The 561755-nt window shown below is 37.7% G+C and overlaps 3 protein-coding genes across 7 annotated transcripts; 2 read left to right on the top strand and 1 right to left on the bottom strand.

Moving 5' to 3' along the window:
* The first annotated feature begins 83193 nt into the window (after nt 1-83193).
* MNS1 (meiosis specific nuclear structural 1) lies at nt 83194-182137 on the top strand. Of its 2 annotated transcripts, XM_082617093.1 has the most exons (11): nt 83194-83277; nt 84998-85148; nt 115789-116019; nt 122642-122769; nt 140865-140967; nt 143448-143677; nt 144654-144870; nt 144972-145079; nt 165181-165438; nt 177041-177166; nt 181570-182137. In XM_082617093.1, the coding sequence occupies exons 3-11, from the start codon at nt 115918-115920 to the stop codon at nt 181660-181662; spliced, it is 1365 nt and encodes a 454-aa protein (XP_082473219.1). In that variant the 5' UTR covers nt 83194-83277; nt 84998-85148; nt 115789-115917; the 3' UTR covers nt 181663-182137. The 2 variants fall into 2 exon arrangements, with proteins under 2 accessions (XP_082473219.1, XP_082473218.1); XM_082617092.1 differs by lacking the exons at nt 83194-83277; nt 84998-85148 and adding an exon at nt 112267-112355.
* A 133-nt stretch (nt 182138-182270) lies between these two features.
* TEX9 (testis expressed 9) lies at nt 182271-395044 on the bottom strand. 3 transcript variants are annotated; one of them, XM_082617097.1, is made up of 13 exons: nt 394859-395044; nt 384311-384419; nt 379437-379466; nt 241795-241858; nt 239961-240040; nt 230645-230693; nt 229197-229279; nt 227143-227321; nt 224102-224184; nt 223505-223678; nt 201406-201540; nt 183373-183507; nt 182271-182558 (listed from the first exon to the last, which is right to left on the bottom strand). In XM_082617097.1, the coding sequence occupies exons 2-13, from the start codon at nt 384400-384402 to the stop codon at nt 182484-182486; spliced, it is 1179 nt and encodes a 392-aa protein (XP_082473223.1). In that variant the 5' UTR covers nt 384403-384419; nt 394859-395044; the 3' UTR covers nt 182271-182483. The 3 variants fall into 3 exon arrangements, with proteins under 3 accessions (XP_082473223.1, XP_082473222.1, XP_082473224.1); XM_082617096.1 differs by lacking the exon at nt 394859-395044 and adding an exon at nt 394042-394281; XM_082617098.1 differs by lacking the exons at nt 379437-379466; nt 384311-384419; nt 394859-395044 and adding exons at nt 257332-257423; nt 257525-257558.
* RFX7 (regulatory factor X7) lies at nt 394498-552601 on the top strand. Of its 2 annotated transcripts, none has more exons than XM_082617083.1 (10): nt 394498-394870; nt 395043-395205; nt 447810-447843; nt 478247-478329; nt 479722-479844; nt 538913-539029; nt 540326-540410; nt 541057-541264; nt 544554-544849; nt 546472-552601. In XM_082617083.1, exons 2-10 carry the CDS (start codon nt 395045-395047, stop codon nt 549748-549750), a joined length of 4386 nt encoding a protein of 1461 aa, XP_082473209.1. In that variant the 5' UTR covers nt 394498-394870; nt 395043-395044; the 3' UTR covers nt 549751-552601. The 2 variants fall into 2 exon arrangements, with proteins under 2 accessions (XP_082473209.1, XP_082473210.1); XM_082617084.1 differs by having other exon boundaries at nt 395040-395205.
* Nucleotides 552602-561755: the final 9154 nt, after the last annotated feature.

Here is a 561755-nt window from a genome sequence, read left to right as displayed (position 1 = left end):
TTTAGTTGAGGTGTACCTTTCCAGGAATTGGTTGTCTGTAGAGTCAGTCCTTCCAACTAAAAGCTGGGTATCAGCTGCCAGCGTAGGTCCCTTGCTGCTGGGGCACGAAGCTAGTGGGTGACAGTACCGGTGTCGGTAAGCAAGCTGGGCTGTTCCAAATGTTATGACTCCAGGGACCATTACATGACTTACACCATTGCCTACCAGGAGTAGCCTTGCCAAGGCAGGAACAGATGTCCCTTCACTTCCTGAGACTGCTGCACAGTTTAACACTGCTGAGGACCAAGAGTGGCCTGGCCATGGCAGGAGCAAGTGTCTCAAGATCTTCACAGAGCTATGTAAGTCAGCAAAAGAGTAGCCTTGCCCAGACTAAACACTCTCGGTAAGTCCTCACAAATTCTTGGTATTTAAAGTTTAAATGTCCATCACTTGATAGCTGCTCTTCCACATGTTCATATTGATTATCCTCCCCAGCGGCACCCCTTAATGGCTGAGCTGCTGAATACTTATCAACAACAGCAGATGTTGATGACATCATCCTGGCACAGCTTCCTTAGTGTAAACAAATTTACCTGTAGATCAAAACAACTTCACTTAAGTCATAAACAAGTGTATTTGAAATCATAACAAACCAATACACAACAAGCACTTAGACTTTCTTGATTGACTATGAAAGCCAGTGATGCACTCAAGTGACTCTTTGCCTAAGAATTAACTACCAAGGTGCCTTACTATATTATAGTCTCCTGTTATCTAACAACAGAATTAAGATTGATTACATGTGCAGTTCAGTGATGTTAAGAAACATTCATTTTGTGGATGCACTTTTAATTTACGTTGAAAATCTGAATGCCATATTTATTTATGTTATTTCTTCCCCTTTGTATCTCCAATGTTTTAGGGAGGAAACTAATTTTTTTCACCCTATAAATTTTTAAAGAACTATTCTAAACATTTTTTAAAAGGAACTGACAAGATATGAGTCACCTTGTTTCAGCTATAAGTAAAAAGATATCTGGGAAATTACTTGTCTAAGGTTACAAAGCCAAGATTTGATCTGATTCTGAAGTTAGTGTTTTCTACCACATCTGTAGTTCCTAGCATTTATACTGAATGTCCCTTTTAAAAATATATCAGTTTTTGCAAATAACCCTTCCATTGATGGTACTAATTACAGTTTTATTTATTATTCCTACAGTGATTATATGCATATGGAATGGAGGACCTCTTAACCTAAAGCAGAGGACCTACTGATCTCTTTTACTAATAGGAATTGAGGAATTTTACCTCAAGAGGAGGAGTTAGTGAATATTCTATTAACAGGAAAGACAGCATGTGATTTAAAGATACACTTTATATAATAATTATAAATGTTTTGACATCATTACATTTCTTTAGGCTTCTGTAATGTCATTTTTAAATTATGGTTGACATGATCATTTTTGTTCCATCAAACTTGTTACTCTAGGATCACTCACTTGTACTGACTTCAGTGAATTAGGACTTTTGTATGTATATAGGCACTGAAAAGAATTGCAAGTGTTTCATTTTTACTAGATTACTATAACACTAAGTCTTGTTTTTTCAGCTAAAAAGCACAATTTACCTATGTCTAAGCATTAAAAGGGAAATGATTATTTTAAAAATATTGTTTACTAATGAGGCATATCTGCCAATCCATGTACACAAAATGAATAGTCAAATAGATTTTTCTAAAGTCATGGTAATGTTTAATTTTCATCTCAAAATCTGTAAACTCAAAGATACTTCACTTGGATCATCTTGTAAGGAATTAAACACATCTGTAGCAGCATCTGTAACATCATCGAGGGATGAGGTGTCCTGGGTGAAATTACTTTTACAGTTAGCTAAAGGTAACTTTTAATTGCTTTTTAAAAGTATGATAAAATCACTTCTGTTATTTAAAAGAATATACTATGCATAATTTAGTCTTCTTTGATGACACAGAGGGTCATCATTATGAAGGTTTTTGGACCAAGCTATAAATGAAGCTGTAGCTGCAGATGTTAATGGCCTGAATAACTGCTAATCACAGAAGTGACCTTGGATTTTGGTTTACAGAAATATTTCAGGTACATCTAGGGTCATTTGACTTTTCCAAAAACAGAACAGAAAAACTGACTACATTACTTACCCAATTCAACCTCTTTTTTAAGATGAATTTTCCCTCCTAAATACTAAGTAAAACCTGCCATTTGTGGAGAATTTGGTAACTATAAACTATAGTTTCAAGCTTTCAAAATACTTTAAGCATTTACACTCTGCCTTAAAAACTTGGTTTTAATTGCTCTATATCAGGGGCTAGCAAACTATGACCCACAGTTGGCTACCTATTTTTGTAAACAAAATTTTATTAGAAAACAGCCATGTCATTTGTTTTTATATTGTCTGTTGTAGCTTTGCACTACAACAGCACAGTTGTACATGACAGAGGCCATATGGTCTGTAAGTCTCAAGGATTTACAATCTGGCACTTGAAGAAAAAGTATGCCAACCCCTGCCCTATAATTTTTTTTTTTTGCTGTACGCAGGCCTCTCACTGCTGTGGCCTCTCCCGTCGAGCAGCACAGGCTCGGGACGCGCAGGCCCAGCGGCCATGGCTCACGGGCCCAGCTGCTCCGCGGCATGTGGGATCCTCCCGGACCGGGGCACGAACCCGTGTCCCCTGCATCGGCAGGCGGACTCTCAACCACTGCGCCACCAGGGAAGCCCTGCCCTATATTTTTGTATGGGTATAGTCACAACTTTATAACTGTTCTTTTACTTTCACTATTATAGACACTGCAGTGAAGCTCTTATTTCATAAATTTTGGTTCATATTTTATTTACCTGTACTAAAATTCTAAGTGTATAATTTATTAGATTGAAGAGTATTCAGTTTTTAAATTGAAAAATAGAAACCCATACTTATTTTAATTATCATACCATAGTACTTATAGAAAGCTTCTTGGTCCAGCATTAACTTGTAGAAGTTAAGAGTTTATTCATCTAGATTTTTTTCTTTGATTCTTCAAAGTCAGCTTGTTTTTAGCCTAATGTAGATTTTCATTCCTGCTATTCACCAAATATTTCTAGTGTGTGGCCATATGACTAGTTTCTGGCCAGTGAGTTGTGAGTGAAAGTGACTTCTGGTTTCGAGGATTTAGTTGTTAATATGAGACTCTTTAGAACCCTCTTTTCCCTCAAGCATGGTAACATTTTTACTGTTCAGATGGTGATTGCTATATCAGGCTTGGTTCCTGAGGGACTACGAAAAGAGCCTTCCTGTTTATTTAGATACACATATAGCATGAAGGAGAAATAGCATTTTTATTTTAAGCTACTGCAGTTAGAGAATTTTTGTTCTACAGCATAACTAAGTCTCTCCCTACTGGTGTAGGAATTAATCCTGAAAGTGGATTGCTGCCGTTAGAAGAAACACAGCTGAGCTACATTACACCAGTGTATTGCATTGGCTTAGGTGGCAGATGGCAAGGCTACATGAGGTGATCCACATTCTGCTATGGTGAGAGATTTGGTAAACTTGACTGTAATACTTGAAAGACAAATGGTGTACATAATGAAGTTGTATCTCTATTGGAAGAGTTTGACTAACAAAATGTTAATGGCATGTTTTGGTTACTATATTGGCTGCATTTGACAACTTACTCTGAGAAAGGAGTGAACTCAGATGAGAAATGGTAGGATTGAAAGTAGGAACAAAAGAGAATAGAAAAAGTCCACAAATCCAGATACTTGCGGGGTTATAAAAGGCTAAACTTCTCACCCCCAACCAGTAAAAGGAGAAGGCCTAAGCAAGAAAACTTAATTAAATTAAGAATATGATCATCATACCAATTAAATAGGTTAAGGAGAGGCCCCGAAGTGTTTCTTCTGTGTGGAAATTCCTTCACGGCATTTCTTGGGAAACACATATTTTTCTGAATTTCAAGACAAATCAGTCAAGAAATCGATGAAACAGGAAAAAGTATTGTAACTTTCCTATGAGAATTAAAGCTAAGTAATGAAGTTAGAGCCATTACTGGTTTGCAGGAATTCTCTGAAGTCAAGCTCAAAAGTAAGACTAGGGAATGCTGACAGGTGGAGTCCAAGAGGAAAGTCAACATTTCCAGGAACCACAATAAGAGTCCCAAAAGAGATGTGGTCATAGTCTGATCACTCAGTCATACTTGTAGCTATTGCCATGGTATAAATGTGTATTCATACCCCTGTCTGCTGCTAATGGTGAGTCATTCTTGCAAGTAAAATAAAAATTAGTAAGTTTATATTCATAGGATACTTTATACAAATCCCATCAATGGACTTCCAAAAATAACATGTGTGGAAGCAAAATAATTCCATAAATTATCAATTTTGACTTATGATTCTGTGTGGTGTTTTTACTCTTGAGAGGAGATCCAAATATGGCATTAGTCAAGTAACTACCAAATAAATTTATTGGCACTTCCCAGTGTATGATTATTTGCCAAAGGGTGCTATTCTTTACAAATACTTAAACAATAAATGCAAAGAAAAGAAGTAAATGTTGTGGAACATTCTGAAATGAGATCAGAAACTGATCTAAAGTCTAAATTAGCAAAAGCACTATCAATTGCAACAGTAAGACCAAAATCTGGGCTAGCAGACAAAATATTTTTATCATTAAAAGAGGAAAAGAGCTTCTATGAAGTAACATGTAACCTAACACCAACTTGAAGATGTTTTTGGACAGTCCCTAGCAACATCACTAATATCGACGCAAAAAATGAAAGAAGAATTTCTATGTCTGGAATAGTTGTTATAAAATAAAGATAAAGACTATCAGGGCAATTAATGTGTTGTGTCTTTTTAGATTTCTTTTTTAAAAATGTTATTGAAGTATAGTTGATTTACAATGTGGTGTTTCAGGTGTACAGCAAAGTGATTCAGTTATACATATACATATATTCATTCTTTTTTTCAGATTCTTCACCTATATAGGTTATTATAGAATATTGAGTAGAGTTCCCTGTGCTATACAGTAGGTCCTTGTTGGTTATCTATTTTATATATAGTAGTGTGTGTATGTTAATCCCAAGCTCCTAATTTATCCCTCCCCCCGACATTTCCCCTTTGGTAGCCATAGATTTGTTTTCAAAATCGGTGAGTCTGTTTCTGTTTTGTAAATAAGTTCATTTGTATCATTTTTTAAAATTAGATTCCACATATGATTGATATCATATGATATTTGCCTTTCTCTGCCTGACTTACTTCACTTAGTATGATAGATTTCATTTTAAGAAAAAACTTTTAAATATTTGTAGTGCTTTCAATTTAAAAAATGATTTTTATTGGCATTTTTGTTAATGTTTCCTTTATTTAATGTTTTCTGTTATCAAATATCTATGTCAGGTAGATATAATGGTATTGAAGTATATAATCTTGTCCCAATACATTGGTTCATGTTAATAAACATTTATTATTATGTCTTTTTTTTTTTTTTTTTTTTTTTTTTTTTTTTTGCGGTATGCGGGCCTCTCACTGTTGTGGCCTCTCCCGTTGCGGAGCACAGGCTCCGGATGCGCAGGCCCAGCGGCCATGGCTCACGGGCCCAGCCGCTCCGCGGCATATGGGATCCTCCCAGACCGGGGCACGAACCCGTATCCCCTGCATCGGCAGGCGGACTCTCAACGACTGCGCCACCAGGGAGGCCCTATTATGTCTTTTTTAACAGAAAATATCTGGAACATTTAGTATAACTATCACAGGAAAATGATTCAGTATTTATTTTGGTCACTCATAACTATTTTAAATAATATTAAGTATGGTGCTATGAAAAATATAGAATGACAATTCTGTGTAATTTGGGGATACCTGAGAATTCCCAGAAGTTTTCATTTCTCATTCCCACATCCTAAATATTAATATCTGTCAGGAATTGGAAATACCAATGCCCAGTAATTTGTTCAGATATATAAAATGGCTTAGGAAACAGTTGCTAAAACATCAGTCTTCTGCCAGTGCCTGATGGGTTCAGGGTACTCCAGTCAAGTGTAAAGAGGAGCTGGGGGGAGCACGTCTTTAAATTTGTGGGTGTGAGTATTGGCTCACTGCTGACTGCAGTCAGATAAATAAAAAGCAAAAATTTTGAGAGAGTTGAACTGTCAAACCATGAGCCTGGACTAAAAGTTTATGACTGATCAACTCAAAATGACCCTTGGGCCCCCAGCTTTCTACATGGGGTAGCAGACAGAGAAAGTTGCTTGGTCCCCAAATAAAACATATTCCCCAATGTCTACCTCTGTGGTCAAGAAGGATAAAGAAAAAAGGAAGGACCTCCTGGATGGTGGGATCAATAGCTTTGGACAGAAATTGATTAGAGACCCCCTTCCAGCAAGCAGAGTCAGGTTCTCATCAAGGAATTTTTGCACCATCAGAGTAGTGTCCTTGTAGCAGAGAATTGTTTTGGACCAGTGACTGCTTATGTGTTTCCCATCTTTCTCCTTCAGGATAGGAGTGTTTATTTACAGTTTTTCTGTCTGTGTTTCAACCTTGTGTGTGTAAAGGACAGCTTTTTAATTCATAGGATGACCAATCTAGAGGGGACTAGTGCATACTATCCCCTTATTTAGAGACTAGCAAGAGATACTGAACTTTGAGCTTGATGCCATTGATTTAATGGTACTGTTGAGTTATCTCTCCTTCGAAGAGAAGGAGTGTGTTTTGGCTATAAGAAGGAGGATACACTGAATAACTACTGACCAGAAGCGTGGTCTGTGATAGTCATTAGGGCTCTTCACCATGTAGTTACAGTAGTTCTCTCTAGAGAACCAGACACATAAAAGGATTACACTTCCCTTATGGTTGGGTGATGCCATCTTTCTGGGTCTGGCCTGTGAATTGTGGGCTCCACTTCTGAGCTGGAGAATTGAATTGACTCTCTAGACTCCTGTCTTTCCTCTAATTTGTTTATTGGCAACGTTTGGGTTGGTGGTTGCTCTGTCATTTGAGTAACTGTGATGAAGAGAAGAATCACCTTCCCAATTTGCAATGGACTTTTAAAATGAGTAAGAAATAAACCTTTTTGCTTTTAGTAATTGAGATTTCAGGCTGGTTACCGTAACATAATTCTAACCTATCCTAACTGATAAACTTAGTAACATTATGAAAATCTTTTCATGCTTGTGCCTGAGGACCTATTAGAATTGTCTAACCTTTTTAGATCTATCTCAGTATTTCCTATCTTTTACTATTATCCTATTGCCCAGTAATTTTATATTAGTCCCCCTAAGGATTTTTAAAAATTGTTTTATTGCATAATTTAAAAAATAGTTTTAGAACTTTCACTTCTGACCAACTTGTAGCAATAAGGACTGGATTTAACCCTCCCCTCTGAAACAAAGCGACATGAAACTGGTTTTCAAGACAGTGATATCAGGAATGAAAGACAGTGATCCGTGAGAGAAAACAAATTAGGTGAGCCTTATGATTACCTCAGCTTACTGCTTTGAGAGTTTCCAAGCTTTAACACGGGGAAAGGAAACTGAGACAAAAACTGGGAGATTCCCTAGGTTGAGGAGACAGAGCTGAGAGTCTGGAGAAACTCAGGGAGTTCGAGTTCATAGGGCCAAGTCCCAAAGAGGAGAGAGCTGCACAGAGAGATTTGTAGTATTCAGCAACTACCCAAGGCTTGAGAAAGGACAATCTGAAAGGATTAGGGGGGTACAGAAACAGTGCATATTCCTACCAGACAGAATGAAAAAAAATTATAATTCATGGAGCACTGGGTAGAGAACTCAGGGAGTTCTTACTATGGGAATAATTAGGCCTAAACTGAGCACTGCTCTTTACCCAACTAACAAATCATAAAAGCAAGACCTGAAAGAGTCAAATAATTTACATACAAGTGTACTGTATCCCAGAACAAAATTCAAGAAGATATATAGGAATACAAAAATATCTAGCACCCACAAAGGTAAAACTCACAGTGTCTGACATCCAGTTAAAGATTACCAGGCATATAAAGAGGCAGGAAAACATGACCATAATGAGAAAAACAGCCAGTCAAAACTGACCCAGAACTGAAACAGATGTCAGAATTGGGACAGGAGGGCTTCCCTGGTGGCGCAGTGGTTGAGAGTCCACCTGTCGATGCAGGGGACACAGGTTCATGCCCCAGTCCGGGAAGATCCCACATGCCGTGGAGTGGCTGGGCCTGTGAGCCATGGTCGTTGAGCCTGCGTGTCCAGAGCCTGTGCTCCACAACGGGAGAGGCCACAACAGTGAGAGGCCCGCGTACCAAAAAAAAAAAAAAAAAAAAAAAAAGAATTGGGACAGGATATTAAAACATATCATATAACTATCTTCAAAAAGTTAAGAGGATGTTAAAAAGACCCAAATTGAGCTTTAGAGATGGAAACTGGGATAAAAATTATGCAATGGAATTAATGGCAGAGCAGACATAGCAGAAGAAAAGATCACAGAATTTGAAGACATAGCAATAGAAACTATTTAGTGAGCTGTGGGATGTCAAGAGGCCTATACTTTCTAAAGTTGAAAACTCTAAGCCCCCAGATCCAAGAAGCTCAACAAGCCACAAGGGGTTTGATGATACATGATACATGAAGAGTCACAAAGACAACATAATCAAATTGCTTAAAACCAGTAATAAAGAGAAAAAATGTAAGAATTTTAAGCAACCAGATAAAAAAGACAATGACATACAGAGGAACAAAAATAAGGATGACATCAGAATTCCTTAAAAGTACTGGAAAAAAACAACAACAATCCTGTAAACCTAGAAGTGTATTCCCAGCAAAAATGCTCTTCAAACAAAGTCAAAGCCTTTGAAAATTTACCACCAGGAGACCCACGTTACAAGAAATGCTAAAAGAAGTCTTTTGGGCAGAAGGTAGACACCTGAGATCAAATTACTTAACTATGTTGTTCAAATCATCTATAGCTTTACTGATTTTTTTTCCCTTGATATATCAGTTACTGAGAGAAATATTTTAAAATCTGACTCTGATAATGGATTTGTATATAAGCTGTAATTTTATCAACTTTTGCTTTGAGATTATATGCCTACAAGCTTAGTTTATTTTTCTGGTGACTTGAGCCTTATTATGTAGTGACCCCCTGTATCTCTAGTAATACTTACAATTTACAGGCATAGCAGGTTTTATTGCGCTTTGCTTTATTGCGCTTCACAGATACTGCATTTTTAACAAACTGAAGGTTTGTGGCAACCCTGCATCAAGGAAATCGTCACCATTTTCCCAGCAGCATTTGCTCATTTCATGTCTCTGTGTCACATTTTGGTAATTCTCACAGTATTTCAAACTTTTTCATTACTGTTACATTGTTATGGTGATGTGTGACCATGATCTTTGATGTTACTACACAGCTCTCTGAAGGCTCAGTTGATGGTTAGCATTTTTTAGCAATAAAGTATTTTTTAATTAAGGTATGTACATTTTTTAGGCATAATGCTATTGCACACTTAATAGACTACAGAATAATGTAAACATAACTTTTATATTCACTAGGAAATCAAAAAATTCATGTGACTCACTTTATTGCAGTGATCTTGAACTTAACTTGCACTAACTCTGAGGTGTGCCTGTATTTTGTTTGATACAGCTATACAAACCTTCTTTTGGTTCGTATATTTTTAATATTTATTTTCCCACTCTTATACTTTCTGTAGCATAAAATTATGTTATTAAAATTCAGGGACTTCCCTGGTGGCACAGTGGTTAAGAATCTGCCTGCCAATGCAGGGGACTCAGGTTTGAGCCCTGGTCCAGGAAGATCCCACATGCCGCAGAGCAACTAAGCCTGTGCGCCACACCTACTGAGCCTGTGCTCTAGAGCCCACAAGCCACAACTACTGAGCCTGCGTGCCACAAATACTGAAGCCCACGTGCCTAGAGCCCATGCTCCACAACAAAGAGAAGCCACTGCAATGAGAAGCCCGTGCACCACAACCAAGAGTAGCCCCCTCTTGCTGTAACTAGACGAAGCCCACGCACAACAATGAAGACCCAACGCAGCCTAAATAAATGAATTAAATAAATAAATTTATTTTAAAAATTAATCAGATAATCTTTGTCTTTTATTTGTAGCCTTAAGTCTGCTGCATTTATGGTACTGATCAATTTTTCTATTTCTAGAAAACATTTCTGTTGCCATTTCTTAATTTTTTAATCTTATTTCTTCTTTTGAACTATCCTTTTTCACATCTTTTTTTTTTATTCTACTGGTTTTGGAAGTTATATGTTCTATATTCTTTTTTAAAAAAATCTTTTTATTGGGTAACCCAAGAATGATACCATGTATCCTTAATTTTTTAAAGTTTAAAGTTAATTATATTTACCCTTTCCCCAAACAGGAACTAAAAACACTTTTAAATTCCACTTGAGACCACATACCCTTTTCTAACGGTAAACAGTGCTCGTCAGTCAGTTCTAGTCCACTACTACAATCAGAAATGCAGACTTAGAATGGGATATGAGCTCTCTTGATTTTTAAGTGTCGGCCAAAAATGTGTAAACAAAACAAAAACATGTTGACAGTTCATCAGTTATAAGCCTCTGCTAGGGTCTACAAAAGAGGAAATTTCATCATGGCTCTAATCAATAGTGGTTACAACTATTTTCATGCAGAAAGCCTAACTGTAGTCCCTTGCCACGTGTGCCATGCTTTTTTTCCCTGTGAGGTAAGAAATAAAAACTTCTAGTAGTCTCTGCTTGCCAATTATACCATATATCCTTAGCTTATTAATGAAGTTAATTATTTTTAACCTATTCCTAAATAAGGATGTAAAAACACTTTAATTCCAATTGCCTGTGGAAGACTACATACCCCTTCTAAGGTGGTAGCTGTGAGTTAGTTGCAGTCCACAACTGACCACCAAGAACATAAGCTCAGTTCTTGATGTTTAATCTCCTGGGTTTTTTGGTTTCTGTTTTTTGGTTTTTGGGGGGTTCTTTCTTGGCCAATGTGTTGTCAGCCAATAGTTTACAAACTGTTTGCAAACCAGAAATGGTTGACAAGCTGCCAGTTTTTAGCCTCTGCTAGAAACTAATAAAGAGCTAATTATAATGTTCGTTCATTCATTCATTCATTCAATACATGTTTATTGGGCCCTATGATGGTTAATTCTGTGTGTCGACTGAGCTAAGGGATGCCCAGATAGCTGGTAAAACACTATTTCTGGGTATGTCTGTGAGGGTGTTTCCAGAAGAGATTAGCATTTGAATTGGTGAGCTGAGTAAAGCAGATGGCCCTCCCCAGTATGGGTGGGCATCGTCCGTCCAATCCCTCCAGAGCTCAAATAGAGCAGAATGGCAGAGAAGGGTGAATTTACTCTCTCTGCTTAAGATGAGACATCCATTCTCCTGACTTCTGACATAGGCACTCCTGGTTCTCAGGATTTCCAACTCAAATTGGAACTATACCATCATCCCCCCAGTTCTCAGTCCTTGGAACTCAGACTGAATTATATCATGGACTTCCTTGGCCCTCCAGCTTGCATATGGCAGATCCTGGGGCTTCTTGGTCTCCATACCATGTGAACCAATTCTTATAATAAATCTCCTCTTACATATATCTCTTTCTATATATCCTGTTGGTTCTGTTTCTCTGGATAACACTGACTAATACAAGCCCCTAGAATTGTCAGTACATTAATCCTTTGTTTTGTTTTAACCACTTGAGTAGTGCCTCCAAATGTCTGACAGAGGTAATTCTCTTTAGAGGACCCCATCTTCATTTTAGGCCTCTAAGAATTTTTCATGACAGAAATTAACCTATCAGTCAGGTTCATTCAGATTTACCATCATATTTACTAGTTTATTCTTCATTCCTTCTTGTATTTCAGAATTCTATCTGGGTTCACTCTCCTTTGCCTGAAATACATCCTTTATGCTCTTCAGTGGGGAGTTTTCAGATTGTAGATTCTCAGCTTTTGCCTGATCAAAAATGTCTTTATTTTAATCCTCATTATGGAAAGTAATTTTCTGAGAATAGAATTATATATAGAAGAGTAATTTTCTTTCAGCATATTAAAATACCATTTATTTTTTCTGACTTTGTTGCTAAAAAGTCAGCTGTCCATCCTATTGTTGCTCCTTTTTCTCTGTCAAACTTTAAGGTATTTTAGTCTTTTTTGCTCTGTAGATTCATAATGATATGTTTAGGTATGGGTTTTTGTTTATTATCCTTCTTAATTTATTAGAGTTTTTGAATCTGTGCATGGGTGACTTTCTGGAACCTTTTCAGCCACTATGTTCATTTCCAGCATCTGTTCCATTCTCTCTTTTTAAAACTCTGAGTAAGGCTTTTCTTACTCAGACTTTTCTTTTTTTTTACTCTTTACTTCATTACTCTTAACCTTTTCTTTTCATGTTCATTCTGGGCTACATTCTGCATAACACATTCAGTTCTTCCAATAATATCTTTCCCTGTATCTAACCTGCCATTAACTATATCCGCTGAATTTTTTAAGTTTCAGTTATTATATTTTTCATTGTAGACATTCTCTTTGAGTATTTCTTCAACTCTGCTTGTGATTTACTTATTATTTTCAAACTCCTTGAAGCATATTAAGCAAAATTATTTTCATGTCTGATATTCTCATCTGTGAAGTTTTTTCAGCTCTGATTCGGCTCACTGCTGTTTCAGCTATTCTCACTACGGGGTCTTATGTCCTTGATGTTTAGTGCTTTTATTTTTATTGTGATCTAAGTGTTAATTTTCCTCACATGGTAATTTTTAGAGGCCTGGAATGAATGAAGTTTCCTCCAAAGAGGGTTAGATTGTGTCAAGCATCTGATGGTAGTACTAGTCCATCACAACTTTTAATTCATGATTTGAGGTTTTATGGACTACCAAAATAACAAATTTAGGCTGCAAACCTGCTTGAAGTCCAGCTTGTGAATACAAATTCTCAGGGGAAATCTTCCCTACTCCCAACATGCCACAGTTCTCAAACTGATCATTTTTCTTGCACTCCCAGTGGTTGAGGGAGTGTGGGGGGGTATTTTTAATTCACCTTTACACTACAGAGTAGACTTCTGTGGTCTTATTTTTGTAGGACAGTCTCCTATTTGACATAAACTTTCTTTTCCTTCTTCAGAGTGAAGGCTGTAAAAACTGATCTTCAGGTTCATCTTGTTCAGCAAGTGACTCAAAGCAGAAATCAACTTCAGTACTCAGATTCTCAAATGTTCTGCATTCCTGCCTTCAATAAGTTTTCTCCTGTGTTCCTTCTTTCTTTCTAGATTATGGACCCATTTAGGATGATCTTTAAAATATTTGTCCGGACTTTTGGGTTATTTTCAGTGAATTCTATTCTTGGCTTTCTTTGATAATGTTAATTTTCATCAGATGGTTTGGAATTTTCACCTGCAGATTCATTTTCAGTGGGAGTTTTTTTCCTCCTCTCCTTTTTTCTGTGCTAACCCTTCCCTATTTGGCAATTTTGTGGTTTTCTCCCTCTACTCATCCAGGACCCTAGTCCAAAACTAGGCCTCCGTGGCTAAAAACTCCTGCCCCAGAGTGGATTGGGGCTATAGCTGGCCTTGTATCCAAGGCAGTATGCAGCTTTGCTAAGGTCTGTGCAGTTTTCTCTGCTTTTAGCCATAATAAAGTTATACAGGTTTACATAAGCAGTTATGTCAGGCAGAAATCACCAACTATTTTCACACAGAGAGCCCAACCATACCATGGTTCCATGCCACATATGGAGTGATTTTGCCACCTCAGAGTAGTAAACACTCCCAGTGGCTTCTGGCTGCTTCCTGGACCTAGAAATCTGCAGGGCTGTAGCTTTAGCTACATCTTTCTGTTGATACTTTGTTGCCTTCTACTTATGACCCAGAGAAATTCTTATTTTGTATTTGAGCATGAGTCAGGCTTTTTCTTATTGTTAATTGAATCTATAATTCACATATGTAGAGCAGTAAGAGAGTTTAAAGTGTGAATTTACCACACTCTTGACCTAAAATGTCCCTTTCATATTTCTCTAAGTTTATTTTGTTGTCCTCTTTCTAGCTTCTTTATTTGGATGCTTAGATCCTTTTGAATCATTCATGTTTTCTAAAAATTAGTTTAAGGTGCTTATATTTTACAGCTAACATTTACTGACCATTTGCTATATGCCAGGCATTAGGCCAAAAGCACTTTATATCAATTATGTGCTATAATTGTCCCTCAAATCTTATGAAATAGAAATTATTAGTGCCATTTGTAAATGAGGAAACTGAGGCACAGAAAGAATAAGAAATTTGCCAAAGATAATCAAATAGGTTGTCTGTTTCTCAAAAGCCTGAGCTTTTGACTAGAATTAGACCAACCAGTTAAATGATACAATATGTATAAATAAAATGTAATAGATTTTCTTTGTTTCACATTTACCACCCCCCTTACCCAACACACACGAAGTAACCAATGATAATAATCTGGTGTGTATCATTCCATTCTTTGCACTCATGTAAACATATAAATGCACACGTATATGCATGCACATACAGGCACATACAGATTTGCTTTTATGTGGACAAAACAGCTCTGTAAAAGCTCTTTAAACAAGGAGTACAATAGGGAGGGGAAGCAGATGCCTGGGGGTCTGGGGTGTGATGAAGACTTTTCACTTTATACTTTTACATACCTTTGGTATTTTGAACTATGTTAGTGAATTGCCTATTCAAAAATCAATTAAATAAAATACCTATTTTAAACCACTAAATTTATAGTAATTTGTTACACAGCACAGAAAACGAGTAAAGGTTGTTTTCAGTTTTCAGCCATCATAAGCTGCTATGAGCATTGTATACAAGTCTTTGTTTGGACATATGTTTTCATTTACCTTTGATAAATACCTAGGAGTGGGATGACAAAATCACATGGTAAGTGTATGTTTAATTCTTTAGGAAATTGCTATACTCTTTCCAAAGGGGCTACATTGTTTTATATTTTCATCAGCATTATATGAGAGTTCCATTTGTTCCAAATTGCCACCAGCACTTGTTATAGTCAGTCTCTTTAATTTTATCCATTTTAGTAGGTGTGTAGTGGTATGTTTATTGTAGTGGTATATCAGAGAATATACTCTACATGATCTTAACCTTTGAAATGTGTTGCGAGTGTCTTCATGGTTGAGTAAATGTCAATTTTGGTTAATGTTTCATATGTACTTGAAAGGTATATATATTCTGCAGTTGTTGGGTACAATGTTTTATATATGTCCACTAGGTCAATTTTATTAATTTTTATGATTCAAATCTCTTACATCCTAACTGACTTTGTCTACTTGTTGTATTGCTTACTGGGTAGTGTTAGTTAAAATCTCACTCTGATTCATATGTTACTCCTTTCAGTTCTTCAGTTTTTTGCTATATAGCAACCACTGACATAGTCTCTGTTACTACAGTTTTGTCTTTTTGAGAATGTCATATAAATAGAATAATAATACCTTATGTAACCTTTTGAGACTGGCTTCTTTCAGTCAGTGTAATGCGTATGAAATTCATACAAGCTGTTCCATATATTAACAGTTTGTTCTTTTTTATTGCTGAATATCCATTATATGGATAAACCAAGTTTATGCATTCATCTATTAAAGCACATATGAGTTATTTCTTGTTTGGTGATTATAAGTAGAATTGGTATAGACGTTCATGTACATATTTTTATGTGACCATAAGTTTTCATTTCTCTTAGGTAAATACCTAGGAGAAAGATTGCTGGGTCACATTGTAAATGTATGTTCAACTTTATAAGAATCTAAAAAACTGTTTTCCAGAGTAGCTACACAGTTTGCATACCTAACTTTTCACATTTTACTTAGGATAAGTATTTTACCTCTTAAAGTGGAATATAGAAAACTTACCACCCTATTTCCCTTTATCCTCCTTATGTTGTGTTGTAATTGTCCTATATATTACATCTACATTCATTAAAAACTCCATTAGATAGTGTTATAATTTTTGCTTTTAAACATCAGATATATTTTAGACTTCAAGAGAGAATAGTTTATTATATTAGAAATTACCATTTCTTTTGCTCCTCCTTTATTAATGTTGTACCAAGTCTCCTTTAGGTGTCATTTCTCTTTCATCTGAAGAACTTCCTTTAATAATTTTTTTAGCATAGATCTAAATGGCAACAGATTCTCTTAGTTTTCCTTCTGAGAATGCCTTTATTTCACCTTTGCTGCTAAATAATATTTTAACTGGATATTGCATTTTAGGTAGACAGATTTTTTTTTCTTCACTTTCAAAAACATTGTACCATTTTGTTTGTGTCTCCATGGTTTCTAGTAAGAAATCAGTAGTCATTTGATTCATTGTTCCTCTATAATAAGGTGTTGTTTTTCTTTGACTCCTTTCAACTTATTTTCTTTGTCTTTGGTTTTCAGCAATTTGATTATGGTATGTTTGGGTGTGAATTTCTTCGGGATTATCCTATTTGGGATTTGCTGACTTCATGAATCTGTAGGTTTCTGTCCTTTGCCAAATTTGGGAAGTCTTCAGCCAGGGGGAACCCTTTAAAAATTTTTTGGTAAAATATACATAACATAAAATTTACTATTTTAATGTTTTAAGTGTACAGTTCAGTGGCATTCAGTATATTCACCATGTTGTACAACCATCACTGCTATCTATTCCTAGAATTTTTTATTATCTCAAACAGAAACTCTGTGCCCATTCAGTATAACTCCCCATTTCTCCTCCCCCTAGGCTCTGGTAACTTCTATTCTACTTTCTGTCTCTGTGCCTTATATAAGTGAAATCATATAATGTTTGTTGTGTCTGTATTATTTTATTTCTGTATTATTTCACTTAGCATAATGTTTTCAAGGTTCATCCATGTTGCAGCATATTTCAGAACGTAATTCTTGTTTATGACTGAATAATATTCCCTTGCATGTATATATCACAGTTTGTCCATTTATCTGTTTATGGACATTTGGGTTGTGTCCACTTTCTTTTTCTTTCCTTTTTAGTCTTTTGGGTTTTTTTGTTTTTTTGGTTTTTTTTGGCCAAGCCAGGTGGCTTGTGGGATCTTAGTTCCCCGACCAGGGATTGAACCCAGGGCCACAGCAGTGAAAGTGCTGAGTCCTAACCACTGGACCAGGGAATTCCCCAGGGTTGTTTCCACTTTGTAGCTACTGTGAATAATGCTTCCCTGAACATTTGAGTACAAGTATCTGAGTCCTTGTTTTCTGTTCTTCTGGACGTACACCTAGGAGTGGAATTGCTGAGTTGAATTGTAATTCTACATATAACATTTTGAGAAATTGACAAACTTTTCTACAGTGGCTGCACCATTTTACAACACCATTAGCAATGCACAAGGGTTCCAATTTCTCCACATCCTCACCAAAACATACTAATTTCAGGGGTTTTGATACTAGTCATTTTAGTAAATGGTATTAGCTGTTATTTCTTTCTCTTTGTCTGGAACTCTGCTAACACAAACATTAGACCTCTTGGTAGTGCCTCATAGGTTCCTTTTAATGTAATATTTATTTATTATTTATTTATTTATTTATTTATTTATTTATTTTTGGTTGTGCTGGGTCTTTGTTGATGTGCACTGGCTTTCTCTAGTTGCGGCGAGCAGGGGCTACAGTTGGTGGTGGTCCACCCACTTCTCATTGCAGTGGCTTCTCGTTGCAGAGCACGGGCTCTAGGCGCGTGAGCTTCAGTAGTTGTGGCACGTGGGCTCAGTAGTTGTGGTGCATGGGGTTAGTTGCTCCATGGCATGTGGGATCTTCCCAGACAAGAGCTCGAACCCGTGTCCCCTGCATTGGCAGGTGGATTCTTAACCACTGCATCACCAGGGAAGTCCCAAGCTCTGTACTTTTTTTTTTTTTTTTTTTTTTTTGCGGTATGCGGGCCTCTCACTGTTGTGGCCTCCCCCGTTGCGGAGCACAGGCTCCGGATGCGCAGGCCCAGCGGCCATGGCTCACAGGCCCAGCCGCTCCGCGGCATATGGGATCCTCCCAGACCGGGGCACGAACCCGTATCCCCTGCATCGGCAGGCGGACTCTCAACCACTGCGCCACCAGGGAGGCCCCCAAGCTCTGTACTTTTTAAGAAATATTTCTCTCTCTGTTTTCGGACAAGATAATTTCTATTGACCTATATGCTAATTAACTGACTTTTTTTTGCCATCTCAATTCCATCGAGTGAGAATTTTAAAAATATAGTCATATTTTTTAATTGTAAAATTCTCATTTGGTTTATCTTTTTATCTTTCATTTCTTTGCTGGGACTTTATATCTTTCCACTCATACTGAGTGTTGCCCTTACTTCCTGGAACACTTATAATAGCTTCTTTAGTGCTTTTCAGATAATTGAAACATCTGTGTCAAATCAGCTTTGATAATAAAGTAGATAAGGAACACAGATATATTGTACAGCACTAGGAAATATAACCATTGTTTTATAATAACGTTAAATGGAGTATAATCTATAAAAATATTTAGTCACTACGTTTTACACCTGAAACTAATAAAATCAACTATACTTCAGTTTAAAAAATCAGCATTTGTATGTGTTGATTGTCTTTCTCTCATGTGAGTTCAAATCTGTCTGGTTCTTCATTTGCTGAGTAATTCTGGATGGTATCCTGTATGTTTTGAATATTATGTTATGAGACTCTGAGTTTTGTTTAAGTCCTATGGAGAATGTTGATATTTTTGTTTTAGCAGGCAATGAACCTGGTTGGGTTCAGGCTGCAAGTTCCAACCAGCCATCTGTAAGTTTTAGTTTCAAAGTTAGTTCCATTTTCAAAGCCTTCAGTTTATATTCAAATCTGTCTCACATGTATGCTGCTCACTGGCCAATCTGAGTCACTGGCTGGGAAAATACTTATATACAAATAATTGTGGAAAACAGTTCTGTGGTTCCTCAAAAAGTTGACAATAGAATTACCATATGACTCCACAATTCCACTCCTAGGTGTGTACCCAAAAGAAATGAAAACACAGTCTTCAACAAGCACACGTATATGCACATTCGTAGCAGCACTATTCACAATAGGAAAAAGGTGAAAACATCCCAAATGTCCATCAACAAATGAATGGATAAACAAATTTTCTTTCTTTCTTTCTCTCTCTTTCTTTCTTTCTTTCTTTCTTTCTTTCTTTCTTTCTTTCTTCTTATTTCTGTGGCTAGGACTTCCAATGCAATGTTGAATAAAAGTGGCAAGAGTGGGCATCCTTGTTTTATTCCTTATCTTAGAGAAAATGCTTCCACATTTATTATTATTATCGCCATCCTGGTGAATGTGAAGTGGTACTTCATTGTAGTTTTGTTTTGCATTTCCTTAATAATTAAGGATATTGAGCATTTTTCATGTACTTCTTAGCCATTTGTATATCTTTTTTGGAGAAATGTCTATACAAGTACTTTGCCATTTTAAAAATTGGGGTGTTTGTCTTTTTGTTGTTGAGTTGTAAGAATTTTTATGTATCCTGACCCTTGTCAGATATATCATTTGTAAATATCCTTTCCTATTCTGTATGTTTTCTTTTCTCTTTTTGATTATGTCCTTTGATGCACAAATTTTAAATTTTGATGAAATCCACTTTATTTTTTTGTTTTGTTGCTGTGCTTTTGATGTGATAGCTAAGAATCCATTGCCAAATCCAAGGTTATGAAGATTTACTATATTTTCTTCTAAGAGTTTTTAGTTTTAGCTCCTATACTGATACATTTTGAGTTAATTTTTGTATGTAGTGAGAGATTGGGGTACAACTTCATTCTTTTGCGTGTGATATCAAGTTGTCCCAGCATCATTTGTTGAAGAAACTTTTCTTTTCCCACTGAATAGTATTGGTTCTCTTGTTTAAAATTAATCAATCAATTACCTCAAAGACACAGGCAACAAAAGAAAAAATAGGCAAATAGGACTATATCACAATTTTGATATTTGGTTTCTCGAAAGACACTGTCAACACAGTAAAAAGACAACCCACCAAATGGAAGAAAATATTTGCAAATCATATAGCTGGTAAAAGATAAATATCAAGAGTTTATAAAGAACTCCTACAACTCAACAACAACAAAAAACCCACTTCAAAATGGGCAAAGGAATTGAATAGACATTTCTTCAAAGAAGATAAAAAATTATCAGGAAGCACATGAAAAGATGCTCAACATCACTAATAATCAGGGAAATGCAACTCAAAACCACAATGAGATACCACCTGACATCCATTGGGAAATCTACTGTCCAAAAAAAAAAAAAAAAAATAGCAAGGGTTGACAAGGTTGTGGAGGAATTGAAGCACTTGTGGACTGTTGGTGGGAATGTAAAATGGTACAGCCACTGTGGGAAACAGTTTGGTGCTTCCTTAAAAAATTAAAAATAGAATTACCATATGGCCCAGCAATTCCACATCCAGACCTATACCCAAAATAATTGAAGGCAGGGTCTGGAAGAGACATCTGTACACCCAAGTTCATAACAGCATTATTCACAATACCCAAAGGGTAGAAGCAACCCAAGTGTCCATTGATGAGTGAATGGATAAACAAAATATGGTATACATATCCAATGGAATATTACTCACTGAAACTCTGGCACATGCTACAACATAGATGAACCTTGAGGACATTATGCTAAGAGAAATAAGGTGATTACAAAAAGACAAATACTGTATGATTCCACTTGTATGAGCTACTTAGAGTAGCCAAAATTAAGAGACAGAAAGTATAATGGTTGTTGCCAGAGACTGGAGGGAGAAGATAATTAGGAGTTATTATTTACTGGGTATAGAGTTTCAATTTTGCAAGATGATATGTGTTCTGGAGATTGGTTACTCAACAGGGTGAACATACATAACACTACTGAACTGTACACTTAAAAATGGTAAAGATGGCAAATTTTGTAATATATACTTTACTGTAATTTTTTAAGTCTGTACAGTAAGTACATTTTGAGAGGTAGGATGGGGTTTTGATGAGGAAGGGGCATACCTATTTATTGCCATTTTACCCCTTTACTATAATTTTAATGGAATTTTGGGAGTTGAGCAAAATTGTAAATTTAAACTGTTGCATAGATTTTTGTTTGTTTTTTGATTTTTTTTAGGAGATAATATTCAAATACCAATGTGTGAAGGATAGGCTGAAATCAGGAAAACCTGATGGCAATAGAAAGCTACAGGGAGCAGTTATAATAGTCAAATTTAAACACACTCATGGGGTTGGGCTCCAGCCTCTAAGAGTATATGCAAATTAGCTTCAATTATTTATCAAGGAAATCTCTCTCTCTCTTGTAGTATCTCTAGGACTGATAAATACAGCAACAATCCAACTCAAACAACAGACATCTTGGTATGCTCACATTACTGTGATTCTCAAGAGCTTCTAATTTATCTGGAATCACTGTACCCCTCAGTTTCATTTCTATCAAATATTGGAATTCAACATGGATTATTTTCTTCCTCCCATTTTAGGTCAACCTCGGCCTCATACTGTTACATGGCATTATCCAACTTATAGATTTAGACAAGTGAAGTCCAAGGTACATTCTACCTGGGGAAGAGGAAAAGTGGTAGAAAACTGGAAGAGAGATAGTGGGAACCAGCACCTATTTAGTACATCTCTAAAGCTGTATTATTGATTTTAAATAGGTTATGTCATTTAATATTTATGACAACCCTATGAGGTATATATTGTCATTTTCTGTTGTATAAATTAATAAAAAGAGACTTGGAGAGCTTTGATAACATTCCCAAAGTTAACTAAGTCATACAGAATAAGAAAATTGAGTTTAGAACTCAGGTGGTCTAAAGCTGTTCTGAGGTTGTTTTCTGACCTGCCAGGGGTGGTTAGCCCTGAGCTTGGCTTGATTTTAACCAGAAATTTCAGAAATTGGCCTTTGATTAAGATAAGAATGCATCACTGCGTTTTCTCATTTCTTCATGCACATTTTCCCGGTTGCTGTAACAAAGATGCTTCATCAAATGGAGAACAGATCCACACTTTGCCAATAGGAAACAGGATTCACACTCAACAGTTGCCTTTGGTGCCCAAATACACTACGAGAGGATAAACAGATTCAAATTCTGTATTTTGAAATTGAGAGCTATAGAATAAATCATCACATGTTCAGTGCTGATTATGTTTAGATGTTAAGTCTGTTCTTGCTACCAAATAACAAAACAAAATAGTGATGAGCATTGAATTTGCACCAATGCACTCTTTGTGCTTACTTATTCATGAATGCTACACTGATTTTTTCCCAACTCATGAAAGGTTTATAAGAATACAAGAGGGAACATACTGAAAAGTTTTAAAATATTTACTAATTGAATGGCAAGTTTTCAAATTATGCTAGAAAATTAAAGTCATCTTTCTTGTTCAGTGGAACAAACTTGCATTAGAATTTTGAAGTAGTTCGTTGCTTAAATAGATCAAAATCCTGTGTTTAGAATCTGCTTCTCTTATGTGGGGATATGGAAAATAGTGAATATGTTTCTAGATCTTCATAAAGCAAACCTTTGTTAGAATATCACTTCCTCTAATTTCTCCATCCCAAGCTGACCTATATAGCTGACCGCTCTCTAAACTTGTGTTCCTACTTATTGTGAGAAGCACCTGACCATTGAGATGACTGTTAACTCCTTGAAGAAAGCTTCAGACTTCAAATTTCATTCTTTGCAGTACCCGGAGCAGTGCTTCTCAACCTTGCCTACAGGTAAGAACAAATTGTGTTGGTTAATTTTATGTGTCACCTTGACTCGACCGTGATGCCCAGATATTTGGATAAACTTTATTTCTGGGTGTGTCTGTGAGGATGTTTCTAGACGACATTAACATTTGATGGATAGATTGAGTAAAGCAGGTTGCCCTCCCCAGTTTGGGTGGCCCTCATCCAATCCACTGGAGGCCTGAATAAAGTAAGATAAAGTGAGAAAGAAATATTTCTCAGCTACCTTTTCTTTTTTTTTTTTTTTTTTTTTTTGCCGTACACGGGCCTCTCACTGTTGTGGCCTCTCCCATTGCGGAGCACAGGCTCCGGACGCACAGGCCCAGCGGCCATGGCCCACAGGCCCAGCCGCTCCACGGCATGTGGGACCCCCCCAGACCGGGGCACGAGCCCGTGTCCCCTGCATCGGCAGGCGGACTCCCAACCACTGCACCACCAGGGAAGCCCTCAGCTACCTTTTCTGAATCAGTCAATGTTCCCTGGGCAAAAGCAAATCTCTGAATTGTTATCCTCTACTTTGAATCTAGCTCCAATATTTCTTCAATATCTTGTACATTTTTCACATGCTTTTAAGAATATGATTGTTTTATTCTAACACTTTTAAAGTTGTCTTCAACAGGAGGATTGATTCAGATTATCTAGTCCATCATCACAAGAAGGGAAGTCCTAATCATGCCTAAATTAGGGATTGGGGTTTTAATGTTTTTACAGTGACTTGGCTAACTTTGGGCTATAGCCTTGAGTCCAAATAAAGAACTGGAACAAAGCCCCCAGAATAAAACTAGGATCCCCCCCAAAAGGGGATCACACTTTTTATTTCTATGAAAAGGAAACTAGAAAAACTTCACCCATGAAGTTTTGGAAAGATGCAAAATAGCTGGTCATTTGCCTGATTTTGTGATGTGGGGGCGCTTCAAAGTCTAAGAAATTGAAGGCTTGAGGCCACTCCACCAGTGGTCTCACTGTGGGTGTGATGTAGAGGATCTGAATTTATTCTACCCCATAGTGTAAGACCTTAATTTAAAAATTATCCCTAACTGTTACAATAATTTGGGGCATTCAGCAGGGAAATAAAGAAACCACAAAATTGCTCCATGGAGATCTTTCCACACCCCAGAATTCATTAACTCACACATATAAAGCAAACCCCCATTAAAGTTAAGCTAGCAATAAAAATTTATAGACAGCATGAGCATGAGATGATCTGACATGAGGAAGAGTCACCAAACACAGCAAACTAGAGAATTAATAGGCTAAGAACTTGAGGTAACAGAATATTCTCATAAAGTCTACAAAGCAAATTTGTTTAAATGATCAAAGAGATGAAAGAAGTAGTAGAAATCACACTGATGAACAAGACACTGTGATAAAAAAAAAAAAAAAAAAGAGGCAAGGGCTTCCCTGATGGCGCAGTGGTTGAGAGTCCGCCTGCCGATGCAGGGGACATGGGTTCGTGACCCGGTCTGGGAAGATCCCACATGCCACAGAGCAGCTGGGCCCGTGAGCCATGGCCATTGAGCCTGTGCATCCGGAGCCTGTGCTCCACAATGGGAGAGGCCACGGCAGTGAGAGGCCCGCCTACTGCAAAAAAAAAAAAAAAAAAAAAAAGAGATAAATAGTTTAAAAGAACCAAGTATATTTTTATTAATGAATATAGTCATTATAGTCATTGGAATTTAAAACTCAGTAAATGTTTAAATTGTGAAAAACAGAACTAGTGACATAGAAAATAAATCTCTGGATATTACACAAACACAGATTAAAAATATAGAACACAAAAGAAGTTATAAGACATGAAGGGTGTAATTAGCAGGTCAAACATGTCTCAAAACAGTTCCACAATGAAAGAACAGACTTGCACCAAGGTTTGAGGAGAAAATGTCTGCAAATTTTCTAGAATTGAAGAAAAGACACACACACCAAAAGAAAAGACATGAGTATTCAGACTGAAGGTACATTAAGTCCCCTGTTTGATAAATCAAATGAAATGCAGAAGTAGACACACAGTCACCAAAGTAGAGAATACCAAAGATAGAAGGAAAAATTTAGAATACACCAAAGAGGAAAAGACATATTTATAATGCAAATAAAACCTCAACTGACAGACTGAAGATCTGTTATATTGATAGTCATAAGATGATAGGATAATAATTTCAAATGTTGAGGAAAAATAACTCTCAGTCTATAAATCTATACCCAGATGAATTATCTTCAAGAATAAAAAAAAAGGGCCTCCCTGGTGGCGCAGTGGTTGAGAGTCCGCCTGCCGATGCAGGGGATACGGGTTCGTGCCCCGGTCTGGGAGGATCCCATATGCCGCGGAGCGGCTGGGCCCGTGAGCCATGGCCGCTGGGCCTGCGCATCCGGAGCCTGTGCTCCGCAACGGGAGAGGCCACAACAGTGAGAGGCCCGCATACCGCAAAAAGAAAAAAAAAAAAAAAAGAATAAAAAAAAATAAAACCCCTTCCAAACAAGCAAAGAATAAGTTTATTGTACTCAGATCCTTGAAGAAAGATTTATAAAAGTAAATACTTTAGGAAACTTAAACCAGAGTAAAGTGTGGGCTGTAAGAATAATATGAGCAAAACAATGTATATAAATCAAATTAATAGTTGAGTATATAAAAAAGAAAAACTAAATGAAGAATCACTATTATGGGACTGGAAAAAAAAAGGTGAAACTGAGAAATCCAAATTAACATGGGTAGTAGGTGCTTGTTGTAATCAGAGTCCTTACATTTTAAGGAGGAAGAACAATTGACTAATTTTAGATTTTCAGTCAAGTACAATCAGTAACCCTTACATCCATAGAGGGGGGATACGTGAGTAAAGAAAACTCAATCAATCAAAAAAAATACATAAAAGTAAGTAAGCAAAGTAGGAGAAGGAACAAATAAAAAACCCAGAAAGTAGAAAACACAATACAATATGGTAGGAATTAAACCAAATAATATGAGTGATCATGATAAATGAAAATAGAATAAACTGGTCTTTTGAAACACAAAGATTGTCAAATAGGATTTCAAAATGTAATCTAAAAAAAAATACAATCTAGCTATATGTTTTACACAAAGAACTCATTTAAAATATTATGACACAAAAAGAATGAGGACTTGCGGTCATTGCTGTGACAATGACCCCATTTGTACCCAGGCCGGGGAGGCCATGGAAAACTCATAATCTGCTGGATCTGTAGACAAATGGTGATTCATGTTTACTGACCCTGTTACTAAAAAAGATTAGTTCTCCAGTCTTCCAATTTTAACATACTCATTTAGAACAGAAGCATTATTAATTCTTCAGTATTTGACGAAATGACTGTGGACAAAATGTGTCTTTTGGGTTTTTACATGCCAATCTAGAAATGGTGCCAAGATTCATTCACTACTTGTACCCTTCTGCAGTCTAATTCAAATGTGCCAACTCATTCTAGCTCAGTTCTAATGAACTAGATCCACAGTGCAATCAGAAAATCACTGTTTGCTGAACTAAACAGAATACCTTGGAGGATACCATAAAACTACAAAATGATTTTGTTATGTTAGAGGTCTAAATAGGGTTACTAAATATAATACTGTTAAGTTCATTTCACTAATGCTAAAAGATTAAAATTTTCCTAGTATCCTTTGTTATTACATTTTTCTTTTTAGAGTTATTATTTTAATCTAATATAAATATAACACTCAATAATATGTATTAAATAGTATATCTGAAAGACTGATACTTTGCATTCAGTTTATTAAAATTCTAAGCTGAACATTTACTTATCTTTCTCATGATAAGTTGCGGATAGAAGATAGATGCACACTCATTTCTCAGGGCAAGATTGTGAATATTATCAACACTTAAAAATAATATTATGTATGACTAGAAAGATTAATGGAATAATAGAATCCATAAATGAAGTCTAATAGTCATATGACGAAGGTGGCATTAGTGGAGGAAAGCCGGATTCTTCAAATAAGTCATGTTCAGACAACTTATACCAAGATATATTCCACGTGAAGCTAAATTTGATGATAAAAATGACTCCATAAGGTACTAGAAGAAGACATAGATTGCTATATATAATCTTGGCATATGGATGGCCTTTCTTAGTATGATATAAAACCAGGATCATATAAAGGAAAAGAATAAGTAAATCTATTTAAAAATTAGTAACATTTCCATGAAAACTTTATATAGTAAAGTTAAAAACAATATATTGGCAAAAACATTTGAAGATAAATTACAAAGTGCCATTTAAAAATCCACATTGAGTTTTTATAACTCAGTAAGTAAAGATGAACACCACCAATAGATATATGGGAAATGATATGAAGTCATTTCATATGTAAAAAATACTGAGTGAAAATAAATGCTCATCCAGCAAATACTTTAAAAGATGCAAGTTAAAAAAGCAATGGGATACTATTTTCTAATATATAAGCTTAACAAAGATTTAAACCTTTTTTTAATATTACCCCATTAGCAGGATATTGAGGTACAGGTGCTCTCATAATGTGGGGATGCAAATTAAATTAGTTGTAACTGCTATAGCAAAAATTGACTACATAAATAATTTTTTGTCAGATTTACTGAGATATAATTACATACAATAAAATTCATTCTTTAGAGTGTATGATGAGTTTTGACAAGCACATATATTACTATAAAAATTTCTGTTTCCATCATTCCCAAAAGTTCCCTCCTTCCTCCTTGAAGTAAAGCCCTTTTCTTCATCCCTAGACCTTTGCAACAATTAATATACTTTCTGGCCCTATATAGTTTTGCCTTTTGTAAAATATCATCACCTTTTTTATCTGGCTTCTTTCATTTATCATAATGCGTTTGACTCTTGTTGTATGTATCAGTTTATTCCTTTTCATTGCTGAATACTATTCCATTGAATGGATGTGCCACAGTTTGTCCATTTATAACTTGGGCATTTGAATCCAGTTTAGAGGCATTATGAATAAAATTTCTTTTTTTTTTTTTTTTTTCTTTTTGCGGTATGCGGGCCTCTCACTGCTGTGGCCTCTCCCGTTGCGGAGCACAGGCTCCGGATGCGCAGGCCCAGCGGCCATGGCTCACGGGCCCAGCCGCTCCGCGGCACATGGGATCCTCCCAGACTGGGGCACGAACCCGTATCCCCTGCATCGGCAGGCGGACTCTCAACCACTGCGCCACCAGGGAGGCCCTGAATAAAATTTCTATGAATATACATGAGCAATTATTACATGGATATATGCTTTCATGTTTCATTGGTAAATATCCAGGAAAGGGATTACAGGGTTATATGGTAGATGTATGTTTAGCCTTATAAGATACAGCCATACTGTTTTCCAGAGTGGTTTTTCGTTTTGAGCATTTTAATTACTCCATATCCACACTAACACTTGGTATTGTCAGTCTTTTAAATTTAACCATTCTAGTGGGTCTATAGTAGTATTTTATTGTGGTTTTAATTTGCATTTGCCTAGTGACATACTGCGAATCTTTTCATGTGTTAAAAGAAAATGTAATGATAACACCAAGTGCTGGCAACATGAAGAAACTGGATCACTCATACATGGTGCAGCCACTCTGGAAAACAGTTTGGTAGTGCCTTAATAAACTGAACAGGCAAGTACCATATAACCATGCAATTGTACTCCTGGACATTTATCCCAGAAAAATTAAGAAGTATGTTCATAGCAACATCTATACATGAGTGTATATAGCAGCTTTTTTCTAATAGCCAAAAACTGGAAACAACATAGATGTACTTCAGTGAGTGCATGGTTAAACAAATTGTGATAAGTCCATATCAAGGAATATGACTCAGCACTAAAAAGGAACGAACTATTGATAAATGCAACAGCCTGGATAAATCTCCAGAGAATTATACTGAGTAAAAAAAGCTAACCACAAAAGGTTACATCATGTATTATTTTGTTTATATAATATTCTTGAAATGATTTCTAGAAATGGAGAATTAATTAATGTTTGGATAAAGAGGGAAATGAATGTAGCTATAAAAGGACAAAATGAAGAATCCTTGTGGTAACAGAAACATTCTGTATTTTAACTTTATTAATGTCAATATCCTGGTTTTGATATTATAGTATAGTTCTGCAAGATTTACTACTGGGGAAAAACTAGGTAGAGTGTATTCAGGACCTTTGCAATATTTTTTTGCAACTGCATTTGAATGTTCAATTATCTTAAAATAAAAAGTTTAACTTAAAAAAGTTAAATATACACCTAGCATAGAATCTAGCCTTCCCATTCCTAGGTATTCACCAAAGAGAAATGAAAGCTTATGTCCATGCAAACAGTTGTATAAGACTGTTCATAGAAGCTTTATTTGTAATAGCCTAAAACTGAAGAGAACTCGTATCCTTCAACAGGTGAATGGATAAACATATTGTGGTATATCCAAACAATGAAATACTCAGCAGTAAAAAGAACTGAACTTTTGGTACATGCAACACTATGAATGAATCTTAATATAATTAGGCTGAGTCAAAGAAGTCAAACAAATATAAAATTCTAAAAATGCACTTTAATCTTTGATGTCGGAAAAGAGATCAGATGAATTTACAAGTGCATTTCAAAGCTTGTCAAATTGTATACTTTTAAGTGCATAAAACGTATTGTATTTTAAAATATAACAATGAAGCTGTAAAAATAGTCATTCTCTTTGTGTTTTTACAGAATTTTATTTAAAATCTCTATTGCCGTGTGAGCTGTGGAGTTAGAGGCCTGGGATGGAGTCCCATTTTCATCATTTATTAACCATGTAACTTTATGGAAGTTAAAATCATTTCATCATCTATAAAATGGATATAACAAAAGTACCTATCTCAAAATGTTCAGAGGATTGAATGTAAAAATGCAGCTCTTGACATACTGCCCATCAACTAGTAAGTGCTCAAAAATGCCCAGTGCTATTATTAATAACACTACATAGTGACCATTTAAAGGTTAGGAGGGACCATGTCTTACCCATTCTTGTATTCCCACTATCTCTTTTGTGTTTTTTTAACATCTTTATTGGAGTATAATTGCTTTACAATGGTGTGTTAGTTTCTGCTTTATAACAAAGTGAATCAGCTATACATACACATATACCCCCATATCTCCTCCCTCATGCATCTCACTCCCACCTTCCCTATCCCACCCCTCTAAGTGGTCACAAAGCACCCAGCTGATCTCCCTGTGTTATGCGGCTGCTTCCCACTAGCTATCTATTTTACATTTGGTAGTATATATAAGTCCATGCCACTCTCTCACTTTGTCCCAGCTTACCCTTGCCCCTCTCCGTGTCCTCAAGTCCATTCTCTACATCTGCATCTTTATTCCTGCCCTGCCCCTAGGTTCTTGAGAACTTTTTTTTTTAGATTCCATATATATGTGTTAACATATGATATTTGTTTTTTTCTTTCTGACTTACTTCACTCTGTATGACAGACTCTGTGTCCATCCACCTCACTACAAATAACTCAACTTTGTTTCTTTTAATGGCAGAGTAATATTCCATTGGATACATATGCTACATCTTCTTTATTCATTCATCTGTTGACGGACACTTAGGTTGCTTCCATGTCCTGGTTATTGTAAATAGTGCTGCAATGAACATTGTGGTACATGACTCTTTTTGAATTATGGTTTTCTCAGGGTATATGCCCAGTAGTGGGATTGCTGGGTCATACGGTAGTTCTATTTTTAGTTTTTAAGGAACCTCTATACTGTTCTCCACAGTGACTGTATCAATTTACATTTCCACCAACAGTGCAAGAGGGTTCCCTTTTCTCCACACCCTCTCCAGCATTTATTGTTTGTAGACTTTTTGATGATGGCCATTCTGACTAGTGTGAGGTGATACCTCATTGGGGTTTTGATTTGCATTTCTCTAATGATTAGTGATGTTCAGCATCCTTTCATGTGTTTGTTAGCAATCTGTATATCTTCTTTGGGGAAATGTCTATTTAGGTCTTCTGCCCATTTTCGGATTGAATTATTTGTTTTATTAATATTGAGCTGTTTATATATTTTAGAGATTAATCCTTTGTCCATTGATTCATTTGCAAACATTTTCTCCCATTCTGAGGGTTTTTTTGTCTTGTTTATAGTTTTCTTTGCTGTGCAAAAGCTTTTAAGCTTCATTAAGTCCCATTTGTTTATTTTTGTTTTTATTTCCATTACTCTAGGAGGTGAGTCAAAAAAGATCTTGCTGTGATTTATGTCAAAAAGTGTTCTTGCTCTTTTCCTCTAAGAGTTTTATAGTGTCCGGTCTTACATTTAGGTCTTTAATCCATTTTGAGTTTATTTTTGTGTATGGTGTTAGGGAGTGTTCTAATTTCATCCTTTTACGTGGAGCTGTCCAGTTTTCCCAGCACCACTTATTGAAGACTGTCTTTTCTCCATTGTATATCCTTGCCTCCTTTGTCATAGATTAGTTGACCATAGGTGCGTGGGTTTATCTCCGGGCTTTCTATCGTGTTCCATTGATCTATATTTCTGTTTTTCTGCCAGTATCATATTGTCTTGATTACTGTATTTTTGTGGTATAGTCTGAAGTCAGGGAGTCTGATTCCTTCAGCTCCGCTTTTCTTTCTCAAGATTGCTTTGGCTATTTGGGGTCCTTTGTGTCTCCAAACAAATTTTAAGATTTTTTGTTCTAGTTCTGTAAAAAATGCCATTGGTAATTTGATAGGAATTGCACTGAATCTGTAGATTGCTTTGGATAGTATAGTCATTTTCACAATATTGATTCTTCCAATCCAAGAACATGGTATATCTCTCCATCTGTTTGTATCATCTTTAAATTCTTTCATCAGTGTCTTATAGTTTTCTGCATACAGGTCTTTTGTCTCCTTAGGGAGGTTTATTCCTAGGTATTTTGTTCTTTTTGTTGCAGTGGTAAATGGGAGTGTTTCCTTAATTTCTCTTTCAGATTTTTTATCATTAGTGTATAGGAATGCAAGAGATTTCTGTGTATTAATTTTGTATCCTGCAACTTTACCAAATTCATTGATTAGCTTTAGTAGTTTTCTGGTAGCATCTTTAGGATTTTCTATGTATGTTATCATGTCATCTTCAAACAGTGACAGCTTTACTTCTTCTTTTCCAATTTAGATTCCTTTTATTTCTTTTTATTATCTGAGTACTGTGGCTAAAACTTCCAAAACTATGTTGAATAATAGTGGTGAGAATGGACAACCAAGTCTTGTTCCTGATCTTAGAGGAAATGGTTTCAGTTTTTCTCTATTGAGAATGACATTGGCTGTGGGTTTGTCATATATGGCCTTTACTATGTTGAGGTAAGTTCCCTCTATGCCTACTTTCTGGAGGGTTTTTATCATAAATTGGTGTTGAATTTTGTTGAAAGCTTTTTCTGCATCTATTGAGATGATCATATGGTTTTTCTCCTTCAGTTTGTTAATATGGTTTATCACATTGATTGATTTGTGTATATTGAAGAATCCTTGTATTCTTGGGATAAACCCCACTTGATCATGGTGTATGATACTTTTTATATGCTGTTGGATTCTGTTTGCTAGTATTTTGTTGAGGATTTTTGCACCTATGTTTATCTGTGATATTTGCCTGTAGTTTTCTTTTTTGTGACATATTTGTCTGGTATTGGTATCTGGGTGATGGTAGCCTCATAGAATGAGTTTGGCCGTGTTCCTCCCTCTGCTATGTTTTGGAAGAGTTTGAGAAAGATAAGTGTTAGCTCTTCTCTTAATGTTTGATAGAATTCGCCTGTGAAGTCATCTGGTCCTGGGCTTTTGTTTGTTGGAAGATTTTAAATCACAGTCTCAATTTCAGTGCTTGTGATTGGTCTGTTCATATTTTCAATTTCTTCCTGGTTCAGTCTTGGAAGGTTGTGCTTTTCTAAGAATTTGTCCATTTCTTCCAGGTTGTCCATTTTATTGGCATAGAGTTGCCTGTAGTAATCTCCCATGATCATTTGTATTTCTCAGAGTCATTTGTTACTTCTTCTTTTCCATTTCTAATTCTATTGATTTTAGTCTTCTCCCTTTTTTTCTTGATGACTCTGGCTAATGGTTTATCAATTCTGTTTATCTTCTCAAAGAACCAGCTTTTAGTTTTATTGGTCTTTGCTATTGTTTCCTTCATTTCTTTTTCATTTATTTCTGCTCTGATCTTTATTTCTTTCCTTCTGCTAACTTTGTGGTTTTTTTGTTCTTCTTTCTCTAATTGCTTTAGGTGTAAGGTTAGGTTGTTTATTTGAGATTTTTCTTGTTTCTTGAGGTAGGATTGTATTGCTATCAATTTCTGTCTTATAACTGCTTTTGCTGCATCGCATAGGTTTTGGGTCGTCTTGTTTTCATTGTCATTTGTTTCTAGGTATTTTTTATTTCTTCAGTGATCTCTTGGTTATAAAGTAGTGTATTGTTTAGCCTCCATGTGTTTGTATTTTTTACAGATTTTTTCCTGTAATTGATATCTAGTCTCATAGTGTTGTGGTCGGAAAAGATACTTGATACGATTTCAATTTTCATAAATTTTCAGAGGCTTGATTTGTGACCGAAGGTATGATCTATCCTGGAGAATGTTCCATGAGCACTTGAGAAGAAAGTGTATTCTGTTGTTTTTGGATGGAGTGTCCTATAAATATATCAATTAAGTCCATCTTGTTTAATGTATCATTTAAAGCTTGTGTTTCCTTATTTATTTTCATTTTGGATGATCTGTCCATTGGTGAAAGTGGGCTGTTAAAGTCTCCTACTCTGATTGTGTTACTGTTGATTTCCCCTCTTATAACTATAGGCATTTGCCTTATGTATTGAGGTGCTCCTATGTTAGGTCCATAAATAATTACAATTGTTGTATCTTCTTCTTGGATTGATCCCTTGATCATTATGTAGTGTCCTTCTTTGTCTCTTGTAATAGTCTTTATTTTAAAGTCTATTTTGTCTGATATGAGAATTGCTACTCCCGTTTTCTTTTGATTTCCATTTGTATGGAATATCTTTTTGCATCCCGTCACTTTTAGTCTGTATGTGTCCCTAGGTCCACTATCTAACTGTTGAACAATGTACACTCTCAATCTTTAATAAATTAAATTGAATAAGTTGGCTTATTACTACAATGCTCCAAAGTACTTTTACCCTTCCTCAGCAGTTGAACATTTGGGCCATTTGCAGGGTTTTTTTTTTCTGTTGAAACATACACAGCTACCATATGTTGTCACAGTAATCACACAGACCTTCCCTAACCCATTTCAACTTCTTGGGATACAGTCTCAGGAATAATATTATCACAGCAGTGGGCATGATTAGAATATTGGATTGTGGTGACTTTTATTTTGTGTAGGATACCTTCCCATCCCCTGTCATCTGGTGCCATCATCTTTACTTTGAAGGATGCATGAGGATGAGAGTAGTCTGGAGAACGTTGTCATTCATGGTGTCCACCTTCACTGGTGAGTCTCTCATTATCCTGTATACCTCTGGGCAAGTGACTGGTTTGTTGATCAGAGGGCATGTGACCTAAGTCTATCCAGTAAGTGTCCAAGTTGTAGAGGGAAAAATAGCCCTCTCTTTCTCCTGGATCTTGAGGTGTAGGATATAGTCCTCAGATGATCAACTGTTCAATCTTCAATAATGTTAGCAACTCTAGTCCTTCAAAGTTATAGAAGAATGCTTTTTTTACTTAAATATAAAAAAAGTCTTGGGCTTCCCTGGTGGCTCAGTGGTTGAGAGTCCGCCTGCTGATGCAGGGGACACGGGTTCGTGCCCCGATCTGGGAGGATCCCACATGCCGCAGAGCGGCTGGGCCTCTGAGCCACTGCCACTGAGCCTGCACGTCCGGAGCCTGTGCTCCGCAACAGGAGAGGCCACAGCAGTGAGAGACCTGCGTACCGCAAAAAAAAAAAAAAAAAAAAAAAAAAAGAAGTCTTGACCAATATGATTAGTTTTATGGCTTTTTACCCCTCTCATTTAACTTACTGTACTAAAAGCTTACTCATTTGTAGTGTTACCAGAAACATATGAGTGTACTTAATCCCCTTTGCCCACCCACACACGATTTCAGAATTTTAAAAAATTATCTTTTACTAATTTAATAGGTGCAAGAATTGTGTAAGTTGAGGGTTCTGAACCTGCGACCCATCTTGTCACATTGTTTTTCTCAGACTCTTTAAGAAATGCAATACAGAAGACTCTGCAGCCCAATGCATAGTCTACACTCCTAACTAAAGCTTCTGACTCCATCTTTGTCTGCTTTACAACCCTGGTGAGCTGGCCTGGACAGTAAACAAAATGATCTGATTCACCCACTTCTCTGAAATCCTGAGATAGGCCTAAAGTCTGGCTGTGGCTCTCCGCAACCTGTGGCTCTCCAGAGCCTCCTCTACCCCCTTGCTACTACTTACTACAGCAGAGAAATACAAAGAAGACAGAGGGCAAGCAAGAAATAGAGCAGAAGAAATTTTCACTATTTCTTCACTCTTCCCACCAAAGGTTTTATCTCCTAGTCCTGAGACAGTGATGAGCAAAAACACTGTTAATACATAGCTACCATGTATTTAGTGCTTATTAGGAGCCAGGTCTTATTTATATATATAGCCAGTTTAATCCTCATAACAATCCCATGAGCTTGGTGTAGTTATCCCAGTGAAGCTAATGAAACTGACCTAAGGGAGATTAAGTAAATATCCCAGGCTCACATGTTCATAAGGGACAGAGCCAAGATTTGACCCCCCCAATCCAGACCACTGACCTCCCTGACATAGAGCATGCTGCCTCTCAAAAGTCACACCATTTAGAACGTATAATGCTTGGCAGTGGCCCTCTCTCCCTTGGCAGGTACAGAAAGACAGTAGATACTTTAAAAAGCCTTATTAATAAGAAAACACCTCTGTCATAATATAAATTTTGAACATAGCTTTAGGGTCAAGGGAACCATCTTGTATATGTTTTCTTGCTGTAGGGAAATTGATCAAAAGAAAAGGAAAGCATTGGTGCACATAATCTTAATAGATTTTAAATGATCCTTGGACCACCAAATGCTACCAAAGTGCTTCTAAACTCTAAAATGCTGTCAAATTACTTTTAATTTTTCAATCAATTTAAAATACATCATTTACATTTATGTTCCTAATGTGCTATGCTTGTAATTTACAATATGTTGTGATTCTCTGTATGAGCATATGAGTAAATATGTTTACAAAAATATCTTTGGAACTTGGAGCATAAGTTTTCTGTTTTAAGATACAATGAAGAGTTATAATTATATATATTGTCAGGCCAATAAATCCGTAATCACAAAGCTGTTTCTAAGTGAAAATACTTATGCTGTGTTAAAATTTCTAATATCTCATTGTATAGTAATGGCCCAGTTTCTCCTTTTCAGCTGCTCCCTGGTACCCTCCTAAAAAAGTTGTAGATTTAAAAACAGCAACCTTCACCTTATACTTTATAATAAGTGGCACTCCTGTTCTTATCCTACTGAAGACACAATGCCTACAGTATGTAAGTATAGTTAAGTAAATGACAAAAATTCAATGGTTTCTAATTACTGTGTAACAACTTTAATTAGTTTTTCTCTTGAAGTTAAGTAGCAGACTTCTCCAAATATATATATATATTATTCTTTTTTCTTGTTTCCCTCATTTTACTTGGGATTTTCAGAGCATTTTTGCTCTTAGAATCGCATGCCATTTTAAAATAAGACCCTTCTCTACATGTATCTTGTGTCAAAAAGTCTCTGTGTATAAATTCTACTTCTATTAATAATTGAGAGTCATGGTGGCTTTGTTTCTCTGCTTGTTAGTATTCAGCTCTCACTAACTTTTCTCTGCTAAAAAGTATTAATAACAAGTTGGCTATTCTATACTTTAAGTGAGCTATGTACATGAAAAGGATTATTAAAATGTTACATGAGATATAAATTCAAAAGTATACAATTATCCATGAAAAGCAAGAATATGGCTAAAATACCACTATTCCTACTGAATAAACAGAAAAGACATGTCAGAACTTCACTGGCTTTGCTAACACTAACAGCAGTGAAGTCAGGAGAGGGGTTGGTACTTCAGTAATAATACCCTTGGGGGCCTCCCATATATGGGTTGCAAATAATTAACCTTGAGCTACAAAGCCACTTAGTCTAGCCTACACAGTATCAGGCCATGTGACATTTAATAACAGTGTAATTATGCACCCTTTTAACATTTTCAAATGCAGCTTCAATTCGAGATAAGGAAAATGACAAATGTGCATATTTTTCTTCTATGAAATTTGCATAGAGCTGAGGAGTTGTATCTGTCATGAATTAATATATTTTTTAACATCTTTATTGGAGTATAATTGCTTTACGATGGTGTGTTAGTTTCTGCTTTATAACAAAGTGAATCAGTTATACATATACATATGTTCCCATATCTCTTCCCTCTTGCATCTCCCTCCCTCCCACCCTCCCTATCCCACCCCTCTAGGTGGTCACAAAGCACCGAGCTGATCTCCCTGTGCTATGCGGCTGCTTCCCACTAGCTATCTATTTTACTTTTGGTAGTGTATATATGTCCATGCCACTCTCTCACTTTGTCCCAGCTTACCCTCCCCCCTCCCCATATCCTCAAGTCCATTCCCTAGTAGGTCTGTGTCTTTATTCCCGTCTTGCCCCTAGGTTCTTCATGAACTTTTTTTTTTCTTAGATTCCATATATATGTGTTAGCATATGGTATTTGTTTTTCTCTTTCTGTCTTACTTCACTCTGTATGACAGACTCTAGGTCCACCTCACTACAAATAACTCAATTCCGTTTCTTTTTTTTTTTTTTTTTTTGCGGTACGCAGGCCTCTCACTGTTGTGGCCTCTCGCGTTGTGGAGCACAGGCTCCGGACGCGCAGGCTCAGCGGCCATGGCTCACGGGCCCAGCCGCTCCGCGGCATGTGGGATCCTCCCGGACCAGGGCAAGAACCCGTGTCCCCTGCATCGGCAGGCGGACTCCCAACCACTGCGCCACCAGGGAAGCCCCAATTTCGTTTCTTTTTATGGCTAAGTAATATTCCATTGTATATATGTGCCACATCTTCTTTATCCATTCATATGTTGATGGACACTTAGGTTGCTTCCATGTCCTGGCTATTGTAAATAGAGCTGCAATGAACATTTTGGTACATGACCCTTTTTGAATTCTGGTTTTCTCAGTGTATATGCCCAGTAGTGGAATTGCTGGGTTGTATGGTAGTTCTATTTTTAGTCTTTTAAGGAACCTCCATACTGCTCTCCATAGTGGATGTATCAATTTACATTCCCACCAACAGTGCAAGAGTGTTCCCTTTTCTCCACACCCTCTCCAGCATTTATTGTTTCTAGATTTTTTGATGATGACCATTCTGACCAGTGTGAGATGATATCTCATTGTAGTTTTTTGCATTTCTCTAATGATTAATGATGTTGAGGATTCTTTCATGTGTTTGTTGGCAATCTGTGTATCTTCTTTGGAGAAATGTCTATTTAGGTCTTCTGCCCGTTTTTGGATTGGGTTGTTTTTTGCTATTGAGCTGCATGAGTTGCTTGTAAATTTTGGAGATTTATAATCCTTTGTCAGTTGCTTCATTTGCAAATACTTTCTCCCATTCTGAGGGTTGTTTTTTTGGTCTTGTTTATGGTTTCCTTTGCTGTGCAAAAGCTTTGAAGTTTCATTAGGTCCCACTTGTTTATTTTTGTATTTATTTCCATTTCTCTAGGACGTGGGTCAAAAAGGATCCTGCTGTGATTTATGTCATAGAGTGTTCTGCCTATGTTTTCCTCTAATAGTTTGATAGTGTCTGGCCTTACATTTAGGTCTTTAATCCATTTTGAGTTTATTTTTGTGTATGGTGTTAGGCAGTGTTCTAATTTCATACTTTTACATGTACCTGTCCAGTTTTCCCAGCACCACTTATTGAAGAGGCTGTCTTTTCTCCATTGTATATTCTTGCCTCCCTTATCAAAGATAAGGTGACAATATGTGCGTGAGTTTATCTCTCTGCTTTCTATCCTGTTCGATTGATCTATCTTTCTGTTTTTGTGCTAGTACCATACTGTCTTGATTACTGTAGCTTTGTAGTATAGTCTAAAATCAGGGAGACTGATTCCTCCAGCTCCATTTTTCGTTCTCAAAATTGCTTTAGCTATTCAGGGTCTTTTGTGTTTGCATACAAATTGTGAAATTTTTTGTTCTAGTTCTTTGAAAAATGCCACTGGTAGTTTGATAGGGATAGCATTAACTCTGTAGATTGCTTTGGGTAGAAGAGTCATTTTCACAATGTTGATTTTTCCAATCCAAGAACATGGTATATCTCTGCATCTATTTGTATCATCTTTAATTTCTTTCATCAGTGTCTTATAATTTTCTGCATACAGGTCTTTTGTCTCCTTAGGGAGGTTTATTCCTAGGTATTTTATTCTTTTTGTTGCAATGGTAAATGGGAGTGTTTTCTTAATTTCACTTTCAGATTATTCATCATTAGTGTATAGGAATGCCAGAGATTTCTGTGCATTAATTTTGTATCCTGCAACTTTACCAAATTCATTGATTAGCTCTAGTAGTTTTCTGGTAGCATCTTTAGGATCCTCTATGTATAGTATCATGTCACCTGCAAACAGTGACAGCTTTACTTCTTCTTTTCCAATTTGGATTCCTTTTATTTCTTTTTCTTCTCTGATTGCTGTGGCTAAGACTTCCAAAACTATGTTGAATAATAGTGGTGAGAGTGGGCAACATTGTCTTCTTCCTGATCTTAGTGGAAATGGTTTCAGTTTTTCACCATTGAGGACAATGTTGGCTGTGGGCTTGTCATATATGGCCTTTATTATGTTGAGGAAAGTTCCCTCTATGCCTACTTTCTGCAGGGTTTTTTATCATAAATTGCTGTTGAATTTTGTCAAAAGCTTTCTCTGCATCGATTGAGATGATCATACGGTTTTTCTACTTCAATTTGTTAATATTGTGTATCACATTGATTGATTTGCATATATTGAAGAATCCTTGCATTCCTGGAATAAACCCCACTTGATCATGGTGTATGATCCTTTTAATGTGCTGTTGGATTCTGTTTGCTAGTATTTTGTTGAGGATTTTTGCATCTATGTTCATCAGTGATATTGGCCTGTAGTTTTCTTTCTTTGTGACATCTTTGTCTGGTTTTGGTATCAGGGTGATGGTGGCCTCGTAGAATGAGTTTGGGAGTGTTCCTCCTTCTGCTATATTTTGGAAGAGTTTGAGAAAGATAGGTGTTAGCTCTTCTCTTAATGTTTGATAGAATTTGCCAGTGAAGTCATCTGGTCCTGGGCTTTTGTTTGTTGGAAGATTTTAAATCACAGTCTCAATTTCAGTGCTTGTGATTGGTCTGTTCATATTTTCTGTTTTTTCCTGGTACAGTTTCGCAGGTTGTGCATTTCTAAGAATTTGTCCGTTTCTTCCAGGTTGTCCATTTTATTGGCATAGAGTTGCTTGTAGTAATCTCTCATTATCCATTGTATTTCTGCAGTGTCAGTTGTTACTTCTCCTTTTTTATTTCTAATTCTATTAATTTGAGTCTTCTCCCTTTTTCTCTTGATGAGTCTGGCTAATGGTTTATCAATTTTGTTTATCTTCTCAAAGAACCAGCTTATAGTTTTACTGATCTTTGCTATCATTTCCTTCATTTCTTTTTCATTTATTTCTGATCTGATCTTTATGATTTCTTTCCTTCTGCTTATTTTGGGGTTTTTTTGTTCTTCTTTCTCTAATTGCTTTAGGTGCAAGGTTAGGTTGTTTATTTGAGATGTTTCCTGTTTCTTAAGGTAGGATTGTATTCCTATAAACTTCCCTCTTAGGACGGCTTTAGCTGCCTCGCATAGGTTTTGGGTCGTCGTGTCTCCATTGTCATTTGTTTCTAGGTATTTTTTGATTTCCTCTTTGATTTCTTCAGTGATCACTTGGTTATTAAGTAGTGTATTGTTTAGCCTCCATGTGTTTGTATGTTTTACAGATCTTTTCCTGTAATTGATATCTAGTCTCATAGCATTGTGGTTGGAAAAGACACTTGATACAATTTCAATTTTCTTAAATTTACCAAGGCTTGATTTGTGACCCAAGATATGATCTATCCTGGAGAATGTTCCATGAGCACTTGAGAAGAATGTATATTCTGTTGTTTTTGGATGGAATGTCCTATAAATATATCAATTAAGTCCATCTTGTTTAATATATCATTTAAAGCTTGTGTTTCCTTATTTATTTTCATTTTGGATGATCTGTCCATTGGTGAAAGTGGGGTGTTAAAGTCCCCTACTATGATTGTGTTACTGACAAGTTCCCCTTTTATGGCTGTTAGTATTTGCCTTATGTATTGAGATGTTCCTATTTTGGGTGCATAAATGTTTACAAGTGTTATATCTTCTTGGATCGATCCCTTGATCATTATGTAGTGTCTTTCTTTGTCTCTTGTAATAGTTTTTATTTTAAAGTCTATTTTGTCTCATATGAGAATTGCTACTCCAGCTTTCTTTTGATTTCCATTTGCATGGAATATCTTTTTCCATCCCCTCACTTTCAGTCTGTATGTGTCTCTAGGTCTGAAGTGGGTCTCTTGTAGACAGCATATATATGGGTCTTGTTTTTTTTATCCATTCAGCCAGTCTGTGTCTTTTGGTGGGAGCATTTAATCCATTTACATTTAAGGTAATTATCGATATGTATGTTCCCATTCCCATTTTCTTAATTTTTTGGCGTTTGTTATTGTAGGTCTTTTCCTTCTCTTGTGTTTCTTGCCTAGAGAAGTTCCTTTAGCATTTGTTGTAAAGCTGGTTTGGTGGTGCTGAACTCTCTCAGCTTTTGCTTGTCTGTAAACGTTTTAATTTCTCCATCAAATCTGAATGAGATCCTTGCTGGGTAGAGTAATCTTTGTTGTAGGTTTTTCTCCTTCATCACTTTAAATATCTCCTGTCACTCCCTTCTGGTTTGCAGAGTTTCTGCTGGACGATTAGCTGTTAACCTTATGGGGATTCCCTTGTGTGTTATTTGTTGTTTCTCCCTTGTTGCTTTTAATATGTTTTCTTTGTATTTAATTTTTGATAGTTTGATTAATATGTGTCTTGGCGTGTTTTTCCTTGGATTTATCCTGTATGGGACTCTCTGTGCTTACTGGACTTGATTAACTATTTCCTTTCCCATATTAGGGAAGTTTTCAACTATAATCTCTTCAAATATTTTCTCAGTTCCTTTCTTTCTCCCTTCTTCTTCTGGGACCCCTATAGTTCGAATATTCGTGCGTTTTATGTTCTCCCAGAGGTCTCTGAGACTGTACTCAGTTCTTTTCATTCTTTTTTCTTTATTCTGCTCTGCAGTAGTTATTTCTACTATTTTATCTTCCAGGTCACTTTTCCGTTCTTCTGCCTCAGTTATTCTGCTATTCATCCCTTCTAGAGAATTTTTAACTTCATTTATTGTGTTGTTCATCATTGTTTGTTTGCTCTGTAGTTCTTCTAGGTCCTTGTTAAACATTTCTTGTATTTTGTCTATTCTATTTCCAAGATTTTGGATCATCTTTACTATCATTATTCTGAGTTCTTTTTCAGGTAGTCTACCTATTTCCTCTTCATTTATTAGGTCTGGTGGGTTTTTACCTTGCTCCTTCATCTGCTGTGTGTTTTTCTGTCTTCTCATTTTGCTTATCTGTGTTTGGGGTCTCCTTTTTGCAGGCTGCAGGTTCGTAGTTCCCGTTATTTTTGGTGTCTGTCCCCAGTGGCTAAGTTTTGTTCAGTAGGTTGTGTAGGCTTTCTGGGAGGGGACTAGTGCCTGTGTTCTGGTGGATGAGGCTGTATCTTGTCTTTCTGGTGGGCAGGTCCACGTCTGGTGGTGTGTTTTGGGGTGTCTGTGGACTTATGATTTTAGGCAGCCTCTCTGCTAATGGATGGGGCTGTGTTCCTGTCTTGCTAGTTGTTTGGCATAGGGTGTCCAGCACTGTAGCTTGCTGGTCATTGAGTGAAGCTAGGTATTGGCATTGAGATGGAGATCTCTGGGAGATTTTCGCCATTTGATATTACGTGGGGCTGGGAGGTCTCTTGTGGACCAGTGGCCTGAAGTTGGGTGTCCCAGCTCAGAGGCACAGCACTGACTCCTGGCTAGAGCACCAAGAGCCTTTCATCCACATGACTCAGAATAAATGGGAGAAAAAATAGAAAGAAAGAGTTTAAAATAAAATAAAGTAAAATACAGCCATTAAAATAAAAAATAATTATTAAGAAAAAAATTTTAAGTAAAAAAACAACAACAAAAAAGGATGGACAGACCCCTAGGATAAATGGTGAAAGCAAAGCTATATAGAGAAAATCACATACAGAAGCATACACATACACACTCACATAAAGAGAAAAAGGGGAAAAAATAATATATCTTTGCTCCCAAAATCCACCTCCTCAATTTGGGATGATTCGTTGTCTATTCATGTATTCCACAGATGCAGGGTACATCAAGTTGATTGTGGAGATTTAATCCACTGCTCCTGAGGCTGCTGGGAGAGATTTCCCTTTCTCTTCTTTGTTCTCACAGCTCCCGGGGCTCAGCTTTGGATTTGGCCCCACCTCTGTGTGTAGGTCGCTGGAGGGCGTCTGTTCTTCGCTCAGACAGGACGAGGTTAAAGGAGCAGCTGATTCGGGGTCTCTGCCTCACTCAGGCCGGGGGCAGGGAGGGGTAGGGATGGGGGGTGAGCCTGCGTCGGCAGTGGCCGGCGTGACGTTGCACCATCCTGAGGTGCACCGTGCGTTCTCCTGGGGAAGTTGTCCCTGGATCACGGGACCCTGGCAGTGGCGGGCTGCACAGGCTCCCGGGAGGGGAGGTGTGGAGAGTGACCTGTGCTCGCACACAGGCTTCTTGGTGGCGGCAGCAGCAGCCTTAGTGTCTCATGCCCGTCTCTGGGGTCCGCGCTGATAGCCACGGCTCGCACCCGTCCCTGGAGCTCCTTTAAGTGGTGCTGTTAATCTCCTCTCCTCGCGCACCAGGATACAAAGAGGGAAGAAAAAGTCTCTTGCCTCTTCGGCAGGTCCAGACTTTTCCCAGACTCCCTCCCGGCTAGCTGTGGCGCACTAACCCCCTTCCGGCTGTGATCATGCCGCCAACCCCAGTCCTCTTCCTGGGATCCAACCGAAGCCCGAACCTCAGCTCCAGCCCCCGCCCGTCCTGGCGAGTGAGCAGACCAGCCTCTCGGGCTGGTGAGTGCTGGTCGGCACCGATCCTGTGTGCGGGAATCTCTCCGCTTTGCCCTCCGCACCTGTGTTGCTGCGCTCTCCTCAGTGGCTCCAAAGCTTTCCCCCTTTGCCACCCGCAGTCTCCGCCTTCAAAGGGGCTTCTAGTGTGTGGAAACCATTTCTCCTTCACGGCTCCCTCGCACTGGCGCAGGTCCTGTCCCTATTCTTTGTCTCTGTTTTCTCTTTTTTCTTTTGCCCTACCCAGGTACGTGGGGACTTTCTTGCCTTTTGGGAGGTCTGAGGTCTTCTGCCAGTGATCAGTAGGTGTTCTATAAGAGCAGTTCCACCTGTAAATGTATTTCTGATGTATCTGTGGGGAGGAAGGTAATCTCTGCATCCTACTCTCCCGCCATCTTGAAGCTCCCTCCATGAATTAATATTTACAGTGAGAGAATAAAATGTTTCATTAGGAACAAGACTGGCTGCAGTTTTACTGATTCACTTCTTTTGTATATCTATGTCACACCTTTTTTTACCTTTGTAATTTTTCACTTCATTTTAAACTACACATCAAATTTTCTTAGTGAATCTGAGATCAGTTTCCTCATCTGCAAAATGAAAGGATAGTAAAATAGATTATTTTTTTTTATTGGAGTATAGTTGACTTACAATGTTGTGTTACTTTCAGGTATACAGCAAAGTGAATCTGTTAAACATGTATATATCCATTCTTTTCCCATATATGTTATTATGGAATATTGAGTAGAGTTCCCTGTACTGTACAGTAGGTCCTTGTTAGTTATCTATTTTATATATAGTAGTGTGTATATGTCAATCCCAATCTCCAAATTTATCACTTCCCCCATGCTTCTGCTTTGGTAACCATAAGTTTGATTTCAAGATCTGTATGTTTATGTTCTGTAAATAAGTTAATTTGTATCACTTTTATTAGATTCCACATGTAAGTGATATCATATGATATTTGTCTTTGTCTGACTTACTTCACATAGTATGATAATCTCTAGGTCCATCCATTTGCTGCAAATGGCATTATTTCATTCTTTTCTAGGGCTGGTGTGTGTATATATATATATATATATATATATATATATATATATATATACACACATTTCCTTGTATGTATGCACCACATCTTCTTTATCCATTCCTCTGTCAATGGACACTTAGGTTGCTTCCATGTCTTGGCTATTGTATATAGTGCTGCAGTGAATATTGAGGTGCATGCATCTTTTCAAATTATGGTTTTCTCCAGATATATGCCCAGGAGTGGGATTGCTGGATCATATTTTAGTTCTATATTTAGTTTTTTAAGGAGCCTCCATACTGTTCTCCATAATGGTTGTACCAATTTACAGTGTAGGAGGGTTCCCTATTCTCCACACCCTCTCCAGCATTTATTGTTTGTAGACTTTTTGATGATGGTCATTCTGACTGGTGTGAGTTGATATCTCATTGTAATTTTGATTTGCATTTCTCTAATAACTAGTCATGTTGAACATCTTTTCATGTGCTTTTTGGCCATCTGTATGTCTTCTTTGGAGAAATGTCTGTTTAGATCTTCTGCCCATTTTTTTGATTGGGCTGTTTCTTTTTTTGATATTGAGCTGCTTGAGCTGTTTGTATATTTTGGAGATTAATCCCTTGGTGGTCGCTTCATTTGCAAATATTTTCTCCCATTCTGTGGGTTGTCTTTTTGATTTGTTTATGGTTTCCTTTGTTGTGCAAAAGCTTTTGAGTTTAATTAAGTCACATTTGTTTATTTTTATTTTTATTACTCTAGGAGGTGGATCAAAAAAGATATTGCTGTGATTTATGTCAGAGAGTGTTCTGCCTATGTTTTCCTCTAAGAGTTTTATAGTATCTGTCCTTACACTTAGGTCTTTAATCCATTTTGAATTTATTTTTGTGTATGATGTTAGGGGGTGTTCTAATTTCATTCTTTTGCATGTAGCTGTCCAGTTTTCCCAGCACCACTTACTGAAGAGACTGTCTTTTCTCCACTGAATATTCTTGCCTCCTTTGTCATAAATTATTTGTAATCAAACTTTTTTAATGCTGAAAGTAAACATATCAAAAAGATAGAACTAGAGCTATTATGGCTGACACTGGGATAGGGAGAGGCTTTTCTCCCAAGGAGAACACTGAATCATCTCCTTCCCCTCCACCCTGTAAGAACTCTAGAGAATCTAGTAAAAACAAAACAAAACACTTATTAGAAATAAGAAGTGAGGCCATATGATACAATATCAATATAGCAATCTAGTTAGTAATGAAATTAAAAAAAATTCACTGAAGCATACAAAAGAATAAAATACTTACAAATAAAGTTAATAAAAGGGCAAGACCTATACACTCAAACTATAAGTCATTATTGAAAGACATTAAAGGCCTAAATAAATGGAGATATGTACTATGTTCATGAATTGGAAGAGTTAATATTGTTAAGATGGCAATATTCCCCAAATTAACCAATAGAGTAAATAAAATTCCTATCAAAATCTCAGTAGGTTGACAAATTGATCCTAGAATTTATATGAAAATGAAAAGCACCTAGAACAGCCCCCCCCAAAAAAAGACCAAAACCCAAACCAAAACCAATCATGTTGAAAAGAACAAAACTGGAGGACTTATCCTACTCGATCTCAAAACTTACTACAAAATTTAAGAAATTAATATATTATGGTGTTGGCATAAAGCTAAACATACAAATCAATGTAAAAGAACAGCAAGTCCAGAAATAAATGCACATATTATGGTCAGTCAATTTCTGACAAAATTTCCAAAACAATTCAGTGGAGGAAGAGTAGTCTTTTTTTTTTTAATGGAGTTGGAGTAACTGAATATCCATTACAAAAAAACACAAAACTATAGAACTTTACCTCACACCATACACAACAATTAGCTCAAAATGTGTCATAGACATCAGTGCAAAAGCTAAAACCATAAAATTTCTAGAAGAAAACACAGGCAAAAATTTTTGTAACTTTGGGTTAGGCAAGGATTTATTATATATGATACCAAAAGCACAATTCATATGAAAAAGTGATATATTGGCCTTTGCCAAAATTAAAAACTTTTCCCCTTCAAAGGACACCACTTAAAAACGAAAAGACAAACCACTGGCTGGGAAAAATATTTGCAAATCATATATCTAAAAATGGACATATGTACACAATACACAAAAATCAACTCAAGGGCTTCCCTGGTGGCTCAATGGTTGAGAGTCCGCCTGCCGATGCAGGGGACACAGGTTCGTGCCCCGGTCTGGGAAGATCCCGCATGCCGCGGAGCGGCTGGGCCTGTGAGCCATGGCTGCTGAGCCTGCGCGTCCGGAGCCTGTGCTCCGCAATGGGAGAGGCCACAACAGTGAGAGGCCCGCATACCGCAAAAAAAAAAAAAAATCAACTCAAAATGGATTAAAGATTTGAATGTAAGACCTGAGGCCGTAAAATGTCTAGAAAAAAATATAGGAGATAAGCTCCTTAACCTTGGTCTTGGCAGTGATTTTTAGATTTGACACCAAAAGCAGAGGCAACAAAAGCAAAATTAAACAAGTAGGATTACATCAAATTAAAAGCTTCTGTAAAGCAAAGGAAACCATCAACAAAATGAAAAGGCAATCTACAAATCAAGAGAAAATATTAGAAACTTATATATCCAATAAGGGGTTAATAACCAAAATATATAAAGAACTCATACAACTCAATAGAAAAAGAACAAACAATCTGCTTTAAAATAGCCAAACCTCTGTCCTAACAAATACAGGAGCCCCGTGTAGGTAGAGTAGTGTGAGAGGAATCCAGAATGTCCAGGGTTAAGGGGGATTCGGGAGTAAGGGAGTGAAGGCAGCTCATGTGGACAATCCTTATCAGTATTTGTCAGTAAAAGGACTATGAGCAGGGCATGAGCAGTTGAAGAGATAATAAAGACATGGGACAGAAACTTCCTTAGGGAAGCTGTTTGTTTTTAAAAAGGGTAAGTATATTCCTAAGCTAAGGCTTGAAATAGTTAAACTAATACAGTTTGCTGCTACATTAGTCACTGATGAATATAAGCCAGTTTAGGAATAAATGCTATGAAAATAAACACTATGAACAGCAAGAGTGGAAACTTCTGTTAAGTGCTTCTTAATCGCAGAATTTACATTTCTATAAATCTACTGCATTGATGTTGCACTTTTAACAAAATTAAAACCATTTTATTAAGTCAAATAGCCTTAATCTGGTTTGATTATGAATGAGATTATATTAGTCAAGCAACTACTATACGTACATTATCACATTATTTAAAGAATCCTCTTGCAATCATTATGACAAGAGGTGAACATGCAGTAAACTTAACTGAACGTAAGGCAGGACATTTTCAGCATCTTAAAGATATTTAAAAACAATTTGTATGGAGATTTTATAGCAGAGATATAGATATGTCAATATATACAAAAGATATACAAAACAAAATATTTAGCAGTGGTTAGGTCTGGTTTATATACTTTCTTTTTGTTTATTTGTAATTTTTGCATTTTTGACAATAAAAATTTTTTAAAGAGGAGAAAAACGAACATTTTAAGTTTAAAAATCTTCTTTCTCCCAAACTGACATTAGTTGAAAGGAAACTAGTTAGTTGAAGGTGGAAGTAATAGATGTAACAAAACATAAGCATGCACTCTGAACTGGTTTTACTTTTGTAAAGGAAGATGAGGAACAATTTCCAGAGTCAAGAGTGCTCTTTAGCTGTAAACATGCCTTTGACTGTGGTCAACTCTATTACCCCTGTGCAGGAGAGGGCTTTTCCACAAGAGTCTAAGATTAAAATGGTGAAAGGAAGTGACTGTGATGAGCTAAGGTGTGTTTTAAGGATAACTGACAGTACAGAGAAGAACTGAACAAAATGACCCAGTGGAGAAGTTGGAGAAATACCCTGTCAAGCAAGTAGTACAGGCTTAAAATCCGAGGACAGGAGTGTTTGCTTGGGCAGAGCTGATGGGAAAGGCACTTGGAATAGGCTCCTGGGGGAGGCCCCAGATCAGAGAAGTGGAGTCTGGACTAGGAAACTGTAGCATTTTCCTTTGAGGAAAACCCAGGGAAGAGTCTGGCTGAGGTGGAAACAAAGGCAACTTCCAGCGTGGCTGGTGGAGAAGCAAAGACCCTGCTCTGAGATTTGGAGGGTTACGAGAAAAGGAATGTGGGTGAAGTAGGATGATTAGTAACCCCAAAGACTGAGCCTAGAAGAGAAATCTCTGGACTGAAAAAAAAGGCACTATCACTAGGGAGGCGCCAAAAGTTCCCAGAATTTTATATCAAAGCGTTGTGAAATTGCCTCATTGTAAGTTTAAAATTGTTTGCCTCAGCTGTATAACTATATGAAGCACACACCTCCAGATATCCGCCTGCTACAGGAAGTTATATCTGTATATTGACACTACAGTGCACCCTGATGGGAAAAGAAGCACTGGTGGAGACTAGAGGGTCAGAAAAGGAAGGGTACTAACATCAATAGAGAAAATGCTCCTTCACAAAATTTGGCTACAAGTGTTAAGTATGCAAGGTTTTCTTCCAATTTTCACAAGGACCTTGTGCAGTCAATATTATTATCATTGTTTTATAGACATGGAGAGAAAGGAGTTTGATAAGTTGTGGCCTAGTTGACCAGTCAGCTTCAGTCTGCTCTGAGCCCAGGCCCTTATTTCTCATTTCACCACACCCATAAGTACTTTCGGACTTGAAAGTGGATATTAAATTTAGGTGAGTCAAGATACATAATTCAAGTGGGAAGAATCATCTGTTTGGCATCGTTTTTACTAGAAGGTGTAATAGTTTCAGCATATTGCCTAATTTCCCAAAGATTCCCAAGAAACACCTCCATACAAACTATTATGTATAAAATAAGCTACAAGGATATATTGTACAACACAGGGAATATAGCCAATACTTTATAATAAGTATAAATGGATTATAACCTCTAAAAATTGTGAATCACTATATTGTACACCTGTAACATATAATGTTGTACATCAAGTACACTTCAATAAAAAGTTTTTTAAAACAGAGATACAGGATGGCGGAAGAGTAAGACGCGGAGATCACCTTCCTCCCCACGGATACACCAGAAATACAGCTACACGTGGAACAACTCCTACAGAACACCTACTGAACGCTGGCAGAAGACCCCAGACCTCCCAAAAGGCAAGAAACTCCCCACATACCTGGGTAGGGCAAAGCGGAGAGATCCGCACACAGAGGATCGGTGCCGAGTGGCACTCACCAGCCCGAGAGGCTTGTCTGCTCGCCCGCCGGGGCACGCAGCGCTGGAAGCTGAGGCTCGGGCTTCGGTCAGAGCGCAGGGAGAGGACTGGGGCTGGTGGCGAGAACTCAGCCTGAAGGGGGCTAATGTGCCACAGCTAGCCGGGAGGGAGTCCGGGAAAACTCTGGAGCTGCCGAAGAGGCAAGAGACTTTTTCTTCCCTCTTGGTTTCCTGGTGCGCGAGGAGAGGGGATTAAGAGCGCTGCTTAAAGGGGCTCCACGGACGGGCGCGAGTCGCGACTGAAAGCGCGGAGCCCAGTGACAGGCGTGGGACGCTGGGGCTGCTGCTGCCGCCGCCAAGAAGCCTGTGTGCGAGCGCAGGTCACTGCCCACACCGCCCTTCCGGGAGCCTGTGCAGCCCGCCACTGCCGGGGTCCCGGGATCCAGGGGCGGCTTCCCTGGGAGAACGCACGGCGCGCCTCGGGCTGGTGCAACGTCACGCCGACCTCTGCCGCTGCAGGCTCGCCCCGCACTCCGTGCCCCTCCCTCCCTCCCGGCCTGAGTGAGCCAGAGTCCCCGAAGAGGCTGCTCCTTTAACCCTGTCCTATCTGAGCGAAGAACAGACGCCCTCCGGCGACCTACACGCAGAGGCGGGGCCAAATCCAAAGCTGAGACCTAGGAGCTGTGAGAACAAAGAAGAGAAAGGGAAACCTCTCCCAGCAGCCTCAGAAGCAGCGGATTAAAGCTCCACAATCAACTTGATGTACCCTGCATCTGTGGAATACATGAATAGACAACACATCATCCCAAATTGAGGAGCCCGGAGTCAGTGCTGTGCCTCTGAGGTGGGAGAGCCAACTTCAGGACACTGGTCCACAAGAGACCTCCCAGCTCCACATAATATCAAACAGCGAAAATCTTCCAGAGATCTCCATCTCAACACCAGCACCCAGCTTCAGTCAACGACCAGCAGGCTACAGTGCTGGACACCCTAAGCCAAACAACTATCAAGACAGGAACACAACGCCACCCATTAGCAGAGAGGTGGCCTAAAATCATAAAAAGTCCACAGACACCCCAAAATACACCACCAGACGTGGACCTGCCCACCAGAAAGACAAGATCCAGCCTCATCCACCAGAACACAGGCACTAGTCCCCTCCACCAGGAAGCCTACACAACCCACTAAACCAACCTTAGCCACTGGGGACAGACACCAAAAACAACGGGAACTACGAACCTGCAGCCTGCAAAAAGGAGACCCCAAACACAGTAACATAAGCAAAATGAGAAGACAGAAAAACACACAGCAGGAGAAGGAACAAGATAAAAACCCACCAGACCTAACAAATGAAGAGGTAATAGGCACTCTACCTGAAAAAGAATTCAGAATAATGATGGTAAAGATGATCCAAGATTCTATTTCCCAGATCCAAAATCTTGGAAATAGAATAGACAAAATGCAAGAAACAGTTAACAAGGACCTAGAAGAACTAAAGATGAATCAAGCATCGATTAAAAACACAATACATGAAATAAAAAATACTCTAGATGGGATCAATAGCAGAATAACTGAGGCAGAAGAACGGATAAGTGAGGTGGAAGATAAAATAGTGGAAATAACTGCTGCAGAGCAAAATAAAGAAAAAAGAATGAAAAGAACAGAGGACAGTCTCAGAGACCTCTGGGACAACATTAAACGCACCAACATTCGAATTATAGGGGTTCCAGAAGAAGAAGAGAAAAAGAAAGGGACTGAGAAAATATTTGAAGAGATTATAGTTGAAAACTTCCCTAATATGGGAAAGGAAATAGTTAATCAAGTCCAGCAGGCACAGAGAGTCCCATACAGAATAAATCCAAGGAGAAATACGCCAAGACACATATTAATCAAACTGTCAAAAATTAAACACAAAGAAATCATATTAAAAGCAGCAAGGCAAAAACAACAAATAACACACAAGGGAATCCCCATCAGGATAACAGCTGATCTCTCAGCAGAAACACTACAAGCCAGAAAGGAGTGGCAGGACATACTTAAAGTGATGAAGGAGAAAAACCTGCAACCAAGATTACTCTACCCAGCAAGGATCTCATTCAGATTTGATGGAGAAATTAAAACGTTTACAGACAAGCAAAAGCTGAGAGAGTTCAGCACCACCAAACCAGCTTTACAACAAATGCTAAAGGAACTTCTCTAGGCAAGAAACACAACAGAAGTAAAAGACCTACAATAATGAACCCAAAACAATTAAGAAAATGGGAATAGGAACATACATATCGATAATTACCTTAAATGTAAATGGACTAAATGCTCCCACCAAAAGACACAGAGTGGCTGAATGGATACAAAAACAAGACCCATCTATATGCTGTCTACAAGAGACCCACTTCAGACCTAGAGACACATACAGACTGAAAGTAAGGGGATGGAAAAAGATATTCCATGCAAATGGAAACCAAAAGAAAGCTGGAGTAGCAATTCTCATATCAGACAAAATAGACTTTAAAATAAGGACTACTAGAAGAGACAAAGAAGGACACTACATAATGATCAAGGGATCGATCCAAGAAGAAGATATAACAATTGTAAATATTTATGCACCCAACATAGGAGCACCTCAATACATAAGGCAAATACTAACAGCCATAAAAGGAGAAATCGACAGTAACACACTCATAGTAGGGGACTTTAACACCCCACTTTCACCAATGGACAGATCATCCAAAACGAAAATAAATAAGGAAACACAAGCTTTAAATGATACATTAAACAAGATGGACTTAATTGATATTTATAGGACATTCCATCCAAAAACAACAGAATACACATTTTTCTCAAGTGCTCATGGAACATTCTCCAGGATAGATCATATCTTGGGTCACAAATCAAGCCTTGGTAAATTTAAGAAAATTGAAATTGTATCAAGTATCTTTTCCGACCACAATGCTATGAGACTAGATATCAATTACAGGAAAAGAGCTGTAAAAAATACAAACACATGGAGGCTAAACAATACACTACTTAATAACGAAGTGATCACTGAAGAAATCAAAGAGGAAATTAAAAAATACCTAGAAACAAATGACAATGGAGACACGACGACCCAAAACCTATGGGATGCAGCAAAAGCAGTTCTAAGAGGGAAGTTTATAGCAATACAATCCCACCTTAAGAAACAGGAAACATCTCGAATAAACAACCTAACCTTGCACCTAAAGCAATTAGAGAAAGAAGAACAAAAACATCCCAAAGTTAGCAGAAGGAAAGAAATCATAAAAATCAGATCAGAAATAAATGAAAAAGAAATGAAGGAAACGATAGCAAAGATCAATAAAACTAAAAGCTGGTTCTTTGAGAAGATAAACAAAATTGATAAACCATTAGCCAGACTCATCAAGAAAAAAAGGGAGAAGACTCAAATCAATAGAATTAGAAATGAAAAAGGAGAAGTAACAACTGACACTGCAGAAATACAAAAGATCATGAGAGATTACTATAAGCAACTCTATGCCAATAAAATGGACAACCTGGAAGAAATGGACAAATTCTTAGAAATGCACAACCTGCCAAGACTGAATCAGGAAGAAATAGAAAATATGAACAGACCAATCACAAGCACTGAAATTGAAACTGTGATAAAAAATCTTCCAACAAACAAAAGCCCAGGACCAGATGGCTTCACAGGCGAATTCTATCAAGCATTTAGAGAAGAGCTAACACCTATCCTTCTGAAACTCTTCCAAAATATAGCAGAGGGAGGAACACTCCCAAACTCATTCTACGAGGCCACCATCACCTTGATACCAAAACCAGGCAAGGATGTCACAAAGAAAGAAAACTACAGGCCAATATCACTGATGAACATAGATGCAAAAATCCTCAACAAAATACTAGCAAACAGAATCCAACAGCACATTAAAAGGATCATACACCATGATCAAGTGGGGTTTATTCCAGGAATGCAAGGATTCTTCAACATACGCAAATCAATCAACGTGATACACCATATTAACAAACTGAAGGAGAAAAACCATATGATCATCTCAATAGATGCAGAGAAAGCTTTCGACAAAATTCAACACCCATTTATGATAAAAACCCTGCAAAAAGTAGGCATAGAGGGAACTTTCCTCAACATCATAAAGGCCATATATGACAAACCCACAGCCAGCATCGTCCTCAATGGTGAAAAACTGAAACCATTCCCACTAAGATCAGGAACTAGACAAGGTTGCCCACTCTCACCACTCTTATTCAACCTAGTTTTGGAAGTTTTAGCCACTGCAATCAGAGAAGAAAAGGAAATAAAAGGAATCCAAATTGGAAAAGAAGAAGTAAAGCTGTCACTGTTTGCAGATGACATGATACTATACATAGAGAATCCTAAAGATGCTACCAGAAAACTACTAGAGTTAATCAATGAATTTGGTAAAGTTGCAGGATACAAAATTAATGCACAGAAATCTCTGGCATTCCTATATACTGATGATGAAAAATCTGAAAGTGAAATCAAGGAAACACTCCCATTTACCATTGCAACAAAAAGAATAAAATATCTAGGAATAAACCTACCTAAGGAGACAAAAGACCTGTATGCAGAAAATTATAAGACACTGATGAAAGAAATTAAAGATGATACAAATAGATGGAGAGATGTACCATGTTCTTGGATTGGAAGAATCAACATTGTGAAAATGACTCTACTACCCAAAGCAATCTACAGGTTCAATGCAATCCCTATCAAACTACCACTGGCATTTTTCACAGAACTAGAACAAAAAATTTCACAATTTGTATGGAAACACAAAAGACCCCGAATAGCCAAAGCAATCTTGAGAACGAAAAATGGAGCTGGAGGAATCAGGCTCCCTGACTTCAGACTATACTACAAAGCTACAGTAATCAAGACGGTATGGTACTGGCACAAAAACAGAAAGATAGATCAATGGAACAGGATAGAAAGCCCAGAGTTAAACCCACGGACATATGGTCACCTTATCTTTGATAAAGGAGGCAGGAATGTACAGTGGAGAAAGGACAGTCTCTTCAATAAGTGGTGCTGGGAAAACTGGATAGGGACATGTAAAAGTATGAGATTAGATCATTCCCTAACACCATACACAAAAATAAGCTCAAAATGGATTAAAGACCTAAATGTAAGGCCAGACACTATCAAACTCTTAGAGGAAAACATAGGCAGAACACTCTATGACATAAATCACAGCAAGATCCTTTTTGACCCACCTCCTAGAGAAATGGAAATAAAGACAAAAATAAACAAATGGGACCTAATGAAACTTAAAAGCTTTTGCACAGCAAAGGAAACCATAAACAAGACCAAAAGACAACCCTCAGAATGGGAGAAAATATTTGCAAATGAAGCAACTGACAAAGGATTAATCTCCAAAATTTATAGGCAGCTCATGCAGCTCAATAACAAAAAAACAAACAACCCAATCCAAAAATGGGCAGAAGACCTAAATAGACATTTCTCCACAGAAGATATACAGACTGCCAACAAACACATGAAAGGATGCTCAACATCTTTACTCATTAGAGAAATGCAAATCAAAACTACAATGAGATATCATCTCACACCAGTCAGAATGGCCATCATCAAAAAATCTAGAAACAATAAATGCTGGAGAGGGTGTGGAAAAAAGGGAACACTCTTGCACTGCTGGTGGGAATGTGAATTGGTACAGCCGCTATGGAGAACGGTATGGAGGTTCCTTAAAAAACTACAAATAGACCTACCATATGACCCAGCAATCCCACTACTGGGCATATACCCTGAGAAAACCATAATTCAAAAAGAGACATGTACCAAAATGTTCATAGCAGCCCTATTTACAATAGCCCGGAGATGGAAACAACCTAAGTGTCCATCATCGGATGAATGGATAAAGAAGATGTGGCACATATATACAATGGAATATTACTCAGCCATAAAAAGAAATGAAATTGAGCTATTTGTAATGAGGTGGATAGACCTAGAGTCTGTCATACAGAGTGAAGTAAGTCAGAAAGAGAAAGACAAATACTGTATGCTAACACATATATATGGAATTTAAGAAAAAAAAATGTCATGAAGAACATAGGGGTAAGACAGGAATAAAGACACAGACCTACTAGAGAATGGACTTGAGGATATGGGGAGGGGGAAGGGTAAGCTGTGACAAAGTGAAAGAGCGGCATGGACATATATACACTACCAAACGTGAGGTAGATAGCTAGTGGGAAGCAGCCGCATAGCACAGGGAGATCAGCTCGGTACTTTGTGACCGCCTGGAGGGGTGGGATAGGGAGGGTGGGAGGGAGACGCAAAAGGGAGGGGATATGGAAACATATGTATATGTATAACTGATTAAATTTGTTATAAAGCAAAAAAATAAAAAAATAAAGTGAATGCAAAAAAAAAAAAAAAAAAAAAAAAAAACAGAGATACACATTTCAAGACCTAAAAAGCAGAAACATTCCATTCTTCAAATGAAAACATTATAAGTAGTATTTTTAAAATGCAGCATCGTTATAACTGGTGCTAATGGAATTAGATACACTCAGCTATATAAGCAGGGCACACCATGTCCAGCTGGCCTGAGAGGGTGAGGAAATCAAACATTATTAAATGTGATTTAGAGATGTACAAAGATAGCTCTCATAGAGGAAGCTGTTAGCAGGTTTATACCATGTCTAAATTTTTCTTTTCTATTTTTGTATTACAGCATAGCTGTTGATAATCAAGAAAGATTACTCGTTTTCAGGGTGAAGGAAAAGAAGCAGCCAATTACACTGAATCAGAAGTATCATTTGGTAGGGAATAATAACTGATAGGAGTGATGAGTGACAAAGTTTCAACAAAGAATTTTAATGAGAACATTTTCACACACTCATTCATTCATTCACTCATCATTCATTCATTATTCATTTTTTCCTTCCAACGCCAGGCCCTGATAAGTATCAGAGAAAAGATAATGAGTAGGGCACAATCCTTCCCTCACAGAATTTGCAGTCCAGTGAGGGCAATAGATACGCATAACTACTACCTTGAAGTGATGGGCTTTACAAGGACAGGATGAGCAAAGGGCTGTGAATGCCAGAAGGAAAGAGGCCTCTAATGCACCTAGAACTGTGTGACTGTTAAAGTAACCCAGGGGCCAGAGGCCAGCCCCGGTCCCCGCAATGCTGCCATTGTGGCAGCTGCAGAGCCGCCGTTACACCGTCGTAGCAAGAGCTAGAGAGCAAGGTAAAGCCAGGGCCAGCAACCTCATTGTTGTGGTTAACAGGTGTTGAAGCAAGTATGAAGAAAATGTTAAGATCAAGCCACAGACGGGTTTTGAGAGGTAAGAGCTCTATTAAACACATAAAGAAATAACATGAGCAGGCAATGTTGGTATTTCACTGAAGTTTAAATCCATCTTCAAATTATCAGGATCCCAATATTTTTCTTCAGTTTTTCTCAGGCTTGACACTTATCTTGGTTATAGCCCTGATTTGGAAAGGATGGAAGTGTTGAGAGTTAAATGTTTGGAAGTGAAAGATGAACTTCTGTAAGAATGTGGCTGGAGTTTTGATTAGACCCTCATCTGGAACTTTCTCACCTGCTAATTCCTCACACTCTTTTCATTATTCTTTAAAAATTGTAGTGCCCCATTCATCCATTAAACACATATCAAGTGCCTAATGTGAGCTAAACAATGAGGATACAGAGGTGAGCAAGTGCCATCATTCCTCTCTGGGAGTTCCACCTTGATGAGAGGGCAACACTGAATCCCAATATAAGACAATAAATGTGTAAGACATACACTGGAAACACAGTGGAGAGACTGACTGATCTGCTCGAGAACGATGTCACAGCAGACAGCACCTTTGAGCTTGGTTCCAAAAGATGGGCAGGAGTTTTCAAATGGAGGATGACAAAGAGCTTTCCAAAGAGCCTGAGCCAAGATATGAAGGCATGGAATTGCATGAAATGTTCAACAAAGGTGACCAGTTTTAGGTAAGAATTGGAGTGGCAGGAGATGAGCTGGAAAGGTAGGTTGAGACTACTGTACAGAAAAGAGGAAACAAGTAATTGCATTAAAAGCTTTAGCCCCTCCAAACGTGTGGGTTCAGAGATAAGGGGGTTGCTTCTAGTTGACCTTAGATTGGCTTTTTCCTGTTGTCTACCAACCCAGTCATTTCTCAAAAGTTTTGAAGCAAGCAGAGTGCGTATAGAATGTCCCTCTCCCCCACTTCCTCTTCCCCTCCATCCTTCCCAAGAGTACCCTCTGTCTCCAGACTCCTTTCTAGCTTCTTTTACTCTGGTGATCTAACAGAGTCAACCAGCTAGAGACTCCCTTCCTCCTGGCTTTGCTCCAGGCTCAAACAAATTTGATAAACGTATTAAAAAAAACACAGTAGCTTCACTGTGTCACTTCTCAATACAATATAGCTGACTCTTAGCAGAAGTGTTCAATGTTTTACGTAAATTTTTGGATCTGGCAAGTGCATGCATGTGTGTTTGTGTATGTGTGTGTGAAGATTTGGGGAGGGAGGGAGCAGGTGCCTTTTGGGCTACTGAAGTCATCACCTGGATTCCCATTTCAGTGAGAGTAAGGAGCTGGTCACATCTAACCACTTATTGGCTGGTGTGGTTGTGGTCCTGTCACCAATAGTCTGGTGGTGTACAGTGGTGGTTGATTGCAGCTTCAATGTACAACGTTCACATGTTTAAAATATTTATGATTATAAATTACCTGCAAAAGATGTAATATATTATTTACACTAGCAAAACAACCATCACCACTACAACAGATTTCACTCATAAAGTTCCACTGTATCTTATGAATCTGTAGGCTTCCTGCTTTAAGACTACTTGGTGTTTAATGAGATGCTTTGGACAAATTAAAGAGAGAAAACATAAATAGACAAAACTGTAAATTATATGATGGTTTTGTTGCCAGAACCAATCAGTGACCTAGGAGCAGAAGCATCACTGTCGTAGTCTATGAAACCAAAGATGTTTCCAGGATCCTACTATTCTTTCTTTGACACACAGCCCATTATAGTAGATATAGATTTCTACTATATTCTCCATTTCCTAAGTGAGGGTTCTAGAAGATATTGGGATGATGAGAGTGTTTAATATTATCAATATGGATAGGGGAATGTAAGTCTATCAGTGCAAACAAACAACTGCACTGTGGTAGTAAAGGAAGAGCCATTTGCCTTGCAGTGTGTATAGTCTAAGACTTTCACAGTCCCTGGTGGCAACGTTAGGGGGCAGAAGTAAGAGATGATACTAATAAGCTCTGATCTTGCAGATACAGAATGCTGGGCCAGGAACTGACTATAAAAGGCTTTGCCAGCTGGGGATCCAAGACTGGCACTTAAATTAAAATGTGAGAACTTCACTTTTTTACACGACCTCTTTCCTCCCTACAAAGGAACAGAGGACCTACAGTACTCTTTTCCTAATTCTACTGAGGGGTTTTAGCTTCATGAGCAAAGGGAGATGGAAGTTTTCTTTTAAACCAACATCCTAAGCAGGTCAGCTGGGAACTCTTCTACACTCCCCGGGAAAGGTAAAAATAGTAACATGCTCCCTCAAGGGGACGATGTCAGAAAGTGGGGGTGGCTCTATTATATAGGGCTTCACAACAGCAACATGATCTAGGCTTTGGCTGTGAGGGAATATTTAAAATGCTCATTGTCAAAGGGGATGAGCTACCTCCATGCAGTCATGGGAAACAATTGTTGGAGGCTGGTGAAGTGGAGTCTGGAGAATTTTGAGCATTATCTCTTCTGAGTTGAACTCCTTCCCTCGTTTGATATTTGCTGTGTACAAAGCAGGTTAGCCCATCGCCTTGGGGAAAGGAAAATCCAAACTGAGGGGCCACAGAAGCATTATCCATCTGCAACTTGGGCAGGGCTTTTGCATGTTAGTACAGAGCTCAACGAGCAGCAAGAGGGTTGTTTGTGTTTGGCTTATGTTTGCTGTGTTTCAAAACTAAGGTGAAATCTGGCCTCCGATCCCCGAGGTCTAACTAATCCAGTAATGAACTGAGACAGCTTGATAGGCAATGTTTCCACCCAATTCCCAGACTGTTCTGTTCCAGGAAGGTATTTTCTAAGTTGAAAATGGGATAAATGTAATGCGCCCCACTCAAAAATGACAAATCTCATTGTAAAATCATCTATAAATGAATTGAGCTGGTAATGCCTTAAAATATTCCTCTGTTCCTAAAGTTATAGTCAAGAGTCTTATTGTCAAGAAGACATGATAGGTTTATTAAATACCCTATAGAATAATATACTTGAAGTGTCTGCCTTATGCAATTTTTCTGTTTAATCTGAGTTGTATGTATGCTACTGTAGCTTCAAAACATCTGGGCACAGCAATTTTTTTTTTCCTGCACCTGCAAGGGTAAGTACACACATAAACAAAAAAGAAATTAAATCTTCCACAGAGGCAGGGAAAAAAAGAACCCAACCAGCCATGAAGCTCAAGGGAGCAGTATGACAAGTGCTGAGCTGTAAACAAGCTTGAGAGGGATTTAATTCTTATGACAAGTGCCAGTGGTGGCATCTCACATGGACGCAGCATATGCACACATTTCAGAGAGAAGCCACACAGGATTTAATGCAAATAGAAAAGAAGAAAAAAAGGAAAAAGCTCTCAGTGCATCAGCTTCTCCTCATCTATAAATAGCCAAGCAAATCAGGATGAGCTAGTGTTGTAATTATCTTGATCTTCAGAATTTTTGCCACTCAGAAGAGATTTTTAGAGTCTCCTCCCTGCTCTTTATAATTATAGCTGCTGTTCCAACCTCTGCCAAGTGTTGGTGGTTGCAAAGTGATATTAACCAGGTGGCTGCTCTGCAGCAGAGAAAATTACCAAGTTTCCTTGGTTGGTCCGGTTTTGTCACTTAGGATCCAAATCAAAACTTCAGAGGGCAGCCATTCATCATCTTGTGACAGCCACTTCTTCACTTTGCTTGTGCCTTCTAGACTCTGGCGCTGTGGGGCCCCCTTGCACTTGAGTAAATGACATGACTAAGATACCAAATAGCTGTGTTCCACTTCGCTTAGAATCACAGACACCTGTGTCAGGAGAGGGTTAGAAACCAAGTCTTGTAACAGCCCAGAAGCTGGACCCCTTCCAAATGTGAAATGCCATGTTTTCTGATCCCTATTCTCTTGGTGTGTTTAAGAACTAGAATGCAGGAAGGGAAAGGGGAATGGAGAGTGATTCTTAAAAACAGACGGGTAGGATGGGAGACCTTGCTCATTGCCTACCTAATATCTGTCTCCTACATCAAGAGTGGGCAAACTATGGTCCACAGGCTAACTCCAGCCCGCTGCCTATGTTTATAAATAAAGTTTTATTGGAACACATCCTCACCATGTATTACCTACGGCTGCTTTCATGCTACAAGGGCAGAACTGAGCAGTTGCAACAGAAACCATCTGGCCCACAAAACCTAAAATATTTACTGTATAGCCGTTTACTGAAAAAGTTTGCTAATCCCTGTCTTATACTAACAGAGCCCCATTTTGATTGTGGCAGCTATATGCCAGTATTGTTTTTTTTTTAATCACCTTCTTGAAGCTAGGGGTAGACACGTGATCCAGTTCTGCCTAATGAGATGTAAGAAAAAGTGAACTTGGTGAGGGTGGGCTCTAGGAAAAACTATTGTTTGTCTAGATTGTAATGGGAAAGCTCCCTGAATCTCTTTCCCAAAAGTCATCTGCCTTTGTGGAATACATTAGCTATTCCCTGTGGTCAATAGTAGCATTATGTGACAGTATAATTCTCTGACTTGGCAGGTAAACATGGTTGAATTTAGGATGTGAGAAGAGGTGGAACCAGGTAGAATTATCTCCAGTTCTGTATTTGAAGATTTTCTTTTTGTTCCATCTATGAGGAGGTAAAAACCATTTCTAAATGATTTCCCCAGCTCTTCCCGCAAGACTTCTCCTCTCCCTTTTCCCTGCTCTCCTCTTGCTTCTCTCTGCTGTGGTTCCCATGTTTGATATGCAGGGGATGGGGGTGGTGAGAGAGAGGAAAGTGGGAGGGGCAGGGATTTCATGAAATACGCAGTGAAATGTCTTCCCCTTACCTCCTCATAACTTGATCAAACTGCATCCATTAATGGACTTTACTCAAAAAATGATCATCACAGTTACAAAATCAGTCCATGCCAAAACGATAGCTTCAGTGCGGACGCTGCCAAAACCATCCCACAGCTTCCCCTGCTTCCTTCTCTGAGCCTCAGTAGGACAGAAAGATTCTGAAAGAAACCCTTGAAATTCCTAATCTTTTCTCATAAAATCCGAGCAAAATCCAAAGAGACAAAATGCAGTCAAAGTTTCAATGGAAGATAATATGCCTGATACTTTCCTCCTTTGAATCTTAAAAGTCTACAATCAAATAATTCATCTTATATAAGACCCATGTTGATTTTTAAGATACAGAGAGGGTAAAGTTCTGGAGTTGAATTACTATAAATACCAGTAGGAATTTTAAATGAAAAAAATCTTTAAAAGGATTCTAATGTGGTCATTTGCATGAATGTTTCTATCTGAGAGACATCATTCAGGAAAACAATAAAAATACTTTTTTTTTGGTATTAAGTTTAAACATTATTTGGTCTATTAATGCTATCTTGATTTGGTTGTAAATGGTCTGTACCTGGTTTAACTTTTCATGGTTTTGTCTAAAGATTATTGTAGACTCTGGCTACCATGCTTGTGAAGTTATAAAGAAATATGATTGAATCCATAAGGCACTTGGTGCTTCAAAAATCACATTTCCAGGGCTTCCCTGGTGGCGCAGTGGTTGAGAGTCTGCCTGCCAATGCAGGGGACACGGGTTCATGCCCCGGTCCGGGAAGATCCCACACACCGCGGAGCGGCTAGGCCTGTGAGCCATGGCCGCTGAGCCTGCGCGTCCGGAACCTGTGCTCTGCAACGGGAGAGGCCGCAACAGTGAGAGGCCCGCATACAGCAAAAAAAAAAAAAAAAAAAAAAAAAAAAAAAAAAAAAAAATCACATTTCCACAATTTTAAGCAGCCACTCTTTCCTCTTTGTTCTTTTGGGAATGACATCAGATCCACCGAACCCCTTCATTAGAAATGGTTCTAAAACACAGGCATAGCTACTGATACCCCAGCCTCCTCAACATGCATCTCTGAAAATATAAATGGCCTGGCAATATTCCCAAGTTAAAACAAAACAAAACAAAACAAAACACTCTAGACTTTAAAGATTTGAGGTCAGTATGACAAATGTAAACAGACTTTTTACTTGAAAAAATATCTAGGAACTTTGAAGAGCACTAGAACTTGCAACACTGTGAAAGGCAGAATTCTGCAGCAGCCCCCAAGATTCCATCCCCCTGGAGTGAACGCCCTGTATATATATCCCCTCCCCTTGAGTGCAGGCAGAACCTGTGAATATGATGAGATATTAGATATCAGGTTACTAATAAATAAGTTGATTTTGTTTAATCAAGAGGGAGATTGTGTAGGTGGGCCTGACAGATTGGAAGTGTGAGAGGACTTATGGAGAAAACCACATAGCTAAATTTGAGGGCAGCCTCTAGGAGCTAAGAGCAACTCCTGGCCGACAGCCAGCAAGAAACAGAGGTCTCAGTCCCACAGCTGAAAGGAAATGAATCCTGCCAACAACTTGAATGCGCTTAGAAGAGGGCCCCAACCTCCAGATGAGACCCCAGCCCTAGCCAACACCTTGATTTCAGCCCAGTGGGATCCTGAGCAAAGAATCCAGTTTACCTATGCTTAGACTCCTAACCCAGAGAAATAATAAATTTGTGTTGTTTTAAACAGCTAAGTAAGTTTGTGGTAATTTGTTATGCAGCAATATAAAACTAATACAATCACAAAAAGAACCCTATCTCTGATAACGCTTATAGCTATGGGACTCCATATTCTGTTGTGGGGAGGAGATGTCTCTCTTTATAACTTTCCTGCTGAGACGGATGGTCTGTTGACTGGATGTTGTACTTGGCAAGAATCACACAGGAGTAATATTCCATTGTATATATGTGCCGCATCTTCTTTCTCCGTTCATCTGTCGATGGACACTTAGGTTGCTTCCGTGTCCTGCCTATTGTAAATAGAGCTGCAATGAACATTGTGGTACATGACTATTTTTGAATTATGGTTTTCTCGGGGTATATGCCCAGGAGTGGGATTGCTGGGTCATATGGTAGTTCTATTTTTAGTTTTTAGGGGTTTTTTTGCGGTACACGGGCCTCTCACTGTTGTGGCCTCTCCTGTTGTGGAGCACAGGCTCCGGACGTGCAGGCTCAGCAGCCATGGCTCACGGGCCCAGCCGCTCCATGGTATGTGGGATCTTCCTGGACCAGGGCACGCCCGTGTCCCCTGCATCGGCAGGTGGACTCTCAACTACTGTGCCACCAGGGAAGCCCTATTTTTAGTTTTTAAAGGAACCTCCATACTGTTCTCCATAGTGGCTGTATTAATTTACATTCCCACCAACAGTGCACAAGTGTTCCCTTTTCTCCATACTCTCTCCAGCATTTATTGTTTGTAGAGTTTTTGATGATGGCCATTCTGACTGGTGTGAGGTGATACCTCATTGTAGTTTTGATTTGCATTTCTCTAATGATTAGTGATGTTGAGCGTCCTTTCATGTGTTTGTTGGCAATCTGTGTATCTTCTTTGGAGAAATATCTATTTAGGTGTTCTGCCCATTTTTGCATTGGGTTGTTTGTTTTTTGATATTAAGCTGCATGAGCTGCTTGTAAATTTTGGAGATTAATCCTTTGTCAGTTGCTTCATTTGCAAATATTTTCTCCCATTCTGAGAGTTGTCTTTTCATCTTGTTTATGGTTTCCTTTGCTGTGCAAAAGCTTTTAAGTTTCATTAGGTCCCACTTGTTTATTTTTGTTTTTATTTCCCTTTCTCTAGAAGGTGGGTCAAAAAAGGATCTTGCTGTGATTTATGTCATAGAGTGTTCTGCCTGTTTTCCTCTAAGAGTTTTATAGTGTCTGATCGTACATTTAGGTCCTTAATCCATTTTGAGTTTATTTTTATATATGGTGTTAGGGAGTATTCTAATTTAATTCTTTTACATATAGCTGTCCAGTTTTCCCAGCACCACTTATTGAAGAGGCTGTCTTTTCTCCATTGTATATTCTTGCCTCCTTTATCAAAGATAAGGTGACCATAGGTGCATGGGTTTATCTCTGGGCTTTCTATCCTGTTCCATTGATCTATATTTCTGTTTTTGTGCCAGTACCATACTGTCTTGATTACTGTAGCTTTGTAGTATAGTCTGAAGTCTGGGAGCCTGATTCGTCCAGCTCCATTTTTCTTTCTCAAGATTGCTTTGGCTATTCAGGGTCTTTTGTGCTTCCATACAAATTGTGAAACTTTTTGTTCTAGTTCTGTGAAAAATGCCATTGGTAGTTTGATAGGGAGTGCATTGAATCTGTAGATTGCTTTGGGTAGAATAGTCATTTTCACAATGTTGATTCTTCCAATCAAAGAACATGGTATATCTCTCCATCTGTTTGTATCCTCTTTAATTTCTTTCATCAGTGTCCTATAGTTTTCTGCATACAGGTTTGTTGTCTCCCTAGTTAGGTTTATTCCTAGACATAAAAAGAAACGAAATTGAGTTATTTGTAGTGAGGTGGATGTACCTAGAGCTGTCATACAGAGTGAAGTCAGAAAGAGAAAAACAAATACCATATGCTAACACATATATATGGAATCTAAAAAAAAAAAAAAAGGTTCTGAAGAACCTAGGTGCAGGACAGGAGTAAAGATGCAGACGTAGAGAATGGACTTGAGGACACAGGGAGAGGGAAGGGTAAGCTGGAACAAATTGAGAGCGTAGTATGGACATATATACACTACCAGATGTAAAATAGATAGCTAGTGGGAAGCAGCCGCATAGCACAGGGAGATCAGCTTGGTGCTTTGTGACCACCTAGAGGGGTGGGATGGGGAGGGTGGGAGAGAGACCCAAGAGGGAGGAGATATGGGGATATATGTATATGTATATGTATAGCTGCTTCACTTTGTGATAAAGCAGAAGCTAACACACCATTGTGGAGCAGTTATACTCCAATAAAGATGTTAAAGAAAAAAGGAAATGAATATAATCTAGAAATTATTAGTCATAAACAAAATGCTTTCATTTTCTGGTCTTGTCTATTCCCAATAATAATAGCATTTATTGAAAAAAAAAGAATCACACAGGAGTTTATAAGGATGGCTTGATCAACAGTAAAATTAGTTGATTAATCAATTTATTTATTTGAAAAATATTTAAGCACCTACCACATGCCAGGCATGCTTCCAGGCTCCATTTTATATGATTGTCGTATATGATGGTGCTCAATTTTTTCTGTTTTCTCCTCTAGATACTATCTCCACTTGTTTCTGTATCTTAGGAGGCTGAGTTTTAGGGCCTTCCATGTGCTCTGGATTCAGCTAATAGAACAAACCAGCAGGAAGATGAAAGTGTAGAAAGAGAATGAAGTCAGGAAATTTATTGCCCTGGATTTTTCCTTAATGGGCTACTTAGAGTTAGTTGCAGCCCCCAGCTCTTGTTGGTGTTCCTCTACTGGGCTTCTCTCTTTCGGAGCATCCCCTCCCCTCCTCCCAGCCCCAGGCTGGTAAGAGCTCCCCACTATTGCTAGCCTTGGCATACTGCACCCTCCCTATTGGTATACCTAACACTGGCCACACTTTTGTAAACAATTCCCTTATCAAACTCTCTTCATTTCTTTGATGTTTGACTGTACTTTTTCCTACCAAGACCCTGAGGATACAGCACTAATAATCCCCCCACTAAAACTTGATATTTAGAACCAGTGGATCAGGGGACATGGAGGCCAATCTCAGTTCATCGTCTAGTTAACGGCAGGAACATGGTCTTTCAGGGACATGTTTCTTTATCTGTATAATGAGAGAAGAGGGTTAAAGTATTTCTAAGGGTTCTATCAGGTTTATGATATTGGTAAGTGGGTTGTAAAACACATTATGTGATGTTCAGAGAAAACATAATATATTTATCTGTGACTGACCTGTTTCTCATGTTTCTCAACCCATGCATGGATCATGTAACCAAATATAGTTAGAGAAACTATATTCAGGCCAATCTAATGAAATAATAGAACTAACCCTGCAGATAACACTCACTCTTTCTAGGTAAGAATGCTCAGCCTCTTAAATTTCTTCATTTAATCTTTAGTCCCTATTCCACCTTCTCTCCAGGACAGTTTCTGGGTGTATAGAGGGAGGGGAGTGGCTTTTGTTATATGACCTTATGATGAAGGAAAGGAGTCAGCTTCTTAGATTTTCTTGGTATCCTCTGGCTCCTCTGATCTCCAAGGTACCATCTCTTGTTTGCCTCATCGCAGCCTGTCCTGCAACCTTTCATAAGGTCTAGGGCAGGGGTTGGCAAACTTTTCCCATAAAGGGCCACATAGTAAATATTTTAGGCTTTGTGGACCTTACAGTCTCTGTTATAATTACCTAGCTCTGCAGCTCAAAAGCAGCCATAGACAACATATAAACAATTGGGCATTTACCTTATTTACAAAATCGGCCAGCAGGTTGGATTTGACCCACGGACCATAGTTTGCTGACCCCTTGGCTGACTCGGCTTCCCCAAACTATCACTCTCGTAGACCCTGCCTTCTGCATGCTTACCACTCAGGACTCAGCTGGCTCCATCTGGAACCCTGGCCTGAGGGGTCCACTCCAAGTCTCTGCTGTGAGGTCATCTCACCACCTCCAGGGTTAGCCCTCAAGGCCCCCGACTCAGAACCAGGGCACACGGGAACAAAGGCTCTAGTTTCTTTCTGTTGTGCCCCTCCCTGCATTGCATATGCCCCTCAGTTTAGATGGTATTTCCATAACCACTCTGTCTTAAAGCTTTGTCCCAAGAAGAGAGAAAAAATTCAGAACTCTGGAGTCCACTGTCTCTGGTTCCCTTCTTCTCACTATCCCTTAGGGTCAGAAGGGTCATTTTTTTTTTTCTCCTGACCTATATTTTTACTCTTATCACAGAACAATAAGCTTCCTGGTCTAGCTGCCTTAGTGGAAGGAGTCTCTTCTCTCTAATATGAGAGAACTCTTTGAGTTGGTGCTTCCATACTTAGTTCTCAACATGTTTAAGGGGAAATAAAGGAATTTTGAAAATCTTGTCTTGAGAAAATAATCTGTTTGCGGACTAACATCTTTCTGCAAAATTCTCTTTTAAATATTAAAAGCTGGGTATTAACTCTTTCATTCTCTTTATATGCTTTTTGGAGCCACCACTACCAGTAAACATGCAAATGTCTTTAGTGGAAGTACAAGACTGGGGGGAAAGTCTTGTATTCAGGAAAACAAACGAGAAAAGCACATTCATGCTTTTTTTCTAAATACTACCCCTGTTACAAGTGAAAGGAGAAGCAAAATGCGGCAGCTGTGGAAGAGTCACCAGAAAAGCAGCCTCATTCCTAAATAGTTGTTTTATCTTTTATTCAAATCAGTATTGATCATTCACCCTATTTAGCACATGGGGCTCCAAATGACTCTGGGCTGGTTATTCTCCAATATATTCTTAAAAGACTGACATTCCTGCCCAAGGATGTCAGAAGCATGTGCTGGTGGCTCTGAGGCACTTCCTGAAAGAGAGGTGTGGAACGGATGTGAGAACTTATGCTTTAGGGTCTTACAGGACCACCTTTCCATCTCTGCTTTGCCCTTCAGTTGCTATGAAATCATGGACTAGTTTTTTACTGTTTCTGAGTCTCATGTTTCTTATTTCTAAAATTAGCTTTGTGAAATGTAATGTTATATAACTGACTAGAATAGGGCCTGATTTTATGGTACATGTTCACTACATGGGCTTTGATAGCTAAAGCTATTATCAGGAGCAGTCTAAGATGTCTTTAATTCAGTCATAGTAGTGGATAGTCACAACTCTGTTTTGTAATCTCTGTTTTGTAAAGGATTTTTAGCAAGTTGAATTGAACTTGGATTGAATTGGACAGTGTCTACATAAATCTCTGCTATCTTTGACTGTTTCTTCACTCATTACAGGTGACCTCCAGTGGAGGAAAGCAGTGATAGGTTGGTTGGTACTGGATTTCAAGTACAATTTATGATAAGAATTACACATAATTGTCTTTTCTTTAAAATTTTTTTGCCTTTATATTTTAAAAATCATAATTCTTGGTTAGCAAAGAATAAACACACCAGCAGAACATACCACTTTAATTGACCAAACTGACATTTAGACCCTGTAGTTCATGCAAGGTGTGGGTTTCAGATATGTATAAGCAATTCAATAGTTGTAAATGTTTAGTTCCATTTGTCCCTTTTGCAACAAACAGACAAGAAAAACTTGTCTCCCCTGACCCCTGTCTTTTGGCTTTACTCATAATACTTACTGGGAAATGAAATGTTAAATGAGGTCAAATAATAAATAGGTACAGAACTGTTTAAAAGTCAATACCAATTGTTACATTTCCCACAACAACTTCACACCAGAAAATAATTAGATTTGGTACCAAGCTCACTGATGCTGAGTCTTACTCCACTGATTCCTATTCTCTGTGGAGAGGCAGACTCAGTGTTACTGCCTGAAGACTGTTTTATGGATTTTAGTTTTTTAATTCCCATGAGAGAGTTCAAATGGCCACAGCTGCTGGGCTTATCAAAGTGTAGCTGCAGACATCTGTGCTGTGTTTCCTGCTGTTTTTGATATTCCCTATGCTTATTTAAATGTATTGTGACTGACCTTTAGCCCAATCAGTTTAACTTTACATTGAGAGTTTATTGGGGATAGTGGAGGTGGGGAGAAGAGTGAGTTTCATGATGAAAACTCAAGTGAGGAGGTAAAAAGGCGTCTTTGGAGAGACACTTTGTCTATGAAAATGAGGAAGTAGATAAAAGAGAAGAAAAAATTAAATGCACAAAGGCTGCCCAGGTAAAAACTCCATAATGAGAATGGAAGAACTGTGGAAAACAGGAAATAAATTTGAGAAATTAATAACATGTGCTTGGTCCATCCTATGCCCATTCTCTTTCCTTTGACCTTTGGCATTTCCTCTACTGCTCTCCTGGCTGCCTATGCCTGGCCCAGGGACACTTTCTCTAACTTCCCCTTTCTTCCTGCCCTGTCCTTAATCCTCATTAGGATGTACTTCCTCTGCATCCCTGGCCCAGGTAATGGGATTGCTAATGTGATGGTCTGATAATAGGTGTGAGTATGTTGGTATCTGCAAGGCACTGTCTTTAAAGTCTAGAATGAAGGTTTGGGTAGCCTGGGACTTGTCTGAATCTAGTGGAGAGAAAATCAATCATGAAAGCAGGACAGCTGGGGAGATCATTGTGGGCAGGAAGATGCACTGAAAGATCAGAGCCCCTCAAGTCATACCTGCTTACTCTAAGTGATGAACCAGCCCAGGACATGCATATCAGAATATAAAACTTAAGTTTGATGAGGATAAAGTTGCAAGACCAAGGGAAGAGTGTAGGGTGGGAGGACACAAAGGTGACGACAATCACAGCAGCATCCTACTAAGGGCAATTCAATAGGTCAGAGATGCTAGGAAATTGTAGCTCTTAATTTGGCGCCTGCTGCTATTTACAGAGTAGTAAAGATGGAATTCCACAAAAAGAAGGGGGAGGTGGCAGAGTCATTGACAAAATGGAACTTCCCTACAATTTAGCTTCAGTCTCCATAACACTACACATTGGTGTTTCACAACACTTCTTTAAGAGGGTCTCTTAAAGATAGACACTCATTTGAAATCTATGCAAATTCCCACGATGGAGCATGCATTCGTTCATTCAATTATAGTTATAGGAAGGCTGTGTTTTTTAGGCATGTTCCAAGGATGCAAAAATAAGACAGACTTCATGTCCTTAAGGAGCTTGTGATCTAATCCAGGAGAGACACGTGAGCAAGTAATTGCAATGCCATGTGACGAGTGCCCCAGTAGTTACATGGGTGGGAGAAGAGCAGGTGAAGGAGGAGAAAAGGCAAAAAGGTGTTCACAGAGGAGGTCATGTTGAATGAATAGGAGTTTGCTGGCTGGACAAGTAGGGAAAAAGCATCCCAAGCAGTGGAAGTAGCCAGTGCAAAGACATAGAGGAATGAAATAATCTAGTGCCTTTTTAGGGAGCAGATAGATAGAAGTTCAACGAGGCTGAAGGGAGCAGGGGTCAGATGATGAAAAGTTTTGAATGTATTACTAAGGATCTTGGGTATTATTTTATAGGTGATGGGCAAGTTGAGGAATTCCTGACAACTTTGGACCTTGAAGCAATGGAGATTCGTCTCAGGCCAGGTTAGTGCTCTGCACTGTCCCTTTCTTCCTTTCAATGGGTTTGATTCCCCTCAGGTGCCAAGAGCTGAGTTAGTCACACTCTGGTTCATGGCACTCTGTTGACATGGGTCTATGCACAGCCCCTCATTTATTTCATTATGTTATATTTTAATTTTTATTTCACTTTCCCCCTTCAACCATGATCCCTACACCCATTCCTTCCTCCCCACAGAGGCCTCCAGTCTGGTGGATTTGGCAGATGTCCTCAGATATTTATGTATCCTTGTAACTTATGCTGTGCTCTTTTGTATGTCTTTTTTTTTCTGTTGTATTTATTTATTTATGTTAGCACGATTTAAAATTTTTATTTTATATTGGAGTATAGCTGATTAACAATGTTGTGTTAGTTTCAGGTGTACAGCAAAGTGATTCAGTTATATGTATACATGTTATCTATTCTTTTTCAAATTCATTTCCCATTTAGGTTATTACAGAGTATTGAGCAGAGTTCCCTGTGTTTTTCATATGTGTTTTTAATTCACACAAACAGCATTGTGACGTAACTTTTTTTCATTCAGCACTATGTTTTATAACCTATCTTATGGCTATATGTATACTTGAATTATTACTTCCTACTCCTGCATAATATCCCACAGAATCTATTCACATTTCCTGATCCCTTCCACTAAAGTTTAACAAGAAGTTCACTGCCCTCTAGAACAAACAGTGCAGCAATAAACATCCTCCTATATGTCCCTTATGGATCTGGGTAGGAATTTTTTTAGGTTATGTAATCAAGACTGGGATTGTAGGTATGTATCTTTGGTTTACCAATTTGGCAGATTGCTCTCCAGAACAGCTATACTAGTTTACACTCCAACTAATTATACATGAGAGTACCATGTCCCTTCATCCTCACCAACATATAGTATTTTCTGACTTTGTAATTTTTACCAAACTCAAATATGTCAAGTGGTACCTCATTTTAATATAGGTGTTCCTCTGACTGCTAATGTGGTTGAGCATCTCTTCAGTGATTTGGTAATTGTTCAGATTTCACTTTATGTGAATTATTCACTTATATACTTTCCCTATTTTACTCCCAGGTTTCCTTTCCTTTTCTTATTTATTTTCAGGTATTCCTCATGTATTGAGATATTAATCCCTTGGCTTCTTCAATCATTGCAAACGTCTTTTCCCATGGTGTCACCTGTTAATTTTGTCCATAGTGTTCTTCATCCAATAGAAATACTCAACTTTGATAAAGTCAAAACCATCAGGTTTTTTTCTTTAACTTACAACATATACTTTTAGGCCTGTTTAAAGAAGTTCTCTTCAACCCCCAAGTGGACAAAGATACTCTTTCACATTTTCTTCTTTTGGCTATATAGCTTTAATCTTTTATGCTTAGGACTCCTTGATCTGAAGTTCACTTTTGTGTATGGTGTAAAGGAGGGATCTAGATTTGTTTTTCTCCAAAGAGCAAAAAATTACCCCAACTCTGAGTACTAAGTAATCCATTTTTTCCCACCTATATGTCACCTTTTTCATTTATCGAGTACTCATACGTCTGTGGGTTGATTTCTGAGGACTCTATTTTGTTTCATTGTTCTTTTTATCTACTTCTATAGCATTGCCACAATGATTTTTAAAAAATATCTCTTGTTTCTGATAGGGTAAATGTCTCTCAACCCCATCCTTCTTTTTCACAACTGGTGATGTTATCTATGGACTTGTATTCTTCCATATAAATTTTGGAATGTTTGCAAATCTCCTCAAAAATTGCTGCTGAAATTTAAATTGGGATTCCTTTGCATTTATGGGTTAATTTGGGGAGAACTTATTTTTAAAACAAATAAGTCAGGACTTCCCTGGTGGCACAGTGGTTAGGAATTCACCTGCCAATGCAGGGGACATGGATTCGAGCTCTGGTCTGGGAAGATCCCACATGCTGCGGAGCAGCTAAGTCTGTGAGCCACAACTGCTGGGCCTGCACTCTAGAGTCCATTTGCCGCAACTGCTGAGCCTGCGTGCCACAACTACTGAGCCCGTGCACCTAGAGCCCATGCTCCGCAACAAGAGAAGCCACTGCTGTGAGAGGCCCATGCGCCACAATGAAGAGTGGGCCCCGTTCGCTACAACTAGAGGGAGCCCACGAGCAGCAATGAGGACTCAATGCAGCAATAAATAAATAAATAAATAAATAAATAAATAAATAAATAGCAAGTCATTTCATCCATTAACATGAAAAATCTCTACATTTATTCAGGGTCTTTTTAATACCCTTTTAAAGTTCTAGATTTTTCTCCATTGAGGTCTTATGCATGCTTTATTATTTCATTCCTAGATATTATATAGCTGTTGTTATTGTGAGCAGTGCCATTTTAAAAAAATACATTTTTTTTTTTTAAATTTTGGCTGTATTGGGTCTTTGTTGCTGCACGCGGGCTTTCTCTAGTTGCAGTGAGCAGGGGCTACTCTTTGTTGCGGTGCGCAGGCTTCTCATTGCGGTGGCTTCTCTTGTTGAGGAGCACGGGCTCTAGGCACACGGGCTTCAGTAGTTCTGGCACGTGGGCTCAGTAATTGTGGCTTGTGGGCTCTAGAGCGCAGGCTCAGTAGTTGTGGCACATGGGCTTAGTTGCTCTGCGGCAGGTGGGATCTTCCAGGACAAGGGCTCGAACCCAGGTCCCCTGCGTTGGCAGGCAGATTCTTAACCACTGTGCCACCAGGGAAGTCCCAGTAGTGCCATTTTTAAAATTACATTTTCTCTTTAATTGCTATTAGTGTAATGAAACCACTAGCTCTCTTATTCTGACAGGTTGTTGGTTTTGAAGGTTTTCCAAGTAGGGAATCATGATATCAGCAAAAAATGATAAAATAAAGTCTCTTCCCTCTTAAAACTTTTAGTTCTTGCTTCTTTTTCTGTGTTATTGCACTGTCCACGACTTCCAAAATCATACTGAACAAGAGTAGTGATAGCTGTTTTCTTGCCTCGTTCCTGCTTTTAAGATGGCTACATTTAGAGTTACTCTAGTAAGTATGAAGTTTGCTGCAGGTAGCAATACAGAGCCTTTAACAAGTTCCAGACATTGCCTTCTATTCCTAGTTATCTGAGAGTTTATATTTTTATATTACAAATAGAGGTCAACTTTTTTCAAATGCTTTTTAGGCTTCTATGAGTTAGTTGTGTATTTTTTTCCTTTTTTGTTCATTAATGTGGTGATTTACATAGACAGATTTTCTGTTATAAAACCATCCTTCATCCCTAGGATAAGTCCTATTTCATTATAATATATTATTTTTTTAAAAACTCTGCCAGGTTCTGTTAGCTTTTTTCTTTTTTTTTAGGATTTTACATCTATTTTCATATATGAAATGGTTATAATTTTCTTTTACTACCATCATTTTGTATTGGAATCCAGGTTATACTGACTTTATAAAGTGAGTTGACTAACTTTCTCTCTTTTTCTACTTTCTGTAACAACCTACATATGGTTGAAATTACATATCTCTAGAATATTTGGTAGAATTTACTTGTAAAACAGTCTGGGGCTAGGGGATTTTTATTCTTTTCATGAAAAGGTGAATTCTTATTTTTCCAATTTCACTAGTGGTTTTAGCCTATTCACATTTTAGATTTCATCTTGTATTAATTTTTGGCATTTGTATACTTTCAAAGACATTTATTTATTTTGTCTAGGTTTTCAAATATATTGGTTATGTATATATGTGTGTACAATTTTAAATTTCTAATTTCTTTCTGTATTTTGTTTATTTGCAATTTCTCTCACTTTTTTCCCCTTTAACGTTCTTGCCAGAAGCTGTTCTGTTTTATTGATCTTATAAAAAAATTCAGGTCTTAATTTAGCTAAATTTCTCTGTTTTTTTTTTGGTGTTGCTTGCTGCTGTTTGGTATTTTATTGATTTTAATCTTATGTTTATTATTTCCTTCCTTTGTATATCTTTGGCTATCTCTGTTGTTCATTTTCCAATTTCCTGATTTAAGCACTTAGCTCATTAGTTTTAAATCTTTCTTGTTTTCTGATAGATATAAGTTTATTAAATCTATAAATTTCCTTCTAAGTAGTGATTTAGCATGTCCTACAGATTTTGACTGGTATATTTTTAATACCATCTAATTTTAAGTTTCCTCTTTAAACAAAGGGTTTTTTTACATATTTTTTAGTTTCCAGACAAGTACATTTTAATATTTTTTTCTTGTTACTGATTTCTTATTTTATTACATACAGTCAGGTAACACTGTATCATTTGATTCTTTGGAATTTATTGTGGCTTCCTCTGTGTACCATTACACAGTTGCTTTGTGTAAATGTTTTGTATGTGCTTGAAAAGAAGTGTATTCTCTCTTAAGGATAATAAATAGATACACGATAGATAGGTAGAAAGACACAAGTTCTTAATTTTGTTCTTTAAATCTATCTTCTTTATATTTGATTTTTAAAAATCTGAACAAAGTTGGCCATATGGACTTCAAATTTCCTAATCCAGGGTTGAGTGAGTGTCAGTGAAACAAGATTGGGCATGAGCTGGGTGATGGAGGAGGGAATTTTTTTCACCCTCTGTGTCCAATTTGACTGTACTATGCTAATAACTTATTTTTATAGAGACATGTGTTTTATTGGCAGTGGTTGTAAGAAGAGTGGAGAATGAGGATAGGAAATGAATGAGGTTTGGATGAATGCCTCCCCACAGTGGAAGGAGAATTAAAGAAAGTTACTCCAATTTGCTCTAATTTGGGCCCTGTGGATGGCTTAAAACCTGGAGAAAGGTAATGTGTGTATGTATGTGTGAGTGTGAATGCGTGTGTGTGTATAGGTGCAGGTACCTTTAATGAACTGGAACATTTGGGCACCAAACTGCTTTGCTTTGGGACATCTTGGATGGAAGGGAAACACAAAGAAGAGAGAACACTTTGGTATCACCTCCAAACTGCTCCTTCCTGAACAAAACAAGAAGGCTCTATGCTGTGGTTGGCAGGAATAGGTAATTATTTTGGAATCACTTTCTTTTCATAATTCTTGCTTTGTGTGAACAAATCTCAAAATTACCATAAATGTAGATGGAAGTTACACATTAATGCAGCCATCGGGTCTGAGACTAATATTTGTTTATGCATGTCAGCTCCCCTGGGGCTTTCAGAAATATTTTGGGAAGTGGACTTTGTAAAAGACTGGATAATCAAGCAGCAGAAGAGCTCAGGGCCATTGGATTTTGGCCATTAAGTGTTAAAATGACAATTTGTACTCACAGATAGTGACATACTAATTTTTATATGTGTATGTCTTTGTGTGTGTGTATTACCAGATTATATGTATTTGGAAATATATATATAAACACATATATAACATTTTCCACAATTAGCATACAGCTTTGTAAACCTGCTTCATCCATTCAACCATATGTCATTGATGTGATATAACAGTCAATAAAAATATTACTAGTAATCCGCAGTTGGGAAGAATTAATACATTTGAAAATTTGAGGAATTCACCCACTACTGGCTTGTCTGATCAGGCCAAATTTATTTAGCAAGGTAGTATCCAAACATTTAAGTATGCAAATACATAAAGCCAAGTGAGACATCATTTAATTCCTTTATTGTCTTACAGTGAAAGAGAGCAAATGAGCAAGTTGATGGCTTTATGCCAATTATTTTTACTGTGATTTCTTTTATGCTAAGGTATAGCTGAAGGCAAGCCCTCAAATTCTAGCATGAACATGCAGCAGCAATAACATGAATATTTCAGGGGCTATAAGATTCTTTTCATGGGTTATGGTTGGAAATAAAAGATTTAAGTTACAACTGCTTTGGCAAATGTCAAAAACGACTGGGACTAAATGTAAGAGTGTGTGTAGCCTCAATCCCAGACTTGCTTTAAAAGACCCAAGTTCAGGACTTCCCCGGTGGTCCAGTGGTTAAGACTCCATGCTCCCAATGCAGGGGGCATGGGTTCAATCCCTGGTTGGGGAACTAAAATCCCACATGCCGCATGGCGCAGCCCAAAATAAATAAATAAATAAGACAAAGACCCAAGTTCTGGGTGTTCAAGGCCCTCCACAATGGTACCCTCTTTCTTCCTTTCTTTCTAGATTCATCTTTTACCACTCACCCCACTTAATGCAGTTCCACACCTCCTTCCAGTCACACAGACTTACTTAACAGGACATGCATTTTCACATTCAAGGAATATGGCCTAAGGACTATCTTCAAATATCAAAGCCAGCAACCCTGAAGTACAATGGTGGCAACACCAAGAAACTCAGACGACTGAGGCTGACTGGCTGAGTCCCACAGAATAGTGGGTTTACATGGCTTAGGTCATGACCCCCAGCATGACAGCTACATTTCCTCCAGTCCTCTACCAGACTGCAGGCTTACCTTCATGCAGTCCTCTTGAAGACTGTGTCTATTGGTCGCAATGGTGACCACAGCAGGGACCACATAAAGACACTCTCCCTGGGCTTCCCTGGTGGCGCCGTGGTTGAGAGTCCGCCTGCCGATGCAGGGGACACGGGTTCGTGCCCCGGTCCGGGAAGATCCCACATGCCGCAGAGCGGCTGGGCCTGTGAGCCAGGGCCGCTGAGCCTGTGTGTCCAGAGCCTGTGCTCCGCAACGGGAGAGGCCACAACAGTGAGAGGCCCGCGTACTGCAAAAAAAAAAAAAAAAAAAGACACTCTCCCTGTCCGAATGACAGCTTGTTGGGAACATCCATTCACACTGAAAGGGAGACATTATTAATCTTGAGGAGAATTAACCAATCAGAGTATTTAACCTATTTGTGTAAGGGTGGTTTTTCCCTTTCCCGGAAAAAAAAAAAAGTACAGTATTTCTGTGTTTAAAGCACATCAAGAATTAATGAACCTCATTCTCTTTTTCTTACCCAAGTCACATCACTGCTTAAAACCACAAAGTGCTGACCAAGCCAGTGGTTCCAGAACCCGGGGCCTCCACACAGCATTTTAAAGACTCCTCCTCATAATAACTTACTATTTTAATGATAGTCCTGGTAACATATGGTGAATGGAAAACACTTTCTGTAGATTAAGCAACATAGCTCCCATTAATGGTTTACTATACTTGAGACCTTAAAGAGATTTAAGTAACTGGTCATTTGGTGCAGTTTCTGCTGAATTATTTAAAACGCCTCCTTACTGCTTTAACTTTGAATCTGCATTAGAAAGTATAATGCCAATTAGGATTCCTCCATTGCTTCAAATGCTCTAAAAATAAATACAAGCTAAATCCCACCCCCAAATACATTTCTCTCTTTACACTGTGAGCTATCATCTTGAGCTTAGGCATAATAAATAAACAACACACAAAAGTTTGTGAAAGGGGAGAGCCAGAAAATTAGGAAATAATTAAGGTAACAAAAATGAAAGTCTAATGGATGGCTTTTTGGCAGTACCAAAGATACATGGTTCAGAGTTGTACACTTAGGTAAAAAACTCAGCGTTTACATTTGACTAGTACAAGTCCCAGAATTACATAATCTAAAATATAAATGTAAGTACTTACACTTATATAAAACCAGAAATGAAAGATATTGGCTCAGTTGACTGATTTGAATTTTATTTACTGTGATAATCAAAAGGGAAAATCAGATGCAAGGCAAAACTTTGGCTGACCATATTTCATTTTTGTTTATTTTTGCAAAGCTGAGTATTTCTCTTGTTTCTCCTCACCCACCTGCACCACTTTCTTCTCATGATATGAAGCTTAGGTGTTAACTTTAAGCCTCCATCAGATAAGTTTCCCAAAGTAGACCCAAACTGTTTCATATTCCTCATATACACTTCTTTGGCTCCCAAGAAACCTTTCTACAGGCCACTTCTCCTACCTGGAATGTCTGTCCCTTGCTGCCTCACATCCCTTCCTCTCCATTCAAAGCACTCTACTTAAGGAAGCTCTTCCACAAAAGAGTTCTCAACTAATCCCATCTGGTGCCAGGCATTCTGATCTCTCTATAAGGATTGTGCCCTATATCCTTGTACACGCCGACTCCCCTAAAATAGTTTGCAGATATGGTTTGCATTACTTCTGTTACCACACGTTTTCACCCGGATACATCTCAGCTGATTAGTACACTGTCTTCCTCACAGTTACTGCTCAGGACCTGTTCCTGCTGGACCACTGGAGGCTTAGAATATCAATTTGAACCAGAGTGCCATCTACTGGTAGGAAAGCTATAATACATCAACATGACTACCTTCTGCCCAAGGTACACACACACACACACACACACACACACACACACACACACACACACACCAGTTCTCACAGTTTGATTAAAGAATAAGGAGTATGCTATATCAAATCAAAACTTTACTCCCAGCTTTAGTAAGATCTATGTATTCAAAAAGAAATGACAATGAAGTAAGAAAAGATCCCCATTTGGATCCTCTAAATGAACCTGTCATCTTCAAAAGATGGGTGTGAATGCTAGACTATGTCCCCCGGCTGTTTTGTAACTTTTTCCTTCTATTTATTAAAAAGATTATATATGAAATGAGGAACTGGAGCAATATACAATAAAACATCTGAATGCCATTAAGTTTCTATGGAAATGGCACTGTTTTATGAGGAAGACTAATTTTTGTTTTTGTTTTACTCCAAGAATTGAGGCCTTCCCTCCAGGACTGACCATATCTTTGAGTCATGAGTCTCTGAGTACATGATTTCTCAGCACATTATGGAAGGAGTACATAAAAGCACAAAATGAGAAATATTTAGTCCCTGTTTATCAGGCTAACATTTTAGCCTAGTAAATAATTCCTCAAACCCTTTAATAATGCCAATCTTTCTACTCACTATAAAGCACATCACATTGTGGGTAAATTTAAATGGCACAGAAATGGGTCTGTAAATTAAGAGAAAACTTTTCTTTCCCCACACAGAGGCTGATTTAGATAGCATGGGATCATTAGTGACAAAACAGATGCCCCCATCTATAACCCAGAGACAGCTCTCAGCTGTACAGAGAACCTTCCATTTCCTACAGAGAGGTGAACTCAAAACTTGTCACTGATTTTTGCACTCTCTTAATCTTCCTGTTTATTCTGTGCTTCATTAAAGTCAATCTCCACGGGCCAGGCTGTCATCCGAGCTCGGCCTGTCCTGCTGTCTGCTCTCTCCAGAGAGCATCCTTCATCCTGATAAACGGGCTATGAGCTGAGCACGTGACTTCTTAAAGTAAATAGATTACAGAGAGCTGCTCCTTCCACAGTCGCTCAACAGAATTTGATAAGCAGGAGCTCTGACGTGGGCATCACGGTGGAGACAATGCTTTCCCAAAAGATGGGGTTTCAGATTTACTGTTGTAAAATGAGATAGAGGATATTTATCTTTATCACTGTGTCATACCATCCGTTTAAGACTGCATTAGCTAATGTTGTTTATCTGCCAAGTGCCTCCCTCAGGATTTGGCATCATTATAGGATGTCTGCTGCGTGCCAGGCTCTGCGCTAGGCACTGGAGACATAAAGATACTTAGAAGGAGGGACAGTGATGGCCGTGGTGGAAAACACAGTGAAGCTCCATGGGAAGCCCTAAATTATGCTACTACTACAACTCCAGCCCATGTTCTGAGCTTAGGGTATGCCTGTTTGTTGGACTCACAGACCATGTTATCCCAGAGCAACTGTTATATCTGCATGAAAAAGCAACACTGGGGCCCATGACTGGTTTCTAGGCAGCTCTGCTTCTACCCTGACTCATGCTGACAGATGAAGCAGCAAACCTACCCCGAGGGTGCACGGCTCCTTCCTACCTAGGAAACCAGACGCAGACCAGACTCTGGAGAAGGAAAGTCTCATCTCTCAGAGAGGAGGTTTAGAGGCATCTTGGATGCCTGAGCTGAGGACAGTTGTGTTGCCGTGACCACCAGTGGAGGACTGGAATCACTTCCCAATACCTGGACGATGGGAACTGTGAAAAAGACACCCCATGTGTCATGGCAAGGGTAAAGGTATGGGCAGACCCATAAGACTTTGGAAGCATCCATTCCTGGATGGCCAGGGCAAGAAGCTCACTTGTACTGAGCTAAGAAGCAGGATGAGTTCAAGGGGGACTCTCAGCCACCCCACCCCAGTTTTCCCAAGGTCTGAGTAGTAGAAATCAAATCCAAGAAGGGTCCTGATGATTGGCACTTCTTTATAATGATTGCAACTTCTGCCTGGGAGGCTTGAAGATCAACAAGAAGACAGGACTCCAAGGAGATGGTGTCCTGCTCCACCAGGGGCTGCTCTGGGCTCCTGACTTGCCTCTAGTTTACTTGGTGACATGAGCAGCAGTGAAGAGCCTGCACGGGCAAGGCATCAAGGGCAAGGACTGCAACATCTGTGGGGCTGTTGAACTGTGCAAATCCACCCACCATCAAAGCTTAGTCAGCTAACTTCTCTTCCTTTTGGTTCACCAGGCCCTCGCTGGATCACGTGCGTCTCTCTCTCCACTGAGCTGCTCTTACAATGTGCAATTTATCATTTTATTATAATCAGTCTTGTAATCTAATTGTTCCTGGTACATTGAGCTACCACAACAAAACCACATTTGTGTCTTTCACTTCTTTGAAATGAGACACAGTATCAGGTGTGCAGCAGGTGTCTAATACTTAATCTAATTGGGAATCAGAAAATAAGAGCTTGTAGAAAATGTAAGTATAGCTTCCTCCTTTCAAAGAATAGTACACAGATCCAGAGAATTGCTGCTTTATTCATTCCACAGGTGTCTAATGGAACTTTCAAGTCACTGTGCTGGGCACTGTGCAGGAGACAGAGGTGCCCAAGAGATGGGCCCAGCTCTCACGGACCTTTCAGTGAAGCATGGAAAATAAGTCATGCCCCAATCACCAAAGGGCGAAACCCAGGAGGAAGGTAAAATAAGTCTGAGGGGGGAATCTCAGGTGAGGGAGATGATGGGTCATTTAAAGACTCAGGGTGGTTTTATGGAGAAGGTGGCAGCTGAATTCCATGTTGAAGGATGTGCTCTGTGGGAATGGGAGAAGAGTATTCAAGTATGCATGCGCTGTGGCCTTCACCAGGCTTTACATCCAACTCAACACCAGCCACAGGAGTCCGCTGGGACAAGTGTGATTGTGGCTGCCAGCCACGCTGAGCCTCCTGAGGGTTTGCTGAAGGAGGACACGACCGTCCACCAGAATCAGAGCTCCTCTTGACGTGGCTACCCCAGCTCTCCACACCCAAAGAGGGCTGCCTCTCTCCTCTCGTTTCTCAGTTCTAATTGTCCCCTCTTCCCCCCTCCAAGGGCAGGGAAGCTTGTAGTCCGACTTGCCTTTGGCAGCTGAGATGCGCTCTGACCTTCTCCGGTGGCCCCAGCCCCAGGGCCCTAGACCAAGGCCCAGCTGTGCCCAGAGCCCCTCTGCCCAAACGTGCTGTGAGTTTCTGCTCTGCCCGAGCCTTGCCTGGTTATCGCGCCCCCGGAGGGTACACAGGTGTGGCCCACTTCTGTCTGGGCTCCGCCTCCGCTCCGCCCCCGGGTTTACTCTTCCCAGGACGGAAGCCAGGCTGGGCCTGTTTCTGAGAGAAGAGAGGAGTGGTTGAGTGAGCTCGGAACGCTCAGGCCAGGAGCTTCCGAGCCCCCCCCACTGAGGCCCCAGCTCGCCCTTAACTCTGCCTTCACATGGCTCCGCCCCGCCCTCCCGCCTGCACAGAAGGCTCACTCTCCGCGACGCTGCCTGCGACCCAGTTCCGCCCTCCCCCGTCCACCGGAGTAGCGTCTTCAGCCCTGCTGGCGCTTCTGCTCACCCGGCTTCCCCTCGCTGGGCATGTGCAGTGGCCAAAGCCATCTCCTCTCCAGGTCTGCTTGCTTTCTTTTGTCTCCTGTCGCTTATTCCCTTTGGATTTAGGGAGAGCGGGAAAGCATCAGGATGCCAGCACAGCAGCACAGGGAACAGAACAGAGAGGTGCTGGATAACGTGCTTTTCTTCTTAGCTTAAAAGCCTGTCCCACAATTTCCTCTCCATTCTCCCCTCTAGACCTGAATCTTAGCTTCCTGTCTCCAACTTAACCGCCACATCAAGGGGGTTTCTGAAAGTGGCATCTGGATGAAAAGGCAGCCTCTTGGGCACTCCAGCAGCTGGTGAGGCCTTCCTGCCTTCTGATTGTTTAGGTTTCTGTCCGGTGGCAACGGGGGTAGGTAGGGTGGGAAGATGCTCCAAGCCAGGGTACCCTAATGTCCTCCCTCTTGGCTCTAAGGCTTCTTGTCCCTTTGGCCTGGGCAGGCTTTAAGTCACTAATTCTTTAGAGGTATGATATCCTTTTTACCTTTTATTTAAGTTCCTCTATCCCAAAGTTTAGTTTAAGTAAACATTTATATATGGCAAAAATATATGATTCACTTCTAATCCTTTGGTAGATGTGCATTTCACACTGTTTAATGTCACCCTGTTTGAGGTAGGACGATACATCAGGGCTGTGCCCAGTTTCCCTTTTCTACCTTCCAACTACACCACATTCTTATCACCTGCCCTTGGGTGGGGGCCTCCATCTTCTTGTCTGTCTGTCAGGCAGGCACTGGCAGTGCTGATGCTGGCCAGACTGAGCTCCCATCGCTGCCTCAGAACCTCCAGGTACTTTAAAAAACACCTTGCTTAGGGCTATCTGTGGATTTGGACTGAGGGAAAAGGCTAGAGGAGTGACTTCTTTGCTGTAATCTGCCTCAAACACCTCATATTTGAATGTGTAGGCAGCAAACTCTGGTCTCCTGGCCTGATGATATGACAGCCTTGGGAACCAGTGGTCACAGACCACCCCAGCTTCAGTCTGAGCAAGCAGGGAGGTCATTGGACAGGGTTTCACCTGATCCTTCTCTACTTCCAGCCCCCAAAACCCCCATTAGCTCACGGTTAAGATTCAGGAGATATCCACAGACAAAAATGACATAAAATGTGCAGACGTTAGGTACTTAATATTGATCTCCTCAAAAGAGGTTTAACACCAGTAAAAACTGAAAATAGACTCAAAATCATTTTCATTTTAGAAATTGTCCTATGGAAGCATTTGAATGCATGATAAAGAGTATCCTTCTCAATCTACTAAGCAAATGTAGGATCCGTGAACCCAAGGCTGACTGAGCCTGGAAGCTTTCTCTCCAGCCTGCAGGCCATGGCTCCCTCTAGTGTCCCTGACTCAGCCTTTGTTTCAGGCTTCAAATGCCCAGGGCCTGAGGAGTCTATTTATATGGAGATTCAAAGCCAGGTTCAAGGAACTTCTCTTCCTCTTAACCTTCCACGGTGACTCTTGACCACAGGCATCTCCTCCCTCCATGAGCTCCTTTGTTATTTTCTGTTGCTTACAACTAACATTTTATCATAGTCTGTTTATAAGTTAATTCTTTCATGTCTTTACCAACCCCCCACCAAAAAAAATCCCACAATATCAGTCATGCAATAAGTATCTAATACTTACTTTAAATTTGGGAATCAGAATATTAGAGTCAATAGGAAAGCTAATATAGCTTCCTTCTTGCACAAAATGGGAAACAGATCCAGAGAATTGCTGCTTTATTTATCCCACAGGTGTCTAATGGAACTTTCAAGTCACTGTGCTGGGAGCTGTGCAGGAGACAGAGGTGCCCAAGAGATGGGCCCAGCTCTCACGGACCTTTCAGTGAAGCATGGAAAATAGGAGTCGTGCCCCAATCATCAAAGGGAGGAACCCACTAGGAAGGTAAAAATAAGCCTGAGGGATCTCAGGTGAGGGAGATGATTGGTCTGCTGTGGGACTCAGGGTGGTTTTATGGAGAAGGTGGTACTTGAGCCCCACCTTGAAGGATCTGGCTATGAGGGAATAGGGGAAAGTGTGGTGGTGTGAAAGCACATTCAGGGAAGAAAACATGAAGGAGAATATTAGAAGCTAGGACCAGAATGCCTCAGGGTCAAATTATAGCAGACTTTGAATGCTGGCCAAAAAGCTTGCACTCTAACCAGTAAGCAGGAAGCACTACAAAGGAAGATTTATAAAAATTTCCAAATTCTTGGGCTTCCCTGGTGGCGCAGTGGTTGAGAGTCTGCCTGCCAGTGCAGGAGACACGGGTTCGTGCCCCGGTCCGGGAAGATCCCACATGCCGCGGAGCAGCTGGGCCCGTGAGCCATGGCCGCCAAGCCTGCGCGTCCGGAGCCTGTGCTCCACAGTGGGAGAGGCCACAGCAGTGAGAGGCCCGCGTAACGCAAAAAAAAAAAAAAAAAAAAAAAAAAAAAAAAAATTCCAAATTCTTGAACATGTATTGAACTCTTTTTCAAAAGTGAATTCTCCATCCTTGGAGGTTTAAGGACCAACTGGATGTGCTTTTATCCACCTATCCACTTATGATTTATAGAGATTCACAAAGAGGATTCATGCATGGACTAGGTAACTGCTATGGTTACTTCTTTTTTTTTTTTTTTTTTTGCGGTACACGGGCCTCTCACTGCTGTGGCCTCTCCCGTTGCGGAGCACAGGCTCCGGACGTGCAGACTCAGCGGCCGTGGCTCACGGGCCCAGCCGCTCCGCGGCATGTGGGATCCTCCCGGACCAGGGCACGAACCCATGTCCCCTGCACTGGCAGGCGGACTCTCAACCACTGCGCCACCAGGGAAGCCCCGCTATGGTTACTTCTGATTGAGATTACAAAATCAGGATTTTGGAACTAGAAATTGACCCTAACATCACAGGAGGGAAGACTGAATTTGTATTTAGTAGGTGCTAAATGTATGCTTCCACAATTAATGAATGACATGAACAGAGTTATGCTTTAGGGAAAGGAATTTGGCTGCAATGTTTAAACTAGATTAGCAAGAAGGGAGAGACTGGATATAGGGAGACTGCTTAGGACACTGTTATTCATTTTCAAGGCCTAAACTAGGTTAGTGGAGATGGGAATGGAAAGTAGATAGACACGGTGGATGTAGAATCAGGATGACTACTTTGTTGTAGTTATCTGTGACTCTCTTCCTCAATGGATTGAAAATTCCATGGGAGCAAGAAGTGTATCTTATTTGACTTTCTATCCCCATTGCCTAGCAATGACTAGCACATCTAAGTGCTCAGCAGGTATTGAATGAGGTTGTGGAGTCAGTGGTGCCTGGCTGAATGAGTAAGTAGTTGAGATGGTATCACTTGAGGGGCACTGGATATCCAAGCTGCTGGACAAGGGGCAGCCAGAGTCCCTGGATCTGAGCCCAGGACTTGGGTGGTCCTGGGGCAGAGGGAACACAGGACACAGCATCTGTCTCTACTTCCTCACTCTCCATGCCAGGCAGGACTTCATCCCCACAGCCCCACCAGAAATTTTCACATTTAGGTCACCCCACCCTTGCCCTGCCTTCCCTCTTTGACTTAACTTCTCATCAGCATTTGACACAGCTGACCATTTCATTCTTGGAACATTCCCTTCACTTAACTTCCAAGACATTACTCTGCTGGTTTTCTTCCTACCTTAGTGATGGCCCCTTTCATTCTAGGCATTTTGGCTTAACCTCCTATTCCCAATCTTTAAATCAATGGTTCTAAGTCTTAGCTGCACATAAGAATCACCAGGAGCTTTTTTTTTTTTTTAACATCTTTATTGGAGTATAATTGCTTTACAATGGTGTGTTAGTTTCTGCTTTATAACAAAGTGAATCAGCTATACATATATCCCCATATCAACTCCGTCTTGAGTCTCCCTCCCACCCTCCCTATCCCACCCCTCTAGGTGGTCACAAAGCACCGAGCTGATCTCCCTGTGCTATGTGGCTGCTTCCCACTAGCTATCTATTTTACATTTGGTAGTATATATGTGTCCATGCCACTCTCTCACTTTGTCCCAGCTTACCCTTCCCCCTCCCTGAGTGCTTAAGTCCATTCTCTACATCTGTGTCTTTATTCCTGTCCTGCCCCTAGGTTATTCAGAATCTTTTTTTTTTTTTAGATTCCATATATAAGTGTTAGCATACAGTATTTGTTTTTCTCTTTCTGTCTTACTTCATTCTGTATGATAGTCTCTAGGTCCATCCACCTCACTACAAATAACTCAATTTCGTTTCTTTTTATGGCTGAGTAATATTCCATTGTATATATGTGCCACATCTTCTTTATCCATTCATCTGTCGATGGACACTTAGGTTGCTTCCATGTCCTGGCTACTCTAAATAGTGCTGCAATGAACATTGTGGTACATGCACTCTTTTTTAAAATAAATAAATTTATTTATTTATTTTTATTTTTGGCTGCCTTGGCTGTTGCTGCGCGTGGGCTTTTCTCTAGTTGTGGCGAGCGGGGGCTACTCTTTGTTGTGGTGCACAGGCTTCTCATCGGGTGGCTTCTCTTGTTGCAGAGCACAGGCTCTAGGTGCATGGGCTTCAGTAGTTGTGGCACTTGGGCTCAGTAGTTGTGGCTCGCGGGCTCTAGAGCGCAGGCTCAGTAGTTGTGGCGCACGGGCTTAGTTGCTCCACAGCATGTGGGATCTTCCTGGATTGAACCCGTGTCCCCTGCACTGGCAGGCAGATTCTTAACCACTGTGCCACCAGGGAAGTCCCTGAGTAAATGTTTTTGTCATTTCTCCACATCTAATCCATCATCAAATTCTGATAGTTTTATTTCTAAATTACATTCTAGACCCAACCACTTCCCATCACCTCTGCCACCACCATTCTCAGCCCTCACTGTTCCACAGCCATGGCTTCCCGACTGTTCTTCCTGACTTCACTCTTGCTGCTTTACAGCTCACACAGCCCTTAAAGGGTTCTTCAAAAACTTACATCATATTTCTTCCTCTTTAAAAATCTGTCCAGTGGCTTCCTATTATATATAGAACAAAATTCAAACTCTCTAGTCTGGCCTTCAAGGTTCTTTGTGATCTGACCTTTCCTACTATCCAACCTTTCCCTCACTCTCCCCTTTATTCACTCTCTTCTTGCTGTGCCTCCTTTTTGCTGTTTGTGATAGCCTTTGCCTCGCAGGCCCTTTGCCTAAATCTTCATGTGGCTTGATGCTTACAGTGTTCAGATCTCTGCCCACATGCTATCTCTTTAAGAGTCTTTGCTGACCTAGCCTCTCACAGCTAAAACGGTCATTATCCCTCCCCGCAGTGGTCCTCTATTTTAACCTTGCTTTATTCTCTTCTTAGCTCTTATTATTATCTGAAATCATGGTATTTGTTTATTTCTGTCTCCCCCTCCCCCCAGGAGGAGACAGGGGACTTGTCTGTTTTGTTTATTACCAGTAGCTTCTCAGTAATTATCTGTTGAATGAATTGTTAAATCCAGACTTGGAATTCAAACTGATAGTGAAGCAGACTGTACTACCAAGTTGTCACTGTGAGGTAGATGAATAATCTCAGCACGAGGCATAATTAATTAAAGACTCTATCAAAGGTGTTTTAGGAGAGTCTCTGCCTTAGCTGGTAGGCAGGCTGTCTGCCCTAAACTTCCTTTCTTCCTCTAGTCATGGTGTCTGAAACTCTCCCATTGGCAATTCAGATTCATGCCTCTGTGTTGGAAGGTTTTCACCTCCTCTTGAATTCTCTACCAAAATTCAAATGCCTTCAGCATGTGTCTATTGGCTAATAAAAGATTTGGGAAAAAGGATTTTCTGAGAGATCAGACCAAGAACAGAAGGGAATAAAAGCAGAGGGAAGGCAGCTGATGGCCATACTAAATTTTCTTCACCGTGCTATAATGCCTTTGACAGAGTCACTGGAGGGAATCAGTCCTATAGAAAGCTGGATTGCTATAGGCCTTAACAAAAGACTTTCTGTGTGGATTCCAGGGGGACTAGCAACCTCCGAATCTCTCCCTCTCCCGTGTACTTCCTGTTCCACTCCGCAATCCCCAGTATAATTTCCTGCATGTGGGGGCTTGACAGTTTGGTAGTCTACCCTCCTGATTGTTTTTCTATCACAGTAAATCAACCAGCCCAACCTATATCCTTAAGAAAATAGTGATTTTTAAATGCCTAAACAATATGTTATAGTATTCTTAAATGCTAGTTGAAAACATTTCCTTATTATAAGGTAATACTTATATTTTAATAACATGTTAGAAACAAAGAATTTAATTTCCCTAGTATTCAAATTTGGGTTCCCTGAGAAGTAGACTCAGAGATGGAGATTAGCATGCAGAGCATGTAGCAGGGAGCACTCTTGGGATCAACATTTGTGGAAGGGAAGGAGGCAGGACTGGGCAGAGGGAAAAGCTGAGATCAGTGCAGCTTCCACAAAGGCCTCAGCTCAGCCCCTGGAGAGCTCTTCAGAAGAGCTGGGATGGCCCTTTAGAGTTGACTCCCCTTGCAGTGAGGAAGCTAGGGTTTCAAACTCCCACATCAGACAGACATTGGATTCAAGCTGATACCCTGTGAGAGAGGGGGCTGTGTGGCCAAGGGCAATTTCTGGAGAGGACTGACAGCTGAGGGTTATCTAGTGACAGCACTCCTAACATCTAGGAAAATAAGTCCTTAGACCAGAATACAGATCTGGGCAACACAACACAGCATCCATTACACCTAGTGTTTTCATGTTAATGTCGCTTTTTGGTTGCTAACATTATTCTGGGTATCTATATTGCGAGGCAGTTTGATTTATTATGTACTAAGAATCTCCCTCCACTGAGTTGGCTTTACTACTGAGGAATCTTTTCTTGTTCATGCTGTGCTTCTGAAATACTTTCACTTTTCTGTCCATAACATGTGCTATATTCATATGCAGACGAGAACTTTGTTTTTTGATGTTGTTGTCATTCTTATTTAACATTTTGTGAAGCACTCACAGGATGTACGAGGGTTCTCAGATTGTTTCTTGGCCATCTGCAGTGGCCAGTCCGGATGATTAGAAAAGTAAGATTCGACTCTCATTAATCCTGCAGACTCATTTGAATCCATGTCCCAGAATTTTCTTTAAAATAAATAAATAAAACCCTCAGCCTAGATGATGTTGGAGGAACTAATTACCCAGGCTTCCCATTATAGTTTTGTCTGTGTAAGGACTGCCAACTGGGGCCCTGAGTAAGCGTAATTGAGAATTAATGTGTTCTGCAGCTCAGAGATGGGAAATAAAACTGAGAAGACCCATATAAAGGAAAAAAAGATGATTCTTATCATGTAATTGAGGAAATAAGGACCCATGATTGTTGGCTTTATTGCTCAGGCCTAGCACACGGACAAAGACAAAAGGACCTTCTTTCTGCTATGGTTTTTCAATCTGGCAAATTTGGTCTCTGAAATAAGACTAAATTATACCTTGTTCATCTCTGCAAAAACATGGACATGAAAGAGCAAGGAAGTTATACTTAGTAAGTTCAACACATGTCCCAGCGAGCATTAAGCAAATAATAGATTCTTATTTGAGATGGTCTACTTGTCTGGAATTCTAATATTGTGGTTGGGACTAGGAGTTGGTATCAGGTGCATCATGGGCCTATATCCCTCTCCCTGCACTACTCCCAGCAACTGAGGATGATGAGGGAAGTTCCATTTTTCCTTGCAGCTTTGGTTCATTGCTAGGGAGGCTCTACTCAGTGTTTTTGTTTGGATGGCAATATAGTCCCATGGCTTGGCATGTGACTCTGAAATCCTGGCTTCATAACTTAGTAGTTGTATTATGTTAGCCATCCTAAACTATCTGCTCTGATCCTCAGTTTCTTCCTCTCTAAATTTACAATGACCAGAGTTCCTACTCCTAGAGTTGTTAAAATAATTAGACAATGCATGTGAAGTGCTGATGGTGCATAGTAAAACCAGTAAATATTAGGTATTATTGTTTGCTCAGAATGAGTTCACAGGTATAAGATTAGGTTGAGAGTCACTTGGACAATTTCTGGGACAAAGAAAGGGGCAGATAGATTTGGTTGAACTACTAATTCTTTTAATATATACAATTAAGTAAATAAAATAGCAACAAAGAAGTTTCCATGCAGAGTTGAAACCAATGAGATAAATTCCCTCTTTAAAGTTAGATCTAACTGTGGGAGCTGGATTAGATAATTTATTGGTAGCAAAGGTAATATTAAATGTTAAGTTAGGAGTGGCCATTGCTGTCATTGCAAGTCCAGGAATAGCCATTTCTGTCCATCACAAAAGATATAAGTCAGTCAAGGAATTGTATTTTCCTATACCAAAAAACCCTCCCTAGCTGAGCAGAACAAGATGTAGACTCACCAAACTCAACAACCTGCTTTTCTCACAAGAAAGCATAAGACTTAAGAACAGAATTTTAAATTTTGGTCTGGTAGCCAACTTAGGCTCTGCTCCACTAAGGTATTATTATTATTATTATTATTATTTTTTGCGGTACGCGGGTCTCTCACTGTTGTGGCCTCTCCCGTTGCGGAGCACAGGCTCCGGACGCACAGGCTCAGCGGCCACGGCTCACGGGCCCAGCCGCTCCGCGGCATGTGGGATCTTCCCGGACTGGGGCACGAACCCGTGCCCCCTGCATTGGCAGGCGGACTCTCAACCACTGTGCCACCAGGGAAGCCCTACTAAGGTATTATTAACTGAGTAGGAAAAACGGGTCTCTGTAAAACGTAAAATGTTTCTAGCACACGTATTCCTTAATCTAGGTGTTTTATTTGGAAATTTTAAACTTCTGTGTTAGATTGCCTGTTGATTTTTATGTTTAAGAGAAGTGTTTCTTCCATATCATGTTGTCTTTTCTAGTTGAATTTGCCCTGTCTTTATTCACTCAACAAATATTTATTGAAGGGCCACTATGAACCAGTTAGGTAGTAGGTGGGTGTTCTGAGTGGAGGTAAAAGGAGGAGGATAAAAATGGTTAACAGGCAAATGTCTTTGAAAATTCTATTGAAAATGTGTATTATTTTTATACTTTACATTCATGTGTCTGAATGAACTCATCTCTATGCTTCCTTAGAGTTGGGACCACATCTCCATAGTATTTTGGTAAAATTTCTGTTATCTCTGACAAGCATCCACTTGACACATTTGCTAAGGGATGCTAAAAGATTGTTGTAGTCAGTAGCGGGAGACAGTGACCCTAAGGGCAACGTGATTACCAGTAATATAGTTTCTCTGATTGGAAGAAAGTTAGCTACAGGTATAAATGCAACCTGAATAAATGATACAATTTGTGGATCTGTTTCTAGACATCAAGCTTTAAGAAAGTTTGAGGAGTTAAGTTTTAATTATTTAAAACAAAACACAAGAAAATCAAGCTGCAATAATCAGAAAAAGGAAAAATGGAATAGAGAGAAAAGGGAAGTTAAAATGAAAACCATAGCTTCTCTCTGAAATTATAACAGTGTTGGTAAAGGCTTTGGTAACTTGCCCACTACAGGTGAGAATAATTTCTAAAATATAAAGTCAAGGTTTCACTGAAGGCATCCGGAAAGATTAGCATCCAGTAGAATTGAAAGGAATCAAGTTTAGTTTTTTATTTATTTATACTGCATTCTTCTATTGCTTCTTCCATCCTACTTCCTTTCATTTAAGGGAATCTTAAATAATTTGTTTTGGCTTTTCTGTGAAGACTGTGAGAGGGGAATGCAGGGCTCTACCCATAACCTCCTGAATCAGACCATCTGGAGAGTGTGATTCATTCACCTGCACATTTTTTTTGGTAGTAAGATAAACATAACATGAAATTTACCATCTTAACCATTTTGTAGTGTACAGTTCATTGGCATAAGTATATTCACATTGTTATGCAACCATCACCACCATCCATCTCCCAAACTCTTTTCTTCTTGCAAAACTGAAAAGTCTTGGCCCATTAAACAATAACTCTCTGCTCTTGTCTCTTCCCCCAGGCCCTGGCAACCACCATTCTACTTTCTGGCTTTATGACTTTGACTATTCTAGGTATCTCATGCAAGTGGAATCAGACAGTATTTGTCCTTTTGTGAGTGGCTTATTTCACTTAGCACAATGTCTTCAATGTTCATCCAGGTTGTAGCATGTGTCAGAGTTTCATTTCTTTTTAAAGGTGAATAATATTCCCTCGAATGTAAATGTCACATTTTGTTTATCCATTCATCCATCTGTGGACACTTGGGCTGCTTTCACCTTTTGCCTATTGTGAATAATGCTGCTATGAATTTGGGTGTACAAATATCTCTTCAAGACCTGCTTTCAGTTATTTTGGGTATATGCCTAAAATTAGGATTGCTGGATTGTATGGTAATTCTATTTTAATTTTTTAAAGGAAGAACCAAACTGTTTTCCATGGCAGCTACACCAATTTATATTCCCACCAACACAAGAGTTTTGATTTCTCCACATCCTTGCCAACAATTGTTGTTTACTTGTTTTGTTTTATTAATAGTAGTTATCCTACTATGTGTGAGATGATATCACACTGTGGTTTTGATTTGCATTTCCCTAATGATTAGTAATGCTGAGCATCTTTTCATGTGCTTGTTGGCCATTTGTATCTCCTTGAAGTGTCTATTCAACTCCTTTGCCCATTTTCAAAATTGGTTGGGTTTTTGTTGTTGTTGAATTGTATGAGTTCTTTATATATTCTGGATATTGACCCCTTATCAGATATATGATTTGTAAATATTTTATCCCATTCGCTGGATTGCCTTTTCACTCTGTTGATTGTGTCTTTTGATGCACAGATGAGTTTTATTTTTATGTAGTCCAATTTATCTATTTTTTCTTTTGTCACCTGGGCTTTTGGTGTCATGTCCAAGAAAACACTGTCAAATCTAATGTCATGAACTTTTTACCCTATGTTTTCTTCTATGAATTTTACAGTTTTAGCTCTCAGGTTTAGGTCTTTGATTCATTTTGGATTAATTTTTGTGTATGGTATAAGGGAAGGGTCCAATTGATAAAACTGAATTCCCATTCAGGATTAAAACTCTTCACAAACAAGGGAATAAAACACCTACAGTGTGAAAAATAGTTTCCAATGTGTAACTTTTATATTACAGCATATACAGTATAATTTCTGTTAAAGATTTGTAAGTATATATGTGCACGGTTCACTAAAGTGTTAATAGTCATAATCTCTGGGTAAAGAAATATAGTGTTCTGTTCTTATATTTAGTTATCTATATTCTTACTTTCTAACAATGTACATATAATGCTTTTGCAATACTAAAGCAAAAAACAAACAAAATCTGCAGCAAACATCATACTTAGAGGTGAGATGTCAAACATATAAGTTAAGGTGTCCCCTATTAGTTCTTCTATTTGTCATTTTATTGTAGATTCTAGCCAGTTCAATAAGGAAGGGAAAATTTTTAATGGTATAAGGAGAGGAAAGAAAAGCAAAAAAATGTTTATAAACATGGAAACTCAAGAGATAACAGAAATGATTATAATTTTAAATGGAATTCAGAAAGACTAGTGGATGTAAAGTCAATATGCAGAAACAATTTGCATTCTTATATAACAGCAATAAGCAGAAAATTAATTTTGTAAAAGATACAGTGCTGGATGTCTATTTGTCCCTCCAGATTTACTCTCTACTCTTGTCCATACTTGGTAATGCCTTATTGACTAGTGATAAGAGGCTCCCTTATTCTTTGGCTTCTCATTAGTTTAAGCAGCAGGAGATCAAGGAAGGGTGAAAGAGGGTGGGGATTATATTGCCTCACCTCTCTTCCTGTGAGGTTGTTCCTGGCTGGCTGTATCCCTTGACCAAAGGTCCCAGCTCCCATCAAAGTAGCAGTTTTTTACTTTGGGTTCTGGAAAATTGCCTCTTCCCCTTGCCTTTAGGGTTAGGAGTGGTAACGGTTCCCCTCAGTACTGTACAATTTCTGGTTTCTTTAAACCCTGCTTACATCTTTGTAAATGACCCAAATGAGCTGCTCTTTCCTACTTGGACCTTAAATGATATAGATATTATTTGTGACAGCAGCAAAGAAGTTAAAGTAACTAGGAATAAACCTAACAAAAAGAGGCACAAGATCTTTATAGAGAAAATTACAAAACTTAATTAAAAGATTTAAAAAAAGACATTCTAGGGATGTACAATGTACATGGATGGGAGGACATACTATCATAAAGACACAGGGTTTTCTCCAAATTGATCCACAGATTCAGTGAAGTTCCAATCAGTTTTTTTTTTTTTCATGGAACTTGGCAAGGGAAATCTAAGTTTATATATATGAACTGAGGGCAGAGAATAGCCAAGGAAGTTTGAAGAACAGCAAATCTGGTCAAATATTATTATAATTTTACATAATAATGGTATTATATAAAAGTATTATAGGAAACATATAATAATTAAATAACCATGAAATTGGTACACTGTAAATTATTAGGGAAAGACAATGATGCTGGGACAATGGTTATCCATATGGATAAAAGAATAATAAAATTGTATTCTTATATCACATTATATAAAAGATATGTAAATTCTAGGTGAATTATAGATGGATCATGAAAAGCTTTATGAACTCACATTATTAAAGGATTGTTTAAATAAGGCAACCCCCCCCATAAGACATAAAGGAAACAATTGATAGCTTTGACTACATTGGACTTAAAATTTCTGTGCATTAGAAGGGATCTTAGAGAAAGTAAAAATATAAGCCAGAGCTTGGAGAAAACAAATTAGATATATGTGTACTACCATGTAATTTCACAAGCACAGTGTGGAATTAAAAGCTATTTGCAGAAGTATGGCTCAGTTTTATCATTAAAGCATGCAAAATAATATCACATTTTTTTCAGAGATTGAATTGATTCATGGTATTAAAAGTATAAAGACATGCATGAGAATGATAAATGCTATTAAATACAGAATAGTGTTATCTCTTGAAGGACAAAATGAGACAGGGTGATGTTTACAAGTGCACAAGACAGCTTCCATAGTTTTTCTTATGTTGTATGAAAACATGGGTGTCATATTATTCTCCATACCTTTCTGTATGTCAGAAATATTACCAATGCAAGTGGACATGATATAAAAGTAGAAACTAGATACCAGCAATCAAAGTTCAAGAAACTAAAAGTTGTGGGATTTAAGTTTTAAAATCTAAACTAGATATGACTGTAATATTTAAGGGAAAAGTAGGAAAATAAAGCATTGTTTAAATGAATAGATGTTAAAAGGAGGATAACATAAAATATTTCCTTATTAACGGGAAATCGAAACTGTGGGGGGTTTTTTTTGTTTGTTTTTATTTTTTTGCTAGAAAATTTACCAACATCTTTTCTACTAGTAATTCAGTGTTGACCCAAGGTAAAGGCTATTTATGGAAACTCAGAAGCCAAAGAAGAATAAGAAAAACATAATGGAATTAGATGAATTAGGTGTGGACAGAACTAAAATCCCTGATCAGATGTCCTTGCGCGCTTCAGAAATTGGTAAAGAATTTCACAAAACCACTGTCTATCATTTTATAAAACTCTGGTAAGAGTTTCTGCTGAGGTTCTGAATGCAAAAAAAAAAAAAAATGTCAGCACAAAGACTTTTTTTTAATGGAAAAGAATGGCCTTAGTATTATAATATGTCTGTCAAGTCAAATTCCTTGCCCAGGAAGCTATTGAACCTCTTTTGAAAGGATTAATTTGCAAATCTTAAAAATAGTGTTGGACTTAAAATCAACATGAATTGGTGAAGATTAGAATCTGTCAGTTGAATCTAATTTTCTTCTGTGATAGGTCTGTTAAAGGGCAGCGACAGTGTAATTAATTGCTTGAGGCTGAGAAACCCAATTAATCTTTAAGCTGACTTTTATTTCATATAATGTTAGTGCTAGAAGAGGCCTCAAGGAACATCTAGACTACTCTGTTCATTTTATAGATGAGGAAACACACATCAGGGAGGTTAAATGATTTGTTCAAGGTCAAAGATACTGTCTGTCCTTGCCACTGAGTCCTGTAAAGAGGTTCATATTGCATCCTTAAAGCTTTTATGAGTTTCTTTCCATCTGATCATGAAATATTATTTGAACATGGGTTTTTCTGGGAATTCATCTCATGAATATCTCCTTGGAAGGATTTCCAAGCCTCCATTTTTAAAATTTGAAGCCTGCTCCATAATGTTTATGCAGCAAAGGGGGAGTGGGGAGGGGCCATGTCCTCGTCTACACACTCCTGGAGACAGAGGAGCAGCCCTGTGTGGACTTGTGGAAAAACAGGGGTCCCAAATTGACGGTGTGAGTGACACCTAATCCTGATGGTAACTTGCAAGCCATGCCATCCCTTAAGGATTCTATGGGCCTGACTGTAAGACGTAAGTAGAAAAAGCTAGTATGCAGAGTATTTTTCGAGAAGTTATCAGTCTGGTAGCTATGATAACAAAGATGACATATGAGAAGATCAGCAGAAATGAGACAGCTACTGTAATTGTGGAAAGCATGGAGGCATGCCTTGTGTCAGTGTGGCAGCCACGAGGTGTTCTGCTCAAATCTCCCTTTAAGAGAACCTGCTGCAAGGGTAATGGGTGTCCAAGAACCTCCAGTTGCTGTGCATTTGGATCTCAGCAGCATTCATACTGAGCCCTCGCTCTCCTGAAGCTGCTCCCAGCCAATGCCTGAGCATGGCTGGGTGTTTTGGGCCCAACATGGGACACCTCTAATGCAGAGTCTTTGCTTGGGGACTCCACATTGGCCTGGCAGAGACTTTCTCAATTGTGCTGCAGTTTGAGGCTCCTCCATTTTTGTTTCCTCTCTCCTTTTACAGGTGTCAGATCTGTAGCAGTTCTGAAGGCTCTCCCTGCTTACCTCTACTTCCCCTCCTCTTTCATCCTTTATAGACCCTTCCCAAAATAAATGCCTTGACAGACCAATTCTGTCTTGGCCTCTGCATCTCAGAAGACCCTAGCTGATGCAGAGTATAACAATTGCCCTGGTTGATGCCAAGGAGGGATAAAAAAAATAACTTGAAAGAGAATTAGGATCCTACTCTGCTGGTGAGGGCGGCATAGTAATTGTTTCTGTTTGGTTGTTGTCGTTCCCATTATTATAATTCCTTAACTGTGCTCCTTCATGAAAAAATTCCACGTTTCATAGATTCTAAGCTATCCTTTTTTTTTTCATTTTAACCTTTCTGAAATTGGGATAGGTCTTAAAATTTATGATGTGCCAATTTAATTGGCAGAGTTTTTTTCTTCTTTACTGATGAATAAAATAACGGTGCATCCTACCACTGATGTATTGTAGATTCAGTAAAATACATTAGCTTAATTCAGGTCACCAGATGCTAGGTACTATAATGGATTTTAAAGAACTACGGGGCTGGATTAGACTTAGTGGGCTGTAATTTTGCTATTTCTTAGGTATATCTATGAGGAAAGGAAAACCCTAAGGAACAGGATTGTATTATACAGAGATGTACAGCAGATAACTGTTGCCATGGGTATATTAATATAGAGAAGACTAGAGATCCAGTGAAACATTAAGTAATCATAGAAAGCAAGGGAATATATTCTTTCACTTCTGGCTCTATTCATTCCTTTATTCTTCCTTTTTTGGCTACTTTTATGACTGATAATTCCTTGCAGGCCATAGTCACCTTGTTTTCCTGGTTATTCTGTCATTCTCCCTGGAGTATCTTGTATACTGAAACCTGTGATAATAAAGGTTTTCCCCTCTATGTGTTGAACCCCATGTTGGTATGTGGGCAAGAAGCACTGCATGGAAGACCAAGCAAATTTAGTAAGCTTACTAACAGTCTCCAGGAAGATGGGTTAGATGGAAGGATCTGTTGCCTGGGATCCCATAAATGTATCTGCTTATCTAAAATTGGAATCCTTGGCACTGACTGCTTCTAAAATTAGGATTGAAACCATTGTTTCCCTTCTCTCCAGGCACAGCCTTTATGCCTGGATAAGTTTCCCCTAGCACTCCCCATTTCCAAAATGGGGAAGTCTCTACCTCTGAAAAAACATAATTGTTATTCCTTATCTGGACACAAATCAGAGTACTGGATACTCAGTAAATAGTTGCTATTCTTGTTCTATAAATCCTATGCAGAACATAAACTGTGTAATGTATATACCATTAGTATATTACATATTTTATTATGTATAAATTAAAAGTGTGTTATGTAATCTATGATCTATTGTTAACATATGCATTTTATTATAGCCATTAATTATAATGCATATTTTAACAAAACTGAAGGTTAGGTTTGCATAGGAAAGAATAAATGAGGATCATCTTTTTTTTTTTTTTTTTTTTTTTTTTTTGCGGTACGCGGGCCTCTCACTGTTGTGGCCTCTCCCGTTGCGGAGCACAGGCTCCGGATGCGCAGGCCCAGCGGCCATGGCTCACGGGCCCAGCCGCTCCGCGGCATATGGGATCCTCCCAGACCGGGGCACGAACCCGTATCCCCTGCATCGGCAGGCGGATTCTCAACCACTGCGCCACCAGGGAGGCCCGAGGATCATCTTGATATACTAATCCATAATCGTTAAAAGGACTGGTATAGTTTGTGGAAAACATTCCATAAAATGAGAAATTTGCTATAATTCAGAAGTGAAGAGCATCTCCCTAAGATTGGGAAAGAGAGGCAATGTGATCTAATTCAGTAGTTTTTAAACTTTTTTGAGCTTGACCCATAGTGAGAAACACATTTTACATCATGATCCAATATATACATGCATTCTTTCTTTCAATAACTGAAGTTTCACAAAACAATACCCATCTTACTAGATTTGATGCCCTCTAATATTTTTCAGGCTATTCTATTTCTATTTAAATACTGTTCGTGATCCACAGTTTGAAAAATTCTGAACTCATGAAAAGAGCATGAGCTGGGGAGACAGACTTGGTACAAAACTCTGTCCCACTATTGGCCCTGTCTGTGAACTTGGCAAGTTGTTTCTTCTGAATCTTGTTTTCTGCATTTGTAAAACGAACTGGGTTGTTCTGATGATTATAGACAATTATATACGAAGTGACTGGCATGTAGTAGGTGCTCAATAGATGATAAGGTACCAGGATAATACTTTCTAATATTAACTGTTTTCCACTACATTTCCGTATACACGTTGCCATCTATTACCTCAAGGTAAGCTTGTTACAGAATTTCTGGACCATTCTTTTCTGTTAGCTCTATCACTTGATGGATACAGCTTCTCTCTTTCTCTCTTTCCCCCTCACACTCCCTACTCCTCCCTCCCCTCCAGCAATGGACCTACCTAGCAGGGCTGGGTCTGAGGACAGGACAATGGAAACAGCCCTGTACCAGTACTTCTCTGCCTGGCTTCAAGTTCCGGAAGCCAGCTTGGGTCCTTTGACTCCCTCCGCAGGGGGCTGCCTTCTTCATCCGCCATTCCTCCTGGAGGGTTATTGTGTCCCTCTTCCTCCCCTAGGACCTTAGAGTTACTCCTCAGGTTCTGAGTGCCCAGTCATTCTCCTTTCCTGTGAGGGTGCTTAGGCTCCCCCCAAATCACCTCTCCCTGGCCTGCCCTCCAGCCCTCCAGACACACCCACATTTCTCTAGGTACATAGCTGACGTGCTATCATTTACTTTAATCATTCCTTTATCATTGCATATTTCAATCACCCCTCATTTTTTGCTAAATTAGAAAATTTTACAATGAATATAATAATGCACTTAGTGGTTTGTAAGTTGGAGTCATGTTAATTTTTAATTAGAAAAAATTGCCATAAATGTACCAAATTTGATCAAATTAGGCACTTTTTCTAAAGCTAAGAAATGAAAAAAATACCTTTATAAAGGTAATTTACATATATATTAATATGTATACATATACTTTTAAAAATCATTAAGAGTTTTATAATTCAGAAGCGGATGCCTCTGCTCTTCACAATGAATTAAGTGTGGTCATCTTTGCTTCAACACTAACCAAATTACAGTCTCTGTGCACTGTAACACTGGACAAATCCCTAAGCAACTGTTATTTCATATCACAAGTTCCATACCCTGTTTATGTATACATGATTTTTTGTATATTCCAATCCCCTATTTTACTACTAATTTATATCACTTTCATTCAATTCTGTGCCTATACCTGTTTGTCTCTACTCTTTCTCCTATGCTTAGAATTTGACATTCAAGGCACAAAAAAGGACAATTGAGGCAATTATCTGGATGAAGGTAATTTTTTCCCAATTATATGGTATTTTAACAAAAGTGGCTTTTTACAAAATTACCTAGATAAAATTGTGTTCGTATCTACAACGAATAAGCCTTCTTTCTGTGTAGTGTTCCCCAGCCCTGGAAATGAGTATACAGCAATTCTGCAGTTATTTTCCAGTTTTACTTCAGAATTTACAAAGTCAGCAACTTCCTGGTCCCTGTAGACTTGGTGGGTGAGGGTGCCAGAGCAAGAGTGAAAGTGGGAGAGCAGGAGAGGAAGAGACCCACTACTCTAGGTGTAAATGGGGCAACAAATAAGCCATTTAATAGTGCCCTTCCCCCCACCCCAAACAATTATGTGACACTTGATCCCATCCTCACATAGTCAATGTGATTCCCAGCTTACGGTGGCTAAAATATCTAGAAACAGATTTCATTGTCTTAACAGAACAATCAGATTCAACACATGGAAGCTGGCCTATTCTGAATCAACCAGAACGTAGTCATTTCCTAACTGCATATAACAGAGAAAAAGTACCAAAGGAAGTTATATACGATGAAACCATTAAATGCAGATTTGCCACAAGGCAAGTTGGTAATGCTTGAACGTTATGAAGTGCAAAAACTGCACAAGCACATTATATTTTAAACACTCCATCTATTTAACAAACTATGTATGCTCTTCAGCTAAATAAGATGAATTGAGATTCAAGAGGCAGCACCGTACTGGCAAATCTCATCCTAAAGGCATCCATTAATATAAATCAACAGTAGCAATTTGGTTTGATCATTTATTTGCAAGAATCATTAAGGTTTATTAGCATAATTATTCCCTGTGGGATTTCATGTCAAGGAAATGAAAAATGGCATTATCAATATTTAAAAGATAAGTGTGTAATGTTCAGAGTACTTAAACAGTCATCTGCAGGTGGTGTGTCCAGCTGCAGCAAATTAGATTAGATTTGGGCATTTTTCTGAACAAAAGAAAAATTGTTTTGTTCTAATTGCTTCATTTTATAAAGCAATACGATTTTGTAAATAATTTCTCCTGTATAGTTAGAACTTACAGTGTGTACCTATTAACATGCCTTATTTCATATCAGCACCTCCGATATGTTCAACCCTTTTATGTTGTAACTATTGGGGAACACTAATCAGTATAATCCATCATTTATTATCAGGGAAAGCTTTTTCTCTCTAGTAATCTAGACCTTTAGTCTAGACCTGTAAGTGAAAAGCTATATCCCAAAGGGAAATGAACCAGGAGATTTCCCCTTAATTCTGGGAAGGCATAAATCCGTCCTTAACAATGAAATATCGTTTATAATAGTAATAATTTATCATGAGACATCTTTAAATGTGATAAAATTTTTTAAATATATATTTTTAATTTATTTATTTTATTTATTTTATTTTTTATTTTTGGCTGTGTTGGGTCTTCGTTGCTTCACGCGGGCTTTCTCTAGTTGCAGCGAGCGGGGGCTGCTCTTCGTTGTGGTGCACGGGCTTCTTATTGAAGTGGCTTCTCGTTGCGGAGCACGAGCTCTAGGCATGTGGGCTTATAATTGTTTTTTCAAAAAGCCATACAATGGAATATTATTCAGTGATAAAAACAAATGCTCTATCAAGCCATGAAAAGACACGGAGGAACCTTAAATGCATATTACTAAGTGAAAGAAGTCAGTCTGAAAAGACTATATACTGTATGATTCCAACTATATGACATTCCGGAAAAGGCAAACTATAGAGACAGTAGAAAGATTAGTAGTTTCCAGAGGTTTGGGTGGAAGGAGGGAAGGATGAATAGGTGGACCACAGGGCATTTTAGAGCAGTGAAACTATTCTGCAGGATATTGTAATGGTGGATACATGACATAATGCACTTGTCAAAATCCATATAGAGGGCTTCCCTGGTGGCGTAGTGGTTGAGAGTCCGCCTGCCGATGCGGGGGACGCGGGTTCGTGCCCCGGTCCGGGAGGATCCCGCATGCCGCGGAGCGGCTAGGCCCATGAGCCGTGGCTGCTGGGTCCGCGCATCCGGAGCCTGTGCTCCGCGACGGGAGAGCACACAGCGGTGAGCGGCCCGCATACCGCAAAAAAAAAAAAAAAAAAAAAAAAAAAAAGTCCTTATAGACCTGTACAAAACAAAGAGTGAACCCTGATGTAAACTATGGACTATAATGAATAATGTATCAGTATTGCCTCATCAACTGTAACAAATGTATGGTGCTAATCATAGTAGAAATTGTGTGGGTGTGAAGGGAAGAGGGCACATGTGGGAACTCTCTGTATTCTATCAATTTTTCCATAAACCTAAAACTGATCTAAAAAGCAAAGACTATTAATTAAAAAAAAATTTTAGGCTAATTTTCTTCAGATAAAATCAGTTAATCATTGCAATTGATTAAATTTGTCTTTGTTTTAGATGAACAGTCAGGCCAAAAATCTTTTTCTCTGGCAGACCTCCTATTAAATAGCATAAATTATTGTAGAATCTTTCTACAATATCCATGTGTGGACTAGACACAAGAAGCTATAACTAAAATTTCCTTTAGAGTCAGAGATCCTCAGTTAGAGAAGCAAAATAAATGAAAAGCATACATGTTTGCTAAAATACTTTGCAATGCTGCATGACATTTCACTATTAGGAATTAACAAATTCTACACTATTGAACCTGTTATATCCTGAACTGATCCTCATCTCTTACCCTCACTTCAAGGAGCCTAACACTTTGAGGAGATGGTTATGTCAGGAAATCTGCAGCAGACTTCATCTCAACTCAATTTATACACAACACCAAGAGGGTAACCTTCTCTCTGTTCCTCTTAGACAGTGTTGCCAATGAGTAGAGCAGTAGAGGTAACGCTGATATGCAATCATGTGACCAATGACTCAAGGAGAGAGGGGGGCAAAAGGTTTGCAGCTCCCAGAAACTCTTTCAAGGCTCAACGGAAGCTTTTTATTCGTGCTTTGTATTCTTTTTCTCATGGTCTGAGTCTTTGCCACATACAGTGGTCCTTGGGTATCTGCAGGCAACTGGTTCCAGGACCTGCCCTGGATACCAGAATCCACAGATGCTCAAGTCCCATATACAGCCCACGGTGCCTGTCGTTCTGCATCTGCGGATTCAACCAACCAGTGATCCTGTAGTACTGTATGTATCTATTGAAAAAAATCCCTGTATATGTAGACCTTAGCAGTTCAAACCCATGTCGTTCAAGGGTCAACTGTATATACCTTTTAACCACAATTTCCTTCAAGGTGACTGTTGCATGTTTTAACTTGATGATGTATGGCTCAATCTTTAATCACTGTTTCTTAATTAGTACACTTTGTTCTTATTATAATGCCATTACCTTAAGGTAGAGGTCCCTTTGCTAGGGCAACCGGGAGTACAGTGTGAATACTCTATAACTGAGAACTTGAATTGTACTTGGTCAGAATCCTATTGGTTTTATTCAGCTCCCCCTCACTATTGTGATTAAAAGTGTGGCAACCATTCCACAAATCCTTCTTTTTGTCTCTCATAACTTCTGATTACCTACATGGCTTCCCCTTAGTTTATTTGTACTAATTGAATGTGGTGCTTCCCCCCCCCACCACATAATAGCTTCCCTACCTGAATTACCCTTCTAATCATCCTAACACTCAAATTAGTACATTCTAAATATAATGTTAATCCTTCAATGGATATTTATTAAGCTATGCTATGTTCAGGGCTCTGTGCTAACCACATTTTGGTAAATTTAGACAATTAGTACTGCATTTAAACTACTGCTGTGTGTGATGTTATGAAATATTAATTGCATGTTTTAAGAAGCAAATAGTATTGATATATTTAACTGCCTGATGAAACAGATAATCTATATATCAATGAGTGACATACTTTGTGTATTTGATTAATGAGTAGTCTCAAAGTTACAAATATTTCCTTGCGAAAACTAATATCCTACTGTGATTTAGAAGTCCATTGTACATGATAGAGCTTACCTTCATCAAGTAACTAAACACTTAAAGATCAGATTTGTACCCTGTTAATGTTTCAAAGACATTTCTATTTATTGATGTGTGAGCATTTCAGATAAATAATGTTGACTTGAGTCTGTGTATGCAACCAAAGAATTTGTCATATGGATGCCAAGCAATTAATTAGATTGTGTTAGGTAGATAAGGAAATGAAGAAATCATAATGTATCTAGACTTTAGAGGAGTCTTTTTGGAGAATTCCCTCATTATATTCTTATAGAAGGGTATAGAAATATTGGTAGTATATTAGTAAAATTAGTGCATTGGTAAATTGTTGAATGATCATACTCAGTTTGCTGATCTAGTTCCACCTGGAGAGATACTCTAGTAGTGCATATCAGGGCTCTGTGTTCTCCCAGTCTTACTCAGCATTTTTATCTATGAAGTATTTGAAAATATGAAAGGCATTTTTATCCAATTTGTAAACGATGTCAACTGAAAAAAACGCACAATGTAAGAGCTGTGAGTTAAGTTTTATTTGGGGCAAAATGAGGGCTATAGCCTGGGAGACAGCATCCCAAATAGCTGTGAGGAACTTCTCTGAAGAGGTAGGGGGGAAGGTCAGTATTATAGGTGATTTTAGTGGAGGTGGATACGTGCAGTCAAGTTTACTTTTTTTTTTGTAAAAAGTAAACTTGACTGCTAGTCTCATGAAGGTTGCTGCTAGTCATGAGGAGCAGATGTCTCTGTTAATGATTTTAGTGTCTTACTGCATATGAGAAGATGCAAGTATTTGGGTTCAGAAAATCTTGTCCTGAAAGTTTCTAACTATCTGAAGGCCTGTTCTGCTAGTTGTTCCCAGAGCACAGAGTGCCTCATTCCTGATCTCCACCCTGAACTCCTTTCAGGGTGTACTGAAGGTCAGTTACTGCAGTGGCTAGTGACTTAATCCTTGTAAAGGCAGATGGCAAGTGCCAATTTTTAGATAGCAATGACATGACTCTGGGTTATTGAATTACTAGACAAACATGTTGCATGGGTATTTTGGAGAGCAAAGCCAAGTATTAAAAATTGCAGTCAAGACTCTGAGATCACAGGGATTAAAGGAAGGAAACTGGCTAGTAGCTTCTAGAAAATAAAGAAGGGAGAGAGGAAAATGTGAGAAAGGAAATTAGAGGTTTTCCACTCTAACTACTAATAATCTTTAAAATCAAACATTGATTTTGATTTAAAAAGGCAATTAATGCTGCAAAAAGTTTTGTTCTTCTTAATCATTTTCACCCCTGAAATTAAACAGAGATAGTGGTTGTATCAGTTAGGAATTTCATTTGGATAACTGTAATAGAATCACGGGTGGAGAAGAGGACACAGAGGCTTAGACAAATTAGTTTACTTTTCTGTCAGATAGCATGAAGTCAGGAGTTAGGCAGCCCAGGGCTGGTGTGGTAGCTCTGTGGTCATAAAGAAGCAAGGCTCCTTCTCTTTTTCTGCTCTGCCATCCAGAGCATGTGTTATCTCATTGGCAAGACAGCTGGTGGACTCTGTCATCACATACTCTTATTAAGGACAGAAACCCACACATACAAAGGCCCTCTGACAAGAAAGAGCTCAGAGAAGTCCATTTTGGCCAAAGTTTGAAGAAGAAACCTAAAGGGCTAGATATATAAGCCTTTACAGGTCAGGTTGATGGTTTTAGACTTTCCTTAAAGGCCAGAAGAAAACAGTGAATTCTTATCATTAAGGAAAGTTTTTCCAATATGAGACAACAGAGACCTAGTGTGCCAAGACCTGTCTAAAATGCTGAGACTGGACGAGGATAACAGAGAACCCCCTTCCTCCCACCTCCTGGCTAGTAAGCAGGAGCAACAAAGAAGAGCAATCTGCTGGGGGAGGAGACAAGTATGGAGAGAACCTCTGACATGCAGGAACACAGGGAAGGCCTAAAGGTAAGGGTGAGTCAGGAATGTTGAGAGAAGCAATCTGGAAAACCAACCCCCAACATAAGCACAAGATAACACGAGAGAAATTTGAAGACAGTGGTGCACTGAAGATAACCGAAGCAACACGAAGTTCAAATCCAGCTCAACTTCTGACTATACAGAGTCAACCTCCTACATTCACTGTAGGAGAATAGGTGTGCTATTGCCAGGCATAAATATGACATATCTCAGTCTCTGCTGTCTTACACATGATGTCTGGCATTCAATCAAAAAGTATGAGACACACACACACACAAAACCAAGAAAAAACAAAAAAAAGTGTACAAAGGTGAAGCAGTCAACAGAACAAAACTCATATGACCCAGATGGTGAAACTATCAGAAAAATTTAAATACTATAATTAATATACTAAAGTTTCTAATGGAAAAGATAGACAATATATGTGAAAAGATGAGTATTTTTAGCTGAGAAGGTGGAAAGTATAAGAAAGAGATAATGGAAATATTAGATAAAAACAAAATAGTAATGAACATGAAGAATGCCTTTGACAGGCTCATCAGAAGACTTGACATAGCTGAGGAAAGAGTCAGAAAATTTGAAGATGTAGCAATAAAAACTACCTAAACTGAAACACAAAGATAGAAAGATTGGAGGAGGAAAAATCAGAGCATTTGAGAGCTTCATGACACTATCAAATCACCTAACATATGTGGAAACCTATGTATTGTGGATTTATATATGTAAATAAAATGTATGATAACAATAGCACAAAAGATGGGATGGAGGAATTGAAATTAAACTGTTGTAATCTGTATATACACACACACACATACATATATACATATATATAGTAAATCTTAGGGCAATCACTAAAAAATAAAGAGGTATAAATAATAAGCTGATAATGAAAATAAAATGGAACCACAAAAAATAATCAAAAAGAAGCAAGAAAAAGAAGAGAAAATGAATCAATAACAGATGCAACAAATATTTTAAAATTTGCAAAATTGTAGATATCAATCCATGCATAATATCCATAATGATATGTAAATATAAATGGCATAAACACACCAATTAAAGGATAGTGATTGTCAGATTGAATAAAAAAGCAACACCCAACTATACACTATCTACAGGAAAGCCATTTTAAATATAAAGACACATTAAAAGTAAAAGCAAGGAGAAAGATATATTATGTAAACACTAGTTAAATAGAATCTGGAGTGCCTACATTAATATCAAAAAGACTTCATAACAAAGATTATCACCAGGGAAAAAGAGGGTCATTTCAGAATGTTAATGTCAAAATATTTTTAGGACATAATAATAATCCTAAAGGCGTATACATCTAACAATAGAACTTTAAAACACATGCAGCAAAGAAAGAACTGAAAAGAGAAATAAGCAAATCCACAGTTATTCTTGATGACCTCAACACTCCTCTCAGTAATTAATAAAGCAAATCGACAGAAATACAGTAACGATATAGAATACCTGAACAGCATTCTCAATCAACTTGACCTTATTGAACATCTCACCCAAAACATCAGAATACATATTCTTTTCAAGGACACATGAAACATTCACCAGAACAGACAGTATTCTGAACAATAAAACAAACCTCAATTAAAAAGATTTGAAATCATACAGAGTGTGTTCTCTGACCATAATGGAATTAAACTAGAAATCAATAACAAAAAGACACCTGGACAATCTGAAATGTTTGGAAAGTTAGCAAAATGCCTCTAAATAATTCATGGGTCAAAGACAAAGTCTCTGAATATTCTGAATTGAACAAATGAGAATGCACAGCATAATCTGTGGGAGGCAGCTAAAGCAGGGCTTAGAGGGAAATATAAGTTATACATTTATATTTGAAAAGAAGAATGGTGTTAAAGATTTAAGCTTTCACCTTATGAAACTATAAAAAGAAGAGCAAATTAAACCCAAAGCAAACACAGAATATAATGATGGTAAGAGCAGAAAACAATGGACTTGTAAATAAAAAAACAATAGAAAAAAAATTAATAAAACCAAAAGTTTGCTCTTTGAAAACATAAATAAAATTAATAAAACTCTAACTGATGAAGAACAATATTTCTTCAAAGTTATTTCTGGTAGAGCTTTCTCTTGTGTGCATAAAAGTAATATAATTTCAATCATTTGTTCATTTAACAAATATTTATTTATCACTTACTATATGCCAAGCACTATTTTAAATGCTTGGGATACATTAGTGTGCAAAATAACAACAACAGGGCTTCCCTGGTGGCGCAGTGGTTGAGAGTCCACCTGCCGATGCAGGGGACACTGGTTCATGCCCCGGTCCGGGAAGATCCCACATGCCACGGAGCAGCTGGGCCCTTGAGCCATGGCTGCTGAGCCTGCGCGTCCGGAGCCTGTGCTCCGCAATGGGAGAGGCCACAACAGTGAGAGGCCTGCGTACCGCAAACAAACAAACAAACACAACAACAACAAAATTTCTGCTGACTGCCCAGTCAACAAGGTTTAATTAGAGGCTACTTTAAGGGAAGCTATACATAAGCCATGATTTTCGTACCGTTCTTTTGGAAGTTGCTAGACTAACAGGGGATTAAATGCAAATAATAGTTACATCCTGGTTTCAAAGTGTTTTGTACTGTACACACCCTGTTGTCAATTTTACTTTTGTAGTAACTGGGTTTGTAAGACTCCCAAAAGACAGAAACATTGACAATATTCTCCCTGTACACAGACACACATACACTTGCACAAGTCCCTTCTGATGTTAGAAAACAATATGAGTCTAAGGTGAGGTCTAAAAGCCCATTAGGGTTATCTATTTGCTATTAATCTCTTTGCATTTCAGTTTGGGAGGTTTCTATTGACATATCTTCAAGCTCACTGATTCTCTCTTCAGTGGTGTCCAGTCTACTGATATCCTATTAAAGGCATTCCTCATTTGTTACAGTGTTTTTGATTTCTAGAATTTCCTTTGGATTCTTCCATTTCCATGTCTCTGCTTAAATTACTCTTCTGTTCTTGTATGTGGTCCACATTGTCTGTCAGATGCCTTAGCATATTAATCATAGTTATTTTAAATTCCTGTTTAATTCCAAATGTGTGTGAGAGCTGAGTCTAGTTCTGATGCTTACTTTGCTTTTCAGACTGTGCTTTCCCTTGCCTCTTAAAAATCTGCCTTTAGCCTTGAAATTTGTTGTTGAAAGGTGGACACGGTATATTGGGTAACGGGAACTGAGGTAAACAGGGCTTTAGCGTGAGGTTTTTTATTATATGGCTAGGAGTTAAGCTGTGTTTAATGTTTGCTGTAGCTGTAGGTTCCAGAGACTTCAGATTCCTCTGTTTTTGTTTTTGTCTCCTGTTGTCTTTGGATTCCCTAAGAATTCCTTGTTAGAGTGTGTTTTGAAGGACTTCCAGCTGTAATCAACTGTTATTACACTGGAGCATTGTTGGTGTGGTGATAAAGTGTGGGAAAGAGGAAGCATTTTATGGTTTTATGGTTAAGCTGTGTCCCTGGGCTGTGACCTTTACGAATATTTCTTAGATCCCCTTTGTCCACTTAGGTGAGACAGGAAGGCTGGAGGCAGAGAAATGTCCTTGCCCCAGGTAGAATAAGGCTCTGGTAAAATCTTTTCCTCTGTAAAGTAGGCCTTTATTGTGGAGAAGGCTCTGGACATATTTCACAATGATTCTTCTTCTCAGCCTCCTGCCAGGACCATGGGAGATCTTTTTCGGTTCTTCATTGTGAGAACCTGGTGAGATTCCTGGAGACAAAACCCAGAGAAGTGTGGAGGCCTCCCTAACACGGCAGCCCCCACTAGTTTCACTGATTCTAGTCCATACTAGTCCAGCAATCCATCAAAATTACCATTTAATTATTCCTAATTCATGGCTTCAGGGGCTTCTGCTCCATGTAAGGAGGTCTTGACCGTGACTCTCTGGATTTACCTCTCCCCACATTTCAGGGTGATGGGTTGCCCTGTGACCTCAGTTTTATGATGAATGCAAGAAAAGTCATTAGTTTCGAGTTTTTCCAGCTTTATCTGGTAGTAAGGAGGGAAGTGACAGCTTCCAAGTTTTTTATATTTTGGAGCTGAAACCATAAGTCTTATTTTTAATTAATCTTTAAGCAGACATATTGCTACACAAGATGGACTTCAAATTAGCATAAACTAAGCCAAGTTCACATGCTAACTACCTTAGAAAAAATTTTTTTTTCAGTTTGGACAAGATTTCTCTAAACATGTCATCTCTAAAATCAATATATTTGACTAATTTCTCTGACCCATTCCTGTTCTTAAGTTCTTCCATTTAAAATGGACTTCAGTGTGTAACTTGCCAATAAAATAAACCTAACCAAAATACTGCCATCATCTGTCTGCTCTCTCATTGGTACCTGGACCTTGTATTACATAGAATAAGATCCATGTGGCCCATATATTTTATTCCCCCAATTTACCAACAGCTTCTGTGGGTCCCCCACAGTGCACAGTTTCTCAGCTAGGGAGACCGTGACCGTGCCTGCCACTGCCGAGGACGAATGCCGTCATCAACCCTGGAGAACCTGCATTGAGGCTGCAGTAAGTTCTGTGCACGGAAAGTGACTTTGGCCTCATGTCTTAGACAGGAGTTTGCCGTATTTCTCTGTAAAGTTTCCACACCTCAACTTGGCTCCCAACTCCACCAAACCGACAGATAATGGCTTGAGGGGAATCTTGGCTCCTAACAGACTGCAAAGGGCTTGCCTCAGGACACATTTGGACTCCCCCCCCGCGCCCCCCACCCCCGTCTCCTTAAAATTTATGGAAATACAAAAACAAAAAACTTACGGAAGTAGCCGCCCTGCCAAGCCTCCCAAGAAGCTCAGCGCTCATTGGATAGGGCTGCGCCCAATGGGAGGCGGCGGCCTTCGCGGGTGGCTGGCGCGCTGCGGCGGCAGTTGCCGGGAGACCGTATCAAAACCGGAGAGCTCTACCGGCGTCTTGGTATACCGCCTAAGTTCGTGGCCGCCAGAGCGGGAGAGGGGGAGTTTCGTCGGCCGAGATGGTGAGCCTGTCGGGGGTCTTAAAACTAGTTGGTGGTCTATTGATTTAATTCTAGTTCAGAGCCAAACTGCTTCTAAAAAAGGATTAGAAGTGCCCAATCTGAGAACAAAGTGGGAGACTCGTATTTGCTTTCAGAGAACTCAGGTGCTATTATTTAAGGGACTACTTGGTTGTCTATTGATTTAATTCTAGTTTAGAGCCAAACTGCTTCTAAAAAAGGATTTGAAGTGCCCAATCTGAGAACAAAGTGGGAAACTCGTATTTGCTTTCAGAGACCTCAGGTGCTATTATTTAAGGGACTACTTGGTTGTCTATTGATTTAATTCTAGTTTAGAGCCAAACTGCTTCTAAAAAAGGATTTGAAGTGCCCAATCTGAGAATAAAGTGGGAAACTCGTATTTGCTTTCAGAGACCTCAGGTGCTATTATTTAAGGGACGCTCCTGGTGGCTTCAAGCCTTTTTTTCGCATTTCCCCACAGTATATTAAATCCGCCCGGTAAAAATCTTGCTTCCCACACATCTGGAAATTTGGGAAATGTTTAAGAACCGCTGAACATATGAGTGGAAATGAACGTCCAGGAGAGAGCGAATGAATAAATAGCAGCGGGTTGACCTATTAAATCTACATTAGAAAAACGTGACCTTTTTTTTTAACATCTTTATTGGAGTATAATTGCTTTACATTGTTGTGTTAGTTTCTGCTGTATAACAAAGTGAATCAGCTATATGTATACATATATCCCCATATCCCCTCCCTCTTGCATCTCTCTCCCACCCTCCCTATCCCACCCCTCCAGGTGGTCACAAAGCACCGAGTTGATCTCCCTGTGCTATGCAGCTGCTTCCCACTAGATATCTATTTTACATTTGGTATTGTATATAAGTCCATGCCACTCTCTCACTTCGTCCCAGCTTACCCTTCCCCCTCCCCGTGTCCTCAAGTCCATTCTCTACGTCTGCACCTTTATTCCTGTCCTGCCCCTAGGTTCTTCAGAACCATTTTTTTTAAAGATTCCATATATATGTGTTAGCATACGGTATATGTTTTTCTCTTTCTGACTTACTTCACTCTGTATGACAGACTCTAGGTTCAACCACCTCACTACAAATAACTTAATTTCATTTCTTTTAATGGCAGAGTAATATTCAATTGTATATATGTGCCACATCTTCTTTATCAATTCATCTGTCGATGGACACTTAGGTTGCTTCCATGTCCTGGCTATTGTAAATAGTGCTGCTATGAACATTGTGGTACATGAACTCTTTTTGAATTATGGTTTTCTCAGGGTATATGCCCAGTAGTGGGATTGCTGGGTCGTATGGTAGTTCTATTTTTAGTTTTTTAAGGAACCTCCACACTGTTCTCCATAGTGGCTGTATCAATTTACATTCCCACCAACAGTGCAAGTGGGTTCCCTTTTCTCCACACCCTCTCCAGCATCTATTGTTTGTAGATTTTTTGATGATGGCCATTCTGACTGGTGTGAGGTGATACCTGATTATGGTTTTGATTTGCATTTCTCTAATGATTAGTGATGTTGAGCATCCTTTCATGTGTTTGTTGGCAATCTGTATATCTTCTTTGGAGAAATGTCTATTTAGGTCTTCTGCCTGTTTTTAGTTTGGGTTGTTTGTTTTTTTAATATTGAGCTGCATGAGCTGTTTATATATTTTGGAGATTAATCCTTTGTCCGTTGATTCATTTGCCGACATTTTCTCCCATTCTGAGGGTTGTCTTTTCGTCTTGTTTGTAGTTTCCTTTCCTTTGCAAAAGCTTTTAAGTTTCATTAGGTCCCATTTGTTTATTTTTGTTTTTATTTCCATTACTCTAGGAGGTGAATCAAAAAAGATCTTGCTGTGATTTATGTCAAAGAGTGTTCGTCCTATGTTTTCCTCTAAGAGTTTTATAGTGTCCGGTCTTACATTTAGGTGTTTAATCCATTTTGAGTTTATTTTTGTGTATGGTGTTAGGGAGTGTTCTAATTTCATCCTTTTACATGTAGCTGTCTAGTTTTTGCAGCACCACTTATTGAAGACTGTCTTTTCTCCATTGTATATCCTTGCCTGCTTTGTCATAGATTAATTGACCAAAGGTGCGTGGGTTTGTCTCTGGGCTTTCTATCCTGTTCCATTGATCTATATTTCTGTTTTTCTGCCAGTATCATATTGTCTTGATTACTGTAGCTTCGTGGTATAGTCTGAAGTCAGGGAGTCTGATTCCTCCAGCTCCGTTTTTCTTTCTCAAGATTGCTTTGGCTATTCGGGGTCTTCTGTGTCTCCAAACAAATTTTAAGATTTTTTGTTCTAGTTCTGTAAAAAATGCAATTGGTAGTTTGATAGGGATTGCATTGAATCTGTAGATTGCTTTGGATAATATAGTCATTTTCACATTATTGATTCTTCCAATCCAAGAATATGGTATATCTCTCCATCTGTTTGTATTATCTTTAATTTCTTTCATCGGTGTCTTACAGTTTGCTGCATACAGGTCTTTTGTCTCCTTAGGTAGGTTTATTCCTAGGTATTTTATTCTTTTTGTTGCAGTGGTAAATGGGAGTGTTTCCTTAATTTCTCTTTCAGATTTTTCATCATTAGTGTATAGGAATGCAAGGGATTTCTGTGCATTAATTTTGTATCCTGCTCCTTTACCGAATTCACTGATTAGCTCTAGTAGTTTTCTGGTAGCATCTTTAGGATTCTCTATGTATAGTATCATGTCATCTGCAAACAGTGACAGTTTTACTTCTTTTCTGATTTGTATTCCTTTTATTTCTTCTGCTATATTTTGGAAGAGTTTGAGTAGGACAGGTGTTGGCTCGTCTCTAAATGTTTAATAGAATTCACCTGTGATGCCATCTGGTCCTGGGCTTTTGTTTGTTGGAAGATTTTAAATCACAGTTTCAATGTCAGTGCTTGTGATTGGTCTGTTTATATTTTCTATTTCTTCTTGGTTCAGTCTCGGAAGGTTGTGCTTTTTCTAAGAAGTTGTCCATTTCTTCCAGGTTGACATGACCAGCTTTTGAACCTCACTTTACAGCCAAAGGGGAAGGGGTAGAGGGTGGAATGAGGAGGAATTCCCTCCGTAGAGGTAAAGAGCTGGGTCTATAGAGCTCAGCTGCCCATCTTTGAATTCTAGTATGGCTGTTTATTAGCTGAGGAAACTTGGGTCAAGTTGCCGTAACTTTTCATGCCTTATATATAAGATGGGGAACACTAATAGTACCTGCTTCATTGATATATCATGTATTTACCTACCACATTTGCTTTTTTATTATGATATATTTCTTTGAATTTAGGAAGGAAGCCACAAGCCTTTCGTTTTTTACTGTTAGCTATCTTCATTTCATTTGTTTCTGGGGCTACATCAGTATATTTAAAAAAATTAGATCCTGGATCACCAAAGTATTCTTTCCCCCCCACCCCCATTTTAGGCTTCCAAAAGGAGAACTCTGAGCTCTAGTGAAAGGCATCAGAAATTAGTAGATGTAAACTATTGCAAAAAATTGCATGTCGGGGCACTACAAAGGCTACAAGAATCAAAGAATCAAATCAAGGACCAAATGGTGCAGAATGAGAATGATGACCGGGCTGAGCGCAAAAGGTTCCTCAGATTATTACAGAATGAACAATTTGAGTTGGATATGGAAGAGGCCATTCAAAAGGTAAGTTTTACTATTCATTTTTATATCATTTTTTTCCTTCATTTTCTCTTTGGAAACAATGAAAGCCAACTGGAATTGAGTAGAGAGACTAAGTATCAGGCAAAGGATGTCTCCCAGTGAGTCAGCCCAGTGTAGTGGTAAAAAGCTGGGATTTTGGAGCTGGACTGTGTGTCTTTGAGTCCTAGTACTCCTATATGTTAGCTGTGGAAACTTGGGTAGTTTGCTCTTACTTTCTCTGTCCCATCTAGAAAGTGAGAAGAATAATAGTACCTACTTCATAGGATTGTTTTAGTAATTAATCAGTTAATACAGGCAAAGCCCTTAGAACAGTGCCTCGAAGAGTAAGCACTCAGGTTTTTTCCTTCATAAATATGAAATCCATAATTACTAACTTCCAGTTTTGTTCACATAAGTATAATTCTGTTCCTTTCCCTAAAATTCTAAAGACAAAAATTTAAGAATACCTTTTTTGAATTTATTGAGATTAAACATGTACATTAAGTGGTAGAAAACGAACACTTATTTATTAGCTATGAATTTACTTGTATTTTTGATTTTTGAAACACTGCCTTGAAAAATTCAGGTATAATATGTAGGTATGCAACTACTAAAGTGTGGAGACAGTTTTTCAGTGCATATTTTAAGGGATGAGGGAGGTAGAAAAAGGGAAACCAACAAGAAAAGAAATGAGTTCTCATAAATGTGAAAAAGATGTTCTGATATTTCAGTATTTTTTGAGTGTCTGCTATATGTTCAACATTTTGTAAGGTTTTGTGGGGAATGGCAAAACCAAGTTTTAAAAGTGGTATTCATCCTTCTGAGTTTCAAATTCCAGAAGCTTAGACATGACTTTTTAACCCTGAGCAAGAAGATCCTTGGGGATTAGACTTTTTTGCCTATTCTTTTTATTCTTATTTTTTCTTTAATTTTAAAGAAAATCCCAGATATCATGTCAACTCTCTCTTGTATACTTCAGTATACATCTTACAAAATATGGATTTATTTTTATATAGCAGCAGCATAATGCCATTATCTTACCTGGTAGAATTATCAATAAATAAATTCAAGGTATCATTTAATACCATTCCATAATCAAATTTCTGTGATTGTGTCAGAAGACTGCTTTTACAGTTGGTTTGGTTTAATCAGATCCAAACAAGGTTTATCCAGTGTATTTGGTTATGTCAGGTCCCTTTTAATCTAGAACAACCCTTCCCTGTGCTTTTTTTTTTAACTTCATGTTTTTAACTTGTTAAAGAAGCTAGGACAGTTGTTTAATAGGATATCCCACTTTCTGAATTTATCTATTTGCTTCCTCAGTGGTTCCTTTACTTTGTTCCCCTATCTCTTCTATTTCCTCTAAATGAAAGTTAGCCCTAAGGGCATGATTAGATTTAGGTACAACTCTTTTGGCTGTGACTCCATGGCAATGCTATCCTTGATATTTTATCCCACCAGCAGACATACTGGTGCTGATGTTGATGCTAATGTTGATTAGTGGGTTTAATGAGATAGCCTGGTTCCTCCATTGTAAAGATCCCTATCAAACTTTTTTTTTTTTTTTTGTGGTACGCGGGCTGCTCACTGCTGCGGCCTCTCCCATTGCGGAGCACAGGCTCCGGATGCGCAGGCTCAGCAGCCATGGCTCACGGGCCCAGCCGCTCCGCGGCATGTGGGATCTTGCCGGGCCGGGGCACGAACCCATGTCCCCTGCATCGGCAGGCGGACTCTCAACCACTGCGCCTCCAGGGAAGCCCCCCATCAAACTTTAATATTTGGTTTCACCAATGAATCTTTTTCATTATTAGGGGTTGCAAAACACTGATTTTTCTAATTTTGGTGTTCCTTTCACATTTATTTAGCTGCAATTCCTCTGTAAAGAACTTTCCCTCATCAATTAGCGTAATTTGGTATCCTGAGATATAGTTTTTACTGGAAAGGGAGATAAATAATTTTCAGAGTAAGAATTGGTGCCCTAGTCACTTCCATTGGTGTATGCCTATGTTGCTTTTTAAAATTTTGTTTTCTTGAGCTTTGGACTTTTTCCCTTAAAAAAATTTTTTTTTTTGGAGTCATGGGCCTTTATATACTTGAATTAATTGTATTTATTATTCTTTTTCATGCTCAGATTGTCCTACATTTGGCCAATGGATGCCCTTTTATTGCTTCTGTGTCCTTTTGACATGACTCCCTTTATTTGTGGTAGCTTCCTTGCTTTTTGTCAGAATACAGTGTTGCAGGCTAGGGATGGTTAATTTTACATGCCAGCTTGACTGGGCCATGGGGTGCCCAGATATTTGGTCAGCCATTATTTTGGGTGTTTTTGGATGAGATTAGCATTTGAATTAATAGACTGAGTAAAGAAGATTTTTTTTTTTTTTTTTTTCTCTACGTGGGCCTCTCACTGTTGTGGCCTCTCCCGTTGCGGAGCACTGGCTCCGGACATGCAGGCTCAGCGGCCACGGCTCACGGGCCCAGCCGCTCAGTGGCATGCGGACCCTCTCGGACTGGGGCACGAACCCGTGTCCTCTGCATCGGCAGGTGGACTCTTAACCACTGCACCACCAGGGAAGCCCGAGTAAAGCAGATTTTGAACTGAAACAGCTCTTACTGAGTCTCAAGCCTGCCAGCCTTCAGACAGGAACTACACCAGTGGCTCTCAGGCCTTTGACCTTAGACTGGAACTAAACTATTGGCTGGCTTCTGTCTCCAGCTTTCCAACTCACCCTGCAGATCTTGGGACTTGCCTGCTTCCATAATTGCTTGAGCCGATTCCGTATTATATTGTTTCTGTTTCTCTGGAAAACCCTAATACAAGGTTCGTTTTGTAAATTTCTTGCTTCGTACCTGGAATTGGGCATTGTACCAAGGAGTTCTATTATCATTTAGTGGAAATAATATTTAGAGACAATTTTGGGTTTAGATATGCTTATTATTCTTGGGTGTTAGATATGCTTATTATATTGGTTCTAGGTCTTTTCAGCAGATAGAACTTGGACATATGCATATTTTTAACTTTTTGAGATAAGTTTAGTTTTACAGAATAGTTGCAAAAATAATACCCTTGACCTGACTTCCCTTTATGTTACCATCTAACATAATCATAGAATAATTATCAAAATGAAGAAATTAGCCTTGCCACCATACTATTAACTAAACTGTGAGATTTATTCAGATTTCATCAGTTTTTCCACTAACACCTTTTTGTTGTTGTTGTTCCAGTATCACAAATTGCATTTAGTTGTCAGGTGTCCTTAGTCTCCTCCATTCTGTGAGTTCCTCCCTTTTTTTCTGTCTTTCATGACCTTGACAGTTTTGAAGACTATAGTTCATTTGTTATATTAGTTTTCTGTTGCTGTGTAACAAACTTCCACAAACTTAGTGGCTTAAAACAATATCCATTTATTACCTCACAATTTCTGTAGGTCAGAAGTCCAGGCATGGTATGTAGGTGGATTTTCTGCTTGGTCTCACAAGGCTGAAATCAAGGTGGGATGCATTCCCATGGGATGCATTCTCATCTAGATCTTGGGGCCTCTTCTCAGCCCGTTTAAGTTGTCAGCAGTGTTCATGTTCTTGTAGTTGTAAGCCTGAAGTTTTCATCTCCCAGAGGTTGCTGACATTCCCTGCCACGTGGCCCTCTCTACACATGCAGTTTACTTGCTTTCTGGCACCACAAGATGTTCCAGGCTCAGCTTATTCTTTCCTTGCCTTGGAATCAACCAGTTCTCTAAGAAGACTCGGTCCCTTTTATTGGAAAATGGTATTTAGAAACCAAGGTCTGAATGATGGACGTGTTCATTATTACTGGGGTTTTACTGCTGTACTCCCTCTAGGTGGAAAGAACTAGAAAACAAACTAGAAAATAACCATACACACACATCTGTGTTTACATTTGTGTGTCTGTCTATCTGCATGTATTTATTAATAAAAAAGCCCATGAGCCTGAGTTGGTACTGCTGACTCCAGTCTGCCACCATAGGTGTCATTTTAGTCTTTCCCCTTTCCTTATTTGTAATTGCGTTCTCCCAACAAAAAGAAAGCTGGCTCTCATTATCTACAATATATTTATTTATTCTTTCAACCCTAGAATACAAATAGTTTCAGAATTGCTAACCTGCACCCTTGTGAACAACAAATTCACTTACTACAATACAGACTTGAGTGCAGTTCTTTGTGTCTTTAGCCTTGCAATATCTAGTCAAACTTTTTTCCAAAGTTACTTATGTCCACTCCTACCTACCTCCTCCATTGTGGTTATTTGATTGATTTTTGTTTGGTTGGTTTTTTTGTGATTGATTTTTAATACAGTTAATTTGTTATAGTCTGCATTCCATTGTCCTCCCCAATCTGATTGTCCTCAATCAATCTGATTGATTTCTTTTTTTTTAAATGTTGAAATAATTACATATCCTTGGGAAGGTGCAAAGATAGTACAGAGAGGTCCACTGTGCCCTTGGGCAGTTTCCCCCAATGGTTACATCTTACACAAATGTAATATGATATCAACCCTGTAAAATGATATTGCCATGTTATGCGTATATATTTCTATGTCATTTTATTACATGTGTAGATTTATGCAACCACCACCTCATTCAAGATACAGAACTATTCCATCACCACCAAGACCTCATTCATGCTACCTACCCCATTATTGTCACACACTTCCTTCAAACCCCACAATGACTGGCAATCACTAATTTGTTCTCCATCTCTATAATTTTGCTATTTCAAGAACCTTATTTTTAAAAAAAGATGTTATATAAACAGTCCTGCATGTGATTCCATACATATGTGGAATCATACGTCTATAACCTTTATTTATTTATTTTTTAAACATCTTTATTGGAGTATAATTGCTTTACAATTGCTTTACCATGGTGTTAGTTTCTGCTTTATAACAAAGTGAATCAGCTATACATACAAATATATCCCCATATCTCCTCCCTCTTGTGTCTGCCTCCCACCCTCCCTATCCCACCCCTCTAGATGGTCACAAAGCACTGAGCTGATCTCCCTGTGCTATGCGGCTGCTTCCCACTAGCTATCTATTTTACATTTGGTAGTGTATATGTGTCCATGCCACTCTCTCACTTCGTCCCAGCTTACCCTTCCCCCTCCGTGTGTCCTCAAGTCCATTCTCTACGTCTGTGTCTTTATTCCTGTCCTGCCCCTAAGTTCTTCAGAACCATTTTTTTTTGTCTGTAACCTTTAGAATAGGCTTTTTTCACTCCACATAATGCTCTTGAGATTCATCCATGTTGTTGGATATGTCAACAGTTGATTCCTTTTTATTATTAAGTAGTAGTACATAGTATGGATGTACTAGTTGATTTCATTTTAAATTTGCATATTATAAAATTCATTCTTTGTTATGTACAGTTCTGTGGATTTTGGCAAATGCATAGATTACTGTTTCCACCATCACAATGTCATACAAAGCAATCCATCACACCAAAAGTCCCCTCATGCTTCCCCTTTATCAACCACTCATACCACCCCCCAATCCCTGGAAACCATTTTCATTTCTCTGGGAGAAATGCTTAAGAGTACAACTGTTGAGTTGTATTGTAAAAACTATTTTCCAGAGTAGCTATACCATTTTACATTCCCACCCAGTGAATAATGCTGTTTCTCACCAGCATTTGTTTTTGCTGCTACTTTTTGTTTTAGCCATTCCAGTAGGTATGTACTGATATATCATTGTAGTTTTAACTTGAATTTCCTGATGTCTAATGATATTGAACATCTTTTCATGTTCATATTCTTTCCTAAATACAGAATTTAATCAAGTCTCTAGATCTTTCTACCATTTTATAGGAAATACAAAAGAGAAACAAGATATCCTGGTGAAGCAATCAGTCGAATTCAGAATGTGGGACATTCTGTGGGACATATGTCCTAATTTCCACAACAAATCAGTGTGCTGGCGGGGGGTAGTCTGTGAGGAGACTGTTAAAAAATAAAAGAGACTTAAGAGAAATCATAACTAGATACAATATATGGACCTTGTTTGGATTTTGATTTGAACAAACCAAAAAAAAAAAAAGGATCTTCAAGACAGCTGGGGAAATCTGAATATGGAAAAGTTATTAGACCTTACTAAGGACTTATTGTTAATTTATTTCAGTTTATTACTTGTATGGTTATATAAGAAGAAATTCTTGTCAGGTAGAGATCAATATTGAATTATTTACATGGTAATGATATATCTAGGATTTGTTTTTAAATATTCTAGCAAAAAAATATATATATTTAGGAAAAAGTGGGAGTGAAGTGGAAGAGTAGAGAAAAAAGATTGGCAAAATACTGATAATTTTTGAAGATGAGTGATGGCTACCCGAGGGAGTGTTTCAATATTCTTCTTACTTTTGGTGATATTTGAAATTTTCCATGAAAAAATGTTCAGAAAAAAAAAATTCAGATAAAATGTTCAGAACATTTTCCAGATAAAATGTTCAGAAAAAGTATTTATTGAAATTATATTTTGTATTTTAAAACATAAACAGTTGACTGCTCAAAAGGTACTTATAGTTTTTTGCTATAAAACAAATTCAACCTTAATGAAAAAAAATCTGATTCTGGGGGACAAATGACTAAAGTTATTTATTTTTTTATTTAGGCAGAAGAAAACAAAAGATTGAGGGAGCTCCAGCTTGAACAAGAAGAAAAATTGGCTATGGAATTGGCAAAACTTAAACATGAAAGTCTAAAGGATGAGAAGATGAGGCAACAAGTAAGAGAAAACAGGTATCTTGGCTTCCAAAAATTTCATTTATTTAGTCTTTTTGGCCACTTAAAAATTTTTTTTTTTGCATTAGGTCCTTGGTTATCTATTTTAAATATAGCAGTGTGTACATGTCAATTCCAAACTCCCAATCTACACCTCCCCTTTACCATTCCCCCCTGGTAATCATAAACTAATTCTCTTGAGTCTGTGAGTCTGTTTCTATTTTGTAAATAAGTTCATTTGTATCATTTTTTTAAAGATTCTGCATATAAGTGATATCATATGATATTTGTCCTTCTCTGTCTGACTTACTTCACTTATCTTTAAACTTTTATGTAATGCTTAGCATCTGAGAGTGAGATTTCTTTCTTTATGTCATTGTACTTAGTTAATATTTTGACTAGAAATACTGCTTTAAATCCTATATATATGTTCATCTGAGAAAAGAGGTAATATTCCTAGAAATACAGTATTAATATTTAAGGTGAAAATCAGTATCAATTCCGTCTTCTCTAAAGATAATTTTTAAAATGACCTCTTATAAAAAAGACTCATGAATTCTACTCATAAGAAAAATCTTAGGTGATAACCTAATTTAATTTTATGCCCTTACATAAATTTCCTACAGTATTTCTGGAAGGTGGCTGGTCAGCTGTGGTTTAGCACGTCTAGTGACCGCAATAGGAACTTTTTCATTCAGCCCTATCTTTGAATAATCCTTTTTTCCCTATTGTTTCAAAATTAATTTCCCTGTAATAACCAGGCATTTATCTTAGTTCTGCTATCTGATTGAAAAAGAAATAAATTGAGTTTTTCTTTAGGACATCCCTTCATATTTATGAATCCACTAAACATTTCCTTCTGTAAGTTAAATGTCCCTTATTCCTTCGTTTGTTCCTTAGATAACATGATTTCAACTTCTTTACCATCCTGGTTCTCTTCTGTAGATGTAATGTAGATTTTTAGTATTCCTTAACAAAATATTGCCCCCACAATTATGTGTAATACTCTAGGGTACTGTTTATTTTATTTAATTAAAAAATATTTATTTGGTTTGTTTATTTATTTGGTTTATTTATTTATTTATTTGGTTTACTTATTATTTATTTATTTATTTGGTTGCACCGGGTCTTAGTCGTGGCAGGAAGGCTCCTTAGTTGCAGAGCACTGGCTCCTTAGTTGCAGCATGTTGTCTTCTTAATTGTGGCATGTGGGCTTCTTAGTTGTGGCATATGAACTCTTAGTTGTGGCATGCATGTGGGATCTAGTTCCCTGACCAAGGATTGAACCCAGGCCCCCTGCATTGGGAGCACAGAGTCTTATCCACTGCACCACCAGGGAAGTACCTAGGGTACTGTTTAGTACTCCTAATAGTGAGACTATTAACCACATTGTTCTAGAATATGTTTCTTAATGTTGCCTAAGATCGAATTACTTTTCAGTGGCAGCCTATCACACTGTTGATTAAAACTCAGACTAAACTAAATGCCCATTCTGTACTTATGTAGTTGAATATATTAGGAATTTACTTTGATAGTTGTTACATTTTATCTTAACTGAGCAAGGCTTCTATAGAATATTATATGACCCATGGATGAGCTCCAGAGGTTTTGAGCCCATTAAATTATATATATACGTTTGGCAAATGTACCCATGTGTATTTTTCTGTGTCCACAACTTTTATCACATTCTCTAAGGGATTACTAATTCTTAGAAGAAAAAAAAAAAGATTTAAAATTGCTGCTAATGTCTTCGTATTGCTCTAGTCTCAAACTATCTTTTTTGATCTTAATTCTCCAATTATTGTTAGCTATCAATCACACTTTTATGTTATCTGAAGATGAAATAAATGTTTCATATGTCTTTGTCTAATTCACTGATAAAAGAATTAAATACAGGACCTTTCTAGCAATTGAAGACTAGGTGATTCAGATAAAAGCTCCCTCTCAGAGCAGACTGTCTGGAGAAAGTATAATAATAAGATATGGGAGAGGAAGGAAACCAGAATGGTGAGCCTGGCATTTGTAGCTGCATTTCTCCTGGAAGTTTCTGCAGATGGCAAAAGTATGGCTGAGAGTTAACAAGTGAAGCAGAGCTTGGCCAGTAAGCATATAGTAAGGTGTTCAACATCATTCTACACGCTGTATGCTTAAGAGTTGTGTATTTTGGTGTATGTTTTACTTTAATAATCCAGAATTTAATTAGATTTTATTAGATAGAAACAGATGAAGAGATAACATGCAGTTTAGTGGAAAATATCCAGAATAAGCATAGAGAGACAAAAGGGTAGAAAAATACAAAAGAGAACTTAAAAGAGATAAGGGCTGTGCTGGAAAGTTCTACCACAGGGGTCCCCAACCCCCGGGCTGTGGACCAGTACCGGCCCACTCCCTGTTAGGAACCAGGCCACACAGCGGGAGGTGAGCGGCGGGCAAGTGAGTGAAGCTTCACCTGCCGCTCCCCATCGCTCGCATTACCGCCTCAACCATTCCCCCCATCCCTCACCCTCCGTGGAAAAATTGTCTCCCACAAAACCAACTGGTCCCTGGTGCCAAAAAGCTTGGGGACCGCTGTTCTACCAGATGTATAATTTGAATTCTGGTAGTAGAAATGAAAGTGGATGATGCAGAAGCGGTATTCAAAGAGATACAGGCTGAGAATTTCCAAAAATAATAAAAGGCATAAAGCCACAAAGACACAGTAAATAATTAAAAATACATCTATGCTCATCCTAGTCAAACTTTAGAAATCTAACAATAAAGAAAATCATAAAAATCACAAAAGTAGCCACACAAAAACGACTACTGCCTTCAAAGGAGCAACAGTGAGAAGTATGACTGAATTTTGAGCAACAACATTAGAAACTAGAAGACTGGATTTAAAGGACTGAAAGAAAATTTAGTATTCTATACATTGTGGAAAGTTTCTTCAAACATAAGGCAAAAGTCATTCTTGAGTATTCTTTCAAATAGAGTATGTTTCCTCAGCAGTGTCAAAACTGCTAAGAGTTTTTAATTTTGTGCATAAGCCGTGGTAAAATTTTGACTGACATGCAGAAACGGAGCACTTACTGATCAGTGTATTCATCTGGAAATTGGCGGGTCTAAATTGAAGGAAATGTTTGCTGTGGTGCTTGAAATGTATCCAAAGTAATTAAAAATCACCTATATCATGATTAGCCTCTTTAAACTTAAAAGAAATTAATTTTTAAAACCCAGGGTAAATTTTTAGAAATCAGTGAAATTTATTTTGAAAATAATTGTTCAAGTTCAGAAGTCATGAGACTCTTTTATATTATTGAGAACACATGATTTTTTTTAATCCAAGAAAATATTGAAAAGACAATCTAATTTTATTATCGCTTTTAACTGGAGTTGAGACACTCACTGTCTAGTTTTATCTTATTTATTTTTTATTGGAGTAAAATTGCTTTACAATGTTGTGTTAGTTTCTGCTGTACAATGAAGTGAATCAGCTATATGTATCCCTATATCCCCTCCCTCTTGGGACTCCCTCCCACACCCCACCACCGCCCATCTAGGTCATCACAGAGCACCGAGCTGACCTCCTTGTGCTATACAGCAGCTTCCCACTAGCTCTCTATTTTAAACCTGGTAGTGTATTTATGTCAAACCTAGTCTTCGAATTCGTCCCACCCTCCCCTTCTCCCCCATGTCCACATGTCCGTTCTCTACGTCTACGTCTCTATTCCTGCCTTACAAATAGGTTCATCTGTGTCATTTTTCTAGATTCCACATATATGTGTTAATATATGATATTTTTTTTCTCTTTCTGGCTTACTTCACTCTGTATGACAGACTCTAGGTCCGTCCACATCTCTCCAAGTGACCCAATTTCGTTCATTTTCATAACTGAGTATATTCCATTGTATATATGTACCACATCTTCTTTATCCATTCATCTATCATTGGACATTTAAGTTGTTTCCATGTCCTGGCTATTGTAAATAGTGCTGCAGTGAACATTGGGGTACATGTGTCCTTTTGAATTATGGTTTTCTCAGGGTATATGCCCAGTAGTGGGATTGCTGGATCATATGGTAGTTCTATTTTTAGATTTTTATGGAATCTCCATACTGTTCTCCATAGTGGCTGTGTCAATTTACATTCCCACCAACAGTGCAAAAGGGTTCCCTTTTCTCCACACCCTCTCCAGCATTTATTGTTTGTAGATTTTTTGATGATGGCCATACTGACCAGTGTGAGGTGATACCTCATTGTAGTTTTGATTTGCATTTCTCTAATAATTAGTGATGTTGAGCAGGTTTTCATGTGCCTCTTGGCCATCTGTATGTCTTCTTTGGTGAAATGTCTATTGAGGTCTTCTGCCCATTTTTTAATTGAATTGTTTGTTTTTTTGATATTGAGCTCCATGAGCTGTTTATATATTTTGGAGATTAATCCTTTGTTAGTTGCTTCATTTGCAAATATCTTCACCCATTCTGAGGGTTGTCTTTTCGTCTTGCTTATGGTTTCCTTTGCTGTGTGAAAGCTTTTAAGTTTCATTAGGTCCCATTTGTTTATTTTTGTTTTTATTGCCATTTCTCTAGGAGGTGGGTCAAAAAACATCTTGCAGTGGTTTATGTCAAAGAGTGTATTCCCCTAAGAGTTTTATAGTGTCTGGTCTTACATTTAGGTTTTTAATCCATTTTGAGTTTGTTTTTGTGTATGGTGTTAGGAAGTGTTCTAATTTCATTCTCTTACATGTAGCTGTCCAGTTTTCCCAGCACCACTTATTGAAGAGGCTGTCTTTTCTCCATTGTATGTTCTTGCCTCCTTTGTCATAAATTAGGTGACCATGTGTGCATGGGTTTATCTCCAGGCTTACTATCCTGTATGATAGATCTATATTTCTGTTTTTGTGCCAATACCATACTGTCTTGATTACTGTAGCTTTGTAGTATAGTTTGAAGTCAGGGAGCCTGATTCCTCCAGCTCCGTTTTTCTTTCTCAAGATTGCTTTGGCTATTCGGGGTCTTTTGTGTTTCCATACAAATTGTAAAACTTTTTGTTCTAATTCTGTGAAGAATGCCATTGGTAGTTTGATAGGGATTGCATTGAATCTGTACATTGCTTTGGGTAGTATAGTCATTTTCACAATATTGATTCTTCCAATCTAGTAACATGGTATATTTTTCCATCTGTTTATGTCATCTTTGATTTCTTTCATCAGTGTTTTATAATTTTCTGAGTACAAGTATTTTGCCTCCTTAGGTAGGTTTATTCCTAGGCATTTTATTCTTTTTATTGCAATGGTAAATTGATTGTTTCCTTAATTTCTCTTTCTGATTTTTCATTGTTAGTGTGTAGGAATGCAGAGATTTCTCTGTATTAATTTTGTATCCTGCTACTTTACCAAATTCATTGATTAATTCTAGTAGTTTTCTAGTGGCATCTTTAGGATTTTCTATGTATAGTATCATGTCATCTGAAAACAATGACAGTTTTACTTCTTCTTTTCCAATTTGTATTCCTTTTATTTCTTTTTCTTCTCTGATTAGCGTGGCCAGGACTTCCAAAACTATGTTGAATAAGAGTGGCAAGAGTGGATATCCTGTCTTATTCCTGATCTCAGAGGAAGTGCTTTCAGTTTTTCACCATAGAGTATGATGTTTGCTGTGGGTTTGTCACACATGGCCTTTACTATTTTGAAGTAGGTTCCTTCTATGCCCATTTTCTGGAGAGTTTTTTTTTTTTTTAAACATCTTTATTGGAGTATAATTGCTTTACAGTGGTGTGTTAGTTTCTGCTTTATAACAAAGTGAATCAGTTATACATATACATATGTTCCCATATATCCTCCCTCTTGCGTCTCCCTCCCTCCCACCCTCCCTATCCCACCCATCCAGGTGGTCAAAAAGCACCGAGCTAATCTCCCTGTGCTACGCGGCTGCTTCCCACTAGCGATCTATTTTACGTTTGGTAGTGTATATATGTCCATGCCTCTCTTTTGCTTTGTCACAGCTTACCCTTCCCCCTCCCCTTATCCTCAAGTCCATTCTCTAGTAGGTCTGTGTCTTTATTCCCGTCTTACCCCTAGGTTCTTCATGACTTTTTCTTTTCTTATATTCCATATATATGTGTTAGCATACGGTATTTGTCTTTCTCTTTTTGACTTACTTCACTCTGTATGACAGACTCTAGGTCTATCCACCTCACTACAAATAACTCAATTTTGTTTCTTTTTATGGCTGAGTAATATTCCATTGTATATATGTGCCACATCTTCTTTATCCATTCATCTGATGATGAACACTTAGGTTGTTTCCATCTCCTGGCTCTTGTAAATAGAGCTGCAGTGAACATTTTGGTACATGACTCTTTTTGAATTCTGGTTTTCTCAGGGTATATGCCCAGTGGTGGGATTGCTGTGTCATATGGTAGTTCTATTTTTAGTTTTGTAAGGAACCTCCATACTGTTCTCCATAGTGGCTGTACCAATTCACATTCCCACTAACAGTGCAAGAGTGTTCCCTTTTCTCTACACCCTCTCCCGCATTTATTGTTTGTAGATTTTTTGATGATGGCCATTCTGACTGGTGTGAGATGATATCTCATTGTAGTTTTGATTTGCATTTCTCTAATGATTAATGATGTTGAGCATTCTTTCATGTGTTTGTTGGCAATCTGTATATCTTCTTTGGAGAAATGTCTATTTAGGTCTTCTGCCCATTTTTGGATGAGGTTGTTTGTTTTTTTGCTATTGAGCTGCATGAGCTGCTTATAAATTTTGGAGATTAATCCCTTGTCAGTTGCTTCATTTGCAAATATTTTCTCCCATTCTGAGGGTTGTCTTTTGGTCTTGTTTATGGTTTCCTGGGCTGTGCAAAAGCTTTGAAGTTTCATTAGGTCCCATTTGTTTATTTTTGTTTTTATTTCCGTTTCTCTAGGAGGTGGGTAAAAAAGGATCTTGCTGTGATTTATGTCATAGAGTGTTCTGCCTATGTTTTCATCTAATAGTTTGACAGTTTCTGGCCTTACATTTAGGTCTTTAATCCATTTTGAGCTTATTTTTGTGTATGGTGTTAGGGAGTGTTCTAATCTCATACTTTTACATGTCCCTATCCAGTTTTCCCAGCACCACTTATTGAAGAGGCTGTCCTTTCTCCACTGTACATTCCTGCCTCCTTTATCAAAGATAAGGTGACCATATGTGCGTGGGTTTGTCTCTGGGCTTTCTATCCTGTTCCACTGATCTATATTTCTGTTTTTGTGCCAGTTTTCTGGAGAGTTTTTATCATAAATTGGTGTGAATTTTGTCAATAGCTTTTTCTGCATCTATTGAGATGATCATATGGTTTTTATTTTTTAATTTGTTAATATGGTGTATCACATTGATTTGCATATATTGTAGAATCCTTGCATTCCTGGGATAAATCCCATTTGATCATGGTGTATGCTCCTTTTAATGTGTTGTAGGATTCTGTTTTCCAGTATTTTGTTGAGGATTTTTGCATGTATGTTCATCAGTGATATTGGTCTGTAATTTTCTTTTTTTGTAGTATCTTTGTCTGGTTTTAGTGTCAGGGTGATGGTGGCTTTGTAGAAAGAATTTGGGAATGTTCCTCCTTCTGCAATTTTTTGGAAGAGTTTGAGAAGGATAGGTGTTAGCTCTTCTCTAAATGTTTGATAGAATTTGCCTGTGAAGCCATGTGGTCCTGGACTTTTGTTTGTTGGAAGATTTTTAATTACAGTTTCATTACTTGTAATAGATCTGTTTATATTTTCTAATTCTTCCAGGTTCATCTTGGAAAAGTGTACCTTTCCAGGAATTTGTCCATTTCTTCGTGGTTGTCCATTTTATTGTCATATAGTTGTTTGTAGTAGTCTCTTAGAATCCTTTCTATTTCTGTGGTGTCAGTTGTGATTTCTCCTTTTTCATTTCTAATTTTATTGATTTGCATCCTCTCCCTTTTTTTCTTGATTACTCTTGCTAAAGGTTTATCAATTTTGTTTATCTTCTCAAAGAACCAAATTTTAGTTTTATTGATCTTTGCTATGTTTTCTTTATTTCTATTTCATTTATTTCTGCTCTGGCCTTTATGATTTCTTTACTTCTGCTGACTTTGGGTTTTCTTTGTTCTTCTTTCTGTAGTTGCTTTAGGTGTAAGTTAGATTGTTTATTTGAGATTTTTCTTGTTTCTTGAGGTGAAATTGAATTGCTATAAACTTCCCTCTTAGAACTGCTTTTGCTGTGTCCCATAGGTTTTGGGTTGTGTGTTTTCATTGTCATTTGTTTCTATGTATTTTTTAAATTTCTTCTATGATTTCTTCAGTGATCTCTTGGTTGTTTAGCAGTGTACCGTTTAGCCTCCATGTATATGTGTTTTTTACAGTTTTTTTCCTGTAATTGATTTTCAATCTCATAGCATTGTGGTCAGAAAAGATGCTTGATGCGATTTCAATTTTCTTACATTTTCCAAGGCTTGATTTGTGACCCAGGTTGTGATGTATCCTGGAGAATGTTCTGTGTGCACTTGAGAAGAAAGTGTATTCTGCCACTTTTGGGTGGAATGTCCTATAAGTATCAATTAAATCTATCTGGTCTATTGTGTCATGTAAAGCTTGTATTTCCTTATTTTCTGTTTGGATGATCTGTACGTTGGTTAAGTGGGGTGTAAAGTCCCCTACTATTATTGTGTTACTGTTGATTACCCCTTTTATGGTTGTTAGCATTTACCTTATGTATTGAGGTGCTCCTATGTTGGGTGCATAAATATTTATAATTATTATATCTTTTTCTTGGATTGATTCCTTGATCATTTTGTAGTGTCCTTCCTTGTCTCTTTTAACATTCTTTATTTTAAAGTCTATTTTATCTGATACAAGTATTGCTACTCCAGCTTTCTTTTGATTTCCATTTGCATGGATTATCTTTTTCCCTCCCTTCTCTTTCAATCTGTATGTGTCCCTAGGTCTGAAGTGGGTCTGTTGTAGACAGCATATATGGGTCTTGTTCTTGTACCCATTCAGCCAGCCTGTGTCTTTTATTTGGAGCACTTAATCCATTTACTTTCAAGGTTATTACTGATATGTGTGTTCCTATTACCATTTTCTTAATTGTTTTCATTTTGGTTTTGTGGGTCCTTTTCTTCTCTTGTGCTTCCCACCTAGAGAAGTTCCTGTAGCATTTGTTGTAAAGCTAGTGTGGTGGTGCTGAATTCTCTTAGCTTTTGCTTGTCTGAAAAGCTTTTGATTTCTCTCTCAAATCTGAATGAGATCGTTGCTGGGTAGAGTAATCTTGGTTGTAGGTTTTTCTCTTTCATCACTTTAAGTATATCCTGCCACTCCCTCTGGCCTGCAGAGTTTCTGCTGCAAAATCAGCTGATAACCTTATGGGGATTCCTGTGTATGTTATTTTTTGCTTTTCCCTTGCTGCTTTTAATATTTTTTCTTTGAATTTAATTTTTGTTAGTTTGATTAATATGTGTCTTGGTGTGTTTCTCCTGGGGTTTATCCTCTATGGGACTCTCTGCACTTTCTGGACTTGGGTGACTATTTCCTTTCCCATGTTAGGGAAGTTTTCCACTATAATCTCTTCAAATATCTTCTCAGACCCTTCCTTTTTCTCTTCTTCTTCTGGGACCCCTATAATTCAAATGTTGGTGCATTTAATGTTGTCCCAAAGGTCTCTGTGATTGTCTTCAGTTCTTTTCATTCTTTTTTCTTTGTTCTGTTCCTCGGCAGTTATTTCCACCATTCTGTCTTCCAGCTCACTTATTGTTCTTCTGCCTCAGTTTTCTGTTATTGATTCCTTCTAGTGTATTTTTCATCAGTTATTATATTGTTCATCTATGTTTGTTTGTTCTTTAGTTCTTCTAGATCTTTGTTAAACATTTCTTGTATTTTCTCAGTCTGGGCCTCCATTCTATTTCTGAGACTCTGGATCATCTTTACTATCATTACTCTGAATTCTTTTTCAGGTAGCTTGCCTATTTCCTCTTCACTTATTTGGTCTTATAGGTTGTTACCTTGCTCCCTTATCTGTGGCGTTTTTTTGTTGCCTTATTTATTTATTTATTTATTTTTGATGGGTGGGATTGTGTTCTTGTCTTACTGGTTGTTTGGCCTGAAGCTTCCAGCACTAGAGTTTGTAGGCTGTTGGGTAGAGCTGGGTCTTGGTGCCGAGATGAGGACCTCGGGGTGAGCTCACTCTGATGAATATTCCCTGGGGTCTGAGGTTTTCTGTTAGTCCAGTGGTTTGGACTCGGAGCTCCCACCACAGGAGCTCTGGCGTAACCCTCTGCTCGTGAACCAAGATCCCGCAACCTACGTGGGGCAGCAAAAAAAAAAAAAAAAAAAAAAAAAGGAAGAAGAAAAAAAGGAGTAGAACAATAATAGAGTAAAAAATAAGATTAGAAAACTAACGGATATGTTAGAAAGAATAAAAAAATAAAAATATAGATGAAACAACAACCAGAAGGTAAAACAGAACTAGAATAGTAAAAAAGAGGAGAGGAAAGAAACAAAAAAAAAGCCAGAAAAGGCCTTGGCTGGGGGGGTGGGGCTTAGGTGGGGGCGGGGTTTATGTGGTGGGCGGGGCCTATGCTTAGGACCCACAGGGCCGGCAGAGGCCCTGGGTGGGGTGTGGGGCTTAGGCTCAAGGCAGCAGGAAGGACCCAGGTGTGCCGCTGGCCTTGGAGGTCAGAGCACCAGGTCCAGGACCCCAGCAGGCTCACTGGGCCCGAGTGGGTGGGGGGAATGCAGGGTTCTTTCCCCCCCATCCTTGGATTCTAGAGGTCCCCTCACTTTTGGCCTCTCTTCTTCTCCCCCCCCACCTCCGTCCTACGACCCTAGGAGCCACATGGCCAGAGGGAGCCCCAGAAGGCAGGGGACCAGACCTGGAAGCCCAACAGGCTTCCCGAGGCCTAGTGGGTGGGGGAAATGCCCTCCGCCCCTCCCCTGATCCTCCAATCCCAGAGGGCCCTCCCATCTGCCTCTCCTCCTCTTCCCCCCTTCTCCCTCCATCCTATGCCCCTAAGACCCCCACAGCCTGACAGGGCCCGGGAGAATGGAGGACCAGGCCCAGGAGCCCAGCAGACTTCCTGGGCCATAGTGAGCAGGGGAAACACCCTCCATGCCTTCCCTGATCCTCTGGTCTTGGAGGGCCCCTCCTCGTCCACCACTCCTGTTCTCTGCTCAGCCCCACCCCCCATCTCCCTCCTACACCCCTAGGACCAACGTGGCCCGGAGGGGGCCTTGGAAGGTGGAGGACCCGGCTGGGGAGCCTGGCAGGCTTCCTGGGGCCCGATTAGGCAGGGGAAATGCTAGGCGTGCTCCCACTGATATCCAAGCCCCTGAGGGTCCCTCCAGGCATGGGAACCCCTCCCCCTCCCAGCCACCACTTCTCCTCCCCTCTCACTCCCCCCATGTCCTACCCATCGCTCAGGGGGTTCCTTCCATCTCCTTGGGCCTCTAGGTCCCCCACCAGCGTCTGGCAGGTGCCCTAGTTGTGGGGAGATGTGAACTCTGCGTCTTCCTGTGCTGCCATCTTGACTCTGCCCCCCACCACTGTCTAGTTTTAGAAATCCTATTTTAATTGTAGCATTAATCAATAATTATAATTAGTTGTACAATTAGTTATAATTATTTACAGTTATTACAACTAATTGTATAATTATGACCATACAATTTATAATTATTAAATAATGAGCAATTGTATATTTATTATATAGCTAACCCATAGCTTTATGAAAGAAAAAATAAGTACCTTGTTTATAACTTGTATTTAAGTTCAGCAAAAACTATCTCAAAGAAGAGACAGAGATAGTCTTCCCTTATTAAATGTACAACAAGTTCCTTGCTGATGCCAGTACTATTATATTTCGGACTAATGATCAATATGTTAATTATTAAAATAAATAAGATGGATTAAAAAATAACATTTTCAGTTAAATAAAACAGAATCAATCACGATAACCCTGAATTAAAGGAAATACTAGCAGTTGTTCTTCAGGTAGAAGAATAAAAATGATCCCAACATTAATCTCAAAACTTCAGGGAGGCAAATGCATAGTAAATCTAGGTGAAATATGAATCTGTAAATCACTTATTGTAATGTCTTTGGGATTTAAAATATATAAAGAGTTAAAAATGTAACAAACCATAACAAAAGTGAGGTAGGAAGTACATACATGGAGTTAAAGTGGTCAAGAATCTTTCATTGTTTAGTAAAAAAATAATGGACAAATTTTATCAGACTTGAAACAAACATGTAATCTCTGTAATACAAATTTGGAAAAGAATATACAATTAACAAATTAATAGAGGGGAAAATGTGATAATAAGGAATGATGAGGCTGTGCAGAAAAGAGTTGACATAGCACACTTGAGGCTAATTTCCTCTGATAGGCCTGCTTTGCAAGTTTGGTTCTTGGCTGGCATCTGGAAACTTGGATTTCAAGAAGGTTCCCACCACTCTATGATAAGAGTGCCTAACTGTTTGGAAAAATAGTATGCTTCATGCTGAACTCTATTCCTTCTGGTAGTCGTAATTTTGGTACTTGGTAGGCAGAGGGTATGTGCATGACCAGCCCCTAATGAAAATCTTGGGCCCTAAGTCTCTAGCGAGCTTTCCTGGTTGACAATTCTCACATGTTGTCACAACTCATTGCTGGGGGAATTAAGCATCTCCTGTGTGACTCCACTGGGAGAGGACTTTTGGAAACTTGCAGCTGATTTCCCCTAGGCTTTGCCGACATGCTTTTATTCCTTGTCGATTTTGCTCTGTATTTCACTGTGATAAATCATATCCATGAGTATGACTATATACTAAGTCCTGTGAGTCCTCCGAGTGAGTGATGGAACCCAGTGTGGGGGGTGGTCTTGGGGACTCCAAACATAGAGACAAAAAGAAGAGAAGAGAGAACATAGAACAGATAAGACAAATAGAAAGAATATATTAAGATTGTAAATGTAACCCAACTATATTAGTAGTTATAATAAACATGTTTGAACCATTTATGAAAAAAGACCATTTATTATGCCAGAACAAATACAACAGATTTTTAACACATTTATTTCATACATAGTATGTTCTCTGACCACAGTGGAGTTAAACTAGATATACAGTAACAAAAAGACCCCAAAAAACTAGACAATCTTTGTATGTTTAGATATTTTAAAATGTACTTCTAAATAACCCCAGGCCAAAGAAGCAATCAGAATTGAAATTAGGAAGTAGTTTTAACTGAATGATAATGAAAATGCCACATAGTAATGGTTGCAAGATTGGAGTGACATCTGAGAAATGGTGTAGTAGGCAGCCCCAAGTTCCTGTCCTCCCAGTCAAACTAGCAGAAACTGTCAGAATCAACTTTGTAAGAACTCTGAACAACAAAGTTTTATAGCAACCAACTGCATGCTCAAACAAGAAAAAGGCAACTTAACAATGGAAGCAAAGTCTGTAGTGTTTTTACTTTTCCTTGCTCCATCCCCTCCCAGCTCTGAGGCAGTCTTGAGGAGAGCAGCCCATAGAGTACCAGGCCCTGGTTCTGGAAGAGCAGATCTTATTTGCAAATTATTGTGTCTGTATATTCTAACCTACCTGGGAGCTACCTGAAGGACTGACACAATGTGCTTATCTGTGTTTCTCCTAATTCAGAACTCAGGCCAGAAAAGCAAATCGTATCTCTGGTTAAGATTTAATTTCCATAATATATAAAGGATGCTTACAGTTCAACAACAAAAGACAAACAACCCAATTCAAAAATGGGCCTGGTACTTAAAGATTTCTCCAAAGCAGACAGACAGTGGGCAATAGCACATGAAAAAGTACTCAACATTTGTTATTAGGGAAATGCAAATCAAAACCACGAGGAGATACCATTTCACGCCTGGTAGTATAGCTGTAATAAAAACAATGGAAAGTAAGTGTTGGTGAAGATGTGGACAAGTTGGAAACCTCAGATATTGTTGGTAGGAATGTAAAATGGTGCACTGTGGAAGACAGTTTGGCAGTTCCTCAAAAAGTTAAACATAGAATTACCATATTGTCCAGCAATTCCACCCTTAGGTGTATACTCAAAAGAATTGAAAAATTGAAAACAGGGACTCAATCAGATACTTGTACGCCAATGTTCAATGCAACATTATTCACAATAGCCAAAAGCTAGAAGCCACCTAAGTGTGTATCAACAGATGAGTAGATAAACAAATCGTGGTATATACATACAATGGAATATTATTCAGGTATAAAAGGGAATGAAGCTCTCATACATGCTGCAATATGGTTGAACCTTGAAAAGCATTATCCTAAGGGAAGTAAGCCAGAAACAAAAGGATAAAGACTGGATAATTCCACTTACATGAAATATCTAGGGACAGATTTGCAGAGGCAAAAAGTAAATTAGCAGGGAAGGGAGGAATGGGGAGTTATTGCTTACATGGGTACAGCATTTCTTTTTGGAAAAAAAGTTTGGAAATAGTGTTGATAGTTGCCGAGCATTATGAATGTAATTAACACCACTGAATTGTACACTTAAAAATGGTTAAAATGACAAATTTTTGTTATTTTACCACAAGAAAAAAATTCTAGGGTCAAAAAACCCCCAAAACTTGTCCCCGTAAGTAGCTAAAGCTATTCCTTGAGGATAGCGTATAATCTAAAATGACTATTAGAAAAGAAGACTCCATCTGGAATTATTTGAAAACAAAGAGAAAATTCCCATCTGGAGTGACTAAAAAATAATGTAGGATAAAGATAAGGTCAGAAACGAGCAATTTAGAATGTAGACATAAAGTAGAATCAACAAAGCCAAAAATTGTGCCTTTAAAAAGACCAATAAAATTGATAGTCCCTGGCAGGAATATATAACTGTAAAAGAGAATGCACAAATAACCAATTCTAGGAATAGATAGTGTGATATAACTGTAGATCATACAAATGGGAGATCACTGTAGATCATAGCAGGATATTGTGAACAATTTTATGCAAATTTGAAAATTTAGGTAAATTACTAAATAGCACATTTACCAAACTGACTAGCAGTAGTAGAAAGGGAAACTGGCTCTGCAGTGCCAGTTTTGTCATAAAATAAATGTGCATATGTGCATGCATCTATTTTTGCATTTTTCTATCCCATCCTTCCACAACTGGGGTTCCATAAGATATCCAAGTGTCACAGAAAGTTGAGTGAGTGTATTTTTAATTTTCTCAAAGACAGTATATAGCTGGTATTATTTTAGACCCAGGGGAACCAAGTTAATTCACTGCACATAATAGATGCTTAAGGGCATTAGGGCTTAAAACTTGCAGTTGAGAAGAGCTGCTCTAGTCCATTCCATTGATCCATTTGTTCATCCTGTGCTAAAACTACACTATCTTAAATATTGTGGCTTTATAATAGGTATTCATATCCTGAAGAAGTCTCCAATTTTGGTCTTCTTAAAGATTGTTTTAGCCATTCCTACTTTGCATTTCCATATACATTTTAGAATCACTGCAGGGCATTCAGAAATAGACATTTAAAAAAATGATACTGTTATCAATTAGATATCCATATGGAAGAAAATGAACTTGATTTCTACCTCACACCACACATAAAAATCAATTCCTGGAGGATTATAGTCTAAAAGTTAATGGTGAAATAACAAAGCTTTGAGAGACTAATACAAGAAAATATATTTATATCTGTGGGGTGGGCAACATTTCTTAAAACATGACACAAAAGTTACTGACAATGAAGAAAAAGATTGGTGGATTAGAATACCCTTCATCTGAAGAAACCACTGTGAGAGTAACTGCAGACTGGAAGGAGGTATTTGCAATGCATATAACCAACAAGAGACTTGTATCTGGAATATGTAAAGAACTTTTGGGCTTCCCTGGTGGTACAGTGGTTGGGAATCCACCTGCAAATGCAGGGGACACGGGTTTCATCCCTGGTCCAGGAAGATCCCACATGCCGTGGAGCAGCTAAGCCTGTGTGCCACAACTACTGAGCCTGTGCTCTAGAGCCCGTAAGCCACAGCTACTGAGCCTGCGTGCACAACTGCTGAAACCTGCGTGTACAACTACTGCAGCCTGTGTGCCTAGAGCCTGTGTTCTGCAACAAGAGAAGCCACCGCAATGAGAAGCCTGTGCACTGTAACGAAGAGTAGCCCCCGCTCGACGCAACTAGAGAAAGCCGGCGTGCAGCAACGAAGACCCAACGCAGCCAAAAATAATAAGTAAATAAATAAATTAAAAAAGACTTTTATGCAACAATAAGAAGTAGACAAAAAATGAAATGAAATGAAAAAATGAAATGAAAAAAAATTTTTTAAATATTAAACAAGAACTTCACAGAAGTTATACAAATGAGTCAACATATGAAGAGGTCTCAGTTCCATTAGTAGTTGGGAAACATAAATTAAAACCCCAGTGATAAATTGCATCCCCCAAAAGAATGGTTAAAATCTATGACAAGACCAAAGTGTTGCTGAGGGTGTGGAGTGGTGCGAGTGCTTAGACACTGTTTACGAGAGTGTAAGTCTGACAAAGCTTTGGAAAACTGCCATTATCTACTCAATTTGAACACAGCCTACCCTGTGACTCAGAAATTTCACTTCTAGGTGTATATCCAATGGGTATGGGTGCCCCTGTCCTTCAAATGAAGGTCGTTTATTTGAATGTTTGTTGTTTCCAATTTAATGCACATTTTTTTGTAGAGACAGTATTATAAATTGATTGGGTTTGTATATTGGTGCATGATCATTGGTACCCAACTCTAACAAAAATCTTTGTAAATGTATCTCAAACTCTTAGTGGAATAAAATATGTAGACTAACCTAGAAACTTAATCCTCATTTCTAACACTATTTTTATGTAAGAAGGTAATCCTGTGTCATATACATTTGCACCTACAATGGTAAGGGCAAGAAGGACCCACACCATAATACCAGGAATATCTCTCTTCCCTTACCCCTTATGACTGTTTCTTTGTAGGTAGGGGGGTACTTGTAACTTGAGTTTATAGGTAGGTGAGTGCCTCTTTGTTCCAGTAAGAATTAACATGTACATCTTGGTGACATCTCAGGGCCCTTCCAACTCAGAATTCTCATATTCTGTCATATTCAGAATTATGACTGGCACAGTAAAATAAAAATTTTTGTATGGCATATTGTTTTCATTAAATTTAGGAGAGTGATAGATTAAAAAGTAACTCAGAGAATTATCTGAGGCCAATCCCCATTTTTTTTTAACAGATAAGTAAAAAGCCCAGAGAAGTGACGTAAACTTGCCCATGTTACTCCCTCTTCATCATCATCAAAAAATAGTTACAGGGCTTCCCTGGTGGCACAGTGGTTAAGAATCCGCCTGCCAATGCAGGGGACACGGGTTTGAGCCCTGGTCCGGGAAGATCCCACATGCCACGGAGCAGCTAAGCCCGTGCACCACAACTACTGAGCCTGCACTCTAGAGCCCGTGCTCCGCAACAGAAGAAGCCACCACAATGAGAAGCCTGCGCACCACAACAAAGGGTAGCCCTTGCTCGCCCCAACTAGGGAAAGCCCGCATGCAGCAGCAAAGACCCAACACAGACAATCAATCAATCAATCAATCAATCAATCAATGTAAAGTTGGGGTGGATCATACCACACAAATTTGTTGGGAGGATTAAAAAAAAAGTTACCATATGTAGTAGAGTGTCTTCTGTTATACACATTAACTTATTTAATTGCCAAAACTACCCCTTGTACAGATAGCAAAACCAAGGTACAAAATTTAAGTAACTTGTATAGGTTTAAACCTCTTCACTATAGTTATTCTTTTAGCCTAATAGTACTGGTAACTGGACAGAAATTTTAACTTATATTGATGTAGCACCTTTTCTGAGCCAGGCACTGGCAGAAAGATTTTTAGTGATGATTATTGAAAATAAAAGGGTTGTTTTGTCTAGAAAAATTAATTACAATGTCTCTTTTCACATGCATTCTGATTTTTCTTGAGATGAATGGAGAAAGGGGTATTTTTTCAAAATATTTTTAAAATAATGTAAATATCTTTTATACATTTAGAAAAAAATTCATTTAAATTGCAGATACATGTTATTTTTAAAATAGTAAGAGATATATGGTCCTCGAATTTAAATTTCTGTCTTTTTTTAAAACAGTATTGAGCTCAGAGAATTGGAGAAGAAATTAAAAGCAGCTTACATGAATAAAGAAAGAGCAGCTCAGATTGCTGAAAAGGATGCCGTTAAATATGAGCAAATGGTAATCATGTTTCTGGTCATGTTTTCCATATTTTTAGCTTCATTTAGAAAACCAAAAATAGACCAATTTTTGGAAAATTGTTACATTCTATAAAGAATTTACACTGTTAGATTTCTCAAATACTTTTATACTTTTTAGATCCTTAAGGTGTAAGAAATTATGGATATTGAGCTTTGTGTAATTTAATATTAGAACCTTTCAGAGACATAAGGAATTAGGTTGATGCTTAGAATGAACAGCTATATTCAGTAACTCCCAGCATTCTTAATGGTCTCTGATTATTCTTTGACAAACCAATACAAGTTGTTAGCATAATCAGTGTATTTTAGAATGTTACTAAATTTTTAATTTTTAAAATGTTTTAAAAAATAAACTATAAGTAGGAAACTTTTCTGTTTCATAAAAGCAATCTTTTCTTCTCATGTTTTCCTCTATTTTTATCCTCTTTTCTTACTCCTCACCTACTGTGCATTACTGATAATAGTTACTCTTGGGCAAAGGAGTTTCAGACACATGCAGCAGTAGTGTTACACAGTATACTATAAAATAGGGTTTATTAACACTTAAAAGCAGGGTGTACGTCATCACTTGAACTATTGTTGTCACTCATAAAGGCTAGACATAGATGAAAAGGTCTGATTGCAATGTTACACAGTCTTTTAAGTTCCCTTCTCTCATTTCTCTATTACTTTGTAGAGCATTTTGATAGCAGAGTTCCCTCTCTCATAGATCCCTTTCAAAGATGTTATACGGCTATTAAAGAGAAAGAGGTAAAGGGAAATAGTTTGGCTTTTAAAGTTGGCCAGAATATATTATATGTTAAAAGGAAAAAAAGCAAGTTGCAAAAAAAATTGGAGAATAATACATTTCATAGTACATTTTCATTTTTAAAAACTTGTACATGTATGTATGTGTATGTATGTGTATATCAGCATCTGTGTGTGCATGTATATGCACACACACATATATGTGTTCTGTATATCAACACACATGTTCACACACACATAGAATTAGAGGGGTGATATTAAAATACTTGACCAGTGCAGTGTTATACAGGCCTCAAATAAGAACAAATGCTGGCCGTAGTGAAATGTATGTGTGCATGTGTGTTAGTATAGAAAAAGTCTGGTGGGTTGTACAGCATGCTGTTAACAATGATAACCTTTGGTGTGGCAGGTGGTAGGAGAGGGTAAGGAGACTTCACTTCATGAGCCATATTCTACCCTTTAAAAAATAAAGTAGAACATAAACAATGTACTATTTGACCAGTAGATTGCAGTTTTAATTATTTTGATAATTGAGATTATTCGAGGCAGTTGTAGGTATTTATTCTGGCTGTTGAAAGAATTGCTGTTATTTTCTAAATAAAATTGATCCACAAAAATTAAAGTCAAATACTCCTAGGACTTGACTAGGTGTCAGGATATTTAGGTGCTAGTTTTGACTCTCTCTCTCAGCCTTAGTTTTCTTATCTGGGAAATGAGAACATTGTACTTCTATAAGTGTGTGATAATTTGTACATACATGTTTTTGTCATGTCATATTTTTTCTATAGAGCCTAGTATAACATGCTAAGAAAAGAGAAGGAAAGAAAGAATTTTGGTCAAGTCATATTAACAGTGTATATGTTAAAGGCATCAATTAGATCAGGAATGGCATTAGCATTCATATTTTAATCTGTTTCTTCTTTTATGTTTAATGCTGCTAACCATTCTAGCATTTGGGATGTGATCCTAATGGTAAAGGATGATTTTTTAAAGTGCCCTAATATATTTACTTTAAAACATTTTGTTAAATGATTTCAAAATGCTCAAAACAAGTAAGGAGTTTAACCCATTCAAGAAGGAAGATTGTATCTAACTCAGAAGGAATGGTCTTGAATGAGTGAATTAAAACCTAAGAAAACAGGCACAGTGACATATGTGACCCTTTTACTAAATTAAAGTGATTACCAGGGGCCTTTAATAAATGAGAAAGAGGAGACTTCAAAGGCCAGTGGCAGGAAAGAAAATTTAGGCTGAGAGAAACTTAAGAGCTGCTCAGAGCTATTTAATAGTAGACTTGTATAAAAAAGATAGTACCGTCCTAACTCTAAATAGCAGCCAATACCCAGTGGAGCTAAAATTTGTGAAAATTGCCTACATCAACTTTTAAATAGATGAAAAAGTTGACTACTGCTTTGGCAGTTAACATAGTTGTTAACAAAGCACTTCTAATTTTACTTACTGGTTTTCACATGTGGAGTTTATTCTCCTTATTGCCCTGAGAGAGCTACTTGAAGGAATAGGAAAGCCTCTTTAGGGTTTGACTCATCATTCAAACCGTTCAGGTGACAGTGACTTACCTTTGCTTTTTACCTACACAGTTACATAATATTTTATATAACAGACTTTATAGTATTCAATTCCATCTGCTAAAAGTATTCTATCCTATTGTGCTCAGATTTGAAAGTGGAAAGATGAATTTTGTTTTAATAACAGAAACGTGATGCTGAAATAGCCAAAACTATGATGGAAGAACACGAGAGATTAATCAAGGAAGAGAATGCTGCAGAGGAAAAACGAAACAAAGTAAAAGCACAGTACAATCATGACTTAGAGAAACAACTTGAAGAACAAGGAAAGAAGAAGCAGGAAGCTTATGAGCAACTGCTGAAAGAGAAACTCATGATTGATGAAATTGTTAGGAAAATCTATGAAGAAGATCAATTGTAAGTTTATCCCAACTTTCTTACATGCCTAAACATTTACATTAGATTTATCTCAGGCTTGTCATGAAGAGTAAATCACCTAAACAGTGCCTAATACATGGTAAGTCCCAGTAAATGTTATCACATAAACTGAGATCAACTCTTCTCTTTTTTTTGCATAAATTTCCTTCTCTTTCTTTCTCTCTCTCTCTCTCTCTCTCTCTCTCTCTCTTTCTTTTCTTTTCTTTCTTCATTTGTTGCTGTGTGCTGGCTTCCTCTAGTTGCGGAGAGCTGGAGCTACTCTTTGTTGTGGTGTGTGGGATTCTCATTGCAGTGGCTTTTCTTGTTGCGGAGCACAGGCTCTAGGTGTGCGGGCTTTAGTAGTTGTGGCTCGCGGGCTCTGGAGCGCAGGCTTAGTAGTTGTGGCTCTGGGTCTAGTTGCTCCGCAACATGTGCGATCTTCCTGGACCAGGGCTCAAACACGTGTCCCCCACATTGGCAGGCAGACTCTCAACCACTGTGCCACCAGGGAAGCTCCCAAGTCATACTTACCTTTGTTAGCATGATAATTAATTGTCTGATAGTTAAGAAATACTTATTAAGTGACAATGGCTAAACTTTGTTTTTCTTAAGTAAGCCCATATCAAGAGAACTTGTTTTCTGTTCAGTTTCCCTGGTAGACAGCTAAAGTGTAGAGTGCTGTGAAACATATATAAACAGGTGGTGGCCTTTCTGAAGTGAGATGCATAAAACATCATAATAGGTTAGAGAAGAGGCATAGTAGTAGTTTACTCAGAGAAAATTCATACCTGTTATTATATTTAGTGGCACATAGTAAACACTCAAAATGTTTGTTGCATGAAAGAATGAAAAAATTGTAAATAGGGAAGCCATTTTTCTCCACATCATTATCAACTGAAGGAAATGATACTTATATTTTTTGATATTTTATTATTATTTCTGTTACTATACAACTGCATTCACTATTGCTTTTTAGGGAAAGACAACAAAAGTTAGAAAAAATGAATACAAATCGAAGGTATATAGAAGAGTTTAAGAAAGAGCAGGCTCTCTGGAGAAAAAAGAAACATGAGGAAATGGAAGAAGAAAACAGAAAAATCATAGAGTTTGCCAAGATGCAGCAACAAAGAGAAGAAGATTGGATGGCAGAAGTTCAAGAAAGTGAAGAAAAAAGGCTACAGCTTCAGAATATGGTATTAAAATAATCATCTCTTTAACACTTGAGAAATTCTGAAATATTGGTCATAGAATTTGATTCCTTTACATGTTTGTGTGTTTTTTTAAAATTTAATAGCTGACACAGAGATTGGAAGAAGTGCTGCGGCAACGTGAAGATTTAGAACAATTGCGACAGGAATTATACCAGGAAGAACAAGCAGAAATACATAAGAAGAAACTAAAAGTAAGTTTTGGAAATTGAAGGAATGATTAACATAGAGAAGAGTATCATTTTGAGTTGAAGCAGTAGAAAGATAATAGATTTAAACCTAACCATATTGATACATTATATGTAAATGGTATAAACACTACAGTTAAAAGAGATTTTCAGGCTGGGTAAAAAAGCTAGACCCAGGCAGCAGTTCACAAAGTGCATCAAAAGCATGATGCAACTATATTATCTACAAAGGAACATAATTTAAATATGAAGACACATATGGTTTAAAAGCAAAAGGATGGAGAAAGATATACCATACCAACACCAACCAAGAACATGTTAGAGTAGAAATCATGATGAATAGGCTAAATTCACGTAGAGGATGTAATAGCCCTAAAGGTGTGTGAACCTAAGTAAAACTTCAAAATACATGCAGAAAAACTGGAAAAACTGAAAGGAGGAATAAATCCATAATTATATCTGAATGTTTCAATACTCCTTCTCATTACTATATAAAATAAGTAGTCAGAAAACCATGGAATATAGTGTTGAATAATATCAACAAATCAAGAAGATTTGTCAGTTTTCTAATTGGGTGTTTTTTGTTCATTTATTGTAGAATTTTAAGAGTTCTTTATGTATTCTAGGTACTAGTCCTTTGTCAGGTGTGTGGTTTACAAATATTTTTAGTCAGTCTATAGCTTGTCTTTTCATCCTCTTAACAAAGTTGTTTTCCAAGTAAATGTTTTCAATTTCTGTGAAGTCCAATTTATCAATTTCTGTTTTTATGGATCATACTTTGGTATCAATTCTAGGAAGTCTAGGAAGTCTTTGCCTACATCCTGAAGAACTTCTCCTTTTTTTCCCTAAAAGGTTTCATTTTCAGTTAATTTTTGTTTATAAGGTATGAGACTTAGGTCAGGTTTCATTTTTGCTTCTCTGTGTCCAGTTGTTCCACACTATTTGTTGAAAAGGTTTTCTCTCTTACATTGAGTTGCTTTTGCACCTTTGTTTAAAACACAGTTGAGCATATTTGTGTGTATATTCCTGGGATCTCTATTTTGTCTGTTGATCTATGTGTCTATCCCTTCAGCAGTACCACACAGTTTTGATTTACTGTAGCTGTATAGTTGAAGTCTTCAAAATTGTTTTAGCTATTCTAATTCCTTTGCCTTTCCATATAAAGTTTAGAATAATCTTGTCTGTATCTACAAATAGTCATTGGGGAATTTGATAGGAATTATATTAAGTCTGAATATCAATTTGGGGAAAATTGACATATTCATTATATTGAGTCTTCCAGTCCATGAACACAGAATGACTCTCCATTTACAGTTGCCCCTTGAACAACACAGGTTTGAATTGTGTGAGTCCACTTATATTCAGATATTTTTCAGTAGTAAATACTACTATTTACACAGTCCATGGTTGGTTGATTCCACAGATATAGAGCAACTGTGGATACATAGAGCTGACTAAATTTTGTGGATTAACCCCCGTGTTGTTCAAGAGTCAAGTCTATTTAGATCATCTTTGAATTTTTTCATCAATGTTTTATAGTTTTCAGCTTACAAATCCTGTACATGTTTTGTTAGATTTACATCTAAGTATTTCAGTTTTTTGAGTGATTGTAAATAGAATTTAAGTTTTAATTTCATTGTCCACATACTCATTGCTAGTGAATTGACTTTTTTAATGTTTATCTTGCATCTCATGACCTTGCTGAATTTACTTAGTAGCTGTAGGAGTTGGTTTGTTTGTTTTTTCCATACATAGTGATGTCCTCTGCAAACGGGCAGTTTTATTTCTTGCTTTCTTATCTATATACCTTTTATTTACTTTTTTTGCCTTATTGTACTGGCTAAAACTCAGCACTGGCTAGCACTATGTTGAATAAAAGTGATGAGAGTAGACATCACCTTTCTTTGTTATCTATCAGGGGAAAAGCATTCTGTTAATTGTAGTCTTTTTTTGTAGATACTCTTTATAAAGTTGAGGACTTTTTCTCCTATCACTGTTTTTCTGAAGATTTTTGTCATGAAGGGTGTTGAATTTTGTCAAATGCTTTTTCTATATCTATTGATATGACCATGTACTTTTTCTTCTTTAGCCTGGTTGATTGCATTGATTGATTTTGGGGGTTACTGAACAACCTTGCATCACTGGAATAAATCTCACTTGGTCATGGTGTATACTTATAATATATGACTGGATTTTAGTTTTCTAATAATGTGTTAAGGATTTTTGCATCCATATTCATGAGGAATATTGGGTTTTAGTTTTCATTTTTTATACTGGTGTCAGGGTAATACTGTCTTCATAAAATGAATGGAGAAGTATTTCCTTCTATTTTCTAGAAGAGATTGTTTAGAATTGGTGTTAATTCTTTAAACATTTGGTAGAATTTTCCAGTGAAACTATCTAGGCTAGGAGTTTTATTTTTTGAGAGTTTTAAAATATTAATTCAATATTTTATTGTATATTTATTTTAAAGTTTTTATTTTATATTGGAGTATAGTTGATTTATAATATTGTATAATATTGTGTTACTTTCAGGTGTACAGCAAAGTGATTCAGTTATACATATACATATATCCATTCTTTTTTTTTTTTTTTTTTTTTTTTTTTCTTTTTGCGGTATGCGGGCCTCTCACTGTTGTGGCCTCTCCCGTTGCGGAGCACAGGCTCCGGACGCGCAGGCCCAGCGGCCATGGCTCACGGGCCCAGCCGCTCCGCGGCATATGGGATCCTCCCAGACCGGGGCACGAACCCGTATCCCCTGCATCGGCAGGCGGACTCTCAACCACTGCGCCACCAGGGAGGCCCCTCCATTCTTTTCCTGATTCTTTTACCATATAGGTTATTTTAGAATATTGAGGAGAGTTCCCTGTGCTATACAGTAGGTCCTTGTTGATTATCTATTTTATATATAGTGGTGTGTGTATGTTAATCCCAAATGCCTAATTTATCCCTCCCCCACACCTTTCCCCTTTGGTAACCATAGATTTGTTTTTGAAGGCTGTGAGTCTCTGTTTTGTAAATAAGTTCATTTGTATTGTTTTTTAGATTCCACATATAAGTGATATCATATGATATTTATCTTTCTCTGTCTGACTTACTTCATTTATTATGATAATATCTAGGTCCATCCATGTTGCTGGAAATGGCATTATTTCATTCTTTTTTATGGCTGAGTAATATTCCATTGTATATATGTGCCACATCTTCTTTATCCATCCCTCTGTTGATGGACATTTACGTTGCTTCCATGTTTTGGCTACTGTAAGTAGTGCTGCAGTGAACATTGGGCTGCACATATCTTTTTGAATTATGATTTTCTCTGGATATATGCCCAGGAGTGGGATTGCTGAGTCAAATGGTAATTCTATTTTTAGTTTTTTAGAGAACCTCCATACCACTCTCCATAGTGGTTGTACCAACTTACATTCCCACCAACAGTGTAGGAGGGTTCCCTTTTCTCCACACCCACTCTGGCATTTATTGTTGTAGACTTTTTGATGATGGCCCTTCTGACTGATGTGGTGTGATACCTCATTGTAGTTTTAGTGATGTTGAGCATATTTTTGTGTGTTCTTTGGCCATCTGTATGTCTTCTTTGGAGAAAAGTCTCTTTAGATCTTCTTCCCATTTTTTGATTTGGTTGTTTGTTTTTTTGATATTGAACTGTATGAGCTGTTTGTATACTTTAGAGAGTAAGCCCTTGTCAGTTGCATTATTTCCAAATATATTCTCCCATTCTGTGGGTTTTCTTTTCGTTTTGTTTATGGATTCCTTTGCTGTTCAAAAACTTTTAAGTTTCATTAGGTCTCCTTTGTTTATTTTTATTTACATTACTCTTAGAGGTGGATGAAAAAAGATATTGCTACGATTTATGTCAAAGAGTGTTCTGCCTATGTTTTCCTTTTAAGAGTTTTATAGTATCTGGTCTTACATTTAGGTCTTCAGTCCATTTTGAGTTTATTTTTGTGTATGGTATTAGAGAATGTTCTAATTTCATTCTTTTACTTGTAGCTGTCCAGTTTTCCCACCACCACTTATTGAAGAGACTGTCTTTTCTCCATTGTATATTCTTGCCTCCTTTGCCATAGATTAATTGACCATAGGTGCATGGGTTTATTTCTGGGCTTTCTGTCCTATGCCATTGATCTATATTTCTGTTTTTGTGCAAGTACCATACTAGTTTTTTGTTGTATTTTTTTTATTTTTGGCTGCATTAGGTCTTCATTGCTGCACGTGAGCTTTCTCTAGTTGCGGTGAGCAGGGGTTACTCTTCATTGTGGTGTGTGGGCTTCTCACTGCGGTGGCTTCTCTAGTTGCAGAGCATAGGCTCTAGGCACGTGGGCTTCAGTAGTTGTGGCACGTGGGCTCATTAGTTGTGGCGCACGGGTTAGTTGCTCATGGCATGTGGGATCTTCCCAGACCAGGGCTCGAATCTGTGTCTCCTGCATCGGCAGGCAGATTCTTAACCACTGCGCCACCAGGGAAGCCCTACCATACTGTTTTCATGACTGAGGCTTTATAGTATAATCTGAAGTCAGGGAGCATGATTCCTCCAGCTCTGTTTTTCTTTCTCAGGATTGCTTTGGCTATTTGGGGTCTTTTGTGTTTCCATACAAATTGTGAAATTTTTTGTTCTATGAAAAATGCCATTGGTAATTTGACAGGAATTGTATTGAATCTGTAGGTTGCCTTTGGTAGTATAATCATTTTAACAATATCGTTTCTTCCAATCCAAGCGCGTGGTATATCTGTCCATCTGTTTGTGTTATCTTTGATTTCTTTCATCAGTACCTTATACTCTTCAGAGTAAGGGTCTTTTGCCTCCTTAGGTGGGTTTATTCCTAGGTATTTTATTCTTTTTGATGCAATGGTAATTGGAATAGTTTTCTTAATTTCTCTATCTGATCTTTCATTGTTACTGTATAGAAATGCAAGAGATTTCTGTGCATTAATTTTGTATCCTGCAACTTTACCGAATTCATTGTTGAGCTCTAGTTTTCTGGTAGCATCTTTAGGATTTTCTATGTATGGTATCATGTCATCTGCAAACAGTGACAGTTTTACTTCATCTTTTCCAATTTGGATTCCTTCTGTTTCTTTTTCTTCTCTGATTGCATGTTAGGACTTCCAAAAATATGTTGAATTATAGTGACGAGAGTGCACATCCTTGTCTTGTTCCTGATCTTAGAGAAAATGCTTTCAGCTTTTCACCATTGAGAAGGATGTTTGCTGTGGGTTTGTCATATATGGCCTTTATTATGTGGAGGTATGTTCCCTCTATTCCCACTTTCTGAAGAGTTTTTGTCCTGAAAGGGTGTTGAATATTTTCAGAAGCTTTTTCTGCAACTATTGAGATGGTCATATGGTTTTTATTCTTCAGTTTGTTAATGTGGTGTATCACACTGATTGATTTGCAGATATTGAAAAATCCTTGTATCTCTGGGATAAATCCCACTGGATCATGGTGTATGATTCTTTTAATGTATTGCTGGATTTAGCTTGATAGTATTGTGTTGAGGATGTTTGCATCTGTGTTCATCAGAGATATTGGACTGTAATTTTCTTTTTTGTGGTATCTTTGGCTGGTTTTGGTATCAGGGTGATGGTGGCCTCATAGAATGAGTTTGGGAGTGTTTCCTTCCTCTGCAATTTTTGGAAGAGTTTCAGAAGGATACGTGTTATCTCTTCTCTAAATGTTTGCTGGAATTCACCTGTGTTTGCTAGAGTTTTGGTCCTGGACTTTTGTTTGTTGGAAGATTTTTAATCACAGTTTCAATTTCAGTACTTGTGATAGGTCTGTTCGTATTGGGTTGGCCAAAAGGTTCGTTTGGGTTTTTCCGTGAAATGTTACAGGAAAACCTGAATGAACTTTTGGGCCAACCCGATATTTTCTATTTCTTCCTGGTACAGTCTTGGAAAGTTGTACCTTTCTAAGAATTTGTCAGTTTTTTCTAGGTTGTCCGTTTTATTGGTGTATAGTTGCTTGTAGTAGTCTCTTATGATCCTTTGTATTTCTGTGGTGTCCATTGTAACTTTTCCGTTTTCATTTCTAATTTTATTGATTTGAGCCCTCTCCCTTTTTTTCTTGACGAGTCTGGCTAAAGGTTTATCAATTTTGTTTATCTTTTCAAAGAACCAGCTTTTAGTTTCATTGACCTTTTCTATTGTTTTCTTCATCCCTGTTGCATTTATTTCTGTTCTGATGTTTATGATTTCTTTCCTTCTACTAACTTTGGGTGTTGTCTGTTCTTCTTTCTCTAGTTGCTTTAGGTGTAATGGTAGGTGGTTTATTTGAGATTTTTCTTGTTTCCTGAGGTAAGATTGTGTTGCTGTAAACTTCCCTTTTAGAACTGCTTTTGCTGCATACCATAGGTTTTGGATCATCGTGTTTTCATTGTCATTTGTCTCTAGGTATTTTTTGATCTCCTCTTTGATTTCTTCAGTGATCCATCAGTTGTTCAGTAATACATAGTTTAGCCTCCATATGTTTGTGTTTTTTACAGTTTTTTCCTTGTAGTTGATTTCTTTTTTTTTATTTATAAATTTTTAGATTTATTTTTGGCTGCATTGGGTCTTTGTTGCTAAGCACGGGCTTTCTGTAGTTGTGGCAAACGGGTTACTATTTGATGTGGTACACAGGCTTCTCATTGCAGTGGCTTCTCTTTGTTGTGGAGCATGGGCTTTAGGCATGCGGGCTTCAGTATTTGTGGCACATGGGCTTAATTGCTCCACGGCATGTGGGATCTTCCCAGACCAGGTCTCTAACCCGTGTCCCCTGCATTGTCAGGTGGATTCTTAACCACTGCGCCACCAGGGAATTCCTGTAGTTGATTTCTAATCTGATAGCATTGTGGTCAGAAAAGATGCTTGATATGATTTCAATTTACTAAATTGACTGAGGCTTCTTTTGTGGCTTAGCTTGTGATCTATCTTGGAGAATGTTCCATGTACACTTGTCCCTCCTCCCAATGCCAGACCCTCAGGCTGGGGAGCCTGACGTGGGGCTCAGAACTCTCACTCCTGTGGGAGAATCTCTGCGATATAATTATTTTCCAGCTTGCATGTCACCCAACTGGCAGGTATGGGATTTCATTATATAGTGAAAACACTCTTCGTACCAAATAGTTGTGGCTTCTTCTTTGTCTTTGGATGTAGAACATCTTATATGGTAGGTTCCAGTCTTTTTTGTCGATGGTTGTTCAGCAGTTAGTTGTAATTTTGGTATTTTCGTGAGAGGAGGTGAGCTCAGGTCCTACTACCCCACCATCTTTTTTCATCCCCTCAATATTCTTATTAGTTACTGAATAGAGTTATTCAAATTATCTTATTTCATATTCAGTGAGTTTTGGTGACTTGTGTTTTTCAAAGAAGTGATCAATTTTGTCTAAATTGTCAAATTTAGGTGTGTAGAATAGTTTGTACTACTATCCTTTTAATGTCTGCAGAGTCTCTAGTGTTTCATCTCTGGTATTGACAGTTTGTTTCTTCATTTATTTGGTCACTCTTACATTAGGATTTAATTTTATCTGAGGTTTCTTTAAATTTCAGCTCTCTTGAGGTATAATTGCCACATAAAATTGTAAGATATTTAAAGTGTACACTGTGGTGACTTGATAAACATTTACATTGTAAAAATATTCCCCCATCTAGTTAATTACACATCTATCACTTAACAGATTTGGTTGTTTTTTTTTTTTTACATCTTTATTAGAGTATAATTGCTTTGCAATGGTGCATTAGTTTCTCCTTTATAACAAGGTGAATCAGTTATACTCATACATATGTTCCCATATCTCTTCCCTCTTGCATCTCCCTCCCTCCCACCCTCCCTATCCCACCCCTCTAGATGGTCACAAAGCACCAAGCTGATCTACCTGTGCTATGCGGCTGCTTCCCACTAGCTATCTATTTTACGTTTGGTAGTGTATATATGTCCATGCCTCTCTCTCGCTTTGTCACAGCTTACCCTTCCCCCTCCCCTTATCCTCAAGTCCATTCTCTAGTAGGTCTGTGTCTTTACTCCCATCTTGCCCCTAGGTTCTTCATGACATTTTTTTCCCTTAAATTCCATATATATGTGTTAGCATACAGTATTTGTCTTTCTCTTTCTGACTTACTTCACTCTGTATGACAGACTCTAGGTCCATCCACCTCACTACAAATAACTCAATTTTGTTTCTTTTTATGGCTGAGTAATATTCCATTGTATATATGTGCCACATCTTCTTTATCTATTCATCCGATGATGGACACTTAGGTTGTTTCCATCTTCTGGCTATTGTAAATAGAGCTGCAATGAACATTTTGGTACATGACTCTTTTTGAATTCTGGTTTTCTCAGGGTATATGCCCAGTAGTGGGATTGCTCGGTCATATGGTAGTTCTATTTGTAGTTTGTTAAGGAACCTCCATACTGTTCTCCATAGTGGCTGTACCAATTCACATTCCCACCAGCAGTGCAAGAGTGTTTTCTTTTCTCCACACCCTCTCCAGCATTTATTATTTCTAGATTTTTGGATGATGGGCATTCTGACTGGTGTGAGATGATATCTCATTGTAGTTTTGATTTACATTTCTCTAATGATTAATGATGTTGAGCATTCTTTCATGTGTTTGTTGGCAGTCTGTATATCTTCTTTGGAGAAATGTCTATTTAGGTCTTCTGCCCATTTTTGGATGAGGTTGTTTGTTTTTTTGCTATTGAGCTGCATGAGCTGCTTGTAAATTTTGGAGATTAATCCCTTGTCAGTTGCTTCATTTGCAAATATTTTCTCCCATTCTGAGGGTTGTCTTTTGGTCTTGTTTATGGTTTCCTTTGCTGTGCAAAAGCTTTGAAGTTTCATTAGGTCCCATGTGTTTATTTTTGTCTTTATTTCCATTTCTCTAGGAGGTGGGTCCAAAAGGATCCTGCTGTGATTTATGTCATAGAGTGTTCTGCCTATGTTTTCCTCTAAGAGTTTGATAGTTTCTGGCCTTACATTTAGGTCTTTAATCCATTTTGAGCTTATTTTTGTGTATGGTGTTAGGGGGTGATCTAATCTCATACTTTTATATGTCGCTGTCCAGTTTTCCCAGCACCACTTATTGAAGAGGCTGTCCTTTCTCCACTGTACATTACAGCCTACTTTATCAAAGATAAGGTGACCATATGTGCATGGGTTTGTCTCTGGGCTTTCTATCCTGTTCCATTGATCTATCTTTCTGTTTTTTGTGCCAGTACCATACTGTCTTGATTACTGTAGCTTTGTAGTATAGTCTGAAGTCAGGGAGCCTGATTCCTCCAGCTCCGTTTTTCGTTTTCAAGATTGCTTTGGCTATTTGTGGTCTTTTGTATTTCTATACAAATTGTGAAATTTTTTGTTCTAGTTCTGTGAAAAATGCCAGTGGTAGTTTGATAGGGATTGCATTGAGTCTGTAGATTGCTTTGGGTAGTAGAGTCATTTTAACAACACTGATTCTTCCAATCCATCTATTTGTATCATCCTTAATCTCCATCCTAAATAGATGGAGAGATGATTGTCTCCATCTATTTGAATCATCCTTAATTTCTTTCATCAGTGGCTTATAATTTTCTGAATACAGGTCTTTTGTCTCCTTAGGTAGGTTTATTCCTAGATATTTTATTCTTTTTGTTGCAGTGGTAAATGGGAGTGTTTTCTTGATTTCACTTTCAGATTTTTCATCATTAGTGTATAGGAATGCCAGAGGTTTCTGTGCATTAACTTTGTATCCTGCTACTTTACCAAATTCATTGATAAGCTCTAGTGGTTTTCTGGTAGCATCTTTAGGATTTTCTATGTATAGTATGATGTCATCTGCAAACAGTGACAGCTTTACTTCTTCTTTTTTGATTTGGGTTTCATTTATTTCCTTTTCTTCTCTGATTGCTGTGGCTAAAACTTCCAAAACTATGTTGAATAAGAGTGGTGAGAGTGTGCAACCTTGTCTTTTTCCTGATCTTAGTGGAAATGCTTTCAGTTTTTCACCATTGAGGATGAGGCTGGCTATGGGTTTGTCATATATGGCCTTTATTATGTTGAGGAAAGTTCCCACTATCTCTAATTTCTGTAGGGTTTTTATCATAAATTGGTGTCGAATTTTGTCAAAAGCTTTCTCTGTATCTATTGAGATGATCGTATGGTTTTTCTCCTTCAATTTGTTAATATGATTGATTTGCGTATATTGAAGAATCCTTGCATTCCTGGAATAAACCCCACTTGATCATGGTGTATGATCCTTTTAATGTGCTGTTGGATTCTGTTTGCTAGTATTTTGTTGAGGAGTTTTGCATCTATGTTCATCAGTGATAATGGCCTGTAGTTTTCATTCTTTGTGACATCCTTGTCTGGTTTTGGTATCAAGGTGATGGTGGCCTCCTAGAATGAGTTTGGGAGTGTTCCTCCCTCTGCTATATTTTGGAAGAGTTTGAGAAGGATAGGCATTAGCTCTTCTCTAAATGTTTGATAGAATTCGCCTGTGAAGCCACCTGGTCCTGGGCTTTTGTGTGTTGGAAGATTTTTAATCACAGTTTCTAGTTCAGTGCTTGTGATTGGTCTGTTCATATTTTCTATTTCTTCCTGATTCACTCTTGGCAGTTGTGCATTTCTAAGAATTTGTCCATTTCTTCCAGGTTGTCCATTTTATTGGCATAGAGTTGCTTGTAGTAATCCCTCATGATCTTTTGTATTTCTGCAGTGTCAGCTGTTACTTCTCCTTTTTCATTTCTAATTCTATTGATTTGAGTCTTCTCCCTTTTATTCTTGATGAGTCTGGCTAATGGTTTATCAATTTTGTTTATCTTCTCAAAAGAACCAGCTTTTAGTTTTATTGATCTTTGTAATCGTTTCCTTCATTTCTTTCTGGTCTGATTTTTATGATTTCCTTCCTTCTGCTAACTTTGGGGTTTTTTTGTTCTTCTTATTGCTTTAGGTGCAAGGTTAGGTTGTTTATTCGAGATGTTTCCTGTTTCTTAAGGTAGGATTGTACTGCTATAAACTTCCCTCTTAGAACTGCTTTTGCTGCATCCCATAGGTTTTGGGTCGTCGTGTCTCCATTGTCATTTGTTTCTAGGTATTTTTTGATTTCCTCTTTGATTTCTTCACTGATAACTTCGTTTTTAAGTAGTGTATTGTTTAGCCTCCATGTGTTTGTATGTTTTACAGATCTTTTCCTGTAATTGATATCTAGTCTCATAGCGTTGTGGTTGGAAAAGATACTTGATACAATTTCAATTTTCTTCAATTTACCAAGGCTTGATTTGTGACCCAAGATATGATTTATCCTGGAGAATGTTCCATGAGCACTTGAGAAAAATGTGTATTCTGTTGTTTTTGGATGGAATGTCCTATAAATATCAATTAAGTCCATCTTGTTTAATGTATCATTTAAAGCTTGTGTTTCCTTATTTATTTTCATTTTGGATGATCTGTCCATTGGTGAAAATGGAGTGTTAAGGTCCCCTACTATGAATGCGTTTATGTCGATTTCCCTTTTATGGCTGTTAGTATTTGCCTTATGTATTGAGGTGCTCCTACTTTGGGTGCATAAATATTTACAATTGTTATATCTTCTTCTTGGATCGATCCCTTGATCATTATGTAGTGTCCTTCTTTGTCTCTTCTAATAGTCTTTATTTTAAAGTCTATTTTGTCTGATATGAGAATTGCTACTCCAGCTTTCTTTTGGTTTCCATTTGCATGGAATATCTTTTTCCATCCCCTTACTTTCAGTCTGTATGTGTCTCTAGGTCTGAGGTGGGTCTCTTGTAGACAGCATATATATGGGTCTTGTTTTTATATCCATTCAGCCAATCTGTGTCTTTTGGTGGGAGCATTTAGTCCATTTACATTTAAGGTAATTATTGATATGTATGTTCCTATTCCCATTTTCTTAATTGTTTTGGGTTCGTCATTGTAAGTCTTTTCCTTCTGTTGTGTTTCTTGCCTAGAGAAGTTCCTTTAGCATTTGTTGTAAAGCTGGTTTGGTGGTGCTGAACTCTCTCAGCTTTTGCTTGTCTGTAAACGTTTTAATTTCTCCATCAAATCTGAATGAGATCCTTGCTGGGTAGAGTAATCTTGGTTGCAGGTTTTTCTCCTTCATCACTTTAAATATGTCCTTCCAGTTCCTTGTGGCTTGCAGAGTTTCTGCTGAAAGATCAGCTGTTAACCTTATGGGGATTCCCTTGTGTGTTATTTGTTGTTTTTCCTTGCTGCTTTTAATATGTTTTCTTTGTATTTAATTTTTGACAGTTTGATTAATATGTGTCTTGGCGTATTTTTCTTGGATTTATCCTGTATGGGACTCTTTGTGCTTCCTGGACTTGATTAACTATTTCCTTTCCCATATTATGGAAGTTTTCAGCTATAATCTCTTCAAATATTTTCTCAGTCCCTTTCTTTTTCTCTTCTTCTTCTGGAACCCCTATAATTAGAATGTTGATGCGTTTAATGTTGTCCCAGAGGTCTCTGAGACTGTCCTCAGTTCTTTTCATTCTTTTTTCTTTATTCTGCTCTGCAGTAGTTATATCCACTATTTTATCTTCCATGTCACTTATCCGTTCTTTTGCCTCAGTTATTCTGCTATTTATCCCATCTAGAGTATGTTTAATTTCATTTATTGTGTTCATCGTTGCTTGTTTCATCTTTAGTTCTTCTAGGTCCTTGTTAAATGTTGCTTTTATTGTGTCTATTCTATTTCCAGATTTGGGATCATCTTTACTATCATTATTCTGAATTCTTTTTCAGGTAGACTGCCTATTTCCTCTTCATTTGTTAGATCTGGTGGGTTTTTATCTTGCTCCTTCATCTTCTGTGTGTTTTTCTGTCTTCTCATTTTGCTTATCTTACTGTGTTTGGGGTCTCCTTTTTGCAGGCTGCAGGTTCGTAGTTCCCGTTGTTTTTGGTGTCTGTCCCCAGTGGGTAAAGTTGGTTCAGTGGGTTGTGTAGGCTTCCTGGTGGAGGGGTCTAGTGCCTGTGTTCTGGTTGATGAAGCTGGATCTTGTCTTTCTGGTGGGCAGGTCCACATCTGGTGGTGTGTTTCGGGGTGTCTGTGGACTTATTATTTTAGGCAGCCTCTCCACTAATGGGTGGGGTTGTGTTCCTGTCTTGCTAGTTGTTTGGCATAGGGTGTCCAGCACTGTAGCTTGCTGGTCGTTGAGTGAAGCTGGGTGCTGGTGTTGAGATGGAGATCTCTGGGTGATTTTCACTGTTTGATATTATGTGGAGCTGGGAGGTCTCTTGAGGACCAGTGTCCTGAAGTTGGCTCTCCCACCTCAGAGTCACAGCACTGACTCCTGGCTGCAGCACCAAGAGTCTTTAATCCACATGGCTCAGAATAAAAGGGAGAAAAAGTAGAAAGAAAGAGTTAGTAGTAGAAGAAGAAAGAAAGAAAGAAAGAAAGAAAGAGAAAGGAGGGAGGGAGGAAGGAAGGAAGGATGGAAGGAAGGAAGGAAAGAAAGAAAGAAAGAAAGGGAAAGGAGGGAGGGAGGAAGGAAGGAAGGATGGAAGGAAGGAAGGAAAGAAAGAAAGAAAGAAGATAAATAAAGTAAAATAAAGTAAGATAAAATAAAGTTATTAAAATAAAAAGTAATTATTTAGGAAAAAAACAAAACAAAACAAAAAATGGATGGATAGGACCCTAGGACAAATGGTGGAAGCAAAGCTATACAGACGAAATCTCACACAGAAGCATACACATACATACTCACAAAAAGAGGAAAAGGGGAAAAAATCATAAATCTTGCTCTCAAAGTCCACCTCCTCAATTTGGGATGATTCGTTGTCTAAAGGAGGGAAGGAAGGAAAGAAAGAAAGAAAGAAACAAAGTAAAATAATATAAAGATAAAATAAAGTTATTAAAATAAAAAATAATTATTAAGAAAAAAACTTTTTTTAAAAACAGATGGACAGAACCATAGGACAAATGGTGGAAACAAAGCTATACAGACAAAATCTCACACAGAAGCATATACATACACACTCACAAAAAGAGGAAAAAATCATAAATCTTGCTCTCAGAGTCCACCTCCTCAATTTGGGATGTTTCGTTGTCTATTCATGTATTCCACAGATGCAGGGTACATCAAGTTGATTGTGGAGCTTTAATCTGCTGCTTCTGAGGCTGCTGGGAGAGATTTCTCTTTCTCTTGTTTGTTCTCACAGCTCCCAGGGCTCAGCTTTGGATTTGGCCCCGCCTCTGTGTGTAGGTCACTGGAGGGCGTCTGTTCTTTGCTCAGACAGGATGGGGTTAAAGGAGCAGCTGCTTCGGAGACTCTGGTTCACTGAGGCCGGTGGTAGGGAGGGGTACGGAGTGCGGGGCAATCCTGCGGCGGCAGAGGCCAGCGTGACGTTGCACCAGCCTGAGGCATGTTATGCGTTCTCCCGGGGAAGTTGTCCCTGGATCCCGGGACCCTGGCAGTGGCATGCTGCACAGGCTCCCGGAATGGGGGTGTGGATAGTGACCTGTGCTCACACACAGGCTTCTTGGTGGTGGCAGCAGCAGCCTTAGCATCTCATGCCCGTCTCTGGGGTTCGTGCTTTTAGCCGCGGCTCGTGCCCGTCTCTGGAGCTCCTTTAAGCAGCGCTCTTAATCCCCTCTCCTCGAGCACCAGGAAACAAAGAGGGAGAAAAAGTCTCTTGCCTCTTCGGCAGGTCCCGACTTTTCCCTGGACTCCCTCCCAGCTAGCCGTGGTGCACTAACCCCCTGCAGGCTGTGTTCACGCGGCCACCCCCAGTCCTCTCCCTGCACTCTGACTGAAGCCCGAGCCTCAGCTCCCAGCCCCGCCTGCCCCGGCGGGTGAGCAGAGAAGCCTCTGGGGCTGGTGAGTGCTGGTTGGCACCGATCCTCTGCGCGGGAATCTCCCCGCTTTGCCCTCTGCACCCCTGTTGCTGTGGTATCCTCCATGGCTCCGAAGCTTCCCCCTCCGCCACCCGCAGTCTCTGCCCGCGAAGGGGCTTCGTAGTGTGTGGAAACCTTTCCTCCTTCACAGCTCCCTCCCACTGGTGCAGGTCCTGTTCCTATCCTTTTGTCTCTGTTTATTCTTTTTTCTTTTGCCCTACCCAGGTACGTGGGGACTTTCTTGCCTTTTGGGAGGTCTGAGGTCTTCTGCCAGCATTCAGTAGGTGTTCTGTAGGAGTTGTTCCACGTGTAGCTGTATTTCTGGTGTATCTGTGGGGAGGAAGGTGATCTCCGCGTCTTACTCTTCCGCCATCTTCCCCTCCTCCAGATTTTTTTTTTATGTGTGAGAATATTTTAAGTTCTACTCTCTTTGGAAATTTCATTTATACAATAAAGTGTTATCAACTATAGTCACCATGTTTTATATTAGATCCTCAGACCTTATTTGTTTTAGAGCCAGAAACTTGTACCATTTTACCAATGTCTTTCTATTTCCTCCACTTGCCAGCCTCTGGCAACCAGTTTTCAACTTTGTGTTTCAATGAGTTTGACATTTTTTTCTTTTTCGATTCCACACATAAGTGTTACCATGCAATATTTGTCTTTCTTTGTCCAGCTCATTTTACTTAGCATAAAGCCCTCAGGGGCCATCCATGTTGTCAAAAATAGCAGGATTTCATTCTTTTTTATGGCTGAACAATATTCCAGTTTATATAGATGTACCACATTTTTTAATCCATTCATATGTTTATGGACAATTAGGTTGTTTCCATATTTTTGTTATTGTGAGTAATACTGCAATGAACATGGGAGTGCATATACCTTGTTAAGATCCTGTTTTCATTTCCTTTGGATATATACCTGGCAGTGGGATTGCTGGATCACACCTAAGAAGTGTAGCCCCGCTTGCCGCAACTAGAGAAAGCCCACGTGCAGCAACAAAGACCAAAAGCAGCCAAAAAATAGATAAATAAGTTTTTTTTTAATTAATAATTTCTTAATCTTGTTAGGAAAATGAAAATGCAAGCCACAATTTGGTAGAAAATATTCCCTATATGTGTATCTTACAAATAACCTTTATCCAGAATATATAAAGAACATTCATAGCTTGATAAAAGAATATAAAAAACCCAGTTTAAAAAAAAATTAATTTATTTATTTTTGGCTGCATTGGGTCTTTGTTGCTGTGCGCAGGCTTTCTTTTTAGTTGCGGCGAGCAGGGGCCACTCTTTGCTGCAGTGTGCGGGCCTCTCACTACGGTGGCTTCTCTTGTTGCGGAGCACAGGCTCCAGGTGCATGGGCTTCAGTAGTTGTGGCTCACGGGCTCCAGAGCACAGGCTCAGCAGTTGTGGCGCACGGGCTCAGTTGCTCCACGGCATGTGGGATCTTCCTGGACCAGGGCTCGAAGCCATGTCCCCTGCATCGGCAGGCGAATTCCCAACCACTGCGCCACCAGGGAAGCCCCCCAGTTTTTTTGTTTTTTGTTTTTTGTTTTTTTTGCGGTACGTGGGCCTCTCACTGTTGTGGCCTCTCCCGTTGCGGAGCACAGGCTCCAGACGCACAGGCTCAGCGGCCATGGCTCACGGGCCTAGCCGCTCCGCAGCATGTGGGATCTTCCCGGACTGGGGCACGAACCCATGTCCCCTGCATCGGCAGGCGGACTCTCAACCACTGCGCCACCAGGGAAGTGCCCCCCCCCCGTTTTTTTTAAATGAGCCAAAAGTTTGAACACTTTGTTTGTTTGTTTTTTCTGGCCACACTGCACAGCTTGCAGGATCTTAGTTCCTTGACCAGGGATTAAACCCATGCCCTCAGCAGTGACAGTGGGGAGTCCTAACCACTGGACCACCAGGGAATTCCCAAAAGTTTTAAGTTTGTAAGACAAGATATATGAATAGCCAAGTACACAATAAATTATAGCTATTAGTACTATTATTTGTAATACTATTAGCTATATAAAAATGGAACATTATTTTAGATACTGTTTCATTAACGAGGAGGAAATAGATACCATGTAAAATATCAAAACTTATTTCATGTAAATCCTTAATTAACTGCATGTAAGAATATAAAATGTGTCCAGTTTTTTTAAGAAAACATCTTAATGTAATCCACTTATAGATACCTAATGTCAAATAACACCAAAAAGCATTAAGAATAAAATGATGGAGGAAGGCATAACAGGCATATATGACCAAATGGGAAGCAGGTAGGCAGGGTTATCACTAGGTAAGTGGAATATCAAATGAATCCCAGATACCACAGATAAAAGGTATAATCACCAAGGGAGGTAAAACAGAATGAACATTTAATCTTCCACGTAACGTTGTATTGAAGTACATAACTTTAAAAGCTGTTAGATCGCCAAAGAAAATTTACTGGAATAATACAAGGGGAAAGCGTGTTTAAACATCACTAGAAATTAATAACAAATATTTTAAACTACTAACTGAAAATCTAAAAACTTTCTTTTCAATTATTATTGGTTGAAGAGGATATTTGCAGAAAATTCAGAGGATAAATTTATGACCTATCAAAATCTATCAGGCAATTAATTATTAAATGAGAAATATTAGAAAAAACTGTGTAGGCAACCAACTCAATAACTGAGAAAAAAATATAAGTTCAAGTATGAGGCAAGAATATGGAAGGAAATAATAAAGATACAAGTAGAAATAAACCAAAAATCAGGAGAACACATTAGCATTTATTAATCCAGTTGCTTAATATTGGGGGGGAAAAGATTTTACTCTGGAAAAATGTAATAAAAAAGAAAAAAGGTGAAAACAAAATTTGAAGGAATAAAGGGTCTATAAAGAGAGTAGACTAGAAAAATAGTGAAAAGTTATTCAATTATCTACTAATAAAATGAAAATATCAATGGCACAATTTTCTGCATTAAAAATACAGTGATTTCAAAAAATGTAGAAAAACTAGACAAAATAAGATTATTAAGGATATTTCCTCTATCACAAGACTTTTGTGCCCTGCCTCACATCTTCTCAGTCTCACCTCTGATTTCAGTGACAGCTGTGGGGAACAGTTGTGAGGGCTCAGACGGACTCTGTGCTGACGGCTTCCTAAAGTGTAGGGGTGTGGTGGGGGGGGCAGGGAGGTAACATCCTCTGGGGCATCCCTCAACCAACAGTGGACAGAAATTGAGGGATAAATTCTTCTCTGCCTGGCGGCCTTTGGGAAGGTCCTAAAAGGTGCTCCATGCATTCCTCACAAGGTCCTGGCAGGATTAAGCCTCAGTTGTCTGAGGCGGTAACCAGCTCAGTGATGTAACCTTGTGTTGGCTTTTCTTCCTTCCTTGTTTTACTCTGTCCCTCACCACTGAGATTCCCTCCCTGGTAAAATATCTATATATAAGTCCTTGTTTAAGGCTCTGCTTTCAGAGGAGGACCCAGACTAAGATATCTCTAAAAAGTTTCCAGCCTCAGAGTAGTTTTACAGCAAATTACTTCAAACCTTCAGTGAACTATTCCTCAAACCACATAATGGGTTTTAGAACACAGAAAAGGATGGAAAATTATACAGTTCATATTATGTAACTACATAATCCTGATCCAGAAACATCAGAGTACATGAACACTTTTCTGGTTGAAAAACATAATAAACGGTGTGTTGTTTTGCCAAACTCTTCCCTGTTCTTTAGCCAGATGTCTTCACCATTGGATTAAACTAAAATTTGTATGGGAGATGGTTGCCAGGCAATGTCAACAGTTCATTTAGTTCAATATGTACTGAATTCCTCTGTGCAAAGTATTATGATAAGCTGTGGAGGAATTCAAAGCTAACTGACACAGCGTCTTTGCCTTCAGTGAGCCTTTGACTTCTATGAAATATATGGTAAATAAACACAAACTATATATTATAAAATCACTACGTGCCCAGCATCCCAAAGGAATATAAGATATGCCATCTATGAATTTATTTTTAGTGAGAAGATGAGGCATGTATATATGGAATAAAATTAAATGATGGAACATTAAATGGTGTAAGAGCTCACAAAGAGAGAGAAGTTTGAGTTAGAGTGATTAGAGAAGACTATGGAGGAGGTAGGATTTGAAAAGAGGATTAGATAGGGATAAATGAAGAAAAAGAGGCTGAATGATCTATATAATGAACAAAGTTGCTGTAACTGATACTGCAGATTGGCTCACTTAAAACCCACTCCTACTCCTACCACATCCTACCCTGTTTTAAATTCATTTTTCTTTATTATAAAGACTATAAAGTTAAAACTATATTTCTCTTCTTTTAGCTAGAATTCTTCATATGAACTATGTTACCTCCAACAGTCATCACCCCCACTTCAAGGTGTGAAGATGGAAGTGAGCAAAATGAGATAGCAGTCAGAGTTACCATAGGCAGAGTTACCATAATAGGACTTGAGCAGTGTGAGGACAGCTTGGTTCCCTGGCCTTCCAGGAAGTTCTGTATGCCACCTGATGGCCTAGAGTAAATCCCTTGTAGTTTGTGTTATCTGTAGGTAAGAACCTTGGCCATCTGGGTGTTGTTAAGGCAGTATTTTGAATGCTTTGAAGATTCTGGCCTACCTGGAGCTTGTATTAGAATTGAGCAAATTTGGTTAGATTAGCAAATGATTTAAAATTTACATCGGTCCTAATTGAATAGATAGATGATAAAGCAAAAATGGGTGATGACTGTAAAATTCTTTGTATTTTTTGAAATCTTTCATAATAAAATGTTGGGGAAATTAAACCTTGTAGGAAAGGACTTTAACTGCTTCAAGTAAATTTGAATTTCCCTGAAATACTTCCGATTGTCATTGCTAGATTATTCTGAAAAATATTTATCAATGATTTGAACACAGGTTTCTAGAATGATTCATAGTTGGTACAAATTATACAGATGACAGATTTAATAAACTGAGATATACAAAAATTTTTTATATCAGCTCTTTTCAAAGTTAATGCATTAATTCTGACTACAGAAACAAGGTGGTAAATATATATTAATTAAAATTTAAAATAAGTAATAGGAGGCAATCCAAGGATAACATGTACTTTGTGTAACTATTAGTTTTTAAAGGATGGGGCAAAGTGTTACCTTGAAAAGCCTTAATTTTTCAGTTTTATTTCATATTGTGACACTAAGCTTAATCAAACTCTGTTCTACCCTATCTTTATAAATCTGCTGTAAAGAAATAGTTACTGAATTAACTTTTATATGTATTGTGATTTAGGAAGAAGCAGAAGAGAAATCGAGAAAGCAAAAGGAGTTGAAGCAAAATTTTATGGAACAAATGGCCTTGAAGGAACTAGTACTTCAGGCTGCAAAAGAGGAAGAGGAGATCTTTAGAAAAGCTATGCTGGAGAAGTTTGCTGAGGATGATCGAATAGAATTAGTGAATGCTCAGAAGCAAAGAATGAAGCAACTAGAACACAAGAGGGCTGTGGAAAAACTTATTGAAGAGCGTCGCAACCAGTTCCTTGCAGACAAAGTAAGAAAAAGTATTTTGGGTTTTTTTTTTTTGGTAATTATCATTGAATAGCAACCAGCTAATTTATTTATCCACTAAACATTTAATTGAGAACCGTTTATGTGCCAGATGTAAGATATCCACTTACTAATCACATGATATATAAGTTTTCTGACCACTTGTTAATCAGTGAATCTAGAAAATATTTGTTGATGCTTTCTATGTGTTAGACATTGTTTGGTGTTGAGAACACAAAGATAAATATGACTAAGTCCATATCATCTATGAGTTTTTGGTGTTGGTTAAGAAAAATACATTAGGGCTTCCCTGGTGGCACAGTGGTTGGGAGTCCGCCTGCCGATGCAGGGGACATGGGTTCATGCCCCGTCCGGAAGGATCCCACATGCCGTGGAGCAGCTGGGCCCATGAGCCACGGCCGCTGAGCCTGCGCATCCAGAGCCTGTGCTCCACAACGGGAGAGCCCACAACAGTGAGAGGCCTGTGTACCGCAAAAAAAAAAAAAAAAAAAAAAAAAATTAAAAGAAAAATAAAAAAGAAAAATACATTAAAAACAGTGATTATAAAGATATATCAAGTGCGTGTGATGATAATTATAGACATGGACATCTTGGTGTGGCAGAGAGGAGACAGATCATGAATGCCCTGGTTCCTATTTTAATGGTGGACTTTATCTAGGGAGACCCACTGAAGAATTAAGAAAGCTACATGATAAGATCTGCACTTGGAAAGATGACTCAGGTAGCAGTGTTGAGGACAGATGTGAGGGGAGTAAGACCAGACACAGGAAGATCAGTAAGGAAGTTATTATAGTTATCCCAGTGATAGGTGATGAAAACCCATGTGAACAGAGAAGGGATCCATCTGTGAGATGTTAGGAAGGTAGAGTTGATGGGACTTGGTGACCAATTAGTTCTGGAGAGTTGAGAGAAGAATTAGGCTACTACTAATAAATAATGCTATTATGTACTTCCATCTTCAGTGAGTGGTGATGTGCTACAGAAAGAGTATGTACAAAGAAAAGCAGATTTTGAGGGAGTATATAATTCCATTTTGTCCACATTGATTTTGAGGCCCAGGGGAAGATTTCTTAATTGGAAATGTGGATTTAAGAATTGGTGAGGAAACTAGCTTTGTGACTTTGGACACCTTGATTTGTCTATTTGTGTTTCATCCGTAAAACTGAAATAATACTTTAAGAACCAAATAAGAAAATGTGTAAGTGTTTTGAAAAGATAAAGAGCTCTAAATATGAAAAGTACAGATTAGGCATATGGCAAATATTTTTAAGTAGTAATAGAAGTGGTAGTAATAATAACTAACATTTACTGAGCATTTTCATATGTCATTCACTATTCTATACTCATTACAAAGTAATAACTTTTAACTTTCAACCCTGTGAATTAGATACTATTACTACCCCCATTTTAAAGATGTGGAAACTGAGGCATAGAGATTATATGTATTGCCCAAGGTTTCACAGCAAGTAAGTGGCAGAGCTGGGATTATTAAATTAATATCATAATGCTGATCTTTCCTGCATGGGTAGACAAAAAGAAATCTCAAGATATTCTTATAATCAACAGATACTTATCTGCTAGGCATTCTGCTGAGTGTTGGTGAGGGAACCAAAACAAATAAAAGCTCATTCTGGTAGCTTCTAATCTAGCAAAAGAAAATGTCTAGATACCCAAAAGACTCGACTATATATAGCACTATATTAAGAATATATTTCTTAAATGAACAATGTAAACATTTGTAGAATGTGGTAGTGTGGGATTTACTAGTGTTCAATACCTTTATGACAGAACTATGTGGATTTATCTGGAAATACATACAAATGAATAAAAGAAGACAGAGGAAGGCTATTCCAAGTTGGCAGCATATGGAATTATCAAATGGAGAAACCTGAATAATAGGCAGAGGAGTTTTGACATGATACAGTAGAAACTGGTTATCATAATATGGTCTTTAACAAGAGGAGAAAGTAGTAATTTAAGAGTGAAGAGATGAGGACCTGGAATAGGTTAACAGAGCAGTGGAAGGAGAGAGAAAGGGGAGAGTTTAAATATTTTTAAGGGAAGAATAGATGAGACCTGTATGATTTTTTTGGACCATATAAGGTAGAGTGGAGGAAGGAGTCAAAATAACTCTCAAAGTTTCAAACATGAGAAACTCAAGGAATACAAGTGCTGTTATGTTTTGAATTGGAGCAAAAAGATATAATGACTTCATTTTTAGTCATACTGAGTTTGAAATAGAAACGCAAGTTGAAAAATCCTGAAGGCAGTTGAACAGAAGAAAACTTAGGTCAAGTATTCTTAGACAAGCATTTCTGTCATTAAGTAGCACAGAGAGTTTCAAACTAAGATGATTCTTCCAAATAATATATTATAATGAGAAACAATCAGACGGCCAGCGACTGAGACTTGGAGAACATTCTAGTTAGGAGGTGGAAATAGTAGAAAAAATTGCCAAGACCGAGAAATGGTCAGAAAGATAAAAGAATCTGGAGATCTTGAACTGTGTCAAGTACAGCGCTTCTGCATATGGTCCCAAGCTGAGATGTCGGTGCAGCGGTTTCGCACTCAAGTGCCAGGTGCAAGGCCTCTGCACACGGTCCCCTACGAGCAAGTGAAACTAGGTGAAACACAGAGGAAAAAAGCCGGGTAGATGAAAGGCTCTTGGTGCTGCAGCCAGGAGTCAGTGCTGTGACTCTGAAGTGGGAGAGCCAACTTCAGGACACGGGTCCACAAGAGACCTCCCAGCTCCACATAATATCAAGCGGGAAAATCTCCCAGAGATCTCCATCTCAACACCAGCACCCAGCTTCAGTCAACGACCAGCAAACTACAGTGCTGGACACCCTATGCCAAGCAACTAGCAAGACAGGAACACAACCCCACCCATTAGCAGAGAGGCTGCCTAAAAATATAATAAAGCCACAGACACCCCAAAACACACCACCAGACGTGGACCTGTCCACCAGAAAGACAAGCTCAAGCCTCAACCACCAGAACACAGGCACTAGTCCCCCCCACCAGGAAGCCTACACAACCTACTGAAACAACCTTACCCACTGGGGACAGACACAAAAAACAACAGGAACTATGAATCTGCAGCCTGCAAAAAGGAGACCCCAAACACAGGAAGATAAGCAAAATGAGAAGACAGAAAAACACACAGCAGGTGAAGGAGCAAGATAAAAACCTACCAAACCTAACAAATGAAGAGGTAATAGGAAGTCTACCTGAAAAAGAATTCAGAATAATGATAGTAAAGATGATCCAAGATTCTATTTCCATGATCCAAAATCTTGGAAATAGAATAGACAAAATGCAAGAAACAGTTAACAAGGACCTAGAAGAACTAAAGATGAATCAAGCATCGATTAAAAACACAATAAATGAAATGAAAAATACTCTAGATGGGATCAATAGCAGAATAACTGAGGCAGAAGAATGGATAAGTGAGGTGGAAGATAAAATAGTGGAAATAACTGCTGCAGAGCAAAATAAAGAAAAAAGAATGAAAAGAACAGAGGACAGTCTCAGAGACCTCTGGGACAACATTAAACACACCAACAGTCAAATTATAGGGGTTCCAGAAGAAGAAGAGAAAAAGAAAGGGACTGAGAAAATATTTGAAGACATTATAGTTGAAAACTTCCCTAATATGGGAAAGGAAATAGTTAATCAAGTCCAGGAGGCACAGAGAGTCCCATACAGAATAAATCCAAGGAGGAATACGCCAAGACACATATTAATCAAACTGTCAAAAATTAAACACAAAGAAATCATACTAAAAGCAGCAAGGGAAAAACAACAAATAACACACACGGGAATCCCCATCAGGTTAACAGCTGATCTCTCAGCAGAAACTCTACAAGCCACAAGGGAGTGGCAGGACATAATTAAAGTGATGAAGGAGAAAAACCTGCAACCAAGATTACTCTACCCAGCAAGGATCTCATTCAGATTTGATGGAGAAATTAAAACGTTTACAGACAAGCAAAAGCTGAGAGAGTTCAGCACCACCAAACCAGCTTTACAACAAATGCTAAAGGAACTTCTCTAGGCAAGAAACACAACAGAAGGAAAATACCTATAATACCGAACCCAAAACAATTAAGGAAATGGGAATAGGAACATACATATCAATAATTACCTTAAATGTAAATGGACTAAATGCTCCCACCAAAAGACACAGATTGGCTGAATGGATACAAAAACAAGACCCATATATATGCTGTCTACAAGAGACCCACTTCTGACCTAGAGACACATACAGACTGAAAGTAAGGGGATGGAAAAAGATATTCCATGCAAATGGAAACCAAAAGAAAGCTGGAGTAGCAATTCTCATATCACACAAAATAGACTTTAAGATAAAGACTATTAGAAGAGACAAAGAAGGACACTACATAATGATCAAGGGATCGATCCAAGAAGAAGATATAACAATTGTAAATATTTATGCACCCAACATAGGAGCACCTCAATACATAAGGCAAATACTAACAGCCATAAAAGGGGAAATTGACAGTAACACACTCATAGTAGGGGACTTTAACACCCCACTTTCACCAAAGGACAGATCATCCAAAATGAAAATAAATAAGGAAACGCAAGCTTTAAATGATACATTAAACAAGATGGACTTAATTGATATTTATAGGACATTCCATCCAAAAACAACAGAATACACATTTTTCTCAAGTGCTCATGGAACTTTCTCCAGAATAGATCATATCTTGGGTCACAAATCAAGCCTTGGTAAATTTAAGAAAATTGAAATTGTATCAAGTATCTTTTCCGACCACAATGCTATGAGACTAGACATCAATTACAGGAAAACATCTGTAAAAAATACAAACACACGGACGCTAAACAATACACTACTCAATAACGAAGTGATCACTGAAGAAATCAAAGAGGAAATAAAAAAATACCTAGAAACAAATGACAATGGAGACACGACGACCCAAAACCTATGGGATGCAGCAAAAGCAGTTCTAAGGGGGAAGTTTATAGCAATACAATCCCACCTTAAGAAACAGGAAACATCTCGAGTAAACAACCTGACCCTGCACCTAAAGCAATTAGAGAAAGAAGAAAAAAAAAAACCCCAAAGTTAGCAGAAGGAAAGAAATCATAAAGATCAGATCAGAAATAAATGAAAAAGAAATGAAGGAAACGATAGCAAAGATCAATAAAACTAAAAGCTGGTTCTTTGAGAAGATAAATGAAATTGATAAACCATTAGCCAGACTCATCAAGAAAAAAAGGGAGAAGACTCAAATCAATAGAATTAGAAATGAAAAAGGAGAAGTAACAACTGACACTGCAGAAGTACAAAAGATCATGAGAGATTACTACAAGAAACTCTATGCCAATAAAATGGGCAACCTGGAAGAAATGGACAAATTCTTAGAAATGCACAAGCTGCCAAGACTGAATCAGGAAGAAATAGAAAATATGAATAGACCAATCACAAGCACTGAAATTGAAACTGTGATTTAAAATCTTCCAACAAACAAAAGCCCAGGACCAGATGGCTTCACAGGCGAATTCTATCAAACATTTAGAGAAGAGCTAACACCTATCCTTCTCAAACTCTTCCAAAATATAGCAGAGTGAGGAGCACTCCCAAACTCATTCTACGAGGCCACCATCACCTTGATACCAAAACCAGACAAGGATGTCACAAAGAAAGAAAACTACAGGCCAATATCACTGATGAACATAGATGCAAAACTCCTCAACAAAATACTAGCAAACAGAATCCAACAGCACATTAAAAGGATCACACACCATGATCAAGTGGTGTTTATTCCAGAAATGCAAGGATTCTTCAATATACGCAAATCAATCAATGTGATACACCATATTAACAAATTGAAGGAGAAAAACCATATGATCATCTCAATAGATGCAGAGAAAGCTTTCGACAAAATGCAACACCCATTTATGATAAAAACTCTGCAGAAAGTAGGCATAGAGGGAACTTTCCTCAACATAATAAAGGCCATATATGACAAACCCACAGCCAACATCGTCCTCAATGGTGAAAAACTGAAACCATTTCCACTAAGATCAGGAACAAGACAAGGCTGCCCACTCTCACCACTCTTATTCAACTTAGTTTTGGAAGTTTTAGCGACAGCAATCAGAGAAGAAAAATAAATAAAAGGAATCCAAATTGGAAAAGAAGAAGTAAAGCTGTCACTGTTTGCAGATGACATGATACTATACATAGAGAACCCTAAAGATGCTACCAGAAAACTACTAGAGCTAATCAATGAATTTGGTAAAGTAGCAGGATACATAATTAATGCACAGAAATCTATGGCATTCCTGTACACTAATGATGAAAAATCTGAAAGTGAAATCAAGAAAACACTCCCATTTACCATTGCAACGAAAAGAATAAAATATCTAGGAATAAACCTACCTAAGGAGACAAAAGACCTGTATGCAGAAAATTATAAGACACTGATGAAAGAAATTAAAGATGATACAAATAGATGGAGAGATATACCATGCTCCTGGATTGGAAGAATCAATATTGTGAAAATGACTCTACTACCCAAAGCAATCTACAGATTCAATGCAATCCCTATCAAACTACCACTGGCATTTTTCACAGAACTAGAACAAAAAATTTCAAAATTTGTTTGGAAAAACAAAAGACCCCGAATAGCCAAAGCAATCTTGAGAATGAAAAACGGAGCTGGAGTAATCAGGCTCCCTGACTTCAGACTATACTACAAAGCTACAGTAATCAAGACAGTGTGGTACTGGCACAAAAAGAGAAACATAGATCAATGGAACAGGATAGAAAGCCCAGAGGTAAACCCACACACATATGGTCACCTAATGTTTGATAAAGGATGCAGGAATGTACAGTGGAGAAAGGACAGCCTCTTCAATAAGTGGTGCTGGGAAAACTGGACAGGGACATGTAAAAGTATGAGATTAGATCATTCCCTAACACCATACACAAAAATAAGCTCAAAATGGATTAAAGACCTAAATGTAAGGCCAGAAACTATCAAACTCTTAGAGGAAAACATAGGCAGAACACTCTATGACATAAATCACAGCAAGATCCTTTTGGACCTGCCTCCTAGAGAAATGGCAATAAAAACAAAGAGAAACAAATGGGACCTAGTGAAAGTTCAAAGCTTTTGCACAGCAAAGGAAACCATAAACAAGACCAAAAGACAACCCTCAGAATGGGAGAAAATATTTGCAAATGAAGTAACTGACAAAGGATTAATCTCCAAAGTTTATAAGCAGCTCATGCAGCTCAATAGCAAAAAAACAAACAACCCAATCCAAAAATGGGCAGAAGACCTAAATAGACATTTCTCCAAAGAAGATATACAGACTGCCAACAAACACATGAAAGAATGCTTAACATCATTAATCATTAGAGAAATGCAAATCAAAACTACAATGAGATATCATCTCACACCAGTCAGAACGGCCATCATCAAGAAATCTAGAAACAATAAATGCTGGAGAGGGTGTGGAGAAAAGGGAACACTCTTGCACTGCTGGTGGGAATGTGAATTGGTACAGCTGCTATGGAGAACAGTATGGAGGTTCCTTAAAAAACTAAAAATAGAACTACCATATGACCCAGCAATCCCACTACTAGGCATATACCCTGAGAAAACCATAATTCAAAAAGAGACATGTACCAAAATGTTCATTGCAGCTCTATTCACAATAGCCCGGAGATGGAAACAACCTAAGTGTCCATCATCGGATGAATGGATAAAGAAGATGTGGCACATATATGCAATGGAATATTACTCAGCCATGAAAAGAAACGAAACTGAACTATTTGTAATGAGGTGGATAGACCTAGAGTCTGTCATACAGAGTGAAGTAAGTCAGAAGGAGAAAGACAAATACCGTATGCTAACACATATATATGGAATTTAAGAAAAAAAATGTCATGAAGAACCTAGGGGTAAAACAGGAATAGAGACACAGACCTACTGGGGGTGGGCTTGTGGATATGGGGGGGGTTGGGCTGTGACGGGGCGGGGGAGAGGCATGGACGTGTATACACTGCCGGGCGTGGGGTGGATGGATGGTGGGGGGTGGCCGCGTGGCGCTGGGGGATCGGCTCGGTGCTTTGTGGCCGCCTGGAGGGGTGGGATGGGGAGGGTGGGAGGGAGGGAGACTCATGAGGGAGGGGATGTGGGAACAGATGTATATGTATGACTGATTCACTTTGTTGTAAAGCAGAGACTAATAAAAAAAAATCTGGAAGTCACAGAAAACCAAGAGAGATCAGCTCTTTTGCCTGCTGCAATGACGTGTTGAGAGACTTGGGGTTCAGTTTTTGGCTTTCCTCTATACTTAATCAACTCATGGTGTAGTTCTTTTTTAAAAAAATATTTATTTATTTATTTATTTTGGCTGCGTCAGGTCTTAGTTGCGGCACGTGGGATCTTTCATTGTGGCGTGCAGGCTTCTCTCTAGTTGTGGCCCACGGGCTTAGTTGCCCCGCAGCATGTGGGATCTTAGTTCCCTGATCAGGGATCGAACCCACGTCCCCTGCATTGGAAGGTGGATTCTTAGCCACTGGACCACCAGGAAAGTCCCCTTACGCCATAGTTCTTTTGTCATATTTCCAGATGCCTAAAGGACACAGTTGGAAATCTTGTCGGTGCCTTAGAATTTAGGTTTCCAAAAGTGAATGTAACAGACAAACCTTCTCCAATTTCTGTAGCCTGAATCTTGGTTAAAGACAGGCTTGGGTGACTGAGTGAATATGCTATCACCTTGGAATCATTCCTGGATTCTTCCCATTTCTTACCTAATAATTTTTAGTCAGCCACCAAATCCTATTGATTCCACCTCAACAGTCCTATTGATTCTACCTCTTAAATTCAGTTTCTCTTCTTCATAACTTAATTTAGACATTCAGTATCATTCTGTGGACTACTGAAATTGACTTATAATTGGTCTTCTTGTGGCATCTGCTACCAGTTAGCAAGGTATAAAAAAATATCTCATTATGTCCTCATCCTGCTTAACTTAAGTGAATTCCTACTGGATAAAACTTCTGTAGCTTTGATATAAACCAACCATGATCTACTGTAACCTTTAAGGGAGATAATTACCTATAAAGCACCTAGCATTTTGCCTGGTCAGAGCAAAGTGATCAAGGAGACTGAAAATTAAAAGCCTTTTGAAATTGACCAGAAAGCTTTGAATACTCCTTGTCTAGAAAGAGGTAGAACCAGTGACTGTGACTGTCCTATCTCATGGCTTACAGAGCTAATCTGAAAGCTATTGGAAAAGTTATCAAGACAGCTATAAATGGAAGAAATCTGAAAATATTACCTAAAGCATAAATACTTTTACAAAAAATTTATATCTTAATTTTTTTTAATTGTAAATGTTCCCGATATGAAGCTGTGGGCTTAATTTAAATATCAGTGAGATTGGGCCACATTTCTATTCTGGTCCAAGGGCAAGGATGAATTTTCATGATCATAGAATCATGAATCCATTCTATTACACAATCATATAAGCCTCTAACTCTGTTTTTTTTTGTCCTCATGAACAAATTGGTTTCATACCTTTCTAAAATATTTACCCTAATTAACTATAAAAATGTTTTTTAAGAATGAACAGTTAATGTGGTCTACCACATCCTAAGAAGGGAAATCCTGTATTACACCCAAATTAGAGCCCATATACATCACTGGACAAAAATCTAATGAGTGAGTTTTTCTCATAACATTATAGAACTTCTTGCACCTCCGTATTATAAGGAATAGATCAGTTAGGATGATGCCTGGCTACACGTAGTCTCAAATTAACAGTGGCTTAGTAGATAGTTTACTACTCCCTCACATGAAAGTGTAGAAATTGAGGCTTTATTCATAGTCTTCAGGAACCCAGACTCCTTCTAGCTTTTCGCTATGGCTTCTGTAGGATATAGCCGTCACCTTCATGGTTTAAATTAGATCTTCAACCTTCATATCCATGTTTTAAGCAGAAGATGGAAGAAGTGCAGAAGGGACAAAGGATATAAGATTGATTCCTGGAAACTGCCATCTGACACTTCTGCTTATATTCCATTGGCAAAATCCTAGTCCTGTTGTGACCACATTTGACCCTAAAGGAGTGTTAGAAATGTAGTCTAAAAAAAAATTCAGGTATAGTGATTCTATGGTAGATTCTATTACCTTGTTTCATCTTAGAGATAACATAATTAAGAGCAACTCAACCCTTTGATTCAGTAGCAACACGGGTGAAAGTGTAAGTCTTTTCTCAATTAGCTGTCGGTGATACTTCTAATTCTGGTAATACAAATGAATCTGAGATGATAGTAGACAAAATGTTCTCAGGAGAAGCAATTCCAGGTTTTAACTGGCATTGGATATGGCTGTGTCCTAGCATTCTTCTGTATTTTCATTCAATAACTTTAAAGAGGTTATATAGAAGCTTGCCTCTCACTGTAGCAAAAAAGATATCCTGCTTTCTGGTTTACATGACTTAAACTAGTTATTTCAAAGAAAAGTTTAGCGTTAATACTACTTTAAAGTAATTCTTGGCAGAAATTCATCAATGTTTTTTCAGTGGTCTGCCTTTAGTATCCTTCCCTATCGAATAGGACTATTTGGATATATTTCCATAAGAGTTCTTTTAAGCCCTAAAACGTGTTAAAGCTAGTCATCTCTTCCATATTTATATGGCACAGAAGTTTGGTGTGGTTGTGTATCAGACATTTGTTTGTTTGTTCATTTATTTTTGGCTGTGTTGGGTCTTTGTTGTGGCGAGTGGGGGCTATTCTTCATTGTGGTGTGCTGGCTTCTCACTGCGATGGCTCCTCTAGTTGCAGAGCAGGGCTCTAGGCATGCAGGCTTCAGTAGTTGCAGCTCACGGGCTCTAGAGTGCAGGCTCAGTAGTTGTGGCACAGGGGCTTAGTTGCTCCGCGGCATGTGGGATCCTCCCGGACCAGAGCTCAAACCTGTGTCCCCGGCATTGGCAGGTGGATTCTTAACCACTGTGCCACCAGGGAAGTCCCTCTATCAGAACTCTTGCCTGAGAAATACTGGTTCTCCTGTTGGAACTCTTGCTGTTACTCTTGTGCTTCATACAGGCTTTACAAAACTTTATATGGCAGTATTTCTCTTTTAGATATCCCTATTCTATTTTATCTACCTTTTTCTTCATCTTACACTGTAAGCTGCTTTCAGTACCTGGAGTATAGTAAGCACACAATAAATATTTGTTGAATTAATTAGGAAATCATTTCTTTGAATCTTTTTCCTTGGTAATGAAGATACTTGTCCTGAAAATATGTACTTGCCTCCCTAAAATCCCAGTCATAACTGGGATTTTTCTTGTAACTTTAAAGAAATAGTGACTGTAATATATACATATATATGTGTGTATATATATATATATATATATATATATATATATATATATATAAAGTGTAAAAGATATATATTATCTAGTACCTATCAGTTTTATCTAATTTACTGCAAGAATAAATTAGACAAATTTATTGGACACATTCTTAGTTTAATGTGTTTTGTGACAATAAATTTTATTTATATTTCCAGCAACGTGAACTGGAGGAATGGCAGTTGCAGCAAAGAAGGCAAGGATGTATTAATGAAATTATTGAAGAAGAAAGACTAAAACTTCTCAAAGAACATGCTACACAATTACTAGGATATCTCCCTAAAGTAAGTGACATTTAACACATAACCTCTAATAGTGGGGAAAAAAACATGGTATTAAGATTTCAGAGGGAAACTGAAGTAGAGTAGAAGTGGAGTAGAAGGACGTGCGCTCACTCCCTCTTGTGAGAGCACCAGAATCACAACTAACTGCTGGACAATTATGGACAGGAAGACACTGGAGCTCTCCAAAAAAGATACCCCACATCCAAAGACAAAGGAGAAGCCACAATGAGATGGTTGGAGGGGTGCAATCACAATAAAATCAAATCCCATAACTGCTGGGTGGGTGACTCACAAACTGGAGAACACTTATACCACAGAAGTCCACCCACTGAAGTGAAGGTTCTGAGTCCCACATCAGGCTTCCCAACCTGGGGGTCTGGCAACGGGAGGAGGAATTCCTAGAGAATCAGACTTTGAAGGCTAGCAGGATTTGATTGCAGGACTTCAACAGGACTGGGGCAAACAGAGACTCCACACTTGGAGGGCACACACAAAGTAGTGTGTGCATCAGGACCCAGGGGGAAGGAGCAGTGACCCCATAGGAGATTGAACCAGACCTACCTGCTAGTGTTGGAGAGTCTCCTGCAGAGATGGGGGGGCAGCTGTGGCTCACCATGGGGACAAGGACACTGGCAGCAGAAGTTCTAGGAAGTACTCCTTGGCATGAGCCCTCCTGGAGTCCACCATTAGCCCCACCAAAGAGCCTGTACCCTCCAATGCTGGGTTGCCTCAGGCCAAATGACCAACAGGGAGGGAACTCAGCCCCACCCATCAGCAGACAAGCAGATTAAAGTTTTACTGAGCTCTGCCCACCAGAGCAACACCCAGCTCTACCCACCACCAGTCCCTCCCATCAGGAATCTTACACAAGCCTCTTAGATAGCCTCATGAACCAGAGGGCAGACAGCAGAAGAACTACAATCCTGCAGCCTGTGGAATGAAAACCACATTCACAGAAAGACAGACAAAAGGAAAAGGCAGAGGACTATGTACCAGATGAAGGAACAAGATAAAACCACAGAAAAACAACTAAATGAAGTAAATATAGGGAACCTTCCAGAAAAAGGATTCAGAATAATGATAGTGAAGATGATCTAGGACCTCGGAAAAAGAATGGAGGCAAAGACTGAGAAGATGCAAGAAATGTTTAACAAAGACCTAGAAGAATTAAAGAACAAACAAACAGAGATGAACAAAAAAGTAACTGAAATGAAAAATACACTAGAAGGAATCAATAGCAGAATAACTGAGGCAGAAGAATGGATAAGTGACCTGGAAGACAGAATGGTAGAATTCACTGCCGCAGAACAGAATAAAGAAAAAAGAATGGGGGCTTCCCTGGTGGCGCAGTGGTTGAGAGTCTGCCTGCTGATGCAGGGGACACGGGTTCGTGCCCCGGTCCGGGAGGATCCCACATGCCGCGGAGCGGCTGGGTCCGTGAGCCATGGCTGCTGGGCATGCGTGTCTGGAGCCTGTGCTCCGCAACGGGAGAGGCCACAGCAGTGAGAGGCCCGCGTACAGCAAAAAAAAAAACAAAAACAAAAGAAAAAGAAAAAAGAATGAAAAGAAATGAAGACTGCCTACGAGACCTCTGGGACAACATTAAATGCACCGACATTTGCATTGTAGGGGTCCCAGGAGGAGAAGAGGGAGAGAAAGGACCCGAGAAAACATCTGAAGAGATTACAGTGGAAAACTTCCCTAACATGGGAAAGGAAATAGCCGCCCAAGTCCAGGAAGCGCAGAGAGTTCTAGGCAGGATAAACCCAAGGAAAACACGTCAAGACACACAGTAATCAAACTGACAAAAATTGACGACAGAAAAATTATTAAAAGCAACAGGGGAAAAACGACAAATAACATATAAGGGAACTCCCATAAGGTTAACAGCTGATTTCTCAGCAGAAACTCTACAAGCCAGAAGGGAGTGGCATGATATATTTAAAGTGATGAAAGGGAAAAACCTGCAAGAATACTCTACCTGGCGAGGATCTCATTCAGATTTAATGGAGAAATCAAAAGTTGTACAGACAAGCAAAAGCTAAAAAAATTGAGCACCACCAAACCAGCTCTATAACAAATGCTACAGGAACTTCTCTAGGCAGGAAACAGAAGAGAACAAAAAAGGAAGTGAAGAAAAAAGACTTTGAAAACAAACCCAAAACAATTAAGAAAATGGCAATAGGAACATAAATATCAAGAATTACCTTAAACGTGAATGGATTCAATGCTGCAACCAAAAGACACAGCTCGCTGAATGGATAGAAAACAAGACCCATAGATATGCTGTCTACAAGAGACCCACTTCAGACCTAGGGACACATACAGACTGAAAGTGAGGGGATGGAAAAAGATATTCCATGCAAATGGAAATCAAAAGAAAGCTGGAATAGCAATTCTCATAGCAGATAAAATAGACTTTAAATTGAAGAATGTTACAAGAGACAAGGAAGGACACTACATAATGATCAAGGGATCAATCCAAGAAGATATAACAATTATAAATATATATGCACCCAACATAGGAGCACCTCAATACATAAGGCAACTGCTAACAGCTATAAAAGAGGAAATCGACAGTAACACAATAATAATGGGGGACTTTAACCTCACTTACACCAATGGACAGATTATGCAGACAGAAAATTAATAAGGCAACAAAAGCTTTAATGACACAATAGGCCAGATAGATTTAATTGATATTTATAGGACATTCCACCTGAAAACAGCAGATTACACATTCTTCTCAAGTGCACACAGAACATTCTCCAGGATAGATCACATCTTGTGTCACAAATCAAGCCTCGGTAAATTTAAGAAAACTGCAATCATATCAAGCATCTTTTCCGACCACGACGCTATGAGATTAGGAATCAATTCCAGAGGAAAAAACGTAAAAAACACAAACAGATGGAGGCTAAACAATACGTTACTAAATAACCAAGAGATCACTGAAGATATCAAAGAGGAAATCAAAAAATACCTAGAGACAAATGACAATGAAAACATGATCCAAAACCTATGGGATGCAGCAAAAGCAATTCTAAGAGGAAAGTTTATAGCAATAGAATCCTACCTCAAGAAACAAGAAAAATCTCAAACAATCTAACCTTACACCTAAAGGAACTAGACAAAGAGGAACAAACAAAACCCAAAGTTAGTAGAAGGAAAGAAATAATAAAGGTCAGAGCAGAAATAAATGAAATAGAAAAAAAACAATAGGAAAGATCAATAAAACTAAAAGTTGGTTCTTTGAGAAGATAAACAAAATTGACAGACCTTTAGCCAGACTCATCAAGAAAAAGGGAGAGGACTCAAATCAATAAAATTGGAAATGAAAAAGGAGAAGTGACAACAGACACCACAGATATACAAAGCATACTAAGAGACTACTACAAGCAACTCTCTGCCAATAAAATGGACTACCTGGAAGAAATGGACAAATTCTTAGAAAGGTATAACCTTCCAAGACTGAACCAGGAAGAAATAGAAAATATGAACAAACCAGTCACAAGTAATGAAATTGAAAATGTGATGAAAAATCTTCCAACAAACAAAAGTCCAGAAAAAAAGTCCACTTTTTTGCTTAGTCAGTGCAAAGGAAGGAGAAAGAGAAATGTGAACACTTATTACCTGTCCATAGGACCTTATAGTAATAGACAGGATTAATGAATACAAAATGATACATTAATGACAAAAGCCATGTGGAATTGATAAATTTCATAAACTAGACTATAAATTCTGGGAGAGTCTTAGGGTTTATATATTTGTGTAGCAAATAATTGTGGAAATGGGAGAGCCTGATGATAACCTAAAATGATTTTATCCTAGATCCTAGTGGCTCCAAATGACCTAAATTATTCTCTGGATTCTTAGGATAAGTAAATATTCAAGTTTAATTTTGTTTTAAAGGGATTAAGATTAGTTGGCTTAACTCCATACCTGGATTCTTTCCTGTAAGATTGAATGTTTGCTGATTAGACAGAGAACTGAGGCAAGAACCAATCCCATGCATGAATCTGGCAAAGCTCAACCTCTTCACCCTGACCTCTCTCATATCATACTGTAGGGCTGTTTCAAAACAAGGGTTGAGGGTATAGTATGGATTAAATTAATTCCTATTCAGCCCATCAAAGCAGTAGTACTTGTAGTAATAAAGCAGAAGAGCCCAGATTCGTATGACAAGTTCTAACACAGAATCTGGTAAATCAGGAAATCAGGTCAGGCTAAGAATATTTCGTATATATCAAGTCATTATTTCAGAAAAAACTTTTCATAAATATATTAGATTTTATCTTGGAAATAACTTTAGAAATTTCATGTCTGTATATCTGTTAGCCTTAATGAACATTTAGTGAATTATTCTAGCATTCATAGTAACCCACAAAATATTTTTCTTGTAGGGAGTATTCAAAAAAGAGGATGATATTGATATGCTTGGTGAAGAGTTTAGAAAAGCGTATAAGAAAAGGAGTGAAATTTGTGAAGAGAAGTGATATCATCAAAATTTGGTAAACCTGGATTCTTTTGTATGTTACCACTAGATGTCATTGTAACTTCTGTTTTATAGTTCGGTGAGGGTAGGAATCCATTGTCTGGATTTTCTAAAACATCTCTATTTCATCATTTATAAACAATTATTTATAAGAAAACATTTGTTTTTGATAAAAAAATTACTGCATATTTTTTCACTGCAAAAATAATGGCAAAGTTAATTGCTTTTAATCAAATTATTGTTTTATGCTAATAATTTGAAGATCTGAATTCTACACCACACTCCATATAGAGAAATATATATATATATAAAATCCAACAACCCAGGAGACTAACCTCTCCATACCACTTCTATCTATGTTGGTGTGTTGGAACTTTACTTCCCTTATTTGGCCAGGGAAAACTTTACTTTTCTTTTCTCACAGTAGACAGGAAAAGAGTGAGGAATTTCAACGTGCTTTACTAGCGAATGCACTTCTCAGTAAGAACACAGAAACAGTTTCTCTCATATAAACATCATTTACAACCTAGCTCTAGAACATAAAATAGTTTCTATTCAAATGCAGTTGAAAAAGGGCTAGATGGTCATAAGAAAGATAACAATCAAAAGTTAAATTCCTATTGCTTTATTTTATAAAATATTTCCATTTTGTAATAATTAGATATCAATTTTACATCCCCAGATCTACACAGGGAATTTGGAATTATTTTGATTTATCAAGTATCTTCATTTCTTAGAGTAAAAATAATTCAAACCATTACAACTTAAGTTAAATAAAGGGTATATCCACCATGCACTATAGGTTAAGAAGTAGATCACTTATTAATTTCCCCATTCGAGTGCCTTCATAAATTCCTCTTCAGTGAAAGACAACATCTTGGCAGCTTCAATATGCATCTGTGTTTAAAAACAAATATTGTCTAATTTAGTGTTGAGTAGACCACAGAACAACAGGAAATTTATAAAAGTGTGTATAATATGCTATCAAATTAAGTTTTGTTGTAGGAATGTATAATTCTAATTACAATGAATGTGACATTTGAAATGGTCAGCCTCTAAAAACCTTCATTCACTGCTGGTATTGTACCAACCTGTTAAGAGAACAATTCAATAATATTGTAATATCTAACCTTTGCAAAAAGGGACAGTGGCAAAGCCATGAATTCATATTCTCTTACCACTAGGTAACTCGTGTAGTGAACAGGACAAAAGTGGGTTGGAATCAGTTTTCACTCTTCAAGAGGCAAACGGATCCCCTATTTTTTTTTTTTTTTTTTTTTTTTTTTTTTTTTTTCCTGTACGCGGGCCTCTCACTGTTGTGGCCTCTCCCGTTGCGGAGCACAGGCTCCGGACGCGCAGGCTCAGCGGCCATGGCTCACGGGCCCAGCCGCTCCGCGGCATATGGGATCCTCCCAGATCGGGGCACGAACCCGCATCCCCTGCATCGGCAGGCGGACTCTCAACCACTGCGCCACCAGGGAGGCCCTAAGTTATTTTTATATATGGTATTTTCTTTAGTTAGGGAGTATCCATATTGTATTTACTAGTCCTATTTCCACATTTCTAATTTACTTGCATTGATGTATAGATAAAATTTTGTGACTAAGCATGTCAAAATAAACATATCTAAAGTAGAAATACTAAATATCTTAGTAGAAAGAGCCAAATAATATCTATGATTTATTTTAACTGTTATTTAGGATAAACTCACCTTCTGCCTTTTTAAAACATCAATTAGTTTTAATTGTTTCTTGAACCCTATCATTAATTCTCCTTTTTGTCTTTCTAGCTTCTTGTTTTCTGATTTTAACACTTCAATTTTTTTGTGTTCTTCGTTTGCTATATCCTGCAAAAAGAAAAAAAATCCCATTTATTCTTTGCAGTATTTGAATGGAAAAAATGGTATCAGCAATAAAAGCTATTTTTAGTTTTTGCATTACTAAATTACTGTAACTTTGATAACTTGTAATGATGCTCACACCTCCAGCATTTTAAAAAACGTTTTTAAAATAACAACGCAGTTCTAATTCCAATAATGCCAAAGTAGCTTATATTTGAAGGCAGAGATGAGTAATCAGTAGTAAGCAGAAACTGGAGATGGTTATGATCCTTGAAAAAATGGAAGCATACTGGTTGAGATCCACATTCAGCTGGTTTCTGAGAGCACTTTTCAGTTCATCGGTTCACAGGGGACAGACCTGAAGCAAAAAGTATCAGTCTTATTGGGCTAAGGAATTGGACAGAAGGGCTGCCACAATGGTAGAAATTTCCAGGTGGGAAATCCCTCAATCTGCATACACAGTTCCCTCAAATCCTTGGCACCTAAATAACATGGGCAGGGTGAGACTCCTAGGAACCCATGAAAGGTAACAGTTGTGACCTAAAGAGCTGAGCAGAGAATTCAGCCACTTCCCATGATAAGGAAGACCGAGTTTGTAATCTTGGTAAAAATTAATTGGATAAGCTCTGCAGCAATTTGGACAATGGAGAAAAAGGACCAGTGAACTCTAAGACAAGTAGAAACTATTAAGTAGAGGAACATCTGGTACTTGGAAAAAATGTGAAAGGATGTCTTTCATGCAAAAAGGGAAATGATACCAGAAGGAAATCTGAATCTACATACATACACATTTAAAAAAAGTATCAGAAATAGTAACATGTGGTAAATACTAGTAGAGTTTTTCGTTAAAAACTTCTAAAAGATAATTGACAGACAGTGGGTTAGATTTGGTTGCTGAGATGGCAGAGTAAGACCCTGAGCTCAACTCCTCCCATGGGCACACCAAAATTACAACTATTTACAGAACAACTATTGATGAGAAAGACCTGAATCTAACAGAAAAGATCTTCTCCAACCAAGGATATAAAAAAGGAACCACAACAAGATAGGTAGAAGGAGTGGAGGTGCAGTATTGTCAAGACCCATACCCCAGATGGACAACCCACAAACGGGAGGCTAATTACAATTACAGAGGTTCTCCCTAAGGAGCAATGGGTCTAAGCCCCACATTGGGCTCCCCAGCCTGGGGGTCTTGTACTGGGAAGACAAGCCCCAGAATGTTTGGCTTTGAAGGCCAGTGGGGCTTACTTTTAGGAGACCCAGAAGGCTGTGGGAAATAGATATTCCACTCTTAAAGGGTGTACACAAAATCTCACATGCTGCAGGACCCAGAGAAGAAGCAGTAATTTTTGAAAGGAGCCTGGGTCAGATCTACCTGCTAATCACCAAGAGGTAAGAGGCAACTGAAGTTCATCCTTGGGACATAGGCATTGGCAGCAGACATTTGTGGGAGCCCATTCTATCACGGGGACACTGATGCTGGGTAGCACCACTTCAGAGTCCTCCTCTAGCTTATTAGCACTGGGACATGGCTCCACCCACCAGCCTGTCAGCACCAGTACTGGGAAGCCTCAGGCCAAGCAACTAGCTTGGTGGGGCCAAAGCCCCATCCACCACCAGCAGGCAGGCTACCTTAAGACCCCCTGAGCCTACAGACACCTGGAACACAGCACAGCCCTGCCCACCAGAGGGCCCAGGACCCTGCCCCACACACAAGAGCAGAGGCACTAGCCCCAGGATCCCCAGGGCCTTGCAGCCAGAGACCCTGGGACCCAGCTCCACCCACCAGTGGGCCGACACCAGCCCAGGACCACCACAGCCTGCCATGGCAGGACCCAGCCCAGCCACCAGCACTGGGTGCCTCCTCACCGCTAGACCCTGGCCCTGCCCACCAGCAGTCCAATACCACTTCTGAGACACCTTGGGACCCTTGGCAAGATTCAACACACTTTCATGATAAAAAACACTTAAAAAACAAGGAACAGAAGGATTCTACTTCAACATGATAAAAGCCATATATTGACAAGCCCACAGCTAACATCAAACTCAATGGTACAAGACAAAGCTTTCCCTCTAGGATCAGAGACAAGACAAGGATGTTCACTTTTATCCAACACAGTACTACAAGTTCTGGTCAGAGCAGCTAGGGAATAAAAATAAAAGACACCCAAATCAAAAAGAAGGAAGATTATCTCTGTTCACAGATGACATTGTCTTGTATGTAGAAAACCTTATAGATTCCACAAGATTCCACAATTTATCCATCTGAATAAATTAATTTGGCAAAGTTGCATGATATAGAATCAACACACACAAAAAACCAGTTGTGTTTCTATATGCTACTAGTGAACATTCCTAAAAAAAAATTAAGAAAACAATTACAAATATAATACCATCAAAAAGAATAAAGTACTTAGGAATAAAAGTAACCAAGGAGGTGAAATGCTTTTACACTGAAAACTTCAAAACACTGCTGAAAGTATTTAAAGACAAACGAATGGAAGGATATTCTGTGGTCATAGATTGGAAGATGTCAGTACTACCCAAAGAGATCTACAGATTCAGTATGATCTTTATCAAAACCCCAATGGCACTTTTACAGAAACAGAACCATGCTAGCTAATATTTATATGGAATCTCAAGGGAACACATAGTCAAACAATTTTAATCAATAACACAAGTTGAAGGTCTCACACTCCCCAATTTCAAAACTTACTACAAATCTATGGTAATCAAAATAGTGTAATACGGACATAAAGAAATATTTACCAATGTAATAAAGAGCCCCCAAATAAACCCTTGCATATAAAGTCTAATGATTTTTGACAAGGATGCCAAGACCATTTGCTAGGAAAAGATGGCCTCTTTAACAAATTGAGCTGGGAAGCTAGATATCTCCATGCATAACAATGAAGCTGTACACCTACTTCATATCATATACAAAAATTAACTCAAATTTGGTCAAAGACCTACATGTAAACCCTAAAACTATAAACTATTAGAAGAAAATGTAGGGGAAATGATCATGACACTGGATTTGGTTGTGGATTCTTGGGTATGAAACCAAAAGTACAGGCAAACAAAAGAAAAAAATAGATAAATTGGATTACATCAAAGGACAATCAACAGAGTGAAAAAGAAACCTACAGAAAATATTTGCATATGATATGCCTGATAAAGAGTTAATATCCAGAATACAGAAATAACTCCTACAAATCAGTAACAAAAACACAATTAATAAATGGGCAAAGGACTTGAATAGATAATTCTCCAGAAAAGATATACAAATGGCTAACAAGCACATGAAAAGGTGGTCAACATCACTAATATTTAGGGAGATTCAAATCAAAACCACAATGAGATACCACCTAGTAAACATAAGGATGACTACTATTAAAAAAAAAAAGCAACACAAAATAAGTTGGCAAGGATATGAAAAAATTGGAACCCTTGTGCACTGTTGGTATGGATGTAAAATGGTGCAGCCACTATGGAAAAACAGTATGGTGGTTCCTCAAGTTAAGAATAAAATTACCATATGATCCAGCAATACCACATCTAGGCAAATATCCAGAATAATTGAAAGCAGAGTCTTTAAGAGATACCTGTATATCCAGGTTCATATCAGCATTATTCACAATAGCCAAAAGGTGGAAGCAACCCAGGTTGCTTTATCCAATGAATGGATAGACAAAACCTGTTACATAAATACAATGGAATATTCAGCCTTAAAAAGGAAGGAAATTCTGATACATGCTACAACATGGATGAACCTTGAGAACATTATGCTAAGTGAAATAAGCCAGTCACAAAAAGACAAATAGTATATGATTCCACTTACATTAGGTACCTAGAGTAGTCAAAATCATAAAGAGAGAAAGTAGAATTGTGGTTGCCAGGGATCAGGGAGAGGGGGATGGGGAATTATTTTTTAATGGACATAGGTTTTCAGTTTTTGCAAGATGAACAAGGAAAAAGTTCTGGAGTTTGGATACACAACAGTATGAATGTATGTAACACTAGTGAACTGTACACTTTCAAAAATTAGGGTAAATTTTATGTGTAGTGTAATACAAAGGTTTTTTTTTTTAATTCAGAAAGTTCATTAACTCCTCAAAGCAAAAAAGTAACAATGTAGGGTGGAGTTTGTGTATAATAAATAAAATGTATGACAACAAAAAGGGGAGGAGAGAAGTATACTGCTGAAAGGTTCTTACATTATTCATAAAATGCTGTTACTTGATGGTAGACAATGATAAGTTAAAGGTGTATCTGATAAGTGATAAAACGTCCATAAAAAGAAGTGGAGATAATAAGCCAGTAAGAGATAAAATGAAATTGTTAAAAAATATTCAAAAGGAGAAAAATAAGAAACAGGAAGAAAGAGCATGAACATATAGCAAGTTAATAGAACAAAGAGAACAAATAGCAAGTTAATAGAATAAAACCCAACCATTATTAATAATCATATTAAAGGTAATGGTCTAAGCCTCCTAATTAAAAAGTCAGAGATTGTCAGATTGGATTAAAACAATAGGAGAACAACTATATGTTGCCTACAAGAACATACAAAGGAGTTACAAATGAAGGGATGGAAAGGACAACACTAATGTCAAGACTAATTAAAAGAAATTACACGATTTCAGGATTTATTATAAAGGTATAATAAGACAATATATTAACATGAAGACAGACATACAGATCAATGGAACAAAAGAGAGATTCCAGCAACAAATCCACATATATCTGGGCAACTGATTTTCAACAAAGGTACCAGGGCAATTTAATAGTGAAAGGATAATATTCTCAACAAATAGTGCTGCACATATTCCAATAATGAACCCTGACCCCTTATATCATGCACAAGAACTCACCAAAACATAAAAGCTCAAGCTATGCAACTTCTATAAGAAAACCTAAGAGCAAATCTTAGTGACCCTTTAGGTTTAGCAAAGAATTCTTAAATAGGACACAAGAAGCAAAAAGTATAAAAGAAGAAAAACAACAGATTGGACTCCATCAAAATTTTAAACATTGCTCTTCAAAAAAACTCTTACAGAAATAAAAGGCAAGAGATATTTGCAAAGCACGTATCTGACAAAAGACTTGTAGTTAGTATATATAAAGAACTCTTAAAACTCAGTTATAGGGCCTCCCTGGTGGCGCAGTGGTTGAGAGTCCGCCTGCCGATGCAGGGGATACGGGTTCGTGCCCCGGTCTGGGAGGATCCCATATGCCGCGGAGCGGCTGGGCCCGTGAGCCATGGCCGCTGAGCCTGCGCATCGGGAGCCTGTGCTCCGCAACGGGAGAGGCCACAACAGTGAGAGGCCCGCGTACCGCAAAAAACAAACAAACAAACAAACAAACAAAAAAAAAAACTCAGTTATAAAACAAGTCAACTCAATTCTTTAAAATGAACCAAAGAGATAAAAACTAAGGAAATATGAATAAAGTATGGTCTTTAGTTAATAATAGTGAATCATAATAATATTGATTCATTCATTAATGGTAACAAATGTACTATAATAATGTATATATTAGTTGCAGAGGAAACTGTGTAGAGATTATAGAAATTCTCTTTACTAATTTCCCAATTTTTATGTAAATCTAAAACTGTTCTAAAAATTAAAGTTCATTTAACAGTTTTTTAAAAGAAGAAAAGACTTATACAGACACTTCACCAAAGAAGATAACAAGACTCTCCTGAACAACCAACGGATGAAAGAAGAAATCAAAGAGGAAAAAAAATGATCTTGAAACAAATGAAAAAGGAGACACAACATACCAAAACTTATGGGATGTAGTAAGAGCAGTTCTAAGAGGGAAGTTCATAGCAACAAATGCCTACATTAAGAAAGATCTCTGCATTTTTACTCCTCCCTGCATGTTTAATGTTTTTGACATCTTATTTTACATCTTTTTGTTTTGTGTATCCCTTAACTACTTACTGTGAATATAGATGATTTTACTACTTTTGTCTTTTAACCTTCCTAGTAGCTTTATAACTGGCTGATCTACTACCTTTATTATATGTTTGTGTTTACCAATGAGATTTTTCCTTTTGTAATTTCCATATTTCTAGTTGTGGTCTTTTCTTTTTCACTTACAGAAGTCTGCTTAACATTTCTTGGGAAGCTGGTTTAGTGGGGCTGAATTCTTTTAGCTTTTGCTTGTCTGTAAAACTCCTCTCTCCTTCAAATGTGAATGACAGCCTTGCTGGATAGAGTATTCTTGGCTGCAGGTTTTTTCCTTTCATCATGTTAAATATACTGTGCCACTCTCTTCTGGCCAGCAAAGTTTCTGCTGAAAGTCTGTGGACAATCTTATGGGAGTTCCTTTATACATAACTAGTTGCTTTACCCTTGATGCTCTAAATATTCTCTATCTTTAACTTTTGCCATTTTAATCATAATGTATCTTGGTGTGGATCTCTTTGGGTTGATCTTTTTGGGGACTCTCTGTTCTTTCTGGACCTGGATGTCTTGTTTCCTTTCTTGTGTTAGGTACGTTTTTAGCTACAAATGCTTCACATAAGTTCTCTGCCCCTATCTGTCTCTCTTCTCCTTCTAGGACCCCTATAATATGAATACTAGTATGCTTGATGTTTTCCAAGAGGTATCCTAAACTGTCTTCATTTTTTAAAATTCTTTTTTCTTTTTTTTGTTCAACTTTGGTGATTTCCACTACTCTATCTTCCAGTTTACTGAGCCATTCCTCTGTATTACCCAATCTAATGTTGATTCCTTCTAGTGTATTTTTTATTTCAGTTACTGTATTTTTCAGCTTTGTTTGGTTCTTCTTTATATTTTCTAACTCCTTAAAATTCTCACTGTGTTCACCCATTCTTCTTCCTAGTACATTAAGCATTTTTACGGTCATTACCACGAACACTTTATTGGGTAGATTGCTCATCTCCAGGGTTGTTAGAATGTGTTCAAACTTAAGACATCTTCAACTTTCAATATTCACCTGTGTATGTTGCTATATATAAACCTCATGGTAATCACAAACCAAGAAATCTATAATAGATACACAAAAAGAGATAAAGGAATACAAATATAACACTAAGATAGTCATCAAATCACAAGTGAAGGAAGGAAAAGAAGAAAGGATGAAATAAGAACTACAAGGACAACCCCCAATCAATTAACAAAATGGCAGTAAGTACGTACCTATCAATAATTACTTTAAATGTAAATGTACTAAATGTTCCAATCAAAAGACACAGTGGCTGAACAGATACAAAAACAAGATACACACACACACACACACACACACACACACACACACACATGCTGCCTATAAGAGATTCACTTCAGATCTAAATACACACACAGAGTGAAAGTGAGGGAATGGAAAAACAAAGTCTGTAACGAGAGACAAAGAAGGACGTTACGTAATGAACAAGAATACATAACACTTGTAAATATTTATGCACACAAACTGGAGCATTTAAATGCATATAGCAAATAATTCCAAATATAAAGAAAGATATCGACAGTAACACAATAATAGCCAGGAGCTTTAACACTCCACTTACATCAATGAACAGATCATCCAGACAGAAAATCAATAAGGAAACACAGGCCTTAAACACATTAGATCAGATGAACCTAACAGATATATATAAAACATCCCATCCAAAAGCAGCAGAATACACATCCTTTTCAAGTGCACATGGAACATTCTCAGGATAGATCACATGCTAGGCCACAAAACAAGTTTTAATAAATTTTAAGACTGAAGTCATACCAGGCCTATTTTCTGACCACAACACTATGAAACTATAAATCAACTATTTAAAAAACCCAAAACACATGGAGGCTGAACAATATGCTACTGAACAACCAATGAGTCACTGAAGAAATCAAAAAGGAAATAAAAAAATACATGGAGACAGAAACAAAAACACAATGATCCAGAATCTATGGGACTCAGCAAAAGCAGTTCCCAGAGGGAAGTTTATAGTGATACAAGCTGACATCAGGAAACAAGAAAATCCTCAAAGACCCTAACCTTAAACCCAAATGAATTAGAAAGAACAAACAAAACCTACATTTAGTAGAAGGAAAGATCAGAGCAGAAATGAATGAAATAGAGATGAAAGAATGAAAAAGAGAGAAAACAAGAAACAAAGAAATTAAGAGCTTTGAGAAAATAAACAAAATTGATAAAGTTTTAGCCAGACACATTAAGAAGAAAAAAAGAGTGGGCCCAAATAGGTAAAATCAGAAATGAAGTTACAGTTGACACCACAGAAATACAAAGGATCATAAGAGATTACTCTGAATAATTACACACCAATAAAATGGACGACCTAGAGAAGTGGACTAATTCCTAGAAATATACAGTCTCCCAAGACTGAATGAGGAAGAAATACAAAATATGAACAGACCCCAATTAACACTAATTAGATCAGTAATAAAAAAATACTCCCAACAAACAGAAGTCCAAGACCAGATGGCTTCACAAATGAATTATGCCAAACATTTAAAGAAGATTTAATTCTTATCCTTCTCAAACTATTCCAAAAAATTGAAGAGAAGGGGATGCTTCCAAAGTCATTCTTTGAGGCCATCATCACCCTGATGCCAAAATCAGAAAAAGATACCACAAAAATAAGAAAATTACAGACCAATAACACTGGTGAACATAGATGCAAGAATCTTCAACAACATTAGCAAACTGAATTGAAAAATACATTAAAAGGATCATACGCCATGACCAAATGGGATTTATCCCAGGGAGGCAAGAATAGTTCAATATCTGCAAATCAATGTCATACATCACATTAATAGGATGAAAGAAAAACATCACATGATCATGTCAATAGACACAGACAAAGCATCTGACAAAATTCAACATCATTCATGATAAAGACTCTTAACAAATCAGGTTTAGAAGAAATTTACCTCAATGAAAAAACAGGCCATATATGACAAGCCCACAGCTAAAATCATGCTCAATGGTGAAATGTTGATAGCTTTTCCTCTAAGGTCAGGAACAAGACAAGTGCCCACTCTCACCACTCCTACTTAACATAGTACTAGAATTCTAGCCAGAGAAATCAAGCAAGAAAAATAAAAAGTATCAGAACTGGAAAAGAAGTAAAATTGCCTCTGTTTGCAGTTGATATGATTTTATATATAGAAAAGTCTTACAGACTCCACCAAAAAACTGTTAGATCTCATCAACAAATTCAGTAAAGTTGTAGGGTACAAAATTAACATTAAAAAAATTAGTAGTTTCTATACATTAACAACAAATTATCTGAAAAAGAAAGAAAACAATTCCATTTAGAATTCCATCAAGAAGAATAAAATACTTAGAGATAATTCAACCAAGGATGTGAAAGATCTATACACTGAAAACTTTAAGAAATTGATGAAAGAAATCAGATAAGGCACAAATAAGTTGAAAAGTATCCTGTGTTCATGGATTGGAATAATTAATATTTTAAAAATGTCAGTACTACCAAAGCCACCTATAGATTCAATGCAATCCCCATCAAGATTCTGAAGAAATTTTAAACAGAATTAGCAAAAAAAAATCCTGAATTTATATGGAATCACAAAAGGCCCCAATAGCCAAAGTAATCCTGAGAAAGATCAAAGCAAGAGGCATCACACTTCCCAATTTCAAGCTACATTATAAAGCTGTAGTAATCAAAATTTGTATGGTACTAGCATAAAATCAGAAACATAGACCACTGGAACAGAATCAAGAGCCCAGAAACAAACCCCACCATGTACAGTCAACTAATATTTGACAAAGGAGCCAAGAATACTCAATGGAGAAAGGATAGTCTCTTCAGTAAATGGTGCTGGGAAAATTTGATATTCACATGTAAAAAGAATGAAACTAGTTCTATATTACACCACTCACAAAAATGAACTGAAAATGGAATAGAAACTTATATGTAAGACTAGAAACCATAAAACTCCTAGAAGAAAACACAGGATAAAGCGCCTTGACATTGGTCTTCATAATGATTTTTTTGGATGTGATACCTAAATCAGAAGTTACAAAATGAAAAATAAACAGGTGGGGCTATGTCAAAGTAAAAAGCTTCTGCACAGCAAAAAAAAAAAAAAAAAAAAAAAAGATCAACAAAATGAAAAGGCAACCTACAGAAGGGGAAAAATACTGTAAACCATATACCTGAAGAGGTTAATATTCAAAACATATAAAGAACTCATACAATTCAACACACAAAAAAATCAAATTATCCAATTTAAAAAATGAGCAAAGGACATAAATATACAATTTTCCAAAGATTTACAAATGGCCAACAGGTGCATGAAAAGGTGCTCAACATCTCTAATCATTCGGGAAATGCAAAATAAAACCACAATGAGGGGGCTTCCCTGGTGGCACAGTGGTTAAGAATCCGCCTGCCAATTCAGGGGACACAGGTTTGAGCCCTGGTCCGGGAAGATCCCACATGCTATGGAGCAACTAAGCCCGTGCACCACAACTACTGAGCCTGCAAGCCACAACTACTGAGCTTGCATGCCATGACTACTGAAGCCTGTGCACCTAGAGCCTGTGCTCTGCAACAAGAGAAGCCACCTCAATGAGAAGCCCATGCACTGCAATGAAGAGTAGCCCCCGCTCGCCGCAACTGGAGAGAGCCCGTGTGCAGCAACGGAGACCCAATGCAGGCAAAAATTTAAAAAAATAAATAAGTTTTAAAAAAACCCAATGAGGTATCACCTCATGATTGTTTGAATGGCTATCATTAAAAAAACAAAACGAGATAACACATGATGGTGACGATGGGGAGGAAAACGAACACTTGTGCACTGTTGATAAGATTGTACATTATATTCCAATCACTATGGAAAACAGTTTAGAGGTTCCTCAAAAATATTAAAAATAGAACTACCATATATCCAGCAATTCTACCATTGAGAATATATCCAAAGGAAACAAAAATACTATGTCAAATAAATATCTGTACCCCAATGTTCACAGCAGCATTATTTACAATAGCCAAGACATAGAAACAACCTAAGTGTCCCATGACAGATGAATGGATAAATAAGTTGTGGGATATATACACAATGGAATATTATCTAGCTACAAAAAGAAGGAAATCCTGCCATTAGCATCATGGATGGGCTTTTGAAGGCATTATCTAAGTGAAATAAGTCAGAGAAAGTCAAATAATGTATGATCTCACTTATGTGTAGAATCTAAAACAACAACAAAAAACAATAAACTCACAGAAAAAGAGATAAGATTTGTGGTAACCACAGGCAGAGGGTGGTGGGAGGGTGGGATTGGATGACAGTGGTCGAAATGTATAAACTTCCTGCTATAAGACAAAAAGTACTAGGTATATAATATACAACTTGATGACTAGAGTTAACACTGCTCTATGGTATATTTAAAAGTTAAGAGAGTAGATCCTAAGAGTTCTCATCATCAGAAAAAAAACACTTTTTTCTTTTTCTTTTTGTATACATATGAGATGATGGATATTAACTAAACATTATGGTAATCATTTCACAAAATATGTAAGTCAAATCATCATGTTATACACCTTAAACTTATAGAATGTTGTATGTCAATTATATCTCAATAAAACTGGAAAAAAGATAGCAAGATGGCAAATAAGCACATGAATATGGTAGAAATCTCTGCTGCAGAACAGAATAAAGAAAAAGAATGAAAAGAAATGAGGACAGTCTCAGAGACCTCTGGGACAACATTAAAGGCACCAACATTCTAATTATAGGGGTCCCAGAAGAAGAAGAAAAAGAGAAAAGGCCTGAGAAAATATTTGAAGAGATTATAGTCAAAAACTTCCTTAACATTGGAAAGGAAGTAGTCACCCAAGTCAAGGAAGTGCAGAGAACCCATACAGGATAAACCAAGGAGGAACACACTGAGACACATATCAATCAAACTAACAAATATTAAATACAAAAAAATATTAAAAGCAGCAAGGGAAAAGCAACAAATAACATACAAGGGAATCCCCATAAGGTTATCAGCTGATTTTTCAGCAGAAACTCTACAGGCTAGAAGGGAGTGGCATGATATATTTAAAGTGATGAAAGGGAAAAATTTTAAACCATGAATACTCTATCCAGCAAGGCTCTCATTCAGGTTAGACAGATAAATCAAAAGCTTTACAAACAAGCAAAAGCTAAGAGAATTCAGCACCACCAAACCAGCATTACAACAAATGCTAAAGGAAATTCTCTAGGCAGGAAACAGAAGAGAAGAGAACAAAAAAGGAAATGAAGAAAAAAGACTTTGAAAAGAAACCCAAAACAATTAAGAAAATGGCAATAGGAATATACATATCAATAATTACCTTAAACGTAAATGGATTAAATGCTCCAACTAAAAGACACAGACTGGCTGAATGGATACCAACAAGACCCGTATATATTCTGTCTATAAGAGACCCACTTTGGACCTAGGGACACAAACAGACTGAAAGTGATGGAATGGAAAAAGATATTCTATGCAAATTGAAATCAGAAGAAAGCTAGAGTAGCAATACACATATCAGACAAAATAGACTTTAAAGACTGTTACAGGAGACAAGGAAGGACACTACATGATGATCAAGGGATCAATCCAAGAAGAATTTACAACTGCATATTTAAGTACACAATTGTAAATATATATGCACCCAACATAGGAGCACCTCAATATATAAGGCAAATGCTAACAGCCATAAAAGGGGAAATTCATAGTAACACAACTATAGAGGGGGACTTTAACACCTCTCTTACACAATGGACAGATCACTGAGACAGAAAATTAATAAGTAAACAGAAGTATTAAATGACACATTAGACCAGATAGACTTAATTGATATTTATAGGACATTCCATCCAAAAGCAGCAGAATACACTTTCTTAAATGCACATGGTACATTCTCCAGGACAGATCACATCTTGGGTCACAAATCAAGCCTCAGTAAATTTAAGAAAACTGAAATCATATCAAGCATCTTTTCCAACCACAAAGCTATGAGATTAGAAATAAATTACAGGCAAAAAACCCTGTAAAAAACACAAACAGGGCTTCCCTGGTGGCGCAGTGGTTGAGAGTCCGCCTGCTAATGCAGGGGACACGGGTTCGTGCCCCGGTCCGGGAAGATCCCATATGCCACAGAGCGGCTAGGCCCATGAGCCATGGCCGCCGAGCCTGCGCATCTGGAGCCTGTGCTCTGCAACGGGAGAGGCCACAACAGTGAGAGGCCCGCATACCGCAAAAATAAATAAATAAATAAATAAAACACAAACACGTGGAAGCTAAACAATATGTTACTAAATAACCAATGGATCACTAAAAAAATCAAAAAGGAATTAAAAAAATACCTAGAGACAAATGACAACAAAAAGACGAGAATCCAAAACCTAAGGGATGCAGCAAATGCAGTTCTAAGAGGGAAGTTTATAGCAATACACTCCTACCTCAAGAAACAAGAAAAATCCCAAATAAGCAACCAAACCTTAATGTCTAAAGCAACTAGAGAAAGAAGAACAAACAAAACCTAAAGTTAACAGAAGGAAAGAAATCATAAACATCAGAGCAGAAATAAATGAAATAGAGATGAAGAAAACAATAGCAAAGATCAACGAAACTAAAAGTTGGTTCCTTGAGAAGATAAAATTGATAAACCGGGCTTCCCGGTGGCGCAGTGGTTGAGAGTCCGCCTGCCGATGCAGGGGACACGGGTTCATGCCCCGGTCTGGGAAGATCCCACATGCCGCGGAGCGGCTGGGCCCGTGAGCCATGGCCGCTGAGCCTGCGCGTCCGGAGCCGGTGCTCCGCAACGGGAGAGGCCACAACAGTGAGAAGCCCGCGTACCGCAAAAAAAAAAAAAAAAAAAAAAAAAAAAAAAAAAAAAAGATAAACCTTTAGCCAGACCCATCAAGGAAAAAAAGGGAGAGGGCTCAAATCAATAAAATTAGGTATGGGGCTTCCCTGGTGGCGCAGAGGTTGAGAGTCCGCCTGCTGATGCAGGGGACATGGGTTCATGCCCCAGTCCGGGAAGATCCCACATGCCGTGGAGCAGCGGGGCCTGTGAGCCATGGCCGCTGAGCCTGCGCGTCCAGAGCCTGTGCTCCGCAACAGGAGAGGCCACAGCAGTGAGAGGCCCGTGTACCGCAAAAAAAAAAAAAAAAAAAAAAAAATTACATATGAAAATGGAGAAGTTACAATGGATACCACAGAAATACAAAGGATAGTAAGAGACTGTCTACAAGCAACTATATGCCAATAAAATGGACAACCTAGAAGAAATGGACAAATTTTTAGAAATGTACAACCTTCCAAGACTGAACCAGGAAGAAATAGAAAATATGAACAGACCAATCACAAGTACTGAAATTGAAACTGTGATTAAAAATCTTCCAACAAACAAAAGCCCAGGATCAGATGGCTTCACAGGCAAATTCTATCAAACGTTTAGAGAAGAGTTAACACCTATCCTTCTGAAACTCTTCCAAAAAATTGCAGAGAAAGGAAACACTCTCAAGCTCATTCTATGAGGGCACCATCACCCTGATACCAAAACCAGACAAAGGTATCACAAAAAAAGAAAATTACAGGCAAATATCACTGATGAAAATAAATGTAAAAATCCTCAAAAAAATACTAGCAAACTGAATCCAACAACACATTAAAAGGATCATACACCACGATCAAGTGGGATTTATCCCAGGGATGCAAGGATTTTGCAATAACACAAATCAAACAATCTGATACATCACATCAACAAATTGAATAGGGACTTCCCTGGCAGTCCAGTGAAGACTAGTTAAGCAGGGTTAAGGCTCCTTGCTCCCAATGCAGGGGGCTGGGTTCGATCCCTGGTCAGCGAACTAGATACTGCATGCCGCAACTAAGGATCCCTCATGTTGCAACAGATGCCGCATATGGCAACAAAGATCCTGCATACTGCAACTAAGACCCCGCACAGCTAAATAAATAGATTAATATTAAAGAAAAAACAAATTGAAGAATAAAACCACATGATCATCTCAATAGATGCAGAAATAGCTTTTGTCAAAATTCAACACCCATTTATGATAAAGAATCTCCAGAAAGCGGGCAGAGGGAACACACCTCAACATCATAAAGGCCATACATGACAAACGCACAGCAAACATCAATCTCAATGGTAAAAAAATGAAAGCAGTTCCTCTAAAATCAGGAACAAGACAAGGATGTTCACTCTCACTACTATAATTCAACATAGTTTTGGAAGTCCTAGCCACGTAATCAGAGAAGAAAAAGGAATAGAAGGAATCCAAATTGGAAAAGAAGTAAAACTGTCACTGTTTGCAGATGACATGATACTACACGTAGAAAATGCTAAAGATGCTACCAGAAAACTACTAGAGCTCATCAATGCATCGGTAAATTTGCAGGATAGAAGTTAATACACAGGAATCTCTTGCATTCCTATACAATAACAATGAAAGATCAGAAACAGAAATCAAGGAAACAATCCCACTTACCATGGCATCAAAAAGAATAAAATACCTAGGAATAAACCTACCCAAGGAGACATAAAACCTGTACTCCAAAAACTATGAGATGCTGATGAAAGAAATAAAAGATGATACAAACAGATGGACAGATATACCATGTTGTTGGATTGGAAGAATCAACATTGTGAAAATAAGTATACTGCCCAAAGCAATCTACAGATTCCATACAATCCCTACCAAGTTACCAATGGAATTTTTCAAAGAACTAGAACAAAATATTTTACCATTTTTATGGAAACACAAAAGACCACAAATAGCCAAAGCAATCTTGAGAAAGAAAAACGGAGCTGGAGGAATCAGGCTCCCTGACTTGAGACTATACTACTAAGCCACAGTAATCAAAACAGTATGGTACCGACACAAAAATAGAAATACAGATCAATGGACCATGATAGAAAGTCCAGAGACAGACCCACACACCTGTGGTCACCCAATCTATGACAAGAAGGCAAGAATACACAATGGAGTAAAGACAGTCTCTTCAGTAAGTGGTGCTGGTAAAACTGGACAGCTGCATGTAAAAGAATGAAATTAGAACACTCCCTACCACCATACACAAAAATAAACGCAAAATGGATTAAAGACATAAATGTAAGGCAGATACTATGAAAACTCTTAGAGGAAAACATAGGCAGAACACTCTCTGACATAAATTGTAGCAAGATCTTTTTCAATCCACCTCCAAGAGTAATGAAAATGAAAACAAAAATAAATAAATGGGACCTAGTTAAACTTAAAAGCTTTTGCACAGCAAAGGAAACCATAAACAAAACAAAAAGACAACCCTCAGAATGGGAGAAAATATTTGCCAATGAAGCAACTGACAAGGGATTAATCTCCAAAATATACAAACAGCTCATGTAGCTCAATATCAAAAAACGAAACAACCCAATCAAAAAATGGGTGGAAGATCTAAATAGACATTTCTCCAAAGAAGACAAACAGATGGCCCAGAGGCGCATGAAAAGATGCTCAACATCACTAATTATTAGAGAAATGCAAATCAAAACTACAATGAGGTATCACCTCACACCAGTCAGAATGGCCATCATCAAAAAGTCTACAAACAATAAATGTTGTAGAGGGTGTGGAGAAAAGGGAACCCTCCTACATCATTGGTGGTAATGTAAATTGGTACAGCCACTATGGAGAACAGTACAGAGGTTCCTTGAAAAACTAAAAATTGAGGTACTATATGATCCCGCAATCCCACTCCTGGGCACACATCTGGAGAAAACCATAATTCGAAAAGATACATGCACCCCAATGTTCATTGCAGCACTATTTATAATAACCAGGACATGGTAGCAACCTAAATGTCCATCAACAGTGGAATGGATAAAGAAGATATGGTGTGTGTATATATATATGTGTACACACACACACACACACAAACACACACAATGGAATATTACTCAGCCATAAAAAAGAACAATATAGTGCCATTTGCAGCAACATGGATGGACCTAGAGATCATCACAGTGAGTGAAGTCAGTCAGACAGAGAAAGACAAATATCATATAATATTGCTTATATGTGGAATCTAAGAAAAGGGTACAAATGAACTTATCTACAATATAGAGTCACAGATCTAGAAAACAAACATGGTTACCAGAGGGTAAGGGGGGAGTGATAAACTGGAAGGTTGGAATTGACATACACACAGTACTGTATAGCACAGGGAACTCTACTCAATTCTCTGTAATGACCTATATGGGAAAAGAATCTAAAAAAGAATGGATATATATATATACATATAACTGATTCACTTCGCTGTACAGCAGAAACTAACACAACATTGTAAATCAACTACACTCCAATAAAAATTGAAAAAAAACAAAAAACCCTGCACATTCTCAAGTCTCACTCCAAATCTACTGAATAAGAAAATCTGTGGGTGGGACCCAGGAATCTATGTTTAAATAAACCCTCCAGGTGATTCTGATATGTGCTCAAGTTTGAGAACTACTGCCCTGTAAAATAGCCCCTTGCATTATATATTAGAAAAATTGAGGCTCAGAGAGGGATAGAACAGAATTGAGATTCAAAACAGACTTTTTTCCACCATCTATTTATTCCCAGAGATTAGAAAGGTATCTGGCATATAAGATGGGCACACAATAAAGATCTGTTGGATGAAAAAATGAATGAATTCTCCAAAGAGTTGTGCCATCACCCAAGTATGGCACTAGTCCAAGCAATATAATTCTAACTTATTGGAAATGTACATATTGCTAATAAGGGTATTTCTTCTGAAAAGAGGTGTGTTCACCGTGACATCAAGAATTATAATTTAAAAACTATCACTTTTGAGTCTTGCATAAAAGAGAAAGTTACCAAAGGTGATCACAACCCAAATTATTCAGTTTTTCCATACCTTGTTATTTTGCTTTAGCTTACTTAACTCCAGTTTATACTTTTCTGCTTCTTCTAGAGCTCTATTCAAGCGAACTTCCATGGTACTTTGACTAGCAGCAGCTTGTTTTTGTAGTCTTCTTTTATTCTCTAATTCCTGTACAGTAAGAGAGATATGTAGAACATTTATAAACATATCATATGTTCCTTCTATTATTCTGAAACATTTTCCATTTCCATATTCCTTGCTTTCTCCTAAACTGTATACACACACACACGGCCAGAGACTGAACACTGAGTGACAGAGGTCTCAGGGAATTCTCACTCTGAATTGGTTTTAGGAAAATATATCCTTAAAGATGTAGTCACAAATTAGGCTTCCAAATTGCTTTTTGTTTGGAATTTTCTGCCTTTTTATTGATCCCAAGAGTCAGTATACATGTCTTCTACATTTACTTTATAAACAACATTTTATAATCATGGTTCTTCTCTTGGGAACCTCCCAAAACACCAATGTAAGACATAAATTCTCTCATAAATACTGTGTTTGTGTAAACCTGATGAAATATATCACTTGAAAAAATATTTGTTAAGTACAGAGCATTCTATTGTATATTAGCAATGTAGGAAAATCCCAATTCTGAGCAAAAACAACAGATTCTATGGATATTTTCCATATCTTGGTGTGGGTTTAGACCTGCATTTCTGCAAATATTCTAAGAGTTGCTGTTGCAGAGTCTACAGGCCACACAGGAAGAAACATGAACATACAGGATAAGCTCCAAACTCCATCACAATCTGGTACCATAATCTCATCTCCTCCCACAAATGTTACCTTCAGCTATAAGAGCAGTACTTGCTTGGATCTCTCCCAAACAGCCATGATATTTCTTGCCTCCGACCCTTTGCTCATACTCTTCCTTCTGCCCTGATCTCTCCCTACCCCTCATTTTTACCTGGCTAACAACTATTCATCCTTCAAGACTCAGGGCTATACACTGGGGTTTTACCTTCTCCCAGAAGCCTTCCCTCACTGTCTTCCTCACTATCCTCCCAGGTTGAATTAAGTACCCTTTCTTCAGAGCTTCTATAGCATCTTGATATACATATATCATAGAACCTGCTTGTGTGGAACCGAAACTATCCATTTACTTCATTTCCCCCACTATACTGTAAGCTCCTTAAGGATAGAACTACTTTAATTTCTATATTCCCAGCACTTCAGCAGCATATAAAAGGCACTAATGACATGTTTACTGAACTGAATTTATTTTGTAATATTTAACTCACTCTTCTTTGCATGTCCTACAATGCCTGGTACAGAGCATTATACAAAGCAGACACTCTCAGTAAATATCATGGAATTGAAATGATGCAGTTAACAACGTAGTTGTCTGTTTTCTTCTTTTATAATTTTTTCTCCTGGCTGTATCACTATGTTTTATTTGAACACTGATCTCCCTGGCTCTGAGTAATTAAGGGGAAAACAAAACAAAACAAAACACATGCTGCTCTTTATGCAGGTTTCTACACAAATCAAACTGTGCCTGGATACCATCTGCTCTCACCAGCCTTCTTCACAGCTTTGTGGGTGGTAGCTACACTAAGAGCAGCCTGATTTCTCTCACTGTTCACACGGAAAAGGCAGAGACTCTCATTAGCTACCAAGGCACAATTCTTGCTGCCTCATTTCAGCCTCTTCTCACAAGAATATGGAAATGAATCTTTGCCCTTCTCTTTCCTGCTAGTGACTCTGTAACCTACTTCATAGAAAAAAGAAAACCTTTCTTTACCACATGATGTTCCCCTACTGCTGAATCAATAGTGCCCCACTTCTTGGGAAAAGTGAAAAAGAAAAAGGATAGTCAGAAGAATAGTAAAGTAGGAAATAAAATTTTCCTATACGAGAAAATCCATTAAGAAAGGGATAATCTTAACAAAAACTTGAAAACACTTCTGTTTTCAATCATACTTCAGTACTTTTTACAAAGTGCAGACAAGATACCAATATTGAGCATTTTTAGGATGAAAACTCTCTCCTAAAGCAAATCTATTATTACCTCCCAAATTAAGAAGTTTACAGGTTGCTAGAGAACATTTTTATGAAAAATCTCAAATCCTGAATTTCACATTAGTTTTAAAAGAAAAAGCTGGATAGCTTAAAGAAAATCAAGTCTAAGTTTAAAACTCAAATACTAAGAGATCTAAGAAGAAATAATTTGTGATTCTCCCATAATTTTTAAAGCATTCATAAGGTACTGGGATAGTGCGAGAAAGAGGTATGCATCAGTAACAGTACAAAACAAATGTAGCAAATGCTTAAAGAGTAACAAAAACAACCATAGTATTTCTGATGAGGAGAAATCAGATGAGGACAAATAAACGATCAGATAAGGTTCTAGAAACAAGTGGCTGAGGTTCAAAAAGCAATAAACTTGGAATCAAAAAACCTGCCAGCTGTGGTAGATTCAGTTTCTACATCTGAAATTGGGAGTAGTAATATCTATGCCTAATAGGTTTTACTTATTCACCACATTTATCAAGCACTTACTACGCTGCCAGGTACTATTCTACATGATGGGCACATGACAATTAACCAAAGTTCTCCTCTAGTAAAGCTTGCACTCTAGAGGAAGAGACAGATGATAAACACATACATATATACACACTCGTATGTAACATCTGACAGTGATAAGGGCTATGAAGAAAAAGAAAGTGTAAGAGAACTGAGTAGGGAATTCCCTGGCGGTCCAGTGGTTAGGACTCTGTGCTTCCACTGCTGGGCTTGGTATGATCCCTAGTCAGGGAACTAAGATCCCACAAGCCATGCAGTGAAGCACCACCACCCCTTCCAAAAAAAAGGAAGAAGGAAAAAAAAAGAGGACAGAGCAATGTGGGAGGGACATAATTATTTAAAATACAGTGGTTAGGGAAAGGCTTCCAAATGAGGGAATGATTCATGTATACATCTGGTGGAACAAAGAAGACAAAGACCCTGAGGCTGGAATGCATTTAATATATTCAAAGATCTCCTACATGGTCAGTGTGGCTTCAGCTCAGTGACACAGGAAGTGTTAGGTCTTGAGATTGCAGAAACACCCAGGGTGACTTTAGGTGGACCTTGTAAACCCTGCCTCATAGTTTGGATTTTATTCTGAATGACATGGAAAGTCTTTGGAGGGTTTTTAGTCGGTGTGTATGTGTGTGTGTGTTATCCTAAGTTTTTTTAAGGACTGCAGTTGAGCCAACATGGGTTTCAACTATGTGGGTCCACTTACACACAGAAATTTTTCAATAGTAAATACTACAGTAATACACGATCCACAGTTGGTTGAATCTGCAGATGTGGAACCACAGGTACATAGGAACTGGGGATACAGAGGGCCAACTATAAATTATATGGGGATTTTAGATTGTTCAGAGGATCGGCGCCCCTAGACCCCAGGCTGTTCAAGGGTCAACTGTACTCTAGCTATTGTGGTATTGCTACTGAGTGTAGGAAATCTAGGAGGTCATTAGAATAGTATAAGTGAAACACAGTAGCTTGGGCTTGGGTGGGAGTAATGAGTTTTTGAGAAGTAGTTAATTCCATGTATTTTGAAGACAGAATTGGCAGGACTTGTTGATGGACTGGATGATGGTGTGAGGAAAGAGAAGATTCAAGATGACTCTTGGATTTTGGCCTAAATAACTCAATGTTTTTACTGAGAGGGAGAAAAGGAGAAGGTCTGCAGAGAGCAGGGAAGCAAGAGCTCCCTCTTTAGGACACAGGATGTTTAACATACCAAGTACTGATATCAAGTTGGAAGCAAGATGTTAATAAGAGTCTGGAGCTCAAAGAAAGATCCTAGCAAGAAGTAGAAATGTGAGAGTGATCAACACATAGATGGTACGTAAAGCCATGGAAATGAACGAGTGCATCTCAGAATTGGATGTAGACAGAAGAGAGCCAAGGACTGAGCCTTGGACACTCCAACATAGAAAGGTCAGGAAAACAAGGAAGAAAATTACGAGTGTGATGCTCCAGAAGCCAAATCAAGTGTTTCAAGGAGGGATAAATCAACTATGTCAAATATTGCTGAGATATAAATTACTATGAGGAATAATAACTGACTAGAACTGGCAATGTGGATTACTAGTGACCTTGTTAAGAATGGTTTCAGAGGCAGAGTAGAGATAGAAGCCTAACTGTTGTAGTTTCGAGGGAATGGCAAGTGAGGAATAGATAAATTGAATAGAGACAACTATTTTAAGAAGCTTTGCTATAAAGGAGAGTAATGATACAGGGCCAGAGGTACATATGAGATCTATGGAGGTTTTAAAATATATATATTGGAGATCCTGTGGCATGTTTGTATGCTAATGCAAATAATTTCATAGATAGAGTAAATTTGATTTTTGCAAGAGAATGGAAAACAGGATAATTGTAGGAGCAAAGTACTTGAGTAAGACAGACTACGGGATCCAGTGCACAGTGAGGTGATCAGCTTTAGATAGAAGAGATAGTAATCCATGGTAATGAGGGGGAAAGAAGAGTAGATGGGTACAAAGGCCAAGAGACTGATGTAAAATTTACTGTTTTCTTAGTAAAATAGGGGGAATTTGTGAACTGAGAATGGTAATGTTGGAGGAGGTATTGGAAATATGAGGAGAAAAAATAACCTGTTTAATAATCACCTCTGAAAGTGGGAGAGGGGACTACCTTCTCAGAAAGTAGGAGAGGAAAATAGCATTACACTTGATATTTGTAAATAAGTTAAAGTAGGACCAATCCACTTGGCTGTGTATTTTTGTCCAGCCATATAGACAAACAGTATGGGGGAAATTAGGTTGGGTTTTGCCACACACTACACTGGCAGGGAAATTAAGAATATATTCAATGGATAATTAAGTTGTATATGGAACCTAAGCTGGAGAAGAAGGAAATAAAGAATATGGGGGAAGGGGTAGAGCTATGTAATAAAATATATAAAAATGAGAATATATAACTCTTATATGTATATGATATATATACAATATTAAACAAAGATAAGGTACATTCATATCATGATTTTGCAGGATAAATACAGGCAAAAATGAAAAAAAGCTTTCTTTACAATATAAGGAAATGAAGAAGGTGAGAAAATGCTTTTGAAGAGTTTTTACTATGAAAGCAGAAAAGAACAAAGCAGTTTTAGGAAATGACACAGAGATCAATTTTACCTGGAGCAAGATAACAAGAGGGCAGACATTTTTTTAAAGAAGGTGAGTTACTGATGTTAATAAGAGTGTTAATATGACAAATCCATGGTCAGAGAAACTTGTGGAGTGCACCAATAACTTTAACTTAACCAAAAAACAAAACAAAAATGAGATTAAGTCTTCCGGCCATGAAGAAATAATAAACACGTGACACAAAAATGCACTGTAAACAACTAGAAAAAATGATTAAGATATGTTTAATAACTGTTTAGAAATACTGGAAAACAGTAGGGCTGTGATTCCTGAGAAAAGGGAAACAAATAAGTCCTACAATCACCCTAGCATTCTTCTGGGAGGCAATATCCACACTGAGGCTACAGGGAAGAGAAAATACAAACAGAGCCCAGAGGTCCACTGAGTTGAGGAAACAGAACACAGCTGGAGGAGACAGAGGCAGCTGGGAATTTGTGTGAAGGTTCAAGTAAGGAGGAACTACACTAGGAGAGAGCTTCAGGAATCTACACAGGAAATCCCTTGAGTCTATTAGGCTATGCCTAAATACATGAAAATTCAAGAAGGCCAGATAAAGCACAATTAGAACAATTATAAATAGAACAATTCCCATAGCTCACACAGGGCAGGAAGACATCTGAGGTCTAATCATCCAGAATGACAATCCTCAGTGATCATCAGGGACATTTGGTGGAGATCCTGAAAGGTCTCTTTAGGGGAAGACTTAAGGGTAGAGCTGAATTATTCCTGAAGGCTGCTCTAGACACACTCTAGCAAAACTTAAAAACAGGTCTCAAAGTGATTAAACTGGCAAATAACTACATGTCAAAATCCAACACTGTCTTCAAAAAGCACACTAAAGAGAAACGCTCAACAATATAATATTCAGTGTCTAGCATCTGGTAAAAAATCACTAACCAAGCCAAGAAGCAGGGAAATGTAACCGATATCCAGGAGAAAAATAATCAGTCAATAGAAACAAACCCATAAATGAGAAATATAATGGGTACAGTGAACAAGGCTGTCAAAACAGCTATTTTAATTATACATATGTGATTAAAGCAAAACATTAATATAATGAGAAAATAAGCTGAAGCTATAAAGGAGAATCAAATGGAACTTCTACAGATGTATAATATATCAAAATGAACATCTCTCTGCTTAAGAATAGGGGCATACTAGACACTACAAAGAAAAGATCAGTAACCTACTGAAGACATAGCAATAGAATCTATCCAAATAAAGAATATAAGAAAAAAGGCTGAAAACAGCTCATAAGTAACCTAATATCACGGATATTATCAATGTGAAAATATCAAGTAGTCTAACAGAAGCATAATTGGACTCTCAGGTGGGGGAGGGAGATAGGGAGTACAGGAAAAACATTTGAAGAAATAATGACCAAAATTTTCCAAATGTGATGAAAACAATAAACCCACAGATTCAAAAAGCTTGACAAACTTCAGGCAGAATAAATACACTCCGCACACAAAACTGAGAAAGCACATCATTATGAAATTGCTGAAAACCACTAACAAAGAGAATGTCTTAAAAGCAGAGAAAAAAGACACATTACATACAAAAGTAGAAAGAGAAGTTATGTGGACTTTTAGTCAGAAACTATACAACACAGAAGACAAAGGGAGGACAACTAACGAAAAAAAACAAAAAAACAAAAACAGTCAATTGACAATTCTATACCTAGTGAAAAATACCCTTCAAAAATTAAAGGACTCAAAAACACATGAGTGCATACAAAACTGGTGAAATCTGAATAATGTCTGTGGATTGTACCAATGTCAGTTTCCTGGTTTTAATACTAGACTATAGTTATGTTAGATGTTACCATTGAGGGAAACTGAAGGATACACAGGACCTCTCTAGAGGTACTATTTTTGCAACTTCATGTGAATTGATAATCATTTCAAAATAAAAAGGTTTTTTTTAAGTAAGGAAAATACTCTTTTTCAGAGAAACAAAAACAGAGAATTAATGACTAGCAAACTGGTACCACAAAAATTGAAAGGGTAGGTATATCAAGCAGAAGTATGGAAAACAGATCTGAAGAATGAAGAATACAAGAAATGGCAAATATCTTCATCTCTTTAAAATATAACTGTTTAAAGAAAAAAATATTGTGTGATGTATGACCTTTAAAAATAAAGGTATGGGGCTTCCCTGGTGGCGCAGGGGTTGAGAGTCTGCCTGCCGATGCAGGGGACACGGGTTTGTGCCCCGGACTGGGAAGATCCCACGTGCTGCAGAGCGGCTGGGCCCGTGAGCCATGGCCACTGAGCCGGCGCGTCCAGAGCCTGTGCTACGCAACGGGAGAGGCCACAACAGTGAGAGGCCCGCGTACCACAAAAGAAAAAAATAAATAAATAAAAATAAAGGTATGACCACAAAAGAAGCAGATGGAGTATGAGAGTGTTATATTATGCATGAAATAGTATAACATGATTTGAAGGTAGACTGTGATATGTTAAATATGTATATTGTAAACCTTAAATCTAAGACTAGATTTAAGACAGCTAATAGTGGAGGGAAAAAATGGAATACTAAAAAATATTCAATTCAAAGGAGGAAAATGTAACAAAGTTAACAGTTGGGAAAAAGAGAAAACAAATAGGAAGATAGTAGGTTTAAATCCAAACATCAAAAACTGCTTTAATGTAAATGGACTGAACGTTCCAGTAAGACACAAAGACTGTCAGAGTGGATAGAGAAGCAAAAACCAATTATATGGGTTCTATAACAAACCAATTTTCAGTACAGAGACAGATTAAAAGTAAAAAGATGACAAAAGAGAGTCAAGATGATGGAGGAATAGGAGGACGTGGAGTTCATCTATCCCCACAAAGGCATCAAGAATACATTTACAAATGGAATGATTCTCATAGAGCACCAGCTGAACACTAGCAGAAGAGCTCAGACACCTAAAAGGACAAGATTCCCACATAACCAGGTAGGATGAAAGAAAGAAGAGAAAAGGAAGAGGAGAGGAAGTGGGACAGAACCTGCGCCCCTGAGGTGGGGGTGCTGAAAGAAAGGAGAGGTTATCACATCCAGGGAAGCCCCCTCACTGGCGAGGAGATCAGATGGGACAGAAGGGGAGCCTTAGGGGCTATCAGAGGAGAGCGCAGCAACCAATCTGTGGCAGGCAGGACAGAGTGAGACCTACAGAGAGGGTCCATGCCACAGCCCTGCATGCCCTGCCTGAGACATGTGTCTACTGGTGTGGCCATGGGTTGGGTGCTGGAATGTGGGGTTTGAAAAGCAAACTTGGGGAGAGGACTGATGTTGGCTGTGAGGAGGCAGCCTGAGAGGACAGGAGTGAGGAAATCCACAACTGGGAATGCTTGTGGAAGAAGTGCAGACCGCCACAGAAGCGAAGAGCCACTGTCGAGTGACACACAAGGGGCAGAGCCATTTGCAGCCTCTCTCCCCACGTGCCAGCCCCTGCCTCCCCATGTGCCAGCCCCTGCCTCCCCAGGCACTAGGAAGGGCCCCCACTGGGGCTGGCTCTCTTGAGCCTGCAGCCGCTGGATCCCCTGTGTGCCCTGTCCCCACCAGGGCTCCAGTGACCCTGGCCGCCACCATCTCCATGCCCCTCCTCACCAGGGCGGACTCATGTACTCCGGGGCAGCCTCAGAAACAGACCCCTGTGGGTGGCCCACATGCAGAGGTGGGGCTGAAACCACAGCTGAGCCCCAGGGGCCATGCAACTAAGGAAGAAAAGCTGAAATCTCTCCTCACAGCTGGGCAAACCATAAATTGACACCACTGCGACTGACTTTGTAAACTCAGTGGCTACGGAACATCTAAATGGACGACGAGTGCTCCTGCAGCCAAGACGGGTCTACCTTTAGCAGCTGTAGACTATGCAGGCACATACACATGGGGGTTGGACCAGGCCAGCGTCTGAGTTGCCCCCACAGCACCCACAGAGGGTCCAGTGGATCTACACTGGTGGCCTGGTGAAAACAACATCTGAGAGACACCAGGCCAATTGCCAGCATACCCACAGTTAAGGTGGAGCCGAGAGCAGTGCCAACAACAGTGTAATATGACAGCTTGAACAACAGGTGAAAGGTGACATAACAGAGCACACCACAGGTGAATAGCTCCAGAGGAGGAATACTCAGTGGCTTCCCTCCCAATGTGAGTGCTCCAATCCCTCCAACCTCACACCACAGACCAGAAACACAGCCAAGAAATAGATCTGGGGTCTCTAATCCAACAACTATGGAGAAGACCCCACCTCTGACTTGGCAGTGACAACCACAGAGCAAAGGGGAGGCTCTGCTCAATATCCAGTGCAGGCTCTAGCCACCACAACATCAGTCACACCTCCTATAAAGGGGACAATGGCCAACATACAGTGAGGAAAGAGGCGGCAGACATTCACACTAAAAACAGCCCTCACACCAAAAAATATTAAACCACGCAGGCTACACAGGGACGTTCCCACATAAAATGGCCCTACAAGATAGTCTGAGGGTCTGGCCTTTGGCAGAAGAACCGCCCAGAGCATTTAGGCTTCAATGCCAGCAGCGCTTGAGTGCAGGAGCTCCACAGGACTGGAGGAAAAAGATTCCACTCTTGGAGGATGCACACAAGGTCTCACGTGCACTGGGACCCAGCATAAAGCAGTATTTCCAGAGGAACATGGCTACACCTAGATAGGGGTCTTTGAGGGTCTCCTGGAGGGGCAAAGGTCAACTATAGCTCACTGTGAGGGCAAGGACACTGGCAGCAGAAGCCACAGGGATACTGATCAGAGTGAGCTCTCCTAAAGGTCCACGTTTTGGCACCATGACCCAGCCCCACCCCACAACCTGCAGGCTCCAGTGCTGGGAAGCCTAGGGCCAAACAACCATCAAGATAGGAACACAGCCCCATCCATCAGAAGAAAGGCTGCCTAAAATCGTACTGAGCTCACAGCCACCTCAAAACTCACCCTCTGACACAGCCCTGCACACCAGAGAGAAAAGACCCACACAGCTCCACCCATCAAATGGCAGGCACCAGTCCCTCCCACCAGGAAGCTTGCATGAGCCCCTGGGCCAGCCTCACCCACCAGGGGGCAGACACCAAAAGCAAGCAGAACTACGATCCTGCAGCCTGTGGAAAGGAGACCCCAAACACAAAAAACTAGAAAATGAGATGACAGAGAAATATGTTGCAAATGAAGGAACAAGATAAAAACCCACAAGAACAACTAAATGAAGAGGAGATAGGCAATCTACCTGAAAAAGAATTCAGAGTAATGATAGTAAGGATGATACAAAATCTTGGAAAAAAGAATGGAGGCACAGATCAAAAATATACAAGAAATGTTTAACAAAGAGCTAGAAGAGTTAAAGAACAAACAGAGATGAACAATACAATAACTGAAAAAAAATACACTAGAAGGAATCAACAGGAGAATAATTGAGGAAGAAGAATGAATAAGTGACCTGGAAGACAGAATGGTGGAAATCACTGCCACAGAACAAAGAAAAAAGAATGAAAAGAAATGAGGACAGTATCAGAGACCTCTGGGACAATATTAAATGCACCAGCATTCGCATTATAGGATCCCAGAAGGAGAAGAGAAAGAGAAAGGGTCTGAGAAAACATCTGAAGATATTATAGCTGAAACTTCCCTAACATGAGACTGTAAACCATCATTCAACTCCAGGAAGTGCAGATAATCACATACAAGATGAACCCAAGGAGGAACATGCTTAGACACATATTAATCAAACTGACAAAAATTAAAGACAAAGAAAAAATATCGAAAGCCACAAGAGAAAAGCAACATTTAACATACAAGAAAATCCCCAGAAGATAACAACTGATTTTTCAGCAGAAACTATGCAGGTCTGAAGGGAGTGGAACGATATACTTAAAGCAATGAAAGGGAAAAACCTACAACCAAGAATACACTACCCAGCAAGGTTCTCATTCAGATTTGACAGAGAAATCAAAAGCTTTACAGACAAGCAAAAGCTAAGAGAATTCAGCATCACCAAACCAGCTTTACAATAAATGCTAAAGGAACTTCTCTAGGGGGGAAAGAGACCAGCAACTTAAAACAACCTTGTACATATATAGACTGCTATATCAAAACCTCATGGGAACAGCAAACCCAAAACTACAATAGATACACACACAAAAAAGGAACAGAAACGTAAACACAACACTAAAGATGGTCATCAAACCACAAGAGAAAAGAACAAAAGAGGAAGGGAAGAAAAAAGACCTACAAAAGCAAACCCACAACGATTAAGAAACTGGCAATAGGAACATACATATCGATATCCCTTAAATGTAAATGGACTAAATGCCCCAACCAAAAGACACAGACTAGCGGAATAGATAAAAAAACAAGACCCGTAAATATGCTGTCTGTAAGAGACACACTTCAACTCTAGGGAAACATACAGACTGAAAGTAAGGGGATGGAAAAAGATATTGCAAGCAAATGGAAATCAAAAGAAAGCTGAAGTAGCAATACTCATATCAGACAAAATAGACTTTAAATTAAAGACTGTTACAAGAGACAAGGAAGAACACTACATAATGACCAAAGGATCAATCCAGGAAGAAGATATAACAATTGTAAATATCTTTGCATTCAACATAGGAGCACATCAATATACAAGGCAAATGCTAACAGCCTTAGAAGGGGAAATCAACAGTAACACAATCACAGTGGGGGACTTTAACACACCAGTTATACAAGTGGACAGATCATCCAAACAGAAAATTAATAAGGAAAACACAAGCCATAAGTGACACATTAGACCAGATAGACTTAATTGATATTTATAGGTCATTCCATCCGAAAGCAGCAGAATGCACTTCTTCTCAAGTACACATGGAACATTATCCAGGATAGAGCACATCATGGGCCACAAATCAAGTCTCGGTAAATTTAAGAAAACCGAAATCATATCAAGCATCTTTTCCGACCACAATGCTTTGAGATTAGAAATCAATTAGAGGAAGAAAACTGTAAAAAACACAAACACATGGATGCTAAACAATATGTTACTAAACAAACAATGGATCACTGAAAAAATCAAAAAGGAAATAAAAAATATCTAGAGGCAATGACAACGAAAACACAACAATCCAAAACCTATGGGACACAGCAAAAGCAGTTCAAAGAGGGAAGTTTATCACAATACAATCCTACCTCAGGAAACAAGAAAAATCTCAAATAAACAACCTAACGTTACACCTAAAGCAACTAGAGAAAGAAGAACAAACAAAACCTAAAGTTAGTAAAAGGAAAATCAGAAAGATCAGAGCAGAAATCAATGAAATAGAAAGGAAAAAAAACAATAGCAAAGATCAATGAAACTAAAAGCTGGTTCTTTGAGAAGATAAACCAAATTGATAAACCTTTAGCCAGACTCATTAAGAAAAAAAGGGAGAGGACCCAAATCAAAAAAATTAGAATAAAAAAGAAGTTACAGTGGACATGACAGAAATACAAAGGATCACAAGAGACTACTACAAGCAATTATATGCCAATAAAATGGACAACCTAGAAGAAATGGAAAAATTCTTAGAAGGTACAACTTTCCAAGACTGAACCCAGAAGAAATAGAAAATATAAACAAATCAATCACAAGTACTGAAATTGAAACTGTGATTAAAAATCTTCCAACAAACAAAAGTTCAGGACGAGATGGCTTCACAGGCAAACTCTATCAAACATTTAGAGAAGAGTTAACACCTATCCTTCGGAAACTCTTCCAAAAAATGGCAGAGGAAGAAACATTCTCAAGCTCATTCTACGAGGCCACCATCACCCTGATACCAAAACCAGACAAAGATACCACCAAAAAAGAAAATTATAGGCTAATATCAGTGATGAACATAGACGTGAAAATCCTCAACAAAATACTAGCAAACCAAATCCAACAACACATTAAAAGGATCATACACCATGATCAAGTGGGATTTATTCCAGCGATGTAAGGATTCATCAACATATGTAAATCAATCAATGAGATATACCACATTAACAAACTGAAGAATAAAAACAATATGATCATCTCAATAGATGCAGAAAAAGCTTTTGACAAAATTCAACACACATTTATGATAAAAACTCTCCAGAAAGTGGGCACAGAGGGAACCTATCTCAACATAATAAAGGCCATATATGACAAATCCACGCAAACATCATTCTTTTTTTTTTTTTTTTTTTTTGCGGTACGCGGGCCTCACACTGTTGTGGCCTCTCCCGTTGCGGAGCACAGGCTCCAGATGCGCAGGCTCAGCGGCCATGGCTCACGGGCCCAGCTGCTCCGTGGCATGTGGGATCTTCCCGGACTGGGGCACAAATCCGCGTCCCCTGCATCGGCAGGTGGACTCTCAGCCACTGCGCCACCAGGGAAGCCCCAAACATCATTCTTAACAGTGAAAATCTGAAAGCATTTCCTCTAAGATCAGGAACAAGAAAAGGATGTCCACTCTCACCACTTTTATTCAACAAGATCAGGAACAAGACAAGGATGTCCACTTTCAACCACTTTTACTCCAATTTTGGAAGTCCTAGCCATGGCAATCAGAAAAGAAGAAGAAATAAAAGGAATTCAATTGGAAAAGAAGAAGTAAAACTGTCACTGTTTGCAGATGACATGATACTATACATAGAAAATCCTAAAGATGTTACCAGAAAACTACTAGAGCTCATCAATGAATTCAGTAAAGTTGCAGGATACAAAATTAATACACAGAAATTTCTTGCACTCCTATACACTAACAACGAAAGATCAGAAAGAGAAATTAAAGAAAAAAATCCCATTTACCACGGCATCCAAAAGAATAAAATACCTAGGAATAAACCTTCCTAAGGAGGCAAAAGACGTGTACTCTGAAAACTATAATATACGGATGAAAGAAATCAAAGATAGCACAAACAGATGGAGAGATATACCATGTTCTTGGATTGGAAGAATCAACATTGTCATTGATTCTTTACAGAGCCTTTTTTACAGAATTAGGACAAATAATTTTACAATTTGTATGCAAACATAAAAGACAATGAATAGCCAAGGCAATGTTGAAAAAGGAAAATGGGGCTGTAGGAAACAGGCTCCCTCATTTGAGACTATACTACAAAGCCACACTAATCAAAACAGTATGGTACTAGCACAAAAACAGGAATATAGATCAAGGGACCATTGTTGCATTCCTGGGAACACCCCATGGAGAGGGTTGGCCTAAGCAGTACCCTTGGGTTGAGCAACAGGTTGGGGGAACTTGTCTAACAGATCAAGGTCAGTGCACAAAAGCATTGTTTATCCATGACATGATGAAGATAAGAGAGTGAGCCTGCAGACTGATGTCGCCAACTATGGGTGAATGGATCGCTCTGGGTTGGATACTTTCACCTGCATTTACCTGGTCTGAGTTGTACCAAGAGACCAAGTTCTAGTTTCTTCCTAAGAATGGTAGGTTCAGGACAGGTTGTTTTTCTAGATAATAGATCCTCTTTTCTTCTTTGGGGACCCAACCCTTAGCCACTCTCAGTCCATGTGACTTGGAGGGATGGACTTCATTTTCCACCCACCTCTGTTCCCATGTCCAGAGCTCAACACCTGACCAAAGCTTGTCCAGTGCTGAGTCCACAAAGCTAAAGTAATTGGTTTGGGGACAAACTAATGGGAATCAACCTCAAGACTCCTGCTGGAGCTGTGGGGAAGCAGGGACTCTCTTTGCTGGGGTTGTGATAGAAAGTCCAGAGATAAACCCACGCACCTATGGTCTCCTAAACTGTAACAAAGGAGGCAAGAATATACAATGGACAAAAGACAGTCTCTTCAATAAGTGGTGCTGGGAAAACTGGACAGCTACATGTAAAAGATGAAATTAGAACATTCTCTAACACCATACACAAAAATAAACTCAAAATGGATTAAAGATCTAAATGTAAGACTGGATACCATAAAATTCTTAGAAGAAAACATAGGAAGAACACTTTTTGACATAAATCATAGCAAGATCTTTTTTGATTCACCTCCTAGATGAATGAAAATAAAACCAAAAATAAACAAATTGGACCTAATTAAACTTAAAAGCTTTTGCACAGCAAAGGAAACCATAAACAAAATGAAAAGACAACCCACAGAATGGGAGAAAATTGATGCAAATGAAGTGATGGACAAGAGATTAATCTCCAAAATAAACAAACAGCCCATACAGCTCATTATCAAAAAAACACCCAATCAGAAAATGGGCAGATATAAACAGACATTTCACCAAGGAAGAAATACAGATGCCCAAGAGGTACATGAAAAGATGCTCAACATCACTAATTATTAGAGAAATGCAAATCAAAAATACAGTGAGGTATCACTTCACATCAGTCAGTATGGCCATCAACAAAAAATGTACAAAAATAAATGCTGGGGAGGGTATGGTGAAAAGGGAACCCTCCTACACAGTTGGTGGGAAGGTAAGTTAGTACATCCACTATGGAGAACAGTATGGAGTTTCCTTAAAAAATTAAAAATAGAGCTACGGGCCTCCCTGGTGGCGCAGTGGTTGAGAGTCCACCTGCCGATGCAGGGGATACGGGTTCGTGCCCCGGTCTGGGAGGATCCCATATGCCGCGGAGCGGCTGGGCCCGTGAGCCATGGCCGCTGGGCCTGCGCGTCCGGAGCCTGTGCTCCGCAACGGGAGAGGCCACAACAGTGAGAGGCCCGCATACCGCAAAAAAAAAAAAAAAAAATAGAGCTACCATATGATCTAGCAATCCCACTCTTGAGCATATATCCAGAGAAAACCATAATTTAAAAAGATATACATTTACCCCAATGTTCACTACAGCACCATTTACAGCAGCCAGGACATGGCTAACTGTCTGTTGAAGGAGGAATGGATAAGGAAGATGTAATATACATATACAATGAAATATTACTCAGCCATAAGAAAGATCGAAATAATGCCATTTGCAGCAACATGGATGGACCTAGAGATTGTCATACTGAGTGAAGTAAGTCAGACAGAGAAAGACAAATATCATATGATATCGCTTACATATGGAATCTAAAAAAAATGGTACAAATGAACCTATTTACAAAACAGAAATAGAGTCAGAGATGTAGAAAAAAAACTTATGGTTATCAAGGGGGAGAGGGGGCAGGACGGATAAACTGGGAGATTGGGATTGACATATACACACTCATATATATAAAATAGATAAGTAAGAAGAACCTACCATATAGCCCAGGGAACTCTACTCAATACTTTGTAATGACCTATATGGAATAGAATCTAAAAAAGAATGGTTTTATGTATATGTATAACTGATTCACTTTGCTGTACAGCAGAAACTAACACAACATTGTAAATCAACTATAATCCACTAAAAATTAATTTAAAAAAAAGATATACCACACAAACACTGAGAACAAAACTGCAATTACTACACTAATGTTAGACAAAGTAGACTTTGGAAGAGAGTATTATCAGAGATTTTTTAAAATAGTGTTTCACCATAAACGAGACAAAAAGACAACCCTCAAAAGGGAGAAAATATTTGCAAATGAAGCAACTGACAAAGGATTAATCTCCAAAATTTGCAAGGAGCTCATGCAGCTCAATATCAAAAAAACAAACAACCCAATCAAAAAATGGGCAGAAGACCTAAATAGACATTTCTTCGGAGAAGATATACAGATTGCCAACAAACACATGAAAGGATGCTCAACATCAATAATCATTAGAGAAATGCAAATCAAAACTACAGTGAGGTATCACCTCACACCAGTCAGAATGGCCATCATCAAAAAAAATCTACAAACAATAAATGCTGGAGAGGGTGTGGAGAAAAGGCAACCCTCCTGAACTGTTGGTGGGAATGTAAATTGATACAGCCACTATGGAGAACAGTATGGAGGTTCCTTAAAAACTAAAAATAGAACTACCATATGACCCAGCAATCCCACTACTGGGCATATACCCTGAGAAAACCATAATTCAAAGAGTCATGTACCACAATGTTCATTGCAGCACTATTTACAATAGCCAGGACATGGAAGCAACCTAAGTGTCCATTGACAGATGAATGGATAAAGATGTGGCACATATATACAACAGAATATTACTCAGCCATAAAAATAAACGAAATTGAGTTATTTGTAGCGAGGTGGATGGACCTAGAGTCTGTCATACAGAGTGAAATAACCGTATGCTAACACGTCTATAATCTAAAAAAAAAAAAAGGTCCTGATGAACCTAGGGGCAGGACAGAAATAAAGACAGAGACGTAGAGAATGGACTTGAGGACACACGGAGGGGGAAGTGTAAGCTGGGACGAAGTGTGAGAGTAGCACTGACATATATACACTACCATATGTAAAAGAGATAGCTAGTGGCAAGCAGCTGCATAGCACAGGGAGATCAGCTCGGTGCTTTGTGACCACCTAGAGGGGTGGGATGGGGGGGTGGGAGGGAGACACAAGAGGGAGGGGATATGGGGATATATGTATACATACAGCTGATTCACTTTGTTATATGGCAGAAACTAACACAACACTGTAAAGCAATTATACTCCAATAAAGATGTTGAATAAAAGAAAAGAAATATCAGGAAGGAAATTAGAAAATACTTTGAACTTAATGAAAATAAAAAGACAGTCTCAAATTTTGTGGGATGCAGATAAAGCAGCACTTAGAAGAAAATTTATAGCTTTAAATGCTTATGTGAGAAAAGAAGTAGAAAATCAATTATCTAAACTTCTGCTTTAAGAATCCTGAAAAATAAGAGCAAATTAAGCCCAAATAAGTATGAAGGAAATGCTAAAGATGAGGTTGGAAATCAATAAACAGAAAACTGACAAACCGTACAGAAAAACTAAGGAAGTCAAATGCTGAATCATTGAAACGTTCAATGAAATTGATAAAAAACTGACAAACAGTACAGAAAAACTAACGAAGTCAAATGCTGAATCATTGAAAAGTTCAATGAAATTGATAAGTATGTAACTAGACTGATTAAGAATAAAACAGAGAAGAGACAAATTATTAATATCAAGACTGAAATGGGGTCATTATCACAGATATTAAAATTATAAATAAAAATATAATAAATATTATGTTCAAATTTATGCCAATAAATTTGACTACTTAGATGAGTTAGAAAAATTTCTTGAAAATCATAAATTACCAAAACTGACTCAAAAAGTAATGGAAAATCCAAATAGACTTATATACACTAATAAAATTCGTGGGCAAAGACTTCTCAAATAGGATGAAAAAAGCACAAAACCACACACTGTGTGGTTTCAAAAGACACTGTTAAGAAAATTTAAAAGTCAATTCAGATTGGGAGAAACTATTCAGAATACATATTCTTCCTAGCAAAGAAACTATATAAGGAAGCAAAAAGGACTCTTACTACAACCAAATGTTTTTAAATTGGGCAAAAATTTTGAACATACACATAACAAAAGAAGATATATGAACAACCAATAAGCATATGAAAACATGCTCAAGATCAATAGTTATCAGGGAAATACAAATAAGCCTATACTGAGATACTACTTCTACCCCTCTAGAGTGGCTAGTACTAAAAAGACTGATGATATCAAGTGTTAAGTGAGGATATAGAGTAACTGGAACTCTCATACATTGCTATTGGGAATGAAAAATGGTACAATCACTTTAGAACACAGTTTGACAGTTTCTTAAAAAGTTAAACATATACTCTCCATAATACTCAGAAGTTCTACTACTAGGTATTTAATCAACATCATGAATGATACTGAATGTGTCTACACAAAAACATGTATCTACACAAAAACTTGTACATGAAAATTCATAGTGGCTTTATTTTTTATAGTCCAAAGCTGGAAACAACTCAAATTCCCATCAACTGTTGAACAGACGAAATGTATAAATCCATAAATAAATACCACTCAGCAATACAAGGGAATGAATCACAAAACAAGCAACAACACTGATGAATGTCAACAACATTATGCTGAAGAAGACAGATGCAAAGAAGTACATACTTAGGATTCCATCTATACGAAATTTTATAACAAGGAAAACAAATCAGTGGCTGCCTGGGGTTATGATTAGAGACTGGGGATTTATGGGGTAGAGACACAAAGGAAATTTGGGGGAGTGATAGAAAAATAAAATCCAAAGCTGGAGTAAAATGCTTTCTGTTTTTTTTTCTTTTTAATTTTTTTTTTTTTTTTTTTTTTGCGGTACACGGGCCCCTCACTGTTGTGGCCTTTCCCGTTGCAGAGCACAGGCTCCGGACACGCAGGCTCAGTGGCCATGGCTCACAGGCCTAGCCGCTCCGCAGCATGTGGGATCTTCCCGGACGGGGACACGAACCCGTGTCCCCTGCATCGGCAGGCGGACTCAACCCCTGCGCCACCAGGGAAGCCCTCTGTCTTTATATTTTAAAAATGACTCCATCTGTTAGAATCAGCAGCTAAAATAAGTTAATATACATAACAATGTTTTAATAGTTGGTTTTTGCAGGTTTACGGAAGCAGCTACTTAAGCTCTGTTTTGCATTTCATTGAACTGTACACTAGATTTTTTTCTAGAGATATAAAAAATGAATTAGCAAGAAGATTCAATCTTGAGTTTCACATAATCCAGGAGAGTTATGTTATGCCTCTCTGGCTGGTAGATAGATAGGAATTCAAGCTGAGAAGCTCAGAGCCAGTGCAAATTTTCATAAAAATCTTCAGCTAGCCAATGTGTCATAATGCCTTAGTACATTCACTGTGAACTAAAAGTTTCAAATATTAATTCTAAATAACGAGATTTTAGAACAGCTGTGTGTTTAAGTCTATTTAATTCTGGGGAGTTGGAGAAAGAGTCTACGTGATTTACAAAGTCAGATAAACAGAGTTTGAATCCTGCTCTGCCATTCCTGTTTGACCTTAGGCAATTTGCTTATCCTCTCAGACTCAGTTTCTCTTTTGTACAATGTGTTTTACCTGGCATGTAACACTCAAAAAATGTTAGTTCCTTTTCTGCTCAAATAAAAGTAGAGTTATAATCAATGTGGTCCTTTGAGAATATTAATCTTTTGACAGGGTACAGAATACCGTGGATAAGAAAAAGAGAAAGGACATAAAATAACTAATGAGAAGGATTCAGAAGTAAGATAATAATAGCCTGAACCAAGAAGTGGCAATGGGAATTGAAAAGAAGAGATGAATGAAAACATTTAGAAGAAAGAAAACACAGGATTGGGTATGAGAGCCAAGAACAAGAAAAGAATCAAAGATGCAGGCAAGTTATGTGGACTAGAGTAGTGAAATGACCACAGCTTGGATGGATGATGACAAATGGTAAAGTGACAAATTAAAACAGTTGTTTCCCAGATATAACAGCTTGTTTTTTCTTAGACCACTTGCCTTTATTTCTTAGAGCAATAGAAACATAGTACAAACTATGTATGTAATTTTAAATTTCCTAGCAGTCACTTTAAGAAGAAATACATAAAATAAATTTTATTACTATATTTCACTTATCCCAGTATATCCAAAATATTATCATTTCAACATGTAACCATTAAAATATTAATGAGATTTTGCATCATTTTTTGTATTTAATCTTCAAAATTTGATGTTGATTTACACTTACAGCACGTCACAAGTTGGACTAGCCACATATGAGTGGCTACCATTTTTGACAGCACAGGCTTAGACTATTAGATACTATAATTAATTTTTCTTTCCAGATGAGAAGGTCAACAAAATGTGGAATACCCATTCAATGTTACAGTCAACAATAAAAAGGAACAGACTACAACATGGATGAATCACAAATGCATTATGCTAAGTGATTGGACTCAGGAAGCTACGATGTAATTCTATTTATATGACATTCTGGAAAAGGCCAAAATATAAGAATCAAAAACAGATCAGTGGTTGCCTGAGGTTGGAAGTAGGGAGAGGACTTGACTAAATTCACAGAGAAATTTTTTGGTATGATGAAAGTGTTCTGTATCTCAATTACGGTGATGGCTATGTGACTATGCATTTGTCAAAATTCATATTAGAACTGTATAGAGTCATCCCTCAGTATCCACGGGGGATTGGTACCACCAATCTAACGTGTGTTGGTAGGATGTGGAGAAATTGGAACCCTTATATACTGCTGGTATAAATGTAAAAATGGTATAGCTGGTTTGGAAAACAGCCTGCAGTTCCTCAAAAGGTTAAATGTAAGGTTATAATTTACCAATTCTACTCCTAGGTATATACTCAAGAAAAACAAAAACATATATCTACACAAAAAATTGTACATGAATGTTCACAGCAGCATTATCCAAAACAGCCCAAAAGTAGAAACAACCCAAATGTCCATCAACTGATAAACAGATAAATAAAATGTATTACATCCATATACTCTATAAGAAAGAATATTACTCTATAAAAAGCAATGGAGTGCTGATACATGCTACAGTGTTGATGAACCCTAAAAACAATACTTAAAGTGAAAAATGTTGGTTACTAAGTATCACATATTGTATGATTCTACATATCCAGAAATGTCCAGAATAGGCAAATCTATCAAGACAGAAAATAAATGAGAAGTTGCCTAGGGCTGGAGGAGATTAGGGGAAGAGGGTAGAGGTACTGAGGCTAAAGGGTATGGGGTGACTTTTTGGGTGATGAAAATATTCTAAACTTGATAGTGGTGATGGTTGCACAACTCTGTGAATACACTAAAAGCTACCAAATTGTATAAAGGGTGAGATGTTTGTGAATTATATCTCAATAAAGCTGTTAAAAAATACTCTCCTAATAATGGGGGAAGAGTTTTTAGTATACACTAACAAAATAACTAAACAATGAAAAGTGGTGTCTATGCAAACATGTAACTTATATGTTTTTGTGCATCTTTGGCATTAGATTAGGAAAAAATAGCAAAATTATTACCCTTTCTACTGAAGACAACTGTTGCTGTAATCCATCACAGTTTTTGCTTGCTTCTTCAAAAAGAGTTTTATACTTTTCTGTTTGAGACTGTTGCAAATTAATTGTCCGCTGCTGTCTCATACAATCTCCTTCAGAATTTTTCAGTTGAGACTTTAAATCCTGAATTTCATCCTCCTATAGTTATGAAATTATAGATTATATGGAAAAACATACATGATTTGGTATCAAAACATAAAGCAGAAAACATAAAGGAGCTTCGTATGATCTTTGGTGAGATATTTATACCCATTTCACTAAGAAAAATGAATTACATTCTATTTTCATCCTCAAAATGGAAGTCAGATGTTTTATTTGCACTTAATAGCTTACACTTGTAAGTCTAATACAGAGCATTCTAATTGCTAGCAAGTATTTAAAATTCTTCAGCTCTGTGAAAATTCAACATCTCAGAATAAAGTTCAGTATTTAAATTTCTGAATTTAAAAGTTAACTGTGAATTATACTTCAATGAAGCTATTTTTAAAATAAAATTGAAAACTGCTCCTAAAATGACTTTGAATATTACAGCATTTATTCTGAAAGGTTTTAAAAACTTACCTTTTTATTGCATTCACATACAACATTATCCAATTCCTCCTGCATAACATGGAGTTTGGCCTTCAGATATCTGATCTGTGCTTCTGTGTCAATTTAATAATAATATTTATTGTCTTTCACTGAATCTAAGATGCCATCAATTGTAAGACAGACTATTATTTTATGAGGGAAAAAAAGGCTCAAGATGGGGAGTCTAATAGGAGATCCCTGTTTGGGAACACTCAAGACACTACATACCCCTAATGTAGAGGTAAATGAAAAATCCATCCAACAGAAAGGAACTGTTACACTGGAACCAAGTAAAGAAAGAGGAAAAAAACAAAAACTTTTCCTGAGAATCAGAACCACAAGCCAAGTACTCACATAAGTTTGCAGACTGAATTCATACTTACCCAGGTGGTTCGAAACACCTCAAACAGAACTTAAAGTGGTCTCAGATCGGTAATGCCCCCAGGTGTTTGGCAAAAGCAAACACAAATCCTCTCTAGCAAAACTCAACTTCAATCCCAGCCATTGTAATTATAAAATGCCACTGACTGTAATACACATCCCAATTTCACAGATGTTAAAATGTAGTGACATGTCTGAGAAGCAAAAGAAAGCACTAATACCTTACTGCCGAAGCTTTCTCCCACAAACCCCTCACGAAGATCTATCTTTGGTATTTCATTGCTATCAAAAGTTCTTTATTCAATAATATCAGTAAATCTCTGAGGGTTTTAGGCCTATAAAAGTAAATAAAGTAAAAACTGAACTTAGAACTCACTCATAATTCATTCAATCATTCATTAAAAAGATATACATCAGGACTTCCCTGGTGGCACAGTGGTTAAGAATCAGGGGACACGGGTTCGAGCCCTGGTCCGGGAAGATCCCACATGCCGTGGAGCAACTAAGCCCATGCGCCACAACTACCGAGCCTGTGCTCTAGAGCCTGCGAACCACAACTACTGAGCCCACATGCCACAACTACTGAAGGCCACATGCCTAGAGTCCGTGCTCCACAATGAGAGAAGCCACTGCAATGAGAAGCCCACGCACCGCAATGAAGAGTAGCCCCCACTCGCCGCAACTAGAGAAAGCCCGTGCCCAGAGGCAAAGACTGAACGCAGCCAAAAAAAAAAAAAAAAAAAAAAAAAAAAAAGATATACATCAAGTCTCTACTATGTTCCAGGCATAATACAGATATTATAAGACAAGGTTTGCCCTCATGGGACTTACCTTGAGTAAACACTCTGAATAGCCTCTGACAGTTATTAGGACAAATTCCGCAGAGCACAATAAATCTCCACACATACTTCCTGTTTCAAAGCTCTTCTTATGAAGTGTCCCCCGTGTTACATGGAGCCAATGAACAATGGTTGGCTCTAACCCCACCTAGCTTTTTCCAGCCTCAACATTCCTTCTAGCTTCTCATGTAACTCCAGGTTAGCAGAGGACAGAAGGGAAATGATAAACTTAAAAGTGTGAAGTTTGCAGTCGTTGGTCTCTAGGGGGAAAGGAGGAAGAAGCAATGGGAGAGCATGACTTTTCACATCTCTTTTTCTCCCCAACTCTAACCGCGGTAGCATCATCAAGGATTTGAGGGCTCTGTCTCTGTTGGTCCACAGCATTAACCTCCCCACCCATCCCACTCCAACTTTAGTCTTATAAAGCAGTCTGTGCTCCTAAACTACTTTTTTTATTGTTTCCTCCCACACATAACCCAGCCATTCTAGGCAATCATGTGGAATAAGTGAAAACTCCCCTAAAAGGGGAGACACCTTGGCCAAAGATTCTGAAAAGGGAAGACAGGGATGCAAAGTGGCAGAGAGGTCATTCAGCAATAAGAAAAAAAGCAGTAATTTAAGGTAGTCTGTGCTGGTTCCCATACTGGGAAGAGGACCTTTGTTAACAAGGCTATGGGTGACTGTAAACTGAGGAACAGCCAACATGTGACCATTGCATCCCTGAAGGTATCTTAACAGAGGCATGAAGGTTAACTCTTCGCTTCACTTACCTTCGTTCCTAACAATTAGCCCCAGAAAGCTTGGATAGGTCAGTAAATGTAATAAATGCATAAATGAATTAATCTGCGTTTATGACTAACTAGCATGTAGCACAAAAATCATTATACATGTAAATCGTTGTGATTTTCACAGAATCAGAGAATTTTAAGGGTAAACTTCATGATCATTTAATACAAACTGCTACATTTTCAAGTGAAGAAATTGCTATTACAGAGAGGCTAAAGCAGTTTGCCTGAACCTACAATTAATTATAGTTCAGCATTAACTGTTCATATACACTCGACTGTCTTTTTTTAAGTTTATAATAGCATAGGTGGCTCCTCATAAATTCAATAATTTTAGAGGTACTACTGATAACTAACATGTTTTTGATGATCTAGACTAAGTATTAGTTTTCTAGTGGTATGCAGAGAATGCATTTATAAGAAAGAAAGTAATATTCATTAGAAAATTCATTATTTTACCTGATGCTACATCAATAATTCATTTATCCTTTAACATGTGTTGATTTAACACACAATAAAGAGAATTCAGTAACATTAAATGGAAGGAATTCAAAGAAATATGGTTTTTAAAAATGTATTTCAATGTTTTAATGCTAAGCTATGGGGCATTTAACTTATTTGAAAAGTGGTCAATGAAACCAATACCAGATAGTTCTTTTTTTTTTTTTTTCTTTTCTCTCTCTCTCTTTTTTTTTTTTTTTTTTTTAGCCACACCACACGGCTTGTGGGATCTTAGCTCCCCGACCTGGGATTGAACCCAAGGCCACGTCAGTAGAAGCACCAAGTCCTAACCACTGGACCACAAGGGAAATCCCCAGATAGTTCTTTTCAATTTTACTTTTTACAATGGAAAAAATCAAACATATACAGTAGTGAGATGAGTTCAATGAAACCCTACTCACCCATCATCCATTTTCAACAATTATTGACTCAAAACCAATTTTATTTCATTAAACAAATGCAAGACATCACTACATTTTCTAAATAATTGTGATATAAGGATAAAAATAAACAAAAAACAACCTACCTGTTCCAATGTCTTCACTAACACCACAAAAAATACCATCATCTATATAATCAGGTAAGCTTTCTTCTTCCAGTTGCCCTTCAATTTTGCTAATTGTTTTTGCGAGAGAAAAGTCTGAGAAATCCTCTGGAATGGCAACATCGCTGGCAGTTTGTACATCAGAGTATTTCAATTTTATTCTAAAAAAAACACATATAGGCACATTATATATTATATACATATAATATAAAAAGGAGATATGACTCCCAGATAGGACTTTTATCCAAATAAAAAAGATCAAAATTATTATAAATTTTAAATTTATGATGAAATCTACAATTGATACTTTCAAGGACTGTATTCCAAGAGACTTAGGAGACTTTCAATCTTTATGAATCACACAACCACTGAGCTAGAGGAGGCTTTATGAGGCCACTTAGACATGGCCAGTGTAAAATATTAATAAACAGAAGCCTCAATTAAACAGTCAGCAGACCAGCAGGGGGAGCTCTCACACCCTGAGACAACAGCAGAGCCCCGCGGTGTGAAGGAAGGTTCCTCTTCACTCCTGGCAACAAGTCAGGTAATGAAAAGCCTTTGTTTACTCTAGCCCTCCCAACTTCCTTTTTCCCTCTATAAAAGAGTTCTCCTTGACTTGCTGTGTGCAGACTTGCACGTGGCTCGCCATCGTTGCAGACCCTGAAGTGCAATATTCTGCTGATCCCGAATAAACCCATTTTTTTGCTGGAGAATTATTTGTTCTAGGTCAACACTCCCAAACAAGTGAACATCAAAACTAAGAGTACTGAGCTTGGCCTCCTAGGTGAAATCCAGCCTGTGGCTTTTAATTTTACATGCTGCTGGAGTAGAACTGTACAATTTGATATCACTCTAGTCATAACTCTACAAACACTGAAGAATAATACCTCTTAAGAAAGAATTACAGAGTGAACAGTTCTTAGCTCAAACTCTTTTTTCCACCTTAAAAAAACATATTTTAAGCAGGATCAAAGTTTACCAAAAGTTGATTTTTTTTTCTTTAATGAAGAGAGAAATATGAAATGGAAGTCACTTCTAAAGGCGTTGAGGAATGGGTCAGGCCTAATCCATCAAGTTTGCTTCCGAAAGCCTTACTTTTAACCTTTTACTTACTTTAAAGCCTAACTTACTTTTAACACATAAGCAAATGCTTTAGAATTCTTTTGGAAAAAGAACATTTTATTTAAAAAGTAAACTTGAAGTCTGAAAATAAGATAACCCTTTCCAGTTATGTATGTATGTACAGTACTTACGTATGTACAGTACTTATGTATGTAACATATGTTCTCTTCTATCAATTTTAGTTTTTTTCTTCCTTATCCTTTCACCCTATTTTTTTGTCTCTTTTGTTCAAAAAACAAAAACTTTACTTAGCCAATTAAAAGACACAAGGATTAACAAAGATTCTTCTAGAATTATAATGCAATTATCAGTTTGGGTAAGCAACAGACATAAATTTAACAATTTACTGTGAATTAGAAGCTGGTTGGTACCATCCACTGCAGATGTGACCCTCCTTTTCTAGAAGGTCTACTATCCTAAAGAACCTCTTGGGTCCCCTTTTTATGCTTAAAGTACTAAAAACAGTCTTGAATTCTTTCTCACCAAAAACAATAGAATGTAAATTATAACTATACTGTAGTTTTATTGAAAGCATGCCAAAATCATTCTGTATCTCAATAAATACAATAATGCATGGTGTTCAAAAAGTATAAGTCTATTTGAGAGAACTAGGCAGAGAAAGACATCTAGGTTCTAGTTTCAGATCTAAGAAAACATCTAGCTAAAAATAACATTTAAAAAATTTGAAATGTGGCAATTTTGCTTAAGAGAACAATACAAAATGTTCATTAACTGTTGCAAGACATTTCTGATTAGAAGATGTTTTAAATTATTAAATGTGGAGAAGAAATACAGAGTACAATTTTGTATATTTTGGGTATAAAAAGATCTAGAGAAACAGATCTTATTAAGAACAATGATAGTATAAATTATAAAATTTTTTAAAAAGTAATACTTTAAAAACTGTACTATACCTTGAATTTGATTTCCTTCCTTTACTTGCAGAGTGTAATTTGTTTTGAACTTTGTTTATTGGATCAAAGTTTTTGGTCTTTGGCTACATGAAAAGAATTTAAACAATTAATTAATTAGACTCTAATCACTTGCCAAGGAAGGCAACTGTGTAATACACAGAATTGCTAGATTGCTACATAGAAGAATTCCTATTTTCAGAGAATTAATCAAATTATATTTTAAGGAATCCAAAATTGTATACCTGGAAAAGACCTAGTTATTACTAGGACAAAGAGATTTAAAGACAAGAAAATGAGTCCCAAAGATTCAAGGATATTCAACTAGTTAGCGGAATGTTAAACTGGATGTTCTGATTCACAGAATTTAATTCTCCTCACCGATTATTCTTCAGATAGGCCTCCACGTATACTATTCCTTAGGTCTAGATTCCCATGGGTAGGGAATTTGTACATCCCAGTGTGCCTAGCACCTAGAATAGTGATCTCTACACACTGTAAATAATTAAATGAATGAATAAACCTTCCCAATCACCTTCTTTGTATATGAATACTTTTCTTTTTCAGATCTTCTATCTAGTAAATTTGGGCTTCGGAGAGAAAACTGAATTTCACTTAGAATTTTTCCAATGTATCTCCAAATTGTTCAGTGAAGTTATGAGACAAAAAAGGACTCAATTCATTTTACGAGCAACATTTCATAAAGACATCCCTTCTGAATATCAAGGCTAATATTCTATTTCTAGCTGTTACTGGAAGGCGTGCTGCGGGCCCTAGGACCTGTTCCCTTCAAACTAGTGGGAGGCTGGTGGGACTGGTTGCCTCTACCCCATAGGCCAGTGCACTGTCACAGGTAGAGGCAACCAGGGGTGGGGGAAGGGTGCCCAGCCAGAATCAGCTGGAATGCACTGGGTGAGCATCTTGGGTCTTGTAGACGACAGGCAAGCCCGGCAAATACGAAAGCATCTTCCAGGGCAGCGCGGGAAGCAGGCAGGTTGGGGCTGAAGTGCCCACAAGGGGAGCATGGAGAAGCCCAAGGAAAGGGGGTTAGGAAGGAGGGAGAGGAAGCCGCTTGTGGGGTAGTGGGGATGCACACCCAGCTTCGTGAGCCCAAGGGGTGGGGTGCTTCTGGGGTTTGGGTTTCTTTTTCAGAGGGGCCGAGGCTGGCAGAGCTGGCCTGGGGAGCTCTTTGGGGGAGAGCCTGCCTGCCCACCTCATCCTTCTTTCCAGAAATGTTGCAGGAGTGACATGTGCCAGCTGCCCACTCACAGGCATGGGTCCTGGAGTTCTTGTGACTCAGGAAAAGCATTTTAAAGAAAACACCCCCTACCCTACCCGCAACAAACACAATAAAAGTGAGAATAATAAATACAAAAAAAGAGAGAAAAATCTAAAAAACAACCTAAATTCTACAGAATATAATCACATTCACAAAAAGTTTGATTTCATACCTTAGTGTCTGAACGTAAATGAACTGTCCCTTCAGACAATAATGGACATCTACAGATAAAAAGTAAACACCATATATTAATAATAAATGATACTAAACCGAGACATATTAAAACTAATTGTTAATAATTAATTGTAGTTTGGATCTCAGTGAAATTACATACCATCTGTAAGTCCTTAGGCAATCTACTGAACTTCTCTAAGCTTCAGTTTCCTCATTTTTTAAAATGAGGACAGTAATATTTATTTCAAAATAATACTTTGAGAATTAAATGAGATAAAATAGGTAAAAGGTTTACATTGTGTCTGACTGGTATAAGCCCCCAATTATTAGTATTTTATAACTTACCTTATTCTTCAAATTATAGATTTCTAATACTTACACGTAAAAAGATATTATATAATAACAGATCTACATACACTATCCAAGAAAAATGGCATTTTCCCGATTTCAAGCTATTATACAAAGCTGCAGTAATCAAAACAGTATGGTATCGGCATGAAAACAGACACATAGATCAATGGAGCAGAATACAGAGCCCAGAAATAAACTCACTCATATAAGCTCAATTAATTTATGACAAAGGAGCCAAGAATATACAAAGGGGAAAGGATAGTTTCTTCAATAAATGGTGCTGGGAAAAATGGACAGCCACATGTAAAAAGAAGAAAATGGACTGTTATCTTACATCATACACAAAAGTAAACTCAAATGGATTAAACATTTGAATGTAAAACCTGAAACCATAAAGCTCCTAAAAGAAAAATATAGGTGGCTAGCTCCTCGACATCAGTCTTAGTGATTATTTTTTTGGATCTGACACCAAAACCAAAGGCAACAAAAGCAAAAATAAACACATGGGACTACATCAAACTAAAAAGCTTCTGCACATCAAAGGAAAGCATCAACAAGACTAAAGGTAATTTACTGAATGGGACAAAATATTTGCAAATCATGTATCTGATAAAGGGTTACTATTAAAAATATATTTTAAAAATCTCATAAAAGTCAATTAAAAAAACCCAACAAACAATTGGATTTAAAAATGGGCAAAAGTGGAACAGACATTTTCCCAAGAGGACAAATAGATTGCCAACAGATGCACGAGAAGAAGCTCAATATCACTAATCACCAGGGAAATGTAAATCAAAACCACAATGAGCTATCACTTCACACCTGTAAGAATGGCTATTATCAAAAGATAAGAGATAACAAATGCTGGCAAGGCTGTGGAGAAAAGGGAACCCTTGCACACTGTTGGCGGGAACATAATTTGGTACATCTTCTATGGAAAACAGTATGGAGGTTCCTCAAAAATTAAAAACAGAGCGGGGAGGAGTCAAGATGGTGGTGTGGAAAGATGCAAAGTTAGCATCTCCCCACAAATAGGGTGACTGCCGGCTGCTGGTGGGGGACTCTGACCCCCGAGGAGATGGGAGGAACCCCAGAGTGAACTGGTAGGATGTAGGGGGACTGAGGTGGGAGGAGAAGTGGAGGCCAGACAAGATCAGTGGCCCTGAGGGCAGGGAGATCACGAGAGGCAGGTGGGAGGGACTCTCCGGGAAGAGGAAGAGTGGGAGAGGACTGGAGGGCGATAACCTGGCCCACTCAGGCCAGGGAGTCTACTGAGCTCCCAGGCCAATCCCCTGCCCTCCAAGCCCCCTCCAGGCTGCGTGGGTCCTTGTGGGCATAGGAGGAAGGCCAGGGAGATCAGGAGAGGCAGGTGGGAGGGGCGCTGCGGGAGGCACCCTGCAGGAGGAGGAGAAGAGCTGATGGCATTTGCCCCACCCACTTGGGCCCAGGACGCCTGCTGAGCTCCCAGGCCAATCCTCGGCCCTCCAAAGCCCCCCTCCAGGTCACGTGGGTCCTTAGGGGCATAGGAAGGAGGCCAAGGGGAGAACAGGAGAGGCAGGTGGGAGGGGCCCTCCAGGAGGAGCAGAGGGTGACTGCCCCGCCCGCTTGGGCATGGGAAGCCTGCTGAGATCCCAGGCTGGCCCCCTGCCCTCCAAGGCTCCCCCTTCCCCGCCCCGCCACATTGGTCCTGGGGGCATAGGAGGGAGGCCGGGGAGATCAGGAGAGGCAGGTAGGAGGGGCCCTCCCAGACCCCAGACCAGAGGAGCAGGAGAGGAGAGGAGAGGAGGGTGTTTGGGCTGCTCAATCGAGCCCAGGAAGCCTGCTGGGTTCCCAGATGAGGTACCCTGCCCTCTGAGACCAGGGGTGGAGGTCATGCCTGGGTCCCTTCTGTTCCTTGAACCTAAGCCACCCTCCCAGCCCCCAGGGCCTTTTCCAGCCCTGTGGGTCCTGAGCACAGGCCCTGCCCACTGCCCAAACCTTACCCTTGCTTAGGCCCTGCTCTCCACAGCCAAGGCCTTCCCCCCGACCTTTTTTTTTTCTCTTTTCCCTCCTCCTCTTTTTACTATTGTGGTACTGATGTACCTTCTGGTTGTTGATTCATCTATATATATATTTTTTTATATTCTTCCTAACATATCTGTTAGTTTCCTAGTCTGATTTTTTGACTTCGTTATTGTTCTTCTTTTTCTTTTCTGCCCCCTTTTCTGCTTGTGGGATCTTGGTTTATGAACCTGGGGTCAGGCTGAAGCTCCTGCGGTGGGAGCTCTGAGTCCAAACCACTGCACACTAACAGAGAACCTCAGACCCCAGGGAACACTGATCCGAGTGAGGTCTCTTGGAGTTCACCATCTCAGCATCAAGACCCAGCTCTACCCAACAGCCTACAAACTCCAGTGTTGGAAGCCTCAGGCCAAACAACCAGTAAGACAGGAACACAATCCCACTCATAAAAAAAAAAAAAAAAAAGGGACAGCAAAAAATATCACACAGATGAAGGAGCAAGGTGAAAACCTACAAGACCAAATAAATGAAGAGGAAATAGGCAATCTACATGAAAAAGAATTCAGAGTAATGACAGTAAAGATAACCCAGAATCTGAGAAATAGAATGGAGGCATGGCCTGAGAAAATACGGGAAATGTTTAACAAAGACCCAGAAGAACTAAAGAACAAACAAAGAGAGATGAACAACACGACAACTGAAATGAAAAATACACTAGAAGGAATCAAAAACAGAATAACTGAGGCAGAAGAATGAATAAGTGAGCTGGAAGAAAAAATGGTGGAAATAACTGCCGAGGAGCAGAATAAAGAAATAAGAATGAAAACAATGGAAGACAATCTCAGAGACCTCTGGGACAACACTAAACACACCAACATTTGAATTATAGTGGTCCCAGAAGAAGAAGAGAAAAAGAAAGGGTCTCAGAAAATATTTGAAGAGATTATAGTTGAAAAATTCCCAAACATGGGAAAGGAAATAGTCACCCAAGTCCAGGAAGCACAGAGAGTCCCATATAGGATAAACCAAACACATCAAGACACATATTAATCAAACTAACAAATATTAAATTCAACAAAAAATATTAAAACCAACAAGGGGAAAACAAAAAATAACATACAAAGGAATCCCCATAAGGTTATCAGCTGATTTTTCAGCGGAAACTCTGCAGGCCAGAGGGGAGTGGCAGGATATACTTAAGTGATGAAAGAGAAAAACCTATAACCAAGATTACTCTATTCAGCAAGGATCTCATTCAGATTCAATGGAAAAGTCAAAAGCTTTTCAGACAAGCAAAAGCTAAGAGAATTCAGAACCACCAAACCAGCTTTACAACAAACACTAAAGAAACTTCTCTAAGCGAGAACATAAGAGAAGAAAAAGACCCATAAAAACAAACCCAAAACAATTAAGAAAGTGGTAACAGGAACATACATATTGATAATAACCTTCAATGTAAATGGATTAAATGCCCCAACCAAAAGACACAGACTGGCTGAATGGATGCAAAAACAAGATCCATATATATGTTGTCTACAAGAGACCTACTTCAGACCTAGGGACACATACAGGCTGAAAGTGAGGAGGTGGAAAAAGATATTCCATGCAAATGGAAATCAAAAGAAAGTTGGAGTAGCAATTCTCATATCAGACTAAATGGACTTTAAAATAAAGATCATTACAAGAGACAAAGAAGGACACTACATAATGATCAAGGGATCATTCCAAGAAGAAGATACAATAATTGTAAACGTTTATGCACCCAACTTAGGAGCACCTCAATACATAAGGCAAATGCTAACAACCATGAAAGGAGAAATCAACAGTAACATAACAACAGTAGGGGATTTTACACCCACTTATATCAATGGACAGATCATCCAAACAAAATAAATAAGGAAACAAAGCTTTAAATGACACAATAGACCAGATAGATCTAATTGATATTTGCAGAACATTCCACACAAAAGCGGCAGAATACACTTTCCTCTCAAGTGCACATGGAACATTCTCCAGGATATATCACATCTTGGGTAACGAATCAAGCCTTGAAAAATTTAAGAAAACTGAAATTGTATCAAGCATCTTTTCTGACCACAATGCTATGAGATTGGAAATCAGTTACAGGAAAAAAACTGTAAAAACCACAAATACATGGAGGCTAAACAGTGCTCTAATAAATACCAAGAGATTACTGAAGAAATCAAAGAAGAAATAAAAAATACATAGAAACAAATGACAACAACAACATGACGACCCATAACCTATGGGACACAGCAAAAGTAGTTCTATGAAGAACGTTGAAAGCAATTCAATCTCACCTCAAGAAACAAGAAAAATCTCAAATAAACAATCTAGCCTACACTTAAAACAACTAGAGAAAGAAGAACAAAGAAAACCTAAAGTCAGTAGAAGGAAAGAAATCATAAAGATCAGAGTAGAAATAAATAAATAGAAATAAAGAAAACAATAGCAAAGATCAGTAAAACTAAAAGGTGGTTCTTTGAGAAGGTAAACAAAATTGAGAAAAACTTAGCCAGACTCATCAAGAAAAAAAAGGGAGAGGATGCAAATCAATAAAATTAGAAATGAAAAAGGAGAATTCACAACTGACACTGCAGAAATATAAAGAATTATAAAAGACTACTACAAACAACTATATTCCAATAAAATGGACAACCACAAAGAAACAGACAAAATCTTGGAATGGTACAATTTCCCAAGACTGAACCAGGAAGAATTAAACAGACCTATCATAAGTAATGAAATTGAAACTGTAATTAAAAATCTTCCAACAAACAAAAGTCCAGGACCAGATGGCTTCACAGGTGAATTCTATCAAACATTTAGAGAAGGGCTAACACCCATCCTTCTCAAACTCTTCCAAAAAATTGCAGAGGAAGGAACACAACCAAACTCATTCTACAAGGCCACCATCAGTGTGATACCAAAACCAGAAAAAGATGCTACAAAAAAAAGAAAATTACAGACCAATATCACTGATGAATATAGATGCAAAAATCCTCAACAAAATACTAGCAAACAGAATCCAACAACACATTAAAAGGATCATACACCATGATCAAGTGGGATTTAACCCAGGGATGCAAGGATTCTTCAATATACGCAAATCAATCAATGTGATACACTATATTAACAAATTAAAGAATAAAAACCACATGATCATCTCAATAGATGCAGAGAAAGCTTTTGACAAAATTCAACACCTATTTATGATAAAAACTCTGCAGAAAGTGGGCATAGAGGGAAGCTACCTCAACATAATAAAGGCCATATATGACAAACCCCCAGCAAACATCATTCTCAATGGTGAAAAACTGAAAGCATTTCCTCTAAGATCAAGAACAAGACAAGGATGCCCACTCTCACCACTATTATTCAACATAGTTTTGGAAGTCCTAGCCATGGCAATCAGAGAAGAAAAAGAAGTAAAAGGAATACAAATTGGAAAAGAAGAAGTAAAGCTGTCACTATTTTTTGATGACACGATACTATACATAGAAAATCTTAAAGGTGTCACCAGAAAACTACTAGAGCTAATCAATAAATCTGGTAAGGTTGCAGGATACAAAATTAATACACAGGGCTTCCCTGCTGGTGCAATGGTTGAGAGTCCGCCTGCCAATGCAGGGGACGCGGGTTCGTGCCCCGGTCCAGGAGGATCCCGCATGCCGTGGAGCGGCTGGGCCCATGAGCCATGGCCACTGGGCCTGCACGTCCGGAGCCTGTGCTCCACAATGAGAGAAGCCACAACAGTGAAAGGCCCGCGTACCACAAAAAAAAAAAAAAAAAATTAATACACAGAAATCTCTGGCATTCCTATACACCAACAACAAAAAATCAGAAAGAGAAATTAAGGAAACACTCCCATTTACCAATCAATGCAACAAAAAGAATAAAATACCTAGGAATAAGCCTGCCTAAAGAGGTGAAAGACTTGTACTCAGAAAAGTATAAAACACTGATGAGAGAAATCAAAGATGACATAAACAGATGGAGAAATATACCATGTTATTGGATTGGAAGAATCAATATTGTGAAAATGACTATACTACTCAAAGCAATGTACAGATTCAATGCAATCCCTATCAAACTACCAATGGCATTCTTCACAGAATTAGAACAAAAAACTTACAGTTTGTATGGAAACACAAAAGACCCCGAATAGCCAAAGCAATCTTGAGAAAGAAAAACGGAGTTGGAGGAATCAGGCTCCCCAGCTTCAAACTATACTACAAAGCTACAGTAATCAAGACAGTATATTACTGGCAGAGAAACAGAAATACAAATCAGTGGTACAGGATAGAATGCCCAGAGATAAACCCACACACATATGGGTACCTAATTTACAACAAAGGAGACACGAACATACAATGGAGAAAAGACAGCCCCTTCAATAAGTGGTGCTGGGAAAACTGGACAGCTACATGTAAAAGAATGAAATTAGAACACTACCTAACACCATACATAAAAATAAACTCCAAACGGATTAAAGACTTAAATATAAGACCAGACACTATAAAACTTTTAGATCAAACCATAGGAAAAACACTCTTTGGCATAAACCACAGCAAGATTTCTTTTGACCCACCTCCTAGAGTAACAGAAATAAAAATCAACAAATGAGACTTAATTAAACCTAAAAGCTTTTGCACAGCAAAGGAAACCATAAACAAAAAGACAACCCTCAGAATGGGAGAAAATACTTGCAAATGAAACAACAGACAAGGGATTAATCTCCAAAATATACAAACAGCTCATGGAGCTCAATATCAAAAAAACAAACCATCTAGTTAAAAAATGGGCAGAAGACCTAAATAGACATTTCATCAAGGAAGACATACAGATGGCCAAGAGGCACATGAAAGATGCTCAACATCACTAATTATTAGAAAAATGCAAATAAAACTACAATGAGGTATCGCCTCACGCTGGTCAGAATGGCCATTATCAAACAAGCTAGAAACAATAAATGCTGGAAAGGGTGTGGTGAAAATGGAACCCTCCTACACTGTTGGTGGGAATGTAAATTGATACAACCACTATGGAAAACAGTATGGAGGTTCCCTAAAAAACTAAAAATGGAGTTTCATTAGGTCCCATTTGTTTATTTTTGTTTTTATTTCCATTTCCCTAGGAGGTGGGTCAAAAAGGACCTTGCTGTGATTTATGTCATAGAGTGTTCTGCCTATGTTTTCCTCTAAGAGTTTGATAGTTTCTGGCCTTACATTTAGGTCTTTAATCCATTTTGAGCTTATTTTTGTGTATGGTGTTAGGGAGTGATCTAATCTCATACTTTTACATGTAGCTGTCCAGTTTTCCCAGCACCACTTACTGAAGAGGCTGTCCTTTCTCCACTGTACATTCCTGCCTCCTTTATCAAAGATAAGGTGACCATATGTGCGAGGGACTACCATATGATCCAGCAATCCCACTGCTGGGCATATACCCTGAAAAAACCATAATTCAAAAAGAGACATGCACCACAATGTTCACTGCAGCACTATTTACGGTAGCCAGGACATGGAAACAACCTAAGTGTCCATTGACAGAGGGATGGATAAAGAAGATGTGGCACATATATACAATGGAATATTACTCAGCCATAAAAAGAAATGAAATTGTTATTTGTAGTGAGGTGTATGGACCTAGAGTCTGTCATATATAGTGAAGTAAGTCAGAAAGAGAAAAACAAATACTGTATGCTAATGCATATATATGGATTCTAAAAAAAAAATGGTACTGATGAACCTAGTTGCAGGGCAGAAATAAAGAGGCAGACATAGAGAATGGACTTGATGACATGGGGTAGGAGGGAGAAGCTGGGGTGAAGTGAGAGTAGCATCGACATATATACGCTACCAAATGTAAAACAGTTGGCTGGTGGGAAGCAGCAGCATAGCACAGGGAGATGGGCTCAGTGCTATGTGATAACCTAGAGTGGTGTGATAGGGAGGATGGGAGGGAGGCTCAAGAGGGAGGGCATATGGGGATACATGTATGCATATGGCTGATTCACTTTGTTGTGCAACAGAAACTAACATGGTATTGTGAAGCAATTATATGCCAATAAAGATCTATTAAAAGAAAAAAGAAAAAATATATTAAAAACAGAACTGTCATATGATCCAGAAATCCCACTTCTGGGTATTTATCTGAAGAAAATGAAAACACTTATTTTTTTATATATATGCACCTCCATGTTCACTGCAACATTATTTACAATAGGCCAGATATGGAAACAACCTAAATGTCCATCAATGGATGAATGAGAAAAGAACATGTGCTTATATATATATATATATATGTTTAAGTATTATATAAAATGATATTTATGTATATATAACTATTACTGAGCCATAAAAAAAGAATGAAGTCTTGCCATTTTGACAACATGGATGGACCTCAAGGGCATTATGCTAAGTGAAATAAGTCAGAGAAAGACAAAGACAAATAAGTGATCTCACTTGTATGTGGAATCTAAAAACAGACAAATAAAAACAAGCCTGTAGATACAGAGAACAGATTGATGGTTGCCAGAGGCTGGTTGGTTGGGAGCAGGCGAAATAGGTGAAAGGAGTCAAAGGGTACAAATTTCCAATTATAAAATAAGTAAGTCATGGAGATGTAATGTACAGCATGGAGACTATACTTAATAATGCTAATGGCATATTTGAAAGCTGCTAAAGAAGTAGATCTTAAAAGTTTTCATCACAGGGAAAAAAGATTCTGTAACTATGTATGGTAATGGATAGTAACTATACTTACTGTGGTGATCATTTCACAATATATACAAATACTGAATCACTGTGTTGTACACTTAAAACCAATATAATGTTGTATGTCAAATATACCTTAATTAAAAAAAACAGAAAACAATCTTAAAGCATTTACCCAGTAAAAAGAAAAAAATTTAAGGTGTTTGGGAATTTAGGACTTACCTTAAACTGTAATCATCTTCCTCTTCATATGATTTAATTTGTGTTGAAATAGACTGAGATCGTGCTTCTTGTTGATCTCTCTAGTTAAATAAAACAAAGTCATATAGGAAAATAACGCACAAAACTAGGATATATTCAAGTGCCTTTCTGATCATTAATTATTTCAGAGTTGTCCACAATTTCTATAAAATCAAAGCACAGAATTCTAAAAGCTATGGTATCAAAATAAGATCTGTAACAATGTAGTTTCACCCTTTCATTCATTCTTGGTTAAAAGAGTCAGTTCTAAGGCAAACTTGTAAGAATGCCAATGCCTTTATATGGTCTTAGCTGACTCCTGCTTCCCAACTACATTAGAGCTTCCATCTTCTGTAACATGCAAAGGAAATAAGATTCACAAGAAGTAGAAACATAAATCCATTTAATGGATAGAAAAACTTGTCTCAAATCATAAAAACTTCAATGTTAAGACGACCACATACAAATGAAAGTGCTAAAAATGAAGCACTAAGAGTGAAAGCTTTTGGAGAAGATGTATTAATATGAAAGTGAAAAAAACAAAAATTCAACGTGGCAAAAGTTATATCCATTAGAGGACTCTGATCAGAATACATAATGAATCACTCACTCTACTATAATGTTGAATTTCTGAACATTATTTTCAGAAAAATTATTTTCCTGCTCTTCAGACACTGACAAAAACTAAAAGATGTAATGTTTATTTTTTAGTAAAATATTTAATTACAGATGCAACTAGTAAATCTGTAACCATTATCTAAATATTCTCATTCCTAAACTAACAAATAATGATGGATCTGTCTAAGACATTAAAATATTGCCTATTCTTCCCTGCCTCCATCAACTCCAACCTGGGGTGGGGGTGGGATTTAAATGAAAGAGAATGATAAATGGATTAGAATAAAAAATTTAAAAAGTTTGAAAGCAGCTACTTTATTCCTCTAAGGAATATTACTATATCCTATCAACTAATATTGGGAATGCTGATACTTAGGGAGGGATGCTTAAAGTAGGAATAACCAATTTGGTAGCCAGAATGGGGCAAATATGCTTACATTGTCTAGTGATGTAATCTCACTACATTTTTCCTGACTATAAATCTGATTATGGTCTAGCCCTAAGAATCTGAGTTACATCCAACTGCAGAGTTTAAGAAACAGATTACCATCTGAGCATTAATGGTACTTGTTAACCTTTATTCAGCTTCTGTCCAGAGACCAGTTTATTTCTATCCTTACTGAATTACCAGTACTAATTCTATATAGCTACTTGCAAACATTAATCTTAAAACAGTGGGAAATACTATTCAATATTAATGTTCCTATTAATTAGATGACTGGAATATCTAAATGGAAAACACTTTTTCAGTGGCTTTTAGAAAATGTGTGCTGGGCTTCCCTGGTGGCACAGTGGTTAAGAATCTGCCTGCCAACGCAGGGGACGCAGGTTCGAGCCCTGGTCCAGGAAGATGGCACGTGCCGTGGAACAACTAAGCCCCTGTGCCACAACTACTGAGCCTATGCTCCAGAGCCTATGCTCTGCAACAAGAGAAGCCAGTGCAATGAGAAGCCCACGCACCGCAACGAAGACCCAAGGCAGCCAAAAGTAAATAAATTTTTTTTTAAAGTGTGCTTATCAAAAACATATACATGCATGTATACACATACTTATGCATATATTGATGTTCAATTTATGATAATTCATTGAGCTGAAAATTTATGCTTTGGGCACTTTTTGTATGTATGTTACACATCAAATTAAAAAGTTAAAAAACTAGCACTTACATGGAATTACTATTAATTGTACATTCACTTACTATTACTTCCTTAGCTTGTCGAACCAGATCAGCCGTTTTTGCCTCTAATTCTGCATTTAAACGCCTAAAAGCAGAAAATAATAATTGTGATAGACTGAAGATTGTAACACAAAAATAAAAGTAATTAAATTTCAATAACTACAATTTAGCTAATCAATAAATGCCAAAACATACACATGATATTTTTATTAGAAAATTAACACAACTATTACAAAGCTTATCTCCAAATCCCCATGATCCTTCTTCTTTCTGGTGGAAGTTCAAACCATGTAACTCCTAGCCTCTCCCTGGCCATTACTTCAGGTGGAATGATTTATTTGGGAAGAATAAACTGGGTGGGTTCAACTCAGTTCCACTCTCCATGTTCTTGGGATCAACTCCAATTGGGAACAGGAGTAGGGTGGGGTGTGGAGGGGGCTGATTTCATCAGGGGTGTTCAGGTGACTGGGGAGGTATATCTGCGGTTTAGTGAGCAGACCTGAGGTGGCTCATAACTCAGCTACATACTTCAATATCAGCTTCATCAGGAATATAGGTGATTACTTTGACCTACACCTGCCACTCCTTTTTTTTTCAATCTATTTGGAATCTAGCAAAGAATAGGAATACTATTTAGTCCCATTAAGACTGTAAGAATAGCAATGCCATTGAGGGAAACTGTTTTTAAAGAAAAAATTGCTCATCATCCTACCACCATCATCCAATCATTTTTAAAATTCCCTTATAATTTTCATCTGTAAGCACACACACAATTTTGTACTGTTCTGCCATAACAATACAGATGGAATATCTCTATATAATTTTTATAATTAGTGTCTTAAGTGGCTATGAAATATTCTAGAGTTGAAGTTAACATAATGTACTAAACTGTTCCCCCTGTTAGTTGAAGTCCCCTTCTCAGTTTTAAAGGTTAACATTATAATAAACATCTTCAAAAGCATGTAACTTTTAAATTCTATTCGTAGGTCACATTTCTAGACTATCTAGGCTCTTCTGAAGTTTTATGGAGAAAATATGCAGAGCAATTTTTAAAATGAGATACCTTGGTTTTTTAGATATGTGATTCAGAAGTACCAAAAACCAGTGATGACTCCCACCCCCAGGAAGAAAAAAAGCAGTATCATATCCCTTCTTAAAAAAGTCTGATGTTTTAAGAAATATTTTTATATCTTAGGATGAGTTAATCAAAATAAAAATATCTAATAAAGACTTAAAGTTGTATTCAAGATGCCTTTACCTGCTTTTTCACATTTCCTTAACAGTAACCATTAGAGGTTTCTGGTCAATATAGCAGGCTGAGATAAATCAAAAGGCTATTCTTCTGCTCCAAAACCCATAGAAATCCTGGATAAAATATAATGAACGAAATATTGCTAAACTTAAACTCAGGCAAGGAAAATACCCTGGCACTAAAAATAAAGCAACAACTCAAAATGAGAGCAGGAAACAGGAACAGAAGCCAAAACAGCTTAACAGCTAGAAACTGATGCACATGAGTCACGAAGGGCTACACCTGTGAACCACAGACCACAAAAACACTACCCATAACCTTAGGTGAATGGAAATGAAACTAGAGCCATGTGTGGAAAAGATTCTCTTGTGAGTAATCAGAGCACACAGGAGTGTAGTCCAAGTTCATCTTACCCAGATGGTACAGGGACACTATGCCATAACTTTAATATAGTAAGTTGGATTAGAACCAGTGAAAACTCTGATAAGCTAATAAAGTTAAATGCAAAACCACCCTTAGGGATTTACTCATCTAGAACACATGCAACTCTCTCAGAAAGCAAACCCTACTAAAGATGTCTTGGGCTTCCCTGGTGGCACAGTGCTTGAGAGTCCGCCTGCTGATGCAGGGGACACAGGTTCGTGCCCCAGTCCGGGAAGATCCCACATGCTGCGGAGCGGCTGGGCCCGTGAGCCATGGCTGCTGGGCCTGTGCGTCTGGAGCCTGTGCTCCGCAGCGGGAGAGGCCACAGCAGTGAGAGACCCACGTACTGCAAAAAAAAAAAAAAAAAAAAAGATGTCTTCACAAACGTAACAAATTGCATTAAGAAACAAGTGCATGGACTGAGGGGAAGATGGCGGCAGAGTAAGACGCGGAGATCACCTTCCTCCCCACAGATACACCAGAAATACATCTACACGTGGAACAACTCCTACAGAACACCTACTGAATGCTGGCAGAAGACCTCAGACCTCACAAAAGGCATGAAACTCCCCCACATACCTGGGTAGGGCAAAAGAAAAAAGAATAAACAGAGACAAAAGAATAGAGAAGGGACCAGCACCAGTGGGAGGGAGCCGTGAAGGAAGAAAGGTTTCCACACACTAGGAAGCCCCTTCATGGGCGGAGACTGCGGGTGGAGCGGGGGGAAGCTTCGGAGCCACGGAGGAGAGCACAGCAACAGGGGTGCGGAGGGCAAAACGGAGAGATTTCCGCACAGAGGATCGGTGCCGACCGGCACTCGCCAGCCCTAGAGGCTTGTCTGCTCACCCGCTGGAGCGGGCAGGGCTGGGAGCTGAGGCTCGGGCTTAGGTCGGAGCGCAGGGGGAGGACTGGCTGCGTGAACACAGCCTGAAGGGGTTAGGGCACCACGGTTAGCTGGGAGGGAGTCCAGGGAAAAGTCTGGACCTGCCGAAGAGGCAAGAGACTTTTTCTTCCCTCCTTGTTTCCTGGTGCGCGAGGAGAGGGGATTAAGAGCTCTGCTTAAAGGAGCTCCAGAGACAGGTGCGAGCCGCGGCTAACAGCGCAGACCCCAGAGACAGGCATGAGACGCTAAGGCTGCTGCCGCCGCCACCAAGAAGCCTGTGTGGGAGAACAGGTCACTATCCACACTTCCCTTCCGAAGGGCCTGTGCAGCCCGCCACTGCCAGGGTCCCGGGATCCAGGGACAACATCCCCGGGAAAACACACGGCGCACCTCAGGCTGGTGCAACGTCCCGCCGGCCTCCGCTGCCGCAGGCTCACCCAGCATCCGCACCCCTCCCGCCCCACAGCCTGAGTGAGCCAGAGCCACCCAAAGCAGCTGTTCCTTTAACCCCGTCCTGTCTGAGCGAAGAACAGACACCCACCGGCAACCTACACGCAGAGGCGGGGCCAAATCCAAAGTTGAGCCCCAGGAGCTGTGCAAACAAAGAAGAGAAAGGGAAATCTCTCCCAGCAGCCTCAGAAGCAGCAGATTAAAGCTCCACAATCAACTTGATGTACCCTGCATCTGTGGAATACATGAATAGACAATGAATCATCCCAAATTGAGGAGGTGGACCTTGAGAACAAGATTTATGATTTTTTCCCCTTTGCCTCTTTTTGTGAGTGTGTATGTCTATGCTTCTGTGTGAGATTTTGTCTGTATAGCTTTGCTTTCACCATTTCTCCTAGGCTTTTTTCCATCCGTTTTTTTTTAAAAAAAATTTTAATAATTATTTTTTATTTTAATAACTTTATTTTATTTTATCTTCTTTCCTTCATCCCTTCCTCCCTTTCTCTATTTCTTTCTTTCTATTTTTTCTCCCTTTTATTCTGAGCCGTGTGGATGAAAGGCTCTTGGTGCTGCAGCCAGGAGTTGACTAGCCAGCTATGACTCTGAGGTGGGAGAGCCAACTTCAGGACACTGGTCCACAAGAGACCTCCCAGCCCCACGTAATATCAAATGGCAAAAATCTCCCAGAGATCTCTATCTCAACACCAGCACCCAGCTTCACTCAACGACCAGCAAGCTACAGTGATGGACACCCTATGCCAAACAACTAGCAAGACAGGAACACAACACCACCCATTAACAGAGAGGTGGCCTAAAATCATAGTAAGTCCACAGACACCCCAAAACACACCACCAGACATGGACCTGCCCACCAGAAAGACAAGATCCAGCCTCATCCACCAGAACACAGGCACTAGTCCCCTCCACCAGGAAGCCTACACAACCCACTGAACCAACTTTAGCCACTGGGGACAGACACCAAAAACAACGGGAACTACGAACCTGCAGCCTGCAAAAAGGAGACCCGAAACACAGTAAGATAAGCAAAATGAGAAGACAGAAAAACACACAGCAGATGAAGTAGCAAGATAAAAACCCACCAGACCTAACAAATGAAGAGGAAATAGGCAGTCTACCTGAAAAAGAATTCAGAATAATGATAGTAAAGATGATCCAAAACCTTGTAAATAGAATAGACAAAATGCAAGAAACATTTAACAAGGACCTAGAAGAACTAAAGATGAAACAAGCAACGATGAACAACACAATAAATGAAATTAAAAATACTCTAGATGGGATCAATAGCAGAATAACTGAGGCAGAAGAACGGATAAGTGACCTGGAAGATAAAATAGTGGAAATAACTACTGCAGAGCAGAATAAAGAAAAAAGAATGCAAAGAACTGAGGACAGTCTCAGAGACCTCTGGGACAACATTAAGTGCACCAACATTCGAATTATAGGGGTCCCAGAAGAAGAAGAGAAAAAGAAAAGGAATGAGAAAATATTTGAAGAGATTATACTTGAAAACTTCCCTAATATGGGAAAGGATCTTTCAGCAGAAACTCTGCAAGCCAGAAGGGACTGGCAGGACATACTTAAAGTGATGAAGGAGAAAAACCTACAATCAAGATTACTCTACCCAGCAAGGATCTCATTCAGATTTGATGGAGAAATTAAAACCTTTACAGACAAGCAAAAGCGGAGAGAGTTCAGCACCACCAAACCAGCTTTACAACAAATGCTAAAGGAACTTCTCTAGGCAAGAAACACAAGAGAAGGGAAAGACCTACAATAACAAACCCAAAACAATTAAGAAAATGGGAATAGGAACATACATATCAATAATTACCTTAAATGTAAATGGATTAAATGCTCCCACCAAAAGACACAGACTGGATGAATGGATACAAAAACAAGACCCAAATATATGCTGTCTACAAGAGACCCACTTCAGACATAGGGACACATACAGACTGAAAGTGAGGGGATGGAAAAAGATATTCCATGCAAATGGAAATCAAAAGAAAGCTGGAGTAGCAATTCTCATATCAGACAAAACAGACTTTAAAATAAAGACTATTACAGGAGACAAAGGACACTACATAATGATCAAGGGATCGATCCAAGAAGAAGATATAGCAATTGTAAATATTTATGCACCCAACATAGGAGCACCTCAATACATAAGGCAAATACTAACAGCCATAAAAGGGGAAATCGACAGTAACACATTCATAGTAAGGGACTTTAACACCCCACTTTCACCAATGGACAGATCATCCAAAATGAAAATAAATAAGAAAAGACAAGCGTTTTTTTGTTTGTTTGTTTGTTTTTGCTGTATGTGGGCCTCTCACTGTTGTGGCCTCTCCCGTTGCGGGGCACAAGCTCTGGACACGCAGAATTAGTGGCCATGGCTCACGGGCCTGGCTGCTCCGCGGCATGTGGGATCTTCCTGGACCGGGGCACGAACCCGTGTCCCCTGCATTGGCAGGTGGACTGTCAACTACTGCGCCACCAGGGAAGCCCAGGAAACACAAGCTTTAAATGATACATTAAACAAGATGGACTTAATTGATATTTATAGGACATTCCATCCAAAAACAACAGAATACACATTTTTCTCAAGTGCTCATGGAACTTTCACCAGGATAGATCATATCTTGGGTCAAAAATCAAGCTGTGGTAAATTGAAGAAAATTGAAATTGTATCAAGTATCTTTTCCAACCACAACGCTATGAGACTAGATATCAATTACAGGAAAAGATCTGTAAAAAAAAAATACAAACACATGGAGGCTAAACAATACACTACTTAATAATGAAGTGATCACTGAAGAAATCAAAGAGGAAATCAAAAAATACCTAGAGGGCTTCCCTGGTGGCACAGTGGTTGAGAGTCTGCCTGCTGATGCAGGGGACACGGGTTCGTGCCTTGGTCCGGGAAGATCCCACATGCCGCAGAGCAGCTAGGCCCGTGAGCCATGGCCGCTGAGCCTGTGCGTCCGGAGCCTGTGCGTCCGGAGCCTGTGCTCTGCAACAGGAGAGGCCAAAACAATGAGAGGCCTGTGTACCACAAAAAAAAACAACAAAACCTAGAAACAAATGACAATGAAGACACGACGACCCAAAACCTATGGAGGCAGCAAAGGCAATTCTAAGAGGGAAGTTTATAGCAATACAATCCTACCTTAAGAAACAGGAAACATCTCGAATAAACAACCTAACCTTGCACCTAAAGCTATTAGAGAAAGAAGAACAAAAAAACCCCAAAGTTAGCAGAAGGAAAGAAATCATAAAGATCAGATCAGAAATGAATGAAAAAGAAATGAAAGAAATGATAACAAAGATCAGTAAAACTAAAAGCTGGTTCTTTGAGAAGATAAACAGAATTGATAAACCATTAGCCAGACTCATCAAGAAAAAAAGGGAGAAGACTCAAATCAATAGAAATAGAAATGAAAACGGAGAAGTAACAACTGACACTGCAGAAATACAAAAGATCATGAGAGATTACTACAGGCAACTCTATGCCAATCAAATGCACAACCTGGAAGAAATGGACAAATTCTGAGAAAAGCACACCCTGCCAAGAATGAATCAGGAAGAAATAGAAAATATGAACAGACCAATCACAAGCACTGAACTAGAAACTGTGATTAAAAATCTTCCAACAAACAAAAGTCCAGGACCAGATGGCTTCACAGGCAAATTCTATCAAACATTTAGAGAAGAGCTAACACCCATCCTTCTCAAACTCTTCCAAAATATAGCAGAGGGAGGAACACTCCCAAACTCATTCTACGAGGCCACCATCACCTTGATACCAAAACCAGACAAGGATGTCACAAAGAAAGAAAACCACAGGCCAATATCACTGATGAACATAGATGCAAAAATTCTTAACAAAATACTAGCAAACAGAATCCAACAACACATTAAAAGGATCATAAACCATGATCAAGTGGGGTTTATTCCAGGAATCCAAGGATTCTTCAATATACGCAAATCAATCAACGTGATACACCATATTAACAAAGTGAAGGAGAAAAACCATATGATCATCTCAATAGATGCAGAGAAAGCTTTCAACAAAATTCAACAGCAATTTATGATAAAAACCCTGCAGAAAGTAGGCATAGAGGGAACTTTCCTCAACATAATAAAGGCCATATATGACAAACCCACAGCCAACATTGTCCTCAATGGTGAAAAACTGAAACCATTTCCACTAAGATCAGGAACAAGAGAAGGTTGCCCACTCTCACCACTCTTATTCAACCTAGTTTTGGAAGTTTTAGCCACAGCAATCAGAGAAGAAAAGGAAATAAAAGGAATCCAAATCAGAAAAGAAGAAGTAAAGCTGTCACTGTTTGCAGATGACATGATAGTATAAATAAAGAATCCTAAAGATGTTACCAGAAAACTATTAGAGCTAATCAATGAATTTGGTAAAGTAGCAGGATACAAAATTAATGCACAGAAATCTCTGGCTTTCCTATATACTAATAATGAAAAATCTGAAAGGGAAATTAAGAAAACACTCCCATTTACCACTGCATCAAAAAGAATAAAATATCTAGGAATAAACCTACCTAAGGAGACAAAAGACCTGTATGCAGAAAATTATAAGACACTGATGAAAGAAATTAAAGATGATACAAATAGATGGAGAGATATACCATGTTCTTGCATTGGAAGAATCAACATTGTGAAAATGACTCTACCACCCAAAGCAATCTACAGATTCAATGCAATCCCCATCAAACTACCACTGGCATTTTTCACAGAACTAGAACAAAAAATTTCACAATTTGTATGGAAACACAAAAGACCCCGAATAGCCAAAGCAATCTTGAGAACGAGGAATGGAGCTGGAGGAATCAGGCTCCCTGATATCAGACTATACTACAAAGCTACAGTAATCAAGACAGTATGGTATTGGCACAAAAACAGAAAGATAGATCAATGGAACAGGATAGAAAGACCAGAGATAAACCCACGCACATATGGTCACCTAATCTTTGATAAAGGAGGCAGGAATGTACAGTGAGAAAGGACAGCCTCTTCAATAAGTGGTGCTGGGAAGACTGGACAGGGACATGTAAAAGTATGAGATTAGAACACTCCCTAACACCATACACAAAAATAAGCTCAAAATGGATTAAAGACCTAAATGTAAGGCCAGACACTATCAAACTCTTAGAGGAAAACATAGGCAGAACACTCTATGACATAAATCACAGCAAGATCCTTTTTGACCCACGTCCTAGAGAAATGGAAATACAAACAAACAAATGGGACCTAATGAAACTTCAAAGCTTTTTCACAGCAAAGGAAACCATAAACAAGACCAAAAGACAACCATCAGAATGGGAGAAAATACTTTCAAATGAAGCAACTGACAAAGGATTAATCTCCAAAATGTATAAGCAGCTCATGCAGCTTAATAACAAAAAAACAAACAACCCAATCCAAAAATGGGCAGAAGACCTAAATAGACATTTCTACAAAGAAGATATACAGATTGCCAACAAAAGCATGAAAGAATGCTCAACATCATTAATCATTAGAGAAATGCAAATCAAAACTACAATGAGATATCATCTCACACCGGTCAGAATGGTCATCACCAAAAAATCTACAAACAATAAATGCTGGAGAGGGTGTTGAGAAAAGGGAACACTCTTGCACTGCTGGTGGGAATGTGAATTGGTACAGCCGCTATGGAGAACGGTATGGAGGTTCCTTAAAAAACTAAAACTAGAACTACCATATGACCCAGCAATCCCACTACTGGGCATATACCCTGAGAAAACCATAATTCAAAAAGAGTCATGTACCAAAATATTCATGGCAGCTCTGTTTACAATAGCCCGGAGATGGAAACAACCTAAGTGTCCACCAACAGATGAATGGATAAAGAAGATGTGGCACATATATACAATGGAATATTACTCAGCCATACAAAGAAACGAAATGGAGTTATTTGTAGTGAGGTGGATGGACCTAGAGTCTGTCATACAGAGTGAAGCTAGTCAGAAAGAGAAAGACAAATATCGTATGCTAACACATATATATGGAATCTAAGGAAAAAATAATGTCATAAAGAACCTAGGGGTAAGACGGGAATAAAGACACAGACCTACTAGAGAATGGACTTATATGGGCAATTAATCTATGACAAAGGAAGCAAAAATATAAATGAGGAAAAGACAGTCTTTCAACAAGTGGTGCTGGGAAGACTGGACTGCTACATGTAAAAGAATGAAATTAGAACATTTTTTCACACCATATTCAAAAATAAACTCAAAATGGATTAAAGACTTAAATGTAAGACCATAAACCATAAAACTCCAGAAGAAAACAGAGGCAGAACACTCTGACATAAACCACAGCAGTATTTTTTGGATCTGTCTCCTAAGGCAGAGGAAACTAACTAACTAAATAAATAATAGGACCTAATTAAATTGGAAAGGAAAGGAAAGGAAAAGAAAGCATTGACAGGGCTTCCCTGGTGGCGCAGTGGTTGAGTCCGCCTGCCGATGCAGGGGATACAGGTTCATGCCCCAGTCCGGGAAGATCCCACATACTGCCGAGTGGCTAGGCCCGTGAGCCATGGCCACCGAGCCTGCGCATCTGGAGCCTGTGCTCCGCAACGGGAGAGGCTGCAACAGTGAGAGGCCCGCGTACCGCAAAACAAAAAAAGAAAGCATTGACAAAATGAAAAGACAATCTACTGAATGGGAGAAAATATTTGCAAATGATATGACCAACAAGGGTTTAATGCCCAAACTATATAAATAGCTCATACTACTCAATATCAAAAAAAAACAAATAACCTGGTTAAAAAATGGGCAGAAGACCTGAATAGACATTTTGCCAAAGAAGAATACAGATGGCCAACTGGCACATGAAATGCTCAACACTGTTAATCATCAGAGAAATGCAAAGCAAAACTACAATAATATATCACCTCACACCTGTCAGAATGGCTATCACCAAAAAGACCACAAATAACAAATGTTGGCAAGGATGTGGAGAAAAGGGAACCCTTGTGCACTGTTGGTGGGAACATAAATTGGTGCAGCCACTGTGGAAAACAGTATGGCAGTTTCTCAGAAACTTAAAGATATAACTACCATATGACCCAGTAATTCCACTCCTGGATATATATCCAAAGAAAATGAAAACACTACTCTGAAGAGATATATGCACCCCAATGTTCATAGCAGCATTATTTACAATAGCCAAGATATGGAAGCAACCTACATGTTCATCAACAGATGAATGGATAAAGAAGATGTGATATGTGTGTGTATATATATATATATATATATATATATATATATATATATATATCTGCATACATACCATGGAATACTATTCAGTTATAAAAAAAAGAATGAAATTTTGCCATCTGCAACAACATAAATGGACCTGGAGGGTATTATGCTTAGTGAAATAAGTCAGAGAAAGACAAATACTGTGTGTTATCACTTATGTGTGGAATCTAAAAATGAAGCAAATAATGAATATAACAAAATAGAAACAGACCCATATACGTACAGAACAAGTGGTTACCAGTGGAGAGAGGGAAGGGGGGAGGAGTACAATAGGGTTAAAGGATTAAGAGATACAAACTACTATATATAAAATAAATAAGATACAAGGATATATTGTACAGCACAGGAAATATAGCCATTATTTTATAATAACTTTAAATGGAGTATAATCTATAAAAGTTTTGAATCACTATGCTGTATACCTGAAAATAGTATAATATTGTAAATCAAGTATACGGCAACAAAACAAAGGAAAACGACAAATATTTGAAACTTGAAGAATATAGCAAGAAACATAAAACAAAAGAAAATACTTTTTTTAAAAAGAGATAATGCTGAGAATGTTCCAGAAATGAATAAATATAGGGACCTCAAGCAGAATTAAGAAAACAAATCCACACCTGTACACATCATAGTGAAACTGCAGAACTTCAAAGACAAGGAGAATGTTCTTTAAATTACAAAGCAAATATTTAAAAAGAAGAGAGAAAAATAGTCTACCAGCATGACTATCTTAAATGCTAGCAGTAGATGCCTTATCAATATCTCTAGATTCCAATGGACAATGAAATGGTATCTTTAATGGACCATCGGGAGGTGGGGGGGCAGGGACTAGCCATTTCAAGTTCTATATTCAGCTAAACTATCTTTGAAGAATAAGTGCAAAGTAACAAAATTTTCGGGTAAGACTGGAGAATTTAAGACTCCGATTTTCATACAGAGAAGTAATGAATGGCCTATGCTTCAGAAAAGAGGAAATTGAACCTAGAAAAAAAGTGCAAAGAAATGAGAAAACATGATGATAAATCTAAATTAGTACAGAATATGAAAATAACAGGTAAGGGTATTCAAAGCAAAGGGGAAATAAGTATTATATAACTCGACAAATGAGGGAAACCAAGTTAAAGCATTCTAAGGTCTTTCCAAACTAGTAAAGGAAAAATAAAGACATAATGAAAACTCATTCAACCAATAAAAGACAGAAAAAAAACCCAAAGACATAAATAGAAAACAAAAATAAGATGGCCCAAACAACTTCAAATTAATAAACAAAATAATATAAATAAATTCACTCATTAGAAGGAAATTACCAGAGAATATAAAAGAAATGCTCTTAATAAAGCTAAATGACATAAAAAGTTTGAGAATAAAGAAATGAAAGAAGATATAACAGACACTACATAATAATGAAAGGAATTATTCATCAAGAGGATTTAAATAAATCAAACAATATTGGACACAATTATAAGGAGAAATTTTTAATCATAATTATAGCTGATTTCAGTACATCTCTAACAGAAACTAATACAGGTACTAGAAAAAAAATGGTGATGATACTGATGTTATGGACAGCAATATTAATTAGCTTGATCTAAGATATGAGTCAACAAATAGTGAATACACTTTCTATCAAAGAACACACAGAATATTTACAAAAATTCAACACGTACCTGGTCACAACTAAGTTTCAAAACATTTTTGAAAATCAATATTATATACATTCTCTGACCATAGTACAATTAAAAATAAATTATAAAATAACAAAAATAAAACAAGCAAACAAACAGATGCTTGAGAACCACAAAAACACACTCCTAAAATAATCACTATGAAAAATCATAAAATATTTAAAACTAAATAACCACAAAAGAAATATATATATCAAAACAGATACTGAAATACCGATAAGCTGTCGTTGGAGAGAAATATACAGAAATTAAATGTATGTATTAAAAAATAAGAAAAACTAAACTAAAAAAAGAAACTAAAAAAAGAAGAAATAAATCCACCATTAGAAGAGAGAGAAATAATAGAGATAAGACTAATCAAAAAAAATTAAATCACATAGATTAGCAATAAAACCAAAAGCTAATTCTGTGAAAAGACCAATAAAACATATACACCTCCCAGCAAGACTGACAGAAAAGTCCCCAAAAGAAGGTGTGTATAAGGTTACAGATACAGTCACGATTTAAAACATAAGAGCATAATTAGAATAAATGTATGTTAATACATTTTAAAACATACATGAAGTGGACACTTTTCCAGAAAACTAGCAAATAACCAAAATTTATTCTGGAAGCAAAAATTATTAAAGAAACTGCATTCACAGGCAAAAAAACCCCAAAACCCACACTAGACTCAGTTTCACAATTTTAATCAAAGGGCAGATGACCTCTGATTACAAGAAGCTTCCAAGAACAGACTAAAACAAAAAAGGAAAACTATTCAGCTTGTTTTTATGTGGCTAGGATAATAATCACATCAAAATCAGAAAGGCAAAGAACTAGAAAAAAGTGCAAGACCAATTTCATTTCTGTTTATAGATGGAAAACAACCTCCATAAAATTAAAGCAATCTAATCCAGGGGACTTTAAAAGAAAACAAGAAATCTGCCTTTGTAGTTCAGTATGTTAAAACATTAAATGAGGGGGTGAAAAAAATTTCATCGCCTAAATAAATTTTGGGGGGAAAAGCTTTGTTAAAATTTAACATTCATTCAAAATACAAATTAAGGGTATAATACTGCATATCAGCTATCCTTGATTAAAAAATAAAGAATTAAGGGAAACAGCGTCCTTAAGCCTGATTAAAAAAAAAATACCAAAACGCTACAGCAAACCTCAAATGTAGTAATAAATTATTAAAAGTGGGTTCCTAAAAATCATAACTAAGATAAAAATGCTTACCATTACTTTTTCTATTTCGTATTGCACTGGAAGTTCTAACCAGATCAAGAAAAAGGATGTAGAAGAAATTGTAAAGGGACAAAACTATCACAATTTGCATATGATATAACTGTCTTTATAAAAAACTCAACGGACTCTGCAGAATAAGAGAGTTCAGCAGAGCTGACAATCTATATAAATATAGGTCTAGGATCAACATACAAAAATCAGTAATGTTTCTATACATATAACCAATTAGAAAATGTAGTAGAAAAAGAGCCATTCATTATAGCAAGAAAAAACTATAAGGTACCTTGAAAAAATTGTACATGCAAGACTCTTATGTAGTAATATGATAAAATATTATTAATGGATACCCAAAACACCCACATGTAAATAGAGATATATCACATTCGTGGAAGGGCAGATTCAACAGCATAAAGATGTCAGTTCTCTGCAAATTAATCTATAAATCCAATGTAATTGGCATTTATAGGCAAGAAGTTTGGGGGAAGGCTTGCCCTTCCAGTTATCAAGATCAATTAAACCAGATGTCATGTAATCTTATTGTTTAGCTCTCTGGTTTTATGATATACGCACAAGGCTTGGAATATCTATTGACTTGAGTGATCAGCATATTCCTTGGTTTACTGTCTCATATAGTGATTATTTCCTCCAACTATTTGACAGGAGCTGATCATAAAAGATTCTGCATTGGGATCCCTGGAAAGTGCTGTGTTCAGTTATTAAAACAACATCCCCATATGCTTACCACCAAGACAGCATGTGGCAAAATACTCTGTTATGAACTCATAGTCTTGCCTATAAGGATGGCCAGACATTTCACCCTTATGCATAGTGCTGAGTGATCACAAATTTCAAGCAGTGCCTGGGAGCTACTCTGTTCAAACGCCTCAGATTTGCACACCTCGGAGTGCATATAACAGAACAAGTAACAAGTGGGAGCCTTTACCACAAAACTTTTGCTAAAATAGAATAGTTCCTATAGATGCCTGACTTTGATCAGGAGCATATCCTTAATGAAGGGCCAGACGCAAATAGATCTTTAAATAACCGAATGAATTAACCTAATCAGTGCACGTATTTAGTGCTGTCTGGTGCATGGTAAAGAAACCAAATGTTTTGGGTTGAAAACAGCTGATTCAGAGCTGTATATGAACAACAGATCCATTGATTAAGTACATTCATACTTGAATAATAGGCCCATTTCATCAAGCAGTGGAAGATCATTATGTTTCTACATGCAAGTTGACACGTGTCTAGTTTATCTAAAGAAAGTACACTTCAGTTTTAACTCTAAACATGCTTTAATTTTAAGTACAGATCATTTGGTAACTATGTTAAACCATTTGAGGAACTGCCAGAATGTTTCCCAAGTTTTAAATTAAATTACTTTAAATTAAAAAGGTGAATTTTTAAAATATAACTTTTTTGGTAAGGGTATATACGAGGGCAAATAAAAGACATGGTCTCTGACCTTATGGAACTAACAGTCCAGTGGAGGAAACAGACAAAATGTAAACTAACAAATGAATTTACTGTAACAAGTTATGCTAATTGCAATGAAAATTTAATCACACAATTAAAAAAGAGTAATGGGGAGCCTACTTATAGTCAAGAAAGGCCACTCTGGTAGGCAAAAAGGAGAGAGGTCAAGATCACACAAGAGGTAGGAGCCTGGTGTGACAGAGCTTTTGAAGTGCAACTGGAAACCACTACAAAGTTTTAGACAAGGGAGTGACAAGATCAAATTAAAAGATTACTCTGACATCTGCATGAAAACCGGGGGATGAAGAGTGGAGTGGTCCAAGAATGAAAGCACGTGTTGTCAGGATAGCTGTAATTACACTGACAGCAGATAAGGAAGGGAAATCCTCCCAACACCACCAAATGTGGATGACAACGGTAATTCCAAATGCCCTGAGAAACATGCTTTCAGTTTAGGAACCAAACCTAAAAGAAATTTACATACGTAAACTCTAGGAACTTAAAATTAAGTGGAATTCCTTTAACTAGAAACTGAACTATTCGTGGCAATTCCTGCTATCCAAACTACTTCTAGCGGTATCATCTCGCTGACGAACAGGTTTAATCACTTGGGTTAAATTTTCACCCACTTTCAACAGCTACGAGGCCGCAGCTCAAGTTAAAAAGAAGGGCAAGCGAACGGGATGATAAACTGCTGGACAGTGAATGGTCCCAAAGATCCTGTCAGTCACCAGGAAAAGTATTTGTAAGCAGCCTCATTTAAGTGAAAGAAAGAAGGAAAAGCTGAACCGCCAAATTTCTTACTTATATTCTTCCTCCTTGGCGAGGAGGTCCCGACGAGGTGTGGCAGGTTGCTGAACGCGTGGTGGAAGCGGAGTCCCTGAAACGCCCCGTCTCTGTAAAAGAGACACTTTCAGACCCAAAGTTAAATGAATTCCGGTGTCCGTAGGACCGCCCGAAACCTAGCTGCTACCCAGCAGTGTAGAGTTGAACGAACCTTAAAACTTCGCCCCGCCATCTTTCGCGGCCGCGACGCCGTTACCGAGGCAACGACGCATCTTCCCGCGAGAGTTACGGCAACACGGGCGGCCTCCAGCCCGGGGAGCGATTCTGTCCACGCCCCTACTGTTGGCAGAAAATAGCGCGAGGTTGCGGCGGGGCTGAGAACTGGGGAGTGGACCCTGCGGCCTTTCCGCTCCTCGCCGGTAAGCGCTAACGTCGGTCTTGCTGCAAGAACCGAAGAAGCCGAAGTAGTGCGTTGATTTATAAATTCTTAAGTTGGCGATGGAGGGGTTTCAACCAAGGAAGACATTTCCATTTCTAATACTCAGTAGGAAGCAAGCTAGTAAAGCTTCTTCTCTGTTGTGGTTTTTCCAAACTAAGTGTCCAGTTTGACCTCCAACTCTTTTGTTTAAAATGAACTATTTAGTGGGATTCCAAGTTCTGACTTATCACATTTATTTATAGCATGGTTAAAAGCTCAGGCTCTCAAGGCAGTCGTCTAAATTCATGTCCTGGGTCTGCCACTTATTAGCTTGGGCAAATCATTATCTCCGCTACTTCATCCGTGAAGTGGGGGTAAGAATAGTGCCCATCTCACAGAGTTACTATGAGGGATAAGTGCATTTGTGCTTAGGATTGTGCCTGGAACACAGTAAGCAGTCAAAAATTCCATTTTTTTTGGAATTAACTTGGGAATCTAGAAATAAACTTCACATTTAAGGTCAACTGATCTTCAACGAAGGTAGCAAGACCATTCAATGGGGGAAAGAATAGTCTTTTCAACAAGTGGTACTGGGTTAAGTGGATGTCCACATGTAAACGAATGAAGTTGGACCCTTATCTCACACCATGTACAGAAATCAACTCAGAATGGATCAAAGGCCTAACCTCAAGAGCTAAAACCATAAAGCTCTTTAAAGAAAACATAGGTATAAATATTCATGAATTAGGTGATGATTTCTTAGAAATGACACCAGAAACACAAGCAAAGAAAAATCTATAAACTAGACAACATCAAAATTAAAAACATTTCATTTTAAAGGATACCATAAATAAAGTGAAAAGACAAACCACAGAAAGGGACATAAATTTTGCAAATCTTTTACTTAATAAGAGACCTGTCAAGAATATATAAAAGAGCTATTTTTAAAAGGGCAGGTATCCTGCATAGGCATTCCTTCAAAGAAGATATAGCCAAAAAGGACATGAAAAGGTGTTCAAAATCATTAGTCTTCAGGGAAGTGCAATTCAAACCATAATGAGATACCACTTCACACCAGCTAAGATAACTGTAATAAAAAAAGATGGACAATAACAAGTGTTGGAGAAAATGTGGAGAAATTCAAATCTTCAAACACTGTTGGTAAGAATACAGAATTGTGCAGCCACTGTGGAAAACAGTCTGGCAGTTTCTCAAAAGTTCACACATAAAGTTACCACATGATCCAGCAACCCACTCCTAGCTATATACCCAAGAGAAATGAAAACATATACCCTCACAAAAGTTGTACACAAATATTTATTGCAGAAAAGACAAAAAGTGGAAATGACTCAAATGATAATAAACTGATTAATAGGTAAATAAAAAGTAGTATATTTGTACAATGGAATATTATTCAGCACCAGAAAGGAATGAAGTACTGATGCATACCACAATGTGGATGAACCTTGAAAATATGCTATATGAAAGAAGCAATTCACAAAAAAACCACATATCATATGATTCCATTCTAATAGGACCACATATTATATGAAATGTCCAGAATAGGCAAATGTATAGAGACAGAAAGTAGTTCAGTGGTTGCCTAGCCCTGGCAGATGATGGGGGGTTGACTAAAGGGTTGCAAGATTTTTTTGGTGGGGGAGGGGTAATAAAGATGTTCTAAAATTCATTGTGCTGATGGTTGCACAACTCTGTGACTATACTAAAACCAATTAATAGTAATCTTTATATGGGTGAATGGTGGGTATGTGAAATACATCACTCAAGTTGTTAAAACATTAAAAATAAATTATTAAAATTAAAAAGATGGGAAAAGTTATGCCATACTAACACTAATCAAAAGAAAGCTGGAGTAGCTACATTAATTTCAAACAAAGTGATTTCAGAACCAGGAAAACTGTCAGGGATAAAGAGGAGCACTACATAATGATAAAGAGGTTAACTCTCCAAGGATATATAACGATCCTTAATGTGTATGAACCAAAAAGTTGAGTGTCAGAACGCATGAGGCAAAAACTAATAGGAGTGCAAAGAGATATAGAAAAATGTACAAATACATTGGGAAACATCTACACCCCATTTTCAGTAGTTGATAGTTCAGGCAGGCAGAAAATCAGTAAGGATATAATTGCCCTAAACAGCATTATCAATCTGATCTAATTGACATTTAGAGAATACTCCATCCAACAACAGCAGAATACACATCCTTCTCAAGGTCACACAGAACATTTACCAAGAGAGACTACATCTGGGCCATGAAATGCACATTAATAAATTTAAAAGTATAGAAATCATATTCGTTCCCTAGAATTGCTGTTAAGAAAGTACCACAAACTGGGTGGCTTAAAACAAAAGAAATTTATTGTTTCACAGTCTAGAGACTGGAAGTCCAAAATCAGGGTGTTGGCAGGGCCATGCCCCCTTTGAAACCTGTAGGGGAGAATCCTTCCTTGCATCTTCCTAGCTTCTGGTGGTGGCTGTCACTCCTTGGCATTCCTTGGCTTGTAGCTGCATCATTCCGCTCTCTGCCTCTGTAATCACATAGCATTCTCCCTGTGTGTGTCTGTCTTCACATCGCATTTCTTCCAGTCATACTGGATTAGGACCCACCCTAATGACTCATGCTAACTTGATTACATCTGTAAAGACCCAATTTCCAAATAAGGTCATATTCACATGTTAAGGGGAGGGGTGTGTATGTGATGGGTTAGGATTTCAGCATGTCTTTTGGGGGACCACAATTCAACCTGTAACAGAAATTATATAAACTATCTTCTCTGAGGCCATGATGGAATTAAACTAGAAATAAGTAACAGAAAAATAGCTGTAAAATCCCAAAATATTTGGAGATAAAATACACACTTTAAAATAATACATGGGTCAAAGAAGTCTAAAGAGAAATTTTAAAGTATTTTGAACTCAATGAAAATGAAAATACAATTTATCAAAACCTGTAAGATACAATGAAAGCAGCACTTAGAATTTTAGCATTAAATGTATGTATTAGAAAAGAAGGTAAATCTAAAATCAACAGTCTAAGGTTCCACCTTGGGCAATGAGAGAAAGAAGAGCAAAAGAAAAGAAATAATAAAAATTAGAACAGAAATCAATGGAATTGAAAACAGGAAAACAACAGAGAAAATCACAGAAACCAAAATCTGGTTCTTTGAAAGGATCAATAAAATCAATACACCTCTAGCCACACTAACCAAGGAAAAAAGCAAAGGCACAAAATTACCTGTTCTGTTCTTTTATGTGATGGTCAGTCAGGTCAGTCAGGTGCAACCACAAGAGAACGTATAGAAGAGGCTCATGAAAACAAAGTTCATTATACTCATAGGTCCTAGAATTGGGAGGCACACCATGCCATGCAGAGATATATGGAAAAGCCTCAGAGTAGTTAGGAGGCAGAAAACATGAGTGAAGGGAAAACCTAGACTACCCTATAGAAAAAGCAAGGCAGAGTGAACAGTTTAGGATTGGCTAGTTTGAATCATTTCAGCAGTCTTTAAGCTTTAGGGTCTGTTCCTAGTTGCCTGGTATCTGGCCCTGGGATGATTAAAACAGAGGAATATTGCTTCCTGAGGTGTACAGGCCAGATAGAGGAGGTATGACTCTGCATTGGTCAGTTGGTATATTTAAGGTACACTCCTGGCTGAGCCCTTTGCTATCTCCAAGAATTGGCTATGCCAAGGAGTCTCTCCCCAGCCAGAAAGCTTTTTTAAGATGTAAAAACACAATAATATACAGAAAAAAATGTTTAAACAAACAATACAATACCATTATCAGAAACGGAATAGGGATCATCTTTAATTATCCCATGAACACTAAAAGAAAAATAAAGGAATACTATCAGCAACTGTATACCCAGAAATTTGATAAATTAGATGAAATGAACCAATTCCTTGAAAGACGCAAACTATCAAAATTCACTCAAGGAGAAATAGATAATCTGAGTATCAAGGACTGAATCAATAACTTTCCAGGAAAGAAAGCACCAGGCCCAGATGGCTTCACTGATGAATTCAACTAACATTCAAGGATGAAATGATACCAATTCTCCACAATCTCTTCTAAAAAACGGAAATAAAGAGCACACTTCCTAACTTATTCTATGAGTCCAGCATTACCCTAATACCAAAAGCAGTTAAGGACATTATAAGAAGAAAAAACTATGGACTGATATCTCTCATGAACATAGATGTAAAACTCTTTAACAAATATTAGCAGATTGAACCAACAATGTACAAAAAGAATTATACAACACAACCAAGTGGGATCTATTCTAGGTGAAAGAGGACAGTTCAACATTCTAAAATCACTCAGTATAATTTAGTACATAAAGAGGATAAAGAAGAAAAATCATACAAGCATACAAATTGATGCAGCAAAAGCTTTTGAGACAATCCAACAACATTCCTGGTAAAAAATTCTCAGCAAACTAGCAATAGAGGGGAACGTCCTCAACTTGATAAAGAGCATCTACAAAATACCTACATCCAGCATCATAGTTAATAGTGAGAAACTGAATGCTTTCCTCCAAAGATCAGGAACAAGACAAGGATATCCTCTCTCACCATTCTTATTTACTCTCACACCTAAAGTCCTAGCTAATAATAAGGCAAGAAAAGGAAATAAAAGGTATACAGATTGGAAATGAAGAAATAAAATACCTTCGTTTGCAGATGACATGAGTGCCTATGGAGAAATCCCAAGGAATCAACAAAAATCTTCTGGAACTTATAAGCAAGATTGATAAAACAAAATGTAGTATATACATACAATGAAACTTGGATACACATTATAAGATGGATGAACCTTGAAAACATGCTAAGTGAAATAAGCCAGACACAAAAGAACAAATATTGTATGATTCTACTTATATGAGGTATATAGAATAGACAAATTCAGAGACAGAAAATAGAATAGAGGTTACCAGGAAATGGGGAGAGGGGACTGACATGTTATTTTTTTAATGGGTACAGAGTTTCTGTTTGGGATGATCAAAAAGTTCTGGAAATGGACGATTGTGATCACTGAACACTGTTATGAATATATTTAATGCCACCAGATTGTAAACTTAAAAATAGTTACAATGATAAATTTTATGTTATGTATATTTTTCTACAGTAAAAAAATTCCAATAGAGGGGCAGCCTACAAAATACCTGATCAGTACTCCTGAAAACTATCAAGGTCAGGCAAAGCAAGGAAAGTTTGAGAGACTGTCACAACCAAGAGGAGCCTAAGGAAACATGACAAGTTAGTGTAAAGTGGTATCCTGGATCGAATCCAGGAGCAGAAAAAGACATTAGGTTTAAAAACCAAAGAAATATGAATAAACTATGGACTTAGTTAATGACAGTGTATCAATAATGGTTCATTAATTCTAACAAATGTACTATACTAATGTAAGATGTTAATAATAAGGGAAATTGGGTGCAGGATATATGGGAACTCTGTACTCTATTCTCAATTTATCTGCAAATCTAATTCTGTCCTAAAAAATAAACTCTATTTAAAAAAAAAATAAGCTGAGGGCTTCCCTGGTGGTGCAGTGGTTGAGAGTCCGCCTGCGATGCAGGGGACACGGGTTCGTGCCCCAGTCCGGGAGGATCCCACATGCCGCAGAGTGGCTGGACCCGTGAGCCATGGGCCCATGCAGCCTGTGAGTCCAGAGCCTGTGCTCCGCAATGGGAGAGGACACAACAGTGAGAGGCCCGTGTACCGCAAAAAAAAAAAAAAAAAAAAAAAAAAGCTGAAAGAGACTTCTCCAAAAGAATTGTAAGCTAAATCATCTGGGGCATCCTTGTACTGCAAAACAACCAGATTCTATTAAAACAAACAAACCATCAAATGGACAAATATATATGCATTGCTGAAAACTTGAAGGAAGAAGAGAAAATTTCTATGTATCCTGCTGACATCTCCCCCTCCAGCTCTTTGCTCCCTCAAATAAACAAAACTGATTCTGTGAATAGGCAATTTAAAATAAAGGGACTAATCTGAGAAAATGCCCATAAAAGAACTGTGCTCAGTCTGTGTTTAAGTCAACAGTAATATGAAGGAGCCGAACTTGAGACCCTTGCTCTAAGCTACTAAACTAAATGAAAAGGCTAAAGTAGTTCCAGACTGGTAGTGCCCCCAGGCTCCCAGCAGAATCAAACACAAATCCTCTTCAGAGAAAAACATCTCTAATTAAGCCCACCAGATTCCAGAATTAAGATCAAGAAAATGTGAGTTCACCATCAAAAACCACCAAGCATAAAGGAAACAAATCACCATTAGTGAAAAATGGGAAGAAATAATAAATATTTAGAACTCCCAAGAGAGATATTAAAATTGTATCAGCTGTGAAATGTAGAATATCTATTTAGAAAATATTTAAAGAAATAAGGGATAGAACCATAATGATGAGCAAGCAACAAGAGACTATCAGGAATGATCAAGCAAATGTGACAAATACTCAAATTAAGCTCTCAGACATCAAATACACATTTGTTGAAATGAAAACACTCAGTGGATAGGTTGAATGGCAGATTAGACATAGACGATTTGTAAAGCATAAAATATCTAAGAAAATTATCCAGAATGAACAGAGAATGATAAGGACATGGGAAATACAAAAGAAATGTAAAACAATTGCAGAAGTTAGACTGAGAAGGTCTGACATATAAATAAGCAGATTCCAAGGACAGATTTTTAGAATTGAGAAGCAATATTACAAAAGTTAATTACTTAGAATCTTCTAGGACTTAGGAAAGACATGAATGCACAGATTCAAGAAGCACAGAGTGTCACAAAGAGGATAAATTTAAAAATCTATTCTTATGCCTGTCATAAAATCCAAAACACCAAAGCAAAAGAAAAGATCTTTAAAGCAGCCAAAGAGAAAAAAGACAGACAACCTAGAAAGAAGCAATTAGACTGAAAGCGGATGTTTTAATAGCAGTACTGGAAGCTAGAAGACACTAAAATAATGAGTGAAATCCTAGGATAATAAGCCCCATTATAAATGAAAATTTGGGTCAAATATGATTGGTGATTAATCACCAATTAATCATTAATGATTGGCTGCCTTTTGCCTAGCCCCAAATTGGTTGGGATAAACTTTTATCTTCTAGGATAGGAATGTGGATGGGGTACAGGATATGGAGGAAAGGGTAAGGCTGGGTGAGAAAAAAGTAAGCACATTCTCGCAGGAAACAGGGAGGCAGGGGCCCTTTATTGCCGTTATTCTTCTAGCTAAATCTCCTTCGATTAGACTGACTAAATGGGCCCCAGCTAAACAGGAGGTTACTATTAATGCTGCCACTGACCTGGAAGTTCCAGCCAGTGAGACAGGATCCAGAATTGGCACCACTGATGTTTATTTTGAAGCAAACAGCCACCACCAAGTGGTGCTAAACCACAACCAGGATGAGCAAAGATTTTAATTATAGAGCCAGACCACTAGAACTTCTAGCCAACCAGCTAGACAGACTCAGATGATTCATTTCTTTAATTTTCATAATAAGCCCACCCTTCTTTTTACACAATTGAAATTTTTCGTCTTCATGAATCTTATTATGAGGGGGTCTTATTATACCCTCAAAGTGATCAAAGAAAATAATTTCAGTCTAGATCTGTGTACTCAGTCTCTAATATTATATTGCAAGAGAGAGGGAGAAACAAAGATATCTTCAGATAAATAAAACCTAAGAGAGTTACCACCCACATACTCATACTAAAGGAACTTCAAAATGATGTAATTCAGGAAGAAAGAAAATAATACCAGAAGAACATTTTGAGACGCCAGAAGAATGGTAATCAAATAAAATGGTAAATGTGCATGTAGGTCTAAATAAATAATTTCTCTAAAATTCCTATCAATAATAATGCCTACCATGTGGTGTTTTTTAAAGAAAAAAGTAAGACTAAAAATTGTATTCTCATCAAACCGGCAGTAGAAGGAAACCTCTTCACCCTGATAAAAAGCATCTCAAAAAAAACTATATCTAACCTCATACTTAATGATAAAAAACCAAATGCTGTTCCCTCATATGAGGAACAAAACAGGAATTTCTACTCTCACTACTCCTATTCATAATCATACTGGACATTATGAATGATGGTTCTATCCTGTGCAATAAGGTAAGTTAATCAATCAAACAATCTTGGAAAAGAGGAAGTAAAACTGTTTCTATTCACAGATGACATGATTGTCTATTTCAAAAATTCGAAAAATCTACCCCCGAAAATCTAAGGAGCTACTTACTAAGTTTGGCAAAGTTGTAAGATACAAGGTCAATATACCAAAACTAATTGTAATTCTATATACTAGCAATGAACAATTGGAAATTAAATTTTGAAATGCAGCACTATTTACAATAGGACCAAAAGAACATGAAGCGCTTAGGTAAAAATCTACCAAAATATGTGCAAAATCTATATGCTGAAAACTGCAAAGCATTGATGAAAGATTTCAAAGAAGAGCAAAAAAAATGGAAAGATATTCCATGTTCCTGGTTTAGGAGACTTAATATTGTGAAGATGTCAGTTCCCTCCATTCAACATCCCAGCAAGATTTTTGTGGAAATCAACAAACTGATTCAAAAATTTATGTGGAATGACAAAGGAACTAGGCTAGATAAAACAATTTTGAGAAAGAAGAGCAATGTTGGAGGACTCACAATACCTAATTTTAAAAGTACAGTAATGAAGACAGTGTAGTACTGACAAAAAATGTAGACACGTGGGTCAATGGAAGAGAACAGGGTCTAGAAGTAGACCCACACATTTTAATAAAGGTGCAAAGGCATTCAATGGAGCCAGAGAATAGGCTTTTAAACAAATATTGCTAGAACAATTATAAATCCATATGAGGAAAAGTTAACCTTGATCCACACTTCACACCATATAAAAACCAATTTGGCAGTGTTTTATAAAGTTAGATATATGGTTACCATACAACACAGCAATTTAGTTTGTAATTACCCAAGACAAATGAAAACATATATCAAAGACAAAAGGCCATATACTATATGATTCCACTAATACTAAATTCTGGAAAAGGCAAACCATAGTGACTGAAAGCAGATCGATGGTCACCTGGAACTGGAGGAGGGAGGAAGGCCTTGACTGGAAAGGGCCACGCGGAATTTTTAGTTGTTGGAAATGTTCTATACCTTGATTGTGGTGGTGGACACCTGACTGCATATAAGTGTCAAAGCTCATTAAGCTATACACTTAAAATGGGTGAACTTTACTGTGTGTAAGTTATTCCTCAATAAAGCTGGAGAAAAACAGATTGGTTAAGACATTCCTAAAAATTCCTATACTCAGTCTGACTTGTTTGAATCGCTTTTCAACTGACTCAAGGATATCCATCCTTCTCCGTATAATACTTTCTTCTGTATTATCAAGTTTAGTTGTGCAACTTTTATTGAGTGCACTACTATTTTCTCCAGATTTTCTTCCATGCTTCTGACTCCATTTTGCAAGTTTTGGAGTGAATATTCAAGCAGTGATGATCACATTGTTTCTGCCACTTATCTGACTGTAACTATAAGATGCCTTCTGACTTCAGATATATTAAAATGTGAAGAAAAAAAAGGACATGTTAGAACTGAAATGTGGTAGAAGCAAATAATGTTTAAATCCTGGTGAAATTAACCTTTTATTATTATGTAATAATCTGTCTATCTCCAATAATGCTTTTTAGTTGGTCAATTGTATATGCTATAAAAATAACTAACTTGGCATTCTTTTCATTGGTCGTGTTCCTGGTCTATCTTTTCCCCATCTTTTTACTTTTGGACATAAGTCCTGCTTTGCCAATTCAAGGACTCTAAAAAGCCAATGCTCGTGTTCAGCAGAGTTTACAATGCCCAATGGGAGAGAGGTGGATATCTCACAGAGCAGTAGCAGTACCTTTAAGGTAAGATTTGTTTGTAACTACAAGACAGACACCTCTAGGGACTCCTAGTAATAACTGAAGGACACTGCAAAAGTGCATAATATCCTCTTTAAGCAGGTGGAGCAAAAGCCAGCCACATCTGAGTATTAATGTAAGAATGATTCTTACCTCTGACCCTAAGTGATCTAACTCAGGATACAAATGTGCAAAGTATATAAACACATTTAAAAGCGAGGAAAGTTTCCACTAAAATGTCAGCCTTTGTTATCGCATATGATTTTTTAAAATCTGTATATTCTAATTTACTAAAAAGAGCACATATTACTTTTGTAATATTTATAATGCTAAAAATAAAATGAAACAAATATGAAGTTACCCATCTAAAATACAATGGAAAGATTGAGCAATAAGCAGACTGGGAAAAGTTCTCTGGATTTGGCAAGAAAGAAGCCACTGGCCTCAGGAAGGATATTTATAGTAAAGTAGAAGAATTAGAAGCCATGTTATAAGGGAATGAGTGGAAGGCAATTACTATCAACAGCATGTTTGAGGAATGTGGTGCCAAAAGATGGTTGCATAATTCTTTGAATTCGTCCATATCCCCAAATCTGAAGCTTAGGCCTGACCAACTGAATTGCCTCTTGCCAATTTCTTTACGTATGGCACTTTAAATTTTTACCACATCATCTCTTTTTGCTAGATTTTTTCCACTTTTTGTTATATTTTATTTTAATTAAGTCATTTAAAACTCACAATTTTAATCATGGTCAAAAATTTTTTTTACTAATATTAATGTAACTTTAAAAGAAGCTAGTTTTCACAATTCAGAAAGCTGTAGGTTATAATTTTTAAAAATGCTCTCTATTAATTTAGAGTGCTAATATGGTTTTGTTTTTTTCCCCAGTGTTTTTATAGAGATATCAGAAATTCAGTAGTAATTGTTATTTTCATTTTTTTACTTAAAAACATCCAAAGCTGAACATTTCATCGTGGCATCATTGGGAAGTGACTATTCATTTTTCAACATAGTTGTCCTGAAGGGAAATAGCAGAACCAAAAACAACAGCATATACATTAATTTAATTAAATTTAATTAAAACAAGCTTATAAAATCTGAGTATTTCTCAACAAATGCAAACAATATAATAAATCAAATATACTATACACCAAAATGCATAAAGTAGTTATAAACGGAAAACAAGTACAGTCCAGTCAGGGCAATATGAAAAGGACTATGGAACTCACTTAATTTATCTCTTCCTGGTCATAAGTTTAGTAGAAAAACTTTAAATGTGTTTTCCAGCTTCAGTTATCAAAGAACTTTGTGACAAAATTCATACAGGGAAAGTTCTCACTTTCTCTTCACCCACAGAAAAAGGTGCTGTTATTAATATATGGATTAGCTCTTCAATATTTTATGATAAGTGTAGATGCCTAAGTAAATCCTGTTTATTCAAATTACTTGCTTTCAAATTATTATGAGAAAAAATATTTCTTATAATATTAATTCAATACATGCACCCCAATCTTCATAGCAGCATTATTTACAATAGCCAAGATATGGAAGCAACCATAAGTGCCCATTGTCAGATGAATGGAATATTACTCAGCCACGAAAAAGAATTAAATTCTGCCATTAGCAACTACATGGATGGACCTAGAGAGTATTATGCTTAGTGAAATAAGTCAAAGACAAATATTGTATGTTATCACTTATATATGGAATTTAAAAATAAAATGAATGTATATAACAAAACAGAAACAGACTCACAGATATAGAGAACAAACTGGTAGTTACCAATGGGGAGAGGGAAGGGGGAGGGATGAGAGGGGGTACGGGATTAAGAGACACAAAATACTATGTATAAAATAAATAAGCAACAAGGAGATATTGTACAGCACAGAGAAATATAGCCCTTATTTTGTAATTACTTTAAATGGAGTATAATCTATGAAAATACTGAATCACTCTACAGGTTGTACACATAAAACTAATATAATATTGTAAGTCAACTATTCTTCAATTAAAAAAAAAGTCAACCTTTTATAAGAGTCACACTGAATGAATAAAATGAATAGTCAAGAAAAATTTCTTTCCATCTCACCACTGTCCCTAACTAAGCATGTTTATATAATCTATTTGGGGAGGGAGAGATGATTTCTGGATGTTCTTCTTCCCCAGCAGATTGACAACTGGCAGCAAACAAGACACATTCACACACACTATTCTTTGTTATGTATTTTTCAGCAGCTGTTCCCTACCTTCAAACATTGTGTAATTAATGTCAGATGAAGTCAGAAAAGAGTGTGTAAAATCCGTAGCCCTTCTTGAGCAAAAGCTGAGCCTTAGCTTTAATTATTCAAAATTTTCTCTACGCCAATGTTTATGTGTAATAATTATTAGACCTGGTTGAAAAGTTGTACCATATTTTGATCTGTCATCCCCCAAATGACAGAGATCTCCTCAAGTCCTGCCCTGATAATACCAATCTTCTGGTGTCTTTCAGATAATACTTGTTACCTACAAAATGACTAAAAGACTCAGCTGTCAGTCAAGTCATGGAGGGCACGTATCACCTCTCACAATACCTCTCTTGAATAAGGAAGTACTCTTTGATAAACTTTTCAAACAGTGCTTTTGATTTCCTCCACTTTAAATGGAACTTGCCCATTCGAAACTAGTCTTTCACAATTCAATTCTGCAAATATTTGGAAAAAATTAGGAATGTTTGTAATTCTATGTAGTCACCACATGTACTTTGAAATAATGTTTTGGGGTGATGAGAATGTATAAAACAGAGCATTTAGCTATGGAAACATTGTGAAAACAAGCAGGAGTTTGAAGGATGTTGTGAATTCTGGACCTTTATCCAATAACATTCATCACTTTGAGTGTGACACGAATAAACATTTGCAGTTGATTCAATAATATGGAGCTAGAAACTAGAAACAGAAAAGGTTTATTGGGGGGCGGGTAGCTAATGAGAATTCAGCTCAAAATGTACATGACGCAAACACAGCTTGGTAATTGTAAGTATCTAAGATATCCTTAACATTAACTAGAATGGAATCCCAACCTACTTAAAGTATTTTTAAAGTTTCAGATGAAATTATACTATAGAATCATCACATTTTAGAGGAGTACAGTATTTGGCATAGGCCCTTCATTTTCAATAATTAGGAAATCGCTAGAGAGATTTAAAAATTCATTCAAGGTTACATGGTTCATTAACAGTAACTTTGGGGTTAAAAGCCAGGTTTTTATGACCCCCAACCCCATTGTTTTTGACAAAATTTTAAATTAGAATAATACTTTAATTTTATAACCAGTATAATAATTTATTTTTCTCTAAAGTGTTTCAAAATCAGAATTTAACCCTTAGACATGTTAAAAGTACAAAGTTTAAGAGAACAATCCTGTCCCGACATTGTGTCTACAGCCAACTATAAAATGTATAAAAATAAAATACATGCTATTTCAGAGGTATAAATTGGGCTGGATAGGAAAATCCATTACATATAAAGCTATATGTTAGCAGTTTATAAAATGTTTAAATGATGTTGGAGGAAATGAGACTGAAAAAATGTAAAAGTCAAGACAATATGATAGAATTTGTGATTCAGAAAGGGCTAAAACATGTAATAGATGTTATAGGAATTCAAGAAGGGAAAGCTCCTAAATGTCTTGAGAAATAAGGAAAAACTTCATGGGGAAGGAAAAAATACATTTGAAGGATTTGACCTGGGCCTTAAAGAATATGTAACATTTGGCAAACATTGGGAAACAAAAGAATCATTTGTATTTGGAGGGAAGGGAAGAGGAGACTGGGATGTCCCATACAGTGGTTAACAGTGGATAGCAGGGAGTAATAAGGAGTGAAGGACAGTGAGAAAATGTCGAAGGCTCCTTGAACTTTGGAGAAGTACTATATTTTTTTTAATTTTTAAGGAACATTCATCCAACAGCAGTAAATAAAATGAATAGGAAGAGGAGCTCTGTGTGCAGAGGTCCCAGCTAGGAAACTATTTTGGTAATTAGACATTTAAAGCATTTGAAAGAAACAAAATTATACTTTGAAAGACAATATAGTATTGTGCAAAGAACACCCACTTTAGACTCTGATCTGGGTTTGATTCCTGGTTCCACCACCTAATAGCTGTGCAAACTTGGGTATGTAACTTACCTACCCTGAGCCTCAATTTCTACTTGTCAAATGGAGAAACCCATATTGTAGAGTTGTCATGACAATGAATAGGTGGTAAATATGATTATTTTTAAATCCTCTAATTCATAGTTTTTGCACATTTAGAGTAGGCTTCACTGTAGTTAGGCCCTGCCTTTGGGAGGCCTCATAACCAGAGTTGTTTGCCAGTATAATGGAAAGTCTTGTAGGGTAGTGTATTCTTCATCACTAATAAGCATTCACTCAGAGGCTGAATGAGACCACACATCATGGATACTGTAGAAAAAGATTCTGGCATTGGTTGAGACATTTGTTATGAACTGAATGTTTGTGTCCTCCCAAAATTCATGTTAAAACCCCACTCTCTAATGTGATGGTATAAGGAGGTGGAGCCTTTGGTAGGTAATTAGGATTACATGAGGTCATGAGGGTGGAGCCCTCTTGAACAGGATTAGTGCCCTTGTAAGAGTCACCAGAGAGCTGGCTTTCTCTCTCTGTTCTCTGCCATGTAAGAATACAATAAGTCAGCAGCCTGCAACCTAGAAGAGGGCTTCTCAAGAACCCAACCATGCTAGCACCCTCATCTCAGAATTCCAGCCTCCAGAACTGTGAGAAATAAATTTCTGTTTTTTATACACAATCCCATTCTATGGTATTTCTCATATGCCATATGCCTGAACAGATAAGACAGCATTGAAGTAGATGATTTCTCCAGTGCTAAAATTCTGTTGTTGAAGACTAAAATAATCTTTATAGATGTTACTTCCTAGTAGGAACTTATAGATCAATCAATCATTTAGCACATAGCCCATCGAGGAGGTGTTATCTAAACCCTTGTTACTCAAAGTGCAATCCATGGCCATGGATTAACAGCACCAGTATTACTTGGAAACTTATAAAATGCAGAATCACAGGTCACACCCCACAGCTACTGAATTAGAATCTGCATTTTAACAAGATCCCCAGTAGATTTGTATGCATGTTAAAATTTGAGAAGTACTGATCTGGGCTTTTTAGGATTGTAAGGAACAGTCTCATGTTATTTCAATTAATGAGTCTATTGTGGATATACAGGAGGAGGTCACTGGAAGAAAAGGAAATAGTCTCAAAAGCCATATAGCCAGGCCATGGAGAACTGGGGTGTCATTAAGGAAACAACAGAACTTTAGCAATCTACTTACTTCCTCATACAGACAACAGTATACTTTCATTGCTCCCCATTCTAGTGCTCCACAACTCAGTCACTGTCTTTATTGCTACTGCTCCGGGCAAGAACAGTGAAATAACCCTTTCAAAGCAAGTGTCTCATTCAAACTCTCCAAGAGAAGTCTTTGTTGGTATTGGCCAGTTATGGGGCACCTGGGCACCACTCTTGGCCAAAGCTCTCATAATAGGCTCACTCATCTGCTTGCCAGGTCATTTGCTACCTTTGGGTCTAATCAACTGTGGTTATGGCGTTGAGATCCTATAAACCTGAGCATGGCCACCTATGCTTAAGGGCTGCTACTGGTCTATTTGTTCAGAAAGGGGCTGTGAGCAGGTCAGGCAACCAAACATTAGGCCCTATATTATAACGATCCAAATATTTGTTTATCAGTTTTGTATAAGAATATGAAAGAATTTACCTTAGATAGTTTAGATAATGAGCTGAATTGGAGAGAAGATGGAGAGGGAAAAATAATGATTCAAAGATATTTAGAAATGTAGTTTTCAAGCACTCTCATCTAGTGTGAAATTATGTTACAGAGCTTAGTCTTTATTAACTGACTATCTTATTTCAGAGTTTGGGTGGAGTAACTAAAATTTTGTGCATGAAAAGCTTATTTTTAAATTTCAAAGTAATATATTTCTGATGTGATGGCAAACATGTTTCCTGCTATTCAGTAACCTGATATAAAAGCATCATATTACAGTAAGAATACTGAAAACAACAGAGATAATAAACAAGAAGTGCCATCAGCCACTTCATTGTCAAGAGAAGTAAATAATTTAAATAGGTTTATACTAATGGAAGACACAGGGCAGAGCTTGAAATAGAAATGCAGCAATTAACATCTCCACCTGCACCTCACACCTAACACCTCATCACTCAACACTTTCCAACCTACTCCTGTCTGGGAGTCCTTTTAAACCTGCACAAGCTAACTTCCCAGAATGAAGTTAATTCCCCAAAGTATCGAAGTTGCTTCTTTTTCAATCTTGTTCACCTTATAATAGCTTTAAGCTCACTTACAGGGATGGATACCTTCACACCAAGAGCTTCATTATGTGCTTACCACGCATCCTCTCCCACTCATCTCAAGTACTAAGGAGAATGACAACAGTGTCTAAAGTGCCTCCTTAACAAAGTTAGGTACTAGGATTTAGAGAAATCAAGAGAAAGCATACTGTGTACCTCAACTTGGTATTTTCATTGAAATAACATTTTGAATGATTAAAGAAATACACAGTGCCAGATAAAATAGCAGTTCTCTCTTTCACACATAACTCAATCTTTGTGACTACATTTAAAATGATTTTATGAAGCCAGAAATTTTTTGAGCTCAATATTTTGGCAACTGCTAAGTCTGACTGCTTAAGACATTTGCTGAATCCAGAGTTAATAACCTCTAGCTACGCCTGATATTTTGCCTAGCTAAAAACCTAGAGATCAGTCAAGGATTATTCTGCCGTCCTTTCATTTTTCTCCATTCAAAACAATATTACACAACATGCAAATACCACCACATTGGCTGTAGTCCAACCCTTGTGCAGTTTTAGTCCTCTGCTTGTGACATAATTTTTTATGTTCAAGTGAAACTACACACTGACATTTTGGGGGCAAATCCAGAGGATTTTGCCTGCAACAGATATGTTCTTCAAAGGAGGATGGAGTTCTAACCTTCTTAAAATTGCTGTTTGGGCTGAAATGTTCAATAATGATGGTATCCTATCATAACTCCATTATCTCATTTGAGACAGTTTATTAGGCAGATCTTTCTTTGTCCTTTACTGGAGACAATAAACAGAAACCTGGCATAAATTTCAAACAAAGTTACTTTGGATCCATGATTGCTATAATGTGAAATTTATCTTTCATAGAAAGGTGCACAAAATCTGGGCAAGACCTACAAAACATGGTTAATAGCCACAAATTATTTTCACCTTTTTCTCAAGAGACAGGGAAAACATTGTATCCTAAGTGTCTGGGGTTTGATAGCCTATGAAGGGAAAATTGACAAGGGTCTCCTGAAACAGTGACCTTCAATCAAGCTATGGAAATGTTTTACAGTTGCCCTTCTTCCATCTTACCAACTCCACTGCCACACATGCTACAGACTCTTTAAACACTCATTATATGGCATATTCTTGCCTGGTCTTGGCCACAGCAAGCTATCAGTTAATTGACTATCTTCTAAACTGTTACCCCTCCCACAAATATTTTCACTTTAGTTAGGGACCTTTTAAGGACCAATGCAAGCTCAAGGCCTAATGAAATGAATCAAAAAATCATGACATTTTTGGGACCACAACTGATATGTCCCCTAGTAAAAATAAACTAATCATTGAAGATCATCAGACTAAAGGTCAGACTCACCCAGTGCCAGACTAAGTGAGTAGAATCCGGAATTAGTTGCTCTGAATGGAATGAGAACCTTCAGACATCTGTAGGTCCACTATGTAGCTACCTTCTTCTCTGGCCCCCACCATCAGTGCCTACTCAACAGGACATAGATTCTACCTCAGTTCCTAGTTTGAATTGTTATTCCTACTGCTGGGTCTAAAACCCTTTCTAGGACTCCAAGCTACTTGACTGTCTCCATAACCATTCTACCCTACTAGGCCAAGATTTAGATTGAACCCTGTGATTTGACTATCTGGACACTACACCCTTACACACTTACCAACAGGAAAAAAATCATAATAAAAAATCATAAAATTAAAAATGTATATAATTTTATGATATATATATATATCATATCTCATGGCTTGTCAATACAGAATGTTCAACAGAACATTTAGCCTCTGTACCAGATCTTGTACTAGACACTAGGGATCTAAAGATAAATAAATAAACTAGGGTCCCTGAGCTCAAATTGTTATAGTCAGTTGGAAAAAATACATACACATTACTAATTTCACTAAAATATAACAAGTGCTATAAGCAGTTTGATACGGGGTCCTATGAAAGCCCAGAGGAACATCTAACCAGCTCTTAGGTAGCTAACTAACTTTCAACCTGAAGGAAGTGGGTGAAAGGGAAGGTTTCTCTGAGGAGATAATGTCTTAACTAATTCTTAACAAATGAATAGATGTTATTTTGGTAAAAAAGAGAGAGGAAAGGAGCTAAAATTCTTGTGTGGCCGAGTAAGCTGTTGTACCAACACATTTGTAGTTTATAACAACTATAAACTCTAAACACAATACAAAATAATCACCTGTAGGCCCTGAAGGGTGACAAAAGCAGGCAATTTATGGAAGAAAAATTATACTTGGGTGAAGAGAATGGCATGGAGTTTATTTACCGTTTTTATAGCTTTTAACCTGAGGGCGAGCTACAGTTGGAACAACATAGGGTGGCTAAAACTCTGATAGAAAACTCACAGTAATTCTGGTCTGAATAACCAGAGGACAGAGTTTGGAGCAACTGGAAAACAGGACCAGAGAGGAAGAGCCCAGAATTCTGTGTATAAATTCTACCCAAATCTCTAGCTGACCAATGAATTATTCATGCATGGGCAGGCTTCAAGCAACACAGCTAATGATGGATATGAGATTTACGGTATTTCCCAAAAGACAAAATTTTCAGATTGAGTCTGACAAACAATTTCCTGTTAAAATAACTCTTTAGAGGAATATAGTAGAATCCAGAGTTTCCATAACATTAGTATTCACATTGTCTAAGGTATAACCCAAAGTTACTTGACATGCAGTAATAGGAAAATGTGACTCATTATCAAAATAAAAAACCATCAATGAATGTTTTGTGACGATCCAAACGTTGGAATTAGCAAACAAGGAACTTAAAGCAGCTATTCTAACTATCAACAGTGAAATTTTGAAAAATTCATTAGGTGGGCTGAACAGCAGAATGGAGATGACAAAGGAACTTCAGAGAGCTTGAAGACAAATCACTAGAAATGATTCCATCTAAACAACAAAGAGAAAAAGGTTGAAAATACGAACAGAGACTCAGGGACCTATGGGAAAATATCAGTAGTTCTAATATATGTGATATATGAGTTACTGAGGTCACAGAAACAGAGGAGATTTAGAATGGGACAAAAGAAATATTTTTTAAAATAATGGCTAAAAACTCCCCAAATTTGGTGAAAAAAATAAATTTACAGCTTCAAGGAGCTCAGTGACCACAACAGATTATAAATATGAAGAAAATCATGCCTACACATCATCATCAAATCTTTGAGAACAGAAGATAATGTAAAAAACCTGAAAGCAGTCAAAGAAAATTGACACATAAAGGGCAACAATAATTTGAATTACTACTTACTTCTCTTCAGAAATAATGGAGGAGAATGGACAATGGGACATCTTTAAAGTGCTAAAAGGAAAAACCTTTAACCCAGAATTCTTTATCCAGCAAAAATATATATCAATAATGAAAGAAAAATTAAGATATTTTCAAATAAAAGAAAAATATGCAAACTTGTCACCAGGAGACCTGTGCAAATTTATCATCAGGAGACCTGAACTATAAAAAATATTATAGAAGTTTTTCAGGCAGAAATGAAATAATACCAGATGGATATTCAAGAAAAAATAAAAAGCATCAGAAATGGCAAATATTGGAGTAAATATAAAATAGTAATTTTCTCTCTTAATGTCTTTTTAAAAGAAGATAAAGTGCATTTCAAGCAAAGGAAACAGCATAAGCAAAGGCCTGAAGATGGGAAATAACATGGTGTGATAAGGAAGTACAAGCAGTTTATTTCTTGTAATGTTACGTGTGATAAGAAGACTGACAGGCATGCCTGCCATGCTGAGGAGCCTGGTGTTAATCTTTAGGTGAAGGTTCTCCAGCCAGAAAATGATATTGTGAGGTCTGTATGTATGTAGGTCACTCAGGCTACTCAGTGAAGGATAAATTTGAAGGGGCAGGAAACTCAAGCTATTGCAGTGATCAAAGAGAGATATTAAAGAAAGCACATCAAGAGAACACGATCTGGAGAAGTAATAGTATAGAAGTTTGAGAGAACAGTGTTAAAAATTTTTTGGAGGTAAGATCTGTATGAATTAGAGGTTGTGAGTGAAGTAGAAAAAATATCACTTGGATCATTAAAAAGTTTTGGGGGAGTTTTCCCTCAATATAGACCAATTTACTGCCTAAATTTCTGGTAACATTGTATTGGGCTCTAATTCCTGCTACCTGTCTCATTCATAGCCCCTACTTATTGCTCAAACCTCCTACTTAATACCAGGTGACTGTGCCCCATCATCCCCTTGGCAACAGCTATTTTAACTAGGCTGCATGGTAGGCAAAGGAACTGAACAGTCAATGCATAAACCTAGCAAGATCCTATGATGTATCCAGTACCAAAAAATGAACTGAGCTAATCAGATTTTCTCTCTCATGAATTTGAACCAAGAAATCCCAAAAGAATAGGTCATTTAACAGTGGAAGCCAAGGCTAAAACTTCATGTCAAAGAGAGAGGCTAAATGCCTTATGAAATTCTAAGAACTGAATAAGAAATATGGAAAGAAGCAGACACCCCACAAGAGAGTGACACTATAGTTCCAGAGAGAGGGAAAAAGAATAAGCTGATATGCTAGAACTTCCTTGGTTTCTGTGCCTGGCATATAATAAAGACTAAGTAAACTTTTTCTTGTTGTATGGAGGAATAAATAAATGAACACACAAATTAAATGAATGATGATGACTTTCTAGTGACAGTTTTTATAAAGCAAAATTTCGTACAGCCTTGTTTTCTACTTCCTCAGAAATTCCTATCCTCCTTATTGTTCCGTTTCTATTCCTACACTACACTCACCTCCACTGCATCACGTTTCATGAAGTTCTTTGAACATCTGTATTCTTTTCAAACTAAAAAGCTGAGCTAAATGACTGCCAACTTTGTTGCAATTTTTTCAGTATCTCTGTTTTCCAAAAGGTCCGAAATTCTCAGTATGTACCCATACCAGTGGTGGATAAATTTTGGACTCAAAATCAAACAGCCTTTACAAGTATTAACAGATGTATAGCCTGAAGACCTTATGCAGTTTTTGTTTTGTTTTGTTTTGTTTTTGCGGTATGCGGGCCTCTCCCTGCTGTGGCCTCTCCCATTGCGGAGCACAGGCTGCGGACGCGCAGGCTCAGCGGCCATGGCTCACGGGCACAGCCGCTCCGCGGCATGTGGGATCTTCCGGGACCGGGGCACGAACCCGTGTCCCCTGCATCGGCAGGCGGACTCTCAACCACTGCGCCACCAGGGAAGCCCCCTTCTGCAGTTTTGAATCACTCAAAATTTGGAGGCTGCACCCCTTCTAGAATCACTCTTGTCCTGAAACCATCTGTGCCCTCTGCACAAGTATCAAGTCTGTGAAGGCATCTTTGGGTAGCTCTCCAGGCTGCTACTGTTTTATACTTTTCCTAGACCAGGTGTTTTGTTTAAATCAGAGCCTAAGTGGAGTGAGGAATGATGATAGTACCTGATCATCACTACAGCAAGACTTCCTGTACTCCAGCTCTGAAACTTTGCCACATTTATTTTAGAATAACACAGCAAAGTATCTGAGCCAGTGGCAGAGACCTCAAGCACAGAGACCCCAAACTACAGTAGAAAAGTATTTTGTACCTACTCAAATTCTAAAAAGTATTTGTATCCTCTTTGGCACCACTGAGTTGAATAGAGGAATAAAGAAAATTTTTTTCTTTAAAAAAAACTTCTAAAAACTCTTAAAAAGAAAGGAGATATTTTCTCACTTCTGTTCCTTAGAATTGCATACTGCTACACATTCTGCTTGAAGGAGGAAATTAGACAGATGAAGAAGGAAACAGAGATGATTAGCCTGTCACTGGAAAGGAATATTAAAGGATGGGAAAACAGAACACATTTGTCAGTTCCTTACCTAACCAGGTGAAATAATTATATTTAATTGTTTCTGAATTATTTAACTATGACATACCCCCAAATCCTTAAGAAAGCCACATTTGTCCCTGAGGAGAGTATTTCAGTCCAATGTAAACTCTTGCTTATTTTTCTTGTACAGAGGCTTTTAAAAAAGTAATTTACTATCTCTTTAGGAACTCATTGCACTGGACCAGTGTTTAGGTGTGTTTCTTTCCGCCACCCCTAACCGCAACACCAACTTTTCTCCAGCACACAGAACTTCTCTTTTCTTTCTCTTTAATAAAATACTGAATGTTCTGAACCATAATATTTGCCCCTACTTCCTTCCTTGACCACAGATGGGTAGATGGAAGATTGTTGTTTCAAGTAAAACAGACAACCACAGAAAAGAAAATTATTCTTAACATTTTTGTTTTTTAAAACCAGCTACCATGAAATTCATTTTCTAAAATGAGCAGAGGTGGTCATGTGGCTCATTTGTTTACTAGCTATGTGACAATTACAATTAACCTCTCTGAGCCTTAGTTTTCTAAACTGAAAAATGAGGATAACAATACTTCCTATTTCATAAGGTTACTGCAAAATGTGACAACAATAATATGAAGTGTTAGAAGAGTTCCTTGCATATTATTAGCTATTATTTTTATGGGGTCACAAGAGTAGTGACCACCAATAATAGCACCAAGAAAAGGGGAAGGAGTAGTATTTTAGTACTGAGTTGAAAGTTCATGTTTAAACTTTTAAAATTCTAGACTCTGGGCTTCATCACAGGGCTCAGCATGGAATTAAATCTATGTCAGTGTAATAGAAAACCTCACTTGCCAAAAAAAAACATAGTTGATAAAAAAAGCTGGGTATCGGCATATATGATAAATTGGGAAGATCAATATGAACTCATAACTTTTTTAAAAAGAACTATCTTTTCCACCTCTGCCTCTAAAATTATCAGCATTTTTGCCTATCAGTAACTCTCCTGTGTACCTAGAATTAACATTAAAGATTTCCTATTAAAGTGAACATTTTTATAGTTATGATTATCTTTTTATATACTTTATATTAATTTTTCTTTTGCATATTCTCACTTCCTTTCACAGACTCACATTTTACATCAATTCTTAAAATAATAATAATTATTATTGTTATTTTGCTGCTCAAGTATCACAGCTTGAGCAATGGGAACATTTAAGGGACTACACACTTTTGGTTTTTGTATTACTCCCCAATAAAATTAACCAGGAAATCTTGGAAGAAAGTAAACAGCATGAGGTCACTTAAAAAATTTTTTTTCCATATTTCTACTTATTGCTCAAAGTACAAAAGAAGCATTCCAGGTGCATAGGTTAGTGGCTGGGGTGTTAGTAAATGACTGACCTAAAAGTCTAAAAGCCTGGCCCTCTTGCCTCAAGTTGGGAAAACTGTCAGTGTGATTTATATTCCAGAGGACCCAGCCCCATTCTTAAGTCAGACTTAACCTGTGACCTCATCATTGCATGCTCTTTCCCCTTCTCTATCCTGCTTCCTTCTATTCCTCTTTTTTTTTTAACTCGTATTTATTATAGAAAAAAATCCAACAGATTTTATTACATTTGAAAACTTTGCCATGAACTTCTATGTTATTGTATCCATAGAAATCTAATCTATTTAATGTCCTAAAGGCTAAATTTGTAAAACTGTGCTATATTTCTTCTATTTTTTTATTCCACTAAAGAGTCAAAATTAAATGGTCTACTCTTTTTTGATGTTAGAGGAAACTGTTCTTTATTAACATATGATTTAAAATACACATTTATAAACAGTGATTGTGTTGAAATTCAAATCTTTTAGATTGTTTTGTACTCATGATAGTTGTTCAAAACGTTTCCACAGGACTTATATGCTATTTTAGTACTGATCACTGGTTGGTTTTCAGAATGGGTTCAGGTTTCCTCCAAGCTAACCTAAAAGACACAGGATTCTGGTGGCCCCTTGATTAAACATGCATCATTTATAATGATTTTCCACATGATTATCCCAAATAGCCACGGAAGAGCACAATTTTAGGTGTAAGTTTTCTTTAGAAAATGCTGAAATCTCTGCCTCGACTCAGTAAAATTGCTTCATCATTTGTATTGTTAAGCACATAGCAGAGCAGAGACACAATTTCAAATGCCACAGGAACCAGTGCCTGGGTAGGAAAAACAGAACAGTAATTGACAAATTGCTGGAGGCTCAGTACAGACAACTCTGAGAGTTAAAAACTCCAAAGAAATTCGGTCATGGAGGGTACCCACATACTGTGAGATTTACCTCTAGGAGTCTGACCAGATTCCCGCAGTATACACTGGAGAGAAATCCCCTTGGTCTTCCTTCAGGGGGAGAGGAAAAGGCACCATTGTAAATACACCAGAGCACTGCCCATCTATCTCTTTTAAGTTTCTTCCGGAAGTACACTCCCTCAATGAATCGCCTGCATCTGAATCCTTGTCTCAGCTTCTGCTCCTACAGAACCTCAGAATGTGTTAGGAATGGGCTAGGAAGCGGACTCTAAGGATGGTATTCACGAGCTGAATCACCTGCTGGCCAGCTGCCAATGAGGACCTCACCCCTGTGGGTAGGTAGAGTATTGGTAGTCCTGGTATCCTGAAGCAGTAAAATCATTAAGGCTTCCCAATTGTGGCTAACTGGGATATGATCTGGAAGAAGATGCACTGGCTTGTTCAATATCTCTGGCATTTGAGAGGTACGGGAGAAGTAGTAATTACAAGGACTGTGGAATTGCCTAGTTGTTGCTGAACACCATCAATGTTTTGAAGTGAAAAAAGAAAATGATAGGCTAAAGATGACTACTCATCAATTCAAAGCAAAGTGTGAATACTAAAGATCCTATTAGGTAGCCCTTAAAGAAGTCATCATTGGCTGAGGACCTCATCTTAAGAGTAGCAGAATTTTAGAAAATATTGCATAGAAAGTTTCCTATGCCAAAATCAGGGCCCAGATATGGAAAGAATGAGACCCTGAGACTTGAGTTAAGGATTCTGGGTAGATCCAGCTCAGAACTTTGAACCCCTGGTATATCTGAACCCTCTGAGCCTACAGATATGCCCCATTCATTCTTGTTAGAAGATGAGCACTGCTCTGCTTGAAGAATAGGCAGATGTTTCAAATAGACAGGTGACTTACAAAACAATCCTTACCCTTCTTGGGATCTGCCACCAACTGATGTCCAGATCAATAACTAGAGTAAAATCTCAACATAATTGGGGAGTGTCGGGTTTGCTAAGGCAGAAGAGAAATGAGCAACAAATGAACTGTAGCATCTCAATAACATGCAGTGACCAAAAACCGGGACCATATCCATGGAAGTAGATCCTGAGGATGCTGAATCACAGGGAACAGAATATAAAGCAGACTGAAGAAGAGTCTGTTGATATAGAGGCACTCTCCTATAACATTGGAATTAACACCCTGGCAAGGATCTTGACATCCAGTTCTAGTAAGTTTCTGGGATAGTTCTTAGAAGCTTTGAAAAAGCAATGGCCAATGTTAAGTGAAGTGGAAAATTCAACAGCTAATTATATTGCCTGGTATGGCCCTGAAGACATGCTATTTACCAAAGCAATACAAAATGCAATGGTGAGGATGGGCTGCATCAGCAGGGAGATGCTCAGTAGTGCCTGTTCTCTGTAAGAAGAGGCTGACAGTAAGAAATTTTGTAACACAACTAACCTCCCTAATAGTGATGGTATAATCCTGGCATAGTAGAGGCCAGGTGGCAGCACCTAACTGTCAGAAGCAAGGTGGGTGTAATTATTCTCTTGGGTAGCAAGGCAACTGGGGAAGCCCAACCCACAGTAATTTATAGAATGTGATGTATCCAGGAGCTAGATAGGTATCCAACAAAGTATTACTCACTATAAACAGTCAATCAGGGACATACATTACTGGATCAGCAAAAGACTGGGGTCAGCTGCCCCAGTAGGAAGAAATAATCCCTTGCCTAGTTTCCAGATCTAAGACAGTTCTCAGACTCAGAACCCATCTATTAGGGAGGCCAGATCCCTTGAAGGACACTGCAATACAACAGCAAATGTGTACCACAGTGATTCCCCAGTCCTCCCCCACAAAGACTTTTCTCAGGTAATTATAAACTGAGGAAAGGGAATACATACAAGTTTTTGAGAGATGTTGGATGTAAGGTCTGAATGAACAGAGTTGAATACCCCATGGCCCCAAATGTTATCACAACACCTCTGTTAGAATAAAGAATAGAATTCTGTTAGAGTAAGGAAGTCAGATAAAAAAAGGAATCTTGGCCCAAGTCCATCTCATAGTGCCTCCATTGGGTCCAAGAATAAAAATAAATATAAAATGATCTAAGGGTCATTTCCCTGGTATCTAAATACATAATTGGAGTGGACATTCTCAGCAACTGGCAGAACCCTCACATTGGTTTCCTGACCTATGAAAGAAAAACCATTATAATAGAAAAGGCCAAGTGGAAACCCCTGATATTGCCCTCCCCATCCTTGGAAGACTGTAAAATCAAAAACAATACTGCTCTCATGGGAACAGCAGAGATTAATACCATCCTCAAAGACTTAAATGATGAAGGCTTGAAGGTACCCATTGTTTTTTGTATTTTTGGTTTGTTTTTTTTGTTTTAAACATCTTTATTAGAGTATAATTGCTTTACAATGGTGTGTCAGTTTCTGCTTTATAACAAAGTCAATCAGTTATACATATTCATATGTCCCCGTATCTCTTCCCTCTTGCATCTGTCTCCTTCCCACCCTCCCTATCCCATCCCTCTAGGTGGTCACAAAGCACTGAGCTGATCTCCCTGTGCTATGCGGCTGCTTCCCACTAGCTATCTATTTTACGTTTGGTAGTATATATATGTTCATGCCACTCTCTCACTTTGTCCCAGATTACTCTTCCCCCTCCCCATATCCTCAAGCCCATTCTCTAGTAGGTCTGCATCTTTATTCCCGTCTTGCCCCTAGGTTCTTCTGACCATTTTCTTTTCTTTTTTTTTTTAGATTCCATATTTATGTGTTAGCATACAGTATTTGTTTTTCTCTTTCTGACTTACTTCACTCTGTATGACAGTCTCTAGGTCCATCCACCTCACTACCAATAACTCAGTTTCGTTCCTTTATATGGCTGAGTAATATTCCATTGTATATATGTGCCACATCTTCTTTATCCATTCATCTGTTGATGGACACTTAGTTTGCTTCCATCTCCTGGCTATTGTAAATAGAGCTGCCATGAACATTTTGGTACATGACTCTTTTTGAATTATGGTTTTCTCAGGGTATATGCCCAGTAGTGGGATTGCTGGGTCATATGGTAGTTTTAATTTTAGTTTTTTAAGGAACCTCCATACTGTTCTCCATAGTGGCTATATCAATTTACATTCCCACCAACAGTGCAAGAGGGTTCCCTTTTCTCCACATCCTCTCCAGCATTTATTGTTTGTAGATTTTTTGGTGATGACCATTCTGTGATGTGTGAGATGATATCTCATTGTAGTTTTGATTTGCATTTCTCTAATGATTAATGATGTTGAGCATTCTTTCATGCGTTTGTTGGCAATCTGTATATCTTCTTTGGAGAAATGTTTATTTAGGTCTTCTGAACAGTTTTGGATTGGGTTGTTTGATTTTTTGATATTGAGCTGAATGAGTTGCTTGTATGTTTTGGAGATTAATCCTTTGTCAGGTGCTTCATTTGCAAATATTTTCTCCCATTCTGAGGGTTGTCTTTTCGTCTTGTTTATTGTTTCCTTTGCTGTGCAAAAGCTTTTAGGTTTCATTAGGTCCCATTTGTTTACTTTTGTTTTTATTTCCACTTCTCTAGGAAGTGGGTCAAAAAGGATCTTGCTGTGATTTATGTCATAGAGTGTTCTGTCTATATTTTCCTCTAAGAGTTTGATGGTGTCTGGCCTTACATTTAGGTCTTTAATCCATTTTCAGTTTATTTTTGTGTATGGTGTTAGGGAGTGTTCTAATTTCATTCTTTTACATGTAGCTGTCCAGTTTTCCCAGCACCACTTATTGAAGAGGCTGTCTTTTTAAAATTTTTTTTGTTTGTTTGTGTTTGCGGTATGCGGGCCTCTCACTGTTGTGGCCTCTCCCGTTGCGGAGCACAGGCTCCGGACGCGCAGGCTCAGCAGCCATGGCTCACGGGCCCAGCCACTCCACGGCATGTGGGATCCTCCCGGACTGGGGCACGAATCCATGTCCCCTGCATCAGCACGCAGACTCTCAACCACTGCACCACCAGGGAAGCCCTGAAGAGGCTATCTTTTCTCCACTGTATATTCTTGCCTCCTTTATCAAAGATAAGGTGACCATATGTGCGTGGTTTATCTCTGGGCTTTCTATCCTATTCCACTGATCTATATTTCTGTTCTTGTGCCAGTACCATACTGTCTTGATTAGTGTAGCTTTGTAGTATAGTCTGAAGTCAGGGAGCCTGATTCCTCCAGCTCCATTTTTCTTTCTCAGAATTGCTTTGGCTATTCGGGGTCTTTTGTGTTTCCATACAAATTGTGAAATTTTTTGTTCTAGTTCTGTGAAAAATGCCAGTGGGTAGTGTTGTATGAAAGGAGAGAAAGTTAGCACTCCCCTTGAAGGTACCCATTATATTCATCTGTAACTGCCCTGTCTGGCCTCTAAAATAAAAGGAGGATAATATCTCGAATTTAACTAAGCAGTAATCCTAATTGTAGCTACTGTAATGGATGTGATATCATTGTTGTAGTAGATTGCCACAGCCCTTAATAAGTGGTATGTGGCTATTAGTCTGAAATATGTGTTGTTTTCAATACCTAGAAGCAGGAGGAGATTAAGCACTTTGCTTTTACATGGAATGGACAATAGTATACATTAATGGTCTTGCTCCAGGGTTAACTCTCCTATACTCCATTAAAACATAGTGGAAAATACCTGGATCATCTGGACTTCCCATGGAACACCACACTGTTCTATGACATTAGAGATTTCATGTTAGTTGAACTTACTGCATAAGAAACTGGCAAGTACTCTGTATACCTTTGTAAGACACATGCACTCCAGAGTATAGGAGACAAACCCTATGAAATTCAGGCCTACCCATGTGAGTGAAGTTTTTAGGGTCTGGGGCTTGCTGAGACATCCCCTCCAAATTAATATTGAGATCTATTTCAGGTATGGGTTTAATTTTCCTGCCCAAAGTGTCTCAGACAACACCACTATACAAAAGATCACTGTCTCAGATGAAGTGAGCATTTTTACAAAAGAGATGTGGTGGTGGACCCAGAACCATGAGAGTCACTGGTCCTATCACATACTGTATCCCTCCAAACCTGTAGGCCTGATAGAGAAGTAGAACAGACTTATGAAAGCACAGCATCATGTATGCATGGGCATGATTCTTCAGCATAGGGTTCACACAAATCAGTAGCCATTGTATGGGGATATTTTCCAAACAGGGGAACCCAGGTTGTGGAAGTAGGAGTAGCTTTCTCTACTAGCGCCCCAAGTGATTTCTGTCACCGCAACTTCATGCTCTGCAGGCCTAGAGGTTCTAGTTTGCATAGGGGAAATGCTTCCAAATAGGAACACAGTAATAAGAGTAATTAAATTTTACTATGAGGCTACTGCCTGCTCATTTTGGATTCCTTGTGCCAAGAGGCTGGCTGTCAAGGAAAAGAGTCCCTGTACTGGTGGGGTAACTGACTTGGATGAGGTAGCATTGCGTTACACGATGCAGGGGAAGGAAGCCTATTCTGCAGTTAGCTGGTCCACTGGAATGCCCCTTGATAACTTCCCTAGGCAATTTTGATAGCAAATGGACAAAGCCTAAGCATCCACAGCCTAAGACAGACATGGTAACTCAGGACTTAGATCTCTCAAGGAAGGGATTCTGGATAGCCCCACCAGACAAGCCACCTAGCCCAGCAGAAGGGCTAGTTAAATGTTAAGGAGATATAGGATCTGTGGAAAAGGAGAGACATGATGAGTTTCAAGATCAAATGCAATGTCAGGATTTGGAATTTTTCCTACTAACTCTGTTGTAAATTTCTCCAGGAAAAAAAAAGAGTAAACAGAATCCAGGATAAGCTGTCTCCAGATGAAGTTATGTTTCTCAGAAAGTTTCTGAGACTACACTCCTTTAAACCTCCCACATGCACATCTCCATCTCAGTCTGTTTCTCAGAAAACCTAACTTAATATCACACCCACTGAACAAATTGAGATCATGAGGATATGATGCATAATTTAGCACTGCTATAAACTAACAGACAACAAGGGTTCTGAGGAGAAAAGAAAGTACTCCAACTATACAACCACACACGGGAAGCCGTGATGGCTCTGAACTGGTGGTACTCAGCTCAAATCCAAATTAATCTTCATAAATATAAAGAAATGGATCCTAAGTTGTGGTAGTGGTGTTAAGTGAAATACATGAAGTTGAATCTCTGTAACCTAAATAGCTGTATCTTGTGATATAATCACAAGACATAATACAGTGTTCTGAATTCAAACTTATCTGAATTAAGTAATATTCCTAAACTGCAAAGCAAGTATGAGTCACTGGCATTTGAATACACAGTGTTCTTTCCCATACTGTTTATATCTTTTAAGCACATTATCATAATAAAAATATAGTTGAGTGGCAACTGAACCAAATATAAATTCAAGGTTCAAATGAGATTGAAATAAAGCATCTCCCTGAAGAACAGCAAAAACCTGGAGCCAATCTAAGTGTCCAATTAGAGAATTAGTTTAATAAGTCATGGTATAGTATATCATAGTTAGTGATGATATGAGTAGATTTATATTTATTGACATAGAAAGATGTGATGCATGGTATTACTAAGTGTCAAAGCAGGCTGCAAGTTAATATTGTAGAATACCTCATTATTATTATTTTTGTCTGCGTTGGGTCTTCGTTGCTGTTTGTGGGCTTTCTCTAGTTGAGGTGAGTGGGGACTACTCTTCATTGCGGCATGCAGGCTTCTCGTTTCAGTGGTTTCTCTTGTTGCAGAGCACAGGCTCTAGGTGCACAGGCTTCAGTAGTTGCAGCACACGGGCTCAGTAGTTGCGGCATGTGGGCCCTAGAGCGTGCAGGCTTCAGTAGTTGTGGTGCATGGGCTCAGTAGTTGGGGTGAGTGGGCTCTAGGGCATTCAGGCTTCAGTAGTTGTGGCTTGAGGCTCTAGAGTGCAGGCTCAGTAGTTGTGGCACACGGGTTTAAGTTGCTCTGTGGCATGTGGGACCTTCCCAGACCAGGGATCTTTCCCGTGTCCCCTGCACTGGCAGGTGTATTCTTAACCACTGCACCACCATGGAAGTCCAGAATGACCTTATTTATGATAACTTATAGTCATATAAATATATATATAGAAAAATTCTGAATAGAATTACATCAAAATTTTATTCATTAATAATTATAGTTATAATTATTTTGATTATTATCACAGATGCTGCCAGTGTCCCATGTAGTACTGCAGCCAATTTCTAATGGCTTCCTCTGTGTCTGACAGCTTTTTATTCCAGAACTGTGGAAGACAGCTTGTTTGGCAGCAGGCTGAAAATGCTGAGGTAGTAGTTCACCCTTGAGGTGACCTCATTCTGAGGCAGTTCTTTACAGCATTTCTCAGGATTTCTCCATGAGATTTCTCTTTAGTAGCCCACTTTGATATTTGGCTTAATAACACCCCTTTCACTGGTTGGATTCTCTTCGTTATATTACTCCTTCATTCCCATAAGTACTCTGTATTTCCGAAATAATCTGCTTACACTCAAATCCTTGTTTCATCTGTTTCTGGGCATACTTATACTAAGATATCTATCTGTAATTTTCAAATACTTCTACTAAAGCTCAGATGATTTATGTAAAAATTTAATAAAAGTTTAAAAAACATTTTATATATGATGTCTTTTTATTTTTTTTTTTGTGGTACGCAGGCTTCTCACTGTTGTGGCCTCTCCTGTTGCGGAGCACAGGCTCTGGACGCGCAGGCTCAGTGGCCATGGCTCACGGGCCCAGCCGCTCCGTGGCATGTGGGATCTTCCCGGACCAGGGCACGAACCCGTGTCCCCTGCATCGGCAGGGGGACTCTCAACCACTGTGCCACCAGGGAAGCCCATATATGATGTCTTATAAGTCAGATGTAAAAAAAACATAAACAGAAGGAAAGTTAAAGAAAAGTTAAAGAACACAGAGTTCTTTCTGTGTTCTTCAATAAAGATATTTGTCTCTGTTTGTTTTAAAGCTGTGATGGGGGCACAAAAACTACTTTCAAATATTTAAAGGGCTAATAAGTAAAAGAAAAATTGATGTATTCATCATGATACTAAAGAAACCATAGAAAAAGAGGCTAGTGGAAGTCATAAGGAGAAGAATTTCTATTTAAATAAGAACTGTCTGGCAGTTAAAGCTGCTTCAAACTGGAATAAACTGTCTCTGGAAAAAGAGCATTTTTGTCAGTGACAAGTCCCAGACTGTGAGCAGAACCTGGCTGACTCTTGACAGGGGCAGTTGGCTGGAAGGATCTTTAACATCCCTCTCAACTTGGAGAGTCTCTAATTCTGAGCCTAATTAATCAAACTATGTGGATATCTGGGAATCATTTATGCTTTCTTACTAATGATACTAGGAGTACTGGATTATTTGGGACCATATGTTCATTCCTAGACCTTCAAATGTGAGATAAGGGATCACTGTAGCACTTTGTACAAATGGTAAATACACATTCACAAAACATAGAAGTGGAAAAAGATTTAGGAGTCTGGATAAATCATAAAATGTGGATCCAAAAATGTTAATTTAAAAATTGACATTATTGACACTGACTTTAGTCAGACCATGAAATAGGTCTAGTTTCATACAATTTTCTGGCATTTGAAATATGTAAGCCAGAGACCATCAAGAAGTGGTCAGTTTGAATAAACAGGAAAATTAATTGTGTATCCTTAAAACAAAAGGAAACACACTTTTCCCATGGCCTGCATTATGAGAGAGTGAAGAAATGGGAATAAAGATTTAATGTGTAGAGACTGGTTCAAGATGGTGGAGTACAAGGGCATGTGCTCACTCCCTCTTGCAAGGGCACCAGAATCACAACTAACTGTTGAACAATCATTGGTAGGAAGACACTGGAACTCACCAAAAAAGATACCACACATCAAAAGGTAAAGGAGAAGCCACAATGAGACACTAGGAAGGGCGCAATCACAATAAAATCAAACCCCATAACCGCTGGGTGGGTGATTCACAAACTGGAGAACAATTATACCACAGAAGTCCACCCACCGGAGTGCAGGTTCTGAGCCCCGTGTTGTCAGGCTTCCCAACCGGGGGTACCGGCAATGGGAGGAGGAATCCCCAGAGAATTAGATTTTGAAGGCTAGGGGGATTTGATTGCAGAACTTTGACAGGACTGGGGGAAACAAAGACTCCACTCTTGGAGGGCACACACAAATCGTGTGTGCATGAGGACCCAGGGGAAAGGAGCAGTGACCCCATAGAAGACTGAATCAGACCTACCTTCTACTGTTGAAGGGTCTCCTGCAGAGGCGGGGGGTGGCTGTGGCTCACCACGGGGACAAGGACACTGGCAGCAGAAGTTCTGGGAAGAATTCCTTGGCTTGAGCCCTCTCAGAGTCCGCCATTAGCCCCACCAAACAGCCTGTACCCTTCAGTGTTGGGTCACCTCAGGCCAACAACCAACAGGGAGGGAACCCAGCCCTACCCATCAGCAGAGAATTGGATTAAAGTTTTACTGAGCTCTGCCCACCAGAGCAACAGCCAGCTCTACCCACCACCAGTCCCTCCCAAGAGGAAGCTTGCACAAGCCTCTTAGATAGCCTCATCCATCAGAGGGCAGACAGCAGAAGCAAGAAGAGCTACAATCATGCAGCCTGTGGAATGAAAACCACATTCACAGAAAGATAGACAAAGTGAAAAGGTAGAGGACTATGTACCAGATGAAGGAACAAGATAAAACCCTAGAAAAACAATGAAATGAAGTGGAGATAGGCAACCTTCCAGAAAAAAATTCAGAATAATTATAGTGAAGATGATCCAGGACCTCGGAAAAAGAATGGAGGCAAAGATCGAGAAGATGCAAGAAATGTTTAACAAAGACCTAGAAGAAGTAAAGAACAAACAAACAGAGATGAACAATACAATAACTGAAATGAAAAATACACTAGAAGGAATCAATAGCAGAATAACTGAGGCAGAAAAATGGATAAGTGACCTGAAAGACAGAATGGTGGAAATCACTGCCGTGGAAGAGAATAAAGGAAAAAGAATGAAAAGAAATGAAGACAGCCTAAGAGACCTCTGGGACAACATTAAGTGCACAGACATTCGCATTATAGGGGTGCCAGAAGGAGAAGACAGAGTGAAAGGACCTGAGAAAATATCTGAAGAGACAATAGCTGAAAACTTCCCTAATGTGGGAAATGAAACAGTCAGCCAAGTCCAGGAAGCACAGATAGTCCCAGGCAGGAAAAACCCAAGGATGAACATGCCAAGACACAAAGTAATCAAACTGACAAAAATTAAAGACAAAGAAAAAATATTAAAAGCAACAAGGGAAAAACAACAAATAACATACAAGGGAACTCCCATAAGGTTATCAGCTGATTTCTCAACAGAAACTCTACAAGACAGAGGGAGTGGCACGATATATTTAAAGTGATGAAAAGGAAAAACCTACAACCAAGATTACTCTACCTGGCAAGGGTCTTATTCAGATTCGACAGAGAAATCAAAAGCTTTACAGACAAGAAAAGCTAACAGAATTGAGTACCACCAAACAAGCTCTACAACAAATGTTAAAGGAACTGCTCTAAGTGGGAAACACAAGAGAAGAATAGGACTTACAAAAACAAACCCCAAACAGTTAAGAAAATGGTAATAGAAACATACACATCGTTAATTACCTTAAATGCAAATAGATTCAATGGCCGAACCAAAAGACACAGGTTAGCTGACTGGATACAAAAACAAGACCGGTATATATGCTGTCTAAAACAGACCCACTTCAGACCTAGGGACACATTCAGACTGAAAGTTAGGAGATGGAAAAATATATTCCATGCAAATGGAAATCAAAAGAAAGCTGGAGTAGCAATACTCATATCAGATAAAATAGACTTTAAAATAAAGAATGTTACAAGAGACAAGGAAGGACACTACATAATGATTAAGGGATCAATCCAAGAAAAAGATATAACAATTATAAATATATATGCACCCAACATAAGAGCACCTCAATACATAAGGCAAATGCTAACATCTATACAAGAGAAAATCAACAATAACATAATAATAGTGGGGGACTTTAATACCTCACTTACACCAATGGTCAGATTATCTAGACAGAAAATTAATAAGGAAACAAAAGCTTTAAATGACACAATAAACCAGATAGATTTAATTGATATTTATAGGTCATTCCATCCAAAAACAGCAGATTACACTTTCTTCTCACGTGCACATGGAATATTCTCCAGGATAGATCATAACTTGGGTCACAAATCAAGCCTTGGTAAATTTAAGAAAATTGAAATCATATCACGCATCTTTTCTGATCACAACACTATGAGATTAGAAATAAACTACAAGAAAAAAACTATAAAAAACACAAACACATGTAAGCTAAACAATATGCTACTAAGCAACCAATGGATCACTGAAGAAATTAAAGAGGAAATCAAAAAATACCTAGAGATGAATGAAAATGATCCAAAACCTGTGGGATGCAGCAAAAGCAATTATAAGAGGGAAGTTTACAGCAGTATAATCTTACCTCAGGAAACAAGAAAAATCTCACATAAACAACCTAACCTTACTCCTAAAGTAACTAGAGAAAGAAGAACAAACAAAACATAAAGTTTGTAGAAGGAAAGAAATCATAAAGATCAGCACAGAAATAAATGAAATAGGGAGAAAGAAAACAATAGCAAAGATTAAGGAAACTAAAAGTTGGTTCTTTGAAAAGATAAACAAAATCGATAAACCATTAGCCAGACTCATAAAGAAAAAAAGGGGGAGGACTCAAATCAATAAAGTTACATATGAAAAAGAAGTTACAACTGACACCACAGAAATACAAAGGATCATAAGAGAATACTACAAGCAAGTATTTGTCAATAAAATGGACAACCTGGAAGAAATGGACAAATTCTCAGAAAGGTACAGTCTGCAAAGACTGAACCAGGAAGAAATAGAAAATATAAACAGACCAATCACAAGCACTGAAATTGAAACTGTGATTAAAAGACTCCCAACAGGGCTTCTCTGGTGGCGCAGTGGTTGAGAGTCCGCCTGCCGATGCAGGGGACACGGGTTCATGCCCCGGTCCGGGAAGATCCCACATGCCGCGGAGCGGCTGGGCCCATGAGCCATGGCTGCTGAGCCTGAGCGTCCAGAGCCTGTGCTCCGCAACGGGAGAGGCCACAACAGTGAGAGGCCTGCATACCGCAAAAAAAAAAAAAAAACAACAAACAAACAAAAACTTCCAACAAACAAAGGTCCAGGACCTGATGGCTTCACAGGAGAATTCTATCAAACATTAGGGAAGAGCTAACACCTATCCTTCTGAAACTGTTCCCAAAAATTGCAGAGGAAGGAAAACTCCCAAATTCACTCTATGAGACCATCAACACACTGATATCAAAACTAGACAAAGATACCACAAAAAAGAAAATTATACACCAATATCATTGATGAATATAGATGCAAAAATCTTCAACAAAATACTAGCAATCCAAATCCAACAATGCATTAAAAGGATCATACACCATGATCAATAGGGATTTCTCCCAGGGATGCCAGGATTTTTCAATATCCACAAATCAATCAGTGTGATACACCACATTAACAAATTGAAGAATAAAAACCATATGATCATCTGGTGGTGGGATGAATTGGGAGATTGGGATTGACTTATATACACTAATACATATAAAATAGACAACTAATAAGAACCTGCTGTATAAAAAATAAATAAAATAAAATTCAAAAATTCAAAGAAAAACCCACCATATGATCACCTCAATAGATGCAAAAAAAGCTTCTGACAAAATTCAATGTCCATTTATGATAAAAAGTCTCCAGAAAGTGGGCATAGAGGAAACATACCTCAACATAATAAAGGTCATATACAACAGACCTACAGCTAACATCATACTCAATGGTGAAAAGCTGAATGCATTTCCTCTAAGATCAGGAACAAAACAGGGATGTCCACTTCTGCCACTTTTATTCAACATAGTTTTGGAAGACCTAGCTATAGCAATCATAGAAGAAAAAGAAATAAAAGGAATCCATATTGGAAAAGAGGAAGTTAAACTGTCACTGTTTGCAGATGACATGATCCTATATATGGAAAATCCTAAAGATGCCTCCAGAAAACTACTAGAGCTCATCAATGAATTTGGTAAAGTTGCAGGTTACAAAATTTATACACAGAAATCTGTTGCATTTCTATACACTATCAACAAAAGATCAGAAAGAGGGCTTCCCTGGTGGCGCAGTGGTTGAGAGTCCACCTGCCAATGCAGGGGACACGGGTTTGGGCCCCAGTCCGGGAAGATCCCACGTGCTGCCAAGCAGCTGGGCCCGTGAGCCATGGTCACTGAGCCTGTGCGTTTGGAGCCTGTGCTCCGCAACGGGAGAGGCCACAACAGTGAGAGGCCTGCGTACCACAAAAAAAAAAAAAAAAGATCAGAAAGAAATTCAAGAAGCAATCCCATTTACCACTGCATCAGAAAGAATAAAATACCTAGGAATAAACCTATCTAAAGAGACAAGAGACACGCACTCCAAAACGTATAAGATGCTGGTGAAAGAAATCAAAGAAGACACTAAAAGATGGAAATATATACCATGTTAGTGGATTGGAAGAATCAATATTGTCAAAATTACTACACTACCCAAGGCAATCTACAGATTCAATGCAATCCCTATCAAAATACCAATGGCACTTTTCACAGAAGTAGAACCAAAAAATCTTAAAATTTGTATGGAGACACAAAAGACCCTGAATACCAAAAGCAATCTTGAGAAAGAAAAACAGAGCTGGAGGAGTCAGGCTCCCTGACTTCAGACTATACTACAAAGCTGTAATCATCAAAACAGTATGGTAATGGCACAAAAACAGAAATATAGATCAATGGAACAGGATAGAAAGCAGAGAAATAAACCCAAGCACCTATGGCCAATTAATCTATGACAAAGGAGGCAAGACTACACAATGGTGGAAAGACAGTCTCTTCAACAGATGTTGCTGGGAAAACTGGACAGCTACGTGTAAAAAAATGAAATTAGATCATTCTTTAACACCATACATAAAAATAAGCTCAAAATGGATTAAAGACCTAAATGTGAGACTGGACACTATAAAACTCCTAGAGTAAAACATAGGCAGAACACTCTGTGACATAAATCACAGCAATATCTTTTTCACTCTGTCTCCCAGAGTAATGGAAATAAAAATAAAAATAAACAAATGGGACTTAATTAAACCAAAAGCTTTTGCACAGCAAAGGAAACCATAAACAAAACTAAAAGACAACCCACAGACCGGGAGAAACTATTTGCAAATGATGTGACCAACAAGGGATTGGTCTCCAAAATTTACAAACAGCTCATGAGGCTTAATATCATCAAAACAAACAACCCAATCAAAAAATGGGCAGAAGATCTAAACACACATTTCTCCAAAGAAGACATACAGATGGCCAAGAAACACATGAAAAGATGTTCAATCTCACCAATTATTAGAGAAATGCAAATCAAAACTACACTGAGATATCACCTCACACCAGTCAAAATGGCTATCTTCAAAAAATCCACAAACAATAAATGCTGGAGAGGGTGTGGAGAAAAGGGAACCCTCCTACACTGTTGGTGGGAATGTAGATCAGTACAGCTACTATGGAGAACAGTATGGAAGTTCCTTAAAAAACTAAAAATAGAGCTACCATATGACCCTGAAATCCCATATCTGGGCATATATTCAGAGAAAAACATGGCCCGAAAGGATACATGCACCTCAATGTTCATTGCAGCACTGTTTACAATAGCCAAGACATGGAAGCAACCTAAATGTCCCTCGACAGAGGAACTGATAATGATAAAGAAGATGTGGTGTATATATATATATATATATATATATATATATATATATATATATATATATATATATATATATACATACAATGGAATATTACTCAGCCATTAAAAAGAATGAAATAATGCCATTTGCAGTAACATGGATGGACCTAGAGATTGTCATACTGAGTGAAGTAAGTCAGATAGAGAAAGAGAAATATCGTATGATATCCCTTATATGAGGAAGCTAAAAAAGAAATGATACAAATGAACATATTTACAAAACGAAACAGACTCACAGACTTAAAGAATGAACTTATGGTTGCCACGGGGGAAGGAAGGGAGGAAGGGATAGTCAGGGAGTTGGGGATTGACATGTACACTGCTGTATTTAAAATGGATAACCAACAAGGACCTACTGTACAGCACAGGGAACTCTGCTCAATGTTATGTGGCAGCCTAGATGGGAGGGGAGGATGGGGGAGGATGGATACATGCATATGTACAGCTGAGTCCCTTTGCTGTGCACCTGAACTATCACAACATTGTTAATCGGCTATACTTCAATGTAAATAAAAAGTTTTAAAAAAAGCATGAGTAAATGGTGAAAAGATGCTGATATTGTGAAAAGACTTAGCGATTCAAAGAGAGGGACTGAAGGACCAATCTGAACATTCAGCACAAATAACACCCAGCAAAAGAAATATTTTCAGGAAGTAGGGAGGGACTTTAAAAAATCCTTTCACTTGTATCTTTAGTGAGAGTTGAGATCAATCTGAAAATAATAAAGAATTCTTAAAAAGAAAAAAATAAAGTAAATTACAGATATGTAACAACATGATGTGAGGAATTCCAGGAAGGATTACTCTCCTAAAAAAACCTGAAGTTGTACCATTCATAATTTATTTTGTTAGACAGTATCTTTTGACATTCTTTCATTCCCCCCTCCTTCTCCCATCCTCTCTTTACCATTCCTCTTACTGTCCTCTTACCTACCTTGATACCCTCCTCTCTTTACCATGTAATAACCTCTTGCAATATGATTGTGTAGTGGATTAAGATATTAACATTTAGTGAGAATTGTGGTAATATTATTTTGGCCCCTTTGTTCATCCCCCAGACATGTCTAGCAAAACCTTGACTCTAGATTAATTAAACCATCTGCCTTCTTCATTATACACCTGGGCTTCTGAACACTGCTAGAGAAAATTATACAGTCAGGTGCCTTGGAGCCACAAAAAAACTTAGTCAACAATCCCATTTATCATTTCATCAAAAAGAATAAAATAGGGCTTCCCTGGTGGCGCAGTGGCTGAGAGTCTGCCTGCCGATGCAGGGGACATGGGTTCGTGCCCCGGTCTGGGAAGATCTCACATGCTGCAGAGCAGCTGGGCCCGTGAGCCATGGCCGCTGAGCCTGCGCGTCTGGAGCCTGTGCTCTGCAACAGGAGAGGCCACAACACTGAGAGGCCCGCGTACCACAAAAAAAAAAAAAAAAGAATAAAACATATAGTAATAAACCTACCTAAGGAGCCAAAAGATCTGTACTCAACTATAAGACGCTGATGAAAGAAATTAAAGATGACACAAACAGATGGAAAAATAAACCATGTTGTTGGATTGGAAGAATCAATATTGTTAAAATGACCATATTACCCAATGCAATCTACAAATTCAATGCAATCCCTATCAAATTACCAATGGCATTTTTCAAAGAACTGGAACAAAAAATTTTTAAATTTGTTTGGAAACACAAAAGACCCCAAATAGCCAAAACAATCTTGGGAAAGAAGAACAGAGCTGGAGGAATCATGCTCCTTGATTTCAGACTATACTACAAAGCTACAGTCATCAAAACAGTGTTATACTAGCACAAAAACAGACACATAGATCAATGGAACAGGATAGATAGCCCAGAAATAAACCCTTTCACTTATGGTCAATTAATCTGTGACAAAGGAGGCAAGAATATACAATGGAAAAAAGACAGTCTCTTCAATAAGTAGTGCTGGGAAAACTGGACAGCTACATGTAAAAGAATGAAATTAGAATATTCTCTAACCCCATATACAAAAATAAACTCAAAATCAATTAAAGACCTAAGTGTAAGACTGGATACTATAAAACTCTTAGAGAAAAACATAGGCAGAACACTCTTTGACATAAATCACAGCAATACTTTTTTGGGATCTGTCTCCTAGAGTAATGAAAACAAAAGCAAAAATAAACAAATGCAACCTAATTAAACTTACAAGTTTTTGCACAGCAAAGTAAACCATGGACAAAATAAAAAGACAACCTATGGACTGTGAGAAAATATTTGCAAAAGATGCATCCGACAAGGGATTAATTTCCAAAATATACAAACAGCTTATACAGCTTAATATCAAAAAAACAAGCAACCCAATCAAAAAGTGATCAGAAGACCTAATGGACATTTCTCCGAAGAAGACATATAGACGGCCAGCAGGCACATGAAAGGATGCTCAAAATCACTAATTATTAGAGAAATGCAAATCAGAACTGCAATGAGGTATCACCTCACACCAGTCAGAATGGCCATCATCAAAAAGTCTACAAATAATAAATGCTGGAGAGGGTGTGGAAAGAAGGGAACCCTCTTACACTGTTGGTGGGAATGTAAACTGGTGAAGCCACTATGGAGAACAGTATGGAGGTTCCTTAAAAAACTAAAAATAAAGTTACCATATGAGCCAGCAACCCCACTCCCGGGCATATATCCGGAAAATATGAAAACTCTAATTCAAAAAGATACATGCACCTCAATGTTCATAGCAGCACTATTTACAATAGCCAAGACATAGAAGCAACCTAAATTTCCATAAACAGTTGAATGGATAAAGAAGATGTGGTGTGTATATATATATATATATCCATAAAATGGAATATTACTCAGCCATAAAAAAGGATGAAATAATGCCATCTGCAGCAACATGGATGGACCTAGAGATGATCATATTAAGTGAAGTAAGTCAGACAGAGAAAGACAAATATCATATGATATCACTTATATGTGGAATCTAAAAAAATGATACAAAGAAATTTATTTACAAAGCAGAAATAGACTCACAGACATAGAAAACAAATTTATGGTTACCCAAGGGAAAAGGGAAGTGGGGGGAATAAATAAGGGATTTGGGATTAACAGTTAAACACTACCATATGTAAAACAGATAAACAACAAGGACCTACTGTATAGCACAGGGAACTATATTCATTATCTTGTAATAATCTATAATGGAAAAGAAGGTGAAAATGAATATATATATAAAATGTATATGTATATAACTGAATAACTTTGCTATACACCTGAAAACTTGTAAATCAACTATACTTCAATAAAACATTAAAAAAATTCTTAGTCTCCAACCATAACTAGCATTCAAGTTACCTAGAAGCCTTTCTACATGTACTACAACGTCTATTTAAGGCCCAAGAGAATAAGGAATCCTAAAATAATATTAAGGATATTATTGCAGTGATGAACCAGAGATGGGGCTCTGGCCAGGAAACAGAACAAAGTTTTCCCTCTCATTCACTCCTTCCATACTAAACTCCTTCCACCCTGCCACCACTTCTGTACAGTTGCAATGTCTTTCTTGATTCCATACTTGCCCCCAAATATTCATTCTCCATATAGCAACCATGGTGAGCTTTTAAAAATGCAAGTCAGATCAGATAATTCCCTTGCTTACTCTCAGTGGCTTCCTGCCATACTTAAACTGAAACTTAAACTGAAACTCATTCTTATGAAGGCCTATCAGACTTCACATGATCTGCCTGCTCTCCTAAGTTTTGCCTACTCCTCTCACTCCACACTGAGAATGCTGATCCTCAAAACTAAAGCATGTGTCCACCTCTTTTGCACTTGTTGTTCCCTCTGACTAGAACACTCTTCCTTAGAGTTTGATATGGTTCACTCTCTCATTTCATTCAGGACTCTGTTCATATATTACCTTCCTCTACCTCCACACCTATCATCTTTCTTATACCATCAGCACAAGTGTTGAGATATATCAGTACTCAAGGTTCTACTTACTATTGTATAAGGGAATTTTGATGGAGCAAGTTACATACTCCCATATACTATTTCTACTGTGTCAAGTTACATACTCCCATATACTATTTCTACTGTGTCAATGGTCTATAATATGCCTACACATGGAAAAGCAGATGTATCTTTGTATCCTTCAGAAAGATATAAACTTGTTAAAGCAACAGTCTAGAGAAGGCTTGGTGGCCATGATGGTGGAGTAGGAAGACCCTGAGTTCACCTACTCCCATGGACATATACAAATTACAACTATTTACAGAGAAACTATCTATGAGACATTCTATGGAGCCCAGCAGCATACTCGCCTCTGGTCACCAGAGCTATATGCTCTTGGGATGCCCTCTACCCAGGCTGTGGCAGGGCTGAGTACTGTGGGTGCACTGATAGGAGGCACTAGTCCCCAGCCTGATTGGCTGTCATGTCCTGCCTCACATGGTGGCTGCCAGCCCATCTGTGGGAAGGGCTAGGTCCCTGCACAGATGGCTGTGTGGCCTGGGAGTTCTTGGAACTGCTGCTGGTCCACTGGTGGGCGGGTCAGTTCCTGGTGCTAATGCACGAGAAGAAAGATTCCAGTATGGCACTTGCCAGCACCAGTGACCTCATGATAGAAGGAGCTCCCCAAAATGGCTGCTGCCAGTGCCTATATTCCCGGTGGGAGTCCTAGTTGCCTCCTGCCTCACCAGGAGGCCCTTCAAGATCAGCAGGTGGGTCTGACTAGGCTCCTTTCAAATTACTGCCTCTATGAACACAGTAAGAATATTAACAAAAAATTAGAAAACATAAAGAGGAACCGAACAGCTTAAGAATATAATAACTAAAATTTAAAAATACACTAGAGGGAATTCCCTGGTAGTCTTGTGGCTAGGACTCTGTGCTTCCACTGCAGGGGGCACAGGTTTGATCCCTGGTTGGGGAACTAAGATCCATGATGTGGCAAAAACAAACAAACAAACAAACAACAACTAAAAAAAAACTCACCAGACGGAATCAACAGTAGAATACATGATACAGAAGAACAGATCAGCAAACTGGAAGACAGAGTAGTGGAAATCACCCAAATTGAATAGAAAAAAATAAAAAAGAATTTTAAAAATGAGGGTCATTTAAGAACCCTCTGGGACAACATCAAGCATACTAACATTTGAATTATAGGGGTCCCAGAAGGAGAAGAGAGAAAAAAGAGGCAAGAACTTATTTGAAAAATAATGGCTGAAAAATTCCCTAACCTGAGACAGGAAACAGATATCCAGGCCCAAGAATCACAAAGAGTCCCAAACAAGATGAACCTAAAGAGGACTACAACAAGATACATTATAATTAAAATATCAAAAAGATAAAGAGGGACTTCCCGGATGGAGTAGTGGTTAAGAATCCACCTGCCAATGCAGGGGATGTGGGTTCAAGCCCTGGTCCGGGAAGATCCCACATGCTGCAGAGCAACTAAGCCCGTGTGCCACGACTACTGAGCCTGTGCTCTAGAGCCTGTGAGCCACAACTACTGAGCCTGTGTGCCACAACTACTGAAGCCTGCACACCCGTGCTTCTCAATAAGAGAAGCCACCACAATGAGAAGCCCACATACTGCATCAAAGAGTAGCCCCCACTCAATGCAACTAGAAAAGCCCACATGCAGCAACAAAGACCCAATGCAGCCAAAAATTAAAAATAAATAAATAAATTTATATTTAAAAAAAGATAAAGAGAAACTATTAAAAGCAGCAAGAGAAAAGCAACAAGTTACATAACTATAAGCTGACTTTTCAAAAGAAACTTTGCAGGCTAAAAGGGAGTGGTACAATATATTCAAAGTGATGAAAGGAAAAAATCTATAACCAAGAATACTCTACATGGCATGGCTATCATTCAGATTTGAAAGAGAGATAAAGAGTTTTACAGACAAGCAAAACTTAAAAGAGTTCAGCACCACTAAACTGGCTTTCCAAGAAAAGTTAAAGGGACTTCTCTAAGTGGAAAAGAAAAGATCACAACTAGAAATATGAAAATTACAAAAGGAAAAATCTCATTGGTAAAGGTCAACATACAGTAAAGGCAGTAGAGCAACCACTTAGAAAGGTTTTAGGAAGGTTAAAAGACAAAATTAATAAAATCATTATTGTTAAAATGACCATACTACCCAATGCAATCTACAAATTCAATGCAATCCCTATCAAAGTAACAAAGGCATTTTACACAGAACTAGAACAAATAATTTTAAAATTTGTATGGAAACACAAAAGACCCCAAATAGTCAGAACAATTTTGAGAAAGAAGAACAGAGCTGGAGGAATCATGCTCCTTGATTTCAGACTATGCTACAAAACTACAGTAATAAAAACAGTATGGTACTGGCACAAAAACAGACACATAGATCAATGGAACAGGATAGAGAGCCCAGAAATAAACCCTTTCCCTTATGGTCAATTAATCTGTGACAAAGGAGGCAAGAATATACAATGGAGAAAAGACAGTCTCTTCAATAAGTGGTTCTGGGAAAACTGGACTACATGTAAAACAATGAAATTAGAACATTCTCTAACCCCATATACAAAAATAAACTCAAAATGGATTAAAGACCTAAATGTAAGACTGGATACTATAAAACTCCTAGAGCAAAACATAGGCAGAACACTCTTTGACATAAATCACAGGAATATTTTTTGAGTCCATGTCCTAAAGTAAAGTAAATAAAAGCAAAAATAAATAAATGGGACCTAATTAAACTTAAAAGCTTTTGCACAGCAAAGGAAATCATCAACAAAACAAAAAGACAACCTACTGAATGGGAGAAGATATTTGCAAATGATATGACTCATAAGGGGTTAGTATCCAACATATGTAAACAGCTCATACAACTCAACATCAAAAAATAACTTGATTAAAAAATAGCAAGGGATTAATTTCTAAACTATACAAACAGCTCATATAGCTCAATATCAAAAAAACAAAAAACCCAATCAAAAAATGGGCAGAACTAAATAGACATTTCTCCAAAGAAGATACACAGATAGACAACAGACACATGAAAAGATGTTTAACATCACTAATTATCAGAGAAATGCAAATCAAAACTACAATGAGGTATCATCTCACACCAGTCAGAATGGCCATGATCAAAAAGTCCACAAATAGTAAATGCAAGGGAGGGTGTGGAGAAACAGGTACCCTCCTACACTGTTGGTGGGAATGTAAATTGATATAGCCACTATGGAGAACAGTATGGAGGTTCCTCAAAAAAATAAAAATAGAGTTGCCATATGATCCAGTAATCCCACTCCTGGGCATATATCCAGATAAAACTGTAATTCAAAAAGATATATGTACCCCTATGTTCATAGCAGCCTTATTCACAATAGCCAAGACATGGAAACAGCCTAAATGTCCACTGAGAGATGAATGCATAAAGCAGTTGCTTCTTTACTTGAGCATTCTGTGCTCTGCCCTTGACTCTGGTTTGCCACATTTGTGTTTTGAGTGTGCCCTGGGACAGGAGGGTTTAAGTGCTAATGTCCAACTTCCAGCCTGGTTACTGCAGCCCTGGTGTATTCTTATTTGACCATTTCACACCCACTAATCATTCACACCCACTGGGAACTCTGACCCATGAATTATATAGTGGGATTGGGTTTCCAAGAAGTAGGAAAAATAAGAAAGCACACAGGTTAGTTCCTGAGCCTGGTGCAGCTGCAGCATTAACACCAGGGGTTACCATATCTGGCAGGCTATATTGCAAAGTAGCTTCAACAACCACTGATGAGTCACAAACCTGCTTAGGCTTTGTCCCATGCATATTAGAGGGGCTACACTGGGTTCTAGCTCTGAATTAACCTTGGAGGCCTCTTCATTTCCAAGTTCTAACCACTACTTCTCACAAGACTCCTGAGAGAGGTATATGCCCAAGCAACAAGGGCAAAGGGAAAGCAAGCAGTACTTTAGTTTTAGGTTAGTGGGACCATATGGCCTAGTTTATCAGGACAGTGCTGGATGTGTGGGTATAATTATTTTTTTATTTTTTTATTTTTTATTTTTATTTTTTTGTGGTACGCGGGCCTCTCACTGTTGTGGCCTCTCCCGTTGCGGAGCACAGGCTCCGGACGCGCAGGCTCAGTGGCCATGGCTCACGGGCCCAGCTGCTCCGCGGCATGTGGGATCTTCCTGGACCGGGGCATGAACCCGCATCCCCTGCATCAGCAGGCGGACTCTCAACCACTGCACCACCAGGGAAGCCTGTGGGTATAATTATTGATAACACCCTTTTTACACCCAAAGTGTACCAGTTTTGATTATAAATTATACGGCTACCCTAATTATATACAGTATGCATATACAACATAAAACTTTCCCCTTCCCCCTATCCTCTGAGCTCTGGAGGGAATATGGAACCATTAGAAATTAGACAGACAAGGAGAGGCGTATAGAGTCAAAGAAAGGAACTAAAGTCATTCCTAGCATTAAAGTAAAATTGGCAGCCAGAATTTTGTTACACCTCTTAGAGTGAAAACAATGCACCCATAAAGGGAGTTCTCAGGGTAGAATTTTAAGGCCCCTGAACCTAGAGAATGACATCCCAAAAAAGAAGTGTGGTGAAGCAGGAAGGAGATGCAGGAAAGTCATGCAGATTGGACCAGAACAGAGACTAATCCCTTAGCCAAAATGGCTGAAAGAGGAACTAAAAGATGATACCAGAACTCATGATACAGCAGAGGGCCTTATCTTGGGCTCCTTGGATGGACCTTGGGGTCTATGGAACTTCTGTGAATTATAACTAAAACTTCTTGTGTATAAAAATTTTTCTGGAAGATATATCCATAAATTTCATCAGAATCTCAAAAAGTTCCCTCAAAGTTAAGAACAATTGCTCTATGATGTTTTCAGTTCTGATATATATTAAAAGATATATCAATATTAAAAGACAGTTTTTTCATTCAGGTGTGTGAGTTTAGTCATTCTCAACACATCTACTACTAGTCTTACAAAATCCTGAGTTAAATAAGTCTTAACTGGGCTAGGTGGGCCCTATCTGAGTTTTACAATAACAATTCCAATACCCAGCATGGAGAAAACCAGATAAATAGCATTGTTAACAAAATACTCTGTTAACACAGCTTATTTCTGTCTAGGCGAGTTGCACATTACAGAAGCCCTTGGTAATTCTGTAATTCCCGAGAGAGAGAGTTTTTCAGCTTCACCACCAGGTTAAGTATTAATAAAATATCATTCGAGATAAAAATAAGAGAGGTACCTTATGTGTAAGAAACTAGACTGGTTCTGCAAGGCCGTTTGAGGACACTTTGTCTCCTTTTGACGTATGGTTTAGTTTATTCCTTCTGAGTATGTGAGCTAGGGTGTGATTGGCTTACATGGCTTTTACCTGTAATAAAATACTGAGTTGTAGTCAACTCTACCTCTGCTACAGTAAACCCCATACTTGTTCCTACCATTAAGTATCTGGATGCTCTTGTGGAACTCACTTAACTTCTCTGGGTCTGATCTCCAGACATGAATGAGAGCACTGGATTTCATTAGATGTTATCAAAGTTTCCTTCCAACTGTCTGGTTTAATAGCTCTGTATTTCTAGGAAGGCATCTGTGTTTATCATTCTTAAGTTTGTGCAACAAACTCTTGGGGAGGAAAAGCACGTTCTGCTCATTCAGGATAACATCTAAGACAAAAAACAAATAAAAGATAAAACATCAATTGAGCACTTTAGATAGCTTGTGAGGGAGCCTCTCAGGGGAGCTTTCTTTCTCCCAATTCCTCTTCTTCCTTCTGGAGAAGACTGATCAGCTACATTCCAGGAGTTTGTTTGGACCACCTGACATAGTGGATGGGACCATCATGCAGCAAAAGTCACACACACACACGTGCAGCATGAATTCTCTCTTCCTTCTCATACCCACAAGGCTTGTTCTAGCGGGCTCTTTTGTATCTTCTTTCCCATCACATAAAACAAATGCAAAACTCAGCCAAGTTCCACTTCTCAGTGGGAAGAGTCCTGGCCTTCGTGCCCTCTTCCCTTTCTTGGGCACAGAAGTTCTTACAGGACTCCTGTCCTTCTGGCCTCCTTTACAGAACACAAGAAGTTCCTGGTATTCAGAGGTAGGACACATGCCTCTATGAAAGTACCAGAACATGGTCCGTGGTGGAGAGAGGAGTGTATGAGGCTGAAGGCCCAAGTATGCCTGTATAATATTTGGTAACCCTACCATAGTTATACACACCATATTATATATAACATTCCCCTGAGGTGAAAGAATTTCTTCCTGATTACAGCCTGACTGAAAATGGGTTCCTCTATTGGGCAAAATTATGAGGCTTTTAGATTATCCCCAGCTCTAGCACAGCAATAGCCATTTATAAGCATTCCTATTTAATAACATATGAGCTGTTTTCATTTTGACAATTGTGATGGCCCTGAAGAATGACTACCCCCTCTTTACTTCATGGCTCTTGTAATATCTTAGACGATACTGCTGGAAATTCAAAATCCAATATATTTTACTCCAGAAATACAAAATCTCCTGCATTTTACTCCAGAGAAAGTAACTTTTAGTATGTGTCATGCCATGCAACAACCAGATCCAAATAAAATCATTGTTCTTCCTTCACAGCTATGACCTTTGTCTTCTTGAGTTAGTATGTAGTTGAATTCTTCTTTATAATGACTTAGGCTGGACTGCAGCAGTCTTCTGTTCTTATGCAACACAGTGATTACTTAAATACTTGGATATGTTTCTTGCTATCTGAATTCTTATTGCTAAGAACCCAGAGCATTAAATCTGCTCTTCTCTTGCTTCTATAAAAGCTCTTAGAGGCCCATACCCATCAAGGCTCAAACTATATTAAAAACCGCTACAGTTTTATGCATGTTGGCTTGGGAATCTCTCTATCTACTCTGAAGGTCTTTTTTTTTTTTTAAGATTTTTTTTTTGATGTGGACCATTTTTAAAGTCTTTATTGAATTTGTTACAATATTGCTTCTGTTTTGGTTTTTTGGCCACAAGCCACGAGGCATGTGGGATCTCAGCTCCCCAACCAGGGATGGAAGCTGCACCCCCCTGCACTGGAAGGCGAAGTTTTAACCACTGGGCCGCCAGGGAAGTCCCTACCCTGAAGGTCTTTGCTCAACATCAGCTTCCTTTGGCCTTCACCTCATTCAATTTCAGGCCTTACTGGCTTTCGTTATCTAGCTCCATTTTGACATGTGACCAGTTTCCAGCCATTTACCTTATCTCTTTTAAAACTTGGATTGGATAATTGTCTTCAGGTAAAAGCTAAAGGGTGAGGAAGCCCATTGATGTACTCCATATAGGTCAGCTTTCTGGAGGAAAAAACAGGGTAAAGAAGGGTAGAGAGGAGGGAGGAATGGAAGAAAGCCAACACAATGGCAAACTGAGTGTCAGGCATTTTGCTCTTTTCTGAGTTTTTCCTTCACTCTGACCCTGAAGCATTGTTCTTTCACCAAGCAAATAGATCTTCAGCAACCTCATCCTATGAGTCCTCCAGCCACATTCAGAAACACTGAAGTATTGGGGTGAACACAGCTTGGGGTGACAACATAGGACCTCACCTCACAAAACAGTGGTACCCAAAGGTATCTTTCTCTGAGCATGAGAATGCTTACATCTTCTTGTAGATGAATTCTCTCTTCCTTTTACTCTTTCAATGTGAATAAAATAATCAATATATATCCATGTGCCAACAAACTGCCATGGTAGTTCCCAGACTTCAGTCTTAATGGCTTTTTTTGAATGGCACGTATTTTTAATGTGGTCCTTCTTTAGTCTATTTTAGGACTATTTATAGCCATTGTGTTAAGTGTTAAGCGTTGTTATGGACTGAATATTTGCATGCTCCCCAAATTCCTATATTGAAGCCCTACCCCAAGTGTAACTGTATTTGGAGATAGGGCCTATATATAGATAATTAAGGTTAAATGATGTCATAAGAGTGGGGCTCTGATCTGATAGGATTAGTGTCCTTATATGAAGAAACACCAGAGAGCTCACTTCTTCTCTCTCTGTACACAGAAGAAAGGCCATGTGAGGATATAGTGAGAACATCATCATAGTGAGAAGACAAGCTAGGAAGAGAGCGCCTACCAGAAAATGAATCAGCTAGAACCTTGACCTTGGAAGCTCAGGTTCATTGCAGCATTATTCAAATTATCCAAGACATGGAAAAAAACGTAGGTATCTGTCAAAGGATGAATGGATAAAGAAAATGTGAAATATAAATACATATATACATGCACAAACACGCAAATACACACCCCCACACACATACATATACAATGGAATACTTTCTTTCATAAAAAAGAAGTCCTGCCATTTACAGCAACATGGATGAACCTAGAGGATGTTATGCTAAATGAAATAAGCCAGGCAGAAAAATACAAATACTGTATGATCTCAATTATCTGTGGACTCTAAAAAAATTGAACTCATACAACCAGAGAGTCAAACAGTGGTTGCTAAAAGCTGGAGGGCAGAAGAAATGGGGAGATGTCAGTCCTATGGTATAACTTTCAGTTATAAGATAAATAAGTTCTGGGGATCCAATGTACATGACGGTGACTGTAGTTAATGATACTGTATTGTATAATTGAAATCTGCTAAGAGAGTAGATCTTAAGTGTTCTCATCACACACACACACACACACACACACACACAGTAGCTATGAGAAAAAAAAACAGCAGAATATACAGTCTTCTCAAGAGCACATGGAACATTCTCAAGGAAAGATCACATGTTAGGCCATAAAACAAGCCTCAATAAATTTAAAAGGACTGAAATCATACAACATATGTTCTCCAACAACAATGGAATAAAATTAGAAATCAATAACAGGGAAATTTGGAAAATTCTCAGATATGAGGAAATTGAACAACACACTCATAAATAATCAGTTGGTCAAAGAATAAATCACAAGGGAAATTAGGAAATACATTGAAATGAATGAAAATGAAAATACACACACAAAAAACTTATGGCACAGCTAAATATATGCTTAGAGTGAAATTTATAGCTATAAGCACCAGTATTAAAAAAGAAGATCTCAAATCGGTTGCCTAAAGTTTTGCCTTAATAAACTAGAAAAAGAAGCATAAACTAAATCCAAAGCAAGCAGAAAGAAGAAAATAATAAAGACTAGAGTGCAATAAATGATATGGAAAATAAAAAATAGAGAAAATCAACAAAATTAGAAGTTAGTTCTTTGAAAAGATCAACAACATTGATAATCCTTTAGCTAGACTGATAAAGGAAAAGAGAGAAAACTAAAAGTATTAATAGTACAAATGAAAAGGAGTTATTTACTACATTACAAAAGTTAAAAGGAGGAGGGAGGGAATCCAGATGGCGGAATAGGAGAATGTAGAATTCGTCGCTCACGGGTACATCACAAATTCATCTACAGATGGAACAATTCCCACAGATCACCTGCTGAACATTAGCGGAAAACTTTGGACACCTAAAAAAAGGAAAGAAAAGAAAAAAAAGAAAAGAGGAATCAAAAAAGGGACCAGCAACCATGGTGGGAAGCTGAAGGTGAGCAGAGGTTCCCACACTCAGAAAAACTCCCTCACGGTGGGAGAATAAGCTGTGACAGAAAAGCACGTTTGGGGGATCAAAGGAGAATGCAGCAGACAGTCTGTGGAAGGCAGGACAAAGTAAGAACTGTATTCAGGGTCTACACCACTGCTCTGCACATCCCTGAATCACAAGTCACCTGTTGCAAAAGGGGGCTGGGTGCTGGAAAGTGGGGTTTGGAGTGTGCACCTAGGGAAGGGACAGCCGTTGGCTGTGAAAAGAGAGCCTGAAGGGACAAGAGTAAGAAACTCCACAACTGGGTAAGTCTGCAGAAGAAGCCTGAGATACCATAAAAGCAAGGGGTCATTGTCAAGTGGTGTGCAAGGGGTGGAGCCGCCATTATAAGCCCTTTTGCCAACCCCCAACCGCCAGCTTCTTCACCCTCTGTGGGCACTGGGAGGAGCTCCCATCTGAGCAGGCCCACTCCTTCCCCGGACCAGGGTCTCCTCCGCCTGCATGGGTTCCGGGGGCCTGAGCACTGCCCATCCCAAAGCCTCCTTGGGAGTCAGGCCTGGGCGCCCCTGGCTGGGACAAGAGTCTGCAGATGCTGGAGGGGGCTGAGTGCTAAAGCATGGGGCTGGGAGAAGGAATCCAGGGAGAGGAATGCTGTGGGCTACGTGGATACAGCAGAGGGGATGAGAGTGAGGGGAGGCATGGCCAGGAATGCCCCTAGAGGAAGAGTAGGCTGCCTGGAAAGCGAGGCACCACTGTTGAGAGGCACGGGGGTGGGGGGGGCAGGCTGCCCCTGCTCCCATTTGCCAGTGCCACAGTCTATTCTAACTGTTTGCTGGACCCGTTGCTGCAGGCAACTTGCAGACACTTCAACTGTGGCCACAGTATCCAGGCCCCAACATGAGGGAGAAAGGTGCCTCAAGTAGTCGCTGCTTTTGCTCTCTCCTGCTGGGGCAAGCAGCAGACTCCTGAGGGCGGCGCACACAGAGAGGTGGGGTCAAAACCAAAACTGAGCTTCAGGGGCAGTGCGACTAAGAAAGAGAAATGGAAATCTTGCTGTGCAGCTGCACAAGCTGTGGATTAAACCCCCAATGTCGGCTGGGTAAATCCTGCATCTGTGGAATACCTGAACAGACAATGAGTGTTTCAACACTTGAGACCGGTCTAGCCGTCACAGCACTGGACTCTGGGGACAAGTACACTCAGGAATCGGGCCAGGTCAGAGTCTCTGCTGGCTCCACAGTTCCCACAGCAGGTCCAGAGACCTACCTAGAGGTATTGGAGGGCCTCCTGAGGAGGCGGGGATTGGCACTGGGTCACTCTGGGAGCAAGTACACTGACAGAGGAGGCCCCAGGAAAATATTCTAAGGACTAATATTTTTTTGTTTTTTTTGCTCAGCTGTTGGTGTTGTTGTTTATATTATCTTTTATCTTTTATTTTTGATTTTTATTCTTATATTCTTAATCTTTTTTCAAAATATATTATTTTAAATTTTTCTATTTTTACTTTACTGTTGTTGCTTTGTGGTTTTTTCCTTGCTTTTGTTCTTTGTTTTTTATTTTATTTCTTTTTTTTCAATTTTTTTTGAATTTTATTTTATTTTTTTATACAGCAGGTTCTTATTAGTTCTCCATTTTATACATATTAGTGTATACATGTCAATCCCAATCTCCCAATTCATCCCACCCCCACCCCCACCCCCACCTCCCAACGCTGTCCCGCCTTGGTGTCCATACGTTTGTTCTCTACTTCTGTGTCTCTATTTCTGCCCTGCAAACCGGTTCATCTGTACCCTTTTTCTAGGTTCCACATATGTGCATTAATATACGATATTTGTTTTTCTCTTTCTGCTTTACTTCACTCTGTATGACAGTCTCTAGATCCATCCGCGTCTCTACAAATGACACAATTTCATTCCGTTTTATGGCTGAGTAATATTCCATTGTATATATGTACCACATCTTCTTTATCCATTCGTCTATCGAGGGGCATTTAGGTTGCTTCCATGACTTGACTATTGTAAATAGTGCTGCAATGAACATTGGGGTGCATGTGTCTCTTTGAACTATGGTTTTCTCTGGGTATACGCACAGTAGTGGGATTGCTGGGTCATATGGTAATTCTATTTTTAGTTTTTAAAGGAAACTCCTTACTGTTCTCCATAGTGGCTGTATCAATTTATATTTCCACCAACAGTGCACACTTTTCTCCACACCCTCTCCAGCATTTGTTGTTTGTAGATATCCTGATGATGCCCATTCTAACTGGATTGAGGTAATACCTCATTGTAGTTTTAATCTGCATTTCTCTAATAATTAGTGATGTTGAGCAGCTATTCATGTGCTTCTGGTCCAGCTGTATGTCTTCTTTGGAGAAATGTCTATTGAGGTCTTCTGTCCATTTTTTGATTGGGTTGTTTGTTTTTTTAATATTGAGCTTCATGAGCTGTTTATATACTTTGGAGATTAATCCTTTGTCTGTTGATTCGTTTGCAAATATTTTCTCCCATTCTGAGGGTTGTGTTTTCATCTTGTTTGTAGTTTCCTTACCTTTGCAAAAGCTTTTAAGTTTCATTAGGTCCCATTTGTTTATTTTTGTTTTTATTTCCATTACTCTAGGAGGTGGATCAAAAAAGATCTTGCTGCGATTTATGTCAGAGTATTCTTCCTATGTTTTCCTCTAAGACTTTTATAGTGTCCAGTCTTACATTAAGGTCTCTAATCCATTTCAAGTTTACTTTTGTGCATGGTGTTAGGGAGCGTTCTAATTTCATTCTTTTACATGTAGCTGTCCAGTTTTCCCAGCACCACTTATTGAGAGACTGTATTTTCTCCATTGTATATCCTTGCCTCCTTGGTCATAGATTAGTTGACCATAGGTGCATGGGTTTATCTCTGGGCTTTCTATCTTGTTCCATTGATCTATATTTCTCTTTTTGTGCCAGTACATAATGTCTTGATGATTGTAGCTTTGTAGAATAGTCTGAAGTCAGGAAGTCTGATTCCTCCAGCTCAGTTTTTTTCCCTCAAGACTGCTTTGGCTATTAGGGTCTTTTGTGTCTCCATACAAATTTTAAGATTTTTTTGTTCTACTTCTGTAAAAAATGTCACTGGTAATTTGATAGGGATTTCACTGAATCTGTAGATAGCTTTAGATAGTATAGTCATTTTCACAATATTGATTCTTCCAATCCAGAAAACATGGTATATCTCTCCATTTGTTTGTATCATCTTTTATTTTTTTCAGCAGTGTGTTATAGTTTTCTGCACACAGGTATGTTGTCTCCCTAGGTAGGTTTATTCCTAGGTATTTTATTCTTTTTGTTGCAGTGGTAAATGGGAGTGTTTCCTTAATTTCTCTTTCAGATTTTTCATCATTAATGTATAGGAATGCAAGAGATTTCTCTGCATTAATTTTGTATCCTACAACTTTACCAAATTCATTGATTAGCTCTAGTAGCTTTTTGGTGACATCTTTAGGATTCTCTATGTATCGTATCATGTCACCTGCAAACAGTGACAGTTTTACTTCTTCTTTTCCAATTTGGATTCATTTTATTTCTTTTTCTTCTCTGATTGCCGTGGCTAGGACTTCCAAAACTACGTTGAATAACAGTAGTGAGAATGGACATCCTTATCTTATTCCTGATCCTAGAGGAAATGCTTTCAGTTTTTCACCATTGAGAATGATGTTTGCTGTGGGTTTGTCATATATGGCCTTTATTATGTTGAGGTAGCTTCCCTCTATGCCCACTTTCTGGAGAGTTTTTATCATAAATGGGTGTTAAATTTTGTCAGAAGCTTTTTCTGCATCTATTGAGATGATCATATGGTTTTTATTCATCTATTGGTTAATATGGCTTATCACATTGATTGATTTGTGTATATTGAAGAATCCTTGCATTCCTGAGTTAAATCCCACTTGATCATGGTGCGTAATCCTTTTAATGTGCTTCTGGATTCTGTTTGCTAGTATTTTGTTGAGGATTTTTGCATCTATATTCATCAGTGATATTGGTCTGTAATTTGCTTTTTTTGTAGTATCTTTGTCTGGTTTTGGTATCAGGGTGATGGTGGCCTCATAGAATGTTTGGGAGTGTCCCTTCCTCTGCAATTTTTTGGAAGCATTTGAAAAGGATGGGTATTAGCTCTTCTCTAAATGTTTGATAGAATTCACCTGTGAAGCCATCTGGTCTTGGACTTTTGTTTGTTGGAAGATTTTTAAATTACAGTTTCAATTTCATTACTTGTGATTGGTCTCTTCATATTTTTTATTTCTTCCTAGTTCAGTCTTGGAAGGTTATACCTTCCTAAGAATTTGTCCACTTCTTCCAGGTTGTCCACTTTATTGGCATAGAGTTGCTTGTAGTAGTCTATTAGGATGCTTTGTATTTCTGCGGTGTCTATTGTAACTTCTTTTTCATTTCTAAATTTATTGATTTGAGTCCACTCCCTCTTTCTCTTGATGAGTCTGGCCAATGGCTTGTCAATTTCATTTGTCTTCTCAAAGAACCAGCTTTTAGTTTTATTGATCTTTGCTATTGTTTTCTTTCTTTCTATTTTATTTATTTCTGCTCTGATCTTTATGATTTCTCCCCTTCTACTAACTTTGGGTTTTGTTTGTTCTTCTTTCTCTAGTTCCTTTACTTGTAAGGTTTGATAGTTTATTAGGGATTTTTCTTATTTCTTGAAGTAGGCTTGTATTCCTTTAAACTTCCCTCTTACAACTGCTTTTGTTACATCCCATAGGTTTTGGATCTTCGTGTTTTCATTTCATTGTCATTTCTCACTGGGTATTTTTTGATTTCCTCTTTGATTTCTTCAGTGATCTCTTGATTACTTAGTAATGTATTGTTTAGCCTCCATGTGTTTGTTATGTTTTTGTCCCTGTAATTGATTTCTAATCTCATAGCATTGTGGTCAGAAAAGATGCATGCTAGGATTTCAATTTTCTTAAATTTACTGAGGCTTGATTTCTTACCCAAGATGTGATCTATCCTGGAGAATGTTCCATGCACACTTGAGAAGAAAGTGTAATCTGCTGTTTTTGGTAGGAATGTCCTATAAATATCAATTAAATCTATGTGGTCTTTTGTGTCATTTAAAGCTTTTGTTTCCTTATTAATTTTCTGCTTGGATGATCTGTCCATTGGTGTAAGTGAGGTGTTAAAGTCCCCCACTATTATTATTATTATTATTATTATTATTATTATTTTTTTTTTTTGCGGTACACAGGCCTCTCATTGCTGTGGCCTCTCCCGTTGTGGAGCACAGGCTCCGGATGCGCAGGCTCAGCGGCCATGGCTCACGGGCTCAGCCGCTCCACGGCATGTGGGATCTTCCCGGGGCACGAACCCGTGTTCCCTGCATCGGCAGGCGGACTCTCAACCAGTGCGCCACCAGGGAAGCCCTCGTCCCCCACTATTATTGTGTTACTGTCGATTACCTCTTTTATAGCTGTTAGCAGTTGCCTTATGTACTGAGGTGCTCTTATGTTGGGTGTCATATATATTTATAATTGTTATATCTTCTTCTTGGATTGAGCCCTTGATCATTATGTAGTGTCCTTCCTTGTCTCTTGTAACATTCTTTATTTTAAAGTCTATTTTGTCTGATATGAGTATTGCCACTATGGATTTCTTTTGATTTCCATTTGCATGGAATATCTTTTTCCATCCCCTCACTTTCAGTTTGTATGTGTCGCTAGGTCTGATGTGGGTCTCTTGTAGACAGCATATATATGGGTCTTGTTTTTGTATCCATTCAGTGAGCCTGTGTCTTTTGTTTGGAGCATTTAATCCTTTCACGTTTAAGGTAATTATTGATATGTATGTTCCTATGACCATTTTCTTAATTGTTTGTGTTTGTTTTTGTAGGTTCTTTTCTTCTCTTGTGTTTCCCACTTAGAGAAGTTCCTTTAGCACTTGTCGTAGAGCTGGTTTGGTGGTGTTGAATTCTCTTAGCTTTTGCTTGTATGTAAAGCTTTTGACTTCTCCATTGAATCTGAATCCTTGCTGGGTAGACTAATCTTGGTTGTAGTTTCTTCCCTTTCATCACTTTAAATATGTCATGTCACTCCCTTCTAGCTTGTAGAGTTTCTGCTGAGAAATCAGCTGTTAACCTTATGGGAGTTCCCTTGTATGTTATTTGTTGTTTTTCCCTGGCCGTTTCCAATAATTTTTCATTGTCTTTAATTTTTGCCGATTTGATTACTATGTGTCTCAGTGTGTTTCTCGTTGGGTTTATCCTGTATGGGACTCTCTGCACTTCTGGACTTGGCTGGCTATTTCCTTTCCCATGTTAGGGAAGTTTTCGACTATAATCTCTTCAAATATTTTCTCAGGTCCTTTCTCTCTCTCTTCTCCGTCTGGGACCCCTATAGTGAGAATGTTGTTGCGTTTAATGTTGTCCCAGAGGTCTCTTAGGCTGTCTTCATCTCTTTTCATTCTTTTTTCTTTATTCTGTTCCGCAGCAGTGAATTCCACCATTCTGTCCTCCAGGTCATTTATCTGTTCTTCTGCCTCAGTTATTCTGCTATTGATTCCTTCTAGTGTTGTTTTCATTTCAGTTATTGTATTGTCCATCTCTGTTTGTTTGTTCTCTAGTTCTTCTAGGTGTTTGTTAAACATTTCTTGCATCTTCTCGATTTTGCCTCCATTCTTTTTCCAAGGTCTTGGATCATCTTCACTATCATTATTCTGAATTCTTTATCTGGAAGGTTGCCTATCTCCACTTCATTTCATTGTTTCTTGGGGGTTTTATCTTGTTATTTCAGCTGATACATAGCCCTCTGCCTTTTCATCTTGTCTATCTTTCTGTGAATGTGGTTTTTGTTCCACAGGCTGCAGGATTTTAGTTCTTCTTGCTTCTGCTGTCTGCCCTCTGGTGGTTGAGTCTATCTAAGAGGTCTGTGCAAGTTTCCTGATGGGAGGGACTCGTGTTGGGTAGACCTGGCTGTTCTTCTGGTAGGAAGAGCTCAGTAAAACTTCAATCCACTTTTCTGCTGATGGGTGGGGCTGGGTTCCCTCTCTGTTGTTTATTTCGCCTGAGGTGACGCAGCACTGGAGCCTACCCAGGCTCTTTGGTTGGGCTAATTGTGGACTCTGGGAGGGCTCACGCTAAAGAGTACTTCCCAGAACTTCTGCTGCCAATGTCTTTGTCCTCACTGTGAGACACAGCCACCCCCCGCCTCTGCAGGAAACCCTCCAACACTAGCAGGTAGGTCTGGTTCAGTCTCCTATGGGGTCACTGCTCCTTCCCCTGGGTCCCGATGCGCACACTACTTTGTGTGTGCCTTTTAAGAATGGAGTCTCTGTTACCTCCAGTCTTGTTGAAGTCCTGCAATCAAATCTTGTTAGCCTTTAAAGTCTGATTCTCTGGGGATTCCTCCTCCTGTTCCTGGACCCCCAGGGTGGGAAGCCTGACGTGGGGCTCACAACCTTCACTCCAATGGGTGGACTTCTGTGGTATAAGTGTTTTCCAGCTTGTGAGTCACCCACCCAGCAGTTATGGGATTTGATTTTATTGTGATTGCACCCCTCCTACCGTTTCACTGTGGCTTCTCCTTTGTCTTTGGATGTGGGGTATCTTTTTTGATGAGTTCCAGTGTCTTCCTGTCGATGATTGTCCAGCAGCTAGTTGTGATTCTGGTGGTCTCACAAGAGGGAGTCTTTTTCATGTTTTTTTGTGTGTATATTTTATCTTTTCTTCGCTGTTTTTGTTCTCTGCTTTCTGTTTTTATTTTTCATTCTTCGTTTTTGTTAGTTTAGTTCTTCTTGACTGTTCTAATTACAGAATTTTTGTTTTTCTGTTCCCTCATTTTCCTTAAATTTTTTTCCCTCTTTTTTCTGAGCATGTGTGTGTGTTGTGCTGTTGTTGCTGCTGTTTGTTTGATGTTGTTTCGCTATTTGTCTTAGGTTTTGTTCATCTGTTTGCTTTCGTTAATTTTTACTTCTTTTTCCTTTCCTTTTTTTTTTTTTCCTCTCTTTTCTCTCATGTTGCACTGTGCAGCTTGTGGACTCTTGGTTCCCTGGCCAAGGGTCAGGCCTGGGCCTCTGGGGTGGGAGCACAGAGTCCAGGACACTAGACCACCAAAGAATTCCTTGATCCAGGGAATATTAATCAGCGTGCGTGCTCCCAGATGTATCTATATCAATACCAAGACCAAGTCCCACACAACAGCCTGCAGGCTCCAGTACTAGACACCTCACGCCAAAGAACCAGGAAGACAGGAGCACAGCCACACCCATCAGTAAACAGGCCACCTAAAGTCATACTAAGCTCACAGACACCCCAAAACACACCACCTGAAGAGGCCCTGGTCTTCAGAGGGAAAAGACTCAACTCCACCCACCAGAATACAGGCACCAGGCCCTCCCACCAAGATGCCTACATAAGCCCCTGGACCAACGTCACTCACCAGGGGGCAGACAAGAGAAGTAAGAGGAACTTTGACCTTGCAGCCTGCGGAAAGAAGACCATAAACACAGTAGGTTAGACAAAATGAGATGACAGAGAAATATGTTATGTAGGAAGGAGCAAGGTAAAATCCCACAAGACCAAATAAATGAAGAGGAAATAGGCAATCTACATGAAAAAGAATTCAGAGTAATGATAGTAAAGATGTTCCAAGATCACGGAAATAGAATGGAGACATGAGTCGAGAAGATTTACAAGGACCTAGAAGAACTAAAGGACCAACAATCAGTGATGAACAATAACTGAAATGAAAAATACACTAGAAGGAATCAACAGCAGAATAACTAAGGAAGAAGAACGAATAAGTGACCTGGAAGATAGAATGGTGGAAATAACTGCCAAAGAACAGAAGAAAGAAAATGGAATGAAAAGATTTGAGGACAGTCTCAGAGACCTCTGGGACAACACTAAGTGCACTAACATTCAAATTATAGGGGTCCCAGAAGAAGAAGAGAAAGGGAAAGGGCCTGAGAAAATATTTGAAGAGATTATAGTTGAAAATTTCTCTAACATGGGAAATGAAAGCCACCCAAGTCCAGGAATTGCACAGAGTCCCAGGCAGGATAACCCCAAGGAGAAACATGCCAAGACACATATGAATCAAACTAACAAAAATTAAATAAAAGAAAAAATATTAGAAGCAGCAAGGGAAAAGCAACAAATAACCTACAATGGAATTCCCATTAGGTTATCAGCTGATTTTTCAGCAGAAACTCTACAGTCCAGAAGGGAGTGGCAGGACATATTTAAAGTGATGAAACACAAAAACCTACAATGAAGACTACTCTACCCACCGAGGATCTCATTCAGATTTGATGGAGAAATCAAAAGCTTTACATACAAGCAAAAGCTAAGAGAATTCAGCACCACCAAACCAGCTTTACAACAAATGCTAAAGGAACTTCTCTAGGTGGGAAACACAAGAAAAGAAAGAAGACCTACAAGAACAAACCCAAAACGATTAGGAAAATGGTAATAGGGACATACATATAGATAATTACCTTAAATGTAAATGGATTAAATGCTCCAACCAAAAGACACAGACTAGTTGAATGGATACAAAAACAAGACTAGTATATATGCTGTCTACAACAGACCCACTTCAGACCTAGGGACACATACAGTCTGACAGTGAGGGGATGGAAAAAGATATTCCATGCAAGTGGGAATCAAAAGTAAGCTGGAGTAGCAATACTCACATCAGAAAAAATAGACTTTAAAATAAAGACTATTACAAGAAACAAGGAAGGACACTACATAATGATCAAGGGATCAATCCAAGAAAATATAACAATTGTAAATATCTATGCACCCAACATAGGAGCACCTCAATACATAAGGTAAATGCTAACAGCTATAAAAGGGGAAATTGACAGTAACACAGTAATAGTGGGAGATTTTAACACCCCACTTATACCGATGGACACATCATCCAGATAAAATAAATAAGGAAACACAAGCTTTAAATGGCACAATAGACCATATAGACTTAATTGATATTTATAGGATATTCCACCTGAAAGCGGTAAAATACAATTTCTTTTCAAGTGCACACCGAACATTTTCCAGGATAGATCACATCTTGGGTCACAAATAGAGCCTTGGTAAATTTACAAAAACTGAAATCATATCAAGTATCTTTTCCAATCACAATGCCCTGAGACTAGATGTCAATTACTGGAAAAAGTCTGTAGAAAATACCAGTACATGGAGGCTAACAATACACTACTAAATAACCAAGAGATCACTGAAGAATCAAAGAGGAAATCAAAAAATACCTAGAAACAAATGACAATGAAAACACGACAAACCAAAAAACTATGGGATGCAGCAAAAGCAGTTCTAAGAGGGAAGTTTATAGCAACACAATCCTACCTCAAGAAGCAAAAAACATCTCAAATAAACAACCTGACCTTACACCTAAAGCAATTAGAGAAAGAAGAACAAAAAACCCCCAAAGTTAGCAGTAGGAAAGAAATCATAAAGATCAGATCAGAAAGAAATGAAAAAAGAAATGAAGGAAACAATTGCAAAGATCAATAAAACTAAAAGCTGGTTCTTTGAGAAGATAAACAAAATTGATAACCCATTAGCCAGACTCATCAAGAAAAAAAGGGAGAAGACTCAAATCAACAAAATTACACATGAAAAAGGAGAAGTAACAACTGACACTGAAGAAATACAAAGGATCATGAGAGATTACTACAAGCAACTATATGTCCATAAAATGGACAACCTGGAAGAAATGGACAAATTCTTAGAAAAGCACAACGTTCCAAAACTGAACCAGGAAGAAATAGAAAATATGAACAGACCAATCACAAGCACTGAAATTGAGACTGTGATCAAAAATCTTCCAACAAGCAAAAGCCCAGGACCAGCTGGCTTCACAGTGGAATTCTGTCAAACATTTAGAGAAGAGCTAACACCTATCCTTCTCAAACTCTTCCAAAACATAGCAGAGGGAGGTACACTCCCCAACTCATACTACAAGGCCACCATCACCCTGATACCAGAACCAGACAAAGATGTCACAAAGAAAGAAAACTACAGACCAATAGCACTGATGAACACAGATACAAAAATCCTGAACAAAATACTAGCAAACAGAATCCAACAGCATATTAGAAGGATCATACACCACAGTCAAGGGGGGTTTATACAGGAATGCAAGGATTCTTCAATATATGCAAATCAATCAATGTGATCCACCATTTTAACAAATGGAAGGAGAAAAACCATATGATCATCTCAATAGATGCAGAAAAAGCTTTCAACAAAATTCAACACCCATTTATGATTAAAAAAAAAACCCTCCAGAAAGTAGGCATAGAGGGAACTTACTTCAACATAATAAAGGCCATATATGATAAACCCACCAACAACATTGTTCTCAATGGTGAACAACTGTAACCATTTCCTCTAAGATCAGTAACAAGACAAGGTTGTCCACTCTCACCACTATTATTCAACATAGTTTTGGAAGTGTTAGCCACAGCAATCAGAGAAGAAAAAGAAATAAAAGGAGTCCAAATCAGAAAAGAAGAAAGCTGTCACAGTTTGCAGATGACATGATACTATACATAGAGAATCCTAAGGATGCTACCAGAAAACTACTAGAGCTAATCAATGAATTTGGTAAAGTAGCAGGATACAAAATTAATGCACAGAAATCTCTTGCATTCCTATACACTAATGATGAAAAATCTGAAAGAGAAATTAAGGAAACACTCCCATTTACCACTGCAACAAAAAGAATAAAATACCTAGGAATAAACTTACCTAAGGAGGAAAAGAAGTAAAACTCTCACTGTTTGCAGATGACATGCTCCTATACATGGGAAATCCTAAGGATGCCACCAGAAAACTACTAGAGCTAATCAATGAATTTAGTAAAGTTGAAGGATAGAAAATTAATACACAAAAATCTCTTGCATTTCTAAGCACTAATAACGAAAGATCATAAAGAGAAATTAAGGAAACAATCCCATTTACCACTGGAACAAAAAGAATAAAATACATAGGAATAAACATATCTGAGGAGGCAAAAGACCTGGACACAGAAAACTATAAGATAATGTTGAAAGAAATCAAAGATGACACAAACACATGGAGAGAATACCATGTTCTTGGATTGGAAGAATCAATATTGTGAAAATGACTATACTACCCAAGCAATCTACAAATTCAATGCAATCCCTATCAAATTACCAATGGCATTCTTCCTGTAATTAGAACAAATAATTTTACAGTTTGTATGGAGACACAAAAGAACCCAAATAGCCAAAGCAATCTTGAGAAAGAAAAACAGAACTGGAGGAATCAGGCTCCCTGACTTCAGACTATACTACAAAGCTACAGTAATCAAGACAGTATGGTATTGGCATAAAAACAGAAATATAGATCAATGGAACAGGATAGAAAGCCCAGAGATAAATCCACCTACCTATGGTCACCTAATCTATGACAAAGGAGGCAAAGGTATACAATAGAGAAAAGATAGCCTCTTCAATAAATGGTGCTGGGAAAACTAGATACCTACATGTAGAAGAATGAAATTAGAATACTCCCTACCACCATACACAAAAATAAACTCAAAATGGATTAAAGACCTAAATATAAGGTCAGACACTATAAAACTCTGCGAGGAAAACATAGGGAGAACACCCTTTCACATAAATTGCAGCAAGATCTTTTTTGACCCACCTCCTACAGTAATGGAAATAAAAACAAAAATAAACAAATGGGACCTAATGAAACTTAAAAGCGTTTGCACAGCAAAGGAAACCTTAAATAAGCTGAAAAAACAACCCTCAGAGTGGGAGAAAATATTTTCAAACAAAGCAACTGACAAAGGATTAATCACCAAAATATACAAACAGCCCATGCAGCTCAATATCAAAAAAACAAACAACACAATCCAAAAATGGGCAGAAGACCTAAATAGACATTTCCCAAAAGAAGACATATAGATGGCCAACAAACACATGAAAAGATGCTCAACATCACTAATTATTAGAGAAATGCAAATCAAAACTACAATGAGGTGTCATCTCACACTGGTAAGAATGGCTATCATCAAAAAATCTACAAACAATAAATGCTGGAGAGGGTGTGGAGAAAAGAGAACCCTCTTACACTGTTGATGGGAATGTATATTGATACAGCATGGAAAACAGTATGGAGGTTCCTTAAAAAACTAAAAATAGAACTACCATATGAGCCAGCAATGCCACTACTGGGCATATACCCAGAGATAACCATAATTCAAAAGACACATGAACCCCAATGTTCGCAGCAGCACTATTTACAATAGCCAGGTCGTGGAAGCAACCTAAATGCCCATCGACAGAGGAATGGATAAAGAAGATGTGGTACATATATACAATGGAATATTACTCAGCCATAAAAAGGAACGGAATTGGGTTATTTGTAGAGGCATGGATGGACCTAGAGAGTGTCATACAGAGTGAAGTAAGTCAGAAAGAGAAAAACAAATATCGTATATTAACTCATATACGTGGAATCTAGAAAAATGGTATAGATGACCTTATTTGCCAAGCAGAAATAGAGACAGAGATGTAGAGAGCTAACGTATGGATACCAAGGGGGAAAGGAGTGGGTTGGGAGGAATTGGGAGATCGGGATTGACACATATACACTACTCATAGTACGTATAAAATAGACAACTGACAGGAACACAATGTATAGCACAGGGAACTCTACTTAATGCACTGTGGTGTCCTAAATGGGAGGGTAATCCAAAAGGGAGGGGATATATGTATATGTATGGCTGATTCATTTTGCTGCACAGTAGAAGCTAACAAAACATTGTAAAGCAACTATACTCCTATAAAAAAATGAAAAGGAGTATAAGGGAATGAAAAATTGTTTGCCAACAAATTCAATAGCCTAGATTGAATATATTCTTGTAAAGACAAACTACCAAAACTGAGTCAAGAAGAAATAGAAAATCTGAACAAAATCATGATATGTAAAGATATTAAATTAGTAATTTAAAAACCCACCCAGGGTTCTACTCAGATTTTAAATAAGACTTAACATCAATCATTTTAAAACTCTTTTGTAAAATAGAAAAGGAGGAAACTTTTCCCAATTTATTATATGAGGCCAGTATTACCCTTATATAAAAATCAGACACCACAAAAAAGGCAAACTACAGACCAATATTTCTTATGAATATAGAGGTTAAAATTCTCAATACCAGCAAATACTAGCAAATCAAATCCAGCAATATATTAAAAGGTTTACACACCAAGTAGGATTTATCCTAGGAATGAAAAGTTCTATTAAATTGGAAAATTAATTAATGTAATATTAATAGAAAAAAACCCAAAAACCACATGGTCATCTCAATAGAGATAGAAAAAAATGTGACAAATTCTAACACCCTTTCTTAATAAAAACACACAATAAATAAGAAATAGAAGGGAATTTCTTCAACTTGACAAAGGTCATCCATTTAAAACCCACAGCTATCATCATACTTAACAGTGAAATAATGAATGCTTTCCTCCTAAAATCAAAAACAGGAATGTGATGTCTGCTCTGGCCACTTTATTTCAACATTGCATTGGCGATTCTAGCCGGAGGAAAATCAAGAAAAAGAAGTAAAAGGCATTCTGATTGGAAAATAAGAAATAAAAACTATCTATTTTCAGATGACATGATCTTGTACACAGAAAACCCTAAGGAACCCACACAATATACCATTAGGACTAAGAGAAGAATTCAGCAAAGTTGTGGAACACAAGATAAGTATAAAAAATCAATTATATTTCTATACACTATCAAGGAACAATCTGAAATTGAAATTAAGAAAAGCATTCCATTTACAAGAGCACCAAAAAGAATAAAACACTTTGGAATAAATTCAACTAAAGAGCAATATTTACACAATGAAAACTATAAAACATTTTAAAAGAAATTAAAGACCTAAATAAATGGAGAGACATTCCATGTATATGATTCAGAAGACTTAATATTGTTAAGATGGCAGTACTCCCCAAAGTGATCTACAAATTCAACATAATCAGTTTCAAAACCCTGGATAGTTTTTTTGCAGAAATTAATAAGCTGATCCTAAAATTCATATGAAAATACAAGGAATCCTGAAAAGCCAAATATCTTGAAAAAGAATGAAGTTGAAGGACTCACATTTTTCAATTTCAAAACTTACTACAAAGCTATGCTAATGAAGGCAATGTAGGAGTGGCAAAAGGATACAGATTAATGGAATAGAATCAAGAATCCAGAAACAAAAGAAACTTCTATTTATGGTCAATTGATTTTTGAAAAGGGCATAATATAATTCAATGTGCAAAGGATAATCTTTTCAACCATTGATGATGGGACCACTGGGTATCCACATGCAAAAGAATAAAGTTGAACTCCTCCCTCACCCAATATACAAAAATTAACTTAAAAATGGATCATAGATCTAAATGTAGGAAGTAAAACTATAATACTATTAGAAGAAAGCAAAGAGGTAAATCTTCATGACCCTGGATTAGGCAACAGTCTCTTAGATATGATACCAAAAGCACAAGCAACAAAAGAAAAAATAGATAACCTGTACATCATTAAAATTAAAAACTTTTGTCCCTCAAAGGACACAATTAAGAAAATGAAAAGACAACCCACAAATTGGGAGAAAACATTCGCAAATTATGTAGTATTTGATGAAGGCCTAGTATCCAGAATATATAAAGAATTCTTACAACTCAACAATAAAAAGACAACTAATTAAAGAATGGGCAAAGGATTTGAATTGATATTTCTCCAAAAAAGACAAACAAATGGTCAATAAGCACATGAAAAGATGTTCAACATCATTAATCAGCAACTTCAAATCAAAACCACAATAAGATGTCATTTCAGTCCCACTAGGATGGCTATAATCAAAAAAGTGGACAGTAACAAGTATTGGCAAGGATATGAGAAACTGGAACACTCATATATTGCTGATAAGATATAAAGTGGTACAGCCAGTTTGGAAATCAGTTTGGTGATTCCTCAAAAGTTAAATATAGAGTACCATATGACCCAGTATTTTCCTTCCTAGATTTATCCTGAAGAGAACTGAAAACTTATGTCCACAAAAAAACTTGTACACAAATGTTCACAGTAGCGTTATTCATAATAGCTAAAAAGTGGAAACAACCCAACTGCCCACCAACTAATGAATCTACAAACAAAATGTGGCATACCCATACGATGGAATATTATAGGCTATAAAAATAAATGAAGGGCCTCCCTGGTGGCGCAGTGGTTGAGAGTCCGCCTGCCGATGCAGGGGATACGGGTTCGTGCTCCGGTCTGGGAGGATCCCATATGCCGCGGAGCGGCTGGGCCCGTGAGCCATGGCCGCTGAGCCTGCGCATCCGGAGCCTGTGCTCCGCAACGGGAGAGGCCACAACAGTGAGAGGCCCGCGTACGGAAAAAAAATAAATAAATAAATAAATAAATAAATAAATAAATAAATAAATGAAGTGCTGATACACACTACAACATGCATGAACATTGGAAATATTAGGCTAACTTAAGGAAGCCAGACATAAAAGGCTCTACATTATTCCATTTATGCGAAGTGTCCAGAATAGGCAAAACCATAAAGATATAAAGTAGTCAAGTAGTTTTCTGGGGTTGGGGAAATGGAGACTGGGGAGTGTATGCTAATGAGTACAAGGTTTCCTTTTGGGGTGATGAAAATGTTCTAAAATTAGATAACGGTGATAACTGCACAACTCTACAAATATACAAAAAAACCACTGAATTATACACTTTAAAAGGGTGAATTTATATCTCAAAAAAACTGTTATTTTTTAAATGTCTGGCATAGAGTAGGCATTTAATAAATGTTGGTTGGTTTCATTCCCATCAGCCTAAATTTAGATAACAGAGCTGAGGCTACTTCCTGCCCAGGGTTTAACAAATTTTACCCCCCTTCAGCCTTGGCAGTGATCAGGTGGGATGGCCTGAGGGTTGCCAGGGAGGGAAATTGGAAACAGCTGTCCATATCTTTGGGCTGGAAAGAGGAGCTGTGTTAAAGAATGGGGAATCCAAAGTTAGGAATCAGAGGCAGATTCTCTCATCAGAGGCCATTCTAGACAATAAACTTGGGAGGAGGGTGAAAAATAAAAGTTGAGACAAGAGACCACTGGCCTGTGATCTGGAGCCACCTTAATTCAATTAGCAGCTTCCTATATCCCCTTCTCTGACTTTCATTTGGCTGCTAGCTTGATTTCTTTTTTTTAAATTTTTTTATTGGAATATAATTGATTTACAATGTTGTGATAGTTTCTGCCATATAGCAAAGTGAGTCAGTTATACATATACATACATCTGCTCTTTTTTAGATTCTTTTTCCATATAGGTCATTACAGAATGTTGAGTAAAGTTCCTTGTGCTATACAGTGGGTCTTATTAGTTATGTATTTTATATACAGTAGTGTGTATATGTCAATCCCAATCTCCCAATTCATCCCCCCATATATACAATGGAATATTACTTAGCCATAAAAAAGAACGAAACAATGCCATTTGCAGCAACATGGATGGACCTAGAGATTGTCATACTGACTGAAGTAGAAAGACAAATATCATATGATATCACTTATGTGTGGAATCTTAAAAAATGGTACAAATGAACTTATTTACAAAACAGAAATAGAGTCACAGATATAGAAAACAAACTTATGCTTGATTTCTTATAGAGTAGACAGGTATCCCACTGCTTATAGTCACAGTGGACCGAGTCATTTTCTTTCCAGGAAACTATATCATTTCTCCTATTTTATTGAAGTATACTTGACATATAACATTGTATTTGTTTTAGGTGTACAACATAGTAATTTGATATATGTACTATTGCAAAATGATCACCCCAATAAGTTTAGTTAACGTCTATCAACTCACATAGTTACATTTTTTCTTGTGATGAGAACTTTTAATACCTAATCTCTTAGCAACTTTCAAATATACAATACAGTTTTATTAACTATAGTCACCATACTGAACATTACATCCCCAGAACTTATTTATTTTATATTTTAGGTAAATAATTATATTACTAAGCATCGCAATGGAGTACAACAAATGAGAGCTGAATTTCTAAAATATCGGGACCCACACCCTGGATATGAGTGAAAAAGTGTTGAAATGTATTGTGCTGTATTAGCAACAGGTAAACCAGGACTGCCTAAATCTTCATTTGACTTGATCTTTTATGCAGATAATGAATACTATGTATTTATTCATTTAATCAATAATATTAAACAAATTCTTGTGGGAATAGAACTAAAATGTATTAAGAATTGACTGGTTACTGGGCACTGCATTAAGCACTGTCACAAACGTGATCCAGAAAAACAAAGCCTAAGAGAGAGCCTTTGAATCTCAGGATGGACAAGAGTGGCCTTTGAAAAGCAGTTTCACTGGAGACGTGAACCAGAGTTGGGAGGATTAGAGTCAGTGGCAGTGAAAAAGTGAAAGCAGTAATGTGTGTGGGCTCCTTTTCCAAGTTCACCACTAAAGGAAAGGATAGATGAGACAGCTTGAGGAAGAGGCAGGGTAAAAAACATTATAGTAACTTATTTTTCTGATTATATAATGAGGGCCCAATGTAGATAGTTTGGAAGAAGAGAGAAGTATAACAAAAAAATAAAATGGTTTATGATCTTTAAACAAATCTACATTTTCTGCATAAATTCATATCAAAGAAACCTGGACACTAAATTTAAAAGCTAGTATACAATTTAGATTTCTAACTAATCAAAGTATATTTCTTTTTTCTTTTTTTTTTTTTGTGGTACGTGGGCCTCTCACTGTTGTGGCCTCTCCCTTTGCGGAGCACAGTCTCCAGACGTGCAGGCCCAGCGGCCATGGCTCACGGGCCCAGCCGCTCCGCGGCATGTGGGATCTTCCCAGACCGGGACACGAACCCGTGTCCCCTGCATCTGCAGGCGGACCCTCAACCACTGCGCCACCAGGGAAGCCCTCAAAGTATATTTCTATCAAGGATAAATAAAGAAGGAAAGGTCAAAAAGTGGCTTTTCTTTTAAGGCAGACGTTTAATTTGAAGGAAAGGTATGAAAGTGACTGAAGCCACTTGGTACTGCTTTGAGATTATTTTCCTTACTGATAACAAGAAACTTGTTGACAGAAGGAGATCTAGAAACTTAGAATAAAAACAGAGTGGCTCTCCTGGGGATGCAATGTACAGCATGGTGACTACAGTTAATAATACTGTCTTGTATGTTTCAAAGGTGTAAGACAGTAGATCTTTAGAAAAAAAAATCTGTTAACTATGTGTGGTGATGGGTGTTAACTAGACTTATTATGGTGATAATTTTTGCAATAAATACATCTATCGAATCATTATGTTGTACACCTGAAACTAATATAATGTTATATGTCAATTATATCTCAATTTAAGAAACAATAAAATAAACATATAGGAGCAAACAAAAAATTCTATTCCCATTTAATAATCGAAATTAGAAACTTCATTTATATTTTAGGCTTCTCCTCTCTATATCTGGCTCAGATTTGCTGCACCCAAAGCAGCCTGCAGTCAGAGAAGCCAGAAGTCAGGAAAGGGAATATGATCCATTTATTTTCCTTTTCATTGCATTTCTACTGCTCCTCCCATAGTTTTATTACTCTTCAAAGCTGGAGTGCAGAGGGAGAGGAGAGGAAAGCAGGGCAGGAAAATTCTTACTTAACTGATGCTGATGCTGGCTGCTATTGGCTCCTTTTAGACTTGGCAGATGTTTAAATCTGGCTCTTTCTCTCTTAGATGATGTTTGGGTTACTTTGCAAACCCTATCACCATCACCACCACTCTGCATATGTCCAATCCATCTCTATTCCAGCTAGTCATTTGTGATTTCTTCCATACCCTGAGGGTTCTGCGGGTCCACTTCTGGCCTACTTCTACTGAGGCTTCCTCCTGGGCAGGAACTAAGACAACCCCAGACTGACACTCTGTCACATTATCCACCCAGATCTGGTCCATGGGAAACCTCACAACTCTTGTTGTGACAGACTCTAAAGGGCACTGACTTCCCAACTGCAGCCATTGGTGACTTCCTCTTAAGCCCTCATTTTTTAGATTTTTCAAGCATTATTCTGACACCAGTATTCTGAATCCCCCAAATGCCAGGGAGCACATATTAAGCTCTTTCGGTGGTTTCCCTAAGTTCCTCTTTCTTGCCTTGATGTGAAGGGGAAGCACCCAGACCCTCAGGCTCTTCCCACCATGCATGGTATAATCATACTTATAAATTTATATAAAATTACATGTGCATATACGAAAAGTTTTAAATAAAAAAGAAATAAGGCATTTAAAGAGCCAAGCACAGTGCTAGGAAGATGGTAAGTACTGAATGAATGTTAGCTATTATTGCTAAATATTAGTTTTCCTGAAAGGTCATCTATATGATTGTTAAGAAACAGGAAAAAAAACATCATTTCTTAATTGCCTAGCTAGCTACACACCAGTAAATCGATTCCCATTATTAAAACAAATATAGTTAGAAATGTGAAGGACTATCTCGTGTCCCATATATATATATATATATATATATATATATATATATATATATATAGTATATGTTTACAACAAAGATGGAATGACATAGTTAAATGAGATCAGTACATCTGCCAAGGCAAAGGAAGTGTTATCAAAACATGAGACTTCCCTGATGGCGCAGTGAATAAGACTCCACACTCCCAATGCAGGGGGCCCGGGTTCGATCCCTGGTCAGGGAACTAGATCCCACATGCGTGCTGCAACTAAGAGTTCGTATGCCACAACTAAGGACCCTGCGTGCCACAACTAAGGAGCCTGCCTGCTGCAACTAAGATAAATAAATAAATATTTTTGAAAAAAGAACCACTATGAAAGAAAAACTAAACATACATGGCACAGCATGTTGAACATTGTTAGGATTTTTTTAAAAAAAACTAAACAGGGTGGCATGATCAATAGAACAATTTTGGTGCCATCTAATTTTTTTTTTGTAAATGAGGTGGAATATAAATGAAATAAATTATAGTAGCTATAATTGTTCCTTGCAGATCATACAATCAACATGGAAGAGGCAATTTGGTGGGTCATTAAAATGGCTAAAATGATCAAATTGCATCTGCTGTGTTCTTGTTATTTGGGGCAGCCAGACTTAACCAGAGACACTCAAGCATTCCATATTCATGCCTTCATTCATTCAAAAAATATGCACCTACTATGTGCAAAGTGTTTTCCTAGAGCCTGCATTTGATATAAAGAACTATAATACAGTAATTTGCCTTAAGGCATGTACTGTCTAGTTGAAGAAGGTAAACAAAGCATGCTGTCTTTCAATTTAGAAATTTTGTGGCAAACTAAGCTAGCTAGGTAGAGTGTTAGGTACTTGTCATTAGGAGAAACATTTGCTGTTACTGTCAAATTCCATATATATTTTCAAATTCAAGGTGTCTATTTTCAAGTTTGTTGTTGAGTAGTAAAAGATACATATGGTGAAAAATTATTCAAAAGAGTATCTGTTTTTAAATATTGTGTATATGTGCATTTCTTACATACCAGGACACAAGAAATGCCCTAATCTTCAAAGACACTAGTTTTTACTTCACTAGCTTATTATTTCACTTCCTTCTCCAATTCACCTCTACGTCCATGGCATGCAGTATATGGAATTTGGTAGGCATATTCTAAGCCAACATAATACTTGGCCAGATATCATTCCCTGTTCTCTTTACAGAATTTCTGCAGTATTTTCTCTAAATGTTTTTTTTTCCTATGACATAATCTCTCTTCCTTTTTTTGTTGTTGTTTCCCAATAGGAATCTAAATTTGTAACCTAATAGGGATCTAAAAATCCTTACTTCAGCAGCTTCTAATCTGCTACTGAATTCTTCCCAGACCCATGATTTAACATCTGGGTTCAATATTCTAATCTTCCAATGAGGACTAGAGCTCAGCTTTACTTGCTTCTTTCAACCTGGGAAAGCAACTCAAAAAAAAAAAAATTGAACTCATCAGCTTCCTGATTTGAAATCTTTGTAATATAGCTTCATTATTTTGACATGAATTCCCTAGACATCAGACTCACCCATATTCAAATTTAAGGGCAAAAACATCCCAAAGACAAACATAAATTCCTTTTGGATTGCTCAACCTCTACTTCTCCCGATGCAGATAATTGAGTTGACAGTATATTTTACACAATGAAAAGTATAAAAGGACCTTTGGCTAGTAATTAGCTTTTTATATAACTTTGAGATACTGTAGACCAAAGAGATAGCATACAGACTTGTTAATAATTCTTTTTAATGTTACATTTAAAATAACTTTAAAATTGGGTCATAATGAGTGATTCTTGAAAAATCCCCAGTTATTTCAATTGCCTAGCTTTAAATAATGCTGAAACACAATGGCTTCATCTTGAAAATTTGACAACCAAATTGATACTAATTAAAACCATGTGTGCAATTTTCCTAGGGCTTTAAAACAAAATGGAATTTGAAACTCAGTGACAAACTAGAATGACTGTCACAAAATTAGATAATTAGAAGATTTTAAAAGAATACATGTAATACAGTAGACAGCAGGTAGCTCTACAAAGTACTATACGGAATGTAATTTACGTGAATTTTTAAAAGGTATAATACCGGAGTGCATTTAGCAGTACTTAACACTTGTATGAGCTTGACCCTGAGGTATACTGGGCTGAATCCAGGATGAGACAGGAGGAGGAACAGATCCACCTATAAGTTGGGTCATGGGGCTGCAAGCTAGTGTTCAAATGGCAAATTCCTCACTGATTCAGACTGGCAATGAAAGCTGGTCCATTCCAGTGGGCAAGGGTATAGAGATTAGAAAATAATGAAGTCAGAAGAGGTAGTGGTTTGGGGTTTCGGCAGCAGAAGTCTAACAAAGCCTTAGTTTATGGAGCACAGGATTCAGCACCTCAAGAGTGGGCTGTTAGGGTCCCCATTCACGTGGACTTGGTTCAGTGCTCCTGTTCCAAAGGGGAACTTGAGTTCTGAACAGTTAACTGAGACAGAAATCCAGTCAAATGGCCTGGAAGAGCATAGAAGGATGAGCAGAGCCTGGGCTTCAGGCCATATGAGAAGCCAGGGCTCTTCCCAGGCACACAAAACCCAGGCTTAAAGCAGTAAGATGAATCCCACATTCCAACGACTCTGGTTTGAATCTGATTTTAAACACTGCCTGTTAGGAACAAAGATAAAAGCAATGGCTGCAAGAGAGTCAGGAACCTGGTTTAGCTGAATGTCTGGCTGAGGGTATTGGTACCTTCAAAAGAGCAGGGCTAGTGAAGGCAGAGCCTATAAAAGCTCAGTCCTCAAGAAGTGATTCGTGATTTAGAAAGGATGGAAACCCAAAAGGAATGGTTTGTACTTGTATACATTCAAAAAAGGATGATGATTAACTTGTACATCCAGTTAGGACACCAGAGTGGTGTCTCTTTAAGAATACTTGGTGAGAAGTTTTTTAAACCCAGAATGTTATGAGAGCTAATAGTAATGGCTACATTTATTGAGCACCTCTATTGGGCCAAGCACTTTTCGTAAATTATCTATAATGCTCTCAACAACTGACAAGGTACTTAGACTTACTAGTATTTTACAGATATGAAACTAAGACTCAGAGAGGTACAGTAAAGGGTCCCCAGCCACTCAGCTAATAAGGTGCTGCACTGGGTCTGGTTCCAGTAAAGCAGTTGAGAAAAAATAGGCTTATCTTATGGAATAAAATATGTACAGTTTATTACCAGTTAACTTAAGCAAAAAAAAAAATTTCATTTACGTGTATAGTTCAGTTTACTTTAATATATGTATAGCAAAATGAAAATAAAACACAGGCTTTGTTACTGTGATGATCTAATGCTAACTGGTCCTTTCTCATTCAGATATTAGTGAAATCTTTAGATAATGTCTATGCTTCTCAGTCTGTGTCTTGGTTTCTTAGTGTCCGCCTTTTTACTCTCCCAATTGGTCTACCAATTGGGATGTACTGGTAGATGTATTACCCCAGTTACTAAACTAATCCTAAGTGAAACAGAAATTGTGTTTAAAATCTGCTAGTATTCAAATTCCAACTTAAATTTCCTTCATATCTTTGGGGTCACAGTCATGGAGCCTCCTCCCAGCTCCCAATATCAACTAACACCTGACGACAGGGAAAACTAAGGTATGAGGTGATATTATTATCTAGGATAATAAAACGTTAGAAGAAAATTACCACAGATCTTTAAAAATCATAAAGACAATGCTATGGACGCCCTACTATATCTATTCACAAAGAAGTTTCAATGTAAAGAAACATTTTAACATTAGAAACACAATTTCAGAGATAAAAATATATAGTACAGGGCTTCCCTGGTGGCACAGTGGTTGAGAGTCCGCCTGCCGATGCAGGGGACACGGGTTCGTGCCCCGGTCCGGGAAGATCCCACATGCCGCGGAGCGGCTGGGCCTGTGAGCCATGGCCGCTGAGCCTGCGCATCTGGAGCCTGTGCTCTGCAACGGGAGAGGCCACAACAGTGAGAGGCCCGTGTACAGCAAAAAAAAAAATATATATATATACATATATATATATATATATATATATAGTACAGGAGTTGTATCTGTGCATCAGATAAAGAAGGATTCAATACTGATTTCCAAGCAAAATAATATCAGATGTGTCAACAAAAGCATACATTGGGCATCTGAAGGGAGGAGGAGGGTGAAGGTTAGGGGTGAGAGGGGAATATCTGTTCCTGGTGCAAGAAACAGAAGAAAGGAAAAGAAGCAGCATCAACAACAGTCTGAATGGAAAAGCAGACTTTGGTCACGGCAGGGCAGATGCCAGGTCCCAGAAAATGCTGCTGAAACTAAACATCTCTTTGTCAGTCCACCCGACCAGCTCCCCTGCCTCCCAACTCCAATCACATGTACTGATGGGTGGCACTCACTTGGCCGTAGTGATGGTTCCAGAGCTGGAGATGAGAGGCCAAGCCAAGTATGAGAGTTTAGCCAACTGAACACTTAGGAGGAACAGTGTCCACACAAGACTGCCATCACTTAGGACACCAGCTGCAAATGTGGGGCGTTCCCCAAACCACCCTCAGTTTTGAGAATTCACTAGAAGGACTCAGTATGCACTGAAAGCTGCTACACCCACAGTTATGGGATATTACAGGGATTAAGATCAGTCAAGGGAAGAGATGCATGCATAGGGCAGAGTCCAGGATGGGTCCAAATACAGAGCTCCTGGTTGTCCTCTTCATATGGAGCCATGGACAGTGTTAACTCCTTATGGCCATGTCATGTGACAATACGCATGGCCAGCCAGGGAAGCAAACCCCAGTCTTTGGTGCTTAGAGTTTTTACTGGGGCTCCATCCCACGCTGTCTACATGGCTGACCTTCACTCTCCAGCCCTTCTGGGAGGTTGGGCTGATATCTTTAGTCTCCAGTCCCTTCTGGAGACAAAAGGGACTGATACCTCACGGCCCAAAGCCCCCATCATAAATCACATTTTTAGATGGATAACTAGTGGGCCAAAACCCTCAGGCAATGATACTCCAATCAGGCAGGACATTCCAACGGCCTAGAGATCACCTCCCTGTAGTTGAGGGAAAGGCCAGACCACTCTCTGCGTAAGGTTAATTTTCTACTGCATACCAGGCCAACCAGAATTCTTCCCCAGGAATTTTCTTTTTGGAAATAGAGAAGAGGGGACTTTGTTAGTCGGAATCCCTAGAAGCATAGCAAGGACTCTTGTGTAAGTGATTTACTGAAGGAGTGTTCTCAGCAGAAAGTATCAGGATGTAAGGGAAGCACGATAGTACAGGGGAAGATGCTAAGCAAAGAAATGGTTTCAGCTGAAGTCTAGCCATAGACCAGGGGCATGACATTGATTACACCTCAGACCTGACCCACCTTGAGAAGAGGCTTTGTATCTCCAAAGCAGTCAGCCATTGGCTTTGGGCCACCACCGGGGAGGGGAGGCATTATTTCCCAGGCATTACTGGGTGAAGCAGCAACTAGTGTCCCAAGGCAATTCTCCAGAGTTGGGTGCAGCTGTGAGCCAGTATCAATAGGCACACTGGCAGCAGCTCAAGGACAGATGCACTGACCTGGAAAAGCAGGTATGGGTGGGCCACCAATAGCAATGACTGTAGTCCACACCTGGTACTGCTCACATCAGTGTGCTCTCACAGTGAGTTCACTTCACCCAGTCACGGCTTCTCCAGCATTCTGGAGCATTCATTTCCCCAAAAAGGAAGGTCAGTGGGACAGACTTTAGCCCTCTGCTGCTACATTTGATCACAAGGCCAGATACTCATCATCTCGCTCCTCTGCCGCTCATTCTAGATTCTCCTCTCCACTGGCAAGGGTTTCCACTGGATTAGGTTAGCCTGGTGTAGTATCTCAGACCCTCACTGTGAGCAGGGCTAAGGCCCTTCTCAGGCTATGATTGCTATTTTCACCTATTTACAGTTAAAATCAGGCAGGAGAATAATAGATGCCACAGCAGATCACCTGAATAGCAAACCCATTTCCCCCTGCTCCTTTAGATATCAACAGTTTTACCTCTTCATAATGATGAAGGTTATTACCCTTGTCAGTGTGGTAGTTACTTTCTTTGCCTACCAACTGCTGTAGAGGGACAAGGATCGCAAAGTGACCAGGAAGTAGCTATAGCTTTAGGTTTAGAGGTACTTTCTGTTCCTTGGTGGAAGGACCCACCCCCCTGAAAATTCAGAACTCTCAACCCTCAGATTCTAAACCTGAAAGGATAGGAAGACAAATTCTCCAAGTGGGTCATTGGGAGTGATGCTGAGTAGGGATACTACTATTTCTACCCCTTAGATCCTTAAGCTATGCATTCTAACTACCTGAGACATAGATCCATATAATAATCATCACTTTAGTATGTACACAACATTCTAAAGAACAGTGCTCCTTTCTCACTCGGGAGTCATCTCCCAGCTAGCACCTCAGCAAAAGCTTCAAAAAGCCATTCCACCACATTATCAGGCTGACAGCTCCCGGGTCATGCTATATGTGGTAGGACCAGTGGATTCTATATTCAAACGCAAGTTGTCTCTTCTCCTTTGCCATAAGATGGGTCCTTTGTTCTAAGGAGATATTATATGGGATCTTATGTCAGTTAATCAAAATCTATGAGCCATCAAAGAATACAGTTAGATTAGGTTCTGTAAACGAGAAAGACACACCCACATCCATTTATAAGTAAGTTTCCTTACTTATAAATGGCTTCTATTCTCTTTCCACTTTGTTAGTTTTACTTTTGAATGCTCTTTGCTAGACAAAATGGAAGGAAAATAGGAGTTACCAAGTCCTGTCTTCCTTAGTAAACATTGCTTAACCTGCTAAAACAGCTAAAGTGTGTCTTTTCAATCATTTTAATCCAATCATCTAAACATCTTTTTTTAAAATGGGAGATGCGGCACTTTTCATGTCTTTAGCATATCTTATCTATTGAACTCCAGCCTTCCAGTCTTAAACATTCACAGCACATTTTGTTGTCTTTGAATTACGTGACACTCCCTCTATTTTTTTTTTCAGATCATTTTAAAGCCTGAGCTTATCACAAAGCTCCCTATATAGCTAATTTTATTTCTTTGTATGCTGGTTATCTCACTTTCCCAATGACATAATTAATGATTGCATAGTGATAATTTTATAAAAATCTCATATATTTTGAACCATATTCTTTTATAGATATTCTAACCCTAGTATCAACCCTAGTATAACATACTAGATTATCCATAACATATGGATAATCTTGGCACGTGGCCAAAAACTCATGGATGCTGAAATCACTAGGGAGGTCAGAGTCTGTACTTAAAGTAAAATAAATTTTTGCCTTTGACAATCCCATTTTCAGTTCCAAAGCCAGAGGAACCATAGAGGACATGGTCTCTCTCTTCAGAGATTCCAATCTCACATTATCCTCGGGTCTTTGTTAGTCAGATTTAAGTCCATAGTGGTATTTCCCATTATTGTATGAGAATGTTGCCTCAGGTTTGGCATGCATCTTCACAAATCTCTTTCTTTTCATTAGATTCCACAAAAGTCCAAACTTAAGTTACTTTAAACACTGTCATGAATTCGATTTGGTGGTTTTCTTTATACTTTTCACATAAAATCATCCACCTCCCCCTGAAATCTTGTCCTCTTTAAAACTATAATATTTTCTGAAGAATAAATTCTTTGTTCCAGGCTATAAAATTCCAACGTGATCAAAATGCTCTGGAGGGCTTCCCTGGTGGCGCAGTGGTTGAGAGTCCGCCTGCCGATGCAGGGGACACGGGTTCGTGCCCTGGTCCGGGAAGATCCCACATGCCGCAGAGCAGCTGGGCCCGTGAGCCATGGCCGCTGAGCCTGCGTGTCCGGAGCCTGTGCTCCGCAACGGGAGAGGCCACAACAGTGAGAGGCCCGCGTACCGCAAAAAAAAAAAAAAATAATAAGGTCTGGAAATTCGGAGGTGGGGCAAACTGGAAGGAGTAATGGTTTTCTAAATCAAGGATGGGTTATAACCCATCTTTGCTTGAGATGGAATGAGGACATAGTTCAAGAAAACAGGAAGAACTGGAAACACTCAAGATGTGTTTAGAAGACAAATGAACTAGTTTATCTGGAAGGTTTCGAGAATCAGATGTGAGAGTTAAATCTGGAATGGAAAAGTGGAGAATTTACATGCCAAGCTAAGAATTAGGATAATATCCTGGAGTGAAAAGGAAGTCTTCAGTGGTGTTTAGGAAGTGAATTGATGGTATTAAAACTTTATTTTGGGAAGATGTGTGATGCATTAAGCAGAACTATCAGAAGGAGAATTAATGACAGTAAAGAAAATTTGAAGTTATTCAAGCATGAGGGAATAAGGCCTCATACTGATGGTAACAAAACTGGAAATAATGAATAGATGGAAGACCTATTTCAAAACACAGGGCTTGTTTGGCTGTTCCTAAAAAGGTTAACCATAGCATCACCATATGACCCAGCAACTCCACACCTAGGTATGAAGGACATACTGTGAAGGACAGGACGTACCACCTAGATTCCCCTTCATGGAAAGAGTTTGTAACTCCAGCTGCTGGAAGTGCGTCAGCAGGCAGCCTTTAGCTGTCAGCACTTATGGGGTCTGCCTCAGGCACAGACAGTGCCAAGCCCAAGGTCATGCTCTTTCCAGAGCAGCTCATAGCCATGACTTATTAACAGGGGAGTATAAAGGCCCTGCCAAATGGGCCCAATACAGGAAAACTCTGATGGGCTATTTTAGCCCCAGAGCTCCTCCCTCCCTTCCACAGCTATTGATCACAAAGGCACTCCCTAATAAACAACCTGTACCCTAAACTCCAATTCAGTATGCTTCCCAGAAAGTCCAACCTGCAATAATTAGTGCCAGGAGTGGTCTAAAACACAGATAAGATAGGGATTTAGAGTTAGTTCATTCACTACCTGCTCGGTAAAGAGGATGCCATCACTGACAGCAAATGAAGCACGGACAGCCTCTGGAGGCAGCGAGCTCTGCAATGGTCCAAATTTCCACTCGTGGTGAACTGGGAAGGCATACCAGTGGAAAGAAATAACCTAGCTGGTCTGATGTATTAGACATTTGAGAAATATGGACACATTAGTAACTACAAGGACAATGGAATTCCATAGCTAATGCTAAAGTGGATTGATGCTCTAGAAAAAGACAACAAAAGGCTGAGAGCAATTAACACACAATTGAGAGTCAAATGGAAAACCAGGCAGCCCCTTAGCAGCATACAAAGTGGCTCTCCTTTCCTGAAGTAGGAGGGCATAGAAAACTTAGGACCAGGCCCAGAACTTAATTGTTAGAGTAGGTACTTTCCAAAAAAAGTTCAACTTTCAAACAAGACAGGTCAAGACACTATCTGAGAAAGAATTGGGCCTTAACACTTAGAGTGGGGAAGTCTCGGTTGATACCCTTGAAAATATCAAATTCTCAGATTTCCTGAAAGCTATCAGGCTACAGAAAGAGCCCAACCCTATTCAGAGCTACCTATTCAGAGCTACCATGTGTCACTTGCTTTAAGAAAATGCAGATTTCTCTCTCCTGCCAGACAATATGTGCTCCTCTAAGAATCTGTAAGGTAGGCAGTGGGGGATGATTCTGATGGGGGTCACGGCAAAACCCAGCTGGGAACATGTTGGACCTAATAAGGACAGAAAGGAAATGCGGGAGCCAGCCAGCATGGGCTGGAAAGAGCTTGGGAAGTATGCCTGGGACTGTATTCTGGAGTGCTTGATCAAGAGGATTAGAACAAAAGATTGTAAAAGGGGTTATTTATTAAATCCTGAGATACAGGATTTAACAACTATAGCAAAGATCCCAAGAGGGAGTGTGAACTCACTAATTGGATAGCACATAGAAGCATGCAAAAAATGATGGTGCATAATAAAGGAAGTCAAAATGCCAGAATCCCTGTGGCAGATGGAAAAGGGGATTGAAAGGCACAAGGAAATAAGCATCCTAGAGTAGATATACCATATCATACAAAGAACAAACCAAAAAAAACCTCTAGTTATGTTCAATGGGAAGACCTGAAGGATACACAATTTACCAAGACCATACGGATGTGCTGGTGAGAGGAAGACAAGCATCACCTGAAAACTTCAGTGTTGGTTCTCTTTTGTATGCCTGCACTCTTGATAGGAGTGACAATTAGATAACCAGGTTTACTCATGGCAATAGGGATGATAAGGTCCCAAAAAGATAGAGGACATGTGGTAATACTTAATGATCAGAAGCCAGGTTGATGCAATTATTGTAACGAATGGCAAGTTCAGGCTGGGAACTGAGAGGAACTGACCCATGGAGAATTATGGAGATGGTTAGTATAATACAGTATCCCCAGCAACAAAACAGATGGACAAAACCAAATGCACTATTCAACTTGTACCATCAGAAGAGAGCAAGGATAACTAATTAGGAGGCTGAGGACAGTTGTCCCAACAAAACTTCATGATTGGGACTTCCCTGGTCCAGTGGTAGAGAATCCACCTTACAACACAGAGGACACAGGTTCAATCTCTGGTCAGGGAACTGAGATCCCACATGCTGTGGGGCAACTTAGCCTGTGCGCCACAACTACTGAGCTCGGGCGCCTCAGTGAGAGAACCCGCGTGCCACAAAACTACAGAGCCCACTCGCTCTGAAGCCTGCACGCCGCAACTACAGAGACCATGTGCCCTGGATCCCGCGAGCCACAGCTAGAGAGAGAACCCGCAAGCCACAGCTAGAGAGAAGCCCGCGTGCCACAACAAAAGATCCCGTGCACCACAACGAATGATCCCACGTGAGGCAACTAAGACCCGACACGGCCAAAAATAAATTTAAAAAACCCAAACAACTTCATGATCTTTTGCCCGGTTTTCAAAATTAAACCAGTTTTTTGGACCCAGAGGATGCCAGCTCCTCAGAAGGAATAGCCCTACAACAGCAGGGCAAATGTACATGGTAAAAATCTTTTCCCACTGGGACCTATGGACATTTACTCAGATACACATGTACTGGGAAAAGGGAACTGTCCAAATGTTTCAGAGACTGCTGAATATTGCTTTTAGACTTGGTAGTCATGTCTAAAAACAGCAGAGGTGCCAGCTGAGGATGACAAACATCTGGACTGAGACACGCTGCAATTACAGGGCTGTAGTTCACCTCACTAACATTCCTCTTCTAAGTTTTCTCCAGTAGGAGAGGCCCATCAGAATCCTAGAGGAGCTTCCTTCCTGTCCTATTTTAAGAAGTTGATTTGAGCTGTGCAGAGGGTATATAGTGATAGACACAAAATTGTGATGCCCAGACCCTGTTTAGAGAAGGACTTTGCTGTCCAGTCACTAGCTTTTTTGGACCCAGCTCTTAGCTCTTTCCAGGATTGCCTCAGCTGTAGAAACATCCCTCACCCAAGGTCACAACCCTTCTCAATGGCACACATCCAGTGACTGACTGACACTAAGAATAAAGGCCCCATCATTTCCACCCCAAATAAAGCAACTCTGACAATTAGCTCCAGAGCTCTCCCCGGCATTGGCAAAAATGTCATCAAGCCTGCATTACAGTTTGGCTTTTCTCTCTGTGCCTACCTGCTTCTTTTTTCCCGCTACAGGTATTAATCCTGAGGGTATTCTGTAATAAACACCTTGCACTCTAACTTCTAACTCAGAGTCTGAGTCCTGGAGGACCCAACCTACAGTAGCTACCTTCTCCAAATCAAATGGAAGAGTATAGATAGATATTTTACTGAGACAAGGGTTGAGTGGTTGGTGGTAGTAGAAGATGGGTCCCTGGGTTTTAAAATTTGCTCCCTTTTCCATATAAAGCTTCACTCTCCAGACCTTCAGGTGGTAGTTAGAAGATCTACCCCAGTCACTTTGAAAATGTCCCTATCTTTAACCTGCTCTATTTCCATCTGCACATTCTGCAGTGTTTGCCTCTCCATTTCCTTGGAATCTGCCACCTGTCCCTACACAAGTCATCAACTCCTAAACCCTTCTTGGGACCTGTTGCATATTTACTGCATGTACAAAATCTATTTTGCATCACCCTCATGGGACTTAGGGGGGGAAAGGCAACCAAAGGAAACAGAAAGCTCATGCTGTCCGCTGTGCCATGAGTAAAAAGTCCTTTGTCTCTGACCCAAAAGTCTTGTGTCTTCTGCCAGCATCCCTGAAAGTTTCAGGCTGACGTTTAGCATGCAAGTAAGGTTTGGTTTCAGATCCTTCACTGCTCTTCACACATTTTTTTAAAATAAATTTATTTATTTATTTTTGGCTGCATTGGGTCTTCATTGCTGGGCGCAGGCTTTCTCTAGTTGCAGTGAGCAGGGGCTACTCTCCATTGCAGTGCGCGGTCTTCTCGTTATGGTGGCTTCTCTTTGTTGTGGAGCATGGGCTCTAGGCGTGGGCTTCAGTAGTTGTGGCATGCAGGCTCAGTAGTTGTGGTGTGCAGGCTTCAGTAGCTATGGCTCACGGGCTCTAGAGCACAGGCTCAGTAGTTGTGGTACACGGGCTTAGTTGCTCCGCAGCATGTGGGATCTTCCCAGACCAGGGCTTGAACCCATGTCCCCTGCGTTGGCAGGTGGCTTCTTAACCACTGCACCACCAGGGAAGTCCCACTGCTCTTCACACTTTTGTCCCATGAAAAGTTGGGAAAAGAATGGGAGCAGGAAGTTTCCACTCTACCTGTGGCTGGGATTCTTCTCAATAATCATAATCAAACACCCATCAACCTTGAAGTTTAATTTTTTTAATACATCTCTCTACACAAAAGATTTCTACTTCTCCTACTGGCATAACTTTGATTTTATTTATTACAAACGTAGGCCTTATGTTAAAAGAACATAACATCCTCCTTGACCTGGGCTAAACTACAAAACGTTCTGACATTAAGTAACAAGGGACACTGCTCACGTTGCTTTTCCCTGTTTCTCCCCTGATTAGAGGAAAAAGAGTACAGAGGTAATTGTCCCAGCTGGCTCTCTCTGTCTCATTGGGAATATTATAAGTGGTATGGTAATAAATAGGCCAAATTTGAGGTGATAGTGGAATATCCAACTAGAAATTTCCAGTAAGCACTTGGATGGAACTTGAGGAAAATGTCAGATTTAGAGATAAAGACGTAGTAATTTGAAAGTTAGTCACAAGCTTCTATAAGATATGCAACTTATTTTCCTTTTTTACATTTCAACTTATTTTCTGATCCTGACTTACTTTCTGACTCCATTCCACTGGGATGACAGGAAAGTTGATCTCAGCCATTCTTAAGGATGGCCTTCTCCCTGGGTTGCACCATAATTTCAAGGTCTTATACAGCGCCAGAGCATGGAGGGGAACTTACACAGTTCCCACTGGGAGTCCATTGTCCTGTTTCCATGGACCCTCCAATTCTAGAAGATCTCTGCTGCTTTTGTGCCAATTTAGTGCCTGGGAATCTTTTTCAGACTGCCTATGTTCCATCTGTCTATATGCTCCAAGAGCCATTTCTCTCTAGCTGCTTTCTTTCTCTGTGCTGTCTCCCTGGTGGTATAGCTGAAAGCAGTACCCCAATGTCTAAGCTCAGTACCTCACAGATCTTTTCATTCTTGCCTCTGAGAGAATATCTGTATAGTCTGAGAGAGATCTTTGTTTTTTCATGTCTCTTCTGAGACATGCCATTTATGCCTAGGAATTTTATCCCCACTTCCTTTTAACTTCCCCTTTAAGTTTTTTAAGGGCTCACACTTTTGGGATGCAAAATCCAAGGAGACTTGGTCGATTTCTGCTTTCCCTTCTGCTGCATGCCTTCTTCTAGGCAATGATCACAGGGCTACTTGCTTGAATGAGACATAAGGAGAAGGGAAATACAGAGATTAAAAACCCCATAGATTCATATCTCACAGCCACATAGTTTTGATCATGAGCTAAAGGTGAAGCCATTAAAATTAATTAAATATTTTTTATCCTATCACATCAAAATCCTTTGGTGTATCTTGCACTTTAAATCACACTTCTGCCATTAAACTAGTCAAAGTGTTTCAAACTCCGGTGATTTCATTTTCTTCTGAACACAAGAGAAATAATTATCACTAGATGCATTCTTTTGGTAATGACCATGTACTATCTTGTGACTTATCTTGCTCTTTGGATATCCTGAGGTTTTGCCCATAATTGTTTTAAATTGCAAAACTATTATGTTTTCATTATATAGAATTCGTTTGGGGATTTAATTTTGTGTGATGGCAGGTAAGTATTTGAAGTAATGCTTTTACTGAAAACACCAAAAAATGCTGAATATAATATATATGTTTTAATTAAGAGCACTAAAAAACTGACAAATCATAAGGAACTACCAGGCCAAAATCCAAGGGAAAACCGAAATCCAGAGAGAGAAGTCACAACACCAAAGCTACTCTTGGCCTGAGGGTTTTGTTATTCCTGGAAAACTTGAATTTGGTTTGGAAAACTTGCAGGGTAGTGGGGACAGATGTCAAATCCTAAGTGGGAGGCAGGGAGTCTAGTAGAAGATTTAGTCAAATTAAACCGAGGCCATAAAACGCTATACTCTCCAGATAGAGATGAAACAAGTAAATGTTCTAATTCCCACTCCTGGGGGATTGCAAAGAATCTTGCTTGGTTCTGGAAGAAGAAGGAGAAGGAGGAGAAGAAAAGGAGAAGAGGAAGGAGGAGAAGGGGGAGGGGGAGCGGAGGGGGGAAGGAAGAAGAGAAAAAAGAAGGGATTCAAACCTTCTCTAAGAATTTGTGACTACACAGTGTATACTCCCATGGATGTGCAGCCTGGATTAATATCACTTGATGATCAATAAACCCTCAAGCCATGAACTTGTTTTGAGAGATGGTTTTGGACTGGAGCCTGGCAGAAGCAAACACAAATACTCTCTGGAGAAGGTACTGTGGTAGGCAGAATAATGCCTCCTCCCCCAGAACAAAAGGTGTCCATGTTCTAATCTGTGGCGCCTGTGAATATGTTACTTTACTTGGTAAAAGGGACAATGCAGATGTGATTAAGTTAAGAATCTTGAGCTAGGAGCTTATCCTGGATTATCCAGGTAGGCCCAATGTAATCATAAGGCTCCTTATAAGAAAGAGGCAGGAGGATCAGAGTCAGGAGTAGGAGATGTGGTGATGGAAGGAGAGTTTGAAGTGATGCAAAGAAAGAGCCAGAAGCCAAAGACTGCAGGCAGCCTCAGAAACTAAAAAAAAGGCAAAGAAACAGATTCTTCCCTAGAGTCTCCAGGAAGAATACAGCCCTGCTGACACCTTGATTTTAGACTTCAGAACTGTAAAAGAATAAAATGTGTTATTTTAAGGTATTAGATTTGTGGTTGTTATAGTAGCAATAGGAAATTTTTACAGGTGCCTTAATTATAGGTCCCAAAGAATCCCCATCAATGATTTTCAAGAACAATGAGCCATACACAGTAAAAATACCAAGCATAGAAAAATGCATTTCCAAGCTATAGATGATGCTGCAACAATTAACTTTAAACACATAGTTTGGGAACAAATCTAAGACATAAACTTGTCTATAAAATAAATTTTCACCGCTAACTGAAATATCAACATAGAAAGTTTCTATCTCCATTTCAGATATAGCCAAAATTAGAGACCAGAATATTAGGTATCAACTTTTCTACAATTCCAAAGTGATGCACTATACTTCTAAGCAAGACCTGCAAAAAAATTTGTCAAATCTGTCATTGTTTTTGGTGGTGGTAGTGTCTCTAACTTCTAATATATTCTCTGCACCACCCTGTGGATGGTGTCTATATTCCAAAAGTATTGTCCTGGTTGTGTCATCCTATTCATAAGCATTTTTATTTCTATAGCATTCTATTGAACACTATGTGAAAGGCTTTGGGCAGATGGATGGCAGTGCGGATTAGAGAAGAAGGAGAAAAGTGTTCTATCAAATAAATTTGGAGCTTTTGCCAATTATGATGTTTTCTTGGAAATTTCCCAACTATATAAGCATATAGATGACTTTTACAAATTCTAAAATCAGGAAACTGATTTTAGTATTAATTATTGTAATTGTTTGCAAATGCATTTGATGAAGAAAATTTTTTAATGAAATCTATTTATATACAAGCTTGTAACATAAATAAAAATTCTTCTAAAAAAAAGAAAAATGCAAAGTACAATTAATGAAAACCAGCAGAAACAGCATAATAAATAGAGGTACAAAGTATTCGGATATAAGAACTATCAGACATAAATCTTAAAACCCTCTATTCCTTCTGTGTTTGAAGAAAGGAAAGTTTGGAATTTTCTCTAGAGAATAGGTATAAAATAGACTGCAAATGACCAATTAGAAATTGCAAGAAAGAAAAAATACATACTAACCACAATAAAAAATGTAATGGATGTGCTTATCAGCCAATTTTAGCTAGTGGAAGAAAAAAATAAATGAATCAAAAAATAAGTTAGAATAAATTATCCAGGGACTCCCCTGGTGGAGCAGTGGTTAAGAATCCACCTGTCAACGCAGGGGACACAGGTTTGAGCCCTAGTCCGGGAAGATCCCACATGCTGCAGAGCAACTTAGCTGGTGTGCCACAACTACTGAGCCTGCGCTCTAGAGCCCATGAGCCACAACTACTGAGCCCGTGTGCCACAACTACAGAAGTCCCCCTGCCTAGACCCCATGCTCCACAACAAGAGAAGCCACCACAATAAGAAGCACACACACTGCAACAAACAGTAGCCCCCGCTCGCTGCAACTAGAGAAAGCCCGCACGCAACAAGGAAGACCCGACACAGCCAAAAATAAATAAATAAAATAAAATAAATTAAAAAGAAATTATCCAGAATGCAGCATATAAGATAAAAACACATAAAATTTTGAATGAAACATTAAAAAACATGGGGATAGAGTGACAAGGTCTAATAAACATTTATCAGAATTCCATGAGAAAGGCAAGAGAGGGTGGACAGGGGCAATATTTTAAAAAATCATGACCATGGCTAAGAATTTTCCAGAACTGATGAATGACAGCAATCTACAGATTCAAAGAGAATAAGATAAATAAAAAGAAATCACAGTCTAGGTATATCATAGTGAAAATGTAGAACACCAAAGATAGAGTCTTAAAGGAAGCTAGATGTGAAAGATCACCTTAAAGATCAGCTGTTATACTTATGACTTATTTTTCAACAGTAACAATGGAAGCCAGAAGATGGTAGAATATCTTTAAATGTTGTTAAAGGAAATAATTGCCAACCTAGGATTCCACGTACCAAGAGAAAACAGTTTTGAGACTAAAGGTAAGTTCTAAAGGCTGTACTTCAGGTAAAAGGAAAGTAATCTCAAATAGAAGGTCTGAGATACAATAAGGAATAAAGAACAAAAATGGTGGACATAATAGGTAAAACTAAATGAGAAACAAAATCTTGTGAAATTTAAAAAATTACAACATAGAATTTTAGAATTCAACAACATGTAAGTGGAGATGGGAAAATAAAGTTAATGTGTTCTAAGAAATTTGTATTGTGCTGGAGGAGAGCAAAGGTATTGATTACACTTTGATAAGTTAGGTATAAATTTATTTATTTATTTATTTATTTTTTGCGGTACACGGGCCTCTCACTGTTGTGGCCTCTCCCATTGCGGAGCACAGGCTCCGGATGTGCAGGCTCAGCGGCCATGGCTCACGGGCCTAGCTGCTCCACGGCATGTGGGATCTTCCCGGACCAGGGCACGAACCCGTGTCCCCTGCATCGGCAGGCGGACTCTCAACCACTGCGCCACTAGGGAAGTCCTAGGTATAAATTTTTAAATTTCTAGTGTCACTATTAAGAGAAGAGAAACTTGATGTATAAATTCCAGACTAGAAAAAAGTTTAAATAATATTAAATTTTTTAAGAAGTCAAAAAGAAGGCAAGAAAGGAGAGAGAAAGAAACAGAAAAGTGAGACAAGTAGAAATCACAGATAAAATGACAGATTTAAACCCAAATATGTCAGGAATTGACTGACATAGACTTAATGCTCTAGAAAAAGAAAGATTCAGGCTGGATAAAATAACACAATATAACTGTATGACAATTACAAGAAACATATCTAAAACAATAAGATTTAAATAAAAAATGGAAAAAGATATACCTTGCAAATACTAAACTCTTTCTTAAAAACCTTGTGTAGCTGTTGCTATGTTAATATCAAACAAATAAAATGCCGAGACAGAAAACATTACTGGAGATAAAAAAGATCATTTCTCAGCTCGGTGCTTTGTGACCGCCTGGAGGGGTGGGATAGGGAGGGTGGGAGGGAGGGAGATGCAAGAGGGAAGGGATATGGGAACAGATGTATATGTATAACTGATTCACTTTGTTATAAAGCAGAAACTAATAAAAAAGATCATTTCATACTGAAAAAGGTACAGTTGGCCAGGATGATATAAACATTTTTAATTTGTATAATCCTAATAATATAGTCTCAAAATTTCTAAAGCAAAAATTTGCCAAACAACAGGCACACAAAAATAAGTATATAGAAGACTTGAATAAAATAAAGAAAATTGACCTAAACAAAGGATTAATGTAAAACACACACATTTTTTCCAAGCGCACATGAAACATTGTCTCAACAAATCTAATATGGTTTAAATTATATAGAATTGTTTTAATTAATAGACTTTATTTTTTTGAGTCATTTTAGGTTTACAGAAAAACTGAGTGGAAAGTAGAGACTTCCCATAAACTCCCTCAGCCTACTCCCTCACCACCGAGTTTCTGCTATTACTAACTTTTTTTTTTTAAATCAACACGTCCATCACCTCACAGTTGCCATTTTTTTGTGTGTCTGGTGAGAATGTGTAATATCTACGCTCTTAACAACTTTGAAGAATACAATACAGCATTTTGAACTATTGTCACCAGGCTGTATATTAGATCTCCAGAACATATTCATCTTATAACTAAAAGTTTGTACCCTTTGACTAATATCTCCCCATTTCCCCCATCTCTTAGTCCCTGGTAGCCAACAATCTAACTTTCCATTTCTATGAGTTCAACTTTTTTTTGTTTGTTTGTTTGTTTGCTTTTTTCTTTTCAGTATGCGGGCCTCTCACTGCTGCGGCCTCTCCCGTTGCGGAGCACAGGCTCCGGACGTGCAGGCCCAGCGGCCATGGTTCACAGGCCCAGCTGCTCCACGGCATTTGGGATCTTCCCAGACTGGGGCACGAACCCGTGTCCCCTGCATTGGCAGGTGGACTCTCAACCACTGCGCCACCAGGAAAGCCCTGAGTTCAACTTTTTTAGACTGCACATATAAGTGAGGTCATACAGTATTTGTCTTTCTCTGACTTATTTCACTTAGCATAATACCCTCAAGTTTCATCCATGTTGTTGCAAATGGCACAACTTCTTACTGTCTTACCCCTGAATTATATATATGTGTGTGTGTGTGTGTGTGTGTGTGTGTGTGTGTGTGTATATATATGCCACATTTTGTTTATCCATTCATCCATCAGTGGATACTTAGGTCGTTTCCATGTCTTGGCTGTTGTAAATAATGCTGCAATGAACATGGGAGTGAAGATATTTCTGAAATAGTGATTTCATTCCCTTTGGATATACACCTACAAGTCAGATCGCTAAAACATGTAGTAGTGCTATTTTAAATTTTTTTATGAAGCTCCATACTGTTTTTCATAGTGGTTGCACCAATTTACATCCCCAACAACAGAGCACAAGAGTTCCCTTTTCTCCACATCCTTGCCACCACTTATTATCTCGTCTTTTTGATAATAACCATTCTAACAGGGGTGAAGTGATATCTAATTATGGTTTTGATTTGCATTTCCCTGATGATTACTAATGTCGAACACTTTTTCATGTACCTACTGGCTGTTTGTATGTCTATTGAGGTCCTATGCCCATTTAAAAATCAGATTATTTGACTTTTTCTATTTATATGGGTTCCTTATATATTTTGAATATATGGTTTGAAAATATTTTCTCCCATTCTGTAGGTTGCCTTTTCATTTTGTTGATCGTTTCTTTTGCTGTGTTGAAGCTTTTTAGTTTGATATAGTTCCACTCATTTATTTTTTATCTTGTTGCCTATGCTTTTAGTGTCAAATCCAAAAAAGCACACCCCCCCCCCAAAATTGCCAAGATCAATATCAAGGAGCTTATGTTTTCTTCCAGAAGTTTTATGGTTTCAGGTCTTACATTTAAGTCTTTAATCCATTTTGAGTTAATTTTTGTGAATGGTGTTAAGACTGGGGTCTGCTCTTTCATTCTTTTGAATGTGAATATCCCATTTTCTAACACTATTTATTGAAAAGACCATCTATTCACCACTGAATATTCTTGGCTCTCTTTTCAAACATTTAGTTGACCATATATGCACGGATTTATTTCTGGGCTCTTGATTCTGTTCCATTGGTCTATATGTCTATTTTTATGGCAGAACTATACTGTTTTGATTACTCTAACTTTGTAATATAGTTTGAAATCATGAAGTGTGATGCCTCAAACTTTGTTCTTCTTTCTCAAGATTGATTTGGTTATTCAGGGTCTTTCATGATTCCATATGAATTTTAGGATTTTTTTTTCTACTTCGGTGAAAAAAATGTCATTGGAATTTTGATAAATTGCATTGAATCTGTAGATTGCTGGGGGTAATATGGACATTTTAACAGCATTAATTCTTCCAATCCCATGAACACTAGATATCTTTCCATTTATATATGTCTTCTTCAATTTCTTTCATCAATGTTTTACAGTTTTCAGTGTACAGATTTTTTACTTCTTTGGTTAAATTTATTCCTAAGTATTTTATTGTTTTTGATGCTCTTGTAAATGGGATTGTAGTCTTTATTTCTTTTTCAGATAGTTCACTGTGTATAGAAACACAACTGATTTTTGTATGTTGATTTTCTATCCTGCTAATTTACTGAATTTGTTGACTAGATATAACAGTTTTTTGGTGAAGTTTTTAAGGTTTTCTATATATAAGATCACATGGTGTGTGAACAGAGACAATTTTATTTCTTCCTTTTCTGATTTGGATGCCTCTTATTTCTTTTTCTTGCCTAACTGCTGTCACTTGGCCTTCCAGTACCATGTTGATTTTAGAAGAAAAGCTTTCAAATGTTCACTGCTGAGTATGATGTTAACTGTGGGCTTGTCATATATGGCCTTGCTTATAGTGGGGTATGTTCTTTCAATACCCAATTTGTTGAAAGTTCTACCATGAAAGAATGTTGAATTCTGTCAAATTCTTTTTCTGCATCAATTGAGATGATAATATGATTTTTATCCCTCTATTAATGTGATATATTGTATTTATTGATTTACACATGTTGAAAAATCCTTGCATCCCAGGGATAAATCCCACTTCATCATGTTATGTGATTCTTTTAATGTGCTGCTAAATTCAGTTTGCTAGTATTTTGTTGAGAATCTATGCATCTAAATTCATCATGGATATTGGGCTGTAATTTTCTTTTCTTGCAGTGTCCTTATTTGGCTTTGGTATCAGGGTAATGCTGGCCCTGTAAAATGAGTTTGTGAGTATTCCCTCAAATTCAATTTTTTTGGAAGAGTTTGAGAAGAATTGGCATTAATTCTTTTTAAGTGTTTGGTAAACTTACCAATGACACCATCTGATCCTGAGCATTTCATTTTGGAGAGGCTTTTGATTACAGATTCAGTCTTTTTACTCATTATTGGTCTGTTCAGATTTTTTCTTTCTTCATGATTCAGTCTTTGTATATTTCTAGGAATGTATACATTTCTTCTAGGTTGTCCAATTTGTTGGTGTATAATTTTCATAATAGTCTCTTATTATCCTGTGTATTTCTGTGGTATCAGTTATAATAAGATATAATATCTCCTCTCCCATTGCTGATTTTATTTACTTGAGTACTGTCTCTTTTTTCCTTGGTCAGTCTAGCTAAAGTTTTGTCAACTCTGTTTATCATTCAAAACTAACTCTTAGTGTTGTTGATCTTTTTTTCCTGTTCTCTATTTCATTTATTTCTACTCTAATCTTTATTATTTCCTTCCTTCTGCTACCTTTGTGTTTAGTTTGGTCTTCTTTTTCTAGTTCCTTGAGGTATAATGTTAGGTTGTTTATATGAGAGCTTTCTGTTTTTCTTAATGTAGGCATTAACAGCTATAAAATTCCTTCTTAGAACTGCTTTTGCTGGATCCCATAAGCTTTGGCATGTTGTGTTTCCATTTTCATTTCTTTCAGATATTATTTGATTTTCCTTTTGATTTCTTAGAGAATGTTCTCTTGTCACAAAAGAAGTAAGCTAGAAATTAATACCAAAAATCAGTTAGAACAGGAATACCAAATGGGAGTGTGGTTTAAGTCCTGTGAGAAGATCAGAACTTGAAAAAAAATCAAGCCAGTGCCAGTGAGGATGGAGGAAAAAAGGAAACATATTTAGAAATATATGAGTAGAGAGGTGCATCTGGGGAGAAAATGGGCTTGATTTATCTGCAGGACAACAGTTGTCCAGAAGTCAGTTGGAAATATGTGTCTGGAACTTGGGGGAGATGTCAGGCCTAGAGTTGCCAGAGTCATTAATGTATGACATCATGATGTGAATCACCTTGGGAAAGTAAAATATAAGAAAGACGCCAAGGACTTAACTCTGAGGCCCCAAAATTTTTTCCATGTTTTTATCATTCTTTTCTATTTTATATATTTTAATATAAAATGAATATAATAATTATATACAATTTTATTTTTAATTAAATTATTCTGAATTAAAATAAATTTTTGAAAAAGGATTATTAGAACTATGTGGGGAGTATGAACAATTTTTATTTCATCATACTTTTCCACTTAAAAAGGAAAGCATTATCTTTAGAGAAAATTAGAATAAAAAAATCACTCATAGGGCTTCCCTGGTGGCGCAATGGTTGAGAGTCCACCTGCCGATGCAGGGGACACGGGTTCGTGCCCCGGTCCGGGAAGATCCCACATGCCACGGAGCGGCTGGGCCCGTGAGCCATGGCTGCTGGGCCTGCGCGTCCGGAGCCTGTGCTCCGCAACGGGAGAGGCCACAGCAGTGAGAGGCCTGCATACCACAAAAAATAAAAAATTAAAAAAAAAAATCACTCATAGTCTCCTCACTCATTTGAGTGAGTCATTATATTCAATTTGTTTCTTACCCATCTTTTTTCTATATACTTTTAATTTAACAAAATAATAATCATTCAACAAATATAATTATTCAATAAATATATTCCTTCCTTCTAGTTGATATTGTATAACAGGCATTTTACATTCTATCTACGCATACTTGGTAAAATGGAAATATAATATTCTATATAGAGGATGTCAAAACAGCCATTCTTTTATTTCTGGACACCACTTTAAATACTATTTAGATGACATTTTTCTGCATAAAGGTTTTTTTCATATTTAGGATTATTTCCCTAGGTTAGATTCAAGAAGTGTAATTTCTAGGACAAAAGAAATAAACACTTTTAGGGACTTCCATACATATTGCCAAAATGCTTCCTAAAAAATATTTGTACTAACTCACATTGCCATCAGCAATTGACGTAGGCAGCTCACTGATATTAGGAATTCCACTATCAATCTTAAAAAAATCTGTTAAATTTATAGATGAAAAATGGAAGTTCATTTTAATTTGCATGTTTCTGATAACCAGTGAGGTTGGACACTCCCATGTTTATTGAAGATTTGTATTTTCTCCTCTGTGAATTCATTTCCTTTGTGTATCAATTGAAGTCTCAGTATTTTATCAAATTTGTATCAGTGCTATCAAATTAAGTGTGAGTTTTCCTCCAGGTTTATGTTTGTCTCAATTTTAGTTGTGGCTTACCTTGGGGATAAATAGAAATGTTAAATGTTCACATAGTTAAATATTTCCCTAATTTTTTCTATTGCTTTTCAGCTATCTCCTTCTAAAAGTTTGATAAATATTCACTTCTATTTTTCTTGTTTTAAATTGTTTGTATATTAACTCAAACCATCTGGAATTTATTTTGATGTTTGTTGTGAGGTGAAAAACTACATGATTTTTTTTCCAAACTGCTAAACAATGGCTTTAGCATAATTCACTGAATAACTCCTTCTTTTTCCATTGATTAATGATATATCCTTTATCTATATTGCTTTCACATTATATTCAAGTCTATTTCTGGGCTATCTTGTGCCACTGATTATCTCTTCTTGCCCCAGTATTTAATGGTGTTTATAGTTGTGTGTTACAATATTCTTTAATTCTAGTAGGACCAAAACTTAACAGATGGTTTTCAAACATATTTTTGTTGTTTTTCTTCTAGAAATATTTTCGGTGGGGATTATTTGCTGATTGTCTGTGTTTCAAAACAGGGATATAAGAAACTTACAACACAGTCATAGAAAAAGATGCAAATAATATTGAAGAGTAGAAAGCAAACAGAAAAGCCCGCTCCCTCCATGTTCCTTTCAAACTCTCAGTGCTGCTCCTTGGGGGCCACTGTTAACATTTTTTTGGTTGTATTCTTCCAGAAATTTTCCATGTATTTATTTATAAGAATATATGTAATGTCCAGTCCCCTTCCCCAATTTTGACACAACTTGGTTCATACTACACATTCAGTTCTTAAACTTGTTTTTTTCCCTTCACCTGTCATAACTGTGGTACATTCCTTATCCAGAAAGAACTCTAAAATAACTTGTGACGCTCCAAAATATCCCACTGAAGTTTTGTCTGGAATCGCATCAACTCCTATACACACTAACAGGCATATTGAACTTCCTTTACTCCTTCAGCGATAAAGGGCCTCCTCTTGCCCCCAGGTCTTGCTTAGAAATTCCCGTAGATAGGAAGAGTACTCTCATCTGCCTCAGTTCCTTTCTACCTCCCTTCATCTTGGTAACTCTTAACCACCCTTCAGGTATTAGCTTGTGATATTTCTCCCACTTTCTGATATCCAGTGTTTATCTAGTGCTTTAATAAAATCATATTAATTCTAATGGTTTTGGAAATTCAAATGAAATTTCTTGATGTCAAATAATATAATTTGCAAATAATGAGAGTTTACCTATTTCTGGTTTATCTTTATTGCATTAACCAGAACTTCCAATGTAATATTAAGTGGTAATAGTGATGGTAGACACCCCTAATATTGTGTCTACTTTTAATAAATATGTCTTTTCTGTTTTAATTTAAAATATGATTTCTACTGGTGACATATGTAATATGTACTCTCTACCATGTTAAGGAAGTAACTACCTAGTCCTATTATTTTAGAGGATATGAACGGTTTTGGTTTTATTAAATGCCCTTTTGGCATCTGTTGAGATGATTGTGATTTTTATATGACTTATTTATACAATGTATCATAGGAAAAGTTCCCTAATGTTGAATCTTGATTTCTTTCCTGGGATAAATCTCTTTGGTCTGGGAGACTAAAAATACAATTGTTGCTTTCTCTTTCTCACATTCTGTTTAGCATTTTTTGCACCTATATGAATGAGAAGGATTAGTAACAATGATTTGAGAGTGGTAACTTAGAATGAGAGAACATCAACATTTAAAGGAGCAGGTAGTCTCTCAACTTAAGCCAGGAATGCCTTTTATTATAAATGAAAAACAACTGATAATCTGATAATCTGGAAAAAAGTATCCTGTGAATTTGATTAGCATGAATCCATATCATCTCATCATCTGTGGATGAATCAAATTACTCAATCTGTAGTTCTTAGGGGGGAAACACTGTATTGGGGCGGAAGTATAAAGTATCATAGCCATGAAAACTGCCAGCATGCAGTCAGCCACACCAATTCTCACAAGTTCCTAGGTCAAAGACCTTATTTTCAAAGGGCAAAAATATTACAAAATTACTTCATTATATAGATACCACAGTTTTCTTTTGCTTTTCAGTTATTTTGACTACCCGAGGATTTAAACCCATATACTAACCTCTGTTAACTAATATCTTTTGGGGAATTTTCTTTTCATTTGCCTTAAAAGGGTTCTATTTTTCCCTTTCCCATTCTGTGACACAAATATCTTTAAAGGCCTATTAAGCATTTAGGAACTCTTATACTCAGAAACACCAGCACTTTTGTAATGCTGAAGGTAATATGCAAGTAACTCAGATGTCATTTAACCTGTTCAGTGCAAGTTTTCTATCACACACACGATAACATTCTTACCAATCATTAAAAAAAAAATCCCTTGAGTACCTCTGAACTCAAAAGAATCAAACTTAAATCAAATTAAGTCTTTCTGAAGCCATAAAGGACAACTTTGCTTTGGTTTCTGGTTTAATTCACTGACTGATACCCCAACACAAACCCTTGGTTGAAATTACTTCAGCAGATCTATGACAGGCATTAGTTATTCATGTGGCTTTGCAATAATGTTGGTTTTTCTAATTAATGTTCACTCTTAGGCATAAAATCTCCATTGAGAATTTAAATGATTCAGCCAGGGACTGACAAATGTAGAAATCATTCCCAGCTCTGATGATTCTGTTACATCTCTCTTCAGATAACTTTATTCAGAACAACAGTTCTCTGAAATTAAAAATATCCTGATGGAGTTATGTTCTTTTGTATCTTTCTTGTGGACAATGTTTCTTTTTCTTATAAATCTACTAGAAAATGGTTAAAGTAGGCATAACCTTGCTTTTATTTGTAGCAGCCACAATCATACATTATTTAACTTGGCTCATGTAATTTATTCCTTATGCACAGAAATTACATCTATCATTACCACCCCCCCATCTTTGCCTTTGGGTAGAATATTTAGAAGATAAAAGGGGGTTATTTATCCCTTCTGGTAAAATTATTCCTGCATAAGAACGTGTGTATTTTCAAGACTTACACAATGTGAGGGTTTAACAATAAAATAAATAACATCCTTCATCTCCCTAACACCAAAGGTAATTCCCACAAAGACAGCTAAAGTTGTTAGTAAGGATCATAGGGAGGAAATGCCTCCAAATTATCTCTAAATTCTTATAGCATATTTCTGCTTTTCTGTTCACAAATTTAATATTTCTGAGACATTTGCTTCATGTTAATATAATTACATTAAGAAAAATGTTCTTATATTTGTAAATAAAGCAAAAGGATAAGTACATACCTTTTTCATGTGTTGACTGAAAAAAAAATGCACCACCTAAAAGTTGAGAATTATGTTTTACTCAGCAGACTTACTGAGAACTTCAGCCCAGGATATAGCCTCTCAGATAGTTCTGAGGGAATGTTCCGAAGAGGAAAGGGAGGAGCCAGGATGTATAGGAATTTTTGCAAAAAAAAAAAAAAAAAAAAAAACGCCAAAAACCCAGGTAGTCTAACATCAAAAGATTGCTGCTAATCGAAGAAAAACCAGACATCTCAAGTTAATGATTTTAGCACTTTTCTAAGTATTGGAATATGCAAGAGTCTGGACTTAATGAAATTATTCCTTTGATATGAACCTTAACTATCTAGGGCCAGTATCCTGTTTTTCTCCATCCTGAATCCCCTCAGGGTGCACCACTGGGTAGGGGGTGGGGGTGGCTGCAGTAGCTGATGGCTTGATAGCTGCAACATCCTTTGTTTACTGATATGGCAGGAGATATACTTTGTCCACATGTTACTCTAAAGCACTAATGGCTCTGTCCAAAGATTATTTAATTCTTGAGTAGGGAATTTTACCTTTGCTTGACTTACTATTTACACTTGATTAGGGGCTAGATTCTATAAAATTAGATATTAATTATAGATTTTTCTCTGGAAATAAAGGTAACCCCAGTGGTTATGGTTCTCTTGCCCTGTAGGACATTAACTAGTTTGTAGCTGTTAGCAAATGCATTTCAGCTTTCCTTTCACTGGATAACTACCTATCTTGGGTTCCTTAGATTTTTTTCTTGAATCAGCTTTGCCATCTTTATGATTTCCTCAATAATGGATTAAGAAATCCCTGACCCACCATGCTCACTATAATATTTGCATAATAAACCAGTCTTAATTTTTTAAAGAAACTACACTTTGACAATTCTCATGTTTAACACATAGTTCACTTTTGAGGTCAAAGCTTCCTATGTTATTCTCCTCCCAAGCTCTTCTCAACACAATATGAAGGCATGTAGTTTCAAATACCATAAAACATGAGAAACTATAATCCCTGAGGCGTATTTCTAAATGCAAGCATCAAGTAAACCCCTTAAAAAAAAAAAAAAAAACAAACCCTGTCACTGGTAAGCACATGAATAGGGGTTTTTTCCCCTTAAATTAACAAAAAATGTAAAATTCTGAATGCAATTTAATAGATTGCATCAGGCCAATGTTCCAGATGTAACAATTAGAAAAAAATAAATAAATGACAAAAATCACATTTTTAGGGCCTCCCTGGTGGTGCAGTGGTTGAGAGTCCGCCTGCCGATGCAGGGGATACGGGTTCGTGCCCCGGTCTGGGAGGATCCCATATGCCGCGGAGCAGCTGGGCCCGTGAGCCATGGCCGCTGAGCCTGCGCATCCGGAGCCTGTGCTCCGCAACGGGAGAGGCCACAATAGTGAGAGGCCCGCGTAAAAAAAAAAAAAAAAAAAATCACATTTTTAAAGACATCAGAGTGATGTGGAAGCAAAAATGACTGGATAATATTCCAAAGAAGGAAGAAGCCTTTCTAATAAGCTATGCTGGCAAGCAGTTTTCTTCCTTGGTGGAATTGGTTAATTCTGAGCTTGGATTACAGATTAGACTTGGTGCAGGTAGAAGAACTAGAATGAGTGAAAGAAAAACCAGTGGATCTTTGGGTGGTTACAGAAGGTGACATGACAGATTGGAGCTTGAGGAGCCTATACAAATACTAACCAAAAGAAAGCTGGGAAGGCAATACTAATATCAGAAAATTGGACTTCAGAACAGGAATATTTCTGGGGATAAAGAGAAAAGTTACATAATAACCAAGGTATCAGTTCACTAAGAATACACCAAAAAATGCTAAGTGCACATGCACCTAACAGAAGATCTTCAGAATACAAGAAGCAAAATTGGGTAGAATGAAAAAATAAAGACATATTCAAAATTATGATTGGTGATTTCAACATTTTTCTCTCTATAATCAACAAAATAATTAGACCAAAAATCAACAAGGAATTAGAAAACCTGAACAACATGTCAACCAACTTGAACTAATTAGTATTCATAAAACACTCTACCCACCACAGCATATGTCATCCTTTTCAAGAAAATATGAAACATTCACCAAGATAGATGATATTCTGGGCCATAAAACAAACAACACATTTAAAAGATTTAAAGCCATACAAAGTATGTTTTTATAACAGAATTAAAGTAAAAAGAAAGATTTCTGAAAAAATCTTCTATTTGGAAAATTTTAAAACTCTTCCAAATAACAAATGGGTAGAAAAAAAATCTTGGAAAGGAAATTAGAAAATATTTGGGACTGAATGAAAATGAAAATACAACATATCAAAACTACGGGGATGCAGATAAAGCTGTCCTTACAGAGACATTTTTAATATTAATGCTCATACTCACAAACAGATGGAGAGATATACCATGTTCTTGGATTGGAAGAATCAATATTATCAAAATGACTGTACTACCCAAAGCATCTAGAGATTCAATGCAATCCCTATCAAATTAATATCACTTTTCCCAGAATTAGAACAAATAATCTTCAAATTTGTATGGAAACACAAAAGACCCCAAATAGCCAAAGCAATCTTGAGAAAGAAAAACGGAGCTGAAGGAGACAGGCTCCCTGACTTCAGACTATACTATAAAGCTACAGTCATCAAAACAGCATGGTACTGGCACAAAAACAGAAATATAGATCAACAGAACAGGATAGAAAGTTCAGAGATAAACCCACGCACCTATGGTCACCTAACTGATGACAAAGGAGGCAAGAATATACAATGGTGAAAAGATAATCTCTTCAATAAGTGGTGCTGGGACAACTAGACAGCTACATGTAAAAGAATGAAATTAGAACACTCCCTAACACCATACACAAAAGTAAACTCAAAATGGATTAAAGACCTAAATGTAAGGTCAGATACTATAAAACTCTCAGGGAAAACATAGGCAGAACACTCTCTGACATAAATTGAAGCAAGATCTTTTTTGATCCACCTCCTAGAGTAGTGAAAATAAAAACAAAAATAAACAAATGGGACCTAATGAAACTTAAAAGCTTTTGCACAGCAAAGGAAACCATAAACAAAATGAAAAGACAACCCACAGAACAGGAGAAAATATTTGCAACCAAAGTGACCTACAAGGGATTAGTCTCCAAAATATACAAGCAGCTCATGCAGCTCAATAACAAAAACAAAAAACAAAAAAACAACCCAATCAAAAAATGGGCAGAAGATCTAAATAGGTATTTCTCCAAAGAAGACATACAAATGGACAAAAAGCACATGAAAAGATTCTCAACATCACTAATCATTAGAGAAATGTAAATCAAAACTACAATAAGATATCACCTGGCTATCATAGAAAAATCTACAAACAATAAATGCTGGAGAGGGTGTGGAGAAAGGGAACCCTCCTACACTTTTGGTGGGGATGTAAATTGGTACAGCCATAATGAAGAACAATATGGAGGTTCCTTAAAAATCTAAAAATAGAGCTACCATATGATCCAGCAATCCCACTCCTGAGCATATACCCAGAGAAAATCATAATTCGAAAAGATATATGCACCCCAGTGTTTACTGTAGCACTATTTACAATAGCCAGGACATGAAAGCAACCTAAATGTCCATTGACAGGGGAATGGATAAAGAAGCCGTGGTACATACGTACAATGCAATATTACTCAGCCATAAAAAAGAATGAAATAATGCCATTTGCAGCAACATGAATGGACCTAGAGACTGTCATACTGAGTGAAGTAAGTCAGACAGAGAAGCACAAATACTGTATGATATTGCTTATACATGGAATCTAAACAAATGGTACAAATGAACTTATTTACAAAACAGAACTAGAGTCACAGATGTAAAAAACAACCTTATGGTTACTGGTGAGGGGGGAATGGGGAGAGGGATAAACTGGGAGATTGGGATTGACATATACACACTACTATATATAAAACAGATAACTAATAAGGACCTACTGTATAGCACAGGGAACTATACTTAATACTCTGTAATGACCTGTATGGGAAAAGAATTTTTAAAAAGAGTGGATATACGTATATGTATAACTGATTCACTTTGCTGTATAGCAGAAGGTAACACAACATTGTAAATCAATTATACTCCAATAAAAGTTCTTTAAAAAAGAGACATGACTATATGTAATGTGGTATCCTGGAAGGGATCTTGAAACAAACAAACAAACAAACAGACATCAGTGGAAAAACTGGTGAAATCCAAATAGTCTGTAGTTTAGCTAATAGTACTGTACCAACGTACCAGTGTTGGTTTCTTAGCTGTGAGAAATGTGCCACTCTGAGGTAAGGTGTTACAATAGGGAGACAGAGTGAGAGTTATATGGGAACTCTCTGTATTATATCTGCAAATTTTCTGTAAATCTAAAATGATTCCAAAGTTGAAGTTTATTAAAATAAAAAACTAAAAAAATGTTAATACTACTAGAAAATTAGAAAGGTCTCACATCAGTGATCTAAGCTTTTATCTTAAGAAAGTAGAAAACTTATATGAACAGATAAAGGAGCTAGTATAACAAAAACAAAACAGAAAAAAACAAAGGTGGAGGATATTTCCTATATGGTTTCGAGATGTATTACAAATAATCAAATAATCAAGATTGTGATATTGGTGAAAGAACAGACACATAGGTCAATGGAACTAAGTAATCCAAAAATAGAACCATAGCTAACTGGTTTTCAACAAAATTGCAAAGGAAATTCAATAAAGAAAGGATGTCATACTTTCAACAAACAGCATGGAAAAGTTGGACATCCATTTCAAAAACAAAACTAAATGTCAGCCCATAATATAGACCATACACAAAAAGTAAGTCAAATGAGCTACAGATATATGAAAAATCTAAAGCTATAAAACAACTACAGTAAAACACAGGATAAAGTCTTTGTGACCTTAGGTCATGCAAATATGTCATAGACAGATTTCTTACTCAATAAATTATGAACCATAAAAGAAAAAATTGATACATCAAAATTCAAAATTTCAGGTTTTCAAAAGACCATGGTAAGAAAATAAAAGATAAGTGACAGACTGGGACAGAACTATTTCAATAACACCTATCAGTTAAAGTCTCATGTCCTCAATATATAAAGAACTCTAAAAACTTGATAAGAAGAAAACAGAAATCCTGGAAAAAAACTTGGTGAAAGATCTGAGCAGATACTTTATCAAAAAAGACATATGGAATATTGAATCATTATGTTATACACCTGAAACTAATATAATTTTATATCAATTGTAGCTCAATAAAATAAGTATTAAATAATAAAAACAAAACAAAGCAACTTATGGATGATAAATAAACACATAAAAAGATAATTTACATCAGTAATTTTTAGAAAAATGCAAATTAAAATCACAATGAGGTACCACTACACACCTATTAAAATGACCAAAAAACCCGACAACACCCAGGGCTGATGAAGATGTGAAATTTTTATACATTATTGATAGGAATTAAAAAACTGTATGACTACTTTGGAAATGAGTTTTCAGTTTCTTAGTTATCAATTAACTGTTTACTGATCATATGACACAGCAATCCAACTCCTAGGTGCTTACCAAGTAAAAAGGAAAACATACATTCACACAAAAACCTGTATAAGAATGTTCCTAGCAAATCTATTCAAAATTGCCGGGCTTCCCTGGTGGTGCAGTGGTTGAGAGTCCGCCTGCTGATGCAGGGGACATGGGTTCGTGCCCTGGTCTGGGAAGATCCCACATGCCGCGGAGCGACTGGGCCCGTGAGCCATGGCCGCTGAGCCTGCGCATCCGGAGCCTGTGCTCCACAACGGGAGATGCCACAACAGTGAGAGGGCCGCATACCACAAAAAAAAAAAAAAAAAAAATTGCCAAAAATTGGTAGCAAGTTAAATGCATTACTACTAATAGTCAAAAAGTGGGAATAACTCAAATGTTTTTCAAATTGGTGAATGGGGAAAGATTGGCTGAAAAGGGACACAGGCACAATTCTGGGAATGACGGAAGTGCAATATACAGGCATACCTCATTTTACTGTGCTTCACTTTATTGTACTTCACAGATACTGCATTTTTTTTACAAATTGCAGGTTGTGGCAACCCTGCACTGAGCAAGTCTCTTAGTGCTGTTTCTCCAATAGCATTTGCTCACTTCATTTCTCTCTGTCACACTTTGGAAATTCTTCAAATATTTCAAACTTTTCCATTATTTGTATATCTGTCATGGTGTTTTGTAATCAGTGATCTGTAATCCGTGATCTCTGATTTACTATTGTAATTTTTTTGGGCACCATGAACTGCATCCATGTAAGAGAGCAAAATTAATCAATAAATGTGTATGTCCTGCCTGCTCCACTGACCTGTGTTTCCCCCATCTTTCTCCCTCTCCTCAGGCCTCCCTGTTCCCAAAGACACAACAATCTTAAACTTAGGCCAATTAATAACCCTACAATGTCCTATAAGTGTTCAAGTGAAAGGAAGAGTCATATGTCTCTCACTTAAAATCAAAAGCTGGAAATTATTAAGCTAAGTGAGGAAGGCACATAGAGAGCTGAGATAGGCCCAAAGCTAGGCCTCTTACATCAAACAGTTAACCAAGTTGCAAATGCAAAGGAAAGTTCTGGAAGGAAATTAAGAGTGCTACTCCAGTGAACACATGAATGATAGGACAGAAAAACAGCCTTATTGCTGATATGGCAAAAGCTTGAGTGGTCTGCATAGAAGATTAAACCAGCTATAACATTCTCTTCAGTTGAAGCCTAATCCAGAGCAAGAAGCCAACTCTCTTCAATTCTATGAAGGCTGGGAGAGATGAGGAAGCTGAAGAAGAAAAGTTTGAAGCTAGCAGAGGTTGGTTCATGAGGTTTCAAGAAAGAAGCCATCTCCATAACATATTGGTGCAAGGTGAAGCAGCAAGTGTTGATGTAGAAACTGCAGTAAGTTATCCAGAAGATCTAGCTAAGATCAACATTGAACATGGCTACACTAAATAACAGATTTTCAATGTAGACAAAGTAGCCTTATATTGGAAGAAGATGACATCTAGGACCTTCGTAGCTAGAGAGGAAAAGTCAATGCCTGGCTTCAAAGCTTCAAAGGACAGGCTGACTCTCTCATTACACGCTAACACAGCTGGTGACTTTAAGCTGAAGCCAATGCTCATTTATCATTCTGAAAATCCTAGGGTCCTTAAAATTATGCTAAATCTTCTCTGCCTGTGCTCTATAAATGGAACAACAAAGCCTGGACAGCAGTACATCTGTTGACAACATGGTTTACTGAATATTTTAAGCCCACTGTTAAGACCTACTGCTCAGAAAAAAAGGTTCCTTTCAAAATATTACTGCTCATTGTTTTCATGCCTGCTAATGCAACATCCATACTTCAGCCCATTGATCAAGGAGTCTTTTCAACTTTCAAGTTTTATTCTTAAAGAAATACATTTTGTAAGGCTATAGATGCCATAGATAGTGATTCCTAGGATGGATCTGGACAAAGTAAATTGAAAACCTTCTGGAAAGGATTCACCATTGTAGATGCCATTAAGAACATTAAGGGTTCATGGTAAGAGGTCAAAATATCAACATTAACAAGAGTTGAAAGAAATTGATTCCAATCCTCATGGATGACTTGGAGGGTTCAAGACTTCAATAGAGGAAGTAACTGCAAATGTGGTGGAAATAGCAAGAGAAATAGCATTAGACATGGAGCCTGAAGATGTGAGTGAATTGATGCAATCTCATGATAAAACTTTAACGGATGAAGAGTGGCTTCTTATGGATGAGCAAAGTGGTTTCTTGAGATGGAATCTACTCCTGGTGAAGATGCTATGAAGATGCAGTGGCAGAGTTTGAGAGGACTGACTCTAATTTTGAAAGAAGTCCTACTGGGGGTACAATGCTATCGAGCAGCATTGCATGCTACAGAGAAATGTTTGTGAAAGCAAGAGCTTACTGATGCAGCAGACTTTGTTTAAGAAATTGCCATAGCCACCCCAAACTTCAGCAACCACCTCCCTGATCAGTCAGCAGCATCAACACTGAGGCAAGACCCTCCACCATCAAAAAGATTATGACTTTCTGAAAGCTCAGGTGATGGTTAATATTTTTTAGCAGTAAAGTATTATTTAATTAAAGTATGTACATTTTTTTAAAAAGACAATGCTATTTCACATTTAATGGACTACAGTATAGTATAAACAACTTCTATATGCACTGGGAAAGGAAATCTCTAAGCTATGCCTGCATCTTGACTGTGATGGTATTTAAGAAAAACTAGTAAAGAAGTAATACAGAATAATAAAATAATCCTAAAAAATAGGAAAGAAGGAAAAAAGAAAGAACAGATGAGAGAAATTAAAAACATAAGCAAGTCAGTTATATGACTAATTATATGAAGTGCAAATGGACTAAACCCTTCAATTAAAAGGCAAAGATTTCCAGACTGGATTTAAAAAAACAACTCAAGTGTGTGCTGTTACACTTTAAATATAAGTACACAGATTGAAACCAAAATAATGGAAATAAATATCATACAAACTATAAAGTAAAGGAAGCTTGTGTGGTAATATTAGTAACAGATAAGGTAAACTTTAAGGCAAGAAGTGTACTAGAGATAAAGGGTGGCATTTCCTAAGATAAAATGGTCAATTCAACATGAATACACAGCAATCCTGAGTTTTTATATCCAAAATAACATAGTTGCAAACAAGGTAATAAAACAAAAAAGGAGAAATAGACATAACCCCAATCTTAGTTTAATACACCTATCTCTGGGGTGTTAGACTAAAAAAAGAAAACTAAGTTATATAGACTCTTTGCACAAAATTATTTAAAAATTTAACCTACTGATATATATATATATATATATGTATATATATATATATATATATAGTACACTACACTAAGCAACTGGAGAATACACATTCTTTTCACGTGCTCACGAAATATTTACCAAAATGCACTATATGGTATACATAAAACAAGTCTGAAAAAACTTCAAAAAATTAAAATCACATAGGGTATGTTCTCAGGCTATGGTGGAATAAAACTAGAAATCAATTAATAGATAACTAGAAAATTTGATAACGTTTAGAAGTTAACCAACATTTTTCTAAATAACCCAGAAGTCAGGAAAGCACAATGAAAATCAGATATTGAAAATAAAACACACTAAAATTTATGGGATATGGCTAAAATGGTGTGTGCTGGTTATTATTTACTGCCTTTCAGTTCTAAGTTCCACCTATTAGGCTGCTTTGTGAAAACGGGTTTGGGTCCTTTAAATATTTCCCCTTGCCAACTGGCACTTTGCCATTAGAAGGCACTGTAAATACATTGCAGGAGGGAAAAGTTTTTGCTTCCTGGTTCTGGGGTGTCTGCTGTGCAAGTTTCTCCAGGATGCACTACTTTCCCCTACACTAGACTTCTGCAGTGCACAGTGGCCAGCAGCACCTAGCAGCCAGTGACTTCCCCTGGCATATCCCTCAGGCAGTTTTGTAGCAAAGGCCCTCCAGTGAGATATCTCCCTGTGAAGAGTCTTCCCTGGCACCCCACAGGGTGGGTTTCCAGCAAATTTCAGAGGGTGGATTTCCAGCATATTTAAGCAGGATGGCACCACAGTAACCTTTCTGCCATCTAGTGAGCCACACTGTGCCTTCTAAAGAAAGGTCTGGATCTCAGGCCTCAGAGGGCCTCTTCCTTGGTGTGTTATCTCAGCTCTGGGGGGTACTAGCTTTTCCCTATATCTACTATTCCTATATTCTTTGGAATCCTCTTTAATTCTTGCTAACCAATCCCTCATTACTGCCATCCCCTGGTATTGTTAATAATTCCTTATATTAAAATATTTCTGTTGAAATTACTGTGTGATTTCTCTCTCCTGATTGGACCTGTTGATCCACAGTGCTTAGGAGAAAAATGACTTTCAATGCATGTATTGGAAAAAAATTAAAAATCAACTTCTAAGTTACCATCTCAAGAAGTTAGAAAAAGAATTTAAAATAGAAGGAAATTAATAAAAGTGAAAACATAAATTGAAAAAACAGTAAGCTCACATACATAGACAAAAATCAACAGAATCAAAAATTTGTTCTGTCATAATATCTATAAACTTGATAAACTCTTAGAAAGACCAATCAAGAAAAAGAAAGTATAAACTACTAATATCAAAATGAAAGGGAGATATCATTGCAGATGCTACAGACATAAAAAGATAATACAAGGTTATGATACATAGTTTTATATAAATAAATTTAACAAACTAAATAAAATCGATGATTTTCTTTAAGATCACAAGTTATCTAAATTGGCTCAAGAAAAAAAAATTTTAATCTGAATAGTTGTCAAATATATTAAATCCAGAGTGGTCCAGATCAAGATGGCAGAGTAGGAAGATTCTGAGCTCACCTCCTCCCATGGACACAACAAAGCAACAACTACATATAGAACAACTATCTCTGAGAATAACCTGATGACCTGCAGAATGGATTTTCTACAACTAAGGATAGAAAGAAAAGGCCACATCAAGACAGGTAGAAGGGGCAGAGACATGGTCTAGTCAGAACCCACACCCCAAGTGCTGTGACCCACAAGTGGGAAACATATTACAACCACAGAGGTTCCCCCCGAGGAGTATGGGGTCTGAGCACCATGTGGGTCTCCACGACCCAGAAAGTCTGCACCAGGAAGATGAGCCCCCATAACATCCAGCTTTGAAAACCAGCAAGGCTGACCAGGAGAGCTGGCAGCCTTTGGGAAACCAAGACTCTGCTCCTGAAGAGCTCATGCACAGACTCACTCACTCTGATACCCAGCACAGAGGCAGCAGCTTGAAAAGTACCTGGGTCACACAAGGAGATTCACTGACTAATTTTAGGGCATATGCTGGAGAGGCAGGTATCTGGTGGAACTTTCTCTGGGGATGGAAGTGCTGATGGGCACCATCTTTTTTTTTTTTTTTTTTTTTTGCTGTACGCGGGCCTCTCACTGTTGTGGCCTCTCCCGTTGCGGAGCACAGGCTCCGGACGCACAGGCTCAGCGGCCATGGCTCACGGGCCCAGCCGCTCCGCGGCATATGGGATCCTCCCAGACCGGGGCACGAACCCGTATCCCCTGCATCGGCAGGCGGACTCTCAACCACTGCGCCACCAGGAAGGCCCCACCATCTTTTTTTTTTAGCTCTCTTTCTACCTAGCTGGCCCAGGGCTGGCAGGCACCATTTCTGTCACTCTCCATCAACCTAGCTAATGCCATGTGTCCTGCCCTGGCATTCCCCTGAGGACCCATCTACCAAGCCTGCCAGCTACTGGCCAGCCCCTCCAAAGTGGCTCCCACCTCGCCCCACTTAGTGGGTACCCTGGCTGGCACTGGCACCCCTCCAAAGCAGATCCCACTCCAGGGGGACAGCCACACCTCACTTGGCCAGCCTCAGCACTACTCCAAAACAGCTCCCACTCTGGGGGGCAGCCCTGCACACCAGCATGACTACAGAAGTCACAGCCAGGCCACACAGCCAGTGTACCAGGGGACAGACCCACTCACCAGTGTGTCTGCAACAATCAGGGCCCAACCACAACAGGAGAGTGCACACAGCCCACAGAGGGAATACTCCTGGAGGCTCTGGTGACCAGGGGAATTGCACTATTGGGCCCCATGAAACACTTTCTACATAGGCTGCTCTTTCAGGACTGGGAGATGTAACTGATATACCTAATAAAGAAACAAACACAGAAAGTTAGGCAAAATAGGAGACAAAGTAATACCTCCAAATGAAAGAATAAGACAAAGCCTCAGAAATAGAACTAAACAAAATGGAGATAAGGAATTTACCAGAGACTATAAAGTAATAGTCATAAAAATGTTCACCAAACTCGAGAGAAGAATGGATGAACTCAATGAGACCTTCAACAAAGACAGGAAATATAAAAAAGAACCAGCAGAACTGAATAGTACAAAAATGTAAATGAAAAATACACTAAAGGGAATTAATAGCATATTAGAGGATACAGATGAACAGATCAGCAATCTGGAAGACAAGGTAGTGGAAATCGCCCAATTATACCAGCAAAAAGAAAAAACCACTAAAACAAACAAACAAAAATAAGATAGTTTAAGGGACCTCTGAGACAACGTTAGGTGTATAAATGTACAAACAAGACTACTGTACCCAACAAGATTATTTTATTCAGCATAAAAGGAGAGATAAAGAGTTTCCCAGACAAGTAAAAGCTGAAGGAGTTCATCGCCATTAAACCAGCCTTACAAGAAATGTTCAAGGGACTTCTTTAAATGGAAAAGAAAAGGCCAAAACTAGAAACAAGAAAATTATGAAAGAAAAGTATTATTAGTAAAAGCAAACACATAGTAATGATAGTGGATTGACCACTGATAAAGCTAGTATGAAGGTTAAAACAAAAAAGTAGTAAAATCATCTATCTAAAATAATTAGGGACTTCCCTGGTGGTCCAGTGGTAAGGAATCCGCCTTCCAAGGCAAGTTCCATCACTGGTCGGGGAACTCAGATCCTACATGCTATGGGGCAACTAAGCCCACGCGCCACAACTACTGAGCTCGTGCACCTCAACAAGAGAGCCCGTGTGCCACAAACTACAGAGCCCATGCGCCCTGGAGCCTGCACGCCACAACTAGAGAGAGAAAAGCCACATGCCACAACTAGAGAGAAGCCCACATGCCACAACTAGAGAGAAGCCTGTGCACTGCAACAAAGAGCCTGAGCGCCATGGCGGAAGATCCCACATGCCCCTACGACAGTCCCACGTGCCACAACTGAGACTCAAGGCAGCCAAAGAAATAAAGTAAAATAAATAAAATAAAAAATAAAATAATTAGTTAAGCAATACAAAAAATAAAAAGGTGTAAAATATGATATCCAAAACATAAAACATTGGAAGGGGGGAGTAAAAAATGTAGCATTTTTAAAAGCATTCAAACTAAGTGACCATCAAATTAAAATAGACTGAAATATACATTGGTTTTTATATATGAACCTCATGGTAACCACAAATCAAAAACCTATAACAGTTACACAAAAAATAAAGAAAGGAATCCAGACATAACACTATAGACAGTCATCAAACCATGAGGGAAGAGAGCAAAAAAAGAAGGAAGGAACAGAGAAAAACTACAAAAATGACCAGAATACAAGTAACAAAATGGTAATAAATACATATCTAACAATATTTACTTAAAATTTAAATAAATTCTCCAATCAAAAGGCATGGGTGGGGCTTCCCTGGTGGCGCAGTGGTTGAGAGTACACCTGCTGATGCAGGGGACACGGGTTCGTGACCCGGTCCGGGAAGATCCCACATGCCGTGGAGCGGCTGGGCCTGTGAGGCATGGCCGCTGAGCCTGCGTGTCCGGAGCCTGTATTCCACAACGGGAGAAGCCACAACAGTGAGAGGCCCGCATACCATAAAAAAATAAATAAATAAAAAGACATGGATGACTGAATGGTTAAAGAAAGAAAAAGAAGACCCATATATATGCTGCCTACAAGAGACTTACTTTACATGTAAAGATGCAGACTGAAAGTGAAGGGATGAAAAAAGATATTCCATGCAAATGGAAATGAGAAGAAAGTTGGGGTAGCAATACTTATATCAGACAAAATAAACTTTAAAACCCAGACGGCAACAAAAGACAAAGAAGAGTATTACATAATGACAAAGGGATCAATCCAACAAGGTGACATAACACTTGTAACTATCTATGCACCCAACATAGGAGCCCCTAAACACATAAAGCAAATATTAACAGACATAAAAGGAAAAGTTGACTGTAATGCAGTAATAGAAGGGGACCTAAACACCACACTTAAATCAGTGGACAGATCATCCAGACAGAAAATCAATACAGAAACATTGACCTTAAATGACATATTAGACCAGATGTACTTAACAGATATATGTAGAACTTTCCACCCCCAAACAGCAGACTACACATTCTTCTCAAGAGCACCTTGAACATTCTCCAGGATAGATCACATGTTAGACCACAAAACAAGTCTCAATAAATTTAGGATGACTGAAATTATATCAAGCATCTTTTCTGACCATAACACTATGAGACTAGAAATCAATTACAAGAAGAAAACTAGGAAAAAAAACACAAATACATGGATGCTAACCAACATGCTTCTAAGCAACCAATGAGTCAATGAAGAAATCGAAGAGGAAATCAAAAAATTCCTTAAGACAAATGAAAATGGAAACACAATGTTCCAAAATCAATGTGACACAGCAAAAGCAGTTCTAAGAGGGAAATTTATAGCAATACAGGCCTACCTCAGGAAACAAGAAAAATCTCAAATAAACAACCTAAATTTACACCCAAAGGAACTAGCAAAGAAGAACAAAGAAACCCCAAAGTTAGTATTGTAGAAGGAAGACAATAATAAAGATCAGAGTTGAAATAAATAAATTAGAGATTGAATACAATAGAAAAAATCAATGAAACTAAGAGCCGATACTTTGAAAATATAAACAAAAGTGATAAAACTTTAGCCAGACTCATTCAAGGAGAGAGAGAGAGAGAGAGAGAGAGAGAGAGAGAGACAGAATTCAAATAAATAAAATCAGAAAGAAGAGAGAAGTACAACTTAGACCTCAGAAATAAAAAGATTGCAAGACATTACTATGAACAATTATACAGCAACAAATTGGACAACATAGGAGAAACGGATAAATGCCTAGAAGCAAACGCTCTTCTAAGAATGAGTCAGAAAAAAATATAAAATTTGAATAGACTGTTCACTAGTAATGAATCAGTAATCAAACAACTCCCAACAAAAAAAAAGTCCAGGACCAGACAACTTCACAGGTGAATTCCACCAAAGACTTAAAGAAGAGTAAATACCCATCTTTCTCAAACTACTAAAAAAATTGAAGAGAAATGAATGCTTCCAAATTCATTCCACAAGGCTAGCATTACCTTGATACCCAAACCAGATAAAGATACTACAAAAAAATTATGGACCAATATCCCTGATGGACACAGATGCAAAAATCCTCAACAAAATATTAACAAACGAAATTCAACAGTACACTAAAAGGATCATACACCATGATCAAATGATATTTATTCCAGAGATGCAAGGTTGATTCATTATTTGCAGATCAATCAACATGATACATCACATTAAGAAAACAAAGGATAAAAATAATATGATCATCTGAATAGATGCAGAAAAAACATTTGACAAAATTCAACATTTATTTATGATAAAAACTCTCCAGAAAGTGGGTACAGAGGGAATTTACCACAACATAATAAAGGCCATATATGACAAACCCAGAGCTAACATAATATTCAAGGGTGAAAAGCTGAAAGGTCTTTCTCTAAGATCAGGAACAAGATAAGGGTGCCGATATCATCAATTTTATTCAACATAGTATTGGAAGTCGTAGCCACAGCAATCTGATAAGAAAAAGAAATAAAAGGCATCCAAATTGGAAAGCAAGAAATAAAACTGTCACTATTTGTAGATGACATGATACTATACAGAAAAAAACCCTAAAACTACCAAAAACTATTAGAACTAATGAATGAATTCAGTAAGATTGCAGGATACAAGATTTCAATATATAGAAATCTGTTGCACTGCTATACACTAATAATAAACTACCAGAAACAGAAATTAAGAAAACAATCCCATCTACAACTGCAATTGCATAAAAAAAATAAAATACCTAGGAATACATTTAACCAAGGAGGTGAAAGACCTGTACTCTGAAAACAATAAGACTGTGGATGAAAGAAATTGAAGACAATACAAATAAATGGAAAGATATACTGTCCTCATGGCTTGGAAGAATTAATATTATTAAAATGACCATACTACCTAAAGCAACCTACAGATTTAATGCAATCCCTATCAGAATACCAATGGCATTTTTCATAGAACTGGAACAAATAATTCTAAAATTTGTATAAAACCACAAAATACCTTGAATAGCAAAAGCAATTTTAAGAAAGAAGAATGAAGCTGGAGGTATCATGCTCCCTGATTTCAAGCTATACTGCAAAACAACTGTAATCAAAACAGTATGGTACTAGCACAAAAACAGACATAGATGAATGGAATAGAATAGAGAGCCCAGAAATAAACCCACATTTATATGGCAAATTAATTTACAACAAAGAAGCCAAGAACATAGAGTGGGGAAAGACTGTTTTTAATAAATGGTGTTGGGAAAACTGGTCGGCTACATGGGAAGGAAGGACACTGGACCACTTTCTTACACCATTTACAAAAATAAATTGAAAATGGATTAAAGACCTAAATATTTGTTCTGTAACCATAGAATTCTTAGAAGAAAATATAGGCAGTACGCTCCTTAATATTGGTCTTAGGAATATTTTTTTGTATCTGTCTTCTTAGGTAAGAGCTACAAAAGCAAAAATAATCAAATGGAACTACAACAAACTAAAAAGGTTTTGCACAGAAAGGGAAACCATCAACAAAATGAGAAGGCGACCTACTAAATGGGAGATGATAGTTGCAAAAGGGGTTAATATCCAAAACATATAAAGAACTCACACAACTCAACATCAAACAAAAATTAGTAAAAATTGGGCAGAGGACATGAATAGACATTTTTCCAGGGAAGACATGCAGATGGCCAACAGACATATGAAAACATGCTCAACATCAATGATCATCAAGGAATAGCAAATCAAAACCACAAGGAGATATTACCTCACACCTGTCAGAATGGCTATTATCAAAAAGACAAAAAATAATGAGTGTTGGCAAAGATGTGGAGAAAAGGAAACCCTCATGCCCCATTGGTAGGAATGTAAATTGGTGCAGCCACTATGGAAAACAGTATGGAGGTTCCTCAAAAAACTAAAAATAGAACTATCATATGATCTCATATGATTTCACCTCTGTGTATTTATCTGAAGAAAATGAAAATATAATTCAAAAATATATATGTACCCCTATGTTCATTGCAGCATTATTTACAATAGCCAATGTGGAAATATGGAAGCAACCTAAATGTCCATCTATAGAAAAAGGGATAAAGAAGTTGTGAGATACATATATTATATATATATATGTATTATATATATATAAGAGAATATTACTCAGCCATAGATATATACTCTATGTTATCACTTGCATGTGGAATCTAAAATACAAAACAACCCCTCAGGGGCAAAACTGCCCCTGGTTGAGAGCCACTGCTTTTGACAAATTATTAAGGAGAGAGTATCCCATACTCCACTCTGAATCTGAATAACCACTGGCAAGAGATGATGATTCACAGAGACCATTTTAATCTTCTCATTAGTCATTATGATGTTTTTCCTATGCAAAAACAAAACTGACAACATTGCAAAAAATAAAAAATAAAATAAAATACAAAATAAGTGAATAAACAAAACAAAACAGAAACAGACTCATAGATTCAGAGAACAAACTGGTGGTTATCAGAGGGAAGGGGAGTAGGGGGTTAAGCAAAACAAGTAAAGGGGAATAAGAGGTACAAACTCCTAGATATAAAATAAGTAAATCATAGGGATGTAATGTACAGCATAGGGAATATAGTCAATACTATTGCAATAACTTTGTATGGTGACAGATGGACTTAGACTTATTGTGATGATCAGTCTGTAATGTATATAAATGCTGAATCAGTATGTTGTACAACTAAAACTAATATAATATTGTGTGTCAACTATACTTCAATTAAAAAATAAAAAGGAAAAAATGGATAAGGTAAAATAAATACATAATAAAAGAAAGAAATACATTAAATCTGTAACTAAAATCTATCCCAAAGAAAATTCGAGTATAGATGACTTTACTGGTGATTTCTGCCAAACACTTAAGGAAAGAAATAATACCAATCTTGTACAACCTCTTTTAAGGAATAGAGAGAGAGCACTTCTTCCTAACTCATTTTGTGAGACCAGCATAAGCCTGATACAAACATATACAAGGAAATTACAAGAAAAGAAAACTGCATAAGAGTACTTCTTATTAATTGATACACACATTAGTATAAAATATTAGAAAATCAAATCCAGAGAATATATGTACTACGTCATGACCAAATTCGCTTATTCTAGGAATAAAAAATGGTTTAGGGTCTTCCCCAGTGGCCCAGTGGTTAAGACTCCACCTTCCAATGGAGGCCGTGGGTTTGATCCCTAGTTGGGGAACTAAGATCCCACATGCCACAGGGTGTGGCCAAAAAAATTTTTTTTAAATGGTTTAAATTTTGAAAGTTAATCAATATAATTCACTTCTTTAACAAAAAGTGAATGTTAAGGCCATATGATTACCTCAACAGATACAAAAAGGCATCCAATTAAATTAACCACTAGTTCATGATAAAAACTCTCAACAAACTAGGATTAGAAGAGAACCTCTTTAATATGATTAAGTTTATATATAAAAAGTCTATTGCTCACATATTTAATGGTGAAATGTTGAGTGCTTTCTCCCTGAGTTCAGAACAATTCAAATACATTCGTTTACATCATTTCTGTTAATTATTGTTCCATAGGTCCCAATTAGTGCAAAAGGGCACAAAACAAGAATTATGAGGTATAAATATTGGAAAGGAGCAAGTAAAAATGTAATTCCAGGTGACGTGGTTGTCAATATAGAAAACTCCAAAAAATATGTACACTATTAGAATTAATAAATGAATTTAGGTAGGTCACTAGGTACAAAGTCAATATATAAAAATCTATTGCGGGCTTCCCTGGTGGCGCAGTGGTTGAGAATCTGCCTGCAGATGCAGGGGACACGGGTTCAAGCCCTGGTCTGGGAGGATCCCACATGCCGCGGAGCAACTGGGCCCGTGAGCCACAACTACTGAGCCTGCGCGTCTGGAGCTTGTGCTCCACAACAAGAGAGGCCGCGACAGTGAAAGGCCCGCGCACCGCGATGAAGAATGGCCCCCGCTCGCCGCAACTAGAGAAAAGCCCTTGCACAGAAACGAAGACCCAACACAGCCATTAATAAATAAATAAATTAAAAAAAAATCTATTGCATTTCTATATATTATACTTGCAAAAACAATCAGTCAATAAAATTTTAGATACAACACTATTAACAATAGCTTTGGAAATGGTCTAATATCTAGGAATGAATCTGATGAAAGACATGCAAGATTGTTAAACTGAAAAATACAAAACATTGTAGGGGAAACCATAGAACACTTAAACAAATAGATAAATATACCATGTTCATGGATTTGAAGACTCTGTTTTATAAAGACATCAATTCTCCCAAAATTAATTTATTGACTCAATGCAGTCACATTCAAATTCCCAGCAAGGTTTTCTGTGGAAATTTATCAGGGAATTCTAAACTTTATATGGAAATGCAAGAGTCAAAAAATCAGGAAGAAAAAAAAAAAAAAAAAATCAGGAAGAAGAAATTGTTGGAAGATTTACAATATCAGATACCAAGACTTAGCATAAACCTACAATATTTAAGATAGTGTGGTACTGGTGCAGTGACAGATAAACAAACAGTGAAATAGAAGAGAGGGTCTAGAAACAGGCCCATGCCTATACAGCAACCTGATATACAACAAAGGTGCTACTGCAATTCTGTGGTAATGAGTTTTTTTTTTCAAAACTTGATGCCGGAGCAATTAGATAATTCATACGTAACAGACTTTAACCCTATTTTATACCATTTACAAAACTTAATTCCAATTGGATTATAGGCCTAATATGAAAGGAAATCAATAATTTTCTAGAACAGGGGTTAGTAAATTTTTTCTGTAAAGTACAAGATACTCAATATTTTCAATTTTGTGGTCCACATGGTCTCTGTTGCAACTACTCAACTCTGCTGTTACAGCACAAAAGCAACCATAGACAATACATTAATGAATTGGAATTGCTGTGTTCCAATAAAAATTTATTTACAAAAACAGGTGGCAGGCCACATGGGCCATAGTCTGCTGACCCCTGTTCTAGAAGATAACATAGACGAATAATTCCATGACCTTGGGGTAGGCAGTGATTTCTTAAATAAGACCCAAAACACCATGAACCATAAAAGATTTATAAATTCTGAAATTCTATTTATCGAAGTACACCATCAAGAGAGTGAACCAGAAAGTCATAGACTAAGAGAAGATATTTGTGATATATATGCATATATATATGCATGTTTATATACACATATCATAGATGTAGCATATATATCCAAAAAATATCTCATAGCCATAATATCTAAAGAATGCCAACAAATCCGTAAAAAAAAGATAAACAACATAATGAAGATAAACAGCTCAAACAAAATGAGAAAAAACTTGAGTGGGAGTTTTAGAAAAGAGAATATCAGCTTGGACATAAGTACATGGAAAGATGTTCCATATGATTAGTTATCAAGGAAATGCAAATAAAAATAAAACCAAAATGTAATATCAGTACGGACTCATCAGAATGGCTAAAATGAAAAGAATTGACAATATGCAGTGGTAGCCAGAATATGGAGCAACTGGAACTGGAACTTCCATATACACTAATGAAAGTGTAAATTGTTACAACTACCTTGAATCACTCTACTAAAACCTCCTCTACGACCCAGCAGTTCCAGTACTAGGTATATAAGAGAAATGCATGAATATCTCAGAAGGCATGTACAAGGCAAGTCATATCAGTTTTCTTCCTAATAGCCCCAAACTGGAAATAACTCAAATGTCTATCAACAGAGGAATGGATAACTAAATTGTGGTGTATTCATACAGTGGGATACTATAAGCAATAGAAAAGAACTGATAACATGGATTAGTATAGTAGACATGATATGAAACAAAAAGAGCCAGACACAAAATTAGAACAAGCTGTATGATTCTATTTCTATGAATTTCAGGGACAGATAAAATAATCTGTGGTGCTGGGTACAATAGAGGACCACGATGGAACATTCTAGGGAGCAGAAATATTCTACATCTTGATCTGGGTAGTGGTTACATGAGTAATACACGTGTAAAAATTCATTGGGCTATATACTTACAATTTGTGCACTTTAGTCTCAGTATGCTAAAACTCAAAAAAAAACTTTAAAAAATCATAGAAATTTACAGGATATATTTTCACTGAAAGATTCAAACAACACTGAAATATAGAGACTAAAATATTAGTCTTACCTCTGTTTCCTGTCCCTCATTCTTGCTGTCCTCCCTAAAAAAAACCATTAGGTGATTCTACTTCCAAATTATTTTTTATACATTTACATGCACATATATATGTATATGCACATGTATGTGTAACATTAAAAAATTCACATTCACACTTCATAATAATTCTGTAATTTTATTTTTAGCCTAAAAATACATCTCTCAGCTCTTTCTGTCAAATACAGATCAGTCTCATTTTAACAGCTGCACAGTATTCTATTGTATCAATATAACATAATTAATTTCCCTACTAATGGATATATAAATTACTCCTAATTTTTCACTATTTGAAACAATGCTGCAACAAACTTTCTTAAAATTTCCTGGTGCACACAAACAAGTATTTTCTTTTTAGTGTACTATGAACTATTCTTTTGGCTGAAACAGTAGAAACAAAATTGCTGAGTAAAAGAAATTGTAGAATAAAAATTTTGGTAAATTCTGCTAAATTGCTTTCTAAGAAAGTCTTACAAATTACATTCTGACCAGCAGTATATGAAAATACCTGTTTCACAACATCTTTATAAACACTAGATATTATCAATCAAATTTGCCAGTTCTAAGGGCAAAAAAAAAATGGAATTCACTGTTATTTTAAATTACTTTTTATTCATTATCTACATTTCTCCTTATTGAAGTGGTTATTTAGATCCTTTGCACATGTTTTTATTAGGTTGTTTATATTTTTCTTATCAATTTTGGGGTGTTCTTTATTAAATGTAATAATATATATTTTGAAAATATTTTCTCCTGGTTTGCCACTTTTAACTTTCTTTTTCTTATCATATAGCATTAGCCAGGACTCTCAAAGCAATATTGAAAAAACTTTAGTGGGAAAGCTTCTAATACTTCATTAGGTATGATGCTTGTGTATGCAGATATCTTTCATTAAAACAGAGAAGTTTCTTTCTATTTCTGGTTTGCAAAAGTGGTTTTCTTTCTTATCAACCTGGGGCAGGACAGGAATAAAGACACAGATGTAGAGAATGGACTTGAGGACATGGGGTGGGGGAAGTGTAAGCTGGGACAAAGTGAAAGAGTGGCATTGACATATATACACTACCAAATGTAAAATAGCTAGTGGGAAGTAGCTGCATAGCACAGGCTTCTGTGCTTTGTGACCACCTAGAGGGGTCGGATAGGGAGAGTGGGAGGGAGATGCAAGAGGAAGGGGATATGGGGATACATGTATACAAATAGCTGATTCACTTTGTTATACAGCAGAAACTAACACAACATTGTAAAGCAATTATACTCCAATAAAGATGTTAAAAAAAAAGATGTCAAATTGTATCAAATGCCATTTGCATCTCTTAATATTTTTTTTATTTTGAATGTAATGATTTGCATTAATATATTTTGAATTTTGAATCAGCCTTGAATAGCTTAGATAAATCCTTCTTACTTATGACATTTAAAAAATACATTTCTGGATTCACTTTACTAATACCAATACTTAAGATATCCGTATATGTGTTCATAAGTGAGTGTACGCTTTTCTTTCCAGTTTTAAAATTCAGGCCATGTCAGCTCCAAAGTAAATGAGTTAGAAAACTTTCTATTTTTTCTATGCTTTGGATTAACTAATTAATATACCATAGGGATTATTTGTTCCTTACTTATAGAACCATCTTTGGTTGGTGACCTTTTATGAGAGAGCTTTGACTACATTTTCAATGCTCTCATTGTTTTTATTGTTGTTGTCTGTTGTTTTAAGGTGACTATTTCTTCATGGGTCAATTTTGGTGATTTCTATTTTCCAGAAATTATTTTAATCTAGAATTTTCTAATTCATTATCTTAAATTTAGTATTCATCTCAGATTTTTTAGAATCTACTCTATACTTATAATGTCCCTTATTTCAAAGGTTGATAATTCTGTCTTTCTTTTTTTTTTAACCTTGATTAAACATTCTAGACTTTTGATATTTTTGGTTCTTTTCAGATGATCAGTTTTAATTTTATTCAGATTAACTCTCCTCCTTATTTCATGCATTTCTGGTTTTTTCTTTAGTAATACTTTCCTTATATATTTTTATTTCTCTTCCTTTAGCTTCTTGAACTGTATGCATGATTTACTTCCATTCAATCTTTTCCTATTTTCTAATGTATGCATCCAGGGCTCTAAGTTTTCTCTGAGTATGTATAGATTTTGAATTGTATTGATCTCATTGTTCTTGTTGTAGCAGTTAAATATACTGGCTCTGGACTATACTATCTAGGTTCAAATCCCAACTCTGTCATCTATGGACTATGTGCCCTTGGGCAGGTTATTTAACAGAGCTTTGTGTTTCAGTTCTTCATCTGTGAAATGAGACGATAATGGAATCAACTTCTCAGGATTATTGTGATAATAAAATGAGATAATCCAGGTGGATCACTTAGCACAAAGCTGGTTGTATAGTAATGTTTAATAAATTTTTGGCATTGTTATGTTTAAATAATTGATAGCTTCATTTTACATTTCTTTTCATTAAAGTTATTCTAAGTTAAAGTTATTTAAAGGTGTGGGTTTTTTATTTCCAAGTTATAAAAATTGTATTATTTTGTACTAACTCCATATTTTATTGCAGTGTGATCAAAGAATGTGACCTGAATGATTTCTTATCTGGGAATTTATTAACATTTTCTTTTCTCTCTTTGTTTTAGAAAGTAGTTAATGTTGCATGTGTGTTTGAAGAGATTATGCATTCACCATTTATTGTGTACAGTCCTTTACACCTATTCAGTCAAGTTTCTTTATTGTGTTATTCAAATTCTCACTATGCTTGCTTCCTTTTTTCCTACTTGATCTGTCAATTTCTGAGTTGAAGTCTTCCAAAATAGCTGTGTATTTTTCATCACTACCTGTATTTCTATCAGTTTTTACTTTATATGTTATATTATAAACATGACTTCTGATGTTATATTGTTAGGTTTGTAAAGGTTCATTATTAATTGATCTTCTTATGGAATTGTATCTTTCATCAACATAAATGTTCTTTATCTTGTCAAATCCTCTTTACATTAAATTCTCTTTTTTGTTCTAACATTAATATTACCACACTTGTTATCTTATTTTTAGTTATTTGGCTTATTTATCTTTGTATGTTCTTTTATTTTCAACCTTCTTTTTAGATGTATTTCTTCTAAATACCTTCTGACTAGACATGTTGTTCTTTTACAGATTTTGAGATTTTTCTCTCTTTATTTAGGAAATTGTATCCATTTGTCACATATCTTGATTACTGATGATTTCACTTTTTTCCTGCCATCTGGTTGTGTGTGTGTGTGTCTTACATGCTTTTTGAACTTCCCTCTTATCTCTTCATCACACCTTGTCTCTGCCATCTTTATGCTGCATTCATCCAAAACAGGGGTGGCAGGCAGGCTAAATCTGTCCTGCTGCCTGTTTTGTAAATAAAGTTTTATTGGAACACAAACAGGCCCATTCAATTACATATTATCTATGGCTGCTTTCACACTATAGCAGCAGAGCTGAGTAGTTAAGATAGAGTCTGTATGGACGACGAAGCAGAAAATATTTACTCTCTGGTCTTTTACAGAAAAAGTCTGCCAGCATCTAATCTAGATTTTAATTTTATGTTACTAATTTTTAAACACAGGCCATAATTAGACAAGTTAACTAGTTTCTTTCCTTTCCACTGTTTCTTGAATATCTTCACCTTTCTTGGATTCATTATTTATTTTATTAAAATTCATCCAAAATTCAGTTATCCTTTCAAGGAATTTCTATTGATGATACACATCTGCTGAGTTTTCTTATTTTGGAAATCATGTTTTTAACCCCTAAGATCACTGTTTGCTTCCTTTCCACTAATGTAATAATGTCCTAATCTCTTTGAAGATAATTGTTAATTTGTAGCATTTATAAGTATATATTTTACTTATAGTTATATTTTTCTTAAAATAAGATGAAATTTATACTTATCTTTTCATTTATCTTTCCACAGGTATTATTTCAGTATTTACTGAGTTTGGTGCCTCTACAAACTTGGGTTATTCTTACGTTGATTAATCTTTTACATTGTAAATGAAAATTCCTTTTAGTGTTCTACTTCTGCTTAATGTGAGTTGACTCCGGTGATTATAGGAGAAGGGAAGGACATACTGCTGGGCAGAGTGATTTCAGAGCGAGGGGTCTCCCTGTCCCTCCTGGAGTCCATTGCTATTATTCTATCTTTGGCTCCCAGGACCCACAGCCTCACTGCTTTAATCTGTGGACAATTCTAAGCAGGAAAAGGGAAGGAGATCAGCAGTCCAGCTGCTCCAACTGCTATGTCTTCATTCACTGCTCTGGTCATTATGCTAGCACCCTCTACGCACTGAATCTGCTCTTTCGGAGATGGGAGTGGCCCTGAAATTGCATCTACTCCTTTAGCAGTCTTAAGCTTAGGAGTATTTGAGGTTCAGGTGCTCTAATTTGTTTTTCCAAGAAAATTTTCCAAATTTTCTGATACACTGATGACACTTTTTTGTCCCCAGTCCTGTTACCAATTATTCCTCTCCCCCTTCCCCTTTCCCCCATCTCTCAACCTTTTCTGTCATTTCATAAGATTTGGTAGAGGTAAGCTTACTTCAGTCTGACATCTTGATTTAATCTTCATACACAGGATTTTAAAACTAACTCTTTCAAAACACCATTAAATATAATTTATTTGTGGGTGGCACTTATTATCTTACCATTTTTAAAATTTCAAAACATTAAAAAATATACTTAGAAAGAGCATCTACGACACAGAAAGAACATTGAAGCCCTAATCCAACAGCATCTCTGAGGGGACTCGAAATGAGAAAACGATGTTCACCAACTAGAGTGAAAAGGGGTACTTAGTCTTGAGTCACTTGCCTTTAAAAATAGATTCGGTGGTCCATTCAATTAAAAAGTGTTCCTTCATGGGGGTGGGAGACACTGGTTGCTGCAGAGCTGTAATCATTTAGCCACATTTTCTGCCTGAAAACAAATGACACGTTAGGCAGCAATCAGTGACATCTGTGACATTTTCAGTCAGAAAAATCTGACTAACAAGCTCATCCTGTTTTGGAATGCTACCCCCATCCTGCCATACCTCAATCTCTGCCTGCCAAGCAGCCTGTTCAGTTAGCCTGTTTATGAGCTAACTTTAACAGTTTTTAATCCTGATTTAAGTGAACTCTACCTAGAGCAGCTAGAAAACATAAACCCTGACGCCCCCCTCCCTCAATCACACACACACACACACACACATTATCTGGGCCCTTAAGTCCCTGGGAAGAGTAGCTGGTCTCATTGGGCTTTCTTTCGGGACCTCAGAAGGGATACATATGGATGTGATATTCCTATAAATACTCTGAGATTCCTCAATTGATTATTAACACCTTCCCTTCTTTCTCCATTTCCAGTGTTGGGTTTATTTGCAGGGGTTGCCTCTGTACATACTCAGAGCTCTCTGAGACAGCATTAGATGAATCTCAAAATTTTCTCTGCTTGGTGTAGGCAAAAACTTTTCCCTTTGCCATTAATGATGCCTATCTCACTATCAACTGTGCCCCAATTTCAACCTGGCAGGGTTTGAATGTCCTTCCACACTCTGATCAAAAAATCTCCTATGGCAGCTGCCTCAGGTGCATTGTGGCTTTGGATGACTAAGACCTGTGCTTTATCAGATTTTCAAGTGGTGGCACACGGTCCCTCGGCTGCTGGCCCTTTTGATTTTCAGGGCCCCTGTTACTGTCAAGGTCCTTGTCCTCCACCATCATCCTATGTCTTCCCTTCCCTTCTCCACCTCCTCAGGAATAAAATATACAGGAAATTCACATTTATTTGGCTCTTACTAAGTATAAAACATTGTGCTAGGTATTTTCACAAATATTTTTCATCAAACATTCAGCATAACTATGTAAGGGAGTCCTATTTCCCCATTTCTACCACTTCGAAACCGAGGCTCAGAGAGTTGTGAAGGACTTGTCTGGGACTACAAAAGTGGCAAGGGGTATGGCTGGGATTTGGGTCCTGAACTCTCAGCTCCGAAGCCCAAGGGATGTCCCTGAGAGTGAGACTCAAGACTGGCCTGTCCAAGAGTGTGGATCTGAATTCAGATGAGAAACTGGAGGCTGAAGGGAGAAGGTAGCTGACTCTTCTCCTTAAAAGGAAGAGGGCTGGCCAAAGTACCTTTAAAACTGGAGAATCATAGCACCAGATGTCTAGTTGAACAGACAATATTTGGCTGCTTGGGAAAGTTTTGTATAGTCACAGAGACATGAATTTTAAGTATGAATTAACTAAGTTCTTAGTACCTGCACTATTATTACGGACAAGCTATTGAGTTTTCTTATTAGCCCTTTCTGCTTTTTCCTGCATTCTGCCTTTTTTTTTCTTGGCCTAAAGAAAAGGAGCTCTCTCTAACTCAATAATTCAATTCAACAAACATTTATTATTTGGCTACTTTATGGTAGGGACTGTACTATATGTGGGAGATACAGAAAAGAATAAAAACATACATTCTAACCACATAGAGTTCACAGTACTTGGAGCCAACAGTGGGGAGGGTAGGTACAAGAAGTTGACAAGTAAACCTACAATTACCATATAATGAGATAGTGTCTTTGACATAAGGCTGTGTGAGGTCCTAAAGGACCACAGAAAAGGGACAGCTAACTCAACCTGGGTGCGGGTGAGATGAGGAATGGATAAGGTAAGACTTTCAAGAGGACGCAATTCTTGACATTGAATTGAGCCCTTCAGATGATCAGGACCATAACCTCATGTGTAAATCTTTTGGAAGAGAGAGATCATCCTAAAGTAAGGTAGCAATGGAAACCTTCTCCTGGGGATCTGAGGAAATAAACCACTTGCTAGAACTGCATTGGAACCTAAATGGACTTTTAGTTCCCTAGCTCTCTTCAAGTCTGTATGAAGTCGCTTAGACTTCCTGCTCCTTGGTTTCTGGTCAGTTATTCTGGATTTCCCCAAGGCCTGGCCAATAATCTGCTTTTCGTCATTGATGCCCTCTTACTCTGGAGCTCCATCAAAAAATCTCCCCAGTTTCTATCCACCTCTGGGTCTATTGCTCCTACCATTACTAAGCAACTATCTTATCTTCTGAAAGCCTTTTCTGCTTGTCTTCTCACAGTTGCCTCTTATTTATTCCCTCTACTGGTTGCTGCTGCCTAATGGTTTCTGAGGCCTGCCTCTCTTGTGTCTCTTAGCTACTTTTTTTTTTTTTTTACCGCCAACTGCCTAACTGTTTCTCTTTATCATATTCATATTCTCCAAGAAAGGAATCAATTTGTTAATTAATTACTAACCTCTTCCTTGAGCAAAGACCTTATCTTTAGCCAGCTCACAGGTCACTGTCCAGCCAGGGGATTGGTTGCCCTTATGTTGGATGCTGAGCCCTGTTCCAACCACAGACCCAGGGTTACAAGTGACAAGGATGGAGGCTTACATCACCTGAGCCCTTTAGAAGGTAGCTACAGAAGGCAGAAACCTGAGGCTTGGCCAACTCAGGAGAATGATGCTAATAGGTACACTAGAGGCACTATAAATAGGAAAAACAAAAAACAAAAGATTAAAAAAAACCCTATTCTAACGTCAAACCACAATTCTTACTTGGTACAACTTCAGGTAATAGGGGCAGGAGGGAAGGATGAAGAAAAACAGGAAGTTCCTGGGAGTATGTATATTTATATACAAAAAAGAGCAAAGAAAATAAATATACCCAAGGAAAGGACACAAGTTGGCCTACTTCATAGGACAGGATCTTTCCTGAGGTTCCTAAGAAGAAAGTCCAAAGACTTCCCCCTCTTCTCAGATACATGAGGGATGACATAAAGAGTGTAGTGAATGTGACTGTTAGTTTTATGTGTCAACTTGACTAGGCTAATGTACCAGTTATTCAAATTAAATGTTAACCTAGGTGCTGCTGTGAAGGAATTTTGTTAGATGTGGTTAACATCTACAGTCATTTGACTTTAAGTGAAGGAGATTATCCTTGATATTCTGGGTGGACTCCATCTAATCAAGTGAAAGGCCTTAAGAGCAAAACTAAGGTTTCTCCTAAGGAAGAAGAAATTCCACCTGTAAACTGCAGCGCCTGTTTCTGCCCAAGAGTTTCTGGCCTGTCAGCCTGCTGGCCTGCCTTACAGAGTTTGGACCTATTAACCTGCACAATCAGGCAAGCCAGTTCCTTTAAATTATATATTATAATAGAATAATTACAATAAATATTGTGATAAATATGTGATCATAATGAATATTTCAGGAAATTTATAATATATTCTACTGGTTGTTCTCTGATACAACCCTGCCTTATACAGCGAGGACAGAAGCAGAGATTTGGAATTTGGTACCCAGTGCAACCTTTATCATCAGCTATTCACTCCGGTTAGGCCAGTCTCCTGTTTGTCTCTTTAGTCATGCTGATTTTCCTGCTTCTGTTCACACTGCTTTTCCCTTCTGGCTTGCTGCCATTCTTTCTCCCACTTTCATAGACTTCCCTTTCCTTACACTCCAACTCTGTCCGAAGCCCTCCGTGAAGCCACCTCCTTTTTACTTTTTTTTTGGCCCTCCGTGAAGCCACCTCCATTTGCTCTTTGCTTTCTCTTAACTCCCTCAGCAGTTATTAGCTGTGTCATTCACTGTGATGCTTAATCTTACACATCTCGCTTAACACTGCTTCGTATATAGTATCCACCACTAGTTAGGTTTAAAGCTGTAAGTACAAATTTGGGCGTGCAAGAAATGTCATGTTTCTTTATCGTGTTTAAATCAAATTAAATTCACCTCAGACTTAAATGAGCCCAGCCTTAATTCCACTGAAGTAGAAGGAAATCCAATCCCAGTTATTACTGGGCTTGCCTCCATTCTTCCCTAGAAATGCACTAGAGTCTGGAAGATTTACGTTGAGCCCAGAAAATGGGGGAAGATGGACTTTGACAACTTCATTGTTCAGGGATACATGGTCCCTAGAAGCCAAGCAACAGCTCTGCTCATAGACCAAGAGTGGCAGGGCGATCCAGCCTCCATAGGGCCACCATGCATCTATCTGAGGTCTGGCTATCACTTGGGGTGATCGAGGAAACAGGGCTGGTGTCCCCACTACTGCAACCCTGAACTTTGACTCTTTTCCAGTTTGGGAAATTTTTTCTTTTGCAACAGTTCCACCTACGCACAACCCCTCCTTCCTTCTCTCTCTTTCCTCCTTTTCCTCACCAGATGCCCCTACCTCTTGAACCCCCTAGCAAAATCCCTCTAGGAGCAAGGAAACTGAAAGGCAAATTGCTGGGCACAACTCCAGGGGTAACATTGACAGTGCATCCTAAGGAGTTGTGGTCCAGGAGGCTTCAATTACAATGTGAGTGGTGCCCCCTGGAATGGTCTAATATGGAGCTCCTGTCAACTTCTTTCTGACTAGAAACACAAAACTCCCTTGAAGCATGTTTGGAATGGAGAGGAGGGAAAATATAAGGAGAACATAAACCAAATTAATAGCTCAATAAATTATCCTGTCACACACTTATTTTTTTGTTTGTCCCCTGCATTTTCACTTCATGTTTAAAAATATGTGTGGGCTGATATGTCTATGTTCCAATTAGATTATGAACTTCTTGAAGATTAGAACAATACTGTATTTATCACTTATTTTTTTTAATATTTATTTTTTGTAATTTATTTATTTATTTTGGCTGTGCTGGGTCTTAGCTGTGGCACTCAGGATCTTTGTTGAGGCATGTGGGCTCTTTAGTTGCAGCACGCGAACTTCTTAGTTGTGGCATGCGGATTCTTAGTTGTGGCATGCATGTGGGATCTAGTTCCCCGACCAGGGATCGAACCCGGGGCCCCTGCATTGGGAGCGCAGAGTGTTACACACTGGACCACCAGGGAAGTCCCTTACCACTTATTTTTAAATCTTTCTGTGGTTTCAGCATAATAATTAGTATATAAGAGGGACTTAAATCTGTCTTGAACTGAGGAATGATGAGTTTGTGGATTACTGACTAGGCTCTACCAGTTCAGACTGCACCAGTGCTGACCTCCTCATTGTAGGACTGGCTCTAGTGTCTTTTTACTGTCACTTTTAGGGTTAGGTAAATATGCTTTTCCTTTACCGGCTTCTGTTCATAGCTGCTGCTGGCCTGAATTTCCAAGATATCAAATTTCTACTTAGGACCTTTCTGGCCCCAAGTAAAAGTAAACATTTCTTTTAAATTCAGACAGATGATATTAACTTGAACCTTCTTTCATATAAAGAGAATGCAGGTCACAACATAAACGTGTATTGTAACAGTGGAAAATTTCTAAATGAAATTAAAGCAGTATCTGGCATTCATTTTCATAATACCTTTCACTTGAAGAGCCAAGTACATTACGAGAACTTTATCCCAATAATCCTTAGAAGTAAGTAAAGGGACCTGACAGAATGACTGGTATAGATCAGGTCACACAGCCAGGTAGTGACAGGGTTGTTAACACCTTGCTGCCTTACCCAGTATTTGAATAGTTAGGCTACTTCCCCTTAACAAACCATTGTTTTGATGACATAATAGAATATTTGTGCTCTAACAGGAGAAATCATATTTTCACATCATACTAACATTAGTAAGTATGGCATGGAGAAAATTTAACCAAATTTGCCAATATGCACTTGGTTTTGAGCCTTCCAACCTCCCTCTTCTGTAATCTTGCTTCCTCTTTGTTGTCTTCCTCTTGACTGCCCTCACCTCCCTCCCTCCAGTGCTAGTAAAAGACTGAAAACTCAATTACATTACAGCACTGGAACTTAATACATCAGCTCCCCTTGTACTACATGCATTTTGAAAGACAAGAGCTTAGTCCAAAGAAATTAATCATCACTTTCTGATACAGAAAGATTTTTTTGGAGATGGAAAGCCTTTCTTCCCTGTTCCCTTAAATAATAACATGTAGGTAATTACATATTCTACTTTCAGCTCCTAGAGGGAAAAGTTTGCAATGGAAGAAGGCAGAGAAAGTAATGATAAAGGAAAAGAGGATGAGGGAATCCTTTGTTTTTAAGAGGGGAAGGAAAAGAGGGTAGAACCTGATCTTTTCCACATCTGTAAACCACCATAATTAGTGGAAATTAAATGTACACTTTAAGCACTTAACCAATGATGAGCCTATTTGAGGCCTCATTTTGTCAGAACAATCGTAACTAATAACACAGAGTAACATTTAGTAAAATGGGCTGTGTCTCCCTCCCCTCCTTTCCCTCCCCTATACACTCCATTAAGGATCTGAGCACAGAGCTAACACTGGGTTCTGCATTATGCACTCATCTCATGTGCCCTTTCATGGCTTCACACCAGTGTTCATGCTGCTTCTTGACCTGAAACCATCTTCCCTCAGTGTACTGCCTGTTGAACTTCTATTCACCCGATGAGACCCCATTCAAATGATAGCCAAGAGGCCTTCTCCAAAAGCTCTTTTACCTTGAGCAGGACCAATCCCTCCCTTCACTATACTCATCATCTTGTGTAACTAATATATATTAATAGGTCTCTCTTCTCCCCAGAATGTAAACTACTTCAAGTTAGGACCAGGTCTTACCTATCTATTTATTTATATTTTCAGTGCCTGACACCCTTATGTATGGGATATAATAAATGTATGATAAACATATATATTACAGTCTGGTCAGTATACAAAGTTTAGTTTCATAAAGGAGACAAAGTTTAGACATAAGAGAGCAAGGTGGTATAACGTACTGGGCTAAGAAAATTAAGGTTAGGTGACTACTCAATACAACAAATATGAACACCCAGGAGTAAGGAATTGTGTCCCGGGATTACTAAGATAAAATAAGGCTTCGAGGTGCTCATGATCCACCTTATAGATTGTCTTTCTCTGTGTATAGCGTTTCCCTGGTTTAGGTATCACCTTATGTGTTTCTCACAATAACCTTGTGAGGTAGGTCATGATTTTCATTTTTATAGAGATGAAAACAGAGGGTTTGAATTCCTAGGTTTTCTGACTCCCAGACTGGAGTCTTTCTTCCCCACTACATCAGTGTTTCTCAAAATTTTCTACGGGAGTACACTTTCCCAGGGAGAACAGACTTATACTCCTCAGGGTTGAGGAACAGAAGCTCAAAATTTAGTGTATTCTCTTGAAAATTCATGTTCATCATAATGTTTTCCGCTACTTCTCACTGAGTCAAACTGAAGCTCTGAGGAAATCAGCCACATTGATTCTGGGTCCCTGAGGGACCTTAGTACAGAGTTTCATAACCAGAGGGGGGCAAACACAATTTCAGAAGCACCATGGCTACGCTGCTACCTTTACTCAAGGTATCTGGGTTTGGCTTGAGTCCCCACCCACGATTTTGAATAACTTCATCAGATTTCTTTTAGGTTTCTACTGGTATAACTGTATTCACCGCCCTCTCGGAAGATGGTAACAAAACACACACTCTACTCCCAGATTTTAAGTGAGCAGTGGGGGCTGACTCTTTAAAGCATCCCTGCAAGGATGTCCATTCTGGCAATAAGATCTCTTAAGTCTGACATTATCTGCGACCCCTCTCATTGCTGGTTGAACCTAAGAGTCCCAGATGTCAACCCCTCGTGGGCCCTTGAGGGCCCACAGGCTCAACAATGCCCTCTCGTCAGCACCGCCGCTAGAGGGCAGTTCAGGGTTGCGGTTCTGCTCTGCCCTCTAGTGGCTGCTGGGATGACATGCTCTTTTAAAACACTGAAAAATTGCAGTCGGGAAGTCAGCCTGTGTGACACCCGGTAGTAAATTTTAAAAGAAACGTCTTGGTTCTCAGCTTCCTTTTCTTAAGGCGTTTGGCAGTCTCAGATACATTACCCTTCTTGGTTGAACCTCCTCCCTAGGGTCTCCCCCTCCCAGGGTGTGGCAATATGGAGCCATCATTCTCTCTTGGCAAGGTAAAAAAAATTAGAACCTGGGGGACTTTGCGACTTTCCCCAATGCCTTTTTACTCCCTCCATCTTCCCCATGGATATACAGCTTAGATATGCATTCAAGATTTTTCAGTATAACTTCATTTTCACCAAGGCTTGTAAGCTCTGGCATTAGACTTCAGGATTCAAATCCTGGCTCCCTCATTTACTATTTGGGTCACTTTAAGAATGTTAGGGCTTCCCTGGTGGCGTAGTGGTTGAGAGTCCGCTTGCCGATGCAGGGGACACCGGTTCGTGCCCCGGTCCGCGAAGATCCCACGTGCCGCGGAGCGGCTGGGCACGTGAGCCATGGCCGCTGAGCCTGCGCGTCCGGAGCCTGTGCTCCGCAACGGAAGAGGCCACAGCAGTGAGAGGCCCACGTACTGGGGGAAAAAAAAAAAAAAAAAAAGAGCCTGTCTTTACATAGAACACAAGGGTCCATATGCAAAATGAATTCATAAACAACTAATATTTTCTAAAAAAGGCTAAGCTAATAGTGACCCTAGGTTATAGAAAATGGGGGCTTGTTTGTGTGGCAGAGTCAGTGCGGTGGGTTTCAGGGTGCAAAGGAATCCAAGGGGCTTAGAATTGTCTTGCACGCAGGTGTCCTTCCTCCCTCCTAGTCCTCCTGCTCCCACCACGTGCAAGAACTCAGGGTGAAGCTGGGAGTGGATTCTGTGAGTCAGGCCTGAGGGCACAGTGGTGCAAAAGCAAAAAGGTTCCAGGCCAAGGCAGGGAACCTAGAACTCCAAAGGCCAAGAAACCCAAGCCAATCAGATTCCCCACCCAGGAGGAGTCTAAAAGGTGGCAGGGACTCACTGCCCAAAGTCCAAGCACTGCAGGAAAGTGGCCAGAGAATCTGACAGGTAGAAACCTGATAGAAACTGTCAGAAAAGTTAAATCAGAATAGCGCATAACACCCACAGGCCCATAGGAAGGTCAGTGTGAGCTGAGCAGCTGTTCCATCTGGTGCCAGAGGCCTTGGCTGTAGTCTTCTACACCCAGGCAGTTTAGGCCTCCCTGATCAGCCCCACCTAGAAAAGCCAATTCTTCTGCTCTTAAAGGGGACTTACATGTTTCTGGCAGGGAGTCTTACTCTTGGTGGGCAAAGCTAGCTCTTAAGGATGAGTAGCGTGGGAGGGGGCAGAGAGTGCGTCCAGGGGTTCAACTGGCTCCGAAGGAAGGAGCTTGTGGCTGGAGCCTGAGCCTCCATGTTGTGAAAACTACACGCGTTTCTTTCCGAGACAGGCAGGGGCCTTGGCTGCCAGGGACCCTGACAAGCCTCGACTTGAGCTGTGCCCGAGAGCCTGGGTTGGCTGGAGAGCGGTATAGAGGAGGAGGGAGGGCAATCCAGGAAAGGGGGTGGGGTGGGGAGGGAGGTGAGAGGAAGAGCACGAGCAAAAGCACGAAGGAAGAATGAGTATGCGGCGCATTGAGAATGGCATGGAGACTTCACTGATTGGAGCCGGGAGTTCTTGCACGGGGATGGAGGCAGCTATGATTGGATAGCTAAAGTGGGGCCAGATTTGGAGGGCTTTGAATGCCCGACCGAGGAGCACTCAACCCAGCTCCTGCCTTGCGATTTCCGTTCAAGACTGAATGACCTAAAGGGTGGTTAATTCCAACGGGTGTTCTTCTTTGGGGGCTTCTGAAAAGTCAGCTTATGCTCTTACCTGCTTCAGTTCTCTTCCTTTACCCAAGGAGAAAGTAATCCTCACTTGCCGAGGGGAGGGAGGATAATGTTGATTGATTTCACTTTACTTGCTTGGAGGATGCAAAAAAAAAAAATCCCATTTCCACGCCAAATGTTAAATTTGGTTTCTCCTCCTCCTCCTCCTCACGCAAGTTCTCTTTCTCTCGCCAGCACCTCCCCCACGTTTTCCTGCTCTCCTCCACCAGCTCGGCCAGTCCCCTCCTCGGCCCCGGCGGCGCACGTTCCGGGCCCCGCTAGCCCGCGCCCGCCCTCCGCGCCCGTGCGGCCCCCTCCCGGCCCCCCGCGCCCTCGCGCGTATCCCGCACACACTGGTCCACGCCCCCCCCCGCGGCCGAGCGGTAGGTGTTTTGCCGTCTGCGCCTGGCTGCAGTGCGGCTGCGCGCACTGGGCTGCCTCCGGGGCTGGCAGGGCAGCGGTGGCCGCGGCGGCGGCGGCGGCGGCGGTGTGGGGAGTGGCGTGCAGCCGAGCCTGGGGCTGCAGCAGCGCGGGGCCGCCGGAGTAGAAAGCCCCGGGGGCAAGAAAGGAAGGCCAGGACGCCAGGTCCCTGAGCAACCGTCCTCCTTGGATTTGGGGGAGCCCTGCCCCCCCACCTCGTGTTCAGACGCCCCCTCCTCACACCCCCCAAGCCCCGGCCGCTGACGGGAGGAGGCGGCGGCGGCGGCGGCGGGGGGCTGAGGGGCGCCGCCATGCCTCTCCCTCGGTGAAGCGCCCGGGCCGTAAGGAGCCGCTCGGTCTCCCCGGTGATGTCCCCCAGGCGGCAGGCGAAAGCGACTCACTCGAGCCCTGGGGTAAAGGCCTAGCTTATCCAGCTTCCTTCCTCCTCCTCCTCGTCCTCGTCCTCCTCCTCCTCCTCTTCCCCTCCCCCCTCCTCCTCTCCCCCTACGTCCTCCCCTCCCCGTCTCTTCCCTCACCCTTCCCCGCGCCCCCATCTTCCCTCCCTCCCTCCCCCCCCTCCAGCAGCGATGGCAGAGGAACAACAACAGCCGCCACCACAGCAGCCTGATGCCCATCAGCAGCCTCCCCCCAGCGCCCCCAACTCGGGGGTGGCTCTGCCAGCCCTTGTGCCCGGGCTGCCAGGGACAGAGGCCAGCGCGCTGCAACACAGGATCAAGAACTCCATCTGGTAAGAGGATCCTCCATCGCTGGGGTAAAAAAGCCCAGGCACATTTCTGCTGCAAAGCGGGTGGGGGGCGGCGGGCAAGGGAGCCGAGGAGGCGGCTGATGCATTCATTGAATGGGGGTCTCCACAAAGTCGGGTGCATATTCATAGGACCTCTGGAGGTGTGGGGACTTTGCATGAGCCCCTGGGCTCCGGAGCCAAAAAATGCTTTTACCCCCTCCTCAATTTCGAGTGCAGATAAACAAGTCATTTATGTTTTTCACTTATGTGTAAGAGGAATACAGGTCGAAATTAAGTCATGGTGCATGATGGTAGCATGAATTTGGGACTGAGGAATGTAAAATGTGTTTACTCCTTTTTGCAGTCATACTGGGAGGAAGAAGTGTATTGTGAATTTTCACCAAACAGACACTGTGCGTAAGAATATTAATATGCAGCACAAAACCTAATGTGTCTCTTCCTTTCAGTTGGTTTAGCTGCTGTTTCTGGATGTTTTTGCCTTCTTTATTCTGAGATTAAAATTCTCTTCCAGGGATCTTAATCTTTGCATTGATTGTGAAGAAAGCGTTTCTTTAGTATGAGATATTTTAAGGTGGTAGTTTATACAGCAAAGTGATTTTCTAAGTTAAAAGGATGTGTTTAATTTAAAATAAATGTGTTGCCATTTCATGTGTCTTTTTTTAGAAACCATGGATGAAATATCCTTTGCTATTCCTATACTTTCTTGTATGAGAATTTCCAATATTTCAACATTAGATCAAACTCTGAAAGACTGGTAGCAGTCTTTTAATAATTAAATACACTGACTTAAGTCTGTCCTCTGTTAGAGCCATTGCAAATATTCTTTGAACAGGAACTTGCATTATTTTTGTAGGGTTCTTCATTAACTGACATGTTTTAAAAAGTGTAGTGCTATTTTAAAAATGGAAAGTATTATTTGGAGTTTAGTCTAAGAGACTGCTTTTAATAGAAGTTTAAAAATAGAATTAAATGTGGTGTTTAAAAAAGCTCTGATTTTAAAAATGAGATCTTGCATGTTCATCATTGAATATGATTACTGAAATATCAAAACTCCTTACTTTTTTTATATTGCAACTTAAAAAGTATCATAAAACAACTGGCATTGCAGTACAATATTTACACATTTAAAAACAGTGACAATTTTTGAATACAAAATTAGTTTGTTATATAGTAATTTCATTATTTTCTTGGCATATATCCATATTGTCATGATGATAATATGAAGTAGGTCAGTGCAGGCTTTAATAGTTTCATACTGCACAGTAGCTGGCAACTGAGTATCTTGCTTTCGGTTTTAATTTTAAAATAAAGTTTAAATATTTTAAAGGAGAATTTTTTAGGGTTAACAATAGTCCTGCTGTGGCAATTTGAATAGGTCGGATAAATAGGATTGCCTTGTGTGTGTGCATGTGAGAGAGAGAGAGAGAGAAGGCTTTATTCTTCGATGGATGCCCTACCCCCTTTTAAAGCTGTAATTTAAAGGAAGAGATGCTTAATCTCCTTACCATCAAGGTTTCCAGAAACCAGGTTTTTTTCCCCCCTATTAACTTGATGTAACTAGTGTCTCTGAAATCTGAATTGAGCACTTTGGTTTTTACATTCAGGTAAGGGACATCCAAGTTAAAGGACTAAAATCTTTTAAGAAAGGCAAATTTTGAAAGTTGAATTAGTAAGTATATGTTTTAACTTATTATGAGAACAATAGGGGAGAGGAAACTTCACCTTATATTTTTAAAATATGAATAAGTTGTATAGGCAGTGGACTGAAGTGTTTGAATGATAATGATAGTGGAATGGTGCTCTTTTTGGTAAATCATGTGATTTAATTATTCTTTAATTGATAATTTATATTTACACATCCATTACGACTTAACTGCGCTGATTTTAATGTAAGAAAAACTTCTGAAGTACAGTGTGCTTCAGTTTTTGGTACTTGCTCTGAAAAGAAAAACTGACAACAAACACCTTAATTCCCAAATACACAATTTTATAGCTTCATTTTAAAATTGTACTGGCACACTTAGTAGCATTTAATTTTCAGCTTTAGAAATCCTATTTGCAAAAATCATTTCTTTATATTTAAAACTTTAGACAACATTTGTGGATCATAAACAACGTTAGTGGCTCTATGTAATATATAGACTCATAGCCACTGCTCCGCAAGACTGGATTTATGTTATTCATCAAGTGACTATATAAAATAATGACATTAGAAAGTGAAAGCTCCTTCACCACAGTCTCTTCCTAAGAAATAGTGTGTGTATGTGTATAAAATTAAAATGACTTTTAATAGGTAAGAGTGCAGTTCTTTAGGTATCTCATTTCACATTTTTTTGAAGCAACAATATCTTTTTACCAATTATTTTATCACTTGATAATGTTCTGAAAGATTATCAGTTTTGTAGTACATCCTATATCAACCTTTGGTATCATTACTGATGAGAATTTAAAATTGCATTAAACAGAAATGTGGCATTTAATAATTATCAGAAGGGTTTTGCATTTAGGTTGATCATAGTTTCTAAATTATTGGACTTGGCAAGTCACAAACAAGTCTGAACTTGTCCTCCTATTTTACAAATATACAGTATGTGATGTAGGCCTTTAGCTAGATAATGAATTATTTATTATCTCAGTTCATAATTAATCTATTCTGTTTATTAAGCTAAAATACTGTGAGATAAAAGTATGTCCATGGTTATTTCAAGCATTAAAAATGAGTCTTTGGAAAAAATATTAAGTATTCAGAGTTGAAATCATGGTACTTAATGATTAACATCAGGAACCAGATTTCTTAAGAATTGGAAATATAATGTATTTTTAAGATAGTTCTACAAAATAAAGTTACTAACTTGATAACTTGATAGTCTTGTAGTATTTGTGTAATATATTTACAGGTATTTTCAGCTTAAGTCCAATGTAAGGAGCCTGTACCTTTCTTGATCTTCCTTATTCCCACTCCATAGACAGAGGTCCAGATCACTTACACAACTCACTTGAAAGGAGATTTATTTACAGAGGTGTGTTTTAATACTGAATATGCTATAACATAGTATTTATATTTTGTAAGTAATAGAAAATAATAGAATTCTAATATAAACTTTTCATTAAAAAAGGAAAGCTAGTAACTCATGCATTTTTTCTAAGTAAAAACTCATACTGGCAACCTAAAACAAAGCCACAATCTAACCTCACTGCAAACTTCTTTAACTTACATTGCACCCCTCTTTGGTTACCTAAAAAAAGAATACTGAAGCAAGTTTTTCCTTCCTCTTATCTCCCAGTGTCTTCACAGTTAAAAAAAAAAAAGAATGTTTGTATTTAATTTAGACCAAAAGAATTTAAGTGCTTTTCTTTTACTTTTTAAAGCAGTTTTTCCTGAAACCCTGATAGAATAAAATTACTGTGGAAAAATTGCATTTGAAATCACTCTGCCTGTTTGTGATTAGTTATGTTTAAGAATAATCATACCTGCATGGTTGGGAGTGATTAGCATATTTGGAATTAGACTGTCACATGGACGACAAACATTTACCTATAAATTCAAAAGAAATCATGATGTTTCATTGTAGAAAATGTTCTAATACTGTATTTACTCAACAAATTCAGGGATTCTTAAAAGAATTCATTATTATCAGTTATTATTTTTATTTATATAACTATTTGCAAGTAAGACCTTAAAAACCATTTTTTAAAAACAGTTTTATATGATGTGTCATTATTCTACACACTTTATGGAAAGAGATAAATTGAGTGACAGGGAAGCTATAGGACTCCTCTGATTCATTGTCAGATCCTGGGAGCAGTGCTGTGGCTATAGTTCCTTGTCTTTATTTAATCCTGTAAGTCATACAGAGGTATGAATCTGGTACATTTTAGACTTAGAATTTAAACCCAAATTGAGCAATTTTGTTTTACTCTCTTATTTCTTAGTTGCAGTGAGCAAGGTACGGCGATCCATACGTTTTTCTTATTAGCGCCATATTTGTTCTGATTTCTGTCCCCTGTCATAGAACTCTGTAGTTCAGTTTTGTCCTTGGTTCTGGGACAGGCAATTTTTAGCTCTAAGAAACAGTTATTGTTTCTTCAACTTCAGTGGGAAACATTTGCTATAAAGCTCATGACTTTAGAGTTTACTTTAACCATAAGCCCAGGATTTTCACTTTGCTTTAAAATTAGAGACTGACTAGTACATCATCTGGCTTTTAAATATTTTGATTAGTTGTTTGACATGTCACCTACCCTGAGTTCAACCTATCTTCCATACCAAGCACACCAAAGACTTAGGGTCCTTTTAGCTTGTCTATATTGAGACCAGCTGTGATGGTGCATCCTAGCACTAAGTGTTTCTGATTCCAGAAAGAAGGCAATTCCTTGTTCTCCTCTATGATCAGAAACTGATGAAATTGTCTTCCCTATTGCTCAGAAAGGCAAGTTAAGCAGTTTCAAACCCCTCAACTTTATGGCCTCGTTTAACTTAGGTACTGATTATGTGTGTGTATAAATAATTGACCAGTTTGCTCTCCCCATTGGGAGGTGTCTTGAATGATGTAATGTGCAGAACTGATTTGGTTTCTGTGTCACTATTAGTTTTTGGTATTATTGGGGGAAATGAACTTCACAGTGGTAGGAAAGGCAGAAGTATCTTATTTGTTATGAAAGATGCTTTGAATAAAAACTTACGTCAAATCACTTTATATTAGAAAAATGTTACACACTAAAACTGTACAAATGAAAATGAGCATTGTCATTCACTCAAATTTGAACACTTTAAGCAAGAACAGTGTTTAAGTACTCACCTGAGTACCTGCTGTATACAAAGTACTATTCTAGAGACTGGCATTTGAGGAATGCCCATTCACATGTAATATTAACCTAAGCAAAAATGTGCAATAAAACCTCTCTTTCATTCAGTTAGAGGACCAGGGAATGCGGTGACAAGTGCCAAAGCATGGGAAAAGTAGACCCCTTCATTTCCTTGTCTACAAAATGAAAGGCTTATACCAGATGACCCTGCAAGTTCCTTTAACTTAAATTTCTGTGGCTCTGTTACTAAATTAATATTGGCAGCAATAATAAAGCAGCCCATAAGTACAGTGAAAGACTAACATTTAATTAATCAGCAATCAGCAGAACATTTTCAATGGACAGATTGTTAGGTTTTGTCCGGGTTTCCTTGGGTGCTAGCCCAGGAGAATTACCTGAAGGTGTGATTCACTTATTGTTACCTTGTGCAAGAGTTCTGTTATGTGAGATTCAGTCTGCAAATATTTATTGAACATGTATTACATTTAATGTATTCTAAGAGCTGTTGTTGATTATGCAAAAATATGTGAGACTATGTAGTACTCCCTGTTGTTGGGGAGTTTACTAACTGCTACTTGAAAGATTGCACTAGGGGGGTTATTTGTGTGATTGTTTTGTTTATGAAGAGGTACTCAATACTTAAGAGCATGTCACATAGGAACTTTTCTCCTGTAGTAATATAATATTTTAAGGCAGTAGAGAGTGTTATATTGTAAATTTGGTTATGTAAATAAGAAAGGTGTGTATTCTTTTCAGAAAATTGAGTGTTAAGTTGAGCTTCACCACTTTATTCATCAAGGGTAGACATTTTAATTTGTAGTTTATTCATCAAGGGTAGGCATTTTAATTTGTAGTTGTGACAGAGTGTTCTTTATAAGTATTGTAAAGAATGAGACAGTAAGATACTCTGTATCTCTGACCAAACTAGACCACTTTGTCAAGTGCCTCCTTTTCCACTGTCTCTTTTTTTTTTTTTTTTTTTCCCCCCCCCCGGTACGCGGGCCTCTCACTGTTGTGGCCTCTCCCATTGGGGGAAAAGGCTCCGGACGCGCTGGCCCAGTGGCCATGGCTCACGGGCCCAGCCACTCTGCGGCACGTGGGATCTTCCTGGACCGGGGCACGAACCCGTGTCCCTTGCATCGGCAGGCGGACTGTCAACCACTGCGCCACCAGGGAAGCCCGCTGCATTTGGTCTTTTTAGTTGCTTTCTCTTCTGCTTCCTTGAGGTTCTAAAAGTTCAGGTTAAAGAAGAGTAACATGGGCCAATAAGAGGAAGACTCTTTCTGCCCTGGGCAGGATAATAAACAAGGAACAATAAGCTCTGAAGCCTTAATGCACTTGATTGCTGACTATGAGATTAAGGTAGTTAACGCTTAACCTTAACCCACATGAATAAAAACTTTAAAACATGATTTAATTTTTCTTTCTTGAGACGTTTACTTTTTTCTGTGTCAGGGACTGTGTACTTCCTATTCATAAGAGGAAATAGAAAACAATGAGGTTTGGTTAATTATGCACAATACCTTTATCAGGCATCTGTTACAGGAGCTCCTATATATATTACAAGAATGTGTGGGAGGTGAGGTTTTGTATCTCAGAACAAACTGAAAACATACAGGTGTATTCCTTGCTGTTTGTACCCTATTTGGTTTCTTAATTTGAAGAGTGAGAGGTCGGAGTGACAGGTTCCGAATCTGTTATGTTTTGGAATTTGGGGAAGCAAGAGTAAATATGGTGGGAAATACCATCTCCTCCAAATAGCTTTATCTTAAAAAAAAAAAAAAAAAATTCCTGAACTTGTTTGTGGTGGTCTGGGTTTAGATAGGAAGGGTTCAGATAGCAAAGGATACCTTTACACTCATTTTGACACAGGATTCAAATGGACTTGAACTTGCATGCCACAAGTCTGACTAATGAGTGATGCCTACGAAGGGCATGGGAATAGGAAGTGATGGTACATATGCCCTATATTTCCTCCCCTTTTCTTTCTGAAATCCGTGATTTTTAGAATTTGAGCTGTGTTATAGGTAAAGCATCAGAACTATTGGTTATCTTGGAGGATGATTCCCTAGAGCTTTGGGGTTGCCATCTGTGATTCCTAATTTTAAGATACATACCAAACATGTAGAGCACTTGGGTTTGTGTTCTTCATTCTTTTCTTGTGTTTTTATTTTTCTGTGGCTTTCCTGCTTTGATGATCTTTTGCTGCTAAGTAGCTTCAAGATGGGAACAGGGGATTACTGTATTAAGTGGCTACTTCAGTTTGTCTTATCCATAACCCTTTTTTCTTTGCTTTCATTATCTTGTTTCTCTGCTTATGCCTGTGCTGGTCTTTTTACCTGCTACCTTAAAAACCCTTCTTTTTTTTCTGTTAATGTAAGTGTCTAACTTTAAGATCCAACTCATATGCTACTGCTTCCATGAAACTTCTCCCAACTCCTAAGGAACAATGATCTAAAGTGTATAAATTAGTTTTTTTCAGTAATTTAGACTGGCCTTACCTGAGATGAATCCATTTTAGTGAATTTTTACTGAATTTAAATGAAACATTCTCATTTTCCAATATGTAAGGTTTATAGGAATTCAGAGACCGAATATACCTGAAACAAAGCAATCACTGCATAATAAGTAGTTTACAATATGACAGTAAAATAATATTATTTGTATATGGGAGAGCCAAGAACTTGCCATTGTTTTTGCAGTATACATGAAATTTAAAAAATGTAATTGGATAAGAGTGTCACTTCAGTGATATCTTGCTTGGAGCAAAGTTGGCGCTCCTGGGAGGTTGGGAAATGTATTTGAACAAGATGCTTCAGTTAATGTAAGTGAATCATTTCCCTAATTTGATTGCATTCATTAGATTTATTAACTGCATTTGTGTATAAGCAATCTATGATCAAAAAATTAACTGTCAAATTACTAAATGCATGATCCCTTTTTCTGCAGTAGAAGATATTAGTAAGCTTAGTTTGGGCAAATTCTGTACATACAAGTTCCAAAGAAGTGAGAAGGTCAACAACTAATCCTGCATTTATGGAATCAAGTGGTCAAAGAAAACTGAATTCAGTGCACATTTATTTTAATGTCTACTACATACAGGCATAGGAAGATTAAAAAGCAATATGACACTAGCTCTACCTTACATTCACCCTCTGTGTGTAGTTGTATGCAACATAATTAAATTTAACAAAAGTAAGATTTTGTTACATGCAGTGATGGTGTAATCAATGGTATAAACAAATACAGAATTAGATGAGAGAAAGATTCAGTGAGGACATAATAGTTTTTTTGGCAAAATTCAGGATCATGGCCTTAGCTAAAAATCAAGGGATGGGCTATTGATCCAGATACATTTAACAGTTTGCTTACTGGGAGATCTTTATTCCCACTGTCAGGAATTAGATTCAGAGTTGTTGATGACAGTAAGCCTTGCCAGTAATGAGACTAATTAGAGGAAAATAGCTTAGGACAAAGTTTGCTTGACTGAGGAGTGGGGTTTTCACCAATCACAATCCTCTCATCTAAATTTTAATGCACAGAGGTGGAAGCAACAATATAAAGTAATAATAGAGAAGAAAAGGACGAGGGTGGGTGGAACTGAGGCAGGGGACCAGACTGCTCCAACAGCAGTCTTGGCAGGGGACTGTGTACCCTGAATTGACTCAGTGAATGATGCCACTTCATGAAGAGGATTAGAATATTTAATGTGGGGGTCCCTCATGTATCTCATTCAGTCCATATCTTGGCTCCTATATCTTGGCATCTATATCTATGTACTTTTCTATTATTGGAGGCAGTTTGCTTTCCCCGTTGGATTCATCTGTGTCCATATATTTAGGGAATTTGTTTTAACACATACCCCTTTTCTGTCAGCATCATCAAACTGTTCTTTTCCATAGGCTGTTTTTCCTGTGGCTTTATACATGCTTAGGACTTCCTTAAATCAGCAGCAAACAACCTTGGAGGTTTTGCAGTAAAACAAACAGTTGATCCCTCAAAGACCTAAAGAGCTCATTCATAGTCATAAGAAAAACTAAGAAAAACGTCATTAGGTAAGTGAATGAAGAATGTAGATACTCATTTTGTAGGAAGAATAGCATAAACTATTAACAAATATGCAAAAATCTTTACTCTCGATGATAATAATTATAACAGAAAAGTACTATTTTTCTGACCACTACGAAAAGGTTTAAGAAATATAGTAATTATTGCTAGCTAATCTAACCCCTGGTGGTTTTACTATTTTCCTTATCTCTTTCCCTCCCTCCAGTCCCTCACATATTATCCTGTTGTATGGTATGTAAGCCCACTCATATTTTTGGTAGAATAAGTTTGAACATATATTTTATAAGTGTTAACTGTGTCTGCACTTAGGTGGTGGAACAATGTATGGTTTTTCCCTCTGCTTTGTTATATTCTCCAATTTTTTTTAAATGAGCAAGTATTATTTTTAGTTTGGAAAAATATCCAAGCAAGTAAAATACTGCTCGTTGTCTATCCTGCTGCTCTTCCCTTTAGGCTGCCGTCTGTCCTTCAGATCTTTCCTCTCCCTTACCCATTTTAACTCTTGCAGTCTGGCTTCCTGCTCTTCTTGCCAACTCAGTGGGCTTTTCTGAGACTCTGTTTTTCATTTTGTAACTTTTCTTCTGATTATTAAGATTCCTTTGCACTTAGGAAATTCTCATTCATTCCTTTTTGAGAGTCACCTTTGTATCAGCTGCTCTGCCAGGCATTGGGGATTCCATGGGCAAGGATGTAGGATCTCTGTTTTCGGGACCTTACCTCTGATTAATGTTTTATCTGTTCTGCTGCTTTCCTCTAGATGCTCTTTAATTGTGCATATCCAAACACTTATTTCTCAGCCATCCATTCTTTTTCTCTTTTTATATCTTTGCTAAAGTCACGAAATAGATAGGCTCACCAGACAACTCTAACCACATCTACTCATTCATTCGCCAGAGTACAGGTTGCCACCATTGTCACGTTAAACTTGGCATTTTCACACTAACCCTTCTTCTATGCCATGATGCCTTGCCACCTCAATTTGCTTTCCTTTCTAGTTATTCTAGTTCTTTTGGTAGTAGATACCAGTGTTCTTCATTCTATAAGGCTAGCAGTATTGGCTTCATATTTGATTTTTCTCTCTCATCCCTTGCCCAATATTTTAACATGTTGCCAAGTTCGCCTTGTCACTTAAGTTTCTCCCTATCTTCCTATTTCTACTGCCAGGACCATAGCTAAGTGCTTTACTATCTCATTCCTGGATTATTACAGCAGCAAAATAGCTGTTCTCTGCCCCTGGCCTTTCCCCCTGTTCAATGATGCTGTATACTGCTGCCAAAATCAGTCTCTAAAACATCCTTTTTTATGTATCTAAAGCCTACAGTAATTTCCTCTTGCCCCCCGTACCGTGATTGACTATTTGTCAGGTTTCAAAGGCCTTTGTAACCTAGTCCTGTACAGTACATCCAGCCCTACTTCTTGCTGTTCACAAGCATTTAACTCCACTTCAGTGCAGCAGGCACTTCACTGTCTGCCTTATATTTTGTGGTCCTGCTTTCACTCCTGCTTTGTATCTTTTCTAGAATCTCCACTCCCCTGCCTCCAAATCCTGCTTAATCACATTTTAACTATTTTGAAGTCATAGCACAAGTTATTGTACTGTAAAACATTCTTTAGCTACCCTAGTCCATATTTGTTTTTTCTTGACCTCATGTTGTATATTGAGGTCTGTACAATTAAGCACTTAATCACTCTTAATTTTTTTTCCTGTGCTGTTTCAATAAACAACAAGTTCTTTGAAGCTAGGGGCAACATCTTTTGCATCTTTTTATTTCTCATGTAGCAGTAGGTACTACTGAATACCATTTTTGTTTACTATATTCTTAGAGGTATTTTTTTCTACATATTAATGTTTCTGTATTTTATATATTTAATGAGGTAATTTCCTCCCCAAACAAGTTATTAAACTCATGCTGCATTTTACATAATAGAGGACTTATAGCAGTTGTTTTTTTTAAATTATATTGGCGAAACTGAAGTAATCATGTGTTTCAAGTTTCAGTTTTACTAGTCAAATGTCTTTCACTGTATTTAGATTAAAAAATGATGTATATCCCAAGTGAGAGCCGTTTTGTCCCTCATTTAAAAAATACTGAACAGATGACTACTACACAGTTCTGTAACCTTTCATGAATGAGTATACAGTAGTAGAGTTGACCCTTGAACAACGTGGGTTTGAACTGGGAGGGTCCACATTTATGTGGAATTTTTTCAGTAGGTATGTGCTATGGTACTACACCATCCATGGTTGGTTGAAGCCACAGATGCGGAACCACAGATACTTAGGGTGACTGTAAAATTATACTCAGAATTTTGACTGCACAGGGCTGGGCAGCCCGTCCTCCGCATTGTTCAAAGGTCAGTTGTATTTAGTTAGGGTTTTCTGGACTGATCAGCTGTGTCCCAGCTTAGTTCCCAAATGATAAACTTGGAATTTTGAAGACTCCCTTAACATTGAGCTGGAGATAGCTTCTTTTAAGTTTGGTCCTGGTGGAAGGTTTGACCTACTTATTTTGGGAGCCAAGATCCAAGGCTAAGGTAACTTGTTGAGTCATGACTGAAGCCTGAAGACAGCAAAGGAAACCACCTGTGAGTGAGGGCAAGTAACTGAGGGAGGTGGATTTATCTGGGAAGTAAGGAGGGAATGACTAAAATAGGAAAATAATTCTGAGGGCCTGAAGTATTTCAGATTCAAAAAACAGGCTAGTCTGCTGGGCCTTTTTATCTGACATAGAGCCTTTTTACTTTGTTTATTTGGCCTGCTAGATATTCTTTCAGAGAGATACAGCAACTAGTTTATCTTTAAAAGACTTTTTAAGCTTTAAAATTGTATTTACATGATGCTACTTGATTCGTTAGAGCAGTGGTTGTCAAGTGGTGGTCATACTAGCATCACCTGGGAACTTGTTAGAGCTGTAAATCTGGGGACTCGACCTCAGATTTACTGTAACAGAAACTGGCGGTGTGACCATCAGTCTTTGTTCTAGTAGCCTTTCCAGTGGTTCTGATAGATACTGAGGTTAGAGAACCACTGGCTTAAAGGACATATCTTCTAATAAAATATTAAGCCCAAGTCTTCTCTGTGGCAGAGCTTTAGTATTCTCAATTCTGGAGTACCCCAGGTAGAGTTAGTAACTCCTTTATTTTAAGTTTTATAGTATTTGAATATAATTCTGCTATAGCATCATTTACACTGTGCTGTAAAAGATTTCCACTAAGTTGAAATCTTTAGTTTCAGTAATTGTACATTAAGTGAATTGATGAATAAAAATTAAACAGATAGTGCATAGTCATCATTGCACTCATCCCTGGTCAACAGTTTAAAGACAGGCAGACAGGCACACGATACCAGTGACCACATGTGCAAGAAAGTATGGGATGTAGAACCCAGGAGTCAGCAAGGGTTTTCTTCAAAGGGCCAGATAGTAAATATTTTTGGCTTTGTAGGACATAGAGTCTCTGTTGCAACTACTTTACTCTGCCATTGTATTAGGAAATTAGCCATCAGTAACATATTAGTGAATGGGGATGGCCAAATTTGTTCCACTGCTGACAGGATTTGGCCCTTGGGCAGTAGTTTGTGGACCCCTGTATACCATTGCTACCTGGGAGAAGTATGCAAAGAATATAGATAACTGTTCTCAATCTTCACTATCTTACATTGGCAAAGAATGGATGCTAGTCACCTGCTTGATATTAATTGTCTTGTAATTCTCCCTTGGGTAAAACCAGGATTATATGCAAAGCATATTAGAATACAAATGAGAGTTATATTTCAGCAGTAGTCGTAACTCAGCTCCCGGTGATGATAATAAAGTATACTGACTTTTGATTTCTGGTCCAACACATAAAGAGCTTGAAAGTCTTCACTCCTGTTGTCACACCAAGAATAAAAGGAGGAGAAAAGTAACCATTTTGAAATACAGCCAGAGCTCTCTGTTCTCTTTAAGAAGGCCTGCCTCAAGGGAAACTATTTTACCAGAGCCTAACCAACTGGGGCTTTACCAAAGCCTAATTGACCTGAGGGAAAGAAAATAGCCAACTCCAGTCCCCTCTAGTCTTCTATGTGGGGGAAGGGAAATACCCAACTCAGGCTCACTAAAAGACCTGAGACCTAATCATAGGACAGTAGAATGCTCCTCACCCCCCACCCCCAATTTTACCACATCAGTAGGGCTTCTGTATAATAATGGGATTACAGCTAAAACAGCTATAAGCCTCAGACCTTGCTTAATAAATACCTTATTATAGGTACTCTCAAAGACAACACAGGAGACAAAAACAAGGAAATTAGAGAAAATTTTAGTTTCAGACACCACAGCAATGGCAAACAATTAGCGCAGCCCAGCTCTTAGACAGATGAACATAACACCTCACAGTAAGGAGCTATCTATCTCAGTTCCTTTTACCCAACATCATGTCTGTCTTTCAGCAAAAAACTACAAGGCATGCTAAAAGGAAAAAAGCACAATCTGAAGAGGTAAACCAAGCATCAGAACCAGACTCAGATATGACACAGATTTTGGAATTATCAGGCTGAATTTAAAATCACTAGATTAATATGCTAAGGACTCTAATGGAAAAAATGGACAACATGCAAGAACAGATGGGTAATGTAAGCAGAGAGATGGAAACTCTAAGAAAGAACCAAAAGGAAATGCTAATAATCAAAAATACTATAACAGAAATGGAGAATGTCTTTGATGGGTCCATCGGTAGACTGGACATGACTCAGGACAGAATCAGTATGAAGTATGAAGATATGTCAATAGAAACTTCCAAAACTGAAATACAGGGAGGAAGAAAGAATGAAAAAAGTGGAACAGAATATCCAAGACTGTGAAACGATTACAGAAAATGTAACATGTATAATTGGAATACCAGAAGAAGAAAGAAAGAGGGGAACAGAAAAAATATTTGAAGTTTAATGGCAGAATTTTCCCCAATTAATGACAGACAGCATACCACAGATCTAGGAAGCTCAGAGAACACCAAGCAGGATAAATAAAAAATATCTACACCTAGGCACATTATGTTCAAACTGCAGAAGATTAAAGGCAAAGAGAAAATCTTGAAAGAACTCAGAGGGAAATAACCACCTTACCTACAGAGGAACAAGGGTAAGAATTACAATAAGACTTCTCTTCAGAAACCAAGGAAGCAACCAAGAGAGTAGAGTAAAATATTTAGCATTGAAAGAAGGAAACCACCAACCAGTAAAATTATCCTTCAAAAGTGAAGGAGACTGCTTCCCTGGTGGCAAAGTGGTTAAGAATCTGCCAGCCAGTGCAGGGGACACAGGTTCGAGCCCTGGTACGGGAAGATCCCACATGCCGCGGAGCAACTAAGCTCATGCACCACAACTACTGAGCCTGTGCCCTAGAGCCTGTGTGTCACAACTATTGAGCCTGTGTGCCACAACTACTGAAGCCCACCGCTTAGAGCCTATGCTCCGTAACAAGAGAAGCCACCGCAATGAGAAGTCCACGCACCACAACGAAGAGTAGCCCCTGCTCGCCGCCATTAGAGAAAGCCTGCGCACAGCAACGAAGACCCAATGCAGCCAAAAATAAATAAATTTAAAAAAAATAATAAAAAACATATATAAAAAAAGTGAAGGAGAAATAAAGGCTTTCTCAGACCAACAAAAATTGAGAGAATTCGTTATCAGTAGACCTGCTTTGAAAGAAATGTTAAAAGAAGTTCTTCAAAGAGAAGGAAACTGATATAGAACAGACACTCAGGTCTGCATAAAGATAGAAAGAGTGAGAAGGAATAAATGAAGATCAAATAAAATCTTATTTTTCTTTAATTGATTTAATGGCTAACAGTTTGTTCAAAATAATGCGTTTGGTAATTATAGCTATGGATAAGTGAAATGAATGACAGTAATGTTATAAGGGACTGAAAGAAGGAATTGGGAATACTCTTAAAAGGTACTTGCACTAACTGTTAAGTGGTATAGTGTTACTTGAAAGTGAACTTCCCTGGTGGCGCAGTGGTTAAGAAACCCCCTGCCAATGCAGGGGACACGGGATCGAGCCCTGGTCCAGGAAGATCCCACATGCCTCGGAGCAACTAAGCCCGTGTGCCACAACTACTGAAGCCTGCTTGCCTGGAGCCCGTGCTCCGCAACAAGAGAAGCCACCACAGTGAGAAGCCCGCACGCTGCAACAAAGAGTAGCCCCCGCTCGCAGCCACTAGAGAAAGACCGGGCACATCAACAAAATCCCAACGCAGCCATAGATAGATAGATAGATAGATAGATAGATAGATAGATAGTTAGATAGACTGGGCACATCAACGAAATCCCAACGTAGCCATACATAGATAGATCGATGGATAGATGGATGGATGGATGGGTAGAAAGAAAGTGAACTTAGAGCAGTCATAAAAGTATCCTATGGTAACCAGTAAAAAGATTTAAAAAGGAAGTATAATTGACATGCTAAGAGAATAGAGAAAATAGAATCATATAAAATGCATTTAAAAAGGAAGTATAATTGACATGCTAAGAGAGTAGAGAAAATAGAATCATATAAAATGCTCAAATAAAATGAAAGAAGGCAGAAGGTGGAGAAGACCAAAAAAAAAAAAGGCAATGAATAGTAAATAGTTACAAATATGGTACATATTAATCCAGCTGTATCAATAATTTAAATGTGAACGTTCTAAATACACCAATTAAAAGACAGAGGCTGTCAGAGTAGATTAAAAAACAAGCCCCAACTATTTGTTGTCTACAAGTATTACCATTCTTATACTTTGGTACATTTAGTAACCAATTACTTGTAACATAGCTCAGGAATATGTTGTAACTGAATTTAAGAATCTTTGCTATAAAAGTTGCAAGCAAATGGTTTAAATGGTAAAGAGCTCAAGGGAGAGTGGCCATGTTTTGTGCCCAGTTTTGTCTATAAGCTATTTAATATCCATTTAAAATTAATTTTACAAGTAATTATTGAGCATTTCTTATGTAGATTCTGATTTTTTAAACAGCTTTAATGAGATAATTTGCATACGATTAAATTCACCTGTTCTAAGTGTACAATTCAGGGGTTTTAGTATATTTACAGAGTTGTGCAGTCATCACCATGATCTAATTTTAGAATGCTTTAATTTTTTTTTTTTTTTTTTTTTTTGCGGTACGCGGGCCTCTCACTGTTGTGGCCTCTCCCGTTGCGGAGCACAGCCTCCGGATGCACAGGCTCAGCGGCCATGGCTCACGGGCCCAGCCACTCTGGCATGTGGGATCCTTCCGGACCAGGGCACGAACCTGTGTCCCCTGCATCGGCAGGTGGACTCTCAACCACTGAGCCACCAGGGAAGCCCTAGAATGCTTTAATTTTTTTTAAGCAATTGAGAAATTAATTATATTGACTAGAAGTGGAAAGATTATTTGTATAATTGTAATTCTTCAGGATCAAAGGTAGTAGGAGCATTTGAGGTAGTGTTTTTGTTTTACCTGTTGATGAGACTTAACAATAGTACATGAGTTTCTAGAAACTCAAGAGATGAAGTTGCATTTGGCTCCTCTCTTTTTCCCTGCAGTCTTTGCTTGTCTTTATCCTCTGTGGACCAGTCTTTCATTACTTTAGATATGCTAAAAAGCTTTCTTCTATTTAGGTGCTTTCTGCTAAAAAAAAATTTCCTAAGTATTGCCTTGAGCTTCATCATAACTGGTTAAATACTCGTGTGAGTCTTACTATGGCACACATTATTTTAAGACATTTCTACTTTATGTATTTGTAATTATAAAGCACAATATGTCAGCTGTCACTTTTGTTTTTGAACCAGTGAGGTAATTGTACTGTCCTAAATTAATTTTCTCCTTAAGATGGTTAGAAATTTTCTCTGCCAAGCATAAAAACTTACAAAATAGTGTAACTTTTATTTTTAAAATCTTACATATTTAACAGTTTGAAAGTAATCAGAATCACAAAGAGGCAGTCCAGTGCAGTGGTATAAGTCATTAAATTATAAGATATTCTGAAATTAGTTGCCTTGGTTTGCCACTCAAGTCACATAACTTTTTGAAGTTGTCTCCTTTACCAGTAAAATGGAAACAGTAATGGTGTTTACCTGGTAAGGTTGTAGTGAAAATTAAATGAGATAATTCATGTAAAACACTGAGTACAGAATCTGGCACATGGTAAGTACTCAGTAAATGTTGGCTACTATTTTTTAACTACGGTAAAATTCAGGGAACTTGTTCACCTTAACATAGAATCTGTTTACACAGAGAATTCAGATTACTTCCTGATTCTAATTACTGAATTACTGTACTGTGATAGAAGGAACCATATTTGAAGGAAGTTTTCCAGGCTGAGGGAACAGCAAATGCAAAAGTCATGAGAAGGCCTCCCCAAGGAGGCCAAGCGATGAGAGTGCATCAGAGTGTACAAGTGAAATCAGAGATAGAGGGGCAGATTTGTTTAGGCCTTTGCAGGTCTAGTAAGCACTAAGACTTAGGCTTTCCTTCTGAGTGAGGTGGGAGCCACTGGAAGGCTCTGACCAGAGGAGTGACATGATCCTACTGATATTTTAAAACTCTCACTGGTCCACACTTTCCCAACCCTAATACCCCCTTGGTAAATTTCTGCTTATCATTCAGAGCTCAACTTATATAACTCCAAAAGGAAAGAATCTTTCCTGAATATTTAAGGTAAGTCAGGTCCATCACTCTCCTCCTAGGTTCTAGTTCTTGTTACCATGCATTACAATTGTAGTAAAATAGTTGAATAACTTCATAGTCTCCTCCGTTAGAATATTAGCACCATAAAGACAGGGATTGTATCTCTCAAAGATATTTCCCCAGTGCAGTGAATGCATGCATGTGTACAGGAGCTAACTTAATAACTATGTACCAGACTTCTTTTAGACTTCAGTTGGAGGTCTGGTGCAGTTTTCCTGTTATTCCTTCTCCCACCTTCCACTGTCTACCCCTCATGTCATGTTTTAAGTTATAAGTTACTAAGTGTAGGAGTTATAAATAAAAATAGCAAGCTTTAGTACTTTTACCATTAAAAATCGTAAGTTTTCTTGATAAACCATTTTCAACAGTACAAAAGTATAGCTTATTTTCAATTTCTGTTAAGAGATGATCTTTTTGAATGTCTAAATTAGTGTTAATATAGGCAGCATTACCAAAAATAAATCATTTTATCAGAATTCAAATTGGTATGTATTATCTCAAGTTGGTGTTTTTTAGCTTGAAGTATGAAACATTTTTCTGAAACTCTCCCACATATTCCTTTTTCCCTCAGTATGGTAGATTTTACCGGTGTATATATATGTATATCATAGTATGTTTTATTGTGAAGAAGTATTAAGTGCTCTTAATAGAAATTTGTTAAATTTCTTTATAATTTCTCATTGGGGAGGTAGGGGAGGAGAAAAAAAAAGACTTTGTGGTGTCACTGCCCCACTTCTTTATTTTTAATATCTGGAAATGATGGCGTGACTGATTAGTACATCCTGAGTATACTAGTCAGTATGAGGGAAATAGTATGAGGGAAAGTCTGGCATATAGACAGCCTATGCACTTAGCTGTGATCCTTAAGGCTTAATTCTGGGGGGATGTGATTTCTTTCTTGAAGGGCCTTTCCAGGGAATTCAAGATTAACTAAACACATATGTTTTTATGTCTATCTCAATTCTTTAAAAAATCTTTCTGATCACTTTTTTCCCCTTGGAGAGTAATAAAGTTTTTATTCACAATTTCTTGCTTGGGGATTTTTGGAGGTTTTTTTTTAAACACAGAGAATTCCAAAAAAGTTTCTCCTATGTAAAATGGATCTGAAGAACCTCCAAACATAAAGAAAGCTCTCTTTTGTTCTTTGGCTTGTGGTTCACCACACTTACTCCCATCCCAGTGTTGGGTGCCACTTTTCTTGGGGCTGCACTCTTGTTTTTATGCTCTTCCTATCTGGAGGGTTTCACACATTATGTGCTCAACTATTTATAGCTTTTCATTATATATATCATATATACCATAATGATAAGGAAATCTTTGGTTATGGACTTAAATACTGGTGGGTAATTACATCAGGGTCACACTTTTGTCGTGTGAAAGAGCAGGTCTTAACACAGTGTGTAAGTATTTACAGTTTTCTCTGTATATTACCTTCTTGTTCCATCTTTGCTTCTAGCACATTTAAGTCTGGGTTTTCTTTCTCAGTTTCTTTCATCATTGTCTGTCTTTTTTCCTCCAGTTCTACCTCTGCAGTTGGCATGTAGCATCTGTTTGTTATTCTTCCCAGAGCTCTTCTTTGTTCTCTATCCTCCTCTAGGGGACTTCCCTCAGGATAAGTAAGGGTGGATATCTACCCTGTACTTCCTCTTAATCTTCATAGTTAATCATCAGTTTCTCATTTCTTCTAGTCGTTTCTTCAGGCAAACTCTCTGTGGCCCCAAAATATTTACATTGGTCTAGTACATTTACTTCTTTAAACTTCTGTTTCATAAATGTGGATCATCTCATCTAAAACAAGACAAGAGATAATTTCCAGTAAATTGTGAAGTGTTTCTTCACAGTGCTCATATTAGTACAAGGTGTTTATAACAGCTAATTCAGAACCTCCTAGTTTGTCTCCCTCAATTTTTCTCCATCCCCCTTTTTTCTATTATTTTATTCTCTCTTATTCTTTTCCTTACCCCCTCTTCTTTTACGTTTTTTTCTGTCTCTTACCTTTCTCTCCCATTCATAAAAGAAAAAACTTTATGTAATTTATTAAAATTGTATGTCATTTCTTAAATTTAGAATCTGAGAAGTTGATAGCTTTATATTTTTTTTAATCAGGGTATTTCAAAGCCTAATCAGGTTTTTATCCTTTTTTTCTTTTTTTGGCCACGTCTCTCTGCATGCGGGATCTTAGTTCCCCCACCAGGGATGGAACCCATGCCCCCTGCAGTGGAAGCACGGAGTCTTAACCACTGGACCACCAGGGAAGTCCGTAATCAGGTTTTTAAAGAAAAGATGTGATGAGCCTTTGCTATGGAAAAGATTATGCAAAATCATTTAATAATGTACTGTAGAGAAGGTGTTAGTCAGCAGGCAAGTTTAACAGAAGGAAGGGCTGTGCTCGGCTGATTGCTTTCTTGCTTTAGTCTCCAGATAAAAGGCTACCAAATTCCCACTAGTTGAAGACAGATAGGAATAAAGCTAAAAGGACATTTTGGGATACCTGACTCCTGAAGTGAGATGTGAATTGTTGTGAATTCTCTAAAATTTCAGCTTATTTGGGTAGACATGCAGCTTAGTCTTGCTTTATTTAAATAATAGAATAAGTTCTCTGTAGTTGTTTAGAATCTTTTTTTTTAATAAGTTGGAAGTTGTATTCCAGCATTGGCAATGCAGTATGAAGAATTTAGAGGTTGCTCAGACAATTGCTTTGCTGGATGAAGACAAAGAACTGTGAGGGACTATAAATGAAACCCAGCTAGAGAAATTCAGTTTTATAGGAAATTGTTTTGGGACATCAGTGCTGTAGTGTGTTTGCTATTTGAGTATATAGCTGAGGTTATATGTGTTTAATCTTTCTGATAATTTAAAGAGATGAATGGGCTTTGGAGTGATCATGGCAGATTAAAAAACAAAACAAAACTGTATATTTTAGATCTGTATAATTTGGCTGTTTTGGATTGCAATTATTCATCCCTTGAGTTCCAAATATAAAACTGTTACATTAAGTAATATTTAATAATATAATTTTGTTTGTTACTGTCATTTATATATTTTTAAAATTTAGAATCATAATCAAGTTGTTATTTCAACTATAATACAAATACATGATAAAAAGGGCACCACAAATGAGCAGGAGGATTATTTAAGAAATGGTGTTAGTACAATTGCTTAAATTTAAAGCTGCAACTCATAGCAGTCATCAATACATTACAGATGAATAAATGGTTAAATGAAAAGAAAAAAAATGGGTCGATTAAAATAAAAGACTAGAACAAAATAGAAATCAGTTTTGGTGTAGTGAAAGATTTTTTTCTGTTAGAAGTAGTAGAAGACATCTCAGAACAAACCAAAAAAAAAGAAGAAAAAGATTTTACTACTTAAAATGAAAAACAAAAAACTTAGTAATTTTTTTTTACCTCCTAGTCCAAATTAGAAGACAAATTGAACAGAATAAAATTTAAATGGTTATGCTCCCATTAAAAATTATTGAGGAGAATAAATGAATAAAATATTCTGATAGACTCTTAGTGGAATAAAAAAAAAGCAATATAGTTGCACAATTTCACACACATAACCAAACATACACACATATGTGCACATACATACACACACACACACACACAACCCTAATCTTAGAAGAGAGAGTGAGAGAAGAACACACCAAAATACTTCCTTTCAATAATGTTGGGAGTGGTGGTGTGGGTGATTTTCAAAATAATTTATTTTATTTTATTTTTAGTATTTTTGAGCCTCTCTGAAATGCTTACTTACTTTACTTTAAAAAATATTTCTTTTAAAATTGCTTACAGGATGAAGTCTAAACACTTCCTAATTTGTTTCCAGCTTTTCTTCTCTGTCTTACTTTCTGTTACACAGTGTGTCTACCAGGGACTAGCACAATGCTTTTTATAAAATTTTACAGAAATTTTAATGTGAATACCTTCAATTTGTTTGATTTCACAGCATGGCCCACCACATCTTATTTGTATTAGATACTGATGCATCACACATTTAGGTTATATGTCTAGCCCTGGAGGATATCCTTGCCTTGCACCCCTTGCCTGATAGGTGTTTTGGAGTTTGTGCTGTTCTCTTACAGATCTGTCACATAGTCTTCATCTCTTTTCCTTGGTTTTGGCTTCCCTTTTCCCTCTGCATATTCAAAGACAGTTTTCAAGAACATAATTAGGCCACCCCAGTTTACTGTATTCTTTCCAGTGTTTCTTTTCCCCCAGTTCACCTTGTACTTCCAGTATAGCACTTATCACAGTTTGCATGTACTGTATTTTGTGCTGTGTATGTCTTTCTTTCCCAGTAGATGTTGAGTCCCTGATGGGCAACAACCATATCTTATTCATCTTTATATCTCCCACAGTGCTATGTTAGCAAATATTTATGGTCTTAAATTGATATAAATAATAATTTGTCACAGTTTAAATCACTAGTCAGAAAGATGTTTTAGTTCTTTTTTTACTTATATGGATTTATTCTTGTTTGATATGTAATCCAAATGCAGTCTTTGTCAAAAAGATCATTTATTTTTTACATCTTCAAAGCAAAGAATATTAATTACAGAAAACTTATAAACATGTTTCCTTTGTTTTTTTTTCCTATAAATAATTTTTGTTTTGGTCTAGTTTACATCATACTGTATATAGTTTATCCTTCTTTAATATTCATATAGTGATTCATTCAACAAATAATAAGTACCTGCTGTTAAGCAGGGATTCTTTTAGAACTCTGGGGTTATAGCAGCAAACAAAATAGTAGAAAACGTCTGCTTTCATAAAGCTTGCAGTGTAGTTGAGGGAGACAATAAACAATAAATAAATACACACACACACACACACACACTAAGTAATATGATGGTAAATTATATATACACATATACCACCATTTCTTTTATTCATTTATCTATCAGTGGACACTTAGCTTTCTTCTATAACTTGGATACTTAAATAATGCTGCAGTGAACATAAGGGTGAATATATATTTTTGAGTTCGTGTTTTTGTTTTCTTTGGATAAAGACTCAGCAGTAGCATTGGTGGATCATATGGTAGTTCTCTTTTTAATTTTTTGATGGACCTTCATACTGTTTTCCACGGTGGCTGCACCTATTTACCTTTCACCAACAGTGCACGAGGGTTCCCCTTTCTCCACGTCTTTGAGAACACTTGTTATTTCTTGTCTTTTTGATAATAACCATTCTAACAGGTGTGAGGTGATAACTCATTGTGGTTTTGATTTACATTTCCCTGATGATAAGTGGTGTTGTGCATCTTTTCATGTGTCTGTTGGCCATCTGTATGTCTTCTTTGGGAAACTGTTTATTCAGGTCTTCTGCCCTTTTTTTAATTAGGTTGTTTTTTGGTAAGGGCTGTAATCCTTAAGAAAAGGAAAACTCAAGAGGTGAGCTCACTCTGGCTTTCCAGACTGCAGCTCAGGGAAGTAGAGCCCACCCAGAGACCAGAGATTTAATGAGTTGGTGGAAACAGTGATTGGAGTGCATGGCTGCTGAAACAGCTGGAATTGGAGGTACTAGAAAGGAAGGAGATACTTATAGAAGGAGCTTCAAAAATTTCAACAGTGATTGTCAGATTCTTTGGCTAAATAGTGATTTCCACATGTGCAGGACAGGTCTTTTTTCAGAGAACAACTGCTGGGACCTTTAAGTTAGCAGGAGATTCTGAAGGTCACATGGTGCTGAGAGACAGAATTTCAGCCAAGCAGATTGGAAAGACCTTGCTGAGCACCTTGGGTATTAGTTGAGACCCCAGAAAGTCTTATATTTTAGGGCTAAGGCTGTTTTACCCATAGAGTAAGGGCTGTTCTAGACCTACTCCAACAAAGCTTAAAACTAAGCTTCAACAGAATCATGTTGAATTGCCATACATTAACTTCCTGCCAGAATAAAACACACTTTGAAGGAACTTCAGACACTCAACAACATAGTACCCACAGTGTCCAGTTATATAAAAAATTATTAGACATATGAAGAAGAAGGAAAATGCAACTCATCTGTAGAGGAAAAAAACAATAGGAACAGACCCAGAGATGACAGAGATGTGGAATTAGCAGGCAGATATTAAAAATTATCTCTGGTAAATGGGACTTCCCTGGTGGTCGAGTGGTAAAGAATCCACCTTCAAATGCAGGGGACGCTGGTTCGATCCCTAGTCAGGAAACTAAGATCCCACATGCCGCGGGGCAACTAAGCCCGCGCACCACAACTACTGAGCTCGCCTGCCTCAACTAGAGAGCCTACATGCCACAACTACAGAGCCCACACACCCTGCAGCCTGTGTGCCACAACTAGGGAAGAGAAAACCTGCATGCCACAACTAGAGAGAAGCCCGTGTGCCACAACAAAAGATCCTGCATGCTTCAACAAAAATCTTGCATGCTGCAGCTAAGACCTGACACAGCCAATAAATAAATAGATAAATAAATTTTAATTAATTAATTAAAATAAATAAATAAAAATTAGCTCTGGTAAATATTTTCAAGGGTGTAAATGAAAAGATGGGCATGACCCATGTGTACAGGTAGGGAATCTCAACAGAAGTGGAAATCTAAGTAATTATCAAATGAAAAATCTAGAACAGAAAAATTCAGTATCTGAAATAAAAATTCACTGAATATGTTTAGTAGCAAATTGTAAACTGCAGAAGAAAAATTAAGTGAACTGAAGCACAGAGAGAAAAAAGAGGAAAAAAAATGAACAAGCCTCAGTGATCCATGGGCCAGTATTGAGTGGTAGAACACTTGTGTAAATAGAGCCCAGAAAGAGAAGAGAGATTGGAGCAGGAAAATATTTGAAGATAGTAGTTGAAAGATTTCCAAATTTGATGAAAATTCACAGACCTGTGGTGGTCAAGAAACTCCAAGTACAGTAAACACAAGGGAAGCCATACTAACGTATCAAGTCAAATTGCTGAAAACCAAACATAAAGAGAACACCTTAAAAGTAGCTAAAGGGAGGGAAAGACATTGCATTATACATAGGGGAACAATAATAGGAATGAACACTGATTTCTCATCAGAAATAATGGAGACTAAAAGACAATGGAATATATTATCTATAAAGTGCTGAAAGAAAAAAAAATTCAACCTGGAATTATAAATCCAGCAAAAATATCTTTTAGCATTGTAGGCAAAATAAAGACGTTTTCAGATGAGCAAAAGCTAAGAGAATTCATCACCATCAGAATTCACTACTAGTAATACTAAAGTAAGTCTTTCAGGCTAAAGGAAACATACCAGTCAGAAACTCAGCTCTAAATGAGGGAGTGAAGAAGGCCAGAATTGGTCTTTATTTAGGTAAATATAAATAACATTTTTCTTATTATCTATAAAAATTCTATTTAAAATTGCCTCTTTAAAACAAAAAAGTTAATATATTGTGAGATAAAGTAAAAAAACATGGGACAGTAGCACAGGATAGTAGGAAGGTAGATTGAATCACATAGTTGTAAGATGATGGAATGGTGTAATATTAACTGAAGGTAGACTGTGATAGATTAAGGATATAATATAACAGATCCCTAAAGCAATCACTCAACAAAGTGGTATGGCTAAAAAGCCAATAGAGATGATAAAATGCAATACTAAGAGATACCAGATGAAGCAAAGCCAACCATATTAATATTTACCTTAAATGTAAATGGACTAAACACTACAGTTACAAAGCAGAGATTTTCAGACTGAATAGAAATGCAAGACCCAACTATATACTGTCTCCACGAGATGCACTGTAAATATAAAGATACAGACTAAGTGTAAAAGGAAGGAAAAAAGACATACTGGTAAACACTAATGAGAAAGTTGGAGCAGCTCTATTAATATTAGACAAAGTAGTCTTCAAGACAAAGAGCATCACCAGTGATAAGAAGGGACATTTCATGATGATAAAAGAGCCAATTAATCAAAAAGATCTAAAAACCTAAAATATGTATTTGTGTTGTCATATAGTGGAGTTTCAATATACATGACACAAGAACTGATTAAAGAAGAAATAAAAGTAAATATTGTAGTTTTGCCAGTTAATAACTGAGGAATTAATATATTTTAGGTTTTTATAGTAAACTTCAGAAGGGTATTATGTTACCAACCTCTTCTTTTCCCAGTGTCATCTTGCTCACTAAATTTTTATCTGAACTTGAGTTCCTTCACTTATTTACATTAGTTTATTCACTGTTCTAATGGACATTAACTCTCTAATTTTGCAGTTAGGTGTTTCTCTTACCTGGTATTGGTAAATAGTGAGTGTATAGGTTTGTAATAAGACAGACCTACATTTGAACTCTGCTTCTTTTTCTAGATTTGTATTTCTTTGTACCTCATTTTATAAGCAATGTATATAAAATACTATGTATTGGCACTTAGTATGTGATAACATTATTACCTGGGAGAGTTTTTGTTTTGTTTTAGTATTTTTTTGCTTTGTTTTGGACAGAGGTGATTAGATCTTTCTTGTTGCTTACTGCACATGCTGTTAAAGTTCAGTCTCTACTTCCTTCCCAAATAGAGAATAATTATACTTTACTTTGTCATCCCTTCTTGCCTCTAGAGGCCCAGATACTGTAGTTCCATAAACCAGGCTCACTGTGTTTTCTCCAGTTTCCCAGGTAATCAGCCTGACAGTGCATTGCCCCTGCTGTGGTTTTAAGGGCACTATGTTTCTTCTGTTTGGGATTTAAGACCTAAGGGGCTAATGATGTACGATAGTCAGTAGTCAGTGAATTGTTGAAGGACTCCTTAGAGCCTAGTCTTTAGGGAAGATGTAGAGAAAGATTAAGTCTCAGTCATAACTGTACCAGGGAAGAAGGCAGGATCAAGGAATATTGGTTCTCTTTTTAATATGTGAATTATTGAATATGAGGATTAAACTCTATGTTGTTATTACATGCAGTAGACCTTGGTGCTAGTTCATTACTGGAGAAATAATAAAAATGAAAGAAAAACTGACAAATTGGTTTTGTTGAGTAAAAGAATATTCATAACTATCATTTACCTGAGCTATTTAGCATTTGTGTCTGAATACTTTGCCAGAAAAAAAAAAGCATATCATTAAATTTGGGTCAAATTAAAGCTATAATCAAATAAATCTTACATACTGTGCCATTCAGTTAGTGTGTTCTCAGACATCCTAACTGGTGCTCAGATTATATGGACATTGACTCCTAACTTAAAATGTTTAGTGGAAAAGATAAAGTATTTGCTTTAGAATAGTCCTTGCATTCACTTGTGCCATCAGGAGGAAGCAATCACAAAAATCCAGAGTATGTGACATTATCAAGTCAACTGTCCTGGACTTGGACTCTTCAAAAAGTGAATGTCATAGGGGAAAAATGGAAGAGACTGTTCTAGATAAAAGATACAAGAGCCACTTACAGTGCATGAATCTGGATTTGATCTGGTTCTGGGATAAAAGCTATACTAAGACATTCTTGAGATAATTAGGGAAAATGTGAATGTGGGTTACATGCTATCTTGTGGAATTATTATTAATTTTCTTAGGTGACATAATGGAATTGTGGTTATTTAGGAGATTGTGCTTATTCTTAGGAGATGCATGCCAGACTCTTTAGGAATCAAGTGTCTTAGTGTCTACAACTTGTAAATGGTATAGCAAAATGCATGTGTTATATATACTATGTAGGTGTGTATGTATTAAGAGAAAATAAATTTGGCAAATAATTATTGAATCTAGGTGAAGCATATATACAGTTGTTGGTTGTACTTTTTAAAAAAAATGTTCTTTGCTTTAACTGTTTTTATAATGAAAAGTTTGAGAACCTCCACGTATTTAGCAATTTAAAAAATATCTTCAGGGCCTCCCTGGTGGCGCAGTGGTTGAGAGTCCGCCTGCCGATGCAGGGGATACGGGTTCGTGCCCCGGTCTGGGAGGATCCCATATGCCGCGGAGCGGCTGGGTCCGTGAGCCATGGCCGCTGGGCCTGCGCATCCGGAGCCTGTGCTCCGCAACGGGGGAGGCCACAACAGTGAGAGGCCCGCATACCGCAAAAAAAAAAAAAAAAAAAAAAAAAAAATCTTCAAAGAAGAAATGATGATGAATATTAGAAAATATTAAGAACTGGCTGATAATGAAAAGATTCCCTATTAGAACTTATAGATGTAGCTAACTGGTACTTAATAGAGAAATTTGTAGCTTTCCTTGCTTGTATTAGGAAAAAAGAAGGATTGAAAATTAATGAGCTAAGCCTTCAGTTTAAGATGAAAAATGAACCACAGAATTAACCCAAAGAAAATAGAAGGAAGGAAGTAATAAAGGTAAGAATAAAAATCAATTGAATAGAAAACCAAGATATGATAGGATCCAACATCAGAGTTCATTTCTTTGCAATATCCTGTTAAATGGTCAAGACTCAGGAATGATGAATCAAGAAAAAAGTAGATAGAAATAATATTAGGGATGAAAAATGAGATATAACTATGGATGCAGCAGAGATCAAAATAAGGGAATTTGTTGGCTTCCGTGGTGGCTCAGTGGTTGAGAGTCCGCCTGCCGATGCAGGGGACCATGGGTTCATGCCCCAGTCCGGGAAGATCCCACATGCTGCGGAGCGGCTGGGCCTGTGAGCCATGGCCGCTGAGCCTGTGCGTCCGGAGCCTGTGCTCTGCAACGGGAGAGGCCACAACAATGAGAGGCCCGCGTACCGCAAAAAAAATTAAAATTAAAAAAAAAATAAGGGAATTTGTAAGCAACCTTGATGTCAGTAAATTTGAAACATTAAATGCAGTGGATAAATTTTTTTTAACTTTAAATTACTTCAATAACAGAAAAGCTGGTTGCCCTTTAACCATTAAGGAAGTTGAATCTGTTCTCCAAAAATTGCCTACAAAGAAAATACCAACTCACAATAGTTTTAGAAGTGAAATCAACCAAATGTTCAAGGAACAGATCATTCCAATTTTACACAAATTTGGAAATTAGAAAAAGAGAGAATACTCTGTGGTCATTGTAAAATATGTTAAACTCTTTGGGTACTGGCTGGACCTATTGATGCAACCTTTTTTTTTTTTTTAATTTATTTGTTTTGGCTGTGCCAGGTCTTAGTTGTGGGTTCTTTGTTGCAGCGGGTGAGCTTTCTCTCTCTAGTTGTGGCACACGAGCTCCAGAGCGTGTGGGCTTTGTAGTTTGCAGCACGTGGGGTCTCCAGTTGAGGCGCACAGGCTCAGTAGTTGTGGCACGTGGGCTTAGTTGTCCCACAGCATGTGGGATCTTAGTTAGTTCCCCCACCAGGGATCGAACCCATGTCCCCTGCATTGGAAGGTGGATTCTTTACCACTGGACCACCAGGGAAGTCCCCTATTGACACAGCCTTAACAGAAAAAAAGCAGAAGCGATGGTATGAGACTTTAGAGAATAGTTCTTAAAAGGTGCTGCAGCTTCTTCCTCACTCTGTCTGTTGGATTACTCATTCTTGGAATAGCCAGCTAATTATCATGAGGACACTCAAGGCTATGGAGGAACCTCTGTTTGAGGAGGTGAGGCCTCCCACCAACAGCATGTGATTGGGCCATCTTGACAATGGATCCTGCAGCCCCTGCTGACATCCTGACTGAAACCCCATGAGAAACGCTTAGACCGCACCCAGCTAAACCACTCCCAAGTTCCTGACGTACAGAAACTGTTAGAAATGTTTGTTGCTTTAAACCACTAAGTTTTTAGGTAATGTATTACACAGCAAATAACTAATATATACTGTTACTCATTTTGTGAAGCTAGGATAATCTTGGCACCCAAATCAGGTAGAATATTTAAAAATGGTCTTTAATTTTACTATACCACGCAAACATAGGAACAGAATGTCCAAAACAAAAATAAGAAAATTGAAGCCAAAAATGTTTAAAAAGGTAATATATCTCAGCCAGGTTGAGTTTTACAGAGTACAAAGTTAGTGCATTAGCAAATCTGTTCATATAAATGACCACTTTAACATGCAGGAAGACAAATTATTTATCTGTGATGCAGGAAAAGAATTTAATAACATTCAGTATCTGTTTATGATAAAACTCTTAACAATCTAGGAATAGAACTTTCTTGACTTGTTAAAGGGTATCTACAAAGAAACTACAAAAAGCATACCTATTAGTGAAAAAGATTTAAAATATACTTTTTAAAATCAGAAACAAGATGGGGATGTTTCTTATCACTCATACACATTGTACATTCAGAAATAAAGAAAAAAATAAAATGAGTTAAAGTTAAGAATAATTACAAGGAAAAAGCAAATTTATGGGTTAATTTGTATAGAAAACTCAATCTACATAAAAATTACTGAAATTATTAAAATAATCTAGCAAGTCATTTGCATTTGCATATATAACAGTAATTTTGATCTAAAAATTTATATACAAGTATAAAATTTAATTTAAAAACATATTCAGTAACAAAACAAATAGGTTCTTGTATATAAATCTAATAAGAAATGTGCAAACCTTTTAATAGATTTTAAGACCTTACTGAAAGATTTAATAATTTAGACCTAAATAAATGGAGAAACTTACCATGTTTATTTAAAGACTACTGTGAAGATTTTTTTCATTTCTTACCAAATAGTTCTATAGATTCAATGCAATTTTAAACAAAATAGTGTTTTTCAAAAAAACACACTATCTAATTTTAAGCTTTTTGTGGAAGAGTAGTCAAGATGCTCCTAAAGAAGGACAAAGTTAAGAACTTGCAATACCAAATGCCAAGGCTAATTATAATTATGACTACAGTATTTATGGTACAAGGGTTCCAATTACCAAGACTTGTTGTTTTGTTTTGTTTTTTTATTTTGTTGATAGTAGTTATCCCAGTGGCTGTGAGATGGTATCACATTTTTCAACCTATGGAATTGCTCCAGCACTGTTTGTTGAAAATCTGTCTTTCCTCCATTATTGCTTTTGCACTGTTGTCAAAAGTCAATTGAGCATGTTTGAATGGGTTTATTTTTAAGGTGCTCTGTTCTATTTCATTGATCTATGTGTGTTATCACTCTGCCAATATAGTGGTAATCCCAGCTTCATAAAATGAATTGAGAAGTTTTCCCTCCTATTCTATTTTCTGGAAAAGACTGTAGAGTTAGTGCTAGTTCTTAAATGTTTGGTAGAAATCTCTAGCATTTCTGAGCATTTAAATAAAAGTTTATTTAATTCTAAAATTTTATTAATTTTGTGTCAGCATAATGAAAGTGAAAGGATAAGTCACGAACTGAGAGAACATGCTTGCCACATAACTGAAAGATTAGTATTTGAAATATATAAAGAAGTCCTCCAGATTACTAAGAAAGAGAAACAAGTAAATAGAGATTTGGGCAAGAAATGTAATCAGGCATTCCATAAAAAGGAAACATGTTTGTTTATTTATTTATTTTTGGCTGTGTTGAGTCTTCGTTGCTGCGCACAGCCTTTCTCTAGTTGTGGCAAGCGAGGGCTACTCTTCGTTGCGGTGTGCGGGCTTCTCATTGCGGTGGCTTCTCTTGTTGCGGAGCACAGGCTCTAGGCACGTGGGCTTCAGTAGTTGTGGCACACAGGCTCAGTAGTTGTGGCTCACGGGCTCTAGAGTGTAGGTTCAGTAGTTGTGGCGCACGGGCTTAGTTACTCTGCGGCATGTGGGATCTTCCCAGACCAGGGCTCGAACCCATGTCGCCTGCATTGGCAGGCAGATTCTTAACCCCTGCGCCACCAGGGAAGCCCTTGCTTTTATTATCTTAATTGGCACCTTTATAGGTATTTTATATTTCTTTTCATTCTAGACAGTGTAGCTGTTTCATGTGTTTCTATTTACATTAATTATTCTGGTTGCTTGTTTACTTTAACTTTGTGCTGTGACGTTCACAAAGTCCTTAAACATGCCTAATTTCAACTGCAGCAGCTTTAGAATCAGGTGAGTTTTTGACCCTCACTCCTATTTGATTTCATAAAGTTTCTCTTTTGGTTTGCAGGAGCATACAGACCAAAATAAGATTTGGGGAGGGTGAGATTTTAATTAAATTAATCTTGTATTTCATAGACATTATGACTTGAATATAGGAAGAGGGTAGGTATTACAGCTCTGCAGACAGATCATTGCCTTTTATACTGGACCAAATCAAAAAGGTGTTCCTGATAATTTAGTCCTTAGAGTTTATGTTAGAATATTGTTAGGAGATATACCTTCAAAGCCTACCCTAACAATATAGTATATTCTGTTCTTAAAACCCTTAGGAACACTCTAGCGTTGATTCTCCCTGGGGTTATGGAAGTAGTGTTTCTTACCTGTGCTTCTAGATCATTATTTTACAGCTTGAGATACTAGTTTCTCAAGATGATCCATGAGAGTAAAGTATCTTTGTTAAATTAGTGGGGAAATGCTGCATACTGTAGCCCTCTTTCTAACCCACTCTAAGATGGAGACAGTGCATGGTAGCATGTTAAGGTGCATGAACAGTCCTGTATTATAAGGATGGGGGAACCTAGAATATGTTTAATTTTATTTAACTCAACAGTTCCTAAATTTACTTGAATATTGGCCACTTTTCACATGGGATACCTATTTATATGAAGAGGAACAGTCCTCACAAAATGCAACTCTAGAATAAATACCAGCAATATGTCACTAATGTATACTAACCTTACAGTTCTCAGTTCCAGATGACTGGCTGCTAACATTTTCATACTCTTTTTTACTTGACAACTACCTTCTCCCTGTATTATGTTATAATCACTGTATTATGTTATAATCCCTTATTGACTACAGCACATAAATGGTTTATCATCTGTGCCTGTGATTCTTGGTTTTAAGTGAAGGATAACAGGATATTAGCTTAGTGACTTCTTTTGGTAGGGACAGATATTGGGATACTGATCCCTTTATTGTCCTAGTAAGATCTAGAAAAGGAATTATTCCACATGAATCATGAAGGCAGTCTACCCAAGAGATTGATAGTTTCATATACTTTTTTTTTTTTTTTTGCGGTACGCGGGCCTCTCACTGTTGTGGCCTCTCCCATTACGGAGCACAGGCTCCGGATGTGCAGGCTTAGTGGCCATGGCTCACGGCCCTAGCCGCTCCGCGGCATGTGGGATCTTCCCGGACCGGGGCACGAACCCGTGTCCCCTGCATCGGCAGGCGGACTCTCAACCACTGCGCCACCAGGGAAGCCCAGTTTCATATACTTTTTAAGGAGTAAATATAATTAAAGAGCAACAGATGACCTGTTTGGTCTCTGCTTGCTTACCTCTGAAGCCATCATCAAACGTACTTATATTCTTTTAAGTATAGCCCTGGAGACATACTGTGCCATACACCTGTGGTATCCAGTACACTTAGCCACTAGCTACATGTGGCTATTAAGCACTTGAAATATGGCTAAATCATATTGAGATGTGTTAAGTAGAAAATACATACTGGATGTCAAAGATTTAGAAGTATGAAAAAATGATCTAAAATATTTTAATGATTTTTATATTTAAATACTGAGGTGGTAATTTTTTTTCTCTCTTAATGTCTATTTTTTTATAAAATTTTTTTTTATTGGAGTATAATTGCTTTACAATGTTGTGTTAGTTTCTGCTGTACAATGAAGTGAATCAGCTATATGTATACTATATCCCCTCCCTCTCAGACCTCCCTCCCACCACCTCCCCCCATCCCACCCATCTAGGTCATCACAGAACACTGAGCTGAGCTTCCTGTGCTTTATAACATGTTCCCACTAGCCATCTGTTTGTACACATGGTAGCGTATATATGTCAGTCCTAATCTCCTAATTTGTCCTACCCTCCCCTTCCCTGTCCTGTGTCCACATGTCCGTTCTCTATGTCTGCGTCTCTATTTCTGCCCTGCAAATAGGTTCGTCTGTACCATTTTTCTAGATTCCACATGTGTATGTTAATATCCGATATTTGTTTTTCTCTTTCTGGCTTACTTCAGTCTGTATGACAGACTCTGGGTCCATCCACATCTCTACAAATGACCCAATTTCGTTCCTTTTTATGGCTGAGTAATATTCCATTGTATATACCACATCTTTATCGAAAATATTTTAATGATTTTTATATTGAAATACTGAAGTAATTTTTTGATGTATTACTTATAAAATATTTAATTAAAATTAATTTCATCTGTTTTTTAGTACTTACTGTGACTACTGGATAATTGAAGATTACTTATGTGGCTTGTATTATATTGCTATTAGTCAGTGAGACTGTAGATAATTTTCCCATGAACTGACAGATCTTGAAGAATTGAACCTCGTTATTTAGGTTTTTATAAAGCTTTCTGGCCCAGGGAAGAATTCTGTTTTTGTTTTGAAAACTTTTGACTTAAGATCAAATGATCCTTCATTCTGTAAGTCTCTTTGAAGTATCCCAAGAAGAGATTATTACCAGACGTTCCTTTATGAAATCATGCTTTAGCCATAGAAAGATGAAAAATCTAGATGTTTCTAACTGTATCATTAATTATTTTACCTATTTCCATTGATAACTATTCTGTTTTAAAAATATATCAGTCTTAGTATCTTCCTTTCTAAAACATCTGAGCATTGAATATCTTTGATCTCCTTGGATGATCTACTTTATAGATTGGAACACTGTTTTTAGGTTAGGCACTCTACTTTTGGTTCTTTTAGTGCTTTGGGGGAAATAATTTTAGTATTAACTATCAAATTTTACCTTTCTGACAAAAGTCCTTGATTCATGAGCTTAAATGGCAGATAGTAGGACATTGAACTTGGTGGCTTCGTTTTTTGAACAGATATTGAAATAGTGAACCCTCTACAGCCCTAATAAAATCTAGAAAAGAGTAGTAGTAAGTCATCTCTCAAGAAGGCAGTATACACGAGGGTCATTTCAAGTACAATTTTAAGAAATATTCTTGTAGCCGTTTATATGAAACGTTAGCATACTTTCTGATCTGCACATCAAGCATCATTGCCTGCATCTGCCATCTTAGAGGAAGTCTCATTTTAAGTTCAGTCCTCTATAGCCATCCTCACTTTGGTTTCCTTCTTTTAGAATCTCAGTTAAGCATCTAGTAATGACTACCACAGGTTGGTATAATGCTTTTTAGTTTAAAAAGACTTACACAGGGCTTCCCTGGTGGCGCAGTGGTTGAGAGTCCGCCTGCCGATGCAGGGGACACGGGTTCGTGCCCCAGTCTGGGAGGATCCCACATGCCGCGGGGCGGCTGGGCCCGTGAGCCATGGCTGCTGAGCCTGCGCGTCCGGAGCCTGTGCTCCCTAACGGGAGAGGCCACAACAGTGAGAGGCCCGCGTACGGAAAAAAAAAAAAAGACTTAACATATGTCACCTATTGATCACACATAAGGTACCTATAAAGAAAATGAAATCACTTACCTTTCTCTCTGTTTTTTGCAATTTAAAGATCTGCCTTATCTCTGATCCTGCTTTTTCATAAGGTAACATAAGAAGATATGAAGCTGCATGGCTGGGTAACTCTTTTTCTGAAACTATGCAGTGGGGGAGAAGAATAGTTTACCCCACTGGGCTACCCACATGATTCTGTCCTCTGCATATTTTAGTTTGTTTTTGAAAGTTTCATATGTTTATTATAAAAATTCAAACAAAAACAGAAAGTGTAAAAAGTTTTTTTTTCTTTAAGTTTGAAAAGAAAACAGAGCCTCTCAAAAATCTCATCTCCCAAAGAAAACGGAGTCACCTTTATAGATGGGTCTCTATGTGCATGCACTTGTCTCATGTTTCACTTCATTATTTTTATGGGCACTGTTAACCTGTTCTGTTTGGAACCTGAGGCTGCCTCTGCAGATCAGCACTAGAGGGCATTGAAGCCCAGCAAAGAGTATATGGCTTGGGAGCTAGTCCAAGCCTTCATCCAGCCCACTTACCAGCAATACCTAATGTTTTTTGGAGAAGTAAGTTCCCAAGTGATGAGACTAGGGCACAGTTTTTCTTCTTAACTAAAATATCAGTGTAAAATAGAGGCATTATTATCAGTTAGTATTTTTTACTGGATAATGGGGCAAATAAAAATCAATGTGTGACTACCAGATGTAAAATAGATAGCTGGTGGGAAGCAGCCACATAGCACAGGGAGATCCGCTTGGTGCTTTGTGACCACCTAGAGGGGTGGGATAGAGAGGGTGGGAGGGAGGGAGACGCAAGAGGGAAGAGACGTGGGAATATATGTATATGTATATCTGATTCACTTTGTTATAAAGCAGAAACTAACACACCATTGTAAAGCAGTTATACTCCAATAAAGATGTTAAAAAAAATCAGTGTGTGACCTTGCACAAGCCATTTAATCTTTTTGATCCTTAGTTTCCTTACTATAAATGAAAAAGGATTTGACTATTTAGTTGCATTTAACATTTATTAGCAATCTATTACTTGCTTGTTGTTGCAGTATGACTTTTATTTAGATCATCTTGTTTAATCTTCACAAAAAACTTCGGAGGTATCATTCCTCAAGAAAAAACAGTTCATCTAAGTAAGAAGCATATCGCTGATAGTGGCAGTATTGGAGTTCCTTCTTTCAAAAACCACAGTATTGGGACTTCCCTGGTGGTCCGATGGTAAAGAATCTGCCTTACAATGCAGAGGACGTGGGTTCAATCCCTGGTCAGGGAACTAAGATGCCACATGCCACAGGGCAACTAAGCCGGCACGCACCACAACTACTGAGCTCAGGCGCCTCAACTAGAGAGCCTGCACGCTGCAAACTACAGAGCCCATGCACTCTGGAACCTGTGCACCGCAACTGCAGAGCCCACGTGCCCTGGAGCCTGCATGCCACAGCTAGAGAGAAGCCTGTGCACTTCAAAGAAGAGCCCGTGCGCCACAACGAAAGATCCCACGTGCCGCAACTGAGACCCGGCGCAGCCAAAAATAAATAAAATAAATTTAAAAATAAAAAATAAATCTTTTTAAAAAATGATATTTTTTTCCTGTTACATGTATCATGGTGTTTCTTACTACATAAATTTCTTTGAAGGAGTCTTTTTAACTTTAAAAAGTATATTGTATGAGCAAATGCTTTCCTGTTATTTGACTGCACATTTGAATCCTGTTGACTATTTGAACTTTTATTATCAACCTGAAAATCTGCGTCGAAAAAAATTGGGCAAATGCATAGATTGAGACTAAAGAGAACAGCCAATATTGTTCAGTACCCTGCCTCCCCAAAGTACAGATTTTTACAATCCTTTTAGAGCAAATTTTAATGGTAAAAGTCAGCATTTGGAACAACCAGCTCATATAATGAAAGATGCCTGTATGTGGAAGAACAGCAAAAAAAGGAAAAATAACTCATTAGAAACTTTTTATGAAAATGAGTCATTATAGTCTAAACTTTATAATACAGTCATCCCTCATTATCTTTGGAGGATTGGCTCTAGGACTCCCCTCGGATACCAAAATCTGCACCACTGAGATCCCTAATATAAAATGGTGTAGTGCAGTTGGCCTGCAGATACTGAGGGCTGACTGTACTACCAACATAATTTTTCAGTATCACTCAGTAGACATTGGTTATAGTGGATGAATCTGTGATTCTTAAGTATTCTATATAGTCCTCTCATAGAATTTAAGTCCTTCAGAGTTTTAATCAACATCAGAAGGTTTCTAGGTCTCAAACTATTCTCTTAGCTTTAGGACCTACATGGTTAGTTTGCTTTTCTTTTAAAAAAGAGCTACTAAGTACTCCCACTTTCTAAACGTTATTTTGAAAAATTTCAGTTGTATACAGAAGGAGAGAAAATGCAGTGAACTCTCCTGTCCTTATTCAGCCTCAACAACTAGTCTCATAGCTATGTTATTTTTATATAACCCCATCTATAACCCTCCACTGATTATTTTGAAGGAAATCTCAAAGATCATATGATTTCATCTGTTAATATATATAGCTCTATGATTAACACACAAAAAATAGTGATTCCTTAATATTTGCAAGCATAGAGTCAGTGCTCAAATTTCCACATCTCATTTTGTTTTATTTTTTCCTTTACAGTTTGTTTGAATCAGCATCCATACACTGCTATTGGTTGATAATCTCTTAATCTGTAGATGTTCTTTTAAATTTTTTCTTGTAGTTTTTGTATTTGTTGAAGAAGCTGGATCATTTGTCCTCTGGATTTTCCCACAGTCTGGGTTTTGCTGGTTTCATTCCCATGGTGCTATTTAGCATATTTTTCTTCCCCCCTTTTTCCTGTGTAGTGGTGGTTAGATGTATATATGGTTCAGTATGTAGACATGGTTCAGTATTTCAGCAAGAATACTCCCTTTCACTCGTATGGAACATACTTCTTGTACTATACTGAACTAGATACCATAATGTTACTCTAGGGAGCCGTTTTTTCTGTTGAGGGCCATTGAGACAAAAGTCATTCTAGGTCTCATTCTTTTCTTTGTTTTCTGTTGTCCCCCACCCCCATTTGACTTTCAGGTTAAGAATGGTTGGGAGGAGACTATTCACCCACCTGTTGATTGTTCCTGTATTATTTAGTTAAGGATATAGAAGCCACATGACTGTTCTGAATAGTAGTAAATACAGCTTACCTTTTAACAGCTTTTCCAATCTCTCTAGGCTTCCTGTGGTACATATAGCCACCTTTCCTACAGGAAAAATTCAGCTAGAGTTACTATATTGAATTCTTGGTATATCTTTGCCCTTTATACTTAGGCTTTGATGAACATTCTGCAAAGACTTGATGTAACAATCAAGTGATGCTTACAACATCACAGTTTTCTGGATTTTTGAACCAATTCAACACCAGCAAGGCCATATTCTCATCCTGGGAGAGAAAAAGCAGAGTCAGTACCAGTTACACATGAGTAATATCTTTGCCTCTTAACTTTCAAGAGTTCTGGAAAGTCATCTTCCTGCAGACCACCTCTGAATCTGTTTTAATACCTTTTGACTTGTATGGGTCTGATACTTAGTTTGCACCAAGGACTATGATCTGAATACTTTTCCCCACACTCCCATCCCTACCTTGCCTTCCTTTCTTTCCCTTTTCTTCCCTCTATTCCTCCTTTTATTGATCACACATTTATAACTGCCTAATATGCACCAGGAAAAGTGCTTTTAAGAAACAGATTAATAAGACATAGGCCTTTAAGGGAAAGGGTGGACTGCTGGGACCTTTAGTTATCTATATGAAGAAAAAAAGCTTATATCACATGCAGAATCCAGGGAAATTTAACCCCCTAAATGTGAAAAGCAAACATTAAAAAAAGAAAAACTCTGTGGCCTCATGATAAGGAAGACTTTTTTTTTTAAAGGAAGACTTAAGACACCAAAAGCACTTCTCATGAAGAAAAATATTAATAAATTTGACTATATTAAAATAAAAACTTTGTAAAACATTGAATGCCATAAAAAGAAAAACAAGCTGCAGATGGGGAGAAGATATATGTAATTCAAATAATTGGCAAAGGATTAGTATCCAAAGTATAAGTGGGCTCCTCTAAGTAATAAATAAATAAATATATATATATATATATATACATATGTAATATTGGCAAACAACCAAATAGAAGAATGTGTAAAGGATATGAGTAGGTAGTTCACAGTCGAAAGATTAATGGTCATTAAACACATAAAGATGTTCAACTTCACTAATAGGGGAATGCATATTAAAACAAAGTATTTCACACGCATGAGATTGGCAAAAGTCTGTCATTACCACATTTTGGAGAGGATAGAGAGAAATCATTCTCATACGCAGTTCATGGAGTGTACTTTGAAGGGCAATTTAGCAATAATTAGAAAGTTGAAGATCAACATTCCAGAATTTGCCTGCAAGGTTTGTCTGTGTATGTTTCTGTATGTGTCTATCTGAGGAAAAGTCTTGGCAGTGTGTATAGTAAGATCTGTGTGCCACATGTTTGTTGCAATATTGTGTGTTACAAAAATAGAGCTGGAAATATCATAAAAGTTCTTCAGTGAGAGAAGGTATAAATAAAAAGTGGTATGTTCAAATAATGGGATACTATATGTATTACTTTGCTAGGGCTGCCACAACCAAGTACCACAGAGGAGGTATCTTAAACAACAGAAAATGATTTTCTCATAGCTCTGGAGGCTAGAAGTCCAAGGTCAAGGTTTCAGCAGGGTTGGTTCCTTCTGAGGGGTATGAGGGAAGGATCTTTTACAGGGCATTCTCCTTGGCTTGTAGATGGCCGTCCCCTTATGTCTCTTCACATTATCTTCCCTCTATGTATTTCTCTGTGTTCACCTTTCCCTTTTTTATAAACACACCAGTCATATTGGATTAACATCCCTCAAATACTGATTTATTCATTTTGACTTGATTGCCCCTATAAAGACCCTATCCCCAAATAAGGTCACATTCTGAGGTACTGAGGGTTAGGACTTCAACATATGAATTTTGGGGTGGAAGAGATACAATGCAAACCATCACACTATGTAACAGTTAAAAATGGATAAACTAGAATGAATCAAAGTAGATAAAGTTCTAAAGCCTATTAGGTAAAAGGAAAAAAAAAGAGTGATATATGCATCATAACTCCATGTCTATCAAGTAAGCAAAACTGCTTTATATAGTTTGAGTATACTCAACATCTATAGTAAAAATCTCAACATTTATGGGAATGGTAAACAGCAACTTATGGATAGTTCTCACCACTGAGATAGGAATGGTGAAATGCAATTGCAAAAAGACCATAGCAGCTTCAGTTTTACCTGTAAAGTTTTCTTCCTTAAGGGAACAAAGGCAAAATGTTCAGATTTGTTCAGACTGGCTGGCAGGTACATGAGTGTTATTAATATTCTTTGTAACTTTCCTATATTGCTGCAACTTGATAATTTAAAAAATAATAAGAGAAAAGAAAATATTAGTGAATGGAATAATGTCACTAAGTTGAAAAGTTAATTTTAATAATATAACCAGTAATTAAATCATAGGCAAAAGTTACAGAGTAGTGACAGAGTTAATTCTGGTTGAAATTAGTTTTAATGTTCAGAGCAACAAAATGAATTTTATGATAAAATTAACAAACATTTATAATACAGGCATACCTTGGAGATATTACAGATTCGATTCCAAACCACTGCAATAAAGTGAATATCAGAATAAAGTGAGTGGCATGGATATTTTTGGTTTCCTAGTGCATATGAGAGTTATATTTACAATATACTGTAGTTCATTAAGTGTGTAATAGCATTATGTCTAAAAAAAAGCAATGTACATAATACCTTAATTTAAAAACACTTTATTGCTAAAAAATTCTAACCATCACCTAAGCCTTCAGTGGGTCATAATCATTTTGCTGGTGAGGGTCTTGCCTTGATGTCGATGCTGCTGACTGATCAGGGTGGTAGTTGCTGAAGGTTGGGGTGGCTGTAGCAATTCTTAAAATTGCAGTAAAGTTAGCCACATCAATTGACTCTTCCTTTCAAGACAGATTTCTCTGTAGCATGCAGTGCTGTCTGATAGCATATTACCTATAGTAGGACTTCTTTAAAAATTGAACTCAGTCCTCCCAAACCCTGCCACTGCTTTATCAACTAAGTTTATGTAATATTCTAAATCCTTTGTTGTTATTTCAACAACCTTCACAGCATCTTTACCAGAAATAGATTCCATCTCAAGAAGCCACTTTCCTTGCTCATCCATGAGAAGCCACTCCTCATCCATTCAAGTTTCCCATGAGATTCCAGCAATTTGGTCACATCTTCATTCTCCACTTCTAATGCTGGTTCTCTTGCTATTTCTACCACCTCTGCATTTACTTCCTCCACTGTGTTTTGAACCCCTCAAAGTCATCCATGAAGGTTGGATCAACTTCTTCCAACTCGAATCATGAATGGAATCTAGAGTGGTAAATCCTTTCCAGAAGGTTTTCAATTTACTTTGCCCAGGTCCATCAGAGGAATCACTGTCTGTGGCAGCTATAGCCTTACAAAATGTATCTCTTAAAGAATAAGACATGAAAGTCAAAATAGGTCCTGATTCATGGGCTGCAAAATGGTTGTGTTAGCAGGCGTGAAAGCAACATGAATTTTGTTGTACATTTCCATCAGAGCTCTTGGATGACCAGGTACGTTATCGATAAGCAGTAGTATTTTGAAAGGTATCTTCTTTTTTTTTGAGCATAAGATGTTCAATAAACCATGTTATAAACGGACGTGATTCCATCTAGGCTGAGTAGATTTAGCATAATTCTTAAGGGCCCTAGGATTTTCTTAGTGGTAAAATGAGCATCGGCTTCAACTTAGAGTCACCAGCTGCGTTAGCCCCTAACAAGAGAGTCAGCCTGTCCTTTGAAGCTTTGAAGCCAGGCACTGACTTTTCCTCTCTAGCTATGAAAGTCTTAGATGGCATCTTCTTCCAGTATAAGGCTTTTTTGTCTACACTGAAAATCTGTTGTTTAGCATAGCCACGTTCATTATTGATCTTAGCTAGATCTTCTGGATAACTTGCTGCAGCTTCTACAACAGCATTTGCTGCTTTACCTTGCACTTACATGTTATGAAGGTGGCTTCTTTCCTGGAACCTCATGAACCAACTTCTGCTAGCTTCAAACTTTTCTTCTCCTTCATCAAATTGCAGAGAGTTAGGGCCTTGCTCTGGATTAGGCTTTGGCCAAAGGGAATGTTGTGACTAGTTTGATCTTCTTTCCAGACCATTCAAACTGTCTCCATATCAGCAATAAGACTGTTTTGCTGTTCTATCATTCATGTGTTCACCAGAGTAGCACTTTTAATTTCCTTCCAGAACTTTTCCTTTGCATTTGCAACTTGACTGACTGGTGCAAGAGGCCTAGCTTTGGGCCTGTCTCAGCTCTCTACATGCCTTCCTCACTTAGCTTAATCATGTTTAGCTTTTGATATTAAGTGAGGGACGTATGACTCTTCCTTTCACTTGAACATGTAGAGGCCATTGTAGGGTTATTTATTGGCCTAACTTCAATATTGTTGTGTCTTAGGGAATAGGGAGGCCTGAGGAGAGGGCAAGAGATGGGGGATTGGCTGGCCAGTGGAGCAGTCAGAACTCACACAACATTTATTGATTAATTTTGCCATCTTATATGGGCTCAGTTCATGGTGCCTCCAAACAGTTGTAATAGTGACATCAAAGATCACAGATCACCGTAACAGGTATAATAATAATGAAAAAGTTGGAAATATTGCAAGAATTACCAAAACATGGCAAAGAGACTTGAAGTGAGCAAATGCTGCTGGAAAAATGGCACCTGTAGATTTGCTTGATGCAGGGTTTCTCATCAACCTTCAATTTGTAAAAAATGCATTGTTTGTGGAGAGCAAAAAAGCAAAATGCAATAAAACAAGATATTCCCATGTCCTTTGTAAAAAGCAAGAAGTTCACTTTTCATACCTGAAGAAGTTTGAACTTTTGAAGTGACTCATTTGTGGAGCATTGTGTTGGCCATGTTAGGGAACATCTTACATGTGACTCAACACATAGCATGTAAATGACTTTATTCTCTACAGTCTAGAGCAGTGGCTCTTAACTAGGTATGTATGGTAGTAGGTGGGGCATTTTTGGTTGTTATAATGTCTCTTGACACTTAGTGGGCAGCATCTAGTAATGCAAAACATCCTGTAATGTATAGGACAAACTTGCACAGTAAAGAAGGATGCCAATAAATGTCAGTGGCCCATTGAGAAATGTTGGTCTACAGGCTAATTTCCTTTCAAAGCAGATGACCTGAAGGTTCATAAAAGCAGATAAAAACTGTGAAACAGTAACTATTTTTAAAGCATTTTGGGTTATAAAAATAAACAGTACTTTCTTGATTAGTCACCGGTAGCATCAAAATGAATTTTTCTTAGTTTTATGATAACAATTATTTGTTTTTCATTGAGGTAAAATTTACATAACATAAAATTAACCATTTGAAGTGTACAGTTCCGGGACTTCCCTGGTGGTGCAGTGGTTAAGAATCCTCCTGCCAATGCAGAGGACATGGGTTCGATCCCTAGTCTGGGAAGATCCCACATGCCGCAGAGCAACTAAGCCTGTGTGCTGCAACTACTGAGCCCACATGCTGCAACTACTGAAGCCCATGCCTAGAGCCTGTGCTCCACAACAAGAGAAGCCACCACAGTGAGAAGCCCATGCACCACAACGAAGAGTAGCCCCTGCTCAGCGCAACTCGAGGAAGCCTGCATGCAGCAACGAACACCCAATGCAGCCAAAAATAAATTAAAAATAAATAAATAAAGTGTACAATTCACTGATATTTAGTACATTCACAGTGTTATGTAACCAACACCTCTGTCTAGTTCCAGAATTTTTGTCATTACCCCAAAATGAAGCCCTATATGCATTAAGCAGTCACTTCCCATTCTCCTGTCCTCTCAGCCCCTGTCAACCACCAATCTGTCTTCTTAGATATTGTGGGTATTTTATATATATGAAATCATATAATATGTGACCTTTTATGTCTGCCTTCTCTTACTTAGCATAAAATTTTTAAGATTCATCCACGTTTGGCACATGTCAGTACTTAATTCCTTTTTGTGGCTAAATAATCCCATTGTGTGGCTGTATTGCATTTTGTTTATTCATTCATCCATTGATGGACATTTGGGTTGTTTTCACCTTTTGGCTCTTGTGAATAGTGCATCTGTGAATATTTATATACAGGTTTTTGTTGGCATAGCTGTTTTCATTTCTTTGGATATATACCTAGGAGTAGAATTGCTGGATTGTATGGTAATTCTGTGTTTAACTTTTTAAGGAAATGCCATACTGTTTTCCACAGCAGGTCTGCCATGTTGAATTCCCACCAGTAGTGTACAATCATTCCAATTTCTCCACATCCTCACCAACAGATCCTAGTTATATTTAAGATGACATACCGAGTAATTGAATCAAAATGTCTGGATAGTGGGATTCAGGGTAGTTTCTGTTTTCTTTTTTATATTTTTCTGGGTATACCTTTTAACCTTTTTAGAATTAGCCACTATTACTATGGTTATTTTTTTAATGTAAAATTTTATTTGTTCTCATTTGAGCAAACTAAAAGTAAATGCTTCACATTCATTATCGACAAGTGTAAGGTTAAAATTCGTTTTATATGTTGGACTGTGAGCTGAGTTGTAATCCACAAAAAAGATCTGAAGTCTTAATATATTTTAACAGAAGTATTTTACAAGAGAAGAATGTAAGAGTTTGATTTGTCCTGGCAAGACTAGAATGCAAAAGGTTCTTACGGTTGAGTATTACACGGTACCTCTGCTACCTCAGATTTTCTGTGGGTGAAGTCTCGTATCTAGTGTTCACAGATCTCTATTTCTGCAACACAAGAATTTTGAATCAAGAATATAGGAATTGTGAGTCTGAATTCAAACTTGGGGACTCCAAATAAATTTAGAAGTAGTACTGAACTTTTGGATGGAGGCCAAACTGGTGTTGGAAGAGATGAGTGGGAGTCTCTTAGAATGATATTATTTGCATTAAACAAATAGTTTAGAAACAATTTGTTTAAAGTGGGGAAACAGAGCTTCTGAAATGTTTTTATCAAGAGAAGTCTCTAAGTGTTCTTTCACGCATCCTTTTACTTACAGTGTATTTATTATATACCATATGTGTTTGGCCCATGACTGTTAATTTAGTTATTGTATCATATTTTAAGTCTGAAGAAGGGGAAATATTACAGGGTATTTTTGTGAAGTGTTTCTTTGAGGTAAAGTAGGCTTAGATTAAGTTATTTGTCTTTGTTTTTTAAACATGTGCTTCTTAAATTTACTCTCTTTTGTGTAGTCCTACTGGGTAAGAAAGTTTTCCCCAGCTTCACTCTGTAATTTGATTTAGGGAAAACAAAATATGCTTTCTCAAACTGTACCCCTCTTCCGTAAGTTTTTATATGCTCTCCTTGCTGGTGTGTTTTCCCCTTTTTCTTACTCCATTGGTCTAGGATTAAGCTTTCCTTTATAACACTGTGGTGATCTGACTTGATATGCGAAGGTTGAACTAAAAGATTTAGAAGATGAATGATTGGCATGTTTCATAAACTTTGTAATTACAATAGCACAGCAAAATTATCATCCTGATATTTTGTTTTTATCTAATACCAAAATACCAGGTTGATACTATTTAATTAAAATGTTTACAAAATAATTTTTTTAAAAAATCAGTGAGACCAAAAGTTTAATGCATATCAAATATTATCAATTATCAACAATTCAGAAAATGTCAAAAACCTTATAAAAATATTAATATTAAATATATATTATTTGAACATAAGCTATTTGTGGATAAAATTAACAAAATACTTTTATTCAAAAATAAAAATGAAGAACACTTAAGTGCAGGTTCAAATGTGCATCAGTGGTTCATTATCAAGCAATGATCGTATCTTTGTGCATATTTTTCCTGCTGCTGAAGAAGTTTTCTTAAACTTAATGAGTTGAAATAATGGTGAAAAAATAATTATAATCCCAAATATATTCATAGATAATCTCATTTCTTGTTTGATAGCTTTGAGATTTTTTTAATTTAAATTTTATATATTTAAGTTTCATTTTTGATTGAAGTTTTAATGCTCATAGTTTAATGAGTCAAAAAGGTCTTACAAGACTAGCTAAGAAGAACCACAGTCCCCCAACCACTAACTCATTGCCTTGTCAGAGGGAAAAGCCAAGTGCAAAAAATACCTCCTTTCTCTTTTGCTCTCTCACCTCCTTCTCATGACTAATATCAGCCCACTGAAAACCAAAAGGGAAGGAAGCCATATAGATACAATGCATAAAGGCCAACCTCCTTTTGCAGAGGGTGGGAATTGGATATGAAAGGGCAAACAGGAAAAAAATTAGCCCAATAGTTTTAATTTCTAAAACACCACTTTTTTTTTTTTTTTTTTTTTTTTTTGCGGTACGCGGGCCTCTTACTGTTGTGGCCTCTCGCGTTGCGGAGCATAGGCTCCGGACGCACAGGCTCAGCGGCCATGGCTCACAGGCCCAGCCGCTCCGCGGCATGTGGGATCTTCCTGGACCGGGGCACGAACCCGTGTCCCTTGAATCGGCAGGCGGACTCCCAACCACTGTGCCACCAGGGAAGCCCTAAGACACCACTTTTTAGTGAGTTTTTTTTTTATATATAGTAATATAGTACCCAATTTTTGGTTTTTACCTTTGTGAGGATTAAATTTTTTTTCCTTCTTTCATGGTCTTCTTCCTTCCAAGTGAGGGTTTCATGCCCCTTTTATAAGGGGAATGTTCTGTCTTTCATATTAGAGATTTTCCCCAATTGTATACCCATCTGAGTGAATTTAAGAGTGAGGCACAAAAAGCTGACAGGATGGTCTTTGCAGGTGGATGGGGCTTCTGCTTTCTCATTAAGTAGGCCTGAAATGAGACTTACAAATTTGCATTTCTAACTAGTCCCAGGTGTTGCTAGTCCAAGAATCACATTTTAAGAACCATTTTATTAAGGAGACTCACATCTATGAAAGGAATGGATTGGAAGGAAGCAGAAAGTTAAGCTGCAGTGCGGAGAGTTCTGAAGCTAGAATGGCCCATCAGAGATGTCTAAGTTAAGACAAAGAGCTGGGCCTTTATTACCCCCATGTTGATCAGCCTCTGGATGTGGGCTGTCCCTAGAAGGAGATACGACCTTAGGGAGTGAGGTTTTCTTCAGCATAGGTATCCCCACAGGGGGCTGACAACTGAGGGCTTTCTGCTGGAAGCACTCCCAGCAGGTGTGGGGGACAGTGTCCTTCTTTCCTGAAAAGGGGAAATGGGGCAGTATAATACATATGTTCCCAGTCATTTCCTGAGCTTCTTTGGATATGTAAGTTTGTGTTTTTCGCAAAATTTGGGGAAATACTGACCATTATCAGATATTTTTCTGTCTCATTATCTTCTCCAGTGGTACATAATTAGACCACTTGATATTGTACTATGAATCTCTGAAGCTCTGTTTATTATTTTGAAGATCTTTTTCTTTCTCCTTTAGAATCAGTAAAATGTATTGATTTATTTACTGGTTTAGTGTCCCCTTTTCTGCTGTAGCTGATCTCCTTTAAGGTAATCCAATGAATTTTTCATTTCAGATATTGTCCTTTTTGCTTCTAGAATTTCCATTTGGTTCTTTCATTTTGGTTCCATCTCTCAGCTGAGATTCCTCCCAGCTGTACATTTATTATGACCATATTTTCCTTTAAATACTTGAATGTGTTTGTAATAATTGCTTTGAAGTCTTCATCTACTAATTCGGATGTCTAGGTCTTACAGCATTTGGTTTCTTGGAGCTGCTTTTTTTTCTTGACTCTGGGTCTCTTTTTCCTTTGTTCTGGTAAATTTTGCTTGTGTAATGGGTATTGTGAGTGATATGTTGTAGACTTTGGATTCTGTTATTTTTCTCTGATGAGTGTTAATTTTTTTTATCCTGGTTGCCAGTTAACAGGACTGGATTCAAACTCCAACATTATCTCTTCTGTGTTAAGTAACAACAAAAGTCTCAACTCACATCTTTACACCTTCCAGCTATTGCTTTTTGCTGGTAACCTTGGAGTGTTCCCCAAATGAAGGTCATCCAAATATTTGGGCATAGTTTATACAGAAATTTTGTGACATTTTCCTTTCTGGGATTCATCTTTATTTTACAGTGACTCTGGCAGCCCTAGACTTTGTTCTGTGGCTCCTCAGCTAGCAAGAAGGCAGATTTCTGCTTCCGTCCTGAGTGATTGTTGCTGTGTGGGCAGTTAAGTGCTATCAGGCAACAGCCCTATAAATACAGCTCCTACCTGATGCAGTTCCTTCTTTTTTTTTTTTAAATTAATTAATTTATTTATTTATTTTAAATTTATTTTTGGCTGCACTGGGTCTTTGTTGCTGTGCTCAGGCTTTCTCTACTTGCAGCAAGCGGGGGCTACTCTGTTGCAGTGCGTGGGCTTCTCATTGCGGTGGCTTCTCTTGTTGTGGAGCATGGGCTGTAGGCATGCGGGCTTCAGTAGTTGTGGCTCACGGGCTCTAGAGCACGGGGTCAGTAGTTGTGGCACACAGGCTTAGTTGCTCCGCGGCATGTGGGATCTTCCCGGACTAAGGCTCGAACCCGTGTCCCCTGCGTTGGCAGGCGGATTCCTAACCACTGCACCACCAGGGAAGCCCCAGTTCCTTCTTTTAAGGATGACTTCCCTCCAGTTGCTACCTGTTTTTGGTCTTGTTTGTTTTTATATTTTAATGTTTGTTTTTATATTTTATCCACAGTATATAATTGTTAAGGGTGGGAAGGTTACTCTAATATAAGTTAGCTTGTCATTTCAAAGCAGAATATTATAATATTGAAGCATTATTTTATTTTAGTTCAGTCAAAACATCCATTATTCAAAGAATATTTTAGGAAATTGTAAAACATCCACTAAACGGAATATTACGATACATTATGTTAAATTTTTGAAACAAAATTTGGAAACAACAAGGATGTCTGCTATCACTGCTACTCTTCACCTTTAGATGAGAGATTTTAGCCAAAGTAATTAGATAAAAAGCCAGGTGTGGGGGTGGGGAGAGGCCTAAAGATTGGAAAGGAAGAAAAATATTTTCATTAATTGTAAGTGAAATTATTATCAACAAGAGAATCTACATACTATTAGAACAGATAAGAGTTCAGGAAGGCTGCTGGATCTAAGGTCAGCATAGAATACCAATAGTTTTTCTGCACATCAGCATGCACATTAGCAAAAGCCAATTAGAAAACATATTAACAAAAAAGAGATACAGTTTACAATACCATCTACAAGCTACCTAGTACTCTATAACAAAAGATATAGAGAAAATTACATGACATTTTTAAAGGACAGACAAGAATAAATTCAAATTATCAGTCAACTCCCCCAGTTCAATCTATAACATCAGTGCAGTTCAGTAAAACTCTTAAGACTTTTGTTGAGTTGGAAAAACAAAAGGCTCACCTGGATATTAGAGGTCCAAGAATTCTCAAGGTTGTTCCGCAAATGGTTGAGGAGTGTCATACAAATTCAAAGTGTGGTGTTGGCTTAAGTATAGACAAGTAGATTGATAATAAAACTGAAAAAAAGCTGGAAAGAGATTCAAACATATATGTAAACTTGACATAATAAAATAGAGAACAATTGGTTTGCCAAATACCAAACAAGAATAAATTCTGATTAAAATAAAGATCAAAAACAAAAAAGCTAACTTCAAAAATTTTAGAAAGAAATATAGAATGTCTTTAAAACCTTAGCTAGATAGGATTTCTTATGACAAAAAACACAGGTCATAAAGGAAAAAAATTAATAAATTTTACTAAGTCAAAAATTTAAACTTTAGTAAGTTATTAAAATGTACCACTAACAAACTTAAGATAAGTATATGTAACAAGCAAAAGATTAGTATCCAGAATATATTAAGAACTACTACAATTTATTAAGAAATCATCAACTCCACTTAAAAATGGGCGAAAGCCAAGAACCAACAGTTAATGGAGGAGAACCCATGTGGTCAAAAAGCAGGTGAAAAGGTATACAACAATGCTAGTAATTGGGATAGTGACAAAAGAGTTTTTCATACCCATTAGAATAGTAAGTTTTTAATATATGTCAACGTAATATATGTATCATATATAAATGGCATATGTATATACATTTTTTTCACGGAAGTTGACAGGAAAATAGGGACTACATATACTGTTGATGGAAGTATGAATGTATACAAGTGCTTGCGAAAAGAATTCTGTAATACATAATAAAACTGAAAAGATACATCCATGAATCCTAGAAAATCAACTTTTAGACTTATAACTGAGAAATTTTTGATTGTGTATACCAGGAGACACGTACAAAGACGTTATTGCAGCATTGTTTATAGAAAAACTGAAAAGTACATAATTGGCTTTCAGTAGAGGAATGGATGAATAAATTTGATATATTCATTCAATGGAATACTTTGAGCAGTTGAAATAAATGGACTTCATCTAAGTGTGTCAACATGGAAAGATCTCAAAAACAGGGTTGAGTGAAAAGGACATTTGCAGAATATATACAGTGTAATGGCATTTATATAAACACTTAAAAGCTTCATGGAGAAATAGTGTATGTTGCTTGTAGATCTAATACAGGTATAGATATACCACCTGGGAAGGTTATACATCAGATTAATGATGGTTGTGTTTGGGAAGGTGGGGGAGGGTGTGAGACTGGACAGAAGAACAAAGGGGACTTAAATGTCTTCTATATCCCTCTATCATGTTTATGTTAAGTATGAAGGGCTAGATTTAGATATGTTCCCATTTTACTTTATAAGTTTATTCTTTAAAAGGCTGTCTTTTACATATTCTTTTCAGAGATTTACCAAGTTGTTTGTTTGTGATAGGAAGTCACAGTCATCCTCTTTAGATATCCTGTAGAGCAGTCCGTTTCTTGTAGAAGGGGAATATATTTAGATCTATTGTTTTTAAAATAATCACATTTTCAAGTTCATATTAATTTCTCTAAAAACGCTTTCTTAAGTGGTCCCAAAGAGTTGTCTTTATATGGTGGACTAAATGTCTGTTTGTCATTCATTTATTCAGCAGATTTTATTGAACATCTAACATATGCCAAATGATAATACAGCAGTGAGCAAAACAGATGAATCCTGCTGTCATAGAGTTTAAATTCTAGACAAGGAAGATAGCCAGTAAACAAATAAATTAATAAAAATATAAAATGGTGGTAAGTGCAGTAATGAAATTTAAAACAGGATAAGAGGGATAGAGCGTGATGGAGAGTATTTTACATGAGGAAGTAGTCAGGGAAGAAGTGTCTGTGAAAGATAATGTTGAGCAAAGTCATGAGGAAAGTGAACAGATAAGTTATATGGGAGAAGATTCTTAGATGCTGACCAAAAAAGCCAGTGCGAGGCCCTACTCCTGCCTTGAGAAACAGCATGGAGGACAGCGTGGCAGGAGCTGAATGAATGAGGAGTAGACTAATATGAGATGAGATTAGAAAGATAGCAGAGGGCTGGATCATACAGGGCTTTGTTGGCCATGATTTTTTACTTACGCTATAGATTAACTGTATAGCTATATACAAAGGTAAATAACCACTTTTTTTTTGCATTTATTTGGCTCTAGAACCTTTTATGGAAAATAATTTGGTTTGTAACATCTATTCAAGATAGTATATAAACTATCTTTGAACTTTTGCATGATTTCATTGCATTTTCACTTTGATATGTTAAAATCTAAATTATAGTTCAGCTATTTTATACCGGCTTCATTTGTATTATATATTAATTGTTCACTTATATTCAATAGTTCAGTTAAATTTTTATATAGTGGCTTTTTGTGTTATTTATTTCTAAATATAGTCTTTCCAACTTATTACCATATTAGCTAATCTTTATTATTACTTTTATGTCTATGGATTCTATGTGTGTGTGTGTGTGTGTGTGTACATGAGAGAGGGGGAGAAAGAGAGGAGGGGAAGAGAACCTACTTTTTTTTTTTTTTTTTTAATTTTTTGGCCGTGCCACGCGGCATGCAGGCTCTTAATTCCACAACCAGGGATGGAACCCACGCCCCCTGCAGTGGAAACGAGGAATCTTAACCACAGACTGCCAGGGAAGTCCTCGAGAGAATCTACTTTGTAATAAGTCTTTGGAAATACAGATAATGTTACACCATTATGGCTTTTAAATGCTAAACAAATCATTGTCCAGAGTGGCAGGGATACAGTAAAAATCATAATTCATTGTAAACTCTGTGTTCTATTTCTATGTGTAATAATACATCTGCACTTTTATGTATCACTAGAAACAAACTTTGTTCAAAAACGTCTTTTACAAAGATAGAGCATATCAGCAATAGTGTGACTGTAGCAACTCAGAAAATATTCTGATCATGCTTTAGGATTGAATTTAGTACAATGAGTGGGAAATAGATTTTTGTTTTGCTTTGTGAAACATGCAGTTTTAGGGTATGATGCCTCATCTTAAGAAGTTTTGTTTATTTTTTTCATAGTACAGATAACGAATTACCATGTCTGTTTGAAAATACTTTGAACATTTAATAAATTTATCAGTCTTATTAACTTAACTTTCTTTTTCTTTTAGCAAAACTATACAATCTAAAGTGGACTGCATTTTGGTAAGTAAAATAACTAATCTTAAAGTTCTTTTGTTATAAGGCTTTTCCCACTATATAAAATGCATTTTTGCGTAAATATTTATTTTAAGTATAACTCAATTTTAGTGAAAAAATTTGACATTTAATTACATCCCTAGGGGTGAACTGGCTATGTGCTGTCTAGATACTTTCCTATATCTCATCAGTAATAATTGCATGTTTTTGAAACTTACTGGCTTTTACTAAAGATCGCTTCAGCATTTAATAAAGCGAATGTTTATTTTTCTGTTCTAATAACTCTTAAAGGATTTGTTAAAGAAAAAATTCAAGATGTTTGATGGGTTAAGTTTTGTTGTGATAGTGTATTTTTTGTATTTGGGTTGCTAGACTTCAGGAATTAAAGCCACAATAATAGTTTACATTCAGGTTTGACTTACAGACTATAAGAATTTGTTTAAATGATAGCTTTTAAAATACTTTATGGGTTGGTTTTTGTTGCTATAATATACTTTTTATGTTTGGATTGCTGGCCTTCAGGCGTTAAAGCCACAAAAATAGTTTAAATTTAGATTGTGTTTTTAGTTCCTTAGATCTTCTCTTAAGCATATGAGGGAAGAAGTATGCAGCTACTGAGACTACTGGAATAGTACTGACTTCTTTCATGGAAGTGTTTATTAATGGAATGTTCCCTAGGCTCTAGAATATTCAGTGATTCTGCACTGTTAGATTCCCCCAAATGTCACTGTAGTTACTCCTCTTTCTATATTTGTGATATCAGAACTTTCTTATTCAGGTTCAGGTCTTACTATAAGCTAACATTTTTTTGTTAGGGAGTAAGTGTGTGTAGTGTCTGGTGCTGAAATAGTATGGGATCTTATTAGCTTATGATATTATTATTAGTTTCTAGGTAGGTGAGTAGATAACAGTACTTCGTAGGAGAACAGGTAATTTGATCAGTTCTCCTATGCCTTTCTAACCTAATAGTTAAGAAAGAGGACTTTGTGGGGGTGTTTTCCCCTTTTTTTCACTTACCTTTATTATCTTTTTTTTTCCACAGTAACCCTCTGAAGTAGATAATCTTGTTACTTCCCTTTTACAAATGAAGAAACTGATGCTCTTGCATTTACTTCAAAAAATAATTATTGAGCCCATGCTAGATATAAGGGATACAACATTAAAAGGACATGTTGCCTTGCCCTCAAGAAATTCAGTCTGTTAAAATAGATTTAATAGTGCTCTTAAGATCTAGGGAGGTGGTGATTAGGGATGGAGGGGCGACCTTACCCCCACCCCCCAGAGCATTTTCTGAATCTCCCATCTCTGGAGTCTCATTGTTTATATCTATCACTCAGTAACTATTGCATAATTACTCTGTGCTAGACCCTGTCTGGGTGTCAGAATACAGTGGTAAACAAGACAGATACAGTTGCTATCTAAGACCTCCTGCCCTTTTTTTTTTTTTTCAGTATCTGAGATAATGTTGAAGGATTATTCAATTTTTTCTTTTCATTGAGAAAATTGAGACAGAAGACTAGTATAATTTATTAAATATGGCATTTATAAAATACTAAATAAGAACAAAAAGGTTTTTTTTAATCTTTCAAGAGTTCAGAAGTGTTTATATTTTAGCATAAGTTTTAAAGTTATATGTATTTGATGAACAAGATAGTAAGATCTCTTCTTCATGAATCTTACATTTTATTGAGTGAAGTAGACATTAAATGAATGGTAAAATAAATAAGCTTTATAACTTCAGATAACCGTAAATACTATTACAGAATTTTTAGAGGCAACAGGAGACAACTGATGGTGGGTAGGATAACCTCAGATTGGGTGATTAGGAAAAGTCTCTGAGGAAATGACATTTGAGAGAAGACCTGAAAAATAGGAAGCCAGTCTTGTGTGAAGATCTGCCAGTGACACATACTAGGCAGAGGGAACAGAAAGTACAAAAATTCTGAAGCAGAAATGAGTCTGGGATGTTTGAAGAATACAAAGAACCCAGTATGCTGGAACTTATGAAAGGAGGAGAGGATGATAGGAGAAAAGTCTAGATAGGGCTTATTTAGCTATGGCAAATAGTATGTATTTTCTTCTAAGTGAATGGAAAGCCAATTAAAAGGTTTTAAGTAAGAAAATAGTATGATCTAGTTTTTTTGTTTGTTTTTGTTTTTTTGTTTTTTAATACCTTAGCTGTTGTTGGAAAATGGGCTTGTAGGGGGATAAGGGTAGAAGCAGGAAAACCAGTTAGGCTATTGGAAAATTCCAAGTGAGGATATAAGGCTCTTGCTCAGATGATGACAGTGGAAGATGGGGAAAAAATAGATGAATTCAAGGCATATTCAAGCCAGTAGGTCTAGCTTGCTGACGTATTGAACGTGAAGGGAGAAACAAAGAGGAATTAAGGATAATTTCTTTTGGTCTAAAGGATTTCCTTTAGTATTTCTTACAAGGCAGGTTTGCTCATAATGAATTCTCTTGATCAGTATTTATCTGTGAATGTCTTTATTTTACTTTCAGTTTTGAAGGATAGTTTTCCTGGAGATAGAATTCTTAATTAACAGGGTTTTTTTTTTTTTTAATTTCATCTCTTTGAATATGTCATTCCACTGCCTTTGGCCTTCATTGTTTCTGATGAGAAGTCAGTCATTAATCATGTTGTTTTCTGGTACACAATGGGTTGTTTTTCTCTTATTGCTATCAAGATTCATTCATAAATTCATTCACTGTTCACTCACCCACCTACTCTTGCTTTCAACAGTGTGACTATATATGTAGGTGTGGATCACTTTGTGTTTATCCTACTTTGGTTTTGCTGAGTTTGCACCTGTAGATTAATTTGATTTGGGAAGTTTTCAGCCATTATTTCTTCAAATACTTTTTCTGTCCCTTGGATTCCCCTCTCCATAGAAAGCTGCCATTACACAGCTGTTGAAATTATTGATTTTATCACTCTAGTCTCTGGGGCTTTGTTTCTTTTTTTCTGATAATTTTTCCCTGTGTTCTAGTTTCTCTATTTTTATTAAGATTCCCTATTATTTCATTCCTTTTCATCATGTTTTCCTTTTTATGTTTAAACACAGTCAGCCTCATCCATGTGGGATGAGTCATGGGAGAAGCCCCAAGCAAGAGCAAAACAGACTCTCACAGTTAATACCTGAAGTTCACCAGTTTTTAATGACCAAAGACTTCTCAGTTTGTTGCCTTTCATCAGTTTCCAAAGCCCTAAAATCATTCTTTTTGACAATTTTTCATCATTTTAGAGTTATTTTGAGGGGAGGATTTGCTGGCTATTCATTCCATTTGTTCTAGATAGCTCAGCTTTCTCACATAGATTTTATCATGTTTTCTTCAAGAAGTTTTATAGTTTTAGCTTTTTCTATTAGGTCTGTGAACCATTTTGATTTAAATTTTCTCTTTGGTATAAGGTGAACTGCAGTGTTTATTTTTTACTGTATGGATAGATATCCAGTTGTTCCAGCATCACATATTGAAAAGTCTACCCTTCCCCAATCACCTTCTATATCAAAAACCATTATGCATGGGTCTTTGGCTAGAGTCTCTTTTTTCCATCAATTGCTATCTCTTTCTTTATGACATCACCACACTGTCTTGTTTACAGTAACTTTGTCAAAAGTCTTGACATCAGGTAGTGTGATAGTTCAAATTGGTTTAGGCATTTCCATACAAATTTCAGAATAACCTTGTCAATTTCTTTCAACAAAAAAGTCTACTGGGATTTGTTTGTGATTACAGTGAATTTATTGATAGATTTGGGGCCAGTGGACATCCTAATGACAAGTTTTCTAATCCATAAGCATAGTATATCTCCATATTAGTGGATTCTTCTATAATTTCTCTCAGCAGTGTTTTCTAGTTTTCTAGTTTTCTGTGTATAGGTTTTGTATATATTTTGCTTAAATTATTCCTAGATATTTTGAGATTTTGGATGTTATCACAAACGGCATTAAAAATGTTTGTTATTCAATGTTGCTAATATTTATATTGACCTTGTAAGTATGCAGACTTACGAAATTCTCATATGAGACGTAGAGTTTTTTGGATTTTCTACCAAATCAATCATATTATCCATGAATAAAGAAAAGTTTAATTCCATTTCAGTCTAAATATCTACTTATTCATTTTGCTCTCCTTATTCACAGCTAGGACCTTCAGTTCAATGTTGAATAGAAATGGTGAGAATTGGATTTCCTTCCCTGTTCTCAGTCTTAGGAGAAAGCCGTTTATTCATTCACCTTGCAATGTGATGTTAGCATTAGCTTTTTTATGAATGCTCTTTTCAAGTTGAACATGTTCCCTTCTGTTCCTATTTTGCTAAGAGGATTTTTATCAAAAATACATGTTGGATTTTATCAAATGATTTTTCTGCACTTACTGAAATAATCACATGGTACTTCTACATGATTCTATTAACAAGGTGAATTACACTGATGGATTTTCCAAAATCAACCATCTTTGCATTCTCCTGGTAAACTCCATATGGTGCATATATTTCCATATGTTGTGTTATACTATTATATATTGCTACATTGGATTTTCTGTTTTTTTAAAGACTATTGTCTGTGTTAATAGGACTTTTGATCTGCTGTTTTCTTATAATGTCTTTTTGTTTTTGCTCTCTGGGTAATGTTGGCTCATGAAATGAGTTTGGAAGTGTTTTTCCTTTATTTTTTGAAGGGATTTATTTAAAATTAATATTATTTCTTCTTTAAACGTTTGGGGTTTTTTTTTTTGGTCACACTGCACGGCTTGTGAGATCTTAGTTCCCCAACCAGGGATTGAACCCAGACCCTCACCTGGACCCTCGGCAGTGAGAGCGCAAAATCCTAACCACTGGACTGCCACGGAGTTCCCTCTTCTTTAAATGTTCATGGTAGAGGTCACTAGTGAAACTATCTGTGGAAAAGGTTTTAGTTATGAAATCAGTTTCTTTAATTATTATAAGGTTATTAAATTCTTAAATTTTTTCTTCTTGCAGTTTTGGTGTTTGTGTCTTTCAAGGAATTTGTTCACGTTTCCTATGTTAGTGAAATGTTCATAATATTCCCTTATCATCCTTTACTATCTGTAGGATTTGTAGCAGTTTCCTTTAATTTCTGATAATGGCCATTTGTATCTTCTTTTTTCTTGATCAATTTAGCTAGAGTTTTTAAAATTTTATAAATAAAATTAGTTATATTAAATAATTGTTACTTTGTAAATAAACTTTTGGCTTCATTTCTTTTCTTTTTTTTTTTTTTTTTTTTGCGGTACGCGGGCCTCTCACTGCTGTGGCCTCTCCCGCTGCGGAGCATAGGCTCCGGACACACAGGCTCAGCGGCCATGGCTCACGGGCCTAGCCACTCCGCGGCATGTGGGATCCTCCCAGACCCGGTCACAAACCCGCGTCCCCTGCATCGGCAGGCAGACTCTCAACCACTGCGCCACCAGGGAAGCCCTATTTTCTTTCTTGATTGCCAGTTTTCCATTTTGTTTCTTTCTCCTCTAATATGTGTTATTTTTTTTTTCTTCTGCTTTACTTGGCTTCAGTTTACCCTTAGTTTTCTAGCCCCTCAATAAGGAAATTTTTAACTTTTTTTTCTTTTCATTGTAAGCACTTAATGCTGCAAATTATCCTCTAAGCACTGGTTTAGCTACATTCCATAAATTATGTTGTGTTTTCGTTATCTTTCAATTAAATTTTTTGTCTATTTTCCATTCTGATTTATTCCTGTACCCATGGAACACTTAGATATAGGCTGATCAGTTTCCAAATAGTTGAGTGTTTATTGAATCTTGTTTATGGTATATCTTCATGAATGTCTCATAGGTACTTGAAAAGAATGTATGTTCTAGTGTTATTGGATGGACTGCGCTCTCTCTCTCTCTATATATATATAGATAGATAGATAGATATAAACTGATATATGTATGTATCAGTTGGTTATTGTTTTTCAAGGCATATTTATTCTTACTGATTTTTTTTTTTACTTATTTCAGTTATTGAGAGGGATGCCTAAAATCTCATATTTGTGATTGTGATTTTTTTTTCTCTGATCTTGTCAGGTTTTGCTTCATGTATTGAAACTGTTAATAGGAGCATAAATTTTTAGGATTTTTATGCATTCTTCATGAATTGATTCTTTTATTATTATGATATTTCTATTTTTAACTCTGGTATCATTTGTTGCTTTCAAGTCTGCTTTGTCTGATATCACCATAGCCCCTCCGTCTTTCTTATAATTAGTGTTTGTGTGGCATATCTGTTTCGTCCTTTTACTTCTAAGCAATCTGGGTCTTTGTAGTTAAAGTGTTTTGTTGTTGTTGTTGCTGCTGTTGACATCATATGCTTGTCTCTTTCTTAACTAGTTTGACAAGTTTTGTCTTGTGATTGGTTGAATGTATGTATACCATTTTGCTATTTATCTTCTTGTAGTGTAGGTCTACTGTTGATTAATTCTCCCAGTTTTAGCTTATCTGAAAAAGGTCTTTAATTGCCCTTCATTTACAAAGGGTATTTTCACTGGGTGTAGAATTCTAGATATTTTTTCTTTCAGCATTTTTGCAATGTAGGTCCATTTTCTTTTGGCTTGCATAGACTCCATTGAGAGGTTTGTTGTCATTCTTAACTTGTTTTCCTGTGTGTAATGTGTTCTTTTTTCCTCTGGCTTCCTTTAAGATTATTTATTAGTGGTTTTCAGCAATTTTATAACCTTAGTATGGTTTTCTTTGTTTTTGTCCTGCTTGTGGTTTACTGAGCTTCCTCAAACCTGTGGGCTTATCATTTTTCATCAACTTTCAAAAATTTCCAGCCATTCAAATACTATTCTTTGCCCCCTTCCATCCTCGGACTCAAACTATGCTTACGTTGCATTCCTCAGTAATTTTCCACAGGACACTAAGGCTATGTTTATTTTTCTCTCTTTTTGCTTCATTTTGGATAGTTTATATTTCTTTATTATTATTATTATCACATTCCTTAATCTTAAAGTGTCTAATCTGCTATAATTCTATTCAGTGAATTACCCATTTTAGACCTTGTATTACTTAAGTTCTAGAAATTTCACTTGGTTATTTTTTTTTTATATATCCTCTGTTTCTTTCCTTGTTATATCCTTGGGCATGTTTATAATAGCTATTTTAAAGTCCTTGTTTGCTAGTTATATTATGTCTAAGTCTCTTTTTATTTACTGAGTTTTTGTTGCAATTATGGGATCACGTTTTTCTGCTTCTTTCCACATCTAGTAATTTTTAGTTTAGTATTTATTTACAATGTTTAGGTTTTGTTCTTTCTTTAAAATGTATTGCAGTTTTCTTTGGCTGGCAGCTAAACTACTTGCAGATTAGTTTGATCCTTTTGAGGCTATGTTTAAGCTCTGTTGTGGCAAGTCTAGAAAAGCTAGACTTTAGAGTTCAGCTTTTACACTAGAATGTTACCACTCTAGTGTCTGTACTGCATTCCTTGGGTGTTGACTGATATCTCTCAGTGCTGTCTGATTGGAATTTGAACATGTCACAGTCAGTTACAGTTCCCTGGTAGTTCTTTTCCCAGCCTCATGGAGTTTTCTTCTACCCATATATAGTTTAATACTCAGCAGTAGATTCCAAATCTACGTAGGGATTTGTATAGATTTTGAAGATATTTCTGTGTCTTCCTTCCTTTTGGTACTTTGCCTTCTCAGACACTGATCTCAGAAACTGAACTGCTTGGGTTCCTACTCCCTACACCACAGTTCAAAAGTTGCCTTCAGACAGAATCATCTCATTTATTTTTTTCACTAAGAACATTCCATCCAATGACAGTAGAATATACAACTCTGTTTTCAGAAAATGGACAACAAGTATGCTCTTTTTAACTTTAGTTTCTTTAGCTAAAGTTCCTAAAGTCACTTCTGTTGTCAGCAGATGATCTCACCTCCTACTTCTGAGGAAGTAGAAGATGCAGTGTAGGTATCCCACAAAATTAAAACCACTTCGTATTCCCAACTCAGTAGTTCCTCACTTCTGTACCATGTCTTCCTTCCCTTCCTCCCAACAGAAGAAATATCTTTCTGCCTATCTGAAGGTTGATCTCCTCCTTCTAGGCCCTGGATACCATCTCTTCCTGTCTCTGAATTCATTTATTCTCTTCCTCCTGTTCTTTTATGCTCTCATTTTCTACTGACCTTTTCCCATTAATAGTTCAGTGCTTAATTTTTTTCCATCTAAAAAAAAATCCTTCCTGAAACACACAACCCTTCTTTAGCTACCACCCTATCTTCCTCCTTTCTTTTGAAAGAAGAAAGTCAAGGCTTAGTCAAAGTGTTGATTGAATTCAGTCTCCTCCTCTGAAACTTGTGTTTGTCAAGGATACCATGACCTCTCGTTGCTAAATATAATGGACAGTCTCAGTTCCTAACTTGACAACCCTTTTTCGGTTGACTCTGTTGACCATCCTTTTACCCTCCCTTGTTTAGTTCATTCTCATTCTTTTCATTCATTAGATGCCACACTATCATGGTTTTCCTGTTACACCTTAGGCTGTTCCTTCCCAGTTTCTTCAAGGGTCTCTGTTCCTCAACCTAAGTCCTCTGTATTCTGTCTATATTTGCCCATGGTGATCTCATCTATTTTGATGGTTTCAATTAATCTCAGTATACTGATGATTCATAATTATACATCCCCAGTTTAAGCTCTAGACCCATACAGCCAAACTGTTATAAATTGACCAATTTTACTAAGATGTCACATAGGCACTTCAGACTCAGCTTTTCCAGAACCAATCTCACTGTATCACACCCTAAATTCTGAACATATTTCTATTGGTTTCTTATTGCTGCTATAACAAATTATCATAAATTTAGTGGCTTAAAACAACACACATTTATTATCTTTTAGTTCTGCAGGTCAGCAGTCTGACACAGGTCTCACCTAGATAAAATGAAGGTGTCAGGAGAGCTGTGTTCCTTTTGGAGGCTCTAAGGGAGAATCTGTTTCCTTGCCTTTTACAGCTTTTAGTGGCTGCATCTTCAAAGCCAGCAATGGCTGCTCAAGTCTTTCTTACACTGTATCACTCTGACACATCTCTTTTTTGTAGTCAAATCTCCCTCAACTTCCCTCTTACTAGGACAGTTGTGATTACATTAGGCCTACTAGGTAATCCAGGATGCTCTCTCCATCGCAAGGTCCTTAATTTAATCACATCTGGAAAGTCCCTTTTACCATGTAAGGAAACAGATTTAACAGGTTCCAGGGATTCAAGGATTAGGACATGAACATCTTGGAGGGCCATTATTCTTTCTACCACATTGTCTTAGTGAATATACTCACTCATCCAACCTAAAAGCCTGGTGGTCATTCTTGTTTTCATCCTCCTTCTCACCTGCCTCACATCTAGTCAGTCACCAAGTCCTATCACTTCTGTGTTCATAATTGCTCCATTTTTGTCTGTCTCTACTGCTACTACATTAATCCAGATCATTGTACTTGTTGGAAATACTGCAGCTATTTTTCTGCTTCTCGTCTCTCCACTTTTATTCCATTCTTCACAGTATCATCTTTATGAAATGTGAATCTGTGTATTTTTTTTTTTTTTTTTTTTTCTTTTTGCGGTATGCGGGCCTCTCACTGTTGTGGCCTCTCCCGTTGCGGAGCACAGGCTCCGGATGCGCAGGCCCAGCGGCCATGGCTCACGGGCCCAGCCGCTCCGCGGCATATGGGATCCTCCCAGACCGGGGCACGAACCCGTATCCCCTGCATCGGCAGGCGGACTCTCAACCACTGCGCCACCAGGGAAGCCCCGAATCTGTGTATTTTGCACCCTTGCTTAAGACCTTTTGCTGGTTCCCCATTGTTCTATCTTTAAGGCATTGAAGACCCTTCTTCATACTCAGGCTTTACTTTTCTTATTTAATGTCATCTTTCTCTATACCCTCCACAGGCTGTCAGCAAGCTGTAATGAACATTTGTGGAGTAAGAAAAGAGAATATATACTCTCTCAGTCTAGAACAGCAATAGCCATCAGAACATTCTATGGTGGTAGAAGTGTTCTGTATATGCACTCTTCAGTATGGTAGCCAGTAGACACATGTAGCTATGTATTAAGCACTTGAAATGTGGCTAGTGTGACTGAGAAACTGAACTGTTAATTTTATTAATTTAATTTTAAGTTAAATAGCCACAAGTGGCTAGTGGCAACCTTTTTGGATAGTGCATATCTAGACAGTGGTTCTCAACTGGAGGCAGTTTTGCCCCCCAGGAAACATTTGACAATATCTGGAGACATTTTTATTTTGCTACCAGTTGAGTGGGTAGAGGACAAGTATGCTGTTTAAACATCCTGTAAAACACAGGACATCACTTTATCAGCCCAAAATCGTCAGTAGCGTTAAAGTTGAGAAACTGTGGTCTAGACTGTCTTCTCTTTTTTTTTTTTCCCTCTATCTAGTTATAGTTTAAGATTCATCTTAGATATCACCCCCTTGGAAAACCATCTGTGATTTGCCATCAGACTCAGGTCTGAGTCTGATACATTTTCTGTCCCCTAATGTCCTGTGCTTACCTTTATTTGTTTTATGTAGTCACCTCTGTGATAGTCATAATCAGCATTTTTATTTGTTCTTGGCTTCTTGAGCGTAGGAACATATTGGAATATGCCCAAAGGCACATGAGGATGATCAATAAATATTTGTTAAATGTATGAATGAGTATAATCTAACGACTCAGTTATTAAACATATTGCAATTTAAAATGTAAAGAAGTGTTACCACCTTCAGCTGAGACCATTTTAGAGACCGTATACTTCATAAAACATTTGAATTTATTTGTTGGAATTACTTCACAGTTTGCCCGTAAGAACAGAAACTGGTCTCATTCTTTTAGAGGGAAAGAACTTTTTTTTTTTTCCTGGCATTCTCCTCTTTTCCCCTGTTCTCCTCAGCTTAGGTATTTCTCTTCCTCCTACACTAACCTGTTAAGAGAGAACCAGCCGAAACCACTCCCACTCATCCCCAGAGTACAGATGGGGAACTGAAACTTTATTGCATAATTCAGGAAGGATTTAAGCAAGTAAAGTGGGATAAATAGTTCAGAAACTAAGAGAAACTGGCAGCATAACAGAATGGCTCAGAGCTGAGGCTATAGAATGACACAGTCCTGAATTTGAATCTTTGCCCCTACCATTATTGCCATTATTGTCTGATTTTGGACAATTTTAACCTATTTTAGCTTTTTTTTTTTTAAAGGTGATAATAATAGTACCTAAGCCACTGAGTTACTGTGAATATTAAAGGAAATAACAACTGTACTTGTTACAGGCATACCTCAGAGATGCTGAGGGTTTAGTTCCAGACTACTGCAGTAAAGTGAATATTGCAGTAGAACGAGTCACACAAATTTTTTGGTTTCCCAGTGCATATAAAAGTTATCTTTATGTATATGTATGGCTGAGTCATTTTTCTGTGCACCTGAAACTATCACAGCATTGTTAATCAGCTACACTCCAATATAAAATAAAAAGTTTTTAAAAGAAGTTATTTTTATACTATGCTGTAGTCTCTTAAATGTGTGATAGCATTATGTCTAAAAAAATTGTACATACCTTAATTGAAAGATACTTTATTGCTAAACAGTGCTAACCTTCATCTGAGCCTTCAGCAAGTCTTAGTAGTAATATCAAAGATCACTGATCACAGATCACAATAACAGATATAATAATAATGATGGAAAGCTTTGAAATACTGTGAGAATTACCAAAATGTGACTCAGAGACACAAAGTGAGCAAATAAGATTGGGAAAACGTTGCTGATAGATTTGCTCAACGCAGGGATGCCACAAACCTTCAAATTGTAAAAAACACAATATTTGCAAAGTGTGATAAAAGGAAGCTCAATAAAAGGAAGTATGCTTGCAGTATAAATACAGTGCCTGGCACATTGTAAGCACACATGACAGCTTCAGTTGAAGGTGTTGTGTGTGTAAATTGTTAATGTGGATCTAATTGACTTTATTGCCACAAATTTATGTTTCTAGAAGTCTGAATATTAGTCAGGGATAACATTTTATGTTCATCATCACAAAACTTACCATTTAAGAATGAATGCTTACCATATGGAACCAATGAGGGGAGAATATTGAACCCCTCAAACATAGACAGTGGAAGACAGAGAAGTTGGGAATCACCTGGCTAAAGCTGCCTGGAAGCCAGAAGGTACATATTGTAGAACAGCTGCCAGTATCAACACTCTATGCTCCCTCCCCCTTCAGGCCTTTGTAGGTGCTGTTTCCTCTGCCACCTGTGCCCTTCTCAGATTTCTTCACTTGGATAACTCCTAGTCCTTCTGGACTTGGCCCAGAAACCCTTTTCGGAATGCTTTTTATCTATTAGGAATGCATTCAGTTGCAGATAACAGAAAACCCCAACTATTGGTGGCTTAAAGAAATAAGAGATTGTGTCATCTAATAAGTCCAAAGTTAGGCATCCAAGAGTGGTGCAGTAACTCAGTAATGCCACTGGAATCCTAGGCCCTTTGTTTTTTGCTGTGTCATCTTTTATCCTGTCATGTCATTGATGGCTGCTGCACTTCCATGCCTTCTGTCCAAATGCTAAGGCAGGAAGAAGGGAGGAAGGGTCAAAGGGCTTTCTTCTACGGAAGCTCTGTCTTTGTTTTCAAGTACACTACTTCGGTTTCAAAAACCCACTTCAGGAACTTCCACCTCCAGGGTAATGTCACTTGGGTGCCTCTAGCTGCAAGGGAAACTAGGCTATGTAGTATTTTGTTTTCTAGCCTCTATACCTACCAGAAGAAGACCAAAAAGAAGGTGGTTAGCATTATACGTCTGAGTCCAGCCTCTCTGCCATACCTTCTCTTGTTAAGGTCCCCTGCTGTCATGCACCTTATAAAAAGCTTTATACCCCTATTAAAGCTCTTACCATATAGTATGCTAATCCCCAGATTAATTGGTTTTCTTCCCCAAGAATAAGCTTTTGGTAGTAAGGACTGTGTCTTACGGTCTTGATCCTCAGTGCTTAGCACAGTGTCTAGTACGTGGAAGACACTCAGTAAATATTTGCTGAATGATTATCCACAAACAATAATTATCAAAAAGAATGTATAATATGTATATAATATCCTCAGAGTTTCTTTATACGTTGTTGTTGTTATGAATATTAACATTTATTGAGTATTTATTATCATGTGCCAGACAAGTGCTTTACATATTTTATCATTCAGCCCTCATAATTTGCCTATGAGGTTAATCTGTTATCCTCATTTTACAAATGAAGAAACAGGCTCAGACAGGTTAAGTAACTTACTCAAGGTCATAAAACTTGCTAACTGGTAAAATTAGGCTTTTAATCCAGATAGTCTGACTCCAGAGCCCAGGCTTTTAAAAAACTGTGATATACATAACATTTTTAAAGTGTCTGAAATATTAGGTTATTATATATGAATTTTTAAGAATTCTACTTCTTCATCTTCCTATAATTAAGAAATGTTCCTGAAAGTAATTATCCACTTTGAAAATAAATCTGAAAAGAAAAAATGAAAAGCTGTCCTCATTATCTTACTGAATTTTAGTAGTCAGTAATTCTAAATTCAGTCTCTTTTTCTGCAAGCAGGTTGCTTGAATGCCATTTTAAAAACATAATATGCTCATTAAAACAAAATTGCTAAAATGATTTCAGCTATTTAAATTGATTACAATTGTGAAGACTATGGTGCTGTGAAATATGCTAGAAGTGAAAAATAGAAAATTGTATCTGTGCTATTTTTAAAGCCTAGTATTTTGCCTGCTTATCAGTAAAGACAAATCAAAAATATTTGCAGAAGCATAATTGTGAACAGAGTTTTTTGTTAATATTTTAATGCTTTTGCAATGAAACAATTGATTTTTACTTAATTTTAACAATAATCAACATGACTTAAACTAAATTTCTCATGAGTTGTAACAATTTTAGATCTATAATGTCATTATACATTTGTAAAGCCGATCCAATTATATTTTTCATAACCAGCTTAATAGTCAAGGCAAAAATCTTACCATTGATACTTCCAACACCCTAGGATTAGCTAGACCTCAGCAGAATTTGAAAGCTGCTCATTCCATATCAACTAGGCCCCTTATTTTAGTTGAATGAAATTGGACTACCTGAAAGCTATAGCGAGGCCTAAAATGTGAGAGAAATAATTCTGAATGTTTGATGGAGAAAAGGCCTGGTTTGGTGAGGCTCAACCACAGAAGGATGGGAAATAATAGTTAATTTCCCAAAATATGGTCCTTGGAAGAACAATTCTATAGGATGTTAATATGCAAAAAAGGTTCCAAAAGTCAAATATGTTTCGTGAACTCTGGAGTAAAGGATGTGTTAAGAGCTGTTATTAATATGCTGCTGTGTATCATGAATCCTAACAAATATTCAATATATACAAGACTTTTTTCCCCTCATAAAACTTCTCATGAAACTGATGTTCATGAGAAGACACACTATTTGGGAAGTGATTGATAAAAACTGACAGGATAAGTTTCTGCACTAAAGAGAGAAATTATTTTCCATGTGCCATCCAGAACTATCAGGATATTGAGAACTTCCTGTTTATATTACTGTATATTAGGTGTGTATGCTACCAGGAAGCAATCTTTCACCAGTTCTAATGTTCAGGTCCCCTATATTGATTAGTTGTGTTGGAGTTACTAGAACTAACAAGAGTTAAAAGAGGGGGGAAAATGACCATATATTTTGGTTCCCTTTAGGAAAAGCTAATGTAAATATTAAACCAAATAACACTTCGCTTATCAGGAAATCAGTTGAAAGCAAGAAGAAAACTATTTCTGTCTCATGGACTGGGCAATTCAACAGCAATCCTAGTAAGATTGTAGAGATAAGAGTAGACAATCTTTGTTTACTTTTTTTCCCATCAGCTGGAGAGATAAAAGGCTTAAAAGGAGGAATAAGGGAGGCTAAGTACAGTTGACCCTTGAACAACACAGTTTTGAACTGCTTGGGTCCCTTATATGCAGATTTCTTTTGCTAAATATGGTACTACAGGCTCTGTGGTTGGTTGAATCCCCAAGTGCAACTGTGGTATGGAGGGCCAACAGTGAAGTTATACTCGAATTTTCAACCACGAGGATGGTAGACACCCCTAACCCCCATATTGCTCAAGGGTCAACTGTATTTTAGATCCATTTAAGTCCATATTTTAAATGTCTAAGGAAGAGTATACTGCCTTACTTCTAGGGCTCTCTACTGACCAGTATTCTAAGAGAGGACTCTTAAGCATTGCCAGTTACTTCTAAGTTTAATAAATGCAGTGTTGGCGAGTTAACATGGCCTAATAAGGCATGTGCTTTACAGAGCATTCTGTGCTCTGCACCAAGAAGGCCAGGTAAACTCAACTGGGCAGAAATTGAACATGTCTAATGAGTTCCTTGCACAGATGAGTCTAAAGGCTTCTTGACCTAAGTCTGCTATACTGGGAGAGGGCGAGTTTTATTCATGCGAGTTGAACCAAGGAGGACTTTCTAGGATTACCAGTAAGAGAGAGAAGTTGAAAGTGATGTGAGGTTGCCAGAATGCCTATTCCTTCTGGAGGGCTAGAGAAGCTTGAAATTTGGCGACAGATGCCATCATTCAGATTATTCTGTAGTGAGGCAGGTTCCCTACAGGGGAGAACTCTCAGTAGGGTCCTCTTGCAAGGGAATACAGTAGAAAACTTGAAAGGGTAAGATTGTAGTGAATCAATAGTCAGTATGTGTTAGGTTCTGAATGCTGATTAAGTAATCCTTCAGTACTCTGCTGTCGCCTCCCACCCATGCTGGACTAATGTTTGTCCTCCCTGGGGGAAATGAACAAAAATTAACAGTCTAAGCTATGTTCTATAAAAACTTTCCTTCTGTAATGGACACCAAAGTCTATTATTAGATGAATCCTAAGAACCAACTTTCTGGGCACACGTGAGTTGTCCGTTATAAATGCTAAAACCTGAAAAGAGAATCACAATGGAGGTACTAACTACCCCATCTGAAAAACCCTGTTTAGCTCAGTAATAAGTTGGTTAGAAAACAGGCAGGGGGAGAGCAGGGCAAGCAATCTGTCTGTAGCAAGTCTATTCACTTATTATAGATATCTATGTGGAGGTTCAACATTACTTACATTCGCACCAGGGTCACATCTGGAACATTACAGTAGAGAATATTTCCCCGGGTATAACCTTTCCAGTATCATTTCATCTTGGCTTATAGCATCTTATTCATATAGCTTACTCTGAATCAAAGTACTGTACATTCCAGAGATCCTGGATTTTAAAACATATGGTTGCTCAGGTATGGACTGGATGGTAATAGCAAGCAGGCCTGGTCCAGCAACTCAAGCATCTTGGTGCTTATGGCCCTGGAAGGAATCAACCCTTAAACCTGTAGACCCGAGGAGCTAAACTGGAGACCCACAGACTAGATCCATTCCACAGAGGTGTTTCCTTTGGCCCATGGTAACATTTTCTAAATTTCGAATTGGTTGCCATTTTTCAAATTTGAAATTTTAAAATTGGGAGAGTTCACAGAAAAAAATCAGGTGTCTGGCCTCTCTGAAAACTTAGGACACTGATGAGTCTTTATTTCTACATGATGTGTATTTTCCAATTTTCTTGCATTTTCCTGCCATGCATTTAACTCCTAAACATATATATTTTTATTACCTGTAGTCTAGTTTAATCATTTACATTACCTACCTGGCATTTGAGCTTGTGACCTCTGTGTTAGATCCTTTGGGGGCAAGAGTTTCCTGAGAGCCATTCATCACAGGATTGGAGGAGCCATAATAGTATGTATGAGGACAGATAATGAGAAGGCAGCCTCCATTTTTGTCTCTTAGTAATGTGGCCTCTTTACTGTCAGTTCTTGCCCTGCCTGGCCATTACAACAGTCAGTCAGTAGAAAGCAAAAGTAGGGTAGAACAAAGAATAATGGTAAAGATCTTTGAGAATCTTTCCTATTGGTTAGCTACTGTGTGAAACGTTTTATCTTCATACTTTCCAATGAAACCTTCCCTGACCACTCTAGTTTAAATTGTACCCGCTACCAATACTTATTCTTTATAGCATTTATCATTATCATGTAACAGATGTTCTACTTTTAAATTTTATTGTCTGTCTCCCTGTTACTAAAACGTAAGGTCATGCATGTCTAAAGCATAGTTGGCACTCAATACTCAATGAATGAATGAATGAATATAATCTCATTTAATCTTTTAAACTTTTCAAATCTATCCCATAGTTAATGTTTTAAGTTAGAAACCAATTCTTTTAATGTGCCTACTGCTGAAGTGGTTGGATGAGAAGTAAAAGATACATGAAGCAGGGTGTAGGATATCTGCTTCCTGAGAACCAGACTAATGTTATTAGAGTGGGACTTTCTAAGACAGATGACACACTCCCAGAACTACATTCAAGTAACTTGCTCAAGGGAGAATTTTTCACAAAAGGCACACCTCCTCTCCTGCCCTCCAGAGATATATGTTACTGAGGGGGCATGTATGAGGTGTATACAATTTGAAAAGACTTCTTTCCTCCCTTTCCTCCTTTATGGAAGAAAGCATGCTTTCTCACCTCAAATCCTTGCTATAATGAATACTAAATGATGACCAAGGTCAATTTCCTGACCTTGTCAATTTACTGACCCAGTCAGTAAATGATGACCAAGGTCAATTTACTAACCCAGTATTGATTGAAACTAAAAATTTTGTTTGGACTATCTAATTAAAATACATCAGACTTGAAAAAGGCTCATTGTTAGAATAGAAGATAGGGTTTATCATGTGACGTAGCACTGGGGTTACTTTTAATAAAGACCTAGCTTAGAATCTGACTTTTTCCTTTCAACCACTTGGTGGAGAGGAAATGAGTGACTTTCAAGAGAGCTACTTTTGTGTAGATTTTACCTGTCCTGGGAGGGGTTGGGGCATGGTGCTTGCTGACAGAGGGGCTGGATTTAAATAGCTGCATTTGCTTTGTTTTTTGAGTATCACAAAAAGAAATCAACTGTATAAGGCCATGCCATCCATTCAGAGGAATTTGAACCCTTTATTCTTTTTTATTTACATCGAGTACATGAGTTATTTTATCCCTCAGTATGGGAGGACAATATAGTTACAATGTTTTTGGTTTTTTGGGTTTTCTCCTGTTAGGAATTCAAGTGGACTAAATTGCCACTAAGGCCCAAATCATGAGTTCTGGTTACTTTTCTCTTTCGTAATTGTAAAGAGTGCCTTTACCATTGTTAGCTAGCTTTCAAATTCATTTTATTGCCACTAAGAGGAATAGGATAAACAAGATGGCAGTCTCTCACCCGTTTACCTGAAATAAGTCCAATTTTCATTAGTACCTTTATATTCAAAGAATGATATAATACACAATAATGTGTTTTGATAGAAAACAAATGAATCCTTATAGTATTCTAGTTTTTCTATTTTTGCATTTTAAGTTATTTTCAGACTTACAGAAAAATAAACTAAGGGGGAAAGAAGGAAAGGTTACTAGGAGCAGAGACAGGAATTAAAGAACTAACTTTTCCTCTGTGGCCTACACCTTAGTTGAGGCTGTAGCTTTGTGATCTTGAAGAATCAATTAGAACAAATCCAGTTTTTTGGAAACATTATAGTAGCTGGGCTCCCAGGGACTATCCTTTCTTCACATGCTATAAAAACAAACAAACAAAAAAACTTTAAACACAGTGACTAGAAAGACCTAAACCTTATCCTTCTTGCTAGTGCCCTCAGCCTTACCCCCAACCACTAGTAGAACCCTAGGATCTTTTCAAACAGCATACAGAAACATTGATAATAACCTTTGCCTCACCTAAATGAGCCAGAGAAAGATTACATGATCATTCCTTGATGCTCACTTTTTGTAGCATTTAACTATGGGCAGAAGTATTCTCCCTAGAGATGTCTCTCATTTGAATCCTGTTTCAAAGGGACTCAAATCTATAGGTTTATGTACCCTCTGCCTATTTGAACCCTAGCAATATGACCTTGTCTCAGCATTGCATTTGGTTTTTAGTCATCTGGGCATTTATGTAGCTGTGGTACTTGCTACCATGTTATTCATTATTTCAATTTGCGGGATTTAGCTTCCTTTTTTGTTAAGCCCTAAAAAAAAAAAAATCAAAGAATATATTTTAGGGCACATTTATAAAAAATGACCACATGGTTCTCATAGCAAGTTAGGAAACTGAAAATTGCTGAAAATTAAGAATTCTAAGCAAAACGAATTGAAAAATGGAGTCCTTATACCTTGACCTTTTTCTCTATCTTCCTTACTCAATCCTGTGGAAGGACAGCTTTCACAACTGCTGGGGCCTGAGAGAATGTAATATCAGGTATGTTCATTGTTTCCATAAATTTTTCAAAAGGCTATAGAATAAGGTTCTACTTTCCCCCTTCAAGTCCTTCTGTCAGTGATGCTGGTGAAGAAAGAGGCCTTTTAGTAACTGTGCTCCGGAATCAGTCTCTTGTCGGGGAAGAAATAATTAGAATTTTTTTCACGTTTTGTTTTTTGTTTTGTTTCTGAAGTTCACAAAATTAAAAAACAAATTCAAGGGCTTCCCTGGTGGCACAGTGGTTGAGTCCGCCTGCTGATGCAGGGGACACAGGTTCGTGCCCCGGTCCGGGAAGATCCCACATGCCGCGGAGCGACTGGGCCCGTGAGCCATGGCCGCTGAGCCTGCGCGTCCGCAGCCTGTGCTCCACAACGGGAGAGGCCACAACAGTGAGAGGCCCGCATACCGCAAAAAAATAATAAATAAATAAATACATAAATAAATAAAAAATAAAAAACAAATTCAAGTCTGATTATCCTATCATTGTATATATTTTCCCTCCTTACCTGGTAAGTTAACTGAAGAAACTGTCAAACTGGAGAATTTAAGTTTCTGGATTTTAAGCTAACTGTTCTAAATACAAATTTAAATTAAAACTTCTTTTAAAACCTTTTTCTGATACTAGTTTGAAAAGTAAAATTTAAAGAAGTAATCATGAATGTGATACCCTGGTTGGTCATCTTCCATCAAGACTCTGTCATTAAAAAAAAAAAAAAAAAAAGACTCCATCATTGTCAACCTGACTAGTTCCTTGAAAGGTGTTTATACATCTCAACAGGAGAGTTTCTGCTTCTTTTGGAAATAAAGATAATGATCCATTAAGGATTTGCATGAAAGCTCCTCAGTTAAGTCCTTACTTGTTACCATCTTTATAACCATCAAACCCTTCCCCAGTTTTGTGACCTTGTAAAAAAAAACAAACAAACCTGAGTAATACCTGAGAGCAAAGTCTCATAACAAGAAACACATCACTGCAAAGAAATTTATTTCAAACAGGGCAAACCTTTTTTAGTAATGTTTGAGAAATTGTGGGGTAAACCTGATTCAGGATGTTCCCTAAAAACCGGAGCAGATCCCTCCACTCAGACTACCTTATAACTGTATTCTATGCCAGTAAATAGTGGGAACGTTTTTCCTTACCATATGCTTGAAGGTTTTCAAGTTCTAGTAATAAGACATTGAAAATTCTACCTGGTTCTCTGCAATTCATCTGGTATGTTTTGATAGTTTGGAGGTGGATGTCCTGAGCAGACAAGCTGAAGCACTAAAAATTAACTCAGTTTTCTGAAATTAGAATATTGTTTCAGGTATTTTTTTTAACAACGGAAGACAAATGGAAAGTTATACATTTTTTTCCAAGTCCAACCTAGGGAAAGCTTGTATTTCTGACCTATTCTGCTTAGATTGATTCCTTTCTCTCTAGTATCACAGTTATCAGAAATATTTTCTAACTTCAGTTACATCTTGATGGCTCAGGAAGGAATAGTGTCTACATTTTTCTGCACTTACCCTGACGAAAGTCAGTGCTGATGGAACATTGTCTTCAGTAATTTGTGGTCAAGTCTGATGCTCACATAAAATCTAGGAACCTTGCTCTTGTGGTATACGTCTTAAGTTAGTGGAGGCCACCAGGCAAAATATTTCCTAAATTTCTTAAGATACCTTGCTTTTTCAAATAAAAGATTCTATACTTGTTGATAGAATTTGAAGTATAAACTCTTTTGCCAAAATCTGACTTTAAGCAAGTTTATATTTCAAAATAATATTTATGTAACAATAATACCTATTATAGATACCTTTTATAAATTTCTTTTAATCCTCACATTTGGGCATTTTATCACTGTTTTACAGACTTGAAAATAAATGCTCATCTTGCCTAATATCACAGAGCTAATGAGTGGCAGATCTGGAACTCTTCTGCTTCTGTATCCTGTACCTTAGCACTATATCCTACTGTTTTAGATAGATTAGACTTGAAAGGTCCACCAATCAAGCTCAAGTAGCAGCTGATTTATTCATCTATAATGTATGATATAGGTCCTTTATCCTTATTAGCTATTAATTTATCAATACAAGACTTGCCTATTAACCTCAGATTTCTAAAAGTTCCATCAGAGCTGCTTTATTACTAAACTAATCAGTTACTGGGAGATATTCTTATATGAAAAGTCTGTTTCACAAGTTCAAGAAGGATCAGTGAATCATATATTTTGCTATATGATCCTCTCAAGGGTAAGTTGCCAGATTTTTTCTAAGTTAAATTCCAACTCAGTGAAAGTTGTTTTTAAATACTGAAAGTAAAAACGGCATTATTTTTAACCTTTAATAAACAAAAATCCCATAATAGATGTGGCATGAAAATTAGAATTGGTGAATCATTCAATAAATTATACTAGGAAAATTAGCTAATCTTGTGGAAAATTTTTAATTAGATTTCTACTTCATAACTTATAGAAAAATAAATTTTAGAGGAATTAAGTACAATACCTAAAGACCTAAATGTGAAAAACAAAACTTTAAAAAGAAAACATGGGATATCTTAATGACATTGGGATAGAGAAGGATTTCAAAATAAGACACAAAAAGCACAGATTATAAATGAAAAGATTGATATATTTGACTGCCTGGAAATTAAAAACTTCTCTGCATCTCAAGACTCCAAAAACAAAATGCAAATACAAGCTACAACTAGAGAAGATATTAGCAACACTTCTAAGCAATAGAAGATTACTATGTGGACTACATAGTAAATATTCCCATTTTTTAAATGTGTAGTTCCTTGAACAGTGGTTCTTCAAATGTGATCCTCTGACTAGCAATATCAGCATCACTGGGAACTTTTTAGAAATCCAGGTTCTCAAGGTCCCTGCTCCAGACTACTGAATCAGAAACTGTCATCTCTAACAAGCTCTCCAGGTGATTCTGATGCATGATAAAATTGGATAGCCATTGTATTAGAGTAAACTCAAATGGTAAATAATATGATAGTCTCATCGTCAATCAGAAAATGTAAAATAAAACAGTGAGATACTTTTTCATACTTATAAGATTAGCTAAAATGGAAATCTTAAGTTTTAACAAGGATGTGGAGAAATTGTAGCATTGCTGTTGGAAATATAAATAGGCATAACAGTTTTGGCGAGCAATTTGGGAATACCAACAAAGTTGAGGATGTGCATCTTATATGACCAAGTACTTCTACTTTTAGGGAGGTTCGTACTATCGAAAAAACTCCCACTCAAGGACACAACAGTCACAAATAAAAATTTTTATTGCAGCACTATTTGAAATAATGAGACTTTATAACAACTGTCTGTCATAAAGAAATGGATAAACTGGTTTCAGTCCGTATAACAAACACTACTGTATAATCTAAAAAGTGAAAGAATTCTGAAGCAAATATGGTAAAAAGTTAGCATCTTTTAAATATGGATAGTGATACATGTGTACCTACTTTGTATACTTTGGTTGAAATACTTTATCATTTTAAATTTAAAAATTAAATGGGGTATTAAAATATTAAAAGGAGTACCATCTGTCTCTGTCTTACATTTCAGGATTCTGCTTCAAAAGGTGATTGAGTTTGGATAAACCAGAATCTTCGATCTAGTTGAGGGGGGAAGGTGTAACTAGATACCGAAAAACTTTTTTTTAGCGATCAATAAATGCAAATTAATTGAGTATAAATCCCTGAGTAATTGCTGTGGCCCAAAGTAAAGGGACAAACAGGCATATTATAGGACCTTGTGTACAAAATCTATTAGAGTTGAATTTTTTAACTAGGTTTTTTTTTTTTTTTTTTCTTAAATAAAGTGGGAGAGAGCATGAAGGCTGTATATTCTAAACTGGTACTTAACTTTTTTTTATCCCATGTCTCATTTTGATAAACATAAATATCTTATATTCTTGGTTAATATAATTTGAAATTTCAAAATATGTTAAACACTATTCTAAAAATGAGTGAATGAAAGCTTTTGTGATTAGAGAGGAGGAGCCCAGTTCCTCTCAGTGTTTTTATCTGCATATCTAAAAGGGATCTTCAGTTCTCTCAGAAGTGCTAGGGGGAAAGGTCTGACTTGCTATATTAATCAGGATGGGCAAGGCTATGCTGCCGAAACAAAGGAAGCTTGAAATATCAGTGGCGTAACCAGAAGAACTTATTTTCATTCACACTACATGTATAGCACAAATCATTGGAGGACCCTGTTCCACGTAGTCCCTCAGGAACCCACATTGACAGACATTGCCATGTTGTAGCCTCACCACTGAAACACAGGACTGCCAAGGTGCCCCAAAGGGGGAAAAAGGATATAGAGGTGACACATTGGTTCTTAACTATGTCAGCTGAGAAATGAAATGCATCACTTGTGCTAAGTTCATGGCCCTAAACTAACTGCAGAGGAGGCTGAGAAATGTAGATGAGCAGATGGAATATTTGATGAACTGTCTCTGTTCCTTATTCTCTTCACCACTTTACTTACACCTCATAGAAAGAATTAGATAGCTCCATGCTCCTCGTTCCTCATGTGAATATTCTTTATCAGCCAAAGTTTCAGAGGGGAAGGGCATAGGAGTGGTAGAATTCGAACACAAAACTCCACCTTGATCCTCCAAAAGTAACTTGATCTTGTATATTTTGCTTTACACCTTTAATTTTCTCTGGATCACATGATATCAAAGTGAATGTTGAATCTGGTTGTTTGCTATATGCTTTTCTGTCTAGGATGTGAAAGAGCAAAGCACTATCTAGGTCATTTGCAACATTAAGTCTGTAATATTGCTTTGTTTTCATACCCAAAGTTTCTGAAAAACCAGCTACATAAGTGTATGCTTATGTAAATGGGATGTTTGAATGATTGACACACAAGGTCTGCTTACTTACGGGGAAGTAAACAGGGAGATTTTTACCAAAAATTCTCCAAAGGGGTTTCCTGGAATGTCTTTGACATCTAAATCAAACGTTAGTTCCAAGATTCCTTGGATATCTTCTTGCAAAGATTGAACTGTGTGAGAGAGAAGTCCCCATAAGCTTTGGGGCAAGATTTTCAACTCCAGTAGTGGGAAATCATCACCTTAGTTCATTCAACAGACTAGATAATATTTGAGGTTCCCCCTAAACTTGAAGACATTTTCAATAACTTTGCTTTGAGAACTTAACTTCTTCAACTCAAGAAAATGAAGACTTTTCAGACTAATGAGTAGAGATGTTGTTTGTCATTTGAAGTTTCAGGTCAGATATTCAGATATATCTGCCAAATATGCCAAGCACTATTAAAAATTGTGATTTTTTTTAATTGTAAAATACACTTAACATAAAGTTTATCATTAGTGATATTTATTATAGTATATTCACAATGTTATATAAACACTACCTCTAACCAGGTCTAAAACATGATTTCATCACCCCAAAAGGAAACCCATTAAGCAGTCAGTCCTGTTACTCCCCTCCTCCCAGTCCTTGGCAGCCACTAATCTTTCTCTCTCCATTGATTTGACTGTTCCGGGTATTTCATAAAAGTGAAAGCATTTGATATGTGGCTTTTTGTGCCTGGCTTCTTTCGCTTAGCATGATGTTTTCAGGGTTCATCCATGTTGCAGCATGTATCAATACTTCATTTCTTTTTATGGCTGAGTTTTTAAATTATAATTTTCTTAAAATTTATGCAGTTGGTCTTTTTCCTAATACTCTAAAAATAGAGCAGCTTTGTCCTTCATTTCATAAATGCATCAAACATATTTCTTTTTGACAACCAATGAATCTCCACTTGGAACAGAAAACTAATTCTTTATTTTTTGGCGGCATTGGGTCTTTGTTGTTGCTGCGCTCGGGCTTTCTGTAGTGGCGAGCGGGGGGGCTACTCTTCGTTGCGGTGTGCGGGCTTCTCATTGCAGTGACCTCTCTTGTTGCGGAGCACGGGCTCTAGGCACGCGAACTAAAGTAGCTGTGGCACGCGGGCTCTAGAGCACAGGCTCAGTAGTTGTGGCGCACGGGCTCAGTTGCTCTGCGGCATGTGGGATCTTCCTGGACCAGGAATCGAACCTGTGTCCCCTGCATTGGCAGGTGGATTGTTAACCACTGTGCCACCTTGGAGGTCCAAAACTTTTATTCTCAATATTTAAATCTTTACAAAGTATATCAAATAATCTGAGGTTTAACATACTTGCCAAATGATATTCTTGCCTTGATAATCAAGCAAGGTTACGGTCTTCTACACCACTGATCATTGTTTTGGAAGCCAGTGATTAGCCGTAAATGACAAGTGTATCCAAAACCAAAAATCCTCGTGGTGAACTCAGCTTTGCTGGACTGGAATGCCATCACTATACACTTGCATTGTTTTGTTCTCATTTGCTTCATAGAATTTTGATAATCAGTTTTAGTAAACTCCCCCAATTTTTTCTTCTGTGTGTTGAGTCCTACATAACAAATAAAAGAGTGATTGACAGTAGTAAGGTTTCATTGTTTGAAAGGCAAAAAAAAGGGGGACAGCAGTGAGTTTGATCTTTTTCAAAACTATTCCATCTTTAAATTAAATCTCTTTGGCACTTTATCCTAATTTGGATTATGTTCTGAATTCCTTCTGGAATTTCTTCTCTGTTCTTTTCTTTAGCATATATAAAAATTGAAAACTGTAGCATCCAAGGTTTCTCCAACAGTATGAAGTTGTTTTATTCTTAATCATCAAAAATGATGTGTTTTTCATTTGATGTTTTTTAAGTGAGGTATAACTGACATAACATTATATTAGTTTCAGGTGTACAACATAATGATTTGATACTTGTATATACAGGCACACTTCATTTTATTGCACTTTATTACACTTTACAGATACTGCCTTTTATTTATTTATTTATGTATTTTGCGGTATGTGGGCCTCTCACTGCTGTGGCCTCTCCCGTTGCGGAGCACAGGCTCCGGACGTGCAGGCTCAGTGGCCATGGCTCACAGGCCCAGCCGCTCCGCGGCATGTGGGATCTTCCCGGACCGGGGCACGAACCCGTGTCCCCTGCGTCAGCAGGCAGACTCTCAACCACTGCGCCACCAGGGAAGCCCTGCATTTTTTATAAATTGAAAGTTTGTGGTAAGCCAGCCTGAGTTGTCAGATGATGGTTAGCATGTTTTTAGCAATAAAGTATTTTTAATTAAGGTATGTACCTTGTTTTATTAAACATAATGCTATTGCATACTTGATAGACTATAGTATAGGGTAAAGATAACTTTTATATGCACTAATAAACCAAAAAATGTGTGTGACTTGCTTTATTGCAGTATTTGTTTTATTGGAGTGGTCTGAACCTATAGCACCTCGAGGTATGCTTGTATTGCAGAATGATCACCCCAGTAAATCTAGTTAACATCCGTCACCATACATAAGTTTTCTTATGACAGGAACTTTCAAGATCTACCATCCTAGCTACTTTCAAATATGCAATACAGTATTATTAATTGTAATCACCATGCTGTACATTATATCCCTATGACATTCATTTTATAACTGGAAATTTTTACCTTTTTGACCTCCTTCACCCATTTTCCCCACTCCCCTCCCACCCCCCACCTCAGGCCACCACCAGTCATCACTGTATCCGTGGGCTCAGGGTTTTTTTGTCTGTCTTGTTGTTGTTTTTAGATTCCACGTATAAAGAAGATCATACGGTGTTTATCCTTTTTTGTCTCACTTATTTCACTTAGCATAGTGCCCTCCAGGTCCATCCATGTTGCCACAAATGGCAAGATTTCACTCATTTTTATGGCTGAATAATACTCCATTGAGAGAGAGAGTTTCTTTATCCAAAAAAAATGATGTTTTGTGTTGTGTTTTCTCAGACTTTGCTCATAATAATACCCATGGTTTTTTTGGTAACATAATCTATTTTCGATTTAATACGATAGACACTGTGGGGATTAAGTGGGTGATGTTAATAATATTGAACAAGAGGTATTTTGGGGATGATATTTATTTATTTATTTTATTACTTATCTCCATTACATCATTTTATTTTATTTTTTTTAACATCTTTATTGGAGTATAATTGCTTTACAATGGTGTGTTAGTTTCTGCTTTATAACAAAGTGAATCAGTTATACATATATGTACGTCCCCATATCTCTTCCCTCTTGCGTCTCCCTCTCTCCCACCCTCCCTATCCCACCCCTCTAGGTGGTCACAAAGCACAGAGCTGATCTCCCTGTGCTATGCGGCTGCTTCCCACTAGCTATCTCTTACTTATGGTAGTGTATAGTCCATGACACTCTCTCACTTCGTCCCAGCTTACCCTTCCCCCTCCCCGTATCCTCAAGTCCATTCTCTAGTAGGTCTGTGTCTTTATTCCTGTCTTGCCCCTAGGTTCTTCATGACCTTTTTTTTTTTTATATATTCCATATATATGCGTTAGCATACGGTATTTGTTTTCCTTTTTCTGACTTATTTCACTCTGTATGACAGACTCTAGGTCCATCCACCTCACTACCAATAACTCAGTTTAGTTTCTTTTTATGGCCGAGTAACATTCCATTGTATATATGTGCCACATCTTCTTTATCCATTCATCTGTTGATGGACACTTAGGTTTCCATGTCGTGGCTATTGTAAATAGTGCTGCAGTGAACATTGTGGTACATGACTCTTTTTGAATTATGGTTTTCTCAGGGTATATGCCCAGTAGTGGGATTGCTGGTCATATGGTAGTTGTATTTGTAGTTTTTTAAGGAACCTCCATACTGTTCTCCACAATGGCTATATCAATTTACATTCCCACCAACAGTGCAAGAGGGTTCCCTTTTCTCCACACTCTCTCCAACATTTATTGTTTCTAGATTTTTTGATGATGACCATTCTGATGGGTGTGAGATGATATCTCATTGTAGTTTTGATTTGCATTTCTCTAATGATTAATGATGTTGAGCATTCTTTCATGTGTTTGTTGGCAATCTGTATAGCTTCTTCAGAGAAATGTCTATTTAGGTCTTCTGCCCATTTTTGGATGAGGTTGTTTCTTTTTTTGATATTGAGCTGCATGAGCTGCTTGTAAATTTTGGAGATTAATCCTTTGTCAGTTGCTTCATTTGCAAATATTTTCTCCCATTCTGAGGGTTGTCTTTTTGTCTTGTTTATGGTTTCCTTTGCTGTGTAAAAGCTTTCAAGTTTCATTAGGTCCCATTTGTTTATTTTTGTTTTTATTTCCATTTCGACAGATTAAAGTGGGGAAAGGCTGGAGGCAGGGAAAGCAGGTAGACATTTTTAGTAATTCAAGAATCATTGTAAGTTCCTTACGGGCAGGGGCTATTGTTGTGTTGTTCATATGTCTATTTCCAGTCTTTGTATAGGTTGTGATACACAGTATAAGTTCATAGTTATAAATCATTTGTGGAACACTGCAGAAAGTAAACTTAGTGGATAAATAAATGAGTAAATGAATTCTCCTTTATTTTTAAAAGAAGGACAGCTAAAGACTTAAACTAATGTGGTGGCTGGGAAAATAAAGAGACTAGAAGAACATGGTGGAAATAGTTAAGAAGGCTAAATGAAGGATTAGAGTGTAATACACCAAGAGGAACAAAACTAGGCAGACTCCAAAACTGAACACTGGGAAACTAGATTAAAGTAGGTGCTAAGTAACAACTGAGAAAGAAAATGCCTGTTTATGTGTAGGGGTTTTTTGTTGTTGTCAAGGGAAGAGTTATGCAGGATAATTGCTGATCAGTCTATCAGATATTAAAGCAAGAGCTAATTGGAAAATACCCCATAGACACTGGAATGAAAAAAAATGTGGATTTGAGAGTTAATTGCATGTAATTGATTAAGTCATTCTATGGATAAATTCTAAGATTAAACTGTTTCGTGAATGAATTCTGGTGAGAATAAGAATAGGCTAAATTATATCATTGTAAGCTTTTTTAAAAAATTGGATCTATGTTTGAACTATGCTTTATTGTGTAAGAATAAATTCTGCCACCAAGAATGCCAGTAATCTGTCCATATTTTCCATTGCAATGCAATTCAGTTGTAATGAATTAGGCTACCAAAATTTTATTATGATTTTTTTATTGCAGTAGGATTTGTGGCACATTTAAAGCTATCCTGTGGCAAATTCAGCTGGGAAAGAAAACTACACAGTTCTCTGCATAGCAGAAATTTTCTTAAAGGGTACATTTATAGACAAAATGACAAAGTTGCACAACAGTAGTGTTAGACAGTCTTATAAGTAGGTTCTCCAAATAGCATCCACTGTCGCAAGTCAGAGAATAATTACATCTGCATAGCATGGAACAGATTGTTGGTTGTACTTTGGAACAGCTGGCCTTCCGTATCCACAGGTTCTGCATTCGCGGATTAGACCAACCCTGGATCAGATTTGATTCCTCAGTTATGGAGGAAATGTGCATAAGGAGGACTAACTGTATAACACCATTTTATATAAAGAACTTGTGTATCTGTGGATTTTGGTATCCATGGAGGGGAGAAGGGGATTCCTAGAACCAATTATCCACGGATATTGAGGGATAACTATATTTTTAAACCTCAATTCCACCCCCACTGACAGTAGCATCATCAGTCACATGTTCTAGATTTTTGAGAAATAGAAAAGAAGCCTAGAAATCATCTCATTCATTTCACATTTCTAAGGAAAATCCGCCAGAGCATGGAAGCCTCATAACCAGTTAAATAGTTAGGCTAAGGCCAATTAATAAATAGTCTCTTGACTCCCAATCTAGTACTTTTCCTGTAATATTGCACAACCTTCCTTCTTTAAATGTGATTTAAAATGAGAAATTTTCATCTAAGCATTGATTTATGGTTTTATTTATACCTAGAATGTAAGAATTAATAGGAAAGTACCATTTTCTCTTACTAACCAACTTTTTATATGCAATAAATTTATCAGACAACTTGACTGTATTAGTTTACTGATAAGAATAAAGCCTAGATTCTGTTTTCTTTGCCAAGTGATTCATTCCACCTGGTTTAAATTTAGATAGTATTTTTAGGGAGGTGTTAGTAAATTTTGTTGCAGGAGAAACAAGAATTTTTTAAATGATCTTTCTTTTTAATCCTTTTTAACCAGCAAGAAGTTGAGAAGTTTACAGACCTAGAGAAACTCTACCTCTACCTTCAGCTGCCTTCTGGTCTCAGCAATGGAGAGAAAAGGTAATATCACTTCTTGTCTTTGCCTCAATTACAGTGTTTATGTGTGTGTTGTGGTGGTTATTGCTTTGCACTATTCCTAAAATCATCAGGAAACAGACTGTCAAAACAGTAGATATTTTTAGTCTTTGATCATATTTGGTTAAGTGTTTACCCATAGTTTTTGCTAATTCATTTGTGTACCTGGGTGAATGCTGTGAAATGCAGTTGGGTTATGTTTTATAAACAGATTAGTGTATTTATACAGTATGGCAGATTTTGAAAATTGAACAGAAAACCAAAGAATAAACAGATAAGTATTGTGAGCAATAAAGTGCAAGAGTTTTTTTAGGTACTGTCAGGTAAGCAGATCACAGAGCATAAAAAAGAAAAAAAATGAATTGCCTGTATGGCACCTGAAATTATGGTAAATGTGTGATGTTTTAAGTGCTTGCGGGGTATTACTCTATTTTCATTAGTACGCATATTTAATAGCCTCATTTTGAAAATATAGAGAAAAGTTGTTGGTTCATGGATTCTGTTCTTAAAGGAGTTTCTCTACCCTTTTAAGTATTTCTCAGAGTTTATTTCATTCATATAAGTTATGCTTAACATTACTTTAAAAGTATAGGTATGAAAAGAACTGGAATGAAAAATCTGTTGTTTTTACTTTTTTCCCCTTGGACCACATTTTGTAACTATTTTAATAATTTTCTGTCCTAGAAATTGCTCAGTAATTTCTTTGAAAATACATAAATTATTGTTTTCGTAGCTGAGATGAATGTCAGAGTCAAGTGAGGAGCTTCCCTCATGTTATAAGAGACACTGCCAGATAATAAAAATTTATGATGTTTAGTGGAGGTGTTGTCCTAGAGAGGAGGACTGGTTACAGAAAGGACCATAGAGGGAGACTTGTCCTCTCAGGATCTCTCCAGTGTGAATTCCATTCTGGAGCATAGAGGCTTTAGTAAGATTCAGGGTAGTTACTTGAGAATGCTAAGCAGATAGAAAATAAACAATTTTTTCCATAACTTTCATTTTATAGTTTGATGATTTGGTAAATTTAGGCAAATGAACAGGCAAGTAAGTAAACAAATATCCCCTTAGAGGTAATTTTGGCCAAAACAAATACCTTATGTTTTCAGTGCTCCATCATCTCTGCCAGTTTAGAGACCATGGCGGGGAGGGAACAGGGCAATAACTTTAGTCAGACACTAGCTATAGAAAATGGCTCACAACCACAGGTGGACAATTTGTATTTGGATAACTGGGCATATACTTTATGTCCTGAGTTTGGTTTGGTCATTTATAGTGAGTTTACACACAGTCCTTTAGTGGAACGTTTAGGCCTGGTTCAAAAATTATCAATGAATTGCTGTCTACTTCAGCTAAAACATGTTTTTGTTTTATGATTAGTGATCAGAATGCCATGTCATCTAGTCGGGCACAGCAAATGCATGCCTTTTCCTGGATTCGGAATACCCTAGAGGAGCATCCTGAGACTTCACTGCCCAAACAGGAAGTCTATGATGAGTACAAGTAAGTATTATGTGTATATGTCAGGGATGCAGTGTATTAAAGAGATTAAGTACTATACTTGGCTACAATGGTTTGTTTTATCATTGGCGAATATCATACTGGTATATGAGAGTTTAACTTAGAAATCTCTAAGATTCCATCCATCTCTAAGCTCCTCTGGTAGCGTGTGTAATAAAGAACAGGATTACTGAATAAAAGGATTTCTTTAGAGTTCTTCTGGATCACAGGAGGGATGTCTGAGGGCAGAGGGACAATGGAGTAGGGTTGGTGAATAAAAGGATTCCTGTAAGGTTCTTAAGGATGACAAGAAGGGTGTGTCTGGGGTTCATAGAGGGACAGTGGATGGCAATAAATAAATCAATGCATAAGGAAAAACTAAAACATGTTTTTTTTTTAGATTTCTTAAACGTCTTTTTCATGAATCCAAAACTTTTCTAATCATTTTCTGTGCCAACCCGAGAAAAAGCTAAGTATCTGGAATGTTGTGAATTACTTACTCAGACGAAGGAGTTCAGTGGCTTGCACATAGAAAACATTCAGACAGTTTTGATTGTACAGATAACTTATTTAAACACGGAAAACACAAGTATAGAGGCTAATGGGCCTTTCTGGACAAATGTCATAGATGCTAAATCTAGTCTTGTTTAACATTTTATAATTGATTTGGAAGCGGGAATTTGTTTTAGCAGAGTAAGTGAAACCAAAATTTTCTGGGTATTGAAATATCAAAGCAAGGAGCACATATGTGTTGTACTTACACAATGTGGAAGAAAAGTGTCAAATAAGTGCTGCTGTTAGCCAGTGTAAGATGATGCAAAAGAACTACACTTACTGAGAAGATTATTGGTATCTAGAAAGAAAACTTTCTATGCTCATTCAAAATTCTGATTCCCTCACCTTAAGGAATGCAATAGAGCTGGAGAAAGTCTAGAGAAAAATGTCTGAAATAATCAAGGGAACAAGGTTAAACTGAACAGCTTTAGATTTTTCCTCTTTAGAAAAATTACAGCTAAGAGTACGTGTGATCCAAGTCTATAAAGTTCATTTTCTCAGTCTACAACAGTCTACTGAATACTTGCTATGTGCCATGTCAAACCCTGTAAGAAGTTCTGAGGATACAACAAATAAAACACAGCTTCTGCCCTCATCAAGAATATGAAAAAACAAAAACAAAAAAACAAAAACAAACAAATATATATAAAATATAGTGAGCATGAATTCTTAACTAACTTCAAGTTAATTCTAATTAAGATAGAGATAACCTTGTGAAACTACAAAGAAGTAAATTTAAATTCATTAAAAGTTTATTAATATCAAGCAAACGTGATATGTTTAAGAAACCCTGTATCGAGGATCAAGAGAATAGGTTCTGTCATTAAACTTGTGTGACCTGGACAGGTGTTTTAACCACTCTTTTTTCAGTTGCATCATCTATAAAATGAGGTGATTGAAGAGGTATGAGGCTTCTTTTAGCTCTAAAATTCTAAAAGTTGTCTGAGGTAGGAAATGAGGAAAATAAATTATCCAAAATGTCTCATGTTTCCCAAAAGGCAAATCAGACAAATTAATGCATGACATTTCCATAATGAATTAATAAGGAAACCGAGGATATTTATATTTTTTTGAAGTGATATCCTTCCCCTGCACAACCCTTTGCATCACCATTAGAGACAGCACCCTACATTTGTGGAAGTATGACTCTGAACCATTAAAGCAGTCCTTACGTTCCTAAAAGTTTCCTGCCTTGGGGAAAGCACAGTTATATTTTTCTATAATATTTTTCTGTGAAATCATTTTCTAAGGTTCTCATAAATTCTTACAATTTTTTTCACTAAGAAAAAAGTTAAAGGTTTTTCCTAAACAAAAGAGAACCAAAACATAACATTGTTTTGGAACAAGGAATGGTAGCTCCAATTTTGAGCAGTTTATTCTCAATTCAGTAGAGAGCAACTGAGATAAAAGGAAGTAACTTAGACTAGAGTTTTAAAAGGAAGTAGTAGGTAAGGGAAATTCTTGATAATAATGTAAATAGGAAAGAAATACCAGTTCTGTTCATGGAATTTGAAAGTATTATGCTAATGATTGTCTCTTTATAAAAATCAGTATATTACTATACAATAGTACTGTAACTGAGTCTGAATATTTTAGTTCAAAACACATTTCACTAAGAATATACGTTATTCACTGTTGTATTCTACACAGTGTTTCCACATAGTAGGCACTAATTTAATATTAAGAGTGACTAGAGACGAGTCTCTCCCATCAGGAAACTTGCACAAGCCTCTTAGATAGCCTCATCCACCAGACGGCACCCAGCAGAAGCACTTCAGACCTAGGGACACATACAGACTGAAAGTGAGGGGATGGAAAAAGATATTCCATGCAAATGGAAATCAAAAGAAAGCTGGAGTAGCAATACTTATATAAGATAAAAGAGACTTTAAACCAAAGAATGTTACAAGAGACAAGGAAGGACACTACATAATGATGAAGAGATCAATCCAAGAAGAAGATATAACAATTATAAATATATATGCACCCAACATAGGAGCACCTCAATACATACGGCAACTGCTAACAGCTATAAAAGAGGAAATCGACAGTAACACAATAGTGGTGGGGGACTTTAACACCTCACTTACACCAATGGACAGATCATCCAAAAAGAAAATTAATAAGGAAACACAAGCTTTAAATGACACAATACACCAGATTTAATTGATATTTATAGGACAGTCCATCCAAAAACAGCAGATTACACTTTCTTCTCAAGTGCGCACGGAACACTCTCTAGGATAGATCACATCTTGGGTCACAAATCAAGCCTCAGTAAATTTAAGAAAATTGAAATCATATCAAGCATCTTTTCTGACCACAACACTATGAGATTAGAAATCAGTTGCAGGGAAAAAAACATAAAAAACACAAACACATGGAGGCTAAACAATATGTTAGTAAATAACCAAAATATCACTGAAGAAATCAAAGAGGAAATCAAAAAATACCTAGAGACAAATGACCACGAAAACACAACAATCCAAAACTTATGCGATGCAGCAAAAGCAGTTCTAAGAGGGAAGTTTATAGCAAAACAAGCCTACCTCAAGAAACAAGAAAAATCTCAAACGATCTAATCTTACACCTAAAGGAACTAGAGAAAGAAGAACAAACAAAACCCAAAGTTAGTAGAAGGAAAGAAATCATAAAGATCAGAGCAGAAATAAACGAAACGGAAACAAAGAAAACAATAGCAAAGATCAATAAAACTAAAATCTTATTCTTTGAGGAGATAAACAAAATTGATAAACCATTAGCCAGACTCATCAAGAATAAGAGGGAGAGGACTCAAATCAATAAAATTAGAAATGAAAAAGAAGTTACAACAGACATGGCACTGATACAGAGCATCCTAAGAGACTATTACAAGTAACTCTATGCCATTAAAATGGACAACCTGGAAGAAATGGACAAATTCTTAGGAAGATATAACCTTCAAGACTGAACCAGGAATAAATAGACAATAGGAAGAGACCAATCAAAAGTAATGAAATTGAAACTGTGATTAAAAATCTTCCAACAAACACAAAAGTCCAAGACAAGATGGCTTCACAGGTGAATTCTGTCAAACATTTAGAGAAGAACTAACACCCATCTTTCTCAAACTCTTCCAAAAAATTGCAGAGGAAGGAACACTCCCAAACTCATTCTGTGAAGCCACCATCACCCTGATACCAAAACCAGACAAAGATACTCAAAAAAAGAAAATTACACACCAGTATCACTGATGAATATAGATGCACAAATCCTCAACAAAATACTAGCAAACAGAATCCAACAACACATTAAAAGGATCATACACTATGATCAAGGGAGATTTTTCCCAGGGATGCAAGGGTTCTTCAATATATGCAAATCAATCAATGTGATACACCATATTAAAAACTGAGAGTAAAAACCATATTATCATCTAAATAGATGCAGAAAAGGCTTTTGACAAAATTGAACACCCATTTATGATAAAAAACTCTCCAGAAAGTGGGCATAGAGAGAACCTACCTCAACATAATAAAGGCCATATACGACAAACCCACAGCAAACATCATTCTCAATGGAGAAAAACTGAAAGCTATTTCCTCTAAGTTCAGGAACGAGACAAGGATGCCCACTCTCGCCACTGTTATTCAACATAGTTTGGGAAGTCCTAGCCACAGCAATCAGAGAAGAAAAAGAAATAAAAGGAATACAAATTGGAAAAGAAGAAGTAAAACTGTCACTGTTTGCAGATGACACGATGCTATACATAGAGAATCCTAAAGATGCCACCAGAAAACTACTAGAGCTAATCAGTGAATTTGGTAAAGCTGCAGGATACAAAATTAATGCACAGAAATCTCTTGCATTCCTATACACTAATGATGAAAAATCTGAAAGAGAAATTAAGGAAACACTCCCATTTACCACTGCAACAAAAAGAATGAAATACCTAGGAATAAACCTTCCTAGGGAGACAAAAAACCTGTATGCAGAAAACTGTAAGACACTGATGAAAGAATTTAAGGATGATACCAACAGATGGAGAGATATACCATGTTCTTGGATTGGAAGAATCAATATTGTGAAAATGACTATACTACCCAAAGCAATCTACAGATTCAATGCAATCCCTATCAAATTACCAATGGCATTTTTTACAGAACTAGAAAAAAAAATCTTAAAATTTGTATTGAGACACAAAAGACTCTGAATAGCCGAAGCAGTCTTGAGGGAAAAAAAACCGAGCTGGAGGAATCAGACTCTGACTTCAGACTATACTACAAAGCTACAGTAATCAAGGCAGTATGGTATTGGCCCAAAAACAGAAATATAGATCTATGGAACAGGATAGAAAGCCCAGAGATAAACCCACACACCTATGGTCAACTAATCTATGACAAAGGAGGCAGGGATATATAATGGAGAAAAGACAGTCTTTTCAATAAATGGTGCTGGGAAAACCGGACAGCTACATTTAAAAGAACGAAATTAGAACACTCCCTAACAGCATACACAAAAATAAACTCAAAATGTATTAGAGACCTAAATGTAAGACCGGACACTATAAAACGCTTAGAGGAAAACATAGGAAGAACACTCTCTGACATAGATGACAGCAAGTTTTTTTTTTCATCCACCTCGTAGAGTAATGGAAATAAAACCAAAAATAAACAAATGGGACTTAATGAAACTTAAAACCTTTTGCACAGCAAAGGAAAAACCATAAACAAGACGAAAAGACAACCCTCAGAATGGGAGAAAATATTTGCAAACAAATCAATGGACAACAGATTAATCTCCAAAATATATAAACAGCTCATGCAGCTCAATATTTAAAAAAAAACAACCCAATCCAAAAATGGGCAGAAGACCTAAATAGACACTTCTCCAAAGAAGACATACAGATGGCCAAGAAGCACATGAAAAGCTGCTCAACATCACTAATTATTAGAGAAATGCAAATCAAAACTACAGTGAGGGGCTTCCCTGGTGGCGCAATGGTTGACAGTCCGCTTGCCAACGCAGGGGACACGGTTTCGTGCCATGGTCTGGGAGGATCCCACATGCTGCGAAGTGGCTGTGTCTGTAAGCCATGGCCGCTGAGCCTGCGCGTCCGGAGCCTGTGCTCCACAACAGGAGAGGCCACAACAGTGAAAGGCCCGCGTACTGAAAAAAAAAAAAAAAAAACCTACAGTGAGGTATCACCTCACACCAGTTAGAATGGGCATCTTCAGAAAATCTACAAACAGCAAATGCTGGAGAGGATGTGGAGACGAGGGAACCCTTTTGCACTATTGGTGGAGATGTAAATTGTTACAGCCACTATGGAGAACAGTATGGAGGTTCCTTAAAAAAATAAAAACAGCATAACCATATGACCCAGCAATCCCACTACTGGGCATATACCCAGAGAGAACCATAATTCAAAAAAACACATGCACCCCAGTGTTCATTGCAGCACTATTTCCAATAGCCAGGTCATGGAAGCAACCTAAATGCCCACTGACAGACAAATGGATAAAGAAGTAGTGGTACATATATACAATGGAATATTATTCAGCCATAAAAAGAAACGAAGTTGGTTCATTTGTAGAGATATGGATGGATCTAGAGACTGTCATACAGATTGAAGTAAGTCAGAAAGAGAAAAATAAATATCATACATTAACGCATATATGTGGAACCTAGAAAAATGGTACAGATGAACCGGTTTGCAGGGCAGAAATAGAGAAACATATGTAGAGAACAAACATACGGACACCAAGGGGGGAAAGTGGCGGGCTCGGGGGGTGGTGTGATGAATTTGGAGATTGCAATTGACTAATATGTATAAAATGGATAAGTAATAAGAACCTGCTGTATAAAAAAATAAATAAAATTCTAAAATTCAAAAAAAAGTGAGTGACTAGAATGGAATCTGATCTTGACATTCATAATAAAATTTTAGTGTTATAAGACTTCATAAGTCTTCTAGTACACTACCATCCCCATTGTATAGGCAAAACATTAAAACTCAGAAGTTAGGTGACTCTTCCAGTGTTCCAAAATTTGTCAGGGATGAATATAAGGCTAGAACTCAGATTTCGTGAGTAGTTCATAACAGGTGAGAAGGCAAATCTGTTAAATTTGAGTGGTATGAAGCAGAGTGAGTAGAATAGTTTGGGAAAGTAGTCAGAAATAAAGTTGACTAGGGCTTCCACTTAGTGTCAATAAATAAGCTGCACAAAATATGAATCTGTTAATATACAGTTAGTATACATGCATACAGATAACGTGAGTGTTGTAAGAGACACGGCACAGTAACATCTATTAGCAGCATGCCATGTTCTAAGAAGAAAGTCTGTTTGTGTTTCCACAGAATTACAGCATGTCAGAGCTCCAAGCTATTCTCTCATTTCATTGTACATTGCCTAAAACCATAATTTGGTATGTGGGTTTAAATAACTTGATGAAAACTGTAGAAAGGCTAGAGACAGGCAAAAAGTAGATCAAAGTATTAGGAAATAGATACTTAAATGTTTTAAAATTATGTTTTCTAGAGAAAGCAAAATGGAATATAGCTATATTTTTTTAAAGGACAAGAAGTTTAAATCACAGGAGGAGAGATTTCAATTAGACACAAAATAACACTTCCTGCCAGAAGTGATTTTTAGACAAATTTTGTCCTTTTCTAAAGGCCTTTTGGACTAGTTATTTTCCAGTTTGGAGTGCCTTAATGAGGTTTCCTGAGTAAAAACTTAACATAGAGTGACAAATCTTAAATTGAGTCTGTTATAAATATTCATTGAAAAATATTATTAATGTGAAATGTACATTTATTTTAAGCTATTCCTATTCATTGAAGTGATGTTTAGATATATATGTGTGAAAATCAATCCCTTTCATAGTCATTAAAATCAGAATCCCTTTGAGAGAAAAAATGAGGATGTAATCTAACACAGTATGGTTTCTTTTAACTGTATTTTTATGCTAAATTAAAATATTCATAGAACCAGAGTTTTAAGGGACTTTCCACATGCAAAGACAGTTGATTTACAAACTACTGTGAACTTTTATATTTGTTGCAACTTCTGAAGTCTGATAATCACATGTGTTTATGAAAGTGATGATTAATGTGTTAATTTTTCTAATTATGAAAGTAGTATGTATTCATCATGAACGTTTTGGCAGGTAGTCATAAATGTATAAAAAGAAAACTAGCACCAGTAATCTTACTACCTACAAATAACCTTTTGGCTTATTAATTCTTTTTATTTTTTCTACCGCCTTCTTTTCATGTATATGTTCTTGTTATTGTTTAATCAAATTTTGACCCCACTGGTTACACAATTCTTGAATGGGGGAACAGTTGTGAATAATACTGCAGTGAACATTCTTGACTATATAATTTAGTGTAGATTATTACAGTTGGAATTGCTGCTTATGAACCATTATATATTAAAGATATTAACTATTGAAATATAAGTTTTTTTCAAGATTGCTGTTTATTATTTAGTTTTTTAATAAGTAGTCTGATCTGTCTGCTTTCTTTGCAGCTTGTAACATTGCTATTATGCTTAGAAAGAACTTCTTCCCAATGCCACTAGCAGCTGAATACTCATGTGTATTTTCCCTAGATGTTACTTACTTCATTTTTCACATATAACCCATTAGTTCTTCTAGACCAAATATATACATTTATTTTGATAAATGCCATAAGATAAGGAACTGATTTTAATTTTTTCTAAATGGTTAGTTTCCCAGTCTTATTTATTGATAATTTTTTCTCAATACTAATCTATAATTTTTATCTTACTAAAGCCTTTTGGACTCAGTTTTCTTCCTTTGTATTTTTCTGTTCTTATGCCAGTACCATACCATTTTTAAGTATTTTAGCCATTAAATGTTTAAAAAGCTAGTGGGACGGGTCTTCCTTCATTATTCCTCTTTTTCAAAAATTCCCATGTTTTTATTTTCGTACCACTTAATATTTCTTGTGAAGTTTGGAATCACTTTTCTAACTTTTTTTTAAAAGGGAAACCTCAAAGGAATTTTGATTCAAAATGCATTAAATACGAAAATTTATTTTAGAAAAATTAACTTCAGAGCTAGAAGTATGTTTCTTAACATCTTTCTTGTGTCGTTCAGTAAAGTTTTAGTTATTTTTCCTTCAATTGACTCCACTTATTTTTCTTAAGTTTATTCCTTACAAGTTTTTATTATGTTATTTATATTATGAAAAATATATTTTATTATTTCATTATTGGTTTGGTTTGTAAGATATCTGTAGACTTATATTTATGTTGCACATTTTATATTTAGTGAACTTTGTTTAATCCTAATTTTTCAGCTATTACTTTGGACTCTTCTGGGTAGCATTTATCCTGTATATCTTCCTCATCCTCTTTATTTAATTACATTTAATTGATTTTCCTTCTGACTTTGAATAATAACAATAATAGGCATCATTTTGTCTTACAGTTCTTTGATGTTAAGGGTGTATCATTTATAATTGACCAAGACTTTATTGGCTTTTTTATGAGAAATTGATATTGAAATTCATCTAATGCTTTTTGGGCATCTGTTAAGATTATTCAGTTCTTCTTGTTACCTATTTATATGACATATAAAGATACTACCTAATATAAACCCTTCTTTTATTCCTAGAATGAATGTCTTCTTCATGTCAAGATCTGTAATCTTTTAGCATACTGTTGGTTTCTATTTTCAAGTATATTTTTTAGGATCTTTGCATCTATATTCATAAGTGAATATGGTCTGTAATTTTCTTTTTTTGTGCTGTCTTTGTCAAGTTTTGATATCCGGGTTAGGCCAGCTTCGTAAATGAATTGGAACTCTTTCCCTAATTTCCTGTGCTCTGGAACAGTTTATATAGTTTGGGAATTATTTGTTCTTGAAAATTTTAAAGAACTCAACTATAATACCATCTAGGCCTGGAGCCTTTGTTGGAGGTAATTCTTTGACAATTTTGGGGTTTTTTTTCTGGTTAGATTTTTACTTCGTTAGTCAGTTTTGGTAATTGGTTTTTCCTGGAATTCATTCAGATTTTCAAATATGTTGGCATAACATTATATATACTATTCTCTCACAAATTGAATATCTTCTTTATCTGTTATATCCTCTTTTATATTTCTAATTTTAGTCATTTGAATTTTCCTCTTTTTTCAAAGTATATTTAGCTGTAGTTTATTTTTATTGGTTTTCTTTAAAAAAAAAACTAAGATTGATAAGTCAGTTTTATTTATTTATTTTTTTGCCTGATGTCTCATTTTTAGGTGTCTGTTTTTTTTGTTTGTTTGTTTTTTTTTTTTTTTTTTTTTTTTTTCTTTTTGCGGTATGCGGGCCTCTCACTGCTGTGGCCTCCCCCGCTGCGGAGCATAGGCTCCGGACGCGCAGGCCCAGCGGCCATGGCTCACGGGCCCAGCCGCTCCGCGGCATATGGGATCCTCCCAGACCGGGGCACGAACCCGTATCCCCTGCATCGGCAGGCGGACTCTCAACCACTGCGCCACCAGGGAGGCCCTAGGTGTCTGTTTTTGTTATCCTGATTTTCTCAGGTTTTTTCCTTATTAAATAGAATGCTTCCTTTGTTTTCATATTTAAGATAAAAAAGATGACGCCATTACAATGGAGAAGCATGTGAGGATGATGAACATCATCCTTGGGGTGGTGTTCCTTGTCAGACCTCCTAATAGGGCCAGTGAATAACACTCACCATTGGCATTTTATTTGCAGTAGTGATTGAGTGAAGGACTGTAATCATAATATGCTCACTACTTGCTACTGTTTGTTTTAATATTCAACTATAGTAGTGTTTTAAAAATTAAATGAAGAATAAACTTGAATATAAAAGCTCAAAAAAAAATCTCTGAATTGCATCTTTTTTTTAATTCCACTTTCATTCCTCTGCTATATATGGCCTGGTAGTCAATATTCTACACGACTCTCTTTCCATTCAGAAGAGCCATCTTTATATCTATGAATTTGCCTCTTATAGTTCTGGCTGTATTCCTTAGGTATGGATATGATTACCTTTATTTTCTAATATACCTTTATTTTCTAATAGTGTGCAATTATAGCTTTGATTTCTTCTTTGACCCAAAATAGTTAGGAGTGGTTTTTTTAACTTTTCACGTGCTTGAGGGAGTTGAGGTTTTCTTCCATTTTGTTTTGCACTTTATTAATTCCTAGTTTATTATATTTTAGTCAAAGAATGTGGCTCATTCAATTTTTGATTTTTTTATAATCATTGAGGTTTACTTTCAGGCTAACATTATCAATTTTTATAAATATGTCTGGACATTCTCTTTATTTGCACTGTATATTGACTTATATTGATAAGCACTGAATCCAGTTCCTGTAATTTTCAGATCCTTCAAATTCTGCAAGAAGTCCTTACTCTTTTGTCTGTTTAATTAGTTCAGCATGAGTACTGTGTTAATTGCTTACAAAAGTGATATTTCTCACAGTTCCTTATGGTATTTTTAATGGGTTTTGCTGCACAGGTCTTGGGGCTGTTAGACAAAAAACATTCATGATTGTATATCTTTATGATAGTTAAAGCCTATTGTCAACAAAAAAAATGATCCTCTGTCCTATTAAATGTATTTTATCTTAAATTCTCCTTTGATACCAATATTTGTAATCCATTCTGGATATCTGTCTAATATAAGTATATAGTTTTCCATCCTTTTATTTTTACCATTTATGTCATTTTGTTTTAGGCAGTTTACATTATTATGTTTCTAAAGTTTTTAATCTAAAATTGTCTCTGGTCTTAAAATCTGACCAATAGGAGAAGCTGGTGGAATGAACCAGTCTCAGAACTCTGGTGTTTGCAAACACTTAGCAACAGAGACAGCAGCAGCCACAGTTCCTGCTGCTTTTTCCTGCTGCATGCTAGAGAAACACAAGCATTAATCCTAAGTGTATTTCTTACTAAATAATATGTAGCCTGTTTTAGCATTCCTGAAAATCTGTTTGCTTTCATTCTCGGTAGAATCACAAATGTTCAGATTTATAAACTTGACAACTTTGGCTGCAGTGTTTCCTGGGACACAAATGTTCTCTCCAAATCCTTTTTTTTTTAAATCTATGTAATATTTTAAGGAATATGATTATTTTGCTTTTTATTTTTTTAATTTAAAAAATTATTTTTATTTTTGGCTGTGTTGGGTCTTTGTTGCTGCGTGCGGGCTTTCTCTAGTTGCAGCGAGCAGGGGATACTCTTCGTTGCAGTGCACGGGCTTCTCGTTGCGGTGGCTTCTCTTGTTGCGGAGCACGGGCTCTAGGTACGCGGGCTTCAGTATTTGTGGCACACGGGCTCAGTAGCTGTGGCTCGCTGGCTCTAGAGAGTAAGCTCAGTAGTTGTGGCACACGGGCTTAGTTGCTCCGCGGCATGTGGGATCTTCCCGGACCAGGGCTCGAATCCATGTCCCCTGCATTGGCAGGCAGATTCTTAACCACTGCGCCACCAGGGAATTCCCTGTTTTGCTTTTTAGTTTGTGCATGGTCATTAATTTTGTATGTGTGATACTTTAGTGCTTACCCATCTAAGTTTGTAATTTCTGTTGTATTAATCAATGTAAGTTAAATTCTTAGGACAACCTTGAAGGTAAAAATAGATTCTAGTAACATATTTGTTTTAAGAGCTTTAAAATAGTGAACATTTCATGAGTTAAATGACATATATATGTTTTACAGCAATCTATAATCTAAGTCAGACCTAAACATATGTGTAGAATTTCTAAATTTCTTAAATACATATTGTTTAATGTTACATCACCTGTATGAAATAAATGGAAGCAGATATTATTCCTGCTTTATGGATGATGTTCTTATATTCAGAAGTGAATTGTTCTGGACAAATCTGAAACCAGGTTTTCTGACTTCAAAGCTGGGCTCTTTTTACATTAATCCCTATTACCTCTAGAAACTTGTCCCAAATGCTATCCTTTTTCTTTTTTATATAAATTTATTTATTTATTTTATTTGGCTGCATTGGGTCTTCGTTGCTGCACGCAGGCTTTCTCTAGTTGTGGCACATGGGGGCTACTCTTTGTTGTGGTGTGCGGGCTTCTCATTGCGGTGGCTTCTCTTGTTGCAGAGCACGGGCTCTAGGCACGTGGGCTTCAGTAGTTGTGGCTCGCAGGCTCAGTAGTTGTGGCGCACGAGCTTAGTTGCTCCATGGCATGTGGGATCTTCCCAGACCAGGGCTCGAACCCATGTCCCCTGCATTGGCAGGCAGATTCTTAACCACTGCACCACCAGGAAGTCCCTGCTATTCTTTTTAAAATTTAAAATTTTGCAGTAGCATTTGCCAAGCCTTAATTGTATTTTAAATATATATAACTAATTGGAAATAGTAAACTAAAACTTAAAAGTGATCAATTCTGGCATTACTGACTTTTTGTTCATATTTGATAGTTAAATATGTATGCTAAATATGCTTAAGACGTAAATTGGTTTAAGATTTTTACCATTTAAATTTACATTAATATGTGAAGTCTGAATTGTTACCCTAAATACATTGTCTAGCCTTTAAGTTATTACTTTTCAGGTAAGTTTTTTTTCACACTTCCTTGGTGTGGCCTGTTTCACAGAGGTCCTTATCCTAGTTTTCTCTTTTCCCTGTGTTTCCTTTGACTTGATTCTCAAGGAGCTAGTTGATAATCTGTCTTTCCCTCACCTTCTCTATGTTTCTGACCTCTGGTACTTTCACAGAGTGCTCATTTACTCTCATCTTTCCCTCCTCAACTCTTTACAATAATAATAGGAAGAGCAGTAACAGCGCAGTGGAGAATAAAGCTGGAATTGTAAATATTATATCAGGAAAGGAACTAGTTCTGTTATTTGACACATTTGTAGAGAAGACTGATTGACTTGTCTAAAATTACACCAACTGTACTAAACATATGTTATAGTCATAACTGGAACTACAAAGCAAGTCTCCTAATTTAAAATCAGTCCTTTCCAATACCCCCACCCGTGTAAACTGCATGTTCATGAGCCCAGCTGTTCCATATCTTGAATCTTTCAGTTATCAATTCATCACTGCTCTTACTACCTTTTTTGTCTGCCACTAACATGATATGTTGCAATTGATAGGCACTGAGTACTTTTCTTTTAGCTAATGCTATTAAGACTTCAACATGGGCTTCCCTGGTGGCGCAGTGGTTGAGAGTCTGCCTGCCGATGCAGGGGACGCGGGTTCGTGCCCCGGTCTGGGAGGATCCCCCATGCCACGGAGCGGCTGGACCCGTGAACCATGGCTGCTGAGCCTGCGCGTCCGGGGCCTGTGCTCCGCAATGGGAGAGGCCACAACAGTGAGAGGCCCGTGTACTGCAAAAAAAAAAAAAAAAGACCTCAACATTACTACTCCTGAGGACAAATTAAAATAAATTATTAAAAATAAATTAATTTGAGTGCATTAATTCACTGAGCATTATATGCACACAATCCCTGCTCTCAAATAGGAGAAATAGACCAGTAAGTAAACGGGTGCAAAGAAAGAGTTACTATAGTTCAACCTGGTGAATTGAAGGCAGACATCACGGAAGAGGTGACTTCTATAAAAACTGAGAAGTTTACCAAGCAGACTAGGGATTGAGAAGGGGGTTCTAGGTGGAAGGTGCAATTCGTAATGCATGGAGGCTTATAATCAGAGTTCAGGAGAAGATGTCAGAGACCAGGCCAAAAAAGTTAGACTACTTCCATGGCGAGGTCATGCAGGGTCACTGAAAACTTAATAAAAACAAACATTGGCAGACAGTGAGAAACTGTAAGGTTAAGGAGAGAATTGGTATTTAGGAGTTAGGAACAGGAGGAACAAGAGCCCTCCTAAAATGAAGAGGAATTTAAAAGAGAAGCAAGAAAGCATGTTGTGTTATAATGTGAGAAAAGAGATTATTTTGAGAAGGGAATTCGCTCCAGTCTCCTGTGCCTCAGGCAGCTCAAGTAAGAGGAAGACAAGAAAGAAAGTCAGTTAATAGCCTATTGGAATCTGTTGCCAGAGGAGTTTCCACATCATATTAGGGAAGCCTGATTTCAGTGTCATGAAAGGTAAATAGGTGGGAAGTAAAGAACTTGAGTAGAGACTCATTTTTAAAGGGTTAGAGAAAGAAAAAGTAGTTAGAAGTAGAGACGTGAGGTGGTGAGAACAGATTTTTTTTTTTTTTAGTCTCATCCATTAGGGATCAAGTTAATTTGCATATAGCAACATGCAATGAGCAGTAGCTGCAACAAGAAGAAGGCATTCAATTTTCCTTTTGCCAGCTCTGTAATATTAGCAGGGATCCAGGCTTCTAAGTCCCCACTCCACCACCCATAATCCTTAGTCTGGTTTTACTTGTTGTGTCCAAAATGAGCTACGATGGCTGATGGGAAAACTAAGCGACTTAGAATTAAGATGCATTATGGAAGGGAGAAAAAGGTTGAAAAATCACTGATTTATGTTACTTATTTAAAGCTAATCATCCTGTCTTCTGGTTTTCTAAATTACCATTTAAATATAGTGTTTTTTTCCTCTTCCCAAATAGATACTTAAAAAAAAAAAACCTTGGACTAAGCCTTGCTTATAATAAAACCACATTTCATTTATTTTTATTTGTGGTAAAATACACACTTAAAATTTACCATCATAACCATTTTTAAGTTCATAGTTTGGTGGTACTGAGTACATTCACATTATTGTGCTACCACACCACCATACATCCAGGGAACTCTTTTCTTCTTGCAAAACTGCAACTCTGTACCCATCAGACCATAACCCCCCATTCCCTCCTCCCCAAGCACCTGGCAACCACCATTCTACTTCTGTGTCTCCATGAATTTGACTATTCCAAGTATTACCTCATATAAGCCAAATCATATGGTATTCTCCTTTTGTGAATAGCTTATTTCACTCAGCATAATGTCCTCAAGGTTCATCCATGTAGTAGCATGTGTCAGACTATTCCATTATGTGTATTCACAATTTTGTTTATCCATTCTTCTGTTGATGGGTACTTAGCTTGCTTCTACCTTTTGGCTGTGAAGAATAATGCTTCTATGAACATTGGTGTACAGATATCTCTTTAAGACCTACTTTCAATTATTTGGGGTATATGCCCAAAAGCAGAAATGCTGGATCATATGGTAATTCTATTTTAATTTTATGAGGAACTATCATATTGTTTTTCATAATGACTATACCATTTTACAACCTCACCAGCAGTGTACAAGGTTCTCCATATCCTTGTCAATGCTTATTATTTTCTGGAGGTTTTGATAGTGGCCATTTTAGTGGGTGTGAGGTGGTATCTCATCGTGGTTTTTTTTTTTTTTTTAACTTCTTATTTTATGTTGGAGTATAGCCGATTAACAATGTTTTGGTAGTTTCAGGTGCACAGCAAAGCATCTCAGCCATACACATACATGTATCCATTCTCCCCCAAACTTGCCTCCCATCCACACTGCCACATAACATTGAGCAGAGATCCCTGTGCTATACAGTAGGTCCTTGTTAGTTATCCATTTTAAATAAAGCAGTGTGTACATGTTGATCCCAAACTCCCTAACTATCCCTTCCTCCCACCCTTCCCCCCTGGTAACCAGTAGTTCGTTCTCTAAGTCTGTGAGTCTGTTTCTGTTTTGTAAATAAGTTCATTCATATCGTTTCTTTTTAGATTCTGCATATAAGGGATATCATATGATATTTCTCTTTCTCTGACTTACTTCACTCAGTATGACAATCTCTGGGTCCCTCCACGTTGCTACAAATGGCATTATTTCATTCTGTTTAATGGCTGAGTAATATTCCATTGTACATACATACCACATCTTTATCCATTCCTCTGTCAATGGACATTTAGTTTGCTTTCATGTCTTGGCTATTGTAAACAGTGCTGCAGTGAACACTGGGGTGCATGTATCCTTTCGGACCATGTTTTTCTCTGGATATATACCCAGGAGTAGGATTGCAAGGTTATATGGTAGCTCTATTTTTAGTTTTTTAAGGAACTTCCATACTGTTATCCATAGTGGCTGTACCAATTTACATTCCGACCAACAGTGTATGAGGGATCCCTTCTCTCCACACCCTCTCCAGCATTTATTGTTCTGGATTTTTTGATGATAGCCATTTTGACTCGTGTGAGGTGATATCTCATTGTGGTTTTGGTTTGCATTTCTCAAATGATTAGCGACGTTGAACATCTTTTCATGTGCCTCTTGGCCATCTGTATGTCTTCTTGGGAGAAATGTCTATTTAGATCTTTTGCCCGTTTTTCCATTGGGTTGTTTGTTTTGATGATATTAAGCCACATGAGCTGTGTGTAAATTTTGGAGACTAATCCCTTGTCAGTCACATCATTTGCAAATATTTTCTCCCAATCTGTGGGTTGTCTTTTCGTTTTGTTTATGGTTTCCTTTGCTATGCAAAAGCTTTTGAGTTTAATTAGGTCTCAATTTTTTATTTTTGGTTTTATTTCTATTATCCTGGGAGATGGATCAAAAAAGATATCGCTTCAATTTATGTCAGAGTGTTCTGCCTATGTCTTCCTCTAGGAGTTTTATAGTGTCCAGTCTCACAATTAGGTCTTTAATCCATTTTGAGCTTATTTTTGTGTACGGTATTAAAGAATGATCTAATTTTATTTTTTTGTATGTAGCTGTCCAGTTTTCCCAGTGCCATTTGTTGAAGAGACTGTCTTGCCCCCACTGTGTAGTCTTTCCTCCATTATTGTAGATTAATTGACCATAGGTGCATAGGTTTATTTCTGGGCTTTCTATCATGTTCCATTTATCTGTATTTCTGTTTTTGTGCCAGTACCATACTGCCTTGATGACTGTAGCTTTGTAGTATAGTCTGAAGTCCGGGAGCCTGATTGCGCAGGCTCCGTTTTTCTTTCCCAAGATTGCTTTGGCTATTTGGGATCTTGTGTCTCCATACAAATTTTAGGATTTTTTGTTCTAGTTCTGTGAAAAATGCCTTTGGTAATTTGATAGGGATTGCATTGAATCTGTAGATTGCCTTCGGTAGTATAGTCATTTTGACAATATTGATTCTTCCAATCCATCAACATGGTATATCTTTCTGTTTGTGTTGTCTTCGATTTCATTCATCATCATCTTATAGTTTTTGGAGTACAGGTCTTTTACCTCCATAGGTAGGTTTATTCCTAGGTATTTTGTTCTTTTTAATGCAATGGTAAATGGGATTGTTTCTTGAATTGCTCTTTCTGATGTTTCATTGTTAGTGTATAGAAATGCACATATTTCTCTATTAGTTTTGATATCTGCAATTTTATCATAAATGGGTGCTGAATTTTGTCAAAAGCTTCTTCTGCATATATTGAGATGACATATGGTTTTTATTCTTCAATTTGTTGATACAGTGTATCACACTGATTGAGTAGTGGATATTGAAAAATACTTTCATCCCTGGGAGAAATCCCACTTGATCATGGTGTATGATCCTTTTAATGTATTGTTGGATTCACATTGCTAGTATTTTGCTGAGGATTTTTGCATCTATGTTCATCAGTGATATTGGCCTATAATTTTCTTTTTTTGTGGCATCTTTGTCTGGTTTTGGTGTCAGGATGATGGTGACCTCATAGAACGAGTTTGGGAGTTTTCCTTGGTCTGCAATTTTTGGGAACAGTTTCAGAAGGATAGGTGTTAGCTCTTCTCTAAATGTTTGATAGAATTCACCTGTGAAGCCATCAGGTCCTGGACATTTGTTTGTTGGGAGTTTTTTTTTTTTGCGTTTTTTTGCGGTACGCGGGCCTCTCACTGTTGTGGCCTCCTGTTGCGGAGCACAGGCTCCGGACGCACAGGCTCAACGGCCATGGCTCACGGGCCTAGCTGCTCTGCGGCATGTGGGATCTTCCCAGACTGAGGCACAAACCCATGTCCCCTGCATCAGCAGGCGGACTCTCAACCACTGTGCCACCAGGGAAGCCCTTTTGGGAGTTTTTAATCACAGTTTCAATATCAGTGCTTGTGATTGGTCTGTTCATATTTTCTGTTTCTTCCTGGTTCAGTCTTGGGAGGTACCTTTCTAAGCATTTGTCCATTTCTTCTAGGTTGTCCATTTTATTGGCATATAGTTGCTCGTAGTAGTCTCTTACGATCCTCTTTTTAAAAAATATTTACTTATTTTTTTCTTTTTCGCTGCGCTGGACCTTTGTTGCAGCATGTGGGATCTTCGTTGCCATGTGTGGTATCTTTAATTGCAGCATGTGGGATCTAGTTCCCTGACCAGGGATTGTACCTGGACCCCCTGCATCAGGAGCTCACAGTCTTAAGCCCTGGACCATCAGGTCCTTTGTATTTCTGTGGTGTCAGTTGGAACTTCTCCCTTTTCATTTCTAATTTTATTGATTTGAGTCTTCTCCCTTTTTTCCTTGATGAGTCTGGCTAAAGGTTTATCAATTTTATTTTTCTTTTTCAAAGAACCAGCTTTAGTTTCATTGATCTTTGCTATTGTTTTCTTTGTCTCTGTTTCATTTATTTTGCTCTGATCTTTATAATTTCTTTCCTTCTGCTAACTTTAGGTTTTGTTTGTTCTTTCTCTAGTTGCTTTAGGTATAAGGTTAGATTGTTTATTTGAGATTTTTCTTGTTTCCTGTTGTAAGAATGTATTGCTATAAACTTCTCTCTTAGAACTGCTTTTGCTACATCCCATAGGTTTTGGAACATTGTGGTTTCGTTTTCACTTGTGTCTAGGTAGTTTTTGATTTCCTCTTTGATTTCTTCAGTGGTCCATTTGTTGTTTCGTAGCATTACTGTTTAACCTCCATGTGTTTGTGTTTTTTATAATTTTTTTCTTGTAGTTTATTTCTAAGCTCATAGCATTGTGATCGGGAAAGATGCATGATATGATTTCAATTTTCTTAAATTTACCAAGGCTCGCCTTGTGGCCCAGCATGTGGTCAATCCTGGAGAATGTTCCGTGTGCACTTGAGAATAATGTGTATTCTGCTGCTTTTGGATGGAATGCTCTGTAAATATCAATTAAGTCCATCTGGTCTAATGTGTCATTTAAGGCCTGTGTTTCCTTATTGATTTTCTGTCTGGATGATCTGTCCATTGATGCAAATGGGATGTTAAAGTCCCCTCCTATTGTTGTGTTACTGTCGATTTCTCCCTTTATTGTTGTTAGTATTTGCCTTATGTATTAAGGTGCTCCTGTGTTGGGTGCATGTACATTTACAACTGTTATATCATCTTCTTGGATTGATCCCTTGGTCATTATGTAGTGTCCTTCTTTGTCTCTTATAACAGTCTTTATTTTAAAGTCTATTTTGTGTGATAGAAGTATTGCTACTCCAGCTTTCTTTTGATTTCCATTTGCATAGGATACCTTCTTCCATTCCCTCATTGTGGTTTTGATTTACATTTCCTGAATGATTAGTGGTATTGAGCATGTTTTCATATGTTTATTGGCCTTTTGTATATCTTCTTTGGAGAAATGTATTCAAGTTCTTTTGCCCATTTATGCATTGGGTTGTTTGTTTTTATGTTGTTAAGTTGTAGGAGTTCCTTGTATATCCTGAATATTAACCTCTTATAAGATATTACATTAACTTTTTTTTAATTCTGCAAATAATATACATTATGAGTTCATTATAACAAATTAAAACAGTCTGAAAATATAACATCAAATTAAGATCTTTGTTTATTCCCCCCTTCATCCCACTATGCTCTTGAGATTTAAATATTCCTAACAGCTTTATCTTTCTGTTCTTTTTTTCTGTACCTATGAGTCCTGTCAGTTATTCATACGGTTTTTTATTTAAAATGAAACTATACTGTAAATGTTCTTACTTTTATCACTAAGCACTATATCTTAGGTAGCTCTCCTTGTCTATGTATGTAGAGTTATTACATTCTTTTTTTTTTTTTACTGCTGCACAGTATTTCATAATATAAATGTTCCATGGTGTGTGTGTGTGTGTGTTTATACCCTCTATTTATGGACATTTAGGTAGTTCCTGATTTTTTCTACTATTAAAAAATGCTCAACAGCCTTGAATTAAGTATCTTTGCACTTGTATGAAAGTAACATTGAAGTATACACTGTGGTTGACTCGAACACTGCAGGGGTTAGGAGTGCTGACCCGAAGCAGCCAAAAATCCACTATAAATTTACACTTGGTCCTTCATATCCTTGGTTCTACATCTGTGAATTCAACCATCCAAGGATAGTATAGTACTGTAGTAGTATTTATTTTAAAAATTCTGCATATAAGTGGACCCATGCAGTTCAGCCTCAGGTGGTTTAGGGATCAGTGGTATTTGGAATTGTTAGATCAAAAACTACAGTTTATCCATGCTAATTTAATTTTTTGAATGATTACATTCACATGATTATAAATCATAAAGCATAAAAAGTATACAAGGAAGAAATCCCATCTCATCTTTGTCTTTCAGCCACCCATTTTCTAAACCTATAGGAAGCAACTCATATTACAGTAAGTCACCTATATGCGAACCTTCAAATTGAGAACTTTCAAAGATGCAAACGTGTGTTTGCATGTCCAATCATGTAAGTTAGTTCACGTGTCTGGCATACATTGTCATGTGCGTGCATCCTCTACAAGTAGTTGTGCTTTTATGTCCTTTACAGTACTGGATAGAGTACAGTAAGTAGTACAGTATCTTTATTTCAAGCCCGGGGTGTCCAGAAGCAAGCGTAAAAGCAACAGTGGTGTAGCTGGTACTTTTCAAGGTACTGTACTGTAAGGTTAAAAATGTTTTCTTTATTTTTTGTGTTTGTTGTTTATGTATTATTTGTGTGAAAAAGTATTATAAGCCTATTACAGTACAGTACCATACAGCTGATTGTGTTAGTTGGGTACCTAGGCTAACTTTGTTGGACTCACAAAAAAATTAAACTTACAAATGCATTCTCAGAATGGAACTCGTTCATATGTAGGGGACTTACTGTAGTTTCTTTTCTGTCATTCCAGCAATATTTTGTAATACTGTACAGGTAAGCAGTATTACATATTTTTGTTTCCTCTTTCCTTACGTGCTATCTACATGGTTTTTTGCTTTGCATTTGTTCACCCAGCAACGTATCCTGAGATCTGTCCATAACAGAACATTAATTATTAATCATTTTACTGTACTGGCATACCTCATTTTATTGTGCTTTGCTATACTGTGCTTCATAGATACTACAGTTTTTACAAATGAAAGTTTGTGGCAACCCTGCCTTAAGCAAGTCTGTTGACACCATTCTTCCAGCAGCATTTGCTTACTTCATGTCTCTGTGTCACATTTTGGTTAATTCTCACAGAATTTCAAGCTTTTTCATCATTATTATTCTTGTTATGATGATCAGTGATCTTTGATGTTACTACTATGCCTCACTGAAGGCTCAGGTGACAGTTAGCATTTATTAGCAGTAGTGTTTTTTAATTAAGGTATGTATGTTGTTTTTTAGATGTAATGGTATTGGAAACTTAATAGACTACAGTATAGTGTAAACATAGTTTTGTTATGCACTGGGAAACCAAAAACTTCGTGTGACCTGCTTTATGGTGATGTTCGCTTTATTGCAGTGGTCTGCAACCCAACCGGAAATATATCTGAGGTATGCCTGTATAATTATTATAACTAAATAATTATAATTAAATAATCATAATTAATCTTAATTATGAATGGCCTCATCTCATTCTATCATATGAATCATTATGTATATTTAGACTTCAGTTGATGAACCTCTAGGTTGTTTCTAGCCTTTTGGTAATACTGACAGTGCTGCTGTCAATGAACACACACGTATATCAGTAAAACAAATTCCAATACATGAAATTACTAAGGATTTGTGTTTTTGTAATTTGGATAGAAGTCATCTAACACATAGAGAAGCACATTTTTTTTGGTCTTCATTTCCTGCATTATCTCTGCTTCTGAATTTTTATTGTTAGTTTATTATTTTTTTTAAATCTTCTTTCATGTTGGAGATTTTCTTAAACATGTCCAGTGCTCTTTGTTATCTTCATATTTTGAAAGGCAAGCCAGAGCTTGTCTGCTGTTGGGCTTTACTTTTAGGTGACCAAGCTTTATTTTGAGAGATTTCCAAGTGTCTATATGTTCTCCAGGTGTCTCTCTGTTCTTCAGAAGGATTCTTCCAAACTTCTGCTTAGGAAGCACCACTGGCTACTGGTAATAGTTCTGGGCCTTGGGCAGGGAAGGGAGAAATGGACTCTTCTGTTAGCAGACTTTTAACAAATCTGCACTGCATTCCCCTTTCCCCTCCCCACTACCACCCAGACTGGCTTGAGATTTCTACCTCACCTTTTGCTTTCTCTTGACTGTCACTCACTCCTTTTAAATTTATCTGAAGGGTTAAGTTATTCTGCCTGGGAGATGATTTCTGACCCCTGTTACTCTGTGCCTTGGGGGTGTAGGAGGACTTATTCCTTATATTAACTTTTTTTTAAGCATGTGATCTGTCCATTACATTTAACCAGAACTTTTCTTCACTTACTTTGGCATATGACAGTGTAATGCAGCTTATGATTATGTAACTATCTCAAGTTTTCTGGCCTTCCAGATTAATCTTAAATCCCCATAGGAACCTAGCACCTAGGAAGCACTTAAACAGTGTAAATAACTATCCTGACAGCCTAAGGCAGAATAACTTTTAGATCTCTAAGAAGTTTCTTTTAGTAGAAGTGGGCCATACATTAACTTCCTCATGTCCCATTCACTCTGCAACTCACCGTCTTCATTAAAATTTTTTAGGCAGAAGTTATTCTGTCTTCATTAAAATTTTTTAGGCAGAAGTTATTACATTTTCTAATAATTCAAGTCTGTGAATTTGATGAGATAATATAGAAAAATATTTTAAATGTATGCTTAAAAATATTAACTTTATTAATTGTATTGTTTGTATGCATTACATTGTCTCCCGCAAGTCTCTGGAAGAAACTAATCAGTCAACATGAAATCCCTGCATGTCTCTGGGAGCATATACCCTATTTACTTTATCTCCTACACACACACCGCGGCTCCACCCCACCACCCATCCATTCTCCCTTCCTCCACGGCACCCTACCAACTATAAGCAGCAGTACTATTGAATTTCTAAAAACTTTAAAATTGCGTTGGGTGTGTAGGTTAAAAAATTGTTTACTGAAAGTAAATGAGTTTACAACAAGTCTTTTCTTTCCCAGCTCTTAGCACCTCTTCCCTGAGTGTACTGTTTCATCTAGTAGCCAGACTAGACATGACCAGCATATACCCAAAATGCACCTGTCCTCTCTTTCTGAGAGTTCATAGATATCCTGGAAAGGAGAGAGAAATTATATATAAAATTGTCACTTCAGAGTAGTTTGGCTAAAAATTGCAGTCACCTGGGGTACTTTCAAAACAAGTCTGCTTCTCACCCCTGTCTACCCAGATAGTCCAGTTTAATTCATATGAGGTGCAGCTGGGCATTAGGAATTTTAAATGGTAACCAAGTGTTCTTACTTTGAGGCCAAAGTTGACATGTACTGCTTTAGAGTACTGGTTCTCAACTGAAGGTAGTTTTGCCCGCCAGGGGACATTTTTGGTTGTCACAACTGGGTTGTATTACAGGACACTTATTAATTCAGGTGAAGTCTAGGTGTGCTACATACGGGCTACTTAACCATTTTTATTTTACTGTTAGATTTGCCTTTATGTTTAGATTATATTATTATTAAATTGAAGAGTAAAGAGTACTCTGATTTTTCAAAAGCCTTTAACAAGGTAATGTGCCTGGATATTTTTGTTTTTGTTTTTTACTGGATCACTTTGCTAAAGGATAGGGAAGTAAAAATGAGGGTAAACAAATAACATCTTTAAAGGAGAAGTACATACAGCAGCATAGTCCTCCGTGGGCCATGTAAGAAGAAAGGCAGTTTACGCTGAGCCCTATCAGGTCAAGAATGCCAACAGTAGGGCTTCCCTGGTGGCGCAGTGGTTGAGAGTCCGCCTGCTGATGCAGGGGACATGGGTTTGTGCCCCAGTCCGGCAAGATCCCACATGCCACGGAGCAGCTGGACCCGTGAGCCGTGGCCACTGAGCCTGCGCGTCCAGAGCCTGTGCTCCGCAACGGGAGAGGCCACAGCAGTGAGAGGCCCGCGTACCACACAAAAAAAAGAAAGAATGCCAACAGTATATCAACTGTAGGAACAGTCCTAAGGCGTATAAGTTGGCAGAAAAATCCACATAAGCATATTTAATCAGGAAACTTCACTGTGGGCAAAAGTAAGTGTATTTAAGAAAATAACCTGTATTACAGGAAGAGCATTTTCAGCTACCTTTTATAAATGGCTCAGGAAGATCTTTATAAATTATATCCTGGGAAGAGTAGCCTAATGTTGTGCCATGGCCAAAAAGATCAATCATAGTGGGTACCATCAGAAAGAAAACAGAATTAGAAAAACATTTCACCCTTTCACAAAACCATGATGCTGCCAGGTAACGCAGCCTGAAATTTGCCAAGTAGACACTATACGTCCTACATGAATTCATAGTTTTGGGAATATCCTTATTTTAGATCTCTTCAGCTTCTATTCAATACTGTCATCATCTACCCTGAAGAACTGTTTTGTGTTCAGGGCGATTTCTCCTCCAACTTCTATTATCAAAAATTTCAAATATAACAGAATTGTTGAAAGAATAATGTAAGAATATGCACATATTCTCCACCTAGATTCAACAGTTTTTTTCCTGTACCATATGAAATTAAGTTTTGGATATGATACTTTTAAGATTAAGAACAATCCCTTTTATAACCATAATACCTTTATCACATCTGGGAAAATTAACAATCCTCTAATCCATCTATTACCAGGTTTGGAGCTATTTTAAATATAGAAAAACATTTTTTTCATATTTGGAGTCTGTGTTTTAATGATTTGAGAACAGTGGAGCCTTACTTTTGCAAATGTAATTGGCTAGCTTATATCTCAGCAAAGGAGTCACTTCCACTCCCCAGTCTTTTATTTATTTATTTATTTTTCCTACCCAGTCTTAAAGCATATGATTCAGATTCACACAGTAGTAACGTCTCATTTTACTGCATATTATAGACTAAGACAGTTATTCACAGGTAGATAAAACTATACATTTTTGTTTTGTTTATGAGCTTTTATATTTTGAGATATGTCACATAAAATTCACTTTTAAATTGCACAATTCTGTGGGTGTTAGTATATTTACAAGGTCATGTATCAGTCACACCTAATGCTAGAATATTTTCGTTACTTCCCCAAAACCCCATTATCCATTAGTGGTAACTACCCATTTTTCCTTCCTCCCACACCCTAGCAACAAATAATCTTTCTGTATGAATTTGCCTATTCTGGACATTTCATATAAATGGTTTCATATATTTTGTGTCCTTTCCTGTCTGGCTTCTTTCAGTTGACATAGTTTTCAATGTGTATCTATGTTGTATCATATATCAGTACTTCATTCTCTTTTATGGCCAAATAGTATTCCATTGTATGAATATACCACATTTTGTTTATCCATCCATCAGTTAATGAACATTTGAGCTGTTTACAATTTTTGGTATTATAAATAAGGCTGCTGTGAACACTTGTCTACAAGTCTTGATATGGCATGTGTTTTCCTTTTTCTTGGGCATATATCTAGAAGTGGAATTTCTGGATCATATTGTAACTCGATGTTTAACTTTTTGAAGAATTACCAAACTGTATTCCAGAATGGCTGCAGCATTTACATTCGTATCAACAATGTATGAGGGTTGCATTTCTCTACATCCTCACCAACACTTGTCTGCCTTTTATATTATAGCCATTCTAGTACATATGAAGTAGTAGCTCATGGTTTTGATTTGCATTTCCCTGATGACTGATGATATTGAACATCTTTTCATGTGCTTATTGGCTATTTGTATATTTCCTTTGGAGAAATATTTATTCTTTTCCCATTTTTGTTGTTTGTCGTTTTATTATTTAGTTATAAGTGCTCTATATTTATTCAGGATAATAGATCCTTATTAGGTATATTATGATTTGCAGATATTTCTCCCACTCTTTAGGCTTTCCTCATTGTTTTGATAGTGTCTTCTGATGAACAAAAACTTAATTTTGATGAAATCCAATTTATTTTTTCTTTGGTTGCTTGTGCTGTTAGGTATCATATCTAAGAAACTGTTGCAGAATTACACTATGTTTATAACTATAAGAGTTTTATACTTTTAGCTCAGGCATTTGGGTCTTTGCATTTTGAGTTAATATTTGTACATGGTGGGAAGTAGATACCCAAATTCATTCTTTTGTACATGGATATCCAATATCCAATTGCACAGCATCATTTGTTGAAAAGACTACTTCTTCCGCATTGAATGGTCTTGGCACCCTTGTGGAAAATCAATTGACCATACGTATAAGGGCTTACTTCGGGACTCTGAATTCTGTTCCATTGCTTTATATATCTTTCTCTGTGCTAGTAGTATGATGTATTGATTACTTTAGCTTTGTAGTAATTTTTGAAATTGGGAAGATTATTTTGACTCTTCTGGGTCCCTTGAATTTCCATATGGATTTTAGCATCAGCTTGTCAGTTTCTGTAAGGAAGACAGTTGGAATTTTCATAAAGATTGCATTGAATCTGTATATCAATTTGGGAGTGTAGTCATCTTAACAGTATTACTTATTTCAACCCATGAACATAGAATATATTTCCATTTCCTTAGGTCTTTAATTTTTTAAGAAATGTTTTATAGTTTTCATATATACATCTTATACTTCTGTTAAGTTTATTCCTGGCTTTTTTTTTAATGATTTGTAAATGGAGTTAATTTTTAATTTCATTTTTGATTGTTGCTAGTTTATAGAAGTAAGACTAATTTTTATATGTTGGTCTTCTATCCTGCAGTCTTGCTGAACTAGTTTATTAGCTCTGATAATAGTTTTTATTTTTTAGTACATTCCTTAGGATTTTCTACATATAATATGTCATCTGAAAATAGAGATAGTTTTACCTCTTCCTTTCTAATCTGGCTTTTATTCCACTTTCTTGTCCAATTGCTCTGCTAGAATCACCAGTACAGTGCTGAATAGAAATGATGAGCCCAGTCTGAAGGGAGAAGTATTTAGCATTTCATCATTAACTATGATAGCTATGGGTTTTCCATAGATTATCTTTATATATGTGAGGAACTTACATTCTATTACCAGATTGTTGGATGTTAAAATTTGTCAAATGCTTTATATGCATCTATTCAGATAATCGTGTCAGATTTTTTTCTTATGCAATTAATACAGTGTATTATGTTATTGATTGATTTTTGTATGTTGAATCTGTCTTGTATTCCTGGGATAAATCACACTTAGTCATGATGTATTATTCTTTATATATGCTGACAGACTCAGTTTGCTAATATTTTGTTAAGGGTTTTTACATCTATAATCATAAGGGATATTGGGTATTTTTCTTTCTTTGATATCTTTGTCTAGCTTTGGAATCAGGTAAGATTGGCCTTACAGAATGAGTTTGGAAGTATTCCTCTTCTGTTTTTATGCAAGACTTTATGAAGGATTGGTATTAATCTTTAACTATTTGGTAGAATTCACCAGTGACATCATCTAGTCTTGGGCTTTTCTTTGTGGGTACTTTTAAAATTCAGTTAAATTCATTTAAATTAAATTCAGTCTCTTTTTATAGATCAGATTGTCTTACTCCTTTTTGAGTCCACTTTGGTAGTTTGTGTCTTTCTAGGAATTTGTCTATTCATGTAGGTTATTTAGTTTGTTGGCATACAGTTTTTCATGGTATTCTCGAACAGTTCCTTTTATTTCTGTAAGGTTGGTCATAATATCCCTGTTTTATTTCTGATTTTAGTTGAGCCTTCTCTTTTTGTATTTTGGTCTGTTTAGCTAAAGATTTATCAGCTTTGTTCATCTTTTTCAAAGAATCAACTATTGGCTTCATTAAATTTTTTCTATTGTTTTTCTATTTCCTGTTTCATTTATTTCCACTCTAATCCATATTATTCCTCTCTTCTGTCTGCTTTGGATTTGGTTTCCTCTTAACTTTTCTAGTTTCTTAACATGGAAAATTAGTCATTTGAGACCTTTCTTCTTTTCTAGTGTAGGCATATGCAGCTATAAATTTTCCTCTAAACACTGCTTTCACTACATCCCATAAGTTTTGGAATGTTGTGCCTTCATTTTTATTCTTCTCAATGTATTTTCTAATTTCTCTTTTAATTTCTTCTTTGATGCATTTATAATTTCCACATATTTATGAATTTCCAATTTCCTTCAGCTATTGATTTCTAATTCCATTCCATTATAGTTGAAGAAAATACTTTGTATGATTTCATTCCCTTTAAATGTATTGAGACTTTTTTTATAGCCTAACATATGATCTATCTTGGAGAATATTCCATGTACACTTGAGAAGAATGTATATTCTGTTGTTGGGTGGTGGAGTGTTCTATAGATGTCTACTGTTTCTATTTGGTTTATACTGTTGTTTGTTGTATATTTCCTTGTATATCTTCTGCTTAGTTCTCTATCTATTACTGAAAGTGGAGTATTAAAATCTCCAATTATTATTGTTAAATTTTCTGTTTCTCTCTTCATTTCTGTCCATTTTTGTTTTATGTATTTTGAGCTCTGTTGTTCGGTACATAACAGGTTATGATTGTTATATCTTCTTGATGTTGACCCATTTATCATGAAATGATAACTTTCTTTGTCTCTAGTAACAATTTTTGTCAAAGTCTTTTCTCTGATATTAAAGTTAGCATTTCAGTTCTCTTTTGGTTACTTTTGGCATGCTGAATCTTTTTCTGTTTTTTTACTTTCAACCTATGTGTGTCTTTGAGTGTAAAATATATATGTAGTATGTAAATGACATGTAGTTTGATCATATATTATTCTAAACCTGTGCTGCCTGTCCCTGCCTTTTCATTGGGAAGTTAAATCCATTTACATTTAATGTAACTACTGATAATATTTACATTTGCCATTTTTGTATTTGTTTTCTATATGGTTTATGTCTGTTCCTCAATTCCGTCATTACTGACTTGTTTTGTGATAAATGGGCATTTTCTAATAAACCATTTTAAACCCCTTCATGTTTCTTTTACTATAGTTGTATATTTTAAATTATTTTCTTCTGTGGCTGTCCTGGAGATTACAGTTAACACTTACTCAGATTAAAACCAACTTAATTTCAAAAATATATAAAAACTTTTGCTCCTATATATCTCTGTTATCTTCCCCACCCCCATTCATCTTATACATTGTGTACCCATTCAACACAGATTTATATCTGGTGCTTTATGTAGTTGTCTTTTAGATCAGATAAGAGAATAAAGGAGTTACAAACAAAAAAATACATTTAGACTGTATTTTATATTTACCTATGTAGTTACCTTTAATGGTATTCTTTATTTCTTAATGTGGATTTGAATTACTGTTTACTGTCCTTTCATTTAAGCCTAAATGACTCCCTATAGGACCAGTCTGCTACTGATGAATTCTCTCATATTTTTATCTGTCCATTGAAGTCTCTACTCAGTTCACTTAATAGTCAGCTGTTGATTGGACAGAGATTTCCTTAAACATCTTAAACCAATAAATCAGTCTTTGCCAGAGGGCTCTGTGTGCATGTTGGGGTACACCATAAACATTCAAGCAATTGACAGCTCTTCCTTAGCCTTCACTTCCTGCTTTTTTGGAGCCTCAAATTTAGCAAAAGGTTAGAGCTTAGGGACTTCTTGGGTCTTGAATTGCACATAACTCTTTGTATGTACATGGCTTTCTAGATTCCCAGGAGTATGTTGGAGCTTTTCAAAGCTTCTTTGGACATCTTACTTCCCAGCTTTGCCTTTTAAGCTTTTTGGTTAGTGTATTGTTTGCCCTAATTGACAGCCACTGTCTCAGGCTGTCGTGAAGTTAAGATACTTGCCTATAATTTTTTTAACAACTTCTTTTCCCCATCCTTCTACCCCGACAAAGGAGAAAGCTTTTCACGGTGGGCAAGTTCCAACACAGGTCAAATACAACCAGTAGGTGGGGTCTACCTAGGATCCACCACACAAGACAAATAATGAGTCTTTGGGATGAGGCTTTGAGAGAGCTCTAGCTGTGTTATATTTCTTCTGGTGGCCACTAAAACTAGGAATATGGGCTGTTACTTTTCAAGGCTACTGCTGAAGAATGGGGTATGTTATGGAGAAGTGAATCTTAATGGTCCTTACTATGCAATTTTCATTGATGTTTCACCAAAACTATAAAATTGAAATTCATGAATGTTAAAGGACCAGAAATGGTATTTGCAGTTCTGAGTGCCACACTTCATTGAAGTTAACTGGAATGATACAGCAAATGGAATAGCTGTTTCAAACATAAATAAAATTGTTCAGCCTAGAAGATGAAGACCTCTATACTTTCTTTAAAAGTCTACAATCATAAACTATGAAAAAGACTCATTCTAAATTATATTTAATATTAACCATTACTACAGAATAAAGTTCAACACCTTAATTTTTCAGAGGAAGGCAGAATTATATGGGAGAGAAAGATTAGACTTTGGAGCTAGCCACATCGAAGTTTGAGACTAATTTAAAGTGTACTGGGGTTTGTAGCAATAGGCAGGTCCTTAATCTTTAGTGTCAGTTGCTTTCTATCCCTTTGTGAAATGTAAAGATACTATACTGTTTTTATTAAGGTTTAATTTAAACCATATATATATATATATATATATATATATATATATATATATATATATATATATAATGTTTGTCACAATGCCTAGAACATAGTAAGCCCTCAATATGTGGCAGCACTTGTTACTCAAACTCTTCCACAACCCAACATTTTAGCCTACCTGGTGTAATCCTTATTTTGTATAAACTTCTTCCCCCTCCTTCTTTTTTCCCACCATTCATCCTACACCTTAGCTCTTTTGAACTTACTGAGATTTCATAAGCACACCCTCCTCTTCTCAGTTTTTGTTCACACTCCTCTACACGAATCACCCCCTCCCACACTAACACCCATATGATTAAATCTGCTTGTTTTTTAAAGCCCAATTTAAATCCACTTTCTCCATATACCATTATATCTTCAATGACCTAAGTTAAAATTACTCTCTACTCTTTGATCACATTACAACTTTTTTGTATCTCTCTTACCATTTATTTACAATGCTTTATGTAACTTTCATTGAGGTGTAACATACACATAGAAAAGTACACACCTTTTAAGTGTACAACTTGATAAATTTTCACGCAGTGAGTATGCATGTATTACTAGCTTCCAGATCAAGAAACTGAGCATCGCCATTATCCCAGAGGCCCCTTGTGTCCTCTTCCAGTCACTACCCTTCCCAACACCTCCACCCCACCCTTGCCAAGAGCAACTGCTCTCCTGCCTTCTAAACACCGTGGATTAGCTTTGCTTGTTTTAGAACATTATATGAATGAAATTATACAATGATCAACATTTTGTTTGTAAGATTCAAGCATTTTGCTTTCTGTAGTTTTGGTTCATTCGTTCTAATTGCTGTTCAGTATTCTGTTTATAAATACATACCAAAATTTCTTTTTCCATTCTACTATGTATGGACATTAGGTTTTTTTCCCATTTGGGTGTTAATTTGCATTTCCTTGATGACTAAATAAAGTTGACTGATTTTTTAATATTTTTTTTGGCCAGTTGGATTATCCTTTTTCATGAAGGACCTATTTAAGCCTTTATTTTTCTCTCCTGTATAATCTTTAAAGGCAGGTAAATATATCACACTCATCATTAACTGCTGACATAGTTTCTAGAAGAATGCCATACTATATACATCATAGCTTTATATATTTATTGATTGGAGACTTTATGCAGCAGATTAAATTGGGAACTGACCGATGTTCTTCAGAAGGAAGATGTTGTACTGCCACCAGTTAACAAATATGTATTGAGTACCCATTGTATAAAACTCTGCTTGGCTCATTGGTGATAGAAGAACCATTCACTAATGAACTTGCAAGTCATCTTTACTTCTCTATTCTTTTGTTTCTTCATCTATAACATGGTGTGAATACACAAGATGATGTTGGAGTTTGTTGGGGGTTTTTAAATGTAGACAACCTTGTTCCTATATGAACTTATCATTTTATTAAAATTATTTCAGAAATGTTTGAAACAATTGAAGAAAAATTGTAGTAAAATTGGATTTGAGTGGAAACTCAACAGAAATGGTTGATCAGGAATTAATTGACTCAAGGCCCACTGCTTCAGTATTTTTGTTCATTCTTAATCTGTATGCAGAAACTACATTCATATAATCTGAACATTTTATGTGAGGTTAATTTAGAACAAAGAAAAACTGAGACAATCTAGAAATGAAAGTAAGCATACCAGTATAGTTTGCACTATATACAGAGAGATATTTTTTTAATTAAAAAAAAACTACAATCTAAATCGAGCAAAAGGATAATTGTTTTAAAAGGCTCTTTTATAAGCAATAGTGAGAAATCAAGTTTTTTTTAAGAAATAATAAAAGCAGAAATATTTACTTTTTATTATTAAAAAATTGACACAAATTTCTTTTTAAAATATTGAGGATTTATCAGTGACTACCCCTGAGGTTTATATTCTTTTATTAGTAATTTTAAAACTTTACAATAAGATCCTTGACATACCAATCATGATTCATCGTAACTGAGTCTTTTTCATGGGATTGTTACCTAAAATCATTTCAGCTAATAATCCCATGAAAAAGGAAAGGCAAGTTGGAAGGAAAGACCTGATTACTAAGGTCATACATGATCATCATGATCATTTGTTTATATATACATGGTAGTTTAATTCTTTATTTTTATTTTTTTAATAGAACTTTATTGGAGTATAATTGCTTCAGAATACTGTGTTGGTTTCTGTTGCACAACAGAGCAAATCAGCCACATGCATACACATGTCCCCATATCCCCTGCCTCTTGAGTCTCCTTCCCATCCTCCGTATCCCACCCTTCTAGGTCATCGCAAAGCACCGAGTCTATCTCCCAGTGCTATGCTGCTGCTTCCCACCAGCCAACTGTTTTACATCTGGTAGTGTATATATGTCAATGCTACTCTCACTTCGTCCCAGCTTCCCCCTCCCACCCCATGTCCTCAAGTCCATTCTCTATGTCTACCTCTTTATTCCTGCCCTGCAACTAGGTTCATCAGTACCTTTTTTTTTTTTTAGATTCCATATATATGCGTTAGCATACGGTATTTGATATTTGTTGTTCTCTTTCTGACTTACTTCACTCTGTATAACAGACTCTAGGTCCATCCACCTCACTACAAATAACTCAATTTCGTTTCTTTTTATGGCTGAGTAATATTCCATTGTATATATGTGCCACATCTTCTTTATCCATTCGTCTGTCAATGGACATTTAGGTTGGTTCCATGTCCTGGCTATTGTAAATAGAGCTGCAATGAACATTGTGGTACATATCTCTTTTTGAGTTATGGTTTTCTCAGGGTATATGCCCAGTACTGGGATTGCTGGGTCATATGGTAGTTCTATTTTTAGATTTTTAAGGAACTGCTATACTGTTTTCCAAAGTGGAGGAATGTTCACTTTTCACCACACCCTTTCCAGCGTTTATTTTTCTACATTTTTTCTAGATTTTTTGATGATGGCCATTCTGACTAGTGTGAGGTGTTACCTCATTGTGGTTTTGATCTGCATTTCTCTGTTAATTAGTGATGTTGAGCATCTTTTTATGTGCCTCTTGGATATCTGTATGTCATCCTTGGTGAAATGTCTGTTTAAGTCTTCCACCCATTTTTTAACTGGATTGTTTTTTTTTTTTTTTTTTTTTTTGATATTGAGCTCCATGAGGTTTTTGTATATTTTGGAGATTAATCCTTTGTCTGTTGTTTCATTTGCAAATATTTTCTCCCATTCTGAGGGTTGTCTTTTTGTCTTGTTTGTAGTTTCCTTTGCTGTGCAAAAGCTTTTAAGTTTAATTAAGTCCCATTTGTTTATTTTTGTTTTTATTTCCGTTACTCTAGGAGGTGGGTCAAAAAAGATCTTGCTGTGGTTTATGTCAAAGAGTGTTTTTCCTATGCCTTCCTCAAAGAGTTTTATAGTGTCTGGCCTTACATTTAAGTCTTTAATCCACTTGGAGTTTATTTTTGGTGTATTGTGTTAGGGACTGTTCTAATTTCATTCTTTTACACATAGCCGTCCAGTTTTCCCAGCAGCACTTATTGAAGAGGCTGTCTTTTCTCCATTGTATGTTCTTGCCTCCTTTGTCGTAAGTTAGTTGCCCATATGTCTGTGGGTTTATCTCTGGGCATTCTATCCTGTACTATTGATCTATATTTCTGTTTTTGTGCCAGTACCATACTGTCTTGATTACTGTAGCTTTGTGGTATCATTCGAAGTCAGGGAGCCTGATTCCTCCAACTCCATTTTTCATTCTCAAGATTGCTTTGGCTATTTGGGGTCTTTTGTATTTCCATACGAATTGTAAAATTTTTTGTTCTAATTCTGTGAAGAATGCCATTGGTAGCTTGATAGGGATTGCATTGAATCTGTAAGTCACTTTGGGTAGTGTAGTCATTTTCACAGTGTTGATTCTTCCAATGCAAGAACATGGTATACTTCTCCATCTGTTTATGTCATCTTGGATTTCTTTCATCAGTGTTTTATAGTTTTCTGAGGACAAGTCTTTCACCTCCTTAGGCAGGTTTATTCCTAGGTATTTTATTCTTTTTGTTGCAATGGTAAATGGGAGTTTTCCTTAATTTCTCTTTCTGCTTTTTCATTGTTGGTGTATACGAATGCCAGAGATTTCTGTGCAGTAATTTTGTATCCTGCAACCTTACCAAATTCATTGATTAGTTCTAGTACATTTGTGGTGGCACCTTTAGGATTTTCCATGTATAGTATCATGTGATCAACAAATAGTGACAGTTCTACTTCTTATTTTCCAACTTGTATTCCTTTTATTTCTTTTTCTTCTCTGATTGCTGTGGCTAGGACTTCCAAAACTATGTTGAATAATAGTGGCAAGAGTGGACGTCCTTGTCTTGTTCCTGATCTTAGTGGAAATGCTTTCAGTTTTTCACCATTGAATATGATGCTTGCTGTGGGTTTGTCATACATGGCTTTTGTGGAGGTAGTTTCCCTCTATGCCTATTTTCTGGAGAGTTTTTATCGTAAATGGGTGTTGAATTGTGTCAAAAGCTTTTTCTGCATGTATTGAGATGATCATATGGGTTTTTTTCCTAATTTGTTAATGTGGTGTCTCACATTGATTGATTTGCATATATTGAAGAATCCTTGCATCCCTGGAATAAGTGTCACTTGATCATGGTGTATGATCCTTTTAATGTTCTGTTGGATTCTGTTTGCTAGTATTTTGTTCAGAATTTTTGCATCTATGTTCATCAGTGATATTGGTCTGTACTTTTCTTTATTTGTGATATCTTTTTCTGGTTTTGGTATCAAGGTGATGGCTTCGTAGAATGAATTTGGGAGTGTTTCTCCCACTGCAATTTTTTGGAAGAGTTTGAGAAGGATTGGTGTTAGCTCTTCTCTAAATGTTTGATAGAATTTGCCTGTGAAGCCATCAGGTCCTGGACTTTTGTTTGTTGGAAGATTTTTAATTACATTTTCAATTTCATTACTTGTGATATGTCTGTTTATATTTTCTAATTCTTCCTGGTTTAATCTGGAAAATTGTACCTTTCCAAGAATTTGTCCGTTTCTTCATGGTTGTCCATTTTATTGGCATATAGTTGTTTGTAGTAGTGTCTTATAATCCTTTGTATTTCTGCAGTGTCAGTTGTGATTTCTCCTTTTTCATTTCTAATTTTATTGATTTGCATCCTCTCCCTTTTTTTCTTGATGAGTTTGGCTAAGGGTTTATCAATTTTATCTTCTCAAAAAAACAGCTTTTAGTTTTATTGATCTTTGCTATTGTTTTCTTCATTTCTATTGAATTTATTTCTGCTCTATATGATTTCTTTTTTCTACTAATTTTGGGTTTTCTTTGTTCTTCTTTCTCTAGTTGTTTTAAGTGTAGGCTTAGATTGTTTATTTGAGATTTTTCTTGTTTCTTGAGGTGAGATTGAATTGCTATAAGCCTCCCTATTAGAACTGCTTTTGCTGTGTCCCACAGGTTTTGTGTTGTCATGTTTTCATTGTCATTTGTTTTTATGTTCAGTGATCTCTTGGTTATTTAGTAGCACACTGTTTAGCCTCCATGTATTTGTCTGTTTTACATTTTTTTCCTGTAATTGATTTCCAATCTCATAGCGTTGTGATCAGAAAAGATGCTTGATATGATTTCAATTTTCTTTCATTTTCTGAGGCTTGATTTGTGACCCAAGATGTGATCTCTCCTGGAGAATGTTCCATGTGCACTTGAGAAGAAAGTGTAATCTGCTGTTTTTGGATGGACTGTCCTATAAATATCAATTAAATCTATCTGGTTTATTGTATCATTTAAAGCTCCTGTTTCCTTATTAATTTTCTGTTTGGATGGTCTGTCCATTGGTGTAAGTGAGGAGTTAAAGTCCCCCACTATTATTGTGTTACTGTCGATTTCCTCTTTTATAGCTGTTAGCAGTTGCCTTATGTATTGAGGTGTTCCTATGTTGGGTGCATATATATTTATAATTGTTATATCTTCTTGGATTGATCCCTTGATCATTATGTAGTGTCCTTCCTTGTCTCTTATAACATTCTTTATTTTAAAGTCTATTTTATCTGATATGAGTATTGCTACTCCAGCTTTCTTTTGATTTCCATTTGCATGGAATATCTTTTTCCATCCCCTCACTTTCAGTCTGTATGTGTCCCTAGGTCTGAAGTGGGTCTCTTGTAGACAACATATATATGGGACTTTTTTTTTGTATACATTCAGCCAGTCTGTGTCTTTTGGTTGGGGCATTTAATCCATTTACACTCAGGGTTGTTATCGATACGTGTGTTCCTATTACCATTTTCTTAATTGTTTGGGGTTTGTTTTTGTGGGTCTCTTTCTTCTCTTGTGTTTCCTGCCTAGAGAAGTTTCTTTAGCATTTGTTTTAAAGCTGGTTTGGTGGTGCTCATTTCTCTTAGCTTTTGCTTGTCTGAAAAGCTTTTGACTTCTTCATCAAATCTGCATGAGATCCTTGCTGGGTAGAGTAATCTTGGTTGTAGGTTTTTCTCTTTCATCACTTTAAGTATATCCTGCCACTCCCTTCTGGCCTGCAGAGTTTCTGCTGAAAAATCAGCTGATAACCTTATGGGGCTTCCTTTGTGTATTACTTTTTGTTTTTCCTTTGCTGGTTTTAATATTTTTTCTTAGAATTTAATCTTTGTTAGTTTGATTAATATGTATCTTAGTGTGTTTTTCCTAGGGTTTATCCTGTATGGGACTCTCTGTGCTTCCTGGACTTGGGTGACTATTTCCTTTCCCATGTTAGGGAAGTTTTTAGCTATAATCTCTTCAAATGTTTTCTCACACCCTTTCTTTTTCTCTTCTTCTTCTGGGACCCCTATAATTCAAATGTTGGTGTGTTTAGTGTTGTCCCACAGGTCTCTGAGATTGTCTTCCATTGTTTTCATTCTTTTTTCTTTAATCTTCGCCTCGGCAGTTATTTCCACCATTTTGTCTTCCTGCTCCCATATTCGTTCTTCTGCCTCAGTTATTCTGTTATTGATTCATTTAGTGTGTTTTTCATCTCAGTATTGTGTTGTTCATCTCTGTTTGCTTGTTCTTTAGTTCTTCTAGATCTTTGTTATACATTTCTTGTATTTTCTCAGTTTGTGCCTCCGTTCTCTTTCTGAGATTCTGGATCATCTTTACTGTCATTATGCTGAATTCTTTTTCAGGTAGATTGCCTATTTCATCTTCATTCAGTTGGTCTTGTAGGTTTTTACCTTGCTCCTTCAACTGTGACATATTTTTTTGCCGTCTCTTTTTCTTTTTTCTTTTTTTTGATAGGTGGGTTTGTGTTCCTGTCTTACTGGTTGTTTGGCCTGAGGCTTCCAGCACTGGGGGTTGTCGGCTGTTGTGTAGAGCTGGGTCTTGGTGCTGAGATGAGGAACTTTGTGAGACCTCATTCCGATGAATATTCCCTGGGGTCTGAGGTTCTCTGTTAGTCCAGTGGTTCAGACTCGGAGCTCCCACCGCAGGAGCTTCGGCCTGACCCCCGGCTCGTGAACCAAGATCCTGCAAGCCACGTGGGATGGCAAACAAAACAAAACAAAACAAAACAAAAAAACAATTACAAAGTAAAAAATAAAATTAGACTAGGAAACTAACAGATATGTTAGAAAGAACTTAAAAATAAACATATAGATGAATAAACAACCAGAAGGTACATCAGTACCACAATAGTAAGAAAGGGGAGGGGGGAAAAGAAAAAAAAGTGGGGGTGGAGGCCTTGGCTGTAGAGGGGGTGCTGAAGCAAGGGTGAGGTTTGGGTGGTGGGCAGGGCCTATACTTAGGACCCACAGGGCTGGAAAAGGCCCTGGGGTCTGTGGGGGTCGGAGCTTAGTTAAGCTCAAGGAACAGAAGGGGCCCAGGCATGCCCCCACCCCTGGTCTCAGAGGGCAGAGGACCTCACCTGGGATCCCAGCAGGCTTCCTGGGCGCAAGTGGGCAGGGTAAACGCCCTCCTCTCCTCTCGTGCTCCTCCGGTCTGGGAGGGCCTCTCCCACCTGTCTTTCCTGATCTCCTCGGCCTCTCTCCTATGCCCCAAGAACCAACGTGGCAGTGCGGAGAGGGGGGCCTCAGAGCACAGGGGACTGGCCTGGGAGCTCAGCAGGCTCCCAGGCCCAAGTGGGTGGGGAAATCGCCCTCCACTTCTCTCCTGTTCCTCCTGGAGGGCCCCTCCTGCCTGCCTCTCCTGATTTCCCCAGCCTCCCTCCTATGCCCCTAGGACCCATGCCACCTGGATGGGGCTTTGGAGGTGGGTACCGGCTTGGGAGCTCAACAGGCTCCTTGGCCCAAGTGAGCCAGGCAGTCACCCTCCACTTCTCTCCCGCTCTTCCTGCAGAGTCCGTCCTGCCTGCCTCTCTTGATCTCCCTGGTCTCAAGGGTGCTGATCCTGTCTGGCCTCCACTGCTCCTCCCCCCTCAGTCCCCCCATGTCCAACTGGTTCACTTGAGGGTTCCTCCTGTCTCCTTGGGCGTCATTGTTCCCCACCAGCAGCCGGCAGGTGTCCTAGTTGTGGGGAGATGCTCTAATTCTTCTTTAAATTAATTTTGTTGACTTCAAAGTAATCTTTTAAGTATATTGTTTATTATGTAGTTACCACAAAAATAAGATTTACCACGTGAATTTCAAAGGTGATGTTTGATCTTAGTCTAAGCTCGGCTTAATAGTACTATTAACAGCTCTTAATTTCTCTCCAGGGCCTAGACTAGAAGACACCATAACTAACCAACAGATATATGAGGTGCTTTTCCAGCTGTGCTATTCCCTGGGACACCAAACCTTCATGTACTTTACACTGTGTACTTCTGCAGTGTTCTCTTAGTATTCCTGCCAAATGCCAGACTCTGGTGGACTTTAGCCATGCCTCAGACTCTGCTGTGTATTATTGTTCTGTCCAGAACCTGGAACACTAAGAAAAATCAAATATGTTTATGATCAAGGTCAGGCCCCTTCAAAGAGTTTTCTCTCCAGAGACTCGATCTAATTGTACCTTAAAATTATTGGAGGGTTTCAACAACTGTTATACTTTCAAAGGCTCAAGCTAATTAGATGTTTGACCGTATTACTTTTACCTCGTTTATGTATTACCTAGCGAATGTATTATTTGCTTAATACTTGTAAGGGAATATAATTCTACCATGTCTTTGGGACCTTTCTAAATTCCATCTTTTATTGTCATCTGTAATACATGAATGTTAATAATACTATAGGTCTTGGTAAGAAAAAGACTCAATAGAAATTAATAAGTTCTTCTCTTTAGAAGCATTAGAAAAAATTTCAGTGATATAATTTTGGTTGCTTTCCAAGCCATTCAGTTTGCTTACACTCACTGATTAGTAACAAAAGCTTCTCACATGTAAAATGAGTGGATTAGGCTAGATGAGCAAATTCTTGCCAGATTCACCTCTCTATGCAAGTGTCTCATTTATAAAATGTGTATAATAAAAAATACCTGGGGAGAACAGCTCAAGATCTTGATGCAGAAAGCTCTTGAACTCATCTCCTCCCGTGGACACACTGTGTCTCCAGCTACATATGGAAAATTTCCTCTTTAAAAAAACCTAAAGGCTGGCTGAGTGATGACTACACATCAGGCAAACAGGAAGAAAGCCACATGAAGCAGGTAGGGGAGGCTCAGACACAAACTTGCCATAAACCCCACCAGTGACACAGCAACCTCCAATCAAGAGGGAACTCAAAACCCGGGGCTTCTCATGAGGAGCAAAGGGTTCACACTCCACATTGCACACCCCAAGTTTTAAGACCTGCACCTGAGAGACGAACCCTCAAAACATCTAATTTTGAAAACCAGTGGGGCTCACAGCCCGAGAACCACAAGACTATAAGGTTCTGAGACATGGCTATTGGAGGGCCCACACACTCAGACTTACCTGCCCCAGGGCCCATCTCAGAGGCAGCCTGTCTTGCCCAGACATAAGGGAAGGAGGATCACCTACTTATATTAAAGCATCAGCCTGGGGGGCAGGCATCCTATTGAAGACACATCTAGGAGACAGCTGGAACACTTTCTAGGGACAGAGACTTGTAGGTGCTATCTTTGCAGTCTCTCTTTGCTGTGCTCCAGAATACCAGTATCTCCCAGAAGGGAGCTACTATCTGGTGCCCTGATTTGTGCAGTTTCCGCCCAGGAGACACCTCTTAATTGCCTTGCTTTGGAAGCCAGGGGAGCTTGTGTTCCCGGTCCAATGGAACTGTAACAAACAGTCACCCAGAAAGGAGATTTTACACCCTTGTCTGGCACCCTGATTTTAGTGGCTGCTACCAGAGGATACCTCTACATAGCATGGCACCGGTGCCAGTGGGGCTTACAGTCAAGGGTCCCACAGGACTGTAACCAACAGAGAAAGAGTTCTTCAACAGCTACCGGCACAGCAGCAGTCACAGACCCAAGAGCTCGGTTTTTCTGTGGAGACGTGTTACCCGGCTGTCACGGCTGCAGCCTGAGGGGCAGGCTTCTAATTAAACATGTATCTATCAACTGATTGTAATCCTTTTCGGAGACCTCAGAGGGCTGGTGCTATCTTCGTGCTCTCCCTCTGCCACACTCCTGAATGCCAGTGTGCCCCCAGGGGGAGCTTTCCACTCATCTGGCAGCCTGGTTTTTGTAGCCACTGCCCAGGGGATGCCCCTAAATCAACTAGCTCTGGTAGCCAGGGGGGGCTTGCATTCCTGGGTCATTCCAAAGTAATGTGGCAGTTGGAAAGACAGTTCTTGGCCAGGTACCACTTCAAAGGCACTGCACAGACAGCAGACTGGGACACCCCCTCCCATCCCCAGTTTTTCTGTGAAGGAAGCCTCTTTGCTTTCCTCGAGCTTTGGCCTAAGGGGTAGGCTTCAGGTTTGGCATATGTCTAGTGGCCTACGGAGCTACTCTCAAGGAACAGGTATAGTCTTGCCTCTTTCCCTCTGCCTTGCTCCAGCTCACCAGTATCAATTTCCAGCTCACCAGTAACTCATACACTTGTCAGGAGCCCTGATTTTTGCAACTGCCCAAGTGACACCTCCAGATTGCTTGGCTCTGGTGGCAAGCAGGGTTTATGCTGTGGTCATGCTGAACTATATATACTTGCATACTTTTAAAAGCTGCTGCCTGGGCCTCCCTGGTGGCGCAGTGGTTGAGAGTCCGCCTGCCGATGCAGGGGATACGGGTTCGTGCCCCGGTCTGGGAGGATCCCATATGCCACGGAGCGGCTGGGCCCGTGAGCCATGGCCGCTGGGCCTGCGCGTCCGGAGCCTGTGCTCCGCAACGGGGGAGGCCACAACAGTGAGAGGCCCGCATACCGCAAAAAAAAAGAAAAAAAAAAAAAAAAAAAAGCTGCTGCCTGAGGGTCCAACTTCCAGTCAGCCTGATTTTAGGTGCTGAGATCCTCCCTTCTGGGACCTTGATAGGTCTTGGTACATACCTAACTACCGGGAGCTATTAAAGATATAATAAGCTGCTTGGACAAGCACAAAAGTTTAAGGGACAACCAAGACCTAGGACAGAGTTGAACAACAAGTTTCATCTCCTACATCCTTCAAGACTGGGAGGAGTGGTAGTTTCATCTACTGCATAGAAACCAACACAGAGTTAAGCAAAATGAAGAAACAAAGGAATATGTTCCAGGGACTTCCCTGGTGGCACAGTGGTTAAGAATCTGCCTTCCAATGCAGGGGACATGGGTTCAAGCCCTGGTCGATGAAGATCCCATATGCTGCTTAGCAACTAAGTCCATGCACCACAACTATTGAGCCTGCGCTCTAGAGCCTGCAGGCCACAACTCCTGAGCCTGAGAGCCACAACTACTGAAGCCTGTGTGCCTAGAGCCCATGCTCCACAACAAGAGAAGCCACCACAATGAGAAACCCGTGCACCACAACAAAGAGTAGCCCCTGCTTGCCGCAACTAGAGAAAGCCCATGCACAGCAACAAAGACCCAATGCAGCCAAAAATAAATAAATAAATTAATTAAATATGTGTATGTGTGTGTATATATATATATATATATATATATGTTCCAAATGAAAGAACAAGGTAAAACCTCAGCAAAAATTCTTTTTTTTCAGTTTCTCAATATGTATCTTTTTTTTTTTTTAGTTTCTGCTTTATAACAAGGTGAATCAGTCATACATATACATCTGTTTCCACATCCCTTCCCTCTTGAGTCTCCCTCCCTCCCACCCTCCCTATCCCACCCCTCCAGGCAGTCACAAAGCACCGAGCTGATCTCCCTGTGCTATGCGGCTGCTTCCCACTAGCTATCTACCTTACATTTGGTACTGTATATATGTCCATGCCTCTCTTTCGTTTTGTCACAGCTTACCCTTACCCCTCCCCATATCCGCAAGTCCATTCTCAAGTAGGTCTGTGTCTTTATTCCTGTTTTACCACTAGGTTCTTCATGACATTTTTTTTTCTTAAATTCAATATATATGTGTTAGCATACGGTATTTGTCTTTCTCTTTCTGACTTACTTCACTCTGTATGACAGACTCTAGGTCTATCCACCTCATTACAAATAGCTCAGTTTCGTTTCTTTTTATGGCTGAGTACTATTCCATTGTATTTATGTGCCACATCTTCTTTATCCATTCATCTGATGATGGACACTTAGGTTGTTTCCAGCTCCGGGCTATTGTGAATAGAGCAGCAATGAACATTTTGGTACATGTCTCTTTTTGAATTATGGTTTTCTCAGGGTATATGCCTAGTAGTGGGATTGCTGGGTCATATGGTAGTTCTATTTTTAGTTTTTTAAGGAACCTCCATACTGTTCTCCATAGTGGCTGTACCAATTCACATTCCCACCAGCAGTGCAAGAGTGTTCCCTTTTCTCCACACCCTCTCCAGCATTTATTGTTTCTAGATCTCTTGATGATGGCCATTCTGACCGGTGTGAGATGATATCTCATTGTAGTTTTGATTTGCATTTCTCTAATGATTAATGATGTTGAGCATTCTTTCATGTGTTTGTTGGCAGTCTGTATATCTTCTTTGGAGAAATGCCTATTTAAGTCTTCTGCCCATTTTTGGATTGGGTTGTTTCTTTTTTTGCTATTGAGCTGCATGAGCTGCTTATAAATTTTGGAGATTAATCCTTTGTCAGTTGCTTCATTTGCAAATATTTTCTCCCATTCTGAGGGTTGTCTTTTGGTCTTGTTTATGGTTTCCTTTGCTGTGCAAAAGCTTTGAAGTTTCATTAGGTCCCATTTGTTTATCTTTGTTTTTATTTCCATTTCCCTAGGAGGTGGGTCAAGAAGGACCTTGCTGTGATTTATGTCATAGAGTGTTCTGCCTATGTTTTCCTCTAAGAGTTTGATAGTGTCTGGCCTTACATTTAGGTCTTTAATCCATTTTGAGCTTATTTTTGTGTATGGTGTTAGGGAATGATCTAATCTCATACTTTTACAAGTCCCTATCCAGTTTTCCCAGCACCACTTATTGAAGAGGCTGTCCTTTCTCCACTGTACATTCCTGCCTCCTTTATCAAAGATAAGTTGACCATATGTGCGTGAGTTTATCTCTGGGCTTTCTATCCTGTTCCATTGATCAATCTTTATGTTTTTGTGCCAGTACCACACTGTCTTGATTACTGTAGCTTTGTAGTATAGTCTGAAGTCAGTGAGCCTGATTCCTCCAGCTCCGTTTTTCATTCTCAAGATTGCTTTGGCTATTTGGGGTCTTTTGTTTTTCCAAACAAATTTTGAAATTTTTTGTTCTAGTTCTGTGAAAAATGCCAGTGGTAGTTTGATAGGGATTGCATTGAATCTGTAGATTGCTTTGGGTAGTAGAGTCATTTTCACAATATTGATTCTTCCAATCCAGGAGCATGGTATATCTCTCCATCTATTTGTATCATCTTTAATTTCTTTCATCAGTGTCTTATAATTTTCTGCATACAGGTCTTTTGTCTCCTTAGGTAGGTTTATTCCTAGATATTTTATTCTTTTTGTTGCAATGGTAAATGGGAGTGTTTTCTTGATTTCACTTTCAGATTTTTCATCATTAGTGTACAGGAATGCCAGAGATTTCTGTGCATTAATTTTGTATCCTGCTACTTTACCAAATTCATTGATTAGCTCTAGTAGTTTTCTGGTAGCATCTTTAGGATTCTCTATGTATAGTATCATGTCATCTGCAAACAGTGACAGCTTTACTTCTTCTTTTTTGATTTGGGTTTCATTTATTTCCTTTTCTTCTCTGATTGCTGTGGCTAAAACTTCCAAAACTATGTTGAATAAGAGTGGTGAGAGTGGGCAACCTTGTCTTGTTCCTGATCTTAGTGGAAATGGTTTCAGTTTTTCACCATTGAGGACGATGTTGGCTGTGGGTTTGTCATATATGGCCTTTATTATGTTGAGGAAAGTTCCCTCTATGCCTACTTTCTGCAGGGTTTTTATCATAAATGGGTGTTGAATTTTGTCGAAAGCTTTCTCTGCATCTATTGAGATGATCATATGGTTTTTCTCCTTCACTTTGTTAATATGGTGTATCACATTGATTGATTTGTGTATAATGAAGAATCCTTGCATTCCTGGAATAAACCCCACTTGATCATGGTGTATGATCCTTTTAATGTGCTGTTGGATTCTGTTTGCTAGTATTTTGTTGAGGATTTTTGTATCTATGTTCATCAGTGATACTGGCCTGTAGTTTTCTTTCTTTGTGACATCCTTGCCTGGTTTTGGTATCAAGGTGATGGTGGCCTCGTAGAATGAGTTTGGGAGTGCTCCTCCCTCTGCTATATTTTGGAAGAGTTTGAGAAGGATAGGTGTTAGCTCTTCTCTAAATGTTTGATAGAATTCGCCTGTGAAGCCATCTGGTCCTGGGCTTTTGTTTGTTGGAAGATTTTAAATCACAGTTTCAATTTCAGTGCTTGTGATTGGTCTATTCATATTTTCTATTTCTTCCTGATTCAGTCTTGGCAGCTTGTGCATTTCTAAGAATTTGTCCATTTCTTCCAGGTTGTCCATTTTATTGGCATAGAGTTGCTTGTAGTAATCTCTCATGATCTTTTGTATTTCTGCAGTGTCAGTTGTTACTTCTCCTTTTTCATTTCTAATTCTATTGATTTGAGTGTTCTCCCTTTTTTTCTTGATGAGTCTGGCTAATGGTTTATCAATTTTGTTTATCTTCTCAAAGAACCAGCTTTTAGTTTTATTGATCTTTGCTATCGTTTCCTTCATTTCTTTTTCATTTATTTCTGATCTGATCTTTATGATTTCTTTCCTTCTGCTAACTTTGGGGTTTTTTGGTTCTTCTTTCTCTAATTGCTTTAGGTGCAGGGTCAGGTTGTTTACTCGAGATGTTTCCTGTTTCTTAAGGTGGGATTGTATTGCTATAAACTTCCCCCTTAGAACTGCTTTCGCTGCATCCCATAGGTTTTGGGTCATCGTGTCTCCATTGTCATTTGTTTCTAGGTATTTTTTAATTTCCTCTTTGATTTCTTCAGTGATCACTTCGTTATTGAGTAGTGTATTGTTTAGCCTCCATGTGTTTGTATTTTTTACAGATCTTTTCCTGTAATTGATGTCTAGTCTCATAGCATTGTGGTCGGAAAAGATACTTGATACGATTTCAATTTTCATAAATTTTCAGAGGCTTGATTTGTGACCGAAGATATGATCTATCCTGGAGAATGTTCCATGAGCACTTGAGAAGAAAGTGTATTCTGTTGTTTTTGGATGGAGTGTCCTATAAATATATCAATTAAGTCCATCTTGTTTAATGTATCATTTAAAGCTTGTGTTTCCTTATTTATTTTCATTTTGGATGATCTGTCCATTGGTGAAAGTGGGGTGTTAAAGTCCCCTACTATGAGTGTGTTACTGTCTATTTCCCCTTTTATGGCTGTTAATATTTGCCTTATGTATTGAGCTACTCCTATGTTGGGTGCATAAATATTTACAATTGTTATATCTTCTTCTTGGATCGATCCCTTGATCATTATGTAGTGTCCTTCATTGTCTCTTCTAATAGTCTTTATTTTAAAGTCTGTTTTGTCTGATATGAGAATTGCTACTCCAGCTTTCTTTTGATTTCCATTTGCATGGAATATCTTTTTCCATCCCCTTACTTTCAATCTGTATGTGTCTCTAGGTCTGAAGTGGGTCTCTTGTAGACAGCATATATATGGGTCTTGTTTTTGTATCCATTCAGCGAATCTGAGTCTTTTGGTGGGAGCATTTAGTCCATTTACATTTAAGGTAATTATTGATATGTATGTTCCTATTCCCATTTCCTTAATTTTTTTGGGTTCGTTATTGTAGGTCTTTTCCTTCTGTTGTGTTTCTTGCCTAGAGAAGTTCCTTTAGCATTTGTTGTAAAGCTGGTTTGGTGGTGCTGAACTCTCTTAGCTTTTGCTTGTCTGTAAAGGTTTTAATTTCTCCATCAAATCTGAATGAGATCCTTGCTGGGTAGAGTAATCTTGGTTGCAGGTTTCTCTCCTTCATCACTTTAATTATGTGCCTGTGTTCTGGTGGTTGAGGCTCGATCTTGTCTTTCTGGTGGACAGGTCCACATCTGGTGGTGTGTTTTGGGGTGCCTATGGCCTTATTATGTTTTTAGGCAGCCTCTCTGCTAATAGGTGGGGTTGTGTTCCTGTCTTGCTAGTTGCTTGGCATAGGGTGACCCGCACTGTAGCTTGCTGGTCGTTAACTGAAGCTGGGTGCTCGTGTTGAGATGGAGATCTCTGGGAGATTTTCGCTGCTTGATATTATGTGGAGCTGGGAGGTCTCTTGTGGCCCTGTGTCCTGAAGTTGGCTCTCCCACTTCAGAGGCACAGCACTGACTCCTGGCTGCAGCACCAAGAGCCTTTCATCTACCCGGCTCAGAATAAAAGGGAGAAAAAGTAGAAAGAAAGAATTAGTAGAAGAAAGAAAGAGAGAAAGAAAGAAAGGAAGGAAGGAAGGAAGAAAGTAGGGAGGGAGGGAGGAAGGAAAGAAAAAGTGAAAGGAAGAAAGAAGGGAGGAAGGGAGGAAAGAAAGAAAGAAAGACATGAGGGAGGGAGGAAGGAAAGAAAGAGAAAGAAAGGAGGGGCGGAGGGAGGGAGGGAGGAAGGGAAGGTAGGAAAAAAAGAAAGAGAGAAGATAAAGTAAAATAGAATAAAGTATAAAATATAGTAGTGTTATTAAAATAAAAAAGTAGTTATTGAAAAACAAAACAACAACAACAAAACGAAACAAAACCAAAAAAAAAAAAAACGGACGGATAGAACCCTGGGACATATGGTGGAAGCAAAGCTATACAGAGAAAATCTCACACAGTAGCATACACATACACATTCACAAAAAGAGAAAAGGGGGAAAAAATCGAAAATCTTGCTCTCAAAGTCCACCTCCTCAATTTGGGATAATTCGTTGTAAAAAGAGGAAAAGGGAAAAAGTCTGAAATCTTCCTCTCAAAGTCCACCTCCTTAATTTGGGATAATTTGTTGAAAAAGAGGAAAAGGGGGAAAAATCTTAAATCTTGTCCTCAAAGTCCACCTCCTCAATTTGGGATGATTCGCTGTCCATTCATGCACTCCACAGATGCAGGGCACATCAAGTGGACCGTGGAGCTTTAATCCGCTGCCTCCGTGGCTGCACAGAGAGCTTTCCCTGTCTCTTCTCTGCTCTCACAGCTCCCGTGTCTCAGCCTTGGACCTGGCCCCGCCTCTGCGCGTAGGTCTCTGGAGGGCGTGCGTTCTTCGCTCAGACAGGACGGGTTTAAAGGAGCCACTGATTCGGGGGCTCTGGTTCACTCAGGCCGAGGGGAGGGAGGGGCATGCAGTCCTGGGTGAGCCTGCAGCGGCAGAGGCTGGCGTGACGTTGCACCAGCCTGAAGCGCTCCGTGCGCTTTCCCGGGGAGGCCCTCCCTGGATCCCGGGACCCCGGCAGTGGCTGGCTGCATAGGCTCCCTGGAAGCGGGGGTGGACAGTGACCTGCGCTCGCACACAGGCCTTGTGGCGGCGTTAGCAGCAGCCCCAGTGTCCCACGCCCGTCTCCGGGGTCCGCTCCTTTAGCCGTGGTTCACGCCCGTCCCTGGAGCTTCTTTAAGCAGCGCTCTTAATGCCCTCTCCTCGCGCACCAGGAAACAAAGAGGGAAGAGAAAGTCTCTTGCCTCTTTGGCAGCTCCACACTTTTTCACCGTACTCCCTCTGGGCTAGCTGTGGTGCACTAACCCCTTCAGGCTCTCTTGCCACCAGCCCCAGTCCTCTCCCTGCGCACCGACTGAAACCCGATACTGAAACCCGATACCCGAGCCTCAGCTCCCAGCCCCGCCCACCCCGGCGGCTGAGCAGACAAGCCTCTTGGGCTGGTGAGTGCCTGAGGGCACCGATCCTCTGTGCGGGAATCTCTCTGCTTTGCCTTCCACACTCCTGTTGCTGTGCTCTCCTCCGCTACTCCGAAGCTTCCCCCCTCTGCCACCCGCAGTCTCCACCACAATGAGAAACACGTGCACCACAACAAAGTGTAGCCCCTGCTTGCTGCAACTAGAGAAAGACCATGCACAGCAGCAAAGACCCAATGCAGCCAAAAATAAATAAATAAATACATTTTAAATATATATATATGTTCCAAATGAAAGAACAAGGTAAAGCCTCAGCAAAAATTCTTAATAAAATGGAGATAAGACATATTATAATTAAAATGTCAGAAGTTAAAGACATGGAGAGAATCTTAAAAGCAGCAAGAAAAAACAACTAGTTATGTACAAGCAGACCCTCATAAGATTACCTGCAGATTGGTCAGCAGAAACTTTACAAGCCAGTGGGATTGGCGCAATATATTCAAAATGCTAAAGGAAAAAAATCTCCATCTGTGATCAAGAATACTCTATCCATCAAAGTTATCATTCAGAATTGAAGGAGAGATAAAGAGACTTTAAAACAAGCAAAAGCTAAAGGAGTTTATCACCCATGAACCTGCCTTACAAGAAATGTTAAAGGGACTTCTATAAGCTCTAAAGAAAGGGTACTAACTAGTAACAAGAAAACATATGAAAGAATAAGTGTCACTGAGAAAGTAAATATATAGTAAATATAATGGGTTAGTTATAAAGCTAGTATGAAGATAAACAAAAGTAGTAAAACTATGATTATAATAACTTATGGATACAGAAGATTAAAATATAAAATGTGACATAAAACATTGGAGGGCAGAGTAAAAACGTTGAACTTCAGAATGTAATCAAATTTAAGGTGTTAACCACCTGAAATAGACTGTTATAAGTTTTTATATGTAAGCCTTATGGTAACCATAAAGCAAAAACCTATAGGAAACACACAAAAGATAGAGAGAAAGCAGTACAAGCATATCACTAAAGAAAGTCATCATACTACAAAGAAAGAGAGCAAGAGAAGAATAAAGGAACAGAGAGGAACCACAGAAACATCCAGAAAACAAATAAGATGGCAATAAGTACATACCTGTCAATAATTACTTTAAATGTAAATTTACTAACTCCTTCAATCAAAAGGCAGAGTGGCTGAATAGATAAAAAACAAAACCCATCTATATGCTATCTACAGGAGACTTGCTTTAGATATAAGGACACACAAAGACTTGAAAGTGAAGGGATAGAAAAAGATATTCCATGAAAATAGAAACCAAAATAAGCTGGGATAGCTATACTTTTATCAAAATTGACTTTCAAACAAAGGCTATATAATAAGAGACAAAGAAGACATTACATTATATTGGGCCAACCCAACAAGAAGATAAAACATTTATAAAATATTTTTTTATCCAACTTAGGAGGACCTATATATGTAAAGCATATATTAACAAACTTGAAGTGAGAAACAGACACCAGTACAACAATAGTAGCGGACTCTAATGCCCCCTTTACCTCAGTGGATAGATCATCCAGACAGAAAATCAATAAGGAAACATCATCCTTAAAAGACACAGTAGGGGCTTCCCTGGGGGCGCAGTGGTTGAGGGTCCGCCTGCCGATGCAGTGGACACGGGTTCGTGCCCCGGCCCAGGAAGATCCCACATGCCACGGAATAAGAGCTGGTTCTCTGAAAAGATAAACAATACTGAAAAACCGTAAGCTAGACTCACCAAGAAAAAAAGAGAGGACTCAAATAACATCAGAAATGAAGAGGAGATGGTACAACTGATAGCACAGAATACAAAGGATCATAAGAGACCACTTTGAACAGCTATATGCCAACATATTGAACAACCTAGAAAAAATGGATAAACTCCTAGAAACATACAACCTACCAAGACTGAATCATGAAGAAATAGAAAATCTGAACCAACTGATTACTAGTAAGGAGACAGAATCACTAATCAAAAACCTCCCAACAAACAAAAGTCCAGGACCAGGCAGGTTCACTGGTGAATTCCACCAAACATTCAAAGAAGAATTACTACCTATCCTTCTCAAACTCTTCCAAAAAATAGAAGGGGTGGAAACTCTTCCAAACTCATTTTGTGAGGCCAGCATTACCCTGATCCCAAAACCGGACAAGGATGCCACAAGAAAAGAAAATTAACAGGCCAATATTCCTAATGAATACAGATGTAAAAAATATTAGCAAACAATTCAACAATACATTGAAAGGATCATACACCATGATCAAGTGGGATTTATTCTAGAGATGCAAGCCTGGCTCAACATTCACAAATCAGTCAATGTGATTCAACACATTAACAAAATGAAGGATAAAAATCATATGATCATTTCCATAGCTACAGGAAAAGCATTTGACAAAAATCAACATTCATTTATGATAAAAACAAAGTGGCTATGAAGGGAATGTACCCCAACATAACAGAAGCCATATATTGTACAAGCCCACGGTCAACATCATACTCAAAAGCTGAAAGCTTTTCCTCTAAGATTAGGAACAAGACAGGGATGCCCACTTTTTCCACTTTTATTCAGCATAGTATTGGGAGCCCTAGCCAGAGCCGTTAGGCAAGAACAAGAAATAAAAGGCATCCATATTGGAAAGGAGGGAGTAAAACTGTCACCATTTGCAGGTGACATGACATTATATATAGAAAACCCTAAAGACTCCAACAAAACAACTGTTAGAACGAATAAACAAATTGAGTAATGTTGCAGGATACAAAATCAATACACGAAAATCTTTTGCATTTCTACACACTAATAACAAACTATCAGAAAGCAAAATTAAGAAAACAATCCCATTTCCAACTGCATTAAAAAGGATAAAATACCTAGGATTACATTTAACCAAAGATGTTCAAGACCTGCATACTGAAAACTACAAGACATCAAGGAAAGTAGTTGAAGAAGACACAAATAAGTGGAGAGAGATTTTGTGCTCATGGATTGGGAGAATTAATAGTGTTAAAATGTCCATACTACCCAAAGCAGTCTACAGATTCAATACAATCCCTATCAAAATTCCAATAGCATTTTTCACAGAAATAGAACAAAGAATTCTAAAATTTGTATGAAACCGCAAAAGACCTCAAGCAGCCAAAGCAATCTTGAGAAAGACGAACAAACATGTAAGCATCACACTCCCTGATTTCAAGCTCTATTTCATATCTATAGTAATTAAAACAGTATGGTATTGGCATAAAGACAAACATATAGTTGAATGGAGCAGAATAGAGAGCCCAGAAATAAACCCACACATACGTGATCAATTAATTTACAACAGAGGAGCCAAAATTAGTGGGGTAAGGACAGTCTCTCCAATAAATGGAGTTGAGAAAACTGGAGAGCCACATGCAAAAGAATGAAACTGGAACAGTATCTTATACTGTACACAAAAATCAACTCAAAATGGATTAAAGACTTGAACATAAAATCTGAAATCATAAAACTCCTAGAAGAAAACATAGGTAGCAAGTTCCTTGACATAGGCCTTGGCAATGATTTTTTTAATCTGACACCAAAAATAAAATTTTTAAAAAGCAAAGATAAACAAGTGGAACTATATCAAACCAAACAACTTCCACACAGCAAAGAAAACCATCAACCAAATAAAAAGGTAACCTACTGAATGGGAGAAAATATTCGCAAGTCATATATCTATCTGTTAAGGGGTTAATAGTCAAAGTGTATAAAAAACTCATACAACTCAATAACGAAAAAAAAGTGATCGATTTTAAAATGGGGTAGAACATCTCAATAGACATTTTCCAAAGAAGACATAAAGATGGACAACAGGTACATGAAAAGATGCTCAACATCACAAATTATCAGGGAAATGAAAATCAAAACCACAATGAGATATCACCTCACACGTGTCAGAATGGCTGTTACCAAAAAGATAACAAATAACAAGTGTTGGTGAGGATGTGGAGAAAATTGAACCCTCGTGCACTGTTGGTAGGAATATAAATTGGTGCAGCCACTGTGAAAAACAGTATGGAGGTTCCTCAAAAATTAAAAATAGAACTACCATATGATCCAGCAGTTCCACTTCTGGGTATATATCTGACAAATGAAACACTAACTCAAAAAGATAAGCACCTTCCTGTTCACTGCAGCACTGTTTACAATAACCAAGACATGGAAACAACCTAAGTGTCCATTGATGAATAAATGGATAAAGAAATTGTGTGTATATACAGTGGAATATTATTCAGCTGTAAAAAAGAATGAAATCTTTCCATTTGCAGCAACATGGATGGACCTCAAGGGCATTATGCTAAGTGAAATAAGTCAGAGAAAGATAAATACAATGTGATCTGTCTTACATGTTGAAACTAAAAATTCCTTTAAAAAAAGCTAACAGATATAGATAATATATTGTTTGTTGTCAAAGGATGATGGTAGAGGGTGGGAGAGATGTGTGAACTCGGTCAAGAGGTTAAAAATAAAAAATCTTGAAAGCATACGTTAAGTCAGAAGTATATGCCTTGAATTGTAGGAGTCCATAGCCAAATTAGAATTTTTGGTACACAAATTGAAAGCATATTCTTATAAATAAAAGCAGTTGGACTTTATAACATTTTATACACATGCTGTTTTCTTTATTTTCTACATAATAATGTAAGGATTATCTTTTGCACCAATCTTTTTATAGGTAATAATGTGTCATTGCAATGAGACAGCTTAATTGCATTCTAGGAGCTACTGTCACCATCCTCATTAACTGACATTTAGGCAGTATAGATAACACATATACTTTATGTATACTAAAGTGTGTGAATGTTTTCATATAAATAATGTTGAGGCCATTTTTTTAACATCTGTAAGAAAATAGGGGCTTATTTATAATGGGTTTTGAAATTTAATGTCTCAAAAGAACTATAAAAACAGCTTCGCAGGAAAAAAACAAAAACAAAAAAAACAACCTGCCTCAAGGTGGTTGGGGGGATTAAATGATGTAACACATACAAAGCGGTCCAAAAATGTCCAGGTATTGTTATGTATCCTATGACTATATTTTGCCACAAGTCTTTTATGATTTTTATTTGTATTTTTGTACCTTTAAACAATGTTTACCTTTAACTTAATAGTTTATTTGTAAATGGTATGAATAAACATTGAAGACTGACTTGCTACTGAGGATTTTGAGTGACATGTTCATGGCCATATTAAATATTAAGCTTAATTTCAAAGTCTGTAAAGCACACTTTTAAAAAAAGAGTAAGACCAAAAGAAAAATCTCATTTGAAGAATGGCATTAGAATGTTAGTTATCCTGTGAACAGAACATTCTCTGTACCTTCCCCTTTTTTGAGTCTTGCATAAATATAATCTGACGCTGAGTTAGGTGTTAACTGACACCATATCTTGCTTGATCAACCTGCAGTTTAGTTATGAAGCAGGAAAACAAGATGTAAACTATCCAAGATCTCCACATGGCCTGGAATGACCTATGGCATCTTATATAGCCCTGGTTTCAAAATTATGGATAGATAACCTATAAATACTTAATTATATTAAACAGTGTCACTGAATGTCTAGAACTTCTCAATGGGGAAGAGCCTGTAATAATGAAGTTATTTTTCTTTGAAAATTAGAACCACTGAAAATTGGATAGGCCACGTCACAATATAGAGCCCTTCCTATCAGGAGAAGTGTTCAGAGGTAACCCATCATTCAGGAGGATAGCCATTTCCACAACTGGCAGGAAGTTGAACTATACAACCTTCTGAACTCATTTCCAGTTCATTAGTTTCACAAAATTAAAGAAATTGATGACCTGTCTGGGTATTGTTATTGTTACTTTCAAATTGAGGTGCTCTTTATTTTCTCTTTGACATGTACAGTGTCAAAGTATAGAATTTTGAACCATAAGCAGTTTTATTCTTAACATTGCCTACTATTTGATTCAGGAGGTATAATTTGAGTTGTTTATTATATGTCTACAAAGTATTGGGTTGGCCAAAAAGTGCCTTCGGTTTTAAGTAAAAATAAAAGACATTTTTCATTTTCACAAAGAACTTTATGGAACAATGTATTCACCGTTTTTTTCCACTACCTTCTGCCATTTTTCAGGCAACTTCATAATTCCATCTTCCCAAAACTTTATCTTTTTGAGCAAAGAACTGTTCCAGGTACCTTTTACAGTCTTCCAGGGAATTGAAATTTTTTCCATTAAGAGGATTTTGTAAAGACCAAAATAAATGGAAATCCGAAGGTACAATGTCTGGTGAATATAGTGGATGAATCAGAACTTCCCAGCCAAGCTGTAATAGTTTTTGCCTGGTCATCAGAGAAACATGTGGTCTTGCATTATCCTGATGGAAGATTCTGTGTTTTCTGTTGACTAGTTCTGGATGCTTTTCGTGGAGTGCTGCTTTCAGTTGGTCTAATTGGGAGCTTGTTTGACTTAATCTTTGGCTTTCCAGAAGGAGTTCATAATAGATGACTCCCTTCCAATCCCACCATATACACAACATCACCTTCTTTGGGTGAAGACCGGCCTTTGGTGTGGTTGGTGGTGGTTCATTTTGCTTGCCCCGTGATCTGTTCTGTTTCACATTATTATACAGTATCCACTTTTCATCGCCCGTCACAGTTTGTTTTAAAAACAGAACGTTTTCGTTATGTTTTAGTAGAGAATCGCACATGGAAATACGGTCAAGAAGGTTTTTTTCGCTTAACTTATGTGGAACCCAAACATCAAAGCGATGAACATAACCAAGCTGGTGCAAATGATTTTCAGTGCTTGATTTGGATATTTTGAGTATGTCAGCCATCTCCCACGTGGGATAACGTTGATTGTTCTCAATTAATGCCTTGATTTGATCACTATCAACTTCAACTGGTCTACCCGACCGTAGAGCATCGTCCAACGAGAAATCTGCAGCACAGAACTTCGCAAACCACTTTTGACACGTTCAGTCAGTCACAGCACCTTCTCCATGTGCTGCACAAATCTTTTTTTTTGCATTTCGGTTGCGTTTTTACCTTTCTTGAAATAATGTTGCTTTTTTTCTTCCATCTTCGATATTAAAATGACTACACAAAAATTCACCAGTTTTGATGTCTTTTTTTAAATGCAAGCTGATATGACAGCTGTCACATACAATCTAACAAAATTGTTTTGAATGAAGTTAAAGACAATAAGTGCTACTAGAGCCACCTTACAGAAAAAACCAAACGAACCTTTTGGCCAACCGATACTTTATATATTTATCCACTAAAGAGTATTTTAAAGGTAAGTTCATTGTTATTCTTCCAAATAGTGAATTCCCTGCTTTTAGTGGAATAAATAAGAATCAGAAACCACATGAAACTAGATGGTCACATTCTGAAATCACACTCAGGATTAGTTCAGTTTGACAAGCAAATTTTGCATTCATCATCCTGACACTTAATTTTGCCAACCTTCCACCTACCCCTTTTGCCATAATAAAGAACTTTTGTATACTAATATAATGAAAAAAATATCAAAACCTAAATCACAAAAGGAGAATAGAATGGATATTATATCTCTCATTAGACTCATTGCTTTGATTCTCTTTATTTGGTTTCAATTTTTTTAGGCCCATCTACCAGTGCTGTCATAGGAGCCAGTGGTTACTGTTTTCTTTTTTGCTTTGTTTTATGTGTTTCTTTAAGGTGTCTTGTCATTTTAAATATGGCATACTTATTAAGTCATATTTAAAGTCATTTTAAGTTGTATGTCATATTAAGGTTTAATGTGACACGTGGGCATAATATGACTCTTCAGTCTTGTTCCTAGTGATGAGAATACAGTGATGAACCAGATAGATATGGTCACTGCCCTCTTTGAACTTACAGTCTAATGGAGGATACATAACAAATAAATTGGCTGTTACATAATTTTAAGTCAGGCGAAGAAAAGAAAGTACACACACAAGAAATATGGTGAGGGTATGGCAGGAGAGCACTGCTTTAGATAGGGTAGTCAGTAGAGACCCTTTCAAAATCATAACAAGCAGGGGCTTGAAGGGTAAGAAAATATTCCAGGTAGAGGAAACAAGTATCAAGTCCCTAAGGTGGAAAAGAATCATTCACATTTTCTTTCTGCGCTGGTTTAAACCATAAAGATGACCAATTTAACTTGCTACTGAAATGGTTATGATTTGATGCAATTCATTTAAATTGTCAGCCCCCCCAAATAGTCACTCCTTCACTTTGTGCTTTAAACCTCGGCCCCTGAACCATTTGGAGTATTAGTCTCAACTTACATATGATGTATCTAATATTCCTTATAGAGGGAGTTTTTGATACATATTAGCTCCTTTCCCTTCTCCCTACTCTGCAGCATTGTTGAGAATGCATTTGCTAGACAACACTTCTCCTTCCCCTCAGCCCCACCCCCAACAGAAGTGTGTGGTATTTGGTGCTGGGATAGGGAGGGCCCAATCAAGAAAAACACCAGTCTTCAGACCTACCCTGTTCTCTCTATTAAGGCTCCTAGGGGTCCCAACCTTCTCCTGAATCTCTACTAATTTGACCTCTGGAATTCAGTTCACTTCAAGAATGTTGCCAGGATATTCAGCCATCTACAAGAACTCAAGTCCCAGTTACCATTATATGTAGCCCATTCCAGTGGTTTTCCTTCTTCATCCTAAACCTCTTTCCTTGGCTCTCTACTGCATGACTTCTTCATCAAGAAGCTGCTCTAGTTGATGCTGAAATGGGGGATGAGCTGGGGAGATTTGATTGAGTTATTTTGGAATTCCTCTGACTTGCTCTTTGGTAGCGGTTCTCCCAAAGGCCAACAGTTATGAGGGAGGCCTTGGTAGCCAGAATAGGACATGGCATTTTCCTGCTGCTGAACTGGTAGAGAAGGAATTGGCCTTTTACCCATGACTGGCAGCTGTAGAGAAAAACAGAACACCTGATCTAGTAGTAGGTAAGACTTGGCTTGTTTCCCTGGTCCCACTTGAAGTTACTGCCTTACAAGGTACTTTCTTCTTGCAATAATGGGGGAGGGAGGGTGAGAACACTGTGCCTTCATTTTTTTCCCTTATTGGTAAAATGAGAGTGTTGGTATAGATGATCCCTAAGGTCCCTTTTAGTTCTAATACATCGTGTTTCTATTCCAAACTATGTAGTAGTTTTGTCTCTAATGTCTGACACACATAATGTTTACATTGGAAATTATTCCAGTATGTGAGCTTGATATATATGTGGAAACGTATAGCCCTACTGGTCGAGCCTGGATATTCTCATTTCAGAATGCACGTTTGGATTGTAGCTGGAAAACTTTGTACTGCCAATGTCTTACTGCAAGTTTTTGCTATTAAAAGCAGTAGTACTGTGTACCCTGAGGATGAAACAAGCTAAGTAAGCCTGAGTTAGTCTTTAAAGAAGGATGAGCATGTATCAGTGAAAACTGTGGTGAATGACTTGAAGATGTGTATTTTCACTTTCTCATGGGGTCAAATTGGACTGAAATAACACTATGCTAATGTGATTCTGAGTTCTGTTGCTCTCTCTGAATTGATCACTCCTTCTTTTGCAGGAGCTATTGTGACAATCTTGGTTACCATCCATTAAGTGCTGCTGACTTTGGAAAGATCATGAAAAATGTCTTTCCAAACATGAAGGCACGTCGTCTGGGCACAAGAGGCAAATCTAAATATCCTTTACCAGAATGGTTTTTAGTAATCTCTTTAAGCTCTCACTTATTGCAGAACGTTTGCTGCTGTAGTTCAACTAGCAACTATATTTAGAAATAAATTTAAATCAACAAATATAAACGACTCAAAAGTACTTAGAATAATTGTAAATTGTATTTTCCCAGCTGTTTATCACACTGCAAGAGAAATAACAAATAGTGGTTATCAGGATTGTGATAGATTTCACCTTACTCTGTCACTATAATGTGTTCTTAATGGTCAGATCTTCTTTTCCTTAACTATAGAATTACTAAGGCACGCCACAGTACAGCAGTTGTAAATTATATCAGTGAAAGTGGAGAAAGATGTTAGTTTCTCATCTTTCCTTCCTCTAATTTAGAAACATAGGGATCTCCTTGGCAATATATACAACATTCAAAAAAATTTTTTGTGGAACTTGTGCTGTAAGATTAGTGTTCTCTTTGTATTTTCACCCAACCCTTTAAAGGCTGTATTAAAATTAAAGCCAGGGCATAGAAAAGGCCCCTCTCATGATAGAGAAATACTTAGGTGCAAACAGAAGTAAGGAAATTAAAATTAAGAGTTTACTAAAGTTCTTCCTACCGTTGGAAGAAGATTGTAACATGGAGGGTCTCTGTATCATATTATAAATACATCATTTCTCTCTGCTTAGCTTTTGGCCTTTTTCAAAACATAAAATTCTGCTGTGGGGGAGATGTAAAGGGGAAGGGAGAGACTGCTTTTCTAAAACGGCTCCAGGTGTTCTTTAACCAGTTGTTGCACGACCGAGTCTTGTTTCCTGAGTACAAACAAAAATGTCTTCGTGTGTCTTTGGCATGTTACAGGTGATAATCCTTTACGTTTCAGTGGAAAAAAAGAAGTGAAAAGGTTAAAGCTCTTGTGACACTCTTAAGAGTTGTTTTTGTCCCAGTGCCCTGGGCTAAAGTTTCCCTTCTCTCTGCCAGGTTTCCATCTGGATATTCCTTTCCTTCTGACCTGTTTGTTACTGGTGGCTGGCACAGCTTATTAGGAACATTTATTCATAAAATTTATAACAGATGAAAATCATTTTGTTCCATTTAAGCCAGTAACATTCTACAAGGACTGTTTCAGTTTCAAAAGAGTAAAGGTGTCCTGAGTTTCTAATATTAAGTTTTCTTTTACTGAAGAACTCAGAAAGTAGATGGTATCTCAGGCTGATTTTATTCTCATTTCATATATGGTTACTTTTCAAGTGCTAACTATATAAACAGTTCATTTAATTTCGAGTACTTTAGACCTTAACCATTTATTACGTATTGCTACAGTGGACTAAGAAAAAAAGCTTTTGTTCATATGCCAACACTACCCAATCTTGATTTTCACAAAACTGGGGATGGGGTAAGAATTTCTGCCTTTTCTTTTTGATAAGTAGAATTGTACCTTATTATCAACATTGAAACGATTCTGCATGGTCTCATTTGGATAAAGCCAGGGACCAGGAACTGTCTTTTACTAAATAAATGAGCCAAAAAATTCAACAGTGGCTGGTAACTGTTAGCATATATGACTTATATCACCGTGGTTCATGAAATTAAGGAGAAAAAAGATGGATCTAAAGTTCCTGATTTGTAGATATATCTACGGTATATATTGTCAAGAGGAAAATTTAAGTTATAGAATAACGTGTAGAACGAATGTTTTCAGAAGAGAAAATACGGCTTATGGCATAGTTTGTTTTCTTGATGTTAGGAAAGGCTTTTTTAAAAATTCAAAAGATCTGTTAGTTTCCATATATGTTTAACAATATATGTTTAAATGTTATATTCACAACACTGCTGGTGGCCGTGCACCAGTGGGTATAGGCATAGGCCTCATATTTGCAGGTCTCTACTTTTATGCCTGCCAGTACCAGTCACTTAGTACTACTTTGACTCAATAGTTTTATATTGTATCTTCTGATTAAGAACATGTATCTTAAGTGTGCTTCAATTTAATTTCTCTGAACTTTCTTTTAAACGTTTTTTTTCCTTTTTCCTTTGTTTAGTTGGAAGGAGCTGAACCTTCTGGGCAGCTTCAAAATATTGATGAGGAAGTTATCACTTCTGCTTGCCGTCTTGTGTGTGAATGGGCCCAGAAAGTGTTAAGCCAGCCATTTGACACGGTCTTGGAATTAGCCCGCTTCCTTGTAAAAAGTCACTATATAGGCACCAAGTCAATGGCAGCTCTAACTGTAATGGCCGCAGCACCACCAGGTACAAAATTATTAACAAGCTAAAACTGACAGGGTGTTAACTATATTTAGAGTTGGTAGTAAAAAGAAGAGCTTAGCCAAAAACCTCCTTTGTCTTTTTAGTATTTGTATGCATTCACTCTTACTTCCCTTAATACTAAATTCAGATGGGCTTGTTGAGCTAACAAAAATAATAATAGTTCTTTCATGATAAACTTTGTATGTTGCTCTGCTTACGTATGAAGCTTTTATGATTTCCTAGTTGGTATTTCATTAATTTTTCCATTGCTGTTTTAAAGTTTAAAGAATATGTGTATGTGTACTTTTAAGTATATATGTGTTTCTAAATTAATGAATTAAATATTACAAGTAAAAAGTAAGATTAAGTTTTTTAATTACTTGCTAAGACTCCTATCCCCAAAACTAATACTTATAAATGAAATGATCTTTGGACAATGTGAAAGGTACCTTAGTCTCACAAAAAATAAACCATGTGAAGCATTACTATGAAGTAGCAAGAGTGATTTTTTAATATGCATTCAATGAGTATTTTTATTCAGATAGGAACTTAAGAATTAACAGTATTAGGACAGACAGTATCGTTGGAATAATAACTCCCTCCTAAATTAATAGCTGTGTAAAGTATCTATTTTAATGAAATTTTTTAAATGTCTTATTTCAGTCATACTTTATAAACCTAAAAAAGAGTGAATACATTTTGTTATTACTCTAGGAAATTATAACTTCTATAAAAAATTTATTAATATGAAACAGTAGATTTATCACAGCCAGAACTATAATTATAATTATACTCTTAAATAACTTTACTTTTCTATCTTAACTTCGTTATTTTAATAAGGAATCCTTTTTCTCTGTTTAAATTTATCAGAAGCTTTAAGCATTTGTAGTATGTGTGTGAGAGAGATTGTTCTGTTCTCTCATTTTATTGTCAATTGAGGACCATAAATATCAGCAAAATAGCCTTTTACAAGAGCCTCATCATAATTTTTCCTGTCTCGATATAAAATGGATGGCTCTAATCTGTACACTTATGTAGTTACACAGGGGCAGGAGAGTGCTTAGTCAGCCTTATCTAGCTAGATAGCTCACATCTGTTACCTCATTTATTCTCCCAGTGGTCCTGTAAGATAGGGGATATTTATTCCCATTTTACAGATCGGGAAACAGATTTAGGGAGGTTAAGTAATTTGTCCATAGTCAGATAAGTAGTGGAATTAGCCAGAATTTGAATCCTGATTTGTCCTTCTCCAAAACCCAGGTTACTCCTTTACACCAGACTGTCTTCCTAGCTTCTGGCAAAATGAGGTTCTAAAAGATATGGGCCCTTCAACTTTCTGTGTTCTCTTTCTCCTACCCCTACTGACACCCAGAAGAGTACTTTCACAAGTTGAGGACTTAGGAGGTATCATGGGGTAAAGAAACAGAGACATCTCTATCTTCTTATTTCCCACATTATTCACATAGTCTCACTGAAAGAAATGTTGAATGAATGGATTTTTAAGGCATATGTGTGAAGAAAGGTATATTTTTTAAACAAATACTAAAAATCACATATATAAGTAGGCATTTTCACTTTTTGAAAGTAGCTTGGGAGGCTGTTTTTTAACATCTTCTGAAATTTCGTTCTCAGCCATTGCCACTTTGTTTTTTTTAATTTATTTTTGGCTGCAGTGGGTCTTTACTGCTGCATGCGGGCTTTCTCTAGTTGCAGCAAGCGGGGGCTACTCTTCATTGTGGTGCACAGGCTCCTCATTGCGGTGGCTTCTCTTGTTGTGGAGCGTGGGCTCTAGGTGCACGGGCTTCAGTAGTTGTGGCCCCTGGGCTCAGCAGTTGCCGCTCGCGGGCTCTAGAGCTCAGGCTCAGTAGTTGTAGCACATGGCTTAGCTGCTCCGCAGCATGTGAGATCTTCCCGGACCAGGGCTCGAACCCGTGTCCCCTGCATTGGCAGGGAGATTCCTAACCACTGCACCACCAGGGAAGCCCCATTGCCACTTTTAAAAATATCTTTGGTAGTGATGAATCTTCATCCTTTGAAGGTGCATTTGCTTTTTTGTAAGTATCGTCTCCATATTAAGAACAGGTTGTATTACAGATGTCCTTTGTAAGCAGCTGCTTGGAACTCATGCCTGTCCAGAAACCCTAGCAGGAGGCATGAGACAGCGAGCTTGAGCAGTTGGCACAGGCTCTCGGGTGCAGGTGCTGAGCAGCCAGAGCCGAGGCTGCGGACCGGATGGGAGCAGTGCAATTCGAGTTGGATTTGAGGAGAAAGAATAGTACTTAGGTGATAAAAGGGGGGTCAGAACATGTGGGATTGTTGAGCAGTGAGTGTGTGGGTTAGAGTTTACAGTCACTTTCCCTCCTTCCCGTCTCCCACTCCCGAAGCTGTTGCTGTTAACAAGATGAAAAGCAGAAACGGCTGGGGAGGGGAAGGGAAGGTCAGGATGTGCCAGCAGGACAGGGGTGTCCTCCCTTTGCCTCTCTCCACTGTTTCTACTGACCCCTGCTCACTTTCTAATGATCTTAATGTCACTCCCTAAATGTGAAATGAGCTTTTGAAAAATTAGTCGTATTACATAATCAAGTTTTCTTAAAATTTATCCCTTGCTTATTTTATCATTCCTTTTTCTCAGTGTTGATCTTACTACTACTTTAAAAAGCTTTTTCAGTGACCCTTTTTTAGAATATCTTAACCTCAGTCTTATTAAGAAACTCTGCTTAATTTCTCCTAGGTCATACTGGAATAACCAATTAATTAATTAAAGCAGTTAAAATTGTATTACCTATTTTCGTGAAATTCATGTAGAATTAAAGACTTCTTTTCCCCATACAATTTTTTTCTAAGATATGGATGGTTTCAGCAAATATTTATTGAGTGCCCCTTGTGGGCTGAATATTAAAATCGTGAAAATGCATGAATTTCTTAATTAGAGAAGGGTGAAGGAAGATTTTTCTGACATCTGATAAAATGTAAAACATGTTATCTTGGCATTTATCTTAGCTTTTGCACATTAGTGACATCGCTACTACTCTTTTCAAAATCTTCATCTATTATTGCAGATATAACTACAGCTGTCATCTAAGTTGAACCATATTTTAAGGTGTCAGTTAAAACCATATTGACAAATGTTTATAAACTGGAGGTGTAATATTTATGCTTTATAAAGAAATTGTGAGTTAAAATTTGCTGGGTTTGGTTGCTTTGTCCAGTAAATGGCTACATAGTCTTAGAAATTGAGTTGTAACTGCTTTCTATAAAGAGTATTTTAGCTTTACTTTCTGTTTATTTTCAGGAATTAAAGGAATTACCCAGCCTTCTGCTTTTATACCTACAGCTGAAAGTAATTCCTTTCAGCCCCAAGTGAAGACTCTGCCATCTCCTATTGACGCTAAACAGCAGTTGCAACGGAAAATCCAGAAGAAGCAACAAGAACAGAAACTACAATCCCCTTTGCCAGGAGAATCCTCAGCAAAAAAATCAGAAGGCGCTACAACCAATGGAGTGACTAGTCTTTCTAATGGAAATCCTGCAATCCTCTCTCCTCAGCCTATCGGTATCGTTGTGGCAGCTGTCCCTAGTCCCATTCCGGTAATATCATTAAATAGCATTTGGCCTTACTGGGATTGTGGGAAGTCAGTTGTTTAGTTTAAAGTGGCACAGAAGGAGGCAAGTATAGGTGTAGATACAGTTATAAAATGATTTTGTGACCACACACGATTTCACTTCAGTCGGTTGTCTTTTATTCAGGATATACGTTGTTGATTACAGCGTGAGCTATAAAAGGAACAGAAGTGAAATTACAAGACATACAAGTTTGCACATAACTGGTCAGAGCTTTATGTAAGAGATGAGTCATTTTCAGAGTTGTTTCATCTCTAGCTAAGCAAAGGTGACACAATTGCAAACTTTTTTTGGTTTATATTTTTTTCCTTTTTAACATTCAGATGGAGCAAAATTGTAATATGTGTTGGTAATACATTAACATAGACTTGTCTCAATGGCTTGCTGGACATGGGATCTTGGGCAAATCTCTAAGCTACTCTGAGTCTCTTATCAACAAATAGAGGTTATGGTCTACTCCTTGCCTGTCTCACACAACTGAGTTTATGATGAAGAGGCTTTTAAAATGAGAGTGCATGGGCTTCCCTAGTGGCGCCACGGTTAAGAATCCGCCCGCCAATGCAGGGGACACGGGTTCGAGCCCTGGTCCAGGAAGATCCCACATGCCACGGAGCAACTAAGCCCGTGCACCACAACTACTGAGCCTATGCTCTAGAGCCCATGAGCCACAACTGTTGAGCCCGCATGCCACACCTACTGAAGCCTGTGCTCCTAGAGCCCATGCTGAACAACAAGAGAAGCCACCCCAGTGAGAAGCCCGTGCAAAATGAGAAGCCCGTGCACCACAACGAAGAGTAGCCCCCGCTCGCCGCAACTAGAGAAAAGCCCACACGCAGCAACAAAGAGCCAGAGCAGCCAAAAATTAATTAATTAATTAATTAATAATTGTTTTTAATGTTTAAGAATAAATAAATAAAAATAAAATGAGTGCATCATGCTAAAGCAAGATGGTATTTTATGTTGTTATTTATGATGTTATTAGGGAAATATAGTATCTTGTGGTTTTTCCTGTTCTTATCATTATCCTTATCATCATCATCATCATGTTATTGAAACATGGAATACCTGGGAACCATACTCTTGCACTGTTCATTGTAGAGAAAACTGGGGAAGGCAGCAGTTTTATCTGAGACCTTATCCACAGTGGTTTATTAGTAATGCCCAAGGGAGATCCATTTATAAGACAGTCTCCCCGGTGAGTGAGTCATCTTGCCACAGACTCCAGTTAGATACCTTTATAGTTGCATGTTTCTTCAGGATTTTATTTCTGCTCCCTATAACCTCCTTAAAATTCATTGTTTTAGCAAGTATTCATCACAAATGTGAAGTTTTTCATTGAAGTCTTAATACTCTTCTTACATATCATTGTATTTGGTAACTATATTACACTATGTTGCATTTATTATAGTATTTTCTTGTCTGGTCCTATCAAATCTGGTCTAAAAACTCTTGTCTAACATACAAACTGTCTTTTTTTTTCTTTTTAGCATTACATGTATCAAATGCCTTAATACTAATGAATATATGAATTGCTATTTATATTCTAGACTTGTTACCTCTGATATTTTTGTTTTCCGCCTTTTTAACAGGTCCAACGGACCAGGCAACTGGTAACTTCACCAAGTCCAATGAGTTCTTCTGATGGCAAAGTTCTTCCCCTCAATGTACAGGTGGTCACTCAGCACATGCAGTCTGTGAAGCAGGCACCAAAGACTCCTCAGCATGTCCCAGCCAGTCCTGGGGGGGATCGCTCTGCCCGTCACCGCTACCCTCAGATCTTACCCAAACCAGCCAACACCAGTGCCCTCACCATCCGCTCTCCAACTACTGTCCTCTTTACTAGTAGTCCCATCAAAACCGCTGTTGTCCCCACGTCACACGTGAGTTCTCTAAATGTGGTGAAAATGACAGCAATATCGCTCACACCCAGCAACAGTAGTGCCCCCCTGAAACACTCTGCCTCAGTAAACAGTGCTGCAGGAACAACTGAAGAATCAAGGACCATTCCACAGATCAAGAATGGTTCTGTTGTTTCACTTCAGTCTCCTGGATCCAGGACCAGCAGCACCGGGGGACCATCTGCTGTGGAAGTCAAAATGGAACCTGAGATGTCATCAGATGAGCATCCTGTACAGTGCCAAGAGAACTCTGATGGGGCTGACGTGCCCAAAACAACACCTAGTGCCCTCTCGGGGCAGAAAAGTAATACAGAGGGAGTAGTGCAAAAACCTTCCAATGAAGGTGTTAATGAAATAAAAGCAACTAAGGTCTGTGACCAGAGGACCAAATGTAAAAATCGCTGTAATGAAATTCTGCCAGGCACTTCAACAGGCAATAATCAAAGCACTATCACTCTCTCAGTTGCCACTCAGAACTTAACTTTCACCAGCACCAGCTCACCATCTAATGGTGACTCAATAAATAAAGACCCTAAATTATGCACTAAAAGTCCAAGAAAGCGGCTGTCTTCTGCATTGCAAGAGTCCCAGGTGCCTCCTGTAAAGAAACCAATTGTGGAACAGCTTTCTGCAGTTATCTCGGAAGGTCAGAAACCAGGCAGTGTTAAGAAGGACCAAAAGGTTCCACATTCAGGGAAAGCAGAAAGTTCAGCAGCAGGTTCTCAGATTCCTAGCAAGGTATCAACAAATGTTAACTCGCACGTAGTGGCAAGTCAACCCGTGAATTCCTCTGCTCTTGTTACCAGTGATTTAGCTTCAGAACAGCAAACCACGCCATCATCATCTCCAGATATAAAAGTAAAGCTTGAAGGCAGTGTCTTTCTCTTGGACAGTGATTCAAAATCGCATGGCAGCTTTAATCCAAATGAATGGCAACAGGTCACTAAGGATTCTGAGTTTCTGTCTGCCGGCTGTGAACAACAGCAAGGTATCAGTGTCATGACAGTTCCTGAGCACTCTGATATCAATGACTTAGAGAAGTCTGTTTGGGAATTAGAAGGAATGCCACAGGGCACGTATTCCCAGCAACTACACAGCCAGATGCAAGAATCTTCTCTGAGTCAAATGCAAGCACAGTCTTCAGATCAGTTACCTCTACAGTCCGAACTGAAGGAGTTCGAGCCTTCTGTTTCCCAAGCAAATGAAAGCTACTTTCCTTTCGATGAGGAGCTTACCCAGGACAGTATTGTAGAGGAGCTGGTACTCATGGAACAGCAGATGTCAATGAACAATTCCCATGCTTACGGTAACTGTTTGGGAATGACCCTTCAGAGTCAGTCTGTAACTCCAGGCGCTCCAGCGTCATCTCACGCCCCCAGCACCCACTTCTACCACCCCATCCGTAGCAATGGCACCCCGATCCCCACCCCAACCCCAACCCCCACCCCGACCCCAACCCCCACCCCCACCCCCACCCCCACATCTGAAGTGGTTGCTGGGTCTCAGAGCCTGTCACGGGAGAGCCCTTGCTCCAGGTTGGCCCAGACCACACCCGTGGATAGTGCTTTAGGAAGTAGCCGACACACACCCATCGGTACTCCCCATTCTAACTGCAGCAGCAGTGTCCCTCCCAGCCCCGTGGAATGCAGGAATCCATTTGCATTTACCCCAATAAGCTCCAGTATGGCATATCATGACGCCAGCATTGTCTCAAGTAGTCCTGTGAAACCGATGCAGAGACCCATGGCCACACACCCCGACAAAACCAAGCTTGAATGGATGAATAATGGGTATAGTGGGGTCGGTAATTCATCCGTTTCTGGCCATGGCATTCTCCCAAGCTATCAGGAACTAGTGGAAGACCGTTTCAGGAAACCTCATGCTTTTGCTGTGCCTGGACAGTCTTACCAGTCTCAATCCAGACATCATGACACTCATTTTGGTCGTCTGACTCCTGTCTCTCCTGTGCAGCATCAAGGTGCCACTGTAAGTAACACCAACAAACAGGAGGGCTTTGCGGTCCCTGCCCCTCTTGATAATAAAGGAACTAACTCTTCGGCCAGCAGCAACTTCCGGTGCCGAAGCGTGAGCCCTGCTGTTCATCGCCAACGTAATCTTAGTGGAAGCACCCTCTACCCAGTATCTAATATCCCCCGATCTAATGTGACCCCCTTTGGAAGTCCAGTAACCCCTGAAGTTCATGTTTTCACAAACGTTCACACGGATGCATGTGCCAACAACATAGCTCAAAGAAGTCAGTCGGTTCCATTGACAGTCATGATGCAAACAGCCTTCCCAAATGCTCTTCAGAAGCAAACAAACAGTAAAAAGATAACCAATGTTTTGTTGAGTAAACTTGATTCTGACAATGATGATGCAGTGAGAGGTTTGGGCATGAACAACCTGCCCTCCAATTATACAGCCCGGATGAATCTCACTCAGATTTTGGAAACTTCCACTGTCTTTCCTAGTGCCAATCCGCAGAATATGATCGATTCCAGCACTTCTATTTATGAATTCCAAGCACCATCTTACCTCACCAAAAGTAATAGCACCGATCAGATCAGTTTTTCTCCTGGCGATAATCAAGCACAATCAGAAATTGGAGAGCAACAATTAGATTTCAGTAGCACTGTTAAAGACCTGTTGAGTGGAGACAGCTTGCAAACCAACCAGCAGCTGGTAGGTCAGGTAGCATCTGATCTCACTAATCCTGCGTCTGATTTTTCTAGCGACATCAGGTTGTCTTCTGAGCTCTCAGGCAGCATCAATGATTTGAACGCTTTAGATCCAAATCTACTGTTTGATCCAGGTCGTCAGCAGGGACAAGATGATGAAGCTACACTGGAAGAATTAAAGAATGACCCATTATTTCAACAAATTTGCAGTGAATCCATGAGCTCTATGACTTCATCAGGTTTTGAATGGATAGAAAGCAAGGACCACCCTACTGTTGAAATGTTGGGTTAAATTGTATTTTATAATATGTAGCACACTGTATCGAAAGACATATGTATTGTATTTGTCTTAATGGAAGTGCCTCCCGCAGCAGAAACACTTACTATTAATTGTGACATTTTAAGAGTTTGCTGCAGAAGCGGTTTCTTCTTCAGTAGGAAATGGTTAGACTCGCCTCAGCTCTTAACAAGTTTCTGAAGAGAGTAGGCTGTAGAAAAACAAATATTAGGTTTTCAATTTTATAATGTTCCCCATTTAATCATTATTTGCTAGTAAACAAAAGAATAACCAGTTTTTACGAGAGCAGTCTAGATCTTTATTTTGTATAAGTTTATTTTAATTCATTGGTTGATCTGCACAGATTTTAGAGGAAACCATTGATTTTAGGTATAGGATATTTTTGTTGTTGGCATTATCATTTAGATATGAAATCATTGTTAAGGTAAACTGTAGACAAGAAGGTCTTCCTTGAAACAGGGATAATATTCAGGTTATTATAAGTATTTAGGCTTGAAGCATAGAGCTACTGTAGAATGAAAAAAAATCTCTGTAGGACTTTCTGGGACTTCAGTACCATTTGCACCTGCAACGAAGGGCTTAAATAGGAGAAAATAATGGAAAATTAAATATTAATGTAAGGAAAGCAAAAGCTGCGCTAAAATATTTAAAAGGAAAAACTAGTAGCCATTTATATTTGTAACCTTGCATTAGTCTTTTTTTAAAATGTTGATTTTAACATGGAGCTAAGACAGAGACATGCCCGCACGTGCACACACACACAGACAAGTAAGTAATTCCAAACATTGTAATTTAATAGAATAAATATACAAGCATGTTAGAAGAATATTTTATGTTTTATTATTTGGTAGTTGAGATAGGGGAATTTAGAAGGAAACTAAAAGCATTTTCTTAGTTTCATCACAGTATGTCTGCATGCACATATTAAAATTCTATTTAAGATTTATTTTGAAGGGTTTTAATTATAAGTCCTCGATTTAGTGACTGACTCCTTCACTGCTCCTGAATATAGAAATGCAATTTGATCATGGGAATCCCTTTGAAAAACAGATAAGCAGGAGAGAACATAAAAAACTAAACAGAAAACATTTCACCACCTGAGGTCTGAAGTCACAAATCTTTATATCTCTGATAAAACAAAGGGGATATCAATAGTACTTGAAGAAGAGGAGCATTTTATAACATGCTTAATTTTTATTTATTGTGATAACCACAATTGCAAAAGAAGCACTCAGGATTTGTTTTAAAATGTTTCTCTCTGTGGCTCCCATTTTGTTTTGTGAATAATTATTTATGAATTTCATGCTGACACAAATCTTCTCACTAGTCGACAGCTCCATTTAAGTGAGCTTCAATATCAGTTTCAAATAGACTTAAAAATTGCCGTTAGGTTTTTAAAGCTAACATTAAACCATTGCTATGCTACCTTGAGCCTAGCTAAGCTTTCCTTTACCGTAAGCCAATCAAAAGACTACAATCCATGAATATTTAACAAATGTGATGAAGGGTTTAATTTAATAAGATTTCATTGTTCAATAAATTTGCAAAGTAGGGTATTAACATTTTGATAAATAAATGGTGCTAGGTTTGGCTCAGAGGTTTATATATTGATATGTCCTAGTTATTGGCATTTGTGTGTGTTTGCTGTTATCTTGATTTAATGATCTGTTAGATTTTTTTTCTTGATACTAGTTATTTCTTCACTGTACATTGAGACACAGCACTACTGCACACCAAAGTATGCAATACCCAAAGGAAACTGTGTGATTTCTTTTAACAAATGATGGGAGCCTTTCTACATGAGATACTCTGAAAAGGAGATTTTGAGGCCATTCTAATCCCTTGTTTACATTATTAACTTCCTACTAATACAAAAATAATGGAAATCTTTTTTGATAAAAATATAAAGACTGGAGGATTTTTAACCCCCTGTACAGTATTGCAGCAAACACTTTAAATTTGGTTGAATTCGTCCAGCAAACTTTCTGGGGTTCATATATTGCACTAAATTTGTTGAACCTGTGGTAGGCACATCTCTTAGGATAAATGCAACCAATACAGTCCACAGATTAAACTTTTTAAATGTGTTTCATTATGAAAAGACAAAATGTCATCAAAGTGACAGATAAAATTGTCTTATGTAGCAATGTGCATTAATCTCAATGAGATATTTCTATTTCTTATTCTCTTACATGAGAATATTACAGCAGGAAAAATTAAGTTTAGTTTGCTTCACCATGTTAATACATGATCACAAAATGTGCATGAGTGTTATTGACTTATCTTGTACAGTACTAGGTATTCCTGTAACCACTTTTTTTTTTTCTTGGCTGTACTGAAACTGGTTCATTGTTAGCCAGACAAGCATAGTTATTCACAAGTTATTTGCTTTTTTATGTTTACTAATTCTGCTTAGTTATTGTTGAATATGTTCTTTTCTCAGATTATTTTCATTGTTTTGATGTTTTAAACATTTTGCATACTGTTTATCATGATAAGACTTCATGAAGTAAATAATTTTGCATATAATTGCAATAAGCACTGACTTTTGAACTGAAAAGAAGGAAAGTGTTTTTTTGTGCAGTGCATCAGAGGTTCATATAACAGTCTTGTACTATAATGTGTTTTACTACACCATAAATTACAAAAACAAGCCCTGTTTCATGTTTTCATTTAGTGCAAAAATTCAAGATTTCCCCAGTGTTTTGTTGTCTGTTGTACCTGCTGAAACTACGGTAGTTGAATATTGCAGTAGCATTTCAGTTCTCTTTTTTTATTGAAAGTGCTCAAAAATTGTTTTTTAAATGTTTTCAAAAACAATTAAAAACATTTTATATTAAACTGACTGGATCTTAAGGTGATTTATGGGATTCGTTTTATGTAGACAGCATGCCATTTTGTAAACAGACCTGAAGCATTTCTTCCTTTGATCTCATGAAAGTTGAGAAAATGGGAAAAAATCAGCATCAGGAAGAACAGTGCTGCTAATCTATTCTCTGCTATTAATCCAGGAGGCTACACAGATCTTATTTTGTTCATCAGAACTCTGCTACTCACTTACAGTTTATTACCAATGAATGATACATAGCATAGAGCTTTATGTTGTCCAGAAAAAAAAAAAAGGTCTTTCCTTTTGTTCACTGACATATACTGTTTGCTTTCAAATGTTAGTCTGTGTAGTACCTAGATATGGGTATTTGGGGAACTTTGAATAGAAAAATAACAGAAAATTTTAAAGCACAGCTATGTCCAAAAGCATTATAGGCATTTTGGTGAAGAACAGGCAAGCAGAACAGGAACCAATGGCTATAATGAACCAGTAAGAAGTTCTGGAGGAAAAAGTGTTATGTAGTACCTGAGGTGCTTTTGGCTGCAGGTAAGAGAAAACCTAACACTGACTTCAGCCATAAGGACATTTATTTTTAGCCTAATAAGAATTTTGGTGATAGGAGGTGCTCAGGTTCATTCAGTGACTCAGTGTTTTTTTGTGTTCCATCAGCTTCAGCGTTGCTGTTCTGTGTCTATTGCCTCATGGTCACAAGATGACTACCACAGCTCCAAATATGGTATCTTCATACATCCCAAACAAGGTGGTAAGGGCAGCTCTCAGCCTTTTATCAGAGAGAAATATCTTTCCCGTACTCTCCCATTACTCCCTCCCACTCCACCCCCTACTTAATCTTGTTAGAAAAAAGAGGTCAAGGCCCACCATAAAACTAACTAGTTTAGATTCTTGATTCATCTTTTATAGCTAGGGGAGGGGCCCATTTCCAGGAGCATGTGATCATCCACTGAAAATGAGTTCCATAACCTAGAAAAGATACCAGGGACTTAAGATATTGTGCCCACCTTTGAGAGAGGCTCATAATCTTGTGAAGAACTGATTGCATGTTCTTTGATAAGTGCCAATTAGAAGTATATATGGCATGCTATCTAGAAGAAAAAAGGTGAGAGTTCACACTCTGAGGATCCATGAACTGGGCAAAAGAAGGTCATTAGTAAGGGCTACATTTAGAAGTAGCCTGTTAACTAGTGTAAACTGTTAACTTGTGTCTTGCCTCCCTCTCTGAGTTGAAAATCAGATATTATGGAATATCATAAGTGTAAATTGCCTCAGTACCTATTATTGCCATAGAAGACTGAAATTTTGATTCTGTTGAGTCTGTAGAGATTTATTTTGATATACATTGCTATCAATGAATTTTTAAATAATTAGAATTACAAATTTGTGGATGGGATCATTTATCAATAGCATATGATCTGGAATTTTTAAAAAATATGTATATGACCAGTCCTGGAGCTATAAGTTTAGAAGGGGAAAAGCAAAAAGGCAACAACTTTCAAGATAGGTTTTATTTCTTAGAACTACTTAATTTTAGAGGGAAGGGAAAATAATTTTATAAGTGAAATGTATCATGAGAATGGTATTACTACCATATATAGAATATTTCCTTGCACTAAATCCTGTATTAAATACTTCACATATATTCTGATTTTCTCATTGTAACAATTATGAAAGAATATCATTTTTCAAGTGAGAAAATTTTAGCTCAGATATTAACTGGTAGGAGTAACAGCTAATAATAGGAAAAGCTGCAATTAACTTGGTTCCAAAGCCAAGTTCGCAACTATTATGCTGTACTTGAAGACACTTGTTCAAATCACCTACAGTAGTAGTTTGATTTGGTGGCTTCTTTGAAATTTTCATTCTGGCTTAAAATTTTAAATTAAATTTGATTTTCTTGGGAATTTTGTTTCTGTTTAACCTCTGATCCTTATATTTCTTATACTTCCTTTGCATTTTTGTTGCTTTTAGATTTTGCCCGTGTTTTGTAACTTTCCTCTAAATTATTTGCGTTCCTTTCCCCTTCTCTCCCCCTTGGAAATGCATGCCCTAATGTATTGGAAATCAAGGGAGAAGTAAGATTTAAATAGAAAATTTTGTTTTACGCACAGCTTTTCAAGCACGTCTTACAGGTATACCTAATTATATCTATTTTAAAACCACTTCTTAAATTTCATCAGGAAATAAAAACTAGGCAAAAAATGTTTTGTTGGACAAATGATAAAGCGCCTAAAATATGTCAGTGTCTGTGCCAGGAGTAAGAGAAGACATCTGCCATTTTAAAATTTTACAATATTATGAGGAAGATGCACAATGAACAGGATTGCAGGATGCAGTGATGTCACTGTAGCAGAGACTGCTGTTTGCCACTAACACATTCTCCTAGCCATCTGCACAAAAGACATTTACCAGCTTCCCTTGTAGCTAAGTGGAGCTGCTTACCAAGTTCTCAGCCAAAAAGAATCAAAAGGTTTGTGTGTTTCTTCGAAGTGTTCCTGCACTCCTTCCTCTCAGCTGGCTAGAATGTAGATATGAAGACTAGAACTCCAGTAGCTCCCTTGGACTTTGCGGTAAGGCCACAGAGGATGATGGAGTAACAAGATAGAAAGAGCCCGAAGCCCTGATGACTGTTAGGGAAGCTGCCCTACTAGTCCTGACTGTTGCCTCTGGATGTGTTTTATGTGAGGGAGAAGTTTCTTTCTGGTTGAAGTCATTTGAGTTTTCTGTTACTCAATGCAAATGCAAATTCTAACCAATGTAGCCACTAGAAGGTTTTAAGCAGGAGTGGGGAATGTTAGATTAGCATGGGGATCACTAAACCATGGGTTCCCCTGCAGAATGACAAACTTCCATCTCCTTTTCATTGAAATTGGTAAATCAGGAGAGACTCTTGGAAAGAATACCCTGATTTTAGCACAGATTTGAGTAATGTTTCATGACTGTCCAATATAAAGAATAAATTTAGGTGGATTCTAAGCTACTTAAACAGCAAAAGAAAATTGAATTGAAAGGAAGTATGGCTTTCTGGTCATTGGTGTCAGACCTAGGTTTAAATCTCAGCTCTACCAATTATAACCATAACCCTACCAAGTTATATGAGTACTAGTAATGATATCCATCTGGAGAGCATTTCCTAGTGGTGTGCCACATGGTTCTGGCCTGTTCGTTATTTTTGCCAACATCTTGAATGAAGACAAAAGTTTTACTGTGGCAAGTACTGTGGAACAGCTTGCTCAATTTCTGTTCCAGCCTCTTCCTCTTATGCAGACCCTGGGAATCCCAAAACTACATTTTCTAGACTTCCTCACAGCTTGGGTTCCGGATATGAATTGCATGCTGTCTATTCGATGCATTCTTGCAAGATTTGGAGGATGAAAATGAAACAGAAGCTATCCTCCTACCCATTTTTGGTGATTTTCTCGAAAGCAAGCTCATAGCAGCAACTATGTTCTAGAGTCCATTCTTGAGATTCTTCGGTATCTAGGATCCACGTCCCAGTGCCAAGTCAGCAGTTCTGTGAATATCAAGATACAGTTGAGTGGTGGCAGTGATGGTAACAGCAGCAGTATCAGCAACTTCCTGGTCTGGCTTCCTGATCCGTGGAGTGGTCTCAGGTATGAACTTGTCCCCCAAATGATCAACTCTACCGTGTTGTTCTGGTTGTCATTTCTGGAGGCACGGTCTAAAGCTTGTTCTTCCATATATGTAGAAGTACCAAATTCCCTGCATTAAGTATTTTTTTTTTGCTTAAAATACCTAGAATAAACATTTCCTACACGTAACTCTGACTCATACGCCTACAGGGTAGGAATCATGAACATCGGAGATGCAGACCTGGTTCTGTCATTCTTTCCCCCTCTTTGCACTTTATGAAGAATAATGACCTCTGTTCTGGTTACATCCCAGAACCTTTCGTGAAGTTCAGTGAGAAATGACAATATTTTGTAAACCCTAAATATAAACTATTATGACTGTTATAAATGCCTACATAAAAGAACAGACATTCACCTAGGAGTGGGAAAAATTCTTGTCCTTTTTAGCACTAAAATGCACTGTTTTACTTGAACACACACATGTATCACATCTGTCAGGAGGTAAAGTAAGAATTATATTCAGACAAAGGGCTGAACTTTGAATTAGGTTATGTGTCCATAAGAAATCACCGTTAATAAAATTTAATTTAAACCAAGTTATTGTCACCTGAGCATGTTTGTTTAACTTGACACCTTCATAGATTATTTAAATCATGATACCATGTATTTAGATTTCACCTGTTTGAAGGACACAGAGTTTAAATTTCCTACGCAAATTCACCCCTAGTCAATATAATCTCTCTACTTAGTCTTTCATAATTTTACCACACCCTCACAACAGTTCTGAAATGGCTGTCTCAAAAATTACTGGTGATTTCATAATTGGTAAATCCTGCGACACTGTTCCTTTGGTTTCTATGGCTTTATATTCTGGTTCACTTCCTACCTCAGACCCCTCATTGCCCATCTCTCTCATAGATCGGCTTCCTCTGCCTATTATTTAGATATAGAAATCCTTCAACATTCTATCATTGTCTTTTCTCATTCTGCTTTCTCTCCCTAGTCATTTCAAACACTCCTACAGCTCCTCCAGATGGCTTCCAGCCTCTCCCTGACTTCCAGTCTTAAAATCTAAGCACCCAGAATTGAAATTCACTCTCTTTTCCCCAACCCTCTCCTCTTCCTATTATTTGTTAACAACATTACCATCATTGCAGTCACACAGTTGAAAGCTCATGTGCCCTTTCCTTCATCCTCTCCTCAACATCAAATTAGTTTCCAAGTTCTATACCTTTGATGTCCCTATCTCCTTGTTCTTCTTTTCCCTCCTGATCCTGCCCTGGTACATGGATTCATTTCTCACTTGAAATATTGACACTTAATTATCTCTCACTTTTCTAATAATTTCTGTACTATGTCACCTTTGAAATCCTTAACTCAAAAGCCTTTGATATTCAGAAATCAGTATTCTTCATATATATAAACAATAACCAGCTAGAAGATATGCAAGAGAAGACCCTTTTTATGCTAGCAAGCAAAAAGATAAAATATCCAGCCATGAACCTAATGGGAAACGTGCAAAAGTTATATAAGGAAAATTTTAAAAACACGTTTACTGAAAGACACAAGGTAGACTAGAGCAAATGGAATGAGAAAACCATGTTCTTAGATGGGAAGACACAACATCACTAAGATAATTGATAAATTTAACATGATCCCAACAAAAATGTCAATCTTTTTTTCTAGAGCTAGACAAGTTGAATGTATTCTTAGAATATAAATAATTATAGCCCCCCCCCGAAAAAAATCATAAAAAAGCAATGTCTGAGGGGTTGACCCTACTAGGTATTAAACATAGAGTCATATTCCTAAATCCCTATAAGTAAAGTCAAACAACAAATGACAAAGTAGGAAGAGATATTTATAACACATACTACATACAAAGGAGTAATGGCTCCAATATGGAAAGAACTCCTAAAAACGGGGGAAGAAGGAACACCAACAACCCCATAGAAAAGTGGACAAAAGATACGAACAGACAGCTCACAGAAAGAAGAAATGATCCTTAAACATTAAAAAAAAAAAATTCTCAACCTGATTCATACTAAGAGAAATACAAATTAAAACTATGCCAAGTTACCCCTCCTTATCAGGTTAGCCAAAAAAAAAAAAAAAAAATCTATGCTTGATGCCATCCTCTTTTAGAAACATTGGGGGAGCACAGGCATTTAATATTGTTTCCTTGCACATTTCCTAAAGAATCTACTAGAGAACAGACTTCATATGTCCAAATGACTAGAGAGATGTCAACCTAAGGACAGGTGGTGAGCATTAAATACCTATTTACTTGTAAAACAAAGACAACATGAGGGTTAGAGAGGAAAGAGCATACTATGTATTGGCTCTATGCTCTGAAAATGTATATAAAATCAAACTATAGAAAATGGAGAGAGTATATGCAAACACTTTTTAAACTGTTTCAGTAATATTGGTGATGGTAGAATGGGTGATTTTGCTGAGACTGTAGTGGGTATAATGCAAGACCATGCAAACTGTAATTGTGTGATCTTCTAATTCTATCATTCTCTGGTCTCTGAGAACCTGGATTCTCAGAAGAAAGGTGATACCGATGTAAAACAGAGGTGTTAAGTAAAAACATTACAGTCCTGACTTTGCATTGGAAGTATCAGTGTGAACTCATTGAATATCTTGCCATACAATAGCAAGGAAGCTATCACATACTACTGAGGTCATGTAAAAAGGACATAAGACCCAACTTGAAGAAGCTGCCACTGGCCAGAGATGGAACAATTAAACTCCATAGGGGTAATAACTTCAGGGGATTGACACACTTAAAATATTTTAATCCATGAGTTTTAATGATCCTAAAAAATTAATTGGTCACCTTTTGAGAGTGATAGGCAACCAACTTATTATTTTAAAAACTGGGTAAAGGGAAAGAATCAAATATTTATCCTGCCTTTCCTATGTGAGCTATAGTACTGGATAATCAAATAATAGATGAGGGGTAGCTACTCTATATAGAAGTGTTCTAGCTAATAATTAAGGGAGTGATAAAATTGGAATATCATTTTGCAATCCCTAATGAATTAAATGGATCTAGACAATGGGCATTGACAGCTACTAATATCACAAAGAGAAATAAAAAGACATCGTGTGCCCCAATATAGAAGAGTACAGTTCACAATTAAGTAGCCTTGCCTCCAAAAATTAAACTGAAATCTAATCAAGTCTCTGTACCCAATTACCAATTTACAGGAAGTACACAGATCATGCAACATTGCATCATGGCAATACAATCAGTAAAATCCAGAGTCTGGGAAACTCTACAGGCCAAACAGTTGAGTTTCTTTAACAAATAACTTTCAAGGAAAAAAAAGAAAAAACAATGGAAGGAGAACCTGTAGATTAAAAGAGACTTTTTAAAAAGTTATATTAAAGTTCATAGTAAATAAAAAATAAAAGAAAGTTAACTATAGTGTTTAGAGTTCCACACTTGGGTGATAAAATATAAAGAGAAGCAAGGAAATGATTATCATAAAAATGAGAATAAGTGGAAATACAGATGGCTTCTGGGGTAGCTGCCAAAGTTCTGTTTCCTCGCCTAGGTGGTGGTTACAAAGGTGTTCGCTTACAATAATTTATTAAGGTATTCTTTATTTTATGTGGCTTTCTGTATCTGTTATGTTTTACATTTTTAAACGTTATTTTTTTAAGTAGTATGTTGAAAATTGACCAATTATAAGGAAATTTGCCTTTCCTATATCAATTGTATTTAGGATAACCAAATTGCCAACTTGACACAAGGGAAATTTTTCTTTAGTAAAAAATTCCAAATAATAAGTGTGGAAGGAGTGATAAAATTAGAAAATCACCACTTTGTAACCCCTACCCCTAATGAAATAGTAGCTTCAGGCAAATTTCATTAACAGATGAAACCAGTAGGTAGTAGATGAATAGGAAATTTTATAATGGAAGAATCAGGCTGTCACCACCTGAACCCACTTGCCAGTCTTTGCATTACTATTAATAAATGTGGGCAAGCAAGATATAGGATATTTCTATTCATAAATACAGGAGATAAGGGAACAAGTTAAATAACACCCCCAGGAAAGCAACCAGACCAGTACAGAATCAGGAGCATTCTAAGGGATGACTTGCCTGGGTATCTCAACAAGACAACAGCATAAAGAAAAAAGGTGGGGTGAGTAGGGCTGCTGTGGATTAAAATAAACTGAAGAGCTATAAAAACCACATTCCATGTGTGGACGTTTTTTAGAACATGATTTAAACAAGCCAGCTAACCAAAGACATTTTTTAGATAATCAGGGAGATTTTACTTTATTTTGCTTTTTAATTTTTATTTTATATTGGAGTGTAATTGATTAATAATGTTGTGTTAGTTTCAGGTGTACAGCAGAGTGATTCAGTTATACATATACATATATCCATTCTCTTTCAAATGCTTTTCCCATTTAGGTTATTACAGAATATTGAGCAGAGTTCCCTGTGCTATACAGTAGGTCCTTGTTGGTTATCTATTTTAAATATAGCAGTGGAAATTTTAATATGGACTGGGGATTAGTCAATCCCAAAGAATCATTAGGTGTGATGATGGCATTTTGTTTGTAAGAAAATGTCCATACTTGTTAGAGACGCATGCTAAAATACATAGAATTGAAAACACAGGATGTCCAGGATTTGCTTTGAAATGCTTTAGCAAAAGACAGAGCGGAGGATAGAGGAAGAATGATAAAATCTTGACACAGGCATACCTCAGAAATATTGCAGGTTTGGTTTCAGACCACTGCAATCAAGTGAATATTGCAATAAAGCGAGTCACATGAATTTTTTGGTCTTCCAGTGCATGTAAAAGTTATGTTTACACTATACTGTAGTCTATTAAGTGTGCAATAGCATTATTTCTAAAAAAAAAAAAAACAATGTACATACCTTAATTTAGAAATAATGCTGTTGGGAAAATGGCGCTGATAGACTGGCTCAACTCAGGCTTGCTACAAACCTCCAATCTGTAAAAAACACATTATCTGCAAAGTGCAATAAACCAAAGCACAATACAATGAGATATGCCTATAATTGTTTAGTCTGGGTATGGGGCTTATAGAGATTCACTGTTTTGTCTTGTTTTACTTCTGTACATGTTTGAACACTTTTTCATTTACAAAGGTTTTCATGATTCTCCCTTCTATTAAATAAGAGATTTGAAATATGGAACTCAAAATCCAAGCTTTTTAGATGGTATTCATGGCATTGCACAATCAGCTCCTTCAAGTCACATGAGCTGAAAAAGAGGGCAGGCATAGATTCCCAAGGGAAAACCATGGTGCTGTTTCTAGAAGAAGGAGAATCAAAGCCAGGCAAAAATCATAATAGATGCCCACCATTGTTCCCACACAACTTTTTGAGCTTCATCTTACAAAATCCATGTAGCCAAACAGGACCACATGCTGTGTCCTGAGTAGAGTGCATTCCTATGCCTGTTAGTCTTGCTCAGGCTGTCCTCTGTACTTTTTTTTTCTTTAACTGAAGTCATACTTTCCTTCAAAACCCACTGCAACTGCCATCTTAGGGGTAGCCTT

The sequence above is a fragment of the Mesoplodon mirus genome, assembly GCF_964341445.2.
Source record: "Mesoplodon mirus genome assembly, chromosome: 4".
Classification (NCBI taxonomy): domain Eukaryota; kingdom Metazoa; phylum Chordata; class Mammalia; order Artiodactyla; family Ziphiidae; genus Mesoplodon; species Mesoplodon mirus.
This window is presented reverse-complemented; position numbering and strand designations above follow the sequence as displayed.

What these genes read in the sequence shown, in the direction of transcription:
- RFX7 (XM_082617083.1), top strand. Translation starts at nt 395,045, where the DNA reads ATGGCAGAGGAACAACAACAGCCGCCACCACAGCAGCCTGATGCCCAT. An exon ending in CTCAGCAATGGAGAGAAAAG is followed by an intron (nt 478,330 to 479,721) that starts GTAATATCACTT and finishes TTTTATGATTAG; the next exon opens with TGATCAGAATGCCATGTCAT. An exon ending in GGCACAAGAGGCAAATCTAA is followed by an intron (nt 539,030 to 540,325) that starts ATATCCTTTACC and finishes ACCATTTATTAC; the next exon opens with GTATTGCTACAGTGGACTAA.
- TEX9 (XM_082617097.1), bottom strand. Translation starts at nt 384,402, where the DNA reads ATGATTACAGCTCTGCAGCAACCAGTGTCTCCCACCCCCATGAAGGAA. An exon ending in ATGAGGGACAGGAAACAGAG is followed by an intron (nt 241,859 to 379,436) that starts GTAAGACTAATA and finishes TTCTGCTTTTAG; the next exon opens with GCGTTTAAATGCAGAATTAG. An exon ending in ATTTACGTTCAGACACTAAG is followed by an intron (nt 229,280 to 230,644) that starts GTATGAAATCAA and finishes CTTTTCATGTAG; the next exon opens with CCAAAGACCAAAAACTTTGA.
- MNS1 (XM_082617092.1), top strand. An exon ending in ATCTATGAAGAAGATCAATT is followed by an intron (nt 143,678 to 144,653) that starts GTAAGTTTATCC and finishes ATTGCTTTTTAG; the next exon opens with GGAAAGACAACAAAAGTTAG. An exon ending in TACTAGGATATCTCCCTAAA is followed by an intron (nt 177,167 to 181,569) that starts GTAAGTGACATT and finishes TTTTTCTTGTAG; the next exon opens with GGAGTATTCAAAAAAGAGGA.